The sequence below is a fragment of the Filicampus tigris genome, chromosome 14 (genome assembly GCF_054856515.1).
Source record: "Filicampus tigris isolate MCC_2025a chromosome 14, RoL_Ftig_1.0, whole genome shotgun sequence".
NCBI lineage: Eukaryota > Metazoa > Chordata > Actinopteri > Syngnathiformes > Syngnathidae > Filicampus > Filicampus tigris.
The window spans coordinates 12,816,838-13,357,340 of NC_141230.1; the positions used below are offsets into that span (position 1 = coordinate 12,816,838).

Here is a 540,503-nt window from a genome sequence, read left to right on the forward strand (position 1 = left end):
ATTAACATATAACATGTTATCGTGCAATGCACAAATTAACCTTTTACACTGCATGGTACTTGCAATTCACACTTCTCAATTGTCAAAAGTAGATACTACCGGGTTGCCTATTTCTAGTGTATGATTAGTCACCATACGGGTAAACCACTGCTTGTCTTTCATTTGTTTTTTATATTTAGCATTGCCACATGTTGCAAAATAAACAATGCTATTTATTAAACAGATGTAATAATAGGAGCTTACCCTGTTGTTGTCCCTTATCTCTGGATGATGCAATATTTTACTCCACAGTTTCCACTTGACTGCAGAGGTCCAGTTTTTTCTGGCTTCTCCAAGTCTCTTAATTCTGAATTACCACTGGACACTGCATTACTGTATTAAACTCTGCATTCTCCATTTTGCTGCCATGGTCTGCTTCCTTGCTGACTTCACTCTGCTCTTGAATAACATCAGAAGTGACAGGAATAAAAAACATGCTAACGGCTTATCTTGAATAAAATCCTAAAATGATCAACATAAACACATGCTAATGTTGTCTTACTCTGCTGTTGGGACTTCATAGTAGAAACTGCAGTATTTGGTATCCACAAAGTCCCACTTTGAGGCCCATTTCTTGCTGCCTCCAGTCTCCTATTGAATGATATGCAACACACCCAAAATAAACCCACTTGATAACGTTAGCTTAAAATGTAGCTATGTCTTAGCTCTGGGCCATACCAGAAACTTCAATTTCTCAGTCTCCTATTGAATAAAATCCAAAATGCCATAAATAAACCCACATGTTAACATTATGTTAAAATGTACCTTCGTCTTAGCTCTGGACTCTACAGAAACTTTAGTTTCTCAATCTCCTATTCAATAAAATCCAAATTGCTCAAAATAAACCCACATGCTAGCTTTATCTTAAAATTTAGCATTGTCTACAAAAACTTCAGTTTCTCATTCTCTTATTGGATAAAAGGTTCATTTCTTACTGCCATCAGTAGCCTGTCATTTGCCTTCTTGCCACGACTAACATGTCAAGAAATAAATAATACAGGAGACCCTCATTTTCCTGTCTTGTTCTGAGAGACGCGATCAAGCAAAGTGTTTTTTTAATCAGTTCCCAACTGTAATATTTTGAACCAAGATAAGTCAAGTTCTTTCACACCTTAATTCATCCAAACATGCATTTATGGATCACTTTTCAAAACGGTTGCCACAAAGTTGGAAACAGGATTAACCAAAAGGATGAATTACAATTTAGGACTGGGAGGAAGCCTTCTGATTGCGCCGTGTATTGTTTTGAATCTAGAGCAGCTGTTGTTGCTCTGGCACCATCACCACATTGATTTGCGCGTGAGACATTTGATCAGATTAAAATGTGAATCCTCTTACTGGCAAACAACTAATTTGGCTAATAATTCTGTATTAGTCAGAGACTCATCATAGCCATCAAATCCTGGATTTTCAACACCCAGCCAGCATGGGCCTGTTGCGCTGAAAAGCTTGACATGTCTGATAAAGAGGCACACAAGTAACTTAAATGCTGTTTACCCCCATGGCTTGAGCTTCATACATTCAGCCAGACCTCATTTAGAAAAGGAGGGAGCTAATGTAAAAATAACTGAGATAAAAGAAAATGAGTAGACATTAGGGATCTTGTCATTTCCTGTGATGTGTACTCTCAATGTCGAGATTGCTCCCATCTTGAGTGGCACAGTTAATAATGCCATTATCATGTCGTGCTTTCAGTATAATCATGCATCATATGTGATCCTGTTTGCGTGATTCAAAGCAACAATATCTGGTAATTTGACCTTCAACTCATGCTTTTATGCTGCCATGTAATAAGGAGAATGGCATAACCTAAGATCACCTAATTTAATGGTCTAAAATACTAGTGGACCAGCCTGGACACATCTTGTGTCACTATCTGTGACATTGAACTTCTTTAAACACCAGTGGTTAGATAGATTTTTTTTTTTTTAAACATGATGATAATGAATACTAGCCTCATTCATACTGAGGTGGTGCGTTAGCAATAGCATCAGTAACGTTAAAGCAATCATCCAATTTCACTTAAAAGGTCTCCAAATGATTATATATTTACAACAAATACTTTTTTCATCTATCTATGCCACTGACCTATAATGACAGGTAAAACGATTATGTGTTCTTCCGTCACTATTGCCACACATCATCATTATTATTTCAGGACAAATACTTTTTGTGACATTTTGTATGATGCCATCAGATTTGTCAAATGTACGGTATTTGCCTTGACCAATAACGTTTTGTTTTTTTTTAAACACTAGGTTTGGCATTATTTATTTGAAGAAATGAATCTAAAAATGTTTCATGTTCATGTGGTGTTTAAGTTAAGATTGTCTACGTACTATAACAATCAGTATTTATTTCAAGACAAAAATAATCTGTGTTAGCATTTTATCTTGCATTATTCAAGTTGAGATGTTAGCGCCAACGCTAACATTGCTCAGATATTAGTTATAAGACATGATAAACAAAGATACTGTTGCTAAGAATGTTTTTTCGTTCTAGTTGTTAGCATCTCACATAATTTCTACTAAGTTGTGTATTAGTGCAGGCATCTATGATAAGATTACTGTCCACCTTCATGTGGTGTTTTTGTACAAACAGTGTTTACTTAAAGCGGAAGTCACATTCTGATTAATTTTGCGTTTGTGGAATATAAATTAAGCAGCAAAATACACTCGTGTTTAGTGATCTCCGGGGGCGGCCATTTTGTCTTCTGTCAACTAAAAATGACATCACAACTGCTCACAACAACCAATCATGGCAGACCTGTTTTCTGAATCTGAGCCGTGATTGGTCGTTGTGAGCAGTAGTGATGTCATTTTCAGTTGTTTTCGGGTTGAAATGACAACGAAAGGACAATAATAGCAGTTTATAGTCATTACACCTACAGTACATCAGATCGGTGCAGCTTTTAAAAAAACAAAGCAAGATGTGTGGCCTTTTTGCGTACTATTGTCTGCAAGAGGTAAATTAGATTTTCACATTTAGTGTATAATCAGCTTGTATAGCACCTATCACCTCACTATCACAACCATCCGTGTGCCGTCTGTGTCTCCCCCTCTCTTTATTGTGTGCTTTTTAACACCTTGCTGCCCCATCGGGGGAGGCTCAGACAGATTTAACGCAAACATTTGCGAAGGCGTCGAGGGCCCTTTGAAGGGCCGAGGATGCCTTTTAATCAGCGTGGGCTAATCACCCATATGCTTGACAAAAGTCTTCTTGACTCATGCTCTTTTGTGTGTTGACGTGAGCGTGCGTGCCTGTAAGTGTGTGCGTGAGGTGGGAGGCCACATCAATGGCTGGCTTTTTATTCTCTTGTCACCCTTCAAAAGCCCCCCCTCCCGACGGTTTTTTAGAACTATTGTTTGAATGAAATGTTGATTTATTAAATTGTGGATTAATTACAGGCCAATTAGCGTGATGTGTATCCCTGCAACAACACGGCATGAATGACACTTTTTGAGGTCTGAAGAGTCGCATTAATATTCCTCCCCTGCTATTTGAAAGAGGAAGACAAAGGCACATTCTTGCTCATCCTTTATATTACTCTCACACTCTGTTTGCACAGAATGATATGAGTCGCAGAGAGGCTGAACTCTTTATGAATGTCAAGAAGTGGATTTCTTCTTGTGAGCCTTGGAGATGATACAAAGCTGCATTTTTATGCGGCTACCTTAACTTTCCTCTTTAGCTAATTGCCGAACTAAGCTTTTTAAAGCCACTTTGTTTTTGATTCATGACTACGTGTTGGGTTATTGAGGTCTATTGATTACTGCTGCTGCCGACGCTGGTTTTTAGTGGTGAGGATGCACTGCATGGCTTGATTATATGCAGAAGAGATGGTGAATTATTAGTTTTAAATAATGGAGCCCAGCAGAACAGTGCCAGACACTGTCAGCTTAGTAGTAAACATGAAGCCAAATCACCTCCCAGTAAAATAAAAATGATTAGAGACGATGCAACAAATAATCCAGTCAGTCATTAATATTTGTATGAGATGAGATTACAATTGGGTGTACTTTTTAAACTAAGGGACCAGAGCTTTTGACCTGTTTACAGACATGAGAAAAAAAACATATGCATGCAATCCATCCATCCATATTCAAACAAAATTGTGGTTAACTCTGAAGGTTCTACTCTCCTTATTTTGGCAGATTGTGGTTGTAATTCCTCATATGGTGATGCTGGGCCCATTTGACCAGCCAGCCAATATGCTATCTGGCTCAACAAAGGCTTACAGCAGTCAAAAAGCTGTCATGCAGTTGTACTTTTACATCAGATAATTGTTGATTTGACCTGAAAGCTTCTTTGGCAGCCGCCGCTCCCTTTTGGTGGACCACTGCCAGCCCATCAATGGATGGGTCAGTGCACATTTGCATAGCAGCTTATAAAAACGCGCACACACACATTCTCTCACACACACACATACACGTACACAAAGCAACAATAACTCTGAGAGCATGTTTTCTGTCCATGTTCAACAGCATAATAGGATTTCAGTGTATCTGAAATCTAGGCACTCACTGGACACCTGCGAATATAATGGAAAGTAGTAATCATTGTTTTTTTATTCACGAAGGTTACTTATTTGACAATATGTTTATGATTGTGGTTGTAGTGATGTGGAATTACGGTGCATTATACAGAGAGGTTTATAATTTATCTTAATAAGATAGACGAGAAGGTCAATGTTTGGAACAAAATTCAGTACGACACTACAGCACTTCTATAGACACAATAATACAAAAAAAATAGATTAATAAAACTTCAGTAAATAAAAACTGAGCAAGAATAAAGCCAGAATTAATGATAGACAGTCTTTTACTGAATCACTTTCTACTGTGTAGGTGTGCGTTTGAAAACAAACAAACTGCATCAGAATCATCTTAATTATCCAAATATGTTAAAAATACACACTTCCATTTACTGTAGATACTGTACACATAAAATAGAGAATTTCTTTCATACTGTTTACACATAGAGAGCCATAAGGAAATGAAAATGTGCAATGGTGCAGTAACTGGACAGGAGAAGATTGCAAAATGTTGGCAGCAAGTGTCAGTGTTACAGTGATGGCTACAATTATACCAATAAAACAGTGATGCCTGAAATGATGCGTAAATTGATGAAGGTATTGATCATGAAAGAACAAAATAGCAAATAAAAAGTGTTACATGAAAAATGAAGCAAACATTTGGACAATATTTGTGACTTTTCTGTGAATTAAACTATATGTATCTTATAATCACCGCAAAACAGTCTACATTTAGTAATGGGATATCCTTCCTTTTCGCTACAAATGGCAAAGTAAATCTTGATTTGTGGAGCAGATTCCTACTTGAGACTACTTTGGCTGATAAGATGCCAAAAGCAAACCATTTGCCTTCCAAATGCTCAGCCGCAGTTTGTCATAAGCCAAAAGTCCCCCCTTTTGGTGGCCTGTGGTGTCAGGCCATTGGTGGACAGACAAGCTCATTTGCATACGGCCCAGTTTATAGCCTGCCTACAAGTGTGGAGCCTGCACTCATTCACAAGCTGAGGTCTTCTTGGGTCACTTGTGATTTACATGAGCAGAACTTCTTTATTATTATTTTTATTTTTTTTTACAAGATGGCAACACTTGCTCGCTGCTGCTTTGTACTGACTTTAATCATTTACGAAGTCCAGTGCACGACGACAAGATACTTCACATACGAGGAAGACGCACCTGGGACAGAAATAGGCAACTTATCCAGAGACTTGAAGATGGACCCCGCCGAAGGCCATGACACCTCCTTCCGCTTCATGCAGGAAAACAACTTCTCGGTGGTGTACATGCGGGAGGCCGACGGGCTCTTGAGCGTTGCCGAGCTCATCGATCGCGAGCTGCTGTGTCCTCGCACCCCGCGTTGCTTCGTCACCTTTGACGTCGTGGCTCTCTCCAACGAAAAGTTCCAGCTCATCCACGTTGAGATTGAAGTGCGGGACATCAATGACCACGCCCCAGCATTTCCCCGCAACGAGACCACCCTGGACATCTTGGAGAATTTGCCCCTGGACTCTCGCTTCCCGCTGCCTATCGCCGCGGACCCAGACGTGGGCGACAACTACATCCAGAGCTACAACATTTCCCCCAGCAGCCACTTTGCCGTGGAGGTGCATCAGCGGGAGGACAGTGTCAAGTTCGCCGAGCTGGTGCTGGTGAGGGAGCTGGACCGGGAGTTGGAGGACAACTACCTGGTGGAGGTGACCGCCACCGACGGAGGCGTGCCCACCAGGTCGGGCTCCACGACGGTTCACATCAAGGTGCTGGACTTCAATGACAACGGGCCCACTTTTGAGCACGGCTCGCTGAAGGTGGAGCTCAACGAGGACGCTCCGGTAGGCCACCGTGTGGTGCGGGTGCACGCTTTCGACCCTGACGAAGGCGTCAACGGCGAGCTGATGTACAGCTTCGACGGCATCTCGGCAGAAGCCGCCCGCGTCTTCCACATGGACCCGCACACCGGTGACGTGTCTCTGAGGGCCCGTGTGGACTTTGAGAGGAGGCGATCCTACGAGCTGCGTGTCAAGGCCTCCGACCTGGGTGCCGATCCTGCGTCGTCCAGCTGCAAGGTGTCCATTGACGTGGTGGACGTGAACGACAATGCGCCTGAGATCAACATCAAGCCAATGACCACCAGTGCGGACCACGTGGCCTACATCACAGAGGCTGCGGCCGCGGAGAGCTTTGTGGCCCTCATCAGTACCTCAGATCTGGACTCTGGCTCCAATGGCTATGTGCGAGTCAGCCTGCTGGGCCATGAACACTTCACCTTGCAGCAAGCCTACGGGGAGACCTTCATGATAGTCACCACCTCCGTTCTGGACCGAGAGAGAATCCCTGAGTATAACCTGACTGTTGTTGCTGAAGACTTGGGCAGCCCCCCTTTTAAAACTGTCCGGCAGTACACCATCAGGGTGACCGACGAGAATGACAACGCACCTCTGTTCAGTAAGTCAGCATATGAAGTCTCAGTCATAGAGAACAACATTCCAGGCTCTTACATCACCACCGTGGTGGCCCGCGATCCTGACGTGGGCAAGAATGCAAAAGTCTCCTACAAGCTTCTGGACTCTGAGGTGCAAGGTGGGTCACTAGTTTCCACCTATGTGTCTGTAGATTCCCATACAGGCTCTTTGTACACAGTCAGGTCCTTCGACTATGAGAGCATCCACGAAGTAGAGCTGGTCATCCAAGCTGAAGACAAAGGGTCCCCCTCACTGTCAAGCACGTCAACAATTAAAATCCGAGTGGTGGACCAGAATGACAATTACCCATATTTCACCTTTCCTGTGCTGTTTAACGACTCCGCCGATATCCCACTGCCCTTGAACGCCCCCGCTTCCTATCTGGCCCTTCGCCTCTCTGCTGATGACACAGATGACAGCGTGAACGCCGAGCTGTCCTACCACATGTTGCAAGGCGACCAAAAGCTTTTCACTGTGAACAAAGACACCGGGGAGATCGCCCTCAAACAATGGCTGACGGCCCAAACAGGGGACGTCCTGGAACTGGTCGTGGCTGTTAGCGACCGCGGCCGCTCGCCTCTCTCCAGCAGCGCCACCGTGCGCTTCGTGGTCACCGACACGGAGCCCGCCGAGGACCAAGCCGTGGTGGTTTTGCGTTCAAGCGACGAGGAGGACCTCGCGGCGGGCTTGGATGGCTCGCTGGTGGTCATCATCCTGCTAAGTGGCGGGTGCGCTCTACTGCTGGTGGCCATCGTGGCCGTGGTGGTCACGTGCAAAGTGGGACGCGGCGGCGCAGGGCCCTCTAAAAGGGAGGCCCGCCTCAACTTGTTTGACAGTAGGCCCCCCCTCGGGTCCACCCGTGGTAACATATACACTGGCCAAAGAGGCTTTTTCCTGGAAAGGACCTCCTCAAGCTTGGATGACTCCTGCTTGTATGAGGAGCGGAGCCACGACTCCGAATCAAAGGTGTCCTTTCATTTCTTTCAAGACAATTTGTACTTTTAAATGAATCTAAAAATGAAATTAAACTTCATTTGTTCTTTTTAGGTGTTCCTGCCTACAAAGCACTTCCAACCATCATCTATATGGCAAGCTGACAAGTATTGCTTGCAAGTGAGGTAAGTGTCACAAAATCAAAAATCGCTGAACATTACGAAAAAAAAAATGTAGTTCTTGATTCCACTCAGATGTATACTGTAGGTTCATGGATCCGTCAAACATACTGTCCCGCTAAAAGGATTTTCTTTTGGCCCAGATGCATTACCCCAAAACTGGCGACGTAACCCGAAATAGTACACAAGTCGCAAAGTGCTGTAGTGTTGTGCCACGCGATGACATTTTATTTTATCGCTGAACAAAGTCTCTTGTGAAATTAGGTTATCTGAGGTTATATTAGGGAGGCATCAATAATCAAGCTAATGTGTTGCACTGGTGGCTCATGGTGTCCCTGCACTGATTTACAGTGGCACGGGCAACACTGACCAGCTGAGCGTGAAGGACAGCGGCAAGGGGGACAGCGACTTCAATGATTCCGACTCGGACATCAGCGGAGATGGTGGCAAGAGGAGCTTTAGCACCTTTCACCCAAGACTTAAAAGTAAGGTTTTTTTTGTTTTTTTTTTACCACCATGACCTCCAAAAATAAATGCCCACGATGTAATAAGAAGTACTGTATATCAAAAAAGTCTGCCTCTCCACACAGAGTTGGGAACCAAATATGGTACTTTTGAGTCTAAATTGATACAACAGGAACAAATGATAATTTAATACATAATTATAATTCTATGAGGTGCATTTGTACGATGAGTTCATGCTTGCAATTTTATACTGGTGTAATTAATACAGGCTAAGTATAGACACTTACTGGGAAACACTGTTCAATTAATAGTCCTAAAAAGTAATCATTGTTATCTTTATAAAGGATTATTGGATCTCATTAGATTGCAAAGATGTCCCCAATGAACCATTCCGTTATTGTGTAACACGTGCATGCAAGAGCCAATCTAATCCCGATTTATCTCACTCGTCTTCAGGTTCGTCCAGCACTGCTAACAGCTTAGCGGGGGATTGCCAAGGCACCTACTGTGCGATACCGCCGCAGTGCTTCAGAAACCCCAGAGACTTGGCGTACACCGTCGGCTTCTCCCCGGCGACACTCTTCAACGATCTGCACGGCTACGCCCACTCCTGGAAGGAGTCTGGCTACGCTACCAATCCCAAGAAGTCACGCAGTGGCGGCGTGCAGACCTACACCGCTAAAACCGGAACCCTTCCACCTTATCTGTCCCAGGCGCAGAATGAGGCCAAGATCGACAAGCCGAGTCCAAATATTGTAACGGTGGCGACGGAATTAGAGGTGGCGACTATGTTTTGAGTTTTAACCTCATGTGAACTGTAAATACTTGTAAAAAAAACAAACAAAAAAAATGCTTGCCGTTTGTTACCATTTGCTAATTTGTAATTTTTTAGTGCTGCTTTCCGAATAAATGTGTGATTGTTAAGACTCTTCAAGCTTCATTCACATAATTGTAAATCGTCGCTGTCATGTGAAAAACAATTATCTCCATTTTTTTTCATTTTCTTATTTTTACATGAATCATGTTTCCGCATTACAGACATCGCATTACAGTGAAAATGAGAAAATTGGAGATAAGTGTTTTTCACAGGACACCGACGAAATTCTCATTGAGCGCTACTTCTTCTGTTTCATTAGAATCAATATATACTTAATAATATATGTCACATGGATACAGTAGCTATACTTGTTTAACATGCTGAGACATTTTTCTCTGAATGTTTTCTCCTAAGACTGAAGGCAAAAGTAAATATTACATTTAACAAAATAGCCACTGAATATGAACACAGAGTGTTCCATATGTTCCATACAGGCAAACCACTTTAAATTGAATACTACGATTGTTTAGAAAACTCATTTCAATGTGTGTCCTCCTCGGCACAGCTCGACTTACGCTTGTAATGGTGTTGGTGATAAGTTCCTTGCTATGATTTATGTTTTCTATCTTTTCCTGATACACTATCACCTTCAAAGGCCCCAAAAGATAAAAATCAAGTGGGCTAAGATGTGAGAAGGCCACTCCACAGGACCGCACTGACAAATCCAAGCATGTGGTAACTGCTGATCTTACCAATGATGCATGTAAACGCCAGAAAGAGATGGAGCTCTATCTTGCTTAATGGGGAAATCAACCCAAACATATTTTTTTTCCAAGAATATGTTCCCAGCAGGCCCACTAGTTGAAACACGGCCTTCTGATTAATATATCGTTTGTGGAATATGAGTTAAGCAGCAAAATCATGGCTCAGCTTGAGAAAACAGGTCAGTCGTGATTGGTCGTTACCTGAGCCCTGAGTAGTTGTGATGTCATTTTCAGTTGACAGAAGTGACAAAATGGCCGCCCCCTGAGATGGCTAAAAACAAGTGGATTAACTCTTATCCCACAAACGCAATATTTATCAGAATGCCTTGTTTCAACTAGTGGGCTTGCATAGAACATATTCTTGAAAACAATATACTTGGATTGACTTCCTCTTTAAAGTAAACTGGGAAGCAAGCAGACTCATTTAACTGGGATGGAAAAGTCTTTCCTTTTTGGCATGAAAAGTTCCCTCAACAAATATCCAATAATTCTGTCACCCAATATCCATCATTTTACTGTCACCTTGCATCTTTATCAGACTCATCCAGTTAGGATGGATTAATTACGCATGGAAACACACTGAAATGTGTTTGTTTTCAAAACAATGGCTGTCATGTAGATCATAAATAAAAATACTTCTCATAAAAATATGAAATATATGCCTTTTTTGCATGCATGGAAATTTATGGGACACCTGGTATAATAACTTGAAGCACAATATCAAAAACAAACATCCACTAATTATAGGATAATCTAACATTGCCGTCAAATCACAAATATGTGCCCAAAAGGAAAATGTCTTTCTCTCTAAAAGATTTTTCAAACTAACATATTTGTTTTTTTCTCAGAATAAAAAATAAAAAAAAATTATTTGGTGGTGTGCTGTAAGGCTTTTGTAATGTAAAATATGTCCCTTTTCTCTGTAGAGGTTGGGAAACTCTGACCTAATGCATGGATAGATTTTGTGTTTTCAGATTAAAACTAAATTAAAGTTAAATGTTTTTAATTAACCAACAATGATAGCAATACACTTCTCTGTGACCATACATGCAACTCAAATCACTCCTATCTCATATCAAGTTCAAATTGGACCCTGAGCGCTTGAAATGAATGGAAATGACACTAATCAGTTTCGACCGCCCAACTCCAATTTTTAACACAAGACTGTTGCAATTAAGATGCTCTTATGAGTCATTTCTCGCATTGATTCAATCATATATAACTGCGATTTTTGCCCTGTGCATTGTCTGCATTTGTATTAAAATATCAGTTTACAACTACTGCAACACCAATGCTATATCATTTGTTCTTTTATAAATGAAATAAATACATGTACAGAACAAAACAAAAAATGAACCTCAACTGGGAGTGGCAATGCATATAACACTTTCACATTTTGCTCTTAGGACAAATCAAAAAATCATCTTGATAAACTCCTAATTTGGGACACTGGTAGGTCAAGGTGCTTGAATCTTTTTCATCCGTTTTTTTCCCCCTGATTGGCTGGAAGAAACTACAGAATGTGCTTCTTCTGCCTCATAATGAAGCACTCAGGGTCCAATTTAATTTCCCAATTAAGGTATCAAATATAGTTCCTTGCCCCATCAAAGCCAAAGATGGTTTATATTTGTCTGTCCTGCACATTGTCCCGCTCCTTTCGCAAAAAAAAAAAAAAAAAAAAGTGCAATTGAATGAAGGAACGTCGTTTACGCTTCAGTTGTCAAACGCAAGCGAGAGACTCGCCCTCTGAAGCAAATCCCTTTTCCACATGAAACTCCTGCTGGAGTTTGCTAACATGCAGAACTCCTGTCCCAGTTGGAATCGACATGATCAAGACGGCAGTCAGTGATGATCAGATGGAAAATCTCATGCTCCTCCATTACCCGGGAGACGGCCTTTGAAGACTCCCAGGTTACTCGACTGAGTGTCTTGCATGCAAATGAGGGCGGGAAGCGCGAGAAGGAGCCATTATATGCCAGCATGAAAAAAAAGCACAAAAAAAAAAAAAAAGCTGCAGGCTGCTGTCACTCCTGCTTGCCTTCTTTTAAGTCATTTACATTTGTGTACACAACTATGAGGCTGACGCCCCCACGAAGGGCAAAAGTGTAAAGGGGAGCTGTGTGTGTGTGAAGTTGCTTTTTCATTTGCGCCAATGAGCAGTCGAGAACAACAAAATATAACGCACGCAAAAAGGTGGCAGACCTTCATCTTAATCGGGGGTTGAATCTTAATTTTGTCATTTTACAGAAACTTGCTTGCAATGAATGCTTCCAACATTGGGAAAGCTTGGCGTCAAACAAATAAGAGGAAGACTTTTTTTCTTGGATTATGATGATTTAAGCAGAAATCTCACTTTTCATTCAATTATATTGAATTATTACTATCCTTATTCTCATGGACATTTTTTTCCTTTGTTTTGTTAATAAAAGAACGACTTGTTTTATGTAAGATAGTAACCTTTTTCTAAAAAAAAAAAAAAGACTATTGACAAAAGTGGGACTTTTCTTGAAAAAATATTTTGGTCATTTTATAACATTTTGGAGGGTTCTTTTGTACTATTTTGTCTTCATAAAATGATGCATTATGAGTCTTGTAAATGGATAAAAAAAGTTAAAGAAAATATTACTCTGCAAAATAAGAAAAAAACAGCCCCCCTGCCCCAAAATAGACCTTTCCCCCCCAGATTTTTTCGTATTAGATATGGATTTTTAGAAGACTTCAAGTAAAAATGAAAAAAATCGTCCAAACAAAATGACTTTTCATACACTCTAAGATTCCAACTTTTTTCCTCAAAAATACAACTCCATTCTTGTGCAATTAAAACATTTCGTGGAATATTACATCTTTACTCATCCTCATCTTTTCTTCAAAATATACATATTTTATACAACTTTTTTTTCAAAACTATTATATAATATAGAATACACTTTGATGATTTTTCTTTAAAAATAACTAATCTTGCAATATTATGACTTTTTCTCAAAAAATGAGGAATCCTTGTAAACTTTTTCTCACATCTCAATGTGACTGCCTTCTCATTAATAGAAAAAAATATACTTCATATTTTTCATATTTAGAATTTTTCCTGAAAAATATAACTATTGTCATAAAATTCTGACTATTTAAAAAAAACATTTTTCTCATAATATTAGGATTTATTTTATTTTAAAAAATACAACTTTGTATGCGCATGATTCAGAGTTTTTGCCAAAAATATAAGGAATTCAGTATTCTCATAAGATTTCGACTTTTCTCATTAGTTGACATATTTTTACTCCAAATCTGCTGAATTATTTTTTTCCTGTACGAATACAACTGTTATTCTCATAACATTCTCTTTTCATACTCCTCGGTAGGATGTTATTAGACTGCTCGTGTGTACCTAATGTTATGTCTGGTGAGTGCACATATAGGCGATTTAAAGACGCCATTGAAAACCCGCCCAGTGTGTCAGCGTGTTCTGTCCTCATTATCTTTTAAGGTCACTTCCAAAAGGCGCCTGCGAGGATAACGAGCATCAGACAAGCATTGTCACAAATGACATGATAGCTATCTGAGGGCCACTCCAAAGAAGATAATCATTTCCAAAACTGCTGCCAAGGAGCTAAAGCTGACGACACATTCAACCATTTTGCTTCTTTTGGGTTGGGGAGTGCTGACTAAAATGGGCAAAGAGTTGCGTTTCATTGGCATGAGCATAAATAAGCAAGAAGAAGCTGTTCTTCTATCTTTTGATAGAAATGATAAAGGCCCGGATGGAGCGGATTAGTAGCCTTTTTTTTTTTTTGGTGCATAAAGCTCCAAACAAAGCTCCCACGCATCAGTGCAATATGCTTCATGGTAATATAGTCCCACCGTATATATTTTACATCTCCTTCTTCACTTCCAGCATGGAGAGTTGCTCAGTTATTAACTTTCATCCAGGCTTTGAAGGTGTATTCAGGGCACACACACGCACATACATACATACACACATACATACATACACACATATATATATATATATATATATATATATATATATATAAAAACGGCAGGCAATAAGGAAGGAGGTCATATTTGTGCCCTCGGTGACGTGCGTTCATCTGACAGATAGCCGATTTAACACAGAGGAAAAATGCATTTATCAATCAATATAACGCGCTAGCTTTCATTATACACTCCTTGTAGGTCAAATAGTTGTGCACTGACCTGTCAAATTGAGCCACGGGCCTGCGTTCATCTACACTTTTGCTGAAATGTGAAATGAAATATGCTTTTTTTTCTTTTTGTGTCACCGAATGCACCTCGCATGAATGTAGAACAGCAGCGAAACGTGAGGCTGCAGAGACAGTTTGAACATGAGTCGCAGCGTTACGTCGATAAGGCTTCATTCACAACTAATTGCCGCCATTTTGTTGTCATAACACGCGCGGCCACTTCAAATCTTGGAGTTTTTTAATCTTTGTGTGGAACGCCAAGGTTTGAATGCTCAGAATGTGAGCTGTTGAGACTTTGAAAGATTCCATTTGTTTCAACACTTGACAGTGTCTTTAGTAGAAGTGGAAATAAAAATGAAATTCAGTCTGTTTCATTCATTCCGTCTGCCCATCGAAACACATAAAGCACGTGGCAACCATTGTCGGAATGTTGTGAAAATGTAATAATAATAACGTAATAATCATGCTGTCTAATCAGCGTCTTGAAAAACCACACCTGTTAGGTGTCTGGGCAAAGAAGAAGTGCTCAATAATACAGATTTAGACGGATTGGTGAACTGAAAGAAATAGGCCTTTTGTGTACGTAAAAAAAAGTACAATATCTTTCAATTCAGCTCATGAAAAATGGGAGCAAAAATAAGTGTTGCATTTATATTTTTGTGAAGTACTGTATAAATACATATATTTTTCTCATAATATGAATTTCCCTAAGGAACTGTCTTGATTTTAGTAAAAATATGACTTTTGGCTCGGGGGGGAAAAAAATCTATTCTCATTAGATTAGATTTAAAAAAAACAACAAAAAAGAAAGAAAAAAACAAATCTATTATCATTGGATTAGATTTTTTTTTCTAACAAAAAAGAAACCAACAACAATGAACATTTGACCTTCGAATCGATGGTGACGATCCTGCCGTGGCCTATGCTGTGGGAATCATTGTTCCTTCTTTGGCCACTGGGCTGATGTCGCAGTTAGCGCTTCGGTGCTTACTGAACCAAAGCATTGGATCCACACAGTGACAATGGACTGACACTCCTAGATAAGTTTTGCGATGTTCCGCTAAGCTGTTTTGGGCGATTCCATTGGTTTTGATGCTGTGCTTAGTATTAGTTTAGCAAAAACATCATGAGCCAAAGCAGCCAAATCAGACATGGGAACTGACATTTTATTAGTTATTCACTCCCCCTGACTCTCAATCACAAATCGAACATTGCTGCTGAAGGCAGTAGCCGTTTGTTGTCTCAATTAACAAGACTGTAAAATACAATTTCACACCTGCTGTAGACACAATTTTGCCACAAAAAACAACACTTTTCTGAGTGTATTCCGTGTTACAGGAAATCACAGAGGTGAGTTTTCAGCAATCAATGGAGGATAGGGGAAAAAAAAAAAATCGATGACTTCACAAATGCCAAACGCAAATATGTCCACTGTATTATTGGAACTTATTTGGGGACATTTCCCACCTCTTTTTGCTCTTAGTTACGCTTAATGTTGCAGCACAACTTGGTAGGCTACTACACTGAAGGAGTGCCACTCTAAATTGGGACTTGCCTGTATACTTCAAAAACACACAAAAAAGTGATTATTTCAAAATCTTCTACAAAGCGGGATGCTGGATGATCAACCGCGATATAGTGGAGGAACTTAGTGGGTAACGACTTTTTCCTTGATCCATGCACTATATCTCTGCAAAGAGTTCTCAGAAACTGTTTAGTACTAATTACCCACTGATTGTATACGTCCCACTGTTTACTGTTTTACACTAAGACTGCGGTAGAAAAAGTAATTAAAACAGAAAAGTTCAGACTTTTCCACAGTAGTGTATGCACAGGAGCGTGCACACAATCACCGCAGTGCTCAACTGCGCACGCTCTCGATCACCTGACCTGAGGCAATCATCCTTCCAAGGCAAAGCAAACGTCCTAAATGAAACAGCAAGTCATTATTTAGCGGTGTGTGGCTCAGCAGCTTTGCTAAGCCTCGTACACAGACTGCCAACTGAGAAGGAAGCAGGTATCTGGGCTCTGTGGATGTGGAGCTCCACAGCGGCGTTGCCGGGCAACCGGCACACAGATACCACTGGTCAAGAGACACTCGTGTGGCATCACCTCTCTTAACGGCACACAGTGACATTTGTGCACCTCATTTTTTAAAGCAAATTTGTCAAGTGGCGACTTGTGTCATGCTGCCTTTATATTTTCCTTGTATTACGGTAGTTCATTTTCACAGAGAAAAAATAGAGAGTGAGTAAAAGTTCCAGTAACAGAGCAAATATTTTCATTTCCCAAATGTCACACGAGAATACAAGCATTTTAAAAAGCTTCTTTAACATATCCTGTCTATCTGTCTATGTATCTGTCTATGTATCTGTCTATCTATCCATCTATCCATCTATCCATCTATCCATCTATCCATCCATCCATCCATCCATCCATCCATCCATCCATCCATCCATCCATCCATCCATCCATCTATCTATCTATCTATCTATCCATCTATCTCAATCGAGTCTATAATTAATTAATTGTTTTCAACCCCCACTACAGCGGAATTGATTTAAATGCACTATCATTGCTTATACAGTATTTGAAATGCCCCTTACACAGACATACACCGGTATATGATATGAATTATAATGATACATAGACATGTATTGAAATAATTGGATGGCTATATAGTTGACGTTTACAACCCCGACAGCTCTACTCATTATCACTGTGTATTTTTTAAATTACCATGTCTTATTACATACAATTTACTATTTGAATAGATAATAATAAATTGGAACAAAGAGATACTTGATTTTCAATTAAGTGGCTAACGATCCAGCTAGCTTGATAGATAAGTAGCTGATGTTTCCGAATTTGAGTCAAACAGCTGAATGGAAGTCATATTTTGCAGTCGTAATCGCTGACGGAAGCCCGTTTTAAAATCAGAGGCAGTCCGGCCTCTAGGCGGGCACTATTTCCCCCCCGCCGAAAAGAAGGACGGATGATGGACGGGTACCCAAGCTGCAGGCAGATGACGAATGACGGACACTCATTTTTTAGTAAAATGCTCAGCTCTGCGAAATACTACCGTGCACTTTCAGCTTGTTTTGTTTGTATCCAGACTGGTAGGTAGAACTTTAAAAAAAAAATCCTTTAAGAAAATACGTACACAGAGGTGAAAGCATGTCCTGACAATTGAATGTGGTATACATACACTGTGTGATGAATGTGGTCAACAGATCAACACTATGCTCAAAAACTACTACAAGAAAATACACAATGCTTAAAAGCTATGACTGAAAACACACGCCAAAAGTAGAGGCAATGACAACGTCAAATAAAACTCAGTAAAATCGAAAATATTAAGTACTCACCACTTTTAACCGAACGTACGACAGGGAGGACAAAAAGTTACAAAATTCCCCAAAAACCTTTACAAAGTTAATAATGCTAATATACAGATTACACACACACAATAATTGTAATGTGGTAGTTTATTTATTTATTTGCAGTTTGCAATCAGTAGAACTGCCCTGCATTATACTGAGACCTGTTTCTACTATTTTGTCCTCTTTTCATGTGGATGCATACATATTTACATAGTTGTACAACCCTAAATATGACGGTGTGTAAGGATACTAAACATTACATTATTTATAGCTTACTGTGGTGTTTAGCATGTCGTTGCAGTCACATAATGGCCAAAGGTATAAAGAAACTAGCCAGCAGAGAGAATACAAAATGAACTTACAATTGACTACAAAACTATATATAATTAAAGCTCATACAACATAAGGTTGCAGCCATCAGTCATAGCTATTTTTTAAATAATTACTGGGCGCATTAGTGGATTTTATAAATGACTCAAACTGGGCCACAGAAGTGAAAATGTCAGCGTTCATTAATTATGAATTCTCCAGGTGATTTAAAGGGAAGCTGCACTCAAAATAAATAAATAAAATCCAAATTGTGCAAATATGCCCTTTGAAAAATCAATCTTCATTCATGAAGTGTTTAGACTTGGCTGTAGGATACAAAGGCAATATAGTTTACTGTAAACTTGAACTAAACACTTCTTCACAGGTGAGAAAGCTTCAGCTCTTTCACCGCTAGGGGGCAACGTTATGCTGTGAGACCCCCTCCGCCCACACACACTCACACACACACCCGCACTCACACGCCCACACACAGCAGAAAGAAAGCACCTCAAGTCACACAGCTGAATGCAATTTGAAGAATGTGATCAAAGAAACTAAATAGCAATTTATAGAGCATTTCATTATAGTTCATTAGAAGGAGGACATTTCTCTCTCTCTCCTGCAGAGAAGAGTCATTTCATGAGCTCTTGCTATTACGCGGGGTCACTGTTTTTTTTTTTGTCTTTGTTTTTTTATTTTTTTAATGGAGTTCTGTTAAACGTCCCCCGCGTTGCCAGTGCTACGTGCTCGCGATTTCAAACGGAGCTTGCTATTGTGCTGCAAGTTCTCCACACGACCTACCCCATCACAAGTGCTAAAAGCGTCTGCATGGTGGAAACTAGGTTTCGATTTCCGAAAGCTTTTGGGGTCTGTCCCGCTCCTTGGGTGTCTTGCATCCATCTGTCCATCCATGTTCTATAGTGCTTGTCATCATTAGGGTTGCGGTTGAGCTGCAGCCTATCCCAGCTGACTTTGGGCGAGCGGCGGGGTACGACATGGATTGCCTTTATACATTAGTGTGCCGTGGGCGATCGCCAGGCGAATCCAATTTTACTTAATTGGTTGAAAAATAATTTGTTTACTAAGAATTAAATCCGTATTCAATTATCCATGACAGCAACCTATATTGACAGGCAAACACAATGAAAGGTACATAATTAAAAATCTATGTATGCATTTATTTATTTTTTTGTTGGGGTGCTGGGAGATATTTTAATTGGGGGAAATGTGGCTTCAGGGGCACCGTAGTTTGTGTTAGTAGTTCAGCAGAACACACTTGGGAAATGGAACACGCACACACACCTCATGGTTTGGTGAGCATTTGTTTGTGGTACGGCCAATCTGAATTTTTTATCTTTTAATCTTTACACTTCCCGCAAAAAGTTAGGGATATGCGGCTTTCAGGCCAAAATGTCAGGATGAACTTAAAATGCACTATAACCTTTACAGATAATTTCATTTGACCTATTGTAACGTTTGAGTACATTTCGAACAACTTGCTCTTGTCTAACAACAATCATGGTGTATTGTGCATCAAACTGAGGCAAACTCCCTGGAGGGGGCCAGGCTTTAGCTTGGTTAGCTTTTGTACATATGTACACAAGTGATTGTCAAACTCTGGGTTCACGCCTTCGTCTGTGGGCGATGTGACATGAGATGGGTTAGTGCAAATGGTTGTTCTGTTTTCGTTTTTCTTGGTGGGAAATTTAATGTACACAACAGATGGTTTGTTTGGTGATGTGTGACTGTTTCTGTTATTTATCTTTTTTGTCCTTGTCCAAAGTAACAGAGACAAGTAATGTTTGCCATTTCTTGATGGTATCGTGCAACACTGTTCCTGTTCATCCACCAGTGATTGTCAAACTGTGGGGAGCAACTCTTGATGGTCCGGATGACGGTTTTTGCTATTTATTCTATTGTAAATGAAGCCTACTCAATTCATGTTTTGGTGTGAGACTACATTTGTTTGCGGTATTATGCATCGCTCATCAATTTTACATAGTTTACGCAAGGGGTCGTGAAACTCCTGTTGTGGGAACGCTGGTTGAGCGTATATAGTGGCAAGACGGGTGGGGGCACATTTTTTTAGGAAGCATAGTGCACATAAATAATGTTTAGATGTCAGAAAACATTCACACCCCTCCATTTGTTGTCCACCATATGACCTTTTCCATAATGTGTTGTTTGACGACAGATGACTCCTTTTGGGGTGACACATCAACAAATTGCGCAGACTTCTGCGGCGTGATCTTTTTTATTTTTTATTTATTTTTTTAGATGAAAAAATGTCTGCGAACGAAAAAATATTACCGCAGCCCAAATTGCAAAGCCCTCGTAGCTTGCCATGTCCAAAAGGGACTCTTAAACGGGTAGGGGCAAGCAGAGGAGAGGAGAGTGAGGCAGCTGTCAAACTAAAACTTAGATTAAGGGTAGTTTGTTTGTCACATGTACAATATTCAAATCCAATTCTTTTCATTTAACAAAGGGACCCATTGGCAGGCGGTGCATTTGATACCTGGGTCTTTACCCAACTTAATCCACCTCTACCATTATCATCAATACTATACAAAAACACAATATAACAGCATGTAACTGTGCCACATACATCATCATTATCACAGGCTAGTCACTGTTTACCACTACTAACAATACCACATTTCCTTCCAAATCTATATTGTAATCATATTCCACTTTAATTTATATACAGGCCATGCACTTTCTGCTCTATCTGCACTTCTGGTTAGATGCTGAATTGCATTTCATTGTCTCAGTATTTGTACTCTGTGCAAAGACAATAAAGATTAATCCAATCTAATCTAATTGTATCTAATCTAATACGGAGTACCGGTAGTTGGGAAATCATTATGTATCTACAGAAATACCATGAGGAAAAAAAAGTTAAAATAAATAAATACAACACACCATAAACACCAGAGATGCTGATTAACGTAGGCATATGTCTTCAGATGTGTTTTGCTAGTCGAATTTGGCTTTCTGACCTGTCAAACAGAGCACAGAAAAATGCTGATGTCATCGACCGCAAGGTCGCTGCCGTGGGTAGGACGAATTTGTCATCTCAATGGTTAAAGACACAGTTTAAAGAGGGAGGCCCCTCTTATTTTTTTTCCAGAATATGTTCTATGCAGGCCCACTAGTTGAAATATGGCCTTCTGGTTAATATTGTGTTTGTGGGATATAAATTAAGCAGTAAATGCAACCTCTTTTAGCCAGGGGGTCCCGGCTCAGCTTCAGAAAACAGGTGAGCCGTGATTGGTCGTTACTTGACTCCTGAGCAACTTCGATGTCATCTCCAGTCGACAGAAGTGACAAAATGGCCGCCCCCTGAGCTAGATAAAAACGGGTGGATTTCTCATATTCCGCAAACGCAATATTAATCAGAAAGCCGTGTTTGGACTAGTGGGCCTGCATAGAACATATTCTGGAAAAAATATGTGTGATTCTGAAGGCCCTGTGCAGATTAGATTGATATGGCAGCAAATAGAGACTGAAATTTGATTGGACATAAAAAATAAAAAAAAATACAGGAGTTATTGAAACCAAGAGAAATGCTATGCAACAAAGATAATAGTGGGGAATAAATTTATACAATTTCATGAAAAAAAAAATTTGATTTTAGTTTGGACAGCAGAGGAGGCCTATTGCGTGCCACTACCAATTAAAAAGAAAATTTGCATTTTAATCTAATGTAAATACTTGGCCCAATATATTGATTTTTAAATTCAAAGACATTTTAGTCAACAGAATATACTGTATGCGAATTCAAATGTTCTTTGCTGTTCAACTGAAGTCCTGCAGGTATCTGTAGGTGCTTTCAAACAGTTCCTCGAATCATCAATCAAGAAGACGATGACATTTTCTAATGCTAACGCTAAAATAAAACTAAGGCTAACCAGTCTTTGACACACAACGTTTTCAACATGATGAGTCACTCCGCTTCAACTGTTGAACCGTTGACACTGAAGTTAGCGCTGGTGTCCATGCTTGTTTTGCCTTAAGGTGATAGCGTAGGCTTGAAGTGCTTGAGAGATAAGCAAAAGCCTTGTGTCAGGAATGGTGGCACTGAGAGGTTCTTTGTCGCTTGGAGTGCAGAAATAGAAAAGTGAGATGAAATGCGTCACTTCCTTTAAACCTCTTTTTTTTTAATATGATTAATTAATCGGCATTAACGTATGATAATTGGCAGCGTGTTCCCTTGCATTCCTTCCTTATCACCAACAAGCTAACCCAAGCTCACGGCCGAAGCAAATTAATATTCTCTCTTTCTATTTTTTTTCGTTGCTATTGCAATTAATCATATTCATGAGGCGTTAGACACTGCTGCCGCCTAATTCACATTCCTATTGAGATTATTTACAATGGCGGCCAGCAAAAAAAACAAAAAACAAATACAAAAACAAAAAAGAAAAATGGGATAATTCAGGATGATCTGTTATTACGACATCAACAACAACATAGGACGTTTGCAGGGGCGAGCGGGTGCGACGTTTTTGAGCATTACATCAGCGGCGGCGAGGGAGACATGAAATAAAAAAAAAAACATAATAAATATAAATGACCCCGGCCCGTCCCCTGTTTTAGGACCTCTTTGTTACATGCGGACTGCCTGACTGATGAATTTAGTTCATTAGGGTAGTCCGCATCATTTGACCCCTGCCTCGTCAGTGACTTCACACGGGAGCGTTTGGCTCCTGATGATGATCAATCGGGGCGGAGCCACGAGGCCCGTTGTCTACCAGTCTCCTTGGCGAAGGCGCCTGCCAAATGAAGCCGCGTCCTTATCCTATATATGGAAAGAGCAAATTAGAAAGGGAGGGCGAGACGGCGAGGCCAGCGAGAAGGCGAGCGCGGGATAATAAGTTGCATCAATCAGTCTAAATGGCTTGCTTATGTAATTAGCTAACAATGTTTTGTTTCTCCAGTTCCCCGAAGTTATTAGTGGATCACAGTTAACCTTGAAGTAATTGGCGAGGCCTGCGCTGATGTGGGCCCGCGCCGATCCTTTTGCCACTGACACGCCATTGCTCTTATGTGGGTGGCTTCCCTCCTCTTTCATGTCGCTACAGTAGTTAAGAATTAGTTCCTGTCACTTTACTGTACAGCCCAATGCTAATTGCTACTGAGATATGTGGGTTAGTCACATCCCACTAGGTGGCATCCCATCTTCCTCGCTCCCTTCCTCTCTGGCATTAACATGACTGAGGATTGTCAAAGTTAATAACACGCTGTTGCTGTGGAAACGGGGGGCTGCACAAATTACGCCCTCGGTGGAAACGGCATCATCGCGGGCATCGCTGCGGTGACTGGCGTTTTGGAGTTCATGAATCATGTGCAATTACACATGCTGTGCATTTGCATCCGCTTGGTTTTATTGAGTCCAGCCTGCACTCTGACTCACTCCTATTCAGAGATGCACACGAGAGTCTCGAACCCTAGCATCTTGCAAGTCAAAATGATGGCAATTTTAGATGATTAACCACACGTTCTCGGGTACTTAGCAGGAAATGGGATTTTGTTGACATTTTTTTTTTACATTAGTTTTATCAGTCAGCGAGTCAGTCAGTCCATCCATCCATTTTTTACACAGCTCTGTACAGTGTCACCCCAAACAATGAATACATATGGAGCAATGTAGCTCAGATTTTTTTTTTTTTGGGGGGGGGGGGCTACTGTTGCTAAGGAGAATTCATTCATTCAACCATTACTGCCCTAGATGTCACAGAGACACCAATTCTGCAATTTAGCCACATAACAGTAGTGTCCAAAGTACGACCCGGGGGCCTTTTTCGACCCACCATCCACTTTTTAGCGGCCCGCGGCATATACTAAAAATCACTTTTGACATGGCCGCTAACATTGGTTTGTTTACAGTGCTAATACTATCTTAGTATTGCTAGCGCTGCTATTTTGGTAAAAATGGAATACATACTATGTGACTATTTACACTAAGTGTCTATTTGACCTTTGATTTGTTTGAATTTTACAACTATTTTTGGATAATAATTGACATAGAACTAATCCGATTAAGCAATGTTACACAAAAGGTGGCAGTGGTCCAAACACCAACGTTTTTTGCGACTCTAGAGGCGCATTTTACCTGAAATTAAGTTTTTATGTCACCGTCATCACAGTGTCTGCAGAATTGAAAAGAGTTTCAATGACAGCTCTCTCTGTAGAAAGAAGACAGTCTCCTCACTGAATTAATGAGCAGCAAAGCTAAATAGAAAAATTAAATAAAGAAATAAAAATAAAAGCCCAATCTGTTCGTGAACATCTTGGAGTGTTTGCCTTGCCGCGAAGCCTCGCTCCGTTTTGTCCCATTTTAATTTCACACGCCTCCCTAAAAACTGTTACGTCCGCTTTAATTTTCTGATAGTCTGTCGTCTGTTTGCCACTTTGCAGGATAAATATCTCCCAAAGAAATTCATTTTAATGAATTTTCAGGCAGCTGATTGGACCATTGCCTACCGAATCACGTTTTCAGGCAGAGATAAGAAAGAATAAGGAAAGAAGTCAAGAATGTTCTGAGCTTTATTGTCACAATTGCCATCTCACCTTCGAGGAATTTAACACACATATGGACTATGAAGGTGTCACATTGCATAAGAAAAATCTCCCTGCGTGGCACTAAACAAAACTGTCACAAAGAGTAGGAGTACTGAAGTAATGATGAGGGTTTCGCATCGCAGTTTGTGAGTCAACATTTGCATTTTGCACCTCATCAAAGCACATTGGACAGCAAAACTGAGAATCACAAGTTTTTCCGATGATTGAATGGTGAAGATGGTCCGAAAAAGCTTTGCTGGGCTTTATGCAACATGCTTACGTAGCCGACATGTCCGTGGTATTAGGTAGAGGCAAGCTCGGTGCTATTTTTGCTGCACCAGGTAGCTCACAATGAGCTTTGGCTGGCTAGCTAGTGCAGCTAAACGCACTGCGGAGTCAGTAATCATTACCTACAGGGCAGCGAACAAGGTACACTTCTGACAGATCATTCTAACAAAGGAAAGGAAAGATGGAGAAGTCTTGCTAATTGCTAAGATACATTAAAACTGACAAGTAATTGTTTAACAATGGAGTTAATTGCTTGGGTGATCAACTACACTTTTCACAAAAGTCTATCTGGAACTGTGTTAAAGCGGAGAACGTCAACTTTGAACAGAACCCTGAAACCAGAGATGAATTAAGTTCCGTTATGACGTACATCAGCAGGGAAGAGTACAATAGAGTCCTGAATTTTGATTTGGACCATTGGACCATTTTCTGTACAATAAATGTTCTCAAAATTACATTACAGTAGTATCCATAAAAAAATAAAAAAATCTATTTAGCTTTGCTAAATTGTCACTCAGAAATACTGTACTAGGTTTCAATTGAAATTGACATTTGGGTTTGAAATTGCCCCATTGAAAATGTTCCTCGGCAAGAAAATACAGTGTGCTGCTATACACAACGTGAATTTAAGAATTTAAAAAGTTGATTAGATCAAAAACATAACAATTGCTAATTTGTTATGTCATATTTTTATTGTCGAATAAAATTCTTGCTTCAGGTCCGTGGGATTAACCTGCAAAAAAACTGTTGCTCGGATGAAGTCATTGATTAGCAAAACTGCTCCACAAAAAAATAAACAAATGACGAGCCTTGAATGATGAGCTTGTCTCAATGGACTCACGATTGCATTTACTCCTTATGAAATCTGGGCCTGTTCGATTGAGCAAAAAGATGATCTACTCACAGGATTCGTGCCTTATGATGAATAAATGGCAACAGTTAATTGTACCTTCTGCCATTTAATTAAATAGCATTTAATTGCTCGGTCTGTCACTATACACTGTTGGAATAGATAGATAAAGTCTAAATAATTCTAATTAACAAATAATATTTTTTTCATACAAATTAAGTGAAATTGGATGACTTCCCCGCAGTACCTCTTATGAGCTCTCACAGCACACTATAGTGCCACGGTACCCTGGTTGATAATCAGTGCTCTGACTGTACTAAGCAGCTTTCTTCACGTCATGTTATTCCCCAAAAAGTGCTTTGTTGTTTCCTTGGGGTGGTTAGGGGCCACGCAAGCTTTGTTTACTCGCAGAGCATCACAGGCTAGGGTCACATTAGACATGTTGACTCCTTCTGTCAGAGGATGAAGTTGTAAATTTGAGCTTGCAGGAAATGAAAGGTGTGGCGGCGTGCTGAGAGCAGACGGCGGAGTGATGTCACCTTGAGTGAGCGCTTCTCTCGTCTAGACTGGCAGCTGATATCGGAGGATAAACTCCATTTTGACCTTGCGTCACAACAAAAACACGGCGGGGGAAGAGCTTGAAGAAAACAGAGGGTGAGAGGGAAAAAAAATGCATTTCAAATATTATTGCTCCAGTCAGCTGATAACACCTCGACGATAACTGCACTGCACTTCATTGCGTCTGGGGAATAATGGATGGCCCCGCCGTGATATGAACGCCGTTATTAAAAAACGGCCTTAAATGTGTCGTCATTAACATTCAGAAAGTAACATGCGCGAATGTGATTGATTCCCATTTGTTTTGGTGGCCAGCACAGGGGAATCAGACAACATGACCTCCATTACTTCCACCTTTGAAATTGCATTCACTTTGCTCTCCCCTGCCTGCATTCATTTCTCCTGGGAGGAGCTTTTATTTTATTTTTATGTTTTTTTTCCCCCTTCCATCTTTTTTCCATCAGTCTCTCGGTGACTCTCCAACTCAATGTGGGACAAGGCAAGCACACCCCTTGAAAAAAAGTGCCACACATGATCTACTGTATTTATCTTAATTATATATGGGTCTTTGGCCACCCGAATCAAGTTGGCTCCTCAATAAACAGTTTATATGAAAGGCTTTAAACATTTAAAGAGCTGTGTGAAGTTTTACGCTGAACTTGTGAACTCACTCTTGTTCCTTTGCATGCATGCATTTATTTAAGAAATAAGGAAATTCCCACTTCGGTTTGGATGTGAAGAACGACACTAGTCGCCCACAACACTGGGTACACATACTGCACACACTCTATTGACATCTAATTCAAAAGCTTTATCAACATATTTGCCGTTACAAAGATCATCACATTGTCTTTTCATTGACATTTTCAGAGAGGTTTATTATTGCTCTCCCTAATATTTTGGTCATTTAGCAGACGAGAGGTAACATATTGCTTTCAAATGTGATGCAGAGTCAGCATGTATTTGGATATCTAATATTGTGGCCAGTCACCGCATCTACCATTGTGTTTCTTATTACAAAATTTAAAACCAAACATTGATGTTATGTCCTGCAATTTTCATCAGTAAACATGAATTACACTCACACAGAATGGTACAATGTTTTTCTGTGGTTGGGACTTACACGAAAAGGTTAACATAACCAGACGGTTCAAACCACACAGCAACATACTCCACATAATAACTTGGATTTTTGCAACAAAATTCAAAGAGTTAAATTTTCCCAAAGGAAATAATGGAAATACTAGAATTAAACGATACATACAAAATAATCTATCACAGTTTTGTTTTTTTCTGGTTTTTCATTCCATAGCATGCAAATGATCGGTTGCCATCATAAAACCTTAATTCACAGCAAAGGCAATGTTAGAAGTAACACTTTATTTTACTATCATAAAATAAAAATAGAACTTAGAGAGGGTCCTCAATTACAAAAAATCTATAAAAAGATCTAACCCCAAATTGTATGTTGTTCATTACGCGCTGTAATATATCAATAACATAGGCTAGCGCAGCATTAAAGTCATAATTACCGTAAATACTTGTGTGACAAACATTTCTATGCAACAATTATAAAACAATCCAATGAAAAACGGAAATAAAAATAAGAAACAAAACATTACCTTTACTCCTGTGGTTGGCTTGCATGCTAGAAGGTGCACAAACCGGTTTGTAACCTCGAAACTTGTTGGTTGTGACCGTCAGAAACTGTGGACCCCCTGCATGTTAAGAATAACAAGGTAGCCATTAACCAAAGTTACAAGTAAAGTCATTACAACTATGAAGCCTTCAGTCTTGACGACAGGTCTAAGGTAAAATTCAGAATTGAACGTCATTATTTAGTGGGTCATTCACAAATCAAAGTCCATCCATCCGCTTTCTGTCATGCTTGTCCTCATTAGCCTTGCGGGTGAGCTGGAGCTTACACTATCTTTGCTGTCTTTGGGCAAGAGGCTGAGTACACTCTGGACTGGTTTCCAACCAATTGCAGGACACAACCATTCACACTCACAATCACACCACTTTACAGTCTTCAATGAAGGTGACATGCGTGTTTTTAGAATGTGGTAGGCTCCAGAGTACCCGGCGAAAGAACAAATAAGCACGGAAGAGAACATACAAGCCAGGACCTTTCGACTTTAAGGCAGACGTGATAACCACTAGTTCACTGTGCTGCCCCGATATCAAAGCTATTAAAAAATGTTTCAGAACAATTTTAGATTTGTGAACTAATTACATTGCTCCTTTTAGTATCAAATGCTACTAAATCCTCACGAGAACAGACATAAGGCTGTCAAGATGTATTAAACGCCCACACAGGCACTAAAGCGTAGCATCAGCCTTTTTCCCGAATAGCTGGGAGAACTCGTCGGTGTAAAACAATCTCACAGCAGAAGAATCAGTTCTCCGGGAGGGTCGTCCTTATGAGATGGACATTTGCCGGTTGTCATTGTGAGGCAGTAGAATGCAACTTTGTGTGCAGCCTGACTTTGTCCAAGGGAGTTGCTCACTAAATTGCATCCTTCATTTTTTCCTCTTCTCCTCCAGCCATCCACTGACTTCGGGTCAATGACTTTGACAACTTCCAAGTCGATGCCGTGATTGCTTTTGTCTCCTGTTTTGTGTCCCTGCCATCTCATCAATGCACCCGCATCCCCCACCACCCACCCCTACGTACACACACACACACCATGGCAGCTCCTCACACACAGCTGATGCGCATGCCCTCCTCGGCAAGTGACATGTCTCGGTGGGAAGCATGAATCAAAAGCTCATCTGGATGAGATTGCAATGTGCTTATTTATGAACATGTGTTGTAAAAAGTGGGTGTGAAATGTTAGCCGCACGGTGTTGGTGGAGCTAGGTGACAGGCTGATGAGCACTAGAGTCTAACAGGCCGGGACATGAGGTCATTACCGAGATGAATAATCAATGAAACTCTCGGAGGGTGAGTCTTCCTTACGGCTGCAGAAACTCCGTGTTTCCAGCTCAGGCCATTTACAATTATATGACTAATTTGCAATAGAGGCGCCAGGTTCTTTAATAAAACCCACTCTGTTGGTAAATAGTATGGATCTGTAACTGTGCGGGCCTGGTTCCTCCTACAACAGCTCTCATTTGCAATTTCTCTGACAGAAAACACTGAGAGTTGACCATTGTCGATTGTAATGTAGCGTGGTGTCAATCCGTCTAGTTTCTGTTAACAACCAAAGTGCAGGGATGTGCCGATTTCAATGTAAAGATTGCCTCGTTCATTTCATTAAACTAATCAGGCCCAAACCAAAATGTTTTGTCTTTTAGAGTGTACGTCTCTATGATTGTATATGCAATTAGACTACTGAGATGGACAGGCTCTTTGGTCATTTTTTCCAATGGTCTCCGAAAAGGGATGGCAGGGGAGGTAGTGGGAGCGTGTCATCACCCCGGCCGTGTAGGGAATCTGGCTACAATGCTTAAGAGCCTGGTTCTTTGATATCACGGCCAGTATATATAATTTTCAAGCCAACAGATCATGGATCAAATACAGGCTGTAGGTTCTCCTTCTCAGAGTTCTGTAACAAATTAGAATCACAAGTGGGATGGGTAGATGTGATGCTATCTGTGGTGTGGTAGAACCCTTGGGACAGGTGATCCCTGTGTGACAAAAGCCAGAGATGGGTGATGCACTACGATATTCAAAATGGGGCAAGTATGTCAGACAACAGCTAAACACCTGAATGGAAAGTTAGTGTTCTTTGTGGTTCTGTGGTCTCATGGTCGGTGTCCAGCATTTTCAAGCCAATCGACCTCAAATGAAATTGACGTTGTGGGTACTCATCCTCCTGTGTACTATGACAAAATGGCATCAGAATCGGGGTGTATCTGTGAAACCATCTGTGGTGTGGAAGGACCACTAGACTGGTAAGCTCTGTTTGGTAGAACCCAGAAATGGGTGATGCACGGGAATGGGGTAACTTTGAGGGCACTTGCTGTCACTCGGGTACAAAATCTGGTCACCATGGTAAAGAGCTATCTGGTGTTCCGGGCAGTGGAAAACATTTCTTCAGCCCAACAGACCCCACATAACATTGAAATTCAGGGTACAAGTTCAACAGTTCTGTGACAAATTATCTCCAACAGTGAGCTATCTGTTATAAGGTGTGGAGGAACCCTTGGGAGTGACTCCTGTTCGATAGAAACCAGAGCTGGATGATATTTGGAATGGGGCAGTAATCACTACGTCACTTACCATGGTAATGAGTTAGGCTCAAGGGTGTCGTGGTCAGAGGAAATTGTTGTTGTTGTTTTTTACCCAATGGACCCCATTGAAAATTAAATAGAGGACACCCTTCTTTATAGAGTTCTGTGACAGAATGTCATAAGAAGTGGGATGAATATCTGTGATGGCATCTGTGGTGTGGAAGAACCCTGATGACAGGTGACCCCTGTATGCAATAGATTTCAGACAAGGGACTACCTATATGGGGGGGGGGGCATTGGGACAAGTGTGTCACTCCATATGAGAAAGCAATCTAAAGAGTTTGGCTCTTTGATGTGATGGTCAGGGTACAGGGTTTTTAAGCTAAAAGACCCTGACTCAAATCAGGATTGAGGGTTTTCCCACACAGAGTTTTGTGGCAAAATAAAAGCGGGATGTTATTTGTGATCTATCAGTGGATTGGAAGAACCCTCAAGACTTGTGGTGTTTGATAGGACCAACAGATGGGTGATACACTATGATGAATAGGGTGTCCGTGAGGGACAGGCCTGCTTTCAGAATGGAAGAGACAAATCCTCGTAGTCATCGTTAACTAAATGCCATCACTAGGGGTACTACAGTAAAGAGTCTGGCTCTTTGGTGTTTTGGGAGCTGGAGTTTTCCCCCCTATTTTTTAAAGCAACAAGCCCATTGTACAGGTGTTTCGACTCAACAGCTCAAATCTGGGTTGAGGGCCCTCATCTTCAGAACTAGCTGACAGTCCTATGTAAAAAAAATAGCCCAAAAGATTTTTAGGATGTCCTACCCAAGGTGTCTGTGGTTACCCCAGTTTACTACTGACCTTATTCAAACCCTCAAACATATGTGTTGTTGAAGTTAATTCTCAAGCATTGTGTGACAAATGTTGAGGGATGTGAGGGATTGTTTTCCAATTTAGAATGGTGCTTGAAGAGGGAGTTTTCAATTAAAAAAACAACACTTTTTCTGATATTTGTTAAAACTGTCAGTATGACCTGACAGCAGTATGGTATGGAGGCTAAGAAGAAAAACAAAAAAAAGCCCATCCGTTGTTTGCTATCAATTGGGCATAAGACTTGCAAACAGAGAAAGAGCAAAGAGACTTCAGATAGCTGAAATGATTCAGAAATGATACAAAACTAGCTAAATCTCTACTCAACGGGTAGGTTTAGCACGTCTTTTAGATTTTTAATCAATAGTAGCACAACTATATTGTTGAAGCTGGATATAAATTCTCTGTGACTGTTAATCACAACTATACACTTAATATTATCGTATGTCATTATGAATGGCCATGTTTGATAATCACGCTCGTGCAAATTAGTTAGGGGTATAGCTCAGGTCAGCGAGTCCGAGGAGGAGAGATTAGTGAATTGAGGCTCCATTCAAATCTTGGTAAGAGTTTAAACACCGCAAGCATCGCCTTTGATGTTGAATGATAAGACAGCCCTTCAAAATTGAGATTGTTTGGTCCGAAAGGTGTTTCTTTTTAAGTCATTGCTGTGTATTAAAAGAACATGCCTTTTGATTTTGGTTGGTATCAAACACAAGATGTTTGAGGCAGATGAGATCGAAGGCCAAGATTTTCCTCATAAACTCATGTCTTAGTGCACTGTGTGAACCCTATTGGTTTTAAAGGTCACCTGACCACCCATGTTTTCTTCAGTGCTCAACCACCTGCCACAATTTTCAACCAATCTTCCTAAAACATTGTGCTATTATCATTTGATGGTAAGCCAAGAATCACATTGCTTTTTTTTCTCTGTTTTCAAGTACACAACCATTGCAATTTTCAGCATATTTTCCTCAGCCCCGCTTACGCCTTTGGCTTTGACGACACACAATGCGCCACAATACTTTTTTTTGTTCCATTCTTGACTTACAGTTAGCAAATTCAGAAATGTCTTTTGCTAACCTTGAGCATCAGATTGTGTGCGTCGTTCCTTGAAACATTCCCAAGATTGCCTCTCACCACCAGTGTCTGATGTGATGTGAATAGCATGTGAAGAACAGTTAAGATGATGCAAGCAGACTGTTGAGCATGTACCTTGGTGTGAATTTGCATAACTCATTTATAGGGCGCCTCCTTAACAGCGAGTGACACTAGTTATGTGCTCAAAAATGCAAATGAGGCTGCGCATTGTTGAATTTTACCAACCCAAAAAAACCTTTCAGAGATTCCTCTTAAAACAATCACACACAGCAACGTCAAAACTCTTCCGCATGTACTTTGTACTCTGGTGAGTGTGAAATTTTGACTCCGAATTGAAACGTTGGAGAAATGGCGTTTTGACCCCTGAGGATTGGAATTTGCATGCAAATCCACAGCTGGTCGCTAACAAAAATAATTTATTCTACACGTCTCCTGATAACAAGGCTTATGAGATGCATGAGGCCTCTTTTGTTAGATGCACCGCCGGGCCCGCAGCTCCGCCTGTGGATGTGCTCGAGCGACATGACAAGTGTTCACCTCTGAGAATGCACTGAGCAACGGCTGCTGGTAGAACGCCAAGGACCGGTCCTGCCGTGTCACGGGAAATGTCAAGAGAACGTACATCTTCGTCCAATACTAAATATCCTTCTTCAAATGGGGCAGTGAAATATGACATTTCTATGGTTGAAACAAATAAGATAAATCGGCTCATTAGTCCTGAAATAAAAGTCTGTAAATAGAATGTTCATCACACCCAACGGGAGGCATGCAGATGATTTCAAGGTTGTTCAAGGTTGCGAAATTTTAATTTGCTCTACGGAACAAACCCCAAAAAGTGTCTCCCTCTGCAATCTCAAACACAAAGTGAAATGCTATTTATTCCCATTGCATTGGGAGTGCAGATAACCTGACACACCAGATGGTTTGTTCCACAAAAGACTTTCACAAAATCACCAGGGAAAATGCTGATGGAAACCATTGGGAAAGGGGGCAGGTCCTTTGAAAAAAAACAAAAAACAAATATGTGGAAGGCAATTGGACGAAAATTCTGTCTGTCACATTCATTACGGGCCACTGCGATTAACACGTAAAAGTCTATCTATCTATCTATCTATCTATCTATCTATCTATCTATCTATCTATCTATCTATCTATCTATCTATCTATCTATCTATCTATCTATCTATCTGTCTATCTATCCATCCATCCATCCATCTATCCATCCATCCATCCATCCATCCATCCATCCATCCATCTATCAAATAGTTCCCGGATGGGAAGTAAAAACAAACAAACAACTAAATAATGTGGTTGCATTAATGTGCACACCCTCTTATAACTGGGGATGTAGCTGTGCTCTGATAAGAATTAACCAATCACATTCAAACTCATGTTACAACACCATCGTGCCACCATTTAATTTGCCCCCAATTAAGCTCAAATTAAGTTAAGAGTAGGCTTTTCCTAACATGGTTTTTTGTTGCTTTCTAAGGGAAGCCTGAAGGGTTTGTGCTAACACTGCTACTTGGAACTGTTAATAATTCCCTCCACCTTGACTTATGTCTAGTTTAGCTTTAGAAAAGCAGCCCTCGAGCATGCTTTTGCGGACATTGAGACATATTTTCCCCGCCAATGTTGTTAGGGTTCTGAATTGTATGTTGTCATCCTTAAGAGAATCTTTTGTATCTCCAAGTCCATATATCCATTTTCTGTAGTGCTTATCAAAATGAAGGTCAGAAAGTGCCAGCTAGGACACTCATAGACACAAAAAAAAAATTCCTACTCACATTTACACCATTACAATTTAGCATCTTCAATGAACCTTGTATGCATGTTTTCGGAGTGTGGGTGGAAGCAAAATTACTTGCAGAAAACCCACGCAAGAACCTCTTGGCCTGTGCTAATCACTACACACCGTGCCAACCTAAATATACACCAGGTAAAGTATTCAAAATATATCATGTTTTTGGAAGAATTAGGTAACAAGCACTTAGTGCACATGTATATGGTACGGGTCATGTAAATGTAGTGTTTTTGCATTTCTGGGTAAAACTATACTTTTAAAACGGCATTTTTACTGCACCATTCTCATGTATTGTATATGTACCCTAAAAGCACCCTATCCACCCACAAAATGTGCCTGTGCTCTCAAAGAAGTGAAATTCCGACTGCAATTGGCTGACGACCAGTTAAGGACAGACCCCGCCTCTTGGCCAAAGTCAGCCGGGCTGGGCTCCAGCTCACCTGCGGCCTTAAGAAGGACAAGCACTATAGAAAATGGATGAATGGATGGGTGAAATTCCGACAAAACTGCTGTTGTGGCAACATCGACACGCAACTCTCTTCTGGGGGCTCCCGTTGATTGCAAGCAATCAATTCTGCTTTTTGGGCCCATTTAAAAGCAAGCCTTCTATCACTTTAATCTCTTTAAAGAACTCTGACTGGTTGTGTACAGTTTGAAGTTGGCCAAGATGGATTTGCAAGATTACATAGCCTCTTTCTGCTCAACCCATCTGACCTCTCAAGGATAGATAGCTACAACTGGCTGGAGAGGGAGAGGGAGCACAATTGCTCACTTTCTCCTTTTGCCAGTCAAATTTGAACATTGAAACTCTGGTACAGAATCTCAATGCATGCAATGCTGTCGCCCAGATGAAAGGGAGAAATGATTCGGGGAGAATCTCATACATCATAGGCTACATAGCATAAGCCATGTTTCCGCAGTTCACTGTGGTGCTGGCTCGGTTTCCATTGCAGGGTGTGGACAAGACATGTAAATAGTGTAATGTTATAGCAGCAGTGGCACTAGGACGCATAAACCGTCAATGAATCAAACAGATAAGATACATGCAACACAGTACAGTGATGCGGGCCGACATTTGTCATAAAAAAAACAAATACACACTACATTCAGCTGTTCTGTTTGTAAATGCTTTTTGGTGTTGTTCTTTTGGTTGTTGCACAATGAGTTGCCTTGTGTATGAAATGTTCTGTATAAATAAATTTGCCTTGCCAATTGTTTTTAAACATACAGTATTTTGTCTTGCTTTGCATTTAAACCTTTAGAAAAAAAAATGCACAAAATATGCATGCTATCAGAAGTGCAGTTCAATTTGTGACCATGACGGAATCTCAAAACAATTGTATCTGAAATCATCCTTCCCCATTACTGTGAATAGGAAAAAAAAACAATTTAAACAATCGCACTCTCAATTTATTGCACTGAAGGAAAACATTTGCTCTCCCCATGTCCTACAAACACAGAAAAGGTGAGCACAATACATGACTGTACCTAATGTTTTCATCCAGTTTGAGGATGTCTTAACCTCCCCTGCCCCCGCCTCCTAAATTACATCACCAGCGCAGGAATGACAATTCTCTGTAGACCATTCAACAGGCATAACCTATTTAGCTTGGTAGGGTATCCATTTTTCCGTCGATTTCATTGTGAAATTGCCAACCACCGTTTAGCATCCTTTCCTCATTCTCAACAATGGAGGGAAAAAAGACTACCGGCGTATTACTTGATGGAAATCGTCCAGACAACATGTAAAAATGCCCACAAGAGGCTGTGAGAGGGCATCAGAGCAATTCCATTGGACACTTGGTATATGCTTTGAGGCAATGCCATGGCATCATTGCTCTAGCAGAAAAAAAATCTGATATTCTGAAAAGTGTTTTATTCATAGATCATAGAACATCAAATGCTCTAAATTGGAAGACATTGGAGGAGTGAATGTGACTGTGAATGGGTTTTTGTCTATATGTGCCCAGTAATTGACCGGCAACCAGTTCAGTATGTACCCCCCACTCTCACCCAAAGTCAGCTACCCGCAACCCTAATGAGAATCAGCCTGACAGAAAATAGATAAATAGTACTCAAAAAGTCGTGAAATTACATTTTCACATCTCATCTCATCTCAGAATTATGCAAATGTTCTTGTAATCATTCAACTTCATTCTTTTAATTGTCTGACCTTATATTGTGGTAGTTGTCTACTTTTCAGTGTGGCCCTAATAATGTCATCCATCTGGAGCTAATCCAGGTTGCTCATTCTTGCAATTGATATAACATGGAAAATCCCATTTTGATATGATAAAAAGCTTTACTGTATACGTCTGAATCTTTTAATCCTGTTGGTAAGATACCTATTGTCATTGATTGAATTCAGATCTGTTGAGGATAAAAAAAAAAAAAGGTTACATTTTCAAAAAGTATCGCCACCTTTCAAACATTAAAACATTTTTTTGTAGTTTCTTCCTTTCATTTGTTTAGATGCTGGAACAACATTTCCAGTAAGTAAATGTTATAAATAATATATGTACACTAAATTATAAATAAGTATTAAAAAAAACTGAAATTTGTTTCAGTGTCATGCAAATGTTAGAATATGGCTTCTGTTACCAAGACAACCGGGGCATAACAAGGGCATCCAATGATGTCAGCGTGTACTCAGTGTTTCCAGCCAATAACAAGACCTTAGCCACATTTCTTTTAAGCGATGAGCAACAAATCCAGCAACTTTTTCTGGTGTTATCTGAGACTTCTGGAGACTCTGGCAGCAGATGTTTACCCTTCAATGTCCAGACTGCTAATTAATGGCATGTGTGTGAAACCACCACTGGCTAATTTAACCATCTCCCCTGATAAAGCATGCACAAGATTCAATGCATTTTCACTTGTGCATTTTTCACCAAGCCACCAAATTACATTTTGTCAAATTGCAGCAGTTTGACGCATCTCCAAACATAAAAACCGCCCCGTGTAGCGGAATAATTTGAATATGTGACGGTTACGGGAAGCTATCAAAACAATTTAGCAAATGGTTATCTGTGCAAACACTGCAGTTATGCTTATCTTTTAGTTAAGACATGAAGGTGCTTCCGCTACATTTAAAAAAAAAATAAACAGAGAAAAAAAATGTGTAAGTGAATATAAGACTTTGTAAAGCGTTTTGGGCACCCGATGGTGTGGATAAAGCACTATGTAAGCACACTCCGTTTACAATTTAGCTCAAATTGGATGACATGCTTTTCGGCAAAAGCACATTGAGTGATCCCTTCCAGTTGATTCGGAACCCATTCATTAAAGTCAACACTAATAGTGAATGAGTATTTTGGGGGCCCCAGTCCCAAAGCTCTTCTATTATATGTATATATATGTGTGTGTGTGTGTGTGTGTCATGGTTTTTGAAAACCGTCAAAACCGGTCGGTTTGTTAATTTCGTTGTGACTCCTTGGTCGTTTTGTGCTAAACTACCTCAAGATGGCAGCATGCATGGTTACGCTGGTGTGCGTATGGCTATGGTTATGGCGGCGTGCCATGACATATGCGTCATATCCTTCCAGCAATGCAGCTGCCAATCCATGGCAATGGAGGCTGTTTTTTTCTTTTTCCTTCTTTTTGCCTCGCTGCTGCCCCTATTGGATTCATAATGATGCTAGCATCTACAGGGTGTTTATACATCCAACCCAAGATCTCTGGTACATTGAATGGATGTTGGAATTATAGTTGGCTGGAAATCGTAATGTTCATGACTGAGATGTTTTGCTTCTCACCGAAATTTAGTTTAACCCGAGGATATTCAATGCTAGCATGCAACTAGCCGGCCACCGTTGTTAAGAACTGGTAGGCATTTAGACCCACTAACTGTTTGAATTCCTACAGCGGTTACCTGATTTGGGTGTACCGTAAATCCTCTCAAATTAAAAAAGAAAGTCTACAATTAAAGCACATTTCATTAGAAATCCAGTGTGGTGGTGTTTAGAGTCAAAAAGATGACAGTTGTGTGGTTCATGTCCCATGAATGAAGACATGAAGATGTTAATATACTCCATGCATGAGCTGAGCTCACATATAATTATCATCAGGTAGTAGGTAACAATCATTACTCTATCAAGGTGAGATGTTAATTATGACATCTTAGCTATGTGTATCATATGAAACTTATTTGATCATTATAAGATCACTGTTTTCCAACCTGTGGAGCCAAGGCACATATTTTGCAGAAGGAAATTAAACCTCATTGTAACATTGTAAACCACCAAAGACAAATAACAAAACCTATGCATACTGAAATAATGATCTTGACTCAGTTTACTGACAAATGTACTTACTCAGTCTGAAATGCAGGCTTGTATGGTTGAACACAAAGCTGAAGTGGGCCCTCGGCTCTTTATCTGTCTTGCGTTTTTGTGAAAGTGCCCCCTCACCCCTCTGCTGCGCAAAGTCAAGTTTGGTTTATGCTTGACACATCCGTGAGGTCCGCACAGCTCCATGTGGTCATTTGCGGCGTCCACATTGGCCAACCTTTCCGCACCGCATACTTGTAGAAATTTCTAGCCCACATGGAAAAAAATGGAGGAAGAGCATTTACTACAGGTTACAAATACAAATATATATAATGGTTGTATAATAGTTTCTATACTACCCTTTACAAAACCCATGTCCATGTCAAAGCAATCAGTGGATTTTTTTTTATATTTTAAGTTTTTCAGATCAAAAGTGTCGCCATGTTGTAGAACAACAACAGGATTCTCTTCTTCTCTTACAGTTAAGTGTTGTTCGTATGCCGTAGACGCTATTCACCGCCCCCCGTAGTATGTGAGAATATCGGTTAACTGCAGGGTCAAGCCGCACAGAATATGGATGCTGCAAAAGCGTGCGCGGACGGGATTTAAACGAATAGGAACGCACCACTCTGTCCCATTTAATTCTTGTAATTCTATGACCTGAATGGGGCACCAAGCTGACTTGACTGCCTCACTCCTCTTTCCTGTGGACGACCATCAATATTCCACTGTTGACTGCGCTACCATAGGAGCAAAACCCGAATGACAAGTTAATCTCACCCGCAATCAGGCCCCGGCCGAGCGCAAAGTGAATCAAGGGAAAGATGAGCCGAGATGTTAGTCAACTCCACTACGACGGAGTCCATTACAACAGGTATGACGTTACACACCGCGGGAATAATGTGCTTTCCGGTGAAATTCAATTTGTCGTGAAACAAGCCGAGCGTCCCGGTGTTTTACTGGCAACAACCCCGCTATTCATTTGAGGGCGGCGGCCTCATTAGAAAGTTAGCTTTTAGACGAGCACAACAGTCAAAGCCTTGCGTTAAAACGTGGTCTATTTATTATGAGGAAGAAGCAGAGTTTGGAGTTCAGATCCTATTAAATAGTTGGCCTGTGTCAGTGCAGACACCGCTGTTGATAGCCGCCCTTTCCTGGGGTTTTAACATACACCGAATGATAATTAGCTTCTCTTTCTGCCCTTATCTCTTACCTGCAGAAATGGACATTTTATGCAGTCTGCAACCCAGCCAGGCAAAGTTGATGCTCCCGAGAGGAGCACAGTAGCCATGTTGCAGACAATGGAAATGAACTCGGAGACAAGGCAGGGGGGTTGATTTAGATGGCGGCCAACACAGAATTAAATGAAGATCCGGGCCAGACAGGGCTCGCTCTTTGGCCCCGCAGATGGCGGACGCGGCCTCCGCTCGCAATGATGCTGGCGAGGAACGCCCAGCGCCACATCCGCTGGAGTGGTGGAAGGGGGGGGGGGAAAAAGAGAAATGCAAATGTCATATTGTTGAAATGCTGAGAGCTAAATGTCAGTCCATCTTTTCGATGTTGGATATGGGCTTGATATGTGTGTGTGAGGGGGTGGGGGTATTGATGTTTGATAGTGGCAAAAGGCAGGTTATGCTAACACGTACGATATTTGAGCAGAGAATGAAGCATTTGGAATGTCCTCCAGCTGAGAGCATCCTGCCTCGCAAACCTTTTACTGTAGCGTCTAAAAGGACACGCGCATAATGAACATACGCACCGGACACTCCATTAGGTACATCTGCATGATTATCTCTTGTCTTTACAAAGATAATGCTGTTCCAATTTTGAAGTATTTTTGTGTGAATACAGAGAGTCAATCACCTCATTAGTTATTCTGCCACTCATTTTTAGTGTGCAGAACAGCACTATCACTCAAGAATTGGAACAAAAATGTGAGTCTGAGATGAGCTATTGAGCTTTTCACTGCAAACACTTAACGCTACCAAAATATTGCAAAGATTTAAAGGTGACATCATGGGTGGAAAAGCTGTAATATCATCAGATTTACTACAGGGTAAGGTCCAGTCAGATTGTTCTGATGTCATCCAGTTCATATTTTGGGCAGTATTTCTAATTGATGTGTTTTTTGGGGGGAGGTTTATTTTTGTGCAACGTGTTGTTGCTGTGCACAGCCCTTGTGATTATTTTCTTTTCTTGTACTTTCCTTTGTCGTCCTGTCACATTTTGTCCCTGCACAGAATGTGTTGATAAATCTGCGACATCATAACTGTTTGTTCAATTCCAAAGATTCACTATCTTTTAATAGAAAAATATTAATACTAATATAAATATACACCATGTACGATGTACTGTTGCTCCAGATTAACATTGTAATATTGCAGGAAATAAATAATAATATTACCAGTAAAACGTTATAAAACTACAAGGGAATAAGAGGCATTATATTATGTGATAAAAGTCAGAACTGAAGTCCGCTGATAGTGTAGTGGTACACACGCCTGAGTTGTGTGCGGGCAGCGTGGGATCGATTCCCGCTCAGTGACAGTGTCTATGTGTGCCCTGCGACTGGCTGGCGACCAGTTCGGGGTGTAGTCTGCCTTCGCCCATTGACGGCTGGGATAGGCTCCAGCAACTCCCCGCGACCCTATATAGGATAAGCGGTTTGGAAGATGACATGACAAGTCAGAACTGAAAAGAATGCTGGGAATGGTTGCAAAAAAGAAACGTTACTACAAGAAAAATATCAATATAAGATCGTTTGTCTTGGCTATCAAAAAATTCATTTTTTTTCTCTTAACATGTTTGATTTTATTCTCTGCATTCTTTCAGACTGCCTTTCTTCACAATATAACTTTTTCTCACAGAATTCTGGTAATTTTCTTGTAAGATGACAGCTTTATTCACGTAAAATTATAAACATTTTCTAATGGTAGTCCGACAGAATTTTAGGGGGGGAACAGAAAGACATCTCTTAAAATTAGGACTTTTTAACTGCATTTTCAATGTTACAACTCGATTATTGTTCAACTTGGACTTTTTCCTAGACATTCTGAATGTATTCTCATCAAATACTTCCTTTTCCGTGGTGATATTTTGCTTTCCAATCACAAAATAATTTATATTTGTATATTTTTTTTAAATGTGTCGAGAACCATGTTTTATTTGCATAACATTGACTTGATTCTTATTAAAAATTCTGACTTTGTTTACCCTTTATATTTTACTTGAAAATAACTGACCATTTTCATGTAATTCAAACCACAACATTATTCTTGTAACTCTCTGACATTATACAATAATATTTGTCTTTTTTTTGTGGTCCTAATACGCCGTAGTAACTGTATGCGTATGTAAGGTCAACCAAGAGTCATCTGGCTGCGATCCAGGTTGCACATTCTGCGCAGCGATTTCAATGTAACGTGGAAAATCCAATTTAACATGATCACAAGCTTTATATGTATACGTCTGAATATTTTAAGCCCTGGTGGAGGGCTTTGAGCTCCGGTTATCTTTGATGCAGCTCTTGTATTGGATCACATTTGCACATTAGGAAGTGTCCAGACAAAAATGATTTAGATTTCATCTGTAGTTGTGTCTTAAGTAGTGTAAACACATAACAATGTTTAACACTCTAACTGTTAAAACGTGAAGGACAATACATGTGCAGGAAGAAAATATGGCAAGTGTGTGGTGTACTCGAGTTGTGTCTTAAGTAGTGTAAACACATAACAATGTTTAACACTCTAACTGTTAAAACGTGAAGGACAATACATGTGCAGGAAGAAAATATGGCAAGTGTGTGGTGTACTCGAGATGATATAGACAGCATACCACACACGGTGAGCCCTTCGACCAGTTATGAGTTTCTTTTCCAAAACCAATTGTAGTACCAACATCAACCTGTGTGAGGCAGCCAAGGGACAGCCAGACTAGTGGAATATACAAAAAGAAGAAGAAGAAGCAGTGTAGTTGTAGAAAAAAACTGAGGAACAAGTTAGGCTAACTTTTAGCTTACAGTGTACAGTATTCTAACTACATTGCGGGTAAGGATTTACCATCGGAAATATTGAACATGTTTAACATTTACGACCGTCGTCCCTAACCATTTTCCGAGCAGATCAGTGTGGAAAATATCACTCATCATTCTCCATTAGATGGCAGAAGTTACATTTAACCCGTGCTTCCACCTATTGCCATTCATACAACACAATAACAGCTTTGTGTTTAGATAAAGATTTCACACCCAGGAGGTAAATCTGTGAGAAAAATTGAGATGAGATCATTGAATATACGTTTGGTTGTGTGCTTTGGGATTGTTATGATGCAATGTGTCCTTGGCTCAATCAAGGTTGGGAAACACTTTTTCAATGTCTTGGAAACCTTTGGCCTTTGGATAATGACACACTGTAAAAAAAGATGTAAACAGAGAGTGGTAGCGTCAACTGAGTATGAGACTGTGTTTGATTAATTGAAATCTTGGGGACTGATAAGCAGGGACATATGGTCAGGGTAGGCAAGTGAGGCAGTGCCACCCCCTGCTGGCCGTTCTCTGCATATAAAGAGTAAAAAAAATATATATATATACATATATAATAATTACATTGAATTATGTTCCATTTTAATTCTATGGTCCGTGCTTTACATTGATTTCAATTTTTAATCCAATATTTATCAACAATGTTATCATTAAAATAGCTACATTTGTTTTTTCTGTTCAAATGTGCTGGCAAGAAGTGAGGAGAAGCACTGAACGTAGAGCCTCCATTGACCATTCACACATGAATCATGACTCAGGCACTTGGCGCGTACACTCACACAATAAACGGCGCTGTTTGTCTTTCAATCGCCAATAAACGCTTTTTATCACACATGTAATGCACATGCTGGCGTTCAGCAGTCTGTTTACTATATTACATGAATGTGTGTGACTTATTTAATCTTTCTGATCGGCAAGAAAACTGACAAAGTGCCCGACGGCGGCAAGAAAGTACATTGCCACTGCCACCATGTGGCAGTGCTGCGCTCCATTTGCGCAATTCATAGAAGAAGCCCATAGATATAAATAACCACTATAAGGAGCCTCGGCTGGTTGAGATCGTGTAGATTTAGCCACCGTCTTGAACTGGGATACCGTGGCGATCTCTTCCATTTACGTGAATCTTGAATCTTGGAAAGTATAAACGGTGAATCGAAGTTAGTTTAGTTTAGTTGTCTCTGATATATATTTCATGTTGCACACCACACGTAGTACCAGATCAAGCAAGTATGCAAGAAGAGTGAAAGAGGTGCACACAGAGTGTTCACCACTTGAGCTGGCCTGCTGGGGACGATGCCTTGCTCAAGGGCACCTCCACATTAGCCAGTAAGCAAACTGCCATCCCTCCAACAAGTAATTGCCATTTTAAAATGTCTTTTAGTCAAAACCTAATTTTACTAGAGTGTGTTTGTACTTCTACTTAAGCACCAAGTGTGAGTACTTTTACCACGTCTGGTCAAGTCAATACCAACAGGTGAAAGGGAAACTCCATGGCCAGATTATTGGGTACACCTGCATAAATCAATGCGATTGATCTATCAGAAATCCTGACCAAAGTTTTATTCAGTCAATCAGTCTATTTACCGCCGTGGTTTTAGTCGGCTGCACTGCGCCCTGTCATACAGATAGGTGCTGCTTTGAGAAGGGTGTGGGGATTTAACAAGATCCATTTTAATTTCACATCTTATCCTGGCTCTTCACTGGAGTGACCGCATGTAGCGTTCATTGATCCACTCTTAATCCCCCCCCTAGTTCACATCGCTGTGTGTTTGGAGCAAGATGCACCACCACCACGGGCATTTCCCCCTCCTTTTTTTTTTTTTTTTTTTTTTTGGTATTCCATCCCCACTGATACTGCGCACACATCAGTAAATGAATCACGTAGCACTAGTACAGCCTTTCTTCAAGCCATCCATGTGCTCCACCTTAGACGGCGAGATCTGTCACCGCTCACTCACCGGAGCTGCGAAGGGAGCACTAAAGTGCGCGCACGTTAAGGCGCGGGAGTGTGCGGCAAAGAGGAGGGAGGGAGGAGAACGGAGGGAGAAGAGGAGGGGAGCATCTTTCAACAGTTGAGGAGGAGACGCGACTCATTCTGATTATCTTCAATCATCTCGCACCTTATTTTCCTCGCTCTCTCCGGCTCGCTCTCGTCTTCCTCCGCCGTGCAACAGATAAGCGCGGCGGCTGATGGATGCAAACAGGAGCGTCTTCGAATCAGACTGGATTACGGGATTAGCGGACTGATTAGTGGACCACAAAAAAGGGAAAGGGGGGGAAAGAAAAAGTGGCCGCTGTGAGTGTTCCTCTGCGAAAGGAGCAAACAAAAGGTTGCGCCGGAGGAAGGGGAGGGCGAAGCGAGCGGCTGCAGCCTCGCTCCTTTGCTCCGTGCACTTTGCTGGGAGGCACACACACAGCCAGGCAGGCAGGCAGCCCCCCTATGCAACAGTGTGCCGCACCGGAGACTAAAGTCACAATGCACCGGCGGTGGTAACGCGGAGCGATGGTGCATTTTGGAGCTTTGCAGCGTGCAGATGTCGCATGAGGGCAATGCGCCTTTTTTTGGGTCTTTTTTTCTTCTCCCCTTCCTTTTTCTTCTTCCTATTGAAAGGCAAGCTCTAACCTTCACCATGCTTTAACCTTGGACGCAGAGGGGAATATTAATACTTTATTCTCATCGATTATTCATTGTGGGAGTCCCGCTGAGAGGGGAAACAAAGCATTCCAATGTTGAATTTGATCTTTAATTCATGCACGGGGTGTCGTCGGGCGGTCATCTTTGTTTACAGAAAGAGTTCATCATCGCAGAGCGGCATGTGAGAGAGCTAATTCCCATTAAAGGGGGTTCACAAATCGATTTGATATCCAATTAGCCGGGCAGCAACATGCCAGCTTTGGATTTAGTCCTCTAAAGGTTTTGTGGAATAATCAACAGGTTGAAAGTCAAGGTTTTTTGTTCCCCTCTTTCTCCTGTGTGCCAGTACCGCATATCCAACTGAAGGGATGCGTCTCTCTGTTCCCATCTTCCTTCTGCTGTGGGTTAAAGCCCTGACACTGAAAAACCTCAGTTATTCTGTCCCAGAGGAGCAAGGACCCGGCACTGTCATAGGTAATATAGCGAAAGACGGCGGATATGGGACCCTGGAGAGAGGGAAAAAATCCAACTTTAGAGTGCTGGAGAATTCCGCGCCACACCTGGTGGACGTCGACCCAGAGAGTGGACTTATTTTCACCAAACAAAGGATTGACAGGGAGACGTTATGCAGGCGGAACCCAAAGTGCCAGCTCTCCATGGAAGTCTTTGCCAATGACAAGGAAATATGCATGATCAAGATCGACATACAGGACATCAACGACAACTCGCCCAGTTTCCCCTCAGATCACGTTAACATCGACATCTCTGAGAACGCAGCAGCGGGCACGCGGTTCCCTCTGACTATTGCGCATGACTTGGATACCGGGGAGAACGGGATCAAGACCTACCAGGTCACCAGAGATGATTACAATACATTCTCGTTGGATTTAAAAGTAAGAGGCGACGGGACTATTTATCCGGAACTGGTGGTTCAGAGACCTTTGGATAGGGAAGACCAGAGCCATCACACCCTCCTCCTCACCGCCATAGATGGGGGTGAGTACCCGAGATCAGGCTCCATGCAAATCAACGTCAGGGTGACCGATTCGAATGACAACAGCCCCATTTTTGAGAAATCCTCCTATGTGCTGGAACTCCCAGAGAATTCCCCACCTGGAAAAGTACTCATAGATTTGAATGCCACCGACCATGACGAGGGAAGCAACGGACAGGTGGTTTACTCCTTCACAGGATATGCATCTGAGCGAATACAAGATTTGTTCTCTATTGATCCCGGTACTGGAGTCATCAAAGTCCAGGGGGAAATTGACTATGAGGTGAATCCCATCATAGAATTTGATGTGCAGGCCAAGGATCTTGGGCCCAACCCCATTCCGGGCCATGCAAAAATTACTGTCAAAGTGCTTGACAAAAATGACAACTCACCAATAATCAGTTTTGTTTCTGTGCGGCAGGGTGCCATCAGCGAGGCGGCACCCTCTGAATCTGTCATTGCGCTTGTCAGAGTGACGGATAAAGATTCTGGACGAAATGGGCAGCTCCAGTGCCGCGTGCTGGGAAATGTTCCTTTCCGACTACAGGAGAACAATGACAATTTTTACACGTTGCTCACCGACAGACCTTTGGATCGGGAGACCAAGGACGAATATAACGTCACGATCGTGGCCAGAGACAACGGCATCCCCTCTTTGAACTACACCAAGTCGTTCACTGTGAAAATCTTGGACGAGAACGACAATGCACCTCGCTTTACAAAAGCCGTTTATGTGCTACAGGTGCCCGAGAACAACATTCCGGGCGAGTATCTGGGCTCCGTGCAGGCCCATGACCCGGACGTAGGCCGCAACGGCACTGTAACCTACTCCATTTTGCCCTCGCATATTGGCGAAGTGTCTGTTTATACGTATGTTTCTGTTAACCCCACCAATGGAGCCATATATGCGTCCCGCTCTTTTAACTATGAGCAAACAAAATCATTTGAATTCAAAGTTCAGGCGAAAGACGCAGGCTCCCCTCACATGGAGAGCACCTCCACCGTCAGGGTCAACATCCTCGACGTCAATGACAATCTCCCGGTGATCATTTTACCGCTCCTTCAAAATGATACAGCGGAAATCCCAGTGCCTCGCAACGTGGGTATCGGCTACATTGTGGCTACAGTGAAAGCAGTGGACCACGATCACGGAGAGAGTGGACACTTGACGTATGAGATCACAGAGGGGAATGACGACCACCTGTTTGACATGGATCCCATAGGAGGTGAAGTCCGGACTACCCACTCCTTGTGGGAGGAGGTCTCGCCCATCGTTGAGCTAGTAGTTAAGGTAACCGACCACGGCAAGCCGCCCTTATCCGCTGTGGCTAAGCTGGTCATCAAGGCCAACACGGAAGTAGCAGCAGGTGGCGGGGGCTCTGGCGTGAGCGGCGAGCAGCAGCACTGGGATGTATCCCTGCCCCTCATCGTTACCCTCTGCATTATCTCCGTCATGCTCTTAGCCGTCATGACCGCCATCGCTGTCAAGTCCAAGCATCAAGATAAAGAGAGCGGGAATTATAACTGCCGCATGCCTGAGTACTCCAATCCTCCGGTGGGGAAGGGCAAGAAGAAGCGGATCAACAAGAGTGACATCATGCTGGTGCAGAGTGAGATGGAGGAAAGAGATTCGGCCAGCCGCATGAATGTGGTGAGCAGCCCCTCGCTCATTACTTCGCCTATATGCTTCGACTACCAGAGCCCCCTGCCGCTCACGCTGCCCAGGTCCGAGGTCATGTATCTGAAGACAGCCCCGAACAGCCTGACGGTACCCAGGGCAGGTTGCCACTCCAGCTTTGCCGGGCTGAGCACAGACGCTACAGCAAACAGGATGTCAGTGATACAGGTAAGACACTGTATGCTTATCAGTGCCCTCTGCTTGGCGGTAAAACTCTGGGAAAATATCTGACATCATTATCACTTCAGCTTGCTCGCTTAAGGCAAACACTTTGCAAATGAAGCATGATATGACAACTTCATTTTTAGTTGGCATTTTACTAATAAGGTTAATGTTTTATCCACATTTGTTCTTTTGCAAAGTGCTTTGCCTGCAGGCCACATAATGAGGAAATGCTCTCTCTCTCTCTTGCTCTGTCTTTCCGTGTGGGAAAAGCAAACAGTGTGAGTCTTGAACAAGGCCACTGTGACCCCCAGCAGATCCTGGGCTGTGGAGGGAAAACAAAACCCAGCCTGAGATGTTGGAGCGGACAGGTGTTTGAGCAGCTTGTCCTATCGCATTACCCGACCGGTGTGCGCCAGACAGTGAGATGCACACGGCGTAACCCCCGTCAATCGCCTTTTTTCATCCCAAATATGGGTCGGATCCATCGAGCCTCATCCAAAGTTGGCACGAGGCGGCCCTATATGGCAGGCTCGTCCGAGGCTCGCCAGCTAACATGCTAATTGGCCAGCGCGAGCTTGTTGCGCGGCCTGGATTTGTGTGTCCGTACACGATGTAAATATCTGGGTCAGTCTCACATTTGGTGATGGTAGCACAGATGACAAGGCCTGGCACTGTCACCAGTCGCTGTGCTACGTGGGTGTGATCAACACAAACACATTATTCTCAAGATGAAGGGAAAAGGGCACTCATGAAAGCGCTAATGCTTTCCTTTCTCTGCCTTGCCAAAGAGGCACATATGGTCACAATGGCGCCGCGTTCTAATCATGTCCTCATGTCTGCCAGGTGATGGGAAAAAAACGATTTTATACCAAGATCATGCAAAATAACCGCATCCTCCTGGTACCTAGTACCAGACCCATAACAGGGGCAGTACCGACAGCAGGACAGGGGTTGTCAAATTTGACAGTTGACACTCACTTTTCTTGTCCTGTTGTGTTGAAAACAATGTGTATTTCCAAAAAGTGTTCTCACAGCAGATGCTGGGGCTGACTTCAGTCATTGAACCATTTGATGGCAGGATGCGGTATCGGTGTGTGAAAGTGCACACAGTTGCTGCAATATCCCGCTTCGCTGGGTTCTGTGTAAAAAGCAAAAGCAGCTTAATGTCAAATTTTCTGTTATGGCTCTGGTTGCAGGCTTTCTTAGAACTGATTTATAACTGATATCACCTATGTGTCACCGTAGATGTCTTTACCACAACATCGTAATTGCAGAGTACAAATGGCATCTGTAAAGCTGAAGGATCCAGGGTTTTCTCCTTTTTTTTTTCTTTTTTAAAGAGGTAGTGCTGCTGTAGAAAAAGCCGATACACATTTCAACATTGAAAAGAAAGTGTTCTAACCTTCAGTGACTGATGGTGCCATAAAAGTAACTGACAATGAGTAACTCAATTATGCCATAATCTATATCTTGGAGGAAGAAAACCCTGTCCAATGCATTACAATTTCTTAGTAAAACTTGCAGAAAAGAATGAAAGAAATTACTTGAGTCACTCCTATAAATGTCAGATGAAACACTGTTACAAGGGGGCCTCGGTTTATGACTGTCCTGACATAGAAAGTTTGAAGGTTACAAACGGCGCACAATGACCTGGTTTGCACAGCGGTGTAAAACTGTTGCCAGACAGCACACGAAGGCTTGTGGGGAAAAAGGTAAAGGGAAAGGGAAAAAAGTGAACTAAAACGATGGAGTCAATTAACAAAAGTGTGTGACGTTATTCTTAGAAAAATCAATAAAGTTATTGATTTACTTAGTGTTTTTCATTTAATTGTTTCATATTCAAAGCCTAGAAGTGTCTTTCGTACAAATTTTACTGTAATTCTGACGTTACTCCTGCCTTAGAATAGGTTAGTGCTAGACTACGGTACTTCACGATTTATGTACTGAGTCGTGGCAGCCGAAACTCAGTCGTCAGCCAACCAATAATCCCCAAATGGTGGTCTTGCCTCCCTTGTTCAAAAGTGTACTTTGAATGTGCTAGCACGCGTATATTAGGGTTGATGAATAATACATCCAAAAAGTTATGGGAGTAAAATGTCACTGCTGGTCACACTAAATGTGCACTTTGTTATTGCCTTTACTTCAATGAAATGTCAAGAGAAATGTGATTGGCCTCTGTTTAATTCAACGTTTTTCAGTCAGTCTCAAAAGTTTGTACTTTCTGACCCATATTGTATAATGGAGAGGTCAACACAACATCGGACGGTGAGGCATAAGTGAGTGCCGGGACTCAAACTTCACTGATACTACCTCGAAAACCATTTAGTGAGCGCTTACACAGAACAGCGACCCGGGGAAAAAAAAGCAGCTAAATCCCAGCTCGAACAGGCCGTGTCAAAGAGGCTTCACAGATCATTCCAATCCACGCCTGTGTCTAATGTCATCAGTGAACAGTGTGACGCTCTTTTGTTTTTTTCTGAATAAAAACACAATTTTCATTGTCATTTCCAGACAGAAAACTTCCCCTCCGAGCCCAATTACGCTGGCAGCAGGCAGCCGTTTGTTCAAAGGTAAGAGCTCACATGCAGACACTTCCTGACCGCATCTTTTGAGCTCTCCTTCATCCCAGCATCAAGCCCGCCCGACTATCAAACAGCAGCGCTCACACAATGAGAATGGCAAGTTATATGTGCCCTTACCCCCCCCCCCCCCCTCCTCTGTCCCTTCCTGCCGCAGCTCTACATTTAAGGATGCAGAACGAGCCAGCCTCCGAGACAGTGGCCATGGTGATAGTGACCAGGCTGATAGTGACCAGGATACTAATCGAGGCTCCCAGTGTGACACGTCTGCCAGGGAGGCCCTCAAGATGAAAGCCACATCAGTTAATGGGCAGCCTTTCGAGCAGGGTGAGTGGACTCTTCCCGACGTCGTCAAGATGCCTCGGCGGTCTCCCGCGGCGCAACGTTGTTTATATTTTCCGCGCGGACTCGGCCGGCGTTTTACGCGCGGCTCCACCTGCCGTCGGGCACCGCCGAGGTAGACAAACATTTAACATGCGGGTGCTAAATCGACAAAGCTTTTAACGTTTTTGCTTGAGAGTGCGGCTGCTGCTGCTGGTTTTACATGGCAGGCGTCTTGAGCTGGTGTCGCAGAGTGCCGGGTAAAAGCGAGCTTTAAAGGGGGTACTTTGAAAGGATAAAAGGGTCCAATGTGTGAAGGTGGAATGTTCAAACATGCCGCGTCTGATTTAGGCATCAAACAAACTCATATGCATGGCAAAGTGTGCGTCTGCCTGCGTCTCTTTTGATCAGGCCTCCATTTGAACATGCTTCACGCATGCCTTGACTTAACATGACAGTGTGACAGACGCTCACAGGTATTTGTGGCAGCTGTGCTTCCACCTTTCGCCCCTCAAAGTGCTTCTAAGTTATTATTGGTCGGGTTTACAACTAAAAATAGGAATATTAAAGTTTAATTATGACTGAAACGACCACCAAGAGTGCAATCACAGATGATTGCCAAGCTGCCGCGACCCGCCCGACCTGCTCGGGATTGATATATTTAGCGGGAGTGGAGACAAACAGCAAATATGAGAGCCAGCCTCGCAGGTGAGATAAAGGCTAACGGCGGGCTTGAGCGAGGAGGCGATGGCTTTCATTTGCTCGTACGAGCCTTGGAGGAGAACGGCTCTGGTCATCAGCTCCCTATGCGCTACTTTCCACACCATTTACATTGCTATGAACTGCCTGGACGCGGCAGGCTCGGGAGGGCACGGACAGAAACACTCTGGTGGCTGCCAGAGGGAGAGAAAGAGCGAGCGAGATTGTGAGTCCCTCCCCCCTCCCTTGTGTGTGTGCACTGTGGGGAATTATGGCAGACCACACTTGTCTCCGTAGGAGGTGTAAATTCAATCACAATTTTTGCAGCACATTTCTTAAATGTGATTCACCGCCGAGTTCTAAGGCCAATCATACAGAGAGATATTAAAAGAGATGTCTTGCACGTCGGCGCCGACTGAATATTAACATGCACTACGGCGCCGCTCGAGAAATTTCATGTATACGGCCGTATATGTAAGAAAAGGGGAACGCGAAGAGTATTGCGTTCATTAATGAAGGGCCGTGATCCTGCTTTTCCATTTCACGGGGTGACAAATTAATCCTTGATCGGATTACAGATGCCTAAGTGTAAGAATTTACTTGTACAGCCAAACTTCATTAGTCGGACACAATCCGATTTGTTCGAGTTTTGAATCAATTATTCCCGTAGAGCGTCATAAAAGTGGAATTCATTCATCCTTAAGTCAAACTGCGGCCATCCTTCCATTCATTTCATCCGAGATTCAAACTCTGAACCTCAGAATTTGTTAGCCAGTGGTGCTAATAACTATTTTACAAATTGCCGGCATAGGATGACATCTTGTACCTCCAAAATTAACACTTTTCAGGAGACCAAACAAATGGCATGTTTGTTCAACCATTAGCAATGCGTTGTCAAAGAGAGCAAGGCGTTTTTAACATTTTAGACTGATTTTGTAAAAAATAGCACACATAAGTGTCAATTAACCAATAGTATAGATTTGTGAAAAAATAGAAAATTGACCAAATTTTCACATCGGAGGTTTCGGCCCAAGGCCAGTGAAATAATTTATAGTAGTAAAAGACCATGACATTACACTGGTGTGTCGGGATAGGAATAGAAACACGGTTCTTTTTAAGAACCAGTTCCCAGTTATACAACTCTGTAACTGGAAATGTTTGCTTGCCTGACAATTTCGCTTATTGATTCTTCTTGTGTTGTAAATGAGTGATGATCACACGCAGAAGTGTATTTTGGTTCTGATGTTCTCCTAAATAGGCAGAAAAACTCAAAAGTTTGGCTGTATTTCATGTGAAAAGATTATAATGGGGGCTACTTCCAAAGCTCTAATTTCTTCAAAGAGGAAATATTTCCCACGCAGAAATCAAGCTGCACAATGTAACAATATGAATAAGACTGCGATATAAACACATCAACTGTTACAGCTCACTGAGAAAAGGTCAGGCCAGCCAGTATTCAAAGTCAGCCACCACAACGATTGCTTTCGAAGGCCAACTTCAAGATAAAAGGCACTGATATCCATGGACCGTATTACTTGTTTTCGCTTTTATTTTGAAGTTGACCCTTGAGGTGCGCTGCATATACTGAACAACCATTGTAGCAGCTGGCTTGACTAGGTTGACTCCCCGCTAATGGCTACATTCGCGGGTGGCCGAACGAGTCGCTCGAGGGCTGGCGGTGAGACGGTTATCTCTGTGTCGTTGCACTGCGGATTCAACGGTCCTTCAAGATATGTCCTTACGCAAAAGCAGTCGGTGGTGCAAAAAAAAAAAAAAGATGTAATCTAGCTATTCACAGGGTCCTAAAATGCAAGTCAGAGGTGGGCAATTAAATTTTCGAATGGTCTGTGCAACTCCATTGTGTTAAATATTAATTGAATGTTCTTTTATAAAACAGTGAATTGTAATGTTTTAATAAGATGCCATTGTGTAGCTCTGTTATACGTTGGTGTGATTAGGAAATTAAAACAGAAAACAAAAACAAAGATATGTCGTACGCCTTTGCGTTCATCCATGAGGTTGGCGGATTGGGAAAAAATGAACACCAAACGACAACCACTGGTGCTCATTTGAGAACCATGGCAGCATTTTTATGTGCACCCCTGGATATAAGTCACGTTAATGATGATCAATGACTGCATATCATTTTTATTTTTTCAATACATCACTCAGTGAGAATCGTTAAGCAATCGGATCGTTAGATAATATAGATAATGGAATTGAAACTGCTAAATGGTTATCAATTCCCGTCCCTACTGGGGCAATATTCTGTTGTGAATGTTGTCACACTGAATAAGTTATAATAAGTATAAGTTACAGAAAGAAAAACAGTCATTGTAACTGTCCTGTACAACCTAAGTTGTACGACTCCCTGCTAAATTCACATTGCAACATGTCGAAAGTTGACACCTGATGATCACATTCACTGCCATTGACAGTTATATGTCAAAAAGTCATGTTAACTGAGAAGTTTGGCAGTGAATGAGATTGTCATTGTCATTTTTTTGGGGCACATGGATTGAGTTACAAAATCTCCATTTTGCTGATTTATAGCATTTTTTTTTTTTTTTGCTCAAGCACAAAAAGCTGGCGGGTTAAGTAGTATTGCTTTTATATCTTTACCATCCCTACAGTCTCCTGGCTGCTTTGATACAGGTAATATATGCACCTGTGAAGCTCCCACTATCATGCACCCTGAATATTTATTCCTTCTGGCAGACGCCAGATGCAGTGTGGGTATGTTGCTAGGCGTTTTCTCATTCTCTTGATAATGGGCGTCCACGTTCTTTGTTTTCCACCACTCTGTTCACATTACCCAATCAAATGGAAAAAGATTCCCATGCTTATTTTATGTGAGCGTTAAAGTCAATGCACAGTTTTGACACTTGATGTTCATATTTGTTCTGATTTTATTCAAGCGATGAACTGAAAATGAGTAAAGAAGCCAAAGGCAGAAACGAAGAATGAAAGCATCCTGGCTTCATCGTGACCTTCTTCCTCTACTTTTAATCAAAGACGTTATAAATCTGAGCTGTGATTTATGTCTCAAAACAGAGTTGATTATTTATTAATGTATCGCGTGCCCATAAAAAAAAAAAAAAAACATAATTAATTTAGGAGGGGTAAAATATAAACATGTCTCCCCTTTTGTTGGCCAAAAAAGATTTTATGTGACACAATGACTTACACGGTGCGAAGTAGATGAGAACAATGGCAATACCTCTGTGTGATTTCCTGGAGCTTCCAAGCACGCACATCTCTTCATCAGTATCATCGGCGAGCTTCTGTTCAGTGCTGATGGCTGCCATGGAAATAAGCGTAGCATCTTCCTGTCTCGCTTATCGTTCTGCTCTCATGTATCTACAAAAAAAAAAAAAAAGAAGATAATCATCCCATCTCTGTGGAAGAGAAATGGAGAAACAAATGGCACAGAAACATAATCAAGCGGTGTGGAGGCTTCAAAGCCGAGCACTCAAATATCTACAAGTATGGGTTTGCCAAATCAAAGCCATGTTTTAGTCTGTCCTTTTGATGTAACATGCATTTTGAACTCACGTGTATTTTCTCTTGATCTCAGTCACATAATATGTAATATGGCAGCTTGGGGTGGGTGGATCAAAGACTGGTCATTTTGATTTTGATGGGGCTGTGGGTTAGTTTTGTAACAGAATAGAAAAAAAAATGCAAATTGTATCAATGACTCAAAAGTGAGATTAGTAACCTATGCCAGTGGGATCTCAGTTGAACACAATCCGTCCTGTGAAGTGAAATTAATCAATGTACCAAAAAAAAAAAACTGACTCACGCTTTGCAGCAGCATGGTGAAATAGTGGTTAGCATGTCTAAGGTTCGTGGTTCGAATCTCGTCGCTATATACATACATACATATATATACATATATACAAGTAAATTAAAACAAATTACAAACCCTTAATATGGTCCAATTAATTGAGAACCCTACTCGTATAACTAGCCAGAGTAAAGCAAGAATAGATTTGTTGTTTGCAAATAAACATGAACCAATTGTGAAAACTTACAATTTCTTAACTGGTCTCTCCGACCATAATGCAATCTTTTTTTACACGGAAATTGGGCAAAACGCGGACCCAAATGTCTTGTACAAATTCCAAGAGTATCTTATCTCTGTTTATGAAGTAGTCCCAAGAAACCAGTATCACAATCTGGCTATGCATGACAGCTGAGCTGTGCATGAGATTGATTGGAATGAGATCCTTTCATGTGACGATATTTCAACAAGCACTATTAATTTCTACTCAAAAATAAAAAAATGTGATGGCTCCATTTACAAAGACAAACACACAAAAAACACAGTAAAGGTGATTTACCATGGCTCAATAATCAATGCAGAACTTTAATGAAAACTAGGGACCAATTATTGAAAAAATCCCTTAAAACAGGTCTTGTCTCTGATAGACAACTCTTTACGTCAATGCGAAATAGAGTAATTCAAACATTGCGCAAAGCTAAGGCTAACTTTTACTCATCAATTATTGAGGCAGCCAAAGGGAACAGCAAGAAGATTTGGCAGACAATTGATAAAATTACTGGTAAGAGAGAGCAAGGCAATGAATTACAATTACAAATCAATACTCAATTGGTGAACAATCCTGTTGTTGTGGCAACTCAATTTAATACTTAAAAAAAAAAAAAGATGTTCTGGAAATCTCACGGCTCTTTGCTCGACAGGAAAGTACATCCTACTCTGTCGAAAAATCTCCACTTATGTTTACAATTGCAGAAATAAATGAGTCTGAGGTAGTTAATATTATAAATGAATTAAAACTGTCAAAAGCTAAAGATGTATATGACCTGGACACCAATTTGTCTTAAGGTACACAAGGATTCCCTAATATGCCCAATAACCCATATGATCAAATCAATTAAAAACTGTTGTTCCAACGGCATGGAAAATTGCCACAATTACTCCTGTATTTAAATCTGGTAACAAATTGAATGTAAGGAATTAGCGGTCAATCAGTATATTACCCGTCGTTTGTAAAATTATTGAGAAATGGATCGCTAAACAATTGGTAAACCATCTCAATACAGGTGGAACTCCTCTTCATGCCATGCGGTTTGGTTTTTGTTCAAATCGCTTGACATAAACTGCAATCACTATATTTCTTGAAAAAGTTAAATATTACTTAGATTCCTCCCCCCTTGTTGGTTCAGTTTTTCTTGATTTAAAAGGGGCATTTGATACTGTTGACCACCATATTTTACTGTCAAGGCTACTAAAATTCAATTTCTCAGAACAAGCTATTCTTTGGATTAAATTGTATTTGTCCAATCGGTCAAATTGTGTATCTGTCAACAATGTCAAAATACCCTTATACTCACATTGATATTGGTGTTCCTCAAGGCTCCATTCTTGGACCTATTTTCTTTTCTTTACATATTCATGATTTGCCAAATATCTGCCAAGATATTGACATACAGCTTTATGCAGATGATGCTGTAATTTTTTTACAAAAGCTAAGTCTGACGTAGAAGTATCTGAGAAACTAACATCTGCAATAATCGCTATAGATGTGTGGCTTACCAAATCATGTCTTCTCCTGAATTCCAAGAAAACTGTCTGTATGGTATTCTCAAAGCGTTCAAAAGTGTTGTCAAGTTCAAATATATTTCTGAAAGGTGAGGAGCTGCAGCTGTACAGGAATTTAAATATCTTGGTATCACGCTTGATTCAAATGTAACTTTTAAAAAGCATGTTAAAAATGTATGTAGAATTGTAAATTTAAATCTGAATAATTTCAGACGAATAAGATCCCAGATAGGATTGCTAAAATGTTTCTTCATTGTATGATCTTTTCTCACATTGAATATTGCATGACTAACTGGTCGCTAACAAGTTTAAGTACACTACAACTCTCTCTTCAAAAAAGCTGTGAAAGTATTGGATAGAAAATCATTTTCCAACCATCACTGCCCTATTCACCTGAAACATAATACTTTAAGTTTGGATCATTTTAAAAAGTTTAAACTATCCTGCTCTATATATATGCTTTTGAATGGACTTGCTCCCCCACCTTTGAGTGAGTTTATTATGTTAAGATCCAGCATCAGTGGGAAAAGAACCAGAGCCTTCACTAGAGGTGACTGTGCAGTACCACATAGACAAACTACTTTCAGTAATCAGGTTTTATCAGTTAAAGGTACTGTGGTCTGGAATGAGATTCCTATTCAAATAAGAGACTGCACCACTTTAAGCACTTTTAAAGTCAACCTAAAAAAGTGGCTGAAAAGAAACCAAATTTGTGAGCACTAATTTTAAATCAAGCTTCTATGTGCCCTCTTGCTACTATTATTATTATAAATTCATTTTTTGGTTTTGTTTTGTATGTCACTGATGTGTCAGTTCTATGTGCTGATTTCTTTCTGTCCTTCTCTTTATTGGTGTTGTTATTGTAATGTTACTTCTTTTGACCTGCTAGGGACTGCAGATGGAAAGTAGCCGTTGGCTAATTCTGGCATATTTACATGTAAATGTTCATTAATATGCACTGTCCCTTTTAAATAAATACATTACAAAATTCGATTTTTTTTTTTATGACTTTCTCACAGGAAAAAAAGATTTCAAACTGAAACAAGACAGATTCTTTTTCAATTTAGAAATATTACTGCACAACCAAATTCCTAAATTTAAGCATAAATTAGATTGGAATACTTTTACCCAGGTTTGGCTCTTTTTTTTTTACCCAGCAGATTGGGTTGGATGTTGAATTTGGGCAGGCTGAAGAGCTGAAGCTAGTCACCATTTCTGACAGCTTCACAATAAATAACCCAGAATTGGCTCGATCCCTTTTGGACCAAGCGATGGGTTGGCTATTTCACCCAATTCAGATTACTGTTGAGCCAGCAGCAGAAGTTAAAAGCCAAGCCTGATTTGCTGATGTCACACATAAGCATGGAAGGTGGCATATTTTTTTTCCTTAAACATTTGGCTGAAGATGATATTGTACCATCTACAAGTTTACATGACTTATATTAGAGTAGAAGAGCCACAACAACCTTGATTTTTTTTTTGTGTGTGTGTTAATTTTTTCATCAAGTTAAAATGCCAAATGAAGAAGAGGTGGGGACTCTCAAATTGAGTAATACATCACAGCATAACCGCAATTCCCAGATGACATCAGAGGAATGTGATTGAATGCATTTGTTTTCTGTTTGTGGTGCAGAAAAAGTTCAAAATGAACACTAATAAGTGTTTAGGCTGAATGAAGATAAAATAAAGCGTTCCAAAAGAGGCAAATACAGTATTTATTTGGCTTTTAGATGTTTCTTTTTGAATTGATGTCAGTCTTTGATGTGGGCGCAGGCTGGGAGCAACAACTTTGTTGTGCAGGGCAATAATTAACTACCTGACGTGTGTTTTCATGAGAACTGGGTAGTAACAAGCAAGAAAACAAAAGCAATTTGTGGCTCAAAAGTCCAAAAGAAGACAAAAACAACAGAGGTGATAAAGCAATTATTCAGACTATCTGTTGCCCATTGTGAGCTCGCGGCTGATGTTTGCACCATTTTTGTATTGAAATCAAAGTGATGTATGATACCGCGAGCAAACGTGATGTGGCTTTTTGACACGCGCATTGACTCAGACATGTTTGGCTCATATTCACATTTTCACTGCAGTAGACTTAAATGCTCAAGCTTTTATTTCACTACACACAAATGCATTGGGGACATTGCACATTTTATTCCGAAAAAGAACATTAAGCGTTCAAACGTGTTATTCTTTTGACAGAAAATGAAAAAATAGGCTCTTCAAAGCATTTTTTTTCCAAATTCAAACATTTACTGTATAAATGGAAACACGCTTGGATATTTTACTTTCCTGTAGGTCACTGAATGACTATTTAGTTATAAAAGCTAATTTTCTCTGAACTGAATTTTCTCACCTCACATCTTTGTTACATGGAATTAACCTAAAAAAAACCCAAACGATTTAGTCTTTTTGTGCTCAGTCCAAAGCCTTGTCTGACATAAAAGTATTGCTTTGGTGCCATCTTAGGGCCAAGGAACTATGTTGAAGTAAGTTAGGGAGCTTCATGCAGTGCTTTGCCATCCTCTTGTGGTATTTATTGGTAAATTTGTTGGGTGTCAACAGCAGGGCTCGGTCCCTATCCCCGGCGAATGGAAGGGAAACATTACACACACACACACTTATTCACAGATGAAAACAAAAGCAGTGTTGTTTCCAAAACATACACTTTGAGACCAATTCTCGTTTGCATTTACAGTTTCCAAAACTCTGTTGCAGTGCAAATGACAGCCAAAATAGCACAGCTTTCTTCTAAACAATTGTTGTGAAGTGTTAATGTTGAACAAAATCACCAGCAAAAAAAAAAAACGTGCAGCTAATGAGTGAGTGCTTCCATATTATTATGCAAATGTGTTTTTTTCTCAGATTTTTATACTATGAGCATGGCACTCTGCATAATTTTCAAGTCATCAACTGTTAAAGGATCATTTTAATAATTTGTTTTTAAACAAACTTCCCAATGATAACAGTATTTCATTTTTTTTTATATGTTGTTGCTTTTTGTTAAATTGCATTGTTTCAAATTATTACACTCACAAGTTCAATGGATGTAAGAATTGCGAGGCTGCTTTCAAATAAGAGCACATAATAAGAGCAATAACATAATCCTATCTTAAAATGGAACTTAACATCTTAAGAGGTTTTTTGAAATAGCTTTTGATTTCGGCAAATACAACCTCCTAATGCTGCAAATTCATCAAATGACTATTTTCATTTCTTTCATAAAATGCCTTGAGTGCCTTGGATTTTAACAAAAACTATGTTTTAATTTTTGAAAAAAATACTGTTAGCAAGGGGAGGTTTGGTGAAAATCATTCCATGACACCTGATGACTCGAAAATCATGCTCATAATGAGGCCCATTTACATAAAAATCGGAGAGAAACCTCATTTGCATAATAATTTCAAACACGGTGTATACACTTTAATTTCAACTGTTAATGAGTGTCGAAACCAATCAGGAAGAAGAATTTTCACCATCTGTGGACTAGTAATGCCCATAAAAATGTTAACAGCAAAGCTGGGCTTCTCTTAATTGTATGTGTCTCTATTTGTGCTGAAAACACAAAGAACTTCATAGCGTGATCTTAGGTCACCCACTTCATTCAGCCGCATCACAGAATGGAGTCATAAATCTTGTTCCACAAGATCACTGTCGAGACCGGCCAAAGCCTGACATGCCACAAATTCATTGGATGGGTGTACTACCAGTTGGGGTATGCCAATAATTCATTGTATCCCTCCGTAGCACTTTGTGACCTCATGTCAAAGGTTTGCAACGCCTGTTGCCATACAAACCAACGTCCACAAGCGCAGTTTTTAGTTAAAACAAAGTCTTGCAAGCAGCCCCTGAGGCTTGAGAATTCGCCGTGTTTGTCTGTCCCTGGACTGACAACTACTTGTACTCTGCTGAAAGTGAGCTCGGCACTCGAAGATGCTTTCTTCCCACATCCCCTGTTACGCGTGTGTATTCCTTTTGTTTGTGGGAGCTTCCCAGGCCGGCAAAAACCGGAGGTTGGAAGTTTCCGTTTGAACAAGAGGAAAACTCACGCGGTGGCTCCCTCATCTCAGTTTCATTCATTACCCTTCAAGTGTCTCATTCATATTTGGAGGAGAGCCTTTGTGAGTAAATGACATAATTTCCAGCAATTAATTGATCATTACGGCCATATTAAAGCAGGCAGGCAAGCAGCAGGAAAAATAACTTTCTGCTTTCAAGTCGGAACGGGCCGCTTCATTTATACGTTATGGACAAAAAAAAATAAAACCAACTGTTATGGAATGCTTGTTTTGGCAAGACATTTGCGCAGACATTTGTAACACGTTGCCTCGAACCACTAATACTTATTGCGGCGGCGTCAAATAAATGTTGATTGCGGCGTAATTGCTGCAATAACAAGTGGCTCATTCCCGCGTGCTTATTTGGTTTGCGCTCCCGCAGTAACCGAGTCACGTGCGAGGAATACGCTCGGAGAACGACATCAATTTTCAACGTTAGATTAGATCGGTGTGCTCTTTGCATCAAGACACATAAGCATTCATTCATTATTCATTCATTATCTATAGCTTGGCGCTTGTACTTTTCAACCGGAGTCTTTGCGGACATGTCGCCAGTCAATCACGGGGCTGACATATCGGGACGGACAACGAGTCACACTCGAGCCTGCAGGCAAACTGCAATCACCAATTAACCTGACATGTTTTTGGCCATGAAGAGGAGTCACATGCAAACACTCAAAGGCTGTTAGGAGTCAACACTCGTGTGTGTGTGTGTGTGTGTGGGGGGGGGGGGGGTCGAGTGTGGGTGCGGGGGAGCTATATCCATCGTTAAATATGAAATTCATGCCACGAGTTGATATGTTTTGAACGTAATTGTTTTTCACTTTCTGCTAATTTGCACCAATAACTATTCAGCTACTGAATTAAATAATTGTTTTTTTCCCTTGCATTTCATGTTTCCACGCATGCAAATGAGGTCATTTAGTGGCAAGGACGGGTCATTATATACGACACGTCTAATAAGTGGTGAAATGAAAAATGGGCAGGAAATGCAAATAAGGAGCTGATTATGATGCAATAAACTCTTAAGGGGGAGAAAAAAAGGTTATGCTAATGGTTGTGCCACGAATGGTAATGCCAAACTCCAATTTGTCCTTGACTCTCATTTTGCATCAATTTAAATTGACACCAATTTCTTAAATGCTACTTTTGACTATAGCCTAACGTGGCACCTCCGTGTAAAAATAACAAACGTAACCGCAATTTTGAAGCACCAGTGGACATCGGAAACTCAGAAATATTGACTGAAAATTTCAGGAAAAATTAAATTCCTGCATGATTTATTCTGTGCTTGATTAGCAAGGTTGAAATAGACAAAATAAAAGAGGAATATTAAACTCTTTCAAACTGCCCTTGACTTAATTTTATGGAATTTAAACTAACACATTCTTTATATGCCCTTAACCTAAGTTGCCTGATGGTGAATACGAATTTCAATGATGAAGGCGACGAAACCTTTAGTCGACTGTCAACTCGGGATGAACCAGATGCCCTCCCGTCACAGAGGCGCAATGTGGCGTGCCAAGTTGACAAGTTTATTCTAAAAGGCTTTATATTTGAGTGACAGAAATGAAAAGAAAGACAATTTCAAGGAAAGTGGATGTGAACAATAAGTAAAAGTTAAAACACATTGAAATTACAAGACTAAATGGCATTATCAACTATCGACACTCTGTGTCAGTGAGTGGCAGGGCTCAGGGTTTTCAGTATACAGCATACAGTAGTTCATTTTTATTTAATTTGGACTTTTTTTCTGTTTTAATTCAGTTCGTTTTTAAAGCAAGTTTGTTTTTATTTGTATTTTTTCATGAATAAGTTGTTTTAGTTGAGTTTTTATTAGTTTTAGTATTAGTTTTAGTATTAGTTTTAGTTATATATATATATATATATATACATGTATACATATATAAATATATATATATATATATATATATATATATACATACATATATATACACACACAGTCATGATGCTGAAATGTGACGTCAGGGGCATCTTCCGTGTGACTTGCATTTTTCTCATCAGTGTTTTATGTTTTTCATCTACTTTTTAAAAGTGGTTCAATCAATAGGCAGACATAATTTATTCTCTGCTTGATTAAGAAGGTTGAAATGAAAAATGATGCAATAACCTCTAAGGTTAGGCTAACGATTGTGCCACAAGCTGTCCTTGAATCTGTTTTAATGAATGAATTGAAATTGATGTTGACACAATTTTGAGAGCAGGTAATGTGTTCCACCCTTTTGCTGATGCAACTCACAATCACGCAGTAACCGTACTTGTTTTTGCTGCTTCTGCATCAGAAAAAAAGAAAGAAATGCTTCCCCTGCACCACAAGCACATTTTCCAGGAAACACCTACGCAGGTTGTGATGGGGAGGGGGAAAAAAGACCTTCATGAATATTATGAATCACGCTCAACTGTTGCATTGACCCACAGTGGGAAAAATAATAAATAATAAATATGATGCTCATGGGCTTTGTTTTGTTGCATATGATCATTTTGGGGTGGCATCTTGAGGGAGGGTGTGGAATGCAAAGTTTCCAATCTCCAGTATTGAACTACTATCATAAAAAGCACTGTACTGTAATATTTAGTTTATGCGTAATGCATATATATAAATGTGTGTGTATATGTGTGTATATATATATATATATATGTGTGTGTATATATATATATATATATATATATATATATATATATATATATATACACACACACACACACATCCATCCATCCATCCTTCCATTATGTGTACCACTTATCCTCACAAGGGTCGCGGGGCGTGCTGGAGCCTATCCCAGCTGTCTTTGGGCAGTAGGCGGGGGACACCCTGAATTGGTTGCCAGCCAATCGCAGGGCACACAAAGACAAACATCCGCACTCACAATCACACCTAGGGGCAATTCTAGAGAGTCCAATCAACTTACCATGCATGTTTTTGGAATGTGGGAGGAAACCGGAGTACCCGGAGAAAACCCACGCAGGCACGGGGAGAACATGCAAACTCCACACAGGGAGGCCGGAGCCGGGATTGAACCCACGACCTCTGAACTGTGAGGCGGACGTGCTAACCAGTCGACCATACATATACTATGTATTGTATATATATATGCATTGTCAGATTCCACTTACAGGGGGACTATAGTCCTTGTCCTCGCCAGCTCTCCATCTAACGGGTTTGAACTTTCCGTTTTCCCCCGCCCGCAGTAACGCGGCCTCATGGGGGGGTCGGAAGCTCTCTTAAGCCGGCGTCGAGGTAGACACGTCTAGGTACTAACTGCCGTGGTATTACGAGGTCAACCCGTCCTCCGTCGCCCACGTGCTCTTATTGAGTGACACTTTAGACTTAAGGCGAATGATCCGACCACTCTCGTTTTTTAGGCAGCTCTACCTCTTATGAATCGTTTGCACTTGTTACGACCTAGAAAATGTAGCTTTCCTTGGTAGGATGGCTTGGGTTTGTTTACATTGAGCCGGATTAACAATTTTAATTCATTTATGGCATATACCGTTATTATGGGTATAGTTATTCATTACAAAGGTCGAATGATTGAAATAAAAGAAAATAATGAGGTGACAAAAATTATTTTATTATTTAAAGAAAAATTTAACAAAGGAATAAATAAATCATACAATAATCATGAGTCAGTGTTGAACACGCCAGTCGTGTACGACAATCAATAATCATGAACAATTGTGAAATAAAATGGTTACAATAGTCAAATAATAATTAGAAACGATTAATACGAATAGTGATAAACGATAATGATTAAATAGGAAAAGGACATCCTTTTATCATAATACTATGAAAATGATTCTACTCATTGGTCTTTTTCAGCAAAACATTTTTCCATCTAAATCTGAACTCCCAATGATTGACATAATTTAACAAAATCCAGTTGTTAATTATTATGGAAAGTATAAACCTTAATAATAAAAGAGCATGAATTTAAGAACATGATTAAAATAAATAAATTGGCTTAAATGCAATTAAAAACATAAATGTGATAAAAAGGAAAAATTAAGCATTAGTCTATTTTGGGTGGAATTGATCAGTTCTTAATTAACACGAAGCCTAATTCATCGACAAGGTATTTGGAATTCTGAAAAGTAAGATGTCTAACTGGCTCTCTTAAACGCAATAGAGTGTTTTTCCTAATGTTACCTTATCGTCGCTTTCATTTGGTTAAGTCCAAAAGAAGATAAATAAGTCCTTTTTTCGCAGCGTCTTACACTAGAGAATCAAAAGGCAAAAATCTAACTTCATCTGCGCAGCTCCCCGCTATGCGCCCCTCAGACTACAGCCCCTTAGCCGGCAGAAGGAAAAGAGAGCAATGATCTCTGAAGGCTGAGGCCTTTTATAGGTCATCATCCTTCTGGAAGCTTCGAGATGAGGTCATGGAAAATTCCACTGTAAAACACGTGATTCTCTTGACATTACCTCATCGTTCACCGTTGTCGGAATTACCTTTACTCCATTTTTGGAAATCTACCTTATCGCCCATCAGCCTGTGTTCAACGGATGGCAAAATTCCCTTAACATTCTGAATGTTCACTCTGCTGTTGTTTCAAAAGGCTGCAGATGTGGATATATTACATTTTCTTTAAAAAAATATCGAATTCATGTTCTGCCCTGGTTAGAAAAAACTGCAGGTTTTGTCGGCAAAACCAGCAATACCCAAAATCGGAATGTTTTGTTTCCCATTACCATTGTAACACATTGTCATGAGGCACAATTTCCCGAACATTCAGAATTTTCACTCTGCCATTGATGCAAAATAGAGCAACTTCCATTTAATGTAGATTTGGGAGTGGGGAAGGGCGTCTGTGGAATGCACAATTTCCTTTCAAATTCAGTATTTTGTACTCTACCCTCATTAGCAATTCTGTTAGTGTTAAGAAATGTCAAGTCATGTTGATGTTTCACTCACTCATTCACTCATCGGATTGACCCGCAATGAGAAAAAGGGGAATATTTTTTTTAACTTTTTTTTTAAGTTGCATAATGAGGCTAAATTTCCCAAAGATTATAAATTTTGGAACATTTTGTGCTATGTATAATAAATATTCTCTATACTTAGATTCTTGTCCCCCCCCCCATTTTTTTCCCGAACTCTTTTATTATTGATAGACATCTCTCAACATGTGTCGGTAGGTTCTTTCTTTGGAGCCCGGTGGGGCCAAGTAACAAATGTTCAACTGTTTTTGCAGAACAAGACAAATCAGTCCACTGCACCGATGAGTGTCGTGCACTGGGACACTCTGACAGATGCTGGATGCCAAAGTTACGGATCGGAAGCCAAGCAGACAGCGCCGATAATCGCACCAACCTTTTCATCCCCGTGGGAATGGATGCCATGGTAGAGACAGAGATTTATGGCACCATCAGCCGCGGCAGTCGGAAAACCCTCAGCACCTTCGGGAAGGAGCAGCGGGACAGCACCATCCTCGTGGCCAACGTCAAACCCTACTTGAAGTCGCAGCGTGCGCCGTGCCTGCCCCTGCAGGAGAGTCCGCCGGCCCCCGGAAGCCCCACCAAGAGCGGGCTGGCCATGGACTCGGCCGAGCAAGAGGTGAAAGAGGAGCGGGAGGGCGGCTCAGACAGCAGTGCCTACGGCCCGCCGGACGGCCAGTGCTCCCCGCTGCACACGGCGTTAGAGGAGCCCTCCTACCTGACCCGCGAGCTCCGCCCCAAGACGCTGTCCAGCAGCCTCATTCACAGCACCGTCATCAGTCAGGAGTGCGGCGTGTCCGAGTACGAGCCGCGGGACTCGGGGAACTGACGCGGGGGAACACCCGCAATCGCTCCCGGCCGAAAAATGTGTGATTGGGGCCAATTACGTTTTTTTTTTTTGTTATTTGTTTCTTTGGGGTCCAAACATTGTATAACCAAAAATCATCTGCTTTGTGTCTTTCTTTTTTTTTTCCAACTCGGTGACTTGTAGGGATGGGCATTTGACTACTTTTCCTTGATCGACGATGGAGAAAAATAATGGTCAATTAATCGATTAATTTTTTATTTTTTTTTATAGAATCTCTTTCTGAATGTTCTGGACTCCTGTTGCCATGCCAGTGTGGTGTTGAGCAGGGACTTTGGGCCGTAGCATGGACGTAGCTGATGTCATGTTGTACTAATTTGGACAGCATACAGGTGCAGCTCAGTGAATCAGAATATTGTCCAAAAGTCATTGTAGTTATTGTATAAAGGTTCATGGAGCCCCAACTCACCCGTGACCCTCATGATGATAAATTATTGATGAATGATTACTGCTGACAGCTAATGGAAATCCAAAATTCAACATCTGAAGACATGAGAATAAAGTATTACATAAGAAACCATTTGTTTAATTAAGATACAAGCAGCGATGAAAGGGCCATCCCACCAACTTTTTCATGGAAAATCCTCAAAATGATCATCAAAGTTTGAAAACCAAAAGTTGATATAATACTCCTACATTACATAGGCCTACAGTAGATTGATTCAACACATTGGAAAATCAAAACCCTTTTTGGGGGTCTTCACATGCCCTAAAAGTAAAATGTACGAATGTGTGTGGTGACGGTGAAAATGTATGTATTTTAGGGGTCCTGAACATGAACACCCCAAAACTCACTCAGTAGCAGCCCCCATGAAAAGTTTGAAATAAATTAGCCCCTAACACCAATTTCACCGTTTTGACACAAAATTAGGTGGATATGTCCATCACAACAGGTGATGACGGTCTCGAGAACTGATGAACAAAATTGAATAGGAAGTGATTCATTTTGGTTCAAAGGAGCCATTTTGGTCAAATTCTAGGTCAAATTCCTAGATTCACCCAAATCAACTCCAGTCCGGAGCAAGTCACTTTTCCCCTACACTATCTATTGTGGCTGAAGCATGGCATCAAGCTTTATGTGTGAAAAGTGCTCTATCAATAAAATTTTATTTGATTCGATTTAAAGATCATTTTTGAGGATTCACCATCAAAAAACATTGGTGCAAGAGCCTGTTTATTGCAGATTTTTCCTTCCATAAATTTTTGGAGATGCAGAAGTTCGCGTCTGTTTGCTCGAAGCTATGTATTTTAATTTTTATTAAAAATGAAACCGTGTTTCCCCCTGTGTGTAGTGACTCTACATATAATATATCACTTTCACTTTTTGAATGAACATACTGACATAAAATGTATCCTTCTAAAATAATGTTTTCCACAATATTCCAATTTATTGAGATGCACCTGCAATTACGTCTGAGTCAGCAGCCGCTTGCCGCCAAGCAGTTTGGCCACAAACGCTTCAATCGATACGACCCGAACGATCAATTAATCGATGAATTGATTACCAGCCCATCCCTAGTGACTCGTTGTGTTTAGGTGAAAATTGTGTCCTTGACTCTTTGCTGTGAAGGTTTGCGGGCCAATCAGTGCTTACCTGACTTCAAGTGTTTCCATGGTGTATTGTACCTGTCAATTTAGATGTCCGTATTTTACACATTTCAAGCGCCAATTTTGTGTGGCTGTTGGAACAAAATTGCTACTGTTAAGCTATTGAGTCCTGTCTGCTTTTGTACGGTGAAGCTATCTGTCTCCATTTAGTGTTTAAAGGAACGTCACTTTGAAAATCAAAGGCCGACCGCATACATATCAGTGGCGTTACATACAAAAGTGAAGTGTCTTATGAACTGTAACGGTGGTGCAACAGGGGACGTCCCTTTTCATGAAACCATTCGAGGTTCCGATGAAACAATTTTTTAAGAATGTATTTGTAATTTTATCGTCGTCCTCTCTGCTGTTTGTGTGAAAATAAGCTGGGCTTACACGTGAATGTGGGCTACTGTACTGTACTTGTGTATTTTATTAAATTTGTATACACTGTGTGCATGGAAGGACGTTGTTTTTCAACCAATGATGACTTCCGAAGCTGTCGTGTTCATATGTGAGAGACATGTTAAAGCAACAGTATGTGACTTTTTTGTTTATTCGTTTTTTGGGTAAATCATCTGCTCTCTGACTCCCTTTTCAGGTGCAAAATGTAATTTTGCTTTGACTGTTATGAATACAAATCAACAGTGAAGGATGTTGATTTTCTGATTCCAAAAAAAAAAGTCTAAAAACTTGGTCGGAATCTAAAACATAAAAACGATAACACATACAAATAAGTCAGTATTGTTATAATAGTTTGAAAATTAATTACTCAAAAGTCAACAGTCTAATCATTTGAGCAGGAATTCTAGCATAGCTTGTCACCCAACCTTTAAACTTAAGTCGGCCGCACACCGAGCGATGTGACCGAAATCCACTGAACTGTAGCGCAGCGAGCAAGGTTCGGCAACTGGTTTTGCTGTGATTCGAAATGTGAATCTCCAGTTTAGGTCACAAATGTAACAGCCAATCATGAATGCACAAGGTTTCACCCAAAAAGTCCATTTCGTATATTCGTTGATCAATCATTGCCAACATCCTAATAAATATATCCACACTCACTCCTTATTTTTGCCTGCTTCCTCTTCATTGTGACCGTATGATTCTTCCTTGACAATCGCACCATGTTTTTGTGATTCAGCATAAAATAATACAGTTTGTACGTGGGGCCTAAAAACCCAATACAGGGTTGCAGTTTTTCCCTTGTAGCGCATCAGTCGCGACGCGGTGCTCTATCGCTTGGTGTGCGGCAAAGTGTCGCCGACTGTAGCTTTGTGCGAAAGTCCAGTGCGGTCACTTTCAGCCACGTCGCTTGGTGTGTAGCAAGCCTTGGATAGCCAATCCGCATTTTCAAGCTGATATTTTAAAGTAGAAATACTGCATATTGTTGCTTTAACAGCAATAAAAAAAAAAAAAAAAAAGAATATGAATGATCCTGCAAATGTCCCAATAATAGAAATGCACTGTGGAAGCAGGTATGTTTTGGAGGGATCGAATCTTGATCCTTGTTGGAGGAGCTCAGTGTCTTTTTTTTCCCCCTCCTTTTTTTTGTCACTGCTCTCTATATTTTTAACTACAAATAAAGAAACATGCACTGTACATTAGTGCACCCCATCACACGACGAGTTGACTCACTCTCTGATGCGTCTCGTATATAGCGTCACGCAGCGTTTGCGATGCTAATTCAAAGCCGCCGGAGCTTCAGGCGTCAGTTATTTTCTTTTACATTATTTATTTTAAACATCTCAAATAGACATGTGGCAGGACTCGAGTGTGATAAATAAATAAACAAATAAATAAATAAATAACACTCAAATGCTATGAGGCTCCCCCCTCGTTTTCCTACAGAAGGACTCTGAGACTCAGGATCAAATTAAATGTTGATAATACCCGTGGGGGGTAAAACGGGTCATTGCAGCATCAAACAACCGAACAAATAATGCGTTAAGTGTTAACACTTGTAAATACAAAATTGAGATAATTTGATTGTGGGGGGGGGGGGGGGGGGACATCTGCAAGGACCTGTTCATGAGCCCCTTGGCACTAAATTTGTAAAAAATGTACCAACGGGAGCAATGAGTCCATCAATTGCACCGTTCTACTCATAAAAAAAGGTGCAAATTACACTACATGGTTCAAGGAACATATTTGGTGCCACGCAACACGAGCTCATGTATGATGTTAGCATTTGGGTTAATGAACTATCAACAGCAAAGCAGTCTTTAAAGATAACAAGTAAACTGCTTACCTTGGAGCTGACAAGTGTGCCTGTTGATTTTCTTGACGGATTCAACCAACAGTACGATCGGCTACATAATTTGTATCTGTCACTAAAAAACAAAAACAAAAAAAAACATCACTTGTATATGTTCTACATTTATGTTTAAATATTATTACCCTTTAAAGTGCAAAAATATATTTAAGAAAAAGAGAAAATTGCAAAAGATATTATTTTGAATGTCTGGATACACACTGTTAACGCAATCCTCACGTTACTGATCGATGGTGTACTCATTTTCTATACTTCTCTTTGGTATATCAAATTCAGAAAACATTTAGTTTCACTTTACAGGGACTTCAATTATTTATCATTATGATTTGCTTTGTGTTGCCTCTGCCCGATGCTGACATAAGTTCTCTACTTGCACTTTTGAGACGCGCGCGTGTGTCATTTCGAGAGTTCAGTAAAATGAAGCAAATAAACCGAGAGCTATCGGACATGGATAACTTGAAAATACATGTAAATCGAATTTAGAATTTAGGCACTTAGACACGCAGCGTAAATCCAGCCTAAGATGCAACCTTCAGCAAAATGGAGGATGAAAGCGTGGGCGAATGTGACAAAAGGCCTTGGTCCACATACATAAAACATTCGGACCATCCATCCGTTGGTTGATTCCCTTTTTGGAGCTAACCTGCTTTGCAAACGAGGCTGCAGATTATTCACTGGGAGGACGACAGGGACATAAACATCAGCAGGACTGGAGGAATTCCGCTCTAAAATTCTGGACCAAAACCAATTCATTTGCTCTACAGAGCCTATAGAGAGCAACTAAGTATAAGCGCGGCTGCATGTTTACCCAGATGGATCCAGCAAATGTAGACGTGATTTTGACTTTTTCATCGCTAAAAGAACAACACAGAAACCTCTTGTTTCTTGGTGTGGATTCCGGAGATTTTTATACCTCACTTTCAACGGTGAGCACTTTGAGAATGCCTCATGTGTACTGTGCGTGCACGTGTGTGTGTTTGCGCACAAGCTGGCGGAAAACAGAATCCTGTCATCTACAGAGCACAGACTCTAAGTGCGACTTTCGCTTTCCTCCTCGGGTAAAACACATTAATTTGGATTTTGATTTGCATTTGTTTTGCTGCCGTTATTGACACAATTCCAGACCTAGATGTCTCATCTCAGCAGGCAAGCTCTGATGAGCTCATCTGCATAAGTTGAAATAGTCTCTGAGAGGGAGATTGCGTGGGTCACAGCAACTCATCCCATTGAAATACAGACAGAGAACACGGCATCATTTCATGTGGATCAGTCCCGAGGTTTGAGATCACGGGGGAATGTCGGCAGACAGGTGAGAGGAATGTCAAGTAGATGAGGGCTCAACTATTTTCCCTTTTTTTGCGCGCGAGCTGCACTTAGCCCTCACGTTGTCTTTAACACCATCTCACTAAAGCAGTTTGAACCTCCACTTCTGCCATAATTAAGAAGAATTGGCTTTGGAATAAACCCTTTTCCCTTGATTACACAGAGCTTCGGTACAGAAAAGTGCTACGCCGTGGAGCAGAATGCAGATTAGAGACTAGCGTGCTGCGTTGGATGAATGCGACTTGTCTCCCAGATTGATGACAGTCACAGTGAAAAGGAATTACAGACAATGAAAGTGATCGGCGTAATACCCCCATTCTTCCGCATTTTACATACACGAGCCCTCTTTTCAGATGGAAATGGTACAAGGCGAGCGCCATTTCACTTGTGCGAAATTGTCATGCTCACCCTGCTTACTTAAGCTTTTAATTCAATCATTCAACAACACGGGCCGATTAAGAGCTCGTCTTCCACCTCCAGCCAACGCGTGGCAAGATGGTTTCGCTCGGTCGGGGAACCGCGCATGTGAGCACGACACATCAATGCAAGGATATGGAGAGGGTCATTTTCATTTGGACTGAGGGATGTCATTGAACGCAGCGTGCATGCCCTCAGGGGGTCGATTATTAAAATGACAAAGTCTTTTTATGTTTTGGATCTAAAACCAAACAAAGGGCTTGTTTACGCTCATGGTTCTTAAACCCCCAGGGGTTCACGAGCCCTGATCTCATAGTTGAATATGAGATATGATGTGATATACTCCTACTTTCACGCTGCCAGTAAAAGCTGGCATTTTGCCGCCTTTTTTCCTGTGTCCCTATTTGGAATAAACCACAACAAACAGGGTGATGAAGTGGAACTGGAAATTTTCTAGCATAGGAAGTGACATCAGAGCGGTAACCACCTTAACTGTTTACCGTTGTGTTGAAATCAATTGTCGCTGTCTGACGAATATTTTATACGTCACACCAGATACTGGGGAACTGATTACGGAATACTGTGGCGTTTTGTTAAAGCACATAGAGCTGCAACAATATCCCGCTTTTGATGGCTTGTACGTAACGCACCAACGAATACAGGTGAAACCATTAAGATACCAAAGGCATTTTGCATTTGATAAAGACCAAACATTTGGTTTTGCCCAGACACCTAAAAATACGGACCTCAAATAGATCTATCTAATCCAGGATTTTATTCGTGCGACCATGCATATTTTTAATTGAAAATTAGGTTAATTGAAAAATAAGTCGTAGTGTCTTGTAAACAAACTGCCCGAGAGTCGTGACTTTCTGTGTGGATTAACTGTGATTGGCCCGCATTTGACTGCTAGTTCAAACATTGAGCAGTCTCACATTTCAACTGACACTGCCAAAAAGGGAATGTACATCTGTACATCCATCCATTTTCAAATTATGTATCCTCAATAGGGTAATGGATGATATGGAGCCAATCTCAGCTGACTTTGAATGAGAGACAGACTCCACCCTGGACTGGTCACCAGCCAATCGCAGGGTACTTGCAGGCAAACAACCAGTTGCTCTTACATTCAAAACTATGGACAATTCAGTGAAACTAAGTAACATGCAGGTTTTTAGGTGACTGAAAAGAATTATAGGTTGTACATGTGCAACCGGCCCAAGACTCCTCAACTCTATAAAACATATTCATTATAAATATTGCAACATGGGTCAACCATTTTCATGAGTGCACGCACCGCTGGCTGGGTTCCATTCACTTGAATGAGAGCAGCCGAGGCTCCCTCGGGGGACATCCGGCTCGACGATCATGGCCCCCGGCTGTGGGGTGGCGGCTTCAGGCACGCGCCGGAGGGCTTGGACGGCGGAGTGTGATGACGACTGAGCCGTGCCTTTTTCTTTTTAACTGCACTTTAACCTTCGGTGCTGCATACTATAATTGTGTGGACTTAATCGACATTGAATTACAGAACAAATTGATAAGCTCTAGTGACTTTTTACTGCACTTTCAACATCCCAGACGAAAGTGAGAAAAGCGGGACCTACGTGGATTGTTGTCGGATCTGGCGGGACATCATTGCCATATAAATCACCAAGATATAAATCCCCTAGATTCTATTGCAGCCATAAAACTTTAAAACACACTCCGGTAAAATGACGAAAACTGAGTTACCCCACTCTAGATGTCAGTGGCTTAATTCTGATGTGACTTCAGCTTTTGAGGATTCCACATCATATTAATGTCTTAACATGTACATTACTTAACAACACTGAACAAAAATGTCAGAGTAAAAAAAGCAATTCTGCACATCTTTTTGTAATGTTTATGTAATTTTTTTTTTTAAATGTATGATATTTAATGTATATCTTCCTCGGTAGGAAAACTGCTGGTATATGTGCAATGTGTTTTCATTCCATAGTGAAATAGCCAACTACTGCACTGACTTGGCATGCATACTGTCGTGTTTTTAGTCCATTTTCAAATAAATGAGGATTGGAAATCTGTATTATAACTGGCTGGAGATGAGTCCGGGGTGTACGCCGCCTGTGTGGTAGTTTCGTCGAAGTTGGTAGTCGGAAAAGCTGACGGAAGCACGTTTAAAATGATAGTCGGATCGGCCTATAGGCGAGTACTATTTGGCCCAGCCAGACAAAATGGCGGATGAACGGACGGAGGAAGGGTACCCCGGCTGTAGGCAGAAGGCGATAAACGGACCGCACATTTTTTGTAAAATGGCCATCTCTGGTAAAAAAACCCCTCAAAATCACAAAACATACGCAATTAACTGAGTCAATTATTGCATTTCTTTTACACATACTTGCAGACCATGTGAGAAAAACGCATTAGAAAAAGCTGTCAATGCTTTTGACACTCTAACCGACAAAACACCTTTGAACGACAAAGCCGTCTGAATCACAACATGATGCTAATGGGTATTTTATGAAAGGAATTAGCTGTCATTTAATTACTTCAGCCCAAGGGAGTTTTGAGTTTGACATTCAGGAAAAAATACACTCGGAAGAAACTGATAGTATTGTGTTGTCTGTGTGATATGAAACGACAGCCAGAGGGCGGTTAGTACATATTTGATCAACAAAGGAGAGGGGGTGGGGGGGTAAGGTGGTGGTGCATATGAATATGTGACATCAGTTGTCAAGCCGCCACTACAAGTGCACTCAAGAGCACAGACCTCAGCCAAGGCCAGTGGCTTGGATAAACCCCCCTCAAAATCCACCACGCTAATAGATATTAGCCCAAATATACCCGATTTTCTGTCTCTTAAAGGTCAACTTCATCATTCATTGGAAATAAATCTCCCTGCAATCTGCTCTGTGCTTTGGATCTTTTCCACAAAGCGACGGCTTCTTCCTTGTGCTGATAAATGTTAGTAAAAGGGGCCTCGGGGAGGTTTAATGTGATTCTGTTGACAGACAGCGGTGATACCGACACCGACATAAGCCCAATAACCACTTGTGTTATGTTTCATGCAAATAGGCAGCTCGATTTAACATATAGGAGCAACAGTGGTGATCCGATTGAGCCTCAGGCACTGAAGCAACAAACATTAGCCAGCTAGCTATCATTAGCCAATGTGAAAACTCATAGCCAGCTCTCAAGCAACAATATATTTTTCACATAGTGTATACAACCACCAACCTTGTTGAAACTGAAAGCTACCTCTTAAGAGTAGGTAGCAGCGTAACACATTTGCTCAAATTACCTTTAGGTATATGTTGTTATTAATAATCGCTTTCATCCATGTGACTGAAGACACTGATCGGTAATGATGTTCTCACAATAGTTAGGTGGAAATTGATAAATATCTATATGCAACACTTTATTTCTGTTACCCTTAGCAAATGTTTACATTTTCAAATGATCACTTCCACAATATTCCTAGAAAATGCGACATTGAGAACAGGCCCAAGAGCTACTGATGCCTTCAGGCACCAGGTTGATAACCCCTGAGCGTATAAGAAATGTTAAACAACACATTTCCATCTTTTGTAAAAATAAATCTTTCACTGAATGATGCCATTAGCTAACCAGTAAAGTAGCTAATGCTATTCAGATGCATGTTGCTAACATATGCAAATTTACAAATACGTCTGCATACATTTACATAACATATCAAATGAGAACTCGCAGAATACTATCATATAAAGCTGTATCTTGTATTCTAATTGAAAAACAACTTGTGGAATTCATGTTAATGTCTGGAAATGTACTCAATAAAATATAAATGCTAGCTTATATCTTATTAGTAGTGCTCTCATTTTGTTTCAGTTTTCTATTGAAATTTGTTTAGGGGAAAAAGGCTTTTGGTTTTTTGAAATATGAATTTCATGGGAAATCCTCACCCACATTAGATTGCATAGGAAACAACAAAAAAAACATTTCTCAATTTAATGTTTAATGTGTAATTTGTGTTGGAAAGGGTGCTACTTAGTCAGTTTGGGACTCATACAATTCAGAACATATATTTTCATCAGGCTTGCAAAATTGGTGAGTTTTCCAGCACTTTGAGCGCCACCTACTTAAAAATTAAAGTTATTAGTAGGAAGAAGAGTAATTCCAAGAGGGCCCTCATGTTCAGACCCTAATTATGAAGTATTTCTGCAACTAATTGTTATACTGTATTTCCACAAGGATTAGTCGATCTAGTGAAAAATCCATTAAAAATAAATTTAGCATCAAATAATGAAGCCGCCACTCCAGATTTTGATGAAAACTGCTCTCGCGATTTTTGGCATAGCCCTTTTTACAAACATTCAAACAGCATTGACAGAGGTGGTAAGAATGCTTATTACAATTCAGTCAAACACCTTTTGATTGAGAACAGCTGGTGTTCTTTGCCCATGATTTATACACACCTCACACACACATTGAACGTGCAGTCAGTCACAGAGTGAGATGGTTCTGATGGTATTTTTTTTTCCTTCTTCCAAGAGTGCACCTGGAAAGCAAATCACAAAGGAAAACAAGCTTTTTTTTTTTAGAGCAAAATCAGCAGCGCAATTGACCCTTTCGGACTTAATGGGAAAAGTCATTTCTATAATGAGACAGGTTTCGAGCGCAAAGTCAAACTAACATCAATGTGGGCATTTGCAATTTCCGCTAAATGATCTAAGATAAGATAAGATAAGAATGCCTTTATTGATCCCACAGTGGGGAAATTTTCGTTGTTACAGTAGCAAGGATATAGGTCACACAGGGGCGGCGGCATAATGTGGCCATTAATGTATAACATTGACGGCCACATTATGCATGTCTTCTTGATGGTTTTATTACTGGCTACAGTATATGGACATTTTCACCCCATCACCAATAACCTAAATACATAGCTGACTAATCACCGACGTGGCATGCAGATGTAACTTGTGACCTGATTTTGTTTAATTGCTTGTATTGGTGTCACTTTGCAAAAAAGGCAAATAAGCCCTGTGATTAGTATAGTAGGAGGTGTTGCATAAAATGTGAATCAGAGGTGAGAAGATGGCATCATCCATATTGCGAGTGGTTCCACATTTGCATTACAATATCAACCTTACATTTTTCATGGTGTTCCTCCTGCGCTGAACTATTTAAACGACTAAAATGGGACATAGTTCTACTTTACACTGGCCTTCGCCCTTAAAAGTCGACTAATGGTGGCTTGCTATTTTCATTTAGTTAGCCCTGCATTGCCATGTAGAATTGAAAGCAAATTCTGTAATCTCTAAAAGGTCACACGTTACAAATACTCAAATGGGGATTTGTTGTCCACCTCACCATTAATCCTGTCTACTTGAGGGTGTTTACAATGAAAGTGTGGCCCATCAAAAGAGGGGGCTTTGGAGTTGAAGATCAAATGTCTCGGAAAGTGTGACGATTGGATTGCGAGCAATATTCATCCATCCACGCTAATCCAACACAAGCACAGGGAGAACGTTAACGCCACGCAGGAAGATTCCGAGATTTCACTCCAAACTTTTGATCTGTGAGGCAAACATGCTAACCACGAGTTCACTGTGCAATATACTCTGACCTGGCTTTTTGTGAAAAATACAGTGCAGTGTAAATGTCGTTACTGTGGGCAGCAGTCATGCAATACCTCAGCAGACCTTGTTCCATTTCATGATTAGCCGACTCGCATTCTAAGCAAGAAAGACTCTTGTTGTGTCCAAGTTCTTACTTATAGATGATGTTCAGTTGAAGTCGACGATGATCACCAGTCATCATGTGACTGACTGAGCGGAGGTGTTACTTTTGTTCAGCCATACTTAGCACTGTTTTTTTGTGTTTAATTTTGTAGGTTTCTACTGCCTGCTTTTGTTCCATTGATGTTAGCTGTTTTCCTTTTGGTAATGACCACATTTTAATGAGCAAAGGTCAAAGGACATGTTCCTGGTGTCCTGGGTTTAAATCCATCTGTTTGTCAAGGAGCACTGAGTGAAGATCGTGATCAATATGTAATTGTGTATTTATGTGTCATCGTCAGGGTCGCGGGGTGGGGGTGGGGTGCCGCTGCTGGAGCCTATCCCAGCTGGCTTCGGGCTAAAGGCGGATTCCACCCTGAGCTGGTCGCCAGCCAGTCGCAGTCAAACACACAGACATTGCCACTGAGAGGGAACCGATCCCACGCTGCCCGCACATAAGTCAGGCGTGTGTACCACTACTCGTGTACTTGTGTTATGTTTTAAAATTTCACATTACATTAGTTGCTGATTTCATGGAACTAAACTTGTCTGACGATGAATTACGTTAACTCATTCTATGCCAATGACATATGTATATGTCTTATGACATATATATAGTCTGGGACTGATTAAAATGCTACTTAAAACACTGCCTTTTTGTTTAATACATTGTTTACGATGGCAACTATTTGGAATGTAATATTGCAACAATAATTGAGCTCAATGGAAAATTTTGTTTAAGATGACCAAATTGAATTTTGAAATGTGTTTCCAATCATTTCAATCTGAAAAGCGTCAGGGAATATATTGATATATTTAATTTTTAGATACCACTGTAAGCTGAGAAAATAAAACTATATCCCTCCATCCATTCATTTTCCGAACCGCTTATCCTTATATTCAAAATAATATAATAAAGTAGAACTTCCAAGGTCCATTATCATCCAGTTTGTGATGCTGGTCCCATCGGAAAGAATGGAAATTACTTCCTGCGGCTGTCACTATCATGTAACCTATATTTGTAACGTTGCTAACTGTCATACAAAAGTAAACAAATAAGTTAATCACCAGAAAACGTATAGAGTTAATCAAGTGTAAAGTCAGGGAGGTGTAAGTCTGCCTTCTTTAAATACTTCATGCAACTCATTTACAATCTACATCTTTAATCAGTATTGCTGACTGATACTTAGCGGCCTGGACAGGAGTGTGTGTACCAAGTGGTCATCTCTGAAGCCAACTGTTGCGAATGAGCACCTTTCTTTCCGTGATAACATATATGTATTCCTTTAATCACTGGGTAAATAAAGTAACTTTGTAAAGCTCATTCAGTGTCGGCTAGGTTGCATAAGAGACCGAGCCGACTCAGCTCCCCGGCATTAGCACTCAAGGCTCTGCAAACAGACACAACAAAGACCACTTTCAAGTCCAAGGTCAAACGACTTGGCTGGCTGTGTAAAACGTCCAGCTTCAACCATGTGGGTGATTGTTCGTGGCCGGGCTCTATTGATAAATCTGCCACAAATAAGCCAAATAAAAATAGTTAGTCCTTGAGATGCTCACTTGGCTTACGCTACATTCTTACGCTACATTTTTCTGATGTCTCACATGGCCTAAATTGGTGAATCTTCAATTTGTTTCTCGCATCAATTCAACATCACTCAAAAGCAAGTTAACACTTTCATTTGGACTGACATAATTGGAACCTGTTGTTTTGTTGTTGTTGTTTTTATAAGTAAAGTAGTTTCTTGGTTTTTTATGGAGTTCCAATCCTACAGCTGCACTGTAAACCAAATTTGTCACCCACTTCTTACTGTCATGTACAATACTAAAACACACACACACACTTCAATTGACGGCCCCTCATAGTAAACTGAGGATCTCTATTTTGCATGTAAACAGAATTAAAAAGATAAATAAATATTGAGGATCCCTGTTGGGATACACCATGCTTGAGTACAACCACGCAGTTCAAACTCACAAAATGTGTTTGTCAAATTTTGTAGTCAACCACTCGGATTTCTCAAAAGTCTTCCAAGCTAAGGTTAAGATTTGTTCAATTGCCTTGAATCCATTTACATGCACCACACAAAACGTGACCCCTGCCTTTAATCCATCACAGTTGTGATCACAGCAAGCAAACACCATTAGTGGCACGGTGGAACGGTGGGCAGCTTTCCAGCGCCCGGCCAACATTCTCACTAGCTTCTATCTGTCTATTACATTGCTTTGTTAGCAGGGCTTTACAAAGCTAATTGTAAGAGATGCGGAATAGAGATTGCTGTTGAATTGAATTAACAAACTCAGTGACATGGAGACAATGTATTTGTATTTGATAATGTGCAGTTTGGATTCAAAGCTGTTGTGCAGTATAATGCTATCTTACTGAACTTGTCACTTCGTTAGGTACACCTGTCTCATTAGGACAATGTAATAGTTGTAAAATTAGCTCAGAGGCACTCAGTAGTGATAGTTGACAAAAGTGGCAAAAAAAAGTACAGTGGTCGGTACCTTGAAGTTGAAACTGTTTTGATTTGCAAAAACACCCCACAATTTTTTATGTTCTTTTAATAAAGACAAATGGCACTGTACTGTATAAAACAAGATAAAGTGAATGCAAACAAATGAAATGGTCTTATAAAGTCCAATTACTGTATGTTGGGACAAGCACGAAGTCACAAAAACAACTACCGGTATGTGGCTAATCGGCATGCCTTTTAGTGGGTGTGGCTTAGTGAGTGACATCAGTAACATGGCCTGTGTCAGCATATGAAAGTGAGTTTTGGTCTACTGTAGCTACTTGTAAGTGTTCTGATTTTGTATTTCTGTGTTTGACCCTTTGTACCAGGGAGGAACTGGCCGTTGGGCATAACGGGCAGATGCCCGGTGGGCCGGTGTCTTCAGGCGCTGATGCGGTGGGATTCATTAATTTTCTATACGTTTTTTGCAATAATTTAATTGTTACATAATTTTTCCCTCCGTTTTCCCCATGTGCCCATCCCACAAATGAGACAGAGCAGACCATTAAGCCATTTAAAAAATAACCATTAAATTCAACCAATCAAAATCATTGGCAGAGGTACATGCTAGTCAGGGGTTGCACTAGGACGGGGGTACTAAAGTAAAGAGCAGAGTTTAGAGCTGTGTTTAAGAGATTTTTGATGGTGTCGTGGCAATCACTCTGATTGGCTGTTAGCTAGCTAATGCAAATCTGTGCATGAGATAGTAGGTAAGCAATAATAAACAAAAAGGCATTATCTTGTAAATTAAGATCAGAAAAACCTTGCATTTTACTTAGACTTGATCTTGTTTGTATTATGAGTTTGTTGAGCAAGGTTGTAGATACTGTATGTGTGAATGTTATTTTCTGAAATCATGTTTGTGGATCGTATGAGAAAAAAATGACTTCTCAATTACAGAAAAGGTGATGAGCACAAGCGTGGGTGCTCCTACATGTGCTCGCGTGCTGAAATAAACACGTGTTCGTACGCTGGTGCCTAGATGCGCACGGTTATACGTGCGTACAGCAAGTAAGCGCACGCGTGCTTTCTTTTGCGCATGCATGTGCGCATGCATGTGCGCATGCATGTACGCATTCTTGCGCGCATGATTGCTCATGCACGCGAGCTGGTCATAATGTCACGGCCGATTCCATCCATCCTTTTTAGATCACGCTTTTCCTCATTGGGTTCATGGGTGAGCTGAGACCATTTTGGCTGACTTCGGGCAAGAGGCAGGGTATAGCCTGGACTGGTCACCAGCCAGTTGAAGAGAAAAATATAGTTGGATGCGCATTCGGACTAGAGTGAATGATTAATCTTGATATGATAAAATGAGGTTTGCTAACTGCAAAGGCGGCAAATTATCTGGTCATTGAGAGCAGAGCGCGGGGGTGGGGGGTGGTTGTCGGCCGGCGCCGAGCAGGCAGAGGTATGCGCTGAAAGGGTGCATGTAATTTTCTGTGAGATTTCTGTCTCACAAGACCTTGAGGCGAATATGTAACGTGTTCTTTTTCATCTGACTAAGTAAAAAAAAAAAAAAAAAAAAGAAAAAAAAGAAATGTCACCGTGTGTGCGTTATGTGGGCAGTGAACAATTAAAATGTATGCTCCGGTCAAATGATTTCAAAAGGGCAGCCCCCTGCAAAGTTGTCAGTGGTCACATAGTAAGCGTATAAGTTTGTTTGCATGTGACCAGATGTTGCGTCATCCGATTTCCTGAATGAAACTGAGGACGGACAAAATGATGTTACTCCTCCTTTTTGCACTTTAATCTTTACTTTAGTTTACCGGTACGTGATTTATTACTGATTTGCAGTATATCGTCACTGTCCTGTGAAAAACACATATGTTCAATTTTGTAATTTTTTCAAATGTTCATGCTAATGGGATGTCTATAACGCGGAAACTTCATTCACGTAATGGGGCCTGTCATTTGTATAGCGCTTTTCTACCTGTGGTACTCAAAACATTTTTTTTTTTTTTAAATGCACATAAATGTTTTTCACATGACGATATTTATACTCATACTCATGCTTAAGTCACACTTGTTTTGCAGAATTTTGTTGATGTGGTGAAAACTTACATATCAAAGTAGTGTAATTGTAGTAGATAAACTGTCTTTCATATGTATAATGGAACGCTTCCTTTGCCGTCATCTTAGTACACATATTATAATGTATAATATCCATCCATCCATTATCTATACCGCTTGTCCTCACAAGGGTCGCGGGTGTGCTGGAGCCTATCCCAGCTGTCTTCGGGCAGTAGGCGGGGGGCACCCTGAATTGGTTGCCAGCCAATCGCAGGGCACACAGAGACAAACAAACATCCGCACTCACAATCACACCTAGGGGCAATTTACAGTGTCAAATAAACTTACCATGCATGTTTTTGGAATGTGGGAGGAAACCGGAGTTCCCGTAGAAAACACACGTAGGCACGGGGAGAACATGCAAACTCCACACAGGGAGGCCGGAGCCGGGATCGAACCCATGACCTCTGAACTGTGAGGGGGACGTGCTAATCAGTCGACCACCGTGCCGCCTATAATGTATAATATATATTATATATTGTTTATTGTAATAAAGAGTCATTAATCGTTTGTGTTGGATGAAATATACACTAGAAAAGAACGCTGAAAAACAATTGTATATTAAATCTCAACATTGAAGGCATATATTGCAATGCGACTATTTTCCAAAATTGTACAGTCCCACTACTATGGACAACTTACAGTCATCAATTTACCTAATAAGCATGTTTTTGCGATGAGGGAAGAGTACCTCCAGAAAAGATAAATTCATCTGACAAAAGTTGGAAAAAGTGGAACAAGACACTTGTTTGTCTACTTGTTAGTTATCAGACAACGGGTTTGTGGAAAATGACATAAGGAATAGACACACCAGGCTCTACCATTTGTTTTCTGGGAAGGGAAACAGTTCCGTTCTGACAAATGGTGAAAAAGAGTAAATACATTCTTGTTACAAAAGAGATGACGCAAAAAAATCTAATGCAGTGCACAAGGTCTTCCGACTAAGACGGCAGCTGCTCTTTATAAACGGTTACTTGGAACAGAGCATTGGGCATTGAACCATATGCTGCTTCACCAAGTCCAAAGACAAAGGCAATATTATCCGATCATAGTCTTTTCATTCGTAAGAGGTATTATTTTAATAAATTGTTAATTAAATTAAACGACTCAATGGTGTCAATCAAAAGTGAGAACAATTGTCTTTGTAAAAGCAACATTTTTGATGCCGCTCTGGGTGGCTGCTGTGTGTGTTTCCACTTTGAATATATTGACAGGCCAGACAGTTTCATTTCATTTTTTTTTCCAGACTATCATATCGTCCTGCACCTATTCTTGGTGGAGTCTGACACTTCGTTGTCACTCTAACCCGCAGCAGTTAACAATCCTTTTATTGACCCGTGTCTGACAAAAAGCTCCCTAACTACACACACATTTTATTTCGAGTTATTGTTCAAAAGTGGCTCTCCTCTGGGAGGGGTTCAGATGCATGCCAATCTGTCAATCATGAATAATGTTTACAGCGTTGAGGGGGCCGAGGCGGCAGGACTTCACACAGGTTTCATCCGTTTTTTTTTTTATCATGTGCTACTGGGTCATGACACACTTTCCTTCCCTTTGAATTGGGCAAAAATAGTCCACTGCATGCCTATTTCCTTCTGACAAAGTGGGCCATTAGATGCATAAAGCGGAGACGCTAACACATTCTGTCATGTTTAAATATCCCGGGTCTCCAAAGTGTCACCTTTTAAGTGTTTTGTATCCGCATCACAAACAAGCTGGCAAACTTTTAGGCGACAGAGAGGAAAGTTTGCGACCTAAGGGGAAAATGCAAAAACAACCTGTGCATTTTTGTATTATTTCAATTGTTCACTTATGAAAAGTGTAAAGTTTAAGTATGCTTTCACACGTTTGCTGTCCATTTAATCAAGCTCTAGTTGGTTTCTGGTTTCACCTCTTAGTGTGATTCAATTGGACAGGCGTAAGGAAAAAACATGGTTTGGGCCCAATAAAGTGGAGTACCGGTATATCGATTTTTAACATATTAAACTATTTTTAAAATGATAGCGACCTCACACATGGTGATAGGAAAAATCTGCATGAGTGTTTTTACTGCTCCTATAGTGTGTTGCGTAGGGTATAAATGACTCAAATTTTTTGTAATCAACTATAATGTGATGAAAGTCGAGTTCAAGTTGAGTGATCGAATAAATCGTTCATAGTTCGTCAGCACATTGCAGTGGACATGTTTTATGACAAAACCCTGAAGGACCGGCATAAATAATAATTAAAAACACAACTCACCATCACGCTGAATGTAGTAACTCTCTATGCATGTTTCTCTTCCAGAAATCGGCCGGCCCCATCATGTGTTAGCATAGCATAGCATAGCGTAGCACCATAGCATGGCATGTTGTAATATGGAACAAGGTTCCAAAAAACTAAGCCTTTCTATTTCTCTTGCAGTCATATTTTTTGTGGTTAGCCTCATTTTCCAAGTGACAGTCATCCTTGTAACTACTCTCATTTTTGGTAAAAAATGTCTTCAAACTTGTAGCATAGTACGGCTGTCTGCTGTACTGCAAGAAGTGTTATCGTACAGTGCCGTAATTCGACACAAGTGTAGTGAAGTTGTTGTGTGTTGACCTTGTGATGTGAATAAAGATCTCATCACAAATTTCCCGCACATTATTGGACATGGCCTTTTGGCGACAAAGACGGAGCTACACTTTACAGTGCTGCCCTCGTTGTTCCCCGCCAGTCCCATGGTCCTGTTTGAATGAATATTTGAAGATTAGTGACGATCGAAATAGCCAAAGCTAGCAAGGCTAACAGCTATTCTCAACTACAATATCTTATTTTCATATTCTCAGATGAATGAAGACTGTCGCCTTGTTCTCCATACCAACACAGCACACTGCACACACAACAGCCAGTCCGAGTCCTCCTGGTAGCCTCTAAATGCACTTTTGTGCAGTTTGCATCTAATGTGAAAGCCAGCCAACCTCAATCTTGCACTTCATATGAAGTAGTTGTAATTTGTGGGAGCCCTGTAATTATTTCTATTTAATGAGACAATCTCATCTTATATCTTAATCCTTTTTTCTTTCAAACATCTTTTAGTGCCATCCGATTCTTGGGCACTATGTGCTGAAGCAGTTTGGATGGCTTCATTGACTCATTTGCGAGCCTGATGTGACATATTACGCGGAGAAGCTTTATGTGCTAAGACTCAAATAGCAATAAGCAATAACCTTAAGTAGAACTGCCAATATTGTCTCTTAAATACAGCCTTCTTTTTCTTGGAAACTGCTTTTTCTGTTTTTCTGTTTCATTATTTGGCCTGCTTCCCATTTCGAAGAAGCTCCCCAAACACATTTGTTATTTTAAGTCATTTTTGCCAGATTGTGGGCTTACTTTTTTCCCCCTGTGTGACGTGACCAAGATGAGCATTTTGACAGAGGCACAGGTGGATGCACTTGATTTTCAAAACAAAACTTTCAGACTATTATGATCAATAAACATTTTTTTTTGTTCAGTCTGGCACTGTAGCCATAGTTTGTGTTCTGCTGTGCAGTGTCTGCATAGTTGCGCAAGAATATTAGTGATGGCACTGTGCTAATAATACGCTCCCAACTCGCTCGAAAATCATCATGGTGACCTAATTACAGGTGGCATGTAAGCAAATTAGACTGTTGGCTTTACATACAGGTCTTTGGTTTAGCATGTGTGCGCAGTTAGTAACCACATAATTTCTGCCTTGTTCTATTTGCGCACACATACATGCGCACATCTTAATAGAAACATTGTGTAAAACTGAATTCATTTCAGTCATCCCATTCAAACTGTGAAATATATTAAGGATAGATTCACTAAACAGAGTGAAATTTACATTATTTTATTCTTTATTATTTTACAAACAAAAATTGAAATCTCAAGAAATGACGACATTACACAAGAGACAATCAACATTATTTCTAATGTAGGAATATGGTAGCAATTGGCCTTCTGGAAAGATCAATGACATTTTAATTAACTCATTCACCGCCAGACATTTTTAGACCCTCTTTTACCCTAACATTTGAAACATTTGAAAAAAAATATAAATAAGTTCCTGGGATTGAATGGCTGGACTGTGAAAAGACAAATAAATACGTCAATGGCAGTGAATGAGTTAATCTACATGTATGGGTATGATATGGGTACGATATTCCAATTTAGTAAGATCCATGTGTTTGCTGACGTCTTGTCGCCTGCTTGATTGTCTAGTTAAATATTAAAGTTATCAACAAACTTTGTTCCATTTGGTGTTAATTAGCACTGCTCTATTTGCTAATCGCACGCTAGTCCGTTCAGCAAATCTTGTTAATATTTACACTCAAGAGAAGATATCCACGTCGGTTTGTGGTGACACATTTTTGTACGAGTGGAAGTTTTACCATGTGCACACAGACATTGTTTACAAACCCATTCAACTGATTGAGACCAGAGGAAGCAAACTATTGATATGAAAGTGCTCTAACTTAGTGAATCACCTTTGACAGACAAGCATTCATCATAAATGTAAGAATGCCCTCAAACTTGACATGGTGTTTTCATTCCTTCTCCCAATAGGAGCCGTGTGTCCATTTCAATTCATTGCTCGCATCAACATTTTTGGGGAACAAATGGTGCAGCACTGCAGTCATGAAAAAAAAAACCCTCTCGGCTGGTCAATTATTAAAGAGCATTGTTTCTCTGAGCGATGTTGTCAGAGACTGAAGCCCAAAAGAAAACACCATGCTATTTATTTTTTAGTTAAGTTCTGCAGCACAGTTCCCCAGCAGTAAAGTGAGCATAAATGATGCATGCATGCATAGCCGCTCTCATGTCTTTCAGCTGATTAAAACATCTCCTTAATGATTGCTTGCGTGGGAGATGTCGCAGCAACCCACTGCATGAGGAGTAATAATAAAAACGACAGGTGTCGTTTGGTGCCATTTGTGGTATCATTTCAAACGTTAATTATTATTTTAAGTGGACATCAAACAATTCAACTGCTCGTTATCCAAAGCCTTTTATTTTGTTGACAATAATGTATTTAATTGGTCTTTTTAAATGCATTTAGTTTTTTATTATTATTATTATTTTTTTTGGTGCAGCACTTTATTGCGAGTAAGAAGAGAGTATAGACGGGCGCCAACATTAGCTCAGTCCATTAATTAATTATTATTTAGGAGAGGATGCATTTTTAACGAAGTTTGACCAAGAAAGCTGTCCCTATATAGTTACCGGCCACTTCATTAGGTACATGAGCGGCATCTAAATGGTATTCAGTACAAAGCTGTATCCTTTGGCGTCAGCTTTTACAATAACATTTAATATTTATAATAAAACTCATTGAAAAAATGATGTATTAGTCATGTATTAGTATAATACTGATTGCAATTACAACTGAAGATATGATAAATACAAACAAAGTCTTACATTTATTCCAAAATAAATAATACAACAACAACAAAATAACACAAAAGAAAACATTAAGAATATTCACGTCACAGACGGCGGTGGGAGTGGTGGTGATGACCTTTGGACAAAAGACAGACTACACCCTGAACTGGTCGCCAGCCAGTCGCAGGGTAACAATAAGGATAATATTTTTACTAATTATTTCGATTCATAATTAATTATACATTTTTTGCTGTAGGATGTCTCGCTCAAGGAACGTAACAATATATTACAAACAGAGCTGAGGCGGTTGTGTTGTTCTGTAGATCATCCAACAGTGGTGTTAGCTGTTAGCGCAACATAAACTAGCCAAAGTGTCAAGGCCACCATTGACATTAAAAAAGAAAAAAAAATGTTTACTGTTTCACTTTCACAGAGAGAGTTTGGACGATTAGTCGACTTCACCTCAAGTCATGTCACACACACTATTATGTTATTTATAGGTTGCTCCACGACAAGCTAATGTTACACAAAGTAATCCAGAAATGCAAACTGAAGGTAACTGGCGCAACAACTTTACACTCGTTAGCCATGTTAGCATGTTTGCAAGAAAGTGTCCGCTCCTGTTTGTACCGTCATGTGTTTGTGTCATTTATCATTTAATCACATGACCATGCCCGGATGTTTGCGGTGACATCTGCAGGCTTCTTTCCTTGCCTTTGCCCCCTTCTGAAGACCAGTCATGCTTTAAATTAAATGCTATTTCTCGATATATAACAACCCATAGTATTGCTAGAAACCCACTGACCATTGATGTAGTCTAAACTAAAGGTTTAGAACACCTGTGAGGTGATATGTTATGTTATCACCACTCATGGAATGACTCTTGTCTAATCAAATTGCTTGGACAGAACTAATGGTTGTATCATGTTGAATGAATACCACTGTAACAAAGTTAATCATAAATGAGCATTATTATCTTAGAAAAGGCAAACTATTTGATGCAGGATACATGCATTGGATCTAATAAGGAGCTGCAGGTGTACCTAATACTGTGACCATTGGGTACACCTTCCGGAGTGTAATAGTTGCAGGTTAGCATGATTTTATGGGACTTTGATGAAGCTCAAGCAGCTCGAAATAAAGCATTAGAGAATCTCCGTATCCACGTATGATGTTTGAGCCACATTCACAAGAACAGTCAGTTGGCATAAAAGTATGAGGAGCAGCTGCCAGCTCCTGGCTCCCCCTCTTTTGAATGAGAGAAAGTAGGTTAACCATAACGCGATGCACGTCGGGTAAATATCCCAGCGTGCCAAGCCTCTTCACCTCGCCACGAGCGCGCGCGTCTATACGTTTGATTATAGAGCAGCTCCAAATGACACGTGCAAACACACGCGCTGGCAAAAGAGCTAATTCGCTGGTTCGTCGATGGAGGTAAACGCGTGCTAATTGCTTTTGATCCACAGAGTCGCAGCCTGTTCAAATGAGAATTCAGTTGGGGGTTTTGAGCATTAAACCAAAACTGACTTTTTTTTTTTTTATTATAAGAGTTATGTTACTGTATGAATTGTTTTTGAGTAGGGGGCATCACATTTCTGAGGTTGTGGGTTTGATAAAGACCATAAGTTGTCAATAAGTGTGAATGAATTATTGACAGTAGACTTCACCTCAATAAAGTGATGTGTAAGAAGGGTCAGCGATGTTTACACTGGCTGCGAAAACTCAGAGTTCCATGTCGATAAGACGCTCACGGTTCTTTTCTTTTTTCGTCTTACATTGGCTCGGTTTTTACTAGATAGACATACCAGCAAAAGGGACAGAAACTCCCCTTTTCAAAATAGTAAAAATGTGCAGTAAAAATCCAGGAATACAGAAGAGTGAACTGCCTGGTCTATACTGCAGAAAGGTTGGAAGGAAGACCAAAGTCATTTTTGTCTGATAGCACCTCTGCCCTTTACATGGAGTTCACATTTTTTGCCTTTGAGCTCCAGTTACAGATGCACCCTATCGGGAGCAATGGGTTCGAAAATCCTTCACCCCACGGTGCTATATCTCTTTTAAATGAAGGTAAAGGGGGGAAGTTAGGGCATGTGTCACTTGACACTTGACACTGTATATATTGTTGCTGTTCACCGCATCTTTCAATTGCCTTCATTGTACAGTAGGTGTAGTGTCATGCCGGGTCAGTGAAGCGCAAAAAAAAAAAAAGATCAGGTTATCAATGTCTCCTCTGCTTTTTGTAAAATGTCCTGTTAGATTTGGCCAAAGAACACGTTGAGACATTAATAGATGCATGTTGACGTTCAAGCACGGAGGAAGTGTTGCTGGGTTGCAAATGAAGGGCATGCAAAGAGCTGATCTCTGTCTCACAAACACACACGCACGCGCACACAAGCACAATCACACACAAACAGAAAGAAGAACCTGACTCATTCTGAAGACCTAGTTAAGGTGTAAATTGGGATCCAGTACACTGTGTAATGTTTGAAGAAGGACTTGTCACCTTTAATAGTCTTGGGAGCCGCAGAATCGCATGTAAATAGCGTGACCTTACAGCGGGATAAAAATATCATTTGTTTAAAGAAGTGCATGACAAGGTGCCATGGTACTTGAATGGATTAGCACAAACCCCCCTGGGAAATCACCCCGTTTCTGCTCATGCGTGGTTTTGAATATAATTGCATGCAATGCAATAATATCTCTCTTCTCAATCTGTCTTTGTCTGAAATGAGAAATATACAGTACGTCTTTTTTCTGACGCATGCACGCACTCAAAACCATTTATATGGCTTTTTTTTTTTTTTTTTTTTTTTTCTTATAAACATCTAAGCTCTTTGCTTTCGCTCTCACATGTTCATTCGTGGCTCTGCGATTCCGATCTTTACACCGCTCTTTTATAGGCATGGAAAAATGTTTTATTTAAACCAGGCAGTCGAAAGAAAAAACACTCTGTGGGTCAATTTAGCAAAGAATTATCGACCTCTGTGGTCATTGTGCGATGATAATAAGAGCCCATAATTAAAGTCAGAATTCTCAGTGCATGTGGGCTGCTACTGCGGTGTTGATGAGAGGTTTTGCAAAGGTCTCAAGGTGGAGATGAATATTAATTCAATGTCAGCGGGGGCGCTGTAGCAAAGTGACAAAACACGTTTAAATAAGGTGATGGACAAGGCTCGTCACTGGGATCTAAAGTCAACATTTATGATCTCCGGTGCACAGCGGAGTGTCTGCATGAAGGGCCAGTGGGAATTTGGCAGTAATATGCATTTTATATTTAACACAGAGCAGTAATGGGCTCTTTACACGTAACGCCATGACATCACATCTGTTGCGGATTAATGGCTTACCCATTTCCGGTTTTTGTGCAGTATGACTTTAGTGTATTCACAGTCTTGGGTAAACAGCCAAGTATGAAAGAGTGATCTCCTTTTCCAAAAGCAGCACAACCAACACCATGAACATTGTGTGCTCCAGTGTGCACATTGTTATTCAAAATCAACATCAATCAACTTGATTTCCCCATAATTTTTGCTTCTTGCTCATGATTACATGTGCTCTGTTCCAGAACCCTCCCTGTATTCCTGGACCCTGCAGTGCATGAAAACATCAAATTACAAGATCTAGAAACTAAAAATTAACCCTACATTTTGATTACAAAGATTTGCCACATCTGAATAACTTTATTGTATATAGCAAGGTAAGATGGGGAAAAACTCCCCTGAACATCAAGCAGTCTTACATTTACACTGTGAGGTTTTTCACACTTCGTGGCTTCGAAGCAGAAGGCCCTCACTTCATCTGTCTGTCTTTAGGTACCGGTAATATAAATACCGTACATACCTAGGATTGAAAGTCTGGATTCCTAAAATACGTAAAAATATGTCCCTGGGATTGAGTGAAAACAAGACCGTGAATAGAACACAAATATTAGTTCTTTTCTGCTCATAGGAAGAATATTGACTTTACCTCATATTGGTTGGATGCAAATAGAAGCATACATCCAAAAGCCCTTTTCTAATTTGCTGCTCAGTGCTTTGGGGGAGGATTTACATTTGGAAAAGGTTAGTGTGCGCAAGTCATGCAAAAACCACATGTAGAATACCGGTAACTCTGTTTTTCAAACCGGAAAAGACCAAGCCGTATTTCTTCAGATTGTGTGCAGAGAGCTCACTCAATTGAGGTATTCATGTGTAGGAAATAAATTCTGCTGCATTCAATACAGCTTGCAAATACGTATATCACTTGGATTTTATACGTAATCTTAAAACATACCAACTAAAAAAACATATCTGACAACATTCGCAAATTAATATTAATTTAGCCGATGTTTCACAACCTTTATTGAGCCAAGGCGCCATTAAAAAAAAAAATTGACAGCACATATTCAAAGACAAATTTCTCAAAATCTATAAATATTGTTATAATGATCTCGTCTCAACTTAATCCCAAATTGAATTCCTCAGTGTGAAATCCGAGCCGGTTGGTTTAATTAAACACAAAGCTAACACTCACAGGAAGCCATGACTATGCAGTTTTATGAATGGCAACAAGTGGATACACAGATTTACTGTAGGTTCTCCCTCTAATGGAAGGGAATTTAATTGTTCTGCCAGTCACTATACATTGCTGGCACAGATTGATGGACAAAGATATATTGGCAATTAATATACAATCATTTTGTACAAATTAAGGACTTGGACAACTTCCCATAGTACAGCTGATCTCCAATGCTTGGTGGAATGGTTGGGAATGACAATACTGTGGATAAGAAGATGAGATATCTAGCTAGTCAGAGATCATTTTTGGCAGCATTGATTATTTTGAAAAAAAGAAGAAAAAAAATCCCACGTACACAGTGCGGCTGGGGGTGAGCACTTGTGCCTCACTGCTCTCCAGTTCACAGTTTGAATCTCAGGGTTTGCTTGTTCTCCACATGAGACATTAAGCAACCAAGTAAATGTTTTATCTACCTGCGTCTGGGAGTGACACATTCTGGATTTTGTTGTACTATGATGTCACAGTCTGGAGAGAGTTTCTCTGCCCATGATTTGGCAGCTAGGCTGGGCCAGCATCCACTTTTGCATGCAACAGCTGGACTTGACAAAAAAACATGTCAAAGCCAAAATCTAAGCGGAGCTGCAGTGTTGGAATCGCAGAATAGTGCGGCCCACGAGGAATGATGAAAGTGGCACGGCTTCTCTTTCTTATTTTATGTACTTTTTATGAAATACAGAGTAGGGCTCCATCAACAGAATAAATATGTAAACATACATTTGCCTCACAGAGTTTTTATTGAAATTAGTGGGTGTGTGTCTGTCTAATTTTGTGCTTCCATTATTGTTTTCTGACTCTAGTTTGACAGCCTAGTGGGCGTGGCTTGCATGTGACAACTTTTCCCACTGTTTTTCATTTCATTTTTCATTATGTTGCTTTTTCCGCGGCCATGCTCGTTTGACAATCACACAACTTGCATTTGGCAATAGTTCATTGGCCTATGTGACACAAACTATTGTGCTTGCAAATTTTTCCTAGCAACAAGTGGCCCGTGTGTGACATTCATTCATTTTCGAAAGTACTTGTCCGCACAGGGAAGCTTGAGTATCTCTGAACATTTCTACATTGCTGCGTCATCAGGGCAATTTGTTTTTCATTCTTAAAATAATATAATAAATGGTACATGCTATGTATAACATTAAAAGAGAAAACTGAAATTAAGAGAGGAATTGGTATTAGAAAAGGGAAATCCAAAGATGGATACTTGACCCTATTTTGCCGGTCCTCCTTTCGCAACCTGGGCACCCTTCCGTCATCGTCCCTCCATCCTTATTCATAAAAATAATCGTCCTCCCCGTCCTTTTGAAGGACTTCCGTCCTTACATTTCAACAGTCCGTGCCCCGCCTCCCACAAAAAAGGTGTCCTAGCGTGATGCTGTGTGAGAGAGGCAAACGGCAGAGTGTTCATAATTCGTAAACATTATTGAAAGGTCACTAGCTGGCCAATTTCCTATTCACATCCACTTATCGGCTGGGAGTGTCATGACTGTATTGAATTGTTTACAACTGTGTAAGTGTCAACCAAGATAGAATTTAGCTGCCAACGCAACCACCGTCTGCAACCAGACTACGGAGCCAGTCAAGGGACATCAAGAGAATATTTAAGATTGTGTTATAACACAATACTATTGCATTTCATCGTAACATTTTTGTGTTATAACATAAGGAGTTTTCAGTTTTTATTGACGCAATGTTATTTTAGGCGGAGAGCGAAAGACTACGGGTTGAAGCTGTAAGTATATGGTGGCGCTGGCGTGAGCATGAATGGTAAATGGTAAATGGCTGTCACTTGTATAGAGCTTTTCCACCTATTAAGGCCCTCAAAGTGCTACCCACTGAGTTCACATTCACCTACTGATGACGCAGCATCAGAAGCAACGGGTTCAGTATCTTGCTCAAGGATACTTCGACATGGTCACAATGGCCGAGGATCGATCCCTCAACCTCATGGTTGGGAAATGGCCACTCTACTACTGAGCCATGCCACCAATGAATGACAGTTTGACGAGATTATTACCCCATAGAGATGTCCCAGTCAAGGACATAGTTCGCATGCAAAGGCTTAAGGTATGTACTAAATGTTAACAGTTAACAAAAGAAAATTGCTATCCACCTTTTTCCTACACCGAATACATACTTTATCCCGGATTACAGACGCAAGAGAGGCTGGGCGTGTTTCTGTCAGCCGTCAGTGAAATGGGCATCCTGTTGCGTAATCCATGGTATTACATATGTTGAACCACTAGGGAGACTATGACTGTGAGTACAACGTTACTGCAGGGAACACACATGAAAAAGAAAAAAAATGGAGTGTTGTGCAGGCAGTTAAAAAAGGCGGCTCCTTGGTATCCCAGAAGAGAGAACAGTGGTCTTTCTTTTTAAAAGAACCAAACACAATACGTCAGTGGGTATTTGACCCGGTTAGGGACGATTACAGGGACGGACAAAAACCCACTTCCGTCTTGGCTTAGTCCATCCTTTTTAAAAAAAATTCCCGTCCTCTGCCCTCCGTCCCCAAATGGGAGTGCGGCGGACGGATGGACCGTTCCATCCCTGGGACAGAATGCCCATCTCTGAGAAATCATTTCTCTTCATATTTTTCCTTATAAAAACATCGTTGCTGGAGGATGAGGCTCAATGTGCCCTCAGGCAATAACTGGAAATACATTTGGATGGGTAAACATTTGAATCAGCTGGGGATCAAAACTGTTTGACTTCGAGTTGAGACACTATTTGCAATATTGACCGGTGAGCCACAAGTGCAGCTCACTTCTCGCCAACCCCCTCGGCCTTGAACAAATACCGAAACATTATGAACATAAACCAAACACATGCTTATAATCTTTGGGAATATTCACCCATGCTGCATAGGCCTCTGTTTTGGAGTCACTGTGAATGTCTCAACCAATTCGACTGACTGCAGATGGAAATTAGGTTCTGCTTCTATAAGCACTTGAAGAAAAAAAAAAAAAAGTCTCCACTAGTATTAAATGATGCAATCCTTCCTGTCATTTCAGATCTCAAAGGACACAACATGTAACCCAAAAAAACACATTATAAGTGGAATCAGTCAGGATATTATATGCTTGCAAATTAGATAAGATTAGTGCTTCCCCAGGGTCAATTATTTTACACTTGATTTAAAAAAGATTTTAATGGAATCTTCTGAAAGGAGAAAAAAAAAGTGTGTGTGTTTCTCCATGTGTGTTCCTGCGCTTCCTGTAATGCGAAAGAAAGAATGCTCTTCCTTCTTCTCTGATGCAAAAGCTAAAAACTGCACAGGCATGTATATAATTGCTCTGGAAGTGGGGTTTCAGTTATGTTATATATATATATATATATATATATATATATATATATATATATATATATGTTTTTTTGCTGCCTCTGTGAGTGATCAGTGATGTGACATAACCATTGCGGATTATACCAACCATCATGGTGAATTCCAGCTGATCTGGACAAACAAATCAAGGCGTTGATTATTCCCAAATCAAGTCAAATGAATATACAATTATCTTTATCGTCTCATTTAACACAATTAAACCGTGACGACTGTCAAGATGGCGGCAAATGATGACAGACGTGGGGGGGGGGGGGGGGAAGCTGCAAATCGGGAGTTTCTTTCGATTGGTCGGAGCCGAATGTGCACCAAAAGGTAGGACAAATGAGAAGGCAGACGCACAGAGAGACGCTCGCGAACAAATCGAATGTTTGCACCGAGTTTCCTTTGGGGATTTGGTTCTTGCACCAGAGGATGGACTGATTGCTTGGGCTCTCGTCATCTTTCCTCGCCAATCCGTTATAATGACTCCTCTGTCATGTCTGATACTTCCCTGGGTCCTCTCAAGCAAAGCTGATTATAGCTGCATTTGAATAGTTCATTTTTTTTTTCTTTGTCGCCACTTCCTTGCTGCAAAAATATAATAAGTCTTGTGGTCGAGAAAATGTATGGCGGAGAAATGGTGACCACGGGAGAAGGGACATGCACTACTGCCCTTGCAGTGGCCTTACTTTTAATACATGGGTATCTTCAGGCTGGAGGAGCCATTTCCATCCCAATGAAAAGACGTCAAATATTTTACAGTTTTTTTTTAATGCAAATGTTATTGTTCACATTGCATGACAAAAAACTGATAGATGTCACACAAAAAAAAATCTGAACTGGCCTGCACTGTGTACATAGCCTAAGACAGGGGTCACCGACCTTTTTGAAACCGAGAGCTACTTCTTGGCTTCATGCGAATGGCTATCAGTTTGATACACAGGTTTCTCAAAACGGTTTGTCAAATTGATACCCATTAACCGAGTATTTAATGGATTTATTAGCGTTACGCTTTGAAACATTTCCGGGTTCCGGCGCCTTCACGGCGTAATCGTGGAGCGGCGCTTATGACGTACCCGAGCCACATGTCTGACTTGCTAGCTGACGGCTGTGAAGTGTGCTCATTGTTTTCTTCTGATTAATTTCATTTTTTGTTTCACTTGGATTATGCTGCCACAAAGTATTTCTGGCTTTTTTTCGAACCGACAGGGGAACGGCGTGAGCCTGAGCCTGTTTTGGCTCCCCAAAGATGCGGTTTTACAGGAAAAAGAGGGAGGTATGTCTTTACACCCGCTGGGCAGAAGCATCGCCATTCAACTCAACTCAGCTGTATTTATGAAGCACTTTAAGACAACCATTGTTTGAAAGCCACTCAGAAAAAAGGTAACAACTAAAATAGAGTAACACACGCACACACACATAGACACAGACCAGTGGTCCACTCATAGCCAACATAAACCAAGAACGAACGTATACAGTACATGTAGCCAATAATTGCTGATGCAAAATTAATAGGTACCGTCTGACAGTCAATGAAAAAGAACCAGTTTACAATGTTGAAGTGTACCGTACTGTTTTCATTAACTGTCAGTATTTCTGTAGTGAAGATTTTAACATATTTGTGAAAAATAATTAGGCCTCCACCTTGTTTTCAAATTTGTCCATACATACAATTTGCGAGGTGCATTTTTAAAGAGGAAGTCAACCCAAGTACCTTTTTTTCAAGAATATGTTTCATACAGGCCCATTAGTTGAAACAAGGCATTCTAATAAATATTGCGTTTGAGGAATAAGAGCTAATCCACCCGTTTTTAGCCATCTCCGGGGGCGGCCATTTTGTCATTTCGCCGTGATTCGTCTTTACCTGATCCCTGAGCACTGGGTCAAATTTGCCGGGGCGGCCAGTGGGCGTTCCGAGCTCATGAAAACATTGAGTTTTCTGCATCTTTTTCAAGGCCTTTTCATTGCTTTTTTACCAACGTAATCATTTGAATCGTACTTGTACTCCTTTTTAATCAACAAAGGTTTTCGGATAACTTTTTTTCCTGCCCCACGCACTGTAAAGGCACTATAAAAGTAACATTCAGTGTTGGGCTTTTTACTGGTTGACCTATCATGTTGCAATGAAAAAAAAAAAAATCTTGCCAGTGAGAAACTACAAGCACAGCAAACAGGTACTTGGATGTTTCATTTTTAATTACTGTTTTATTCCAATTATTAATGACGTGCATACGATTCATTGAGATGAATATGATTCATTTAGTGTGGCGTATGACAGAAAATGCTGCATAAGCGATGTTCTTTTTGGTCTACCAGAGGAAAGAAAAGTAGCACTTTTACCCCCAAAGAAAAATGATTTTTTTCTGTGTTGTAATTTTCTAAGCTGTGGTGAGCCCAATTACAGCGACTTTACAGAGTGCTGTGCACAATGGTACATCCTCTGTCTGCAACTGTTATTTACTTACTTAAGTTAGCTACCGCCATAGATACGTAAAAGGGGGAAAAACACAGAAATGACATTTACAGGACGTGATACCTGAATGGAGTATCATCATTTTGAATAAAAGTCTGGTGGGGGTTCATGTGGGAACAGCAATATATGCTTCGACCCAGGCTGAGGGGAAATAAAACCCAACACTGAAGGACATTATATATGATTGTTGTACTATTGCATTGTGTGCAGCACCACCGCGCAGAATCACATTCACACACACACACACACACACACACACACACACACACACACTTTAAGACCATTATCTCAAGGCACTTTTGCATAAAATGCACGTGTTAGCACTTGTGCAAACAAGTCCTCCTTTGCTGGCCAGAGCTTCCACAGCACATTGATACCTGCAGGGTGTCTTTTATGACCTTTGTGGAAAGCAGTTACACGATAAGAGTTTCTCTTTCCTGTATTCTCCATCAAATTTACAGCCTCGCCTCTCGCCGCCTCTCCATCGCATGATCCCTTTTAACAAGAGAAGACAGCTGCCTTTGTCGGTCCCAAACAACCGCCGCCGCGTTGATAAGTACACCTAAAACCTGGGCTGACCACCCGTGACCTGTGATTACCTCTCACTCTCGACCTGTCACTCTTCTGCAGAGGATACTGTGGGCCTCTGCTGTCTGATCTCTTGGTAGTTTTTGTAAAAAAAAATAAAAAAGCGCACCGTAGTTTACTTATTTTTTTTACAGAAGAGTGGGTGCGGCTAATATAAAGGTGCGGCTTATAGTCTGGAAAATAGGGTATATGAAAATATTTATTATACAGTATAGCGTCCTGCACATTGATAAGTGTTGTGCTTAATGTTAACATTTGTATTAGCAATAATGTCATGGGGTTAGCTTCTGCATTTGCTAATTTGATGCAAAAAACTATGTAGAGTTTGAGTCTGAGATGAACCAATACATATTTTGAGTTGTTCAACACATGTATCATCAACTTTAGAGCTAAAAGAAGGAAGAAAAATGAAAACTTTGGTGTAGTCACGTTTGTATGCATATGTCTATATTCAATTGGATGAGCCCTCTTATTTTGAAAACTATCAAGACTTTACCTGCTAATCAATGAGTTATTTTAAAATAGGTTTTGGGGAGGAAAGTGGTGGGCAGCACAGTGGGTTTGGTGCTTAGCACATCAGCCTCACAGTCGGGAGATCCAGGTTCGAATCTCCACTCGGGAACTCCTGTGTGGAGTGTGCATGTTCTCCCTGTACTTGCGTCGGTTTTCTCTAGGCACATTCCGAAAACATGCAAGTGAGATTCATTGTCAATTAATGTCCATAAGTGTGAGTGAGCGTATGAATGCCGCAGTATGTGCTCTGCAATCGAATGCCGACCGTTTCAGCATGTATAGGTTCATTGAAGACACGGCATTGTCTTTTATTGTCTGTCGTGCACATGTGAGTGTAAATGTTTGCTTGTCTATAGTCTGTGTACCCTGCCTCTTGCCCAAGGTCAGCTGTGGTAGGCTCCAACTCACCCGCAATCCTAATGAGGACATTTGCTACGGATAATAATGCAAGTGATACAGAAAATTCTGAATTTTATGTAATGTGTAATAAGATACATTACCATGGAAAAAAACTAACCCGAATTGGCAAGATTTGAGATACACAGGAAGATATAAAATGTACAGTATATCACTCTGACACTCTCTCCTTGTAAGCCTGCAGCTTGTGTGAAGTCTGCTTCTCTCAGTGGTGTGCAACAAAACTACATGTACTAGCAGAGTGTAAATAGAATTTTCCCCTGAAGGGATTATAATTAGTATGATGATTTTTAATTAAAAAAAAATAAAAAATAAGTGTTTGACGATGCCCAAAATGGAATATAATTATACTTGTATAGGGGGACTTTGGACATTGAAAAGAAAAAACGTTTGTCAAACACTGTATGTCGGTACAACAGTAGAATATTATTAAAATGATCTTTTGAAAAATCATCCCTCTGTGGCTTAAAACACACCACGACTTGACAAGAAGAGTGTCGGGACAAGAAGGCATGACCGAGGGGTATGGTCAATCACGCAGGCACACGCCGTAGCTGCACGGGGACACCCAGCTGCCTGTTTTCATTGTACGTTCCCAAAAATAAAACATTAAAAAGGTATCATAGAGGGCAATGTTTTTGCGACTGGCGTAAATTCAGCACAGTGCGTGACATATCTCTGTGCAGATGCGGGTTCACCCAATGTTGGTAATTTGGCCGCTGTGGGAGTAGAACCAACTTCAATCATGGCCGGTCAAAGCAGCTCATTTCATTCCCTTTAAATGCGGCGCGTGAGTGGCACACAAGAGTCCCGACGTGGAGGAGGCACATCTGCGCCGTGAGGTGGGCAACCCCACCCCCAGTCCTTCGTATAAAGAAAAAATCGGCAGTGAACGAGTGTGTTATTTCTTTTTCTTTTCTTGTGGGTGTTACGTTATGATCAAGTAAGTGAAGAATATGTTGACACTCTGGACTTGGGGCCATATTTTACTACACGTGGGTGGAGTTTTCTTTCTTTTGGTATTTTTGTAAAGGTGCGCCGTTAGAAATGGTCATTTACTCCGTTGTGGGTGTGAACACAGGCGACTAAAATCAGCGTGCCATTAGCGCACAGTCTTTGACATTGTGGAACAACGAATAGACTCGCTGGAGTCCATGCAGCAGATCAAAGAGTGCAAAATACATTTATAAAGAACTGCAAGCAGACCTGTAGATAATAAAAATAACGCCTTCGATGAATTAATTTCTACAGCGAATCAGAGGGTTTGATTCACGCTCTGACCATACAAAGCATTTATGACTGAAATACAATGGCATCTATCACATGCAAAAGCTCAGAAACTGTTTGCCTGCACCCCTTCAAATCCACCAAAATCGCAATACACCACCTGCACAACAAATTAGACCTGCTTTTAGCTGGTCTAAAGACTCGTCTACGTTCTGCCACCAAATTGTCAGGTACACTGGGGGCATGTAAAAGAAAACACCCTCGGTCTGCAGAAACACCCAGCATGGTGCAATGCAGTCTGCTAGCTTCACCAAACATGCTAAACAAAACTAGCACCTGCTTGAAAATCAAGATGTGCCAGTTTTTATGCACGAATGCACATGCGCTGTCTACGAAAATAAACGGTAGAGGTTTTACCGCTCTACAGTAAATTACTGTTGTTCATTTGATTGTTGTTTGTATTTATGGCCCAGGTGTGCTTTTCCTACAAATATTTAGAGGAATTATGACAACTGCTGCGTTCGTGTAGGTTAGAGACGGACTACGCCTTGCATACAAATTTCGGTTGAGTCACCACTGTAGGTCATAAACCTATGGCTTTATTTGAGGAGCTCTTTTCTCAAACTAAATTAAAAAAAAAAAAACCATCATTCAGCCAGAGCAATTAATTAGGCAAAATGATTGAATTAATGAAATTGAATTAACTGGGTGCAAACTATTATGAACATGTTGAACATGTTCAGACTAAGAAAATTAATTCATTTAAAAGGACACTTTGTTTCTAAAATGCGCATGCTTGTGTAAACTCAGAATAATACAATGGATTGAGAGTGTTGTTTGCCTAATAGCAAATTGACATATTTGTGGATTTTGTGTATTCAAAAAAAAAAAAATAAATCTATCCTCCGCTATACACCTACCGGTAAATTCTTTCCTTTTAGCTGTTTGCATGCATTGCATTCAAAATACAGTGGAATTTCCTAAGCCGAACAACCCAAATGTTTGAATTAAAATGTCAAACAGAACTTGTCGTTCAAACGATCATCATGTGAGACATCACAAATCTTTTGAGAATTCAGCTCAGGAGCATTAGATTAAATCTACAAGTGTGTTTATTGCTTTGCCGTGTAAAAATAATTCCTACTCGGTTCCACTCACTTAAATTGTGTAGATTTATTGTTTAATTATTTTTAAAAATGCATCCCCAACTATAGGCCTGGTAAGCATATTACAGCATTTTTACTCATTTTTCCAAGCACATGTCAACAGGGATTGTTTGACACAAAAGAAATAATATTCCACTTTTTCCTTGGTTGTCCTGTAAATTCAAGAGGCCAGACAGTCTCTGGCATGTCCGCCATGTTTGTACTGTGGAGAGCAAGATGTTCATGTCACATTATGAAAGAAGTGCAGCCCTGCAATGTTTCATCTCATCTCATCTCGTCTTTTTTTTTTTCTTTTTCCTGTGAGAAGGATGATGTGTGTTGTGGAGCAATGCTAGCCAAAAAAGACCATCCAGACTGTCAGCGGCAAGCAAGAAAAAAGAAAACAATGCCAGAGGCCATAGTGACTGACATGGTATGAGGCTGTGCCAATGCCCTTGAGCAAAGGTCACCCTGCAAAATGTGTAAAAGAACACAAAGATTTTGCAGCAACTAATGCTCGAGTCAGTAAATACAAAATGTGGTTTGATTTTTACTGCCATCATGAATGTTGTATTTGTTTTGTAGTTTCATAGTTTTAATGTTACTGAGCACTCAACACTTAGAGGAAAAACCATTAAAGTCCCTGTAAAGTGAGAATGAATATGTCTTGTAAATTTGGCACACCACAGAGGAGAGTGTTGTTACGAATCCTGACATATTGGCATGATTGAAAAAAAAAAAAAAAACTGCAAGTATATAAAATTGTGACGAATCAAGCCTTTGTTCCACTCAAACTCTGTGGGCGTATCTGCTGAATGCACTGAAACCACACCCAGCTCAATCAAATACCACTTCATCTAGCACAGGCTCGCCAAGCTTTCTGAAGCTGAGAGCTACTTCCTGGCTACTTATTAGTGCAAAGGGCTACCAGTTTGATGCACACGTATGGAATAAAAAAATCTGCTCAATTTACATTTGATCATAAAATTATTATGTTATTATTAGGGCTGGAGAAATGCAATGCAATTACACGGGTAATCGATGACATAACCAATGCGATAATCAATTTTAAAAAGATCCGTTAGTGACAACCCTTGTAATTTGACATTGATCATGTTAATGGTTTCCCACAATAATTAGGAAACATAAACACCAATATGCAACACTTTATTTCTGAATCTGTATGAACCTGTGCCATTGGCTGCGTTTACATGTGCAACATTTCTTTAATCAGATCAGAGTTTGAATTAAAATTACGATCGAATGCACTGTTTTCATGGACACTAAAAATATTGATCCGATTAGGACTTGCATGTTCATGCATCACAGTTTAGATCAGAAGAAATTATTTTGCCATGTGCAGATTAACCACACATACCAGAAATAGTAGTAGAAGAAGAAGCCGTAGCAACCTCCGTGTCAAAAAACAAAACATCGTTCCCGCCATTTCTACTTTAAATGTTGGCGTTATTTCGCATATTTTTCCTCATTTGCGCTATTACTACTTATTATCAGAATATTCCGAATGGGGTGTGTAATCCAAACAAATGTGCCCACGTAAACGTAGACACCGTTTATATTTTCAAATAAGCACTTATACAACATTCCTAGAAAATTACAATGCCCCATCTCTGGTGAGTTATTTTTGGAACAGGCCCGCAACTACTCATGAGATCCTTGGGGGGCGACCTGGTGCCCACGGGCACCACATTGGTGACCCCTGATCTAGCGTCTTTCTTATCACTACGTAACCCTACATGTTTGCATTTGAAGAAAATATATGGGTTCAGAGTCTCCAGTGGCTGGAATATATCCAACCAGGTCATCCTGAAACTTGCCATGCCTTGATGAGAGCCACTAGCCACCAGCTAGCTCGCGGTCTGAGCACATACAGTACTTCCTGCAAGTTATATACCCAGAATTCTGCTGTTTTAGAAACTGTGGCATTCAAGGAAGATGCATTTTGGGGGCCTAGGCATAGCTAGCTAGCTAGCTAACTGTTCACGTAGTAAAAATGGGCAAAGTCATTATAATTAAGTAACTTGTATTTGTGTCGGATAACCACTGATGCAAATGAAGGTCCTCAAGTTCTGATACAGTTGGAGAGGGCACCGTTTTAACCATGACCCAAAAAATTAGGGAAGGTTTGCTGTCTTAAAAAAAAAAATGTCCTAATTCATGTTACAAGGTCTTTAAATACTAGTCGATTATACAGTTAATAAGGTTCAATTCGAGACATGTTCCTTATCTTCTCATTGAATAATGCAAGATTCTTAATGGGGCAGCATTGTGGAGTAGTAATTAACACATCAGTTTGAAAGTCAAGAGGTTTTGTCTCGTGCTTACATAGTGTCTTTTTCCCACAGCCTCAAAAATATGCCTGCTAGGTTGGTTGGTTGAAAACTCCTATTTGTCCATGGATGTGAATATGAGTGTGAATGTTTGTTTGTCTAAACAGTTTGTGCCCTGCAATTGACTGGCAAACAGTCAGCCGGGATAGGCTCCAGCTCACCTGCAACCACAAGCTACAGAAAATGGATGAACGGATGAATAAAGAATAATTCTTAATGAAATCCTTTCATATGCTAGTGGTGTGCATATATGTGAAAAAAATGGTTTGGCCTTGATGGAAATCTTCACTCTTGTGAATGTCTTTCTATTTTTCCTCTGCTAATTTTATCTTTCAAATTTAGCACATTGTCTGCCATTTTTCAGAAACAGGGTATTTTGCATATTATTAAACTGAATTATCTATATTATTTGCTAATTTACAGCAAGATAGAAAAGTATTTGGAAAATAGCTTGAATTGTAATTATTGCCTCTATACGCACCCACAGTGGATTTCAAAAGAAAGATGTGACTAGTGTCAACTTTCAGCTTCAACATAGGAGCTTTCACAGAAATATGCCATTTACACAGTATCCACACAGTACCCATTTAACATGTATATCTTCTTTCACTAAACAAATGAGCCCCCATGGGAACTCCACATACTGTACTTTTATCGTAGACTGCTGGGCTGCATTTCCTCAAAAGATAATCATTATTTGCTATTCTGGTTTGACTCAATTCATTGGTCAGTGACTACACTGCATACGTTACCATGAGAATCAGGGGGCATTTTTCATATTCAATTATGTTATTAATTTTATTAGTAAAAGAAAAATATATCCTTGGTGCGCGTCATCCAAAATGTCTAGCAGGCGGGGCTATCATACATTGAGATGATTTTAAATTGGCCTATAAATGCAGCGTAATGGAAATAGCTGCTACATCAATCAAGTAATTTCTTTAAATTTGATGACACAACACAACGACTGAAACCTAAGGTCATTCCTATAGGCTTGGATGCTACGTTCCAAGTAACATTAAAAGATTATTGAAGACCTTGAGAACTGCATTCTGTGTGTACTGATGCACTCTAGCAAGAATAAATCTAAAAAAAAAAAAACTGCCGTTTGCCTGTGTTTTTTACAGTCATATGAAGATTATATTGTTCTATATGTCATTCACACACATTCAACTTTTTTCAGGTTTTTGTTATTTTGTATTTTACAAATCTAAATTCACTCATGATTTACCTTTTAATTAGTTTTTTGCCAAAATTATCTTAACTACATTGAGCATATGCGTGTGTTTCTTTTGCTCAAGAAGGCCCACTCAGTTACCCCCCTTAATAGACTGCAAAACTATGAAATGAAAAGCGAAAAGTATAGCATGCCTTGTGTCATGTGACCACATATTTTTACTCAGTTCAAACCAATCGTATGTTGGGAACGTCGTACACCGAGGGCCCCTTGAAATTTCTTTCGTTTATGCCTGACTGAAAGTGAACACGGCACATGCATGATTTACTTCCACTTGGCTTATGGGTAGGTTATGATTGAGCAATATGAACTGTCGAGCAACAAGTGGCCACGCAAACGTAACTGCAAAAAAGAATCCGAGCAATTAAGTTGATGGACATTGCTGCATCTCCAAGATAGTTAAAATGTTATTGCAGTTGTTAAGTTTTATAGCGAATCACAAATTATTTTTGTTGTCTGTATGATTCATAACGCCGCTGTCAGAGGAGAAATTACAATTAAAAAATTGCACATCAGACAGTAAGGGAGAATCCTGTGTCCTGTTTTTATGTATGAAAATGCCACTGTATGGGCCATCCCTCATGCAAAGATTTCGGCGATTCCTCCCCCTTGTCAGAGTAAAAGCGTTCCACATGGCTTCAACTGCAGCAGGGAGGCCGAGGGGGGGAAACTTATCAGGAGATGCACGTGGCCGTGAAAATGATGACATCAAATTCTTCACAGAAATATATTGTTTGTTGCGCGAGCGACGTTGGCCGAGCTTTATCATGCTTGAATTGAGTGTTTTATGTATTTGCTTTGACAGTGACTAATGAACGAGTGTAACATAATGTATCCGTCAGCTGTTGTTTTCTGGACGATTTCATGCGCTCGGGGAAATGATTATGTTCACAACAACCGCCCCCAAAAAATGTGATTCAGGGGTCCACTTGAGAGCACAGCCGCTGTCTGTCACCGGACAGCTTCTTTTTTTTTTTTTTTTACAAGCAGCAGCCAGGAAGAGTCAAGATCATGTGACCTTCAGAATAATCTTTCCTGACAAACCTGATATGACATTTTGAGCATGGCGCGGCGATTGTGCAAACGAGGGGTTCAATCACGGCATCATTAATGGTTTTGGAGGGAGGCCAGCCATTCATGACATTGCACTTTAAGGCTTTGCCAAGAAATCTAGCAGCTGAAATGAGAAGGTTGTAGATATTTTCCAAGAGGCTCTTTTGTGACCAGAGGGTGCATTTGATTAATGGCTTTCTCCCCCGTGTGTCGCCTTCCAGAAAATCCCCAAGAAAAAGTCTTCTCTTGTCTTTGAAAGTGAGCAGGTTGACCATGACTAAGTGTCAGCAGCGAGAACTATTTCAATTTGGGCTCCCTGTTTGCTCATTTACGAAACGCTGTGAGTCTAAGTGTTATAAAAATGAATAGATCCAGTGAGGGTATTTTGCATGATTGTATTTATCGAGTTATATCCACGACTCATCCGGTTGAAAAAAGCGCTTCATAGGAATATTGATCGCAGTGAGACACCGTGTTATTAGTCCGTTTTTACCAGCAAATATTGCATTTTCTCAGGTAAACCTCTGGGGTTTCTGGGCCTCATTTGTGTAAACTTGGGCTACTTGTTTCTCGAAGGAATTTAGTATCTTGCTCCCGAGTGGATTAGTAAAAACGAACTCTTTTATACCCATCTAAAAAAACACCATCTGGTGTGTCAGTTTACTTATTGCCTGGTGGTTCTACTCAAATCCTTCTCAAGGCTGTTGTCAGGTTTTCTGTAAAGTCTACTACATATAAAAGGTGCCTAATTCACATCAGTAACTTTGTCCAAAAATGTAAATGTTATCAGAATCGTCATAATAATGTTACACTTTAATTGTGTTATTTTAATTAGGTGTCACTCCACAAAAAGAGTGACCTATCTGTTACAAACAGAACATTGCACTAGTGGTTAGCACATTTGCCTCAAATTCTGAGGTTTTGGGTTAGAAACTCGGCTCCACTATCCTGTGTGGATTTTACATAATTCTCCTCATGCTTGCATGGATTTTGTGCACATACTGTGGGTGTCGCGCAAATTCCAAAAACATGCATGTTACATTCACTGAAGACTGAATTGTCCAAAGGTGTGAATGTAAGCGTGAATGCATTTAAGTATATATGTATGCTGGTGACCAGGCTAGGGTGAACCCCACCTCTCGCTCAGTCATCTGGCAAAGGCTCCAGCTCACTTCTGACCCAAATAAGGATAAATGCGCTCAAAAACATATGGATACACTTTTTTAAAATATAAAACGGCTAAAAAAAAGAGACATTAACAGTCGGATGATGTCGTTTTAAGTGCTATTATGTTAGACGCGCTAGCTACAGCATAGCCGCCGATCTCATGTAGCAATGTCGGCACACAACTTTGGGACTCATATACCTTTCCCCATCGGCGATTTTAACAGGAAAGCTAGAATGTTCCCAAACAGGAGACCGCAGTGTACGGGGGACCTTCGAGCTCTGGCTTGTTTGCGTATGCCATTATAATGCCATTTATCCATGTATTTATGGTTTATCACGGCTTCTGCCGACTTGGCCCCTCTTTAGTGAAGCCGCCCTCCTCTCCCACATGCAACAGTCAATAGCGCCAGTGCGTAAACTCGTGCTAATAAGTGGACCGAACCGAACGCAAGTGGACCGAACCGAACATGCCATACCGAAACGTATTAATACACCCACGTGTACCGTTACACCCCTAGTATTTATCGCTCAGCGGGAGGGGCGGCGGGGCGGGGAAGTGCTAGTGAAAGTCGGCCAAAGTTTGCAGCCGGAATCGCTAACGGACGGCCGTTTGAAATTAGAGGCGGACAAGCATAGCGTGGCGGTAACAACAAAGTTTGGCCATACAGATTCATGATTTGGATGTTTGAAAAGGTGTTTCCACAAATTACGCCAAAAGCGTACAACTTGACAGGTATGAATTAGTTAAGTGTGTTTTGCTTTTTCTTTCATTTTTTTTGAGTTTCCTCAACCCTTGTGACCATGTCTACGTGTCCTTGAACAAGATACTGAACCCCCAGTTGCTCCGAACAGTGTTAAAGTGCTTTGAGTACCTAAAGTGGAAAAGCGCTGTACTGTACAAGTGAAAGCCCATTCACTATTTATTCCAATAATACTTAGCAATTTTTCAATAATACATAGCTGTTTTAAAATGGCAAACGCCCCCTTTAACTAAGATGACTGCTTTCAAACTTGTCCTATTATTTGGCACCTCCACGGCAAAGTGGGAGAAATCATGCTCCACTCTGAGAAACGTGTTTTCAGACAACAGGCACACATTGCTCCATAAAATAAAAGAAGCAGTTGGTTCAGCTTTTAGTTGAGAGGTGTAACCCGAAAATGCAAAAAACGAGTGGAGAGATTATGTCTCAAATACAAAAATGCCTATACTCTCAATCTCAACTCTTCTAAAGCTAACAAGTGAGTAGTTTTACTTTATTTTAGTTTAATTATACAATAGTAAAGTAAACATATCTTTATGACAGTAAGGAAAATGAAAATACTACTTAAAAAAAACATGAAGCCTGAAATACATTAAGTCCATTCACTTCACGTGACATACGCTTTGATATTAACAATTCACCTTTGGAGGTTTTACCGCATCGCCATTCATGTAGTTGGCTGGAACAAAACACATACTACTAGTTCCATCACCTGATGAGATGTACAACGTCAAATTTGCCTTCCGGTACCAAATACGGTTCTGTGCCCTATAAAGGCCTTCAACCCGTTTGACTCTCATTGACTGGTCACGGCCGAGGAGACGGCGCCTGCAAACTGTGCGCCACAAGTGTTAACACCAATTAAACAGCCAGAAGCCTCCTGTCATTCTTCACACTGCGTGACATAGAACACGCAAACACACGCACACACACACACCCTCACCTTCAACTTTCTGCCGATGCACATCGAATAGCAGCAGATCCTTGCATTTCCTGACATTTTGCAGCAATCGATTGCAATTTAATCAGCGTGGGCGTGCTGTTATCAGCCCTGCTTGCAACAGCTGTTGAGAGGGAATGGAAAAAAAAAAAAAAAAACAGATTTACAGCAGGACTGAACTGTAAAATACAAGACTGCTACATCAAAGTTGATAATAGCAATGGCAGATTTGAGAGCATGTTATTTATTGTTATGAACACTCATTACAGCCTTTCTCCTTCTATCAGTCACTCAATATCTATAAACCTCTTTTTTTTTTTCTTTCCATCTGATGGTCACAAGTCCATCATTCTTTCAAGTCTTTATTGCCCAACCAATCTCGGAGCACTGGATACAGTAAGCCTTTAAGCATCACCACTGCGGAATAACCTCAAATAACATTGTTTTATACATCAACAAGAACAACTACGTCTCATATCCAGGGGCTAAAATCATGCACGTGCATGCAACATTTTCACTAAACAAGGGTGCATTAAAGAAGGTCCAAAGATTATCTGAAAAGTCAAAGCAAAGCATGCATAACTTTAGTGTCACTAACTGTGAACTTTTTGTTGCAGATTTTAAGAGACCGCACAAGCTCAGAGACGCCCCGAGGTAACCGTAAATAAAGTCCGCGTCTCGCTACCAATTTCCCAAAGATTTAATGGGGGCGATAATGTGTTCAAATGAAAATTTGACTCTGTGGGGAGACCTTGAAGTGTATTCCTCGATGCAGATTCTCACCCATTTGCATGTGTACTTGTAAAAGGTAGAAAAACTCTAATCATTTGGTAATTTGCACTTCAGATAATTTATAGTATGAGTTGCAAAAGTAAACAAGTGCATAAGAGACGTAATTGTATACTGTGCATATATATATATATATAATTTTTTTTTTTTTTTTTTTTTTTTTTTTAAAGGATGGCACGGTGGACGACTGGATAGCACGTCCGCCTCACAGTGCAGAGGTCGTGGGTTCGAATCCGGCCCCGGCCTCCCTGTGTGGAGTTTGCATGTTCTTCCCGTGCCTGCGTGGGTTTTCTCAATGGTGCTCAGGTTTCCTCCCACATTCCAAAAACATGCATTAATTGGACACTCTAAATTGCCCTTAGATGTGATTGTGAGCGTGTGTGTTTGTCTCTGTGTGCCCTGCGATTGGCTGGCAACCAGTTCGGGGTCTACCCCGCCCACTGCCCGAAGACAGTTGGGATGGGCTCCAGCATGCGACCCTTGTGAGGATAAGCTGATTGGATAATGGATGGATGGATGGATATTTTTCTAAAAAGGATGATTTGTATGTCTGACATTACTTTCCATGTCCTGATGAGCTAGTGATCCACCTATTATTATTCACAGTATTCACATTCCAATAAATAATTTTTTTAATCACTTGAAATTATTTATCACTTTATTTTAGGTGGATTGTGAGTCTTAAATAATAATAGATTGCATATTTCCTGGCTCGGTAGAGTGATAAATTCTGTCATGTTTGCCTTCGGTTGCCTCCAAGTCCATTTTTACAAGTGAAAAGAATCTTAACGTGACTCCACCTAAGCAACTCATTGACTGGCAGAGGCCTCTCTCCAATGAATCCTCCTAACGACTGTCGTTTTGCATCCCCAAAGAGGAACACAATTCTCGATTGGGGCGTGCCTCGAACTTTCAGGGTGAATATAGTTGGGTTTCCACACCAACACTCATCATACAGCTGTCCTATCTAGCCTACGTGAATAAATCCTGTTCGGATGAGAGGCGAAACATCTTTTAAGGCGACCACAACTGTCCAGCTGCGATCAATTCAATGCCCTGGGAATGAAATAACCTGGATGGATAAGAATATTCACAAGCACATTTTAGTACTGATTTAGTTATTTAGCATAGATAACTCTTATTTAGAGATTACAACAATAGATTTGGTGAAGCTTGGAAAGTCCCACTGTATTCTCAATAGTGATGCCATCGGAATTGATTAGTTAATTAATTGGTCATTAACAATTCTGTTGATTGTGTGCAATTGATTAGGTGATTAAAAGCGTCTGGAAGAGCCTTGGCTGCAGATGTGCTGTCGATTCAGTCTCATTTGGTTTGCTGTCGAATGAAGAGCAAGCTCAAAACTGAATGGGAACGTGAGCAACTTGACGTCAACTTGACAAGTTATGGCACTGCTCTTGTGAGCCGCATTATTCTGCCTAGTAAGACACAGGCACAGGAACAGATGTTCGGAACATCCATAGATTGTACCATATTGAAAAAAAAAATATTTGTGAAATGCTCATTCCAAATTCCAATAAACCACTGCACAAGGAATCATGTAATTATTTCTCCCGGTATTTCAGAATCGCGGGCTGTAATACACTCGCTAAATGAAATTACCAATATGCAGCACAAAAACTCAGGTAGCACTCATAAAATAGCAAATGTTCCTATAGTCCCTGTGCATATCTAGATGAAATATTGATTTGGTATCCCTGGAAGAAGTCTGAGCTGCAGCTGTTAACCTGATGATATTTGGGCAACATGTACCTTGACGTTTAATTGAGTGGAGACATTAATATGTTGACGATGTACACCTATTACCTGAGCCCTACTTGTCAGCCACTGGGCATTAGTCTGCCTCGGGCTGTACAACAAGACGGAGCTGGAAAATGAAGGCATCCCAATAAGTGCTTGGCTGGTGGAGGGTCTGATAAACAGGAGAGAAATGCCTCTGTTTATTTAAGTCCAGTCGGAAGCGGCGAGCGAGGTAAAGGATCACCACTGGTGTGGAACGCAGACATACAAGAGTTATGTTGATACATGCATGCAAACATGCGAGTTGTCATACATCAGAGCGCGAGTTAATTATCATGCCTAAAACAAATGAGTTTAACATGCAAAATGTATTCCTGATGGCGAAAAGGTGTAAAGCCATCTGAGCGAGATGCAGAGCAGAGCTGCAAATAATCACCCCTAACCATGAGAGCACACACAGGCTGTCATTAAAGGGACGTGTGTTACCTTGGCAACATCAGAGGGTTTTTTTTTTTTTGGGGGGGAGTGTGTTTTTTTTTAACACTTGTGAACAATCAAAAGTTGCTCCCGATCCCCTGGTGGATTAAAGTCACGTCGCTAAATAAAGCTCAAGTATCCTGCCGACACACTTTGACAGTTCATGTTTGTCTCCACTCTGCGGGGAATAGCGCGGAACAGCCCTTTTCTGCCGCAACACTCCACAATCAAAGCGGCAATGTGAATCTTAATTGCAGAACAATTACCACGACACGTAACGACACCGGTGTCACATTTTGACAGGTCACCGTAATTGGGCGGCACAGAGATGCAGCCTGGAGCTATCATGTGACATCACATTGTTCTCTTTGGTTTTACACTTGAGCGCCGGTGATGCTGCATTAAAAGCTGGGAGAAGGCAATTACCCATCAGATCTATACATATACATATACATATATATATATATATATATATATATATATATATATATATATATATATATTGAATGAGGCCCTAGCTCCAGCTGAAGAAAAACAGCCCCCAAGGCCCACTGCTGCCACGACCATGCCTCACTGTAGGCGTGGTGTTCTTTTACTGATGAGCAGTGCTTTGTTTGTACCAAACTGAATTATGGCCAAAAAGTTCAACGCTGGATTAATCGTACTACAACACGTTGTCCACACATGAATTCAAGTGTCCTGTATTTTGAGCAAAATGTAGCCGGGCTCGGATCTTTTTTTCTTTGAAAGATAAGGCTCCTGTCTTGCCACCCGACCCCATAGCCCAAACCTATGAAGAAGACATGAGATTGTCGTCATATATACTAAGTAGCTAGTATTTGCCAGAAATTACTGCCTTCATGTTGCTGTCGACCTCTCAGCAGCCTCCATGACCAGTTTTCTTTTCTTTTCATCGGCTTTAGAAGGGAAAGCGGTTCTTCGTAATGTCACTATCATGCCATATTTTCTCCACTTGACGTTGACTGTCTTCACTGTGTTCCATGGTAGATTGAATGCCTTGGCAATTCTTTTGTACCCTTTTTCCCTGACTGATATCTTTGAACAATGCGATCCCTCTGATGCTGTGGAAATTCTCTGCAGACGCCTTGTGCTGTAAGATATGATATATGCATGCATATTAGAACAGCTGAAGTTCATTTGGGGTTAATCAGAGGTACTTTAAATGGTGGCAGATTTAGGCTGAGCTTGATTTTGATTGGTTGATTCTCAACACAGCCACATCCACGAGAGGGTATGCATACTTGTACAAAGACATTGTTTATTTTTACTTGAGCTCTCAATTTTTTATTTTTTTTTTGTCAGTTGAACTGGACAGGTTTAAGGTCACATAAATAGTGGAAAATGGTCTGGAATTATTTATCATAGACTCATTTAAAAAAAAAAAAACACTAAAACCCGGCATTTGAAATAGGGGTGTGTAGACTTTTTATATCCACTTTACGCCTCTGGTCCCAAAGTTATTTGGTGTAGGCTGCAGGTCACCCACAACCGTAACTCATTCACTGCCAGACATTTTCAAACCCTCTTTTACCCTAACATTTGAAAAAGATTGAAAAAAATATATATACGTTTCTGGGATTGAGTGGCTGGACTGTGAACAGGCAAATAAATTCGTCAATGGCATTGAGTGAGTTAATAACTACAACTGTGACAGAAATTGATAAATGGATGGATTCCATTCATTTAATTTATTTTCAATGAAGAGCAGTGGTAGAATTAAAAAAATAATGAGAGAGGAGTCACATTTTTGACAGCTCCCTATAAAGTCTGTTGTGTTTGGCATTGTTTTAGGATCTACCATCAGCCACCTACTTTAATATTGAAAAAGCAGAGTGGGTGTGACTGGTATAGACTATACAGTGAAGCCCCGCATATTCGTGATTCAGCATTTGTGTGTTCCGTGTTATTTATTTATTTATCAGATATTTTGGGGAAACTATCCTCTGTGAGTTGCTGAAAAATTCACTTATTTGCTGTTTTGTGGTCCTAGCTGGTGGCATCTTGGTGCTCAAGTCAGTTGAGGAGCTCCATTTAAACAAAAGTAATCATTTGCCACCATCTTGTGGCTATAAACAATTATATTACACTATAAACCTTTTTAGAGGCATCAATTACTCGTATATTATCGGTATCCTTGGTAGGGGCTCAGTTAACGGCGTAATATTTTCTTATTGGTCTGAAAGGATGTTATGATTGAGCCAAGCAACAAGTGGCAAGGCAAACTGGCAAATCTGTTCCACTGTATTTTTTTTTCCACAATATAAAAGAGATGTGTGTCTTCATAACATGGTTTTGTCAAAATACCCCCCCGAGGAGCAAGAATTATGCATGTACACATTACACAGCATATTTCTTGTCTAGCCCAAATTGGCCCATTAGAGAAAAATGGCCTGTGTCAGTGAGCCGGCCAACATACTGCTGGACCAATGGCAAGTACATATTTCAAAAACATGAGCAAGGTTGTTGTGACTAGGTGTGCAGCTTCCACTTGTAGAAGCAGAGCCCAAAGTGAGGGGAAAAAGCAAGTGCACGCAAAGACTATATATATACATGTATTTTCACTTGTGGAGGCAGCACTTCATACACTGCTATTCAGTTCGTGTGCAGCTCCATGCAGGTGATGCATTCAGTGGACAAAAAGCCATACATAAATACGCAAACTACTACCAAGTCCACAAACCTTACGGAGCAATCAAGTATGTGCCACTTAATAAATCTTAATGATATTAGCTGACACTAATCTGTGCATCCAACAAAACTCAACGAAGCTCTGCTTCCCCCCAAAAGATTGGCTCATTGCACAGAAAGTGTGGCCCTAACGAGCTGTTTTGTCACCATTTGGGTGAAAAAACAGTTACTGTGCTTGACAGTCGTTCCCCAGCCACTCTTTTGGATTAAAGTTGAAACGTCTTCAACAAACAAGAAAAGTCTAGTTGACTCAACTCAATGTTTGCGTATAATAGCTTTGACGCAGTGTTTCAGTGTCTTTTGATCTTCACCCAGCCTAGCTAACAAGTCATGGGCGGAGAAAAACAGGATGGGGCGGTTATTATGTAAATTAGCCCCTCTCTTAGATAACAGTGGGACGGCGGTGCAAAGCGGCTCAGTGACAGACACGTTTTGAGAATTTGGCAGATAACATATTTACTTGGCTGTTTAATTTCACACTTGATGGGTGGGTAGGCACTCCCGAGGTCCAACTATTTGTACACAAGCAATTAAAAAGTTAACTTTTGCTAATATGCCACCACAATTATTTGCGCTGAACATTACTGCAAGTGGTATTTTAGAAAAGGGAAATGCTGTGGTTATCCTGATATGGAGCCTACTAAGTAATTGGCACCCCGCCACGTTCCATAGAAAGACAGCACTGCAAGTGACCACTGCTCTGATTAAACGGGACCAACTTCAAGTGCCAACACTTACTCATTACGACCTCTCTGACCATGGTAATTACCTGAGCTCTTGAGTCACCCGAGTCAAAAGATAAAACCCGCAGAGATCTCCCAGCATCAGATTAGCACACTGCGGTTTTTTCGCAGTCGTCTCGAGCGGCTCTCCGTCCATTCGGGACCTTGGCGTTCATTCGCTTTGTTTATTCAAAAGCAGCCGAAAGAAAGTGTTGTCTTTAGTTTGCTTGTCAGCATGAGAAGGGCAGATAAGCCCAATGTGGTGTTTAATTAAGAGGGTCGGATCTGGCTTCACACAAACAGACAGATAGCACACAGCAATTGACCTTAGTGAACATGTCTGCTTGTTATCGTGCTCCCATCACACCTAGCTGTGAGACCCAGCTCACAGACGTTTCATCCACCCCAATCTTCACTATTGACGGCAGACAGATTATTATTATTATTTGTATATGTTCTTTTTTTTTTTTTTTTTTTTTCCATTCAGGCAAGTGTGGTGACATCGTTTGCCTCTTGCTACGTGTAATCATGCTCCTAAAACACATGAATAATGAATGCACATCAGGACCCACTTTGGCACCGGCAAATTGCTTCTCAGCAAGCTGCTGTGACAAGCTAGCCAAAGTTGTTGTGACACAACTAAAGGCTATGTTTACTACTTATAAAAGATACAAATAAAAAATATCGGGCTACTTTTCAACCCAAATTAACATTCAAATCAAATTATGTTGATCAGATTGAGGCACTAAGACGCGTGCCATCCATCCGGCAATTGTCAAAATTAGATTTACATCCAATTTGGCCGTGCGTCTTTATTTATGGGTGCCCGTTAAATGGTGACAGGAGGAGAATGCTGCAATTGTAATGAGGGGTTTACTTCCATTTTATAGGTCAACAGCGACATCTTTAGGTAGAATGTGAAACTGCTTATCTTGCGTGATTTATAGTTTCAAATCATGAGCCACAGAGAGAAATGAGAGCAATAGGTAAGCACCACAGTGCATTTAAAATTTAGCATGGGTTATTGTGGGTCTTCGCCTGTTGATTGTGGTTCAAGTTTCAGTGTAATTTGTCCATAATGACTTCTTTCTGGCTCTTATACACCACTTAGATGATTGTTTCACCTATAATGGCCTTTTTATGACTTGAGACACATTATGATTATGAAAACGTTTTATTTTTCTCTGACATTAACAGAATAAATGACCTGGGAAGTTTTTTTTTTCCTATGTGATGACTTGTTTTACACTAACTTATTTATATATTTCTACAAATTAGTTAAATTACCTGAACCCAGTTGTGGTATGAAGACACCTGAAAAAAAACTACAGCAACAAAGTAATGCTATTACGTGATTGTGCTTGAGTAGATTTTCCAGGTGTCAGTAATTTGTGTTTTAATATTACTGACAATTTTTACTTAGAATACCTACATATTGAAACAGGTACCTTGTCTGCACCTTTCTTTGTCAAAATAGACTTATAGGACAAAAATAAATAAATTGGACAGCAGTGACATGGAGGAACGTGAATCAGGGAGCATTAACAAAAATGACAGAGAACGGATCTGGAGAAACAAGGTATTCCCCATCTATGGTCTTATTTAACAGAACTGTTTGATGTTATTGACTTAGAGAATTATTTGTGGCGCTTCTGGCATTCAGAAATTCAACAAGTAAAGGTGTATTTTGTCAGTTGTTAGCATTCGCTAATTTGGATTTGTTTTTTTCCCTTATACAACACATAAGGTTAGCAAAGCCATAAGAACATGATTTGATAGAACAATAGTTGAGCCAAAGCTATACAGTGAGCACAAGACTACATGCCACGTGATTTAATTCCTTCTCAGTACGACCATCATGTAAGTTAAAAGGGAAAACTTTTTTTTGTGCAGAGAAGTTTATTCCACTGTGTCCATTTATGAAAATGGGTACTTTATATAACTGATGGTAAAAAATATTATTTTTTATTTTTACATCTGTACTTACAGGAAGGACATTTCACACTAATTAATAGTACAGTAATAGTAACTTTTTTTTTTTCTTAAACAAGTATTTCTTACTTCTACTTCTTCTACTTAGAGTACAGAGTGTGAGTACCTCCGGAACCTCTGCCTGTATCTTTTATTTCCTTAGTCAGATTTGAATTGTAATTGAGAAAAAGACATGGGCAGCAGAGGGCGTCATCGCAGTTATAACTGATTGTCGTCCTACTTTGGAGTTGTCTGATTGAAAGTACTCTACAAACAGTAACCCAAATCCATCCACTCATTTTCTACAGCGCTTGTCCAAATGAGGAGACCAGAAGTTAATGAAATATGCAGAGTTACTTACAGGTATAAGATAATGTGCAGTGTCCACTTAGGTGAGAAGCTGCCGTCGAGGTTGAACTGAAAGAGAGGGGGGAAAACTCAATACAACACAGCATGTTTTAGCAATCCCCCAAACAATACATGATTGTCTCATAATGACTGTGAAGAAAGAATCCAAACTTCTTAATACCGATGTACACATTACAACAACACCAGGCAACGAGACAGCGCAGAATGAGAGCAAAAGTGCATGTGGCAAGTGCGCATGAATAATAAATACTATATATGCAGATGTGAATGGCAAACTGCACATTAATAAATTGATAATATAGGCCACCTCTGAGACGTGCCTTAAACACCCCACATCTTGATGTACTTTAACTCTGTCTCTTTCAATTTCAGTGAGCTTTCGACATTTTACCCTTTCGAACAAGATTTGAAAAGTAATTTTAACCCACATTTGTGGTGACTCACTGTGCGTCCCCAAGAAGACAGAAATGCAGCCAAGCACAACATTCAACAGCTTTAAAATTACTTTTTTTTTAGGAAGGCAAGTAAATAATAACTTGACATCTTAATCAAGTCATAATAATGTCCTGCCATTTTTTTTTTATTGTGAAACGGTAAATCTATTTATCTCTTATGTTATTGAAAACGATAACAATTATGTTATAGCATTAAAAATATCATTACTGAAAAAGCTTTTACATAGTGGTTTATGAAGCATTACAGAAACTAAATGTTTTATGTAATTAATGATCCAGTAAAACTAGGGCAGGTGGGACATAAACATTACTGTTGTTGGGGGACTAATAAAGTTTTTAAGTATTGTACATACAGACTTGAACATCTTCAGCAGCAAGAATAGTCAGAGTATATATATATATATATATATATATATATACATATACATATACATATATACACACATATATATACATATATACACACATATATATACATATATACACACACATATATACATATATACACACACATATATACATATATACACACACATATATATATATATATATATATATATATACTGGAATGAATGTGAACAGCAGCAGGAAGGGTTAGTCTGCAGCATTATATGGAGAAAAACATATACAATAGTGTGTATCTAAGCGGTTCGCAATGGAACAAACAATAGCAATACTATCATCAGTGTATATGGAAAGCATACATCAATAAATATATTCTGTATACAGAAGTTAATGTGAACAGCAGAAAGAACAGTCGACAGAATTGTATGTTGCAAAGAAAAGTTTATAATGAGTGTACTGCAGATTTAAATAGACAACAGCAATACTATAAGTGGAGGGACAACAATACATTATACGATTGCTGCTCTCTACGTTTCTGCTCAGCTCTCCAGGAAAAAGCAGAGCAAGTATGAACCCTACCCCTTGCAAAAGCATTTATAAGACCTTTAGGCTACTGTCAACTTCAACTATGTCACACACTTAATACAAATGAGCAACGGGAAGAGTGCCGATAAATAAAAAAGCTCAATGTGCTGCTTTCTGCAACAAGTTTTGATTGCAGTAATAAAAAGGGCTTAGGGTTTGAATCTTAATGGCTTATTAGAGCCGATAAATATGTTTAAGTGTTATGGTTTGGTCAGCAGTGGCTGGCTAGGCATAAACGGGCACTGTCGACCTCCATTCCTGCATCTGCCTTATATGGAAGTCAGGAGCATATGGCTCCATACAGAGGGTCAAAGATGAAGTCCATGATGGCCAAGTAATGTAATCTTCATAACTTCCACATGGAAATGAGTAATAATTCAGTAGGCATGTTCTAGAGGCTGCCTGCTGTTAGTTTACTTGTAGATGCTTTTCATGCTTGGAGAAACATTATCCTCCTCGTCTACCTCCTCCCTGCTGCTATCTTCACAAAGCCTATCTTTAAACTACTTTTTTTTAATGAGAGCCTTTAACTTTAGCAGCCAGTTTCTGTTGGGGAAGAAAGTGGAGCAGAACAAGGAACATGGTGTACTTCTCGCTTTGACCACAGCAACCTATGCCATCATGTGCCGGCTGCTTTAAAATCAATATGGTGCGCCTTACGCGTACCTGAGGAATCATCCTTGAACATTTGATGGTCAAGGAACGCGTTAGGCTCATCTACCGCAAACTCCACGACAGATAGGTGAATTGTCCTTGAAAATCAAGAGGGAGAGAAGACTGGAGGACTTTTGTGTTGCGGCACCAAAGAAAAAAGTTGGGCATATTCGAGCAAAAGGTTAGTCTTACAGCCCAGCCACATTTTGACATCGAAGATAGAGCGTCACTTTGCCCAGCTGCCCTTGTTCCGGTCCGTCAGTCCCATGGTCCCAGTGTTATGAATATTTTAACACTAGTGCCAATCCAAATAATCGAAACCAGCAAGGGCAACCACTATTGTCATCCACTGCCATCTTAGTTTTGTACTCTCAAACCCCTGCAGCTATATCAAGTGTGAAGTATTGTTTTCCGGACATATCACAGCTGTACAGAGTGCCGTAAATGAGTCATAAGTCCTTTTAAAATTAGTTATTTGGAAGATGAAATTTTAAAAACATGTGATTAGCAGTTAGTCGACTTCAAGATTCAAACAACGATGCGGAGTAGTAAAGTTGACTTGTCAACTAGCCGACTAGTCGTTCACCGTATATGGTGTAGTGGTACACTCACCTGACTTTGGTGAACGTAGTGTGGGTTGAGTTTACCACTCAGTGATTCTGTGACTGTGTGAATGTGAGTGACAATGGTTTTAGTCTCTAAATCTGTCCTGTGATTGACTAACGACCAGTCGAGGATAGAGCCGGTATGGATTTTTTTTTTTTCCGATGCCAATTCTGAACCAATTATTCAGCAGATGACTTTAAAAAATATATACAGTATAATGAATAAAATAACTGCTGTATTGATTCCTTAGCGCATACAACAATAAAGATATGAATTACAGGCAGAATAATTTACTGTTTTACAATATTTTGCCCATTAGTATTTGTTTAACTTTATGAAATCGGCAGATTTTTTGCACATTTTGCAGAGGGGGTTTGAATGTCATGATCTTTGTCTTATGTTGCAATTTGTTCATGTTCTACTAAGAGTAGTTAGCCTTTCCCCTGAAGCCATTTTCTTACGATCCTGAACACGACTAGCGGTGAAAATGAAACGGAAACAGAAACGCTGAACTGACAAAGACAGAAAGAAAGTAGGGAATGAAATACAAGCAAACTAACAAGACAACAAGGATCACCTTTGTTTTCTTCACCCTGTGTCTTGAAGAAGGAACAAGTGACATTTGACCTCAACTTCCAAGCCATCATGTGTCAGGCCCTTCAAAATGCAAATGCTTTGAGACCTGAGATACTGTATATTCAAAAACGCCATTTGGATTTTTGGATGCAGACAAAGAACACCATTTTCTTTTACCATGTCATTTGACCTTAGTGACAAATCATTGATGGTGAGAAATTGTTTCTTGGCTGTGCAATGACAAGGAACGTAAAAATTTGACCTCATCTATCGCAAAAGCTCAGAGCAGATTTGTCACAAATCTTACTCTGTCAAGGCCTCTGGTTTTTTCCTGCTGCTGTCCAAAATATTTAAAGACGACCGCATGAAATGTTTAGTTGGGCGCAGTCCATGAACATTTGATTTCACCTACCTGTGTTCATATTCATTTAAATTTGGAGGTCTTAGCTTACATCAGACCATATTATCATAATATTATCATACCTGTCAACCCCTGGGTGTACTGAATATTACAAAAGTTGTAATTTGCCCATACATATCCGTATATAATCGTACACATTATTTTCGAATGGCTGCTGTCACGTGATTGCAAATCATCCCAGGCTGAAGCGTGTCACTAACGTTTAAGCCATGCCCACCTCCTCACTTCAAATGCATACAGGCATTAAATTGGAATTAGACACTTCGGTGCAAGTGTCTAAGTATAAAACCAAGTCTAAGTGTAAATCCAGCATAACATTCCTAAAGGCATGCAGAACAAAAGGGGAACATTTATCCCCCGCTACCTTGGATCATATACAGTATAATTGGAAATCAATAGCGTTCTTCCTTTAAATATAGAACCATGCTGGTGAATAAATATTTGCGGACAAAGTACACTTAATCCAATGTAGTCTCATCACAAAAAAAAAAAAAAAAAAAAAGCGTCATCAGCATTTTTCAGATAGTGTAATGCTGAAGTCAAAGCCCAGGTCGAGCACATATTGTGGGACATGAGGAGGGCTTGTTAGAGCAGGCCACTAAAGATGTTGCCAGACAGCAGCAGAGCAGATTTATCATGCCAAACGCTCTTATTTGTTCCAGCTGGACGCAAATGACGAAGTGTGCCGCGCGCCATCTGTAAGGAGCGTCTATCAGAATAGAGCGCCATGATGTGCGGCGGCGCGATTCCAGCTCGGCGTACATGATTTCTGACCTCCCAGCGTAACAGTTAGTCACCATATTGTCTTCCACGCATTTGTTATGCTTTCGCTTTACATATGTTGAATGTGTGCGTGTGCGTGCGCATGGAGACGTTCTACGTTAAATTGCTGAGGATTATGCTCAGTGGCAGGGAAGCCTCTGAGACGTACTGAACAAGGATGTAATCATGTATTTCCTGTCTATCTAGTGAGCGAACAGGAACGATGAACTAAAGGCCAGGAGGGGACTATGGGGGGGGAGTGCAGTACCCCAACCAGATGGCACTGTTTTTTTGTTTTTTTTGTTTTCAAGTGTTAATGCAGAGCAAGGACTCATTTTGACCATTATACTGTATGTGTATCTTCATATAGTGCTGCTTCTGTTCTGGGATGCTGGATTGAGAATCAGATTCTCGCATAAGGAAAAAAATGCAAACCTTTACACACTACAAAGCTTCACACGGTTTTATGGATTTTTCATAATTGATTGATTGCTTCATTGTGTGCATCTAATTTTATTTGCAAGAAACAACTGCGCCTCAGGGGGGAATAAAAACAATCAGAGACAGAAGGTTTGGCAAACAAGGTGTCATTCATTTGTTGTTCACTCGTGGACAAACTCCTCCAGCCTTGCAATGACATCTTAGCTTGTTAAACCCCTCAAAAAACATTTTATATGCACATAAGTGTTACTATAAGACTAAATGTTATCAATTTGAAGTTTAAGTTTCTTGTAAGGGATGATTTTTTTAATTGTATTATATATTTTTTATTTTAATCATGTAATACTCTTGTATCATACTGACCGTTTTCACGAAAATGAAAAAAAAACTGATTAAAAAATCAGGGACAGAAGGTTTGGCAAACAAAGTGTCATTCATTTCCTGTTCACTCATGGACAAATTCCTGCAGCCTTGCAATGACATCTTAGCTAGTTAAACCCCCCAAAAAACACTTTATATGCACATAAGTGTTACTATAAGACTATATGTTATCAATTTGAAGTTTCATTTCTTGCAAGGGATGATTTTTTTAATTGTATTATATTTTTTATTTTAATCATGTAATACTCTTGTATCATACTGACCGTTTTTACGAAAATGAAAAAAAAAACGGATTAAAAAAAACTGCAAACTCTGCATTTCATTAGCATATAAGTATAAAAAGAAGTTAACCACAATTAATAATAATAATAACAAAACTTTCCCAAAACTTTGAAGATGAGTACAATGACAAACATGCTGACTTTGCTGTCTACATTCTGTTCAAGAATTAAGTTACACTTTACTCAACGTATTATTGTTTTGCTGAAATCAGACCATTTTAAGAGGGTGGCCCTGACTCATGCAAGTGAGCAAATGGACACTGCCAGGCCAATGGCAAGGACATATTTCAATACCAAGACAACCGGGGTGCAGTTAGGGCGTTGCAACTAGATGAGTGGCGTATAATTGCTGAAGCAGAGCCAGAGTGAGGAGGGAACAGAAAATGCCCATGAAGACAATACACTGGTTGTATTTTCCGCAATGCATTAACAACCTCACGATGCAATCAAGTAAGTGCTACTTATCAGAAGCTAACACTAATAATTACCTCCAACAAAATTCAAAGCAGCGCTGCATCCCTTTTAGATTTGGCATGATAGTAGGGGGTGTCACCACAATGGGCGGTGAGGCCATATTCATTGCAATCTGGCGGCTATACTCCGTCCATTGCTTGAAAATGTCTCAGGAACTTCCCCCAGCCTAGCTGATCATATAGTGGGCAGAAAACTCTGTGTAGCGTGGTTATTGTATATACCCGAGAGATCCAACTAGTTATATACGCGCAATTAAAAAGTACAATTTCCCTAATAGGTCTTCTTTAACCTATTTCTTCATATAACAACACAGCAACATGAAATGTAAATGGAACCCAAGATTCATATTTCACATCCCAGCGGAATGATGGAGTTTGGGTCCAGCCCGTTAGGCCGGATGATGCGCTGGAGGCGGAGTAAACAGACGAATGGCATGCATGCTGAATGTTGTCTTGGGGCTGCATCCCTCCATCCTCCTCTCCATGGGGAGGATGGAGAGATGCAGAGGATGATGGTTTACAGCGATGTATAACACTTGACAGGCTTTCACATGAGCGGCACGGCCTCAGCTTGACAGGGGCATGACAGGTGTCTCTCTTTTACTTGCCAAAGCTAAGGCAACTTGGCACCCATGACTCCGCTACGTGTACGCAGGTATTTTTAAACACGCGTTTTACTTTGTTCATCGCAATGACGTCTCTGTCTCTGTCCGCATCGAAACACATAGTACAGGCTGGCAAACACGGGGAGAGCTGTAACCCAGAGATTGGCAATCTGTGGTGCGCAAAATTTGGGTTAGGGTTAGATGTATAATACATTTACATTGACTTTTTCTCCCTACTCGAGTGCATAAATAGAAACAAAATGGTTGATGAACATTACCAAGCTATAACCTCCCTCTCTCCAAATGATATAAGACATGGATGGATGAAGGATTTCACTACTGTGTAGGTGACGACAGTGTGTTGATACTTGTGTACAAAATCCGACCATAGGAAACAGAGCTCAGTTGCAGACCCCTCAATTCTGGCTTGCGTTTGGCAGATGTAACAAGGGCAAAGAAAGGAAATGAATGGGGATTTAAACAAACACCCGCTACTCTTACATCAAGTCAAATTTTAGATACCTAAACGTAGTTTGTTTTGTGAAAAAAATGTCCAAAGCATTGAAAAGCAGATAATTTAACGAAAACTAAATCAGGGATTCTCAAAGTGTGCTATGTGTGCCACGAGTCCTAGATGAGCTCCCTCTAGTGGCTGCCTATCTAGAGTTCAGTAATATTTAACTTTTAACTTCAATACAATTGCATTCAATCTTTTAGAAATTTTTGTTTGCTTTTAAACATTTATGTAGGTACAACTTTGAATTCACTTTAATGTGCAAAACCTTTCAATTGAATTGTGAGTTCAGTACATTTTTTAAATGTTCCCATATTTAAGCGCAGCGTTAATGTAAAAGGCTTACAATAATATTCAATATACGATAGTATACAATGTAATTTATTTTCATTTTAAGAACACGTACACTTACTATGCTACTCTATTTTAATCCCGCTCATTATGGTGGCAATTCGAGAGCCAGGTATTTTTAGGTGGTATATGGTGCTGGTTTAAAATAGTTCAACTTTAAAAAAAAAAACAACAACTCTGTAGTAAATATCATAAGTGTGCGTGTGGACGCCTGGTAAATTTGACAAACAAAAATGGGACAAATGAATAATTCACACGAATTACACCACTCGTGCCAGAACAGTAGGACCAGGTGAAACATTCAAATGAGGGCAATGAGTCATTGTCTGTGTGGCTCATTTACTACCATTTAAAGCAACTAGACACAAATTTAAAAAAAAAAAAAAAAAAAAGAAAGAAATAAAACACTGCGCCACTGTGAGCTATTAGTTCTAATTTCAGAGATTGATGCTCGGGCAACTGATCAATAGACCCACTGGTGAGTCCCAGTGTGCTCATACATTATGCAGGAAGTGACGTGATTATTAAGGCTCTTCTGTACACTCCCTGAGTACTTTAGTGCTGCTTTTAGATGGCAGTGACAGTTTTTCTCCTAGAAAGTGATGGGGATGCAACATGAAAAGCCAATGAACTCCAACCCAGGACTGGCACAAGTGACGAGGTGTCAGGTATCTTTTTTTGTGTGTTTTTTTCTCCCACCTCCACAGAGGCTTAGCAGTCCAATAATATCAGATGCCCTCGTCAGGTGGAGCTGCCGTGAACGTTTTAAACCTGAGCTACAAAAAGGATTGACAGATTAGGAGAAACAATGATGTAACGTGACATCCTGGCGGAGGTTTTGCTTTCAGGATGAATAACGCCATAAGCGGGTTTAAAACAAACCGTTTGAGAGCGTCTCAAGCGCTCCGCTTGGTTGAATTATTGATATTTTGAGGGATCTTTCAGAAGGTAGGTCAGCATGTATCTTTTTTTTTTTTTTTTTTTCTTCCACATCTCGGCACGATGCTCAAGTGAGCTGATTCTTTCTGCGTGAAATGAAATGACTTGACATCTTCCCGACCACCGGGTAAGGAAGAGAGAGACAGGGAGGGAGAGTGAGGGAGAGTGAGAGGGAGATGGAGAGAGTATAAGGAACTTAGTTATCAGGCGCAGCAGCATCTCCGCCTGCACAGCGAGGCAGAGGAGAAGCATTTATGGTCGAGCAGAGGTTTTCCTTTTTTTCCCATCCTCTTCAGGGCATTGGGGGAGCGTGCTGAATAGATCCCCGTTAGCTATTCCTGACGGACGAAACAAAAGGCACGCTGACATTACCCGGTGAGCCTGCGTTTCAACCCATGGGTGTGAGGTAGGTTATTTCTGCCTTGAAGTAGAAGATGCACTAAATCGGGCTTTAAGTCGACCACGTGTACAACTCTCAGGTGGCTACGTGGTTCAAATCTAATTAGATGTGATTGTGTTGTTTTGGGCTCAAGTCTGCCTTTGACCTTGATTTTTGTTATTTACATTGCTTGAGGGAGTCCTCCCGCTCTCTCTTTCTCTTGCTCTCACGCTCACGCATTCTCTCTCGCTCACTGCTGCTTTGTTTGAGCCATTTTAAATCAGCAGTCACACGGCCAGAAGTTACCTCTGGGTAGCGACAATTGAGGCTTTGACTCATGCCGGCTACAGCTGGTTGTGTGGAAGTTGCCCGCCTGCCTCGCATCATCATGCTCCATTATTGTTTGTGTTTCTTTTCTCCCTCCAGATGACATTGAGGATACTTTAGTGGAACTCTGAGCTTGGACGTCGTGCGCAGGAAAATGCATCTCTGGATCGCTTGTGTTTTGCTGAGCGCCACCTCTGTACGCACAGCTGGGATGTCTGATGAAGGCATATGTCAAAGACTGTGTGCATGCGAGGAAAGAGAGGGGATACTCACCGTGAGCTGTGAAAACAGGGGAATCGGGAGCATTTCTGAAATAAACCAGCTCAACTTCCCCCAGTATCATCTGCTGCTCACTGGGAATTTTTTAAGAAAGCTTGCCGCCAACGACTTTGTTGAATATCGAGGACTCACCATATTACACCTGGGAAATAATGAGATATCCGAGGTGGAAGCTGGAGCTTTTAATGGACTTCAAGGATTAAAACGATTACATCTCAACAATAACAAAATTGATGCCTTGAAGGAGGATCTGTTCTGGGGCCTTGAAAGTCTGGAGTATCTGCAGCTTGATTATAATTACATCACTCAAGTGGCCCCCAATGCTCTCGGCAGACTTCGACACCTGGAGGTGTTGATTCTGAATGACAACTTGATATCTACTCTGCCTGTGAACATCTTCCAGCATGTCCCACTGACTCATCTTGACTTGAGGGGCAATCAGCTGAAAGTCCTTCCCTACTCGGGTCTGCTGGAGCACATGAACAGCGTGGTGGAGCTGCAGTTGGAGGAAAACCCGTGGAACTGCTCCTGTGACCTGATTGCCCTCAAAACATGGCTGGAGAGCATTTCGTACACGGCGTTGGTGGGCGACGTGGTTTGCGAGTTCCCATTTCGCCTCCATGGAAGGGATCTCGATGAGGTCTCAAAGCAAGAGTTGTGTCCCAGAAGAGCCATTGCTGAATACGAGATGCCACCGCAGCCGCATTTGAGCACGGACGGCAATTACAGGAGCACGCCGGCCCTCGCGACAGCTTCCTTAACCTCATCTGGCATCGCAAGATCCTCGTCAAGGCCCACCAAGGGACCTCGGCAGTCAGGTAAATTAAAATCAAGGCCGACTGCTCGACTAGCGGCAAACAAACCTCAGAATTACGGCCAAATTGTTTCATATCAAACAAAATCCCCTGTGCCTTTGGATTGCCCGTCGGCCTGCACCTGCAACCTTCAGATTTCAGACCTCGGCCTCAACGTCAACTGCCAGGAGCGAAAGATCGAGCACATTTCCGATTTAGAGCCCAAACCTTACAACCCCAAAAAGATGTATCTCACTGGGAACTATATCCCTGTGGTGCGGAGATCGGATTTCATTGAGGCAACTGGATTAGATTTGCTTCATCTGGGCAACAATCGGATAGCTCAAATCCATGACAGGGCTTTTGCTGATTTGACCCATCTCAGGAGACTCTACCTTAATGGGAATTTGATAGACCATCTTACCGCTGATATCTTCTATGGACTAGAGAGTCTGCAGTATCTATATTTAGAATACAACGTCATTAAGGAAGTCACTGCAGACACATTCCAGCACGTCCCTAAACTCCAGCTGCTGTTTTTAAACAACAACCTCTTGAAAACATTACCAGTGGGAGCATTTCACGGTCTCACGTTGGCCCGCCTCAATCTTCGCAGCAACCACCTGCGATATCTGCCGGTCAGCGGTGTGCTCGATCAGCTCACGGCACTGGTGCAGGTGGATTTGTACGAAAACCCCTGGGACTGCTCCTGTAGCATTCTCGACTTGAAGATGTGGCTAGAGCAGCTCAGCACAGGCACCGTTGTCAACAATGTCATCTGTGGCTCGCCCAAGAGGCTCGCTGGGGAAGACATGCGATACATCAAGACAGCTAATTTCTGCCCTAATAACTCGGCCGTACTGGCGTCAATGATTCCCCCCTCAGAGGAATCCTTCCCTGGCAGCACCATCACCATAGAAACGTCACTAGACTCCGACACGCAGTACAGTGCCATCCCTTTATCCGTGATGATTCTTGCCCTCCTGCTCATGTTCATTATGTCCGTGTTCGTCACTGCAGGACTGTTTGTAACAATGAGAAAGAGACACCTAAAGAGTCAAAACGAGCAGAATAACTCCATGAATGCTTGTATTAGCTCTCTTAACATGGAGTACGGACTGTACAAAAAGGGATCGGTCCCAAAGGTCAGAACATCAGCTGGACACGTCTACGAGTACATTCCACCCCCCTCAGAGCAAACAAGCAAAACTACAGGTCACGCTACAGCCGACAGCAAATCCGGGGTGGGATTTCGGGACTTCGACGAGTTAAGCGGCGCCTTTCTGGGGAACTCGGACGAAGAAGCAGCGAGTAATGTAATAGGCTCGGAATACAGCACCACCGCTTCGGAGCCTCTCAATAAGCCTTCCAGCATGAAACAAGATGATCCATCGTACTACAGAGAAGTCCTCGATCCGGAGCAGAAGCCCTGCTACAGCCATACGCTACCTTGCAGGCACGCAGCACGTCCGGCCAGTCAGTACACATCAGACTTTGACGCAAGGCCTCAGTATGTGCATCCTGACAGAGTACAACAGACAATACTATACTGCACAACACCAAGTACTGTTTACGTAGAGCCAAACAGAAGCGAATATTGGGAACTGAAGGCAAAGCTTCACATTGATCCGGATTATCTTGAAGTTCTTGAAAAAAGAACAACATTTACACAGTTTTAAGAGACTTGACTGACAAACACGTTGAAACAGGACTTTACACTTCAACGCAAAGAGGTAAAACATGACGGCATCTTCATTGGTACAAAGGATTGTGAGCTGCAGCATGTATTTGTGTAATGCTCAAGCTTTGCAGCATTGAGTAATGACTTTTGTTCTTATCTGACATGTACTGCAAGTCAGCTGATCCAATCACAAGTACATCTACCAAATGATTCAAGGCTGTGCACCGTGCATAATGTTGTTTTTATTACAGTCACAACATGGGATGACAGTCCTTTTAATAACGCTTTCCTTAACAAACTGGATTTTCTGGAGCTTACTATGTGTGAGTTTTCTGCTCGCTAGGAACAATGAAATCAATCCATCCATTCTTAACTTTGCTGAGTCCGTTTAAAACATAGTCTTTATATTCCTCAGGCTGCGGCTGGCTCCCCCCTCAAGTCCCCTCGGTACCCCCCGGGATGAGACAAACCTCAAACTGTTAACATATCCACGCATACTACTGTTGATTTTTGAAGGGAAATAAATCATACTTTAAAAACCTGGCCAAAACTGATGCAAAATAATGTGTAAAATGTTAAGTGCGGCTAAACATTGCCAAATATTTTTAGTGCACCATGTTTGTGGAGTATTTTGCAGCAGAACTCACCACTTTTTGTTGAGTCAAGTTGTGTTGAATGTACAGGGTGTTTCAAAATGTTTTGTATACTTTGAAATTAATATATTAGCAACTACATCTCCTAGGCAAATTAAATTAACCTTGCTTCACATTAAAAAAAATAAAAGATTTATCAAAATTGGAACACACAGTAAATTTGACAGATTTCTTTCATTTTACACATCTTAAAAATGAGCGATCCTTTGAGCAAGAATTAAAACTGCTAGCAAGATTTGAATGTAGCCTGATTTCTCCCTCCCTCCTCCAGTCTCTGACCAAAACAACGCCCCTCACTAACATGCACATCATGCGCAGGTGTAGAGTGTTACTGTAACACTACCGGTTGGAAGTTTTATTTTGGGGAATGTAGAATCAATTAAAACTTTAAAAAGACATGACGTGAAATGCTGCTATTTCCATGTCGCTTCTGAATTGTCTCATCTGCCTGATATCCCTTTGCTCTGCTTCTTTTGGCCAGTATAAATAGTCCACATAGATTCAGCAAAGCTGCTCAAGCCCAAAAGTCAAATTAGTGAAACAAGGTGGGGTCAGAGAGGGCTGATTTTTTTCACAGATCATTTTACAAACAAATGTGGTCAGAATGTTGAAGTTGTTTTGAAAACTGCAATCACCTCCTTCGATGTGCTTATATTTTTGTATGATTTCTGTCTATAATTATTGAGAACCTATACAACAACAAATGTCCAAAATGTATTTTGTTACTTTGAGTACTTGAGCTTCATGTTAATAATCTAACATACAATCTAATCATGACCGGCCAAAAAAAACAACGACAAAACAACATTTGTGAAATTGGATGTTATTGCCCGGAACAACCATTCTTTCATTCTTCTGATTCTGTTCCTTGGATGGTGGTCACAAACTGTTGACAGATATGACGTGGAAATTTCCACCACATTTCGCTCTTTGATAACTCTTGCTAGAATCAACGTTTTTTTTTTTTTTTGCTAACACACAACTTACTAGTTTGCATATCAAGCGGGAACGCGAGATCACTTGAGGGCTAAACGCGAAGAATCCACTTTTGACAGGATGACCGGAGACGCATGTTAATGCTGCCTGAGCCGTGCTTCGAGTCAGTGCGAGTACTGCCGTATGTACGTAATGCTTAACAGTTCAAATTAAATGTGTAAATATGAACAATCAAGCAGAAAGCCAGGCCCCTAATGACTCATCTTATCATAACAGACACCCCAGAGCTATTTCATTTGCAATAATGTGTGCGTTTTACTCACAAATCGGCTGCATTTCATTAGCGCTAATCAGCCGTGAAGATTACATGTTCTCAACCAAAAATAACCCAGATTGTTGCCACGGATATTTACCACCAACTCTTTCTTATGAAACTGAAATTAATTTGCAAACGTGCCCATCCATTTTGATGTGAGTAGGCGTTAAGAGAGGTCCAGCAGATGAGTCATTTTGCTGAAATTTGACAAGGTGAGGAACAAACAAAGGCTGAGGATGAGCTCGGAATATCAGATCATGAGCTTTCTGGTTTGCAGATTGAGACCAAAGAGAAAATCAAAAATTAAAGGGAGTCAACCACTTGTTTTTAGGATAATCTCTCAAAATCACTGGTGTCCCCTCAAAGCTTCCCGCAGGGCATTATGGACAACTGCTGCACTTGTTTGGAAGTGATTCAGGCCATAACTCTACCGTGAAATGTTGTAAAGGATTACACAGATCACAAATGTATTCACATGTATGAAAAAATATATATATATTTGTTATTGATGAATCATATGTGCCACAATTATGTACTGTAGAATGAATTTGCAGGCATATGATAAGGGCATAGCGTTTAAGTGTTGTAATATGCATCCTATATGTGGATTTTACCCTGTTGCATACTATATGTCCGGATAAAACTACAAAATCCTAATGATGCAATACAAGTCAGATTTTTCAACATACTGTCTATTGAAATACAACATTTGAGGCCTCGGTTGTGTAAAAGATGTATTTTTATAGCAAAGAAATGTAGATATCAGTACATACTATTTGCTTCCTGTTTTGAAAATGCACTACTGACTTGTAAGAGTCAACGATGATGTCACTCCCTGAATCGTGCAGTATATTTGTTTATGTTCATACAGTACAGCCATACAGACACTCTAAAGAGCAACCTTGGACATCCTGTACAAACTGCCATGCATTTTATGAATTGCTATGAAACAGTATGAGGACCATGCTGATAAAGACATAATACGAGTGGAATAGTCATGGACAATCATAGATATGAGTCCGAATTTTAGGGCAAAAAAGTCAAATTTCACATCCACAAAAAATATGTCCTGAAATATTACAGTATCATACTAATCAAAATCTATTCTTGCAACATTTCCACAGCTTTTTCTAACATATTAAGATCCTGTTCTATTAATATCATGATTTGCTGAACATTAAAAGTTTATTCCCATATTGCAATTTCATATTTGTATTGTAATATATTACAAATCTGTTCTCATTAAACAACCTTTTCACAAATAATATCATCCTGCTCTAGTAATATCTGAACTTTAATATCATAACTTAATGACTTTATTTTCCCAAAACCTTTCCTGTAATATTACACATTTTTTTCTCCCAAATGTATTTTTTCCCCCCTGAAAAAAATTGTTATTCTAATACTGTATTACAAATGCTTTGGTCAGAACATTATAATGTATTCTCATGACATCATGATTAACTCTGAACAACTTTTTTCTTGAAATATTTAGATTTTATTTTCACAATATTATGACATTAATCTTGCTTTTTTTCTCTTCTGTTTGAATGGCCCTTGTACCCTTCATATTCACCATATTCGGTCAAATGTGGATAATTATTCTGAGGCACCTTTGTGCAACATTTTGGGTACCTCTGCAAAAAACTGCATATATTTTTAACAGTTAAGAAGGGATATGAATTTGACCTTTGACAATGTCTCATTTCTACATAATTAAAAAGCACAACAAATACAAATGAAGTTTCTGGATAGAAATATGTTTTAATATGTATACAGTGTTCCATGAGAGCAAATTATGCAGTCTAAGTTATGTCTGGGTCAAAACTGTGTAACCGAAGAAAGTTCCTCTCCATGAGACTTTAATGCGCGGAGTAGATGCACATGATTTGCAGTAATATGCACTGAACCTGTCACCTTAAGTCAGCTCCCATGGTTGGAATTTATGCATATTAGTCACATTGTTGAATGCTCTATTGGTTTCTTCAACATGTGCAAAGTCACATGGTGCATTTGACCGTTAATCGACTTCTGCAAGGGAGCATTCTTGAAAAGTATTTTGGAAGTGTGGAGTTTGAATGCGGCCATCCTTCCTTCCTGTGTGGAGTTTGCATGTTCTCCGCGTGCCTGCGTGGGTTTTCGCCGGGAACTCCGGTTTCCTCCCACATTTCAAAAACATGCATGGTAGGTTAATTGGTCACTCTAAATTGCCCGTTGGTATGATTGTGAGTGCGAATGTTTGTTTGTCTCTGTGTGCCCTGCGATTGGCTCGCAACCAGTTCAGGGTGTACCCCGCCTACTGCATGAAGACAGTTGGGATAGGCTCCAGCAGGACCACGAACCTTGTCGCGACCCTTGAGGATAAGCGGAATGGATAATGGATGGATGGATATAATGTAATGTAATGTTATTCACTATATTTTCATTTTGGGAGAATATGAATATGTGTCATCAGGAAATCATTTTTGGTTTCATTCATGATTCAGGGTCGCTTCATGATTCATTATGGAGGGAGGGATGATTTTGGTGTGACGCCCCTGGGTCTGAAATATGTTTTAACTAAGTACTGTATGTGTATATACAGAAAATACTACAAAGTAGTATTAGAGACACTGTGAATAGTGAAAAAAATAAAAAAAACAATAATAATAAATTGGAAAAAAAGACAGAATCGAAGACAATAAAGTCCTAATTTTGAGTGGCATAATTCTCCCAATGTATTCTGACTTTGTTCTCCTGAAATTATAGTTTTTGAAATACTGTATCAATATTTTATATATACTTTGTCACAAGAGGGAAGTTGTAACATGAGATGCATAATTACGAATACGAAGTTACAATTTTAAAAATGTCCAAATTTCCACAAAATCTTGAGTTCATTCTCCTGACTTTACAACTTTGAAAATTACATACATACTGGATATAGTTTATTTTCGTAACACTGTGACAAAATAAAGATTAAAATCATCGTATTTTTCCGAGAATAAAGTGACAATTTATCAATGTCAAAAAAGTGCTAGAATATTCTGAGTTTAGCCAGGTGAAAATAGTTCTAGCACTTATGATACGTATCATTCGTACATCATTCTTTTAATATTCTTAGGCGATTATTATGAGTAATATTCTGGGGGGTATAGTTATAATCTTGTAAGAAAAAAGTCATTTCAATGATGTCAGAATGTATATTATATTATATATTGCTTCTGAAATTAATATTTTTCCTCCTCATATTATTACATTATATATATTTTAGTCTTGTAATATTGTTATGGGAATAAAGTCAGAGACAGAAATTGACTTTGTTATTGTGAAATTGTGGCCATTTTGTCGCAAAATCGTAACTTTATTCTCATGTTTGTATTCTTCCAGAATGAATCTTTTTTTCAGTGTGGCCCTCATCCGCCTTTTGTAATATGCAAATGTCTGATTATAGAACAAACGCACTCTGTGTCTTATTAATTTTGCTTGTTTTGGTTGGTTTGACAAAAGAAATTCTCTGTCTTAGCTTTATCTGTGCAGATTTGCAGGGACTGAAATGTGATTGCAAGCACATGTTAAAACTTGGCAAAGGTGGTTTCTCTACAGTATATGTGCTGCTGCTTTAGTTGCTAGTTAATGAATAAAAATATATGCATTCATTTCAAATTGCCTCTGTCTTCCATTCACCCTCGAGCATGTGTGTGGTAGCTCAGTGAATATAATGCACAACGAAGCCTCCAATCCCCATTGGTTGTTTTCAGGACATTACTAAAATTAAAATGGCTACTTTAGAATTTCAAATCAGGTTTCATGGTTTCAATCAAATAAATGGGCTGTAACGATGTGCAGATGTGTTACATAAGGAATGCAGAGATTCTGACTTTGGGACGCCTTAGCATTTACTCACTCGAATCACCCAGAGACTTAAATGACCAATGCTGCCATGTAAACGAAATGACATCTGATGCTCCGAGTGTGCTCGCAAACAACGCGAGCGGAACATGCCCAGGGCCGTTTTACACACTATGCTTGAATTGAAATTCAAGCTTTTTTGGGCAAGATTGTTGGATCTGAAATAAGACCACATCCTCCAAGTCTGTACCATATATTTGCATACCGACATTTGCGAAACAATTGTAATGTACGCACACCAGACACATCTTTGCACCAAGGCCTGGTATCCATGGAAACATCCACTTGGCTGACACAGAAATTAATAAGAGGCCCTTATGTACTGTATGCGCTATTGGGCTTTTTGACATACAAGTGCTGACCCTTTTTAAAGAGATTCAGTATTTTCAGACAAACAGCCGAAGATTACCTTTCGACTGGTCGGCTCGTCAGATCGGCGGTGTTATGTTGTTTAGCAGTTGCGCCGGGGAGAGGGGAAATTAGGGCAGATCTGCATTATGTAAGCTTGAAGAGACGCGTCAAGCACCGCAAAGACAGCGTATGACTGCAAGCCTTTGCCGAGGGAAGAACCTTTACTATCGACTCACATCAGGCAAGCGGACGCGGCAGAAACGCCGCTGACTCAAAGCGTCTTGATACTTGCATCTTCCCTCTCACAGCGGAGAACGCAACCGCACATCTGGTGCAGGACGGGATGCCTCGCAGTTGTTATAGTCTTAGACATATGTCTCTGGCCCCCCATGCCCCAAGCTTTCTCGGTCATTACACTTACATGACATGACTAAGAAAATGGACTTATTGTGTTAGTCTGACTGAAACAAGACGTTTAAAATACGTGTAAACACCTGGATGTAACCGACATCATAGTATATGGCATATAATTGCCAGGGGAATCTATTATATGGGAGGCTTTCATCACAGTTTATGCCAAGGGAAGGTCGAGTACAAAGTGAACGATGAGAAATTATTTTTTTAACTGTCAAGTTCATGGGCAAAAGCCGACAAGCACCATTTGGACAAAAATGGAGCCACACACGCTAATAACAGTTGGGTTGAAAATACAATTGTGGGTCAAAAATGGACCGATCCACTACTTGGGTCAATTTGACCCACTTTCTGTTTTTTTTTTTTTGCAGAAAACTACACGCCCAAAAAATTGGATTGTTTTATACAAAATAATGCAAAAAGGGGGGTCAAATTGACTCAATTAGTGGATCAGTCCATTTTTGACCACAAATTGTGTTATTTTTAACTCAACTGTTTTTAGAGTGCACCAACAAGCAGACTGCCTAGGAAAGTGTTGTTCAATATTGTATTTCCTAACTCTGCAAAACCAAACAACTGCCATGTTAAACCAGTCATAAATAAGTTTCATCGGAAAAGTACCATATCACTACGGCTAGTGTCATTTACAATGAAGCCAGTCACCAGCCCATACAAATTAACGTCGTCACGTACTTTTCACCCACATCCTAATACACGTCTATGTCCAGGATTTCTCATTAACTCACTGCTGGTATGGCTTCGATTGTGCTTTAAACTGAGCATAAACCATGCTAAATTGCGTGAAACAGTCCGGGAGAGATAATTTCGTGAATTCATCAGTGAGATTGGTGTTAGTGATCAGGTCCTCAGATTCTATGAGGAAGGGTAATCCTTTACCATTCTATTGCAGACTCTGTTGTCTTCTGCCGCTTAGCCTGGTTAACATTGCAAATGAGCATCTGTTCTCAATTGCCTTACCTGGTTAAATAAATAAATAAAAGCCTTTGCGGATGTTGGTCGCAATCAAGTGGGTCGATGGGATTTTGAGGATAGCAGGAAAAAGAACTGCGCAATCAATGTGACTTGTCTCTCTCTTTGAAGGGTAAGGTAAGGTCAAGGCCAAAGTCCAAGACACTTTGATTCTACTACATTCACTTCATTTTTTTTTTTTATCCACAAAGTATAATACTTCAGTGTAATTTTAAAGTTATGTGAACATTTAGAACTAGTCTGCTTTTGGAGAAAAATCTTTACCTGGTATCGGTTTGCCATGTCTTTGAATTGTTGATTTTTTTTGTTTTAAGTAGCATGTTCACTGCATAAATAGTATTAACTCAGAATACTCTAAATACGATTATCAGCTTTAACATGGAAACCAGAAATGAAAAAAAACAACACATTTTACCGAATTCACATAAAATGGAGATGCATGCTTTTATGTTTAAACTCTTCATTTGTATACAAAAAGTTGGCTCAATTGAGTGCCTGCCCTCCTATCAAGTGTAAAATAAACAACAGGGTGAATTTCTAATTATATTCCTATTTCTGAAACGGTGTCTGGACAAGCCATTCTGAATGTTGGCAAATTGTGACTACTAACTGTTCTGGTATTAACCAAGATTTTCAGCTCATTATTTGGCAACTACCACCGCAATTCCATGGTCGATTCACAGGATGGTTAAACTAGCCAGTGTTGGATTTGTGCAAGCACCATTCTTTGGCAGTTTGGATGCAGAGGGTTGAATTTCTGCTCTGGATGGAGGCTCTGAGTCTCCAGAAATCTCTAATAACACCATAATAACTCACTAGATGTGTTGCTTACTAGAAATATAAAAAAGGTTGCTAAAAGGTTGGTATCAGAATATCAGAGACCATTTATAAAGGCATCTTGGAACAGTTTTGAATTATGGTGAACAAAAAAATTCAGATTTCTCCTTTAAAGCAAAAAACTGTTATGGTCGAATGTCAAAACAACAAGAATTAAGATGGATGGCCCACAACAACTCACACAACATTGCAGGGATTTGAGAGCCTACGAGAACACTATTTGTCATTAATGTAAAATCATATTTAATACTCTGCAGGGACTCCAAGCTTTAATTCATGTAAGAGCCTGTTGACGTGCTCGAGTCAGATCCAGACAACTTTATTGATCTTGGTGTGGGCAATTAATTTGCAGCTTCCAGGTCCAAATGCACATTCAATCTCAACAAACTTAATAAAACAAGGGCATAGAAGACATGGTTAATATAGGCTATGGGACAGTTTGCAATAAAAAAAATACATAAATAACAATGACTTAAAGGCAATGTAGCAATAAAAAAACATAAAAAACAACAAGGATTTTGTTCGCAAATGGGTTCAACAGTTCCAGAATGACGTACTAAGCAACTAATTGGGGTGAGATGTTAATTAGAAGGACACCCACTGCTTGAGGAAATTCTTGACTAACAACTTGTCTGTCACTCACTAGAGCACAGACCTCCACCAAGGCCCCCTCTTCTATGTGTCAGTTATCTGGCTACTTCCTGGTTCATGGAGGACGCCATTATGATTCTAGTGGATGGACAAGTAACTTGAAACTTTTTAAGGGCAACTAAACCCCCAAATTTGGGAGGCAAGAATACATTGTTACGTGCTAGCACTAGTCAAAATACAGTAGGCTGCTTAATATTGTGTTTGTGGAATAAGAATAAAGATGGGTTGTTAATCTACTTCAGGAAAGCACCGTGTTTATTAACACTGTCATCAGATGCAGACCTGCAGTGACGATGAAGCGCTAGTAGAGGGTTACCTGTTGTCACAGTACATTTGAGGGACTGGTTTGTTAAAAATGGATCGGAAAGTCTGCGGATTCAAAACTGCCTTTCAAATAGTCCACAGCTGTTGCAAGCCTGCCAACCACTCGCCACACAAGATGGCCAAACGGCCACGCTTGCCGACCGGCTGGCTGAGGGCAAATGTCCGCCTAGCGAGCAGTTAGCTGCTAGCCACTAGACGTTAACGCTGGCGACTGACACCGTATTAAACAAAGGTCATCAATGACAGCGTAATTAATTAGCTTTTTTTCATATTGAATGAGTGATTGAACATTATTTCAAGATGGTTTTGTGTTGACATTGGTGGCAACAGTATATGAGTAGCCTCTATGATGGCAATATACTGTAAGGTAGCATACCAACTTGAATGGTGCCGAAAGATGAAAATAGCCGTTGCGAGCCTGCCGAGTCGTGCGTGTGCCATTAGCTGGCTCCATAAGTGGATCGCTTGTCATTGATGAATGTTTACTAACTATGTTTGTTTTTGTGTTTGTAATTAAAGCAGGCAGGAAGGGCTGATACGCATCACATTCTCGCAAATCTGCTCACTTGCAAAAGTGAAAAGCCGTAAACATGGCAGTCCTTGTAGGCAAGTAGGTGAATTTTTTTAAGAGTATTTCTAAAAGTAAATAGTTTTAAGTGAACAGAATCAGATACAGAGCAGAAAGTTTTGACATCCTGGGTTTAGTTCATCTTTAAAGGGACAAGGTCACATTTAAAAGGATTGTCTTTTAAATCCCAACGTTACATCTCGCAGTAAACTTTTTGGGGACGGAAAGTACATGGGCCTAAGCCAATGTCGACTCGTTTAATGATACCTTTACAAGAAAACAAGCTCGTTAAAGCAGGATTTTCTTCCCTTTATGCTTAAGAAAACTTCCACGTACAGTCGACAACGTTGTCAAAACAATCCCCGCTCACACTAAGCTGTAAAAATGATTGAAAACCCCAACAGCATATCCTGTCTTAGAATGTGAGTGATGGCAGTAATATGTCATTGTTGGTCACAGTAAATTTTCACTTCGCTGGAGAAGCACTATCAAACGAGCATTGCTTTTGAAAATATGCGCTTTTCAGTGTTTAGACGGGAACAATAACGTGATCGTTTTTACAAACGTCCACCCTGAAATCTGATTTCAAAAGTTTGGCTTTTCTATCTGATACCATATACAAGTGGGACCAAAAAAAAAAAATCACAGTTTTTATCCGTTTTCAGTTTGAAAATAGTCCAGTGTGCGGCTATCTACATGCAGCTACCTTGTTATGAAGTAACGCAATGAGAGAACAAGTTGACAACAAGCTCCAAGTGAGTAAATTAGGGAAAACATGAATTTAATCACATCAGAATGTAAACTGGGAAAAGGAGATTTACGAGTATTGAATATTGAATAGGTGATATATGGTATATGTGTGTATTTGGTTCGTGGCAGCACTCCATTTCAGCCCCGTGTTGTATTGTATATTGCGTTTATGTGCGTGTGTATATGGGTGAATAAATTATTGACTCATAGTGAATTCATGCTTGCCTCCAGGATTGCAGCCAAGCACAGTGGCTGCATCCTCTCCTCTTTTAACATCTCTGTTGGCAAAACGAGAAGGGGGCAGTCTCCCCCCCCCCTTTTTTTTTTTTTATTTGCACAATATATTCAACACAAACAGCAATTTGCCTGTGTCCGTCACGTTTGTTTATGTCAGTGTGATGTCTCCCTGCTGATTTGAGGGGAAATGACACGCTGCAAGGGGCTGGGCAATAAATACAAACGCACGGGGTTGGGGGTTGTGGGGGTCGATGGGGGTTTTGGCTTTGGCAAGAGCTGCATACTGCCAGTATATTTGCAACAACACAGAGCTGTTTTTGTTGAAAAGACACTAATATTCATGAGGGCTTATCCGGGCTTATGACTGCCAAACCTGAGAGAAGTGACACAATCCCTCCTCATCCTTCCATTTAGAGAACACTTACTACACAGGAGACTATTCCACATAAAGAAAAGGGGATTTGGCAACATTGCAAGCGGATGTTTAGAGAAGTCTTTCCAAACTGTCTGAGTACATAACATAATTCTCTGTACGCACACAAATTAATAACATCCTCCCGTGTCAACATGACTCAGTGTTTGTCCCCTGTCGCTCACTCGGATTCACGCTGCCCCGCAGAGCATTAACCTCTGCCCACGCCCCCTTCATATCATTCCCGCCCCCGCCTTGCTTTGGAGCACATCAAGGGCAAATTGTAGTGCCACGCACCGCTAATGTTGAACTGGAACTTATAGGGACAACAAACAGATGTACGTGAACTACACACTAAGCACTATGGAACCTCGGCAAACCACTCCAGGAGGCTGACCTTCCATTTCTGAATGAATCTGTAATGTAATGTACGATGTAATCCATCCATTCATTTTCCAGTGGGCTTGTCCGCATTTGGGTCACAGGTAACCGGAGCCTATCCCAGATGACTTTGAGAGAAAGGCAAGTAACAACCTGGACTGGTTGCCAGCCAATTGTAGGGCATACAGTGGAACCTTTCCCACCAATAATGTGATCTATAACCTATACAACTAAATTGGGGAAAAAAAGACATCTTTTTAGGCTAGGAAACTATAGTAAACAACTGAGATAGAACTGGAGTTGTGGTAAAGTTCAGATGTTCTATTAGGCTTTTCCTAACTATTGTTCCTAGTAGAAACCTGAAAGTGTTGTGCATACACTGACTGCTATTTTGAAATGTCCTAATTGTCCATACTACTCTCCACCTTGAATAGGCCCCCGTGCCAGCTGAGGAAAAGCAGCCCCGATGCTGCAAGCACCATGCTTCTACGGTGTTGTATTGGTGAGCAGTGTTTTGTTTGTCGAACCTTTTGGAATTATGGCCAAAATGTTTGACCTTGGTTCCAGCAGACCATAACATATTTACTTATTTATTTATTGCAACATGTCCCACAGCCTATTAAGCCGTGGTGGGGACATCAGTCTATCACTATTTCAGGCCGGCCTAGTCTGTCCATCGGCGGCAGCGGCATGCAATCGGAGTCAAGAACGTGCTTACTACGTCAAAAGTAGACACGAGCAAACAAACCCAAAAGAAACAGTATTGTATACCTGTTGGTCCCACAGACCACAATGACATTGTTGGATCTTGTTTTTAATTCACAAATTACCATGCCTTGTGTGTGTGTGTCTGTTTTTCTCTGTTTGTTTTGTTTTGTTTTTTGTGTGCATGCGCATGTGACGTAGTAAGTACATTCTAAATGCCAATTGGTTGTTGTCAACAACGACGCACTGGGCCGGCCTGAAATAATGAAGAGATGACCATATTAGCCATATCTTCTATGCCCTCCACGTGTTTGAAAGTACTGCACTTGTTAAGGTCTGGAAAAATGTGACAAAGTTACCCAAATTAATGAGTTTTCTTTGGAAAACTAGAATGTTGCAAAGTATTTGATGACTTTGTAATTAGTGTCTTTGCATTTCAGCATAACAAATTTGATTAATTTGGTTGTGTGGTATATCAAACATTGCAAGTCAAAAATAGCACAAAATGGCAAAATGGCAGCAATGTATACTAGAGGTTAGCAGAGCTGGGCATTTAAAAAAAAAAAATTGTGGTCCATTTAACGCCTTCCCCCTGCACCCGGGGTACCCTTCCACCGTCCGTCTATCCGCCTTTTTGTCAGGCAGGACCAAATAGTAATCGCCTATAGGCCAGTCCGCCTATCATTTTAAACGGGCTTCCGTTAGCGACTTCCAATGGCACCCCGACCCCCAATTAACGCCCATCCACCCCCCACGGCCCCCTCTCACCCCCGCCCACCACCACCACCCCTAAAGCCCATTGTAACAAAAGGCAGGAGCACAGCAAGCTTCTTCCAGCATCTAGTAGCGAGTAGCAAGAGCTAGCCTCCAGCTACAGTATGTGCTACATTTCAGCAAGTTGCTTACCCTATTTGTATAACAGTACCTGTGAGAACATCAGCAAATAGCTGAGGGGTGTTTTATTATTTATTTTATATTTGAATAGGAATAGTGCTTCTTTGCATAGGGACATCGCTAACTACTGGCCAGGCATGCATATTACAGCATCTCTGGTTATTTTTTCAATTTAGCGTGAACTGAGATCATTCGTTGCAGTTTATGCTGACCTTTTAATATTCTAAATATAAACATGAAAAGGAAAACCCTGCAAATCTACAAGTAATACAATTAAACGTGCTCAATGATAACAAGAAGAAAACATGACAATGTTTACTTTGTTTGTCGCCCAGGATTACTTAAAAATGTATTACATATGGTAGTCTGTTTATTGGGGATTCCTTTCGCCTGAATACATGTTAGTTTTTGACAAATGGAAGTCTGAGGATGTTTGGAGAAAATTTTGCAGGAAAGGAAAAATAAGGCTGAGATCGGAACTGACAGTTCTATTAAAACCACACTGAAGCAGATTACTTTACAACCTTACAAAGACACATTTTAACCAAGATAATTCATCACTGTTATTCCCTACGATCTTTTACAGATATGTCATCACTTCACCCACCAAAAACTAATGTGATCCAGCAGCACATTTTAACGCAGTGACATCTATGACTGCAGACTGCGGCAGAAAGAATTCAATTCCTGACCATCTCTGGAACAACCAGCGTTCCACAGACAGGAGCTGACCACTTGGCCGTAAATGAAGTTGGCCCTGAAGAGTGGCAGTTAATCACTCGTGTCTATAGTGGAAGAGACTTATGTACAGTAGTTAGAGTGGGTCATGTTTATTACAATAATCATGCCTTTTTCAATAGCTGTTTGGGTATATATGACTTCAACCTTGCATTTGCTCTAATGAGGCAACATTTCATCCCTTATTAAATGATTACTTGAGCCTAAAATGCTTTACTCAATACTAACAGTCAGCAAAATGATTAGTAAAGAATAATGATGCCGCAGGTTGTAAGATATGTTTCATTTAATTTTACCTCCTGGAAATGAAGCTTGTAAGTCACCTCCAGTGAAAATTATGAACGCAACTCTCTTTTAAACTGAATATCCCGGCAAATAAATGCACAAACACAATAGAAAATTGTCATCACTATAAATACGTATAGTGGTTGACTGGTTAGCACGTCCGCCTCACAGTTCAGGGGTCATGGGTTCGATCCCGGCTCCGGCCTCCCTGTGTGGAGTTTGCATGTTCTCCCTGTGCCTGCGTGGGTTTCCTCCGGGTACTCCGGTTTCCTCCCACATTCCAAAAACATGTATGGTAAGTTGATTGGACTCTCTAAATTGCCCCTAGGTGTGATTGTGAGTGCGGATGTTTGTCTCTGTGTGCCATGCGATTGGCTGGCAACCAATTCAGGGTGTCCCCCGCCTACTGCCCGAAGACAGCTGGGATAGGCTCCAGGCTCCACGCCCGCGACCCTTGTGAGGATGAGCGGTATAGATAATGGATGGATGGATAAATACGTATACAAATACGTAAATGTCTTGCAGAAACTTTCACTCATAAGAGCTGCATTATTTTACATAATTTCTAAAATGGCAGCACCGTGCTAAGTTAAATATTAATATCAAGCAGTCAAACATTAAGAGGATAAATTTGGTGTATGTTTCATTAATGAAACCAAAGACAGACTAAAATAAAATACTGGAAGTTACCCTTTATTTAATCGATGAGACACCGCCAAGTTGTTAGTTGCTTATCCATTAATAAGATAGAAAAATGTTTTGTCATAAACAGTTATTATGTTACTTTTCCTACATGTTTGCTTGCATGTGTGATGTTACTGACTCGAGATCAGTAAGAGCAGTCCGTGTTTACATTTCATGTTTGACGAAATGATTTTTTTTTTTGTAGGATGTGGTAAAGCCACAGACTTATTTGCATTATTGTTGTTATCTGCTCTTTAGTTTGTGTACATTATAGTATATACGGTACTTGTGTTATGTTTATACTACACTTGAGTGGCAGAATTATGTAGTCATGGCGAACGCTTGCCAAAAAGCATGTAAAAGTATTTAGTAAGTTTATACCTGTAATTGTAGTTGATAAATTGTCATTCAGATTGATTAATAGTACTAGTATCCTATAATTCATAATAGATCTCATATTGGTAGTTGTAATAAAGTGTCATTGTTTGTTGAGAAATACATTATAGAAAAGGACCTTGAAAAAAATCATCTCAATCACAATTTTGAATGAAAAAAAATCCCAACTACCGGTAGATAATTTTCTATAATCATTCCGCCCTACACACAACACTTGTCAGCACATTAACTCACTGGAGCCTTGTCTGAAAACAGCTTTCACTAAAAAGCACAAAAAAATTCAACACAGCACAAAATTAATCATTCAAATGCCTAAACATGCCTCACTGGCCACATTAACCAGAGATAGATGAATAACGTGCCTTCCAACAGTTTTTTTTTGCTAAAAAAAAAAAAAAATCTGTATTGATGGAAAATTTCTGGTTTTCCATTTTATACATTTAAAAAGAAACACTATACCCAGGCAATGGAGCACAATATGTTTTGCCTCACTGCAGTGTCACATAAACGACACTGAGCCAATAAGGACTCAGGCAGAGTTTCGCTCTGGGCCAATGGCGCATCAGAAGCGACACTTGGGGGGATACAGTGACCCGCATAGCCACACAGACCCACACATGCTTTTGGCATCTGGTGCGCTAACATCACAGTAAAGTACATACATGTCACACAGGGAACTGTCTGTTTAAATTATGGCTCTCCTCATGCTGTTTCACGAAAACACTTACAGCAATTCCAGCAAGACATTTATGTTTTTCTACTCTCTTCTTTGTCATTCTGTTGCATTTAAGGATCATTGTAATGACCTAATTATCATAATAATGACCAATTATTCACTACACCCACTAACAGGGAACTTATTTTCCAGCAACATGAACCTGTGTGGGGCAGTGATGTTTACACAAAGTCCAGCAGCAACACAATCCACAAACATGGCAGCGACACAATAGAAATGTTGTGTTGAATACGTTTTACATTGACATATTTTAAAGCAGCTGGAAGCTTCTGTTTACATTTCTACTCGGCATGTGGCCTTTTTTGTGGAATCATTTGGGATATTGTTAACTGGTGTAGTGCAATCATAACAATCCAAGGGAAAGAGCAGTTGTCTAGTGTAATGCCAAATCATTGTTAGAGATGATTGCTGTACACACACACACACACTGTGAGATAATCTTAAATTCTTCAAAAGAAACTCGCTTACAACATGCGGTAAGCCTCCATACTTACGCGCTTCAGTCGGTTTTGCTGTTTTGACCAACAACAGGGTTTAACAAGGTTAAGCAGTTAATTGTAGCCCATTTTCCACTACATTGTGTCTATTGAAATTGTTACAGTTGTGCCTGGCCCGTCTCATTATATATGCATTAAACGCATTAGTCGAGAGGCATGCTAAAAAAGCAATAACAAAGGAGGGAAATGAGAGCATTTTCATACTTTATCTCAACTGTATAGGCTAAATGTAGACTGGCAATTTAAAAGTTGAAGACATACTTGAACAACTGTGTCTTGATGAATGAAAAGCAATCTCACTTGACTTACATGTTACTCACTAAAACAGACAGCACACTGCACAGAATACCAACTATTACTTTAAAATTAAAACGTAATCTTTACCTCACGGGGTGAATAAAGTATGAATCAATATATCTATCTCCTGTTTTTGACAATGCAAAAGCGTCAATAGCACCAAGCTACAACAAAACGGAAAAGACGGTTATTTAGTGTCCGTGTATGAACCTGTTTTTGACAAAACAAAAGCATCAATAAGACATAGCTCCCACAAAACAGAAAAGACAGTTATTTCGAGTCCTTGTATGAACCTGTTTTTGACAATGCTAAAGCATCAATAGCCCACAGCTCCCACAAAACGGAAAAGACTGTTATTTAGTGCCTCTGTATGAATTGGGATTGTTACAGTTGTTGTGGAATTTCTGATCTAGAGAAATCATTTCCCAAGATCAGACTTTGTCTTTCATTTTCTTTATTCAATGTTAAAGTTATATCCGGGTGACACATAGTGACTCCTTGCTATTGTGACCACCCCAATCTAGTTCCTAGGATACACTTTTATACATCTATGGGTGCAATGTCAAGGCTATGTGTGACACACTAAGGTGTAATTTTTCAAAATTAAGAAAAATGTCATATTAGGATGGTCAAAAATGTTTAAAAATACTGTAAGAACAAATTAGATTAAACAATCACGGTTAAAAAAGAATTTACAATGGCGTAAATTCCCCCCGGAACACATTATTTCTATTCCAATGATTTCCTATGGGGAAAATATTTCAAAATCCAAACAAATCCGAGTTTGACCAACATTGAAATATTGCGATACAGCTGGATTGCCTAACCAACTGTTTCTGTTTTCAGTTTAAAAAGTCTTGTGTTTTGTATAATAAAAAAATAAAAATTGTGTTTTCTACAAATTTCAAGTCACTGCTTTCACACAGCGTCACTGATGGTGTAGTGGTACACACGCCTGAGTTGTGTGCAGGCTGCGTGGGATCGGTTCCCGCTCAGTGACGGTGTCTGTGTGTCCCCTGCGACTGGTTGGCGACCAGTTCAGGGTGTAATCTGCCTTTCGCCCATTGTCAGCTGGGATAGGCTCCAGCACCTCCCCACGACCCTGTACGGGATAAGCGGTTTGGAAGATGACACATGACATAGGCTTTCATACAAAATGCTACAAAATTCCGTGACAACACATGAGATGACATATAAAGAAGATTATTTTAATATAAGACACTTGTGGCAGGAAGAGGGTGTGCAGCAGTTCCTAAAAGCACTTTTCCGTGTTTCTGTCTCCCTTGCTGTGCACATCCTTGTGGGCTTTGCAGCCAGCTACAATGGAGCTGGACAGATGGCGATGTGGGTGTGTTGGGTAACCATCTTCCGAACCCCTGGGAGCACGACCATACTCAAGCTGTCAAGCAAATGTCTTCACCCACTGTTAGATGTGTCATAATATCTTGCGATGCTTTGACAGCCATGGTTACAGTTGTTCAGACACCTTAAAATGGTGAATCGAGATGTTGACGATGCAAAATCTTGCTTAAAATGCCATTAAGAGCTTGCTCTCTCTCTAAACATTTACCACATTTTCTTCAGAAGGACACCTGTCTGTCATCTAGCTCAAATAGATTTCCCTGTCTGTTTGGGGCAGAACTCATCGAAGTGAGTGCATGTACAGACAGCCCTTTCGTCTTCCGATGATTAATTCAGATGTGCGGCTATGTCAGCGACAGCGTCTGGGACAATGGGTCTGAACGCTCAAGAGCTCCATTTTCGTAGACAGCACATGCAGAAATGCAAGCCTCACTGCACCCGTTTGGAAATGTGGCCAACTGGTCTGCACCATGCTGGGCATTCCAACATAGTGACGAGTGCCTTTTGACATGCGCCCGGTGCAAGTGACAATGTGGTGGCTAAAGGTCGGTCGAAATTTATGCCTCCCCAGACCACATCTAGCTTTTTGCTCAAGGTTGTCTAAGGCAATCAGAGCTGGATATTAAATAACAGTGGGTCGGTGGCCAATGCGCCACCGTGTCAGGCCACTACATAGTGTCAGATGCTAGCCTGACCGGGCAACTCGGTTTGGCCACTACAGTAAGTAGCTTCTCATGTCCTGTGAGAGCTGGCTGGTACTTGTGTTGGTTTGCCTCCTTTTAATAATTTTAATTAAATTTCTTTTTTTTTTTTAATTCCAGCCTCTCTTCTGATAGGTAGATTTAATCAGGTGACATCTCTGGTTCTTAGTTCACACAGTCTGCTAAAAGACAAGCTAGCTTCTATATTCATACAATCATTGTGCAGCTCCAGTTTCTCACTATTGCCTCTCGCTGTTTGAGCCTTGGAAAAGCATAGCTTTTTTTGCAAAATAATATTGTCAAGAGATTGAAGACAACAGTATAACTCATTTAACTATACTCCATCTTCTGACCATCTCTTGGAGCTTGTTCGCTATCTGTCAATTTGTGTACAGACACACATTGAGGACAAAGTAGTTGGTCAATGATCATTTTCGGCTGCTGAAAATGGCCCAAAATTGTATTTGCGGAAATGGAACGAATGATTTTTATCACCGAAAAAAATCTAACTGAAACAGGTTGATGATGCAAAAAAGAAACGTGACCGGAGCGCGTCTGACTGGATAAAGGAGCATGAATCGGGGTTAGCCACATGTTCTTAGCTTCAACTAGCCTTAAAAGAGTTGAATGGAGGCAAAGAACAAGGACAATGAGACAGAGTGAAGCTTCATCGCCAGATTGTTAAAGATATACTTTACTAATTTTGCCATTTTAGCAGTAAAAAGTTCATATTTTCTCTATAATGAATTTGATAACTTCATTATTTTTCATGTAAAATTAGCACCTTTAAAAATGCATTTTGCCACTTGCTGTCGACTGAAAATGATATAAGATGTGCTCCTGTGATATGCAGAAGCCTTGAGTGATGTCATGTATGACCTCTGTCCATCTTCCAATGTCAATCTGCTCTCTAGATAAAGTGAAATAAGGTCTTGTGAGGTTTGCAGAGTCTTATTTTGTATGACTTATAAACAACAGAATATAATATCTCCCCCTAAATTTTGAATTGTAAATTGATGGACTTTAGCGCATTCAAAGTTCCTCTGAATCAACAGGGAAAATAAGATGCCTGAGGTCCAAAGGCAAATCACTGCTTGTTCATTTTAAGCAGTTCTAAGCAGTTCTTTGAGGGATTGTTTCTCAATGTCACAGCAAAGACCTTATTGATTTCTAACATAAAACGGCCAATGGAGTGAAGGTTTAAGGTCAGCACATGCAAATGGTTTCTTCTGCTGGGCACAATTTTCAATCAGTCCTCTTCAACTTTCAGGGATTATTTCTCTTTGTTGAAGCAGTAGTCCTACTTAATTTGATTAATGTCGCAAGCAAGATGCTTGCAATAGCTGGTGTCAAGGATATATCATTGAATAAAAGTTTCATTGTCTCTATTTCAAAGCCTTGTGGAGGACACTGTTTTCAAATGATGAACTGCATAATGCCGTTTGAATGAAATGGTTGTTGTTCACTGCTTGCATGTTCATGTTCTCCTGAATCCACTGGGGCAACACGGCCATCAAGAATTTCCATAAAGTAAAGTAGCAAATAGGTCATGAATGTCATTAATATTCAAAAGGCTCCACTTCAAAGAGCAGTGCGGCAACAGAGGCACGCCACGTTTGACCATTCATATCGTTGCTCATTAACCGCACGAGGAAGCATTATGTGCTGTGGGCTATATACCGGTGGCTGGTGGCGAGGGCATCAAAACACTTTTACTTTCAAGTTGCCTCCTCCTTACAGTTTGGAATCAAGCGCGGCGGCTCCTAACGAGCTGGCGAACTGAGACGACCCTCCGCCACAACACGTGTCGCATAGCGCTCAGTTAATCATGATCGAGGAAAGATACACGGCTAACTACTCCCTCCATAACTGACAGATTCATGTCAGTATGCCCCCTCAATTTGCAAGATTACATTACAGCTAATTTGTCTCGTCAACCAAGAAACGTGGCTTTAACTCATTTACATACGAGATACAGGTCAAACTCATTCCTTTTGACAAATTATGGTGCAAAACTTCATACTAAATTTTAGATCTTAGGATAGATAGTCATCCAGTGATGACCACACGAGAAGCAGACGAACATTGTGCCACTAGCTGATTGATACTTGTTCTTTTCAATATCGATACAGGGGTCATTTTACAACACTCTCTACATAAAACATTTCTACTAACCTGTTTTCGGAGTTTGCTCATGTGACATTCGCAAGCTGAGCCTTAATTGACATTAAAATGTAATTTTCAGTCAACAGCAAGTGGCAAAATGGCCGCCCCCTGAGATGGCTATAACAGGTCGACTTTGCTGCTTGCGGCCCCATTAGTCTAAACACAGCATTTTAATTAATATTGCGCTTGTGGAATTCCTCTTTAAAGAATCCCTCTAACTCACACAAAAAAAACATTACTCCACTCACATAAGTAACACAGAAACCTAAGGAACCTCTTCCCCACCATTAATCTCCTACTCTGATCAATAGTCCGAAGACGGCTTCCTCAACTAACCCTGACCTAGGAGCCAAGTTGTTGGATTTTGTCCAAGTCAAAAGTGAGCTCCATCCACCAACAGCTTGATGCCCTGCCAACATGCCCGTCTGTCTGTCCTCTGCAACACCAACTTTATAAAACAACTTCAATGTGGCTTCAGACTCCATAACAGCACTGACAGAACCCTCGTAAAATCACAAATAACCTCCTCATCACTGCCGGCTCAGGACTCAATTTTCTCGAACACTCTGGTGCTTTCAACACCAGCTCCCATCTAATCCTCAACAGTTCGTCCAAGTACTGCAGCCTCACTGGTACAGCTCTTTCCTGATTGAATTTACAGTATTCCTGTCCAACAGTGAATATTTTGATTCTTCGTTATGTCTCGGTCTGTTGGATGGGTTCAATGCGGATTTTTTTTCGCAGTCTCTCCCTGTATTAATCTGAAGTGAAAAAAAAAAAATCAACCCCCGAAACCAAGGCCAGTGTGACAAGACCAGGACAATAAATAAAAATGTTACCCATCTATCTAAGTTGCTATAATTGCTCACTATAATAGTTCACAAATCACTTGCATTTTCTGTTCTATTTATATCATCGTGAACGAAATTAGTAAGTGAGAGAAATACAGTTCCCCAGTATGTAGTCTACATAAGTGGTTGGTGCCCCGCTGTTTGTTTGTTGTTGTTTTTTTATATCAGGATGCCACTTAAGTTATTTATAGCATACATTAGCCTGCTCTTAACAAAAATGGATGAACACCACAGAAGGAGTCCACTTGTGAGTTATCACGATCCATTATGCGGTTATTTCACGTCATTGAATCATCGACTACGAGCTCATTTAAGGCTGAGCCCAAAATACCGGTACCAACATAAAGTATATTGTATGTACTTATTTGTTTGAGAGAGAACAGATGTGGCTCATCAATACAGTTGAAACACAGGTCACATTTCCGTTAATTTGTTAATTTGTCTGTCTATAAATACACATACGTATGTATATATATATATATATATATATATATATATATATATATATATATATATATATATATATATATACATATACATGTATACATATATATGTACATATATACATATATATGTATTGAAGTTTGAAGTTGGCCCGCATGGTGGGCAACTTCCGTTTTCGACATATCGGCAGTTTTAACGCTTGCTGCCAACACTAACACAACGCTGTCTCGAAATCATATTCAGTCGCTAATTTAAGATACGAACAAACCGCTAGTTACTTACGCTGTCATTGTATGATACGGCACAAATCTCCGGCGTCAGTGGCTAGCATCTGTTATCATTAGCTGGTAGTTCAACAGCTGCTGCTTTTTTTTAAACTTATTTTTCTATATTGTGGACCTAGATTACTTTGTAATGTGCTGTCCATGCTTTAAGAAAGGTGCCTTAAATTGCACTTCAAGTCTTTTTCATTATGAAAAAAAAAATAATAATAAAAAAAACTTTGTCTTCACTTAATTTATTACAACGTGTTTGCCTAATAAATGTAGGAAAACATTCAGCTCAAAATGTCTGGCAGGATACCTTGAAATGTATACAATGTACCACTTACAAAATTGCATTAAATTGTGTTCTTAATATTACACATTAGGAGTTGTTTTTTTCTTTTTATGGGCAAAAGCGTTTTATAAAAAAAATGAAGACAAAGTTCTATTCAGCTTTTTTTTTTTTGCTCATACAAAAAATGATCCTTAAAATCTATGACCGATTCGAACCGTGACTTATGTTATCCGTTGGACCACTAGTGAGTACCACTAGTGAGTACCAAAGACAATCTCCTGGTACTCATGAGAGTACCGCATGAAAAAAAAATCATATGGCCTGCTATTTTCCCACATACCAATTACTCATATCAAAAACTCAATTTACATTTTCAGAGCCTGGTTTTGTCAAAACACATCACATATATATATATAAAGTATACACAGAGTGTTTCTCTGACAGCATGTTCCACCAAAAGCAGATTTTAGTCACAAAACTGAAAGGTCAACTTGCTGAAGTTAGCAGGCAAATTGTTCATCAGTCATCCATCCCTGATGGAGTGTTGAACACAGCTGTATTTGTTGCTGCTGCAGCATCAGCAACAGCAATGACCGCACATGACCGCCAGCCTGACACACTCGCTACAGATCACTTGGCAAAGCGGTCAACCATGATATAGTGCACCAAAAAAAAAAAAATTGTCAAAGAAACACTTCACAACTGTTGGAATAGAGCAGAGGTATGTGTGACTATGTGTTCATGGAAGAAAGACAAAAGGTAATTAACATAAAAAAGACCAAAGAAAGCTGGTCCACAAGAATGCAAAGTATTCCCACGGCAGGATGCTTAGGTTTAAAGTGAGTGATCACTCCAATGGAAGGTACAAAAAGAAAAATGATATTTGCATTTAATACCAGCCCAGCTACAGCTGAGCTTATCGTAACAGTTTTTTTTTTTTGTCTTTATGTTGCAAATGAAGCTCTCTACATGGCAAATGCATGAGAATAGAGATTAGATTATATTTTAAAATCAATTATTTGAAATCACTTTTCACTGGTGGCTTTATAGCGTGAAATTCACAAGAACGTGAGATGAATTATTCAAAAAGGCCATTTTGCAATCTGTTAATACATGTTATAGCTTCAATATCTGAACATACCTTTGCAATGAGGTTTTCATGATCATATATTAGCAGAGATGGACTTAGATACCAAGTCCCAAGGAACCATTTGACTTGCCTTGGGACTTGGTATCTAAGTGACTCAACTTGATTTACACTTGAACTACATGACAAGTCATCTTGGTCATAGTTGGATATCTGCATTTTAACTCTGTTTGCCTTTTAGGAAGGAAAGCAAGAAAGAGAAAAAAGCCTGCTTGACCCAGGCAGCGTCAATTGTTACTGTCAAGTGGACACCTGAACACCAACAGCAATGGGAACAACTCAGAGGATCCTTAGTTTGAATTAATTGATTATTTTGTCGATGACGTTGGCAAAACCAACAACGGCAATGTCTAAATTCATTCGTCATTGCAAAACCCACGAACAGGTAAGCCAACTGCACTTTTTTTAGCGATACAAACACTGGTTTGGGACCAGTAAAAAAAAATGTGATTGTGACCATTCAACTACAGCTAAGTAACGTAGCTAGGGATGGGATGGTTTGGGAAAACTGTCTGAACCGATCGTTTCGATGGTGGCATTTCCGTTCAGATAGTCATGCAAAACATGTTCACAAACATACAATTGTGTACAATTAGTAGGACCAGGAGGTATGATTATAACATTGGTTGATGAACCACGTGCTGCTTCAACAATACAAAAGACAGACATTTGAACATTTAAAAAATACAAATACAATTCAAGTGTTTTTCCCCAGACATAAAAACTTATAATATATATAAAAACAAATACAACTCATCATACCATTGATTGACTTTGACATGACTTTAGTATCGTAGTATATATCTGTATTTTTTTTTTCAATATGGTTTAAATAGTCTTTTGTACAGATCAGTGCTTATGATGTTCAGGATAAATAATTCAGACTTTTCAAAGACTGCAGTGTACGGTGATGATATTTCATTTCCTCTTGTAAAACATATCGACTGCATGGCTGCGTCTCTCCACAGAGAAGAGTCTCCCAATGGTTATGGCACAATTAAACGGCTCACCTAGCCGCTGGCTACCCGATCAAAGCAACATCCACTCACAGGAATACAATTGAGTGGGGAAAAGGCTTGTTGCTATAGCAACTTATGCCACTTGTGTGGTACACGCAGTACGCACGACACAGGAACATATTAAGAACACCAAACAATGCAAAGCTCAGCTTGTACAGCATCAGAGTACCTGCAGGGTTTGTCGATCAAATTGTATTTAATTAGAGATATTAGAGATATTTCAGATATTCAATCACAATTAAATGACTTGCACTGATACAAGTTTCTTCTGCAGGATTGTAACTAAATATTCAGGACATGTATTGGGACACCAAGTGTTTCTGGGACAATTTGTGTCCATTTATCCAACATTGGTGACATCAGAGGTCACTGACGTTGGTGAAAAATCTCTATTCCACTTCATCCCAGAGGTGTATGATGGGGTTCTTCCACACCAAACTCATTCAAGGGTGCCTTTATGGACCTTGCTCTGTACACCGGGGACAGCAAAGGGCCTTCATCAACATGTTCCCACTACGATGAAAGCTTTCAATAGTCTAAGTCCTTGGAGGGTGTGCTGGAGAGCGGCCACGCTGAGCTCTCTCTGGGGGAGAGTCAACATGTCTGTTGAGAGTCTTGCTGGGGGACTTCAACATGACATGGACAATGACAGTGTAACCCGGAACCCGAGTGATGTTTTGTTATTGGACTTGTGTGCATACCGAACAACATGTTTAAACATAAGCGTTCCCAGATGTGGATTTGACACAAAGACACCCTAAGCCACAGTGTAATTATTCACTTAGTGGTTGTGGGAATAATGTGGCCACATGTCTTGGACACTTGGGTGAAGCGATGCGGCACTGTTAACCAATCACCACCTGGTAGTGCTTTGGCTCCACTGGTGATGGCAGATGTCAGTTAGGCCTGGCAGACCCAAATTTATTGTGAAAGTCTGATGGGAACAACTGGCAGAGTGACCTGTGGGAAGGGAGTCTTAAACCTTCTCTTTAACAGAACTTTGACGACTTTTCCGCAGAAGGCGGGGGACATTAAGTCTGAGTGGGCCATCTTCCGTGCCTCCATTGTTGATGCGGCTGACTGGAACTATGGCCGTAAGGTGGTCCATACCTGTCATGACGGCAATCCTTGAGTCCATTGGTGGACACCAGCGGTAAAGGATACCATTAAGAAGAAATCTTATAGGGGCTTTGTGCTCTGTGGGACTTCAGGAGGCTGAGGTAAAAACTTGAGCGAGGAATTCGGTGAGGCAATGTAGAAGCACTTCCGAAGGGTGTTGAAGGGATACAGTGCACCATCAACACTGTGTGTCTTGTGGGGATGGGGCGCTGCTGACCTCAACTCAGAAAGTTGTGAATCAGTGGGGAAAATACTTTGAAGATTTCAATTCCACCGAAAGGCCTTTCTATGAGCAAGCAGGGTCTGGGGACTCTGAGGTGGGCTTTCCTTTTAAATATTTTTTGTTTCGGCAAGCTTTTTAATTGGCTAACATTCCATTTCTCATCATAATCACAGAATTCATGGCTAGGATGAGCTCAGTGTTGGCCACACACATAAGGATTTGTGACCAGAAATATCGAAGAAGTCTGACATGTGACAAGCTTCGATCATTTTCCAAGTATATTGTGAGGAAAAATATCTTATCACACTCGTGACGCAACACTACACAATAATCGCTCAAGATAATCTTTTAGAGACATCCAACTATTGGGCCTTTGCTGACTTTGATCAGGAGGGGTGGAAAGATGCTCAAATGATCAATATTTGTGGACTATGCTCTGATAAACCACCCCTGAAATATTTCGTAAGACTTTCACACTACAGTGGAATCTCAAGGGACCCTACATAATTCTCTGGGGCAAAACATAGTGTCCCGAAAATGTTGGTCCAAATTTACAAAATTTTACTAACTTTGCAACATCTAGGTCATTGCGATTTTGCAGTTGCACTGTACTTGTTTGTTGTTCACCCTTCAGGGTTATTTGTTGTCATTGTAAATAAATAGAAGGCCACCGTAAATGGAGCACATACAGTATGTCAACGACCCCTTCTACTGCTTCTAAAATATACAGTTTATCCTTACAGACTTCTCTGCATTTCATCGTCTGTCAAAAAGATGCTACATCAAGTATTCACACTTGAATTCAGTGCTTATGGCGTAAGAGCGTCCTTGGGAGGCGGACATCTGTATAATTAAGTTGTGCGGATTAAAAGGAGAAACTGGTTCTAATCAGCGGCAGAATAGGTTGATAAGCGTTAAGTCGCAGTTTTTGATCAGAAGGTCTCAGAATGCTTTCGTTTCTCTGGAATGAGGTCAAGTGCTGTGGGTTGGCCGTCAAGTCCATTAAATCAGAGTAGATGACAGCCGCGCTGCAGCGTCTAAATTGGTGGGCAAAACAAAAAAATGTCCTTCATTCTTGCAGTGTCGCTGATTTTGTCATTTCTCAAAATTGCAAAAGAACATGCTTGTGTAAGACAAAATATAGCTTTGAAGTGCTTTTTTTCAGAGAGATAACAATGCTGGGCTCCTTAAACTAGGCCTAATGTTTCTCTGCTGAATGAAAAGCTACTTTGCAGGGATTTGATTACCTCCTCCAAGCACCTTAATTGATAGTAGTCAGGTTTTCCCCATGAGTCACATTCAGTCCTCAGCATGACTACAAAAAAACTACACCAGCGATTTCAGTGAGTTTGTGGATAGGTGGCACATGCTTAGCAATTAGTTTGGTGCAATTAAAAATGTGGACAGATGAATTAAATTACCATCAATACATTATCAACCTTTGACGTGATGAGTTTGCATCAATTGGTCAATTGCACTTACAATTACTTACAATTTACAATTCCACAATATGAGCGCTCTGCCCCAATTAACAGTTGGTATAGTTTCCGTATGGACTCAGCATATGCAGCGCAAGTTAGCATCTGTTTCAGGTATGTTCAGTTTATGGTATCTAAGCTCATGTTGTGAATATTATTTTCCCATTCTTCATCTTAATTTACTTGTCAAATGAATACATATTTCCATGTAGACTAACACTCATTTATTTCCTACAGTTTACCATATTCAGTTCAAGGTCTCGTGTGGGTTGGGGTCTATCCCAAATGATTTGGACTCACAATTTATAATGTTCAATTAAGATAACAGAAAATAAAACTCCTGCAACCACAGGGATGAAGTACAAATTTAATTCAAAACCTTTCAATTGGGGGACAGTAGCTCAAACCACAAGTTCCACCTTTTCGTCTTACACATACAATAATGTGAACAATTTTTGAAAATGTTTCTTCGCCAGGAGTCGCTTGTATCAATATGTAGGCCACAATCTTTCCACCTCCGCGGAGGTCTAAGCTACACTAACTGTGGAGTTATTTGTGCTATGTCCTATCGTTTGTCTTTGATATTTGGGGAACTGACTTTTCCTAAAAAGTAACTGTTGCCATGCAAGTCCGTCAAGCTTTCAGAAACTAACACTGATTTACACTTTCTTTAGTTCCTGAAGAAACATCGCATTTTTATAAAAAGCATATTTCAAACAGAAGCAGGTATTCTGCTGTGAAGTTTACAAAGTTATTCCCAAAAAATGAAATGCTAATGCATACACATAGCAGATTAAAAATAAATCTTCCTTCTGTGTTGCACTGTGAATGGTCAGTCTGTGTTCTGGGGGTGTGGTTTAGCGAATGGTGATTTGCTGTGACATTATTTATGGTGCCATAAGAGTCACAATTTCACCGAATAAAAATGGTTGCTATCGTTATAATTAATATCATTATGAGGGACGTGGTCAACCTTTGGGTTGGTATGATTCAGAAAGGCTAAGATGCTTTTTAATTTCAGTGTGGCTCCTCTTGTAAATGAAAGGCACAGATGTTGCAGTGCTTTTCATGAGAGGGGAATGTTCTCAAACAATGCGCAGCCGTGCACAATGTTTTGCAATGTCAAGTCAATGTGAATGTACTGTAAAAAGCATCAATTATTTACAAACAGAACTTGGAACACTGGAAAGATTTTAAATTCCTGCAGCTCCTTCTCTCATCAGACATCTTCCTCAGCACACCTCCCGACAACACAACACCCCAAGGACACAATTCATGAACAACACACTGACCGCAATACTTCATTATGTTTGCCGGTGTGGTGTTTGTGTGTCCGTGGTGACTTCACACTAAACAGCTCTACACCGAGTTTTCACGAGTGTTTGAGATAATGTCATGAATAATTACACAGCACATCACTTTACATTTGTCGACAGGGTCACCAGGGTCTTCTTACAGCCTAAAATATGAATTACCGGTAGCATTAAGGAGACGAGGAGTTAAAAGCAAAGGATGTGGGCAGCTTTAATGTATGCTTAGAGGTTAGCATATGTTAGGTTATGACTCTTTTGCATGTATGCCACCAAAATTGAGCCAATTTTGTTTTCTCTCAATTGATTCAGATAGACACTCACAGGTCACAGTAATAAGGAAATTAAAATGTCCATCTTTGAATGGTTCCTGTGAAAAATGTGCATGTCCTCTCTATCCTTGCTTGTTTTTTCCTCTGGGTACTCTGGCTTTCTCCCATAACATTCATGTTAGGTTCACTCAGTTGTCCAGAGGCATGAATGTGAATAGTTGTTTGTCAATATGTACCCTGTGATCACCCAAAGTCAGCTAGGAAAAGCTCCAGCTCACCCATAACTACATCAAACCAAAAAGAAAAAAAAAAATACATGAAAATTTTGAATTAAGAGAAAAATTCATGATATAATATCAATAATTCATTCAAAAGCATTTTAATAATATAATCCATATCCCTCAATTTCTGAAAACACCTAAAGCGACAACCCCATTGTAAACTATTACAAAGAAAACAAAACAAATATACTATATTGTTAGATTAATATTGTTACAAGACAAAATGTGAACAGTCAAACGATTTTCACACAAACATGCTTTCGTCTAATCAATAAAACATGCCGGCCAGTGTAGGAATAGGAATGCCAATTTCACTTCACAACAACAGTGTCACTCAGCGGAGCGCATACCTGCTGCAAAGACTGTTGAAAACTTGAGGTGAAGCTTGGCACCCTGCCTGAGGGTCGGAAAGTTGAGCGTGGTACCTCATAGATCCACAGAGAGATGACGGGCACACATGTTGAAAGGGAACCTCCCTGATGGACGAAATAACACACAGTATCAGTATCTGAATTGCGATCGGCCAGGCTCACAAATATAAAATTCAAGTATGTTTTACACCAAAGGCATGAATGATTAAAAAATCTTTATTGTGCTGTTCTACAAGATACTGTATCGTCAAATACATTTAGTGTCAATCAATGCTATCTTTGTCAGGGCACAAATCTTTGATACAGCTCACATTGGAGCTCACCTAATTTTGTAACTGTATTTAATAAAGTGGCAGGCATGGAAAAAAGTCATGACCGATCAGTGAAGCGACGAGTGACTAATGAACCCAAGTAGCGCTCATAATCAAGTTCATACTGCATGTGACTTCAGCAGGAGTAAACATTTACAGAGAAATTTCAGCATTTAAAACACATGGTGCTATAATTACAAAGCCCTCGGAGCATATCGTCGGCGGGCGTATTTATAGCAGGCGCGTAAAAGATGGAGGACAAAAAAAACAAGGTAGTGTGTTTTTAGACTAATTAGCACTTTGTGTCGCTCTCCCCGTGCGAGTTAAGTTCAAGATGACACTTGTGCAAGCGGCAATGTGTTGTGTAATCCCATTTCTGTCCCTACTCGCACACACAAGGGCATCAACGCTTTGAGCACAATTGACGTAAGATCTCTAAACATTGTGAAAGTGTTAGGTAGAGACTTTTTTTTTCCCCTCTGACAATCGTGCAGTGGTGTCACCCTCAACATTTGGAGGCTAGTTTGGCCACTTGGAACCTACTTATGCCATGAGTGTTAATAGTGTTTGTAAATATCTTTTTAGTAGAAGCGCATTGGCATTATTTCATTTATAGTATTACTGACGGGAATGTGCATCATTTGTGCATTTTGTTTATACCATTATAGGGCAATTAAGGACCCAATATTTTGTTACTTTAGAGAGGGCTCATAAGACAGCAGAGCCATGTTACTTACCCAATCGGAATTAATAGTTTTACAGTATTGAAATTGCGAACTACAGACCCAACACACATACTGTATTATTGCACTTTCAGTGCTTACTCAGATCTGTGTGGACAGAGATTGTTTTGACAGTGCTGTTGTCTTTCCGTGAATATTTCCAAAACCAAATTTGCCGTTTTTAGGTTGTTACTGCAACCTTATATATGGGGATATATTTTAGGAGGTGGACCTTTCACCTGGCAGGACATTTCCTAGTGGCTAGCACACCTTTCTCACAGATATGAGGCTTGGGAAAATGGCAAAAAAAAATAATGGGCGCGGTTCATTCGTGTTTAGCATGTTTGCCTCATAGTCAAAAGCCCAAGAAAACGCGGAACAAAGTCTGTTACAAATGTATTTTCAAGTTGAAAATATACAGTGGTTACCTTCTTTTTCCACTTGACTGACATAAGAACGATAAAAAGGTGTGAAGGAAAAGGTCTAGATGACTTCAATCCTCACTCTGCATTTGTTTCAAGCTTCCCTACTTTTACACTTGTATGACAATTAAGAATAGTTACTTTCAAACATTGCCTGTAGAGACATAACAAAAACAGAATAATGATAGTAACAGTCTGACCCTGAAACCGTTCATTTTTATATGGAATAAAGACAGATCTTCAGTCAAGCACCAGCTCACAACGGATTGTGTTCAACTGCTTAGGTTTGACTATATTGCTTTTCAGAAGTCAATTAAATGTATCTATAGTAGGTTAAACAAGATCTGAATGCAAACACATCCCATCATTTCAAGTTGATGGCAACAGTTTGACCCTGGAACTTACCCATTAAATTTCCATTATTTCCCGTGGGAAACAGTGATCCTAAATGAACCAGTATCTCCAACCAGATTGTGTTCAAGCTCTTGGTTCAAGTGTATTGCCATTCAGAACTCTATTAAGTGTACCTATAGTGCTGAATGCAAACTTTCCATCGATTTAAGTAGACCGCAGCTGGTTAACTGTGTGTGTGTGTGTGAGGAATGCTAAAAGCTTCACAGCCAGACACAATTCTGAATGGCATCCATGAGGTCAGCCGAGCCAAGATGATGTACACCCGTACCATCTCCAGAGATACGCCAACTACACTAAAACCACTCACACATTTCCGCTGCTTCTTCTGTTGCATTTGAGCTGTTGCGTCAGCGTTTTACGACACATTAGGATTTGTCCGTTTCCTACAATGAAGTAAATGAAAGAATTAGAGCAAGACACAATGTAGTATCTCTCCCTCGGGATGAGCCAAGAGATGCCGATGCACGCCGTAGCCACATATTCAGCTGCCGCTGGATTAGCCTCCAGCCGGAGAAGAAGAATTGAAATGCAAATAAGACGAGGATTACTGAGACAGCATTCACAGCTCCTCGACTAACTGCCTGCAATGTAGTGTCTGAGCCTGATGATTATCCTCTATTTACCTAGTTGTATTGATAGCTGCTTAATTAAGCATGTCATGAGAAAGGAGAGTGATCAAGGAAATAGTAGAAATTGATTGTTTACAAAATTTAGGTCAGGCACTCCACTGAGAAAGCTAAGGGGAGACCACTACGGTTATATAAAAATATATATATTTAATAAAAGGTGCTAAATGAGAAAGGGAGTCATGTGAACTTCAAAGGGATGCTCTTTGCTCACCAAGAGGTGTGAAATTGGCTGCCAGAGCACATGAAAGGTCCAAATGTGAATTCACTCTTACAGTAATGTCTCAAGGCTATAGACTGCTTTTGACTAATTAAAATGCACCTACCATCTTTTGGTTCTTTTTAAGTGTTAAGTGGCTAAAAGGAACTAAACTGAAAGTCAAACAACAATTACAGCATTAGGTACACCAACACATTCCAATACTATAGAATTTGTTTTGTTTGTTTGTTTATGTCAAATGAGTATGTTCTGGTTGTACACACAAGAATGCAGTAAAAAATAAAAATATTTACCATTTAGGTTTTTTTTTGTCTTTGATATCTCTGATCTTATCTGACACGTGACGAAATGTGATCCTTTGCACCAGGGGGGGGTTCTAGGATCAGAGGTTTAGGGGTGCTGAGCTCCGGGCCAACACAGATCAATTTCACTGTTTTGCACAATTACCAATTTTATTACCACATTCATGAAAAAAAAAACGCATTTTGGGGGAATCTGTGACTAAACACTCAAAATTTATAAATGTTCAAATGTTGAGCCACAGCAAAAGAGGAATGGCTTGGATTTATAAAATAAACACATTACAACCCCACTATTTTGATACAGTAGCACCTCTACATGTAAGAACGTATTTTTCCTGCAGTAAACCCGCCACTTATGGTGAATACCATAAACACCAAAAATGGACCTTAAACTTATTTTAGGGGGACTTTTATATGAAATGCAATGATGTACTTTGAATACTAATATGATCCGCCTAGCATTTTAAACGGGTTAGCGTTTCCGTCTACCAAGTTCGACCAACTTCTTAGCTTGTTAGTAGCACCTTGGTTTAAGATTAACACATGACACAACAGCTCATCTAACTCAAACAGAGCACAGCCGTGGTGTCTCTGGTACCTCTCTTGTTTCCTTGCTAGAAAAAAACATCAGCTAACTCATACCTAACAACATAACGACAGTGCGCTATAATGAAATGCAGTGAAATTGGGGAATGCCAATGATAAACGTGTGCTGGTATTGAGTTCTCGAAGTTAAGAAACGTTCCACATATCCTGGTTTATGCCAAATTAGGAGTGATTGAGTGGAACAACCCATCTTTGAGTTCAAGAGTGTTGTTAAAATACTACCTTCAACCAAGCACTAGTGTGTATAGTTATACAATTTTGTAGCTTGTTTAAAAGGGCCATATAGTAAGTGAATACATAAATAATTAACAATCACTCAAATTTTACGGTAGCTGAGATTCAATTTAGCACCCCAAAAGCTTGACTAGGAACACCTGTGCTTTGCAGCATTTTGAAGGGTCAGGGTAACATCTAACACAGGAGTCACCAACATGGTGCTTGGAACCGGGTAGCCCCGAAGGACCACATGAGTAGCTCATGAACCTGTTCTTAAAAATAGCTCAGCTGTGAGGGGACACTGTGACGTCCCAAGAATGTTATTGAAGTGAATTGGAAATGTAAACACTTGGAAAGATTTATAATAAAGAAGTGTTGCATATTGATATTTATCTGTTTTCTACCTTGTTCAAATCTTTGTTGATCTGCATCTTCATATATGATCATTTCCATTAAATGCAACACTACATTCGAGAAAATTAAATACTTCATAAGCGTGTATCAACGTGGAATCCCTTGGCATTAAACAGTACTCGAGAAGTAGCTTACATGTTTCAAAAATGGTTTGTGAGCTCCAAGTTAAAATATTAATCTAGAAAAGCGGTCTGCTATTTAATTGGATATAATAATTTTGACCATGGAATTTCTTGTCAAAATTACAAAATGTAAATCATAAAGTCGCCATTTAATGTCTTCTGCCACTTTCTAGTGTCATTTACAACTAAAACATAGCAATGGTCCCAATAAAAAGGTCACTTGAAATCAGAAAAGGGAATGAATCATTTGGGGTTTAACTTAAATGTATTTCAAAACTGTAGAGGTATCAATTTACTGTGTCATGTTTATTGTGGTTGCCGTTAGCAACGTCAAAAAAGTAAAGATAATAAACACACTACCTTGTCAAAAAAAAAAAAAGTTAGGATGCAGGTTTTGTGCTGGAACTTGGCTTATGCATGTGTACTGTCCTGTTGGAGAGCACCCTCTAGTGGCAACAATCCTAAAAACAGCAAGGATTTAAGAACACTATTTTTTTCCCCCTGCCTTTCATTATGGACGTTGATTGTTTTTCGAGCATTTGTTATGTAAATAATTTAATGACGTCTATTGTAAAACGAATCTTGCTTCTCAAATAGATATAAATGTAATACAATACGTACCACCTTACAGTGCCCTGAAAGGTATTCAGCCACTTGGCTTTTTTTTTTTAACCTATTTCGTTACATTAAATTCTCTAATTTATTGTTTTACGATTTTAATTTGGTGGAAATGCACAGAATAGTGTGAGGTTTGAAATGAAACGTGAAGTACATATACAGGATGTGTTTAAAATACACACACAAAAAAACTAAAATTGTAATGTTAATACATAATATGGAGCCCTGAAAACGCTCTTCCACATTTACCTTCAAAAGTCAAACATTTCTGAGATGAATTCCACCTGTGTGTATTCTTAGTGTTACACCATCTTTCAATATCTTCACACATTTTCTGAAAGATCCCAGAGGCTGCAACACAAGGCACAGCTAACACAGCCATGAAGACCAAGCTACTCTCCAAACAAGTCAGGGACAAAGTGGTCGAGAAGAGCCAGTCAGGGTTGGGTTAAAAAAGCACCATCAAATCCTTCAACTATCAAGGAAAACTTACCATAAACTTGGAGCCGTGATTGGCGCAAAATGTGGCTCTACAAAGTAGGTACAGTATGGATTTTAGGGGGGGGTTGCATAGTTGGGCACATTTTAAGGGTTCTATTTTCCAAAGTTCTTTAAATGCATTATTTCTAATCTTACTATAAAATTTAAGACAATTTTATGTATATCCATCAATTAAAGTTTAGATAAAGATATGGTTAATTCTCGAGGTTGTAATGTCGTAAAATGAGTAAGAAGACATGTGGTGAATAATTTTGCAAGGCACTACACATGTAACAAATAATTTGACTTATGTGGACAAAGACAATGACAAGATGGATGCTTTTTGTTACACAAACTTTGGGACATGTCACATTTTATTTCGATGTACAGTACATACACAAAAGTCAATAGAACATATATTTTTGCTGTGTTATGCACATACTCGTCATTAGTAGACACACTGTAAATTTGTAAAGCATCCGATTCGTTTTTTTTCAAGTCCAGGAGCTGTGTGAGGTCAAGCTTCCAGGCTGTTGTACAGCTTGCAGTGAAGGTAGGCCATCTTCTCAGCCCTGCTTTTCCTTAAAATGGAAATCCACTCGTGATAGTAAAGCTCTACGACTTTGTAACCGGCCAACCTCAGTTGCCGCCTCTTCATGGCGTGAAGGCCCAGTAGCTGCTGTGACTGTCGGCAATAGTGGTTCCTGCTGGACACCTGGATGGCAAATTTAACGATGGTGTCGGAGTCTGCGGGAGCCGATCTGTGGCCGCTGGGAGCGGTGATCATTTCTGCGATGGCACTTGTCAGGTTGAGCCCGGTGTTAAACAATGTTTCTCTTTCATCGGGCTTCACAACAGAAAGAGTTTGAACTTCAGGAAGTGCGATTGTTGGACCCGGGAGGTTCTTGGCATTTGTAAGCTGTGCAATGAGATTGTCAGTCACACTCACTCCTATGTTCATTCGCCCCCAACCCTGCTTGGAAGCACATTTGGAGGAACTGTTCTGAACTGCTGTTGGAGATTCTGCGATGACAGGAACAGGCTGACCAGTAGCGTCGAGGTGCACTTCGAGGTCGATGGATCGCATATGGGGCAGGATCATTCTTTTACAGACGAATTTGTCCCCTCCCAGCAATTCTTGCAATGCAGCCTCTGCCTCCTTCACCTCGAGCTTCTGGCACACGTCCGATTGGACAAACGTCCACAACATTTGCTTCACCTCTTCTCTCAGTTCGCAGCTCAGCCGAGGACCGGTCCACCGAGGCATCTCCAGAGCCACGGCTCCATCCAAGGTGAACAAGTCTTTCTTCAGCTCCAGCTGCGTCGACTTAAGCGCTAAGCTGACAAAGTCCGGGCTCAGGGCTAACTCGATCAGGTCCTCTGGGAACTGCGAGACAAAGGCCAGGCCCAGAAGACCAGTGAGCAGGTGTTCTGGGTAGCGGAGGAATTCAGCCTTTCTCTGTCTAAGAGCCTCGGTAAGACTCTGGTAAAAGCGTGGGCCCTGAGCAGGTAGGAACCCTAAGGTGCCAAATGCCCACAACAGTTTACATGAGTCTTTACTCCGGCAGTGTGGCACCAGTGATGGAATTCTCTCAGCGATCGCCACGAGGATGCGGTCGTTGCGGTAATGCAATGCCGAGCAAGCCAGCGCCACATGCATCAGTCCCTTGACGCCCATCCTGTACGCTCGCCGTGGCACCTCATGCGTCATAGCCTCCATCCACGCCCTGTGAGTCATGTAGCTGAAACGCAGGTATTTGAGCACATTGACCATTGCGAAGTCACTCATATCCCCGACAACAGTGTGCGCCTTATCGACAAGGCGATTCACTGCTGCCTCAGAAAGGGACGTTTGGGATTTGAAGAGGCCCAAGCAGACAGCGCCAACCTCCTCCGGCTGTAGCTGTTTTAAGTGTCGCATGAGTAGCTGCTCTATGGGCTGGATTAGGACTTTGGGGCACTCTCTCCCTTCTCCCATGATGTACAACAGTTGGACCAACTCTGGAGGCCCTACTTGTCCCATATACAAATTGACTAAGGCGTAAAGTCGCTTTAGGAATTGAGGCACTTTCCTGCCAATGCAGCGCCACAAGTCGGCGGCAAACAGCAACTGGTCTAAAGTCATGTCGCCGGCGCGGCGACTCAGCTCGGCCTCGTACAGCGCGAGAACATTGTGGCTATGTGGCATTTCCAGCCAGACGAATGACCTCAGCACATGCAGGATCTCAAGTAGAGAAAAGAGGCGAAGGTTCTCCACTGAGTACCGAAGCAGCATGATAAAGCGTTGGTCAGTCTTCACTAATGATACATTGTCAGAGTCAGTGTTGCTGAGCTCCACAAAGCAATGACAAATGTCCGATGGTTTCATTCTGCTTTTCAGGACAGACACTTTCTGGAGCAATCGGACTACCTGTTCCCATTTGATGGATGGAGGTCTTTGGGTAAGATCAAGCGTTATGGATGAATAATCAGGACGGCACTTGTGAAAGGCGCGAGTATCAACTTTAACATCAGGTGACACAGGTATTCTTTGGTGCAGCGGCACCGGTGTGTTGGGTTCGGATCCTCTATTGAAGGCCAAGTCAAGCAAAGTGTTTTTGGAGCTGGAGAGATGCCGCGAGGAGCTCACGCTGTAGCGATTGCGCTGCTGCCAGAAGGAAGGAGCAATGGTGGGGGGACACAGTTCTTTATCATCAATATCACTTTGACTGTGGGAGAGGGAAGATTTTCCCACAGGGTGATGATATGACGATGGGCTGTAATGGAGCTTGTAGTCTCGACGGACAGGTGCATCCGGATGTTGCAACGCATCCGTACTTTTGTCCTGCTCATCCGGCTCGGTATCAAGTTTGCCAATAACACGGTGAGCAAAACCCTTTCTCAAACCTGCTAAGTAGCGTAGTCTCGGCCTCAAGCGACACAGCACACAGGCGGCCATGAATCTGCCAGATGAAAAAGACAAATGCAACAATTTACAGGTAACTGTTTACATATTTCTTTATTACATTTTATCACAAATTCACAATGTATTGTAATTGTGTAAACTACGAGGGACTTTTGGAGCTCAACCAAAAATACCAACGACAAATTATGAAAGAAATCATAATACAAGAATGAAGTAATTGTTCTACAATTATATTACCAAAACAAAATTGAAATGCACAATATGCTACAAGAATAAGTTGTAAAACACTGACTATATCATTGTTTGTCGAATTAAAAACTAAAATTTAACGTGACAACATTCTAAAATGTCCTTAAGTAAACACAACACTATTTTTACATTGCAATGATTTCATTCTTATTACATTACAAATGTATTCTCAAAATGTAGATTTTACTCATGTAATACGCACATCTTATTCTCCTAATACTAATACATTATCGGCCTAATTAATTAGGACACATTATTTGCCACTTCTGTTGACTGAAAATGACATCACAGTTGCTCATGTCACCTGTTTACTGAAGCTGAAACATGATTGGTTGTTATCTGAGCCCTGAACAGAATGCCTTGTTTCAACCAGTGGGCCTGCATACAACACATTCTTGGGGAAACATTTTTTGGGTTGACCTCCTATTTAAGGAAACACTTTCAACAGATTCTGTTTCAAGTCATCCAAATTTTAAAACTTAGCCCATACTTGCCCAAGACAGTCTGAAAGGAAAAATGATAATTTGATAAGAACGTGTCGTCATGATTTGGTTCTGCATTTGCTGTATCACACATATGAAGAGGAAATAAAACTGTCATTTTATTTAAAGATTTAATTTCTAATTACTAATTTATATTTTAACGACGAAGTACAAACAAATTTCACCGTACTTGTTATTGTCATGCCCTTACGGCTTTATTAGTTTTACTACATGAAAACCTTTTATTACCATCTTTAAAAATAATTTAAAAAATAAAAATAATAATAACAATAACAATAATAATAATAACCACGTTTTTGTATTACCATCTAAGTTTCATGTTACACCCTCGGACCGAAAAAAAAATCCAGGTTGTGAATGTACATTTCACTGACAATGGCAATCAAATGAGGTAAAGTAAATCTATATGAGGGTCATTTCTGCTACGAACAGCTGAGCATGCACCATACACATATAATATTATTCATTACTGGACCTGCTATGACATTATTATTCGATAACACTACAGACCATGCAAACGGCATTATGTTTACGGTTTTACATCCATTATTAAGGAAAAACATGAATCACCAATGACTGAGAGATATCGTTATACTCTTCGTAAATGTGCGATTAGCACCCATTTCTTCACGTGTATCTTCCGTCAAATTACGACCTCAACAAGTGCTCTTATAAGGGCACACTACACTCACCTTTACCTCCTCGCCGCAAAAATGTAGAGAGGTGATAATGATGTGAAGAAATCATGAAGTTTAGATTCCTATCTAGTTTAGATAGGAAAAGGTTAGCGTTCCGTGCAATCTCCTCCAACCGAATTAACAGGAACTCGTGAAATACTTACCTTCAGAATAAAACTATGCAAACAGTTCCAGTAATATCATGAGCAAAGATTAAGAAGGGGCATATGTCCCTTTGGTGCAGATATATAGTCATAAATTATCGAACAGTATTTTCCTTGATCGTTTATGATGGTAAAGTGAAAGTATATTAACGTAAGCGTTCTTCTTTTGAAATATTTCGAAAGTCATGAATACTTCCGGTGAAGGCGGCCTTAACCGTGCGGTATGACCTATGGAAACTGGGTAGTGCCAAACATAATAGGACGAAACGCAAATTCAGTAAAAGTAAAAATGTAAAACGCCTGCGTATAATGTATTATGATTAATTTCGTTTATTGTCATATTAATTAATTGTCAGTTGACCTTCAATCAGATATTGAATACATACCATGCATAGGAAAATTCAATTAAGATGTTTTTTTGTTCAGTTACTGATGTTTTTAAAATATTGTAGTACCATTTACAGTAAGTACCCTATCAAGACGGATTAACCAGTTGTACTAATTTAGTATTGTTTGGCTATTATTTAAACATATAGAAACACTTAATTACTACTTTACTTCACTTTACTATACTTTACTTTACTTTACTACAATTATTATTTAATAGTAGTGAAGAGCCTATGACTATTATCAGGAATCAGTGATACTTCACAAATGAATGCAAATTTTACAATTTGATGCAACTAGTACAAACACTGGGTTAATGACTTTCTTTACTCCTAATCCTTTTCACATTATTAGGAAAGTAATGTTCTGTTTACAGTAAATTCAAACGTAATTAGTTTTATAATTAAAATGGTGTAATTCTTTTATTCATATAGTGTTCTGAGATCAAATCTGGCCTTGACTATCACTGTATTTATTTTGATTCATTAATAGACAATGATATTTTTACTTTTTGGATCTTGTTGGTAAAAGTTCTTTATTAATACGATTAAAATACAACATTAAATTTGCTGTTCATAATTCACCAACATACATCTATACCGCTTATCCTCCACAAGGGTCGCGGGCGTGCTGGAGCCTATCCCAGCTGTCTTCCGGCAGTGGGAGGGGGACACCCTGAATTGGTTGCCAGGGCACACAGAGACAAACAAACATCCGCACTCACAATCACACCTAGGAGCAATTTAGAGAGTACAATCGACTGTATGTTTTTGGAATGTGGTAGGAAACCGGAGGACCCAGTGAAAACCCACGCAGGCACGGGGAGAACATGCAAACTCCACACAGGTAGGGCGGAGCCGTGATCGAACCCACGACCTCTGAACTGTGAAGCGGACGTGCTAACCAGTCGATCACCGTGCCGCCTCACCAATGTATAGTGTAAAGATATTTTGGGAAAGAGCAATTATGACAGGGACTCCTCTAATTCTTTATCACCAGTGACATATGTCATTAATTCATATTAAAACAAATGAAATCAATTACTATAAGAAGTTTGTAGAATCATAGCCAATCCCAGGCCAAAACTTTAGTTCAATTGATTTTTCCCATTTGTTGATTGAATATCTTGGACAAACAAAATGAGCATATGTGGGTTAAACGATCATCTCCAACACAATTTTAACTGTAAAGTATTGGTGAACATGCTACTTTTTTGTTATTTCAAGCTAAAAGATGCCAAACTCATAATTCATTGGAAATAAACTTCATTAAAAAAAAAAAAACATATAGAACAAAATGTTACAACAACAGACAATAAAACAACAACCTATTTTATTTCATTCTAGTTTTTAAGGTATGGTACTCAATCCAGAGGGCTTCTATATACACCAAAACAGAATATTTTGAGCAACACATTTCATAAAAGTGTACCATAATCAGGACTAGAGATAGACCGATTATCGGCCGGGACGATTATCGGGGCCGATATTTGGCATTTTGGCGATTATTGGCATCTGCCTTTTTTTTTTTTTTTTTCATTTTAAGGCCAGTAAATTAAAAGATGGTTTATTGCAGCTTGGCTGCGGCATATGGTTCTCTCTCTCTCTCTCGCTCTCTCTGTGCAGCTCAACTGGCCCTACCTCCAATGCAGATTGGCCCTCCCACAGCACCATCTGATTGGTTCCTTGTGCAGTGGGTAACAGCCAATCAGCGAAAAGCTGGCAGAACAGTCAAATGTTGCTGCATGCTTTGAATTGGGAAATGTAATAAAATTTAAACAACATTTAAAAATAGAATCCAAGTAATCCAATTTAACATAAAGGATTGCTTTAGTTCATGTTAAAGTAAATATGGGGTCAAAAAACAGCAGTTTCATACCTGTCAACACCTGGCTGTGCTGAATCTTACAAAAGTTGTAATTTGCCCATACATTTTTGGATTTAATCTTACACAATATCTATATATAATCGTACACAGTGTTTATCGCTCAACAGGGGCGTGCGGGGGTTGGCTTGGAGGAACTTTGCTCGTGAAAGTCGGCCGAAATTTGCAGTCGGAATCGCTAACGGACGCTCCGGAATAGAGCCGAAATGGGCAAGATGAGATCGGTCTAACAAAAAACGAGTTTTTATTTTTTTTTTTTTTCCCATACAAAAATTGTTATACGGCGTACACAATTTGAAATGATCAAAAAACGTATAAAATACGGGGAACACGTACAAGTTGACAGGTATGCATTTTCAATAGTTTTCTCAAGGAAAAAATGTGTGGCTTTTTTTAGGTGGGGGGGGGGGCTTTGGCATGTTAGTCTCATTTAAGAAACCGCAAAACAAAATCTCCTATTTATTAATACTTTAGAATCTGGAAAATGTCATCTATTTTAATTCAACACAACTAATATGGTTTGAAAAATAAATCCCAAGGATCACTCAACGGTTTTATTACTTTTTCCAGTTTGGCGTGAACATCAACATTAAATATTGTATAAATACTATACATGAATAAATAAAAATAACATCCACAATTCATCAATATCCAAACTGAAATTTTGAAAAATTATTACAGGAGTTTGTTTTAGTATGAAAAAAATATATTTGGGAACTTTTTGTATATTGGCTTTTGTGTCATTTTGTCAGCTTTGTCTTACTTTGCAAAGCAAATAACACGTATGGCTCTATAATATATTTGATCAAAAATGAGACCAGAAGCATGATCACTTTCAAAATATGCAAGTCTATCCTCAAATACAATAAAAGTAATAGCACAAGAGAAAAGAGTGAAACACTTAATATTTTGGAGCCTGTTGATGATGTCTTACAACATTCTATGCTATGGAACACAAGATAAGACCGGCCGGCTTGTTTCAGAGAGACATTGCCAGGGCTCCCGCTAATTAAAAAAAGAAGAGAAAAAAAAAGGCCTACTACATTCAGCATAGTGGCAAATTGTATTTTTTTTACAGTATTATAGAGGGGCAACATAGTTATGTACTGTAGCTAGCTACTAAGTTTGATTCATAAGACACAAAAAGGACTCCGCCAGTGACCCGAACCGGAAGGTATTGCTTTGTTTTGTTCTGCTGAATGTGTTATCCAAACTTATCACATTTTTTACATGATAACGTGATTTTTTTTTTTTTTTTTACAATCTTTACTGAAAGACTCAATTTACAAAACAAACAGATCATAAATAGACAATCAAATAATTAAGAAATACATTAATGATAAGGAAAAAAAAGCCAGAGGGCTTTAAATAAAACCATTAAAGGAAGAGCATGAAGCAGTAATTCTCAGTATGGTACTAGTACTACTAGTTGTACTCAGGCTCAATCTAGTGGTACTTAAAGAATCACTGGTCAAGTACAGTTCAGCTGTATTTAACTTTTTTAGGACATTTTCCTATATTAACTAGTGTTAATGCTCAAACTGTGCATAAAGTCACAGTGACTTGAAATAATATTATTAATATTATGTCCATGAGCACTTAGACCGATTACACTACTATATTTTAATGTTGGTCATTATGCTGGTACTTTGAGAGCTCAGTATTTTTTTTTTTTAGGTGGTACTTGCTGTAAAAGATTTGAGAATGACTGGCATAATGCAACAGTTTGAACTGTGTTCTTGTTTTCACAGTTGAATATCTACTATGTCTACTGTCTACTTTCCTTCACAAAAATTAAGAAAACAGTTTTCAATTGACTAAGTTTGGCTTTGTGAACGTGAAATTTCTGAAGAATAATCATTAAACTTCTAACCAAGACTTTTTGGGTTTGTTTTTTTGTTTTTGCTATCATTATTGAAGATATCAAACAACATTTTTTTTCCAATGAAGAGTGTAGTCAGTCAGTATTACTAGTCATAATAAATTGGGATACATGTTTCCAGAATGTGTTACTATGAGGACATTGCCTGAATAAGTGAACTGTGAACCAGTGTTTCAAGGATTATTTCACAAGGTAAACGATCAAGACAAATTATCCTCTGAAATTGAAGATAAAGTTTGGCAGAATAGTACCTACGTATAATTTTCCTACTTTATTTGTAAGAAGGTATTAGTACGTTACAATGTGAAATGTATCACTTTGTCAACGTGATATCGAACTTTTTTTTCCTGGTGTGACAACAATACGCTTTGGTACCATTTAAGAAATGTTTTATTAGTCATTCCAGTTCAATGTGAAAATCAGCATTACTGTTTGTATTATTGGGCGGTTCTGAATTACAATGCATTTTATACATGAAGTTGAAACCCTTATCAACTTTTGAATTGAAGAGTCTTTATTATATACTTCAATGTATTTCTATGGAGTGTAGTGGGGTGTCGTGTTGATGGAGATCGGCGCTTGGAGAGGAAGTGGTTGATTTATGCTAATGAGCGAGTTGGAGCTCCAGTGGCCTCCAGCGGGAGCCGCCCTTCATTGAACGAGCACATGCTCAAACCTGGAGCCGTTCTACTCGCGCCACTTTCGCAATCTTACTACCATTCACAAACACACGGCCGAGCGTCATAGTGGGAGCACATGGTCGTGCTTGGCTCCTTTTACCCCTCTCTCTATGTGGCGTCTCAGACTTCTTTTTCGTCACTTTTCTTTTCTTTCTTTTAGATTACAGAAGAGTGAGTAAACGGTAAGTGTTCAAGGGATGTTTTTTTTTCCTCCCCCAATGTAAGCTAGTAGTGTGTGTCCACCACGCGTGTTATTACGTGCACAAACCTGTTGTTAGCCTTGTTCTCGTGCAAACAAAGTCAACTGTTTGATGTCTAAACGACATCTTATTTTTGCTCAAACGGACCGAAATGATCTTTATTGGCCACTTTCCACATTTCGGGAAGGAGTGTAGTGTGTGCGCGGCGCATGGTTACCTCTCCTCCATGGGTGAGGGAGATTTGAAAAGCATGTGTTGCTTTTTCTGCGTTCGCTCCTCCGCTCGCTAGCGAGGTCCTCGCGTGTTTCCTGCGTCTTTACCCCCTCCCGTAGCTTACCGAATCCTACGGCTCGCTTAAAGCCGTAGTAGGCGACGTGTTGGGCGGATAACGCTTAAAAAATCGAGCGAGTTTATCCGCCGGATACTTAAAAAGTGGCTCCGGAACAAAGCGGCAGCACATGGGGGGGTTGAAGCAGGCCGCGTGAGCTACGTTGTTAGCCAGCTAGCGGCTAATGCTAATGGCCAAACACGAAAATAGCGTTGCATTACTTCGCCGTTTATGTAAATAAAATTTAAACATTTGTTTAAGCCCCCCACACCACTCTAAGCAACAACGCTTAACACTCATTATTTTACGTGTTGCGTATTTACCACAAAGTTAGCTGTTATAATTCGAACTCTATGATGGAAGAAGGGGGGTGAGGGGTGGCTATCTATCTAACTAGCTAGCTAATTTAATGCGTCTTTTGAACCGTCGCTCATGTTTTAAAACCTCACTTCCCCAACTAACAGCCCTCGTAAGTTGCACCAAAATAGTACAGTTGTGGTTTAAATAACAGCAACGTGTTTGGCTAACACATGCCCGCATATCCGTGTGTTTTGGTGAGTATGTCGTGGAGAGCGGAGGCAGCCGCAGCGTGTTTGTATGTGTGGAGGTGATTACACTTGTCCAAGTGATCAAATCGTAGTGGTTGGAGGCTCGCCGGAGTTTAGTGTAATGTAGACGCACAATTGTTCTTGTTGACTGCATCCAGCCGGTGGATGCATGTTGCTCCCTATGCGGACTCGTGGGCGCCATGTTAGTGCGTGGGGGGAGGGGTGCAAAGTGTTGTTCTCCCACCCGCTCGTGTTCTCAGTCAGTTTATCTCTTGGATTTGATTGAGGTTCTTAATGGTCGAAAATCTGCAAGAATCTCCCAAAGGCAATTTTCCAGAAACCACTAGACTTCTTTCAAATTCTGAGGGTTGCATTACAAATTAAGCCTTAGTGAAACAAATGAATGGGCTGATGGGTAGAATAAAGCTTCAGTCCCAGGCGAGGTATACACTTAAATAACCATATAACATGTACCAGTAACGGCACATACGAGTCAAGAACAGAAGGCAGAGATTATAGTTATATTTTAACAAAATAAAATATAGTTTTTTAAAAAAGGATAGCAAACTGAAACTACATCTTACATTTGTAAAACTAACTCATTATTGTGAGAATGTCCTTTGTTTTAATCTTTGTCATTTTTATACACGAGCTCAATGTATTTATTTTGGTATTACCGTAAGGCCGTACAGAAGAAGAAAGGCTAGAACAGTTGTTGCGATACTATAATTTACTTTTATTGAACAATACTTTAGTGACCTTTTCATTTGCACTCCATAAATTCTCCATATAAAAAACTACCACTAAAACTAATATAAACTAAAGAAAAATAAGCATTTTCCTAAATAAAAACGTAATATAATCTAACAAACCTTCTCTAATAAGTAATAGAATTTTAAAAAAAGTCAAAATCAAATAAAAAGCAATCTGTATGAAAAATTCTGAAAAACAATTAGAACACTGACAGGTGCTGAGTTAAGCAAGACAGAAAAGTAGTTTAAGACAAGGAAGAAAAGATGGGGGAAAAGACTCCTCATGGTAGGAAGGAGATCCGTAAGGAAAGAAAAAGCATGTCTCATATAGAAAGAAAGTTGAAAAATATGTTTAAGTGACAAAAGGGTGTAAATGGAAAAAAACAGATGTGAGGGAATGGAGGAAGGAAAGTAGGGATAGACCGATTATCGGCTCCCATATTCAGTGTTTTGACGATTATTGGTATTTACCCTTTTTTAAAATCTGATGGCCGATAATAAATCAAATTAAAACTACGTTAACTTCAACGAATGATTTATTTAAATTTTCATTTAACTTTATAATACATTCTACTGACCCTGGGAACACTCTACACTTTTTGTTTGTGTTTGAAATCAAAACAAAGAGAAATTAAATTTTAACATTTCTATTTGTTTATTTAACTGTTGAAGACATGCTGATGACCATGGGAGCCCCCCCCCTTTTTTTTTTTTTTTTTTTACAATTTTACAACAAACCTGCATTGGTGAACATTTATAATAAAAAAATAATCTACATTATGCAAATGTGAAAAATTGTTCAATAAATATGCTTCAATAAAATAAATATGCTTAAGGACGTTTCAACAAAGTTAAGAGTTTTAAAGGTTTTTTAGATTTTGACGCCAATAGTTTCCTTTTTTTCCCTGAAAATGCATATCAGCTCCAAATTTCGGTTATCAGCCTCCTTGAATACTAATAATCGGTGGCGACCCTGAAAAAACACCGGTCAATCTCTAGTTTTAAGTAATGATTTTTCTAATTTAAATTGCGTCTAAATAGTTTAGAATTCCTCCTTAAATGCCACACTTTGTATTTATTTTTGCTTTATTGGTTGTTTCTATTTTAATACAAATTTGTGAATATTACTGCTGTGACAATTTCACCTCACAAGACTAACAGTATCCTATATAAAGTAAGGATGCATGAATAAAATGGGTCTGGGGGAAGGAAAGGGGTAGGTCATGAAGGAAAACATGTCATGAAGAAAACAGGCCTGAGGGGGAAGGAAGGCAGGAAAGAGTTCAGAAAGGAAGATAAAAGTAGGTTTTGACAAAGCAAGGATTGAATTTAGTTTGGAAGAATCAAAAGCAACTTGGGGACGGAAGGAGGAGGTCACATTAAGTAATGTTCTGAGCTGAATATTATAAACAAGCTGCAAAGTACACAATGCACTTCCAAGTGTACACAGGTTGGTTTGTAATCACTCAATTTTGCATTACCGGTAGTTTCGTTAGCATTATGGTAATGGCGACAATATAATTTTAGTTTTACTTGTGTACAATTAAATGACGTGGCTTAGACCGCAGCAGTACTTTTTTTTGTGTGTGGTTTGCACAATTGATTAATAAAGTAATTGATTAAAAATTATATTTTGAGGAATTAATAGTTAATCTTCATCTGTTTAAAAAAAAAAAAAGGGAAGTGCACTTCTTAGCTCAATTCAGTCAACTGCTGTCTAAAGAGATATGTGACAGCTACAGTGCTTCCACACTATGGCGTATCATTAGTTAGCGCAGGATAACACTGGCAATGAACATTCAGAGGTTCTGTAATCAAGTGAAGTAAAATGCCTGTCCCTTATTTTCCACACAGCCTGTTTTATAGATACAAAAACATTGCAGTGCTACTCAGAGCTGAATGTAAAAAGATACTTTTATTTGTTAGCATATTTTGCCCATACCACAATATGTAATCAAATGAAGCGCCAAGCAGCAGAAAAGTCAATCTCTTACACGAAATTATGTGGAATGAAGTGACCTAAAAATATTATAGCATAGTCTTTCATATTTTCACGCTTAAGAAAATGCCTATCCACACTCGTAAAATGCACTTAACTTGTATATTCAACTTGTTACACACAATTCTGTTTTATCAATAAAAAGTTGATCGAACATGAAATTCATTGCAGTCATTTTAAGCTCTCCAGACGAAATTGGCTTGTTTTTAACAAAATAATTCCGTAATGAGTTAACCATTTATTAGCCAAAGATTTATTATGTGTACTTTATCCTTTTAGTTCAATTTTATGGCTATTGGAATTTTCAGTCTAAGGTAAGTCATGTTTTTAAACTTTCAAATGGCCAACAGCGGGACAGCTATAACTCATCAAACTTTTCCAATATTCAATCATATTATCATGCTAGGTTAAATTGGCTAGCTGTTTGGGTTCTGGTAAAACTACATTTAACATTTCGGCCTAAAATGCGATGTTCTTTGGGTGCCAAAGGTGAGACTGAACGAACAGCAGCAAACTAATGAACCCCATATTGCCAAACGAGTACAACGGGATCATCAGAATTCATAAGTCAATTAATCGATAGAGCGCATTACGTTGTTGTTTAAAATGTGCTGGTGACACATTCTTGATTCTGTACCTCGTTTCTGCTTTCAGGCGGTGGAATGCACCTGAACAATATCCGGAGAACTTTAAAGGCCACTTTAGTGTCAAAGTGCTTACAGTGCAGGTAGTCTTATGAGATCTACTGCAGTGGAGGCACTTTCTGCACTATTGTGGCGCACGGAAAGAAAGCATCACCCAAGACTGATGATTTTCTACGGAGGGAATCCCCTTGCATCAAGTGTGGCCTTTGTGGGTTGTGTGATGTCATTCCATGTGCTAATGAACTCCATATTTTGCCTCCAAATGTCAAACCATTTGGTGAGTGACTTCTCCGAGCAAGACCGCCTCTGGTGCTTATGCTAAGGTGCATCTAGTGCAGATAGTTAAGTCAACGTGCACCTACTGCCCTAAGTGCCCCTTCTGGCATAAGCAGCCCAGACTGCTCCATTTTATGCGTCTGTTTGTGCAAACACACCAGCAGCGGTGCTCTGTTAGCTTTGCGAGGTTGCGCTGCAAGAAGAACAGAGTTGTGCAAATCTATGCAAAGCTGACGGCGTCCTGTGTTTTTACAACCGACTCCTACCGTTTTGCGCCCGCCAATCGATGCGCTGCAAGTTTCAGCAGTATTAAAGTGCTTATAGTGCAGGTAGTGTCATACCAATCTACTGCAGTGTGAGCACTTCAAGTACTTCTCGATGCCATTCCAGCAAGAAAGACTGCGAGGGCCGCCCGCATGAACGTGACTTTCTGGTTAGTTTTGCTGGTTTGCTTTCAGCTATTCTATGCGGCGCTGTGCAAATCCATGCAAAACTGACCACGGAGCCAACACCAATCACGGCAGATTTGATCCCGGTCTGAGCAGGTTGGGAGAGGTGGCAATGCTCTGGATGTGCACGGTATTGCACTTGTCCCGGCCTGTTGATGACACTGGGAGTGCTTCTCCTAAGGAACGATCCACGGTGTGTTATTTCTCCGTCTGGATGATTTGTGTTTGACCCCAATGTTGTCTTCTGGAAAAAACAAGCACCTAATGTACTTCTGTTATATAATGTGTAAATCCAATGTGTTCCCATCGACGTACAATACTCATTCTTGGACTGAGCGTTACTCATAATTTATTTCTTTTCTCCATCCATATTTAATGTTATGTTCTTGTATTTTAACTCTTCATTTATTTGTCAAAGTTATATATGACTAATGGCCATTCAAAGAAAACATTTTTGTGACGCCCGTGTTGTCTGTTAATGTTTGAGGATTTGATGCTAAAATGGATTTTAATAACCAGTTGTGACGTGTCAAAAGAACATGCAAAGGTTCATAGTGGGAAAATAGTGAACATTAAGTCTTTTTAGAATTTATAAAATGGGAATGAATGCAGTAGTATGTACAATCATCCTATTTCTGCAGGTGTTCCTATTATCGTGCAGGAAATTGCAGCGCAATGCTAGTATTAAAATGTTTTGTATATGTATAAAATGAGTACCGTATCTCTGTTAGCATGTTTATCTACTTCACAATTCTGAGGGTGTGGGATAGAATCTCAGCTGAGGCCCATCTGTGTGGAGTCTGCACCTTCTCACTTAGGGTTTTCACAAACATGAAAACCTGCATGGTATTAGTAGTTGCACTGTAACCATACAGTACTCATAATTACAATATGATCACAGGAATATAATTGTATTATGAGGATTTCCTTGATCTCTTCTAAATACACGACACACTTCTAGTAGGCAAAACTAGCACAATAGAGCACATTAAATGCTTTTATCATTACAGTATGTTTACGGCACAAGTGCAGTGCCATGAAATTAGGTTTGCAGCTTTGATGAAAAAAGGAAAATCAATTTCACAAATGTAAAGGACACTATAATCTACCTATGGCTGTATTGTATTCTGTCACCGTGCTGATACAGTTGAGCGAATTACAGCATTAAGGCGTGAAGCAGTACCATAATGCATTTAATTGTAGAAATTGTGGTATGATAATTAAGGCTAGCATCGAGTCACTTTTAGAATGTTGGGAATGCAGGTTAACTTCTATTGCAGTTGCAGTTACGTGGCTGTCCAGCAGAGAGAAGCACTTGTACACGTTACAGTTATACGTGCACTTCAAATCAGCCCGTAACTCAAAACGTCAATAAAACTTTGAAGTTGCTAAGTAATCAAACATTTGCACACATAACAATTCACTGACAAGTCTCTTAACACGTTTTGCCTGTTTGTATGGTGTTTATATATATTATTTTCATTAGTCCATATAGTATATATGATCTTGCCATGTTCTGCTAAATACAAATAAAACATGGGTGTACAGTCTACAAGCTCTTGAATAATAATACAAGAAAAAGCCGTTTTGATCAAGCGTATTTCATAATCACATTGGACGATCATAGGGGTCCCCCGAAAGTCTTATTACTCAACCAAAGATCAGCATCCATGACAGTGAAATATCGATTTGGATAAAAACCTTCCAGAAATAAACATGGTCAGCTTGGTAACTGATTTTTTTTAAGTGAAGGGGTCCATCTTAGCATTAACCAAAAATGCCCATCCTGCCAGCTAGTACACATATTTTGCTTTATGCATGTCGTCTTTGATTACAGTTCATTTGTTTAATGTACATGACCAAATGTGTAAGTTTCACATACTTTTTACAGCTACACAACATATATAGCAATTCAGAAATAGTGTAATTACTCCAATTGGAGTTAACCAAAACTCAGGCATCACAAAAAAACAAAAAACATATCAGACTTGTCTTTCCAAGCAGCATCCCTCTGCAGTGAGCGTATGCATGTTATTGTGGTGTTAGCAGAGCAGAGTGAGAGATGCTCACTGGGGTGTACACCTTTCATTATCATGTCCTCTTTGCTTTGACAGTCAAGAAAAATGGTACGTGTCTGGGAAGGACACCAACTCAAAGGATGCATTTCCGCTTGTCACCTCGAGCTGATTGCTGGAGCCTCAATTTATCCTGCAGTCTCCGTTGACGTTTCCCCTTTATTAGATGTTAAGAATGCATCTTGATGGTGAGGATGGCAGCCATGTCACTTGAGGCTTTCAAGCATACTGCTCATATGGCCACTGTGACTTTTTCACCTCTGTGAGAAGCTAGCAGAGGGTCTAAACGAGTTTGGACAAACTTACCCAAAGGATCTTTCAGAAGCACTGATTTGTGTGGTGGAGTTAGCAAAGAAAAAGAATAAAAGTGGAGAACACATATGGAGGGAAGCAAGGCAGGAGTCTCCCAAAAATATTTATACCGACACACACACAAAAGGAACTTGGAATTACCAAATTAATCCATTCAAATACCAAGGAAAACAAGGACTAAACTCACAACGACCGGAAACGTAAGGTTCGCGAACAATAATGATTCTTCTCATAGTCGCAACAAAGATACGCCACACACAAAAAGAAATACAAGCAAACTGATCAGACAATGAGCCACACCTGGACAAGACACTGGCTGGAGGAAGCTGATTGGTCAAAACTAGGTACAGGTGGAACTGAAAACCTAACGAGCAAGGCGAGACATGGAACACAGGAAAACAATACATAGCATGAAACAAAACTAAATATAATCAAAACAAAAACAGATCATGACCGGATCAAGACTTATAGCATCCTTTACACTCCTCAGTTCGGCTGGGCAATTGGTGAGTCCTCATTTCGTTACCATGACGAGCAAGGGTGGATCTATTCTAGGGGATTTACCAGGCTAGCCAAATCGTATAAATGATTTGTGGAAAAAAGGTTAACACACACATTAAAACAGCTGCAGCTTTTATGAAGTGTGCAATATGTGATTAGCAGCTATATCCTCAAGTCTGGGCAATAGATTAGAATGCAATACGTTTGTTCATGTAGTGTCATAGCCCAACATCCCATCTTGTCCAATATAATCACAATACAAGCAGGGACTAAGTAAAAAGCAATGTTTAGCAGAATGACACACTAATCTCTTAATTGCCCACAATTCTAAACACTGCTTTTTACTTTAGGTTTGTTCCCGCATGCACCATAAATGTGTTGAGCAAGATTCTGGACACGTATAAATTCCATTTCATGAAACCATGACTGTGGCCATGCAATAAACCGTGACCTCCCAGACATGTTCCTTGCATGCTATGGTGTGAAGACAATGGATTTCATTAAAATTGACTGTAAGAATCCAGTGATATTTTCCAGAAGATATATTCTATTAGAAGTGGCATTTAGATGTGCTCCCTGGCCAGTGCTGCTCCTGACTACCTCTGCCAATGGTATTGATTGGTTCAATTTATTGTTTATTTTGTAAATGGCTTAATTGACTGCTCTTGGGGAAAAACAGAGGCAAAAATAGGTTTTAAATTAATAATTAAAAGAAAGTAATTAAAATTAAATTAATTACACCGCAATGGTCCTTGAAGATCCGGCCCGCAGGGCACCTGCCTGGCTTGCCCGACGGCCAGTCCAGTCCTGCTTCTCGGCCATTTCATGGAAGACCTCGCAATCACTAGATTATGAGGTTACAAGTGTGCGAGTATGCGTGCCAACCCTCTAAAAAAGTTAGGGCTCCGCCTCTGGATGTTGGTGTCACAGCAACCACACTTTTTGCATTATCCCTCCTCAAAGATGAAGTCAACCCAAACATGTTTTCTTTCAAGAATATGTTCTATGCAGGCCCACTGGTCCAAACACGGACGGCATTCTGATTAATATTGCGTTTGTGGAGTGTGAGAAATCCACCCGTTTTTAAAGATAGCTCAGGAAACAGGTGAGTCGTGATTGGTCGTTATCTGAGCCCTGAGTAATTTCCATGTCATCTTCAAAGTGACAAAATGGCCGCCCCTGGAGATGGTGGGTTAAAAGTGGGTACGTTTTACTGCTTAATTTATATTCCACAAATGCAATGTTAATCAGAATGCCGTATTTCAATTAGTGGGCCTGCATAGAACATATTCTGGAAAAAAATACATTTGGGTTGACTTCCCTTTAACTTCCGTTTCCTGTTCCTATTTGCTTAGTGGTCTCGTCACAAAAGAAATCTAAAGAAGCAACGTTGCTACAGTATGTGGCAGCAAACTCATCACAAAATGAATAAGAGCGTCCTGTCAGCTGTCCTGCTGAGGTGGCAATCAAAGCGCCAGCCTTCTCTGTGACAGAGGTCCCGGTCCATCAGCTCACCCCTGCCAGTTATCCAGCTCTATCCCCGACCGTCGCGTGAACTGCGGCTTTAAGTATGCACATGGTGCACCACTAACGCCAATTTATGCTAATGCGCCTCTGAATTGGCTGCGGAAAACAATTAATTTTCCAGGGGCAGGTTGATGAGGAGTTTTCACAAGAAGCTTCTTCGCAATCCGGTCTGCCTTGACACTTTGCTGACTGCGTGGCTTGTCAGGCGAGATGTGAACAGAAGTTAATTTGTGTACATGCTTTGTATGCTTTGCACTCAGCAATTAAAATGTCAAGACTTTTCATTGTGGTTTATTTGTAATATTAATTCGCTTTGATTCCCCATTAGGACTGCCCACTGTGCAACACCCACTGCGAGTAATGGAAACTCGGATGTTTGGCAATTCAACATCATCTAATAAAGGTAAGCCTGTGTAAATACGAAAGAGGTTCAATAATACTTGTATCACGCAGGTGTCAAGGTAATGGGGGCAGATCCGGGCCATAGTTGGCTGCAGGTTGCGAAATATGATCTGTGGGTGATAGTTTTCTGCGATCGGCAATGAAAGGTCTTCATAGACAAATGGCGACATACTTTTTCATGGAAATCGAACCATCAGAATTTGGTGGCAGCTCGATCGGAGCACCATTGGTTTCTGACAGTGTAGACTGCCAGCCTTGAATTTGGCTCTGAACCTTCAGCCAGCCCGTTTGATCAAATCATGGGTGGAGAAAGTCGACGTGCAGAACCATTTGCTCACAGACACATTTTCATGAGTAAACAAATGATTTACTTGGTTGGGAAATTTCAGGCTGGAACTCCAGAGACGCTCCTATTTGTATAGAAGAGTAAATTCTTCATAATTCAACCCAATAAATTTGGAATATAATTTTTAAACTGGAATTGGGTTCAAATTTCCAGCGCTCTTTCTGCTTGTTTCACAGTTGTGACTAGAAGTTCATATTTCGCCATAATGGGTACTACATCTGCTCAGAATAGGCCGCCGTCTAGCACGCCCCTTAACAGGCACAGTTTCTTCAAAGAAGGTAAAAAAGGAAAACCATAACAAAGGGAAAAAAAACAAGGTTGAAACTTGCTAGTGACTGACATCGTGCACACGAAGAAAGGAGCGTGCAATTTCATTTTTCAGCCAGGTGGCAGTTATGATTAGAAACTCAAAAATCCTGCGGAGTGCAGCTTTAAATATGGATAGATTTGACACAGGTTTGGCCTTAGACCACTATTGTGCAACACTTTCAGTGACAGACATAAAACTTTATATCACTTGCCTGGAAAATGACCAAATGGAGTTAGCCCACTCGAGTTGTCAGTGGTACAACGGGAACTGAGCATTCATTCGAACATTAGAAGCTTGTATGTACTATCTCCTCTCTTAATGGATTTGGAGCAGATGAATGGGGATTAAACTCTTACAATCGCATGTGTTTGGATCTGCAAAGGCCACACCAGGCAAACCACAGGGGGAGATATGTGTGCTCCAACAGTGTTATATGGTGTAAACAGTCCACAATGTACCATCTGTGCTTGTGGTGTCACTTATGCACCAGGCATGGATTACTCTACAGAGGGCGGGGGGGGGGGACAAAACAGGAAGTGGCTTGCATAGAAAACAAACACTGCAAATATTTTGTGAATGACAGATGGCGAATCAGTTTGTCCCAAAAGTAAATTGTTTTATGCGGTCTAACATTTGATGGAGTACTTCTGTAATAACGAGGACGCCACTCGTTCAAATTTTATTTACAGAACAAACAAAACAGACATTTTCTTCTGCTTTTGGCTTTGAGTGATATGTTGATCTGCAAAAGAGCATCAGGTTCATATCAAAATGAAAAACAAGTGAAGTTGCAAGTGCAAAGTCATGTTTTTTTTTTTTTTTTTATAGAGATTTATTCCTAAGGAAAAAAATGTACTTCGTCTTTGTTTAAAAACAAAACCAAAAAAAACATTTTCTGAGAATTGGTGTGTGTTGTATTAGTTTTTCAAGGTAGCTAATAGCATTAGAAAAGTCTGTTTTGTTTTGTGGTTTTTATAAGGATCTGTTTGTAATATTACAACTTCATTATACTTATAACAAAATTCTGAATTCTTTTCTCTTTAAATTTTACAGCTATGAAAAAAATACCCCAAATGTCATTCTTTCACCCTGTAATATGTGACTTTTCCTCGAGTGACCGAAAATACACAAAAATGGAAATATTTCATCGCTTTAAGGATTAATTATCCTTTCACAAATGTCAGATAGGCTATTTATACATCTCAAGATCATGATTTGATATGGACAATTTCTATGAGGATATTCTTTGCCTGGGGTTCAAAATCAAACCGCAACATACTATATGCATGGAAAATGAACAGTAAGACTCAATAAAGTTTGCTGACATCTTAGGACCATTTGCCTCATAAAAATATAACTTTGAAAACAGTTTCTGACAGCAAATAGAAAATATTGCATTGAATTAATTTAATTCTTACCTTTCATAACAGCAATAATAAACATAACCTGATTTCAGGAAGAGTTCTCTTGCATTTCAGTTCAAACGCACACTTTCTCAAAGGATCTTCTCTCGCCGATCGAATGCTGCTTGATGTCTGCTTTACATAAATATGAAGTCACAGATGATACTTTTTGCATGAGATGTGATGGTGATAGCCGATTAATGTTAATGTTATTTTGGGATGGGAACGTTTCTTCAGCTGCAGTGTTCAACACATGCAGAATATCTTCAAAGACGTGGACTCACTTGATGAACCTGCTAAAAGATGACCAACTCAGGTTTGAGCCGCGCTGCTAGAAACAATCGGCGTGCGTGCGCGCAGGCAGGAGACACTCTCGCTTTGGCAGTTCCACATGGCGTAAAGCACTTTCGTTTTGTACAGTAGGAAACGTTTGATGTGGAGTTCTGTGGGAAGTAAAACCCTTTTGACTGGTGAAATGACACATCTGAGGAAGCCATCATAGAAGAGAGAGACTCGTTAGCAAGAACTGTGTTCCCGACCGATTTATTGACTAAAATTAAGAGAATTTACCATAGCAGGGCAATGCTTTATGCTTTGCCATATAACATTGAGCATTAAAAAGATTAACAGTGGCGCGTCAGCAGTGATGTTTACATCCCCACTGTGGCAAATAAATCTTGTCATTTGTCAACACTGAATTATTGAAATGTACCCCACTGTGCAGCTGTCTGCACACTTGAGTGTAGACCTCCACCGAGGCCGGATGATCCTTGCATTACCATCTATGCAGTATTCGAAGAAATGTAATGGGTTCTTCACAAACAAGTCACGGGAATGTATCCTCTCTGACGGAGGTAATTACTCACTCTGTTGTACTAAGTGGCATTGGTGTATAGAACATTGATAGATGCTGGTGAGTATACTCATTCATCCGGTTCTTGTATTGTCAAGGCATTAAATCGATCACTGGACTGCTCGGGTTGTATTGGGAGACGTTTAGCCTCTCATCTGGACAGGCTTTTTCAGGTCATGCTCAAGGGCTAACTTCGACAGCGCTAGTCTGAAGGGATGGCGAAGGATCCATGTATTTATTCTCTAAGGCAGGGGTCACCGACATACCGACTGCCTGCGGGCAGCAGGTAGTCCTCAAGGACCACATGAGTATCCCGTGGCCTGTCCTAGAAATGGCTCACCAGTGATGGGACATTGTGATCATTTGAAAATGTAAACAATTGCAGAGATTGATATAATTAGTGTTGCATATTGATATTTCAGATATTTTGTTATGAATTATTGTGAGAAATCATAAACACCAACTTCATCACAATGAATCCATTCATTTTTTTGTATCGCATATCGTCACTTGGGTCACAGCATTAATTACAAATGTTTTAAATCAAAGATGCAAGTAGACGTTCAAGGTGATTTTTTTTTTTTTTTTTTTTGCGTCAAATCTGCTCGTTTTTTTTTCTAATTTTATTAGATATTATACTTTATTATATTAATGTAGTATTAAAAGCTTGTAATTCTAAAAGCTTGTATAGGTCAAACATAACAAAATAAAGATATTTTTAAAACTGATGTCTACCCCCTAAATTTGAAGAATATGTTGATGCCGCCCCACTAGTTAAAACACGGCATTCTGATTAATATTGTGTTTGTGGAATAAGAGTTAAGCAGTAAAATACACACATTTTTATACATCTCAGGGGCGGCCATTTTGCCACTTTGTCGACTGAAAATGACATCACAGTTACTCAGGGCTCAGCTAATGACCAATCATGGTTCAGCTTCAGAAAACAGGTGAGCCGTGATTGGTGATTGAGCTTTCTAAAATTACTAAAAGACCATAAAGTGAAATTGATTTAAAATGCTGAAAAGACAGGTCCCTGATAGTGTAGTGGTACACATGCCTGAGTTGTGTGCGGGCAGCGTGGGATCGATTCCCGCTCAGTGACAGTGTCTATGTGTGCCCTGCGACTGGCTGGCGACCAATTCGGGGTGTAGTCTGCCTTCGCCCATTGACGGCTGGGATAGGCTCCAGCAACTCCCCGCGACCCTGTATAGGATAAGCGGTTTGGAAGATGACATGACATGACATGCTGAAAAGACCTTAAAGCAGAAGTCAACCCAAACATATTTTTTTCAAGAATATGTTCCCAGCAGGCACACTAGTTGAAACACAGCATTGTGATTAATTTTGCGTTCGTGGAATATAAGTTAAGCAGCGGAATGCACTCGTTTTTAGCCATCTCTGGGGGCGGCCATTTTGTCTTCTGTCGACTGAAAATTACATCACAGTGACCACTCACGGCTGACTGTTTTCTGAATCTGAGCCGTGATTAGTCGTTGTGAGCAGTTGTGATGTCATTTACAGTCGACATAAGACAAAATGGCCGCCTCCAGAGATGGCTAAAAACGAGTGGATTAACACCTATTCCACATACGCAATATTTATCAGAATGCCCTGTTTCAACTAGTGGGCTTTCATAGAACATATTCTTGAAAAAAAAAATGTTTGCGTTGACTTCCGCTTTAAATAATGATACTGGAAAAAATAATAAATTTCACTGTCAGTAATTTTAGAAAGCTACATTTTATTCCGTTATTTTGCTTGTAAATGCCTTCAAATCTTTTCCTTCTTTACCTTTTAAATCTTTTGTAGATGCGACTAATTGTTGTCAATGTACGTTCTTCATAATTCTTAGTAAGCTAATTTCGTTCACTCTACTTTGCTATTGAATGTCTTTAGATGTTTGTTTGTAAAAGCTTTTCGCAGTTGTGATTTTGGCTGTGTGAAACACATTGAGTTGCCCTGTCTATGAAACGTGCTATAGAAATAAAACTACCTTGCATTACCTTTTTCCCCAGGCTAGGCTAATATCAGCATGTGTGTTTATTTTCGTCATTTTAGATTTTATTTGGGAGGCGACAAGGGCCTGAAAGAAAACCAAACACTGAAGCAAAGTGGAGACTGTGGAGCACATTACAGCATCCCTATATTTCAATTCAATGTAGGTTTTTGTGGCTTCAAGCAGTCATCCGTCAGTGTTTGATGCTTTGACCCCACTTGTGTGAACATGGCATCTGACACCCCTGCAGGCAATGTCAAATGAGACGTCGTAGGCGAAAGCTTTATACAACACCAATACACACACACACACACCCACTTGCTGCTAAAGATGTACCATTTGTCAGAAACAAACTAAGACTTCCTCTCAGCGACAAGCCTCTGTTCCACCGCATCTCGTAAATGCTGCAAGGCACTTGTGTGCTCAATGGGATAGCGTCGCAGAGGTGTACACGGCGACATAATCTTTGCATGCCATGCTTTGTCCTACATTTAACTACGACCCTTTCTTGTACTTAACAAAAGTATTTCACTTTTTTTTTTTTTTTTTTTGCTCTCATTCTGCATTAGCCGAACTCAAAGATCAAATACCTTTTTGAACAACACTGAAAGAAGTGCTCTGTTGAATATACTCGGTTTTATTTATTTAAGCAAATTCATTCTTATATGTCTAGTTAATATGTGCACTGCAATTGGCTGGCGACAAATCCAGGGCGTACCCTGCCCCTGGCTCAAAGTCAGATGGATTGAACTCCAGCTAATGAGGACAAGCCTAAGAGAAAATGGATGGTTGGTTAATATGGCACCAGTGTGAGAGGTTCAAATTAGTTTAATCTATTATCGTGTCTAGGCTAATATCCACAGTAGTCGTCGCTCTTGTACGCCTTTTCAAGGGTCAGTAATCCATGAGCGCGTGTACGATATGACTTGGGCTATTGAATATTTTTGTATCAGTGTTTTTCCAAAGTTTGCTGTACTTTTTCGTTACCCCTGATATAGACTGTTTTGCTTTTTATATTGTAGCGATTTCTGTTCGTACTTTGGTAGTTCAGATCTGTTTATCTTTCTCACAGTCATAGTTATAATAAATAAGAGCACTTCTTAACACATTGACTAAACCACCTGTGACAGAGACCATCCAGAGGTTTTGAACAGTAATGAGGAATTTTAATCCTAATTCACCTTCTTATAACACTTTAACATCTTAGTCTATTTTTTTGTGTGTTCAGGAATGCAAGTTAATTACTCATTTGACATCTTAATTAAGAAGTCCTAACGCTTTCGTATTTTTTCATTATTTTTGTGAAATATTATCTTGAAAATTACTTGACAACAATAAGCATGTTTTAGCATTAAAAAATGGTCATTTACATGCTCGGTGCATAAACCATAACAGAAACAATGAATGGGAATAGCGGGGAATAATGGTAGTTACCAATGCTGTTAATTTAGGGTAGCTGTGTCCTAAAACTTACATTAGATGCTCATCTTACACATTTATTAAGCAGCAAATAAAATACTGTACAATGTATAGGACAGTAATACATATATACAGTAATATAACTGGATAGAATATGAAGTATACATTTTGAATAAATACCCCTGCTATTCACATCGAACCCCCAATGCCAGTAATGAACACATTTATTTTGAAACGTTGCCTCGTTATACTACATCTGCATCAAGTCTTTGATGCAACAATGTTGGTCAAAGGCGCATTTAATATTCCGTGCAGTCCCTCTGAGCTTTGGCCTGCCCCTCCTAGCAGGGGCGCCTAATGCAACATAATGAGTGGCTGGCACATATTCTTGAGCGCATCAACGTCCTCACTGCAGATCTATCAAGCTATCACAAATGAATGGACGCAAGCTTTTTTTTCCCCCCGAAATGTCAGGCGAGTTTTCAAAAGATGTTTACTGACTAATTACAGAATGTCAATTGCCAGGAGCTTTAGGGGGGGATGAAAAATAAATGCCACATGCATAAGAATAACAAGGCTAAAATAAGAGTTGTGTAATTGTGCAGTCAAATGTCAAGAAATTAACAAATGGTCAATTATCTGCAGGGCTGGATTGTTTACTTGTCTTAATCACACACTTATACCCCTGCCTTCAGTCATGTATTGGAGGGAACAGCTGGACTTCAGTCATGTTTTCATTGATGGGAATCTATTAATACTTAATCAGGCATGTTAGGCCCCCTTTTTTTTTTTTTTTTGTCAGGGGACTCCGGCTTCCTCGCACATTTCAAAAACATGCATGCTAGGTTCATTGAAATCTTTATGGTAACCTCTTAGTGACATGGGATTTTTTTTTTTTCACGTTTCAACCTAAATATTCATGACCTGTTGAATAGAAATTAACCTAACAAATAATTTATCCATATACCTGTCATACACTGCTTTCTCTAACATGACTGCAAGCAGCTAGTTTACTGTACAAGCACCATCACTGTTGCCAACTTAATGACTATTCTAACCACTTTAAGCCACCATTTTTCAAGAACGCGACGAGCGACAACATGAGCAAAACAATTTTACTTTTATGGTTCTGCATGACAAGGGACTGGTGTAAGGTAATCACGGATTCATTTGAGCTGAACATAGCCAAAGGCATGGGTACCCATTTACAGTATAATTTGCAAGGGCAGTGATTAACGACATATTTGAACAGTTTTACTCGAGCTTTGTGCTCCCAAGCCGCAAATATTTTTCAGAGGTTGCCTTACCTGTACTATTCTATTTGTACATGAGAAAACAGCATGAACAAGCTGGAAATGCAGTATCCATACATAAGAAAATGTTATTATTTAGTAATTAGCATACCATGGTTAGTTATCAATATAACATTGTTGAATAACTGGGGATAGGAAGGCTATTTGCGGAGGTGGGAGTAAGTCGCAACGTGTGATTTGTGAGTAAGAGCTCTGTTTTTGTGCTCAGCACAAGTCTGCAAATTTTTAGAAACGAGCGTTTGCGCCCTTGTGGGTGTGAACATAGCCGACTAGCTTCCCGGCTAATGGAAGCGGCTGCTCTCATTCCCTTTAAAATCAGCACGTGAGAGGCGCACAGCCTTTGACATTGTAGAAATTGCAGTCCATGCAGAAGATCGAAGCAGGCAAAATATGTTTATAAGGAACTGCAAGCAGAACTCCACGGGGGGGATGATGTCAAGTTGGCCAATCGTAGATCACCGCTGTGAACTGGGCACTTGGAGACCGCTTTCCAACCTGATTGTTCGTGTCAATGCACAACCAGCCTCATTACCCCATAGCTGTTCTGTAGCCAAGGAGGCTGATTTTAAAAATATAATGAAGATGATAATACTAATGCATTCGATGAATTAATTTTTACTATGATTTAGAAGGTTTGATGCACTCTGTTTATAATATTTATGAATGAAATAGGATGCCATCCGCTACACTTATCCACGGATTTCAGAATCCTGTTACACCACCTGCGCCACTACTTAGACTTGTTTCTACCAACCGTGTTTAGTCTACTTTCAGCCAAGAAATTATCAGGTGCGCTGGGATCGTGCAAAAGAAAATGCTCTTGGTCCGCTGGAACGCTCAGCACGGAGCAACCCAGCCTGCCAAATTTCCAAACAGGCTTGCACTGGCTTGAAAATCAAAATGCACTTTTATTCCCGACCAGACGTGTGCTGTATACGAAAATAGAGCCCGGAACCTGAAAGAAGTCGTCAACCCTAAATGTGTTTGTGCAATATGAGTTAAGTAGTGAAATCCACCTGTTTTTTTGTCCATCTCAGGGGGCGGCCATTTTGTGACTTGCTGTCAACTGAAAATGACATCACAGTTGCTCAGGACTCAAGTAACAAGTGATGGCCCACCTTCTCAAAACAGGTGACTGAACAGCCCCACCCCCCTCCCCCAGCCTCTCAGTCTCCCTATTGTCTATCGTTTTAACGTACTGTATTATCACTTCATTGCCTAATTTACATGAAGATTAGGTCATGTTTGACCAGCTATTGGTGAGCTAAATAGTATTAGCATAGCTTTTACCAGCATCAGTAGTTTCATGGTGACTAATTAAGTTGTCTCTTATCTTTGAATTGCATGCTCCCATTCTCTGTTTCCTGATTATTATCAAAAACATAATCCTTAAATGTTGAATTCACATGTAATCTATTTTAGATCTCCGTGAATAATAAGTGCTACATAAGGTGGTCTCTGCACGCCGTATCAGAGCGACACGCTCACCGAGCAGAAGTCTTATGAGATATGTTGATATCCATTTGACTTTTGAGTCATAATTTTTGACGCTCCTTATGCATGCACTTTGCAAGTGTACCTAAAGGAATGTCTCTTAACTGTGAAGCTTTCTGAAGTGTCAGTGAGCTTTTTTTTTTTTTCCTGCTTCAAGTGGCTTTCTATCAAAATAGCGACGCACAGAGGATTCACTCCGCACCATCATACGAGTCCTGGGGACCTCTGAGTCTAATTTGCCTCGAACCGAAAAGGCAGATAATAGTGCGCTTCAGAGAGGCAGCCCAATTCCCCCGTTTCCCTCATCTTGAATATATTCCATTTTAAATATCAAACTGCTGGCATCAAATATGAAAAGAGCCTTTGAATGAACCAAAATTGGATATAAGGGAAACATAAGGAAACCTTGATACCACTTGATAAGTCTGTACAGTCTCTCTTCACATATTGTATGCGTGAAGCTTAATTCTTTGTCTTGTAATGAGTCCATTACAGCAGTGTTTTATGCCAGTCAAAGACAGAGTCTTTAAGACATAAGCATTAAATTAGGGGTGGGAACTATTTGAGTATAAAAATGTTTTGCAATATTGTAAAAGTCAGTTCTCATTTAAGGGGTTCATATTATGGGATATTGACTCGTTTGTACAAATAATACAAATGCATGTATTTTAAAAATGTTTTTTCATCTGCTGCCTTATTATGAAAGCATGTCACGTCGCCTTCAATGCGTGGATGTCAGAGACCTTTGTCTGAGACAACTGGAAACTGTTTTAAATAATGAAAAAAGAGGCAGACTATTAAAACAAAGTAACAAAAATCATCTATCGTCTCATTGGGGCTCTCAAAAACATGTATCCAATTGTTAAAATAATCATTCAAGGGGGCGCCCTCGGTTGATAACGTTACCGACATAAGATATTTTGGGGTCAAAAACGCCTTTCAATGAACTAATTGAGCAACAGTATAGGAATATGTCAAGCCGTATTGTCTTTCAAGAGTCCCTTTTTTTGTTTCTTGTTCTTGGCTTGGAACGTTGTTTCTATTTTTGGTCCTAGTTTACAATAGCTCTGCTGAGATTTTTAGTCATCTCTTTTCAAAATTTCATTTTTGTCAGATTTGCTGTAATTGTTTTTTTTTTTCTCATGTATTTTGTGTTGCAAGGATTATATTTGTTGGATACAATCTATTTATGAAAATATCTACTAAATCTGTGAACAGGGCTTTTAGGTACCTTTTTTGCATCCATTGTCAACATTGTAGGCATTTTATGCAGCACTTATACAACTTGATTGTCGAAAGTGGCTTGAGAGAGCGAGCGGACTCATTTCATGCTGTGGCTGCAATCAATGCTGCTGCAGTCAGAGACAAGAGGAAAAATTGAAGTAACCAAAGGGCAAAAATATAATGTAATTTTAAAAGCAAATCAGTTATATTGTACATCTTCTGTCTATAGCCGTTTCAGGTTTATTGAGCCAAAGCACCCATTTTACATCAGAAAGATTCACAGCACCAAGCATAAATGTCACAAAAAGTGTGACTTCTTAAATAAAGATGATGTTGGGCTCTATTGTCAGGACCGGTGCAAGTGTGGCGCAATGCGCAGTCTAAATTCAAATTCCCTAAAATCACATTAGACCAGCAGTCTACCTGCTGCGCCTAACTTGGACGTGATTCCAGCAGGCGTATAATTTTGATGAATTTCTGCCACTAAATTGTCAGATGCAATGCGCCCACTTTGGAACATCCATCCATTATCAATACCGCGGGTCGCGGGCGTGCTGGAGCCTATCCCAGCTGTCTTCGGGCAGTAGGCGGGGGACACCCTGAATTGGTTGCCAGCCAATCGCAGGGCACACAGAGACAAACAAACATCCACACTCACAATCACACCTAGGGGCAATTTAGAGAGTCCAATCAACTTACCATGCATGTTCTTGGAATGTGGGAGGAAACCGGAGTACCCGGAGAAAACACACGCAGGCACGGGGAGAACATGCAAACTCCACACAGGGAGGCCGGAGCCGAGATCGAACCCACGACCTCTGAACTGTGAGGCGGACGTGCTAATCAGTCGACCGGCCCACTTTGGAACAGTAAGCCCAAATCCAGAGAAGTTGCAGTCAGTCCTATACCTGCACGAAAATCAGGTTATGGCAGCAATACGCATGCGTCATCTACATTGATAGAGCACAAAGCTGATAATACTTGTAGGAAGACATTCCTTGTGCTGTATTAATGGCAAAAGGTGGATACACAGATTATCATTATTATTACAGTATATAATATTATTTCATCATTACTTTTCATCTAATGGAACAGCATTTAACTGTTCTACTCACCACATATGCTGCTGGCATAGAAAGATGAACTAAGATATATTTGTAATTAATAATTACGTTTTTGAACAAATTAAATGATTTAGATAATTTCCTGTGGCACCCTTGATTATCGCTCACGACACACTCGGTTGCCACGTCACCGTGGCAACAAATCACTGGTCTGTGCCTACGTAATTGCATCGGCAATTGACAGATAACTTGTAATTGAAACAAATAAGGTAGCCAGTAAATCAGCTAATTAAAGGGGCAAATCAATAATGAAATGCATCACGCTTGGATATTTGATGAAAGTTAGTCACGAAAGCATGTGGAGCGGCCCCCAAGGGTGTTTTTCATTTCACTAGGCGGCAATAATCACAGTTTCATCTCATTGAATTTTCACAGCTATTGAGATAAAATACGGTAACGCTATACGTGTCATTGGACTCATTAACGGCATCTCCAGTGTAAGATTACACAAGATAAGAAGCAGCATTAAGCATCCCTCAACCAGCACTTTCTCAGTGCATTAACATTCCTTTTACTGCAGCCGGGCAACACTCATTCAAATGTCCATATAGTGTTAATTAAAGGACTTGCTGCATTTCTAGTAAAAGCGATTAGCTGAATTAATGATTTACCGGTACTCTTTAAATATGTATTTTGTATAATCGTCACAGTTAAGGCCACTTAGAGTAAATACAAGGCTTCTAACTATATTTCCCGATATTAAATATGATGTAATATACTGTAGTTTATGTAGACCAGTGTGAAGTATTAGTGACACTGAAGAACAACTAAACTGCGAGTCTTCATCATTAATTAGAATCAGAATCTACTTTATTGGCCAAGTCTAACTCATTCGCTGCCATTGACGTATTTATTTGTCTTTTTGCAGACCACTCTTTCAATCTCAGGAACGTATTATTTTTTTTCGTTTTTTTCAAACATTAGGATAAAAGAGTGTCTGAAAATGTCTGACAGTGAATGAATTAAGAACACACAAGGATTTTGTCTCCAGTAGTTTGAGCCACTCTAGTACTACAGTAAAATTACCCACAGTGACAAAACAGACATTTAGGACTATAACACACACTATGTACATAGCAAAAATTAATAATGTTATAAAATTATAAGAAAAACGTATCTCAGAATAATAATTGTAATTTTCGTTCTGGAAAAAGTGCAATTTCAAGAGAATTTTGGAAGAATCAATTCTTACTACTAAAGTGAGAATAACGTCATGTACATGTCATTTTTTTCTCTCCTCGTAGTAGTCCTAATATGCAATCATGGCCACCAGAGTTAGCCATGTTCCACCAATACTCTTAGAATTGTGCACCTTTTTTGCTCAATCACACTCTTAGTCGCCGCTCCATTAGCGAGATGCTCCTTTATGGAGGCTACGCCTCATTAACTAGGCACCTTCGTTACACTTAATGGGCCGATGGAGGCTAAGACAGGCACACTCTTCCTTTGCAGGACAATAAATAGCTGTGCAAAGATGACATCCTGATAACCTGGAGGTAGCTTTGCACCGCTGTGCGCATTTCTACATTTTCTTTTCACTGATGTGTTATGATGATGACAACAATGCTGGGCCTGAAATGGAACATTGCACTTTGGCAACACAATCCAACCACTGTTTCAACAATGTCCGTGTTATCTACTGTACAACTTGCACTACCAATACTTTCTTGGCTGTTTCTTGCCTCCACTTGAAAAACCCTCTTTTTCTGCACATTTTTGGTGGTTTTCTCTTCAGTTTTCATTTTCAGATTAGATTTAGATATTTTAACAACACATTTGCGAGTACACTACTTTTGTTTAATGATTCAGAGCATGCCACTTCTACAGTTCAGGTAACAATGATGACTGTTTCCAATACTGTCTTTCGAATTATATAAAATGCACTCAACAGTAATACACTCGTGTCTTGAAATACGAGTGACCAGGCCTTCAATTTTTTTGAGATACAGGCAATCATTTGCATTTTTTCTAATTTATTTATTTTTTGCTATGACTTGTGAGCAAAACTTTGATATGAACTGTTGACCATGAATTCAACTCAACTCCACAGCATGCGTCAGTTTGGCAAATAATGAACTGCCACTCACAGTTGAAGTTTGCTGTCGAACAAAGAGAATCACACCTTGTGTATTGAACCAAACCACATAACTTTGCCTCGCTAGAGTCCACTAGCTCAATGCTAGCACAAGATGTAAAATGCCGTGGACGGGCTAACCAATAGCATAATGTTCTAGTGTTATAACTAGTGCTGTCAAGCGATAAATTTTTTAAAAACAAATTAACCGCAAAATTTTACATAATTGATCGCGACTAATCAAATTTTTCAACTAGGTTTTTTTTTTACGTAGCTTGGAACCGTTATTTACTTGAGTCAAATCTTGGAATTAATGTGGAAAAAAAACAAAAGTATATTTCAATTCAAAGGCTGTTCTAATAGCTTTCTTTGATCCTTGAACACGATTCTTTTCCTGTAAAATACAACAGTTGAACGATACACCAAAGACATACAACTAATATGTTATTTGAATTTGGTCGTGCAAAGGGTGCAAATTATTTTGGATTTCTCCAATGAGCCGTCAAGCAACTTTTTGAAGTAAAACTACGTAAAAGTCCGTCTTTGCATCAGTGACTCTCCTCTAAGTTTGGCTGCACAGTGAGCAGAGGTCAACTGCTACAGGAAGTAAATAAAACTCAGTTAACTGAGTACATTTTTTTTTAGTGCGTTATGAAATTTAAATGAATCTCCATAGTTAATGCATTAATTTTGACAGCCCTAATTATAACCCTTTAAGCAATGGATATGTGAACACAAAACAGCACAGGAACTCAGGTAGACAAATAATATACTATTTTCTTCATCCTCAGCAAAGACTGACTAATATTACTGCGGCTTACTGAGGAATTGTGTCCTTTTCTCATGTAATATCCGTATGTCTGCAGTATACTGCATCACTCTCAACTAGAACCACATTAACAAACATGTGGTTGAATTAATATCTGTAGGAATGGAACGTTAGTATACGTTTGTAAAGCCAATATTTGTGCACAGCTGTTGTATTAACGCTCATTGGAGTGAACCTAATGATTTGTCCGGTAAGTGTAGCTTACACAGAGCTTGTATTTGAACACAATGTGCATATGAGGCTCCACAGAAGATGGGAGAATCCATCTGGCACGTTCCGCTCTATTGACAGTACACTTACCTTTACCTGTCAGTCTGTTGTGCTTTATTACTTTGTCCTTGCTGCATGCATGCGTATGCAGGTTTGTTTCTTTGCTGTGGTCCATGCTGACATTGGACTTCAATCCAGTGTTGGGAGCATGCTAATTACAGGCCCCCAGGGGAGGTAAATGGAGCTTGATTTGTACAGGAAAGAACATTTGGAGAGCTTTGCACAAACATCTTATTTTGAACTGCCCAACCCGTTCGGATTTATGACATTGAAACTTAGTTTTCTTGTTTTACGTATTTGCATAGTGTAAGCGTTGATTGCTGCTCACGCTGTAATGGTTTCATTCCTCACTGTCAGCCCCACGGACATGTTTGTTTGCAACGCAATCAATGGGTGAGGTGATGAAGCATGAGCGATGACATTATGTTCAGGCATTGCGTGGCTGCAGGTGAATGTGTGCCACCTTTCTTCTCCATTCAAGCTAATTACACAGCTTGGTGGCAGGGAGGTCAAAAGGGGGCGGTTAAAACAATATGTGAATAAAGAATTGTACAATACATTCTTAAAGCATAGCCTTGGGTCATCTGTCAAGATTGAAGAGAATGGATTGTAGTTTTTAGTATACGCCAAGGGGCATTAAAAGAAGACGACAGGCCACAGAGAATCCCCCCTCGTTGTTTGGAACACCCAAAACATTTTGCTCAAACTCAACGTTACTATTAAAAATAATTGACTTGGAGATGAAAAAACATGCAATAATCCCTAAATAGTTTTGGATCTATTATGAAATGCCATGAAATGCCAAGACGTCTACTCTACCAGTTACTGGGTCACGGCATATACCGTATTAGAATCGAGGCCACTACATATTTGAGGAAGTACGGCACATCGAATTTTGACCTTTTTAGTTTCAAAAGTACTAAGTAGAAGTGATGACGTGACATTATAAACACCATGCCTTCTAGCTTACTCCCACTGGCTGCAGTGAATTTCATCTGTTTTAAAAGGCAATTTGAAACCCTGATGGATACATTTCATCCTTGAGCTGGTGAACATTATTAAGGAGACAGACATCTTCATTATGCTTTCATTTCCCTCCAGAGTATAATGCTCTATTAAAAAAAGAAAAACAAAACAAACTTTCGGTGTTAATTCCTTTGTGCTAAAGTGACCCTTTCAGAACGTGCAACAGGAGATAATTAATGTCGCCTATAGAAGCGAATGAGCTTGTAAACAAATCCTATTTAAGCTGTTTTAATTAGACCTAACTTTAAGCACTTTCATTAAAAACAGCCAATGACCATGCAATGAGCGTCATATAAATAGAATTTAATCATAAAAACAAATACTATGAACCTTTTTCTTATGGTTCAAGTTAAGCGCTAATCTTTTTTTCAGTTTCATAATCATTGCCCTGTTTGACCATATTTAATTTAATTTGTTAAAGTGGAAGTCAGCCCAAACATATATTTTTTTCAAGGATATGTTCTATGCAGGCCCACTAGTTGAAACACGGCATTGATTAATATTGTCGTGTCATGTCATCGTCCAAACCGCTTATCCTAGACAGGGTCGCGGGGAGGTGCTGGAGCCTATCCCAGCCGTCAACGGGCGAAGGCAGACTACACCCCGAACTGGTCGCCAACCAGTCGCAGGGCACACAGAGACACCGCTACTGAGCGGGAATCGATCCCACGCTGCCCGCACACAACTCCGGGCGTGTGTACCACTGCACTCTCAGTGACCCTTGATTAATTTTGCGTTTATGAAATAAAAGTTAATCCACCCCTTTTTAGCCATCTCTGGGGGCGGCCATTTTGTCACTTCTGTCGACTGAAAATGACATCACAGTTGCTCAGGGCTCAGCTAATGACCAATCATGGCTCAGCTTCAGAAAACAGGTCAGCCGTAAATGGTGATTGAGCTTTCTAAAATGACTAAAAGACCATAAAATGAAATTGATTTAAAAATGCTGAAAATACCTTAAATAATGATATAGGAAAAAATACATTTCACTGTGGGTAATTTTAGAAAACTACATTTCATTCAGTTTCTTTGCTTTTAAATGCCTTCAATTTAGTTTTAGTCCAGTTTCAATCGCACTTGTTAGTTTTCAGCACATTTAGTCAACCTCATCCCGTTTATATTTTGTCAAGTTTTAGTCGACTATGAATCGAGCATTTTAGTCGTTATTTTAGTCTAAGAAAACATACATTTATTGATCTAGTTTTAGTCTACAAATCTGTCAACAATTTTATCTAGTTTTAATCAGGACAATCGTTTGACCCTTTTGTATTTTTTGTCAGCAGATATTGAACATTTTCATGTTCATACACATATTTCATATATCACCATGTAGGTTAAAGTTGTTTTTAATTATGTGTGGTGTATTATTTTTGTTTATCTTATATAGATGAGTTGTTTTAGTTTTTAGTATGCATCCATGTGTCGCTGCCCAGGTGATCTACAGTTCGCTTGCAGCTCCTACATTAGCTCTTTTGTCTGCTTAACTAAACTTGCAAACCAACTGAAAACATAGTTGCCCGACCAGTATAACGTATCTCAGTTAGCACAAGTTCAGCTTCACATAAAATTATATCAACAAGTGGCTACTATCGCTACATGCTCATAGCAAGTTAGCCAGCATCGGTTTAAAGTTATTGTTGGATCATCATATTGGTTTAATGTTACGTTATAAACAACCACCACCAAACATGAATTATCTTCTAACTAGTTAGCTGAAAAGTGGTGAATTGTGCTGCTTGTTGTGTGTGAGTTTGTTAATATGACAGTGGTTTCCTTTTTATTTATTTATTTATTTATTTTTTTTTAACTTGCCAAAGGTTTTAGACCTTTATTCACAGTGACGACGGATGCATGTTCTTGCCAGTAGTTAGTAGCACTGCAGTCAGTGTTGGTTGAGGAGGATGAAATGAAGAGTGATACTTTTCATCAGGAAGATGTGAGTAATACTAGAGTATATTGGAATAGTAGACTATATTAAACGTTGTTATCAATTACAGTACAAGCCCTGAGATGATTAATTGATCGATAATAATCCTTCAACAATTATTTTAAGAACTTTATCGCTGAGTACACTGTGTTGAGATGAAAATAAAACATTGGTCAGTGCTCTGCACAGATGTGACGACCCCAAAAGATTAAATACGCCTCTGTACGGACAAAATAAAAAGTAATTCACATCTCATTTAGTGAGAGCAGACTGCATGACATACTGATGGGAGCAAAGTGGGCTCAGGTGGAGGTCCAGGCAATAGCAATTTAAGAAGCCATGTGCAGGTGCGTTCATAAAAAACCTCAGTGATCCTCCCTCGGAAAGAAATATCGCGGATGTGTCCAGCTCCAAGCTCAGGAATGACCCATACTTTTTTTTCCCACTGGGCTGTCAATATATAGCCTAGTTGTACTCATTTAGCACCGTTGGAGCCACTAGTGCTTTATTATTTCTCCTGCTGTGGGTTGAGCCTCCATTCTATGACTGCTACACAGATGCGGCTTCCATGAAGAAGGGATTAAGAGTTCGCTTCAGTGCATTCCCAGATATTCCATCTCTGCATACACACACTCACACACACACACACGCATACACACCCACACACTCAAATTTTGCGCGCAGTCAGATTGGGGACACGCTTGCCCGAGAAATAGACACAGTACACACTCTATCCTAGGAAACATCTTCAATGCCCGAGAGCACAGATCAAACAGAACAAAAAGAAGCTGTGAGGAATAATGGCAACACGAATTTCACATTTCCCAGTTTGTCAATGTTCCACAGTGAGGAATGGAGTGATCTGGCAACCCTGGTATTTTTAATCATAATGATTACAATTAATGTCACAGACATTTCTTTCGCGAGCCTACTTTAAACAATTATAATCGTTAACTGTAGGGCGCCATAATCCAAATAAACTATCATTTAGATGGTTTTAAAAGCCCGCTTGTTTGCTTGTTTGACAAATTTGCAAATAACAGCTCCCCTCAGGTGGCTTGTTTTTTATCCTAAGAATAATGGCTCGCAAACATCAACTTGTACCGTAATTGTTTTTGGGTCACACCAACTGCCACGTCTCATTGTCAGGCCAAAAAGATTTCTGGAACAATACCCGTGGACTGGCAGCCAACATGGTTCCTGTTGACTGATGCAAAATTACACAGCAGCAACCGCACAGGCTGCTTTTTTTTTTTTTCCCTTTTTTTTCTCTTTACCTTTTATGGGAGCTGAACGAATAACAACAAAAGACACAGATCCCGGAGCGAATAATTAAAGTTAGAGTAAGGAACTGCAGTTTTCTGCTTCCAGACTCCAGTTACAGTTATGAAATTTATGCTGTTGTGAATACAGTCAAGAGTGATAAACTGGTTATTGCTCAAGAGCTTTTACCAATGACAAAAGTCATTTAGATTTTAACAACACGTCTCTTCAGTGTGCAGCAAAGTTGCCTTTCTCTCACAGTTTTCATGAAATTACAAAATTTTTCTTAAGAATTTGTGGCAAGAACTCTTGTCACACACTGCCGATCCCACTTGAAGTTAGCTAGTTTAGCCTGTCAGTCTGTTAGCTCAATGCTAATAATAAATAGCTTCTATGTTGCGATGTTATGGCACTTTAACTAATGAATTCAATACATATAGACTAGGAATTAAACGGTACCCAGTCCATTAGATCCAGTCTAGCGTGCTCATGCTGATACATCAGCTGGTCCATCAGTATTCTACACCACAATAGAAGGTGATTTGGACTCATAGCAATGACAGCAATGCTATTTTTTTTTTATTTATTCTTATTTTTCTTACATAAGGAAGCAGTTTTGGCGATTTTAAACAGCTATTTTTAGCATAAAATAGAGCTTTTTGTGCTGCTCAACAAGGGGATACAAAGTGGAATTTCAATGTAAAAAAAAATACTTGAGACTTCGGGAAGCCTTCCTCTTGATCTGTTTAATTTTTACTCTCAAGTCTTGTGTCAACTTCAGGTTAGAATTTCAGTATTTTATTCCCATAATATATCAGCAATCCACCATAAATGAAGTAAATGGAAATGTTCCAGTAGTTTTTTTGGTATGTCTGCAACATGATGTGCTTACTGTGTGTCATCATTGAAAATGCATGAGGTTTCCTCTTTTGCATACTTTCATACTCAATCCGCAGTGCTGATCATAATGTCTGACTAATGGTAAAATCACATTGTGAATATTGGATGAGCAAGCAAACCACACATGATGTAGATATGGATCTTACTACTACAGATTACCAGTACACCAACCATCAATTTTGCATGAGACAAAACATCTCCATCAGCGCTCCTGCACATGAACGTTATAATCGAGGGAAAATGGTTGTTGTTTCCCATACCCTGAAGAATCATTTATACTGCCGTGGCAGCCATGTTAATCCACTGCTGATCTACCCCTTCGGATCAAGATGCCCTACAATCAATAATGTCATGAAGGCTTTACCTTCTGATCTTCATCACGGCCTTTTCTCCACCACTGACTTAATGCACTTTGATAGCGTGTTAATGTGATTTCCTGTTTGGTGGAATATAGACAATGGAATGAAATATGTTTACAAACAATAATCCCTCATTGCACAGCACAAACCGAGAAAATTCACTGGTTACTTGCAATTGGATTTTCATGGTGGAGTATTTGCATGTAAATGCAGGCCTATATGCCTCCTAGTGGAAATGATTTGCATTGGGATTACATCCAATCTCAATGGAGGAGTGGTAAGTGCTTTGAAGAGATGCAAGTGGATGCACGTTATACAGTCAAAGAGGAAGTCAACCCAAATATATTTTTTTCAAGAATATGTTCAATGCAGGTCCACTAGTTGAAACAAGGTATCTTTTAAGTGTTTGCACTGTAGTAGGAATGGTTGTTTCACAACAATCGTATGTGTGTGTGTGTGTGTATGAGAATTCTTGGGTCAATACATTCATTTTTGGACACAGTTGTAGAAGGTTTGCCTTTAAGCATTTGTTGTTTTTCTCCACAGTTATATTCTATGAGAATGTCTGTCTCTTTTCATCATTTCCATTATCTACAAAATGTAATGAGTAGTATAATACCTTTATCTCAGCATTCATTCACTACAATGAGGCTACATCAAATGTACATTAGTAGGCCTACTTATTCATTTTTCAAAGAATAATATTGTAAGAACGTTGAGAGACGCGTGTTATTGTATTAATACAGAGAAACAATCATTATGACGCTGTTATGCATCAGGAAATATCTTAATGCTGAGAGGCAAGCATTCACACTACCGGTAATCCCTAAAATCTGAATTTTTCTGGCATTGTTTGAGACATAATCAAGCTTTAATGAGAGCTGGTTTCTCAGCATCAAATAAAGAAATGATCCTCCCTGCTGACGTTTTATGTCGCACCATGACCAAATTACAAGTTATTCCCCTCCTCAGTACTGTACTTTGAACTGGAGTCTGCAGTGTACTCCAGTCCACATTTTGTGAGCTGCTGTGCATCGCCTGAGCATCTGATGCGCGCCGCACGGCGCAGCCTCTCCTCTGCGCCCACTCGCACAGCAGTTGCACTTGAACGCAGCACGCCGGTGCTCTCAGTCCTTACCGTACGTCTGCTGCAGAGCTCAGACAAGTTGAGTGCAAGCGGCGGGAAGAGCGTTTCTCTTCTCCGGATCCATGTGGCACCTTCATGCGCGCCATCTCTCCAGCGGTGCATGGTGGGGGCTATTAATTAAGCACCCCTTGCTGCATTTTGAACACATTTTTTTCTCCCAGGGACATGTGCTTGTTTGGCTTTGCAGACACTAACTGAGTAAAAGATCCAAGTACCAGTGGATCTTGTTGTTGTTGTTTTTTTTTTTTGTTTTTGTATTTTTTAAATTAGCAGAGGATACAGCAGGGAAGCTCCTGGATCTTTTATCCAAACCACAATGCTCAGACTGGAGATGTTCGTTTACACTTTCTCTGCGCTGTGCATCGCAGCCAAAGCAGAATTGAAAGCAAGGAATTGCAGCGAGGTGAGGGATGCTTGTGTAGGCAGGGGCTTCAGCTTCACACATGTTCCCTTCCAGGAGACTACAGGTAAGGTTCCAATGCAACATTAACACCAAGAAGTTGAAGTGTTGAATAGTGCTCATTTGGGGTTTGCTGCTAAATGAGGGCGGAGCAACACCTCAACCACTTGTTTCATGTCCATGTGCTAAACGAAAGTTTTACACCTAAGATGCCAAAATTAAGACCTACTGAATAGGGACTACCTATGAAGGAGTATACAGGCTACGGTGAAAAAAAAAAAGAGTAAAGTTGGGCTTTTAACCAAAATAAAATGCTTGTATAAACCACCAAAAAAGTCACATGAGGGGGGGGGGGAAGGTGTCATATAATGAGAAAAATCAAGAGATTAAAACTACATTTGCAAGAAGTACGTTCTGATATGTGAAGTTGGACAATTTTATTGCATGTCCATTATGGAACACCATGAAAACTAAAACAAAGATATTCCATAGTATTTATAATCAATATTTACAAACGTCTCTTTAACTCAAACATTCATTAAATAAACAAAATAGAACAAACGGTGTGCGTCTTGTAAATCGAAGACAGATGAAAACCCACTTCCGTCAGTGCTTTGTCTGCCAGGTTCTTGTGAGTTTCTTTTAAGTTTCCTGTCATTTATCATTTGCCAACAAAATGGGTGTTCGTCAGTGATGTGTTGATGGACCTTCCATCAGTAATGACTGAATGCCCACTTCTGATAATACTGCTAAAAAAGTAAAGTACTTTTTAAACTAGAGAATGCAATTTCTGGAGAAATTGGTTGTGAAGGCGAAGGAAGCTGAATGGAAACCGTGGAATGCGTTGGAATGAGGTTGAATGATGTAGAATGAAGTTGAATGACCGTAAAAAAAATAAGAAGGGAAACAAGAAAAGAGGAAGTAAGGAAACAATGAAAGAAGGAAGTCAGGGATAAAAAGAAGGAAAACAAAGAATGATGGAATCAAAGGAAAGGAGGATACAAGGAAGATAGCAAGGAAAACGAGCAAGAAAAAAAAAGTAAGAATACAAAATGGTAGGAAGGAAAGGATGAGGCGAAGAAATTAGGAAGAAAGGACACTAGGAAGCAAGAAGGAAGGAAATAAGGAATCTCGGGAAGGAAGGAACCGGGGGATGGAAAATCATGGCGTCCCAATGCTTTTGAACAATATGGCCGCTTCAAGGGGGACACCTGGAACCTTGGGATGGAAAATCGTGGTGTCCCAATGCTTTTGAACAATATGGCCGCTTCAAGGGGGACACCTGGGGATGAAAAATCGGGGTATCCCAATACTTTTGAACAACATGGCCCTTCATTGGGACACCTGGGGATGAAAACTCGGGAAGTCCCAATACTTTTGAACAACATGGCTGTTTCATTACGGACACCTGGGGATGAAAAATCGGGGTGTCCCAATACTTTTGAACAACATGGCCGCTTCATTAGGGACACCTGGGGATGAAAAATCGGGGTGTCCCAATACTTTTGAACAACATGGCCGCTTCATTAGGAACACCTGGGGATGAAAATTCCTTGTCCCAATACTTTTGAACATGGCCGCTTCACTAGGCACACCTGGGGATGAAAAATCGGGGTGTCCCAATACTTTTGAACAACATGGCCGCTTCATTAGGAACACCTGGGGATGAAAATTCTTTGTCCCAATACTTTTGAACATGGCCGCTTCACTGGGCACACCTGGGGATGAAAAATCGGGGTGTCCCAATACTTGTGACAACTTGTGATATAGTATACATTTTTAAAAGATTTCTTTATAATACATTTTTACAAGATTAAAGTTATAATATTGCAAGAGTAAAGTTGTCATTTCGTCATCAAGAGAGAAGGTTTTAATAGTGCTCAAAAAAGGTTATTATACAAGATTAAAGACATTTTATTACATTTTTACAATATTTAAACATTGAAATTGTACAAAAAAATAAGATCATTTTAAATGTAAAATTACAACTCATTTTACAGGATTAAAGACCAAATATTGGCTGAATAAAGTGCGATATTGAGAGACAAAAATTGAAGTACAACTTTAAAAAGTATTACAACGTTATCTACAGTATGTTTTTCCGAGAAAAATGTGTAATATTACAAAAAAAAGCCAACATTTTACAAGGATCAAATCAGAATATAACAAAAGTTGTCACATTAGAAGAAAAATATATATTATTATTATCAGGGAAAAAATTGACATTTTATAAAAGTAAAAATTCATATTAAGAAAATGTCATTTAGAGAAAAAAACTTTTTGCGAACAAATGAGAATTTTGACACTCATTCCGACTTTATTCAGTTAAACTGAGGCTTCTTTTCTGGTATATGGACACATTTCCACTTGTTCTTTTCTTGTGATTTTCCTTTGTTTTCATTGTGGCCCTAATACTCCTTAGCAGAGGTCAGTGGTCAGTGTGGGTATCTTTACTTCCTTGAAGCACGCCAGTTAATTACATGCGGGCTGCTCTACATGACGATAACAATATTTAATCCGAATGTGAAGAGTCCCTCCAGGCGGCTGTGGTGAGATTGCCTGCCTGCTCCGTGCTGGAGCCAACCCTGCGTGCATAGATAATGGATAATGAATGGTCAGCCATAAGCAGATTAACTAACCCGTCCTCGCGTACATTTTAGCGCCAACACCAGGCGGAATTGCGGCTTCCACTTGCTTAAGTGTCTCCAACCACAAGGGACTCTTTTTCCACATGATTAAAAATGCTATAAAAGGCAATTAAAGCACGTCTCACTTCCAATTATATTATATAGCTGACTGAAAGACTGACTGTGAGGCTTACTGATTGGACACGCGAGACTTTTCCCACACTTGCAAATAATCACTCTACAGTTCCATGATTTGTATAATTTAGCATTTTTTTGTCAATGACAACACACCAACGGCACAAATCTCCTGTTCATCAGTGATGGGCAACATCATAAAAATCCTTAATCCATCCCAGAGGTCGGGATCATCCATACGTACCGTATATCAATACTGATAATAATATCAGTACCAAAATTGATATCATCACCCAAACTACAAGGACTTGGACTTTACATCTTGAAGACCAGGGCTAGTTTGAATCACGCTGCGGACTGAAATGTAAAAATGTTTGTCTGCTTGCTGGCTACTGCTGAGGTGTCCTTGAGCAAAGCACTGTACCCACTTCCCAACTCAAGTTTAGTAAATTGCCCACATCTGATAATGAGTGTATAGTGTGCGTGTATAAATGTGTGTTTGTATATAATAAATATACACAAAATGAGTGTGATGTGTCAAAACTATGTTGAGGAAAGAAAGACTAACAATAGCTCTCGCATTGTCAAATTGTCATCTTCCTCATTATGGCTTGCGCAGAAAAACAATGTATCACTTCATTAAATTCAGAGGAGAAGAAATTCATAGTTGCATCTTAACTGACATTTCAGTGTCAGAATCATACGTGGTAGATACCATGTTTCACATTGAGGTGGTTAAATCAGTCATTCGGCTAAAGATCACGCACACATCCATCTAGAACTGCACTATGATATTGTTCAGTTGATACTTCTTGACGGTGTTATCAAAATTGTGAATTAGTATGATTATAAATCAATGAGAAACATTCAAATATTAATATTTTTTACCCAAGAATCAATTCCAGGCTGGTATAGAAAACCAGTATTTCGGTATTGATCCGACCGACATAACTGTTCATGTTCCTCTCGATTGGGAGCAATGTGTCGTTAGGGTGAAATCAGCACATTTTTTTGGCTTATTGTTTCATTTAGCCACCAGTTTTTGACCTTTAAGCACCAATCAGTTGTCTGCTCATAAATATTATGTTCATAATGCAAGTTTGCCAGCACTTTATTAAGTAAAGCAAAGTAACGACAACTGGCTTCTGTTTTCACTCTAGTAGTTGTCTTCAGGTATCTCCAATAGAAGTTGAATGGTAGTGGGTGTGGCCTAAAGCGGACGTGCAGGTTTGAAGGACAATTCTGGATGTGATTGGAGATACTCTGCCACTGTGTTGAACACAATGTTGGCATTTTGTATGTTAAATTGAAATTTCAAAATAACGCACTACAAGGTTATTATTGGATAGCTACTGAATTTGTGTTCGAGTGCAATGTTAGATGCACTGCAGGTGCTGTAAGAGAGTCTATTCATGAGAATTCAGCGGGATTTTGAATATGACCTTTTGGGCTGCAGTTTTTCGGCTTTGCTGTTTCCTTTGTATTGACACGAGCAAGAGCGGAGGAGTTGAGACACCCCAAATGTAATTTCGGTTTCAACCTTAAATACGATGGTGAACGAGTGAAAACTGTTGCATTTTACTGTCTGCAAGCATTGCTTGAAACATTTCCAGATTTCCCCTGTGTTTGTATTGATGTAATGCAACAGCACCAACACCAGCAAAACAAACATGTCTATTAAGAATGCTTCTGAACACACCAACCATGCCACTTCAGACACACACAAGAAAATAACCCCTGCGGTGCTACTTGAGTTACTGCTAAAGATTTGCAGCACTTTACTGTGATCAGAAATGTGTGGTTTACTCAGTGAAAATGCTTGACGGTTGGTTCAACACTAACACATCTGTTACATTTTTGTATGGTCATTTAGTAAACTTATTTTATACTACTGCATTATCATGTATATACAAATAAGAAATAAGTTAACCATTAAAAAGGGTTGTGTTTATGTAACAGTTAACTTTAAGTTAGTTATAACATTCAGTACAGTACACTACAGTTCTCTTTGGGGCATATTCTCCCATTCGTGCTTAAGTCTTTTTTTTTTCATGGTAACTCACGCTTTAAATATGAAATTAACTTTGTAGTCAGTCAGGATCTGGAAGTTGTACTGATTGTCACCAGTCATCGAACGGTCTACTTTGAAGGAATGTGTATTTGCATTCTGTATTTAACACAATAAAAGTAATTTAATCAGAGGACTGTGCTCATGACTGAATGCATTTTTGGAGCCGATCAATTTGTTTAAAAGCGAGTGAGCTGGCTGTTTAATTGTTGCCTAGCGATGCGTCTCGCTGCCCACGCAAGCGCGTCACATGGCTTTCACAACCAGCATAGCATAGCTGTCCTGTGAAAAACACTTACCGGGTATGTCCAATTTTGGATTAAAAAAAAAAAATTGCATTAATGCGGAAACCTCATTCACATAAAAATCAGAAAGATATTTCAAAAAATGGACAAAAGTGTTTTTGTCACTAGTGGAGCACGGAAGCAATTGACTCAAAACGTGCAATACGATGGTTCACCTTCAGGAGGTGCTAGACTTACTACAGCCTGCTGGTGTGCAGAAGAGAAAAGATGCTAAAGTCTCGAGGAGAATGTGCAATCCGCCAGATTTGAAATGTAGCGCCCTCATTTCAGGGTCACCCCACCAAGAATGTGTATATTTCATAAAGGTGGGTAAGCACAACACGTAAGTCGATGGGAGGTTAGCCGCAACCAAAAAAGTAAGTAGCCGCGCCTTTTCTCACATAAAGCGGAAGTCAACCCAAACACATTTTTCTCAAGAATATGTTCCCTGCAGGCCCACTAGTTGAAACACGGCATTCTGATTAATTTTACGTTTGTGGAATATAAATTAAGCAGCAAAATGCACTCGTTTTTAGCCATCTCCGGGGGCGGCCATTTTGTCTTCTGTCGACAGAAAATGACATCACAACTGCTCACGACCACGACAGCTGGGATAGGCTCCAGCACGCCCGCGACCCTTGTGAGGATAAGCGGTATAGATAATGGATGGACGGATGGGCCTTGGGGGAGGCCTTGAGTGTCATTGTAGTTCATGAATGAGCATCCCCCATCAAATTTGGCAATAAATAACGTTTTTTTTAGGGCTTCTCATGATGTAGTATTTCAATCATTTTACTTCATGTTGGATCAGCACGGTAGACTGGAGGTTATGTCTGTCTCACATTTCTGAGGTTCTTGCGTTTGAATCTTGGCTGCGGCCTTCCTGTGTGGAGTTTGCATGATTCTTCGAGTGCTCAAGATAATTCATCCATTCCAAAAACAATCATGTTAGGTTCATTGAAGGCTCTCAGTTGTCAGTGTGAATTGTTGTTTGTCTCTCTGTATCCTGGTATTGGCCAGTGTGATATGAGCTCCAGTTTCTCTGCAGCTTTACAAGTATAAGCAGTATAGAAAGTGGCTGGATTTTCCTCATATTGCTTGAAAATAGTCCAATTCAAAAGTAATAAAATGCTTTGGTTTTTCCATGATTTCTCGCTAAATTCCTTCGAGAACACTTTGAGTTGTGTGAACGTGGGAAATGTAATAATTTACCGAGCATGATGGGCCACTTTCCAATTTTTGCGTTCATTGGCACGACGAAACTGGATAAGAAACAGCTGCTAAAGCACGACGGTGTTACCGGTGTCGTTCAGTCATGCGTTCCAAACAGAAACAGCTGTTAAAGTCGGCCGTTCAGCGTAAAGGTGAGTTTGCAGGAGAAGTGATGGTTTCATCTAAAAATCTTGGCACGCGGCGAGCGTAGCGCACGTGTTTTTCATCCTGCATCAGCAGAAGTCTCTCATGGGGAGGAATTTTGTAGAAGATGAACGGGATGAGAAGTTGAGACATAGTGCTTGTTTCAAATTATGTCCAACATGGGATGTGTTTGGTCCTCCTAAATAAATTTAAAAGCATTATTTCACTAAACTGACACTTCATTTGGGGCACCATCTCCTGCACAATCTCGAGCTGTTTTGGAAATTGTCCGTTTTGACTGACACTGCCAGATATGTGTTCATTTATCGTGTTTATTATTGTGGTTGCAGCTTGTAGTTAGACTGCACTGAGATTTGGTCAGCTCAATCTATCCATTTTCTATATCGCTTATCCTCGGGGTCACAGGTGGGCACAGCAACAAAACGCTATTCACACTAACGGACAATTCATAGTCTTCAAAAAGCCTAACGTTCACGTTTTGTATTTGTATTGTAAATGTGTACCCAATGTGGTGGTGGGCATTGTCGCTCAAGTGCAAAACAATTGCACATTTGTACATAATGGCACATCAGACAAGGCTTTTCTTTTAGTTTGCAACACTTTTAGGTATTGTAGCTGATAAATACAAACTATTGGTGTCAACATTTCTGACAGCCCCATTGTTTTGCTAACAGCTACTTAAACAAAAGAAAGAAAAAAAAAAACAATGAATAATCCCAGCTGGCACGTCCGTCACAGTCGTGTCTAAGAAGCCAGGATGCATATTTGATAAAAGGGCCACCTGTTCACTAGTGCCTGGAATAAGTAACCCACTCGCACCTTTGCATCCGTGTCGCCGACATCACAAGCGGTCTTGGAAAAGTGAGTGAACATTTTCATCTCTCATCTCCAGATGATGTCACCTCTTGAATACACGCCTTTTGATCAGCTCCTTTGAATGAGTCATATAGAGGCGAGGCGTTTTGGGCACCTCAGCAGATTTGCGCGGGATGGCCGTGCCCTTGAGACGTGCTGCCTGCCTGTTTCTCACTGAAGCTTGAAGTTAAACATTTAAAGCATCTATGAATTAAAAAAAAAAAAAAAAAAGAAAAGATGACAGCATTTTGTTGGCGTTTGAGACACGTAGCTCCAGTAAACATTGCAGCATCTGTTGACCAACTAACTAATCAGGAGTATTGGAGTCCGGCTCAGAGCTGCTGTCACACTCGATTAAGTCATGTGGAGCTAAAGGCAGCCTTCATATGGCTGCCACAATGTCTACTGTACGGGTTTCTATTATATGAAACAGCAGTGGCAGTTCCATTTATATGCTTTGCTTGCCTTCAGAAACATGAGGATTTTTCTGATGTAAGCTGCCTTAAATGTCGCATGCGCAATCGCACAGGAGACAAAATACGGAGTGACCAATGGTCCATAAAAAAAAAGTCTCAAATTGGATTTTCCAGCAAAAAATACATTATTTACACTTAAATAAATAGCACATAAATACCACATTCCACATGTTTTCCAATTACGGCAAGAGAAATACCGTCATAATGTAAGGCAACAGGTCTTAGCCATCCAGTTCTATAGCAATTAACCACATTAGGGTCGCAGATGAGCTGGAGCCTATCACAGGTGAATTTTAGCCAGAAGTGGTGCACTGTAAAACTCTGGACTGGTTGCCAGCCCATTGCAGTTAATGTCGTAGAATAATTGAATAATCATGCATGGATACGTTTGACTTGAGAATGACAGACTCAGCGATTTACTGAACACACAGTGTATATGTCTTTCACTATATGTGTGCCTGTTGGCTTCTCTGTGAGGTTCCTCCTATTTTTCTGGGAATAGCGGGACAGTCATTCTGCTGAACGGGTAACAATCAACTCTTGGTTAAACATGTTCGTGAAAATACACAACAGGGGTCAGAATGACCTTTCTCAATGTGGGTTCACATTTTGGCATTCTACAATACTGTAGTCAAGTTTATTTGCAGAACCCTTCATCACAAAGTCTCAAATGGCTTCACAGGCTGACAAAGACTGATGACATCCCCTCGTCTGAGCCTTCCAACTGAGCAAGACATAACTAAAATAAAACCCATTTGAGAGGGAAAAAAGGAGGAAACTTTGAGAAGGGACCGCAGATGGAGAAATTCCCCTTTCAAGGATGGTCAGACCACAATGGATGCTGAGTGGGCAACTTGTATCACATAGTGCGATTGCTGTACAATGTTAGTTAAAAGCAGCAGAGAGTCCGTTTAATGAAACGAAAAGCCGCAGGTAGACACCTTTGGGGAGGTGTTTCTTTCTTTGGATCTGTCCCTATCTGTTGATAGATACAGAGTCTTTGCACCAACATCTTCGCTTCAATCGAATTAACACTAATCAAACACGTTACATCTCCCAGTGAAAATGTGACACATTTATTTAAAGTGGAAGTCAACCCAGATTTTTTTATATGCCGTATATAAAAACAACTAGCCCATTTATTTATTAACTAAGAAACTTTATGCTTATATGTCACTGTCAAAAAAAAAATGCACTTGGCGCAACCGGTGGTCAATTTTACTGTATGTTAACCGAGGTTGTCAGCATCAGTTGAATGTAACTAATAAGTAACTTGTCTAAATCTAACTTAGTTACTTTTACAATGTAACGTCAAGTAATCAGCAAAGTAACTAAGTTACTTTAAAACTCAAGAAATCAGTAAAGCAACTAAGTTAGGTAACTGTGGCAACCTCCGCAAACGCAACAACCAACAAGTGCTCCTAAATGTGTCTCAATTGCTTGAAAACACGATGAATCAACGATACATTTGACAGATTCATTTTGGATCAATGAATTGATTAAATATCTTAAACGTTACAGTCCTGCACCATTATATCCGACCACGGACTGTGTGGTTTTCCAGATTTGTTTATTCCAAACTCAACAAATTCATAGCGAAATATCATTTTCAACTGTGACCTCTGCTTGATTACGCCGAGGGAAAGGAAGTCATGCTCGCAATCCCCGAGTTGTAGTGTGGTCAAAGCAATGCTGCAGGGTTAGGCGGAGTCAGGGTGAGAAGGCAAGGTCTATCAGCTCCACCGGCATACACTTTTTGTCAGAGCGAGGCCCGAATTTTGTCAATTCGGCCTGCAGACGGGCTGGCTTGAGGCTGTTTGCAGATGCATGCCCAGAGAATTCTAAAGATATTCTTTCGTCTAACCTTTTGTAGAAGCACAAAAATACAATGGATCCTTCAAAGTTCTTTTCGGAATTGACCCAAATCTTGTGAAATTGCTCAAAACCACCATCATGCGTGACATTTCATCTGACTTCTGATAAGCTTCATCTTATTGAGCATCCGAGGGAAAAATCACCATCATTGTCACAGGCATGCCTCTCGGTGACAAGGTCTCTTTTTTGTCATTCGAAGAACACTATTTGTTATCAGTTTTCATTTAAAAACATATCACATCGACAGCCCCTAACTGTTGTCTGGATTGAGCTAGCGCCAGAGATAAGATGTTATGATACGGAGGAGGCCACATCACAATAAAGCCACATCTGATGCCACCGTTTGTTTACGTTCAGCCATGAGCCGGTCTGAAATACGAGCGCTGATATTATTTGATCCTTGGCCGCTTGCATAAGGGCACAAATGAGCTTCGCTGGAGTGTGTAATGTACACTGGGTTTTTCCGCATCATGTAATGGAATGGAGAGGATTAGAAAGGTTAAATGGGAGTACTTGCATGGTTGGTGTCTATGGTGATTAGGATTGGACGATGATGTATTACGAGACCAGAGTGACCTTCCTGTCCGTCATACTCGCCGAGACGGATCTGGGAAGAGCTGTCATGTTGATGCTTTGTAATGACGCCTTTGGACTTCTATGCTATCCTTCTGCTCCAATCGCAAATCACCTGCAGTTCATGCCTCTGTATGGCAGAATCATTGTTAAAGAGGACATATTATTGAAAAGTGTCCTCTTTATTGCTTGTATAAAAATAGTCGGGTCTCTGGAGTGCCCGCCCACCTGTCAAGTGGGAAATTACAACACAAAATATTTTTTGTAAGATAGCTGTGTTAGTAATGTGTCTTTAAGCAAGCCGTTCAGATTGTTAAACAGCATTTAAGCATTGTTGGAAGCAAAAGCACAGAGTTTCCTTAAAATGTTAATCCTCCCGTTTCTAGCAATCTCTGGGGGCGGCCATTTTGTTACTTCTGTCGACTGAAAATGACGTCACAGTTGCTCAGGGCTCAGGTACCGACCAATCACGGCTCGCCTGTTTTCTGAAGCTGAGCCGTGATTGGTCGTTGCCTGAGCCCTGAGCATCTGTGATGTCATTTTCAGTCAACAGACGCGACACAATGGCCGCCCCCAGAGATGGCTAAAAGCGTGTGGATTTTGTTGCTTAACTCATATTCCACAGACGCAATATTAATCAGAATGCCATGTTTCAAGTAGTGGGCCTACATAGAATATATTCTTGAAAAACATATGTTTGGGTTGACTTCCGCTTTAATATTGTGATATAAGAAAAACGGGATTTGTTTACTGGAAACAGGGATCGCTCAGTACATAGTTATGGTTACACTATGTGCACTATATTTGTATACTTTGCTCATCTTTCTCTCTCTCAATATATTAAATGTTTTTTTAATGTGTTTATATTATTTTAAAGCATGTTTAAATACCTTGTTATACATGTTATAAAAACATGCAGAGCGAGTATTTAGGGTGTTTTTATACTTGGGTGGTGTGGAATGTTATGTAACCCCCGCAATGGAGGGGGTTAATGTGTATGCTAAGTTCCAGAATTGGCCTGTGTTTTGTCTGTGAATACATACATTCATACCAATTACAGGTTTAGCCAACATCAAAACCAGAAAGCTGTCTATGGTTCGAACAACAGGCCATTGTAAAGCTGAGAGATGGCCAATCATTCAGAACCATTGCGCAAACACTGGCCAAAGCCAATACAATAATTTGGAATGTTCTGAAGAAGAATGAAACCACTAACAACTACCAAGTAACAGACCTCAAATGGGTAGATCAAGGAAAACTAGCAGCCGTTGATGACAAAAACATAATGAGAGCTGTAAAACCTGCCCCAAAACAACTTTGTGACATTAGCAAGACATCCAGAGGACAGGAGTAAAGATATCACAAACAACTGTTTGCAGAACGAACAAAAGTACAGAGACTGCGCCAGTATCTTTTGGTGTCAAAATGTTTTCAGTCTAAAATAAAAGCAATACTATCATTTGGGGAGTGTAATATGTCTCCTTTAAAGGCCATTCTTGCTCCTCTCAATGTAATCTGATGGTGTCACACTCATCCAGGAGGAGGAATTCAAACAAATGATGGCATGCGGTGCTGCAGAGGGGATTTGTGTTTGAGCGCCAACTCCAACTCGCATCTCATCCGTCGCACTGGTGACGGGCAAAATGGCCCCATGATGCTCGCTCTCCACAGAGCCGTTGCAAGGCGTCGTCGCAAACGACGACGTCCACATAAAGAGCAGAAGCAGGGGAATACTTGAATTTGATAACCTCCGCTGAAGCGTGGGCCAAAGGAAGGAAGAATGAATGAGCAGAGCTGGGAATTGTCTTCAGTTTGTTTAACATTACGTTTGTAGTTAATGTCCCAGGAAGTGATGCATGCATCCTTATAAAAACAATCAGTCATGTTCCCGTGCACTTTTATAATATATTTTTCCAGGGGCATGATTAAACACCGTGACCCAAAGATAACATTTGCTTTTGGAGATATATTCTGACATAAGTCATTATTTCAGCTGTCAGTTGGCACTTAGAAGCAGGCGCTGTGGGCCTCGGGGTGCTGTTTGAATTCCACTTAATGCGGTTTTATATAACATAAAATAGGACGTTAGCACGTCTGACTCACATTTCTGAGGTTTGTGTTCAAATCTCATTTGTGGCCTTCTTATGTGGAGTTTGCATATTCTCCCCGTGCTTGCGTTGGTCTCAGTTCCCACGCACTGACAGTGTAAATGTGAGTGGGAATGGGTGTCTGGCTCTATACGTGCCCTGTAATTGACTGGCGACCAGTCCGGGGTCTAATCTGCCTTTTGCATGATGTCAGCTGGCTCCAGCTCACCATGACTCTGAACAGGATATGCAGGATGAGCAGATGGTTTTGCAGATGCGAGGGATTTAAAAGGCTCAGAAAAAAGACAGGAAAAAAAACATATGCCTGATATACTGTAGTTAGTGTGAGGGCAAAATTATGCATAATCAGCGTAAAGGGACTTCTAATTGACACTGACAAAAGAACACAAAAAATTATCAAGACTACAAGAACAGAAGATATTGGCCATTGTGATTTGCAATGCATCTGATCAGTTAAGGTGGCATGGTGACATATTGGATAAGCATGTCTGCTTCACAGTTCTAAAATTCTGAGCTCGAAATACTATTCTGGGTTTCCTGGGTGGAGTTGTTTTTGCCCACATCCCCGAAACATAAATTATACTCTAAAAACAGTTGGGTTAAAAATAACACAATTTGAGGTAAAAAATGGACCGATCCACTACTTGGGTCAATTTGACCCAGCTTTTTGGGTTGTTTTCTGCAAACACAACCCCAAAAATGGGTAGTTTTTTCCCCAAAAAATCCAAACATTGGGCTGTTTTGTACAAAACAATGCAAGACAGTGAGTCGAATTGACCCAAATGGTGGATCGGTCCATTTTTGACCCAAAATTGTTCTTTTTAACCCAACTGGTATCAGTCACGAGGACAAGCGCTATAGACAATGGATGGATAGATTTGATCAGTTTATAAATCTAGTCAGACTTGGTGAAACAACATGTGGCATACTGCCCAAGGTAAGTCTTGTATGCTCTGGTCCAAGTTGTCTGTAAAACAATTGCATGTCTGAGATCACAAGGTGGCTCCTGTTTTGTAAAAGTGTGACAGTCGCTGCCAGGTTAGTCAGAATACCTTGTTCAGCGCATCTGCTCTATGCAACCTGGAACACAGACTGCGGTGTTGATAGTTTTTCTATTTGGGCTCCAGCTGCCCCAGAGAAAGTTACGTTCACAGATGGATTTCAAACTTATTATTTCAGGTTCAATGTTTTTAAGCGGCAAAAGTACCTCATTGATAATCCGGAACTTATCTGCAACTGAAGATTTCAGTTTATTCTTTTTGTGGCTTTTGGTTCTCATCCAGTCTTCCTGAGCTCCCAGACCCCAAGGCGGTGAAAGAGGGTTGTTTTTTCTACTGTGTCAGCTAGTTAGAATTACATTTTAGGTTATGAAAACATTGATTTATTCACCTGAAACTTGCTCTTTTATGCAATGTAAGATTTGAGAAAGGCAGACAGTTTGTCAATAGAAAAGGTTCCATGTAAAGCAGTGGTCTCAAACTCGCGGCCCAGGGCTGTTTGTGGCTCACTGGCTGATCTTTTGCAGCTCCCTACTTGACATCAAAGTTTAAAGAGAGGTCAAGTCAAAAATTGTCTTTACGATCATATGCCTTCTGGACCCCACTAGTGAAATAATGATTAATATTACATTTGTGGGATATGAATTAAGAAGCTAAATCCTCTCGGTTTTATCCATCTCATGGGGCACACCATTTTGCCACTTGCTGTTGACTGAAAATGACATCACAGCTCATGGACAATCATGGCTGCGTTTGGTCATGTGATGTTCACAAGCTCACAGGGATACCCTGGCAAGTCTTGAATACACAGAGAAAACTGCAGTGCTCAAGGAATCAGATGTCATTACTCAATTTGATAAGGCTGAGGTAGTAAGCAAAGTACCAGGGATCACCGGGTCACAAGTCTTGCTCATGTTCTGAAGAACTGTTAATGTTCTGAACTGTTGTTAACAAAGATTGAGAAGATTGGATTAGTTGTATTTATTTTTTTGTTATTCTGTTTTGAACCTGTCTTTTGTGGAATACTTGATGCAGCCCAGACACACCCAAAAACCCTATCTCCAGTGGCAACCGCACGACTAGAGTTTGCTCGCTCTCCCATCCACTCTCCATGGGGTTTGCCCACTTTTGCCTAACAACGAGGCACTCTAAAGTGGCCTTGCCAGTGGGGTATCCGAAGGGAAGATCGATTTTTGGGTGTAGGTATAGCTAGCTAGCTAACTGCTCATCACAAATACGCCGGATAACTGCTGACGCAAAGAAAGACGCCTAAGTTTGTACACTCACGTATCAATGAGCCCTGTTTTAGCCATGTCCCAAAACATCAGGAAAACTTAAATGGTTAATGTTTTAACAATATACCGCCACAATTTCATACTTCTCAGTTTTTGCAGGTTTTCAGACATGACTTTCAGTCAGTATAATGTATTTGGAAACAAATCTCTGAATTGACTTTAGAGCAGGAGTCTTCAATCCTGTTTCTCGAGGGCCGATGTGCTGCCTGTTTTCCATCTCTCCCTGCTACAGAAGGTCTGCAGAAGCTGGATAACGATCCTGATCATTTGAATCAGCTGTATGTTACAGCAGGGACAGATGGAAAACAGGCAGGACACCGGAACAGGATTTAAGACCCCTGCTTTAGAGGATCTTTAAATTGTGATGCTTTTAAATCCATAAGTAACATGTATTTGGAAAAATGGTGGATAAACAATGAAATGTCTCTTAGCACAGTGCTACATATTGTTACTTGACGCTTCCCATTGGGAAAGCACTACAAGGTACTTTTTCTAGTTCCTAGCCAACCAATACAATTGACATAGCTTGAAATGGCAAATATAAACACGCTTAAAAGAAAAATCTGAAGACAGCGTTGAATTTTTTTTCTTTTCCCATTTCATTAATTTAACTACAAGGTGCTTGCACTACATGAATCATTCAGATCGTCATGGTTGGACTGGTTCTATCATAAAAATCAATTTTAATAAAAAGTTATCTCTTTAGCCAGAATGATTTTTATACGTGGAAAAATTATAATAATTAAAGCAGGGTTTTCCTGTGAAAATGAGAAATTTGGATCCTCGCCAGGACCCAAACTTACTAAACTACATCAACATCAAAATATGCACTGGAAGAAGCATCTTGGTTGTTTTCTGTGACTGCTGTGCTGCATTGTGCACAGCGTGCCTTGAATCTGTGCAGGACATAATGAAATCTCATGACGATCAAAGCGTTCTGGAGGGAAATGTTATGCTCGGTGTCAGAAAGTTTGGTCTCAGGTCTTTCAACAGGATTCAAAGTACCATCAGTTGTGTGTGTAATACTAATTAGTACACTAGCACAACGTGTGCATTTAATATTGCGTTTGTGGAATATGAGTTAAGCAGCAAAATCTAGCAGTTTTTAGCCATCACAGGGGCTGAAAATGACATCACTGAAAATGACATCACAGTTACCCAGGGCTCAGGCAACAACCAATTACAGCTCACCTGTTTTCTGAAGCTGAACCATGATTGGACATTACCTGAGCCCAGAGCAACTGTGATGTCATTTTCAGTCGACAAAATGTCCGCCCACAGAAATGGCTAAAACCGGTTGGATTAACTCTTATTCCACAAACAGGATATTTATCAGAATGCCTTGTTTCAACTAGTGGGCCTACATAGAACATACTCGTGAAAAAAATATGTTTGGGTTGACTTCCACTTTAAAAGTTTAGGGAAGGTCAAATTAACTTAACTTGCATTTTCGGTACATGCTGGAATTTCACTTAAAAGGCCAGTATTCCTAACTTTTCTTGTGTGTAAGTCAGATATGACTGCTTTCCTCGAGGTCTCACCTACCCGTCAAATCAAAATGAGACAGAGCCCTTCCTCAAAGCGCCTTCGTTGCGCCCGTCTGTCTTTAGCCGCCGTCTTGTTAACAGCGATCTTTACCCCTCGCACTAGGTTTGTTTTGAGGTGAGGGGAATGCGGCCTCCGAGTGGAGTGCTGACAAGAGGGTAGTCCTGGCACTGTGGCGAGTTTTCAGCGCTAATGAGGAAGCTGTTAAATGCTGAGTGAAAGGTAATAATCAGCAAAGTGCCACCGGCTGCTGCCCCGCGGTGCCGTCACCTCGGCTAAGTGGATGCAGAGCATGTTGACATGCATGTCTATGCAGCATGTGGACTGAAAATCCATAATGGCATCCTCCTCCTCTCTCAGTAAATACTGTGCAATAATCTAATTTTTTTTTTTAAAAGTCAGACGCTGTTACATGTTCTGGTCATCATTCCTAAACGCGCTGTTCCTAAATGCACACAATCTTAAACTGTATTGATATTGGTGCATGAATATTCCATTGCAATTAGCCTGCAGGTCAAACATGTTGTACATTGTATTTGTCTATTTATCTTCTTGACTTTTATTCATACAGGTACATCTGTTTGTTTTGTTTTTGCGTTTTCCATATTTTAGCCACATAAGAGTTTATGTATTTCCTTTCATTAATGTAACTCCCGTGTCAGGAAATACTGTGACAATATGCTGTGATATTTTATGACCAAAGCAAAAATGACTCTTTGGTTTGCCTCGAACGACCTCCTGACTGCTAATCCTAAAATATGTATGCGCTCTGTCCAATGGGAATAAGTAGTGAAGCCACTAAATGATCAGCAGCATTGGCATACTGCTTAATTTGAACTACTTGGTGGCAATAATATTTATTATATATATAAATGTTGATCGGTTTGCCTGAAATGGTTGATTTATAGAGAAAGAGGCGGAGTTTATTCTGGTTTTTGAACATGGATTTCTTCAGAGTTGCAAAGCAGGTTCTAGCAGAGAAATCATTGAAATCTGTTGACTTGTGTCTAACTGATGCTGCCTTTATACAGGTAATGTTTCAAGTCACATTTTAAAAATTCTAGTCATACACGCGTAAAAATAAGTTTAGCCATTGTTCTTATTAGTAACACACACTGTTTTAAATATCCCTTATCACAGGAGTGAAACTCAAGGCCCGGCGACTAGATCCAGCCAACCACATCTTTTTATGTTTGTATGTTTCTTCTACTTCGGCAAACAATTTGTACCAAATTTTCCAATTGTATTTATTTATTTTTTTAACAAACCATGTTATACAATAAATTGACTAATAATTGTATAAATATATTTATAAATATAAATCTATTTTAGTGTTTAAAAATAGATATAATAAGTTATACATAATAGTTGAATGCAGGGCTAATTGTATATATGTGCATATATATGATGAGGTGATTGTACGTTTACATGATTTTTACTTTCATAACAGCCCTCTAAGGGACATCTAGATATCTCGTTTGTCATATTTTTCGACATTCTGAAAACAACATCCCCAAAACAGTCCACTTTAACCTTGACAACAAACGTGTATGATGTGGAGTGTTACGGCTTTGAATGAGGGCCCCCTTACTTCACATAACATCTGATCATTATGTAAATTGTTCATTTTTTAAGACTGCTGGTCGTGGCTGCTCCTTGTTAGGAGTCAGGCAAAAAAACAAAACAAGAGCAAGAAAAAAAAAAGAAAAAATTGCAAAATACGTCAATAACTTTGTCTCGACGCTGGTTGAGTTGAGGTCTCATGAGATTCGCAGACATCTTGTGTGATGACAACCTTTGGCCAAATTGCAAAACGGTGCAAGGGAGTGGAGGAGGGAATGCAGTTTTTTGCCAGCATGTCACGCACAATTTTAAGTCAAAGCCTGACCAGTTATATGATGACGTTTTGGTGTGTGTATATATATATATATATATATATATATATATATATATGTATATGTCCATCACATTGGCGGAATGTCCAGCCCCGCCAACAAACTTAACTAGCTAATGAACAAATGAACCAACAAATGCCCGAGCAACCAACCGAAATAATGAACATCACTAACTAGTGAAATAAACCAACCATTATCCAAATCCTAGATACACTTCACTCAGCCACCCATCCACCCATCCACCCCATTTTTATCTTTAACACCTACATGGTGCATGTTGCTGTGGGATACCTCAACATATACATAAAAAAAAAAAAAAAACACTGACACATTTGCTTGGTGGATGAAACACCTTTTCTCTATTTTGCTTTCCCCATCATGCCGACTCTCCTGAGGATAAAAAGAAAATTCCCATCCTACAAACGTATCGTACTGCTTACATTGTCAAATGTTTCATGTTGCTGGGAATTCATTTCTGTCTTGAATCTGTCCTTTTTTTCCCGCCCAAGGACAACTGTATGCCCCTCTGTCTCTACCTGCAGAAGCCGCCAGTTATTTAAAGCCCATTATGACTTGTGACATGACCCAAAATGTGATATAGTGTCACTGGAATTGATTTGATGCAAGTTTGAACTTGAGGAGGGATCTTGGCTATTCTGTACACAACGCCTCTGGAGACATTATTAAAAGTGGAAGGAGAAGACTGTGTGAGAATGCATTGGCTTATGCATGCATACTGATGTTCATGGACATGCTCATACAATGAATTTTGCAATGTTATGATATATATTCTAAGTTTAAAAACTGGATTTCTGTGGACACGTTAGTGGGCACATTATAGTGTGGAAGCTTAGCATGCAGAAAATGATAAATAATGATAAACATTACTGATTCATCCAACATACTTTAATGGCTCAGTTATGAAAATGACACATGACAAATGCCCAACTGAAAGTCAATTCAGGTCATATTGTATGCAACTTGATAACGGAGAATGAAGTTGTTGATATTGGTGATACAATGTGTTGTAAGAGTTTTTACACATGCAATTTAGAGTGGGCGGTGGTAGAACATCTGTAAAGATTTGTATTTTTGAACAGGAAGGTCACAGATTAGACAAAAATGTGAATTTGACAGTTACTGTATTTGTTTGAGAAATTTTCGTTTGCTTGCTGCCTCTTTATCGAGGTGCCCTTGAGCCATGGAGTGTCCCTGCCTCCCAGGTCATGCCTCTTTCACTGAGGGCTCTATATTCATGACTAGCGCAAGTCTGGTGCGAGGTGCAGTCTAATTCTGCACCAGGGTGGGCTAGACTTTGTTTTGTTATTTTCGCAGACAAATGCATCCTAACGCAGTTTAAAACATCTGATTTGCGTCATTGTGGGCGTGAACACAGCCGACTTGATTCTAGCGAAGCTAATGAATTAACTCAAGGAAGAAACAATACAAAACAAGAAACAAAACAATCCTTTACTCAACTCCTTGTCATTATTAAGTGGTTCTTCTTCTTAATTAACATTTTAACCAATCAAGAAAAAAAAAAAAAACAGCCAAACAGCCAGTCAGCTAACGAACAGATGAACGAAAGAGCATTTGAAACTAACAAAAATATGTAACTAGCCAAATTACCAAAGGCAAGTATGGAGTGATAAAGTAACTTTGAACAACACAAAGAACTGTGACTTCAACGGAGAGTCTAGGAAATAGTGTTTGGGTGGCAGACCACATCTCTCTGGCCAGGTACCCCACCGACAACTTTTTAAAATTGGTAGCTTTGAATGCCTCACAAAAGGACTAAACATAATGGTGCTACTTAGGGCGCAATTACAGATAAGTGGACATAACAACACGGCTGTGGTGTCTTAATTTAGAATGCCTGTAAAAAGCAGAGTTGTACTATTTGCCCACAAGCCAGCAACTGCAAATGGATGAAAGGACAATATGAGTGCTGCCAATCACATTGACAGATAATGTGACACAGTTTTTGAAATACATATATATTTGGGATATTTTGGATGACACACACCCTTAGAGGCTGATTTAAGGTTTGCACGTGCAAAATCTAGTGCAATCTTGATGACTCATGCAAACAGATGTGGAAGTTGATCCAACTGGAAATTGGGATGGCTGATTTTGTGTCTTTAATTAAATACAGCATCTGAAAGGCCGGCACGAACAGCCCTGCTGTGCTAACCTTGACTGCGGAGGCGCAGGCGAAATGAGTGACAATGGGGAGAAGAGATCTTCAAACATACTAACACTTTGTGTTAGTATGTTTGAAATGGCAGAAACAATAATTACTGCGAAATAATATATTTCGATAGTTGTCTTTTCCGTAATTCAGTAATGTTTGTTTCTCTTCTGTTTACACTTCCAATTCTATCAGTCAGTATGTTTACATGCAGTCAATATTGGGGTTAAGGTCAAAATTCCGATCTCTGAAACATTTGCGTGTGCGGTCAGTTACTCCCGCATTTAAATAACCCGATTTAAGATGCGATGCATGGACGTCGTGATACAAATAGACGTCATTTCTGCTTGTTACTTGCTACCGTCAACAATCAACAAAACGCATCACTAATTGTGTATTTACAGTGGGTTGCACGCCAAACACTTTTGAATTTCCTGTACTAAAAAGACCAAAATTACTTGCGTTTGAGCAGAGTGTCCCGTGCAATCGGGGTATTCCGATCAGTGTATACATGCACACATATTCGGGTTAGAAAAGGAGTTCCCGGAGCATGATATTCAAAGTTTTAAAAACCCGAATAAGGGCATATGATTTATTGCGCGTGTTTCCGTTGCTTTCCAAAACCTGAATACTGCCAATATTTGGGTTTTCAAAGGTTTATTGACTGCATGTAAACGGAGTCACTTTAAATTTCATTTTGCTCCACCGTTTGTACACCTGTTGCCAACAACACGCGTAATCTATTAGCATGAGTGCACACGCAATTCATTGCCCGCTATTTGGGATTTTAGTAAAAGATCGCAATTTCAGTAAATCATGCAAACAACATGGCCACCAACAGGATGCATATTCTGTTACGAGTATGCAATTTAGTGCCCGATATTTAGAATCTTAGGAAATCAGCGCCCCAATGTTCATGCTCATTTTTGATTGACACTGTTAGAATTTTCTATACTAATCACACTGAGAGTTTCTAATATTTTGACTAATGAATAGAATTAAGCAGCAAATACAGTTGACAGCGCATAAGATCGCTGACATGCAAGTGACGTAAAGTAATTTCGACTCGTGATGGCAGTTTGTAAACACGCTAAAAGTGACTGTGATTTCATGCTTAAACTGTTTTGCTGTAATTAAAATGAGTCAACGCTCATTAGAAAGCTGTGCATGCTCTTGTTAGGCGGAGGCACGTCGATTGGCTCAATTCAGGAAGGTTAAGCAGGGATATATCTCCATGCTTCAAGCCTCTTCTTCTCTCTGACTAACAAACACGGCTATTCATGTGAAATAATTCCCTCTGAGTGCCTTGCTCAGGGTCGTCGACAGCTTCCGATGGGAATCAAACTTTCCATAATACCAGCCAAAACAGCCATGAGCACAGAAACAAATGCTGACTGCTGACAAAGAAATGAAGCACAAAATATATATATATATATATATATATATATATATATATATATATATATGTGTGTATATAGATAGATAGATAGATAGATAGATAGATAGATATTTGTCAGTAGCCATTTACTTTGGCCTTTTTAAGCACAAATGTTCCATTTGCGAAAAACGAAATAACTCCCTAGATAGTGCTCCAAGTTGCAGCAAATGACAACAGCTGCCCATTAAAGTCCAACACTAAGTTTAATTTTTGTTGTTGCTTGCCATTTTTACACCACAAAGCACAAAGGGTTTTTTGTTTGTTGGATACTTGGTTGCTTGGTAACCTCAGGTCTTAACCCACGGAAGATTGGGATAAAGTCATGAATCAAGGGATTCATAGTTGTTAAATTCCACTCACATTGGTTCAAGTGAGGCAGACAACCACTGCCAGTGGATTGAGCTGTGGTGAAAAAAACTTAGGTGTGATCGTTCTGCTGAATTAACCAGGGTTAAAATGGAATACATTACATTAATATTGAACACTGTTTTATCTTTCTTGGCTCTTGCGGTTGATAATTTTGTCAATCATTTTCATCTCCAGCTCATTGACAATGTAATAGACCCAATAAATAGACATCTAATTCACGATTAATACAACTGCACTCAGCTGGCACTTTACTAGATTTTTATGAGTTTTTCTTACCTGGATTGTGATGGATCTATGTACTCCAAATAATGCCTTACAACTATGATTTCCATTTCGCAGACAATAGAACAAATGGGTGCACACAATTCAAGAGGTGTTTTCTTTGGTCGCTGGAAAATAAGGTCTTCACTCCTCCATCTTGGCTATGTGATAAGTTGCCGGGCAGACAGATGATCCAGTGAGGCCACAAAGCTGATTTAACCTTGAATAGGAAGGACACAGTACTCCTCTGAGTGTTGGTGTCCCTTGAAAGCCCCTTCCCCATATGCAGTACGTTGATATATGACGGGCTTAGTGATATTGGAGACTGCCAGAGCACAATGAAGGGATGTTTTATTTTTTTCCCCACTCTCTACTAGACATAACTGATGAAAAGGTTGCAGACAATTTAGGTGAAGAAATGTAGTTGACTAGTGTGTTCCGCGCCGGTCATCTCATAATTTCCTCAACATTAGGGCATACTAATCAATGAATTAATCATTTTGATTAACTGTGTGGACTTGATTTAAACAATTGAGACAAAATGAGCAGACTACTTGTCTGTAACCAGCAGTGGGACTGTTGAATGTAGACTTGTTTACACAAGCTACATATCCACCATACACTTGTTTGAGTGTGTGAAACCTGGAACAGCAAATTAAAATCAACAATATAAGCAATACATCTATAAGTTCCAAGACTGTACATGATTTTTCTTGATCTACTTTGATCCGAGAGCAAACACTTGCTCTTTGTCTAAAGTTCGCCACTAAGGTGGAATTGTCTGTACTAGAAAGGCTGAGGAGATTGACAATAATGCAGCAGTATGTAATGAGTGACACAGTAACTCAAGGCTGTCACTCACTTTAAGACACGCAGGAATGAAAAGATAGAAACTGACTTAATGCTGAGAAAATTGGCCTTTCTGAATCTCTGCTGAGGGCACTAAGTGCTGCTTTGTTCAATAGTCCTATTGACAATCATTAGCCACGTCAATTCGGCAATATTTATATTTAGCACACCGACTGGTTCTTGCGTCATCACATATCAGCGGCAGGTACTGACTTTTTGAAGAAATCGCACTTGTCAGAGTAGTTTTAATACAACACACTTTTAACTTTTAGTTCTGTATTTCTGTTAAGATGTAATGCTACTTTTACTCCCTAGCACTGATCTACTTCCTGCTAGCAGTCTACCATCCACAATGTTGCACCAAGTACCGGTACAAGTATCGTACCGTGAATTTTGGCTGTCCAAAATGACCCGAAACCATTATTTTCAAATAGTGGTACTTCGGGGGGCAAAAACCAAAACAAAACAAAAACAAAAAAACCCAATCCTCCTTATGTAAATAAATAAATAGTCAACCGTGAGCAAAATGGGTGCCTGTCAATGACAGATAGACAGACCGGTCTCACATTAACGGAATGCCCAGCTCTGCTAAACATAGGAATAAAGTGGTGTGTGTTGATATTCATCTGTTTCCTAATTTCAAAAATGTCAGTGACCCTGACATACACAAACAACCATTCACAATTTAGAGTTTTCAATTAATGAAATATGAATTTTTGAACACAAAACCTCTTCACTGTGGGGCCAATGTGCTAGCCATTACTGTATTCTCTGACTGTTTTTTTGAGCACAGATGTTGAGAAAATTGCTGTGGACAAAATAATACTTGGAGTATGTGTTGAGGTCAACCAAATATGTCAATGAATCTACAATTATTGACACTACATTTTTCCTTCAGAAATTCTGTGGTCTAATGAATGCTAGTGTAGTGGTTCGCATGGTTGCGAGTTTGCCTGCAGGAACGGCGCAAGAGGCGACATAACCCAGAAAAGCAGTATAAAAAACAAATGGATGCCATACCATTGACTGCTGAGCGCTAAAATACCAGTGCAACCAATAAAAGTGTTAAAATGGGATTCGGATGTGTGTGAAAGAGACTTGTCAATGAAGATAGTTTCGAAATAGATTCCAAAACAGTGAAAATGTTCGTTGAGTTTGTGGATCGACTGAACTTCCCAAGATTTCTGTAGCTCTTTCTAAATCACTGCTAGAGGGAAGAGAGTGATGTGCATCATTAACTTCTCCCCAATGTCATTAATTATGTAATGTGCAGCCAAATCTTCTAAAGGGGTGTAGCGTCTTCTCTCCCACTGATTTATCTTTAACTTTACTTTCACTGGTGGCATGAACAATACAATTCATTCCCAGCAACATCATGATGGCCAAGTGCAATACTGTCCATACTGTCATACTACTTACTGCTCAGTGCCAGAAGTTAAGTGCCAGTTAGGGACCTTTGTCTTCTCTGTAATTTAGTTTTCCGTATGCGTCCATTCTTTAGATTTCCTTTGAACAAATTATGGTTTGGTTATGTTGTCAAATGTTGTGTTGTGCCATCACGATGTACTGTAGATTATTCCTGAAAATAATGCCTAAGAGAGAAAAGGCAATCCAGGCTTTTTTGTGTCACATGCCAAGAATGTCAATGTTAATCTTAGTAGTCCATTTAGCTAAAGTACATTCAGACAGAAAAGACGACAGCCATGGGAAAACTTGGCCAATAAAGAAGTTCCGATGTTTTTGTAGTGGTGGGACTTTATTTAAACAAGTATGTTATTAACTATAGGCTTCACATTTTATCATGAAATATTATTTAACCCATGAAACAGTGTTTCTAAATTCAATCACATTTTGTTTGACGAATAGACATACAGTATACGTGAACGTCATCCATAAATCCATCAATCCAGTTTCTTTAGTGTTGTCCTCATTAAATGAGTTGAAGCCTATCCCAGTTGAGTGTGGGCACAAAGTGGGGTACGCCCTGGGCTGGTCACCGGCCAATCAGAGTTATAATTAGGCGAACAAAATCAATTGCCTTTCTCCAAACATCTCATGAAAACCGATGAATAATGTTTGCTGATAATATTCACAAGAGTCAAACTCCTATATTCCAAGGACTTTTGAAAACTCAAGCACAAAGCCATTGGCCTTCGTATTTACTGCTAAGTACTTTTTTTTTTTTCCAGAGACAAACTTGCCTGGTGTCCGTGCTCCCTGCAATATGTTTCACATTAAGCGGTGAAGTGCTTTGGCTAAAAGCAGTCAAATCTTCATTGCACTATTTTCACACAACCTCCTCCACGCTTCTGATGGGTAGTTTTTGCAAAATGAACTTTCTATCCAGCACGCTAGGCAATGAAGCCTTCTGTCATGAAAAAGAGTGATTATTTTTTCTAATTAATTAATCAAATTTAATGAATTAAAGTTGTTTCCTCATATTACTGGGGATCAGAATAACTACATGCTAGCATCTCTAAATTCAAAGTTCCATGGATTTCCCATTTGACCCAGATTTTTTTTTTTTTCACATTAAACTTGCAACTGAGGACATAGCAATACATGTATGCACACAGGAAATACAGACACTACTCCTGTGCATTGTGACTTGTCTCACAAATTGTCAAACTGTTTCTTAAGAGTAGTTTTACAAGTGAAGCGAATGAGTGTGTGCGAGGCAGGTTGGAAGTTCGGTGTAAAAAAGATAATGTTGTGCTTTAAAACCACAAGTAAAAGAAAAAACAGAATTAAAGCTGTTTAGTTATATATATTTTAATTTGTATGTTAGTATGCTAACCATCATGTAGGCTACAACTGCCCATTTTAAGAGTTTGATGGTGTGTGGTGGTTGGCATACTTGTTCTAACCATGACTTGTCACGTGTTTGGTTTTCTTTTCACAGGTGAACATCTACGAGTGTGTCCACAGGGGAACACATGTTGTACTCAAGAAATGGAGGATGCCTTCGGCCAGCGGAGCAAACAGGAGTTTGGTGATCTGGTTGATGAGATGAGTCATACCTTGAGGAGCATGTTTGTGTCCAGGCATCAGAAGTTTGATGGTAAGGTTTATTTTGGTAGTTTGCGTTTTGGACCTAGCAGGCAAGTTGGTAGGCCGTATACATGCTAGATATTGTTATGTCCTGCGCCAATAAGATATTGCTCAGAAGATCGGTTCCCCTTTGAGATTAGTCTTCTTTTTTTTTCTTCCAAAAGGTACCAAATCTAGGGGAGAAAAAAAAGGAGCTACGTTGGCATAACTAGCTAAAATTGTGTTCGAACAGTACTTTATGTACGGGCTACAAGATTTTGGTTCGTTTTAATGTAATTTACTGTACAGTATATGAAAATTTGCATCAAAAATTAGGGCCACTTTGGACAACTTGGCTCTGAGGTTGGAATTAATTAATTCCATTTCCATTCATTTTAATTGGAAAAATTGCACCGGTTCACAAACATGTTGGGTTGTGATCGGCATAACAAATTAATATTAATATTAATTCCACTGCATGTTCTGGTTATCAGAAGCTAACTCACTTAAGAAGTTTTTAACATCACACAGTGTGGAGTTGCATACTTGCCCTGCAAAGAGGCCTCTCTTGGGCAACATGTCTTTCAGCGGATTTCTGTTTTTCAATTTCTGTTCAGTTGTAAAGTGGTAGGGAGCTAGCAGGGGACTGTGTGTCTGAGCACTGCTAATCTGGCAGGTAATGGCTGCACTTACAAAAAAAAAAGTGGCTAATTGTAGGCTGTTGAGAGGGTAAGAAAACCTCAGACTTTCTAGTGTTAACTGATGCTAATCTGTGCATCCAATAAAATGTATTGCAGCTCTGCTAACCTTTTGACTTTGACATGATAGCAGGCACGTCGCTGTGTTTCAGACCGTGCTGGCTTCACTTTCATTTTTCAAAGCAGTGTTTCTGATGCTGCCTTCCATTTCAGAAATCATTGAACGCTAACTCTTTACACCCGTAATGTTCGCTACCAATCTGGTGTCAACACAGCATACCTCACTTATCATTGCCTCCGTGGAAGCGCATATACTCCATTTCTGTAAGCCTTAAGCGTCGTTATCACGAAAGGACAATGGGGAATTAATAACATGGACAAAGACAGAAAAGCCATGCTAATTGCTACGCTAGCGACATGTAGTTTCAGAACATCAAATTCAATGATTGGGTAATACAGTACAATAGGTCTCGCTGGAACCGCGTTATAGCAGAGTGTAACCAATTTTGAACACAAATTTAGCAGGGAATTTTTAATTTGTGTAGTATTACAGATGTTCTTAGGTCATGTGGAGATAACTAGCATTCCGGTTGACTGACATGTTATCGCTCTGCAGTGTTATTTGTTAAAACATTTTTTTAAATTGACAAACAAAAAGGATAATGAGGCTGCTGGTCTTAATTTGATAAAAGGTTAACTGTTTGTAGCTCTTCACTCTATGCTGCCTCAGTCCCTCTTTTGGAGATAAGAAGCTCTTGTTAATATGCAAGCAAGCGGAGTAGCCTTCCCCTCGTCGGATTAAACAAAACACGGTTTCTTGCTCAGCAGATTGACAAGAGCAGCCCAGAGCCAAACTTTGCATTATTAAGCTTTGTTTCATGGTCTTGTGTGCCGTGCTGTGAAAAGGAGCCCCCACAGCGACTGCCTTGACCACTGGGCTGATGTTACATGAGGCGGAGTGGGGCTCATTACCCAACACAGACACTCTTCACTCCTCCTTAACTCAGCCCCATTTCTTGTACTTCCTCAATGGAGTCAGCTCCTCTTAATGAGATATAATAATCCCTCTTGCTCCCGACATGAGACTGTGTGGGAAGGGATGTCTTATCACCTCGCATGCAGAGGTGAAATGTCTGGGGGGGAGAAATAGCCACCTGTCTTTTTGATGTTTAAGGTGATTTCAATGGCGCGCCCGGTGGATTGCAGCATATAAAACTTTCATTTCTTATTAAAGTTGTGCCGATTAAGTTTTAATTCCCGGTTGACTTTGGAGCTCTTGAGGTTTCCTTGGTAACAGGAAGTACGGTTTTATAACGATACCTCGCGCTCGAGTTGAGTATTTATCTGACGAGATGTCTAGTAAAAGCAAGTTTTGTGTTTACAGCGGGTGTCAGAGACAATCATGTCATTATAATTAGTCATAAAGATTATTAAACTTTTTTTTTTTTTTATTTACAGAAATGTGGTTTCACTGTTATCTCAGTAATGTGTTCAAACAGTCATGTAGAGCTTCCAATAAAATACTAATCCACTAATCATCATCTTAAATAAGTAACACCGCAACAGACTCCATCTTGTTTTTTGCAGACATGACACACTTGTTGGACTGATGGTGCTTGGAAAAAACAAAGGGGGGGGGTTATTATAGAGCTTAACTTTTTAATTGAAATTCCTTGAGTATTAATTTCAAATAGGAACATGCTAATCTGATAATGCTTCACAGAAAGACACAATCAGATTTACTTGTCTAAATATGCATGAATACACTTGATTAGCAGTAAACTTGAAACCGCATGTCATCAAGTAAGTCAGTGTTTCACAGTATTTATTGAGCCAAAGCATCTATTTTACAGTTGGCAAATTTCAGACAAAAGTGTCACAAAAAGTATGAATGCTGAAATAATGATGGTCTTGTTTCAATTTACTCACAAACTGACTTTTTCAAAGTGAAATCTAGGCCCACTCCATTGCAAGAAGTCATGACTTATTCTATTGGAGATATATTTGTCATTAATGAATAATGATCTTTGAGCAAATTTAGTGATTTCCCACAGCACTCACGATTGTCTCACATTGCCACAGCACCCTAGATAGGAATTACTGGGCCAAGCAATGTCATGAATTGCAAGTGCAACTTAATACACAGCTGTCAATATTATGTTCTTTTTAAATGAATATTACAACAACAAAAATCAAATACTATTGGATTACGGCACCTTGGTAATGTCAGCGCTGGAGTGAGGTCTTTCATCCAGGAATGTAAAATTCCTGTCACTCTGCTCTGGACATCATTCCTGGAAGCGCATGAATATATAAGTATGTTATATATTTTGATCTGCTGCTGTCAATGTATAGCGAATATCATGAGGAGGGAAGGCATCGACTTTGTCCAGCTGTGCAGTTTCCTCTTGGGGTTTGCTGCCATTCTCCATAATTTCATCTGCAACAAATCAGATTCCATTTTGACGCTTCAGCATTTCTCCTTTGTGCCTCCACAAGTATTGATTAGTACATTTGTGCCATTGATCGAATTATTTTTTGAAAATGAGCGTGATTGTCAGTATAAGGGGACGCCAGGCATGCACTGCTAGGAGAAAACGAAAGGAAAGCGTGAATCTAGATGCTGCATTATTTATTAAGCTTGTGCATTTGTGAGTTCATGCATTTCTCTGCCTCTGCAAAGGCGAGAGCGAGACGAGCGGCGATGTTGGCGTTGAGCCAAAACACGCCAGACATGCTATCTACGGTATTAGTTCATATAGATGCTCCTTAGCACTGAATTAACACCTGGCGTTGGAGTCCCACCTACACACAGTTGTTATGTTTCCCTCTTGAAGGAGACTCTATAATGAGCATGCCTATCCATAGCTGATCATACAGCTAATGGTGTCCATATAGAAAACCTTAAGGCAAAGCTTTAAAAACAAATGGGTTATTGCTAAAATTTGGCGTAATTATCAGTATGTATCTACTCTACTATACCGTCTAACACATAAATATAACCCTTGTATGCTTATTTTGCTGGTTCTGGTCCGAGCTGTGTTTTCGTGTTAGGTTAGGTAATGAGAATGTAGGGATAAGCATAAGAAACGATTAGTTGAATGTGAGGAATTGAATGTTGATTAGTCATGTTTGGAAGTAACTCAGTCAGAAGGGAGAGAACTACTTGGCGACAACCAGGAGAAGAGGCACTGTTGATCAGGTCTCAACTAGTGTGCCATTTCGAAAGAACCTCTGGGCAGCTTTATTCTGATATGGCGTTGACATAGAAACAGAAGTTCAGTACATTCAGAGAGAGATTCTCTCAGCCCTCGATTGACCAAGCAGTTAGCACACACACTGTGTTTACTTTCGCTGGATGACCTGCCTGAGACCAGGTTCATGCTGACATGTTCATACATAACATAGAACCAGGAAGCGGTACTCACTTTATTATGTTTTCATCTCTAAGTGTTAAAACAGTTGTTGCAAAAAAAATATTTCCAACACTTTCTGCAAACTGACACTCCTGTCAGATCTGTTTTGTCTCTTTAATAATAATATAAGCTGCTGTGAGATACTGCAGAGACGTCTTGATTTGACACTGTACAATAAAGCTAAAATGAAATTTGACAGGTGTGATCTGGACAATACAGACTGTAAACATGAAACTTATTGCTTCCCAGAAATAGGCTTTATGTGGAGTGCTTGTTCGTACGACGTCAAATCAACAGTGCATTAAAGTTAAGGTTCAAACTGAAATTATCTTCCATCTCAGTAGGGTGGAGAGTGAGCTGGAGCCTATCCCAGATGACTTTGAGCGAGAAGTAGGGTAGTGTACACACTGGGTACACCATCAGTTCTCCACTCTCATGTTGAAATTTGGTCAATACAGTTGCTCTTCCTTAAATTAACTGGTTCACATGTAGCCATGACAAGATCATTGTCAATATTTTTGAACTGTTAAAATCTTTATAAACTGTAATTGGGCTGGCTACCAATATCTTCCAAAGTTTCATAATCCATGACAGCATTATCTTTGCTTCAAAAAATGTGCAACATTATCACACATTAATATGATTTTTTATTATTCTTTCTTTTTGTTTGGCAATGTGTGCCTGCACCACATGCATGGATCTGCACACTAATTGACAGGTGTAATTCGGTAATGAAGTGCTGTCTCCAAGAGTAAAAATACAGGCAATGCTTCTTCTCACTTCATGGGGATCGGGTGTGCTTTGCGAGCTATTTTTTAGAATCAGGTTTCAACAAGTAGCTACCAAGTAGCTCTGCCCATAGTCGCAATGGTAACAAAAGACATTCTTGTGTCCCTAACCCACTCCCTGGGTAGTTGCGGCTTTTGAGCAGATTTACCCAATGTTGAGTTTGTTATTTTGACTCAACAGATTGGGTTGAAGATTGGAATTGGGCAGGAAGATTAGCTGATGCTAATTTTTGACAGTTTTGGTAGCTTTTTCACCCAATAAAGGATGCTTTTGACCCAGCAGTTTTAAGAGTGCACTCCCGTCAGTGAGGTGTGAAGGTGGAGTGAGCACTGGCTCATTTGCACGAGACAAGACCGCCCCCTCAAAACAGGTGTTGAGGCTCAAAAATGCCCAGGAAGTGTCCAGTGGCTGTGAATTTACACAAACAAACTTACTTATGAGAGAATTTTCTTTGCAGAATTCTTCTTGGAGCTGCTGGAGAACACTGAGAGGTCCTTGAACGAGATGTTCAAGCGGACGTACGGCAAGCCTTACATGCAGAACGCCGAGGTTTTCGAGAACCTCTTCGCCGAGCTCAAGCGCTACTACACGGGGGGCAACGTCAACCTGGAGGAAATGCTCAACGACTTTTGGTCCCGGCTGCTGGAGCGCATGTTCACGCTGCTCAACTCCCAGTACGTCATCACCGAAGACTACCTGGAGTGTGTGAGCAAGTACACGGATCAGCTCAAGCCTTTCGGAGATGTGCCCAGGAAGCTGAAGGCTCAAGTCACCCGAGCGTTCATCGCTGCTCGCACTTTCGTCCAAGGACTCTCCGTCGGCCGGGAGGTGGCTCAGAGAGTCTCTAAGGTAAACTAAAGAAGGGCTAAGAATCAACAATTTTGGTTTGTGCATCATCTGCAGATTTTAACACGCCTGAGGTCATGTTTGCTGTTCGTGTCGCAAGCTGGCTCTCCACTGTAAACAACTTCCTCCTTACTCTGAATAATTTTTGTGTGGATCTTCAAACAGCTGAAATATTGCAGATTTTCTTTTCCAGACTTTATATGCAAAAGAAAAGGTAATCCAAGAATTGATCAGTGTTGTTTGCATCAGTTTTCCCACAGCATCTACCAACCATAATTAAGATGTATGTCCTTCATATTCTGTTTGATGTAACGCATTCATTTAATGCCTCTCCTGCTTCTATACCGTACTGCCCCAGGAGTGTTTACACTTTTGATCATATACTGGGTGAGATTAAAGGAAAAAGCGCCGGGCTAAAACTTGGATTAATTTACAACAAGTGTCACCCTCCAAATGCACAAATATAACTCCTGTGTGTTAATTGGTGATGTTACCTCGCAAGCAATCTCGGAGAACTTGTTGTGCGTGTCTACTAAAAGTGTGAGCAGAGACCTTCCAGCCACACCTAAAAGAAGTGATCACAACTTTAACCAAGTGAAAACAAGAATGTTTTTCTTTGCGCTTTTGCTGTCAACGCACGTCCACACAAACCCACAAAACTGCCACTTATGGCTGATCACTTTGAACAGAAACACTATGCACAGACGCACTAGCCTCTCTGAAAGTGCTTTTAGAATACCCCTAATTTGACTAGTACTAGAAGTAATGTAGTGTAGTAATGAAGTTCAATACAGGGGACATGTTATATAGTTTCTGCCTAACTAACTGGAAATGTTTATACTAACTAATGAATACATTATTACTGAACACATATTCTATTACTAACCGGGGTTGTTTATTGACATATTGCTAACTTAAAGCTAATGTAACCACAAAGTTAGGAAGATTATTGACCTGTACCTTCATATTCCTGGGTGTTGAAGAAAAGGCAACCACCTGAAAGCTCTTTACTTATTTGCTGTTCTGTTCATTGGAGGAGGACTTACAAAGACGATGTGCGTCTATAAAGGTTCGTTTGAGCAAGTTCAGTAAACTCTACGTGTTGAATAAAGAACAGTTTCTCAAAACAGGAAAATGTGTCAATTAAATTAAATTAAAGTCAATTAAAAGTCAAGTTAATGAATTTATTCACTGGTAATTTTCCCAATAGTCACTCAAGGTCTAGTGACCTTGGAGTCCTCGTCCTCTTGTTCACTCATTTGACTCCAAATGAGTGATTAAGGCAGTGTATCAAGGTTTATGTTACAAAGTGTGCCACGGGGAACTGAGCTGAATACAACTGTCAAGGCAAATCACACACGATCACATCCATACTGTCACTGATTTGAAATATAACTCCTGTGAGCAAAGTACGACAGTATCACTAGCCAGGGTATCAATACTAATGGTTGAAAGCCATGTATGTATTTGTTAGCTACAACTGAATGAATACATACAAAAGGCTTTTCAAAAATGTACAACTTTTTTGTGAAAACAACACAGAAGAACATCTGAGATGACCAGGTAAACTGTTCCATAATTTATAACTGAGTGTCCTTTCAGCGGACTTTCTCAAAGCACATAGAGGATTCCCCCTTGGGCAACAGACGTGATCATGGAAGTAAAACAACCGCGAGTGCTTCTGTAACACTATGTTAACCTGGGTTACACTTTGTAAACTAAAAGGAGGATTTCGTCAGCTGAAACTAACATGAAACTAACAATGAGCCAACACGGTTTCCGACTGTAGTTGTCTTGCTGGTTAGAAGTCCAACGAGTTATGATTAATCATCATTAGAATCACATGTAAACAGAGACATCCCCTAATCCCCTTTGAAAAAAAATCCCATTGTGCAAAATGATCTGTGGATTGTACTGACTTTCGTATACATTGTTGACACTTTTACTTTGTTTTGCTCATTTTTAACATCCACAAACAAAATATTTGTTTTCAGATACATACATTTAAAAAATAGAAACATCAAATATTGATGAGGACCAAGGATGGAGCCCTGAGGAACCACACACTCTGATCTGTGTACTGTATGATGGATGGCAACATTTTAGTGCTCCTCCTCGTTATGTACATGTAACACAACATGTTAGTACAGGGATTCATCCGTTCAATTCCAACAATAGCAACATAACATAGTCGCAATGTTATTTAGTCGTTGAAGTTACCGTTTTAGAGTTACTTTGGCCAGGTCCAGACATAAAAACAAAAAAAGCCCTTAGTGATTTTGTCCAATTGCTACCAATTACGTCCAACTACGTATACAGTACTATGCAGACTGGGCATCAAATGCTCTGTCCATTGTCCCAACATGTATGTGGGGTGTAAAGGCCTTGAAATGATTCTCACAGCTTATCCTTCTTGTTTTTGTTTTTTGTTTTTCCGATAAGTGTTGCAAAAATTCCTCTGAAGTCAAGCAAAATGTCCTGTGATGCTCGATGAACTGAGTGACATTTTACTGTAAAAGTTGCACAGTGCTTATAGTTCTGTCTACTGTTCAGTGGCCCTTGCACACATTCTTCCCGTCAGTGTTGCTGCATGCTTGACCTGTGTGACCTAACGGACCACTAATGTAGCAGTGGGCCGAGATGCAACGAGCGCATCACTCAATAGCAATCACTCACAGTGAGTGAGTCACAGGATGGAGGAGCATGGAGAAGACCGAGAGGCCACCTTCGCAAATGTTCCCCTCCGTCCCACCCTCTTTATGAGCAGCCTGGTCATTTGCCCGCTGCTGCTGCTGTTTTCTGGCATGTTGACGCCCTAAGAGATGGATGTACGTGTGTGCGGCAAACAGCCTTAGGTGAGTGCATGCTGGCTGTGTCCAATTCATCCTAGAGATATATGACAAGCTGGGAGGGGAGTGGGGCGAGCTCATCTTCACGTTTATTGTGAAGGAGTGGGCCCACGGGTATCACGCATTTAACTCCTAGGTGGAGAGGCATTCTTATATCTAGCACCATGGAGCTGCTATCTCCACTCAGCTGGAAAGAGGCAGCAACGGCAGCGGGAAGATGAGAATACGCATGCGGCCGTTTGTATTGATGCGGCACATCCTGGGTGCAATGATCGTGTGCACAGAGCTTCTGTCAGGTCTTGGCCATGTCCCATCATTCTGCTGTGACGGTTAGCATGCGCACAAACACTGATCTGTTATAGATTTATTGAGCAAAGCCAAAGAAGTCCAACAAAGGCTTCATTGGGATATTCCCAAGACTGCATGTTAAGGGTTCGTTGGTATGCCATTATTGTGGAGGAGGAGTCTCAAAAATAGCACATTTTCAATAGCAAAGTTGGTTTATTTTTATGATTACATTTTGGGGTAGTGAGTTGTTGCAAGTACCTGAATTGTATTGGTGTGTTTCCATGGGTAAACTCAGTGGTGTAGTGGTTTGTATGTCCACCGCCTCACAGTCTGGAGGTCCCAGTTTCAAATCTCAGCTGTGTGGAGTTTGCATGTGGCACCTTCCTCCTACATTCCAAAATATGCATGTTACAGTATATTCATTAAAGGTGCTAAATTGTCCATAGGTGTGATCAAATGTGAGTGTGCATTTGTCTATATGTGCCCTATGATTGGCTGATGGCCAGTCCATGGTGTGTAATGAGGACTGGCTTGATGTAGAAATATGCCATACAGCATTATACTGTATAACGTAGATACAATATAAAACGTTTGTGAAACATATAATCAGCTATCATTTACAGCTCAAAAATTGGGTATGAAAGGGTAACTTCAGTTAGACATTTCTCATTCTTGTTCAAAATGGTCAAACATCAGGAGCTCTCTGAAATTGGAAGTCTCCATTAAAGCCCCATCTTTCATGATGCTGGATTGTGTCTTCTCTTGTTTGTATGACATGTGGTCTTATACCGTGCATTTATTCAGCCGTGTATATGACAGTTCAATACAACGTGGAGATGAAGGTATGCTGGAGACTCTGAAGAGTGCTCGGAAAGGGTGAAAAACATATTACATTCAACAGTTTATTTTGCGGAATGAATGAGACTTATATCATTCCGTTGGTGCAGCAATTGTCAAGTATGATTATGTTTTGTTCAAAGGCGCTCACAGCTCCGCTCTTTGTGTGCACTTACAGGTAAGCAGCACTCCTGCATGCATGCGAGCGCTGACCAAGATGTCGTACTGCCCCTTTTGTCAAGGCATGCCGGCAGTTAAGCCCTGCAAGAACTACTGCCTCAATGTCATCAAAGGCTGCCTGGCCAATCAAGCAGACCTGGACTCCGAGTGGAACCATTACATCGGTTAGTGTGCTTCATTTCTCACTGCTCTATTCAATTAGATTCTTCTCATGTACTGCTGAGTGCATGTGGCTAATATGTGATGGAGTTGGATATTGAGGTCACAATAGAAACCTTTGCAGGCGACATTGTTGTATTGTGGGGGGAAAAAAACTGATTGGAATGAGATCCAAGAAAAACAAATGAACCAATATGACCTTTGACACTAGCAATAGAATAGGATAGAATACATATTAGTCTCGCAACTTGGTAATTGTAGTTTTACAGCAGTGAAGTGGACAGTAGCAACATCAAAAATCCCCAAATATTCACATAATGTATTTACAAAAAGTGACAACTGTACATAAATAAATTCTATATACCGGTACACAGAAGTGAATGCGTAGCAAGAATATACATTATATAATGTGATAATGATTAGCATTGTATGTATGTAGCAGGAAAACAGTATATGTAAGAATAAATAATCTGTATAAAAGAGGTTGCTAGTGAAATAAAACCATCAGTATTGTGAAGTGAAAACTATAATACTATACAAGTCATAGACAGCCACATTGTACGTGACAGCTATACATGGAAGCAGCGATAAATTAGAAGGAAACCAGCCATTGGGCCAGCTCTACATTATTAGTAATATTTTGACACCCACGTAAAAGCTATTTAAAGTGTCTTTGATTTAGATAGACATCATTAATGAAATTTATAACAAGACAAAATATTTTGGTTACATATTTTCCCCCACCATCTAATACATTTTGTATTGTAATGTTATCATATAATTGATAATCATTTACTGTAACATTAATAATTTTAGAATTAACTCATTCACGAATAACCCCTGAAATATGTCAATAATTTCCATTCATTATTTTTGGGGATGTAAATTCTGCTAATTTCAGATGAAAATTGACCTGTGTTGGACAAAACCAATGTTCGTTGTAGGATACACATTCGGACAAATACAATATGGGCCAGAATTATTCAAATTTTGATGACATTTTTCATTTTTTTTTTTTTTTATTTATATTTTGACAATAATTCATAGCCGTGATATATTCCGACAGTTTTGAGTGGTACAAGGAAATTAAGATCCTGGGAACTTCATATATTTACAACATTGACTAGGAATAATTTTGGACAACGTTTTGTCTAAATGTCAAACAATTGTGAAAGCAGCGATAGCAAGAATGACTCATTACAGTCTCTTGCCATACCCATCTAACAAATTAAATACAAAAATTCAGTAACGAAATATGTGGCTAGGGTATAAAGAACAAAACTGTAAAAACAAATCAACAACTTTCTAACCTTATTAATGGAAATAGTAAACAGAGGATGTTCATGATTTGGCCACATTTGAAAAAATCTAGAGTGACTCACATGGGGCGGCATGGATCAGTGGCAGAGTGCTCGTTTCCCAACCCGGAGGTTGTGGGTTCGATCCCCGGCCATTGTGACCATGTCGAAGTATCCTTGAGCAAGATACTGAACCCCCAGTTGCTCCTGATGCTGCATCATCAGTAGGTAGATGAGTTACAGTGTAAAGCGCTTTGAGTACCCAAGGTAAAAAAGCGCTATATAAGTGACAGCCCATTTAACATTTACCATGAAAAATATTCCTCCATATTGACATTACATATGCCTGTGTAGGCTAAAATAGTTTGAATGAATATGATGATTCTCACTGGTGAAGCTTACGACAGTAACTTAATATGGATGAGAACAGATGGTCCATACCGCGATGCTCATCTTGTCAATTTGACAGTTTGTGTAGAGTGAACTTGACTTGGAGGAGAGCTTTGCTTTGTGTTTTGACAACACCACCTTCTCCTCGAATGAGAAGATATGTTTTTTTCCCCCCAGACGTTCCCTCATTGCAAACGATTTTCCTCACTGGATTCTTCTCTCCCGTCGAGCCTAATGGGGATTTGTAACGGGGGCGGGGGCGCAGCACGTCAACTTGAGCGCTGGGAACGTGTTCCGTTGCCGAGACAAAGAGCGCAAACATCAATGTACCATTTATATATTAATTTAATATTCCATGAAAGGCCTTGCTGGCGCACATGACTCTGGTAGGTAGCATGTCGTGTAAAGGTGCGACACGAAAAAGGGTGACTGTGCTGACAGCCTGTGGCAAAGAAAACACTGAAATCCCATCCCGGAGTAGAAGCTCTTTCCTTGAAGTCATACCTCGCCTACTTGCTCTCTGGGGTTACTTTGGGTCGTTCTAGAGGAGGACAAAGCATCAAAGTGTGCATGTTTTATCTGACTATCACTCACTGGCGTTTGCTTCCACGGCTTTAACTCTTTATTTTGTTCTCACCTTTAAATCATGTGTATGCAAATGTTTCAGGCTGGCTCTGCACTGGGATAGAAATATATACTGTATTTTAGATATTCATTTCTCAGTGGGAAAGCAACGGAATGGTGATGGTTAAACCTCCATTATTTGTGGTGCTGCTCCACCTTATCACATTTGATCACATCTATCTTCTTTAAATGCTAAATGCTGAAAGTTTTTCCGATAAGCTTTGCATAAAACAGACTTTATGCGGCAGAATGGAGGAAATATCAATACAAGTAAACAGAGCCCTAGCTTGGTAATCACCATTCCCACATTTGTAAGAGCCTGAAACAACCCCAAATGCACAAAGAGACACCCAGTCGGATGTAATATTGCCTTGTTAGTGGCAAAAAAAAAAGCATTCAGACATGCTTATATTAGCCTATCATGACCATTTTGTAGGATATTGCACAAGCACAGGGAATCAACCTAAACATGTTTTTGTTTTTTTTCAAAAATATGTTCTATGCAGGCCCACTAGTTGACACACTGCATTCTGATTATTTATTTTGTGGGACAACAAAATCCACCCCTTTTCAGCCATCTCAGGGGGCGGCCATTTTGTCACTTCTGTCGACTGAAAATGAAAATCGCAAATGCTGAGGGCTCCGATAACGACCAAACATGGCTCAGCTTCAGAAAACAGGTCAGCCGTGATTGATCGTTACCTGAGCCCTGAGTAGTTGTGATGTCATTTTCAGTCGATAGAAGTGACAAAACAGCCGCCCCGAGATGGCTAAAAACGGGAGGATTAACTCTTATTCCACAAACGCAATATTTCTTAGAATGCCTTGTTTCAACTAGTGGGCCTGCATAGAACATATTCTTGGAAAAAATATGTTTGGGTTGACTTCCGCTTTAAGATCTCGCCATAAAAGCTCCTCTGAACATGGACAGAGAAATATGTGTCGAATTTGTATAAACTAAGACGTAGTATGCTTATATGACTTTATTTGCCTGGTCTCTGGGGTTCTGGGCTGTGGGCTGGTGCACAGCGTCAACTAAGAAATTCATCTTGATGGTGCGTCGTTCACATCAGCGTCATATGTCTGCTCCACTGAGCACAGACGACAAGCTATTGGATGAGGTGAAAAATAATCCAAGCAAAGAGAAGGAAAACCTTTAAACTCAGAAGCTGCACCCACTGATAGCTACATTTTTTCCCACCAGACAACAATCTCTCACTTCAAATAAAATACAGCACTTGACATTAACGAGCCCTCGCCCCTTATCCATCGTGTGTGCGCGCACATGTTGTGTGCGTGTCTGTATGTTGACACTTGCGCCATCTGTAAACTGTAATAGATGCACTGCTTCTGTCTGTATGTAGGAAATTCCTCTGAGATTTGACAAGTAAAAAAATGCAACTTTTAAATTTGCACATGTATCCATAATACATATGACACCGGGGTGTCTTAATCACTTCCTCCCACTCTCTCACCAGTCTCACAATTATTCATGAAGAGATTTTCTTTTTCATAACAATATGAAATCAAAGTCCTCATACACGCACTTGTTTTTATTGCCCCCAAGCAAGAGAATAATTAAACCAGCCAATTAAATATTTCATTCGATATACACGCTGACTGGACACTCCAAGGTTCAAGGTTACATCACATGTAAATTTATATTTATTAGCACCCTCATGATTGATCAAGAATCTGTGCCAGGATGCTGGTTGGCCAAAGGGGACTTATGGAAATGGAATTAATCTGTACCAGGGTCAAATTGTCATCAAATCATCAAACCTTTTTTTAAGCGTACAGGCAATACTTTAATGACAATAATGACAATAACAATGTTTTACATTAAAGTAAAGTAATAAATATGTAACTTTTTTTTTATTTAGAAGGTTCTTTCAAAAGACTCCCCCACAAAGATTACAGTATGTAGGATGCTTTTTTATCCATTCCAGGGTGAATCTGTTCATTGTAAAAATTTAAATAATACAAGAAAACATTCTTAAAATTAGTAGAGTAAGTAATTTGACTTGTTGTAAAGAAAACTTTGGGGCTGACCTCCCCTTTAACTGCTCTGTCTGTAGAAGTGTAAAAAAACAAAAACAAAAAACTAACAACAATAAGTTAAAGTAGGAGTGCCCAAGTCCGGTACTTTAGAGCCCCATCTAGCCTGTTTTAGATGTCTCCCTCCTCCAACACACCTGTTTCAAATGATCAGCTCATCAGCAAGCTCTGCAGAAGCCTGATAACGATCCTGATCCTTTGAATCAGGTGTGTTGGAGGAGGGAAACATCTAAAACTTGTAGGGTAGGTGCCCTCTAAGACCAGAGTTGGTGACCCGTGCTTTAAACACTAACTTACTGTAGCTTTAATAACAAATGTGGAGCTTGCTATGATAACAACCACAAAACGTTTTTCTTTATTAGCGCTACAAACGAAGGTTAGAAAAAGGTAATGTAATGGTCAGTCAGTCAATTAGTCAGTTGGTTAGTCGGTTGTCAGTTGGTTGATCGGTTAGTCAGTTAGTTGGGACATTTGTGAGTCCCTTAATTGGTCTGTCATTTAATTGGTCAGATAGTTGATCGGTCGGTTGGTCAGTCAGTCAGTCAATTAGTTAGTTAGATTGTTAGTTGGGCTGACATTTGATCAGTCACTTGGTCAGTTAATGAGTGGCTCAGTCAGGCAGTCGGTTGGTTAGTAAGTTAGTTTGTCAGTCATTTGGTAAATTGGTTAGTCGTGGGTCGGTTAGTCTCTCAATTGCTTAGTCAGTTAGTTAATCATTTAGGTGGTCACGCTTATCCAGTAGGGCGGTCAGTCAGTTGGCTAGTCTTTGGGTTAGTTTGTTAGTTTATCTATCGACATATCTATCCGTCCATCCATTCGTCCGTCCGTCCATCCATCCATCCAGCCATCCATTCGTCCATTCACTTATCTGAACTGAGGACTAATGATGTTTTTGAAATGTAGGACTTTAGAATTACAAGGTACAACACATGTACATTGTTTTTGTGTGTTGGCACCAGAGAACATGATACATGCATGAATAATATTTTCTTTGCCTGGTTATATTTTTTGCACATTTGTCTCTAAAGCCATTTAATCTGTTTGTTTCTGCCCTCATTACAATGAATAAATCACATCCCAGTGAATCAGACAACAGATTAAACGGCTTCTGCTGAGTAGCCCCTCGTTAATCCATTTTTTCCCGCCGGACGGCAAAACATCCTAGCCTACCTCGCCTGTTCCTGCAAGACAAAAATTGCTTTGCTTTGTGCGTTAATTATGATAACGGATGCGTATTAAACAACGTGATGAATTTCCTGTAGAACCCTTTCCCCCCCAGTAACTGTTATTGCATCTTTATGCTACCATTGGACGTGTGTTTTGCAAAAGCAGAACATTTACGTTTTAATGAGAGCAAGATTACAATTTAATTATGTTAATTAGGCCAGTCTGAAGCGGCATCTGTTCGTCTTTAATCTGTACCTGAGTGACGTGGGATATTTTGAATTACCCTATGTCCATGCATCATTGGGCTCAAGTACTGATGTAATATAATAATAATTATTTAAAAATCGGATACTTTCAAGATTAAGGAAACACCAGTATTTTGATCTATTGTCTGTTATATTATCTATCAGTACCTTGTTGACCTATTACAGTTTTTCTCAGCCGCTTCGGTACATTTCTCATCAGAAGTGAATTTTGCCAAACCGTATGTGCATTTCTCACACAAATAGCAAAGCATCACGGTTCCCCTGCAAAAGCCATTTTCTGTCTCAAAACCCTTAGTATAGCTCTCAAAAGTAAATTTTTGTGTCACTGAACATGCCAGTGCCATCAGAACGACAATCTTTGTGTGATTGCGTACGAATAAGACAATCAAATTGCGTAGTCATGTCAATTTAACAGTGTATTCTGGAGAGACGCTCTGATGTGAACTGAACTGACGCTTAAGTTTTGATGACAAATTATTCAAATTTATAAATAAATCACAATTCTATATATGTATCTGTATGTGGAAGATTGATTGCAAGAGACCGGGTACGGTTTACTTATCACTTTTCGATGTCAAAATTTGGCTGATTTCACATAGGGTTTTGTATGCATTCTTTTTGTGTGTGACAGTGCCTCTGCATGCTAGTGAAAGTGTCTCTGGAGCTTTACCCAGCCTCGCTGCGGTGAAACCCATCATGAGGCCAGTTATTTTTTCAGAAGTGCAGACACATTTTCAGAAATGGGCCGATTGCGAAAGATTTACTTGGTTGTTTATTTCACACTTGATGGGTGGGCAGGCACTCCAAAGACCCAACTAGTTGTACACGACAAGCCATTAAAAAGTCAATTTTCACCCAAAATGCCCCATTTAAATCTGAGTTTTTGTTGAAAGGGTTTCATGTCACATTTTACCAGCATTTTATTTTCGGTATATTTTCACTCTTACTTTTAAATGTTACATTTAAGAGTACACTGTGAGGCAAGGTTTAAATGTTGCTACTGGTGTAGACGTACCAGATCCGGCCTGGCTCGCCGTGACCCTCCTTCCCAGCAGGTTTGAATAGGATCCAATTATCAGCTTTAGCAAACGAGCGGAGGTGGAAATGTAATTGCGTGTTATTAATATTTCAAATAGATTTAGCTGACTCCCACTAATCGCTGATAAAGAAAGAGGTTAGACAGGGGCACACAAGTGGGCAACTGGAGTGGGAATAAAGCTAAATCATGGCCATTATGTCACATATTATAGTTTTGCAACACTATTATGCAGACCTCGTGTTGCAACTTACATTGTACATGAACCTGTGTTAGCAGAAAGAATGAGTTTGACGTGGACTGGTCTGAGTCATGAAACTTCAGTATTCCAATAATGTTCTTGACAATGTTAAAAATATAGGAATTCAGATTCATTTGCTGACAGATTGTTCACGATATCGATAGGTTGGCAACTCTGCTATGGGATTTTATCGTCTTTTTCACCTGGTTTGTTTACACTTCTAAACCTCTGTGTTCTTCCACTGTCTAAACATGGGCATGTACGCACAATTTCTTAGTGGTTCAGAATCCAGGTGTGGGAGTGAACATTGCTCTGTGAGATGATAAAGAGATTGGTATTTCGTGCCGGGACAGAGTTTTGAGCAAAGAAGAATGGTGTCATACCGTCCTTGTGCTGTTTATCAGAGAGGGCATAGAGGTATTGTATCTAAGTTAAAAACTCAATAATAACAAGATATTTTGTTAATGCATGACATTTTTGCAATTAAAAACAAATATTATACAGTGCCCGACATAATTATTGGCACCCCTGGTTAAAATGTGTTCTTCAGCTTGAAGCTTCTAAAATATTCAGTTTTTGTCTAAATAATATGTAACCTTTGTTTTCTTAACTCTTTCAATGCCGGACATTTTCAGACCCTCTTTTACCCTAATATTTGAAAAATACTTAAAAATATATACCGGTAAATAAATTCCTGGGATTGAATGGCTGGACTGTGCAAAGACAAATATTTCCTTGGCAGCGAATGAAGTGAATGTTAAAGAGGAAACTCAAACCTTAATTATTCATTTTACCTTGAATTAGTTGGACAATAGGCTAGCATCAAAAAGTACTTCTTTGAAGCTTTCTTAGAAAAACAACTTCCCACTACCGGTAGTAGCAAATAATGTATGTGGTGGTGCACTCAAGCTACACTTTGAACTCAAGAGGAACAAAAAGAAAGTAACTTAATAGTACTTAATAGCCAAATGGAAGAAACATTATTCATAGATGTCTCTCAATGTCACTATTTGTAATTGAATTGATCATCTTGAAAGAGGTCAGACGGCACAGTGAAAGACAAAGTACTTCAAGCTGCACTCTTTTTTCAAGCGCAAAGTGTCGTCCATGTCTGAAGCCTTCATAGACGCTCTGAGTTTCAACAATGTTGCTGAAAACACTTTTCATTTTAGCCTCTTGAGTTAGATGTGTCTTTGGAATGGTCGTTTGTGCTGCTTAAAACTCCCAATTGCAATGTAAAACCACAGTACTTACTGTAGGTGAGAATACAGTATGCTCACTGTATGTAGTTTGGTAGTGTAAGAGTTCACATAAGTAATATGCAGCAAGCGTGGAAATCATAATCATTATTGATGTGTGATCATTCAGTATGAGTTCCAAATGACTTATGGCAAATTTCTCCTGATCATCAGTCAATCACACGGCACATATACAGACAGAAAACCATTCACACTCACATTCACACCGTCACTGAGTGGGAACTGAACCCACGCTGCCTGCCAGAAGTCTGGCGATAAAAATACTGACAGTGACAAATATGTGCACTCAACTAAACACAGAGCAGTTCGGCTTACCTTTTTGGCTTTGATGCAAATGATAAAAATGGGACTAGCGTGAAGCCACCACTGGCTAATTTAACCAAAACCAAAACCCACACTTAGGGAAACAAAATAATTTCTGTTTGTCAAACTCAAATACCCCTCTTGTTGTACGATACACCTTAACCTTTTTCCGGAAAATTGTAACTCTAAACCAGACCGTCACCATTAGTGACTCACCAATCTCGTAAGGACTCGTCTCAGTTCAGGAGTTTAAATGATGAACACGAGGTGTGTTTTGTTTGGTCTTTGGCTTTTTGCGGCTTTTTGGTAAGACGAAGAACACGATTCGAGAGAGGGGAAGCTTAAGGGAGGAATAATTAGGAGGCTTTAGAGGAGGTGGCGGAGGAGTCGACTGCTAACATTAGCCGCTAGCACAGCAACTATCTGCAGGTTTATTGCCTAGCTGCTTTATGCGTTGTTAAATTGAACGCCAACCCAAACATTTATTTTTCCAATATGTTCTATGCAGGCCCACTAGTTGAAACACAACGTTCTGATAAATATTGTGTTTGTGGAATATGAGTTAAGCAACAAAATCCACCCGTTTTTAGCCATCTCTCGGGGCGGCTATTTTGTTACTTCTGTCGTCAGAAAATTACGTCGCACACCATCAGGGCTCAGATAACAACACATCATGGCTCAGCTTCAGAAAACAGGTGAGCCGTGAGGGTGTGTGATTTGTCATTTTCAGTCAACAGAAGTGACAAAATGGCCACCCCCTGAGATGGCTAAAAACGGTGGATTTAGCTGTTAATTCAAACGTAATATTAATCATAACGCCTCCTTTTTACTAGTGGGCCTGCATAGAAGATATTCTTGAAAAAATATGTTTGGGTTGACTTCCCCTGTAAGGATATTGTTTTAAGGTTTAAGGTTTTACACAGAGCTTGTACGACAAAAAGTTAACTTCTTCTGACACTCGCAGACATTGGTGCTGTATGAGTCAAAGCTTGTTGTTATAAAACCTTGCCTGTTTTATGATGGTGACGCGCGAACCAATTATTTCTAATCTAATCTTCCTCTATATGCTCTGTGAATTATTTTCATTTGCAAGTGTTTGACCATCTGTTCTATAACGGACAACGTATTACATGTGTATGTCTTCAATATTTATTTTTGTTATGATCAGGCTAGATTATGTTGGAAACCAAACCTATATACTGCTTGAGAGTGAAATGTTTCATCACTTCCACAGTCTGCGTTTCATTTGCTGCAGAGTGGGTGACCTGCGTTGCTGCTATGCCGGCCATAAGTGTAATTCAAAGTAGATGAAAGCAATTTGCCCGCAGTTTGCTTGCTTGCCTCCTTTCCTGCTAGTTTGTTTCAACTCCATTTAATACCGAAGTGGAGCGCAATGGCATTCATGGACATAATGTTTCTTAAAGGTTCCAGCAAAATTCTGAGTAGTGGTGGGAGGTGCGGTGCTAAACATGATTTATGAGCTGTATAGAATTAATGATAATGAACCACATGGTCATTACGTAAAACAACTGTTTGGCTAGAGTCACACTTGACTGATTGTATCCATTTTGAATACATGCAAAACACTGGAACCTCGAATGCTCTCTGAGGTTATACAATTTTGAATTGAACCAAAATTTTGGATGGGATGGCTTGAGTATTGAACCAGGGTCTCCATGGTGACAGGTGGCAATTTTTTATTGCTATTATTATTTTTTACAATATATGTTCAGCTATATGATTTTGTAGAATGGTGGGTCTTTATGCCTTTTTATGCTGGAACAGTTTTGCTGTACAACAGGGCGCTTTGAAATACTGTCTTCTTGCCTTCCTTTTGGTTTGTCCCATTAGGGGTCGTCACAGTGCGTCTTCCTTTTCCATCTTGGCCTATCTTCTACATCCTCCTTTCCAACACCAAGTGCCCTCATGTCTTCGCTGACTACATTTGTCAACCTTCTCTTGGGTCTTACTCTAGCTCTCTTGCTTGGCAGCTCCATCCTCATCACCCTTCTACCAATACATTCACCATCTCTGTCATGGCCAAACCATCCAAGTCTGCTCCCTCCAAAAACATCTAACCTTGGCTGTCCCTCTAATGAGCTCACTTCTAATCCAATCCAACGTGTTCACACCCAAAGAAAACCTCAACATCTTCATTTCCGCCATTTCCAGCTCTGCTTCCTGTTGTCTCTTCAGTGTCATTGTCTCTAATCTGTACATCATATTGAAATACTCCCTATGTGGTTGTTTGTATTGTGATGTTGAGCCATGTGAGCAACCACCTCCCACCCAATTACAATGGTTTCCAGGTCCCCAACTGGCAACAATACCCTCATCACCTACCTCCCCAAAATATATACAAATTGTTTTTATGCATTAAAACAGTATCAACAGCGTGGACAAGGTGGCAATCATAACCTCTTGACCATGGCTTTACAAACGTATGATATGTACATAAACTAAAAATACCTATATAGTGGTTAATGGTTGTATGATGGTGAAAGTTCAATCTAAGAAATGATTTTCCATTATTTTCTATCGGAAAACAGGTTGGGTTTCACCGTATAGGTATTTTTAAATACATAATATACAAGTGGAACTCAGTAACTAGGGATATCATAGAAAATGTTTGTTTCAATAATTCAAATCAAGCAGTGAAACTCATATGATACAGACTCTTCGAATTACTTTTCAGAAGGCGGAAAGAAAGAAGTCTGAGCAGTGTGTGTGTTGTATATTAAACCCTAACCAAACTTTAACAAGTGGAAATGGGTTATTTTTGTTTTCCTCCCATTTTTTTTACTACCATTAGTTGGGTGACTGAGCCACAAACCAAAATGATGCCACAGCTATTTTTCATCCCACTGAAATATACTCTTATAAATAGGCTTTTTCACTTTTCTGACTTGTCAATGTCTGCTGTGCAATTCCATCTCCCCTATTTAAGTCTACATCAATATTGATAAAGTGCACAGACTAATAGTGTCTGCTGTGATGTTCAAAAAGGTAGGTTTTAAACGAAAGTGATGTGCATATTGGTAAAGCTGAGCTATTGTGTTGTTTCAGCATGGTGCCTGTGCTCAACATGAAGTACGGCTTCTGATGTTGTCTTTAAAAGCTCAGGGCTCAGAATAGGACCTGTCTATCTCTAAGGCTGTGTCTGCATGATAAAAAGATTTCTCACAGCTGGGTGCTCGCCTATCTCTGCATTGATGCTGGGAACATTTGGCTGAGTGTGCCAACGATGCAATTGTGGTCCAAATGCAGACTGGCCAATCACAGCACTCCACAGAACACGGGTCTGACACTTTCCTGAATTCAATGATACATTTTAGGACTTTATACATGTTTGAAATAGCTTTGCCCTTTTAAAATGCTTTTGGTGTCTGCATAAGTGACACGTTATGTAAAGATGTTGGAGGAAAACCCCATATTAGCCTAGGTGTAGATAAGGGCAGGCGCTAGTTACAGCTATTCAGTCAAAAGAATCCCCCAATAATCAATAGCAACATCTTTGTCTGCAGGATAAGCAATATATCTGTATTAATTGTAAAATAATGGTACGCTTGTTAGCTACTGTATTAAATATTATATTATGGAATGCATGCTGGGCGGCACGGTGGTCGTCTGGTTAGCACGTCCGCCTCACAGTTCAGAGGTCGTGGGTTTGATCCCGGCCCCGGCCTCCCTGTGTGGAGTTTGCATGTTCTCCCCGTGCCTGCGTGTGTTTTCTCCGGGTACTCCGGTTTCCTCCCACATTCCAAAAACATCCATGGTAAGCTGATTGGACTCTCTAAATTGCCCCTAGGTGTGACTGTGGATGTTTCTTTGTCTCTGTGTGCCCTGCGATTGGCTGGCAACCAATTCAGGGTGTCACCCGCCTACTGCCCGAAGACAGCTGGGATAGGCACCAACACGCCCTGCGACCCTTGTGAGGATAAGCGGTATCGATAATGGATGGAATGCATGCTAGCTACAAACTTACTTTACTTAAAGTGGAAGTCAACGCAAACATTTTTTTTCAATAATATGTTCTATGTAAGCCCACTAGTTGAAACAGGGCATTCTGATAAATATGGCGTTTGTGGAATAAGTGTTAATCCACTCGTTTTTAGCCATCAAATGACATCACAACTGCTCACAACGACCAATCATGGCTCAGATTCAGAAAACAGGTCCGCCGTGATTGGTCGTTGTGAGCAGTTGTGATGTCATTTTCAGTCGACAGAAGACAAAATGGCTGCCCCCAGAGATGGCTAAAAACGACTGTATTTTGCTGCTCAACCTATATTCCACATACGCAAAATTAATCAGAATGCCGTGTTTCAACTAGTGGGCTTGCTCGGAACATATTCTTGAAAAAATTTGTTTGGGTTGACTTCCACTTTAAGGCGTAGCACAATGTTTTTAGCTCATGAACCAAAATTATGGCGATATTAAATTTTTTCTCCCACATACTCAAGTTAGTATCCATGGTTAGCTAAATGCTATTGGTTGCACCATTTGTATCAGCCTAACGCTTTGCTCTGAATGATTGGACTAGAGCTAGCCAGCTTTACAGGAACAATTTTGCTTCTCAATTGTCTTGATTGTCAGATAATTCATCGGATGACTTCTGCATTGTATGTTTTGTGAGCCTCCATCTTTATTTGCATGATTTTCTTGTGTCACTCTAATGCTGTGGCTGTAAACTTAGAAGACACCTCACAACCTTCTGTCTAAAATGTCCTTTCTCCATAAATTGGATGATATTTCAGCAAGGAAGTGTAGGCAGCGGAAACTCGTGTTGAAAGCTTGTCAGACTTAGCAAAAGTAACTAAGGGTATGTCGTTTCCTTCATGCCACAACTTGTGGACCGGTGGTCTCCACATCGTGTCATCTGTGTCTATGGGCACTCTTTCTCTTACTTTGAGGAGCCAGTCTGGTAAGTGTAAGGAAAAACATCAGGTGTCATTGGGAATGACTGCCATTATCTCCGATGCTAGAGGCAACTCACTTTTCTTATTATAAACTACCATAAAAATGACTTTTTTCCCCAGCCGGCTTCCTTGACCTAAATTGTCGTTACATGCACTTGACAGCTTTTATATTCATGCAAGATGTTTCAAATTTTTTTTGTGCAGCAAGAGAGCGAGCAGAACAACCCAAGCGTATTCACATGGTAAACAGATTAAACTGGCAGCTGAATGGCAGTGTCAACCGCAGTTCGAAACAAAACGATGCGGCGCATTCAATGTCGGGAAACGCACCAAGACTGATCATCATCGGCGCTCGAAGGCGAGTTCAATTTTTTGCTTTCCACATGAAAGTGTCATTTACACTTAGAGCCTCAGTGAAGCCAACTACTGAAGTGCTACTTTACAAGGCCATTTGGCACTGACACATATTAGCACCTTACAGTTGCATCATGGGCTATTTCCTGTCCGCAGTGTCAACAAACATTTTTTTTTTTAAGAGGCATACACATAATTGGCGGGAAAATGAGTAAATGGAGCCCAAGCTGAGCTAATGTGTCTCAGCCATTAGTGACCTCAAGCGCCATAAAAAATGACAGGCGGGACAGAATCTCTCTTCAATCAGTGCTGAATATACAATCTCTAGTTTTGCTTGAAAGGCAACATCCATGCATCAGTTTTGAGTTTTCCATCGCGCTAGTCCTCATTAGCGTGGGGGGTGAGCTAAAGCCTATCCCGGCTAGCTTTGGGCAAGAGACGAGGTACATACATTTGTAGAAAAAAGTCCAAACTAAGGCAGTTTGTACCCTTTACTGTGTGCATGTGGTGCATCAACACATCGTCAAACAATAACGTTCCTAACTTTGGTAACTTCACTGAGGAATCAAGTGAGTGCCGGTCGGAAGCTAAGGCTGTTTGCTAACACTAATCTGCTTCCAACAAAACTTAGTGCAGCTCTGCTTAACTTGCATGAATCCACCACTGGCGTATTTAACACTCGATGGGATGACAGGCACTCCAGAAACCCAACTACCTGTACATTCACTTAAAAAGTCAAATTTCAATGTCCCATTTAATGTTTCTAGCATTTATACTGAAGCGCTGAACTACTCAAAATCGAGCTTTGTCTTTTGGTCTTGGAACACTGTTTGACAAGGTCTCATTTCTGAATCGAATCGATTTTAACTCAATGCTGTCTCAGATTTATGTATTTTTAAGATAGGAACTGTAGTCCAGCCACTGACAATTGTTGAGCCATGTACTTTTCTCCTAGGAAAAAAACCCATGATGGATTCCCACATTTCCGCAATTTGGCACTGAAGGTAAACATTTGGGTCACAGAATATGTCATATTTCTCAAGAGCAACTAAACTGCTGCTTTGTTACTTTAAGATATTTTCCAAGTGACATCAAGATGTTTGTTGTTTGCCAACTATCCATTCATTTATATTTTTACTTTGCGGTGGATTCACGGATAGATTTTGCTCTCTAGTTAACTTTATGTCATAATCATGTCATATGGTGGTGGGGGGGGATACATTGTCTGACCTATCTTCTGAAGCTGAGCCGTGATTGGTCGTTACCTGAGCCCTGAGTAGTTGTGATATCATTTGCAGTCGACAGAAATGACAAAATGGCCGCCCCCTGAGATGGCTAGAAACAGGCAGATTTTTCTGCTTAACTCATATTCCACAAACGCAATATTAATCAGAATGCCGTGTTTCAACCAGTGGGCCTGCTGGGAACATATTCTTGAAAAAAATGTGTTTGGGTTGATGTCCCCTTTAAAATCTTGCTGTTGTCCCCGATAGTTTTGCTCTTGGTCTTGCCTTGTTTTCACATTGCCTCAGCACTGGTCTTAACTTGGTCTCATCCTATGAAAGTCTTGAACTTGACTTTGTCTCGTCCCTTCTTTACTTATTATTGCACACATATTTAGGTTTTGTGCAAGTACAATGAATGTTTTACTATGAATCTTTAGCGCAATTCACAATCAGTTACAAAGACGGGCCTGTTTTGTTGTTAAATTTTGGTAAAGTATCCTTCAGCAAAGTATCAAACACTCAAATGCGACGGCGAAAGAGAACAGCTCATGGGAGAAGTAGTAGCAGTGTGTGCTACATTGCCATTTGAAGTGGGGAAAATCTGGGAATTTCCGTTATGATTCAGTTGTTTGACTCAGAACTGCCATTTAAGAGCCAGTGTTGCATTAGCATGCATACCGCATGGGGTTTAGTGCTCATTTAAACGGCTCTGTTATCCCCATTTTTTGCTTTTCTTGATTGTGCAACTGCGACTGTGCAGGGGACAACGGTGCTTCGATTGTGGATGTCGTTAGAGTCTAGGTCCTTATTACTTTACATAATTTCAACATGCTGGTTTTAAAAGGGGTAAAAACGATGTAATTAATGGAAATCAAAACAAAAGTTATCCACACAGACAATGCTGCAAGTGTCTCGAATTCAATGAGGCTCTGGATCGTGTCCACACAGTGACATTAATGAGGCGTTGACCTTCCTGTAGCGCCGGCGGCCTGTGAGAATAGGTGCTTGGCTTTTCCATTAAATCAGAGACTCATCAGCGGGTTTTCATCGCATGGCGCCAAACGAAATCTGCTTGACGTGACGGGGTCAATCAACATAAAAATTAAATTCACCCTGAAAGGCATTTATGCCTTATAATTTGGTGACGGTGTGGTGAGACGGCAGAAAATCACAAGATAATGTGTGATAATAAAAGGGACAGAAATACATCATCATCGTATATATATATATATATATATATATATAATACATTTTATGCTGTTAGTATCATTAATTTGCGTTTTAATTTACTGCTTTCACTGTCTTTGTTGTTGTCTGTTGCTATTTTAAGTTATATGTAAAGTGCTGTGTTACAGCTGCAGCTGTTGTGAAATGCGCTTTATAAATAAAGTTGTATTGTATTGTATTAACTGTGCTATCAGGAGATAGACTGTGAGGTGTTACGCGATATGCGACATATTGTGTGATGTCATCAATGGAAGTGGTCCATCTTTCAGAATAAGTGTCTCCAAAAAAGCAACAACTCCCAAAAGTCAAAGAAAAAGCAAAATATGCACACAGTTAACCATTCCTCTTAGTGATCAGCAGAGTTAATTGCGTAATCAGCTCCTTTCTAGGGACTTGTAGCCAGCAAGTGTGGCACGTTAGCTCAAGTATTGATTAATTAGTGCAACAAGCACTGTATGGAAATGTCTCTACAGTATTATGTTACATTTTTTAATTAGTATTGTAATTTCTGCACAGCTCATCTATCTTGATGCTCTTTTTTTTTAACAATACTATTGTAACTCTGCTTTGCACAAAAGATTATACTCTGTGGAGAGTCACAAGACGTGAGGCTGTTTATGTGTCAGCGCATAATACTTAATTTAATTTGGTTAGTACAATTGTACATTAATAGCTTCACACCATTCCAGTGTTCACATTAAGTGTGTTTCACCGGTCTTGTGCCAGATGCTATGCTGCTAGTGGCTCTGCGGCTGGAGGGACCTTTCAACATCGAATCCGTCATGGACCCCATTGATGTCAAGATCTCAGACGCCATCATGAATATGCAGGACAACAGCGCGCAGGTCTCTTATAAGGTATCGTACATCTTGTCGCCTACGCTGTGCCAGTACGCCAGCGGTGAATCACACACCACTGCTCTGCCCGAGTTTTAGGTGTGTAATTCATCGCAATCTGACAAAGTCCAAGTTTAGGTGTCGCACGTAAATTACATGTCTGAGTTTGGTTAGATAATCTCAGGGTAGGCTTTCACGAAAACAATTGAGTCAAAACAGGACTTATATAAGTGAAAAATAAAAGTGACTCATTTAGACATTTTTAAGAATTATATTGAAACAGAAATGGAAATCGCAATGTGGTAAAGTGTGTACACATTAAAACCACTTAACACACACTCCCGCATTGTTGAGAGACATGTCAAGGAGAGTAGCAGGAAAGGGTGCTGATGAAAGAATTTTGTTCACATTTGTGGTGAATGTTTTTTTTTTTTTTTTGTAATCCTACACACAAACAAAACAAACCGTTTTTGAGATGTTTCATGCACAGATGACAATGTTGTCAAAATGATCTGCATTCACACATAACTGCTTGAAAACAGTATGGTAGAAAGGTGTCTGTGCTGGTCGCACTGCATATACGCTCAAGCTCATTATTTTGAGGCACATGCGCAACAACAGCCCTCATTTGTGAAGCTGTGTGTGTCCTTCGGTGTTCACAAGAGAACGATAACAATGAGGCTGTCAAAAACGTTCTCATTGAGACACATTTCTTATAAAAATGCAGATGAGGGGCCAAATCAGCAACATTTTTGTAAACAGTTTTAGTGTACTTTAACACCAGGAACATCTTAAGTTTTGTTTTTCGTTGCTTTACAAAAAATAATAAATCATTTAAAAAAGAACAATGTTGTCAAAGTGAACTGCGGTCACACAGAGCTACAGAAATGTTTAAAAACACAAAATAATCACTTCTGGTCGCAATAAACGTACAATTGACTAAAGAAGCATGATAAATATTTTAAACGGCACACACTCAGCTACTGTGTTGCACATCCGCATGCGTACCTCCTCTGTAGTCTCTTTATTGGGTCGCGATCAGTAAGAATTGCGTAGAAATGTTCTCACTCAGTGACAAGTTGAGCGTATATGCCAAGTCACAGTCAAATTCATGACACGTGCGTACCAGCCAATTTCCCGTGTGGATGTTCATGAATCACAATTCATTCTAAATGGAGACTTGTGCCCACGACGTTCCAATCTGCATAAATCACACCCCTGTTTCCCCCAAAAAAGGGCATGCATTTGACACATCTCAGCCAATGCATGGATGTTTAAAGTTGTGAGATGGTCTTCATCCTTTTTTCAAAAACACAGAAACTGGTAATCATTTTTAATCAATTCCAAAGTTCAATTTGAGAATGCTGAACACAAAGCATGCATTGAAAAAATAAATGAAGAGCCAAGGATCGTGAAACACTGCACAAGGAATAGATAAGGAATAAATATAGCACATCGGAGTAGTAATCAGCAGTAATATAAAACAAAGCAGACACAAAATGTTTTTTTTTATTTTAGAAAAGTTTCACAAGCACTTTAAATGTGTACTAAAAACAATACTTGATTTGAAAACTGGGGGCAAAACAGCACATTTTTGCATTTGTTTTTATGTCAAACGTAATTTAATTAAATAAGATTGGGGTATGTTGACACGAGAACAATCTAGAGAAATTTAGTCAAACCGGGAGTTTTTGTTTCTTAGATTTTTTTTTTTTTGTCAGTTCCAGATGACAATGTTGTCAAAACAGTCGGTGTTCACAGAGAGCTGCAAAAGCATCCAGTTATTTCTGCTATTCACAGTAAATGTACACCGGTAAAGGTCATTGTCTTGAGCAGCACACATCGTCAATAATGTGCTCTACCATTCATGAATGATTGGGATGTACTTGCACCTGAGTACACCCTGCGATTTTGAAAAGATTATTCCTTCAGTGTCCGGTGTTGACAAATGACCCCTGAGTTTATTATCTTGATTTTATTTTAATATTCATTGTCAATTTTTTTAAAAATTACAAAAAAAAACATGACAACAACAAAAAAAACGGCAAGTGTGTCCTCAAGATGACCAGCATAGCACATCACACACATAATCATACCATAGCTCCATCAACAATTGTGAGTTTCCTCCCCGAAAGTCAATGTTGCTGTAGTACCAATACTGCAAAATACAAAAAATAACAACGAGTGGTTATAGAAGAAGAAATGAAAGAAGCTAAGCTAACCGTTAGCTTATCTGGTAACTACATTGTGCTTGCAAAGTAATCTTGTCATTTTTATTGTGATGACTTGGGAGACACATCATACAAAAACCACACAACCAGTTACTCCTTTTATTTGTGCTTCAGGTCACTTCCTAATCGGCTGTCGTTTTGTTTAACGGCACCATTGAGTCCATAGTTTGGCCAGGATCATACTATATACTATATAGTATGCATATATAGTATAGTATAGTATAGTATAGTATGATCTTGACATGATATTGATACATGTATATGCTGATACTGAACTTGAAAACACTTACCTGAAAAGTCAGATTTAGCCATTATATTACTCTGAGACCTGTAGCATAAATCAGTAGTTGATGTAGTTTTTACCACCCGCGACATAAAAAATACAAAAAAGTTTGAAAAATGTGGGGTGATTTAAAGATATTTATATTCCCACATACGGTTGATGTCAGTTGGGATTCAAGACCACAGCAGGGTTTCCCATACAACACATACAGTCATGGCACTGTATATGTGGTGTTTTTCCAAAAGCTGTAAAACTTAAATAACGCCGGTCGCAGGCCAGCTGAATCACCGTCAGCGTCACCGTGGTTGCCTCAGCATGCAGCCCATTATATACCAGCAGTGTGTGGTGTCAATCTATCGCAAAGTCTCTAAGCAAACATCGTGTTTTCTCTCGTTCTCTCATTCCCAGAAAGTCATTTCAGATCCTGACCGTCGGGTGCCCGTGTTTTTTGTAATTGCAGGCTTTTCAAGGTTGCGGTCAGCCAAAACCCGCAGGAATGACTAGGTCTGCCCGTGGCGTTCCGGATGTGTTCAACGCCCGCTTCAGGCCCTACAACCCAGACGAGCGTCCCACCACGGCAGCTGGCACGAGCCTAGACAGACTGGTAAGGGCATCAAGCGGCACTTGCTTTTCAGGGCATAAACACCATTTGTCTTTCTCGCGCCTGACTCCGTTGATTAAAGCCAGTGATTTGCTGGGCCCCTGCCGACAGCAATTCATTCCGCCGACTCTTCCCACACCTATCGATCGGCGTTTCTTAACGAATCAACGTCCTCCCTCCAACCCCCGGAGAGTGAGACGTGCCACGACGTGCCCTTCTCCCGCCTGTCTGTGTGCTTGGCAAACAGAACAGACAAGGCTGAAGGCTGTTTTCCAAGGGCTGACCACGGCCATTGTTTGCTGCAAAGCCAGCCCTTTATTTCATATCAGATGGGCTGCGTGTTTGCGGGATTGGACGTTGATACGTGCATTTACCATCTCAAACAACCTTGAGGGCTAAAACGCTACAGCCGGGGAAAAGGTTAGCGCTGACAGCCAAATGAAGCTCGGGGCAGTTCTCATCATACCGCACATACTTGTGCAGCCACAACACCGTCCTTGCTTTCCTTACAAACCTGAGGCAAATGGTTGAAAATGTTTAGAAATACAAGTAAAGTGGTTTATATTGACTGCATTAGTCGCCAGTCAACTTACCCACGCTATGAAAAACCCAATCCCTTTATACTTTGTCAGTTAAATGATATATAATTTATCATTTTCTTCCACAGTGTTTTCTCCTCTGATTCAATACTAATTACATTTTTAATACGTGCATTTGCCAATTTTTGATGTTTTTCCATGCCTCCGATTCATTTTGTCCTCCCATCAGCTCATTTGTCCACCTACACAATTAATTAAGACTTTCTTTTTCTCCCCCTCCCCGTTTCTCTCTGCTGCAAACCAGAGGATTATTTGGAATACCATGCAACACAGCGTAAGCTTCAACATGTTTCTTCTTTTCTGCTGGGGGTGGGCATTTGAAAGACTACGGGGTAAATGAAAGGTCAATTCCTTGCTATTTTTTTAGATGGACAATCTTTTGCTGTTTCAATGTCAGCGTCTTCCATCCATCCATTCGCTTGCTGTAGCACTTGTCCTCATTAGGATCGTGGGGTGAACTGAACCTATCCCAGTTCAGGGTACACCCTGGACTGGCTGTCAGGAAATCACAAGGCATATTTAAGCAACCATTTATCACATTCACACACATGAATTATTTAGGGTCTTCAACAGGGACATGTGGTCAGGGTAGGCAAGAGAGGCAGTGTCGAACCTTGCTGTTCCTTCCCCTGCATGTGAAGGGTAAAAAAAGAAGAAAAAGATAACATGATTGTTACATTTCATTTTATTTCTATGGTCCGTGCTTTACATTGATTTAATTTTTCAGTCCAATAATTTATCAATGATTTCATCATTTAAATGGATGTGCATATTTCCTGTTCAAATACATGGGCGAGAGTTATTGCACTTTGCCGCTACTCACTCATGAGTTGCTGACGCCAGTAGTTGGCAGGAGCCTTCACACAAAACGCTTGCTTGCCTTTATATACATGTACCGTATTTTCTGGACTATAAGCCGCACCTTTATATAAGCTGCATCCACTCTATTTTTTTTTTTAAATAATGAAAAAAACAATATATAAGCCACATCGGGTTATATGGCGCACCTATCTATGTTGAAAAATTAGATATTTACTGCATTTTCAGAACGATTTTGAACTGTAAATGTACATGTATGTACCTGACCAGATTCTTTCCTAACAATGCCTTTTAACACGGCAGCAACTTTGCCGATTGAAACGGAACAATACCAAGAGAAAATAACCAGTACTTCATTTCACTTCTCGCTGCCGTCTCCAACGTCTCACCATCGATTCATTGACACTAAGCTTGCTTGAAGCAGCGTGGTTTCCTTCATGGATCTCAAGATAGATGGCGTTGAACTTCAAACTTGCTTCATATGAACTTCTTTGTGTGGGTTCCATGATGAAGGGGCAAGGATTTGAAAATAACTAACTGTTTGTAATTTGTCGTCCGTGTTCTATCTGCTCGAGAAAAAGTAGCATATTGTCGCTGCCCTTTGAAAAACACTTATCTCCAATTTTGGAAACTTTTTTTAATTTTCACATTAATGCGATGCCTGTAACGCGGAAACACCATTCATTTAAAAATAAGAAAATGAAAAAAAATGCAGTGTGTTTTTCACATGACGGCGACGGTATTCTTCTTTGCATTGATTTTTTTTCTTAGTTTTGATTCTAATTCCGGTTCGAGCGCCCCTAGGAAGAAAAATCCACAGAATAGCTGCACCTTTATATAAGTCGCATGGTTCAAAACCTAGGGAAAACGTAGCGGCTTGTAGTCCGGAAAATACGGTATCTGTTTTATCAGACATGAACCGGATATGCTGATGTTCAACAGTTTGTCTAATATAATTAAGGAATGTGTGTGACATATTTAGTGACTCTTATGGCCAGAAAGGCAACTCAAAGTGCATTCCGCAGCCCAGAAAGTATCGTGTCGCTGCCGGCATGTGGCAGTGTTGCACTCCATTGACATAATGGAAGAAGCCCATTGACATACAGTAACTAACCACTAGAGCAGGGGTAGGGAACTCCAGTTCCTCGAGAGCCATATCCTGCCTGTTTTGGATCCCCCCCCTACTCCAACACACCTGACTCAAATGGCTTATTGAGCAGAACAGTGTTACGTCGTCGTGTTCCTGTACCGCGTACAGCGTGCCAGAACTACGGTCGCTGAGTATGAACAAAATGATAAAAATGAAAGCAGATTACAAACGGTAAAACGGATTAAGTATCAATCTTATGAAAAAGGGTGGTAGGAAGTGCACCAAAAATGAATGAGAAAGTTTTTATAATGCCAAGCTTGTAAAGAGCATCTCTGGTGGCCAAAAGGCTGACATTTTAGCTGCATTTCCACCTGTTGTTTCAGGTACGTTTAATTCTTGGAACTTGTAGTTCTTGGAATTTACACTTTCCAATCAGTCAATCAATCATTTTCGACGAGCTGCCGAGCCTCTCTCAAAGTTTCCTGGACATGTCACACTAGTAGGGTTGATAAATTACCCGTAACAAAATTTAGACAGATGCAAACAGTTGTAACGCACAATGGTCGTCCAAAAATTCCAAGTTTCGAGGTAAAGATCCTGCTGTTGTTTTTTGAAGAAGCTTTTGATATTTTGTACATTTTCTTTCATTTTTGTACTTTCCCCATACCACTTGGTCATGTTGGTTTTTCGACAGCAAACTAGTGGGATTTTGCCTCATTGGCTTCATCACCTTATTCCATTCCATACAAATAGATACAAATAGCAAAAATCACTGATCAACATTACAAATTAAACAATTCTCATGACCATCACTACTTCTTCTCATTGTTTTGCCAGGAACTCTTCAAAACAGTAATTACTACATACGTCAATGTGTCAATATGCTTACTAATCTGTGTGATAAGCAGCGTCTCTTGCCTGCTTTGGACTTAACATCAATGTGGTGTACGAAAGAGTCAACACATTTGGCTTTTATTACCGGCTGCAGCAGTTCATATCATCATACAGTATAGCATCATCCTTTAAAGTTTATTTTATTACAACAAAGTCATTAACTCATCACGAATAGCTCAACCATATGCCAGCATGTCCTCAGGTGGTGAGGGTCCCTCAACACACACCTTCCTCAATTAACCTATCTATTCTTGAAATAGCCCCTGTCCGATGTTAGTAATAGCACGGACAACAAATCAGGAGGTGACCTGGTCTGACAGAGAGCTGCGGCCAGCATCTGCTCTAATGGTACAGCGACGGGGGCCGGCGGCCAGGCAGGCACGCGGGGGCCGCTCATGAATAATCAGCCGGCATTCAGACAAGAAATCTTTGCAGGAACAGACAGGGAATGTGTCTTATATGAGTACACCACTAAAAATGCAGAAAATAGAACAGCCAAAGCTGCCAAGCTATAGGTGACACATCATCACATTGTGATTAAATCAGCCCAAAAGCCAGTATTATCGTTTTCATATTATCATGGGCAACAGTTATGCTCACGCCATCAAACATGACCTTCATCTTTGTAGTGAGTCATATCGTGAAAAATATTGAAGTTCGTTAATGATGCTGGAATTGTTTTTAAAGTTGGTGGAGGCGTTTGAGGTCATATTTGAAATACCATGCACATCTGCTGTGAACTCACTCCGGTGGTTTACCTCCAGCTGCTAAATATTAAACAGTGAGACGTTACCGCCAATAACAGCAAGGACGTTCATGCGAAGCAGGAATACACTTGAAACTGTCCCCAAAGTCACAGAGTGGACGAATGTAGTTATATTGGTATTGTAGTTCACAAATCGGCACCGACACCCTACCATCTTACCCTACCTTTTACTGTACAGGATCTCTGTTTGTGGCACTTAGTTTTGACGGCAGGTGACCCAACTCACTTCACAACAAGCGAGGGTTTGGCTGATATAGTTATAAAATATTCTTAAAGGTTGTTGTAGACTATTGTAAATAACTAAGAATTAAAACTAGAATTTAAAATTGTGTATTTAAAGCCACCACATAGCTTCTGCTTCCTGAATGCTAACAATGGGAAACTCCATAGGCATACAGGATAATAATTAACTTCTATGTGGCGATGTTGTTATGCTGGAAGGAATGTAAATTTGAACACAAATGGTGCAGCAACACACATAGACAGACCATATAAAAATACTCACATGCATATGTTCCTCCTCCTTTTTAAACAACGACTAATATTACTGCCGTATTGCGAAGCCATCCTATCTCACCAGTTATTTGACCAAGGTACCAATTTGAAATTGTACCTGCAAGCTACTCTCAATACACTAGGAGACTCCCCCGTCTACCAATCTACGGACCTACCCGCCAGTTATTACAACGCCAACCTACCACCTAGCTCGATGCTACCTATATTGTCCTACACGAGTGAGTTACAACACTAAACCTACTGTGTTACCATAGTTACTTCCTCTATCCATCCACTATGACATATAACCAGACTTCCTTGTGCGCTGGCCCTTACAGCAGAATAATGCCCATTTTATGAAAGGTACTCTGCACCTTTCTCTTCCCTCTGTTTCCCTTTTCTATTAAAATACAACATATTATATTCAGTGTGCAACTGCTATGGTTGAAATGTTTTACCGGGACATTCTCTTTTCATGCGGAACATAAGAGGAAAGAAGTTGAATTGCAGTGCCAGTTGGGGCTCTTTGAAGAGAATATGACATCCTGTTATTGTTTTGTTTTGTGCAGATTTGTCTCTGTTACAAATAGAATTACGTGCCTCACAGTCCAGCAGCTGCTTTGTGCAATCATTAGCGTAGCAGAATTTCGACGTCTTCTGTTGCATGGGCAGTATAAATGGATTCCATGTGTAAAGCACATCTTTGTTTTCCCTCACGCTGTCCTCCTTTACGTACCAATGCACCGTAATTACCCAAGACAGCGATGCTATTCCGCCTTGTGAAAAGTTGACAAGAGTTTAACTTGTCCTTTGATAAGAATGTCTGGTGTGAATGTACAGTCATACGTTTGTTAGGGAAGGGATACGGAAGGGATGGCGGGCGGGGTGTTTGAGCAGCGGTGTCCACCTCCAGCTCAATGAGCCATGATGCTTTAATTGCCTGACATTCTGTCAGATCACATCCCTCCCCCCCCGAAGCCCAGCCAGAAATGGAGATCATGAAACTCCAAAGCTGCGATAAAGGCACAACAGACTGTTAAGTTCAAAGCCACATTATAGATAAGGAGAGAAGCGTTTAATTTAGCAACTATTACAAGTTTTAAAAGACTTTTGTGTCCCTTTGTGCAATACACTGTCTGCCATTGTATAAGAATGTACGGGGATGATACAAAAAGTCAATAGACGTCAAATTATTTTTCTTAAATGAAAGAAATTATTGCGATTTTATCATTTGAATAGTCTGCCCTCACTAAATTCAAACAAGTTTCACAAAGGAGGTCTCACAAATTTGAAATGCTGCTTGACTTCAAGTTCAAATTTCTTAACAGTTACAATGAGGCCTTTTGGGGGGAAGAAAAGCATGCGCCTATACAGATGATAAAACCTTTTTCATTTGTGGAGGCAGCACTTCATACACTACAATGTGCGGACTTAGTCACACAAATACCCCCCTCCATCTCTTGAACACCTTACAACATACTTGTACTGTATGTGCCATTAGCAAACACGAATCTGTGCATCCTACAAAACTTCATGCGATTCTGCTGAGCTTTTTTTTCCTCACCTGAAGGTGGTGTGGTGTCTCTGTATTGTATGGCCTCTGCATGATGGTATTTCAGACAGTGCAGTCTGGTGTCCAGGCTGCGGCCATCACTTAAAATTGGATTCAGATTTTCACCCTTAGCTTAGCACATCATGTACAGTAATAAACCGGTGTCAAAGTCAAGGCCCGGGGGCCAGATCCGGCCCGCAACCTCATTTTATGTGGCCCGCAAAGGCAAATCATGTGCGTCAACTTCATGTCCCGTTGTTTGTTTTCACTTTTAACAACACCGAGATACTGCAATGTGTTATTTGTCACCAATCCTCCCCTTTAAAATGATTTGAAAAATAACTGAACAATTACTAACTGGCTTCTAATTTCAAAACTAGCTACCCATCACTTTGTTGAGTAAATGTGATCATATAGGGAGATCATACTTTTTATAGCGGCACGTTGGTCGACTGGTTAGCACGTCCGCCTCACAGTTCAGAGGTCGTGGGTTCGAGCCCGGCTCCGGCCTCCCTGTGCGGAGTTTGCATGTTCTCCCCGTGCCAGCGTGAGTTTTCTCCGGGTACTCCGGTTTCCTCCCACATTCCAAAAACATGCATGGTAAGTTGACTGGACTCTCTAAATTGCTCCTAGGTGTGATTGTGAGTGCGGATGTTTGTCTCTGTGTGCCCTGCGATTGGCTGGCAACCAATTCAGGGTGTCCCCCGCCTACTGCCCGAAGACAGCTGGGATAGGCTCCAGCACGCCCCGCGACCCTTGTGAGGATAAGCGGTATCGATAATGGATGGATGGATACTTTTTATATGGGTTCACAGTCGTAACAGCCCTCCGAGGGGCACCATAACTACAATGTGGTCCCCAACAAAAAATGAGTTTGACACTCCTGATGTAGTGGGTGGAGAAATTTTGTGAGGGGGCAGTTACGTAAATTAGCCACACCTAACTTGGCAGACACCTTTAAAAAACAGAAACAAGAGAAAACAAGAGATTCGGTTGTTTTATGTCTCACTTGATGTTTGCGTGGGCACGCCTGACACCCGACTATTTGTATACAAGCACAAAAGTAAATATTCCCTAATAAGTCTCTTTAAGTTACATTAACTGCTAAAAATAAGTTAAAGTAAAATAAGACTAGTCATCCTTTGAAGACATGAAACGGGGAGGAAACAGAAAGTGGCATTGTATGAAGTAAATATTGTTGTTACTGTTGTGTGGCATGCATAACAAAACAAATTGATCTTTGTGGTCATTTTGTCAGTCTGTACTTTTAAAGGTTGCGAAGCAACCAGAAAACATCCTAATTTTCAGCTCTGTTCATCATCACACTTCTTTTTCTTTTGGTCTTGTCTAGTAACCTTTTGTAATGGCATCCCAAATCACAAAAAGGCAAAGAAGAAGCAAAACATTTTTGGAGTTCATCCTTAAGATGTTCACAAAGCCGAAGTCTCACACTGGCAGCTCCAGAAAAAAATTCAAATTTTGGGGTTACTCGACTTTGGAGGTGCCTTTGTATTTGCAATGATCCCCTGTGGCAGGTTCTTTTTTTTCCTTTGGAGTCTTCTTTTTTTTGTCTACGACAATGGTCAGTGCTTGATTATTGTGACCTCACACCAATGGTAAAAGCTATCATTGCATCCAAATTATAGCTGCTTTTTCTTTGTTGAGATATAATTTACTGCTGTTCCCCGCCGCTCGCCTCCTTGCCATGCTTTGCCATGTTAAACATTTTTTTGTACCGCTGGATGAGGCTCACATTGTCAGTAAACAATCAACAGCGGGTATCCACCGTGTATTTAGGCACACACCACAAGGTTTGTCCAAGCTCGCCACCAGAATTTGAAACACTAAACAGACAAACAATTCAAAAGGCGCGCACGCTGCCAGACAGTTATGGGAAGAAAAAAAAAAACAACAAAATAAAAAAAACACGTGGGTTCACTCGATAGATGTGAGGATGTACGAAGATTAACAAGGCAAAGACAGTGGGTCCCTTTACTGCATTCGTTTGTCACTCTTGTTCCTTCTCAATTTCTGCATGGTTTTGCTTCAAGTAAGTAGATAAAACTTTATCTGTGATTGAACTTCCCTGTCACTGCATTTTTCTGCCAGGCCCATTAAAACAAAGTTACTAACCCCCGGTGCCACCACCACCCACCCTCACCAGATGCTTTGAAAAATAGAAAACACGTGTTACCTTCAGCAGTATACAACCACACACATGAACCCCTGAGACTGCACTCTTACCTGCCCTCTAGTCAAAATAAATATTCAATCTATACTTTGCTGCAGGGCATCAGTCACACAAATGCTGTAGCTTTGTACAAAATAAGGAGATGCAAGCCAAAGGGTTTAGAACTCTAGAAAGCGGAGGTGTAAAAGCACTTTTTATTGACTTATAATTGCAAGAGAAATCTGTCACCTAGCTTAAACGATACAATGATTTGCTTTGGCGTAACCCAACCCATTAAACACACAAAATCATATCCTGAATTGAGGTGTTTTCTGGGGACGGAAGGCCTCAGGGTTTAATTATTCCACTTCTGGTACCGTTTGTATCAAAACTTTGAGGAGTAGTACCATCAACCAGGATTTGAAGCGGGGTGTAGTTTTTGTTTGAGGCACTCCCTCCCCTTGGTTCACCAACCTCTCCTGTTACGCATGGGTCTTTACATGCTACGGAACACCCCACTTCTGACATCATTCCTCACTGAACTCCAAAGATGACTGTCCTCTAAACAGATTTGGACCAGGGCCATGCTACCAACAAACTGAGGGAGATAGCAAACTTAGATGCCAGACTCGAGAGGCTAACTCGCTAAGAGCTAGCTAGGATGACACTAGTAACAAAGTCGATGGATTTAAAATGGGACCAAAGGGAAAAAACATCATTTGGTCCACCGTTGACCAGAATCCACCTGTCCCAAACGGCCTTTCACTGAGGCAAACCACGGATGGCCTTAGGGTCAATCTAGATTTGAATATGGGTGTATTAGGTTGGAAAAACTGTATAAATTACCTCCCCCTCCCACACAGGTACCCCATTTCAGTGATAGTAGTGCTTCATCCAGTCCCACGACTGTTTCGGATTACTTTTCTCTAGAGTCCTTCACCTGAACACACCAATGATGCCCTTACAGCAAACCACCCCATTTCTGACACAATTTAATAGAAAACGCTGATGAGTAGTACTTTCACCCCTAATTTGAACCTATTTGAATTTATTCTTGGTCTTCTCAGTTAAAAAAATGTACACTGACCAAAACGTTTTGGCTTAGTAGCCAGAATGTCCCACTTCTGTCACCATTAGTCACAATACTCTTGGGACTGTGGCTTATGGGTTTGGAAAAACCTGTTCACTAACCACAACACCCAAAAAATGCCAGACTGTCTGGGTAGCAAATATCCTGTACATAACCATAGTGACAGCACGCATCCTTACAGAACCACAAAAAAGTCAGCCACCGTTAATTTCCCTAAGGGATTAATAAAATCCGCTTTCAATTTGAGTCCGAAGGCGGAAGTCTTGTTGTTTCGGTCTCTCAGTGCAATAAGGTGGCTGCACATTGAATCATTATCTTCCACTCAGCAAGACTTGGGCTTGACTCGCAGTTTTCTGCATGGTTGCCTTTAGTTTGTGCTGCTATGGCCTGCCCAGCTAATAAATTGCTATTACGGAACGTGTGTTTTATGATGTGTGCTTGTTTGAGCTCAGTTTTTGTTCTTATTATATATATATATTTATGATCTGTTGAGTATTCTGAGCTGCATGCAACAATCTCGTTCACAGCTCAAGTACAGCATGTGTTGATGTAGATGGCTTAACATTGCGTTAAATTTGTTATGTCCCTCGCTCCTCTCTTTCTCTCTCCCTGCCGTGCTCAGCAGGAAACACAGAATAAAACATCCGAATGTGGTTTGTGAAGTCAGGGGAAAAAAAAGAACCCAGCCACTCCTTTCCCAAACATCTTGAACCTGACATTATAAGCAGCCCAGAAATATAATGCAGCGTCAAGCCACTGGGAAATTCTTGTACTGGATCCAGTTTAATGGAAGAGAAGTGAGCCTGTCGCTGTCCACAGCCTAGCCCTCGCCAAGTTGTTGCACCTAGCGGCCCATGTAATTATGTAGATTCCAAAGATTCTAACATGCTTCTTCATAGACCACGAGAAATAACTTGTCTATGAGCGCACATGTGGCAAGTGCGGTGTTTAATTTAATGTTCGCAGTTTCCTCGGTGAGGACGTTTTATTTCAAGGCTTTACCTCCGCTTGCATGGAAATTAATAGGACTTTCCAAATAGGGGAAGTCATCATCGCTTCTTATTGCAGGCTAACCACCTGTGAGTCTGCATTTTATTTACCACAAGGCTAAAAAAAAAAAAAAGTAAGTGCCACACCAGGACATTTTCATTTAGCTTCTTTTGTTATTGTGGGTTGAAAGATATAGACAGTTTATGTAATGTCCTTTGGAAGCCTGCATTTTTCTCATACGTGACTGTGGGTTCGCATGAATTACACACATGTTTTTTTATGGAAAAATGGGGGCACATTTGTTAATAAAACTGTGGTAAGATTTCAACATCATTGCACACATTTTTTTTAAACAAGAGGTGTCAGTTGGAATATTTGCCTCACCCTCCTTTGTTTTAACAGGGAATAGGCCAATTAAAAGTGAGTGTGGGTGATTAGTTGGATTGTCATAAATGAAAGTAACTCTGAATGATCAAATTAAGTTCCTAAACACACAATAGGCATGCATACCAAAGTATGGCTGAAGCACATGCCAACCTAAACTCATTTGGCTTCAAGTCATCACATTTACAACCGCATCCATTGGCTAACTACAACTAGCAAGTCAGCATGAGCCTGTTATGTTAATTGTCATGTTAAAATGCAACCACCCATTGGAAAACGTAATATTGTAAACATCAGTATACCAGAATGCACACAAGTTACTCAAACCAAATCCCAGTTTGTATAAAGAAGCTCTCCATGTTTTTCCCAGCAACTCCCATCTGTCACTTTCACCTTCCAGGTGATGCTCATTGTGATTTCGAAATAAGAGCAAATGCCCGTTCAGCAGGTCACTACTACAAAAGACCTGGCAGCACAGGGGGTTGACATCGGACTCACATTGATTTTGAATGCTAGCCAACAAGACAGTCAAGAAAGCAGAAGGCAAAATGGAATTGGTACATATCTTTTATCACCCGCAGTCAATGGTCTCTCAATGAAGTCTGAGATTGTTGAAATTAGGGTCTGGGACACTAGTGGCAGTCAAATGCACTTTTCTTTAAGGTCTGAATTTATTACTTCATGATTTCTTTAACAGCCACAGTGTACCTCCATCTTTTGTGTGAAATTGTCCAGTGAACACAATGCGACAAAAAAAAAAAAAAAAAAAAATAGACTGATTCAGTTTAACAAATTTATTACAGTTGCTGCCGTGGACATCAATGGATGATAACCTGGAAGCAAGAAATTGTATAAAGTTAGTACACACCTATCAACAAATTGACAAGCTTATATTGCAGTTCATTCTTACTTTCTTGGCCATGGAGGAGCCTACCATGAAATCCAATGTGGGCTGCACCCACGTCGACAGCAATTTGCAAGGCACGGACAAGGACTGAAAATTGGTACACAGTAAGGACGGGGGCATGGGAGAGGGTCACACGGATGGCAAACACAGCTAGGGCAAACACTTTGCTTTGAGTCAGCCAACTCAAGTTGACTGTATTGCTGTGGATCCCAAACGCTTTTTTGGCTTCTAGGGGAGCTCCCAGCCAATTCAGGAGGAGCAAAACCATGTCCTAAACAGAGGAAGGTAAACGTAACAATAATTCTTGTGGCTACTCAAATTCACCTGCATTTGACTTACCCTTTGCATGCCGTGTAAAAGCTAACAGCCAGAGCACAAGCACTCTACAGAGGGAAAATAGGTGGAAAACAGAACAAATATTCAACATAGAAAAATAGAAGTCAGTACAAATGACAAAAAGCAATATTACATCACATACAAGTCACAAGCCGTCGGTGACATGATTGCTGCTTCCTGTTGTTTACTTAGCAACTTCCACTTATTCTTGTGTCCTGCTGTTGCTCTCAACAGACTGTCTCTATTTAGGTGCTTTCAACTCAAAAGTACCAATTAGCATGCTGCTCTTCCTCATTGCACCCAGGTGTGTAGGAGTTTGCAGCTTCAGGTACTGAGAATAAATGGTCACACAGTCAAAGCACATCAGGATCAAGGTGTCACCATGCATCTGCAAAACAATCTGCAATTATTATGAGTAATAATTAGTATTTATTACTGTATGTAGTTATGCACTAAAAAAAAAAATAGAACGTAGTCCGGACCACTAGAAAAATGAACCAATTACTCTTTTAGCATTTTACCAATAAAAAGCTCTGATATGATTGTGTGTACGGGCTTTGGAGTTGGACTGTGATGGGTTCAAGTCCTGGTGTGACAAAAATGGTAATTAATTGTTGGAGAGATGCTAGTCTGCTTGTTGGCGACTAGAAAAAAATATAACTTTACTCTCACAACACTGCAACTTTTTTCTCTAAAAAAAGGTGAGTTTGTTATCATAATATTTGAGTTTTACTCAAAAATATGCAACTTTTAATTTCTATGGCATTCAGAGGAATGCATGGTAATGTATAATTGGCATCAGGGGTCCTTGGAAAAATGTTTCCCTTGTAAGGTGTCCCTGCACCCAAAAATGTTCAAAACCCCTAAACAGTAAAACCGCAGGTGACCGCAATGCTATTCCCCAACGTATGACTTCCTGTCAATCAAAATAACAAATAACTCTTAAGATTGAATTGCTACACCCAACAAAAAAAAATGAGTTTATTGCTTCACAGCATTTACCCCCAAGGAATTTCATAATGTAATGTAATTTCGATGATGGAGCGCCTTCCAGCAAAAAGCAGTTACACACCTTTGTGCTTCCTATTCCGCTAAAAGTTATACACATCATTCTTTTTGTAAATGCACGGACTGGTGGCATGCATTCCAACACCTACATGTTCACCGGTGAAAGGGTTCGCCACATTGTCCTCAAAGAAGACACCCTATTGGTTTTGAACTTTATCCAACATAATATAGCTAAAGTAAATAAATACCGTGTATGTCCTCCTCCCATTCTGGCTTGCTGTTTTTAAACAATTATGAGTGACTAGTGTCCCATTGTCAAATCATTAACTTGATTGATTTGTATTTATATTCAACTTCCAGTAGTCCAAGTTTAAAAGCCAAGTGTAAATAATTTTCTTCTTTGTAGGTCATTGTTTCGGGACGATTTCCAAACCACCGGACAAACCTTTAGTCTATTGCAGGGCACATATTGACCAAAAAAATAAAAACAATTAGAGGCTTCGAGGAACCATGTTTAGAAGAAAGACGGAATAACCCCCGCCAAAAAAACGCGCAAGTGTTGGAGGTTAGATTCAAAGCCCAAACCTCAAAACTGCGAGGCCGACATGCTCGCCACTAGGTTACTAGGCTGCCCGCGAGAACCCTCATGGTTTTCTACTCTGAGAAACCTATGGCTGAGATCAAAGGTAATGTTAATCCCCATATGGATTTGTTAACAGATTTTCCATGATGACTATTCTGGGCAGCACAGGATATTAGTGGTTAGCATGTTTGCCCTCGATTCTCGTCTTTGCGTGTTCACAACCATGCTTGGGTGGCTTTCGTGCACCTTCCAAAAACATTTGTCTTCGGTTAAATGAGGACAAAATTGTCTATAGGTGTGAATGTGAGTGTGAATGATAGTTTGTGTGTGCCTTGTGATTGGCGGGCAACCAGTCCAGTGTGTGCCCTGCCACTCGATTCAAGAATGATTAATTATAACAAAAAAAATCCCAATTTTTGGCCTTTTGGTATGTGGTACATGTGTACTGTTCCGAAGATACAAACATGAAAGTACAATTTTATCCACTTTGTCCAACAAAAGTGTGTTGAGTGCTGAAGTAATTCCCAAGCACTTTATTTATTTATTTATTTTTTCATTAAAACTTCGCCAAGGCTGATACGTCTCAACCGTGTCAGGGTTTTTGCTTTTTACATGGTGTATTGTTCTGCAATCCATACAGTACACTGGCATTTAATGGAACTTTGGAAATGTGTAATACATTCAAAGATGCATGAGGTGAGTTTTGGTAATCACAAGTCCTGCGGCTCCTTCATAAATGGGTTGCGTGTCATTGTGAATAAAAGAGACATTGTGAATGAGGTTCTGCAAGGAAAACCTTTGGGATGTCACATGGGCAAGGACTGAAAATGCTTTTAGAACAATTCATTTCTGTAATGTCATACAGTACAAACAGTGGAACAGAGAATCAAGAATGTCAGATATGCACACACTTCCTATTTCATAGCCAGCACACACATCAGACAGGTACACACAATTTTGGAGTGAAAATATTTGCACTAAATATTTGGTTTGCTTAAAGTGGAAGTCAACTCATGTATTTTTTTTTTTTTAGAAGATTTTCTATGCAGCCCCACTAGTTGAGCATTCTGATTAATATTGTGTTTGTGAAATATGAGTTAAGCAGAAAAATCCACCATGAGCCATGATTGGTCATTATCTGAGCCCTGAGGGTCTCTGATGTCGTTTTCAGTCGACGGAAGTGACAAAATGGCCTGAGATGGCTGAAAACGGGTGGATTTTGCCCCTTAACTCATATTTCATATTAATCGTAATGCCTTGTTTGAACTAGTGGGCCTGCATAGAACATATTCTTGAAAAAAAAATGTTTGAGTTGACTTCCACTTTGAGTTTTTTATTTTATAGATAATTTTTAAATGTATTTGTCTTGTCACAAATCAAAACAGCTTTCATTAGCAAGGCCATTTTTATAGAACATGGGTCATTTTATTGGATAAAGTATGAAATGTAACTTTGGGGTAACTAATGGCTGAGCAGTATAGTAGCCTATGGATAGCACGGTTGTCTCACAGATACAAGGTCTGGGTTGGACTCTCAACTCCGGATTTTGCATTTTTTTTCTAGGTAGGAAACACAAGACAGAGTGAGGTAGAACACATTCTCACTGAGTGGTCAGAGATTGTTATTGTGTTCATAATCAGCGCCTATGTTGTCCTACATGCAGATCATTCATACTCGTCATTGTGCTAATGAGACGCGCTGGCCCTTTAACACTCCAGGCTGGCAGCTTCTCAGGGGAGCTCTCTCCACGTGGCCCATTGATGATGGCTCCGTTCTCCGCTGAGCATCGCTTCCCTTTAATCATCAGTCTTGTTCAAACTTCCGCTGTCGTAGCCCCGGGCGAGTCACAAGTGCGAACTCACCACTGTTTCATCAATATTCTGTCATTTTTATTTCCTCGCCGCAGGATCGTCGTGTGATACATTTTCCTCGCAGTGATGGACTATATCGGCCATACGGGGTTGCTGTCACGGGACTTAACGAATAGTTTGAGGCGATACTATGTAAAGCGAGATACCTGATTTGACCTATGCTGGCAGCAAGTAATACAACTTAAAGGGGCAAAAAACACTTCAATTTGTCATCCAAGTGATGAAATGACACGATCAATCATACTGTGATCATCTTTTGCTTTTGACCTAAAAGTGGTTCTGTGTTTCAGATGCTAATTGTGCAGAAACTCTAGTGAGGTATTAGCCCCACTATGGTGTTAACATTAAGGCCGAAATCTTTCCTTCAGACACATTTTCTGACATGGGCTGTTTAATAAGAATTGATTTGGTTGTAACTTTCACACTTGAAAACTGGATTGGCACTCCAGTGACCCAAATGTTCATATTCATACAGTACAAGCAAATAAAAAAAATATTTTTCCATAATACTGTGTGTCCCCTTCAAAGCGAGCTATCATTATAGTGCTCTCTCTAAATCCAGTGTGCAGTGTGATAATCCCAATTAAATTCCAGACAGAGCAAAGATATGTTAGTCGTCTTCTATTTTTGGAAGCAACTTTTCTCTCCTTTTTTTTCCCTTTTGTGTACAACACAGAGATTTGCCGTCACATTTACTTAAGGGCACGGTGACTCATTTTCTTCAACACACGTTAGAGTTGAAAATAATGTTATGTCTCAAGGGTGTGACAAGATTTGCCGTTCAAAATTATTAATGGATGGAGAGCGAGTTTGACAGCGAAGTTGGTGACTGCGCGGCAGCCAATTCAATCTTTGAGGCAGCGGTTTTTAATCACATTGTGTGACAAGTGCTCAATATGCATTAGTTAAAATGCATCAATTGACTCGGCATCATACAGTTTTTGATGCTCTACTGAGATGCTGATTTTGATTAAAACAAACCAAAAAAAAGTCCAAGCTGTAACTTAAAAATGCAAAATAACAGACAAAAGGAACCTCAGTTTGTTAAGTGTCCATTCCCGGGAGGGGGTGATAACAACCCCACGGGACTGTCATTGTCACCACTGGGAGCGATTAGAAAGATGGACGCCCGGCATAGGCAAGAGCTTTGTTGAGTTCTCAGTGTTAAATTGTTTTTGTAGTTTCTCACCGTGGCAGATTAATAATGGCTTGTGATCATGACAAACGAGGGGGGTTTGAGGGTTCCGGCTAAGTGTTTATGTTATATAGACCGGAAGCCTTCATTCACATCAAGGAGGCACATCCAAAACTGAATTTTTAATGGTGGTTCTCATGGTATCTGAGCTGGTAAAGTCACACCGGAGAGTTGGTGCTGATTGATATTGACTGGCCTGCATCTATATGCTGTCCGCTTACCTGCTGAAGTCGCTTTAGAGAGGCAGACATTGAACGCAAGGATCCAAAAGCAAGCAGAGCATCATGACAGGGATCATTCAGTGCATTCACTTTCTGCTCGCGTCGTGATTTCTTAAAAACATTTAATCCGGTACAAGATGAGATTTCTTCTTGGTGGAACCCCCCAAAGCCCAAAACAATCGGTTCCGTGACGCTGGTCGACTTCCATCCATCCATCCATTCATCAATCCGTTTGCTATAAGGGCTCGGCCTAATTAGGGTCACGGATGAGTTGGAGCCGGTCCCGGCTGACTTTGGATGAGAGGTGGGGTACACTCTGGATTGATCGCCAGTCAATTGTGCATATAGATAAACAACCATTCACACTCACATTTGCACCTCTGGACAATTTTACAGTCTTCAGTGAAGGCACAGGGAGCACATGCAAACTCAAACCTTAAACGCCTGAAGTGTGAGAAAGACGTGCTAACCACGAGATGACCATGCTGCAGCTGGTCGACTTCCGAAGTCTTCTAATTATTGCCAATGACAATTTTTAAAAAGTATCATTTTTACATTTATAACTATCATACAAGTAGAAATCCGTTAAACTGGTAATATTCAAACTTGCTAACAAAGCAAAAATGAAACTATGCCTTTCCATTTTCTTACCCTGTTGCCATATCTAAAGGCAAGGAGAACTAATAATCGTTTGAATATTTTTCCCCACTTGCGAATAGTTGTCATCTGTCTCTGAAAGTTTATCCTGGTAAATTTTTCCTTTGGTGAGGTGTGGTTAGATTTTTTTTTTGCTTTCTGAAGCAGAGTCATGATGGATCATTGCCTGAGCCCTGAGCAACTCTGATGCTCTTTCAGTCGACAGCAAATGGCAAAATGGCCGCCCCCTGAGAGGGACAAAAATGGGTGGGTTATACTGCTTAATTCATATTCCACAAACGTAATATTAATCAGAATGCCGTGTTTAGACTATTTTAAAATATTTCTTTCACTTCGCACAATCCTCCTGTCCCGACACATCGTATAATCAAATAAAATGACATACGGAATAATATGAAGTTCAGATCTTCCTTAGACAACCACAATTATGCCATTCATAATATTCAATAAAATAAAAATATAAAAAAACACACGCAAGGAAACACAAATTCAAAACTAATTTAATAATAATTACAAATGTTAAAGTATATATTTTTTTCATGATTATCACTGGGTGGGCAGTCTGTCAATCTGGCCCAGGCCCACCCATAGCTCCGCCCCTGAATCACCTGTGTCAAACTCAAGGCCAGGGGGGCAGATCCGACCCTCATTTTACGTGGCCCGCCAAGGCAAATCATGTGCGTCGTGTTTCTTGCAAATTGTTTTCACTTTTAACAACAGTAAAATAAATGGAAAAATACGGTAAACATTCAAATATATTGGAAAAATAATTGAACGAACAGCTTCTAAATTCCAAACTAGCTATCCGTCAATTAGTTGTCTATGTGTGATCATATAAGGTGGTCCTACATTTATATGGGATCACAGTAGGGACACCATAACTACTATGCGGCCCCCGACAAAAGATGAGTTTGACACCCCTGCTTTAGATCACAATGTTTCACTATTATACTACACAGTCTCCACATCCCTGCAGCGCTTCATTTCATGCTGCCCTCCTCTCAAATGAAACAAGTCGCCTTAACAGCCACATGCAGAAAAGTCAATACACTACAGGGGGCTTTCATTCTATTTCCATCATTATTGTTAGTTATGGCGTCTCATTCTGATTGATGAATTTGATGCAGGTTGGTTTTCAAAGGCCGCCAGCTAAGATGGAAACTGGGGCTGGATTTGAAGTGAGAACTGTGGAAAAGTGGCAGAAAATAACCAAAGAGCAATGTCGATGTACATGAAGGTAGCAAAATTAATATTCCTGATTGCTTTATTTGCATATCAGCTTACATACAAAATAGCAGCTCCGGCCTTGGAGCTGTTCATTGGTAGTCTCGGAACAACAAGGAGACCTGGATGATACACGATTGGACAGCTGACACTCTCAAGGTCTCTGTTACACAACACGTCAAAGTCAATCTGTGTTGAAAGATCTTATGGCCGAGGAGGAGATTCATTGTCTGGAGCAAAATTTATCAGGAATCTGATGAGAAAGCAGAGCTATTCTGACCATGGCCTGTGAGAAACTATTCCATCTCTCCTCAGAGCGGTCGCTGGTCAGCCCGAGGCCTGGCGGGGGTCTGGTATGAGCTCCGCCTCACTCCCTGACCTCTGTAATTGAGACGCAGGAAGAACACTGCAAACGCGTATCAAATGGAAAACTATTTTAACGCAGACTGCCGAAGCGGTTGCCAGGGAAAACAAGTCCATTGAGGAGTCGTCTGCCCCTCGCGGTTTTGGTGGCGAGGCCTGCTGCGGACTCTGTGATTAAAAGGAACACGCGCTAATTTAGCTCCAACTGGCAGTCAAAGTAGAAAGTCAGTGTCAGGCGGGCAGGACATCCCTAGATAAATGGCTGTTTAAATAGATAGTGAAAGAGGCAGAATGCCAGATGGAGTTGCTGTTTGAAGGAGAAACTCCAAGGGTCATGCGTCAGGTTTTCGTCAGATACCTTGAAGCCGCGTTTGCAGCGAGTCGTACAGTTAGTTCGGTTCACCACAGTGCGGCTCAGATCCATAAATCCCGATCAGGCTTCCACCGCGGGTTGCGTAGGTAGGATGCACACAGCTGGGTCAACTGCGTCAATAGTGCGACATCATAGCAGCAAGACAAGATGCAATTCGCCGATGAATTACGGCAAGAAGGTAAACACGGTACAGTCGGAAAATAACAGCCTGGCTCGCTCAACACAAGATGACCATAGTGTGCTACTATAAACGGTACCCAGAAAAACCTCCTCTCTCACACAAACTGCCCTCATGTCTTCCCTCACAAAATCTGTCAACCTTCTCAACCTTCTTCTACAAACATTCGGATTTTATTTTGTGATTATCTGTGACAGACACCACAGATGAAGATAAAGACAAACACATAAAAAAAGCAGGCATTTAACAAATTTGGTCGTCATGTGATTGGTGTGCTGGAAGATTCTGTTCCACCACCAGTCTTGAAACAAGTCACCCGAGGCAGAAATCTCACATGACCACACGTCATCTAAAAAAAATTAAGAACTTTCACTATTCTGGATGTGCTTGCTAACTTGTTTCATGAGTGTTTCTTGACCCGTTTTCCACCTGTTCCAACTTGCTTGGATCCATTTGTTTATCTTCTTGCCATGCACACCATTGATCTGGACTGGTGAATGTGAGTATTTAAACTCCTCCACCTGCTTCTCTTTTCTCAGTACACTGAAAAAAGTTTTTTTTGTTGAATTGACTCAGTTTTATTTCGTCAAGTGATTGTTTGATGTAAAATCATGCGGATCCAGATACATTTTTTTAAGTAGACTATACTGTATCACAGCTGTCAAACTCTGGTCCTCAGGGGCCACTATCCTGCATGTTTTAGATGTTTTTATGAGCTCATCAACAAGCTCTGCGGGAGCCTGATAATGGTCCTGATCATTTGAATCAGGCGTGTTGGAGAAGGGAAACATCTACAACATGCAGGATAGTGGTCCTCGAGGACCGAAGTTTGACATCCCTGCTGTACATCTACTTCAAAAAATGTATCTGGATCCAGATGATTTCATCTTGACGAAATAAAATTGAGTAAATTCAACACATGATTTTGTTTCAGTGTAGCCTCACTCTTTCCCCTTCTCCCCTCTCTTTCATCCACATTCATTTTGTCTTACTTTGGCCCTTCTTTATTCCTTTCCAGCACTTTTCCACCTTTTTAAATGTTGACAATGTCATCTGCAAACGTCATAGTCATCGAGGATTCCAGTTTCTGCCAGCATTATCCATCACTATTGCAAAGACAAAGGGGCTCAGAGTTGAGGCCAGATGCAGTCCCACTTCCACCTTAAAGTGCTCGGTCACACCTACAGCACATATCAGCATTTGGGGAGCTCAAACGTCAAAGTACAACTGTATGAAGTATGGAGTATGGAGAACATTTCGGACGGTACACAATACCAAAAGATGAACCCTATATTGTAGTATCAATCACAGATTCAAAAGGAGAGCCTTGACGCAGACTCTTCTTAAGCATTGCCAAAAACATCAAGAATGGAAGCCCAGATAGGTAATAAAAGACTCGATTATGGTCTGGTTTACAAATTATGGAGTGCAAATATTTGACTCGCTTCGGAGGCTGGACACCCACTGTACACCACTGTGTTGGAACTGTTGGCTGTCAAATTCTTCCATACCAAACTCATCCAAGCATGCTTTGATGGACCTTGTTTTGTGCACACGCTACATCAAGAAGAGGGCTTACCCCCAAATTGTTCCTACTAAACTGGATGCATGGACTGTGATAATGATTAACTGGCTACAAGGTGTTTGTCAAAGCTTTACTACACGTAGTGTACTCTGGCTACACTTAAACTTGAAAGTCTGGTATCTGAAAAGGGCACAGGGAAGATGCCAGGCACGAGCGCGGAACTGAAAGGCAGCAGCCTGTTCGCATGCAGAGATCCACATTGAGTGATGAGAGTGCGTGCGTGTGTGTCTGTGTGACAAATATTGGAAGAAGGGCTGCGGAACATCTGCACACAACACGCCCACTCTAAGAATGCAAACACAATTATCGCATTGGCTCATGCTGTTTTTTCCCCCCTGTCATTAATTATTCTCTGCAAACGCCATGTGTCATACAGTAAATAAACACTCTTCTGTACATCCAATAGAAGTTGCGTTGAGGAGGAAGACAGTTTAAACCGGTAGGCTAAACCGCCTCAGCTCTAATACTTTACAAGCAACTTTGAAGTTGTGTTTACTGTTTACCGCTGAACTAATCTCCTGATTGTGATTTTGTAAACATCTTGTCTCCTGTAGTTTGAGGAAAGGAGCCACGCGGAAGAACGGGGCAGCTTTATTAGTGATGCATCACAGTGCCCTATTTTTTTCTGAGATTCCATATTTTATATTATAGCCAGATTGAGGCAGAAAGATACTGAACTTCTTAGAATAAGAGGCTTTTTGGGTGGAAGATCACAGGCCGTGACGCTGCGGAAACCTCGCCTTCACTTAGGAAAAAACGGTGCTGAGAAGAAGAGCAAAGAGAGGGGCGATCACAAGACACAATGGAATCGTAGGCCTATATGCTTCGCGACAGGCTTGCTGCCCTTTTTCTTACCTCAATGGCGCACTGGGAGCTTGAATTGAATTTTGGATTAAAGCGTAATTGCTGTCAATCGTAAATTTGAACAGTAGTCATAAAAGTAATCATGATTTGTCCCTTTTTGCCAATAATGAGAAACCATTTGCTCTTTTCTGTGTTTGAGGCAAATGCCAAATTTATGGTTGCGGTTTGTACAAAATGCTGGGAACGCCTTGGACTAGTTGCCAGACGGTCGCAGGGCAATGTAGATAAACAACAATCCATAATTACATTGTAAGACTATTTAAATTCTTCAATCAACCAAATATACATGTTTTTAGAAAGGATGAAAGGGAAAAATAATCTACTGTCATACTTTAATACGTTCCTACCTAACTCTTTCTTGCGCTAGTATATAGTGTCATCTAGTGGACATCGATGGTAATTTCATTTCCTGGATCTCGTTGCACTTGTTATTTATTTATGGGCAATGTGAACTAAAGAGGGAAGGAGGGTGACCTTTCCCAGAAGCATCTTTATTGTTCTGTGAAAATGTTTTCCCTCCCGTATAAATGACCTCCATTAATCATCAAATGCATAAGCGCTTTCCCTCGGCATTTGATTTATTTGCCACTTAATCCGACTCAGAATATGTCAAGAAAAGTAAGCAGTTTGACTTTGTGTCATACTGCAGAAAGCAATGTTTAAATAGGGATCTGATTACAATCGAAAAGAACGTTTAAATCAGAAATTATTATTATTATTATTATTAGTAGTAGTAGTAGTAGTAGTAGCATGTACTTCATTATTATTATTATTTTTTAGCTTTTGTAATTTATTGATTAGCCAAAAACAAGCATTCCGTACATTAATAGTAGTAATAGTAGTAGCAACATAGTGGTAATGATAAAATAATAATAACGGCTGCATGGTTGCCCAGGTCTTGTGGTATGTCTGTCTCACAAATCTGGGGTTCGAGTATCGGTTTTGGCCTATATGTGTGGAGTTCTCTACGTACTTGTGTAGGTTTTTTGCGGGTACTCCAGCTTCCTCCCACATCCCAGAAACATGCATGTTCGGTAGTGTTCATGTGAGTATGAATGTTATGTGCCCTGCTTTACTGATGAGCAGTCTAGGGTATATCCCGCCTCTCACGCAGTCAACTGGGTCTCAACCCACTTTAACGAGGACAAACTATGGACAGTATAGATATAATATATAAGATAAAATGAATCAATGGATGGATAATAACATAAACCATAACATGGATAATTTGGTGTCTTCATCTTGATTCTAAATCCCTAATCTCAATCTGCTCTCTATCTTTAATGGTTAAAAATGATGATTATAAATAAATCAATGTGGAGCTCAGTTTGTTGTTTAATTATGTATGGTGAAACATCAAACTTTGCTGACACAATCACAAATGTCTCACAATTTTGTCCAACTCATCACTCTCATGTACATGGTTCAAATTGTGTAGTAATTATGAAGGACAGGTTTGTTTTGGAACTGCCTTTGGAAATTGCCAATACGACCCTATATCAATGGCCATTTTAAATCCAAATAGGAAACTCTTGTGCTTTTTGGGCATGGGTTTCTGAGACTTTTTTGAGAATGTACTTAAATTTCACGTTCCAAAGTGCAAGCGGTTTGGGATATAGAATTTTCCAAGAATGTCGTGATATTGAGTCATCAAATTTTGGCGCCGTGCTCCGCCCACAGGCAAAGACGAATGGTTCAAATTTTGGAGAAAATCTCTATGTGGCAAGTTAGTTTTTTGCATTACATCCTGGAGTACTGTACACGCTTCAAGCCAAAAAGGCTGACTTCCTGTGTCTTTTCACACATGGTTCCTTGAGCCTTTTTTATGGTTTACAAGCCCACCAAATTTCATGATCCGTTATTGAAAGTGCATTTGGGGATTTACTTTTTGAAAATTTCAGAGGTAATTATATTTGGCCTAAGAACAGGCTCCGTCACACCTGTAACAATGATGATTAGCGGTATGGAAAATGAACGGATGGATATTAACAACCAAGAACCAAAGTACTTTTAAGAGGGCCATTAAGAGGGCACCCTTGCAACTTTATAATAAGATTCCAGCATACTTACTCTTAGCAGCAGATTAAAACAGAATACATTAATGCATTCCCATTAAGTATTTAGAGTGTTTATGCTTCTGCACACAGAGGCTCAATCATCCAAATGAAGCAACAATAAGCAAAGACATCCCAAGTCGAGGCGTAGTTCACATATTTCTGCATATTTGCATCATTAAACTGTAACTTTTCACTCTGGTTTCAATCCACATCTTCTCACGCGCCCTGCAGATGTTGAGTGCCGTTCAGCTAATCTTGAACGCGCAAATGTTTTTAGTCCAACATCGCCCGATCGTTAAGCAGCAGAGTGCGTCTGCGGTGACCCTCTGGGCAGCATCAGAGCCGCTGAGGTGCCTTGGCATCAGTGTGACAGGATTAACACATCAAAAGCGCCGTGGAGGCCCACAGCGGCGTGGCGCGTTCAGCACAGCACCTTTCATGTTCTGCTCAGGTTCACCGCAATTTCACGAGCCAACCTGCAACCCAGGCAACACCCCAAAAAAAAGATAATGGGGCCAGCCCGCCTTTATCAGGCGCTCTCCTCAGCTCTGGCGAAATATGTCACATTTTGTGTGCTTGATGAAAGTTTGGAGTTGAACACGCGCTCAAGTCAGAAAGCGCATAATAAAGTGAGATCTGTAAGAACGTTGGGGCCGGCGGGTTTTGTCATTGCTGCCATCCACCCTGGTCTCATACTGGGACTTAAAATAGGCCCTGGACTATTTGACCTTGCCCAGCCCACTTGCTGACCTGATTCTTGTACAATTTTCACACAAATGCACAAACTCTTAACCTGCACGACCACTTAAGCAAATCAAGGATTTCTACTACAAGTGTCTGTATAAATGAATGTTCATTTCATCAACAAAAAAACAAAAACAAACTGATTTTCTTTATTTTTTACAGATAAAGCAAATCGCAGCATATGTGACATTTTTCTTGGGGGCATATCCTCAATTTTACAATGAAAACTGAACTATTTGCTGTTTTTGTGCTCAGGCCGTTTAGGTCATAAAATAATTGTTTTGCCGCCATCTTGTGGCACTTGGTGCCGAGGAACTTTGATTACATGAGTTGAGGAGCTTCATTTACACCAAGGTATTGCTTTGCTACCATCTTGTTACAACTTGGTGCCAAGGTATTATGGATACGTGAGTTGAGGAACTTTATTTAGACCAAGTTTTTGTTTTGCTGCCCTCTAGTGGCATAGGCAGTTATACTCCTGTACGTGGCAGGCCTCAGTCCCTATCCAAAGGAAATGGCAGGGGTTCACTTCATTACAAGCGTAATTTTCTTGCTATTTAATTTCAAACCAGTCAGGACTTTGTGGGTCAACTGCACTGTATAGTGGTCTAATAGTAAGCAGGCCTATTTTGGAGGTTTAGGTGGTCCGTGGGGTCTTTGTTTTTATTAATATTATTACTGTTTGCTTGGTCCTTCATCTTAAACAGTTGGGGCGGCTATTTTTTTTTTTTTTAAGTTTTAAAGGTTAACGATGAACAGAGATGCAACCCAAATTTGAGTACTATCGTACAAGCTCATATAACATTCTAAACTCGGTGTGTAATGACCCCATTACTGTCAGTGGCCACACTAAACGCTGTTCTTTATGACCTCTCTTCTCTTTTCTCTCTCTCTCTCTCTCCCTCTCTCTCTGTCTCTCTCTCTCTCTCTCTTTCTCTCTCTCTCTCTCTCTCTCTCTCTCTCTCTCTCTCTCTCTCTCTCTCTCTCTCTCTCCCTCTCTCTCTCTCTCTCCCTCTCTCCCCCTGCTTAGGTTGTTGACATAAAAGAGAAACTCAAGCAGTCCAAGAGATTTTGGTCCACCTTGCCTGAGGAGATGTGTGTGGACACCAGACTGGCTGCTGGGAATACTACTGATGATCAGTGCTGGAATGGACACACCAAGGGGAGGTAAAAGGCACCCCCAGGGGTTAGGGAGTCTCGCCATTAGTGCTGCATTCAGCACTGCTGGGAAGTAGGACGTGTTGCATTTTGAGCTTTTGACGTCTATCTCTCTCTCTCTATCTAAAATATCTCCTTTGAATGAAGTCAACATTTCTTTCTCTTTTCCCATTTCAGATGTCTGAATAATTACTTTTTAAGATTGTTTGTATATTATGTAACACTTACTTTTTAATGCAAATATCCACATTTTAAGATCTATATATATCACTGAAGTTTTTCACATATGAGCTTCCGTTTGGCCAATTTTTTTTTTTTTTTGCTTTGACTTGAACAAAAACACAGAAACAATTGTTTGTTTGTTTGATATTGTGTCCAACGGCGACATACCCACGGAGTATGAACTACTGCCCCCATGACTGAAAATTATTTTATTGTGTTTAGCATTGCTCACTATTATTTCGCATTTTGGCACTCAAAGCCGCCTGCTTGGCTATTTAATCCCCTAGCTCTACCCATGGATGCCAAGGTAACAAAATCCATACTCACCATTTGACCAGCCGTATACGGACACACAATCACTGACTCGCAGAAGACAGGGGCGCACTGTCAAAGGCAGTCATTTTAACAGGACAGGAAATAGGTTTTGTAAAGTGGTATATATTTCTTAATCCTCATGTGAAAAGCATGTCACAGGCAAACCTTAGGAATTGAAAAACATGCATGTCTACTTTAAGATTAGATTATAATTCAGTTTTAATTAGAACGCAGCAAATCACAAGATAAATTTAGTTAGTGAACCAGATTGTAACTTCTTTTTTTTTTTTTCATTAGACGCCCTGAGGGCTGTTGCTGACCTTTTCAAAGGGAAATTGGATCTGATGAATCTGTTGCTTTTTCAATATCCATGCAAAATGGCCCCCAAAGTTGCATCCTCTATCCTCAAAATGATGCTGTCTGGTTGGTCCACATCTACAGCATGGCACAATTGATGTTGTGATCAGATCATCCCTTTTATCTTCATTGTCGACCTTGTAATCATTTTTGTATTGAAAAAAAATATATATGATTAAGATGCATACCGTGTTATACTGGAATGTGTTAACCCACATTATCTTTGACAAATTTAGTCATCTCGCAGCTTCATAGACAATTTTTTAGCGAATTACCGGTGCTTTCAAACTTGTTCTGCAGTATTTGTTTATTTTCCAGACTGACCTGCGTGTTCTTTCCGAGGGGAACAAATGGTGTTCTGACAAGCAATAAGAATGGAATGACACAGCAATCCACTGCTGCTTTATCAAAGAGGCTGCTGTAGTATGTCAGAAGTTCAGAGAGTTATTATTTTTTTATTGACTGGATGGAATGTTGTGTCATCTTGCAGTGCTTTGTCTTCACACTCAGAGGCGACTCATGAGAGTGTGACTCTTCAAAAGATAATAGTCTCCTCTTTCTTTCTAGGTCAAGTCTCACAGGATGTCTTTGTGTGTTCGAGAGCGCAACATGACAACTGAGAAATCTGGCTTGCTTTTACAAAAATATATCGCCAATGTTTTTTATCCTCTCCAAAAAAGGTATTTCCCAGAAGTGGTAATGGACGGGCTGACCAACCAGGTGAACAACCCCGAGGTCAATGTGGACATCACCCGTCCGGACACATTAATCCGTCAGCAGATCATGGCTCTCCGGGTGATGACCAACAAGCTGAAAAACGCCTATAATGGCAACGATATATACTTTCAGGACTCAAGTGAGTTATGGGTTGCGCTTTTTCTCTTCTGAGGTTATTAATGTTGCACCTATCTTACAGTATTGGTTGCCTGGGCAGTTTTTGTTATCAGCCAGTCAGTTTTATTTCCTGCATTGCACTTGCTGATGACATGTTGCAAATTTTAAAATAACAGTGTGAGACTAATCCATCCATCCATTATCCATACCGCTTCTCCTCACAAGGGTCGCGGGCGTGCTGGAGCCTATCCCAGCTGTCTTCGGGCAGTAGGTGGGGGACACCCTGAATTGGTTGCCAGCCAATCGCAGGGCACACAGAGACAAAGAAACATCCGCACTCACACTCAAACCTAGGGGCAATTTAGAGTGTCCAATCAACTATTTGCATGTTTTTGGAATGTGGGAGGAAATCGGAGTAACCGGAGAAAACCCACGCAGGCACGGGGAGAACATGCAAACTCCACACAGGGAGGGCGGGGCCGGGATCGAACCCGCGACCTCTGAACTGTGAGGCGGACGTGCTAACCAGTCAACCACCGTGCTGCCATGTGAGACTAATAATTAGTGGAATTGAAAGTACTTGCTTGAAGAATGTGTTAATTTAGAGTGAGCTGACTTCATGCACACTCATGTTCAGTGTGTTCAGAGACTTTGCGTACGTAGCCTGTGTGTTTTTGGAATATGAAAGGAAGCTGGAGTACCCAAATAAAAAACATGTCAGCATTGGGGGAATAGACAAAGTCCGTACAGAAGATAGCTGAGATTTGAAACCAGTCCTCTTGACTGTGGGGTACATTTAGATAAACAACCATTAATTGTTGTATTCACACCTATGTGCAATTTAGAGACATACTTTGATGCAAAGACAAGAAAAAGAAAGAAAAAGGAAAGATGGCAAAATAATAGAAGAAAAAAGGAAAAAAGAGGGAGGAAAAATCAATTACAATCTGTGCCGTGGCACTAAATGTCAGCTAGCAAGCTAGTGGCTAGCGTGAGACGATAATGTAGCATTCTATAGCTTAACTCGGTGTACTTTCTTGTCATATATGCCAAACACAGATGAAGTCCTTTGTTGTTTAAAAAAGCTTATTAATATGCCAGACAATAGTCCAGAAAACCAAAGCAAGGGAACAAAGAGTAAAGATAATATCAACACTGTCATCAACCAAGCACCTGCTGCTGTATGATTGTTGACATTTCGATGCATACATTGAACTACATTTCTTCCTGATTAAATATTGCCTTGCGTTATTCTTTAAATCACCAGTATTAATTATGAATCCATGTGTTTGTTTTCACCACTGTAGGTGACGAGGGCAGCGGCTCAGGCAGTGGAAGTGGCTGCACGGAGGCCTGCCCCACAGAGGCGGGTATGGCGCCTGCCGAAGCCCCGGGTGTGGAAGCCGACCAGAGGGGTCCTGTAGACAGCTCTTCTTCATACCGTGTGCCCCCCGTGGGCCTCTTAGCCACACTGGCCCTCTCAGCTTTGGTACTCCAAATACATTGGAGATAATGCAGGAGAAAACAGGTGGGGACGACCTTTGCCAGACAGTATTCAGCCTGAAGAAGTCAAGTCAGTCATGCATCAATATTCCCACTTTCCCAAAGAATTTGCATCCATTGACTTGATCGTTCACACCATCGTCCCTCTGTCCAATACTGAAGCCGACCCCACAAACTCTGCTTGAGAGATTAAAACTATTTTTATGAAAGAAAAGGAAAAAACAACTCTTTGCACACATATGACAGGCAGTGATGTCTGCCTCCATGTGGATGAATATAGCACGCACTTTTGACTGTTTTGATGTTTTGTGATAAGGAAAAAAATGTGTGCGTGTGTAAGATGGTTTAAAAATGTGCTTATTGATGACTTAAAGTGGTACAGTTATGTTCAGTGTAACATTTGAATCAGATTCAAATAATTTAATGGCAGGTGTGACAGGTGCATACAGTTTAACTTGCAACTTTAATTGCCATGAAATTGTCTACTAATAATGGATTCCCCTTCATTATAAATAATTAAATATTATTTTTTTAATTTAAAAAAACATCTATCAAATTCTTAAATTGATTTCAACTGTGTCTTAATAGTCTGACCTCATGCCGTGTACTCACAAAAGGGAAAAGGCAGGTATTGTCTACTTTCATTTGGTTTGGAACAGATTAATTAATTTTCTGCAAAATGATTCCATATTTTTGGGGAGTTTTAATGAAGTAGTCTTGAGAGTAGACAGTGTGTGCTGAGGTGCCTCCACTACCATTCTTTATTTGCTCACAAGGCTAATTGTTGTTCGTGTCTAACCATTGAAAGTACAACCATTCTGTTCAAAAAGCGAAAAACTATTCAATCACTATTGTGAAGAACTACTCATTAAACCACATTGACCCCTCCCCACCCAAAAAAATAATAATAATACATGAGGCCGGCAAACTGCTGTTTAGTTTAATTGGGTGTTTCTAATCAGGAATTTTTTACTTTCGGAATTCCTTGTGATAAATCCAAGCACCAGATTTGCTATACATACATGACATACAACATAACCGAAATAGCATTCCTCTCCGGCCTGCAGTGCTGTAATAAAATAACTAAACAGTTAAAGGAAAATAAACAAAAAATGAATGAACTTCTATATCTAAAATATGAACATTGTGCATTATACTATAAACATTATAAACACAATTGTCAATCTGGCTGGATTAACTAGAGGAACTGCAATTCCCATATACATACATATGTGTGGTATTGACAACAGGAGCACCAATGTACCCGGTTAAATATTATGGACAGTTTATTGAATAATAGAATAATAATTTATAGCAGAATAATCAGTTGAATAATGTACACAGTGCTGCGAAGGTCAAGAAAATATAGTGCTCAAAGTTCAGTTGTGCATTTACAGGGGCATATCAGTGAAGAGGCACTGAATAATGAAATAACAGCTACAAAATATGGAATCACCAAATGTAATCTTGATTTGTAGTTGCATATTCTAACAAGCAGTCAACAGGTTATTGGACTTCTGTAAGAGTTCAGCATTTAATGTATTTTGATGATTATTGTTACATTTTGAAGGTGAAGTAGATGCTCTGGATTTGAATCTCAGCTCAGGCATTCCAGTCTGGAGTTTGCATGGTTTCACTGTGTGTGCATGAATTATTTCATGGGTACTCTGGATTCCTCAAATTCCAAAAACATACATTTTAATTGAAGACTCAAACTTTTTTCTTAGATATGATTGCTAATTTGTTTCTTCTATATTCCCTTCACTGGTGACCAGTCCAGGCCAGGCTGTACCTCTCCTTATAACGTCAGCTAAGATTGGCTACAGCTACGGAGTTCAGAACAATGAGAGAGTTTGTCCCATCCCATTAAAAAATAAATAAATAAATAAATAAAAAACTATTGCATGAATTCAGCAGATTTAAGGTGATTGCCTTAAAATGTATCCATCCATCCATTCCCGGATGTGCAGAAGTCTATCCCAGCTCACTTTGAGCAAGCGGCGGGATACACCCTGAACTGGTCGCTAACCAATTGCAGGGCACATAATTATGAGAGAAGCTGGGGGGAGAAAACACTGGAAAGCCGGTGCCCAGGTTCGAACCCACAACCTCTGAATTCTGACATAGAAGTGCAAACCAATCATCCAACTTGCTGCCCTGAAATTATCCAGTAAATAAATCACAAAATTAATACACCGTTGCAGGAGTTCAGAATATCCAGAGATCCAATAACATTAAAAAGTCAAGTGTAGATAATTTTCCCGCTTAATCACGGAAGCTTCTACGCCCCCGCACCCCACCACCTTCTTTTCAAATATTGCCTACGCCTATGCTACATCACTCTATCCAACTAAGTGATTCTGAGAGCAGGCTCATAAACAATAAATATAAGTGTTTTTGTTACACAAAAAAATGGATTTTGCCAAAAGTACTGATTGTAGAAATACAATTCACAAAAATGTCCCAGGAAAAGGACAAAAAAAATCCCCAAGTGTGCCATTTCTATAGCTGCACTAGCACAATAATGCAGAATATAAGGGGATTATTAAAGGGAGTATGCGTCAAAATGCAAAGAAAAGGGGCCCCTGAATGTGTTTTGTGAAGCCTGAACGTTAGTGTGTGTGCAGCGCAGGCAGGCTGGAAGGCGACCACAGTCACCTGTGAAATGAGAATCCGTGGAGAGTGGAGAGTGGACAGGCCTGAATGCGTCTCGTCAGTAGAGCGTATTGTTGAGGGGGACGGGGAGGCTGGCCAACCAAAAGCAGCTTCTGTGCACGTCCTCCGAGAGCTTGCGTCATACATTTCATAACATATCAGCAAGGATTTATACAAGTGTACAGTGTGTCATTCAAAAATGATTCTTTAGTGCTCTTATGTTTTGTATCATCAAACCTTTAATGGTAATATTTTTGCAATAAAAAGTTTGGGGAAAATATATCCAGAGGTGGAAATGCTTCAAGTCAATATTTTTATTTCTCATCAGTGCATTGTTGTTGTTAAATGCAAATGAACTTGGCTTGACTTTTGATTTCAAGCAGATGAGCAAATATGCCTTACAATGCAATTCAAGGGGATTGCATTCAGTGTTTTTGTACTGTTCTTAAGAATAAATATTTGTTAAAAACATTCCAATAGATTCTCATTTGTGATGAGTGCAGAAAAGATGAACTTTATTTCTAAATAGATGACATACATTTGCTGTGATTTATTTATTGATTTTACTTCAGGCATGTTTTAAAGGGCTCAATTATCACATGATTTTCATTGTTTCCGTATGTCATTCATCTACAACAGTGATTCCCAACCACTGTACAGCGGCATATCAGTGTGCCGTGAAAGCTCATCAGGCCGTAAAAATCATTTATTTTTTGTCATTTGTAATTTATTTCTTTAAAAGGGACAGTGCATATTAATGAACATTACATGTAAACATGCCAGAATTAGCCAACGGATACTTTTCATTTGCAGTCCCTGGCAGGATTAACTTCAAATAAATGTATCACTGTTCATCAATTTATCCCAGCAATGTACAGTCACAGGTTTCTACCTGTAATAGTTTTTCCGCTAGATGGCAGAAGGTACAATTAACGTTGTGTTTGAGTAAATAGAGCCAGATTTCACACTGAGTTAATTTGTGAGTAAATTAATGGAATCAATTTTAGTATATACCTTATGTGATATTTTTGTTTGGTGATGCACTGTAAGATTTTCCTCGTATAAAATGGCTCAATAAAGGTTGGGAAACACTGATCTTCATACAACAGGGTTTGAGAACCTTGTCACTATGAGGGACCATTTCAGGTTTTTATGTGTTGGCCAAGTTTAATGTTATTTAGGCTGGATCAAGTACTCTTGCAGGATGTATATATGGCCCACAGACTGTAGGTTCCCCACCCCTAATCAACACGATCACTATTTTACTTTTGTTTCATGAAGGCCACTGTACAGTAGGTTTAATTTCTCTCTGCTTCTGCAAACTGATAGGGATCTAAGCTTCCTCTGTGTACTTCCTATGTGTGAAGTCTGCTTTTATCAGGGGTTCGAAGCCTGTGTTTCTGCGCTGGCGAAGGTAGAGCACGAAGATAAGGAGGAGGGCCAGGAGCCCGATGAAGACTCCCCCGAGTGTTGATCCCACCACAAACACGGCCGATCCTCCTGCATCTGAAAGAAAGGAAAGAGGACAAGACATTCATAATTAGCAATCTAATGCAGAAATTACATTCAATTGTCTAATCCACCCACCCACCCATCCATTTTCGATACCACTCATTTTCATTATGGTGGCGAATGAGCTGGAGCCTATCCCAGCTGACTTTGGCGCGAAGACAGAGTACAGCCTGGACTAGTTGCCAGACAATTGCAGTGGTAGTGGCCAGTAAGTTAGGGGTTCAAATCTGTGACCTCTGCCCTGCGAGTAACTAGCGACCAGTCCAGGGTGTACTCCGCCCTCAGACTCCAGCTCATCAGCTATGGTAATGACGAAAAGCGCTATAGAAAATGGATGCACATATTAAACATTTGCTTTTAACAGCATACCATTGTGGGTGGAGAACTGCAATTCAATGTAATACATCCATCCATTATCTATACCGCTTCTCCTCACAAGGGTCGCGGGCCTGCTGGAGCCTATCCCAGTTGTCTTCGGGCAGTAGGCGGGGGACACCCTGAACTGGTTGCCAGCCAATCGAAGGGCACACAAAGACAAACATCCACACTCACAATCACACCTAGGGGCAATTTAGAGTGTCCAATCAACTCACCATGCATGTTTTTGGAATGTGGGAGGAAACCGGAGTACCTGGAGAAAACCCACGCAGGCACGGGGAGAACATACAAACTCCACACAGGGAGGCCGGAGCCGGGATCGAACCCACAACCTCTGAACTGTGAGGCGGACGTGCTAACCAGTCAGCCACCGTGCCGCCCCAATGTAATACAATATTGTAAAAAAAAAAACAAAACACTGTACTTATATTGTATACTGTGTATACATTAACTTGGATGCAATAGAAACGCTTTTGTGAAACTTTGCCTTTTACGTTAAAAATAATATATAATATAATATAATATTATATAATATAATATATGTGTATATATATATATATATATATATATATATATATATATATATATATATATATATATATATATATATATATAAACAAAAGCGTTTCTATTGCATCCAAGTTAATGCAAGTGTACCTAATAAAGTGTCTCACAAATCCCATACTAGTTTAAAACAGTGGACAGTAAAATAACCTGATTAAAAACGTTTTTTTAAGTAATTAAATGTCATTTAAATATTCACGACATTGTTTGTTAAATCGCGTTAAAAGGGGAATAATTGGTTTCCGGTTTATGTAACAGTGACGCGTGGAATAAAATAAAAGTAGTTCAAGCAAGTACATAAATAACGCTACGTGTTAACAATTGAACATGTTATTTTTGTCCAGGTTAATCCCCCATTTTCATATGTTTGGCCCCTTTAGTGTTTTTTTGTGTGAACACTTTCTTAATTAATTGTATAATTTGTACACGGACATCTTGGCTCTAGAGTGCGAAGATAGCTAACGTTAGCTAAGTAGCCGCTATCGTCAGAGAGACCTTGGATGACGTTCCAAAACACGACGGATATTTTTTTTTTCTCCTCTTGACCGGACAATGGATACAATACTCCGTGTGGATGATTCTTGGAAACATATCAATCACCTTTAAACGGTAGGAAGTGTTTCTTGTTTCAAATATGGGGTCATACAGTGACGTTGCTACAGTAAGAAACGTGTGGCAAACTTTGCTTGAGTTTGACACCTGTTGACTAGGACAAACACTCATTTCTTTTTCCGCACTTTCAAACGTTCTGTGTTCTTTGTTTAGTCAGTGCAAAAATTTAATATTGACATTTTATTTTCTGATGTCTTTTATGGTTAAATTTTTTTGTAAGTCTTATATTCAATGCGTGATCAAGTACCCTTGGAAAGTGTTTCACATTTGGCTAACTGTTGCAAAGCCAAAATATTGCCTTTGCTTGTTTTCAAGGCATACAGTACTTCAGAAGCCGATCTAGTCATTTGTGAATACAGAATGGAAATAACATGTCAATCTTTATTATACTGAAACATCTGAAAGAAAAACAACCCGTCATAATTTGTGAACAATACACCTAAAAAGTTGTTACAGATCATATCCTATAGCGATCATATAAGTAAATTTTTCCTCTTTTTTTGCTTTAGTGTTCTTTTATTGTGATGCAACTGCAAAATTACAGAATTGCATAAGTGGTCAGATCAGATAATTGTTACTTGTGATTTTGCTCTAATTCAGCAGAAATACTCACAATTTCACCTTATATCTGAAAAAAAAAACAAAAAAAAAACGTTTGAACTCTGACATTGACCACTTGCTTACCTTCGAAAGCAACGGCATAGGAATACCCCAGCTGCTCTGATGGTATGTAAATGTCTTCATTTGTAATTGGAGGGAAGAACGGAACCATGTTGTAGTCCCGGTTATGACCGATGGGGGCCATTTCATCTGGGAAGGTGGCATTGGAAGGGAGAAACCTCCTCATCCACTCATCAAAAATGGCATCAGTGAAAGCGTGAAGAACCTAAAAGGCAAGCAGTCACAATTCAACACCCCATTCTTTTAACTTCTGAGCAACCTGTGAAATTGGACTCTGACCAGGAAGATGGGGTCGTTGGCTGCAGAGTGAGGCAAAGAGCTGGTTCCATTGAGCAAAGCGTGGACCAGGTTGTGAAGATTGTTGACGGTTTCATCCAGTTCGCCATTTGGTTTATCATACCCTTCTAGGGCATTTCTGTGTGTTAAAACATTGGTTAACGGAGTGCAGTGTAGTCACGGATGGTTGAATACGGTCTATTGTAAAGGTCCACCTAAAACTGAAGGAAGAGTTGGTGAAGTATGGAGGGCTGTCAAAGTCCCGGATGCCAAGGCAGCTGCGAACATCACTCATGGTGGGCATAGTCGTGTTAGCTCCTCTCATCACACCTCTCTCAATCAAACCCTCATTGGTGCCATTGCAAAGAGTCACCAGGCGATTGTAGTCATCCAAACTGGAATGACGAGCACAAGGCTTTGTGATTAGTGGCAATCATGTCGCATTCACTACCCCACTTTCTCAGTGCTGTAGTGCAGACCTGTTACACACCACCCCCCAGTTGGAGAATCTGGACTGGTTACTGATGAGGGAGGGGTTGTTTGGGTTTCGGCCTCCCAGCAGAGCGTCTGTGCACACGTCACAGTCATTTTGCCCCGTAGCAAAGTTCCAGTACGGTACCGCAAAGTTTTCATTGCCAGTCAGCCTCTGTATTAAAAACAGGGTATTATGGTTTTATGGTATTAGTATGTTCTTAGAAGAAATATGTACTCTTGTTGTGTGTGTGTGTGTGTGTGTGTGTGTTTCTTAGATAAGCTTCATTAGGCAAATTTGGCACATTTATATAAGAACGTATTCATGAAATTGTTACTTTTTGGATATCCCTCCCCCCTTATTCCAAAACTATTCTCCTGTTGTCAGTATGATGAGGAAGTGATCCAATTCGGACCCTTCACTTAATTCTCAACGCATGTTTTTTTTTTTCTAGAAAAAAATGGATTTGTGTACCTGTAGGTCTCTTTCCAAGCTGAGGAGGTGGTACCTGTGCCAGGTGATGAATGCAGGTCCTTTGTGTGAGAAATCGATGGCTTTGAAGGGGCGACCAGGACCTATTGGGAAATATTTTTTGAAATTGTATGTTTGGAATTGAGGGCCGTAACAAAAATCAACTTCTGTGGAAAAAATCATAGCAAAAGTAAGTTCACGCTATGAACACAGACTGCAACTCCTAAAATTCTGTGCTGAGAACCTTGACGGCAACTACAATAATACTGCCATGAGCTAGGGACAGACTGATAGCAACAGTGGATTGTGCAGTTATTTGTTATAATTTATGCATAACGAATTGCCTTATATAGCCTAATGTTATGGAAGTTTCACAAACCAAGAAAAGCATTTGCCTTCTATTAAACTTTTTTGGGATTCTCTTGACCTGGATAACTTCAGTTGTAATAATCATTGCACGACTCTGCTTTTAACTCATTAACTGCCAGACATTTTCAGACCCTTAACGTTAAAAAAATAAATAGAAAAAATATATAAATAAGTTCCCGGGATTGAATGGCTGGACTGTAAAAACGCATAAAAAAACGTTTTTGGCAGTGAATTTAATCAGTGTTCTTTAATTTGAGTGTTAGGATGACGAAAACTACTTACCAAGCAGAGTATCTCGGACGGAGTAGTAGTGTTGCCACACGAAGAAATCGTAGATGGAAATGTTGGCAAACTGGGGCTCAGTTCCATTTGGCCCCAGGAGGCCCAGCCAGTGCTGGGTGGCGATCATGTAATCTGGGTGGATAGTGGTTTTAGCCAGTTGCAGGGCATCCAGGAACTCCTGGAGCTCTGCAGAGGTCAGCGTGTGGATGTCCTTTCGAATGACCGGAGCTTTCCTCTGGTCGCAGTTTGGTCCCGTCCAGCCAAATTTGCACTGTCCACAGTTGTAGCCTGCAAAATTGCCTGAAACGCAGATAAAGTGTTATTCGCCATGATCGTGGGTAATTTATTTAACCCATTAAGGATGGGAGCGCATAACGGCGTTTCTACCACTCGAGCCAGGAACGCTATTGCGTCATTCTACCTTTAAAGCCGGGAGAGCGGGTACGTCTCTTAGCCAATTTAATGCATCAGAATATACACGTGACGGTGTCGCGAGACCGCGGAGGATGTCGTGGAATTTTTTAGAGCCGTAGGTAGGCCAATGGCGCCGATCGCCGGGAGCTCTAATTAAAGTAAGTAACGGCAGTGCTATGTAGACGACGCGCACAACCAGTGGAACCAGTCAAATGTGATATGATATGGTTTGTCGACAATGACGATATTGACGTCTTTGTAACAGAATAGAGGATGGTAATTACCACTTGATTTTTTTTTTTTTTAATTAAAGTAGTGCTTCTCTTGCACCGACACGTTATTTTTACATCTTTGATTGAAACAGTAAATAATAATAAATTCTGCCTGTGTGAAAGCCAGATGTCTAAGATCTTTGATTCTTTTGGAATTATGTTTCCGTCTGCTACAGTGGCTGAGATATTAATCATTTTGTAAGTGTTGAATTTCTGGGAGAACTTCAGGTTTTCAAGGGCAATTCTAAAGGTGACCTTAGGTTTTGGGGAGCTGTTGAGACAGGCGCTTTAGTCCTTAATGGGTTAATATAATAGTTGCGTAACTGTACATTACTCACCACTACACCTGCAAGTCTGGTTGAAGAATTTGGTGGGCCATCTCTCCCGGTCATCAACATTCCTGAGTCTGTACGGTCCACCCCAGGGTTTGGTGTCGACCCGGACAGCGGTGCAGTTTCCTCTCCCTGTCAGGGTGCCGCATACGTTTGCAGAATCGGAGCCCAGGGCAGGGCAGCACTGCTTGGACAGAATCCCTTGCACGGTGCAACACGCTCGAGGGAACTGAGCCTCACCAGGTCGCAGAAATAAGCAAAAGAGGCAGAAAAGTAATACGCTCGTCATTTTCCACCTGTTTGTTTATTCCGGTCAGTGGAGAAAAATCAACTTGTTGATCAACTGATAATTTAGTTCCCCTTGGACAAGTGCAATCTCCCTCCCTGCAGTGGCTCCTCTGCTTCAAATTAGATACGAAAAAAGTTGGTGGAAATGGCACTTAAAGTCAAATCATCTTCTGTTCCAGTTGGTTTCATGCACATTAAGGACGGCGCAATTTTGTGTTGGGGCTTTAGTAGGGCTGGGTGGGATTAGACTAGTTGGTCTTGTGACGATCACCTGACAGGCAAGCTGAGACGCTAGACTGAGATGTGAACCGAGAAACATGTTTGCCTGAAGGGGCTATTAGGCATAAGACCTTAATGCACTTCATCAAGAATTGTATTCAATAGGTTCTCTGAAAAGATGAATCAGATTAAGGTTTTAGCCGGCAAAATGTAACAATAAGTGGGTTAACATAAGTGCACAAAATAACAGGATCATTATATTAGCCACTGTTGTCATTTCATTGAAGTACTAGCTCTGTATCATAAGGGACTTTTCAGTGAATCTTTCACTTTGTTTTCCAAAAGTGGGGATGATGCATGAGGCAAATGGTGCAATTCATGTGATGCCAAATTTCACTGGAACACAAACGTTTAGCTTTCTATTGTTCTTGGAGCTATGGCTGGGAATCACAATCCCTTGTAATACATCATTAATGTCCTATTTTGCCAACAATAACGGTTTTACATCAATGTGATAAGCAAACTATTGGAAGCCAATCAGCTTTTGACATATCCATGATATCAAGGCAGGTAAAGGAGGATAAATTTGGGCAAACACATTAAGCGTCCAAATATCACAGAAATTAGATTGAGTATATGAAAGCACAACATATTAAAACGTGGCATTTGCTTGTTTAGATGAGATCACGCACTGTTGACTGTAGATTGAGTAGAAAACTAATCATGTCATATTGAATAGGCCAGCAAGTTTGCAGTGGTACATAGTTGGCCATTGGACGATACTGAGTATTGTACCATGAGAGGTAATGCAGTACATGGTGATATCGAGATGTTCTTCCTAAACACTCCTACCTGTATTAGCCGTTAGTGTTAATGCATTTTGCTTTACAAGATGTGGATGAGTTTTAAAAAGTGTTTTTTTTTTTCAAACTGTTTTGTGATTATGTTGACAACTTTATCTTTGCAAGTTGAAACCTCTTCAACAAACAAGAAAAGTCCAGTTGCCTCAAATCAACATTTGCAGATTACAATGACCTGGACGACTGAGAATTTATACAGTCATTTGTTCATAATTACAAGGTTAATGATAAAACATAAAAAAAATATTGAAACCATATACTGTTTTTTTGTTGTTTTTTTAAATAATGAAAAGGTATTAAAAAGTAGTAAATGTAACTAATATCTTATTTGCATGCATTTTGCACACTAATTTCTGCGAGGAATATACTTTTTTTTTATTTTATCCAGTGTAAAACGTGTTTCATTTGCATACTTGATTTTGAACATCAGCCAATTAATTATATGTGGTGCTTACCAGTACAATAAATGTCCCTACATTGCAAATCATCATTGAGTCCTACATTTCCTCCTGCAGTCGTCTGCGTATCCTCATGTGTATCACAAGACTCTCTCGAGCATCCCTTCCGTTGCACTTGTGACTGCGTTTCGGCCGACAGAAGCGTCAAACTTCAGTTGTGACTCAGACACATGACTCCCGGGTTTGTCTCTCTCACCCGGCAATCCCATTTGGTGCATTCCAGCCGCACGCCTTGTGACTGCTGACGCTTTTAGTCAGAGTATGGAATTCTGTGTCAAAACGAGACTCGACTGCGCCACAAACCAGGAAAGAATTATTTGGACGTTTGAGCTCATTGCTTTTATGTGAAAGCAAAAGACACATCCGCCCACGATTCATTGCAACTGATGTCATCATTTGTTTTTGTGTGCATCTGTTTTACAACAATACTGCAATAATTACCAAGCCAATGCTAAGAAAAGGTTAAAATCACAGTTTGAGTCCTTTTCAGTCCTTATTGTTTGCTATTGTTTTACTTTGTTTTACAGTTATAAATAATAGCAACAGTAAACAGTGCATCATCTCAGGATCAATAGTAGTAATACTATAACATGATGGCGCCCTGCGAAAGCTCTTGTGACCGCTGAGTCTTTTACAAGAGAGGCCGCGTGAGCTTCACCGGACTGATGGGGATTAGAAGAATTCCTGCCGGGAGTCAACTGGAATGTCGGAATGATTGTGCGCTTTTATCAGGTGTCTGAAAGAGCAAAGACACAATAAAGGTGTCGTAATTAACCGTGATTGCGATATGATTTGGATTGGTCACGGTTTTGCAGCTCACCGTGCGACAGATGGATTGTTTTGCCTGCTTAAAAGTGCAGGTTTAAATCAAATGAAAGGAAAAAGAAGCAGCATTGAAAGTTAGACATATAGGTGAAATACAAGACAAGTTTTCTTTGCTTCAAATATTGAAACTTCACACCTAAAGCACATGTTTTAAAAAGTGAATGTGTGCGTGTTTGCTTGTAGCAGCAAATAGCCAACGCTGTGATTATATATCCTTTATATGGGAAAAATTAACACCTGTCATTTAAAAATGTGAGTTGTTGTCCACTGTTTTCATATATGAGTCATTGTTGTTCCTGTATTTTGAATCTGAAAAAAAAAATAGTCTGCTTTTTTTGAACGGTGATGACATACAGCGTCTACTTTCATCGCTTCGGAAAAAAATCAAAATGGCAGTCTTTGAAAAAAAAAAAAAAATTGTTGTTTGCATACATACCTTTTAATAACAGACTTTGTTATTCCTTCCTAAACACAGGATGGTGCCAAAGAGCTGTGGAGAAACAAGGTGTGACATTTATAGAATTTGAAGCATAAATATGAATATGGTAGTCTTAAAAATAGGTAATATACAGTTAGGCTTAAAAAAGTTTATTTAAATGCAAATTAAGTCAGCTAAAACACTGAAACAATATAGGACTCCTAAAGTCCTTAAAAAAAAATCTGACAGACGTCTTGCAGCAGTATTATAAAAAAAACAAACATGTATTGCTTATTGCACAATTATTGCTATGAGTAGTTGTCTAAAGTCTTCAGAAATATTCAGTCGGCGGAGCTTCTGACCGTTTTACATTCTAGAGACAAGCAAATAAAAAAAATTGTCTTTACAAACTTTACACTCAGTTTTGCTTCACAGTTGTTGTAGATGTCTTCATGTAACAACTATATGTTTAATATTGTAGTTGTTCTTACCGCATAGGATGGGTGATATTAGTATGATATAGATATTGGCATGACACACTATATACCGCTGCAGACTGCAACCACAACAATTAACACTGTTAGATTTGTATATACACACAACAGTCCAAATAAGTTTTAGCTGTGATTGCTCTTGTAATGTTTTTGCTTTGTATTCAGTATGTCAAGCTGTCCCTGTGAGGAGAGTAATACTTTGACAGGGTGAGGGCGGGAAGCAGCATGCAGTACCAGTAGACAATAGGAAGAGGGCAGTGTTGCCGTGTGTGGTGGCCACTAGCTGGCAGGGGCAGGGACAAGCGGCCCTGACAGTTTGAATTTCCTTCAGGATGCTCTGACCAAATATGCCATGAAATAGTCTGGGATTGGACATCTTTGTACTTTAACTGTCACCATTTAAAAAGTCCACCATGCCGAGCGGCGTCTGGGAGCGCAACACAGTAGCCTGGGTGGTAGGCAGCCATGTGAAATGAGTAGCCTGTATAGAGTTTTAATCCTCTTTAAGACTCCTATCCATCTCCAAATTAATATCTAGGGGCCACACATCCCTCCGCGAGCAGCCTGTCTATGTGTGTGTGTGTGTGTGTGTGTGTGTGTGTGTGCGTGCGTATGTGTATGTGTGTAAGAGAGCCACTTCTCAAATTATTCACTGGAAAATAAGATTAATAGTTATGCTGGGAAACACGCTTGAGGTCAATTAGTTGAGAGATCCTATGATAAAGTCATTACGCTACGAAGTCTATTCAAGGACATGAAGAACCGAGTCGTTAGAGGTCAATATGCGTTAATATCCAATGCGAAGATGCTATCCCGACTCACCAGTAGAACAGAAACCTATAATACTCATTACATGCATTTAAATGAGGCTGTCCTAATTACTAATCAGTCTCTTGTACCATTAGAGATGGAAATTACAAGTACAAAACAGAGCCTTGGGCCTCATTCACTCAGAATATATTCAAGTTTGCTTCATTTGGGTATAAGTGTTATTTTAATTGGGCCCACCCATTACAACTTTGTCACAAGTAAGGGTGGACATTCAACTGATTGTCCTTGACAGACTTTGGGATAAAGTTTTTTTTATTGTTGTGAGTGGGTTTTGAAAAACTTTATCAGAGCTAATAACAATATACATTTGAAATTCAGTCATTCAACACATTTAAAAAAAAAATCATTTTCAATAACACAAAATATAAGAGTGTGTTCATTCACTTTAATATCTGATTTCAAGGGTTTTAGAGCAACCCTCAACACTTTGTCATAAGAAAGAAAGGACATTAAATTAAATGTATTGGATCAACTTAGCAGGAAATAATATATTTAGCAATTATTCTTTTAAGAATATTTGTGTTATAACTTTAGATGGCTAAAAAAAATATATACATATGAAAGTGTGTTTATTCGCATGTTTTATTTCAAGAGTACCAGTGTCTCAAAGTAGTTTCCTTCTTCAGGTCAAAAACTAGGTGACGGTGAATCAACTACGCCTCTGCTGGTTACAGCCAAGTAGTGCACTCCATTTTGCCAAAAGTGGCTTCAAGATAATCAAAAATGAAATCAATTCCTTGCAACCAATGGTCAATCAATTGACGGATTATACTCATCTGTAGTCATACACAATCTTATTTCAATGAAAGATCACAATCAAAAATTGCCCAACACTAAAGAACAATAGAGATTACAACAGAACACTGCTACGTGCTGCCTTTTAAAAAATAAAACCATACTGTGTATTTCCTGTTTATTTTTTCTGTACCCCAATGAGAATATTGGCTAGACCCCTTGAGTGAGTCTTTCTTCAGTGATTCCCGCCCACCACTCTGGCAGCTTTACCCATTTACATTTGAGCATAATGCCGGCATTAGAGGAAGCACAAGGAGGCCCTGATAAGTTACAAAGTGCTGCAGGGGTAAAGCTCGTAAGAGAGGGCTTGGGAGTTATTTACAGCGTTCAAATCCTTAAAAAAAAATGCCATGTCTGCGGGATGAGATTGGTTTTGCAGTCGACGCCGTGCACACAAAGCAAACACAATGCAATGTGGAGGGTGTTTATGCTGTAAATGACCAGATGACACTAATTCTAATTGACTGATCTCATCCCATGCTTGGGACCTCTGTGTGTGTTTGTGTGTGTCTGTGTGTGTGACGTCCCTGTCTGAGCACAATGTTGCACATAAAGCCCTTGAACCGAAACACTAAGATTGCCTTTTCTTTTAAAGAAGAGAATTCTAAAAGCAATTTAATTTTCATTGAAGCAATGCTTTTAGCTGTGTGGCATTTTCTATTCAAATTCTCTGTTTTGATTGCCTACTTTTCACAATGAGAGCACTCCAAATTTGCAAAGGCATTACAAACGAGGTTAAAGGCAATGTCCCCCCCTTATCTGCAACGCTCTCTGTACTGTTGTTGCATGTGAAATGCATTTAATTGCAAATAGAAAGGAGCGCAGAGAGAGAGGCAACAATACTGAAGCGCTTCCCTCGTTCTCTTTTGAGCGAACGCATTCAAATCGAAGCGGCCAGACAATGAGGGGAAGGAATCGTGCCCTGAATAGTCGCTCTCTCTCGATCTCTCTCTCTCTCTCTCTCTCTCTCTCTCTCTCTCTCTCTCTCTCTCTCTCTCGCTCTTTCTCTCGCTCTCTCTCTCGCTCTCGCGCTCTCTGTCCTTTTTCACTCTCCTCCCGGCCAATCCTCATTTTTAAAAGGGGCGGGGTTTGAAAGTCCACTGTAGCACCTGATAGCACAGCGGCAGAAGACTCGCGAACGCTATTCATCACAGGACTCTGTTGGTCATGCGGGCTACACACACACACACACACACGCACACACACATATAATAAGACACTTCCTCTACAGTAGTGGTGAGCAAACAGTGGCCTGCGGGCCATGTAGGGAACATTTGATCCAGCCTACTGTACAATTGTGAAAGCATTAAGAACCTCAGAGTAACCCCAAAACATTTCATCCTCAAATGCTAAGAATGAATAATAAACATGTGTTCAACTGTAACATCATTTTTTCCCCCCCTTTCATACTGCAACAGCCGCATCCAAAGCTGAAACGGTGCCTGATAGGAATAAGGTTCCCCACCCCAAGCCCTCAGTTGCTCCTTGGAGGGTTGGTGGCGGGGGCGGGTGTCAGGGATCATGGTGCTCAAAGTGCTTGAAGCCTCATGGGTCTTTGTTGGGGAAGAACACTCCCAGCGGGTCTGCTGACAGCATCACGGCACCAAGAGGAAGAAGTTGAGGCAAGAAAGTGCACCCTTGAAACTTTCTATTCCTCCCCTGCTTAACAAAGATTTATACATATTTATACATGCCCAACTATACTGATAGCAAAGTGGTGTGGTGTGTGTTTGGGGGGGGGGGGTGAAAAATCTTGGAATTGCAGAGGTAAACTATATGTAAATGCCATAAAGTAATAGACTTGTAGTGCAAATCACACCATTTTATCTTTAATTCTGCTTTCGTACCCTCCCTGCCACCGCCACTGCCTCCACCCCCCACACCGCCCCATCCTCTTTCCTCTGGCTTAAAGGTGCATCGGAGATATGCATTTAAGCATATTCAGAACACGGGGCGTGAAATTAAATGTGTGGCAGAGTGAGAAAAATATACAGGCGCCCGAGATGCCTTAAAAATAGTCATTTATGCAGATGGAGAGGAATGGGATGACCCTCTCTCCAAGCATTTCTCCCCTCACTGTTCTTCCCCAATCTTGCTCTGTATCTTCATTTTTCATTGAACTCGCCAGTTTGCTGCTAAGCAGCCTTGTAGATAAGGCAAAGTGCTAAAAGGAGACGACAGAAGGAGCTCAGTGGGCCCGTTTCTATTGCACTTTCACCCAAGGCAATGGGCAGAATTTAACGGATTCCTTCCAACATATGTTTTTGCCAGATAAGTAAACAGTGTGTGTCGGAAATGAAAAAAAAGCATTTGCAATTTAATGACATTACAGCTCCCAGCTTAGCCCGCCGTGCTGCGAGGCGAGGAGCAGAGAAAGGGGAGACTGGAAGAATGGAACTGGGTGTCATCAATGTTTTTTTTTCTTTCTTTTCGCCCGTTGCAAGAAGCAGCACTGAATTCTTCTTATTCTTTTCACACAAAAAAACACGTTCTTTCTCCATCCCTCCCGCTATTTTGTTCTCCCTCTCTGCCCATAGTTTGAAATGAAATTATCTAATACTTTATTCAAGAAAAAGTTGCCTGTCCTCCATCGTCCGCTCTTCTCAGCTAAAACACATTGACAGTGGCTGTGAGTGCCCCCACCCCTCCAATTCACTAAAGCCTCTTTTGTAAGGCTTTATCAATGCGCACCAAAAGCAGAGCAAGAGTCCCAATGTGAAGACTTAGTAGGTGAGGGGCAAAGGGAATAACCTCGGACTGTTACATTGGACTGACTGTAAATAATCCAACCATCTTATGTGAAACTCAGTGATTTTCCTCTTATTCCTCCTCCCCGCCCGTCGGCTGTCAGTCTGCAGCCTTCTTCAAGAAGACTAATTGTGCAGGAAAGCAGATTAGTGCTCGGATGTACTCCTTGACCATGTGCTAATGTGATGACAAATTTGGGCACCCTGGAAGCGAAAGGCGTCGCACGCCAGGGCACTTTTGGCAGGGGCTGTAATCTGCCTTTGGTATTAGCTCAGCAAACCGGCTTGTTTGAGTATGGATCAATCGCTCGCTCATTATTTTTACAAGAAAGCTTTATATTCAAGGCGCTTTGCCGCTGTTGATCTCTCATTAAGCATGCTTGGATGTAAATGCACTGGCAATCCTTGTGTAAGGGATATGTCACCCCGGGGCCCGGGGCTTGCACAAGCACGTAAAGGAGAAGAAGGGGCCAGGAAATTTGGGTCAGCCGCCGTCGCCAGGAACTTGAATTTCAGGTTTCGCTCTGAGCCACCTGCCTGGCTTTTCTGCATTTAACGTGTTTTTTTTTTTTGTTTGGTGATGTTGTGTTTTGAATGTCAGCCCTGGAGCCGTTGAGCAATTTAGGAGGCACAATGAGCTTTGTCTCAGTATCCCTTCCAAGTGTTCATGTTACCTCGCTAAAGTGCCGCCGGCTCCTGCTTTACACGCTCGACATTCACGCGTCTTTTATCACCGCTCGGCATACTGGCTGTACAGCTTAAAGGTGAGATCGGGTCAGACCGGGACGATAATATGACACTGCGGTGAGAGGCGACAGAGACTTATTCGTGTTTTGCTCGTCAACTAACTTCAACTGTTTGCCCTGAAAAGGAACTGACATGTGACACGTGATCTCAGCGCCACCTGAATGGAATTAGCTGTCAGGATGTATTGAGCATCAAATTAAGAGGGGGAATATTTTCAACTTGTTTACAAACATCCAACAATCCCGACATCTGTTTGCGTGACAAGGGATCACGGCGCACGAGCTGCGCAAAATAGAGACCTCTGCCATATTTGGCCTTACTCTACACTGCCATGGTGAATGACGCAACACGGAAACGAGCCTGACAGCACCAGGCGTCGGCTGTGTCTCTTTTTTAGCGCCCTACATACATAAATCTCTTATTTCTGTGTGTGTTAGCGATGTATATTTTTACACCTTCCAGCCTTGTTATTGATATTTGTTTGCCTTTCGACATTCAAGTGCATTTGTATCTCCTGTATGGCTTCTATTCCTATGGAAGGGAAAAAAATGGTGCTGTAATATTTTCAGTTTGCTCAGTTCCAATTGCCCCACTTAACCTGCTAAAAATGCCTGAGCTGTCAACATGCTTTGTGAATGATTTTATTTGCTTGGAGAAAGCAGAAGCTAAATAAACATAGCTGGGCATTCCGCCTATCTGACGGACCGGTCCCCCTATCCACCTATGACGGACGCCCATTTCGTAGGCGATAAACGGGAAACTTAAAAACTAGTCGGACTAAGCATGGGAAGCGCATTTTTTCCCATCTATGTACTCGTCTAGTTTCGCGGCCACCCATCCCTTTAAGTGGTATCGATGCAAAGCTCCGCTTCTCTGCTTTCAGAATCTGTTGTGCATTACATTAGCACAAAAAAAAAAGAAAAAAAAAAACATTGTTAGCAAAAACGGTTCATGAGTTATGGTGATATGAAAAACGTTTTTTTTTTTTTAAGTTTGTTGAAGTTGGTAATCGGAAACACTAACGGAAGTCCATTTAAAATGATAGTCGGACCGGGCTATAGGCAATTACTATTTGGCCCGGCCGGACAAATAGGCGGATAAATAGACGGCGGAAGGCGATAAACGGACCGCAATTTTTTTGTAAAATGCCCAGCTCTGTAAATAAATATTATATTGTATGTACAATGTAGCAGTTTAGCAGTGAGGAAAATCTGTAAACCACTAGAGAGCTGATTACAAATACTCGTCTGTACAACCTATGACCCCAGTTAAGTCAAGCTCCCTATACTGTTTGACCAGGTTGAACCTAGCACGTCACCTGCAAGAAACATTTATCTCACACTGCTTTGACCTTAAGAATATCTCGGCTGAAAGGTGTAACACAACCCCTTAGACGAATGGCAATTTTTGGTTTTCGTGCGACTTTTGGGACCTATTTCAGTCCGTTTCTGAAGTGTATAACCTTCGCCGTAGTTTTCAGTTTCTGTGTTGTACGACCGGATTATGACATTTCCATAAAAATCTTCTTTATTGGTGTTAAACTGAAAGTGTTGTGATACAATAAACAATAACATTTAAATGGTTTTGTGTTGAAAGGAACCTTTAAGAATTTACCTTTGACCCAAGCTACCTCTGCAGTCTGATTTGGGGTATCCTTTTAAAGCTCATATAACAAAAAAAAAATGTTGAATTGATTTAGAACGTTAATATTTCCTAAAAGTCTGATCACAGTCTGTGCTTGGTTGTGCACTCAAAAAGAATATTTGCAGATTTTAACCTCTCAGCTACCTTGTTTGGGATGTCACTTTTTTTTTTTCTTTTGCTTTGACAAAAAGAAATTCTCCTAGAAATTCTGAGTTGACAAAATTGTGACACTTTTATGTGCACACAAGTCATGGAAATTCGACAATCGGGGCATATAAGACCTCATTGTAACCCCACTTTGTCTGACAAATAACTCTGTAACATAACATGGCACAAGTGTGACAAGTTGGCTGAGGGGAATGTGTAAACTGTCTAGGTACCCTGCTTGTGATGTCTACTCGGACCATTCATAATAGATTGGTTCTGAGGACACTTCGCATTAGCTCCCAATCAAGGTATGGAGTCATGCCTGTTCATCAGTAGAACTAATGGCACATTTCATGTGGCATGTTCTGAGATAATGCATGTGCTGGAATTTCTTCCAAATTGAATAAGATGCCACAGGGGCGCATTGTTTTTTTTGTCGGACAGTAGGACACTTTATCAGGTAATAAAGCTCTGTTCTACAGTATTACTTGGTGTTTGTTTCACAAACCTACAAAGTCCGTACGGCATCTGTTCTGTGATGCTAGATGCTTTTCCACCTTTAAAAACAGACGGCGTTCTTTGGGGCTTCCACCCACCAAGTAGCTGGCAATTGCAGCTGCTAATTTGACCTACGTTACGTTTTTAACTCCTCAAAGGGAAACATTTCTGTGTCATTTTCGGTTGATCAAAATTTGCTTACTTTGTGACAACACAGAAAACAGACTGAAATAACACTGCAAATCAAATTTTGACTTTAAACCTTTTACACAGATTTAATGAATCTTCGTTAGCTGCATGTGACATTTTTTGCTCTCATGCCGCACTCGCTCACATCTTTTGCATCCCCTGGGGGCTCAGCCCACCCCGCCCCTTTAAACCGAGCGACGCCCCTGCCTCTACCTGACTCGCGGCAAGTGCGAGAAGATCTTATCTACCTACAGGAGCATCTTCACTTAGTACTCCTTCTTGTCAAACATCACAAACAGCTGGACTGAAATGCATTCAGTTCTTGTTTTCAGAAAAAGTGTCATAAAAAAGCTAAAAAAAAAAAAAAAAAAAAAAAGTACAAAGCATGTGCAGCGTTAATCCTTTCATACAGGCTGAAATGGAGTGTAACAAGGCATGCTGACGGCTGATGTGATATGGTGACGTCACACTGTATGACAGTTCATAGTCCAAAATGTGAATGACATTTTGATCAAACAACAAATTTGGCGAGCTGCAACGTGTTCCACTAAATATTTATTATTGCGGTCGTAATGCAGCATACTGAGCTCGGGTTTCCCTCTCATGACGACAAATACATTTTTTAAAAATTCCGAAATTTTGGTACAGCTCTTGTAAGCGATCTCATTGAATTATGTAGGTGTGTGTCTGTGATTTCAGTTGTTCCAGCGTGTTAAATTGCTTAATATTAAAACCAGTATGACATGAAGTTTAGGACTGTCTCCCATAAAGAGGCTAACAGTAAGACCGGCCCCTTCAAACGATTAGTCGTGCGCCAACATATCATTTGGCAGCCATCTATTCTGTTAATTACAACAAGTCTGCAAGCATTTGACTGCTAAACTGCGATATTACAATGCGCGCGCTGCACTCCTGTAATCCTGTTAAAAGCAAATAAATAATCTCTGTGAATGAATGTTGGCAATAGTTCTTCTTTGAGGAGTGAGCAAGAGGGAGCCTACACACCGCTGGCATGAAGGGCTCACTCACTAGCTCACTCAATGATGTTTTGTCATTAAAGGTGCAGTCTGGGAGCCCCCCAGATCTTTTTGCTGTAATGGGCAAAATAATCTCCCGCTTTGATAGGCACACGTCGCAGAGAAGTACGCCAAGTGACAGGTACTTATCTTTTTGCCTGTGTCCTGTGTTTAAGAAAGATATAATTCTTTGCGACTGCTCCTCGGGGCATCGGCTCTTCAACTTCATTATTTCTTCTCATGATAAATATATATATATTTATATACCCCCTCTTCCTCCTCCTCCTTGAAAACCTGAGAATTAATACCAAAGCTGGCAATCTCTGCCAGCGGTCATTTGGAAATGGAACAAAAAAATGTCACATCTGTTTAAAGAACATTTTTTTAGGGCTTCTCGCATGACATTATTCTAATTTATTGATGGATTCATGGAATAATCCTATGACTCTCGCTCTCTCTTTTTTTTTTTTTTTTGCTTATTAACTTTGTGATTTGAGTGGCTATCAAGAGGCTATACAGTCTTTTCATAAACTCTTGTCAGAATGTTCCATTGAACCTCTCACAGTGGACTTTTTTTCCCTTCAAGTTTTTGCATTTAAGTCTACGTAGTACTATACTGTATATTAAAAGAATTGGTGGGCTTGGTGTCTTAATAATCCTTGAGACACTGGCTGAATAGAAATATGAAGTTATTACTGTAGTGAGCTGCTTTTGTCAGCAGTGGGAGCTATAGACTCTCAGCAGAGACTGTGAAGACTCATTAAATTATTACTGCCTTTAATTGTGCTTCACTTCTTATTGACGTTTGTGTTCTTATTCTGAACACTTAAAAAGTGATAGGGATAAACAATCCATTTCAGTAAAATGGAATAATTGGATCTAGAAAATTCCCCTGTGCAAATTATGATAAAAGTTACAAATGTATCCAGGTTAATGTCTCATATTGAATTAAAATCATGAAAGTAATAATGAATAAAAAAGTTATAAACTAAAAGGTAATGAAAATTGCTCTCCATGTTATGAGAGGATTTCAATAAGATGAAGTTGTTATTTCTGATATAAAAATATGTTGTAACTACTAACAATTCTTGTCAGTTTGATTTTATTATGCTGTATTTGGGGTGAAGACATTTTGTCCCACTTTCACAGTTAACTGATTAAAAAACACACAAATGGGCAGTTGACACATAAAAAGCAAGCTTAATATAACCACATTTTAAATATCCTAATAGGTGTCACAATTAATTTGCACAAAATCAGTGAAATGTCTAATATTAAGTGATGATGACATAATGACGCAATTAATAAAGAAACTTAAGTCAGTGTCACTACACCCAAACATAGACGTGGCCCGCCCCCAGCATCAATTTACCGCTATCCATGCACCCTAATGTAAACTTTAAATCTGAAAAAATCCGAGGTCATGCAATTTACAGTTCAATCAAAAATAATCAGGAATATATGCATCTGGTGAGACTCCATCTAATGAGCATTTGAAGAATTACCTCCAAGAATTTACAATTGGGTGTGGATTTTTTTTGATTGTATATCTTTGATTCCACCACATAGCAGAGGAGGAAAGAGGGAGTCTGTGAACTGGTCTGTCTATAGAACCGGAAATGGACTTACTGTAGACACAGCATAGCGACAAAAGCAGCACAAGAGTCTCTGCTCTGGCTCATCAGCACAACACATTGATGACAATAATGAAGAACAATGTATTGTTTAACAAATATAGTTTGAATTTCTGAAAGTTGATTATTCTATAAGTTTATATCAATTGATATTTCACTATGACAGAGTGGACAAAATCCAACAACATACATAAATGAGGAAATCTATGAAACATACGTGTAAATATTTATTCTGCAACTATCCATTTTTTCAGCCTCCAATGAAGAAAGACAAAATACTGGTCGAAATGTTACTGAAATTATCAGAAGGTTTCTTGAAGGGTGCAGTTACCCCATAATGACAGGGTGGACAGCAATTTCAGAGACTCGTGCAAAATGTTCAATATGATTATGACAATACAATACAAATGGCCGAATGACTTTTATCAAACAACGCGGTGATAATTAAACCATGTTTTGTTTTTTTTAAGGATCATTTAATTAATAAACACACACACTGTAATTTAACAATTGAGTAGAATGTTTGCAGTTCATGACGTATCCAAATGACATTCCAATACACTCGTCTTTTTAATCCAGCAATTCGGAAGTACAGAATTTATGTTTGAGTAAAAACACCAGCGGTGATTCCTATGTCCGTCTTCCATAAGAGCAGAAAGTCACGTGACCACGTCATGAGATGGTGTTAATAATAAGTGCCAGTCTCTCCTTCCTAGGAAGAGGTGCCTACCCTAAAGTGTGCATGTGCGTATTCAGTGTTATCAAAGCAGCGAATGTGTGTGTGTGTCCTAGTATATAGTGAAAGCTGCAGCATAAGAATATAACATATACTAGCGCAGGTTAATGGTAGACTACTGCACTTTCCGACAAGCGTATAAATTCAGTTTACATCCCCACCGTAGGAACGGAACGCTGTCGTAAACCGACGACCACCGGTTCCACACCCAAATTCAAGAATCGTCCCCTTTGAACTCTGTCCACTTATTGTATGAGGTACTTTTAACCAAACTTCTTGAAGTCATAGTCAGACTTCAGAGACTGCGTGCCATGTTTATAAGGGGAGTGGGTCCTGTCGAGTACACAGACATTTCTCATTTCTACCTGTGACCTTGGGCACAGCGACATGTACCGTCGGCAGGCTTCGATTTGCCACGTTGGGCCGTCATGGAAAAGGTGCAATGCAAGATAATTTCGTCTTTTTTTTTTTTACCCCTGCTTCTCCTCCTTCCCTCCTGGGAGCGCGGAGAAGTCAGAAATGCAGCAGTTCACAGCGTGGAGATTACAGGTAATATGACACACAGCCTTCATAAACATTCTTGACCCGAGCCGATGATGGAGATATTGCTGCAGGAGAGACTTTTCACACTTTGATTTGCCTAAAATGAGCTGGAAGAAGTCAGTGATCACACTCTTTGAGCTTCCCCACAGTCTGTCTGTGCAAACGCAGACACGTACACCCACACACACACACACACACACACGTAACGACAACCAGGTGAGCGTGCGCAAACAAATAGAAGAAATATCCTCAAAGAGACCATATTGACCATGTTTTATTCATGTGCGTGGAGAAAAAAAATCGTAAAATGATCCATCTGAAGCCATTGAAGTCAGGTGATAATCCACATGCTCGTGGGGCGGCCCTGGGGCGAATTAGGGAACGGGAAGCCATTGTGCTTCCATCTGAGGTCAACACGCTTGAACTGCTGATACATATGTATGTTAATTTGCCTAATCTCACTCATACAAATGTCTTACAGGCATACGTAGATGGCTTTCACGTCAAATCATATCAGGGCATCAGAATGGGATCTTTTTTAAATTCATATATAGAGTGCCTTTTGTATCACAATGAAATGCATTTTGACTCATTGCAAAGTACATTTATAAGTTTTATTTTGCTTGTCTCCCGATCACACCGGTACACCAAGTATACTTGTACTAAATCAAAGATGGGGAAGCGTTTTCCTATCAGAGACAATTTGGATTTTCTACAATCCTCTGCAGGCCATACTAAAATGTATCAGAATATACAATGGATCGAGCAAACAGATGGTTATTATATATCATGAGCATTTTTTTTTTTTGTTCTTCTGAGGTGGTTCTATTTTTTTTTTTTTTTTTAGAATTGCATAGCGAGCCAGCCCAAAGACCGCTGCAACCTGCTGAGACTGTTCCTGATTTCTTGCCTCTCTCATCTAGCTGAAGGTAAAGGTAAGGAAAGGTAACTCTCATTTAAAACATCTATCATTAATGGACTTAGTTAAAACTGGGCATTATTAGCTTTAAAAGTAAAGCTTTAATGACAGCTGTCTATTGAATTTCATTAGGTGTACAAAAATGTTGTGGCCGGTGGGAAGAATTGCACATTGCTCCTAAGACCCATTTTTCCACTGAAATGAAGACATATGTAAAACCTGATGCTTTCAGTCTTTTGAATAAATGAATAAAATAGAAATATCCAGCATAATAAAAAATTAACACTCCTCCTTCTTTGGTGACTTGACTAAATGTGTTTCCTCCCCCTCTCCATGCAGCCTTGACGCTCTCCCCGATGCAAGAAAAGCAAATGCACTCATAGCTGTAAGGTCAGGCATTAAAATGTACTTTCAATAGTAAAACTGAATCAGTTCCTTCGTTATAGAGCAGCCACTTGAGTTCCAACAATGTTCAGCATCTTCACATCAGGGCCAGTCGCCCATTCACACAAACACACACACACATTTAGTTTATTAAGTGTGCAAAGGAAATCAATTCCTATTCATATAGGGGAAAAAAAAATCTAATTTCCTTTCCCTTTGCTAAAAAGGAAAGAAAACAAGATCCAAAAGGATTCTGATAGGGCTCAAGGTGAGTGAAAAGTGATGATGTCAAAATCATTTTGGCTGCGCCTTTTTCTCGCATCCCACATAGTTATTGAGGTCATGCTGACGAGAAAAAAAATACCGAAAGGAAGCAACGTTGAGAATAAATTCTCATAAGATGTAAAATGGGTGTAAATATACTTGCAGTCAATGTCCGGAAAATGTTATCAAATTGTACTTAAAAATAAAAATTATTCATTTAATTAATCTTGATTTTTCTATTTTGTCGCAACCATATGGCCTTTCTGAACAAAAATCTAATTTTATTCTTGTAACATTCTTACTTGTTTCCCCTCGTAAAATACTAATTTGATACTGATAACATTATGAGTTTTGACACTTTAATTCCATAAGATTGCAACTTCAATTTTCTAACATGATTTGTTCCCGTAATATTACAACTTTATTTTTGGAAACACAACATTTTTCTTGCAACACATTTGACATCTGTGTTACGAACCTTCAAAAAATCAAATCTGATCCTGTAGTAGTCTAGTGCAGTAGTATACATTTTTCACATAAAAAAAAAAAAAAAAAATGAAAAAAAAAGGCCTTGGCTGTTTCTGAAAGTCCGTTTTATTATGACTTTGATTTTGTATGACTTGTTTCTTGTAATATTTGGGGTAAATATTACGTGTAACATTGTGACTTTATTCTTGGAACCTAACAATTTTTTTCTTGTAACATCATGACTACTCTTATCCCAAAATACGTCTCGTACCCTTGTGTGTGTGTTTTTTCATGTAACACTGACTTCATACTAAAATTTTAAAAAGTCACCCAAATTGTTCTTTATGTATGTATATATTGTGTTTATTTAATGTTGTGACTTTATGCTTGTATCTTGCATTTTTTCTTAAAAATGGTATACTTAATACCTGTAATATTAAGACTTCTCATGCCCCGAGACTTTTTTTTCAATTAACATTGCAATTTCACTCTCATAACATTATGTCTTTATTCTCTTAACCGAGCAATTACTGACTTTGTTTCTTATTACCTCATTGTGATTCTATTCTCCTGGCATTCCAACATTTAAAAAAATTCTTGAGTTTCAACTTTTTTTCGTACACAAATATGCCTTTATTACTCTAATAGTGTGAAGTTATTGTCATTTTATCACACTTCTTCTAACCCAACACTTTTTCTCAAAGCAACACAATTTTTCTCCACTATCTGTGTCTTAAAAAAATGTATTACTGTGATTCATTCTTGGTTGTGTTGAAGCTCACAAAAAAATTTTTTTCTTTTAAAAAATAACACTTTATTCCTGCAATACTTCAACTTTATTCTTGGAACATGATGACATTACTTTTGTTACCGAACAACTTATTTCTCATTACATCAACATTCTGAGATTGTACTTGATCCCTATAATTGAACTTTATTGTTCTTCCCTTGCCACGTTTTTCACATATGAAGTGTATCAGAAATGTGGCAAGACTGGTGTGACTAAAGATAAACAATATTTGAAACGCAAACTACGACGTTTCCCCTTAAGTGTTGACCATGTGATCAACCAGTACGCCTACAAAGAGATTCTGCGATGTTTTCTTCATTTAGTGCATAAGAAGCTGTGGCAGTACCACTTGCGGCTGCTTCTCTATGACAATGTGCCTGCTTTCAATACTGTGAGCATCTGACAGTTCCTAGCCGAGAAGAACATCAAGTCTAAGAGCAACCTCCCTGCTCAGCCAACCTGGCTCCGTCTGATTAGAAAAAAGAAAAAAAAAAAGCTCAGAGGGATCAGTTTTGTAGACGCGGACAACATCAAGATGGCGGCAAGAATGGAGCTGTGGAAGAATTCTTCCAGGAATGCATGGAGGTGTGGCAGAAAAGGCTGGGGAAAAGTGCGCTTTACTCCTGGAAGAAAACTTAAACTTTGGAGTTTGGATTTGAAACACCCCAAACGTAATATTGTGGCTCTATTCTCGTAGCATTATAACTTTTTTTTTTCTTGTACTGTTGCAGTCTTCTTTTCATAAAACTGTATTCCTGTAATTTTAATGCCTTAGTCTCATAACCTTACAACTTTTTTTCCTGGTCCTATTATTCCTCTTAGGTTGTCATGTTATGTTTTCCCTCAATGTTCGGGCAATATTACACTTTTATGCTTACACCCTTACAATTTAATTATTGTAATCTAAAAAAAAAATAATCTTGTAACACCACGTGGTAGTGTTGCAACTTTTCTTTGCCCCCCAAATGCCACCTATATTCCGGTCATTTATTTTCATTATCCATAATTTTCTTTTACCCCTTGGTGGGATGCAGATGCAGAGCACCCCCCCCCCCCCTTTTCCCTCTTATTCACTTGAAGACCTTGGAGCCAAGGCTGGAAAACGTTTTAATAGGAAGGCCTTTTCTTCTCCCACTTCTTTCCATAGTTGCATCTCCACCTTTCCCCATTCAGGGCCCGTCTTAGACAGAGAAAACATAGGCCATCTATTCAAAAGGCATTTAGTCCATTTCTTTCTTGGCCGGTAAACCCATTCATCAATTGTTCTGGTTTGTAGATGGCATTCTAATGCTAATCTGGCGTGTTAAATATCTTTTTGTTCCCCCAGCCATCTTCTTTCACCGTTTTGTCATTCAGTTTATCCAGTTTTGGCCACCCATTTTATTTATTTATGCGCCTGCTCCTATTCATGCGCTCATGTATTTTTTATTATGTTGTTTCACTGTCATGCAGTGTCAACTCACTCCATTCAGTGTGGGCTACTTGAAGGGCTTGCGGGGACAAAGCGTGTACACATTGCACCGCTATTCACTCCGTCCAGCTGGATCGCTTGAGAGGGAGAGGAGGAGGAAGGGGGGCAAAAACCTAGTGAAAAGAAATCCTGCACAATGGACACAGAAGAAGTGCACAATGCTAACAGTTTTCCAAATACCACTGATTGCTTTCATCACAATGAGCGAGAGCGACCGCTTTTCTCCGAGCTCCACTTCAACAAACAACGCTCGCACAAAACCTCCCAACCCTGGTTTTGTGCGCAAACAAAACCTCCTCGACCGTCTAAACGCTCCCAGAGAAGAGAGAAGGGGGGAAAAAGGGCTTTCACATTTCCTCCCCTTGCAAGATAAAACATCATAACAAAGGCTAAAAAGCAGGATTGTAATGCAATTGATTTTGAAGGAAATAATTTTAACAATAACATTAAACAGCAGTTAAATGCAATCACGATTCCAAGTATTCTTAAATAAGCATAATCATTTGAATACAGTTAACTATTTGTAGATTTTGTTTTTCAAACGCACCACGAGATCACTTTGCACGTTCTTTTTAAGTGGGTGGTGTTGTTGGTGGTGGGATAGGATGCGATGGGTGGGCGGTCCCCCAAGGAGGAAGTTCCACGGGTGTTGCAAACGCGGAGCTCCACTCAAAGGGTTTAATTAACCGCGACGGAGATAATTATCCCTGGACTGTCCAAATTAGTTTTGCATAATCGCACCGATCCTTATGAATTAATCTCCCAGTGTAATCTAGTAAAAAAAAAAAGGGGGGGGGGCACAGGGGGTGGATTGAAATTCAACACACACAAGCACAGTTTAGAACACACGGTGATCAGCAGGTTGTGCATGCCCCTTTTAATTCATATTATATAAATGCACTTTTAGGGGGTGCATGCACTTTAAATACACCCTCAGTGACACCGGACAAAAGCGGCCATTTTGGAGGAGGGGGTTTATTTTACACTTCACCTGGACTCACAGAGAGGGAAAAAATGATGTTTATCACATCAAAAACCGTCATCCGATTATTTTTTAATCCTATTCGGTTTTATTGTAATGATTATTATTGTTCCTGTGATCAGTTTGTCAACAGGTGACACATAAAAGAAAACACAAATATACAAATTCCATAAGAGTTAGTTATTTAAAAAAAAGATTTTCTTGTAATCCTTGCACATGACACACGACGAAAGTGTTTTTGTTGTTGGTGGGTTTTTTTTTTATGGGGCGGGAATTTGAATTTATGTCTTGAAGGGGGTTCAAATAAATTATCGGTGCATCGTCTTAAATGTCTCATGTGCAAATTCATTTTCGTCCTTTTTATTTGCTCACCATAGATTCCACTAAAACAATAAATATTACAGACATCTAGAAAAGGGTTTAAAAACTCTAAATCAGAGGTGGGGAATCCAAGGCCCGTGGGCAACTAACGGGCCATGCATGGGAGCATTGGATCAGGCCGGCCATGCATTTCTAAAAACCAATAGAGGAACTGTTATCTTTTAAAAGTCCCAAAACGCATAATATAGAATGATAAACATTTTTCCATCGTATTTTATTATAAATTTAGTTTGGACCTGGAGGACTTTATAAAAACAGCAAATATTCCCCACCCCTGCTCTAAATGTACACTTAATGCAAGTGAAATGTCCCTGCGTGGGTGCCTCAGAACACTAAATAAACTGACTTTTTTTGTCCATGTTTTTTGTTTGTTTTGTTTTGCAGGTGTGTCACAATCCTCCCGCGGTGGACCCACGAACCGTCGGGCAGTCCCAGCTCCAACAGGTGCAAATTAGTGTTTCCCCCCCTTCGTGGGTAATTGGCAGAGGTTTGGCGAGTTCTCACGGAGACCTTAAATAAAGGCAATCATCCATATACATGTGATATATGCTCACGTCATCACATGTTCAAGTTTGTGCATGCATAAATCAAACTAATGCATCGATAGTTTTTTGTTTGTTTTTTTAATTCTCGCGTGGGGCCGATCATAACGCTGCTGCGTAAGCGGGATAAGGTTCGAGCTGAGGCTTCCCCATCCCGGGGAGCAGGATGTATGCGAGTGGCGGCTGGAGTCCGGTGGAGGGCCACGCCGTGCAATTGCAAGGGATCATATAGCCAGGGTTCCCGGGGGACGGGTGCGAGTGGGTGTGCGTCCCGCCGCCCACGCCGGCACCGCCGGCCCCCGCGAAAGCACTGGCGGCGCTCGGCGGGTAGCCCAGCGGGGACGCGTAGGGGAACGAGTGCGGCGAGAGCTCGCTCATCTTGGAGCCCAGGTCAAAAAAGGAGTAAGGGTTCGTTGACATAGACGGGTTGAAGAAGACCCGTGCCGCCGCGGCCGCCGCTGCCGCTGCCGCCTTATCCGGGTTGCCGATGATACTCTCGGGCAGAGCTCCGGCGGAGAGGCCGCTGACTTTGAGCGCTTCGTGCTCCCCGAGGTTGTAGGGCACCGGGAAGGAAAACTTGTCCTTTTTCATCAGTGTCTTGGGCTTCCGCCGGGGCCGGTACTTGTAGTCGGGGTGTTCCTTCATGTGCATGGCCCGCAGACGCTTGGCTTCGTCGATGAAGGGCCTCTTCTCGGACTCGGTCAGAAGTTTCCACTCGGCGCCCAGCCGCTTGCTGATCTCCGAGTTGTGCATTTTGGGGTTCTCCTGGGCCATTTTCCTCCGCTGGGCTCTAGACCACACCATGAAGGCGTTCATCGGGCGTTTGACGTGATCCATCGGTTTAGACATACTTCGCACGAACTAACTGTAGAGGAATGAACACATGCGCGTACGTCAATAAATGCTCTTACTCTCGACGATAAGCGTCATGAGTCGTTTACTTACTTCAGACTTCAATTCTTCATCCCAACCGCGATGATGTTATGCAAAAAAAAAAAAGAGAACTCCTTAAAAGTGTTGTATTCTCCTATTCATCCTCGCGTCCACGCCAAAGCAAAACAATAGTGGGTAGAAAAACACGCAGTCTCTTCTCGTTGTCCTCGGGGTGTCATCCAGCATCAGCGGCAGCGCGCACGCAAGTGGATGACAAGTCTCGGTGGCCCCGTGTGAAATACTGCATGTGTGGCAGGTAGTGAAAGTGCCCAGTGGCGCATGCGCACTAGAAGCCATCACTGCGCGATCGACTCCTTTTTTTTTTTGCTCCCCCTCCTCTTTTTCTCCCTCTAAATTCCCATTCTCTGTTTTAAAAAGATGTTCAATAGAGGCGCAGTATTACCTCGATCACTTTAAGCGTCCGTTTTAATTTCTATTACTGCACGCGTAATAGTCCATTATACGCACAAATGCGCGGACCCTTTGGTGAGCTTGTTCACCTCGCATGGCCTCACCTGCCCTTAACGCCTCCACACCCACTACCACCACCTTTTAAATACGAAGACAGTCTTTAATGGTGTCATATTTGGTGACAATATTGAGCCACTGAGGAGGTCTGAAGTGTTTCTAATCGCACTCGCGGTGAAATTAATTACTTTCCTCAAAACCACCATCACCCTCCCCCAGCACCCCCTGCCCATTTTCCCCTCTTTTCACTTCAAAAGACCCTCCCAAGGGCAGCCAGCCGATTCCCAACTTCGCAATTATTACACTTAGCAGCTCGGACTTGTGGGATAAATTGTTGGTTGGAGAGTTTTCTTTCTCACACCTTCTCCGCTCTCCATTATTATATATGTCCAACAAAAAAAAAAAAAAATAAGGGAATAGCAGAGGGCTTGGAAAACATAAAGGATGAATTATGTCTGCAGGTGAAACAGTTTAATGAATGAGGAATTCAATTCACAGTTGTTTCCCCCCTTTTAAAATATTGAAATTTGCAGCACAATTAAGTATACAATTATGCATAATTATAGGCATATTTTTATGAATAAGTCATATGCCACGATTTAATAACCTTGTTTGCTATAAATTATTTTTAAGATTACGCTAAAACAATATTATTTTCATTATTTATTTTGTCCAAACAGCTTCGCGGGGAGGATGATCAGCATCTTGGGTAGTTCATGTGTGTAAGAGAGAACCCCCATCCGCCCCCCCCACACACACACACACAAACACAAAATTCCTCCAAGAGTGGCATAATTTCTTCCACAGAATAATGACATAAAACAAAATACAGTGATTTTTTTTCAATTCTTCTAAGATGATAGATAATACATAATGCTTATATCATCCCGCCAAAGGTGATGGTTTGTTTTTTTATGTATATTTATTTTATTATTCTCAATTACCCATACAAAGGTTCAAATTCCATTTCTTAATTTTATGGAACTCCTTTCATTGTTTTAGGCATTATCATCTAACATTTTTCACAAATTTATTTTCTTCCATTTTTTGTTCAGTATTTTTATTTTGCACGCACACATACACAGGCACACACACATGCATTTTGTGGTGTTTAGTTAGAATCTGCTCACACAAATGTAAGGAGGAAACCACAATAATATCATAAACCCTCCTCTCACCTGCAGTCTTCCTATCCTTCCAGGCCGTTGTTTTCAGGCCGGAAATAACACTTCAATAATTCAAGATGAGTTAGTGAGCGCGGGGAGAATTATACCTGCATGGCTCCAGCCTCTGAGACCGCGCCACCTCAGAGCTCACAGAGCAGGATAAGGCTTGAATAGAAAAAAATTGCACAGAAATAAACAGAGGGAGACAGCAGCAACAACAAGCCCTTGGGGACTTTCTCTTCTATTAAGAGAGAAGATCACGCACATTTGATTCCCCAGTCACTTCCTAAAAATTAAAACAAAAATTGGCGCGGCAGCTATCACTCTGAAATGAAGCAGCCCCGAGAGGTGCGAGGATCTTCATGATAGCACCCAAACACTTTAGTCCGCATGAGAAGCATGCGTCTGTACAGAATAATTTGTTAAATTCTTCAGCATTTTTACTGTGTTCATATATTTAATGTTGTTGTTTAAAGCAACACATTAATTGACCTCCTAAAACAATGAGATACATCTCCCCCCCAAAAAAACAAAAAACTGACCAGTTATTTATTCTATCTATTAGAAAAGATTGTCGTTATTTTTTCGAACTTGTCTTCTTCCTTTGAGCCTGCAACTGAATCTGCCTGTGCCTTCTACCTTCTTGAAGATGCATGCAGTTAAATGAGAGAAAGGACGTTGAAGGAGGACGATGCTGGTACTTGAAAGAGGAAGAGCCAGCAAGATGAAAAAGGAAGCTGCAGGAAGTTAAGGGAGAACGGATCTGCGCAGATGAAGGAGGTAGAAAGTTAAAGGTGAACGAACGAGGAAGTTGAAAGAGGAAGATCTCGGTGGATGAAAGTTGATGCGGGAAGTTAAGGAGGCATATCTGAGTAGATGAACAAGGAGGTTGGAGTAGGAGGAAGAAAGATGCATGCACTTGAAGGTGTGAGGAGGCAAATGAAGGCTGGTGACCTGCATCGTCCTCCTTCAACTTCACCCTCAGCTGGCAGTCGGCGGTGACAGCTGAAGAAGTTGAAGGTGCATGCGTGCCTTCAACTGCCTTCACCTTCAGCTGCCTGCATCATCGTCATTTAACCGCATGTATCGTCCTCCTTCAACGTCCCGCATCTTCCTACTTTCAATTCCCGTGTCTTCTCCTTTAACTGCATGCATCTTCCTCGTTTACGCGCTTGTTTTTTTTCCCTCCAACAGCTTCCCTCTTAAACTGCCTGCATCCTCCTCAAAAAAGTGTTTTTCTCTTTTAGTCAACGTGTCCCCTGCCCGCGACTTCCTCCTCCTCCTGCTGCTCCCACGCAGGCCGAGCAGTAAATAGCAGGTATGCAGCGTTTCTTCTTCAGATACCTTTAAGATTGATGTCCCACTTTTACTGCAGATTTTCAGATTAAGACAGATTTTCTGTTTCAAGCGTGGCTAATATTATAATGAGACAGAAGCTGTGAGATGTTGTTATAAATATGATGTGTATTGTTTAAAACATTTAGGCCAGTTATATAATTAGCTGATGAAATAAATTGAATCATAAAGATAAGAGCACCATGACTAAAGCATGCATTTGATAAAAAAGGAAATAAAATGGGAACATTAGAAATATTTTTCTCCCACCCCAAAAAGGCATACACATGTTGGACAAAGGTGCTCTCTGCATGATGTGATCGGTATTGACAGTCAATTAGTCACCAACACATCCCATTAGCTCCAGAATCTTATCTTAAGTGAGCCTTTGATAAAGTGCTAATGACAAACAGTTTAAATGTGTAAGCGAGCCAATGGATTGCTATTTAAAGATAGAAGCCATTTTGTATGAGGAGGTTTCTTTGCAGCGTTTCACAATACACAGAAAGCGCACTAAAGAGCAGGGCAACATAATGATCGGATTGCCAACCAGACAATGTCGACTTCGGCATCACCTCAAATGAGTCACACATCCATAATTCATGTGAATAAAGTTAGTATTTTCCCGCGGTTTAAAGATGTGACCTATTTTGAATAGTTGTGTTCTCCAAACACATTCAACGGGTGCCAAATTAGTTGTGCAGCTCTTTAATCATTCTAATTATACAGTCTTTATTGCTCCTCGGGGCAGACTTTCGTGTCTTTGTCTATGTGGGAATTATTTTGGTGAAGAACCAAAATATTTACTCAACCACAGCCTAAATATTACGCATATCAGGAGGAATTGAGAAAATAATCCTCTCATAGACCGCAGTATTAACTTAATCACATTAGTGTAAATACTATTGATGGTGGTCATGATCCTGAGTGAGCGAGCGCGAGTGTATGTGCGTGCGTGTTTGCATCACAATGTAGCAACGGTGCAGGATGGTGCTGAAAAAGGCCCCGAGGACTGAGCGGTGTCAGTGCTTGTGATGTGCCGCTAAAGAGGATTGATAGTCGTTTCCTTCATGGAGGAGCTGAGCCGCCGCGTACAACAAACTTTGAAAGCACATTATCGAAGGAGAATAGCTCCACAGAAGCGATGCGCTGCTTGGGAGCTTGATAAGACCTCCGTCTTTAAACCAGCGCTTGTCATCGTAATAAATGTAATCTCACCTTGCCTGAATATCTACAAAGTCCCGAGGGGGGGGGGGGGGGGGCAAAGGAAATACTGTAGTAGCAAACGTCCTGGATTGGTAAAAAAAAAAAAACTGATATTGATGAAAAGTCAGATTTTGGATTTGAGATTATAGCGCTGAGGCTTGCAGGCTGGATGTGGAGCCGGTGCATATCCTCGGTTTGGATCCACCTCCCTGCAGGCTCTGACTTTTCCCATGATAGACTGTTTGGAACCATTTAGCAGATACATTATCACCGGCCTTTTCTTCCTCATTATATTCGCCCCCCTTATCGCCACGGCATCGCTGCAAAGCCCCAAATAGAGAGTTGTAATTACCACCACTGCCACCTGATAGCGACCCCTCCTATCAGCTTTTATCACTGCAGGTCTTGCTAACTCATCACTGGGACCGGGGGTAGAAAAAAGACCCGCTCGTGGCACACATCTCTTAGATAGACGTATAGTTGCAGTTGAGGGATCAGAGAAAAGTGATGCACTAAGGCCTTTTCTTCGCCCCCCCCTACTTCTTCCACCTCGTTTCCTGCAACCCCACAAAGACTCTCCTCTCCCTTTATGCGGAGGCTGAATCGAGGCGGTGGCGCAAACAAAACGTGATCCAATCTCCTTGAACCCGTGGCAGCACCGCGTAACGCACGGCGTTGGCTTTTACATTGGCCATCGTCCTTGAGCAGGAACGCTCGATTTATGTTCATGGCACATCAAAGGCGCATGTGTAACAGTTGTCAGGGATAGCGCTCGCAGCTTGTTAGCCACCTCTGACCTCCAGGTTTCCCTTGTGCCAGTGAGTAGGCGACGGGAGTTCAGTCTGTGTGGGTTTTGGGTTTGAAACAGTGCATCTGTTTTAAAAGCCCTGATTAGGGTTCAAGAATGCTTATGTCTACAGAAGAAAAGAGTGAAAAGACCAAGTCAGACAGCATAATCATAAGGCGCCGTGTGCAGAAAAACTGAGAAGGACATCATTTAATCAAGCTTACAGCAAAATTCTAACCTTGACTCGGGGTGGCATTCACACAAATGAACGGAACAAAAATCTCAATAGCAAGCTGAATTATGTTAACTTGCTTTGGTGCTCTCTTTGTCTTGCGTATATAATTATGCTCATAATTGTATGCCACCGGGTTGCTTTGGATTCATCTGCTGCGCTGCAGTGAGTTCTTTATGTGCACTACACAGCTCACAGTTTAATTTGTATCATCTGGCGTAATAGGACAGTGTATCATCCAAATGCGAGTGCCCTAAAAGGTGGTACAACTTCGGCTTTTTCTTGAAAATCATGCCTTAAAAAGTTGCACAACACCTTGGCAGTTGATTCTTCACAAAACTGTTGCAAGTGTCCCACCGTCTGCCGCGAGTTTAGCTACATTTTGAAATTTAAATTGCAGGTAAGCCAATGTACATTTAACAGCCAATCAAAAATGCCATGATCTATCGCATCATGTTTAACAACAAAAATTTAATTTCCGGGTACGATGCGACATCCGGCCACCCCCAAACCATATCTTTACATCAGCACAAGAAACTTTGGAAATCCCTCCGCTGAACGTACGGGGTGATGTTGACTCAAGAAGGCCCTCAATATAGTTTTGTGTGGGTGGGGCTAGATTGCAGGAATTGGGTGGCCAAGTCATGCGGGCAGGCGAAGAATTTGGAACAGGCCATTTTCACCTGTACCGAAACAGTGTGCATTTATGACAACTGGGGCAGCATTTCGACAAAAAAAAAATACATTGAAAACCAAATTGCACAAACTATGGCATACGAAAACTGAGGTTCCATTGTACAGTGTGTGTGTGTGTGTGGGGCATCAAAATGTTGCTTCCCAATTAGAATACAGAGTCGCAAATTCTTCTGTTGCAGTGCATCACGACGTGTGGAAATATTATGCTGCTTTTAATGTTCAAGCTCGTGGGAGTGTACGTATGGCGTTTGCATGTTTCTGAATGACTGTGTGATCAATGAAATGGCAGGTGTCCTGTCAGCAGAAGCCTGCTTGGCCTAAGAGAGAAGAGGTGGGTGGGCGGGCGATGGCTGTCTGCGGTTATTTCATTATTTTGACGAACGCAGCATCAGCACGGCTACTGTCATGCTAACTTCTCCGGTGTCGCTCGCCCCAATCGGGCCATTACTCATTCGAGTGAGTGAGTGAGGGAGACGGTAGGTGGTGGCTGGCAGGGTGTATTGATCAAATGTTGACAGAGTATTCCCACCTCGTGCCCGTGCGACAGCCCTGATGCTCCCGCCGACTACTTCCACTTATCGGCAAAGCAGGCGCTCTGTGCGTTAAGATGTTTGTCTAATGATTTGAAGTAATCTGTTTATTCCCCCGCTTCTCCTCCTCCCCCTCGTTTATCTAAGCAGAGCAAAGCGGGGAACATGCCCGCTCAAAATCACACTTCAAAGCACTAATCAGCGGCGTGAAGATTAATAAATTTGCTCATGCGAAAATGCTCCTCCAGTTTGCACTTTTTGTTGTTCTTTGGTGAAAGTCAATATCCAAGCAAAGGTATACACTCGGAATAGATAGCCGCACAAAGGCCAAGACCCTGGAAGTGTCACATCATCCTCCCAGGGGATGCAGGCTAAAGACGCTGCCTAAACAACACGCCCCCCCCTCCCTAATGCCCAGTCATCCCCGAGGGGGCTGTTTGCATCCCAAAGCAAAGTATCTTCTCTGCTCAAATTAAGTCCTGCCAAGACTCAAGTGAAATCAATATGTCTAATCCATAAATTGTCCTGAGTGATAATTGCTAAGAGGAACTGTAATTACAAAAGACATTAATTCACCTCCTTAGATTTTGTGCCACAGGAGTCCAACCGACCCAGGCTTACAATTCATAGAAGTGTCTGGTGTTTTTTTTTCATCAATTTATTCTTTAATGGACATGGTACCAGCATTTTGAAACATGAAAACACAAACTAGACAAAGTTATTCAAAATCATCATTTCCATCTGACCATATAACAATGATCACCTATGAAAATTGTGAGCTGGCACGTCACAACCACAAAACAAGGGTAGAACACAGCACTGCTGTTTCGCAGAGCTGGGCACTTGACCCTTTTTTGCCGGTCCGGCCGCGACCCTCCACCCTTGACCTGGGTACCCTTCCGGCCTCGACCCCCACCCTTATTCATAACAATTATCCCCCCAAACTCCCCCCGCCCCGTTGAGTGCTGCGCGCAGCTTGACTATACTCGTGGACACTAGTTGTTTTGAAACAGTTGCATTCCAAGTCGGGGGGGTGTCGTCGCTTCAAAAAGAGAGCGACAACAATGGATATCGTACCTGCTACAACCATAAAGGGACCGAGATGACTAGACTATGCATTTAATTTTATTGCGAAAACGATCTGGAAGGTGGCGGCTAAGGGGGAACGTGAGTGAGTAGCTTCTTTACACACACATACGTGACATAACACCCACGCCGCTGCCAAACTAGTTTGCTTTGTAGCAGCAACGAGCTGCGTGGTGGGAAACTGTATGTCATCTCAACATGTGACATAATGGACCGATCAGAGCAGGAACGATTCCTGATGTGTGCGTGGCATGTGTTGCAGACCTGTCCCCAACAGCACAATGGTCATGGGAATCAATGATGCGGAAGTAGAAAGAAGCCTAAAAAGAAGCCTTTCACCGAGTAGGCTGATATTAAATTTGGCCGCCTCGCGATCACGTCACACGCATGAGATGAGGGCAGATTAGTGGGTCGGACTAAAATCTACTTCCGGCCATGCTTAGTCGAGCCCTTTTTTAAAATTTGTCAGCCCCCACCCCCCGGGCCAGAGGCTCCGACCGGTCCAGCCCCGGGTCAGACTGCCCACCTCTGCTGTTTCGTTATGGGAGTCCTCGGTTTACGATGGTCCCAATATGGTTTCGAGGTTACCAACAACGCGTAATCAACTACTTTGCACAGCCGCGTAAGAATACGTTGCGACATGCTAAGTTACCACCATACTTAATGTGTCACTTAATTGTTTTGTATTTGTGGCCTACGAGTGTTTTTCTTACTAATACTTATGGTAGTTATGTCTTTATTCCGTAAGAGTAGGTTAGTGATAGGTATTTTAACTTGTATAGAAATGAGATAAATCGAGGACTGTAAAGCTAATATAGTCCCTCCTGTGTCCAAACTAAGTCACTTTACTCAGGCTTTAACTTACACTGTAGGTCTACCCAATTCTAAGTTAGACGATGTTTAACTTTTTGAGCTATTCTTTTGTATTGTGATCCATATCCAATATTACTGTTTATATTTACTGTGTACCTGAAACAAACGGCGTGTTCACAAGCATAATTCTAAACTCATACACATGCAGACCAACCAAGGGTCTTCAAAGGTCTTTTTCGGGAAATTCTCAGGTGCACAAGCATCTTCTACCATCGCCGACTACTGGCCTGGCATGCAAATGACAGCATTTTCATTTGTTTTTGCATGTGTGAAAAAAAGTTGCTGTCGTTCTTGTATAAAACTTTTCAAAAACCCATAGGAGCAACAGTCCTGTATTAAAAAAAAAAAAAAAAGTAAAGTCTCTCATCATGTAAGCGTACTCTTGGGAAACGTTGGATGCCCTCAAGTTCTCTTTCTGAGCACATTTGGCTCTGCTGCAGGCAGTGTGTGAAGCTTTTTGATCCCTTGCGCGCTACACTCCATGGGCTCTAACACTGACCAGTCATCGATGACAAAGGTTTCACAAAATACACACTTTTGTTCCCGCCGACAATGTGTTACGGGCATTAGCATGATAATAACAAGAAAAATCTACATGGCTCAAACCTTTATGCGGCCGACTAAGGACACTCGGAGCGCCGCACAAACACAGGGCGACGACCTGTGTACATTTGGGTCTTTTTTTTTAAATGCACAAACATTGTACAGGCATTCTTGTGTGCAGCCCCAGGTTGCAGCTGGCCTGTCCCTCACTGTGCACTGCCAAGTGCAAGAAAAGGGGGCTCTCTTTTATCAGGACGGAGCGAATTTGGGCTAATGTGTCTGCTAGAGAGTGTCCCATGGAGCCCCGCTCTCCCATTCTTTGGCCATTCTTTCCACTTTTCTCCTCTCCTGCACTCGGGATAATTGCAGTTTAATTGGGTGACAAGAAATGAAAACTGTGTCCACATTATCTGGGATTATCTCTTTTTCCTTCAGCTTGCCATCAATTCAGAAGGCCCATTTATCAGCACGGGGGAAGCTGATGCTTGGTCAGCTTCGAGCACCAGTTAGCAAAATGAAGCGCGAGGGAGGGGTTGCTGCAATGGGGGGGGGGCCTGACAGCTCGGAAAAAAAATGTTCTTTGCATCCTATCGTCAGTGTGCATTCATCTTCAAGATGCATATCTTTAAGCCTCTGTAAATCAATAAAAAATACAATCCTATTCTTCCATTAAAAGTGTTTCTTTTCGAAACACAAAAAAAACACCAGCTCAAGTTCTCTAGCACATTCTCCCCAACAATAAGTATGCTTGAGTGGAGATTATTCAGAAACATCTCACAAAAGCAATCACGCATCACTTTAGCATCACGGACAAAACAAAAATAATGAATGCAAATAAGTTCCACGGTGCGCTTTAAAGCCTGCGTCATTCATTTACTCGACATTCTTAAATTGTCTATGGCAAGGTTATAAACATTGAGTCACCGCAGCCTAAGCTCTCGTCCCTTTTTGTTTGAGCTACACTCCAAATTAAAAGCCTCTTTCAGGATGCATGGATGCATTTAATGACGATCTGCTCTGATGCCACCGAGGGGAAGGTTGTTTGGAGAAAGAAAGCTCTCCTCGAGAAAGCCTCGCCATTGAGGGCTTTGCTTTTCTATTCTTACTGTACATTTTCTCTCACAATCAATTCTCCTTTCATGTATTTGCCAAACACTCGAGCACCATTGCAAATGGGCCTTGCATCAGGGTTATGACATTGTAAATGCGAGCCATATAATGGTGAGCCGATAAGAGGAAGCAGATCAGTAAGCAGTTTAATTGATAGCCACTGCATACAAATGGGTGAGACCAAGGGCGTAGCCAGAAATCTTTCAGTAGGGTGGCCAGGGTGACAAAACATGTCACTGTATGTTAGTGTTGGGAATCAATAACTGGGAATTGAGTGGAACCGGGACGATCATTCCGGTCCTCCCGGAATCGTTCGGATTTTAAAATGTTGGTGCTAAATACTGATTCATAGTTAGCCTCACGGAAAAAGCATGAACGAAGAAGGACCGATAGAAAATGTATGTGTGCGGTGCGTAGCCCCTCCCGCTGTCGAAACTGCGGCGTGGGGACCATTGAATAGCCTGTAAAAAAAGAAAAACAAACAGTTTTCAATGTGTCATATCTGCCATGTGACTATGTTATGTAAAAATATATTGTGTTAAGGAAACATCTATTTTTATTTTTTAAAGTGAATTTCTATTTTGGATCTGTGCTAGGTCTCAAGTTCTTACAAGACTGAAAATCATCTTTTAGTTAGTTCTACTAACTGGATGGTCTAGTCATAGCAACATTCTGTAAGTCGGAACGCAATGCAGTGTTGTAATTACAGTAAATATTTGTATGAAAAACACATCCAAGCCATAAATATAAAACAATCAAAACAAACAGTAAACATGGTGTTAGTGTGCCTTTGTAACATCGAACCGACTTACGTTGGGACGTAGTAAACTGAGCAGCTCTTGTATTTCCTTTTCTTTCTGAACTAAATGACCTGTTCTTGCATCTCCATATACAAAGGAGGTACATCTTTTCACATTAGCCTTTTAGCACTTTAAACAGCTGATTTTGCCGATACGTTGCCTTTTTTTTTTTCAGTATTGGTGTTGACTTGTCCATAAAGCCGTATTGTACTGAGCAACCAGGACAGAGATGTGTGTACGGCTTTCCGACATTGCAATATGTTCCGCTTCAAGATGCTTTAGTCATGACCACAATTTTCCTCTTTGCTTTCGCTGAGATCATAAAAAAACAATTGTGATTTTCATCTTTCACATGCTCATTGTGATTAGACCCCCATTAGAGGTGTTGTAAGATTTGCTGATGTCGTGAGGCTTTTATGGCATATTTATCTATAACCATTCTAGTCTTTTTACACAAGAATGCAGATGTTACTTTGACAGTCCACAGATAGCAATGCAAGTTTATTTATGTAGTCTATTTCATACACTCATTCATTCAAGAAGCAATGAGTTGATACCTGAGCCAGGATGAGAGCAAAGCAGGGATTTGGCTGTCACATTCACGCCGATCATTTTTACACTACAGGAGAATCGCTGAAGACCGGTCAGTGCATGATAGGATGGGGGGAGGGGGGCGTGGGGTCGGGGGGAGGGCTGCAGTTTGTCTCATCAGAGTGCAAATAAGTTCTCATCACTGTCCAGCGTAATCTGGTGCACGGGCTGCATGCGCTGCTTTAAATCAAGTGTCAGGGAAGCTGCAGGTGCTACCTCACAGACAGGCAGCCCCCCGGGGCGCCGTGAGCGCAAGGATAAACGGCGAATAAACGGCGGTGCTGGCAGAGCAACGACCTGATTAACTCACTGCGGGGGCAGTTTCTCATCACCAACCCCCCACCTTTGTGACGGCCGAGCCTGGTGTCACTTTCACTAGTGTGTACGCGTGCATGCCAGCCAGGCCCAAGTCGTCTGGGTTACACTTGTAGCCAGATAGAGTTGGTATGTTTAAAGAGTGAGAATGTGTGTGTGTGTGTGTGTCTGTGTGTGTGGGTTGCATCTCTTGGGACCGTGCTAATGTGTCAGCTCCATGGCTCATTTCTTTCAATTACAGCAGCTGGACCTGGAGAGAGAGCGAAAGAGCCCACCAGCGGTCCGCTGACAGCCCCATATGGGTCCCATCACTGCTTATCAGCCACCCACTCGTGAGTGAAGAAAAAAAAAAACTGAATGTGACATATTGCCATCAACAAAAGCGGTTACACAGAGCACAATTTGCTCTTTGTCGTTTAATGAGCAGGTGACTGTGACAGTCTTTCGATGTTAAATTAATTTTTATTCATCCCCAGCCCCCTCCGCTTCCCGCTTTCGAAGTCACCCTCAAACCATTTTAGAAATGACAAAATATATTCTAAATGAAATCCTACTGTGACGCTAACTGCCTAAATATTTAAATAATAAATGAAAGTCACCCTTAATCATCTCCTACTCTCCGGTGGAATTGTCCAATTGTAAAATGTTGATTTAGCATGCAACATGACTACACAGCGTCAATTTTTCAAACAAGCTGCGCTGTTTTCTATTGTGCTCACTCCCCCCTCACTCACTTCCCTCGTGGATCCAACCCCAAATTAATTAACATGATACAGAAATAGGTAGAATGCAAATGTTGGAGCCCTCACTTTGTGCCTGCGTACTCCTTTGTTTGCCTTTATTGTACCAAATTATTTAATTGGGTCTCTCTGATTGTGCGCAGACACAGGAAGGAACACGGGCCATTGTGGGCCTCCATACAAGTCACAATATGCTATCAAATTCAATTCCCATCAAAACGTCAGGCTGCCGGAGAGCCTGCAGCGGCCCCCGAGATTAATGAAGATCTGCATCAAGGCAAAGCGCGAGTCTGAGATTGGAGATTTTTTTTTTTTCTTCCCCCCAAATAAAAGACCCCTTCAACAAGAACAAAGCAGGCCCTGAAAAGCACTGGGATGTTCTGAGAGGGTGAAATACAACAAAACAAAGAGTTTGGCGTGGGGATGCAAGGGGAAGGTGGTGTGGGGGGGGAGATACCCCTTTTTTTTTCTTGCCAGTCACTTGATTTGCCTAATTCAGTCAATAAGTTGAGATCGACAAAACAATGCATTACCAGTAAGAAGAAAATACTGAAACATTTAATAAGTGGACTTAAGCACCTCAGCACCTTTTTCCATGAAAGTAGTGGAACCTTTTGGGAATTTACAGTCCCCTTTATTTAATTGATATTTAGTCATACGGTTGATATTTTTTTAAATAATTGTTTCAAATATAGTTTTAAGAGAGAGAATTCAGCTCACTTTTATATAGTTTTGGCAATTTTTGACAGTATTTATTTTTGTCGACACTTAATCAAAAGCATTTTATTTTCAAATGCAGTGGAATATGAATTGTTGCCTACTCCTCAAAGAGCAGCAATGACTACATGTTGCGTGTGTTTAGATGACGGATAAAATAACAGAAAGTCAGGCTTTACCTTGATTGCGCGACCTGACGAGTGAAAAGCGTCAAATTAAAAAACTTGTCCTATTCTTTCAAGTCTTCTGCCATACAGAAAGAGAGCGGGAGAGACGCACCTCGGCTGCATTCAGCATGTGTGAATGGATTTTTCTTTTCAGTGGCTTTGTCTGACTGCAACAACTGCGTGAATTTGTTCCGTGAAGGCAGCGTGTCGACAGGTGGCCTCTTTCAACTCAATTTAGCGCGGCAGTCCTTATTTTTGTTTTGTTTTTTGTGCCGCAGAGATTAAAAGACTCTTGACGTGTGATGTGCTTGATGGCTACAGCGACTGTACGCACCGCAATGGGGGAAAAAAAAAAATTGAAGTCACATTGTTCACATACACTCACCAGACACAATATTGGGTAACGCTGTAAATTCTCATGTTTGATTGACACTATCATGAGTATTAATTTAACAGTTTACATGATTGTCTGTCATGTAAAAGTGGCAGAAAGTAACACTCAATCTGATAAACATACTGTGTTGATAAATGCCTCAATGAAAATAAATCATCTTTGTAAATGCAGATTTTTTTTTTGGTGTGTAAAGAGCAGTGTTTCCCAAACTTTTTGCTTCCTCGCTGCAACCAAAACATATACTGAAATATCCTCACGTAATGCCATAACTTTATTTAAAAAAACAAAAGAAATACATGTCAATTGAAAATTTGTCCTTTGCCAATTCAATGTGTGCCTGATTTATGATCAATAAAATAGCTTTCATTGTTTTACTCTACCTATCAAGCAAATAGCAAAATTGCATATACAGTAGCCTCAATTTGGTTTATACTATTTAAAATGTCTATTGCGAAAAATATCTTCAGACAAATAAAAGGAAAGCCAGATTGCCTACTTATCCCCAAGCGCTTAAACGTAGCACTTGATTGTGTATTGACTTGAATTGTTTGCGAGCAGATTCCTGCCTTTTCAGCCATTACAAATGAATATATTGTTTGGCTTTTGCTAGAATACAACACATAGCCATCAGTTTTCATGCAAACTTTAGAATTATATATTTTTACCAGTTTGGCAATGATCCCCCCCCCCATAGACGTGTGCCCTTGTTGAGGAAATACTGTTGATCCATTTCCTACCAACATACGTGTAGTATTTTAGCATTTTAATATCATGCATTAAAGCATTTATGATTTCAGATGTGATGCTGCTATCCACACAACAAAAGGAGACCCATGAAAAAGAAATGATTCCGACCGGTGCCACCAAAGCATTCGGCTCGTTCACATTCCGCCCGCGTTGTGTCCCAGCCCGCCATATTTACTTCATTTCCCGCCATTCATAGATGCTGCTCGCCGGACCGGAACATTCCAGCTGCCACCTCAACATCTCATTATTTTGGGGAAATATCAAGCTTGTATCGTCTTGATAAATAATTCGCGCTAGTATAATGTATCGGACTAAAACATATTTTCAGGAGGGCGGTAGGGTTAAAGTGCCAATCTCACCTCTTTTTATTTATTTAATTTTATTTTATTTCGCCCCGAAGACAGAGATTTCCATATATAGAGTGACCACGGCGAGCAATCGGGATGGAGCGTGTGTCCTCCCATATTGCTGTCACCGATTGGAAATGAGGCCTGCTAACCTGTAGGCAGCCTCCCCAATCAGCTTTACACATTGCCAATGCATTTGCGGCTGCTGCTGCCTCTGAGGGGAGAAAGAAAAAAAAAAAGAAAAAAGATTTGTGAAGTTTTTATCTGAGCCGCTGACAAACATTACTCTTTAATGCAGTTTTGTAGAAATGCTTTCTTATCCCTCTTGGAAGGAATTTATCTACTTGAAAGCGGCAAAACGGTTGCCACAGGGAAGGATTTCTTTTAATGGACTACAATAGGCTCAGTATGGGACGCGTCACGATTTTAGTGATGGCTCGATAGAAGAGGCCAGCCATATATTCATGGGAAATTGTTTATCTTCAAGACCGCGTGACAATAGCATTTCAACTTTCATCTAAAATGATTCTTTTTCCCTCGTTGAAATTGTTCTGTGCAGTTTCAGACAGGTGCTTCAGGAATATCAATCTGCAAAAGGAGATGTCACAAAACTTGAATACAAACTATGTCTGTGTTGTATATACATATACACACATATATATATATATATATATATATATATATATATATATATATATATATATATATATATATATATATATATATATATACACATATATACACATATATACACATAATATATATACACCTACATATATACACATTATATATATATATATATATATATATATATATATATATATATATATATATACATATACATATATATATATATATATATATATATATATATATATATATATATATATATATATATATATATATATATATAATGTACACACACACACACGTATGAAAAAAAAATGCCCCCCCCACCCCGGCGGGAGGTAAACGTCCAACAGGGTTTACTATTCACACGAGGCTACATTGTCGCTGTCTCTCAGGCCTCCGTGTAGCCCGACGCATTTGTCTTGTGAGGTCCTTGTGACGCTTTAGCCCCCCCACCCCTCACTTTTCCACATCTTGTAGCTGGGGCCAGCATCTAGGGACACAATGTCGGAGCCCGAAGATGGGGTCGGGGGGTCTGTGCGCTCTTAACGCCACTCTCAGGAAGCGGGCACAATAAATCAATAGACTGTGCTCTCTGGTAGGGGCCAAATGTAAACAAATTGAAAAGGACCGAGAACAAAACAGATTGGCCACTGAAACAGACAAACTCAATGGGGGGGGGGGACTGCTGCGAGAAGACCGCCCACCCCCTCCTTTGGGGTACTTCCCTTGCAGACGTCCCCATGATGCTTGTCACTTGCAGAGCATTGTAGAGTATTTTACACATCATGAATAACAGTGATTATACTTCATACGACGTCTTCCTATTTTTACTTCCTATTCCTTATCTCTCTCCAGGGCTCTTCATGTGTTTTTAATACAGAGCCATGATCCTACTTTGTACCTCTACTTCTTAGGACTCTATATATTTTATATTGAAGGCAGACCAGCCATTCTGCTTTCTAACTCTTGTTCCCGCTTCTACACGCTGCCCAGGTGTCCATTTCCAATAAGCTTATATTTAATATAGAGCAGTGATTCCACTCCCTGTCTGCTGTCTGTTCCTACTCTTGTGCCAAAGCACTTACCATGCCATTAGTATTTTTATCCAATATAGAGGAGTGTTATTCATGTTTCTTTTTCTTCTATTTCTTCCTTCCTCTTACCGTTAGCCGTCTAATCCAGTAAATGGTGCTCGGGTCCTCTGTTCCAATATAATTTCTATTCAATACAGGGCAGTCATTCCACTTCCTACTTCTATTTCTTTTTCCAGCTCTTCTTCCGACAGTCGTTTTATTTTTCTGTTCCAGTATGAATCTTATCTACCTTCCACTGTCCGTTCAAGCTTACTGTAACATGCAGCCATCGGATGTTGCTGTTTTTTTCATTCCAATATAAATATTGGGTATAATACAGAGAGCATTCTGACTTTGACTTTTCTAATTCTACTCTACCTGTTCCTTTTCCTTTGGTCTACTGTCAACCCCAATTTCACTTAAGCAAACTAGTGGGCGTGGCTGGCAGTTGCATGTGTTTCTTTAATTGGCCTATGGGGGCACAAATGATTGAACCCTCCATGCCCACACAAATGTGATGTGAGCAGGAAAAAGAATCGAGAAATTGGAATTAAGACATCAGACCGTACTGTATTTTTACTGATATGCAGCATGTATACATGCTTAAAAACACACTCCTGCAATAGTAAGAATACTGTTGAAGGTTTTGACAAGCTTTTTTTGACCTCCATAACCAGCTTTGAAAGTGAACGTCTGCAGTTGTCGTCTAATTCATCGGCGCACTTGTTCTCCGCAGCCTACAGTGTACGGATCAGCCGTTTCGCAGCGTGCCGCATCGGGCGCTCGAGGCAACAGAACTTGCTGCATGCCACAAGTTGAATTAATGAACCTCTTAAAAGGTTTTGCATTTTTTTGCTTCTCAAATGAGAAAATCTGTTGTCGCCTTTTTATCAAACCTCTTCATATTTCAGTGAGGTGGAATGGCGCGCGGCACATTTGCGAGGCAGAACTAATGCTATATAAATCTCAAGTAATGAGCGGGCCCCCGGGACGTCATCTAAATGAAGATTTTACACCAATTTCAACATGGCTGCGATTTGACTCCTGCCTTAAGTGCATTTGTTTAACAGGTGCTTGATACGGCAGGCTGCAAAGTGTCGCTATGTCTGCTTTATTAATTTCTGGCGCGCAAGTGGGCGGGGGCGTGCGGCGGGAGAAAAGGAGGAGTTGACAAACACTAATCAAAAGGTTGAGAGTGGGATGATTCCGCCATTGAACCAATGTACTCGCGCTTCATTTGCAAACTAATGATTCTGAACCCCCGCAATCTGTTTGAGGTCAGCTCCTGTGTATTTTGGATACGCTTGGCTATTAGCATCACTGAAAGCTTCAGATGTGTCAAACAACCTGCCCCCCCTCCAGTGATAGTCACCTACTTTAATTTCCCTGCAGGCCTCCGAGGGGGACGAATTCAACTAAAATCACAAGCTGTTTTGTTGGCAATCCTTTGTGGCCTATAATGAATCTAATGAATATAAAGAGAGGCGAGCGGAGGGGGGGATTAGGGGGGGATGCTGGGGGTCAACGGGATAGAGGCGAATGCATTTCAACCACCGCTGTGTTGCTTTTACTTGACGATTTGTGACCCTCAACAATGGCACAATGGCGAGTGTTTTTGTACCCTTAATTTGCCTTTGTGTTTCGGCCTCATCTCTTTCACCGCCGAGCACTCAAAGTCATCAGTCCAGAGGAGGCAAAAAAAAAAAAAAAAAAAAAAAAAAAAGCACTGACCGCACGGTCGGCCGGACAAAGGGGAGGTTTTAAGATGAATCCTATCAAGCGGCCAGAGGAGCAAAAAGGGAAAGGGACTCAAAGACAACAAGTAAAGGGTTCGAATTAGCCCCTGAAGCACTTCCTCTCAGGTCTATCGCACCGCAAACAGCACTTCCACCTCTTTAAAAAGTGACTGAGCATGTGCACTGGCGCCCGCGAGAGGTGTTTGGCACACGAATTAAAGCGGTTCATCAGATAAGAGCGAAAAGGTCGAGGAAGGTGACGGACGCGGTGGGGGAGCCGTGTCAAAGCCCGTGTGCTCCTCGGGGCCCCTCAGGTGACAGGATGGAATTAACGGGGCTATTGTTCTCAAATATGACCCATATTCATCTTGATGAATGGCCGCGGTCTGCACTCAAAACTTTTAAGAGCTCTTGGATGGAAAAGTTCTGTATCACTGGTCCGTGCTGGTATGCTCCCCAGTCCCCGTAATGATTTTCATTCATAAACATGCGCTGTGCTACCCTCCACCTGGCAGCTGCCTCTGTGCGCAGGAGATTACTATTATGAACCCTCCAATCCCGAGGATAAACATCTCTTCACTTTTGAAGTTTGCCAGCATGAGGCATATTTTAGTGCCGTGCGACTTAAGCATCCCTTGAAGGTATCACTTGCCACATCTTCTCTCATTTTACATACATTGTTCAACTTTAATGGGGATCTAATTTGTGTTATCAGCTTACGGGGCAGTAAGTAATAATTTGCATGGCTGCCCTAAGCAAATATGCTTCCATAAGCATCCCGTCGTATAGACACAAGAATGGATTAGCCTCCATATTGGCTATGCCCCGGCGGTCAGTGGTTTAAAGAAGCAGAACAGATAGTTTACTTTGGTGACAATCGCTCTACCTTGAGATGCCGCTTTGGATAAATTGAAAATGATGGCAGCAGCCAGATGACATCTACGGTTCTTATTTTCAGTAATGCAATCTAATAATATAAAATAAAAGAGCCTTTACAAAGATAATAATGAGCTGTCCTGATTGATGAGATCCGAGAGGTAGACATGATTATAGGTTACCGTGGCGATGAACTGACATATTTTGGTTGTCTGATTTAGGGATCAAAATATTTAGTGAATTAAACGTTGTGTTTCAATAATAGTTTAATAATTCAAGTTTTAACGAATTACAAGTAATGGGTCGAGCTCCATACTGTTAGTGACTCTGTGATACTCCTCAAAGAGGGTGGATATGCTGATCTGAAAATGTTATATTATAATCCCAGAATACAAAGAACACACTTTTTTTTAATTAAGTAATCCCCCAAATTGTCAGTAATTCCTAATTTCACTTCTAGTATGAAATTCTCGTAAAAGGAGAAGAGCCTCTAATGACCGCTAAAATTGCTGGGTTTTAAATTTTTGGTTTTTCTTCCCTTCACACTTTGACAATGCAGTGATAATTACAAGCCTGTGATTCAGATCTTAATAAAGCAGTTTGGAGAATCCAGTTCAGTCCCCACAAAATTTGGACATTTTTAACTAAAGTCTCCTCTTTGGGAATTTAAGTGTTAAAATGTTACCCTGCAAATGCGAATAGGGGTTGAAACAATCCCAATAAATAAATAATAAAACTCTTGCCTCAACAAAAACAAAACAACACATTTTTCCCTGGAAGTTCTTATATATTTTAACTATGATTTAAAATGTTAGTAGTTAAAATGCACAAAATATTAAAAGTAAACTTTAGTACACCCCAAAAACGTTTTCTTTTGTTTTTTTTTTACCAAAAAACAGTAGTTTTTTAATTGACTGAAATCCTACTAAATTCTCAACAAGCGCTATGTTTGCTTGGATCTTAGCTAAAATATTTGACGTGGCGAAGTCTTGAATCTTGTTTGGGGGTGTTTTTTTCCCCCTCCCCATCACGTTGTTTGCAAAGCGGCGTTAAGGAGCTGGGATCAACTTCTAGAAAACCCCGAAGACATAAATGAGTTTGGTAAAGCCTATTGCATTTGATGAGCCCCAAGAAATGAGCCATTCCAATCACGACCACACCCTAGGTCTTCCTATTTAATTGTAGTCCGAATATCGTCCCTCTACTGTGAAAAAAACGTATCTCCAATTTTGGAAACTTTTTTAATTTCCACATTAATGCGATGTCTGTAACACCATTCATGTAAAAATAAGACAATGAAAAACAATGTAGATAAGTGTCAGCGACAGCGACGATATACTCTATTATACAATAATGTCAACGTGGTTAGGGTTTCGCAGACAAGACCTAATCTGAAGTAACCCAAAAATGTTGAGGTTACATGTTTAAACCGTACTGCCATTTTTGTTTTGTGCTGTTTCTTTCCTGTCATGAGGAGCGATATAGCAAGCTGCCGCTGACTTCTTCAAAGCCTCAAAGACTAGCTTGTAAAAGCCAATCAAATTTGTCCAAGAGTACTTCCCACACTAGCTGACGTTACACTTGAACTTCATAATTGTATCTTTTAAGATCATAAAGTCAACCTGTTCAGTCTGGATGGTTTCTGTGAACTTGTGTTCACAGGGACACAATATCTCCAGAGGAGAGAGAGCTTGATATGCGACTGCTTGCGTCAGGCATGTGTGTTCCGCCTGTTAGCTTAGTAGACAGTTAATTGCCATGGTGGGTGGTTGGAGCGCTAGGAGCCTGATCTTACGAATATGTCATATTTGTTAATCGGACATGCAGATGCAAATAAAGTGTGACAGACTGTGACCAACACCGCAGGAGCATAAATACCGTTAACTTGAGAAATGTTCTTGGCGCGGGAATAACACCGCATAAAAGCGGCAGCGACAGCCCATCTGTATATTTATTTTGTTTAGCTATTTCCGTTCATAGGCCGATGTGACAAAAGAGCTGTGATAAAAATAAAAATAATACAAAATGGAATACTAGGGTGCCAGATTGTGTCTTTTTGTGCGCATCACAGCCCCATGCTAGGTGGGAATTGTCGGGCTGATTGCATTAGCTGCAAAGAATTCCTGTTAAGTGAAATGTTCGCCGCCAACGAATGGAAGCGACGGTCGGGCCTGCGCGACCTAATTCATATTCCTGGAAGGCTTTTTAATTTGCAAAAGACGCCAGCTATCTGACAGGAGGGAGCAGCCTCTTCAGGAAAAAAAACGGCGCCATTCAAAAGTTTGTAAAGCTCGTCCGCGGAGATTGATTAGAGTTGTAAAGATTTTGTATCAAAAGCGGCGCTGATTAGAGCTTGCTTGCTGCTCATTTGCATCTCGCGTGCAATCTCTCGCTCTCGTGCACATAGCGTTGTTAATGCAGAAATAATATCAATGCAAACTGTATTAATAACCGCGCAGCGAGGTGTCACTTAATCAATGAAAACAAATCATACGCCTTGCCGTGATTATCTGGAGGAGGGTGAATATTAATGTGTGAGTCTGAATCAATGTCGGGTTGACTATGTTGCCTCCTGCTTACTCGAGCTAAGGCGATTCTTTCTTTTATACTTCCTCGCCATCCCAGAGATCGATGAGAATGTGACAAACAAGAATAAGTTATTAGAGCCATTCAACAACAAAAACACAGCCGATTGTGTTATTCTAAAGTCAAACAAGAGATGCCTAAATTTCAATTAACTTTAGTTTGTCTGTGTTATTAATTAGGCGGGATGCAAAAGGCTTGTGTGCCATTATTCTCTTGCAAGTGACATTAGTCTGTAGCACAAGGCGGGCAAATTAACAGGCATGAGAGGCAAGACATGAGACAGGAAGCCCCTTTTTTGATTCGCCAGGTAATAGCAGCGGGCCCCGAACACAGATTCTTTATTTCATTATTTGATAAAGACACCTCTAATGAAAATATCAGCCAGCAGCAACACAAGTCAGCGGTGGGAGTCAAAAGAAAAGTGGCTCGGAGGAGGATGGTGGCGGACGGCCAATTACCTCATGACTGCGCTCTATTAAATCAAATGCGAAACACACCTGCTGGGCTAATGGAGGTCAAATGTAGAAGCAAGCACATATGAGCAATAAAAGACAACCAAAGTGTCACCACTTTTAACTAAAAAGACTAATTTATTTGACAATCTTGTTCTTGAGCCTTAAAATGCAAATACTTTAGAACCTAGTTTTTCAAAAACTGCAGTAATTAATATTGCTTGTTCGAGTGAGCATTTTTCCACCTTTCTTACATATTGTGCTATAAATTAACAATGTCAATACGGAATGGGGGATAGGAAATTTTCAAACAAATTTGCTGCCTTAGGACAAGGCGGGACGACCTGTGTTATGGAATTCCACAATGACACTCACGTCTCCCACTTTTTTTTTGTGTTGAAATGCTTCACAGCAGACAATAGCACTGTTGTCATCACACATCTAATTATTTGAACATGATATTTTGCATTGTTGTGAGAAATACAACCCCTGGCAAAAATTATGGAATCACCAGTCTCGGAGGATGTTAGTTCAGTTGTTTAAATTTTTGTGGAAAAAAATCAGATCACAGACATGACACCGAACTAAAGTCATTGAAGAAATCAGGAAAAAAAAAAAACGCAGTAGCCAGTAACATTTACATTTTTAGACCAAGTGGAGGGGAAAAAAATATAGAATCACTCAGCTTTGAGGAAAAAAAATTACGGAAGCACTCTGTAAATTTCTATTCCCAAAACTAACACATACATCAGATTATATCTGCTCATTAGTCTGCAGTTAAACAGGAGCGATCGCACCTTGGAGAGCTGTTGCACAAAGTGGATTGACGTATCATGGCTCCAATACAAGGAGATGTCACTTGAAACAAAGGAGAAGATGGAGCTTCAGTTGACTCCACTTCCCTTGTTCCTTGCCACCAATCTATTTGTCTATGAATATTATAAGACAAGTTGTGGTTGGAAAAGCCAAACTAGCAGGTGGGCGAGTCCAAAGTCCCCTGTAAATTGGCCGAGTGGAAGACAAAATGCCAAAAACTGATTATCGGTTATTCAACATCAACTTTTAAATGTCAATTGCAGAGCAGCAAAGTCAACTAATTGACTGATCTTTTTGATCCTTAAAACACACTACAGTATATTATTGCGTTCTTGGGGAATTGTGACCAAAACATGTCACAGAGATTTTATTAAGACACCTGAGAACACTTTAAAAATGAACAAAAATGGCATCTGGCTGTGTGAAGATCTGGGAACACTTGTTCCATCCGATCCAGAATCATTTTGGATGACATAGAACTTTTCAAAGAACCCAATTCTGTCTTTACCTAATCGTTGTTGTGTAAATACAACCTGAGGCTCAACTAGCCTCATGGATCACTACGTCCCAACATTCTTCTTCCTGGCCTGCCACTCATTTTGGCTTCTTTCAGCAGAAAGATGCTGGAGGCCATCATGCGCGCCAAATCCCAGAACAATAAAAAAACAACTATCAGTTACGTCTCACCTGTAATCACCCGCCATGCATTAAGAGCATCGTTTTCTCTCTCCCACCTCCTTGAGCATTCTTGACTGCTTTTTGACTCGAGCATCATGTCATATGTGCCGCCTTTAGCTTCTACTCTTTGTGCATCCATCCCACCATTGAATGGTGTGACCTATCAGTTACTCTCTGGAGGTGATATATGTGTATGGTATCTAGAACAATGCTGCAAAGGCATGAAGGCTATAACATTCTACCCATGTGTTTATGTATGTTACGTCATTGAAGACTCTAATTTAGCGATACCTGTAGGTGTGCTATGATAGAGACTGTAGATCTAGCAAATATGTGAAAGTATTCTTCAAAACTTGAGAAACAATTACAGTAATAAAAAAAAAATGTAATATGCATGCCGGGCCAGTATTAGGCGATCTTGTTTAGTAATGACTACCGACCGCATGAGTGCCTACTTCGTGTCCTCCGTTACTGTTTACACCGACAGCCAAAGACTAAACTAAGTTAAAATACTGTCCTACGTAAATTGGGATTGGTTAATCTTTCACTCGGAAGTAAAGCAAAATTATCTATGAATTAAACCTTTAGTCAATGTCTTTGAAATCATGTCTGTTTTTTTTTTTAAGTTTAATGTGCAATGTACTGTATATACAAACAGATGAAGACAAAGCTAGATACTGTACATTGTAGGAGCCTGGCTGAGCCACATCCAATATGGCCACCGCATCGATGTGACGACCATCAAGTAGACATGCTGGCCATATTGGATGTGCCAAGTTCCTTTTGCATGCAAAAGCCATTCGGGGCCGGACGGAAATATCGTTGGCTTTAGCTGTAATTCCGTTTAAACGTTACTGATTGTGGCCGGTGGAATTCAAGTGCCTACGGTGCACAATAGGTGTGTAGTGAACAAGGATCTACTATGCATGTCACATTTTTAACAGGAGTCTATCGGCAATATTGTGTGCGCCCAAAGCGGAAATCTGGAATTCTGTTAACAAGCCGTCACTGCTTGCAACATGCAATATGAAGTGTGAAGTCACATCAAGTAATGTTCTGATCTCTCTTAGTTTTGCTTTGATATGTGCCATTCAAAAGGTAAATAAAGTTAACTGAATAACTAGTAATTAAAATCTGCCTTAGAAATCCACAAAACAGAAAAGTAACTGATGGGCCTTTGCATTGGATCTTTTTTGACATTATCGTCTAGATTTACACGTTTTTATTCTTCGATGGTGATGTGTGTCAGATTAGCGAAACCAGCCACTGAGCCGCGTTTCCATTTTCACACCGATGGTTTTGAGAATAAAGACACAGAGTTTAACTAAATCGGCCCACGGAGGAGACATTCCGCATCAGATGTGAGGCTGATAGCGTCAGGCTAATCTTGCAGCAGCCGCATCAATTTAACTGTGGAGTTTCTGCAAGACACATGATGGCAGTTATGGATTTAATTGGAATTTCTATGATCATGACGTATGATGATTACAATTTCCTTTTTAAGGGACTCTCCATGGTCTCCTACATGTTCCTTGAGAATAGTGTAGCTAAACAACCAATGACCAACTGTTACCGTCCTTTTTAAAACATATGTTTGTCCTCAGGTCCCTTTATTTAGTTTTTATTTAAAACAAGAGATGTATTTATGTATCTTGTGATAAATATGTCCAATAGTAATTGGTTGTGTAGTCTTTTTCTGAATTAAACGAAAACCTAAAAAGCAAAACTGACTAATGCCCAAAAAGGACCTGTTGCTAAAGAATAGCAACAGAATAAATGGAAGAATGCCACTGATAAGATGTGAGCAAAATTTACAATTACAAATGTGTGTGTGTGTGGTCAACTCCGGATTGAGCCAAGCTACGGACTCTTGTGGTTGTCATCGTCATTGTGACGTGAAATGGAACGATAGCCAATTAGGAAGCAACCTGAAGTTCAGATTGAGGAGCAGCTGATTGTGTTGCGTGTTTGAGTGCTTCAAAATGACAAGGAGAATAATTTTCCACTGAATTGTGCACTGTAGTTAGCAGATAACCTAACTGTACGCCGAATTTCTTTTACTTTCTTCAACTACAAGTCTTCTTTGTAGGTTGTGGCTATCTGGGTACACTCTGGGATCATGCTGCCTTTCACAGGTCAATATTGGTACTACATCAGACATCTGGTTTGGGGGGAGAGACTCACCATTGCCAATGGAGATGTGCTTATGTGTGTGGTGTGCCGTGCTGGTCACCTTGAGTACATCTCACACAATAGTCCTTGTCACATGAGGAATCTCTCACATTTTGAGAATCAGTATGCGTGTGGTCCACTTAAGTAGAGCCGCGCTTTTATTAAATGCACAGGTTAGCATTTACTCCAATTCCGACCTAAAAGTAGAACTAAACCCCCAAAGCAGCAGCTGATAAAAAAAATAAATAAATAAAAAAAAATGATGCACAAATGTAATAAAATTCAAAGGCCAAGAAACGACTTTTTGCAATCCTCTCCACTCGGGTCAGAGTTGTCCAATTTGTAAAGGAACGTGAAAGCTGCTTGTTGTTCTTGCGTGTCCCACTTTATCAGGCATACAGCAGCATTGTCCCATGGGAGTTAACTTTTAGTCTGTTTACTGGCATGCATCTGAAGCCACATGGGCTAGATCATGTCTCCGGGGGCCACAAAAGCAGGCAAATCACTGTGCATTAAGACCAGACACACAATGGACAACAATGGCTTGCATAAACACTATTTAGAACTATTCACATGGCATTGAAGAGATGGGCGTCGACTGGCCATTGCCGCAAAGCCGGCGCATTGTGGCGAGGTGAAAAGAAGTCTAATGAACAGGAAGCCTTATTTGAGAGAGCTGACAGTAACCGTACAACAGGCGCATTGTGCGCTTGCCACCAAGCCTGTGGCTCTCTACATTAGGAGAAATGATGAGAACGTAACCTGAAAAGACACACTGGGCCCTTGGACCCGCGTAAATGCAAGCGCACAATAATGGAGGCTATGGACGGAGGGACACACACATGCACACTCGAACACACACCCACACACAGTTGCCACCTTTCCCCAAAGCTGCACGTTTACATGCGCACATCATCAAACGCGCTCATGGCCTCTCTTGGATAAAAGCAAACATGCATGCACACAAACTGTTGCCACCTTAACCCAAAGCTAAAAGTTTGTTTGCGCACATCACTCGCGCACATGGTCACCCTCAGATAAAAGCATACGCACACTCATGAGCGCGCGAACACCCCACACTCACACCCACGTACAATATCGCCATCTTTACCCAAAGACATACACACAACATTTACAGCTCTCATGGCCTCATCTCTTCAATCCCCCTCCCCCACCCCCCTACATAGGCCACCTCACCTTTTTTTTTTTTTTTTTAACCTTAAGCTGAACGTTTACACACAACATCAACCGCACTCACGGCCTCACTCGGATAAAAGCCCATCACACATACACACATCAAACCCCCTCCGAGCCTGATGGAACTTTGAAGTGCATTCCGGTTAGTTTGCCACCAAGGAGTCTCAATTTAAAATGTCGCAGTTAAAATGTCATACATTTGAAATGATATCAAAGTCTGCAGGGGAGTTAGCAACTTTGGACCTCACACACACATGCACACATACTTTCGAACCCCCCTCCCTCCCCAAGATTCATCACGCTTGAACAAAGTGATGACATCACCAATAAGGGCAATATGCCTTATTTACTGATGAGCTGAGCCCCCCTAGGGCCATTGTGTCCACACTTTCCCTCTCAGGCGGGAGAATCAAACGGCACTTTTAGGAGGTGGCGGAGCATGGCTCGGGATTCAAGGCTCATATAAAGTATGCAAAGAGTGTTTGTATTTTTCTTTTAGACCCGTTTGCAGGAGATGGGAGGGCTTCCGAAAAGAGGATACATGAATTGCGCAGTTTAGTCCAAGACGGCAGGGACCACTCGGTTTGATTCTGGCAAAACTGAAAATATGGTTGGAAAGTATTAGTAACTGGCTAATATCAAAGAGTGTTCACAAAAAGAATGTACATATTTTACGTCAGCAATTCTCATGAGACTTCAGCTCAGTGAGTCTAAAACGGAGATGATATGCTGGGGGAGGGTCTTACATAGTGTTTGGCCTGCTCCGTTTTTTTTTTAACTCGGACCACCACGCATTGACGTTATCAAGACTCCAGTAATATTTCCATGATTTCCTATGGGAAAATAAGACAAAATGGAGGTTTAACAGTAGCCAGCTGAGCTCTGAGACTTTATTTTTAGGTAAACTGAGATGATGATGACTCCATTTGTTGTGATTGTAGGTTTAGACCAGGTCATTAACCCACAGGCATCGTGATTCATTGTGGCTGATGCATGCTGGGTAAAAACATGGCTTTTATTGCAAATAGCAAGAAGTTAGAAATCAACAAACTACCTTCAACACAGACCTATTTTTAACATTTTCTAGCATCATCACATGGTGCTTTTAAAGAGGCGCCATTTTTTGTTTGTTTGGCTTTGCCACAAGCACACACGCACACAGTCACATCAGGCCTTGGGAACTTGTCACACATCCACTTTGTAGTCACTTTTAGAAAGACACAGCATGGCAAAGTCTCTAGGGGGTGCGACACTTCCCCGTCTAACAACCCCCGTGTCACCAACCAGGAACAAAGCCGCCATAGTCGATTCTCCTAATTTCAGCGCAGCCTGTCGAAATCCCGCTCACTCACATTACCTCACTCGCACTCACTCTCCCTCTCTGTCTCCCTTCAACAAGTACGACAGGAGTTGCTGCCGACGGGGTCGGACGCTCCGCTCCCTAAAACTTGCCGCCATTCAGACGCTTGTGCAATTTGTTTCCATTTGTCAAACAGAAGAAGAAAAACTATCACAAAAGAAAACGCTGGCAAAGCGGGAAGTTAGCACTAAGGACAAAACCTTAAACAATCTGCGAGCGTGTTTGTGTTATCGTCCATTTATCAACTGTATGTTAGTGAATGGAATTTCCCTTTAAGTGACACTATTTGTCATTTTTATTCAGGCATTGTGCTGACTGTATCCATTAAAAGCACATGTATTTGCACACCTATTCAGCCTTTTAAATGACACCATTATTCCGAGGTATCCTTCCGTCTCATAATACTTATTGTGAAAACTTGTTTGCGGCGGCTATCAGGCGGAGAGCAGGAAGAATAATATGCTGACTCTGATGTAGATAGTGCCATTAGAATCCCCCCACCCCATTGGAAGGACCCCCCACCCCCTTGTCAATGCTGCGTCAGGTGCTCCAGCTGCCACGAGGTCCCCCTGGCCGCCATCCTGACACGGCGACACAAAGTAATCACCGATCACGCTGCTTAATCACTGAAACAAGCATTACAGTGCCCCACCCGCAAACCCCCCCCCCCCCACTCGCCCACCCCACCCCCCTTCTGTCAATATCCCACTGTCTCATTATCTGTTTGGATTGCACATCCTCACTGTCAGATAAACAGAGTGGAAAATTAAGATTAAAAATATGGTAATTTCATTTGAGGCAGCAGGCAGACCCTTCTCACTGGCCCATTATGCTATTGATTAACACCCCCAATCCCTCCACCCCAATTCCATTTCTCTTTTTCAATGTAAACTTTAATCTATTTGCAAGGCAACAATTCAACTCCCGGGGGGCTCTTTGAGAGTAAGTAACCATTTAATATGACGCTGGCTCAACACTCACTGGCTTTAATGAATTGTCTAAATCTCCCCACTGTGCATGTGTGCTTGCGTGTGCATGTGTGTGTGTCTCGCACTTCACTAGCCAAATGAGTGGCTTTTTCTAAGTGTGGCCGATGCGCTCTCAGCTCTTCCCGCCATCCAGTTATGTGCAGCTCACTTGCTAATTGCGCTGCTAATGATAAAAATCACATTGTAATCGGGCCGTTGTACCGCTGACATGTTGAATTAAAGGGACACTTGGGTGAGCTTAACATTGGCACTTATATGATAGGTTTGCATGTAAAAATGACATCAGTACTAAAGTGCCTCCCCCAAAAGATTCTGTAGTGATTTAAGGTCTTTTTTATGATTAGATTTACGACAAATTGCCCCGCTCCCTTTTGGGGCGTGGCTTATGTTATGTTTTCGGTCTCAGCAGTCTACGTCACGGGAGGGAGGCAAGGTGGTAACATTGCTCACTTTGTCAGTTCTGTTGTCTAAAACGGAGACCGATCGCCACCAAAATGCAAATGCACATTACTACTCTTGTCCACTTCTACCTGTGAAAGTATAAAAATGTTCTGCACCATAGTTTGGATTTGTTGACATAAAACGTGATCTCATCATGATCACCTCCACAAAATCAAAAATACCGTGGCGATTGCTCCGCCACTTTCACAAGCTGAAGCGGACAAGCGCATGAATGCGCACACGAACCCGGACTGGTTATATTTCGGACATTTAGCGACGCTAAACTCGTGTCTCAGGAGGGAGAGAGACGGCGGCTTGCAGCAGCAGCAGGCAGATTTAGGCAGACTTTAAGTCCCCCTCTTCCCTCCCCGACTAAAGGTAGGAAATTAGGAAGGCTAATAGCAACAACTAGCTTCAGGTCGTTAAAACAAAAAGGTGTTAGCACAACAACATTAGCTCCTTACTCTGCGTTCAGCCTGCGTCGATCTTCATGTCGGGGTTGCCTCCCAAGCAGTCGCGTGCGTTGTCCGACACCACTAGCAGCCGCCAGAGAGTGAGGTAAGCCCTCATCAAACAAGCGTCAATGTTCCGCGAACAAATAGGTCCTCCGAGGCTGACTCCACAACCGAGTGTGGCCGCATTGGAACGTACCTTTTCAGCTGTTTACGTTCCAAATTGGACGGCGTGTTGTCAGACAAAAAACTGGGGCCATTCCTCATCCAAATAAATGTGCACGTCTCATTTCCACTTCAGTCTAAATCTATGTAGCTCTGCTCACTTCCACATTTCCTCATTCGCATATAAATCGGCCATGGAGAGGTTCATCCTTTTGATATGTTGAAATGGGCATTAGTAGAGATGTCCACATACATTTTGGTGCTAATTGATCGCCGTTTTTGGACGTTATAAGCAATGAAAGTACAATGATTTCCAATGGAGAGTTTGGAATTGGTTCCTCCCGTGACTCCGGACGAACAAGGATAGAATGGTAGGGTGCGTAGCTTTTGGCCTAATTAACGAGGCATTATTCATGGAGTCACTTATTTCCTAATTTCTCCAAAATTAATGGATAAAATAGAAAATGGGTACTCTTTTCATTTTCCTGATCAAAAAATATATAAAATGAACTTGTTAGTGAAAACATGGCCATCCCCACCGTCCCTTTAAGCAATGACAACTCACTCAAACACATCTTTGAAGTCGCTGAATGAATGGGAGGCAGGAAAGACAAAATGACAACTCAAGGAAGGACGTTGGTATTGCATGTTTATTATATTTCATCTAAAGACGTAAGGACTAAAATAATATTTTAGAAATAAATAATAAATAAACACAATCATATACCGGTGTGTGTGTATATATATTATATAAATATATAGTTTGGTTCAATTCGATACTTTGTTGTTACGGTTCAATATTTTCGGATATTTTTTTTAATTGCAAAGTTTTCATGCATTTTTATTATTGGTATTATTATTACTCAGTAGATACCTCTACGTCCCCCACCATTAAAGTTGGGCCACATATCAAAGTTTAATATGTCCCGATAATCAGTCTGGAAAGCGTTAAAAAGCCATTCTTTAAGCATTGGGACTCCAGAGAACCATGGTGAGAGCCATCATCCATAAGTGGAGAAAACATAGAACCGCAAGCCTAGAAAAATAAGTGCAACTACTTTTTCACAGCACTGTATCTGTGGATTTTAGGTGTTGTGTTTTCAAGGCAGATGACATGCTACATTTCAAGCACCTTGTTGTTTCCTGAGCTGAGGTTGACATACAGTACAGTGGTCATGTTGTTCAAAGTGCAGGAAGACTCATAATTTGAAAATAAGTGCAAACACAAGTAGAAGGCACAACAATGAGCTAGCTCTCCTTTCCCAAATAATACTAAGCTCATCTGTGTGTAGCTCAAGCAGGGAGAATTAAAGCTGTTAGTGCAGTGGAATAAACACATTCAATATGTGCACTCTTTCAATCTCCGGCACAGGATTGAATTCCCACCGAGAAGCCCACAGTGCACGTACAGTAACATAGCAAGGTGTTATCAGTGAATAGTCACGCTATCAATAAAGGCACAGACACACACTAAAGTGGACATTCCAATGCACAGCCAAATAAATAAATACTTCCGGTTGGGCTCGGTCGCCGATGGCGGTCAAAGACGCTCTCCAAAGTGTCAGAGAGACGTCTCAAAGACGACGTCATGGAGGTGGCGCGCCTCGCGCTTTTTGTTCTCGTGCACCTGCAAGCATACGAGGGAAAGCGGCGTCACGGAATACGAGCGCACAATCGCGGCGACGATCTGTCGGCGGCCGCGTTACTGACAGCTGCAGTCAGCGCTGGCTTGAAGGGATTTGTCGGCCGCTCAAGCATGCCAGAGTGGCTTATTTAACTGGGAAAACGTTCAATCCTGCTGATAGTATGGAACTATTTATCTAGCAAGCCTTGAATTCTTCATACAAATAGTCAGGAACTGAACAACTGCAAGGAAAACAACATTACTTTAATTTAAATATTACTTTATCTTTACCCACTGCTGTAAACTTGTTTTTGTGTATGTGTGTGTGTGTGTGTGTATGTGTTTATCAACCATATAATAAGGAAACAATGTATTGTTTTTAAACATGCAATCATTAACATTATACCCTTGTGACAGAGAAAATATTTTTTCAAAATTTTACAAATAGAAAGGTAGCCTTCCTTCAGTCAAAGAATAAGTCACTTCATTTTGGGGGGAATCATGGTGGTCTAGTGCAGTGGTTCTCAACTTGTCACCGTGGGACCCGCATTTTCCTTTTGTTGCAAAGTTGTGACCCACATTTGTAGATATTGACTGCGTTTACATGCAACCAATAAACCTTTTAAAGCCTGAATATTGGCAGTATTCAGGTTTTTAAAAGCCATGTAAACGCGTGCGATAACCCGAATATGCCCTTATTTGGGTTTTTAAAATTCCAAATATCATTTTTGGTCACTCCCTTTCCAACCCGAATATGTGTGCGTGTATACGGCAATTGAAATATTCCGAATGCATGCGACAGTGCGCATGCTCACCTGCAAGGAATCTTGGTCTTCGTTGTACAGGAAGTGCTTGTATGCGCGCTGTTTGGCGCGCAACCCACCGGAAATACACATTTAGTGATAAACAAAACATGGCGAAAGCTAGAGTAAGTACGACACCACACTTTTAAAGCGAGTGACATGAATTTAATGTGTAACAAGCGGAGATGACATAAATTGTGTCAAGTTTTTTTTAAAAACATTGTGTGTACAGTTAGTCAAGGCTTCATGATGGCAACAGTTATAACCGTATTTTCTATGGGAAAACAGCTTTGAAATTAGAACAAATCGCATGGCCACAAGTGTTAGATTTTGCTTGACTTTGGCTATATGTCTTAGCCACTATAACAAACACTTTGAAGGACAAAATATAGCCTGAAGGTTTAGTGGTTTACTCGCTTACTGGATGTATGCCTGGCAAAATATAGCAACAAATGTCTGCCATATTCGTGGAGTAGGTTGCGGACTTCGAACCATGAGAAAAAGCATCCGGCTATGAACGTAATCCAACGCTTACATTTTTGTGTGCTTTTCTATTAAATTCTTGTGAGAATAGAATGCCATTCACCGGCGGTGGAAAGTTTGAACAAAAAAAGCTGCAAACAGGAAGTCGGCAACGCGCTATATCCAGAGAGGCAGTGGGAGAGCCTCTTTCAACGCGCACAAAGCAGAAAGAGGTTGATATCAGATTATTGAATGTGTATAAACTTGAGTGACAACTATAGAAACTTGTCACACAACATTTCAGTATTTAATGTAAAAGTGGTGCTAGACAGTAATCTGATGAAAGGGGAAGCGGCGTACAATGCGGGAAAGGAAAGGGAAAAGCTTGGACAATACGTCCCTGCCAGTGGAGCAGTGTGCAGGCGAACAGCACAGCAAATAATAGTGCAGTGTGCTGACTCTTTCAAATCACTATTTTACTCATTTCACTCCTCTGGCTGACGAGATGGACTGGAGCTGATAAAGTTGTGAGAAAATGAAATGATGCCCACTTTTTCTCATTGCACAAAGGCCCGTTTGAAGTTGCAATGCAATGCTATCTGCGGCCCCAGACAGATGCGCAGAGAATGGCGCTGAACAATGACGAACCCGCCGCTCTTATCGCTCGTCAGTGTCCGAGGGGGAAATACATCACAAATGAATTTCACAGGGAAAAATATGGACATTCTCTATTACAGTAATCCCCATAGAAAGTTTATCCCCAATCACCATGAAGTTAAACTCAATATTTCTTCAAGAATCATCTCTAAAATGATCTCAAAATTATGTGGAGGGGGGGGAAGATTATACGGACACTGTTTGTGATAATATCTGAGGATGACAAATCTACAAAGGGAGCATTTCTCTTGAAATTAATGTTCTGGTGGCTGTAGTACTTTCACTGAAAATGATATTCGCGTCCTTACATTGTCAGGGCTCATCTTTGGCTTCACTGTATTATTGTGAAAGTGGGGTACCAGGTTAGCTGTTTGGCAGCGTTTAATAATCCTATCACTTCTCATGCAATACCAATACGCTAGTGTCAAATTTGAACATTTTTGCGATGTCTGAAGCCGCTCAAAAGGGTATGAAATCAAGGAATTCGAATTTCTGAACTGTAGTTTTATCCACACTTATCAACATGAATCCAAGAATGATTTATGTATTGATTTGCACACTATTCCAGTATCATTATATCATGTTGAAAATATTACACTGGTATTGTATCGTAATGCAAAGTTTATCGTGTGGAAAATATTGTCTTGATATCGTATCATGTTGTGGTTTGGTTGTGTGGAAATCGTCACATTGATATCCTTCCGGGATACTATGGATGTATTGTGTATGGTATCATGTGTATAGTTATTGTGTGTAAAAATGTTATGATTATCATATCGTGAATCAATAGATATTGGGTTGATATCATACTGTGACATGAATTATCATGTGTAAAATATCAACATGGTGATATTAGAGTTATCATGTGGAAAATGTTATGTTGATATTATCATGACAGTATGCAAATCATACAGATAACCTAATATGACACTAGTTACCATGAAGAATAAAGTGCAAACCTTAGTTTTGGTGATTAATGTAAATATAAATATTAACAAAAAATACATTTCATAAAGAATTGAAGAACTTGACTAAAGAATTATAGATTTACACAGAAAATGTATATAAATGACTAATGAAGTGGATAAATGAACATTTAAAACACACTTTTATCTTTGTTCAAAAGTATTGATAGCATTTGACCCCTTTCCTTTTTTTTCCGCAATTTACAAAACGTTTTAGATGAATGCGCATTAATTCCGGGAAATGAACAGCTGAGTCACTCCTTTTTGGAGGATGAAACAGAATGGATGTACAAAAACTAGGACTATTCAAAACCAAATCATATGAAAACCAAGGCATACAAAAGCCGAGGTTACAATGTAATATGTTATTGGTAATGTAAAATATTGTGCCAACCTTGTATTGTACTATTGACGCTTTTGTAGGAAAAACATTTTGTTGACATTGTAAAGTGAATTACCTGTTGGGCCGCATGCAGCAGTGAGGCGGCCTCGGCTCGGCCTGTCTGTTGGACCATTTGGTAGAAAAGCCCTTCATGGTTCTGGAGCAGCACATAAGGCTCATCATATTCATGGATCTTACTGGCATCCAGGACCTGTAATCACACGTGCAACTCTAGTAGTGTTTTGCTTGTGCCACCACCTGTGTGTTTTTCTTTTCACATTTTAGCCTTTTGTCAGCAGCAGTAGTAGCACGGAACTTGTCATTTTATGTGACTCATGTTGACAGCAAACACCTGTGCGTGTTCTTGCTGGCCAATTAGCATCCAGCCCATTAGCCGCGTAACGGTCGACTGCTGAGTTGCAGGGACTGAAGATCAGAGAACCAGCCATGGTTTAATTCTGTCCAACCCAACAATCACATCCTTAAGACGCTCCTGAAATTGACCATCGTTTCTCTGTTCTCACCTGAGAACCACACAATCAACACTGCCAATTAAAAACGGCTTGCTAGGGACTGCAATTACAGTACTGCATAGACACATTTTCACATACTCAAGTCTCTTACTACTGTCTTCTCTTACTACTACTGGGAAAGCCTCCAGCTCAGCTATGACTTTAAAAAAGGAAAAAAGCAGATGGACGGACGGACTGTTTTATGAACTAGATGCTAGATGGGTCGGATCAAAACACGGATTTGTGTATGGCAGGCAGGCTGAAGCTTTCCCACACCTGATTTTGAGTTTGCCTGCTGGCCAACCTCTCAGCATCATTTCTGGGACCAGGCTCTTCAGGTCTGACTTTATTTAGTCCCCCCCCCGGATCTTAATGTCAATCCCGGGGCATTTAACACAAGCGTAGGTGTGACTCAGCTGCCCAGCTGCTCCATATTTGGCTATTTTATGATGACCAGACAAGTGCCTGGTCCTGCAGAGCCCTCCATAGATTCTTGCAAAAATGGCACTAATTGACACCTCTGCAGGCAGTTTTAGGAAAAGGGCGAGGAAACGCTGTGAGGGAGAAAGACGGCAGAGCTGTTGCAAAATGTGGTGATTGAATCCGGTCTCGGTGGAGGTTTGTTGCAGGCCCTCCAAAAATAAAAAGTGCCTTATGGCCTGAATGTGTCATCTTCAAAGGGCGAGTACTTTATTTTAGTTGTATTTTTCCAGTGAATGTTAAAATGTTACTCAAAATTGTGCCTGTATAACTAATAAAAGTTTGATGACAGCCACAGTTTGACTTTGCAACAAAGTTGCCTTGAAATTAGAACACCCTTGGATTGCGTTCTACTTTATAGGTTCCACTATTGTATATGGGGAAATTAAATTAATTTTGTTAATGTGACAGTGCAGTAAATCATGCATTCAAGATACAAGCAGAGGTAAATCTGAATTTATAATCACAACATCCCCTGTTTGAGTTATATCCTTGAGATGCAGGGCGATGGACATTTAGCGCCTGTTAACCTACCAGTATTCTGTCACAGTCGATGATGGTGTTGAGCCTGTGAGCGATTGTGAGGACGGTACACTCTTGAAACTTGCCCCGGATCGTCCGCTGGATCAGGCTGTCGGTTCTAAAGTAGCACAGAACACAACACCTGAGAACAAAACACTCTTCGGAAAGCGCCCCGGGCGGGGATTTTACGCGGTGCGCTACAATGCAGCAAGGTATGTGTGGCAGTAGACGTGACAAAACAAAAAGGCTATCAGAGCTCCTTTGCAAAGTGTTGTCAGGATGTTTAGTGGGCTGAAAGAAAATGTAAACACTGAATAACATTAGGATTGTTTGACTTTCTGACAACATAAGTGTTTGTGCGTCTGCACTGCTACATGCTTGCTAATTTTTGTCTTGCCTTTAAAAGTGTTTCGGTGAAAGTGTTGCTTATATTGTTGTATCTCACTGGGGGATACAGGTTGTAGTTTTGATTAACTGTGAATAAAAAAAAAATCAAATGTTGATTTATTTTTTTTCCCCCTCACAGTTAAGGTGGTTGTAGTTAACCTTGTTTCATAGTTTTCACTTGAACGTTACACTTTCAGGTTATGTCGCTCCCGAACAGAACTCTGAAACTAGACTTTTTGGAAACTATTGGTAACATCAAGTTTTAAATAAGTCAACTGACACAATTGATACATTTAGGCAGTCTGCTTTCATATACTCTACAAAAATAGTACTGCAATACTTTTGTTTTTTGCTATCATTTTTAATGAGCTGAACTGAACTCTGGCCTTTTATTGTGGGCAGCCTATGGCACACCTGTACAATAATCATGCCGTCTAATCAGCATCTTGATATTCCTCACCTTTAGGTGGATGCTTTATCTCAGCAAAGGAGAAGTGCTCACTCATACAGATTTAGACAGATTTATGAACGATATTTCAGAGAACTCAGCCATTTGTGTGCATGGAAAAAAAGTCTTGGCTCTTTGAGTTGAGCTCATGAAAAATGGGAGCAAATACAAAAGTCGGGCGTTTGTATTTTTATTCAGCATAAATCCTTCCAGTAAGGTTGTGATGGCTGTTTGATTGAACCCTTTTGGAGTGGTACTATTAAACTCCTGTGACCTTGGGTCCACATTGGCCGTGGCCTCGTCGATGACAAGGATGCGGTTTTTGCGCAGGATGGCTCTGGCCAGACACAGCAGCTGCCTCTGCCCCATGCTGAAGTTGGAGCCCGACTCGGTCAGCAGCGTCTCCATCTTATTGGGCAGTTCCTCCACCGCGGCCTTCATCTGCACCTGCAGAGAGGCAGAGCACGGCCCCCGGCCCTTCATTACTCCCGTATAAAGACCCCCTGCTGAGATGCCTTTAAAGAACCATCCAAACACACCCATTAAACCGCCTGGCACAATGCAAGGCCAGGTCCGCTGATGACCTTGGCCAGTGCTCTCTTGTGGCCAGCCTCTAGCTTTAATCCAGGCCACCAAACCCATTCAGAGACGGGACCAGGAGCTGAAGCCCTTCACTGTGGGGGGAGCCTTCATCCTGATTGGCCTGACTGCCCAAACACATCTCCCCCAGCACTTTCAATGCTTCCCAGTTACAAGCCGCACATTGAGCAGGGCCCCATGGCCCTAATGGGATTTCCCCCCATGACTTGTGGCGAGCAGGGAGGCTGAATGGCGGCATTGTACAGGGGGACAGAGGGATCCCCCCCTGGGCCGGCAAGGGGGAATCATTCAGAGACTGGCTGTAGTACCTCTTGGAGTGCATTCCACAGGTCCTCATCTGTGTGCTGGCTCAAAGGGTCCAGATTCTTCCTCATGGTGCCCGTGAAGAGAACTGGGTCCTGTGGATAGATGGATATAGAAAGAGAAGGCCGTGGCCAGTAAAGATAATGACTAGGGCTAGGATGCATGAAAGGGTTAAGACGGCCTTTATGGAGCGCATCTAGGAAATGTGGGGGGGATAGACGTTCACAAAAGGCTCGATACACTCAGGAGTCCCATTCAATGCTTTGGCCAACTATGCTTCACTATGTTGATCTTTTACTTGAAGAAAAATAGGGCTGAGAAGTGAGTACAATAGATTTTGTATAGGAGCCGAATTGGTAAAGATTAGTAATTGTCATCTTCAAATAATCATCGTGTACATGTGCGAAATGACTGTTGCCAGGGCCGCCGCTCCCTGTACGCAGAGCACGCACAGTGCGTAGGGCACCGTTGTCCATGGGGGGGCACCAATTTGCCAGGGGGGACACATTGCGACATCCAGTGCTCACGTCGTGCGTGCGCAGGCTCGGGGAATAACGAAATACATGTACCGGCGTTACGTATTCGGGATATAAAAAAAAAAAAGAAATGTAACTGTATTCCATTACCGTTGCAGGAAAAAAACAGATTACGGATACATTTAATAAAAATGTGGATTCTTTTGCAGAATTATATTTTTTATGTGGGGAGAGGTACAGCGCTGTCGATTCCTGCCACTCTCAAACTTGTTGGCCAAACAAGATTTTGCAGAGTTCAGTGAATAACTGCTCAGACTATACCCCAATGGTCGTCCCACGTCTAGGTTTTTGTTAGTCAACAATTAAATGACTGAGGCAGGTCAGGGCTGGCTGGATACGTGTCGGTTTTACCGCCGTCGATTTCAAAAGTGACTCGAAGGGGATGGATGGTGCATGTTTTTATGAGACCGGGGTGGGTACGGGCGGGGTGGGGGTTGGGGCAGGTGAGATTCTCTCCAAGCCACACACACCTGTAGCGAGAATGTGACATGGACAGCCTTCATCTGAGTTGGAATTATTACAGTCAATAATCTTTCCCAAATACATGTAGAAGGAAGCCACAGTGAGACTCAGGCAAGCATAGGGAGAACAGTGTAACTCCTCGTAGGAAGGCCACAGCCGAGGTTCAAACACCACTCCAGACATGCTAAACACTTGGTCACTGTGTGTGATGACAAAAAATAATTAAGACACAACGCAAATTTAGAACTGCAGCTATTGTTGACACCTAACATTATTACTTGCCGCACAAGTATGAAAAGAATTAAACCACTGTTAATAGTGACATGCTAGGTTTGTTAACTTCACACCGAGTTGTACTACTGTCACAGCGAGTCTGCTTACTTCATTCAACTGATGCACACCATATCCTTCTCACATCTCTTTTTGAAATAAATGCAGGAAAAAAAGTCACATGCAGATTTAGTCCTTTACTGAGGTTTTAGTGTCACATTGTGCTTGACGGTGGATTGTTTGTTGTGTGACTTTAAAGCTTTGACGGTATGTGAGTGAAAAGGTGACACTTCTGTGAATCTGTCAGGCGAGGTGATATAGAAACAGGCATCCTTGGCATTTTTTTTGATGCATTTCATTTTTTATTTTAACCCATGTATCAACATTTTATTAGGTGAAGAGACAAGACTGCATACCTTTCCCACAAAAATAACACTTTTGGAACTTTACCTGTGCTTTAGATGCTCCACTGCTTTATTTCAAACAGGCTTTTTTTTTCCTTCCAACCCCTGACAGCAAAAATAGCAGCGTGCCATTAAGCCAGTTGAAGTCCCAATTCAAACTAGTTTTGTGACATACTTTAATTGAGGATTTGCCGTTCTGTCGGATGAAAAAGCGCTTTCAAGCACAACTTTCCATTCAGCGATTATGTGCTTCACCAATTCTAAGCCCGCTGTTTGCTGCATATACATATATATATATATATATATATATATATATATATATATATATATATATATATTTTTTTTTTTTTTTTTTTAAAACATTCCTTGGTAATTCAATAGAATGAAATGGCTCCATTTTAATGCCATATGCTAATATCATCATATCGTAATCAAATCAGTGTCTGCCAAATAATGCAACTCCTCACTGCAGGATGTATCTCATGCATATTGCACTCGACATTCTACAAGGGAAAATAAGGAAATCTAAAATTATGTCCCAATCTTTTCCAGGTGACAGTTGCGTGGATATCGTGTCATCTTTGACATATAGAGAGTAAAAAGGGTATTCAAATGAATGTGTGCGCATCCAAGCGGTTTGTAAAACTTTGTGCTGTGCGGGGAAACATCTCATAAAAGCATGTAGTTACACGTGGGATTTTCCCTGCAGGAGCGAGTCAACACAGTCACCTCACATCTTTCTCAAATTAGTTGTGAACAGGGGGAAAAAGTTTCACCGAAGCGGCGGCAATGCCAGAAAACTATCAAATCCACAGCGATTCATTAATGAAAGTGTTTTTGGGCATTTTGGCTGCGATGGGGGGCTAAGTGACGGCATACAAGGGGGCTCTGACTGTGAGGATGGGGAGACTTGGTCTAAGCAGCTTTCTCATGTTTGGGGGGTAGAGGGCTTAATCCCCTGTCAGGGATGGGGAGTTGCTCTCTTCGCAGTACGGGCCGTGGGAGTCTCCTCCCCTGCCTCCACTCGGCTGACACTCACCCGCGGGCTGGCATTTTCCTAATGCCGTATCGCTTTCAACAAGCGGAAATAAAGTTAAACTGTCTCAAGGCGTCCGTTTGTCTCACTTTGAGTAATCTTCCGAGTGACAACTCTTACTTGTTTTGAGATTTTAGGCATGGTGCATAAAGCGGCCAAAAGCATGAGCGTTTATGTAACCAGTGACACAGAATGGTGGGAAACTAACAAACTCACAATGTGTCATAATTTCACCCTAAATGTCATTTAAAACGCTGTAAAGAAAAATCTGTCAGAAAAGTCTTCAAGTTTAAGGGGATAAAATCATAATAAGAGGAGGGGAAGTCATGGAAATAATGTACAAAGGATTAGGAGTCCGGGGAAATTCAGAATATTACAAGAAAAAGTCTTAATTTTACAAGAATTAGTGACAAAACTGCCAGTATCAGTACTCCTCCGTGGTCTTGTGTGTGTGTGTGTATTTTTATTATTATTATTTTTTTAAATAATTGAATAATTTTTTATTTTATTTTTATTTTTTTATTAAGTGATTTGTTTAGTAACATTTGGACTTCATTCCTGATATTTTGTTTCTTGTTGGCATGGTTACTCGTACTAAGATGACCCACTTCAGTGGTCTGAAATATTTTTGAACCAGTCTGGACATCTTTCACTTTTTCTTGTTGTCATTTTACAATACGAATGAACTTGTCAGTACTGTTAAGTGTGACATTTCCGTCAAAGAAAATATACAGTTGGGGGTGTGTATCTCTCTAATATAAGACGATTCAGTATGTATCTTGATATATTGGAAATTGAAACGATTCGATTCAGTTCAATTCGATGCACTCATCTTTTAAATCAAAACCGATTTTCCGATTCCAACTGTTTTTGTTACACACTATGATAAATATTGTGGGGCTCCAGATACATCTGGTTGTTCATCCACCATTTTTGCAGAGAATTTTGTTGTTGTCGGCAGAGAAACTACACTCTAATTCTGCTTCCATCTGCTGTGTGTATCAGAATGCATGAGAAAATCCTACTGTTCTACGATGGGATACGTCGGTCATCTAGTATAAGCGGTTGTATCTCGACTTATCGGCGAGCTTATGTTAATAACAAAAAGTAGTAAGTGGTGATAAGCTGACCTGTGGAATGATGGACATCTTCTGGCGGAGGGTGTGCAGACCAATGTCAGACGTGCGGAAGCCATCAATCATGATCCTGCCCTCGGGTTCTGCCAGGCGGAACAAGGCTGAGATCAGAGAGCTCTTACCAGCCCCGGTGCGTCCCACAATGCCCACCTACAGGGGATGGATAGAAAACTTAACTCACTCAACCAGAGAAATCCGCAAAAGAGACAAATTGCTCTCTTACTACTATAAATCACCGAGTTTTTTTTCTGGAGCTAGCCTGTCATGTCTATGAGAGAGAGGCCATGTCATTGGACATCTTGTTTGACCGTAGAACAAAAAAGAAGACTGATTGAAAGCAGTTATGTTATCCTCCAGTAGGGATGATATATACTGTTGTTTCTCTTTGTTTTGTGAAGTCTAACTGAAAGCCCACTGAAAAGGACAAGGACGAATGGGGTCGGAGGACGATAATTTTTCATGAATAAGTACGGAGGGACGAGGACGTAAGGGGAAATGCTTTATTTTCCCATCAAAAGCACGCTTTCGTTGTTGATATTTTACGTAATCAAAACACTATTCAGATGTTTGAGGCATCGCTACAGGAGAAGTTTTTAGCATAAAAGTCACTGCTGTGCATAAAATATATCTTTTCATTCAAAGCTTATTTTCTGCATTTATTTGGTCCAAAATAGGTGAAACAAACCCCTGTTCTATTGCTAATTTAAAAAAATGGAATACGGTAGAAACAACCTTTTTTGTGATTAAAAGAGGGGAGTCTAATCTTTGATTGGTAGTTTCTGTGTTTTACGCAGTCATAACATTTTGTGAGCCTTGAAAGATCAGTCAGAATGCTCTAAATTGTCTGGCACTTGAGGAGCTCTTTTTTTGAAAATGGCTGACACATTCAGATCGAGAGAGTTTGTTAGACTAAGTGTGATTGATGTTTGGTCTGGTCCATGAAAAGTGATCTTATGTGAAACGGATCTGGGATATAAAGAAGGTTGCAGACCACTGTATTGTAGGACACACAGGGTGGGGTTTGCCTCAGTGTTGCAATACTTGGAAATCCCCGTGTGTTTTGGTCGCGGTTGAGCTGTGTGTTTTCACACAATTCTCCAGAGGATGCGGGATATCAATGGCGGATGGTGGCATTTCTCACTCTAGTCTTACGGTTGTTTGTCACCTTCCATAGGCAGTGGGTAGCCACTGACCAAGTAATCCAGTTTGGTATGAAAATGTGTCATATTTGTGTCACGGCGAGTTGGAAAATCATCTTGTGACCTCAGTGAGGAATGCTGTAAATGAATGTGACTATATGAGTAAAATGCAGCAGAGAGCACCACCCCCCCTCCCGCCCTCAATCCTTTACCCTCCCCATGTGAGAGCCAGAACCTCCACACTTATCAACCTATTCATTGTGAAATCAGCCACCCTGCCCAAGCATAGCCATGCAAAAACACACCCCCTTGCATTAAACACAATCCCAATCATCCTCAACCATCTCCATCTCCTTTCCTTCTCTCTCCATACGCCTTCCCTCTCTCTCATAGTGAATAAACACTTGTCACCGGCAGGTAGCTCAAAATGCAAATGCGGACCGAATGGATCCACTCGAACAGTCTTAATTACAAGATATGTATTCCATGAATCACAAATGGTATAGTCCTGCAGAATCAGCCACACAATATGCTGTCCTTTAATAATTGATTGGCAAAGAATGCCACGTAACAATGAAGCACATCCCACCTTCCACACTAGCTGCATATCAAGCTGCGTCATGGGCTGTGCACACCAGTGAGAAAGATCTCACCTTTTGAAACAAGGACTATGATTATTTATAAGGAGCTTAACATTGTGTGGACCTCATTCCTTTGTACAGTGGAACCTCCAAAGTCAAACACGATCCATTCTGAAATGTTGCTTCACTTCCAAGTTGCTTTATTCAAGGAACAGATTTGCCCAAAACAAATAATGGAATGTTAAATCATTTGTTTCAAGCTCAAACTTCCATACACGTATAATGAGAAGGGACTGTATAATAAAATTAAAAGAAAGGAAAACTAGTTGTTGGAAATGGCAGACTATTGCTTGCCTAAATACTCTTAAGAACTGCGCTCGTGTTACGAGGTGCCCTTAGACATCAGAAACGGCATTCACGGAGTTGATCTTTAAGATGTTCACTGATCTGAAGTCTCGTGACATTTGATGACATCACACATGATGATCTTTTGAGACATATTTTTGTTTGTTTGGAGTTTCCACCGTATGTGGGTGTGTACCTTTTCTCTGGATGTGAAGGCCACAGTCAAGTCCTTGAGGACCAAAGGCTCACTGGCGCTGTAGGAGAAGTTGACTGAGTCAAACCTGATGGAGCCTCTCTTGGGCCAATCATGTGGCAGCATTGTGCCCGTCTCCCAGGGTGCTTCGCTCTTCAACTCTGCGTACTCTACCACCCTCTCCACGGATGTCATCTACAAAAAAAACTCAGTGAAATATGGTATTCAATTTTTCATCAAAAACATCCGCAGACACTTAACCACAATTCGTATGTGTCCTTAGAATTGTGTTCACGTAAGCTTTGTTTGAAAATTGTGCTTGAAGTGGTCTCACACCATATTCTCGATCTCCGCACTTTGTCTGACGCCCCACTGGAACATGCCCGTCAGTGTCACAGCATATGACAGGGCCAGACCAACGGCACCGGGGTCCATGTCTGCAATGAATAGACATATGATCAGATGTTGAGAAGGTGTCATATGGCTACAGAAGCCCATGTGGTACCATCACTGAAGTAAAGGCAGCCAAAAGCAGTAACGGTGACGAAAATGGAGCAAATCCCATCGAGGCGCGCGGCTAACCAGCGAGAGGTAGTCAGGAACAAGAACCAGGCCTCTGTCAGCAAACACGGATATTTCGTCACTGAATACATCCAAATCATTTAGAATTCAATGATTTGACATTCGTCTGAAGCAAGGGTACACACATACGGATGAATTTGAGCATTTTGTTTTTCCCCCTCCCACGCGTTAAAAGTCAGCATAGGCCTGGTGATTGGACGTCTGCAAAGCTTGACCTGAGTGATTATCCAGTGCTGAGGTGTGAGTTCAGCGATTTATTTATTTATTTATTTTTATCCCTCCAAGATCTGCTCAGAAAAGAGAGAGTCGTAAATATTAAATCTGTCGAATGTTTCTTTGTGTGTTGTTGACACTGAGTTCGTCCAAGCCCCAGACTCCCTGATTGTGACTTTAAACGGAACGATAGCCAATTAGGAATCGACCTGAAGCTTGCACTGTTGCCAGAACACAAATAGAGGAGCAATTGGGCGTGTCTCCCAAAACATTCTCGTCAATAAAAAATTAGAGGAGGAGTTTTAAACCACAATTAAGTTACTTTAGAGCTATACTGAGGGCTAATTTAAAGAGGGGAAAAGCAAAGATAATAATGTATGACACATGTTGTTGTTTATGCAGCATGAGAAAAAGCACAACCGAGCACCAAAACAGAGGCAATAGTTTTTCGATATGTTTCTTCCTAAATCCCATTGTTTGTGAACCGGGGAGTTCGTGAAACACGCTTCTGCTGCACTACTCTTTCTTCTTTGTATTTCCCAGCAGTCCGAATGGCTTGGGGCACCATGCAGCATCACACGGGTCAGTCGTGGTACTATGACAGACTTCCGGTTTGGGAATTGTGGGTCGGACTCGGGATGTGGTTATGTCTGGGGTGTGCCGTGTTGGTCATATCGAGTACGCCACATACTCACATACTCTAACAGCAAAAGAACACACGCGCTGATTTATTTCCTCATTATGTGTGAGGTCTCGCATTTTAAAAATCGGTATTTGTGTACCCCGCTTTGCTGAGTTGATAAAAAGTCCCGTGACCTGAGTGGAGGTCTTGGTAGTCATCAAACATCTCCTGAAACCTTTGCTGAACTTTAAATGCTCGGATGGTGCTCAGACCTTGCAAGGAAGAGGAGAGGTGGGAGAAGACGGGGCTCCTTGCTGCAGGAAATCAACAAAGACGCAAATTTAGCATTTCGACATACACAGTAAAAAAAAAAAATGCTCGGTTTGCACTTCCATCCCACTGCACTTTCATTTAAATAATGGACAGTGTTTCAATAGACCTCAGTAAAGCAAAGACTTAAAATGTTAGCTTGCGATATTCACAGCTTCTATATTAAAGCGTTTTATGGAAATGTTGCAATTCAGCTGTCTTTTGTTTGCATTTGTCAGGCTTACAAAGCCTAAATGTTTCCGCTTAAAAGCTTTATTCTTGAAGATGACACAAGCTATTGGACCAGTGTGCGTTTGGGCCTTTGCAACGCGGCATCCAAATAGGTGAACTCAAGCCCAGTCATGCCCACTTGGCATTTTCCCCATTGTACGTGATGTCATGAACTCCCGTCTCTTGAGGAAATTGCGTGTGGCCGAGTCAGAGGCCAGCGCCACCTTTAGCCTTTATGCTAATGACCGCGGAGCACCTCAATGGTCTATTAGCATTCCTGTGGTCCGTCTTTGTCTCCCACCACCAATAGACATGCCTACGCCCCCTAGCCCCAAAAAAAGAAAAAAAAAATAATACTGATAGCCTCCAAGCGCTTGATGTCCCTGGAGGTCTGAAGGTAGTAGCATCGCAAGCACAGGAAGACGGCAAAGAGTGGAACAAGCGGGATGAGGATCCAGGGCAGGACGATGGCGGACACTATGACCACACCGAGGACTTGCAGGAACACCTGAGGCGACAAGAAACAACAGCAACTTTTAATCTCTGTCTGCACGCCACCGCCATATAATAAGGTAGCAGCAGGCTAGGTGACTCACTGCATGCGTGGAAGGAAAACCACAGCAGCGCTAATTCTCACTTAGGAGCAAGTGAGAATTTAACACTTAACCACAACTCGTTTCCCAGCGGTGGAGCCTTCAACACCTCCGGCCCCTAAAGTGGAGGTGGCAGGCAAGAGGCCAGGCCACTATGACTGTCCACTCTTCAGCAAAAAAACACACTCTGTCCTCCACAACAACACAAATGACTCCTCAGCTGTGGCTATAGATCTAACACACTCACACCAACAATGACATTAAAACGTTATGATGACAGGTCAAAAATGATAAGCGCTTTTTGGTAGGGACGCTCCGATCGATCGGGCACCGATCGCGATCGGCCGATCTTCGTGAAAAATTACGTGATCGGAATATTCGATCAAAGCCTTTTATTGCCGATCAAAACATCCGATCACCCGCAGCTCATGCTTGACGAAATGGCAAAAAAGCTGATCTGTTACGTGACAGATACGTGACAACATCCCTCCGTCCAAAAGCATCCCTCGCGCCGCCCTGCACGCAACCGCCCGCGCCAGCTACATTGACTCCAATTGAAACGCGCCGCCAGAAAGGCTCCCTAACGCAGCCGCGCCTCCGCTGCGAGCAGAAGGGAGTGACGCAACACAAGTAAATAAATGGAAAAATATACAGATATTCCATGTGATCAGAATCGGTATCGGTGTCATAATACCTGATCGGAACATCCCTAGCTTTCAGTATTATGTATGCATTTTGGTAGGGGAGTAGGTGACAGTCATTTCATTTACCTGACACTTTTTATTCTTAATTTTTATTTGTATTACATTATAAAGAATAAATGAACGGCATGGTGAATAGTGGTTAGCACATCCGCCTCACAGTTCTAAGGTTCTGTGTTTGAATCTGGGTTTGGAGTTTGCATGTTCTCCCTGTACTAGTGTGGGTTGACTCGAAATTGTCGGGAGGTGTGAATGTAAGTATGACTGGTTGTTTGGCTATATGTACCCTGCGACTGGCTTTCCCCTCAGCCTTTTGCCCAAAGTCAGCTGCGATCTGCTCCAGCACACATGACACTAATGAGGATAAGCATTATCATGAATAGATGAAAGAATAATGAAAATACAATAAATATATTTTCAATCATTTTAAAAATCAATTAAATCAGATCTGTCAATAATATGTTCTATATAGTAGAATTTACACAGATCTGACCGGCTGGCTCAGCAGATATTTTTGCATTTCATACAAAATCGGCAATAGGTTGTGATGTCATAATTTGTCGATCGATCAATGATGTCATTGATCAGATCCGTAAAATAAGACAGAGTAAACACAATCTGGTTCACTCTATGGACATTCTGCGCTGCCATTGTTAGTAATCTAAGGTTTCTCAGCATTTACATTTGGATTTTTACTTGTTGTTTCCAATATTTTAAAATAGTTTTGGGAAGGGTGTTGTTTTTTCTCCCCGCATTTTATGTACTGAATGTTTATCAACGTTTTTGGGGGAATTGTTAGCAATTAATTATTTTTCCTCCTGATGCATTTCATGGGGCGTCAATTATACACAAATTTTGGCTATTCATGGGCCGGGCCGGTCCCAATGCCCTGCAAATAGCATGGGTCGACTGTAAGGTCAATAAACTAGCCGTTGAAATTGGATGCAGTGGTCCATCTTCTGATTGGATCAGTGATCCAATTATCGTTTTTTTGTAGTTTTGTTTTTAACTCAGTGATCGTCTTCAAAATCCTGATTGTATAAAGCAAACTGTATAGGCACAGTATTTTAAAATAAGAATATACAGTAAATTAATTCCATTTCCGCCAGTAAAATGTAAACACAGATACAAAACAAAATACCAAAACAAAAACGATTACCTTTCATTTGAGCCCTGCGATTAGTATAAGTAAGAATTCTTGTGCAATTTCTGAAGTTTCTGACAACAGATGCTTCTGCCTGACTAATCAAAGTGACAACTCATACTCCTCAAGAGACAATCTTGGAGATTAGTATTACGCTGCTGCCTCTCACCCAGACAGCATCTTAATTACAGGAGACTATCTGTATTTAGGCACACATTTAAGCGTGATCACTTTTGGAGTCTTTTTTTTTTTTGTTTTGTTTTTTTTTTGTGATGAAAAGCCCCTCTATTTCATTTGCGGGTCAGATAAGAGGGTATTACCAGTGGAACCACCGGCGTGGTGGAGCCCACACAATCAAGCGGGGAGTGGAAACTACGAAGCACATCCGATCCCGAGAATTTCACACTACATAAGTTTCAATCTGAGCCTTGATGGAAGGCTAGCAGACTGCGGAGAGAGATGGCACACAGGCCATTACTGCGCGCTATCTGGCCTCCTTTCCTTGAGGGCAACACACATGAAGTGAACAAATATCTCCCCGCACCCCTCTTTACATCACGCTAACTGCCGTAGTTCATTTCAATTCTAATTGGGCCCATTTCACTCGGGATCGCCGAGGTCCGAGCCTGGGCGCCTTATCTGACGGCAGGGGTCATCAAAGGGGACGCATGAGGAAAAGGAAGCATTAGATAGCAGCCCTCGCTCCTCCTGCTCCCCCTGGGCCTTTTCTGTCGCCATGTCCACCCGTTTGATGTCATCCATTTTGCCCGGTCTGCCGCTTATCGTGTCAGCATCGGGAACACGGCGGCTCCCGCCCACCACTACACAAAGATGACTCCGATAAGTCATCCTCACCCTCTCGGGCCGCAGCCATATCTCGCCGGCGAAGCCACACAGGAACAGAAAACTCCCAAAGCCACATCCCGTCGCACATAAAAGTGGGTAGATGGAAGAAAGGTTGAGTGTACAAATAAAGAATTAGCGCTAATTGCTCTATAGCGAGGAAAAGAAAGCCACCGCACGCATGTGATTGACTCATTCAAGCACAACTGCTGTGCGCAAAGTCCATTCAGATCCCCGCAGACCCTAATTGCTGTATTTGCTTTGGCGATACCATCACCTCTTTGATGTCGCAATAAATGGAGAAAATTGAAGTTAATCGTCATATTTGTTTGGGGCAGTGATAGCGCGCGGCAAAGTAAACACTTGGCTTTTAATGAAACATCCCTGCAGACACAAGGAGGTGGCCCGCTCACTTCAGCCTCCTTTTGCTCCCCTTTTATTTACTGACAGTGCCGTGCTTGCCACTGGGAAAAAAGTGCAAACAAAACAGGAAATGAGGGGAAAGCACGGCAAAGAAAACTCCTCAAAAGAAGTCCTCTGTCATTGCCGGGTTTTTTTGTTTTTTTCTCCACACTTTCCCTGACAGAGCGGCACAAATAAGCTGCAAGGGTCAGTGGTACTGAAACAAAACGGCGCTGTTCTACTCGGAGTCTGGAACAATGGAGGTGACCCAATCCATTCTGCTCTGTCTTTGGGCTTTATTTCAGCATTAAATGCCCAGATGCGGCCGCCTTTCTTTGGGAGAAATGACTGTGGACACCTCCTTCACATTTTGTCCTTCTGGGCCATATTCACTTCATAAAGCTGCAGTCAATGTGTTTTGTTGGGTGATGAGTAGAGGCTGACACATACTGCGGTGGTCTCGGTCCCTGTCTACATTGGTGGCTCAAGTAGTCCTTGGATTAGGGTCTTTGTGTGCTGTGAAAAGGTAAAAGAAGTCACTTATTTGGGCTCAGTCAAGCTGCTGATTTCCAACCCCATCGTGGAAATAAGAGAAAGGCTTTGAAATGCGCTCTCCCCAATGCTCCAACTATAAATCATTTGTGCCCACCATTCAGTCATCCCGCCTTTCTCCTCCTTCGCGACACAAAACACATTTTTAACGACATAGGAGTGCAGTGATTGGTGAATCGCTCACCGATGCAAACGCCGCAGACTGAGAGCCCAGGATTCATCATTCTGACACATGGGGAGGTTTTTGGGGCGAGGCTGAGATGGTGTAAAAGGAAGTTCCCAGGCTTGAGGGACCCCCTGAGTGCCTCCCAGCCTGGGTGAGTGTGAGTCACATCAGATGAGATGCTGGACCCAAGTATCAGAGGACCACACGTGCACACTGGGAGCATCTCTGGACGATGCTATCCATCAAAGGACCATATGTGTCACTGACCATCTACTCACCTTAGATGCTACCAGGATACCTTGATTTATTGCGGTATGTCTACCATTTTTCGGCACATGTCAATTTGTGCTTTCAGTATGAGCAATTAAGGTGAGGCATTATTTACTGTACTCAGATTCTCGCTCTCCGCTGTGGGGTTCGGACCTATGGATGATTTAGTCTTCAGCTCACCTAACGTGCATTGTGTACCCAGCCAAAACTCACACAGGCATCGGGGAGGACATGCAAAGTGCACACAGGAAGGCCCGAGCTCGAATCTAAACCTCCAACATCAGAACCGTAAGGCAGTTGTGCTAACTACTCAACTACAGTGCCACCCCTGGAGAGATATTCGCCATAATTGCTCCGATAGGCACTAGCTAACCACATCCCTCACTCTAAAAACAGGTGGGTTAAAAATAATAGTATCTGGGATCAAAAATGGACCGATCCACTACTTGGGTCAACTTGACCCAACTTTCCGGGTTGGGTAGTTTTGTACAAATCAACCCCAAAAATGTCTTCTTCGCAAGGAGGTGGGTCCAATTGTCCCAATTGGTGGTCCATTTTTGACCCAAAGTTGTGTTGGGCCAAAAGTAGGACGGAAAATGGGTGACTAGAATAAACTTAAATGACTTACTTACTTTAAATGAGAGGTAAGAATTGATTGTTGATTAACTTAATCACTTCCTCACAAACGTTATCAAACATGTCTGACGTCCCAGGTTTCTCCAACTTTGTACAAATTTGTAGTTTTTTTGATGCTGTCGTTAAAAAAATGCACAGTTATGATCTATGGGGATGTATGATGTCACAAGCTTCTTACATCTCCACACAGGAGCATCTCCTTTCCTTTCCCAAAGTAACTTAAACAGCGCCCGAAGCTGTGCGGTGCATTCTTGACTTGTTCTGTCACCGGGGCGGTGAAGAACCAGAGAAGAGCCGGTGAAATCCCATCCCGCAGCACTGGCGGTTACGTCAGCACTTCTCATATCCCACAAAGCCGCTGAAGAAGCCTGACACACAATGTGCCGCAATGCACGGACGCACACACACTCAGCAACAAAAAGAAAAAAGATCCACCCGCCAGTGTTTTTAAACAATAGCCATCTTCGCTCTGTGTTTGCGAGTGTCCTCTGTGCTCAGTTGGTGTCTATAGCACGATGAACAAACACATCAGCCATTTTCTCTCTAATGATGACCGCAGGCATTTCTGTTGTAATGCATGAATTAGGAGGCAATTTGTACGCTTTTATTTGCATTCAATGAAAACTTTCAACTACAGTTATGGCAGGATGAGTTTGCAGGAACGCTTCAAATGCGCTTTAGCAAAACTATTTGCACACCTGCCTGTTGTGCAGGAAAGAAAAAACATCACACAGGATACCAAACTAGCGATAAGTATTCGCATTGTGAAAGTAACATTTGACCACATCACATCAACAACACATTTGGACGTTAAAATGAATAGTCTAGGTTGTATCTCAGCGGCCAACTCATCAGTTGGGTAAGACTATAAACGTCTAAATCCAGCTCATGCTCCCTCTTAGTGGGCAAACAATCCAACGGTTGGTGAATTCTGCTTCACACTGATGGTAAGTGCCCACATCGAAGGATCAAAACGCGATGCTACGAACGCTTGGCCGCCACAAAAAAAGCTAGATAAAGCGTACCACCTAGCAGAGCAAAGCTGTTATCCATATTCAATTTAAGGAGACCAGTGAGCCAATCAGAGTGAAGCTTATTTACACATTGAATATTAACGAGACATCCAGCCATCACATCTGCCAGGGTGATTTTGATCAACTTGAATAAATTGAAAAAGGGCATTTCCAACCCAAATGAACGTGTAAACATAAAAGGACATCAAACAATAATAATTATAAAACACAATAAAATAAAATAAGTGTGGCATGGGACCTAAAATGGAGTTTGCTTGTGGGTTAAAAAAAAAACGGGCTTTCTTCAAACTTTTTCCAGTGAATTCAAAGCATGGACTCTTTCCAGTCAGGGGGTCATTCAGACTTTTATCCCAATCCGTGATTGATTAATGAGCTGACTATTTGTATATCCTTCATACTTACGTTCATAGCAAGTGTGACTTGATCAAGAGTTCTCATAGCAAGTCCTGCACTGAAAGACTCCCCCTCTCCACAACCCCCTTATTGTCCTGCCCCCCCCCCCCACCCCCCCCCGCTCTGCCCCCTCTGTGAAAACAGAGGCAACCCGGGATTTAAAGGTCAAGTCCGCACAAAAGCTAACAGTCCACAAAGCCTGAGGTGTTTTTAATTGACATTTCTGCCTTTGTCGCTTGGCTGTAAAGAGGGGAGAGAAGACGACGACTCTTTTCAATATACTAAATTACTGCAAAATAAGACCTGTTTAAAAAATAAATAAATAAATAACTAGGTCCCGTTGGGTGTAACCAGGTTGAGGGAATCCCCTTGTTAGGTGGGCATGAGGGTGGTGCTGCTAAAGTGCTTACTTCACCATAAAAGGGGAGGCTCTGGTGCAAATCCCCTCACAGAAAACGGGCTCTCCCTATAGAGGGAGATAAACCAGTTAGGGCTTTGTTTATGAAGTTTCACTTTATTCCTGCCTGACAACCATTTAGACAAAGACTATGGGGGGAAATGTTCTCCCAGGAATGAGCAACAATAGTCAGGATCAGCAGCTTTTCTGTGCAGCTAATGCTTTGATTTAAAGAGAAGAGGGGGCGAGAAGGGAACCTTCCTTCCTTCCTTCCTAAAAGCATTAATGATCTGTGGAAACACCTGCAAACAAGAACAGAAAGTAGCCCAAACAATAGAGCTTTGTCCAAAATAGGGAGTTCCAAACTCAAAAGGTGCTCAAGACACAAATTCGGGATGCTCCCCGGGCGGAAAACTACAAAATGATACTGGTAAATATAAATGAATGCTGAAGAACACCGCGGACATGAATATGATACAAAAACACGAAGGCCCTTTGCCAAAATATTGTCCCAGCGCAGTAAAAAAAGCGGACTTAATTCATACTTCAGTGTTGGAGACCCAATAAAAACTGACTTGGGATCTGTTTTTGGAACCCCTTGTCTAAAATATGCCATATTTATCATGCTGTCATTTCATACTGTTTTCTCTGTAAATAATGTCTCCTGAATCAACCTGTACACTTGTTGACAACGCTATTGACAATAACCAGTGCGATTGTCCAGTTGGGTCAGGTGTGAGGCGTACAGGGGTTTTTAACTTGCGGCCTTGTCGACTTTCACTGCTTTCAGCGTTGCCGGCGGGCCCTTCTCTCAACTTATTATTTTACTTTTGCCAGGATTCAACTTATCAAAATGAGTGGACAAAAAGCTTTTGTGCATGCGATCTTTTGTGCTTTCAGCATTTTAAGATGGCTTTTGTCTAGCGGGAGATGGGTATCTGCCACAAACATCACTCAGGCATTGTGGAGGGGGGGATTCGTTTTCAGCACGCCTTTGTTCCATTCTTTGGCCCGAACCAAGGAGCCACGCCTGCTCCTCTACCTCCAATTGTGCTGCGAACATTCCCCTCTTTGTGGAGCGAGGTGCATGAGCTGGCGCATCTCCGCGGGCTTTCGTGGGAGATGGTGACGGTAACTTAACCTGGTTCTGCATCGGGGTGGCCCTTGGCTACCGGGCCCAAGACGAGCGGTGCAATAGGCCAATTGTGTCAAGAGAGCCAAGTGCCACTAAGATTATACAGTAGGTATACTAGGCTCGAAATAATCGGTTTGGCATTGCAATTTGCGAGGTAAAATTAGCGTTTTGCCCCTCATCAAAACATACCGAATAGCAAAACTCAGAATCAACCGCCGAGATGGAGGTGGAGCAACGCGCCATTTGAAGGGCGAGGCTCGAATAGCTCTGTGCCGCAGCAGCTAACAATGAGCTTCCGCTGGCTGCTGCTGCTGCTGCTGCTGCGGCTAACCACGTTATGGAGTCTCCTAAGCCCAATGAGTCAGTAATCGCCTCAGTGCCTCCATGCCGATGAATAAGCTTCACTTCTCTTCTGACAGATCTTGGACCCGCGAAGGGATGACAAGGAAAGATGGAGAAGCCATGCTAATTGCTAAGCTAACCTAAGACCGACAGCTAGTGCGTTTAACACCGGAATTAATTGCTTGCGTGATTGAGTAAGTCTAATATATATAAATAATATATATAATAATATATAATATAAATAAGTGTGTGGAGAGAGAAAAAAGTGCTAAACAGAACCGCAACCGGAAACGAATTAAATTACGCCATACAACAACTTGGAAGAGTTAATATAGTATAAAATATTTATATTAGTTATATTATTTGGTTTTTTTTCTCAATAGGTGTTTTGATTCTGACTTTTAAGGTCTGCACAATGAATGTTCTCAAATTACATTACTACATTACAATAGTAATTATATATATATATATATATATATATATATATATATATATATATATATATATATATATAAATCTATTTAGTTTTGCTTCTAGAAAAAAAGAAAGAAAGACAAAAAAATCATTTCTCCTACCAAACGTGTCTGTACGGGTCATTGAAAACTCTTAATTGTCCATAGCTGAGAATTTGAGCGTGAATGGTTGTTTGTCTTTTCGTATTTGTCATGTAACTGGCTTGCGACCAGTCAAGGGTGGCCCTTGCCTCTTGCCCCCCCAAAAAGCTAGGACAGACTCCAGCTCACCCCTCATCCTAATGAGGAGTACGTTCAGTCTTCAGTGATCTAAACCACAGTTATATAAAAATGCATGTTCTTAAAAAAATCACAGTGTTTGTGGCAGCATAGCCTTAACTGTCTCCCTTCCCCTGTGGCCATGCGTGCAGCTCCACCCCTGCAAACACGTCCTCGTTTCCTCTCCACACCTCGTCCTTGTCATCCCCTCCCCACTGTTTTCCTCCATATCAGAGCCATCATCCTTTGTCCTTTATTTCCTCTCTGCCACCTTTTTTCTTTCCCAATCACTTGCTTAGGCTGCGTACACATTCTGTGAAGAGGCCGCCCGTGTTGTGTCGCACTATGGGAGCCACGCCCCCGCACCCCCAGCCTATGAGGCACTTTTATTAAATCTGCGAAGGCGCTGGGCCGCGCTGGCAGGTAATCCCACAGTAATTGTTTCCAGATTAGGGGACGCGCACCACAAAGCAGGTTTAGCCAGGCATGAAATGGCCTCCCCGCGCTGCAGCGCCAGCAAGCAAACCTGGCGAGGTGAGACTCACCTGGGTGAAGTCCACAAACGTCCATGGAAGCAGAGAGTCCAGGTTGCCGATGTCTTTGGAAAACCTGTTGAGGATTCTTCCTGTGGAACCGCGCCACACAAAAGAACACATGAAAACAGATGTTTAACATAAAGACATCATAACATACAGTAATAATATCCAATACAAATACTTTTGCTTGCCTACAGAGACAATAATGTTGTGATGAAGACTTATTCAGTCGTTCTATACAGCTTGTCCTCGTTTGGATCGCTGGTGAACTGGAGCCTGCACTGCTTACTAATTGCTGGGCACATGTCTATTAGACAAGCAGCCATGGGCAATTTAGAGTCTTCACTGACCCTAACAAGGATGTTTTAGGATTCGGAATTTGCGAGGAAGCAGGAGAGAAAACCTGCGGAGCACATTCAAACTCCAGAGCCTTACCGAGATTTGAATCATCGTCTTTGAGGCAGACGTGCCCATGCTGCCAGTATCCTTCTTTCATTATATTCAGGTGTATCACTCAATTTCGTCATGGATTGGCTGGGGGGGAGTATCACATAATTTGACTGTCTCAAAAGTGAGTCATTTTGGGTCAGTTTGGAGTCACAAATTCAAAAATATTATGACCCGAACTAAATAACCAGCCCTATTACTACAAGCAATATGCAGTATAAATAATACAAAATACAATACAACATATACTGTATACAATGTACTAGCTGCAGCCATTATAAATACTACTGTACAGTGTTTTGTCTGTATTGCCAGCCGAGACAAGTGTATCACAATTGAACATAAACATTGCTAAATCGGTGGTGGGGGGCACTTATCTCCTTCAAACAATGACTCATTATTTGTTTTCTATTTCATGATGAATCTCTCAGCAGAATACGTGCAGGGGGCTTTTGTCAGGGAACAAAATGTGGTGGTGGAGGGGGCAACACAAACTGCCTGTCTGCCTTTTTCTTGTTTTGACTGGCAGCGTCATTGACATTAATTGAGCTGCCTCCAATCTGCTCAGGTGTTCATTATTTCAAATGGCGCTTTGCATTCTTTTTCTTCCTTTATTGTTGGCACAGAGCACGTGATGATATCCTCCACTGGCTCTCGCAAACTGTTTACTGCAGGGTCACTGAAACTGACAATCCCCATGCCACTCTGCCTTAAAGCTTTCTTTATTTCACCATGATGGCGTTTCTCTGGCAGAAAAAGACCCCCCAAAAAACTAACAATAAAACAAACAAACAAAAACACCCATCCATCCATTATCCATACCGCTTATCCTCACAAGGGTCGCGGGCGTGCTGGAGCCTATCCCAGCTGTCTTCGGGCAGTAGGCGGGCGACACCCTGAATTGGTTGCCGGCCAATCCAAACAAAAACAACAACAACAACAACAACAAAATAATAAAAAAAAAACAATAACAGTGCCACCTGTAACAATGTTGCCTTCACTCGTCACTGAACAATACAACTGGAACAGAATCAATATCACAAAAAAATCGCATCGCAGTGTGTGGGCAAAATTATTAAAGTATATAATAGAAATCCCTCATTATTTACAAAACGGGGACACTTAGGACATTTCCTTTTCACATTAGCTGTCATGGTACTGTATCGATAACAACCAACCCATACTGATACTGTCTAAGGGAGGGACACATATGACGATGTAATAATGCTATCTCATGGTGCGGTATTGATACATCAATTTAAGATAGTGATACTGTCTTGGGGTGGGATAAATGTCAATGTCCTCACCATTGTTGTCCATCATAGTTTAGTGTGTAGTTGTCAACATAAATCGATTAATCGACAACTAATCCACCATCACATTAATCGACAAGTATTTTGACAATCGAGTAATCATTTAGAGCTAGTTTTCAACTTAAAATTGTCAAAATCCTCTGTTTTCAGGCTCTACAATTATTCGCCGAATTATTTCTGTAGTCCTTAATGAGAGCAGACTGGTTATTTTTTGTTTAATCAAAATAAGACATTTGCAAACATGGCCGAACCCAAAACAACTGAATCGGTTTAAAAAAAAGTTGTTGTTTAGTTCTTTTTTTTTTAATCACTAAATAATTCCAAATAACACCAAATAAACAATACCAAATAAACAACAATACTGTTGGGTTTGTCACACAAACCTAGGCTGGTGTAGTCCTAACCAAGCCTCGTTGCATGAACTGATGAAAAAAAATATATATATATTATTAGGAGTTACTCTGCAAATCCCACCCCTACTAAGCAAGCAAATATGTTTTGAGGTGTGTGCATGATTTAAGAAGGCGGAGAGAGGGAGGTGAATGTGGGAGTGTGTGGCCCGCTGGTGGAGCCATGGCACCACTGACCTAAAAGTTGCCTCCCAGTCACTGCTATGGAGGTGGGCCCTGTAATCACCTCTCTCCACGGCTGTAAGCGGCTTACAGCTTTATCCAAAATACCGCTCCCGCCTAAAAACATGCATGCGGACGAGGCCGGGCTGCTGCATAACAGCCATTGCATAAACCCCGCCAAAGCATTATTCCCCGCAACGAGCCAGCAATGCTCCAAATCAGCGATGATTCAAAGTCAAGTGGCGTAAGCATGTTGTACACTCGGAGGCAGACTAATCGTATTCACAGTGTGAGTGGCCCTTTAGCATACAGACATCCCGAGGGGAGGGTTCAAATAAGCGGGTACAGAGGCCGCCGCCGCTGCTGCTACTATGCTAGCAACCAATCTTCTTCCTTTAGCCTGGAAAAACGGCTTGTCAAAGCGCGTTTGTGCGGGATCCAATAATATTTTATGTAATGTTACTGTCTAAGCCACAGATGACCCAAATTCTTGCAAGCCTTGAACAAACAATGCCAGTGAGAAAGGGATATGTTTCTACCGGTTACATCATGCGACGCTCCGAGGCTCCTAAAGCAGCAGACATCAGTCAGCTATCAGCTGTTTGACATGACAAGCGGCTCTGTTAACAGAGACGGGATGAGGTATAGATCCTCCACTATAGAGCGGATGCATTACGGTGATGCGGTTACGTGAATGGAAATGCCTGTGAGGTGAGATCAGCGCGGGACAATGGCTTCAATCACTGGGTGCTTGTCAACAATATCAGCTATTGTGCCAAAACGGCTATCAGTATTTCAGCCATATACAGTAGTATCAAACCATTTCTCATGCTTTTAAGACACCAGCCGTGATTTGCACCACTTTTCTAGGCTCAGGAAATATCACGCCCTCCCAGCTCAGGTGGAGATATCAGTTGAGCGGACCCGACCCCCCCCCATCACATTTAAAGAAGTGGAACAGTGGGGTCCGGCTCGAGCAAGGTGTGTGGCAAATCGCTGTTCCCTGTAAACATCGCGATAAGGGAGCAACTCCGCGTGTGGGCACCGGCACACTTAGTGAGGGCTTTTTCAGACAGCAAAGTGCAATAATGTCGGAATACTGAGAAGTGAGGGTGTAGTGCGATCGGGGGGGGGCGTGGGGGGCTGCCAAGGCTGGAGGTGGCACAGCTCACCTGCACTTTCCATGAAGGGCCCAGGGGGCCCGGGGCAGCCTCCCACCGCCGGCACCTTGCTGCCAATACTAATACATTCTAAATCCATTCTCTTCGCTCTCACCGCCAGGCTTGTGCAATCTCCCTGCCTTCCCTTTCATGCAATTAAATAGTGCAAGTGCCGAGCGAGGGGGAGCTCTATCAGCCACGCTGCACACACACGCGCGCGCCGCTCCATCTCCACATTCAATTTACACACTTCGATATCATCATCCTGCTGTCTGCAATACTTCCCCCCACTTTGCCTCTTGCATCCTGGACCTGAAATACAGACGTTTTGAGAAGGGGAAAGAAAAACATTTGCTCTGTAGACACAATTAGAATCTCACAAGGGGGAATTACAGAAGATCTAATGTTCCCCCCTGAATTGGACCACTGTGCTGATGTGGAAGGTAGACACTGACTATGGTTGTATGTGTGTTGACTGAAACTCCGCTCCTTAACTGTGCTGATGAGCCAAGGCTCTGGCTTGCAGTCTCTGAGGGGATTAAGCCACTCAATGACACTAAATTACAGGGATCAACATCAGCTCCGCATATCCACCACTGTCTGTGCTGCTCCAACTGGATCACATTTGGATGAATGGCTGTACTTCAAGTATATCTTATGTCAAACTCCATATGTTGAGTTCAGTATATGAATATGAATATAAATATGTGTGTATATATATATATATATATATATATATATATATATATATATATATATATATATATATATATATATATATATATATATATATATATGGTAGCTCTGTTCTTACCACCTTTTGTGCAAATTGGGTATGTTAATTAGTAGAGACTGTACTGTAAAATTACTTGAAAATATTTTCCGAGTAACGTTAATGAGAAACTTACTTTTTCATGTATTCCAGGGCACCAATATAGGAGAGCCCAAATATGTTTGTAGTTGGTCTAACTAATGAGGAAAATGGTACATTACACTTAGACCAAAAAAAAACCGTCATAATTTGCTCTGAGATGCTAGTCGAAATATGATTTGTTTGGATTTCTAAACATATTTTCCCATACGAATCTACTCCAGCATCACACTGCCACACACCGACTGGACTGTCGTACTGTATTCAGGGTTCTGCAAGTAAATTTCATGAGTGCCCGCCGTCAGCAACTAGTTTTGCTGCCATTTGAAATTTGACTTTTAGGTGAATGGCATTGTAACATTGCAGATGTCAAAAAATGCCAAGTTGTATCACCTAAGCTTTCACCTCAAAAATTGTGGGTGGGGTACAAAGATAAATCAAGCCAGCTATCACCGAGTTGTACTTATACATGAAGTACATATTGTACTTTACAAAAACATTGAACTATATTTCTGATTTCATATCTGCGGCTGAAAAGCAAAGCGTGGAGAGTCTCCGAAATGCAAAAGTGCAGTCAATGAACGGGGCGATCATTGCCGACAGACTTGTAAATATCCACCAATGTATTTTATTTCTTGCCTGATTCCTCTCTTTGTATTTTTATGTAACAGATACAGCAGCAGCCAGGGCAATCCACGTCTTCCTTGACAATCGGGCCACGTTGTTTATGGTTACGTATGCGAGGGTCAATGGGCAGCTATGCGGGTGCGAGTCACCGACTGTACTTTGTTTGAGATTGTGTGGTTCAGTACGGTTTGGCTGCGTTGCTGGGTGGGTGAATCCAAGAATCCTAACATTCATACAACAACTGACGAATGAGCTGTCTCAACTTCAATCACCGAAGACAAAGACGACCAGCGTCTGTTTCAGTGTTGTAAAAAAGCCAAAGAAAAAGCAAAGCGCATCGGGAGATATGCTGCATGACATCTTTTTGTGCTACAGGTCGAATTCCGAATCGCATGGCCCTTATAGGTTCTTTATAGGTACCATTAAAACACAGAAATAAACACACCAAATCTAAGTGTTCCAAATAAACTCAGACAGAATAAATACTGGATTTTGCCCTTTAAGGCGATAACTTGACAAAAAACATAAATAAATCATAAATTCATCCAAGTTAAAGATAATGAAAAAATGTTTGTCCCACTTTACTGTTACAAACACGCTGTTGTGTTTTACACCTCAATAATGATGCGATGGCATGTCTGCCATGTTTGTGGTGTGGCGAATGTTCTGACAGTTGTTGATATTATTCTGCGATGTTCCTCTCATTCTATCATATTGAGTACTTATCTTGTGACATAATGTTATTGTAAAATATAAAGGTCGTAATCACCAAAAGATATCCGTGCAGCACCGAAGATAACGCTGACACAAATTGGTACTGAATGGCTCAAAAGCGTTGAATTGCTGATACAGAAGACATACAAAGTCTTACCATCAGTTCGAACTCAGCGCTGCTCGACTGGATTGTTGCACGGCACATTCATACAGCCACAAGTAAGACCTTTGTGCAGTGATGCCTGAAAGCGTAACCTTTACCTTTTGAGGCCGACTCTCCAATGCTCAGCCCGTGCACAGTGGCAGTATCACTTACTCATGTAAACCGTTGTCAAATCCCGAGCAAGGTCTCGTACAAAAGCTATATCACAAATTCTACCTTTAAAAAAACACACACACGTCCGCCAAGGTTGAACTGCTAACTAAAGCGAATTGCGTTCATTTGTATCCACCAAGGTTAGTGTAGTTAAGAAAAATTAACAAAATAACACTGACTGAAACCACATTATAATCATAATAACGTGAAAAGGCCCTTGCTTTTCGTCTTTGCTAATTAATTCCGTATATACATGTTTAAAGAGGGAAGTCAACCCAAACATATTTTCTTCAAGAATGTGTTCCCAGCAGGCCCACAAGTTGAAACACGGCATTCTGATTAATAGTGTGTTTGTCGAATATGAGTTAAGCAGCAAAATCCACACCTTTTTAGCCATCTCAGGGGGCGGCCATTTTGTCACTTCTGTCGACTGAAAATGACATCACAACTACTCAGGGCACAGGTAACGACTACTCGCGGCTCAGCTTCAGAAAACAGGTCAGCCGTGATTGGTCGTTACCTGCGCCCTGAGTAGTTGTGATGTCATTTTCAGTCGACAGAAGCCACAAAATGGCCGACCCCAGAGATGGCTAAAAACGAGTGGATTAACTCTAATTCCACAAACGCAATATTTATCAGAATGCCTTGTTTCAACTAGTGGGCTTGCAAAGAACTTATTCTCAAAAAAAATATGTTTGGGTTGACATCCATTTTAAGGTTAATTTGATGGTGTAAAAATCCGCAAGTACTATAATCCTGGTATGTAGATTTTTGTAGCCCACTTTCTAGATTCAAGACAACTGGGGTTGATGAAGCTTTTCATTGTGACTCAAATGGCCAAATGAAAAAAATTATTGTGTTGGTTTGTCCGACTGCAAGCTAGCAGACTACTTTCTGATTCATTGGGGATGATGTAAGACAATATAAATAATATTTGCATTCTGAGATAGGGAACTGTTCAGTCGTGCCTCGAATGCCAAAAATTGAAAATAAGTCCACAATAACATCCATTTGTCCATCCACTTTCTACAGCACTTGACCTCACTGAGCAGGAGCCAAGCCCAGCTGACTTTGATCGACAGTCGGGGTATACCCTTGACTGGTCACCAGCATATATCGACAAACAACCATTCACACTCACATTCACGCCTGTGAATAATTTCTTCAGTGATCCTAAAATGCAGACTACACTTTTTTCCGGTCTGCCCTCCGTCCGCGACCTGGGTACCCTTCCGTCCTCGTCCCTCCGTCCTTATTCATAAAAATAATCGCCCTCCGACCTCGTCCGTCCTCGTCCTTTTAAAGCGCTTCCGTCCTTACATTCCGTCAGTCCATCAAATTGGATATATTGGAATTTAGCCAGAATAACTCAATTCCTCTGACAATAGTGAAAAAAATATTTCATGGAGAATAACATAAGACAGGTCCCATTGGATTCTGAGCTGGGGGTAATAGTCCTGACCTACATGGCAGAAAGAAAATAAATTCTTTAAAAAAATGGCAACATGTTTTCATTTATTTACTTTGTTTAGTCAGCAGACTGCTTTCTGGTTGATGTTAGGAATGGACAGAGCTCTACTATTTGCTTTTGTGGCACTTCCATCATGACTCAAAAATGAATTTCTCCATCTGTATTTTCTTTTTGGATATTCCCCCAAATGGAATGAGTTGTTGCTAGGAACGTGTGCCTTACCTCCATTAAGTTTCCCTGGCGATCAGTTGTGTTGCCAACAACAACCATCAAAACAATATCTCTCGCATTCGAACTTTAGTTTGATGAAAGAGCTACCTAAAATGATAAACAAAAGCTATAAAACAGTATCCCTCTGAACTGAGGATTCTTTTTTTTTTTAGGTGTCATTTTACCAATTCTCTGCTCACATGAGATTGTGCAGGTGTTCTGAATATGTCATGGCTGGTGTGTAAGCCACGGCGGCAAAGTATCAATGGTGAAAAGCATCAGGCAGTATTTATCAAGGTTTATGTTCCATTAGGCATAAGTGTAAACATGACAAATCAATTAATAATGACTCTCTTTATCTCTGAAGCATTAGCCTGAAAATCCAGTGTAGACATACAGCTTTGTTTGCCCTCCTGCAGGCCAAGCAGTAATAATAAACGGACCGGTCACACAATAGTCGCTGATAGCACCAATCAGATAACTGTGTGTGCTAAGCCTCTCCTGTGCGGTGCAGCGATATAACACAGATTATTACATTATTTCAAAGTGTTTGTGAATAGATTAAGTCACACCCAGATAGTCCCAGCACGCTGCACGGAAGCAACAGCAAACACATCGGTGACGATGAGAAGGCCAGCGGTGTTTGCTGTAGGAACACACTCGTCTTTGTAAAAGGCAAGCTTTGCCGCTACGCCCGCTCCAAACACCCTTAAATCATATTTAAGCAGTTCATGGTGAGTCATTACACAGATCCAAGTTTCTCTCCTGTTGCGCGTTCCCACCCGGGCCGACTGTGTTGTATATGCGTTTGTCACTATGAGGAGATTAGACTGAGTAATTGTCTGCTGACAGGCGAACAATGGCCAGGAAAAATTAAAGCCAACACGTAGCCAGCCGACTTCAGCTATTAAATGGCAGGTCCTTTCGGTCCATAATGAATAATTACCGTACACGGTGATTGGCCAAAAAAAAGGACATTTGCAAATGAATTTCTTTTTTTATAGTTGACTTGCAATTGAAAATGCCACGTAGCCCCCCAAGAAGCAGAGTCAGATTTATTTTTTAAAAAGGACATACAATTTTCTAATTACTACCTTTGAAATAGTATAAATAATTTGTGTATTTAAATGTATATATTCTGTATACATGTATATTTTCTAATTAAACAGATGCCTTTATTTTCCCTTCTGTTACTCAACTGCCCATGATTTTGAATTGATTTACGATAAATATTTTCAAGCGTATGAAATACATATCTTTGACACATTTGTGAAAATATGCTTAAACCAAATGTTGTTTTAAAGGCGCTTAGTCTAGCTTGTCGTATTGGTTGCATCGCATCTACTTTGTATTGCACTTGATTCTGAGTGTCATTTACAACTAAATTTGTAAATGGAAAAAAAAAAAAAAACTTTGAAAACACATTTATTTATTCAATATGGATAATAAAATATTTGTATTGTAATCCAACTAGTTATATTTGTGGATGAAAATATATTTCTGAATCAAAATTTGAGTTTGTTTTAGGAGTAAGAATGCTTTGCAGATAAATGGTTTAAATCTAATGTAAAAAGTTCAATTGTATATTGAGGTTAAACATACAGAAAAAGCACAGCAAAAACAAGCAGGGCGTAGTCTGCTCTCTAGTGTTGACATGTTAGAATAACCTCCTCAGCGGCTCCCCTGATACCTCATCGTGTACATCAACCATTTCTCCAGTTTAAATAACAAGTATGCATATATGAACCAAGTCAGCCCCTTACCAATTGGATTGATTTGGAAAAAGTGCACCGGGGTCCGCAGGATGGTGTCAAACATGCGGTTGTGAAGGGTCTGCGCTGAGCTCACCAGGACGTTGAAAAAGACCAAGCTGCGAACGAAGCCAAACACCACGGCTGCACCTGTTAAACCTTGGGCACCGGAGAAAGAAAACATTTTAAAAAATCTATCAGAACACTTTGATGCCATCCTCATGCTTCCTTCAAGGGCAGCCTTTTAAAGGTCACGCAATACTCTGTGCACGGATAGGAAAACAAACGTGGTACAATTAAGTGTTTCATGTTTTTCTTGTTCCCATGCAGTATCATTCTGTGATTTTAAGTACAAAGACGTTCACGTTCACAGAGAGACAATCAGAGTAATGCGAGCGTAGACAACACGAAACGCGCTGCCATCGCTCAATACAGCTGAGGACCGAGTACCCACACTTGGCCTTGAAGGCCTTGGGTTACTGCCAAACAACCGTCAACCCTTTTCTGAATGGATGCCGTATGTTATAGGACGCAGACGTACATTTTTTTTAAAAAGGTGGACAATTAGCAAGGTTCACCTGCGTAAACACTAAGGTACAGGTCAAGGTCCAGCTGTGTGGGGAGGCTGCCGTTGAGAGGCTGCGTTGCGTTGACGCGCTGCTGCTCGGAGGCCCTGCCGAAGAAAAGAAAAAACACAAGGATACATCAGCGTGAAGAAAAGAAGCAGCACAAACACAAGATTTTCCACAATTGAAAAGCAAAAGGTTGCCTTCAACAAGTGACACTTCAAGTCATAGTAAACATTTCATCCCCGAAGACATCTCTGTTTACAGCTCAACACAAAACAGCCTATCAATGGAGCTCCTTGTGTCCTTTTTAGTTTCTTTTCTACAAGCAATTGTGCGGCAAGAATCTTACCAATGAGCAAGCCACCAGTCCTGCAGCACAAACGCCACCTTTAAAACAAATCAAGGCTTCATTTTTATTTCAACATCCACGCAACTGCATTTTGCAAATAAGTACGGACTCACGTGTGCAAGAGCGTTGAGGAGAATGAGGAGGAAGAGAACCAGGAAGTTAGCGCCGGCTCTGAAATATTTCACATACATTTGCAGGCCGATGTCTCCCCGCGTGCGCTTTTCCTCCTCCGTGGGCTGCGCTGCCTGCACATACACACCAGCGACAGTGTCATTCACCACTTCACTGAACAGCAAGCTGCAAGGGGAAAAGGTAAGTCTGTTCTGCCCTCTAGAGGCTTAATCGAAACACAGCAAACAGCTGTGATACTTCTCAATACAGCTGCAGAATCTAGCTCCAAATCCAATACAAGGGCTGAATAAAAAAAATTACCTTCACAGGGATTAATATGATGTATTGATTGACACTGTCAGGTGGGTATAAAATACCTCTTGCAAAGAGGTCATATTTCGGTAGGTGTTTGTTTTTGGCACATGAATGAAGTTAAAGTTCAAATTTCTATGAGAATTAAAGTCGTATAATATGAGTCAAGTCATAATACTCTAAGAAATGTTCATAATGTTACAGGAGTGGGGGAGAAATTTGCTTTGTAGTTTTGGGGGAAATGAACTTAATACAGTTGCAATGATGTGAGAGCATAGTTTTACAATGTTTAGGAGAATAAAGTTGTCAAATCAGGAAGAAAATGCATAGTTTTGACAATTTAATTTGACAAGAATAAAGTTGTTGTATTATTTTTAAAAAACATGATTTTCCCATGTAATTGCAATTTTAAAGAGAAAGTCAAACCCATGCCTTGAGCAACTGTGATTTGTCATTTCAGTCGACGGCAGGTGGCAAAACGGCCGCGCCCTGATGGATAAAAACGGGTGGCTATGACTGCTTAATTCATATAGCACAAACGCAATATTAATCAGAATGCCGTGTTTAGACTGGTAGGGGCGCATAGAACATATTGTAAAAACAATTTTTGACTTCTCCTTTAAGAGCAAAAGTAACTTTGAAAGAATAATGACATAATTTTACAAGATTCAAGTTGTAATTGTCCCAGAAAATATTTTGTTTTGAGCATTTGCAACATATAATGCGACAAATTATGTTACCTGATTAATACAATATGTGGCAGTTTTCTAGAAGAAAATGTTGACATTCACTCATTAAAAATTACAGTTTTATTTTTGTCATAATTCTACTTGTAGCTTCTCTAACTCTTTGCCTAAATGCTAAACTGTTCATCCTTAGCGGAGATCAGCATTTTACTGGAGGCATTTGTTGTTTGACAAGATGTCTATTATTGTGGCCGTGGTTTACAGTGGTGTCGAACTTTATTGCATCATACTGAGAGCTGTATGGCTACAGGAGGAGCACGATATTAGAAGAAGAAAAAAAAAAACGGATCTCTTTGTGATGCAGTCCAGTGAACAACAACCACAATAATAAACACACAGTATTGTTAAGGAAATGCCTCCCTGTGGCATGTCTTATCAGATTGCCTGTAAAAATAAATCTTTGAATTGTGGATCAAAATCGATGACATTCGCAACCTGACGCTCCAGTTGCACCTACCAGTGTGAGTGTCTCTTCCATCAGCGAGTAGCAGGAGGCGGACAAGGAGGACATGGACGACGTGGACTTGTCAGAGAGTGTCGAGGGGCAAAAGGAGGCCTTGACGGGGGTCGTGCTCAGTCTTTCATCTTGGATGTCCTCCTCCTTGAGGAGTGAAGAGAAATCAAGTCCAGAACCCTGCAACTCTCTGTAGCTCCCCTTGGCCACCATTTGACCCTGACAACATGAAAAAGACATGCATTATTTCCTGTGAGATATTTTAGTTTTGAAATTACAACTGGGAAGTCTATTAGTCTCGTGAAATTGGAGTCGGAGGTTCCAAATCTTTTTGTTGTGAAATTTCTCAATACAGGCAGTGGAACTTGAATATGTTAAAAAGATGACTCACCTCCTTTAGGACTACAATTTCATGTGCGGCCTTCAGATATTGCAGCTGGTGAGTGATGAGAACGCGTGGCTTGTTCCTCAGAAGTCCACAGATACACCTGTGGGAAAGAGTATGTGAGTTCCTCAAATATTTCCACAGAAAACAGCTCTTGGCTATGACACGGCGCAGTTCTTTTACTCTTCAAAGATGTGCTTGCCGACTTCAGCGTCCACAGCGCTGAGGGGGTCATCCAGCAGGTAGATGTCTGCATCCTGGTACACTGCTCTGAAAAGCACACTCAGTCAGAGGATAAAGTCAAAAGAAAGTGAGTGTTTCTGTCGTGCACACCTGGCCAAGCTGACTCTCGCCTTCTGTCCCCCACTCAAATTGGCCCCTCTGTCTCCGACGGGTGCCAAGTCGCCACCTGGCAGCAGCTCCATGTCCTGGACAGAGTCCAAACGCAGCCGTTGTTAGAGAGTCATTCCAAACTGGACTTACTGTAGGATGCAGGTCCAAGAACCCTCACGGGGAACTGGACTAATTCTCACTCTCTTGAGGGCGCAGGCTCTCAGCACTCGGTCATACTTGAAGCGGTTGAGCTCTTTGCCGAACAGGATGTTGCTTCGGACGGTGCCGGCTAAAATCCAGGGCTGCTGGGAAGTGTAGGTCAGATCCCCTCGGACTTTGACCACGCCACTTTCTTGGCTCAGCTCTCCCAGGATGGCGCTGAGGAGCGAAGACTGACACAAAACATCAAATGGTACTCACTTTATAAAGTTACCCACGATGGCAACCGTACCTTCCCTGAGCCGACAGGACCGATTACAGCGAGCAGCTGATCAGGTCTCACTGTGAAGGACACATTCTGTAAGGTTGGAGCCTCTTGCGTCTATGAGGAAAACATACAGTAATTTGAAAACAATCATTTAAAACATTTCAGGTTTACCTACCATAATTCCTCATAGCGGGACTTTATTTACCCAACAGAAACGCCGCGGTAGTATTTTCTATATTACTGTCAATGACACGGGGAAACACCAAGAATTGTCTTTGTAGTCAATTCCTTGCAATGAAGAGGGACGATCGATATGCAAGATCCTTTAGCACGGCAGCTGCTGTCACGTTTATACCAAACATTTACAAACAATTTTTAGGATGTGCAAAATAATCTTGGATGATAAACCATATGCTGCTTCACCAACGCTGAAGACATTGCATACAGAAAGTACCAGGCGACTATTATCTGTACATCTTGTTTTGTTTTTTTTCTTTTAGCTTTTTGGTGTTTGCTGTCACTCACTAAAAGGTCAATGTTTAAATTAACTCATTCACTGCCATTGACGAATTTACTTGTCTTTTCACAGTTCAGCCATTCAATCCCAGGAATTTATTTATATTTTTTATGTCCATTTTTTTTCAAACGTTGGGGTAAAACAGAGTCTGAAAATGTCTGGCAGTGAATGATTTCATATTTTTTTCTCTTTTATTTGTCAGACAAGGAATACGTCTTTCTATCCAAATCCTTGCTAACTTTCTTTCTCCCGTTCCAGAGCGGCAAGCTCTCTTTGTCTTTTGTTTCTTTTATGGGTCAGTGTTATTGAGCAGCTTTTGTTTTGGAATGCTGCAATTAGCTGGCGACCCATCCGGGGTGGACTTGGCCTCGCTCCAAATCAGCCGGTATAATCTCCAGATCGCCCGCGGCCTTAATGAGAACAGGGGCTATATGAAATGAATGGATGTTTCTGAATGTGCTGCACTGCACACATCAAGAATTTCTCTTTAAATTGTACCCCAAAAGTCAGCTTTACAAGTGCCATGTCGGCTGTGTATCCATCATACAAAGGTATGTGCAGTTCAGCATTTTTTTTCGGAGCAGCAATTATTTATTCGAGTGAGCGATGCCTCCAGCATTTCATGGGAACACTTTGTCTCAACTATTTGAGCAAATAAAATAAATTGACCTCACCTTGTCCCAATAGCACACCAAATCCTGAATCTTCAGCATACAGTCGTTCTTCCCTTCAATCGGGAGTCCCAGATGCTGAGGAGCAACTTCATCCAGGAGGAGAAAATTCTAACAGGGATCATCCCATCAGATTCCATAAGAAACGTTATAGTAGTAATGTAATGATCAGAGTTGGGCATTTTACTCAATTTTGCTGGTCCGTCATTCGTCATCCGTCATTGGCCAGGGTACCCATCCGTCATTCATCAATCTGTCATTTTTGTGATGAACTGAATTGTAATAGTCAGTCCGTCAATCCATCAGTCAAGTTCGTCAGTTAGTCCGTCAGTCGTTCCCCCCAAAAAACATCAGAAAAACAGGCGTCCTCCAGTGTCCGGACTGAGGGGCGAGGTTAGTGACGATTACACTGACAGAAGACAACCCACTTCCGTCATTCATCAGTCCATCATTTTTATAAGGTGTCCTGTCCTGTCATTCGTCAGCACAACGGGTGTCTGTTAGTGACGGACTGACGTACCGGTCCATCAGTCTGACAGAATGCCCACCTCTGGTTATAACAGAAATAAACACTCACTGGCTACTCCACACGCAATCAATAACCAACAACGCTCACTTTTATTGACAGTGTCAGACTTCAACACAATGTTTATTATTACCCCCAGCAAGGAGGATAAACTTCCATCGACACTGATAGTGACGGGGTCGGTACTTATTTACTTATTTAAAATTGTTGCTTTTGAATTTGGAGAATCCACTCCTTGATGTAAGCAAGGGCAGAAGCTGCAATGTTAATGAAGTTTAATCCAGATCTGAATTGAATTGTGCTTTTGAATTTGGAAAATGCTTTACACAGCTCAACTGTGCAGGTGTACCTAATGGTGTCGAATACATTTATTTCACTTGAAATCTGCGTTCTTACTTGAATTCTTTGGATGCTGATGAGTGCCTCCGAGACCTTCTCGATGGCGAAGGGAAAGAAGAGCGTGATGGTGAGTCTGACGGCACTAAAGAGGGAAACAGCCATGAAGACAGTGCTGGAAGACAGCTGCTTGCCCGTCAGCACGTAGACGCAAACTGTGAGGAAGATGGTGAGCTTGTTGGCCACGAAGAACGACGCCATGTTCAAGCCACGCAAGTAGGAGCTTTTCATTATTTTGCAGATTTCCATTCTGCGCAAAACACCAAGAAAGTTATCAGTAGATGCATGGGATTCTTATGAGTTGAATGAAGACAGGCTACCTTCGGACTTCATCCACTAGCGCAGCAAAGGGTTTCTCCCACCCGCACATCTTTATAACACGGATCCCTGAGATGACCTCATTCATTGTGCGTATCCTGTCATCGGTCAAGACTGCAGTGTCAGCTCTAGAACGACAGACAGCCACGGCAGTGACGGCAGCGAAACAACAGTTGACACTACTTTACGGTCCATTTGATGATTGCCAACCTCAGCTTGGAAAACAGTCTTCCAAACATAGTCTGCACCGGTATCAGGATGAAAAAGACGGCCATTCCCGCAAGGCATGATGGACCGATCCAATACATCAACATTATTATCACCATTCCGGCTTGCAGTGGGGTGATCCACAAAAAATGCAGATACAAAGTTACCTGGGGAAAAATGACAAATATATTGTATATACTAGGGATGTCATGATATGCAAATGTCACGATACGATACTATTACGATATGAACCTCGCGGTACCATACTTAGCACGATATTGTGGGGAGGTTGGCGATATATTAAACGCTCACCATGCTTTATAGAAGCTCACGATATTGTAAAAAAAAAAAAAAAAGGGATATTAAAAAAAAAAAATCACAATACCTAATCCTCTTCCGTAAATAGATGACCTACAATGACCGAACATCTAATATTGAGGCATTTACTTGCTAATGCACGCACACATTGTGAATCGGGTCAATTTGTGGAGGAACTCAAATGTGTGATGTTCCAATTTATCTGGTGATTAGTGTGTGTCTTAAATATCTATCTATCCATTATATGTGGCCAAAAAAATGCATCAAATTAAACTGCACTAATAAACTAACCACCAGAGGGTGCAGGAACTGCACAAATGTAAAATAACTTGGGCTTTTAAACAGATTTGCTGCTATTAATATCGTGACACGACGACTATGATATATTGTGGCAATTTTAATATTGCGATATCACGATATTGACGATATTTTGACATCGGTAGTATATATAGGTGATTTGCAATAAATTAGAATATTGTGGGAAACTCTTTCAGTAGTTCAATATAAGAAGTCAAACTTGTACATTAAAAAGATATACCACACAGGGTGAAATATTTCACGACTATTTTTTTTAGTTTGACGATTATAGCTTACAGGTAATGGAAGGCCAAAGTTCACTCACTCAGAAAATGTGTATATCACTGTACATAAGAGACCATCAAAATTATCCTGCAATTAGCTCATGACCAGTCCAGGATGTGTCGTCATCTGCGACCATACATTTCTACTATGAGTCAATCAAAACTAAGCATTTTGGTACAGCTCTCGTATTGGAGCACAATGGCCTGTAAGGTCTACCTAATGTTGTGGATAGGCTCTTTTTGAGATAATTACCTCATCAAATCTGCTGACGTCATTGGACAGCAGATTGACAATTTGTCCCGTCGTCGTTTTAGTCAGAGCCACGTTGCTAAGACTGAGAGCCTTTGCAGAAAAAAAAAAGTGTTACACGGACAAACCAAAACGTTGCTCAATAATGTCCGTTCCTCCATCCGTACCTTGCGGTAGATCATGTGACACATAGCCACGCGGATTTTCATGCCGGCTCTTTGGACATGGTAGAAATAGAGATGGTGGAGGATGGCTATCCAGACGGTGGACAGGCAGATGCCCATCGCGTAGCTGTAGGCCTTGTAGACCGCAGTTGGGCCTGTGGCATCAGCACTCTCAAAGTACCCAATGAGCTTTCCGAGTAACACCGGCTGAATGACTTTGATGACTTCCTGATGGAGTAAAGCAGGCAAATTGCAACACCTGATACCCATCGTCTGTACGATGCTTCGCTTTGACTGCACCTGTATGAAGATGTATGCGCCAATCAGAGCGTAGGATCTCCAGTAGCACTTTATGAGGGCTCTGGTGAGTTTAGGCTGGCATTGTTCTTTTGACGCGCGCTTAACTTCTTGGTTCCAGTACCTTGGAAAAGCATGAACCGCGTGATCGTTGGCAGTGGCAAACACAAACAGTGCTTAAATCTGCTTTCAAGACTGGCAGCCATTCACTCTCACATTCACACCTTTTACAGAGTGGGAACTGAACCCAAGCTGAAGGCAGGAACGTGATATATTCAAGATAAATCATTTGAGCAATTCCTTTGACCTGTTGGCTAACTTCCATTTCAGATGCACAGTTGTATCCGTGCGTATCATTTCCTTTCATGATACAGCATTGATGCATTATATTAAATATCAATTTTGCATCCGCACTCTGTGATTCCCACCATAGCCAAACTCAGTGGTTGGTGCTTAATTACTGAATCATGTTTTCACATGCTATAAGGCCACTGATTACACACGGCTGCACTGGTGTGTGCACGAGCGAGGGTCCGCAGCTCTCAGAGCTGTTGACAGCACCATGCTGTTCCTTCATTGGAACCCCCCCTGACAGCCAAGGCTCTTGACCAGAGAGCACGACACTAAATGTCATATGCGACTGCGTGGGCAAGACAAGACTTGGCACAATGATTTTGGGTGTAAGATCCTGTGCGCACTAAAGAAAGTCATTCAAAGTGTGAGAAGAGTGTGAGAGAACAGACTGTTTTGTGTCGCAGCTCCAGTGATACTTTCTATATATAGGTGAGCCGAATGTCAAGCACATCCTCAAACACAATATCACCTTTCCTGAATGGGTGGGGGTGGTTGTAGTGACTGTGTGTTATTGCTTAACACAGTTTTGAGTGACGCAATGAGGGGTTTTAATAAGATGGTTATTATTGTGGCTTTAGTTTTTTTGCAAGGTATCATATTGGCAGCAGCTGCCACTATTTTAAATTGTGTTAATATTATAGAGAAATATTACGTCAATTGATTTGTGTTGGGATATGTAAGGAAACTTCCCGTACGGTGACTGTAAAGTGCAAAGTACAACAAAATAATAACTAATCAGCAAATTGAAAAACAAAAATATTAACAAAACAACAAAGAAATAACCAACAACATATCAAAAAGCACAAAAACAAATGAAAAATAAACAAATAAATTACAGTTAGATATTCTTACCACTGTAACTCCTCCCCAAGTCTGTCAGATGCATCCTCAGGAAGAACCTTGTACATATCATCTTCTTCCAGCCTCCTCTTGTAGCCAGTCCTGAACAAGGGATTCAACCAACTACGCAGTACAAAACAAGTCAGTGCCAATAATAATAATAACAGTAGTAATATTCAAACTTTATTTTCGTAGCAGTTTGACAAGATAACCAAAATGTTACGGTGTGCAGTTCTACACCACTGCAATCTACAACAGGGGATAGAATACCCTGCATCAGGGATGGGCAACTTTAGCGATGGAGGGGGCCACAATTTTTCATTAGCGCTATTGAGGGGCCACATAGGACAGCCCACTTCCTAAGCAGATGTATGACTTTTTTTTTTAAATGCCATTTTAAATATGGACAAAATATGCATACGTCTGGTTTTTTTTTTTTTCAACCAATTTACGTCACAATATATTGATTGCAATTCTCAAATATAAAAGATCCACTCTTCAACAACAAAGGGTTTGAAGCAAACAAAAAATAACCACATTCATAGCTGAACTTTTGCCCTCTCAAAGTTTTGCGAACCTTTGCATTCTGTTAGTTCACATCGTCTCCCTTTCCAAACCTCAAATTGAAGTTGTTGGGTTTTTTTTTTTCGTTTTCATGAGCGCTGCGAACTATGTGTGATATTTTAGGATGACTAGTCCTCGACCTGCCAACACAAGCAGGTGTGTGTCAATACTGTCAATGACGGCTGTCGCTGTTTTCTTACCAGAAGAAAAGCTTGGAGAAAATATTAGCCTTTGAAGACGGATTATCCTTCACGTCTTGACGCAGAGCTTCCATGTCACTGGGCAAGTAACACGGGTACTTTCTCTGCCGCCAGGCTAGTTCAAGAAACAACAGGTCGAGTTTGTGTCAACATTACATCTGATCTGACAACATTGAAGAGTAGGACACTTTGATTCTGGTAGAAACCGGCACACCGGCGTGGCAGCCGAGCGCGTGCAAGGGGCGTGCATATGTGACGCAAGCAAGCCCACCGCCTGTTGTGGTTGGTTGGCAGAAGTGTCCATCAGTCACATGCTAACAAATCAGATAAAACAAGCAAACAAAATAAAATCTACCTATACAAACAATAGTGTAAGCGTCAGGTATTTGTGTTTAATTAGGCCTCGATTACATAAAACGTGTCAAGCAGAAAAACACAAGTGAAACAACGCGAGGTGAAGTTGTGCGCCATCTGGCGGGACATTCGGGACCCAGACATAAGAACCCATAGCCTATATAGTGTGTGTGTCGTGTGTCTGTCTAATATATATATATATATATATATATATATATATATATATATATATATATATATATATATATATATATATATATATATATATATATATATATATACATATATATATATACATATATATATATATATATATATATATATATATATATATATATATATATATATATATATATATATATATAAAGCAATAATGGTTGTGTTGCAGTCCCCTAAAGTTGAAGTCATGAGTCATCCTCTTGCCCCGAAATGAATGACGAACTCGAAAGTGGACTTTGCGTCCACCGAAACGCAACTGATCGTTCTTTGTGTTAATATGATGCATGGTATTACTTCTAGACCAAAACTCGGGCACTCAAAGGCATTGCTGAAAAATAATAACTAACTCCCATCTCAGACTTTGATTACTGTTTGACTTTGAGGCCCTTGTGTCCATCCTTGACCATGAGAGATGTCCTGTCTGTAAATCATCTCAGTGAAAACACATGTCCAAAGTGTAATTTACCTGTCCGGGGCGATTTGCGTGTTTCTTCCTCTAAAAAAGATCACATTCAATTGTGAAAGGCAGCAAATGACCGGCTTGCAGATCCTGGCTTTCATCAGCGGCCTCGGTGGACTGGGGGCCACCATTGGCGCCACGGTGTCCAATGAATGGAAGGCCACCAGCCGGGCATCCTCGGTCATCACGGCCACATGGGTGCTGCAGGGCCTGTGGAACAACTGTGCCGGGAACGCCATCGGAGCTCTCCACTGTAGGCCGCACCATACTATCTTGAACCTGGACGGTGAGTGGCTCATTGTGCTACCGCTTTCAAACTATTTATACAATAATAGAGGTTCGCACTGCACCGCCGTCCCAGACTGCATGGCACATTTGTCTCATTTCATGGTGAAACATCAGTTTTCCAGTGCACGTGATGCAACTTTAGGAAATGTCCCTGGTGGGTGACAGCTCAGGAACAGAAAAAAAATCATCACTGCCATACATTCAGCTGTTACAAGGTTGGCTAATCTGAGACCTTATTTAGCTACATGAGAAAAACAGATCTCAATATTATGCAGTTCTACCCGACTGCAAATTGTCAGCACAAAACTCAACCTTGTTAATTGAATACCTCTGACAGCATCAATCAAAAGTGAGCATTATTATCTTTGAATAGGCTAAATATGTAATACCGCTGTAATGTATCTTATCATTGTGTGCGTAGATGACGAGGCATATCATGTGGAGTGTGAGTCATGACAATGTCATTATCAATAAGAATCCAATATGTAAATACAGTAAGTAATCTGTTATTTTACTCAAATTTTGTCTGCATGTTTTTCTTTCTTTTACTTATAATGCACTTTCTAACTCGTACATCTGAGTTACTGTTAATCTTGCTTTTTTTCTGATATTTTGTCTTTTCTGCCTTTTTAAATATCCACTAGTCTCAATCCCACTTAACAGTTTGCAGATAATTACTTTTCAATTTGCGTTGTGCAGAGAGAGGTCATCTCTGAATTTATAATCGGAGAATAAAAACAGAATTTACCATTTTGTACAGTATGTAATCGAGATGCAAAAGTTCTTTGTTTGATCATGAATTGAATTTAAACATAATGTTATGCTACACAGTGGATATACCGTAGAGGAGGTCTTCACACAATTAAAATACATGTTATTAATTTTAACATAGTGCCTATGTTTTTTTTTTTTTCATGATTTTGTACTAAACTTTAATGAGATCTTGTCGGATTGTATTTTGTTACCTAAAACATAAGTGTGATTTTTATCTCACTGGTCTTCAATTGAATGGATGTACTTAACTGCTATAGAATGCAAATCTTTGCAATATAGCTTGCCAAGAGTTAGAGGGCATGCTGTCAATGAATCATTACAGCACTGTTGTGAGGACTCTCAAGTATTTAAGCATCAGTGACGGGAAGCTGATGACACATTCACTGTGGCCTTGCGCTCTATTTTTGGGTTTGGGCTTGACAAATCCTACCAAATGTTACTGTATTATATACCATAAAAGATATTCAGGTTTCAATAATATCAGCTCTAAAAAAATAATAATATGAGGTCAGCATGGTGCTGTAGTGGTATACATGCCCCCCTTACAGTGAAGGAGTTTCTGGGTTCAAATCTTGGGCAGGGTTTCCCCTCCCGAAATGCAGAACACACTGTGCGTAGGGGATGCATTTGCGCAGATGCGCCCCGTGTCGAGCACCAAATTAGCTTGAGAAAGGAGAGAGGCAATCATTGCTGCAATGATGAATGGTGAGTTGCCGTAGTCCAAAAGACACCATGAGTCGGGAGCAAGTAAGAGAAAAAGGCAAATATGCAATATGAGGGTCAGATCTACTTTACTGTATGTCGTGCTGTTTGCAAAAAGGACACTGTCACTTTAAGGCCACTTTTTTTCCTGTCTGGAGGAAATCATGGCCTGGATGGCACTAAACCTCTTGAAGATCAACGGAAAGAAAACACAAGTTTTGCCTTTTGGTCCCAGTGGCCTTTGTACATCTCATCCCACTGACTCTCATCTGAAGCTAATTCGAATTTGGGTTCTAAATTGAACAGTGTTTTTAAATTGGATCGGCAAATCGGTGCTGTTGTTAAATCCATCTTTTTTTTTTTTAAAGGAAAAGGTTTTCATTGCTTCATTTTCATTACATTTTTATTTAATATTACTGGTTGCGCTCTGATCAATTGGCCAACGATCGCGATAGACCGATCAAACCAACTGAATTCTAATATATGTCCATTTGAAATAATATCCTTTTTTATTGTGTAATAAAGTGATGGAAATTTGGATATAATTTTTTTTAGTCTGATTCCTCAATCACTCCAAATAATTATTAATTATTCACCATTATTGAGCATCTCTAAAATTGAAAAGTGTGCCGACCTCACTCGTGGATGATTGGTATCGGACTCGACAGTATAACGCCCTGATCGGAACACCCCGAATCATTGCTAATATTATTATTAGTTTTCATTCATTTACAGCTGTAACTGTTGTGAAATGCGCTATATAAATAAAATTATATTGTATTGTATTAAACTACATCAGGGGCCCCATCATCCTTAAGTGTGAAACGTTGGCGACCGCATGACAAATCGTCGGCCCTCATGTTGAAGTTCAAACTCCTCGCGGCAGAATCCAACAGTCCATAACATATTAACCAACTTAGCGTTGCACATCCTGGCTACTTTTTCAACCGCCTGGGAACCATTAATCAATCTTCGGGGCCGCCGACGTAGTCGCCGCAGAGTCATTCGGAGCAGCATGTATCAGGAGATCCTGGCCTTTGCGCTCGCCACCTCGGGATGGGTCCTCGTATCATCCACCCTGCCGACAGACTACTGGAAGGTGTCCTCGCTGGACGGGACGGTCATCACCACGGCGACCTACTGGTCCAACCTGTGGAAGACATGCGTCACCGATTCCACCGGGGTGTCCAACTGCAAAGATTTTCCCTCCATGCTGGCGTTGGACGGTCAGCCGCGCTTTTGCCCCCCGGAAGTTTTTTCGTTCTGTTCTTTTCACATTTTCTCCCTTTTCAAACCTCAAATTGAAGATAATTTCCATGCGAATCGACTCATTTACCGTTAAATGTGTCAATGTTTAGCCCCGGTTGACTGATTCTTAAAGCCTATCAAGGAGATTGAGTCTGAGCCGTAGGCGGTTTCGACCATGGCTCGCTAGTTCTGAGCTAATATTTGCCTCTAAATCTCATCTCGTGACTAATTTTACTGCCTGCTTTATGTGCACGTTTGCCAAAAGGTCAAAAGGTTGTTGATCTCTGGCTGATTGTTTGTGTTTGCACAGGTTACATCCAGGCCTGCAGGGGGCTGATGATTGCAGCAGTGTGTCTGGGCTTTTTTGGTACCGTTTTCGCACTGGTGGGAATGAAGTGTACCAAAATTGGAGGAAGTGACAAGACCAAAGCGAGGATCGCCTGCTTTGCGGGTGTCAACTTTATCCTCAGCGGTAAGAAAGTTCACCGTCATCGTCTTTTTCACGCTCTTTCTCTTTGTAACAGCAAGAGGCCTTTTCATTTTCAACCATGCATTTTCATACATCTGCAAATTTTTAGTTTTTAACTCCAAAAAACAAGCAAGAAATCCATTTTGGGGAGCACATTTACTCAAACATCAAACTCAAATTTTTTTCTGTTTACCTAAAATTTGTATTCATTAATTTGTTTGTATTAAAAAAACATGTAAGTTCACTTTTTTTCTTTTTGGGGATAAAAGCGGGACTATGCTGATTTTTTTACTTTATTTACCAAAGGGTGTTTTCTCCACCTCCTAAAAATTGGGTGGAGGGTTAAAGCACGTACCATAGCTCAAGATTTCCAGACTGAAATGTATCCTTTTTTTTGTTTTGTTTTTTTCGGGGGGGGGGCGATGAAAGCATTTCTGCCTACATGTCACCACTGTATTACAGTGAATACAGTGATTCTCAGTGTGCTAAGCAGGCTCCCTCTAGTGGTGCACGAAAGTATGCATAACGTTACGGTGGCTCAAATCTTTTAATACAGCACAGTACATTTGTTAAATATAGTTCATTTGTTCACTTTTAAGTACAATACATTCAAATGTAATCTTCATGAACTGTTTGTTTGTTTGTTTTTCTATATAGATATGTTGACATTTAACCTTTACGTACAATACAATTAGTTGAATCATTCATGTGCAATTTATACATGTTCAAACTATCCATGTTACAATGGCTTCCATTAACATTAAATTTACTTTTTTGGAATACAGTGTTTTAATGTTGGTCATTGGATGGTACTTGGTGTAAAGGTGTTAAGAACCACAGCTCTAATCGAAGCCAAATTCTCTATGTCGCTAACTAGCCACAAACAACCGGTCTATGACTTTTTACAGTATGTGTTGTTCTTCCTCAGGTCTGTGCTCACTTTCAGCATGTTCCCTCTATGCGCATCGCATAACATCCGATTTTTTCAACCCAATGTTTGTGGCACAGAAGTAAGAAATATTTTTTCACGTTTTGAAATGATTTCCGATGAGTCACATTTGTATGGTTTAAAAAGCTGCCCTTTCCTCCATTTTAGATACGAGCTGGGAGCAGCACTCTTCATTGGCTGGGCAGGTTCTGTCCTTTGTATTCTTGGTGGAGGTGTGCTGTGCTTCTCTGTGGCAGACTGTAAGAAAAGGTCAGTCGTCTAGTCGTCTATGCACAAGTTAGATGAGGACATTTCATTAGGTACACCTGCACAATCTAATGGCATCCAATACAAATATGTATTGTTTCCTGTGCGGGATATCGAAGTTGGATTCTGATGGTTAATGAGGGTTGTGTGTGTTTGTCCACCCACAGTCAAACAAATTATGTCTACAAAGGCGCTGCCTCACATTCGCATATCTCCTCCTACCAGAGAGGAAGAGGACAGTCTGTGAGCCAGAGGCCGCCTCCTGAATACAGCAGCTCCTCCAGGGCTCCCAACTTTGATAAGAATGTATATGTCTAAATGATGTGAATATTAAGAGCCACCGTGTGGTGAGTCGTGTAAGATAGTGTGGAGGAAAAGATAACCGCACAGTGTGGGAAATATTTCTGTCAAACAACATGGACAGCTTCTATAACCATATAAATGTTGAACGAGTGAAGCAATCACAGTAATGTTTTTTGGACGCAACTCAACCCAACTTTATTTATAGAGCACTTTAAAAACAACCATTGCTTCATACAAAGAGGACTATATGGAGTAAAATCAGACATAAAAAAAATAAAGACACATAATACTAAAATTAAGAACATAAAAAAGTAAACACCATACAATACTAAAACAATGATTTAATTCTCTTGCCAAGTCAGAAGCCGTAGAATAAAAAATGATGTTATTCGCGCTACCACTCACAGCCACTAGGGGGCAAATTCACACACTAGCTGATATTTGCTCTGACGTGGTGCATTAAATAATGTCTTTAAATGAATTTATTCACACTCATTCTGAAGGAATTTTAATTTCTATTTATTTCAATTTTTATATTTTGTTTTAAACTGCCTGCAATGTGTGTTGTTGTTTTGTACCACAGCATTTTGATATGTATATATATAAAAAAAAAACACTTCGGTGATGGTTTGTTGTGAATAAATGTGAAACCAATAGAATGTAGAGCATATTGTGTTGTGCTTGTTTCCTCTCTATGTCTTTCTGTTAGCATGGTGAACTTTGGTTCTGGTATTCTGTGCGTGCGCGTGTATGTGTATATGTATGTGTATATGTAAGTGTGTATATATATATATATATATATATATATATATATATATATATATATATATATATATATATATATATATATATATATATATATTTAACTGATTTACACCAAAGGTCAGCTGGGATTGTCTTCAATTTCCAATGACAACAAACGTTATGGAAAATGGATTGATGGATGGATAGTTATAGCATGTAGAAGTGTGATGGCACACTCCAGTATTTTTACTGTAAACAGCCGCCACTCCGGTAAGAAACCCTCATCAACACAGATGACACACCGCACAAACACACCGCATGCTCCACCTACTGTCCACACTGACACACACTTCACTAATCACACTAAACCAAAAAAAGCTCTTCAACTTAACTGTGTGGACTTTTTCTTTTGGAGATGCGTAAACGTCTGATCCAAGTGAGCGGCTTCCTGATTTCCACACTGGGCTGGCTCTTTGTGCTGTGCACCATGGCCATGGACTTCTGGAGGATCACCCAGCTCGGAGGCCAGGGCGGCTCGTTCATCATCAAGGTGGCCTGGTACTGGTCCAACCTGTGGAAGGACTGCTTCACCGACTCCACGGCCGTCACCAACTGCAGAGACTTCCCTGTGCTCTGGAGTGTCACGCGTAAGACTGTGATCATAACTGTTACTATTATGCTAATGAGCTGAAGCCTATCCCACTTGACCTGGGGCGAGAAGTGGGGTACAAGAGTTGGGTGAACACAAAATTTCAAGAAACAAACTTCGCTGTTTTTTTTTTTTTTTTTGTCGAACCGTTTGTGCCGACTGTACCTTGAAGCGTTTGTCCAGGGGGTGCGAGGCTTGCTGATGTGCGGCCTGACTCTGGGCTTCTTCGCCGCCATCTTGTGCTTCCTGGGCATGGAGTGCACCTACCTCGGCGGAGACGAGCAGAGCAAGGACAAGATGCTTTTCGCCGGCGCGGTCTTTCACTTTACGGGTGGTGAGTAAAACCAGCGCACTTCACTTGTGTTCCTACCACTGTTTTGATCACACGTGCTGCTCTGTTCGCAGGAGTGTCTGATATCGCTGCCTACTGCTTATACATCAACAGGGTTGCCAGGAATACCTTTGCTCCCAGTTTAGCACCTGGACTCTTACGGTACAGTTTTGTATGACCTTTTTTAGGCGTAGCTGTTATAAATGTCCGATCAAAAACGTGTGGTCAATGTTGAGTAGCACAGATGTGCAACACTTGGCGCCAAGAATTATTGAGCTATTCGACCAAACCATTTTATGGAACATGCGAAACAAACATCGCACCCACCTGATGTGCCAATGCTGCGCACTGAGGTTCAGGAGCAGCAAAGAATCACAATAACCAGGTCAAATGAAGATTTTAATTGGTCACTATTATGCAAATATTCGTCTTACGTAAAGTGAAATAGTCCTTTTTACTTCAAGTTGCCAAGCGACTGCACGCTCCTCGTGCAATAAAATGACAGAACACAGAAGGAGGCGGATTTTTTGGTTCGCAGGAGGTGTATAGTTTAAGTTAGTCTTGAATAGACATTGACTATTTTATTTGAAATTAAGGTTCAACCAAGGATTTCCAATTTTTCCTCAATCAAAATGTGGACGTACTGCATGTTTCTGGATTGTAAATGTTACTTACTCATAATGTGGTTGTGAACGAAAGCATGTATCGCCACTAAGCATTTACATATTTCTGACAGTTACATGCTTTCATTGGATCAATTTAGCCCCTCCCATATTTCTGTCCAATGAAAGTTATGTAACTCCAGATATTGTGAGTTGGCTTTATCCAAAAAAAGAAAAAAAATGAGTTTCATTTAAACTTCCAAAATTGGGAGATTCATACTTTTCCCTGCAATGCAATGGTACTAATGCATTTTTATAGTGCAAATATATTGTTGCTATTCAATGAAAAACAACTAATTACACTTTTGTGTAATCAACAATTAAATTCTAATTAAATTAATAACGAGGTACTTGCCTTTCATTGTTATTTGTGTCTTTTTCGTAACTCTAGGTACGATTTAGGCCCTCCCATATTTCTCGGACTGGTTGGAAGTTTTTTCATCCTTTTGGGAGCTCTCTTTTATGCAGCCACAGTGTTCAGAGTACTCATCCCCAAAAGGTATGCCAAAATGAAATCACTTTCTTTATCTGTAATCAAGAAGGTCATATCTTTTGATGAATGCTTGTTCTCTGCTCAGCCGAGTGATCTATGCCTACGGAGGGGGGACGTACATGGACCCTCGCTCGCGAGGAAGAAGCATGTACACCGGCTACTACAGACCCAACAGGCTCTATGGAGCTTACTACGGCTCGGGAAGGTCCAATAGCTCCAAAATATCCAAACTCTCTGCGACAACACCAGAGCGCTTTCCTGAAAGGGATGCATTTGTGTAACGTCTGTAAATGGTTTCCTCCTTCATACGCAATGAAGGAGGAATAGGGCCACATTGAAAGACAACAAGTCATATTATGTGGAGGAAAGTTGTAATTCAAGAGAAAAAGATGTCTACAAAGAAATCATAATTTTTTTAAAATTCCCACACAAAGATGAATGCAACATTGTAGGTCATTCAGTCTACAATTTACCTGAAATGTGAGATCATATGTTAAATTTTTTTCAATAAATTACATATTTTATGGCAACAATATGATTTCATTCTCCCAAACCTTTTTAAAAATATAATATTTTCAGGATTTAAAAATAGAATTTAGTATAACACCTTTATGGGGTCAAAAATACAATACAGTAATACAATATACACAAAAATGTGTGTAATCTCCTAATTACAACCTTGTGAACTTCAATCAGGCTTTTTTTTCTGTCTTAAACTCCAGACCTAAGTCTTGTATTGTATATTATGATTTTTCTCCCCTCATAAATGTACAACTTCTCTCATAAATTACAATGACTTTCCTCATGAAATTGTAACTCACAATTTTAAATTATTAATTTGGGGAAACGTACACCTTTTTTTCCTGTCAAACCAAAAACAATGCAATGTTTTCCATGACTTTTTTTTAAATTTTGTACTTTAAATGTACACAGAGTTTAACAACTTGATTTTCAGAGAGCTATGACTCTTTATAGAATACAGCTTTTCTCCTTTGCAAAATTATATTAACATTTTTTTTTTGTGATAATTACAACTTTATTCTCATGATTCTCCAACTTTTCAAAGTGGCCATCATACTCTTTTGCATTTAGAAATATTAACGAATTAATCTCAAAATTCCCATATATTGCAAGAGTCTTTAGTCCTTATACATTATGTACTGTATCCATATGTGTCTGTTATTATTTTATGCTGTAGGTGAAATGATCTAACACTGTAAAAAAAAAATCAGTCTTGTTTACCCTTCACTTGACAACATGAAAGTGATTAAAAAGAATATTTAAAAATTGGCAACAAGATCTTTACTTAAATAAATATTTGTACCTTAATGACCTGTGTACATATTTTTACTTGTTTAATTCATGTTTTTATTTTATTTTTCCCCCAGTGCAAACCACGTGGATAAAAAAAATCTAGTATACCTGTAGTCCATGAAAAAATAATTAGTGGACTAATTTAGTTCAAATGAAGTTGATTAAGTATTCAAGTGTTTTCTGTTTTATGACGTAACCACTTTTTGGTGGTATAATGTAATAATATTGTACGTTCTAACAGACTGTCGTGCAGTCCACAGTAAGAAATGAATAGATTCCCACAATACAATTTTAACTTACCGGTACCGGCCTTTTCACTTTAGCAGTAGGCCCGCTAATATTAAAAAATAAAATAAAATATATTTATGAACATTTCACGATTACTGCTTTACTTAATTGATTGACGGTTGTACCTAGTTAAGATGATGGTAATACTTATAGTAACTTTCTATACCTGTCTGATTTGTTGAATGATTTGCCTTTGTATATTTATGAATTTCTTATAAAGCAGAAAAAAAGTTACACTGACTGCAAGGATTTTAATTACAGCACTATAATTTTTAAGGGGCATCACAGTGTACAAGTGGTTGCCTCACAATTCCCAAGCCAATGTATGTCGATTTGAGTCTCTCACTGGAATTTGTCAGCCAGTTTTCATCTTTATGACAAGACCGACAAGAAGTCAACACCCCAAACTGGGGCCATGCTGGTAAGCGTTTTGATTTCCCACTAACAACAAACACATCACGGTGACCCTCACAAAACACGGGAGTGGCGCGACAAGAGGTGACGCACACACAAAACAGCCTTCACATCATCATCATCATCATCATCATGAGGGCGCGCGCTAACACACTGTGCTGCCTTGAAAACTTCTCACACCAGAAAGTCTTCCACTAATTGTTCATTTCAAAGCAAAGATGGGTTACAGGACGGTGGTGATGTACATGGAGATGGGCTGCTTCGTGGTTTGCGTGGCTGGATGGATCCTGGTGTGCTCCACCATGCCCACCGAGATCTGGACCTGGTCTGAGGTGGGCAGCATTGTCCTGACCACCTCCAACTACTTCTCCAACTTGTGGAAGGACTGCGTGTCCGATTCCACTGGCGTGTCCGACTGCAAGGGAATCCCGTCCTTGCTTGCGCTCAAATGTAAGTACATGCACAATGTCAATGTAGTGTACATGTGTTCCACTTGTTTTGTGTGCGGAAACCCTTCTTTGCAGGGGACATTCACATGTGCCGCGCCCTCATCATCACCGCCATCATCCTGGCGTTCTTCGGCTCGGTCCTGGTCATGGTGGGAATGAAGTGTACCAAGATCGGTGGCTCGGAGTTGGCCAAGGCAAGAGTGACTTTTGCCGGGGGGATGAATTACCTCTTTGCTGGTGAGATTTATAACAGGCAGTTCATTAGGAACAGCTGCACAATTGGCAGGCATGCATGGCCTCATGTGACTCTGGTTTTTACATACTTTATATTTACTCAGCTGCAAAGTGTACATACAGCACGTGTCATAGTTAAAGTAATTGCAGTCACCTTTTTATAATATTGATAATATTCATTTGAGGTGTGGCGTTTATTATTTTAAACTGCTCTGGTATGGTGCAGTCAAGTTCTACAAGCCCGCAAACTACACCCACAACAATAAAGTTTTAAATGTCATAAATTCTTTTGTTTGTAAATGCCTTTAGATGCTGTGGGTTTTTTTATTATATGAAGCACATTGAGTTAACTTGTGCATGAAATGTTCTGTATAAATAAAGTTGCCTGGCCTTGTCTAACATATTGATAACTTCATGATACATCTCTCTGATATTGGATATGGTTTGAATTTTGCAAAGGTGCCTAATATTGTGGCTGGTAGGTGTTTATGTTACTCTGTGTCTTTTGGTTTCAGGGGTGTGTTCTATGACTGCTTTCTCCTATTATGGCAACAAAATAAGAGCAGAATTCCAGGATCCTAATTACAGAGAACAAAAGTAAGGACATTTCTCAGGATAATTAAAAGTGACGTATTATGTTGTTGTTGGTTTTTTTTGTTGGTGTTGTTTTTTGGGGGGTTGTTGTTCACAATTTAAAGCAATTCCTAGTTATTAAAATAAAATAAAAAATAACATTCTTCCATCAAAATTCACAAAGAATAAAGAACTCCACACTTAATATACACTTGTCACACTCCGGTTGGTATCACACCGTTTTGTTTCATGCAAATAAGCAGAGGTGGGCATTCCGCCTAGCCAACGGACCTGTCCGTCTATCTGCCTATGGCGGATTGGCCCATAGGCGGGTACTATTTTTTTCTAGCCTGACAAAATGGCGGATAAACAGACGGCAGATGAGTACCCTGGCTGTAGGCAGAAGGTGATAAAAGGACCGCAAATTTTTAGTAAAATGCCCAGCTCTGCATGTAAGAATGGCTTTCATTACCATGACAACCACAGGTAGACCTTGAGAATGTGACAAAGCCAGCGACAACTCATCTGTGTGACCAAGAACAACACTTAGCTGCTTATCAGAACATAATCGATACTAACACTGAAGCTCTGCATGTACTATTATTCAAGCCATTCAAATGTCAATTTTCCGTAATGTCTTCTTTAATGTTAATGACTTGATCTTCCATTTAGGTTTGAAATCGGTGTTGGCGTGTTTATCGGCTGGGGAGGCTCGACTTTACTGGTGGTTGGAGGTCTTCTTTACAGTATCTTTGCGGGGAGGGAAGGCTGCCAATCAAGGTACGAATACGTACTGCAACTTCCCCATGCGAACAGCAACCTAAAAAAAAAAAATCCATTAATTTTCATTTCAGTTACGAAGCAGACCCCGCCTATATGTACCCCGATCCTTACATGGCCGTGCCCACAAAGAAGAAGGTGGCTCTCTCAAATGTGAGTGAGAGCAGGAAAGCACCAAGTAGCCATACTAGCAGTGGTACTAGTAGTAGTGGTAGCCATACTAGCAGTGGTACTAGTAGTAGTGGTAGTCGTACTAGTGGTAGTAGAGCCAGCGGCAGCAGCGTCTCTGCAGGGACCAGCAGCACCAGAACATCGTCAATAAATGCATACGTCTGAGTTCATTTTAAATGAGGACACCAGTTGTTTTTTTTAAAAAACAACTAAACTATTACATTTGAAAATGTCATTTTATGTTGAGACACAGCAGAAGAGGAATTGATTGGTTTTATAAATTGGATTCATAAATTTGAGTTGTAAAACAAATAAATTGTAACCCTACTTCCCCACTGCAGCTCATTTTGATACAACACCTATACATGCACATATGGTTTGAATTTTGCAGGTGTGCCTATTATTGTGGCACTTTATTTAACAAATGCGCTCTCTTTTGTGTTTGTATATATTGTATAATATATATATATGTATATATATATATATATATATATATGTGTATATATATATATGTGTATATATATATATGTGTATATATATATGTGTATATATATATGTATATATATATGTGTGTATATATATATGTGTATATATGTATATGTGTATATATATATGTGTATATATATATACACATACACATATATATATGTATATATATTTGTATATATATATATATATATATACACACATATATATATATATACACACACACTACACTCCTCCACACACACTACACTCCTCCACACACACACACAATAGTTTCCTAATATTTGAAGGGTGTTTCTCCACGCAGGCAGGCACGCACGCCGTGTGCTGCCGTGGCTGCACTCAGTTGAAGCTCTTGGTGTAGGCGTGGTTTTCTCCAACACGGCAGCCAATCAGCGTGCCCCACGACCGGTCCGCGCAGTTGTGTGTGGCTGTCAGGGAAGGCGATGAGGAAGGAGAGTTTCCCTACAGTTTATTGCTTCAAAGCTGTCAACACATGGTGCTGGTTTGGACATTAAACCCAACCAGATTAGAAATAACGCCGCTTTTGAGCACTTGTCACCTCGCCACGGACACCGAGAGCAACTCGAGTGGGATTTAACCATGGTTTCCATGGAGCACGTGGCTCACAAGATACTAACTTACTTGCCATATGTTCTTGTTTTGATTGACATGCGATACGAAGGTAAGTCATACAGTAGTTATGTGGAAATAATTCGTGGTGTGTTTTACGACACTAGATGCCTGCTTTTTGGTAATTTCATACAACTATTGATGGACGTTAGCTAAATCGATAACTGTGCTAACGTTAGTGTAGCCTTAAAAGTCAACACATATGCAGGCTATCTTACAGTTTCCCACTTTTTCACAATATTTGTAGCCTGTTGACACTTTTAAACCGACTCCGTATTGCATTGGTTGTGTCACAGGAACCTAAACTACCTGTTTGGTTTGTTGTTTTTGAAGTGACTCAAGACAAACAAAAAGTGACATGCCGTACAATACACTGAGCGCTCAACATAAATGAGTAGGCCTACAGCCCCTATTAAAAGTAAACATTTTTTACAATTTTGCGATTTAGATCAGGGTTCACGACACCTTTTCGGCTTGTGGGCTATTTTACATAATAATTATAATTCGGGCATGATCTATACCCATCAACCATGATCCAAAAATTCAAGTGTTTTTCCAATGTGCAGTCGAAGTTGATGAAGCTTGCATGGCTGCGATGCATAATCTAGCTATATATATTTTTTGTCATACCCTGACTCGACTTGCACTGAATAGAATCAGCCTGGGATGTTTAGTCCAGACAGCAGCATCTGCTGATAGCCAGCCTCAATCTACCAATTTGGAACAATATTTGAGTGAAACTCATTGACTGCTATTGGCAACTATATATGTGATAGACGCATGTTGAGTAACTGGCTCAGTAATCTTAATTTGGGAAAAGGCAGACTCGTATCAAGAAGTGGTCTGGATCTTAATAAAGTAACAGTGAAGGGGGTTGCACATTTCCTCTTTTTCTGTGAATAAGTTCCAAAGCTGTCCACGAGCCCTGGACTTGAGCTGAGTGTCATTGGCAGTTTTGTAGTGTCAAACCCTCATTCTCCACTCTTGATGAGTTCAGTATAAGCAATGCTGTAGCTATTTAAGACAATAAATCAATGACAAGCCTCCTGAAACGTGTAGCACAAGTGTGACTGGCTTCAACAAAGCATCTGGGATTTAGCAATTTTGCCTTTCTCTTTCCTCGTTCACTTATCGGGGAGCGGTCAGTGTCATAGCTTTTATGAGCAGGCTGAAAATTGCAGTCCACTCTAAATTTCCTTTCTTCAGAATAGCAGTGCTAGACTTGTAGATGAAGCAAACACACTTTGATGACATTATGTGAGGAAAAAGTTCACCCATTTCTTATGGTAGTGGTTTGTGGCTTCACGCCCCCACTCATTTTTATACCCCACTTCAGTAGAAATAAATTAGCGTTGGCTAACTGGGCAAATAAGTAGCTTCCTTAAATTTTGCATCCATGTGTCAGAAACAATGTTCGATTGGTTTGTTTACAGCCATGTGATTCTATCCACACTAGTACACATGCAATGGATGGGTACAGTAGACCACAATTAGTGCAATGGGCACCCCTGATTTCCTCTGTCATTAAATTTATGTGAATTAATGTTTTTGAAAATAAAATGTACCTTTACTTTGATTGCAAACTCAACTAATTTCACAAGCAGCAATTTGCCAGATAGTGAACAATTCTTCAGAAGCTCTTTATTGCCACTCCCAGTTGTAGTTTACTGTCAAACTAAACATAAAATAAAGAGAAGTACGCAGTAAGTAATTAGAACAACATCACTTTGAATGTCCGCTATCTTAATGCTAACACACAATGCAGAATGCCATACACTGGCTATCGAATAGCATGTTTGTGGCGGTGCTATAACACTTTTAGACAATGTAACAATTATCTCAGGTAAATATTCTTTATCCTCTGAAAAAAAATTACCTCACCTTACTAAGTCAGGAAGGCTGCACACCGGACGGAGCGCAGTGAAGGGTAGATTTTACTGGTATTTCCTTCCATTTACAAGAATGGTCATGGAACAAACTAAATTCGTAAGTCAAGGCATCAATATAATTCATTAGCTGCACCTCCCCAAAAAACATGTTTGCATGTCAACAATCAATGGCCCACATTTGCATGAGTATGTCCTAATATAACATGTTTTTCTGTTCAGAAAAAAAAAAACATTCTTTTGTATTATTTGTGGGGAAGTTAAAAATTGTCGTTGGGACTTTCAGCTCGCTAAAAATCAGGAATCCGTTTGTGATGAGAAACAGAAAACAGCCCTAGTTTGAGCACACTTCTTTTTGTATGTGTTTGTTTTGTCAGGAGTAAAGTGTGGCAGGGAAGGGAGCGTGGACCATCACATGGAGATGGGCAAGAAGCTGCTCGCAGCAGGACAACTAGCTGACGCTCTGTCTCACTTCCATGCTGCCGTTGGTAAGTGTCAAACTTTCCATCTGGTTGCCTATGCATTTGCATGTAATTAAACATCAATGTCCTCTGGTCAGATGGCGATCCCAAGAACTACTTGGCCTATTACAGGAGAGCCACGGTGTATCTGGCCATGGGCAAGTCCAAATCGGCGCTGCCTGATTTGAGCAGAGTCATCGAACTCAAACCTGACTTCACGTCTGTGAGTGTCGCATTTCCAAAACATTTTTCCTTTTGGAAATAACAGAGAAAAAAAAACCATTCCAACTGTTACCAACGTAACACCTTTATTAACCCTCCTTTTTAAATCGTGGTTCAGATTGACCTGTAAAAATCTCAGATTTGATAAAACGTCTTTTTTTTTTTGGCCTGGTTTTTTTTTTCCTCATTATTTTTATTAATTGCCGTCACGGGTTACCGCCGTCGGTGGTGGCATCACAAAAGAAAGAAAGGGAAAAACAAAAACACTTATGGTTCAAATCCTTTGCGTGGCTGCTATGTACATCAACAAATGGATGTTTTAACCCTTGTCAGGCACGTCTCCAGCGTGGAAACCTCCTTCTGAAACAAGGCAAGCTGGACGAAGCAGAGAATGACTTCCGCAAGGTGGTGAGTGGACCGTGTGACAACATTGACAAAAATGTGGTTTGACCTGAAGGTGTCAGTGTTGCTCTGCAGCTAGATTGCCACGTGAGTTACTAAACTGAAGTGAAACACAGAGCCTTCAAACTATTTAAATTGTATGTCAAAACATGTTCCTACAGATAAATAGCATTGAGATCTATTTGTATTTTTCTACAATGACCCATAAAGAAAATCTCCCACAGTACCTTAGATGACAGGAAAAAACATAAAGCCGCGATGTGATAAGTCTGCCTGTATGTGATATTTCAGTTGAAGGCCCACCCCAGTGACAAGGAGGCAACTGAGGCCCAGAATCAGTTGTCGAAGTGCGACGAGATCCAGCGTCTAGCGGCTGAGGCGCGCCGCAGCTACGACGGCAAAGACCACGCAGCGGCGGCCGCCCTCCTCGACGCCGTCATTGAGGCAGGGCACTTCAACTCGTCCGCATCCCCATGACTGCTCGCTCTCGCCTATCCTCCGCTTGAGTCAACCGTGTCCGCGTTACAGACTTGCGTTTGGGACGCCACCTCTCGCGAGATGCGCGCCGAGTGCTACATTCAGATGGGCGAGATGGGGAAGGCCATCAGCGACCTGAAGGCCTCGTCCAAGTTGAGGAATGACAACACGCACGCCTTTTACCAGCTCAGCACCATCTACTACAACCTGGGAGACCACGAGATGTCCCTCAAGTAAGAACGAAATAACGCTGTCTCCTCTCTCAATGCATCGGCATGGATAAAGAAGTGTTGTTCACGTTGTCCTTTTTTGGGCTTTTCCGTTATGAAAGGGACCACAGGAAATTATCTCGAGAGAAGCACGTTTATGGCACCCTTGTCCAGTGCTCCATACCAATTGGTTCTACTTACAAAATGTGACAATTTTTTATTGGCACAATGAAGTACAGTAGTGCCTTGAGATACAAGTTTAATTTGTTCCATTACCATGCTTATAACCTTTTTCCACATCTTTTTTTTTTTTTTTTTTTTTTTTCCCCAATTCAGTTGACATTGTACTCATTCAGATGTACAGTACGTTCCTTTGCTATCTGGGGACATTATGCTGGGTACAGCATAATACAGACAATATTATAGACATGAATGAGGTAACATCTCCGTAGTAAGCTGCAGTAATATTAGCCTTTCTTGGCAGAGGATTATGAATATGTCACTGGCGTCGCCGGGCCAAAACCATGTAACCCCAAAAGTCACTTCTCGGGAGAACCCAAAAATGGCAAGTTTGTTCAAATTAGCATTGCATTGTGAAAGAGAACAAGACATTTTCACACTTTATATTGGTCAATAACACTAACACCCACGTGTGTGGACTGACCAATAATATAGATTTTTGAAGAAAAAAAAAGAAATTCACCAAAATGTGACATATGAGGTTTTGGCCCGACGCTAGCGATGTCTGTGATAAATGTTGCATTATCTGTCTATTGGTGTTGCTCCAACATATGTGTTGGTGAACGTGTTACAACAATATCAAAAATATCTGTGAATAGGTCAATCCGCAAATATTGACTATAGAATAAACTTTTTAAATTGTTCAATACAATCTTTTTTTTTTTTCATGATTTGTACACCTGGGCGGCACGGTGGTCGACTGGTTTGCACGTCCTCCTCACAGTTCAGAGGTCGTGGGTTCGATCCCGGCTCCGGCCTCCCCGTGCATGTTCTCCCCGTGCCTGCGTGGGTTTTCTCCGGGTACTCCGGTTTTCTCCCACATTCCAAAAACATGCGTGACAGGTTGATCGGTCACCCTAAATTGCCTCTAGGTGTGATTGTGAGTGCGGATGTTTGTTTGTCTCTGTGTGCCCTGCGATTGGCTGGCAACCAATTCAGGGTGTCCCCCTCCTACTGCCCGAAGACAGCTGGGATAGGCTCCAGCACGCCCGCGACCCCTGTGAAGGATAAGCACTTTGGATAATAGATGGATTTGTACATGCGTTATGTATTTATAGTTTACAATTTATGCACCTCTCTACTTCCTTTCTCCTCTGTTGTGATGTGCAGTGAGGTGCGCGAGTGCCTAAAGCTGGACCCCGATCACAAGCAGTGCTTCAGTCACTACAAGAAGGTCAAGAAGCTCAACAAACAGATCCAGTCTGCTGAGGGACTCATCCAAGAGCAGAGGTGTGTGCGCGCGCGCGCGTTACTTTAGCAGTTCTCGTACTGTTCACATCGAGCAGCACCTCCAAAAATACTTTTGAAGTACCACCATGATGACCAACATGAAAACGAAAACGAAAACAAGTGCCCTTAGTAGGCCAGAGGTTTGGATTGTATGCTAGCGTACCAGTGACGTTTGAGCATTAACGCTGTGCTTCAATATGGTGGGGAAAAAAAAAATATATATATATCAATTAAAACGAAAAATGGATAACTGTTTGAAAACATGGTGTGAAAAAAAAAAAAATCTATGTGGCTATTGTACTGAACTGTACTGGAGAAAAAAGAATAAATAAATGAAGCTACTGTAATATGATTGTGTGCTTCCCACTAGTGGGAGCCCGCATACCACTGGCGGTTTGAGAATTGCTGCGTTACATCATCCCTTCAATCGTTTTAGCGCCTCGTCCTTTTTGTGCTTACCTTGCAGGTACGAGGACGCTGTGAGTAAATTCGAGGCGGTGATGAAGACGGAGCCCAACGTGGCTTATTTCACAATCCTGGCTAAGGAGCGCATCTGCCACGCGTTGACGCACGTAAGACCAGCCCACCGTGCCGCCGTTTGATGTTTATTTGAACACAGGTTAAAGGTAGCGTGTTGGCTTTCACAGGGCCAGCAGCAAACTATCAGAGCCATTAAGGTGTGCGGCGAAGTCCTCCAGGTGGACCCGCACAACGTCAACGTGCTGAAGGACAGGGCTGAGGCCTACATCCAAGATGAGCAGTACGAGGAGGGTAAGCGCGCTTACATTATGTCCTGTCAAGTCATATGTACGGTATGTGTACGCTGTTTACATCTCATCTGATGTCCAACATGTGCTAGGTGGGCCTGGAGGTCATTATTATTATTATTATTATTATGATTGGTTGTAGTATTCCACTGTTCATTTTAGCTGCTTCTAATTAAAAAGGAATTGCCACCGTTAAATTATAGTATTGAGAATAAAGTAGTCGATGTACGATGTAAGTCTTCATTTTTAAGTTGAAATCTGATGGAAGTAAAAGTTAGTTGATTCAAATAAAGTCAGAATGTTAAGAAAATATTTTAATATTCATTACAACTTTCTCATGACAGTACTACCTACCAAAATACACGACGTCATTGTTTGAACAAACAAGCCCCCCCACATACTATTTATTATTGTTGTATTTTCAAAATGATTTCGGAATATTGCAGGTTTTTTTTGTTTTGTTTTGTATATGAATACTTTATTGGCGTAATATAACGGCAAGTGTAAAGTGTACCAATTGCCAATTGTAATGCTGGCCCACAAAATGCAGGATGTTTTTTTGATAAGCACTAAGTGTCCCTTCAGCGTGCCAAACATCCAGTGAGGGCAGATGGTGAATAATCCCGTTTCCCACCTGACACCTGCTGTTCTCTTTGTCAAACAACACATCCTCGCCTGCTGTTTGTCTAAATCTGTCACTTGAATGCGACACTCAGACAATACGGACAACTGCGTGTTGTAAAAAAACCCAAAAAAAAAACCCACAGCCATGTCCGTTTAACAGGTTTAATAGCAGCATCCCTTCAGGCAGACCCGACAACCTCTTTGACCGGCTCGTCCAACTCTGTCACCGAGCTAAAATGCACAATCAACACCGCGGGAGCGCTCAGATGTGGTCGTGGTGGCTTTTAAAGTGTCACAGCCCGCAGACCGCTTAATTCACCTTTTAGTGCACCTCGCTGCATAAACAGCCTGGAGCAGCTGCAACATGAGCTCAAAGTGATGGCTAACACTGTGATCAAAAATTATTCACACATTATGACGTGAACATATTTTTAGAGTGTAGCTGAATGTAGAAAATATTTCAAACGTGGTTCTTTTTTTTTCCCCACAGTGGTAGTTAAGTCAACCGAGGTGCTAAAATGACAGGTCCCGTGACCTTTTTTTTTTAATGACTTCTCCATAACATCTCACTTGATTGCCAAGAGTGAAAAATGTACACATTACAGACGGTCCACTGGAAATGATTGAGGCACACAAAGAAAAACACACAAACATCGTCTGAAATATTGTAGTTGATTGTACTGTCAAAACAAGATAACATTTTGATACACTGTCATGTTGTAATTGCTACAGAAGCAACGTTAACCATCCATCACCGAGAGCATGAGAAACAGAACACAAGAAAGGAATATAAAAAAAAGTACCAGTGTTGTTTCAACACAATTGATAAAAAAATATGAAATCTTTTTTTTTTTTTTTTTTTTTTTTTGTCGCCACATGCAAATCGCTTAGTAATCAGGCTGTCGAGAAACATCTGGAAAAGATGAGCTACGTGTCGTCTACCGACAACTTGTAGGAAAAGTATTGGTCTCAAAATGCACGTTGAGCGCTCCACTTGTTTGCTTTGCGCTAACGTCGTGAACTGTCACATGACCGATATAGCGTGACATTGCGCTTTTGGGTCAATTTCAATCACATGTTACATTTTACTTTAAGCTTTCTAAATGTTATCCATAAAATATTTCCATGATTCTTACAAACGGTAATAGAAAAAGATATTCTTAACTTTTCAAGGACCTATAAAATGTTATCCATTTTTAAGTTTTTCATAGCCCTGAAATGAACTATAAATATATATACTTTGCCAGGTAATTAATTTTTAAAAATCGATTTTTTTTTTTTAAAATGCCAATTATTGGAACCAGAGTTTTTAAATTGTCAAAAAAAAAAAAAAGAAAACACACTTTTAATGTTAAATTAAAATTACATTTTTTTACAGCACAGCTCATTGATTTAGAGGAATGCAAGAATGTCAAATCATAAACAAGTGTACACAGCATAACTCATGGAACAGGCATTAACTTTAATGTAAAAATATATATAAACCCCTTTATAGCCTAACTTTAATGTTAAATATAAAATAACTTTAGATAATTATTTGAATGTAAATCGTACAAATAATGTAAAGTAAAAATACAATTTGTGTAACTTACAGAACTAGAGGTATCAAATTGAACGTAGATATATTTTGGGGAAATGTGCTGTATTTTTGCATCATAACACCTAGAAACAGAGACAATGACCTTGAAAGTAGAATTCAAACAACATAAAACAAAGAAGGTCTCCATTTTGATGAGGCTGAATGGCCGAGAATGATTATGACTAAATGTTTTTTTTCTTTTGTGTGTTGCAGCTATTAGGGATTACGAAAGTGCGTCGGAACACAGCGAGAACGACCGTCAGATCAAAGAAGGTCTGGAGAAAGCCCAACGCCTCCTTAAACAGTCTCGGAAGAGAGACTACTACAAGATCTTGGGAGTCAAGAGGTCCAAAACTTAGAAACGTTTTTTTTTCACAAAATCAACAAGTTCATCTATGATGTCATTGAGGTTGTTCTTATGTTACGCAACAGAACGGCCCAGAAGAAGGAGATTATCAAAGCGTACAGAAAACTGGCCCAACAATGGCACCCGGACAACTTCCAGGATCCAGACGAAAAGAAGGCGGCTGAGAAGAAGTTCATTGACATTGCTCAGGCCAAGGAGGTCCTAACCAATCCGGGTAAGAACGATGCCTGGTATCGGTACTCGCCCATCCCTAATTAGTACTAAATAAAAAGAGATGATCATGTGAAATATCAGAGCTGGGCATTCCGTCTATGTGATGGACCGGTCTGTCTATCTGCCTGTGACGGACGCCCGTTTTGCTGACGGTTGACGAATGACGGGTAAAATTAGTCGGAAGCCCGTGTATTTAAATCAGTCCTTTGTCTGTAGTCCGTCTTTAGTCTATTTTTCGCGGTGAGGATTTGCTGGCCGCCGTCGGAATCGCTGACGGAAGCCCGTTGAAAAAAAAAAAAGAAGAAAAAGTTCTGTAAAATGTCAGCGATTTCATCAAATAATTTAAGGACCCATGTATTATGGAAACATTCCATTCGTCTTCTAGCCAGTTTTGATAATACCTATGACTGTGTTTCCATCTTCCAGAGATGAGAACCAAGTTCGACCAAGGCGAAGACCCCATGGACCCCGAGAGTCAACAGGGTCACCACAGGGGCGGCGGCCATCAATTCCACAACTTCAACCCGTTCGGATCGGGAAACTTCCACTTCAAATTCAACTTCAACTGAGGACGCTTGGGCTCAGACTTAACTCATTTCTTCTCCATTTAAGAAGGGAAAATGTGAGATTCATTAAAGCAGCAGTTTGTCAACATGCGGACTCCTCCATTTTGAATATGACACTGCTATGCAAACAAAGAGGAGCTTTTTAACTACCAGCAGTAAAGGGTTCATTCCAAAGTTGTTTTCTTTGATGCGCATCCAGTCAGGAAAACCGTTTTGTACACGCCAACAAACTATTTTTCTATGACTGGTCTTGACCTGTAAATAAAGAGCTTATTTATGTATATTAAATGCATTTCGACGTTTGAACGTGGTTGATCAAACAGTTTTACACAACACATTCATTTTGACCAAAAGTTGCATTTATTTTCATCCACACTTGAATGACATGAAAAGGTCACACGGCACAGTGAAATGTGGACCACATGGGGTTTCATTTAAGACTTTTGGCCAAGTTGCAACATCTTTCATTCCTGAGACAATAGTGAATATTGAAACCTTCAGAATAATGGCCAAATCATTATTGATTCATTTATGTATATTTTAGCCTAATGATGCAGAGAGGCCTTGTCTTCTAAAATCACCTGATTTTATGAAGATTTGTCCTACAATACAACTTTATTCTTGGGCTTTTTTCCCTCTTGGATAAGGATGACAACTACTTCTAATACTAGAACAGAAAGAGTCCGAATCACAGGAGAAAAAAGTTGTAAAAGTGTATTACAGGTGGCAGTGTGGGGGAATCATAATTTAACAAACCTAAAGATGTAAATGTACATAATATTGAAAAAGCATTTTGAAAATTTTTTTTTTTTTTTTTTTTTGCATTTTACAAATTCCCTTTACAAAAAATAAACTTGTACTGTAATGCTCAGTAAAAAATAAAAAGTAATAACATTACAATACTTTTTTTTTTGGCAAAAATGCAGTTCTTATATTGACCAGGGTAAAGGCATAATATTAAATGTGTCTTGTTAGGACACAAAAGTTTGGTTGGCTTTCCTCAATCATCTGACTAAATACGGTTTGATTTTTACATTGCATAATTCACATACAATGCCAATGGTGCCTTGAGATACGAGTGATTCACCTTAAGAGTTTTTCGAGATACAAGTTGACGTTTGGATGTTTTTTTTTACTTTGAGATTCCATCACTGTGATCACTGAATGTGGCAGTGAACTCGACTCACTTCACAACAAGCAGAAATTTGGCAGATAGTAAACAATTCTTAAAAAAAAAAAAAAATACAAGCTGCTCATTTTGAAGTTTACTGTCAAACTAAACATACAACAAAGAGAATCACACATATATTGAAAACAAACACATTACTTTGAATGTCAGATATCTTCATGCACACAATGCAAAATGCCACAGACAGGCTAACAAATGGCATCTATGTGGTGGTGTTATTACCCTTTAAGCAACAGATGTTTGAACATCAACAGTGCAGCAACATATCGACGTAATACTCGGGCATTTTTTCTTTATCTTCTGCAAAGAATGACTGACACTACTGAGGCTTACTGAGGAGCTATGACCATCTCTATGTATATCTTTGTGTCTGGATTATACTTCCCCATGGCGCCGACACAGAAGGAGCAGCACAATGTCCGTTGAAATGAAGCAAAAAATGCCAGTTACGAGCGTGAACACGGAACAAATTTAACTTAAGGCACCATTGTACATATCTCTCTCACAGAAGTTGGTCTTAGACCGTTGCGTTTAGGTTCGTGTGAAAATTTGGACATTTTCACCCCCAAAATATATATTTTAAAACATTACTCACGTCTTTCCAACTTTTTCTTATAGTGGTCAACTTATTACAGCTGCAATGGTCAATTCTAATGGACGGGTTTACTCATGGTGAATGAATGGACCTTGTTCTACTACGAGCAATTTCTAACATTTTAACAACTGTTTTTTAAAATGTTATGTTAAATAATAAAACAGGATTTCAGTGCAATGTATGTCAACACAAACCTGATCTCCTTCCTTTCACTCTCCTTCATTCTTCCAAGAGTGCCAGTAGCGATGTCCCACTTGGGTTATTTGAACACGTCAGGTGTGGATGGTGCAAATTGACTGTCGGAGCGCACGTGGCAAATGTCCCAAATAACATCCCGTGTGCGCGTGCAATCGTCTGACTTCAGGCGTCCTCACTTGACCCATTTGCTAAAGTTCATCGCGCTTGTGGCCTGTCAAGGACAATTAGTTTTAGGGGTAATTGTAAAGAAAAAGCTGCATTTTTTTTTTTCAGTATGAAAAAAATAACATGTAATCCGATTTTAAGGGGGGGGAGTGTCATCATTTAATAAGAAAAAAAGGACCGGTAGTAATCGTACTAAAATCCTATTATATATGAATAAAAACATTTTTGAGAAAAAAGTATTTACACTTAGGAGAAAAAAAAATGCCATGCCATGTTTTTATGAGAATTTCCTTGAGGAAAACAAAATATATTACCAAAAAAATGGCTACTAGTCAAGAAATAACTGTATTTCTTTGTGAACTAATTTCCTTGTCAAATATCTTATAGGTAGCTATAGAAAATCTGGACAAAGCTTACATACACAAAATCTCATAGTTTGAGTAAAAACATTTTTTTTCTTGGGGAAAAAAAAATAGATTTTATTCAAGAAGAATGTAACAAAATGAGAAAAATGTGTTTTTCAAAGGTGTAATCTAATCTATGAAATGCTACATTTTTTTAATTAAAAAAAAAAAATCTAAAAAAAGTTTTTTTTCCCCCTGGAACATTTTAATCATACTTTGAGAATAACCCTAACCCTAATCACATTAAAAGTAAAGTTTCATTTTAAAAGTTGGAATTCATCTTTAAAAGTAAAAAAATAAATAAAGAAATGAAACCAAAAAATATTAAAAAGTCGTAATCTTGCAAGAATAAACATTTTTCTTTTTCCAAGAAAAATGTTGTACTCTTACAACACGTCATAATAATACAAGGAAAAAAAAACACTTTTAAAAGGTGGTAATTTTAAGAAATGATTCTTTTTGTTTTTTAATGACAAAAAAAATTCTCATTTCACCAGATTCAAAACATCTTTTTCTGTTGCAAAAAGATGGGGAAAACCGTTCAATTTAGGTTAATCGAGAACGTCTTTTAACTCATTAACTTACAAAAACGTTTTTATATGTCTTTTCACAGTGCAGCCATTCAATCCCAGGAACGTATTTATATTTTTAATTTTTTTTCTGAAAATGCCTAGCAGTTAATCAGTTAAAGTGCTAATTTGTGTACGCACCTCCATTTTGTTGCATTTTGGACATCGTGGCGTCATCCCGCCGACGGATTCCCTTGAGCAGTTGCTTGATTTCATTGTCGTAGTCGACCCACTCAGGCACGATCCTCGCCGCTGCCGTCAGTTTGGGCTCTTTGGTTTTGGGGTTATTGCACTGCGCCGCAAACACGACACGACACAACCACATCTAAATGTGTAATGGCTGGAAAACTGCCTCAAAATTCCTTGCTGGAGCTTGACTTAGAGCAGCAATCCTCTAATATTGCACTTAAATCAAAATAGCGAAAATGGAGCAAGCCCACTGTAGTTCTCAGTGGCTCATATTTCTCCTTATGGCACGCAAATGTGGTTAAATTAACAGTTTGTTTGCCACGGCTCGGCTGCGGCTCTCACCAGGTCGATGGTCTTGGCTGCCACTTTGGAGGCGTCGTTGCACCACGTCTCACACCACAGCCACTCCTGAGGGAGGGACTTGATGGCCACCTGGTGGATCATGTTGTTGGGAAGGTCCTACAAGCAGCACAATAGCAGGACAAGTTGAGCGACAAGAAGTACAGACACGGTCAGTCCAACGAGATTTTACAAATTCGAACTTTACAAAGACCCCCCAAAAAATGCTCAGTTAGTGAGTGACACCGGCACAGAGGTATTCACTTATTTTTGGGGAGCTTAATATTGTATTGTGAGAATTAAAAAAAAAAAAAATCTGTTTTACAAGAATAAATTCCAATGCTTTCCAAGTGGCATCATTTGTATAAAAGTGGTATAGAATGAAAACATCGAAAACCATTATAATATATCGTCGCTGTCCTGTGAAAACACTTATCTCCATTTTTTTCACTTTTCAAATTTTGACATGATGGTGTTTCCGCGTTACAGACATTGCATTAATGCGAACATTTTTTAAAAGTTTCCAAAATTGGAGTTACGTGTTTTTCACAGGACAGCGACGATAGATAGGTGTATAAAAATCATATTTATGAAGATAAAAACTTTTTTAAAAGCAAAAAAACAAAGAAAAAACTCTTTTTAGAAAAATGTCATACTTCAAATAAAAAATGGTAATATGAAAAAAGTTGGTCTTACAAGTATTTTTGAGAAAAGTCTTATGAGAGGGTCAGTTTTACTTACAAGAATAGAATATTTTATTAAAAAAACTCAATATGATAAAATGTAATTTGGCATGTACAACAAAAGTACATTTTTGTGCACGTAATGTAATCAAATGCTTAAATATTTTTTTCAAAAAATAAAGAGTATTTAGAAAAATAGTCATAATTTGACAAGAATAAAAACCAACTTTTTAGAACAAATTTGTTATAATTTGAAAATGTTCAAGTTTATTTTTATCTCTCGTTTTTTCTTTTAAGAACAAAGTCAGTTTTAAATAAAATCCTTTGTATATTGCGCAGGCAAAACAAAAATGTAACCTTTGGTGGATTTCTTTCAAGAAAGTGGTATTTTTAAGACAAACGCATTTTTTTTTGTTTTTGATAAGAACCTTTTTTAACAAATGTTCTAACCTGATCAGAAAAAGTTGGATTTTCCTTCCTTTCCAGGATAAAAATTGTTGCTTTGAATTTTTTCAAGAAATGGCTAAATAATAATATTGTGTCCAGCAGGAGGAATGTAAAGTACATCATCTTTCTTTACCTGGTCCAGGTTTGATAGACTATTGGGGTCCTGGCTCAGTGCTTGGTACTGTCCTCGCAGTCTGTCGCCAGCCGCGATCTTGCGGAACTTCTTCAAATCGACCACATAGAGGGCGCTGCAGAGGAGATATGACGTGAGAGTTGTACTCTTAGGAGGAAAAAAAAAAAGATTATTTGCAAGGCAGGCAAGGCAAGGCAGATTTATTTCTATAGCACATTTCATACACAAGGCTACACCTAAAAAAACCAACAACTTGTTTTTGCAATTTATTTTTTCTTCTATTTCATTTGCAAAGGAACTGTATGTACTTAAAAATGGTTTGACTGTGTTTTAATGAGGAATGCGACTTTACTCAATTGACTGCTTTTAAAATCACACCTCCCCCATTGACACAATTTAAAAATAAATAAATAATATTAATTATAATATATTTTATTTGTAAGCGCCTTTCAAGACCCTCGAGGACAGTGTACATGAAATCATCTGAGTTTGGATTTGAATGTAATGAGGAATTAGTATTGCTACTATGGGGGAAGTGAATGAAATCGCATCCCTTTAGATCAGAAAGAAGCCTTCCAAATGTGGATGAAAAAAAATCGGATATGTATTGAATGTGCTGTAGTGTAATTCAGTGGATCAAGTGTACCTGATGTGGTACTTCCTGTGTCCCAGATGCGACGCCCAGTAGCCGCTTTTCCAAAAGCGATAGCCGTCCATCTCTGCACGGCTGTCACAAAAAGGTGTGTAGCCATAAGGAGCGCCCTCCAGGTCCAGATCTCGCAACTCCTTCAGATCTGCCCGAACTATCTGCGAAGAGAAGGAGGCAGGAACTCGAGAGATTTTTACGCACCCGCTGTCACCATCTTTACGCGCTTGGTTTTCATGCTGACTTGGTCGGCGTCCACAAAGATGATCTTGTCCACAGCCAAGGGGAAGAGGACGTCCAGGAAGAGGATCTTGTAGCCCCAGATGATGCGCTGCTTCTCAGTCTGCTGGTGGAGCCAGCGTGGCCACTTGTACTGCACAAGTTCATACTGGAAGCCGTATGACTCTGCCATGTGCGAGATGGTCTCCTAAAGAGTCATTGTGACAGAAAAGAATAGATCCAGGCTGCTTCGTATCAATGGTTCACATTGCTGGCGGTGGTGTGCTAGTGGTGTGTATTACACAGAGTAGGCTTGCAGGCTGTTCATGCGCAGCACAACAGTGACTTTTATGCTGCAAATGTTTGCTTTAGTGACAAGTCAAACATCTGTTCTTCTATAAAACACCAATAACAATGAAAATGGGCTTTTGATGGCAAACGAATGTATTTGCAAATAATCACCAGTGTAGCAATTTTACATTTGACAAGCTTTACAAAGTATTTGCTCGCTGTTTAGTAGCAGTAGTAATAGTAGTATTTAGGAGTGTGTGCGCGTGCATGCGTGCCGTGTGTATGTACGAACATTACGTCATTGCTTATACTTCCAAATTCAAAAAAATCTCTGTAACCTTTACTCTCTTTTGTGACAGTCTTTGTTGTAGATTTAATGTGACAAAAACTTTAGCCACGTTCATAATCTTCCACACTGGTTTGATACAGGGTGATCTCATCAAAAAGAGACCCAATGCTGACAACTCCGGCTATAGTTTATTTTATTTATTTATTTATTTATTCATTTTGCAACTTTCTCATCTTAATGATCAAACCACTGGTGGCCAAGACTTTTCTCTGCCCATTCCCATAAAAAAATATAGTTGACGACAATTTCTGTCGCTGGCACTTCTCGTTAGGGTTGATGTGACAAAGAGTTAACAGCTAGCCACAGATACTACAGTAAACATGAGGATGGTGACACCAAGTGGACAAAAATAATACCAAATCTCATCTGTACATTTATTATTGTATTCTGGGTTCGTATTATTTTTTTAATAATAAGCAAATATTTTTTCAGATGAATCGATTAAACAATGGGATAATTGGTAGAATACTCAATTCTAAAACTAGTCATCAAGTGCAGCCCTAATTGTATCCTCTTAATAAAAAAAAAATAAATAAAAAAATCTCAGTGACACTTTTTGTGAAAAACGGCACAAGGAAATAATAGCTCACGCAGTTGACACAACAGTGAATGCCCATCATCTTGAAATCCCTGTTTCAAGTTTTGTCGGCGTGCAAAAACGACCTGTAGAAAGAAGTAAAGTGATGTGAAGCTATTTGAGAACGCATGTGTTTGTTTACAGATGATGAAATGAAAGTGCATTTGGAGCCGCTGTGTTGTTTTTCAAGGTGAAAGACATATCAAAGGAATGATGACATCAAAAGGAATCTTAGAGAGGAATGCGTTACTCAAAGTGAGTTTGAGGCCAAGAAATAAGTCATCATGCATCCAGCACAAGTGCCAGCGCGTTGACTCAAATCAAATGTCAAAGTCTCAGGCGGGCTACAATTTTTAGAGACTTTGGAAAGTTCATTCACTGATTTCTTTTAAATAGAGTTTTATTTTTTAACATAATTGGGAAAAGGTGTGCAAAGACAGAGAACTCAATTGTGGAGATATAACGTTTTTTTTGTTTTTTTTTGGGGGAGGCTAAAACGGAGCCTATTGATGCATTTGAGCGCTTCCATTCATTCCCAACCAGTGCAATGGCGATGTGCAGGTAGCTAGCTAGCTTTGCCTACACCCCGAAAATGCATCTTCATTTTGGATAGTCCGCTTGGCGTGGCCACTTCAGAGTGCCTCGTTGCATGCCTGTGGAATATATTCCAGCCACGGAGGCACTAAGCGGATATATTTTCGCGTTTCAAACCTGCAAGGGTATGTACGTATGTATGCATGAAAAAGATGCTCGTCGAAGTAGCATCCATAATTTCCAGGCCGTGGCTGAGGTATTTGATTGACAGTTGACAGGTGAGATGGGTGTGGTTTTAGCACACTCGTGGACATGCCCACAGCAGTTGAGAACAGAGACAATGGCTTGAACTTATGATTTTGAAGCCTCACTACCTAAACTTGGCGATTTTTTTTAACAAAGGTGCTTAAAGTGTGATACATTACATTAGAGATTTGTTCGATTGTCTATCAGTCCCTATTCAAATAAAGCTGAAATTAAATGATGTGCTTTGCCGCCATCTTGTGGCCTCTAAATTAAAGATCATTACACAACCATTTCACATTACTAACGTTTTAGGGATTTTTCCCATTAATAGCATGAAAAAAGGCAAACTGGAGGCCAAAGAGTTACCTTGAACGAAGGGGAGAGGTAATTCTTCAGAAACCAGAACTTGACGGGCGTTTTGGTGTGGCGAAGGACGGACAACATCATGATCCTGAAATAGAGGTTTAAGGAGAGGGAGAACTCACAGGATCAAGGCTGAAAAGAAGATGACTTTTAGAGCCTGGAGCGGAACCAATGAGAGGCTCTGAGAAACGAGCAGCTCATACCTCAGAAAGCGCTCATACAGATGACCGGAGGCGACTGAAAATATGTTTAGAACATCCTCCTTCCTCTTTTCGCCATCATCCTTCTTGATGCCTCCTCCTGCGATGCTGTAGACGAGACAACAATTTGTCTTATTTTCCCATTGATGGATGTCTTTCATACAGTGAATCAAAAGTACGCCTGGAAGTTGTCCAGCTTTTTTGAAGCCAGGAACAACGACAGAAAAGCGCTACGTATCACGGTGCGCTACTGTTTTGAAGCCAACTGAGGTTTTCCATTGAATATCATGATTTTATTACACTGCACTGGCATTCAATTAAGTTCCTCCAGAGGGCTATCATTCCAATCCAATACAAACTACAATTCCTGACAGGAGATGGATTTTGCAGGACAAGTTGGATCAATAATTCTATTACGTAATATAATTAAAAAAAAAAAAAGTATTCACAAACATGGTGAGTCGTTGAAAGTGTAATTGCAAATCTTGGTGGGTGCAAAGCATCATTAGGCTAAATATTGTGTCATGAGAGATGTGCCCAAAAGCTTGGTGTGGATTTAAAAATCAATGAGAGCGCTCAACTGGAAATGAATAGGAAACGACAGTGATACGTACGGATTTACATTACAGTGGTGCCCGAGATACGAGGGCCTATAGTACGTAACCCAACCTGCCGCAATGGCAAACTAAGATTCAGCTAAAAATGATCGTGAGATAACGGTCACATAACTATGTCTGGAACAAAAAAAACAAAAAAAAAACAAGTATAACAAAAAAAAAAAATGTGTTCACAATCTCAATAAGAAGAAAGGTGAAACAAAAGTTCAGCACTAAGTTGTGGCACTGTTTTAAAGAAACACAAGCATCACTGCACTTGCATATAAGCATTCATAAAAGACATTGTCCAAATAAAACACACACAAAAAAATTGACATTCTTATGACTGTTTGGTATAAAAAGCTCCAAGCAATTTGGAGGGAGTATTTGAGCCGTAAGAGAGGCTGGGCAGTGCCTAGAGGTTTTACACTCGCAATCTCACATATTGTACTTTAATGTCTGTTGCATTTAAAGTATTCATAAATCTGATCAAATGCACAAAAAAATACAATTATAATATCTATTTATTGTTTTTGTTTTTTTTTGGTTTTATCTTTACTATGTTCAGCTGCGTTTTTTTTTGCTTTATTGTGCCCTACAAATAAAGTTGACATAAGTTGATTTGTGTTCTTATAAACAGAGCATAATCCTATTCCACTACTAGGGAGCATACAGTACATGGTGAATGTTTGTAAAGCAACTGCAAGGAGTGATTCAGACAGTCGAATCTATCAGTCCATTCCAAGGCAGGACTACCCTATTTGTAACATTCGCTCTCCATCCTGAAAACCTTCCATTCCACTTACTCTCTGCATCCAATAACCTCAGCTCTGCTTAAATCCTGAGAACTGGATAAAACTAACAGGCAAAAAGTCCTTGGGAGTAGAATCGACACCCCCCTCCCCCGATGTGAGTGTTTTGCAAATAACGCTGTTGGGATATTTCAAGTAATAAGGCAATCACTTGTGCAACATTTTCCTTAAGACTCTGCACCATAAACGTATCGCAAATGCGTTTTAGTTGGTCCGCTGAGGAGCGCGGTCATATTTCATCAACTGCACTTTTCTCTTCTGCCACATTCAAAACCAAACGGCGATCTTTACCAATATGTCAGACAGTGAGCATGTGATGGAGCGTAACTCTCCATTGCAGGTCTTGGCAGCACTTGAAGACATCACAATATGAACTCTCAGAAGACAAAAGTGAAGGAAAAAAAATCCAGACAAGAGATCAAGCTCGCCATTTGTAAGCGCGTCACCAAGACAAGGCTGATGCACGGACTTGCCTCACCAACTCCTGTGAGGGTTTGGAATCAATAAATGACCTTCCTTCCATCTTCTACAACAAATCCCTCAAAAGTAGTCCTGAGATTACAAATGAATTACGGAAGCAAGCAAGTTTGGACTCAAGTATCTATGATGTCTTTGTTCATTCATCCAAACTCGTTTCTACATCTGATTGGCTGACAAACAGCTTTCATTCAAGTGTTAATGTTCAAACCGCATCAGGTTACAGTGGCTTACAATAATATAAAATACACGTTTTAGGGAAAAAAAAAAACCCCTCTGTCTCATTTTTGATGAACACTTAGGCCTACTACGCTACTTTATTATAAGGTTGGTTGTACTGGAGATTGAAGGAGAAATTTGGGGTTGAAAAAATTGAGAAACACAAGTTGCGCTTAGGTGCGAATGTGAGTGTGACTTGGCGAAATGGATGTTTGTCTATACAGATTGTGGCCTGCAATTGATTGGCAACTGGTCCATGGTGTACCCGCCACGCCTCGCCAAAGTCTTGCTTGTGCTGTACACTAACGAGGACAAGCGGAATACAAAATTGGTGGATGGATTAATAATACAGGGTTGGGCCATAAATTTCCATACTGAGGAAAATGCATAATGTATATGTTTTTGTTTCAGATACCCACGCTATCATAGGTATAAAAACCCTATGAATGGAAACCTATGGCACACCCTGTCCATATGTGAACTTATTTTTGCACTTGTATGACCATTAAGTGTGTTCAATGAGACCAAAACATTGTACAGTTAATAACGCTTATTCATTTGACTTTCTTTTTTTTTTTTCCCTATGACTCCTTCCATCGAATAATGAGGTGACCAGCTACATGTTTTTAAATAAACAGTGCACAACTATCTTAACTGTATGCAGCTGTATCAAAGAGGCGTACATAGCCTCGAGGACCAAAACCAACTCCAAGACAGACTGAAACGGTGTTCCCCGGCCAGCCAGCAATTTGCAATGCCATCCACGTGGGTAAGGTCCACACCAAGGCCACACTGCCGCTATAACCTGTTCTGCTGAATGTATCCAGCTGGCATCTTAATGAGACAAGCTATCCACCTGGATTAACCTCCGTCTGCCACTCTTGTCCGAGCCCATCGCGAGGAGGCTTAAACTATATATATTTTTGAAATACAGAAACACAGCTTTCACTAAGCAAGGTGTGTCAACGTGTGTGTTGTTCCGTACCAATTTGTCCATGGATGGGTTGCGCGGCATTACATATTGTATCTTTAGTGCGAAAGCCCGTCGCTCACTGCACGGCGTATCCGAGCGCGAGTTGGACTGGAAAAATAACAGCTAGCCACTCACCGCCTCGCACAGTGGCCGATGTGATGTGTGGACTCATTACGATGTGAACTGTGGCATCCCGGATCGCAATTCGAGGCTCCACATACCATATGCTGCACTGTATCACTACGTGAGCGCTAATCATGAGGAGAGCATGGATATATTGAGAGGCTGAATTTAGCTGTCCATCAACACCAAACTCAATGAACTCTGTTTGATTTACTTCCTGTGGCAGCTGACCTCTGCTCACTTGGCAGCCAAATTTAGAGAGTCACTGGCGCAAAGACAAACAAAGTACCGGTAGTTTGACTTTAAAAAGTTGCTCGACGGCTTTTGCGCACTTTGCAAAACAATTTGCGCAATTTGCAAAGCCAAATTCAATACGTATTTGACGTATCGTTAAGTGGTTGTATTTTACAGGAAAAAAAATCGTATTCAAGGATCAGAGAAATCTATTAGGACAGTGTCTGAATCGAAATATACTTTTTTTTTTTTGCCACATTAATTCCAAGACTTTATTCTAGTAAATATCTGTTCCAAGCTTTGTAGGAAATTGTAGTTAAAAATGTGCTATATAATATAATATAATATAATATATATATATATATATATATATATATATATATATATAATAGTGGTGTTGACGGCAATACAAACAACACCTTTGACACAGCTTCACGCCTCTGCGGTGCACACATATTAGAAAAGCAGCAGCTTGAAGCGACAAATAAATGCAGCACAAAAATATAAAGAAGATGAATACAATGAGTCTGAAGGTATTAAATAGGTTGCAGCCAGCAACACTGCCAACCTTTTCTAAAAAGTGCTCCAAACACTTCACACGGCAAGCGTTAGGGTGAGCAGACAGGATCACACAATTAGGAGGGGTTGGGGGGGAAACACACACACACACGCACACACACACAAACACACGCAAAGGCTAGCATACACATACCTACAGAAGCACATATTTTTTGCAAGACTAGCTCTTACAGCATAATAATGTAGTCTGGAGCCCGGGGACGAATAAGATCTCCTGAAACCATAATGTATCATTGACAAAGGAAGTACAGTCGTTCCTGCCGATCAACTGACAAAAAGGGGGGGGGGGGGGGACGCGAGTCATCCTATGTCAACTAACACATCACACATGAGGGAATGGCATACACACCTTGCAATGGAGTCCCACAGGCCTTTGCTTTCACTTGTTTCACTTAAAAGATCTTCATTCATCTTCTCGGCCTTTTTCTGCACCTGTGAAACAAACAAAAGATGCATCAGTTCGTCCTTTTTCGCGACGGATCGTTTTGTAATCGTCAGTTGGTTAGTCCGTCAGTCAGTCAGTCAGTTAAATCCGTCAGGTAATCCGCTGGTCCGTCAGTCGGTCCTCTCCAAAAAAACGTACTTAAAAACAGGCGGCTGTTAACGACGGACCGGTCAGTGACAGGCCTGTAGAGATGATGACTTTGACGGATAAAAATCCACTTCTGTCAGTGCTTAGTCCATCCATTATTAAAACATGCCCAGTCATTCGTCATCAAACCAGTCCGTCCGTCAATCTGACGTAATGCCCACTTCTGCTGTTAAGGATTATTTATCATTTAGAAAAAAATATAACACACTCACCCTGACTTTAATGATCTTACTGAGGAAGCTGTTCAGCATGACTACGGCGTCGCCGTTATCTCCTGGGGAATCGGTTCCATCGTGCCTATCAAATAAATGACAATTGTTACTCCCATAAAAAATTGAACACGTCAATATCACGCTGCAGGAAAAAGTCATTAAATAGGTGGGTTGGACTTGGCACAATGGTGCAAAAAATTATTTTCATAGGCCTCAACTCAATATTCTCAATAATTATCATAACCAGTAATTATGCTATGTCACATCAGCACAGCTTGTAACACATTAATTCAACACAGCTAATTTGGTAACAAACTGCGGGGGTCTAATTACTACTCTACTCCAAGTTGATGTACGATCAAAAGTGTACATACTGTAAAAGACTATACATACAAGTGGTGTTTCTTATACAGCAGCTCACTTATTTTAACATTTGTATGACAGTTAATATCACTTAAAATAGTAAGGTTTCATTCAATTTCCATTGATTCCAAATTGGAACGTGTTCTGTCGTTATTGTATTTTTCTGTTTGATGGTTGCCAACAGTAGCACTCGGCAGCCGGCGCTGACACTAGGACCAACTTCGTTACCCTCCATCATTATTAAGAAACACATAGCCCGTATTATATCCATTACTATTTCTCATCTGCAATGTATAAAGATGGCTGATTTAATGAAAACGTTGGTGCGGTATTGATCGTGTAACACTGGCCTTTCACAGCTATTGAGTTGAAGAGTGGCGACTAGTGTGTTTTGGCAGGTGCGATCTACTGAGTCTAATGGTGACTTATCGGCTATGATGCAGAGCAAGACGTTGAGAACCCTAATAGATTACAAAAATACCCCAAAATTAAGGTTATCATTTTGACAAATGGCTTCATTTTGGGGTGAACTAATTGGATGCTCCGGTGCTACGTTTTTTTGGGGCAATTGAACCCATGGCTTTAGGGGTACCAGAAATCAATCTGTATGGTTTCTGTGAGGAGTGGCGAGCCGGCCATCTCAATCACGGCTGTCAGGGCGAGGAGGTGCAGCAGAAGCAGCAAAGGGCGCACGGACACTCGGCTCTGATCAGCCACCAAAGCGGAGCAGAGTGCCCGCTAACCACAAGAATAATGACACTGCCAAGGTGAAAAATGACATCACCTTTTTGCTTCACCTGGAGGATTGGGGAATAAATCTTGGCTTGTCCTATATGATTTTCCACAGGAACAGAGGCTCGTGCCGCGCGTGTCCTAAATCTTCCGTGCCAGAGAGGACTGTACCTGTGATCCTATAGGGTCATGCGGAATGGAGGACCCTGTAGATTGAGCACTACCCGTGAAGACACACAGCCGCGGATGAGTAGGACTTGGGCCATTATCGTTTTGATAGAACGCGCTGCAAGTTTCTTTGTGAAAGTCTCGGTTTTAAGAGCAACCGCAGCACGTCTTTGCTCGGAGAAATTAGACAACGCCAGCTCGCTGACACCTACGCTTCACCACCTGAAAGGCATTCTGCTGCCTACGACACACACTGCAGGGTTGACGGCATGACGGCTGACCAGCTGAATCACCACCTGGCCCCCCAACCCCCATGTCTTCTTTTTAAGAGCGGCCCGCTCCTCCTACATGCCCCCCCCCCCGTAGAGCACAACTCCCTGCACTCATCAAAACCTGGAGCTCAGACAGTGTCAGCAGCTCTCCACGTTACCATAGCGATGGGTTTTCACTGCTACCAGTGTCTGGCAGCTGAAACAGCCCTTAATAGTGAGGGGGGTTCTGGTGAAGACACCTAATTATTCTCATTACCTGACCTTCTGAAAACAAGTACATGGGGGGGAAAGACGACTTTACAAAAGGATGGTGAAAACTCACGACAGGATCTGGTAGATGTCCTCTGATCGACCTTTACGCAGCTTGAGCAGCCAGGCACCAGGATTGGCTTTTAGTTGGAAATACCCCTGTTGTAGTCAAAAGAGCACAAATGGTGAATGTCACATAGTGGCCAGGAGCCTTGATTCGCTCAGCTCGCCCATTGGGCGGGAAAACATTACATCGATTTTAATACCACTGCATTGGCTCCCCGTTTGTTTCAGGATTGATTTTAAGGTTGTTTCACAAGATTTTATTTTTATTATGTTAAAGTTATTTTACTTTACTGTCTCTTCTATTACCGGTATCTTTTTATCCCTTTTTTTTTTTTTTTTTTTAAACACCTTATCTTGTTTCATCGAATTATCGTCTTTTTAAGTTTCAAATGTAAAACAAGTTTTGACTTCATTGTCGCTCCACGCTGGGGGGTGACTTTGGTCTTCCCACGTGGCCGGAGGGACTGGCGGGCTCTGCACATCTTGAGTTTACGCCGATCTACCCGGGCCAGAGTTGTCTCTCTGTGCTTGCGGACTTCGGCACCTGTCGGTTCCTGGCCTGGATCCTCAATGCCTTGACATGTCTCGATACTGTCACAATTATGTGTTGTGTGTTTGTGTACATTTAGGCGGGTGTGTTTGTACATGCAAGTACTCTAGCACATTCTGCCATCTAATGGAAGGTTATTTAGTTGTTCTATATGTCACTGGCATATACATAGGTGAATATAAACATATTTGTTTGTATTTTTGGACAGATTGACTAAATTGATGAACGAGTATAATCGTATTAGATTCATGTTTAAGGAATTAATACCATAAAATCCTCAACTTTGACCAGAGTTTCTGTCTTGTAGAAAGCAGTTCCTCCAAAAGAAAACAATGTGACACGGCACAAGAAGACATGTTTAATTTCCGTTCATTTGATTATTTTATATTCATGGCCTAGACGTGTTTTTTAATATAAATATTAAGTACTGTAATGATGACTTTACTACTGTGTTAGTTGTAGACTACAGAATATTTTGGGTTACGTTGCTGCCATAGGAATGAAACCCCGCCATAATCCGAGGAGGCCCTGTACATCTATCATGGTGGTAGTAACAGGTAGGCAGCCTTGGTAAGTTCTGGAATCGAGTAAGTTACTGACCAGGTTAGCCATGACGATGGTGTCGTACATGAGAGGGTCTTGACTCATGCCCAGGGTAAACTGCAGTCCACGGGGAGGCTGGCCGGTCGACAGGTCAAAACAGTGGCCCTCGAGCAAGAGGTGCTCTAGCTCATACTCGGCCATTACGGTCCCGCTCACCTGGCGTAACATCACGGTTTGAATAGTACACAAACAAAAATGACCAACTAAAGGAATTAAAGCGGGTCAAAGAGGGGCAGCGGCCTACCTCCTGAAGGTGGATGTTATCCAAGTCATGGGGGCTGCGGAGGGCCTGCACCATCCAGCCCTCTGGTGTGACCATATTAAGGGTGAGAAGTGGAGATTCGGGAAGCTCCGTGAAGCGAGCCACCGGACCGGCAGATATCGTTTCGTTGGCCAAGAAGGTGAGATCAGACTCCAACACGTAAGAGTAAAAGCTGCAAACAAACATGAAATGTCAGAGACTCGGAGCTCCCAAATACATTTTTAAAATCATTAAAAATCAGGACATCTTGTGAAATTGTCGACTTTCTAAGACAGAAACAGTCAAGAACAGCACTTAATGCTACTACTGTAGAAGGTGGTGGTAAGCCAAACAGCATTATGGGCAGAACCACTTGCTATCATTAGCTTCAGGCTAATTTTTATGCTGGTTTGGTTTCTGATGTGAGCTCCAAGATGCACTGGAAAACAAAAGCAACAACGACGCGCTAAAAACACACAAGGATACCAGCCACAATACTCTCATGTTATACATATTGGCATGGCGCCTTAAGACAACTATAATGTATTGTACTCCTCAAATAGTTGAATTCTGTAATGGAAATTTACCACAAAGGGTTACTTCGTGTGAACAGATAAAGTCTTGTGCAAGCAGCATGTGGCTCATTATCAAAGGTTATTTTGAGCATTCAACTAATTGAAAACAACTGCATGTTTGTGATCACCAGGCGGCTCTGATTAGTATAAAGTGACAACAGCATCGGCTAGTGTTGTGAACCTATTAAGGGAAGTTAAATATAATAAACTACAGACACGCCGGCATGATGTTTAAAAAACTCTGAAATGATCACTTAAAAGTCATACTGGAAATTGTGGTCTTGTCTGCTGTACTGGAAATTGTGATGAAGTGTATAATACGAGTGTCACCAACACAAATCTCTTCAACACAGTATTGTAAAAATCACTGTGACTCACATTCACGGTACTCTAAAAGTTCCAAGACACGGGTCTTTTTGTTGTTGATTTGTTGGGCCGTTTTATTTTTTTTGCACCGCGGCAGTGCAATTTGCTCACAGATGCAAGGGCAGGCCCAGAGCAATAAGGCGGCGATATTAAGCAGATTGCATCAGTTTAATCTTGTGGAGTGGAGGAGCGAGGCGGAGCTGCTCAGTGAACAGTCCGAGGACACTCAAACAAGCCTAACGGGAGCACCTAATTACAGCTGGAGCGCCGAGCCTACCTCTTGAGGGGCATCTCGGACAACTTGGCCCTGCAATTCATGAACAACCGCAGCCTTAAGTTGACCACTTGACTGAGCACCTGCGGGAGGCCACAGAGGAAAAAAGACTGTTCAAATTAAGAAGCAAAGGCAGAAACAAACAGGCTTCCGTGTGATGAAGAGCAGACGATGGAAGAAAAACAAGCTGTATTACGTTCCCCAAAGGATTACCGTATTCAATTTACATCACACATTCTTGTGTAAGTGGCCTAAGGTGTTTATTTACTCAAAAGCAGAGAGTAACAGGCATTTACTGCATGAAAGGTGTATATATATATATATATATATACACACCTTTTTCACAAACAAATGAAAGTTAATAACACACAGTAAAATCTTTAAAAAAAAAAAAAAAAAAAAACCTATGTAAAACTATGTAACTCCTGCACTTTGCTGCGCAGACAAATGTTTGTTTTCCAGCGCACTTCACCACCACAGTAATTTTCCATCATCCTCATCAGAAGTGTTTGCTATTTTCAAAACTCACTTTTTGTGTAATTTGTTCAAACCCTCAGTTTGACCTGATAATAGAACATTGTTAAAATGATCTGTGACAAAAAATAAATAAAACATCTTGCACCTCAAATTTGACTTTCAAGGAAACACCGCACCTTGCAGGAGGAATATCAAACAACCAATCAAAGTCAGAAGGCGTGACTGACGAGGTGTCAAGCAATTACCGTGCACTCACGGGCACACTCTGAGCGGGCACACCCCCGCAGCCTGGCGCTGATTTGTTACCATAGTCTTCAGAGGCTATGCTGAAACTATGGTGGACCATTATTTATCTCCGGTAAATCCCTCATCTGCCAACAACTAAGCATAAGACAACAAATTAGAAGCAAAGCAAAGGCACTTCAGGCAGCTGATGATGACGACGTGGACTTAGCAACATTCCAGAATAAGTCGTGCAATCAGCGTAGCGGCCGTGGCTAACATCAGCTTGTTTGCAGTGCACGTTTCGTACGGCCTTGTACACAAGGACAATAAAGAACACCCACTTTCAAACCAAAACGGCAGCCTAGCATCACTTCTAATAGCAACTGCAATCCCTTCAGCAGCCAGCTCTCAGGCCTTCCAAATTTGTAGCCCGTGGCGTATATTGGGCTTTTTTTGGTCTGTGGATATCGATCGATCCGACCTTCCAGCCCCCAAGCCAAACACTTCCAATCAAGCCCTTACAGATTGAGCTACTGCTGTTCGTAATATAATAAATATACAATTTAATGGAAGAAAAAACAACAAAGGGTCTGTGGTTTTGTGCACGAGGCTGACTATCACAACCACAAATCAATACAATATGCCGCCATCATGATTTTTCCTGCACATTGCAGTGCTGGGCTGCAAGCGCACAACTAACAATGTCTGGTGATGGCAGCTGATTCACTCGCTGCCTGAACAGAATGAGTCATATTTTCATATTAAGCCAGGCCATCTGTGGTGGATTTCCACCAAATAAGACCACTGGTCTATGACAAAGGCTGATGAACACTTGCGAGCTCTATTTGACTTCATTTGTGGTAAAGTGGAGTTTGGGACGGTAAACCGGAAGTTGTGTAGGCAGGATAGCGCTAAACTTTGTTAGCTACGTACATGAATATTGTCATATCAAACCCGGACAACACTGGCCGACCTCACCAAGGAATTCAACAGTAAATGAAAAATGGAAGACTCCATGGCATGTTCTTTCTACAAAATGGCTGCCTCCTGAGACGGCTAAAAGGGGTGGATTTTCCTGCTTAACTCCTATTCCACAAACACAATGTTAATCAGAATGCCGTGTTTAGACTAGTGAAGGCGCATAGAACATATTGTAAGGACATTTTTTGGGTTGACTTCCCCTTTAAATATATACTATAAATATGTACTGTACTTGTATGATAAAGAAACAAACAAACAAATAAATAAATACATAAATAAATAAATCACTGCACATTAAAAGAAAAAAGCTACAAGCTTCATTTGAATACATTTGATTATAATTGTACTTGTTTAGAATGTTGGAAATTTCATTTGTATTTAATTTAATAATTCTGTCGCATACCACTAGAGGGAGCCCCCATACCACTAGCGGTAATTGTACCACACTTTGACAATCCCTGTTTTAGGCAGATCAATTTTTAAAACAGGAAGAAGGCAAGCTTTGTTTGAGAAAAGGCAGGTTTTGTGTTCTTCTCACTCCCATTATCAAGTTGAAGTGACAACTGTTTAAAAAATAATAAATAAAAAAATCAACAGACTGCCATTTGTTTAGCTCACCCCTTTAGGTCACTTCAATTGCTGCCCCAAAACCTGAAACAGTACAACTATGTTATTTTGTTACTCTATTCAACTACAGGCAATAGAAATTCAAAATGTTCGTACTGCACCAAACCGGCCATCATAAATGTAATTTCTCCCTGCCAATCAGCAAAGGAAGATAATGATCTGCATTAAAAATCATACAAATCTATTTATACATTTTTTTATATCACTTGTCTTCATATGGGTTGCGGGTGATTTTGGGCGGGAGACCTGGTCACGAGCCAATCGCAGGATAGACAGACACTAACAGTCTTTAATTTGAAATTTCCATGCATTTCCATCAGAATATTACCATCACCCAATGAAACAACTTTTGTTTTCTCTGTTCTAATCCTTGACATTTTTTACGTTACAGATTAATATACAATATAGTAATACTTTGATATTAAGCAGTTAGGATTTTGTCTGCCTCAAAAGGTACAATATACAACGATGGCTGTGAAAACAGATCAATGTTTCAGGTGCTTGATCTGTCTATCAACGTTTGCAGTGTACTATTATGGAATGACAGTGAATCTGTTGTTTATTGCCGCTGGAGGAAAAACAGTGATATACATGGCTTTGATTGGTCAGTGACGATAACTTACAATCAACAAGGGGGACATCTTCTGCGCTGCCCTGCTAAGCGGGTCAACGATGGCCACCACATCATAGGACACCTCGTTTTCACGGGGTGAGAGCTGCAGCACGCTGAGGAGGGAAAATGGAACACGGCTAGCTAATATAACTTAAATCAACAAAATGTCCGGTTCAACTTAGACAATATGAAGTTGCAATTTTGTTTCAAAGAGAAATGGGCCAATTCCCCAGCACAATTGCCTACCTGTGGCTCCCTTTGAGAAAGTTCACATCCCTTCGGACCTCTCCGTTGGGGACTGCAGCCAACAGGGCATCAACTTTCATGACCAGGTCGCTGGCACTAAGAAAAAAAACAAGGAGTTGTATGTTTTAGAATCATATTAAGACAATAAACAGGTAAAAAGGCATACAGTTTATGACAGGTGTGTCAAACTCATTTTTATGGCGGGCCGCACGGTAGTTCTAATTTCACTCGGACGGCCGTTACGACTGTTAACCCGTGAAAATGTATGATCGCCTTATACATGCTTGAAATATTGAGTATGTTGTGTTAACAGTGAAGACAATTTCAAAAAAACATGTCAAGCCAACACATGATTTGTCTTTCGCGGGCCACATAAAATGATGCCGCGGGCCGGATCTGGCCCCCGGGCCTTGAGTTAGACACCTGTGGTTTATGGGATTCTCAAGCATCCATCATGGAAAGTCAGAGCAGGGCAAATAAGCTGGGGAAAAAAAAAACATACTGCTTTGGCTTCATCCCCATCAGTTTAACTTGGGCTTTGACTTTCTCGGCAGAGCTGCTCCGCGTAATCTTGTCCAGCAATTGGAAATCCTCTGCAGTGAATTCCTCCTGCTCATCGAGTGGCCCGAGGATCTGACACAAATGACAGACGGGAATGTCGCAACAGAGCATCGACAAAAGCTTTGTTTTCACCCGTCAGTCAGTCAGTTGGTTATTAGGATTAAGGAATTGTAAACCACACGGTTTATTCACACAATAATGACCAGAGGTGGAAATCACAGGACAAAAAAAATTGGTAAAAATCAAGATGTAATAGTGATATTTTGTCAATGACAAAGATACCGCGATACAATGATGCTGTGATGATTCCTTTTTTCTCCATCAGCAGTGCCACGCCATAGGTGATAGGCTATACAGTAGTGGGGGGAAATAAACAAAGACAATGACCCAAAACATACTGCCAGTGCAATAACGGCAATCTATATTGATCAATAACTCAAGAGGAAGCATGTTAAGGTCAGGCAGCGGTGTCGTCCAGTGTTAGCCAAGGGCATATGTTATTCATTTGAAAAATCTCATAGCACACCAACAATTAAAAATACACACAAAAAATAAAGGATACAAAAACGATGGTGAGCTCTCTCAATGTACCCACAACTTACGTTAATTATGCACCTTCTGCCATCTGGTGGAAGAGCATTTAATTGTTCTGCCTGTCACTGCACATTGCTGACGTGGACATGAACAATGCAATATTTGTTCTGAATAAATAAGAATGTTCAGACCCATTAAGTGAAATTGGATCATTTCCCGGAGCACTCCTGATGATCTTTCACAGCACAAGAGTGTAAAGCGGCACAGTGGCTGGGAATCACTCAGTCTGTAGATGTCTAGTCAACAGAAAACCTGTGGAGGGAGCTGAAGCTTCGAGTTTTCAGTCGGCAGCCAAGAAACTTGAAGGATTTAGAGAGTTACACAAGAGGAGTGGGCCAGAATCCCTCCTGAGCTGTGTGTAAACCTGGTGACCAACTACAAGAAATGTCGCATCGCTGTGCTTGCCAGCAACGATTTCTCCTCCAAGTACTCTGTTATGCTTTGGATCAAAAACTTATTGGATTTGGTCAAATACACAACATTTTCTGTGTGTCTACTACCATATTGAATAATCTATACATACATATGCATAACCTGTACATGGAGCATGCAGTAAGGTTACCCATGACTTTTTGTTTGCGATTGTTGCTGCATGGCATTCAGATAGATATTGCGTTTGTGAAATAAGAGTTAATCCACCCCTTTTTAGCCATCTCAGGGGGCGGCCATTTTGTCACTTCTGTCGACTGAAAATGACATCACAACTGCTCAGGGCTCAGGTAACGACCAATCACAGCTCAGCTTCAGAAAACAGGTGAGCCGTGATTGGTCGTTACCTGAACCCTGAGCAGTTGTGATGTCATTTTCAGTCGACAGAAGTGACAAAGTGGCCGCCCCCTGAGATGGCTAAAAACGGGTGGATTTTGCTGCTTAAGTCATATTCCACAAATGCAATATTAATCAGAACGCCATGTTTCAACTAGTGGGCCTGCATAGAACATATTCTGGATAAAAAATATGTTTGGGTTGACTTCCGCTTTAAGAACTGTCAAAGCGTCTGCTCGCAATGCTCTTATGAACTTTAACTTTTACACATAACATAACAGGAATAAGAGTTGTTTCCAACAATTGTTTTTGTGTTTATATGCAGACCACAATTGCTTTTTCATCTATCCGCGCTTTGGAAGGTTGAGGCGAGGACATTTGGACTTGGAATGTATTATTTACTACTTGCCTTGGGGGTGTTAAATGTAATGTGATTGTAACACAATGTTTTTTTTTTTTTTACCCACTTAAGTCATGGTGTTCTGTGTGTTTTCTTCCCCTCGATTTCAAGATAAGAGCCCTGCTGTCTCGCGGAGCAGGGAAATGTCTGATGATTTGAATTTTGTCTACTGCCTACTATCCAGCGGCATGGCAACTAATATACGAATGCAGTTTGTGAACACCTGTTTCTTTGGAGTTACTATTATGAAATGAATTGATTCTTATCGCGCAGACATTCTACGCACTCACCCTGCCATTGCTGATGACCGCTCTCTGTCCAGAACTCAGTTTTAGGACATGGCGGCAGAAGAGCTGCTGACTGCGGATGAAATCTACTTCTAGTGTGTTGAACTTCTTCTCAAAGGCATCCGTATCCATTCCCTAAGAGCAGAAAAAAAAGGTTTTCTTGTATTGAGGTTGTACTGTACAATCCAATAGAGTAGCTCAAGGACCTTTTCCCTATTACAGCTGTCCAAAACAATATCGGAGCAATTTTCAGGGCAGGGCTGAGGAATGATAAATGAATGACAAGGAGGCCAACATTGTTTTTTTTCTCCTTTAATATTCACGATAGCCTTGATGCCTTGCATCGATGCAGTTGTCAGATATTTCAACCATACCGACCGAGCTGTCAGCCCTCGCATGCGTGTGTGTGTGTGTGTGTGTGTGTGCGTGCGTGGAAGTGAGATGAATCAATTTCTAATTAATAAAAAACAACTTTTAATTAAATCTCTGCCATTTTTTGTGTGTAACAAATTAGGTGTGGGAGTGAAAGGGGTGTGTGGAGTCAGGTTATTAGTTTCTGCAACGTTCCTCTTCTCAGGAGAACAGGTAAATACCAATAATGTCAGCACAATCCAGTCAGCAAGACTGTCTGGCAGCCAATAATAAACTCATATCCCCTGACTCCGGGTCTCAACTCACACATCCTCCTATTCCTTACATTGCTATTTCCAGCCCACTCACCAACCCCCCCCCCCCCCACCCCAACCCCCCACACTGCTTAAACTAGCTATACTTGAAGGGATGTTTGTTATAGTCGCTGCTGAATGTAAACTGCCCTAGAAGACATTCTCCTGATGGGAGATTCAAACCCTGCTATCACATGATTTGTTATGGTCGTACCCCCACCCACTGGTGGCGAAAATTCTACGACCAGGCGGCTTGTATCACCACAATGACTGTCCCGTATGACCGAAAAGGGCAGTCAAAGCCTAATGAAATAATGCATTCTGCTGCTCATCCATTCCCGGAGACAAGAATATCCGCCACCATGCCCTGGCCCGCGTGACGGATCAAGTGGAACTGACAGTGAGTGGGCCGCCCACCTCGACATCCACAGGCTGTGGTGCATCACACGCACTTCTAAACGTATTCTAAGATCTGATGTTCACAAGGGGAATGAGAAGATGGGCTCATCAATCACCGTTTAGCCAGACAGGGCACTTGAATCAAGAAAGTGGTGTTGGACAAATCTCTGTGAGTGGCCGCATTGGACCTTTATTATCCTCCCTTTTGTTGTTATGCTTGTCAGTTATGCCTAAAATGCTGTCATTTATTTCGCTGATACAGTCAGTGGCCCTACGCTCAAGTCCCAAATACACACATTTCAATGACGCTGACTGATTGGGTGTTTCAAGTGTGGAAAAAAGTCTATTTCCTGAGGTGCTTCGCTCTGCGCTGTGGAATTACATCTTTGACTCGGAAATTGGTTTAGCTTCAGGAACATCTCCAATTTCCTTCCTATTATCATGCAGCAGAAAGAATAAAACAAAAAAAGCGGGAAAATGTGACAACAAAAATCAAACAAATACTTTACTTTCATAACAGCTTGTGAAAACCTTCTGGGGTCTAGATTCAATTTCACAGAAATTGGAATCGAAATTATTTTTAACGATATGACGATATCACAATAACAATGGCGTCACACGAGTGCCCCCAAGAATTTTGCAGGAAATATTACAAAATGTCAAGCTCTATCACAGTTTTGGCGTTGCTGCTGTGTAAATTGCCATGGCCACACAACTGAGATTTAAATTTTTACTATTATTCATTTAATTATTTATACTAATTAGCCTACTGTATATTGGATTGGTTTCTGTGTGTTTTTCTAAAAATTTGGAAAAGAGGCTCCATCATGATACAGAAAGTCAGTTACATCATGGAGACATTTTTGTCTGACACATGTTTGTACCTGCCAATAATAATAATAATAATAATAATAATAATTCTTAGCATAGAATCCTAGTAGGCAGGTGGAAAATCATAGCTCAAGTTAAAGCTATGCTTCCACCAAGTGGTTCAGTTCAGTTATGGTATGGTACGCATTTTGTTCCATTTTCATTTTTAAGGGGTCCTTATATATTAGACCCGAATTGTCCCACTTTTCAGTAGCCTTTTTTTGGAATGCCGGCTGTAATCATACACTTTTGCTTGAGGAGGATGACTCTAGACACACTGCTGTTCATTGATTGCTCAACTGAGAATTGTTCACAAATGGGGGGGGGGGGGGTGTACTATTTAAATTATGGAGACTATGAGTGAAGGAGAATTAAATGGTGTTGTTGTCTTGTTTATACTGTCGATATTGTCAGCACACTGCACTGGACTGCGTCGCCTTTATTTTCTTTATTTATGCTGTCCGCTTGTACGATACCACACAACCATATAAATGCAACTAATGAAGAACTTCATTTGTATGAAAGCATTTTTTGTGGATAATATTAAACATTTCTAGCTGTATTTAACAGTATTTAAGTGAATCTGGAGTTTAAAATCAAATATCACACACAATCATCTGTATCATTCTATAGAAATGCACAGTGCTGTACTTCAGAGCAGCGACCGTCTGCACAGAAAGACATGGCACTGCAGTCTGCGCTTTATAAAAGCGGGGAAGTGCAGAGGACAGTGGTGCAGTCTGCCACAGTCAGTCACAGTCAAGTGGGAATGTGTGAGAAAAAAAGTCACCAGCAGAGAAGCTGCCAGTCAAACTCCTTCAGCTCGCATCGGGGAGAGGAGGAAGCGAAGTTGTTGAAAAGTTTGATGGTACATCAGGTCCATCATTGAGTCTCAACCATAACTTATCCGTCATAAAGTGAGACGCGGCTCCTTTGAATAACCGTGATGACACCTCAAATGGGTACATTTTCACAAATGGACGACATTCCTGTGTGAACACCTCAGCCTCCCTCCGTAAATGCTGGGTAAAATCATGTCAAGCTGTTCTAGTACCTTAGTTCAAGGTGTTTGATGTTTAATGGAGGATAATGCTTTTGAATTTACTAATCAGAGCCAAAGTGCCAAAATCTAAAAACATCACAGTGGATGTAACATGAGTACCTTTGATGATAGGCCAAACTGTCAAAACATACCACAGGAAAACAAATACAGTGATCCTATTTGTGGTTTGCTGTTGAATGAATCTGTATTTGCATTTTTTCTGTGGAGCCAACACTCAGCTATCTGCTGAAACACGTATTTGCGTAATCTCCCGTTAAAATGCAAAAAGAGGCCCAGGCTACTACGAAAATAGTACCGTAATTGGTGTCAAGGAAGTATATTGAAGTGCTTCATCTTGACGGCTCTAACAGTCAAATGACTATGTAAATTCAAGTCTCCTGAAAATTGATGATTTTGGATGTACAAGGATTCCACCCGACAGCAGCGGATTATGCAAGACAGTATTTCTTTAAAACATTGTGGGTACAGTTAATAAATGTTTTATAAAGGTGACAGTTTGACCCTGAAATAAATTCATGGAAGAAGACGCTTTGAAATTACAACTCTGAAGTGTTGTGTTTGATTTGGAATGTGTCACTGTCAGGCCAAGTGACTTCAATTCGCCTGAAATATGAAATAAAGGCAAATTCCCACTGAGTGCTCAGATGCGTCCTTTACCTGCAGCAGCAAGTCCTTCATTTTGGTCCCCTGCAGGAGGAGCTGGTGACTTTCCTCCCTTGCAAGTTTTTGCACAAACTCAGCCGCAGCCTTATTCTTTTGGGTGAGGAGCGAAGCCCAGATAGCCCGGTACACGGCCGTGTTATCTTCGCTGGGCCTTCCGCTGGGATTATCCATCACCCCCACACGCACTCCGGGACTGGTTCTCTGCTTGTGCGTGCATACATAGACACAGACACAGACACACACACTCGTGATGTAATGCACACATCTATTACACGTTTTATTTCAAGCACAGGTGGTGTCATTGAGGCAGCACCCAAGAAAGAAGTGTTGACTGGTTTAATTTAATGTTTTGTTTCTGACATAAAGGAAGCTATGCTTCAAGCAAAGCTTCAAGCTATTACCGGTACATATAATGTACCAAAATCAGTTATGAAAATAAATAACGATTATTTTGTCTTTTTTTTTTTTTTTTTTTTGACACTCAAGGCAACCAGAGTCAACTGCTTGATTAAAAGTGAAAATGAATCTATCTCATATAACTTTTCTATCAAGCTGTGGCTTAAAACTGGAAGTGTATGTTACAGAGCCGATATTAGATACGTACCAAATGTTTAAGAGCAGCGAGCAACAATTTTCTTCCCGAGGCTTTCTGGAAATCTGCAACAATCCACATGGTCACAGCGCTCATCCCGTCCTCATCTGAGGGAAAAGAGAAACATCTCAACAATGACAATTGCATTTAACCTAATAACAATCGATAATAGAAGAGCGACGGATTGTTTTGGTTTGAATTGTAGACTTTCTGAGTGTTGAAAATGTTGAACTACCCTCAGAAGTCTCCCAATAAATTTAATATTCTTATGGTTGCATGAAGAAAATGTAACAAAGGACATACAAATGTTACATTAAAGAATATACTCTATGTTGGTGAAACCGTGGCTAAAAGCCATCTCACCATTGTTAGTCAGGTATTTCATTCTCTTAGCCATCACAGCAGCCTTGTCTCTGGAGTCCAGGAAGGAAAACATAGTTGTGTCCTCCCAGTCACTTACAACTGTGCAAGAAAGTCAAAACAAAATGAAAAGAGTAAGAGCATCCTAATTGAACCGTTTTTGGGGAGGTGCGGTCACCTGGAGAGGAAGTGAAGTCCAGGTATTTCCGGTCTGTACTTAGAATGAGTGGATTCATTCTGGGTACCACATTGGCTTGCTCCATTAGGTAATCCATCACATCTGTTCCCTCGGTCAAGTGACCCTGCGAACAGCAGTTGACTTATTGCACTACACTATTTAACTCTTTTACTGCCAGACATGTTCAGACCCTCTTTTACCGACGTTTGAAACAAATCTATAAATAAGACTTGGTTATCACCGGCTAATAAAATACTTAATATTTTTTATTTGATTGTTGATTTTATATTTATCGCCTAAAAGTGCGCTTCAGACAAATGCCTACTGTATTTTTATACCTAAGTAGTATTATCACTGCCTCAGCAAAGGCTAGGGACGCTAATTCAAATGACATCATCATGGTATGAAGAGACCTTGGAAACCATGTATATCAGTACATAGTAAACATAGTACAGTGTTTTGATTGATTTATGTCAATTTATATAGACCTCAGCTGGGCCATACAGTGGAGTCATACCATGAAAACAGCCTTCTGAAAGGCAGTGGTAGAGTCCATTATGTGCTGCAGGATGACGCTCTCCAACTCATCCGGTTCCATCTCATCTGGGCTCAGGGGGACGCCATTAAATAAAGCCAGCGGAAGGGCACCCAGGCCACTCTTTTTGTAAAAGAGGACGCCTTCCTGGGTCACATAATAAAACAGATTGCAATACTTACTTTTCACTACTAATTCCTGACTAGAAAGGCAAATATGAAGGCACCATTTATTTTCTCACCTTCCTTCTGTCATCATACTCTGATTTAGCACCGAGGATCCTTTCAGCGTTGACTTTAGGGAATTTGCTCTTCAGGAAAGCAGTGATTGTGTCAGCCCTCAATGTGTCCCCTTCATTGACTCTGTTGTACAACTGCATTGGAGTGACAGGTTAGATGAGATTTAACCGTATTGTCATAACCCTGCCCCAGTCAACAATTTCCCTAACTCCCTCAGTGCAAACATGTCAGAAAGAACACCGTTACTGGTGCTGCAAGGAAACTGAGTATATGGTGAGTAAAGTACTTAGCGCAAGTTATTCAGTAAGAAGTGCAGAGATTTATATTTGCGACACACTTACTGAGGCCATGGATATCAGGGCCTGGGATAAATCATACTCGTCTGCGATGTAATTCAGGAGTCGGTAAAAGCCAACCCCTGCATCCGAGAAGCCATCAATCTCATCTTCGGCGTTGACAACAAACACATATCCAATTCTGGCCAAAGTGAGCAAAACAAGTATTCAATTTGCAGATGAAATGAGAAACAGCGCCTTGGTGAGGATTATAAATGCCCAAAGTGGAGCATAAAACAGCAGCAGATGTACCGACCTCAGGGGGATCTTGTGTTTGTAGAAGAGCCCGGCGAGTTTCACCAGCTCGACACTTTTCTCCTCTTCCGGATCAAGGAACAGAACCTACAAAAAGTCAGGTTAGGAAATGGTGTGTGTCAGAACTGACATAGAAAGCATGATCATACAAGTTTTTCAGTGGGTCTCACTGAACACGTCGTGTAGGAACACCTTCACTCAGTAGTAATCCAAATCAAATTCATAGCAATGCCTAAATTGACAAAGGGGGAATTAATCATAAATATTTATCTCTCTTTGTCTTTTTTTTAAACATTATAAATACAGTAATACTGATGCAGCTCCTGTTTTAGATCTCATTCCATGGAGCAGATGTACCTAATGTTGTGGCCAGTGAGTATAAATAATATAGCAGGGTTCTTGAAATATTGCTCTTGGCCAGGACACAAACTTACTAAAATATGTTATGGATTGCCATTGCATTGACCATAAAGAACACAGAAGACATGACAATCTATCTAAACATAACTTTAAAAGCCCTTTTCCAAAGATGTGCGTATGTGGTTGAGGACCAATAAAAATTTACTCAGCCATTGAAGAAGTCCCCATGAGTATTATGTAACACAAGCAACTAACGTAATCATCTTTGCGACCTCACCAGGTTGAAAAAATTCCGTCTGATCTGTCGGATGACTCCTGGAAAAGTGGTTCTCAGAAGCTCCTGGACACCTGCTGGCCAGCTACTGTACATCGGGTCATTCTCAATGTCATTCATCCACTGAGAATCGGAACATTGAAAAAAAAAAAATCATTATTCTATTCTGCCTTGCTTGTTAACCAAGAAGTGCAGCTAAGGCAAAACAGACCCTACGTTACGTGTCTGTCCGCGTCTAAGACGTGTGAATATACAAAAATATAGTAAATATTACAGCCGTCATCTTGTCCTCTCTGTGTACACTTAACATAGCATTAGGTGAAACCTCAAACACTGTATGCCACCCTACATTTATTACATTATTTTTACACTTGTATAATTGATTAGAAAGCAGGATGCATGAAGTTGACTCTCCCTGGGCAAACTGCCCTTTCCACTCACTTAAACCCTACACCTGCATCAAAGGCCTTCAGAAGGATGAGAAGTTTTTAATGTGGTTGGTTAAATTTGGATATGCTTTGCGCATCCCGAAATGAAAGACATATAAGATTCTAATTCAAAACCATTTCTTGGCAGATGATTGATTCCCTATTGTTACCCGCTGCGTAGTCCAGGACTGATGAGTCACCACAACGCACCATTATAGCTGGATGTCTGATATTCAAGGCATAGCCGTCTGCCGCATGGTTCAGAGGCAATCTCAGGAATGTGCCCTGATGCTCTCCTTGTACACCCAGGTTGTGAAGACCTTCCAAGACCCTGGCCTCGCCTCTAAGGAGCTCCAAAATGCTATGAATGAAAGATGACAAGGAAGGCGTTTTTAATTGCTTCAAACTTGTAAACATGTGGCAACGGGAACATGGAGGTAAAGGGTTGAGAGTCGAGACATCCTCTTGGGGAGGATAAATAGACCAATGGTGATTTCTGGTTGGAATCCTACCTGAAAGGATCATGAACATCCAGATCAATGTGCAAACCATTTATGAAGAGCTCCCCGTCTCCCGGGTGAACACCGATGGTCTCACTCAGATGCTTAAAAAGCAAGCACAAACAGTTGGTTGATATCTAGAATGTTTTTTTTTTTTCCTTACTTTTTTTTCCTCAGAAAGAAATGCTACATAAAAGTCTGCACAGAATCAAGGACAAAAGTCTGAAAAAAAATGTTGATGATGTCGCTGCAGTTATTTCAGATACGGATCAGAGACTCATCATGTAACTTGTGAAGCACCATCAAACCAAAGACTTTTTATGCAATGTCATGTTTGGACACAGCTTACGATAGCACACCTTTTGGTTCTCCTCAATTTCTTTTCTCATCTCACTCTTTACAGCCACTCTTGTCAGTGATCTGTGGGAATAGTAAAGCGCTACAGTAAAACATACGCTCACCATCAGCCTTTATCACACCCGCGGCCGGCAGTAAAATGACAGTTTTAATCTCTGAAAAACCCGCACGCCCTCCAGAGGGTAAATCTATACGCAAATCCCCTGGAAACAAACAACTACAACTCATCACTTTTGCTATTTTTTTTTAACTACAAGAGTAAATACCAGCAGCCATTTTATTGTGGAAATTATAGGGGTCAGATCCACCTGTGGACCTAATTACAGTGGAACCTCCAAAACCGAACACAATCTTGTTAGTCAGGCTAGTTCCAAGTTTTCAACTTCAAAATGATTCCCTATAACACAGGGGTCTTCAATCCTATTCCTCGAGGGCTGGGGTCCTGTCTGTTTTCCATTTCTACCTTTTGCAACACACACCTGTGTCAAATGATCAGGATCATTATCCATCTTATGCAGACCTTGATGATTACCTGATCATTTGAATCAGGTGTGTTGCAACAGGGAGAGATAGAAAACATGCAGGACACTGGCCCTCGAGGAACAGGATTGAAGACCCCTGCTATAACATAATGTATAGTGTAAAGTAAATTAGTGTAATCCAAGCACCAACTTTGGTTAACATAAAAACATCTATTTACTCTTCAGGTCATTTTTAGGTTTGAGGCTTAACTGTCAATATCAGTAAATAATAATAATAATAATAATTAGAACTAAAATAAAGTAAAATAAGTCATCATTTTGTGGTGACATCACTTTTTTTTTTTTTTTTTTAAAGGAAGACAGGAAAATTAGTTTAACTTTTTAGACATTTTTCCCACAAAATATTGGATAAATTTTAAATTGTTGCACATTTGGGGCATTGTACTGTATTTAAAAATATTACAATGCTGGTAATATTTTATTTGATGAATAATACCTGTTAAAATACTTAAGGGTCTGTACATAAAAATGTGTGTGTTTTGAATGAAGAGACAACAAATGCCACTTGGGGACAAAAAGTATGAAATTGGACCAAATATGTTAACTCCTCACTCTGATGTGTTTTCTAACCTTGCTTTGCTTGGAAAATTTTGACTGAGGTCTCGCATGAGCTTCAAAGCGCCAAACTTTGGCGCGGACAGGACTCTGGCAGCCGCTTGGAAGCTTAGGTCTACAGGGATCAAATAATTGAATCAGAGTTAAACACTACAGGTATTTTTTTTTTTAAAGGAGACATTGTTTAAAAACTGTAACTATGAACAACATATTCATGTAGCAGTTAATGGATGGCCAATACTATGTTGCTACCTTGCAGCTCCCACACTTTGAGAGGGGCCATGTCGTTACTACTCTCCAGTAGATGCTTGCGAAGCTCACCAAGTTGCTCCTGGAGTTCAGGATGAGATTTCCTTGACAGATAGAAAACAAATATTACAATATTGCGATGTTGACAACATTACAATTAGCACAGTCTAACGAGACGCCATACATAAGTTGCTTGAATATTTCTGAAGCTTTTAAGTGACACAGTGAGTAATTATTCGTACCCACGTGATTCTTTTTTCTTAACAAGCACATCCAATGTTCTAATTCTAAATGTATGGTTAATAAAATGTGACTGCAGACAGTGTGCAGAGAAGACATTGCATCTGTAAAGCTGCAGTACATGTTGGAGTTAAAGAGAAAGTGCTGCCGTCTGAACACAATAAGAAATATTTTTCAAATGACTAAAAAATGAGAATTATCAAGACAGAATTCTTGCATTGGGTTCATCTAGTGTCCGTGTACCTAATAAAGTGGCTGGTTTGTTGGACATAAAAAAATGACGCTCCTTACTTCAATGTGCCAAAAAAGAATCCTTGGACTTCATCATTATCATCTTCCTCTGACTTTAGGATCGCCTTTGGGTCTACAAAGAAAAACAACACGTCTTACTTATTGTTAAGGACACAAAATGTTAAACTAAAAGTATTTAATCAACTGCAGACCAACCTTTGACTTTGGTGTCGTCCACTGCCTTATATTCTGTGCTTTTGATTGCTAACTCCACGCCGTAGCCGGATAAAAGCATCTTCTGTTGCTTTGGAGTCTGTTTAAATGATTATAGGCAATAATGATTGAGGCAGATCCATTCCTACTTATGTGCCAGTCTATTATACAGACTTCTCTTCTCATGATGCCATAGTGGTAGAGCGGTATATAAACTACAAAGCAGTAGACCAAGTGACATACAAATGATATGACAAGTCATCAAACGATCGAAGTTTTACTACTACCACTGCCTAGTATAACCCTTGATCATTTATCGTTTTAAGATGAGCATAGACGACAGGTGTCAAACTCCAGTCCTCAAGGGCCACTCATCCTGCATGTTTTAAATGTCTCCCTCCTCCAACACACCAAATGATCAGCATGCAGGATAGCGGCCCGCCCTCAAGGACCAGAGTTTGACACCTCTGGCATAGATAATAAGGTCTAGTTTTGCAGAAAGCTAATCAAATTGATTTATGCAAAGCAGCTACATTAGCTATTTGTATTTGAACTATGCTGCTATAAACACAGAAAAAAAAAGCTATTCTCTCCTTACGTACATGATGTGCTTTGTAGAAATGGGGCCAACAAGACCCTCAAGGCTCATAACAAGCGCTTCATCATTTAGGTTCATTTCAGAGATTCAACAATTACATCATTAGTGAAAACAATTCATGACATATACTCATTCCAAATTGAGGAATGTCTAGTGTGGGCAGATGAAAAGTATTCAACAATACATGTTATGGTCTAAAGCAGAAACACAAAGGTGCCACCAATTAAATACGTGTCATGTCAGAAATACAGTAATCTATTTATGGCTACTTCAAATAAAGATTCTGTTGCTGTCCTGTATGGCAACAACTCCAGACAATTAAAAAAAAAACAAAAAAAAACTGTGTGTAACCTTTGCCCCGGAACAGGAGGAACACGTTTGGAAAATACAACATATCAGACTTTCTTGAAAGTGTGACAGAGGAAAATCTAACGTGTATTTGGTAGATCCTTGGAGACGGCAGCTAGTCCAAGTGTGCAGAGCCAAAGTGCAAACTCTATACTTTGATGCAGGTGAATGATGCTCCAGTCCAATCAAGCAAACCATAACGCTCGACTGATCAGCCTTTCTGAATAAGTCACAACCCTTTCAAGCCTGGCCTTAATAAACGGTTGACCACATCTGAATAGGTGTGACCTCTTGGATGCATCTAAAGTATTAGTTTGCTGTAATCTAGAAAGCAATTTCAAACCCCTTCAGTCTGGCAGTGCTCAACAACTATTTCTCCACTGGGAACATGAAATATATATCCATACAGGACAGAGTTACCTTGACATCAGTGTCAGATTCACAGCCTTCTACCATTAAAAGACCCACTGTACACCTCAACCATTGGCTTTTCTTCAGCACGGCTGAAAGAAATGTTCCTCTTTTTTTTTTTGCTACATTCTTTTTCCATAGGGAGGGCACAAGGCCAATACAGGTCAAAACAAATGGCTAAATCAATGTAAACAGCTGAGAAGGAGTATGAATGAGTTCACAGTTATGTTATTAACCTTACTCGTATACCAGGAAGTAAACACGTTTTTTTTCTCAACTGTTTCCACCACAGCCTGGTTTGTGCTGGTTATAACAAAGTAGCATGGGGCAAGAAGAGGACATAATATATTGGCCTCCTCTTTAATAGACGCCTTACCCCAATAATATCTAATAAGCGACTGACACTGATTCGAATCGGAAAATCAGTTTTAAAAGATGCGAGTGCATCGAATAAAGCCAAATCAAATTGTTCCACTCTAAAATATGTCGAGATACATATTGAATAATCTTTTATTGTACGGATATATCCTTGAAGGAAATGCCACATTCACAGTAGCGTATTGACAAGTTCATTTAGATTGTAAAATGAAACCAAGAAACGATGCTTTCTCGAACTAAATTGAATTGCTCCACTTTAAAATAAACCGTTCTTGAATCATATCTCACCCATGTATCGAGATAAGTATCATATCTACTCTATTGGCTACTTGGTACTATTTGCACAGTTAAGTTGAGGCCCAGGAAGTACCGAATATATGACTCGTGCTTACAGTTTAACAAAGTAATAACACAATTCATACCTTTGAAACAACAGAATCATGGATTGCTTATGTTTTGAGAATGTGTTTTTTTTTTCTTCTTAATTTTGATATTTTTAATCCAAAGGTCACCGGCAGCAAATAACATTAATAGGTGAAAAGCGCTTGGGCTCCATGTTAGGGCAACTTACCGCTACAAAATGACGCAGTACATATGTGAGAGCGCCCACATCAGCCTTCTCCGTCAGCACAGTATGAAAAGTGGTGAACTTCTTGGTTCCGATCTCAGCATACAGGATCACGACCGGGACGTCTGTTTTATTAGCCCCAGGATATATGTGATCATTCTTATACAAATACGGATGGGGCCTGCAAGCGTTTGAAAAAGCATCACAGAAAATTACATTTCATTCTTCCAAGGGCAAACATGAACTCAGAGGGAGTGTCAAAGATTTCCAATATCAAATTAACTTGGGAAAATTTTCTGCTATGGGGTTGACGGTGTCACTTGGATTTACCTGCCTGCTGCTGCCTTCAGAAGCTTCTTGATGTTCTTTGTACTGCAGCTATGTTGGCCGTGAATGGAGACAAAAGCTGGACAAGCCTCAGGTGGCTGCTCATCGCTGGCTATCTGTGGGGTAACGACTACATTTTGACAAGAACATAGAAACAACACTAACACTGGCTCTAGTGTGTTTTGGGTCTTACATTTGGATTGCAGTAGTATCACCATTTTACATATTCAACAAATGGGGGCAAAAAAAAGTGTGGTGAAACTGGGTTATTACTCGTATGCTTTTGTTTTGAAGGCCTGATTTTGAGAGGACGGGGGAGTTCTGATTACCTTGGGTTGTTAATAAAAGTTTGCATTGTGGCACACACAATATGACAGAAAGTTCAGAGTGCCAGTCTTTTGATAAAGGTAAGAAATATAATGGAATCTAAGAAATAACTCGTAGCAAAATAAGGAAAATATCTGTCCCACATCCTTACTCTATCAAGAGTCTTCACTATAGTTTATTTGTCCCACTTGATTAGTCATATTTATTTTGCATTGTTTTCTGTATGTAAAACTAGAATTATTTCCTATAAATAGGGTGTCTGGAACAGATTAATTGGATTTACATTACTTCCTACGGGAAATATTGCTTTGTTTTTTTTGTCCTACAAAATAAAATTTTTAGTCAGACTTTCTGGTAAGAATTAGTCACAAAAACGTGGTTCCACTGTGCTTGTCTCTATCAGAATGTAGAATATGGTTTACAAGACATAAGCGGTTGATCTCATTTCAAATCTCTCTGACAGTAAATGCTAAAAAAAATACATGTCAGAGGTATACCAGGTAAAAAATTGGAGATTGAACAGCACCATGAACGAATCGTGCTTGCACATACAAGTAGCACAGTAGATGAGATTGGATCAACAGCGCCTCTACTGGTTCCTCGCCATTTTTATTCAATTGCATCCAGAACCAATGAATCAACAATCAACCCCCCATTTTATATACAGCTTGTCCTAAATAGAACCATAAAAACTATCCTAGCTGACTTACATTGACAACTATAGACAATTTAGTCTTTCATCAACCTAACATGCATGTTTTTGGAATGTAGAACCCATTTTACGAAAAATTGAGAGTCCGTTATTCGTCATCCGTCTGCAGCGTGGGTACCCTTCCGTCATCCGTCGTTTGCCTTTTTTTCCGGGGGTAAAAAAATAGTATAGAGGCCCGTCTGCCACTAATTTTAAACGGGCGCCTGTCAGTGACTGATAAACGGACCGGTCTGTCACACAGACAGAATGCCTAGCTCTGGTAGAACCAAATTGTAGTACCTGGAAAAAAACAACAGTGAGAACATGCAAACTGCACACGCGGAAGGAAGAATTCTAAACAATTAATTAATCGATTAATTACTTATTAAACCCATGCCTGTGTGTACAGTGTACAAATATTTAATACAACATCATAAAGTTTTTTTTTCAACAAGCAATCTCATACCCATGTATGAAATGTTATTATAGACCAGGGGGTGGTTTATCTAACATTTTACATGATGTGTGGGGCATCGAAAAGCCTGCAGGAACTGAAAGTAATATTGCAGCATCATTCAAGATAATAATCGCTGAACAGTTCACTTTCAAGTCAAATATTTCACCCAGTGTTTTTGAGAGTAATGACTCAGCGGTACCAAAGCAATTGTAAGTAAAGAAGGCAGAGGGCCCGGGTCATGAATTCAGGGCTGCATTCAAAAAAATTGCTCATAAACTATGTAGTGCACCATACCTACCTTTATCCAAGACATGAATAATTTTGCAATAATTTACATGGCTCCCACCGCACAAAGTCATATTACCAGGCTGCCAAATAGACATCATCAAAATGTTTTAGATTTCACACAATTATAATTTGTGATCACACCGTACCTGCTGGAAGGCGTGAACAGCTGGCGAGTAGAAGCGCAGCGAGAGAGCGAATTTCAGTAAGTTCACTTGAAGATCCGTGAGGAACTGGTTGGCTTTCTTAATGATAAGGTTGTAGTATGAGCGGACAGACTCTGGGATGGATCAGAATGTGATAAATTAGAAGTGAAATATGATGTAAATAGAGGTAAATGATTCAAACTTGACCGCATACCTCCGTGCTTGTACACGGTGAGCTCTTTCACAGTGTCGACAAATTGCCAGAATTTCTCATTGCCATCCTCTCCAATAAACTCACTGACCAGCGGGGGAAAGATTGAATACATGCAATATAACATTGTCTTGGAGCAACATATCGTAAGTCAAAGCAAAAAAAGGCTTAACAGCGGCTCATATATTTATTTAAAAAAAAAAAAAAAATGTGAGTCAGGTCACTTGTATCTCAAGGCACCACTGTATATGGGACAGCAGGAGGCCTGGCTCACTTAAATGAGACATTAGAACTTTAAAAATGAGTATGGATGTCTGATTTTAGTTTTGTTTTGTTTTTTTTGTTGTTGTTTTTTTTAAGAAGCAGCATTGACTGTAAAGGGTTCTATTACTCTACAAAAGAATATATGTTATAGACAACTTGGAACCATTTTAAATCCGAAAAATGAAAAAAATCTCAATTAATCTCTAACTCACCTAATTAAAACGTGGCTAACTTATTTTGAAACTTGCATGACTTGCGCATTGACCTTTAAGTTCATGTTTCACAATTAAATGACAAGTATGATTGCACGCTGCTACTTTGGCATTTCTGCAACAGGAAGGTATAACGTATGTGATCTATAGGTGAATATTTCCTGAGCAAACATTCATTTGTATTTGGTACATAATTACAGTGTAAACGTCTATGGATGTATAGTACATATACCTTAGTGTCTTACCTTGTCTCCAAAAGGAAAGGAGTCGCGTTCCACTTGGCTTTAAGACTTGCAATGACGCCTTTGGATGCATATGCCGTGTTTTGCATGGTCATGAGCAGCAGCAGGGGCAGCAGGATAATATTCCTCATCATCATCATGTTAACATTAAAGTGTATGAACCTGCATAGCAAAGCAAGCGGTCCAGTCCAGCACGGCTTTCACGTGTCGGCCGGTCAGTCGCTCTTGTGCCACGTAGTTACTGAAGTTACAGCCTCAACTCAGTTGCCTGTCAAACACATTCAGTCATTTTAGCGAAAGTGCCGAATGAAATCGCAACAGCTATCCGGGTGAAACAAAATAGACTCATCGAACCGCATCGAACCAGACAACTCATATTACGTTCAATTTAACAAAGTTTCAGCTTTAACCAACTGAAATGACGACAATACGATATCTGTAGTGACTGAACTTGCTAACTACTACAAACATGTTGCGATAAAGTTGGGCGTTATAACCATTATCCTACTAGTGGCTTTTTATTCGTCCCTCACCATGTTATTGATCCTGACCGCTACCGTGCGAATACAAAGACTTCCGCTGTCTATTTTTGGGCATCCATTAGCAACCATGGATGTATGCTAGCAACCGGTACAGCTGGCGAGATAGAGTTTGCCGGTTTGAGTCAGTTTAATTATTTTAAATAAAACATCATGGAATGGAGTTAAGTGTGGAGTTAAGTGTGTTATTCTTGCATTATACGTTTTTATGTCTAACACGGCGATGCCAATAAAGAATAAGTAGGTGTCGTTTCAACCTGTTGGTAGACAAATTCAAACAGGCAAAACGAAGGACAACGAAGGGGCCTTGGAGTGAAACTCAAACATTTTCCCACCAAACGCAGCATAATCAATGGTTGCTGTTCATTCATTCATGTGAGGCTCAGCCTTTGTTAAATTTGTGTAGAATATTATATTTTTACTACAGTAGATACAATTGTGCTGAGCTAATTTATCTTTTAGAAACACACTATTTTCAATATAAATGAACAAATCAACCATAAGCCAAGCACAGAAAGACATACTCAGCCAACAACTTTACTGAGCAATCAGGTGTCGTATATCTAAATGACACTGGCTAATATCCCCACGACAACACACAAACACATAGATTTAAAGCAAGTTCCTATCAAAATTGCATTGCATTTTTAAATGTAGCGCCAGTATTTATTCACCACGCATTTGAAATAAAACTAAATTGCTTAATTATAGTGAAGAATATCACCAAGCACACCCATTTTCAGAAATAGGAAGATAACTTAAGACAGAAGCTCCCCACATTTAATGGGAGACAAGTACTACCGCACATTCTGAAAAAAAGTGAGTAATTGACGCCCCCTTAAGTTTTTATATTTTCCCTATTGATATTTTTAACTAATACTACAAACTATGATCCCCACCTTACAACCTTAGCTTTAAAAAGAAATGGCTTACAGATTATTTGATTTTAAAGAAACTCACAGGAAGTGCTTGCGTACCTGCAGATGTAGTAAAGATTCATTGATTTACCCATACAATCCAAGATAAACATTGCTATTCCCCTTAGATCTAAGTCCCTCCTGCTGTGTCCACATGTCCACCCTTAACCCCTAACCCCTCATTCACTATACCAGTCCCTCACTATAAAGTTCACTTCTTCAATAATACTTCTTTGACACAAATTACTACTTTTCTGTTCGCTAAATCTTTGCTATTTGTTCCTTGCTATTTGTTCACAAACATAAAAAAGTAAATTTTCCAAAATATGTCTGACTCTGTCTGACGATTGAGTTACCTGAGCAGAATTTGGAAAATTATGACAAGCTTCAAATTATAGTGGCATTATAGGGGGAATGGAGCTGCAAAATACAAAATACAGCGCTACCAATATTTAGCTAGCATTAGCACTATAAACAAGCCAATGATTAGTCACGGCTGCGAATGCACGGCAAATATTTGACACCTTGTGGGGGTCATGCCTTCTTTCTCTGATACAGTAAGTAGTTCTTCCTCAGGTGCAGTGGTTTCATTACAAAAAAAGCAAACTCTCCCTTAAAATGTAAGACTTACTTTATTTCTCAGTATTAAAGTGCACATATTTGAGAAAACTGACCGTTTGGTGATGTGATTTGTCCGTGAGGCAAAAGTTGCTGGCCGCTCTGGGAATACACACAACTACTGTTTTTTAAAAATGTCTGTGTTTTTTTGTATTATTTATTTATTTAATAAAGGCAGCATGAGCATGATGCTCATCTTTAATTGGCACGGCAGGGAGCTTTATTTGGCACTGTGAAGATCTAACGATTTGTTAATTTATGTAGTTTTCAGTGTTGGGGAATTGCACTGTATCTTAATGACTGGTGTTTCTCAACATGTTGCCACACTCAGCTAAGCCAACCAAAACAGACCACAATCAGTGTCACTGAAAAATGAGCATTTGTTAAGGCAGAATGAATTAGCACAGCTCTGGTACCGGATCTCATTTGATGGTGCAGATGTAATAATGACCGCAAGTAATGACGCTTCACATTTCCATCTGAATAATAGTTAAAGGGTTCATTTTGAAATTTCGCAAGTGTTATGTGGCCTGTAGCCTGAGTCATTAAAATGCTTGACTCTTACCATTTTCACAATGTAATGATACAGGAATCTAGGGGGTAATGCTCACCTTTTGTAGTTTCAGAAACCCCCATGGATGGATGGATGGATAGATAGATAGATAGATAGATAGATAGATAGATAGATAGATAGATAGATAGATAGATAGATAGATGGATGGATGGAGGGAGGGAGGGAGGGAGGGAGGGAGGGAGGGAGGAATGGATAGATAGATAGATAGATAGATAGATAGATAGATAGATAGATAGATAGATAGATAGATAGATAGATAGATAGATAGATGATAGGTGAAGATAGATGGATAAGATAGCTGTCTGGTTGATTTGGTTACTTTTTATGACTTTTTAGATATCTTATTGAGCATATTTTAGAATGAGTGCCTGTGCTTGAATGTGCATGATGTCTCGACGTACCCAGCTCAACGACATAATGGGACGCTTGGAATGGTACAAATGAGATAATGGGGCGGTGGGATTGGGATTTGCGCGGGCGCGCGCGCACACACACACGGGCACGCACAAGCGGGCGATTAGTGGCTTCTCGTGCAGCCAGTCAGAGAGCCTCAGCGGCCGGGGGAGGCTGAGGGATGCTGCCGGTGGGTGGGTGGTATGGAGGGTGGCGATGGCGAGGGGGGCGAGGCTACTCAACAGTCCCAGTCTTGCGACATCCTCTCTCGAGAGAGCACACGCGTGTTTCGTACCGCAATCAGCGGGACAGACCATGGAAAGCATGTCTTTTTAGAACTTTGAACATGCCATGTAGCTTAACTTTGGAGCTGACGCTCGGCGCGCTGTTTTCGAGAGGTGATCGACGTCTGATTGGCAACATGTGGCACCCGAAATATTAGGCACTTCTCACGGGGCGTCGAGTCACGAACTCTTATTCCCCCCTTCAGTGATGGAATGAAGACGAAGCCTATCATGGATGATAAGTCCAGCAAGCTCATCCTGGTTCCTATCCTGGCTGTGCTTTTTGTCACGATAGGTTACCAGTACATATGTCCCGCCGGCAGCCATTCGTGTCCGCTGAAAAACGGAGACGCGCCGCGGGGAGTGAGCCTGCTCTCCACCGGGTACCAGGACGGGGACGATTTCGGGGACCAGGACTTGGAGGAAGACAGCCCCGCCAAGCTGCCGTCCCAATTCAACTTCACGCAGCGAGACCTGGACCGACGCGTGGAGTTCAACATGAAAGGGGACGACGTCATCGTGTTCCTGCACATCCAGAAGACCGGCGGCACAACGTTCGGCCGGCACCTGGTGAGGAATATCCACCTGGAGCAGCCGTGCGACTGCAAAGCCGGCCAGAAGAAGTGCACCTGCCACCGGCCGGGCAAGGACGAGTCGTGGCTCTTCTCTCGCTTCTCGACGGGATGGAGCTGCGGGCTGCACGCCGACTGGACCGAGCTGACCAACTGCGTGCCTGTTATCATGGATAAAAAGGAGGTCCAAAGGAATAAAAGGTAAAGAAAAAACACACACAAACACAAACACTTAACTCCCAAAATGTCTTTAAAAGCTCAGCTCCAAACTAAAAACAAAACTTTGACACACACACACACACACACACACACACACATACATATATATATATATATATATATATATATATATATATATATATATATATATAAAATATATAATATATAACAAAATTACTATAAATTTTATTTATTGTTATTTTTATGATCTATTACAGGGGTGGGCAAAGTATGGCCCGTGAGTCAGGTACTGCCTTCGCCACTCCTTAACCCGGCCAAGTATTCACATTATCAAGAGTCCTAGTTATTTGTGTATTAATTGACACCCCCCCCCCCCGAAAAAAATAAACTGTTTACTAAAACACATTTATTCATTGCAAGATAACATACATGTAAATGTTTGTTGTTTATCTTATAAAATTGGTTAAATAAAGTTAAATACATTGGCAGAAAACATGGCATGTTTGGTTCATTGACGACTAAATTGTCCGTAAGTATGAATGTGCATGAATGGTTGTTGACCATGCAGATAAGCAGTATACAAAATAGTTGAATAAATTCTAACATTTATTAAAACATGCACTTTAACCTTGTTTTTAATGAATGACCTGGCCCATCAGCCCCTATACCAAATGTATACCTTGAACAGAAAAGTTTGCCCACCCCTGATACAGAGTAAAATCTTCCTTTTATGGTAAACTTTCACGCAAGACAATGATTGTCCAGTAATAGCAACAAATCACCCTGCAATCAGGATTTTTTTTTTAGGTATAAATACCTGCAAACCTGAGAGAAAAAGCAGCCTTTCACACTCAGCATGCAAACTATAAATAGACAAAAGGTTCTGGTCCTTGTGTGCTCATCAGTCCCACACAATGAGGCTCTGTCTATTGCTGTGCCGCTAATGTTATTCCATTGCTGCTGCAGTCTGGCCCATTAACCAACTGTATACGGGATCCCCTCTCAGTGATGTTATTTGCCAAGATGTGTTTAAGCACCCCCTGTGTTTACTTTAATGGCCAATAGCTCACCGCTCTCTACTTGCACAATTGTTTTGAGAGGCTCTACACCCCAAACACACACAGACTAACTGAACTATGATGGAAAAAATAGGCTTGCCTCTAATGCACACATCTCCTCCGGCCTGGTATGAGGTGAAATGTGTCAAACAAACATTTTTTTTTGGTCTTACCGTATGTTGTTCTATAAATGGCCTTGGGAATTTCTTCACTCAACAGAGTACCAGGAATTTATTAGAGGTAAGATATTTATTTATTTATACTGATGCATTTGACAATATTCAACTCATTCACTGCAAGTGACGAATTTACTCGTCTTTTCACAGTCCACCCATTCAATCACAGGAACTTATTTATGTTTTTTTTTCAAATTTATTCAAGCATTAGGGTAAAAGAGGGTGTGAAAATGCCTTGCAGTGAATGAGTTAAAAACATCCATCCATCCATTATCTGTACCGCTTATCCTCACAAGGGTCGCGGGGCGTGCTGGAGCCTATCCCAGCTGTCTTTGGGCAGTGGGCGGGGGACACCCTGAATTGGTTGCCAGCCAATCGCAGGGCACACAAAGACAAACATCCGCACTCACAATCACACCTAGGGGCAATTTTTTTTAGAGAGTCCAATCAACTTACCATGCATGTTTTTGGAATGTGGGAGGAAACCGGAGTACCCGGAGAAAACCCACGCAGGCACGGGGAGAACATGCAAACTCCACACAGGGAGGCCGGAGCTGGGATCGAACCCACGACCTCTGAACTGTGAGGCGGACGTGCTAACCAGTCGACCACCGTGCCGCCCGAGTTAAAAACACGTTTTACTAAAAAAATCATATTTGTGATCAACATGATACATCGGATATATAGACTATCACACAACATCAAACCTGCAAACAGGAGTGACTGGGCGCTTGTACCACATTTTTCACAACAAATCCTAAAGATCACGCTCCGCCCACATAAAATGACATAGGTATTTGAGCCATTCTCTAATGGAGTTTCTCAAAGTAAGAGGCTCGGAATTTGCCCCGAAATGGCTATTTCAAACCCTAATGACCCACTTCCTGTTCAATTCTCGGCATATTTCTGCCAGACGTTTTTGGTGCTCCTTTTATTGAAGCGATGCCCACTCAATTTTGTGTGGGTGGTTTGTGGTGAAAATGCTGATGGGTCTTAATTTTTTTTTTCCCAGGGGGCGCTATTGAGTACATTTCAGGAGTCATGTTGAGGGCCCCTAACATAAATACATTTCATAATTGAGAAGTTGATGGGCATATTGAGCCATCTAGAAAGTAGTTCATTTGTCGGCTAAATAACGGTAAAGTTGAGAGGGAGGCGTTTGATTGTTCGCAAGTGACTTTAGGAGACACAGCGTCTATTAGAGCCCAGGCCACGATATTCCGTGTCTTGATCAGGAATTACCCAATAGAATCACATTTGATTTGTGAATTGAGCAGCGTACTTGATCGTGGTTAAAACATTTGCATCACAGTTGTGAGGGTCAGGGTTCAATTGCTGTCACCGACCTTCCTCTCTAGAATTTACATGCACGGCCTGCGCTTCCTCAAACATTCCAAAAACATGCATGTTGGGTCCACTGAAGACTCCGAATCAAGTGATTCTCAATATTTCTTCACCAAGTACCACTTTAGAAAATACATGCCTCAACAAGCACCACCATGAGGACCAACAATGAAATACAGTCACATAGTAAGCCTAAGTGTTCATCAAAAACAAGGCAGAGGTTTTATTTATTTATTTAGTATTTTTGTTAGCCATTGTAGCATTACATAATTTGAACATTGCCCCTGAATATAGTAAAATTAAAAAAAAGATTTGCACTTAAACAGCAATGCTATTAAAATGCATCCATCGCATGTAAAAGTTAAAAGATTTTACTTAAAATGGATGTCAATTTTTTTTTCTAGAATAAGTTCTTTGCAAGCCCACTAGTTGAAACAAGGCATTCTGATAAATATTGCGTTTGTGGAATAAGAGTTAATCCACTCGTTTTTAGCCATCTCCGGGGGCAGCCATTTTGTCACTTCTGTCGACTGAAAATGACATCACAGTTGCTCAGGGCTCAGGTAACAACCAATCACGGCTCACCTGTTTTCTGAAGCTGAGCCGTGATTGTACGGCCATTTTCTTACTTCTGTCGACTGAAAATGAAATCACAACTACCCAGGGCTCAGGTAATGACCAATCACGGCTCAGCCTTAGAAAACAGGCGAGCTGTGATTGGTCGTTATCTGAGCCCTGAGTAGTTGCGATGTCATTTTCAGTCGACAGAAATGACTAAATGGCCGCCCTTTGTGATGGCTAAAATTGGGTGAATTTTGCTGCTTAACTCATATTCCACAAACGCAATATTAATCAAAATGCTGTGTTTCAACTAGTGGGCCTGCTGGGAACACATTCTTGAACAAAATATGTTTGGGTTAATTCCACTTTTAAAAAAGTTACATTTAACTGAACTATAATAGCAGTACAACAAATGCTCTTGGCTGGATTTGAAAGCAGTTAAGCCACTGTAACATTATGCACAGTTTGAACACTGAATTCAGTGTTTTAAATTTTTTTTTTGCATTCCACTAGAGACAGCCTTCATATCGCTAGTGGTACTTGTACCACACTTGGCAAATCACTGCTCAAAACTGTCTGTAGGTGTGAATAGGAAACCCAAGTATGTATGGTGAGAACATGCCAACACCACACAGGGAGGCCCGACCCAGGATTCAAACCGGAACCTCTGCGACATGCTAAGCACTACCACACCGGGCTTCTTCATAATTTTCAGATGATGATTCCATCATCCAAAATCAATCGTCCTTGCCTTTAATAGAATTAACCATGAAGAACATTTGGGAAAAGCTGGGTTGACAATTTTGACTATGCAGTGGTCAAAAAGAAACATGTACTGCCGAAATCAGTCGAAGTGCTTCTATAAAGATTCATGAGCCCAAAAAGTTTGTAACAGTAACTTTTTCTCTCAGCAGAACTGCCATATGCTTTATTCAGTGGATCTGCAAGTCTTTAAAAAGCACTACACATTAGGCTAGTCATAAAACGACGCATTAAAGCTGCATCAGTCCGAGTTATCTCCTCAAAACGCAGCTACATGTGCGCATATCAGATTAGGATGGGGGGTGGGGGGGCGGTCAGAGCACCGCCGGAAATCTTTGCAAAGCAGCGAGAACTTCCCATCTCTTGTTTTGAAAGCTACAATCGCACGCTGATGTATTAAAAAAAAAAAAAAAAAAAAACGAAAACAGGCGCGCATGATTTATTTCTGCTGCGCCAAGTGTGTTTCCTCCACTCAGAGAAGTGCTCAGTGGATGCGACAGCTCTTCATTTCACAGCTGCAGCATCCACTCTGTGCTCACAGTCCTCCCCGGCCCCGTGTACTTAAATCCCGCGGCGTCCATTCTGAGGCCATTCTGCCTCCTCTTCCTCACCCGGGACACATTATGAGATGACTAATAGCTTTATGCACATATTACTTTGGTCCATCAGCATATTCTGCTGTAATGCCTTAATTAAAGATTCTTCAATTAAAGTATGTCTTCTGTTAGTTGCGAGGAATTTTTATTTACTTAACTGCAGAAAGTACAAGGCCGGTGAGGGTGAAGTGTTTGTGTCAGCTCTACAGATGTGTGGTAGTGGCATGTGGTGACCCGGGGTGGTCTCAGCCATAGTTAAGGTCAGAACAACGCCACATTTGAGGTGTGTTATTTGTTTTTGCATTGTTTATTAGAGCCAACACGTACAGACTAATAAGTAGTCAAAGGCAAGGCTAAACATTCCTGTCCATTTGTTTTAACTCGTAGTCCCATCTGCAACAGCTACGTTCGGATTGTACGCCATGTTATGCTTTGACTCAGGGTCTCAGTGCAAGTGCTCACCTCAATGCCTGATGGAAGATGGAGATGGAAGTGAGTTGGAGCTTGAGGGTGGCTGGAAAAGGCGCGTAATAGTGACTCCACCTTCACCACACTGTATTGGCCTTTATAGCCCGGGCGCGGCCGAGCTAGCCGCCACGACCAAGAAAGGTCAAGAGTGTCACAGATTATCAGTGTGTATGTCCTGTCAGTATGGAATTGGAGCAGTAGGGGGGTTTGCGGGTTTATACTGCATACTGCAACTGTGTGTGTGTGTGTGTATGCATGCAAAAGTGGTTAATTGAACACTAAATTGTCCCTAGGTATGACTATGGGTGTGAATATGTGCTTGTCTGTGTGTGCCCTGCGATTGGCCGGCAACCAATTCAGGGTGTTCCCCGCCGAATGCCCAAAGACGGCTGGGATAGGCTCCGGCACGCCTGCGGTCCTCGTGAGGATAAGCGGTTTGGATAATGGATAGATGTATATATATTAGGGATGTAACAATTCATTCAAGCTCCTATTCGATTTGATTTTCAGTTCCCGATTTTTGATTGGATTTTTAAAAAATTGCTATCATGCTTGTCTCTGTGCACTAGTGTGGTTCTGCAGCCATCCACAAACGCAATATGCAATGATTTTTGGTGCAAGCGCTATTTGATCTACACATTCAAAATGTGCTATGCATCTGGAATGAAAAAACGTTTCAAGACAGCATTTTCCAGATGAATTTAATCATATTTTCGAATCGATTAATCGATTTCAAATCATTTAAATAATTTCCGATAAATCATTACATCCCTTATATGTGTCTATATATTTGTATATATATATATATATATAGACATATAGACATGTGTCTATATATATATGTCTATATATATATGTGTGTGTATATATATATATAATATATATATATATATATATATATATATATATTTATATATATATATATATATATATATATATATATATATATATATATATATATATATATATATAGACACAAAGCGATGCATCGATTTTTTGGAATGATACAATTTGATATGATATTTCGACATTGAGTGTTTTGAGTATAAAATTATTTTGTTAATTATATCGATTCAATCGATCAATAACTTTTAAAAATGATGTTGTGTTGATGTGTGGCCAGCATCGATGTGCAGTAGTCCAGTGACTATCGATGACAGATACATAGATTAAATTGATGTATCGTTACACCCCTAGTATATACTGTATATGCATATATGTTTTTTTTTTTCAACAGCATTGTCATTATAATTTATACTGATGACTCAAGTCTTTAAAAAACAGAAATAAAATGGTCATTAGACACTTTTTTGTTGCTTCTGCATAATGAATGCTTACAAGAACAAAGCCGCAGAGCAATACTAATGGTAATTACTGTATGTCTTCCACAGTTTCTGTAATTCCCCAATAAATTTATGTTCCTGCTTGCTGCAATTCTTTGCACTACTACCAAACATATGCGTCACTTTAATGTCTACAAGGTTACTGCCGAAGTAAAGGACTGTTATTACTTACATGCCTCAGCAGTGATGTGCCCGAATCCTTTGCTAAATAACATCTCTCCTAATATTTTATTCATAATAATTGATGCGGAGAGGAGCTCCATTTACTGTGTAGTAGTTTCAATTTACGACTCAGATTGTTAAATCATGCATGTCTGTTCGCCAGACCCAACTCGTGGCGTTCATCACTGTTGGCCTTCCTCCCATCACAGTGTTGAATGGAGCTTGCATTATTATTAAATCAGTTTTAGTGCATTTAGCACAGGTCGATGGAAAGTCTGCGGTTGGACACAATTCGTCCTGGGGTGCTGGACAACCTATACTATCCATTTTATTTAAAAAAATGTTTGCAAAATTTTGTGACTAGCAGGCATCTGCCTTAAAAAGAATTCCATATTAATGGTTTATCAGACTGGAATTTTTTAGTATATTGAAAACATTTATTTATGATTAGAATTACTTAACACAAAAGGATAAATATACAGTAGACTGTAGACAAGGCTGAAAGAAGGGAGTGGAAAATGTTCATCCAGTACATTCATATCGATGATGCCCTCATCACAATGATGGGATTTGGGGTTTATTACGTGTGGATGCGCCTTAGCAGACCTTGTCATTCCGTGGACCGGAGATTGCTTTTTTGTGTGTGTCATTAATTCAAGTCCTCATTGCTGGCAGCTCTGAGCAGTAATCCAGTCTTGTTGTTAATTAAGCGCTACCTTTATTAAGAAAGCAGCAGCAAAACTGGATGTCAAGTACTTTTTCACTGTCATGAAATGGCCTCCAGGTAAAGTGTTTACCATTAGATAAGAATATTTTTCAGTGGGAAATAGTTATGAAAATGTTCTCAAAACTTGAAAAATGTGCTATATATGAATTTGTTTGGATGATTTTGCATAGAAATCTCAGTGCAGTGGTGAAAACGTAGCTTTAGAGGATAACTATAAGTCATGTTTTTCCCAGTTAATAACAGCCAGTATTTGCAACATTCTTGGCCCAACTCACACACAGAATAAAGAGTTACAGCACACTTGAAAGAACCCACGATTCCAAATTCATTTTCCTTTATTCTATTCTCTAGGCAGCGTGTATAAACATTACAAGTGCAGTTAGCAATGGCATCTGATTCCCTGAAAAAAGGACGCATGGTGCTCAATAAGAAACCATATGGCTTTGTCAAGTACTCCCATAATTTCGATATCACTCCTCACCGGCAAAAATATGGCATCGTACGGGCCATATCATTATTTTGATGATTCTTAAAGCCTTTTTTTCAGGGAATCAGATGCCATTGATATTTGCACTTTTAATGTTCATACACACGGCCTGATAGAATGAAGGAAAATTCATTTTGAATCGTGTGTTGCTTTGATATCGATTTGTCACACCCTGTTTCAAATGCTGCAATTTTGAGGGGTTTCTGTATCTCATGTAAATAAATGCCTAGTATTGCTTTTTTTGACTTAGTGTTGCCAACTTAGTGACATGATGGCGATATTTAGCACATTTTTTGGACCACTGGAGTGACATTTTTTTTTTTTTGGGGGGGCGATAAGCAACAAATTTAGTCACTTTTTGTGGTGTTATTCGAGACTCTGAGACTCTCTTCAAAGCTGGAGATGTTTAGCATCCAGAATGCACCTGAATAACGCATGCGCAATGCCACCGTTGGCTAATTGAACCTGTCACATAACATTTTGGCAGGAAGTTGAATTACAATGCAATAGCGATTTACGTAAGAACTTACTTGTAAGTGATTTTTGGGTTTCAATCAAGAAAACCGTGGAAACTGGCTAGATAACCGCACTTTTTCTGCTCGTTTTGTAGTCATCATTATATGGTCCAAACAAATGTACATTTAGTTATAGCAAGACTCTAAAAAAAATTTGAGTGAAAAATAACCCAAATTGACTGTATATACAATACAATACAACTTTATTTATATAGCGCAATTCATAACAGCTACAGTTGTTACAAAGCACTTTACATGGCAACAACAAAATACCAATAATATAACAAGTGAAAGCAATAAATGAAAACACAAAATTTTACTCAGGACATGATCGAGAGCAAACTGAAGAGTACCGGTACACCAATTCAGATTTGACTTTTACTGGCCTCAAAATGATGACTGTACTTTTCCGTATGTAAATATACGGCAAGTGCTGTACAGGTGGTCCTCAGTTTATTGATCTATTGAATTAGTACGCTTTGGAAATTGGGGGATCGGAATTAGTGTCCCAGTTCTTCTATTGGATACTTGAAGCACCTGTGAGCCCTGAGTCATCTTCACGCATTATTGTTGGGTCTGCTTTTGTTGAATATCTCTGCTCGCCTGTGCCACTGCAATATTAGCGTCACAGGTGTATGTAAGTTGTCATGGTTGTGCCTCAGTGTCCATTTGTCTTGGGATGTAGTGCGGCTGGAGCTTAGAGTCTTTCTTTAAAAGCCACTCTATGTAATGAAAGCCGAGCAGCTTGCCAGATCAGGCTTGTAGGTTCTGTGAGGCCGCTGTCAAAAATATTTGCTGGTCAGGCAAATATGAATCTCCAGATGTCTGTATCAGCTCTTACAGTGTGATTAAAGGATGGCATTTGGTCGAGTGGCTGACTCCAGTCACAATTTTCAGTTTCACTTCAGGTTCGTATGCAGTTCCATGTAAATGACATTTTTTCATGAAGCATCAAATAATCAAGGACTTTTTTTTTGCTCACATGCAGTATAATTAGTAGGCTTGACACTTTTATTTCCATGTTGTACTTGTACTCATTCCTGACGTTTTTCCAGACTACATTGTGATATGAATGTGCAATAAAAGCCACTAAGACACACCTCTGCGAGCTAACCCAACTGAATTAGTTCAGGCAGCTCATGTGTCCCTTTATGTAGGCCACATACAGTTTTGGAAGGTACCTGCAAAAGCCTTGTCAGCCCTTGTTAAATGAGATGTTCAGGTCTTCAAGAGATTTTTGGGTTCAGTCACATGCTCCCACCCTTAGCCATATAGAGCAAATTGCAAATTGGGCTGTTTGTACAAAACAACGCAAGAAGGTGGGTCAATTAGTGGATCAGTCCATTTTTGATCCAAAATTATTATTAGTTATTATTATTATTATTATTAGTTATTTTTAACCCAACTGTTTGAGAGCGAACTGTTCGGCCTTGGCTCAGCAGAGGATAATGGGTGGATGTATGACGCCCTTCAGAGGACACGGTCGATCAGGTCTGCGGCGGCAACACTTTTCGAGGCACCTCTTCATGTTGCATCAAATCTTGTTAAATTGAACAGTCTACATTTCAGGAGATTACTTAATTTACGTATTTCAACAGAAATGTCATGGTTTTAAGGGCGCACACTCTAAAAACAGCTGGGTTAAAAATAACACAATTTTGGGTCAAAAATGGACCGATACACAAATTGGGTTAATTTGACCCACTTTCTTCCATTGTTTTGTACAAAACAGCCCGTTTTTGGGGTTGTTTTCTGCAAAAACAACCGAGAAAGTTGTGGATCGGTCCATTTTTGACCCAAAATTATGTTATTTTTAACCCAACTGTTTTTAGAGTGCACATATATCTGTTGTTAGGTTTTCAAGTAACAACTCAATACACATGCTTATATTTGCGCATCAAAATTTTTAATATTCAGTACCTATTAGTGTCCGTACCTTGGGATATAGAAGGCTGGAAAAAATAGAACAGATGCGTCTAGCAATAAAAAATGAAAATAAGATAAAATAAAATAACAGGAATAAAAGGCCACAATTGTGCTCTGCATTTGAAAGAGCCTTCAAATTCTCACAGCCTTCCCTCTGTGAGATGATGTCATCGGCCTTCAAATGCATCATCCGAAGGATGAAGCCCCTAAAATGGGACTGCAATAGTTTCAAATAACAAGGACACTGACAAGGATCCGGCAAAAATGGAAGTGAACGAATTACAATTAGCTTATTCATGCAGACTGGCGGCAGCTGGTCCAAGCCAAGGACAGGCAAGGAGATAATTGGCTGACACAGGAAGGGCAGGGCAAGCTAACAACACCTGCTAAGGCTAATGACAGAGACAGAGTGACAGATGCAGGGGAGAAAAACCCAAAGGGTTGGCAGAATGTGACTGGCCGGGCACAAGAGGGCATGGCTCTAATGACCCAAAACAACCACTACTCAGACAAGGACCACATCGCAGTCAGTTGGGCCATACGTGTGTGAAGTCACACTCTTGCTACTTCATTTTACTTGGATGTTTGACTGTTGGTTTTATTATGGTTTCATCCAGCGTGAACAGCAAGCTCCCGCAGATAGCATCTTTTGATCAGTCATCACCCAGAACCGGAGCGAAAAGCAGAAGATGCCGCCGTGCTCACACTGATCTAGTTAAATATAGTCATCAGTAGAGGGGAATGAGTCAGCTAGTGCAGTGATTCAAAGATTCGGTGGTTAATGTCCCCAAGAGTCCTGTTTGGTGGCTGAGCGGCTTAAATGCTCTTATTAACAGGGGGGCAGTTAACTTTGGCTCTGTTTTGCCTCTAATTGGCAAAAGAACATTCTGGTTCCGTGCTTGCTATATAAAATGCTATCACGCAAAATTAGATTTATACAGTAAATTCTCGAATATTGCTGAGCTGGAGTGGCTTCATCAGCAAGTTCATTATTACTACCCGGCTGCCCTGCCCAGATATTTGTGCTCTCCTGTGATTGCCATCTTTCTAATCACAAAACTCAATCTAATGGTGTAGTCGACTTCTTTTCTTGACATATTCAACAGAGACGGGGAATACGGCAGCAGAGCTTGGATATAATAATTCAGAAGTGATACCTGCGAGGCTTGAAAAAGGCAAGAATAAGTGACTCTGGATTTGATTTATTGTAACAACCTGGAGAAAGGTCATCTGTCCTTATCTGGGGCGGGCTGGTGACAGAAATTGTGGGGAGAGGCGAGCTGGGGCTTCACGCCATCCCGCCATTTGGATTCAGCGGTCGACTGAGCAGCGAGCTCACTTTAAAGCCCAGGTAGAGTCACCTTCATGCGGAATCTAATCTCCCGCATGGGCTGTGCCACGACAGTATCTTTTGACAGGATAAAGTCTCTTCGCGTTGTAGGGTGTGCCGGCCAGCAATCTGTCGCCCTATGTAAACGCCTTATAATTGGATGAAGGTGAGTTCAAGTGTGCCTTTGCCACATTGTGCATCAGAGATTCTAAGAATGTATCACGGCTGCTTTACCCTTGAATGTTGCCCGATTTTATGGCTGTTTTGTATCATCCGATTGGGCGTCAATGGGCTTTTGCATCCATCCAACCATTTTCTTTTGCACTTGTCCTCGTTAGGGTCATGGGTGAGCTGGAGCCAGTCTCAGTTGACTTTGATCAAGAGACGGGGTACACACTCACTGGTCCTCAGTAAGTTGCGGAGGATAAACATGACAATTGACGAATCCGTTACTTGATTACCAAGAATTCAGTCAGTGGTGTCTTTTAGCAACTGAGGCCTACAGGTGTGCACTGTAAGTGATTCAGGCTAAAGAAGGAAGAGATGAAGTAGGTATGGAAAGTGAGATACATCCATGTGGACCTTCAATAAATACAAGGCAAGCATTAATGCAGGAGTTTGGAACATTCAAAGAGCGCTTCCACCATCCTATGAAAAACAATATTCAAAAGAATGAAATTGCTGCTTATTATGATAGGAATCATACATAAAGTGCTGGCACTTTCACTGATTGGTCGGTATTTTTTTCTTCTTTTCTCTATTTTGCTTGAAGGAGAAAGTCAACCCAAACATATTTTTTTCCAGAATACGTTCTGTGCAGGCCCACTAGTTGAGACAGGGCATTTTTGTAGAATATGAGTTAAGCAGCAAAATCCACCCCTTTTTAGCCATCTCAGGGGGCAGCCATTTTGTCACTTCTGTCACCTGAAACTGACATCACAGATGTTCAGATAAAGACCAATCATGGCTCAGCTTCAGAAAACAGGTGAGCTGTGATTTGTTGTTACCTGAGCCCTGAGCAGTGATGTCATTTTCAGTTGACAGAAGTGACAAAATGGCCGACCCCAGAGATGGCTAAAAACGGGTGGATTAACTCTTATTCAACAAACGCAATATTTATCAGAATCAAATAGTGGGCCTGCATAGAACATATCCTTGAAAAAAATATCTTTGGGTTGACTTCCACTTTAAGGGGCATATTGTTCTTGAGTCTTGATTATGTTGCATGTTTTGCTGATGGAAAAATGGTCATTTCCCACGGGAGAAGCATCCCTCTCTGTGGATGCATTTTCTCCCATTCTCACCTCAATTGACGAGTGTAAATTGGATCCCAAGTCACGGTGTGGTTTATTAAGTAAGTACCGGTAAGGAAAACAAGAACGTGTCTCAACAAGAGATGAGCTCGCAGAGTGTTGTCTGGAACACAGAGCGCTTAAGTGGTAAACAGTACGATATCAGGCTAAATTTGAGCATTTTCTCGTCAGCAAAGGCTCAAATTCTCAGATGTCTAAAAGATCATCCTGATTGATAGTGTGGGATGCGTTGAGTGATTCTTACTTCAAGACTTGCTTGGAAAATGGTTGGGGGCTAACTTTCATAAATCTTACATTTATGCGTGTGGTCAATAACAAGTTGGGCTGAGCCACACTCAAAAACGGAACCATAGCCAATTAGGACTGACTGCAACTCACATTGTTGCCAGACAAATACAGAAGCAACTGTTATGTTGAGTGTTTTTATAGCATTGCTCATAAGTCATTAGTTACAAAAAAACAAAAAACAAAAGAGACAATAAGTGGCAGTATAGTTTCCAGGCAAGCTAACCTGGCCTTTCTTCTTCTATGTCACCTTTTACTACCACTATTTCGTTTTTTAAATATTTGCTAGCATTTTGGATGCCCTGTGGCAGCATTCTTCCTCTCACAGGACAGGACACAATGACAGACTTCTGGTTTGGGAGAGGAAACTCGCAATTGTCGACGTCGATACTGTTGTGCCTGTGGTGCGCTGTGTTGGTCATTTCGAGTGCACCACACCAGGGATGGGGACTCGTAACTCGGACTCGGACTCGTGAGAGACTTAAGTCATTCTTTTTTGAGACTTGCAACTCGACCTAGACTCGTCCACTAAAACAGTGTTTCTCAAACTTTATTGAACCAAGGCACATATTTCACATCAGGAAAAAAATCTCACGGCACACCACTTAACAAAATGATTCACAAAAAGGGGCTATACATGGGCCATTATGTACCTTCTGTCATCTAGTGGAAGAACATTTTATTGTTTTGTCTGTTACTATACATGGTTAGCATAAATAAAGAAAACATTTTTTTGTATTAGAAAATATACTTTTTGGGTCAAAATAATTGACATTGGATAATTTCCTGCTGCACACCTACTGCAGCTTGGCAGTTTCTTATAGCTTTTGACTTAAATTTGTGGTCAAGCACTCGTTCCACTCGGTTTTAGCCATCTCCCGGGGCGGCCATTTTGTCACTACTTTCGACTGAAAATGACATCCCAACTACCCAGGGCTCAGGTAACGACCAGTCACGGCTCAGGTTTAGAAAACAGGCGAGCTGTGATTGGTCGTTCCCTGAGCCCTGCGTAGTTGTGATGTCATTTTCAGTCGACAGAAATGACAAAATGGCCTCCCCCCGAGATGGCTCAAAACGGGTGGATTTTGCTGCTTAACTCATATTGCACAAACGCACTATTCATCAGAATTCCGTGTTTCAACTAGTGGGCCTGCTGGGAACATATTTCAAGTTCTTGAACTGGTGTCACACAAGATATATTTCACAACTAGTGCACGAGAAGATGCGGTAGGACAAGGCGCTAGCTCACAATGCTCTGAGCACCAGACAGTTCCTGACCGGAGCAACCTCCCTTCTCACCTAACCTGGTTTTGTGTGATTTTTTTTTTCCCCCTTCTTTCCCAAACACAACAGCGCCATGAAGAGGATCCAATTAGAAGATGTGGATGACATCAAAATGGCTGTGACTATAAGGTTGAAGTAGATCAGGAGAATCCTTCCAGGAGATAGCTGGCAAAGTTTGTTCGACTCTACTTTGAAAAGGAAAACGTATACTTTTGAGTTTAGATTTGGAATATATCTTTTGTGACACGAGTCCATCAGCTTTTCGCCTCGAGACGCCACACGTGTGTTGCCATTCAGCACATCATAAGAGTGGCGCCGTGCGTGACGCGGCCCTCCTCAGGTGCCACATTACTGCCTGCAAGGTAGAGCTTTAAATCCCACTCACAAATCCAGGGATCAGTTGGGCTCTCATCATGCTCAAATGGATAGTCGCTTTCGCTTCATTCATCACGCCGTGAGAGGCGCCTTCTCCGCCGGTTTCGAGCCTCAACCACCAGCCTGTTTACGCTCTTTCTGGGAGGGCGGTGGGAGGAAATTGTCCTCACATTGGAAGCATTCACCTCCCTCGTAATGCCGGGCATGCCTGTGAATCCTAATAAGTTACACGGAGAGGAACAATGCAGAGTACTTGCTTTCGGATGCCGGCAGCAAATGGCCTTTCCCCTCCTTGCAGGTGTCATCACAAAGCAGATTATGCCTTTGTTAAATATTTCAAGATGGAGAATGTAGCCATACATATTAACAGCAAGTGACATGAATTAGAATTGATTCCCATTTGGACGTGCCTATGAAGGGCAGCATATAGCAAAATGTAGTTAGAGTGCTTGGAGAAGGCGATGTGTGGTGCCAACATGACTAATGGGCCCAACCTGGATCTATCGACTCGCACACAAAAATACCGGAGGATTGATTGGACTGCTTATGCCGCTGCCGCAATCTCACCATCAATGATGTGGTTTCCCTTGTGTTTGTCAAGTCACCGCTGCCTTTTGGAAAAAATATGGCTGTTATTATCAAGTCTGATCATGTCCGATGCTCACTTTTAAATTCGACCTGCTTCATCACCTCTACATTACGATAACAGATGGTTATTTTCTTTCCTGTTATTGAACGTGCTTGTTCATATTTGACTCAGTTTGATGATGACGGAGACAATGACTGTCATGGCTGCATGCAGGTTGACCGAGTTGGTTTTGAGTAAATTTACAGGGTGACATTCGAAGTAGAACGCCCCGAAAGTAGTAGAATAAGGATTTAAAACAAAACATTCTAGAATATTTTCTGGAAATTTTCAGCTCTGGGAGCAACTATCTAAAAGCGAATGAATAGCATCCTAATGACTATAGGTTACATTTGTATTTTTTAGTGCTGTCAAGCGATTACGGTACATTTTAAAAACTAATGAATCGCAAAATTTTCCACAATTGATCGCGATTAACCGTAATTTTCAATCACTATTTTTTTAGGAAGCTGAGAAAGGGTATTTATTCGAGGAAAATTTTGGAATTAATGTGGAAAAAAATGCAAAGTATATTTTCATTCAAAGATTGTTGTAATAGCTCCCTGTGATCCTTGAATATGATTCTTTTCCTGTAAAATACAACTTTTGAACGACACACCAAAGACGTACAACGAATATGGTATTTGAATTTGGCTTTGCAAAGTGCGCAAATCATTTTGGATTCCTCCAATGAGCCGTCTAGCACCTTTTTAAAGTAAAACTACATAAAAGTCTGTCTTTGCGACAGTGACTCTCCTCTAAGTTAGGCTGCAAACTGAGTTAACTGAGTTAATTTTATTTCATGCATTATAACATTTAAATCAATCTCCACACTTAATGCTTTAACTGTGACAGCCCTAGTATTTTTTTTAGTTCACAACTGACCATGCGATAGATATCGGTGACTTAAAAAGCAAATATTCACAACGCAACCACAAAACACAAGAGGGCCTGATGTTAATTCCAGCAAACACGATAAAACGCCATCGACTATTGCTCTACAAACATCTGCCTGAACTCAAGCTCACATGCGACCCTGATGAGGACAAGCGCTAAATAAAATGAACGAATAGATAGATTAACTCAGCATTCATTCTCTCCATAATCGACTGAGGAAGTCAAGTGCCCATCCTTATTTAAAGGCAGTCTTGCGGTCATTTCCGCTTCCCTCCAATACTAACGGAGAACATTGAACATCTGTTCCCACTCAAGACTGCGGGTCCATGCAGATGATTGATTCAGGTGCGGTGAGGAGGCGAAAAGAGGGAGGCCTGGGGGTGATGGTGGTGGCGAGTGGGATATAGCGCTATGGGCTGTGTCCGTTAATCATACTGTATTACCACACAGTGGGCATTTATCACCAAACACCAAAGGCTGCGGTCCACGGGGAACACTGGAACCAATCTCATCGCTTACATACAATCCATCCCAGGCCAAAGAAAAAGTAGCATTGTTGGGCACTACCACATCCATTAATTCTGCGACAAGGGGATGTTCCCAAAAAGAAAAAGTCAAAGAGCAGAGTAGAGAAAGAGGGGTTTAAAGTCCTATTTTTACTCCATCCGCCAACACAGCCTTCAGGGGGCATGCCAGTCAACAGCAGGGAGTGCAAACATTTGGAATTAAACTGGTATAGTCAGAGGTGAAGGAGCCCCCCCTGGTCAAACAATGCAAACCTCTATATGCTTGTTTAAGGTACCGCTGAGACGAATGAAAGGAGTGTTCACATTGCAAAGTTGTCCCTTAAAGGGAAAATGGAGATTTCATTTTTTCCCTCACTGCTGTCACTCCAAGTACGGAAACATCAATATGATTAGGTTAACTTCAAATGTAACAAAAAAAAAAAAAAAAAAAGAATATAAAGCTAAACGTTGCTTTTTATTTGGATTTGTTCCTACCCATATTGCTATGAGTGTGTGCCTTATCGCCATTCGGATACATTCGTTGTGGTTTAAAGTTACCCGGTGACTAATTAACTGTGTTAGTTGCGGTTATTGATTGAAAAATTCTTATACAGGCCAAAAGAGCCTCCATTATCCTTGTTTATCCCTCAGCACCACATTTTTCTGTCTTTCTTTCTTTCTTAAAAGTCACATAAAAAATACAAGGCTTAAAGCGGAAGTCAACCCAAACATGATTTTTTTTTTAAGAATATGATCTATGCAGGTACACCATATAACACAGCATTCTGATTAATATTATGTTTCTGGAATATGAGTTAAGCAACAAGCAACAAGCTGGGGGGCAGCCGTTTTGTCACTTCTGTCGACTGAAAATGACATCACAGTTGCTCAGATAATGACCAATGATATCTTAGCTTCAGAAAACAGGTGAGCCGTGATTGGTCGTTATTTGAACCCTGAGAGTCTGTGATGTCATTTTCAGTCGACAGAAGTGGCAAAATGGCCGTCCCCCGAGGGGCTAAAAACGGGTGGATTTTGCTGCTTAACCCATATTTCATATTTATCATATTGTCTTGTTTCAACTAGTCGGCCTCCATAGGTCTTGAAAAAATATGTTTGGGTTGACTTCCCCTTTAACAGCCATCAACATTTCTTTCGAGCTTGCTCGAAGCCAACTTTAACAACTTAACTATTACTAATTTTCTTTGGCTTTTTGCACCTTTTCTTTCCCACACGAGAAGGAGCAACATTACTAAGGGATGTAAAAAGAAGTCAATGAAAATAAAATTGGACCTGGATTAATTGACACATACGTTTCAGTGGAAAATTCCCTAACCAGTTTAAAACGTAACTTTTAAACCATGGCAGCAAAGCATTTTCAGTGAAATATTCCTTATTAATATATTTATTGTTTGTGCAGTTTATGACTAAAATGATTTTTCCCCACTTTGAATGATGTATAAAAAAAAGCTGCGAGGTCTAGTACACCGTAAAGGCTAAGCATTACAGACCTCTACAGACCCCTTTCAATACACTCTCTCTTTTGTGCTTCTTATGTTCTACATACAGCCGTTAAAGTGACAGCTGGTATTCTTTTTTTTTGTCCAGCTTTGGCTGACCGCGCACCAGTATGCCCAGTCCTGCAGGTGGGGCGAGTGCTGCTTGCATGCCGGGAATGTGTTGTTAATGTTCACAAAGACCTGAAAAGTGTTCTGCCTTGTGATATTTGCATCAATGGACCAGATGGTTTGTCTCTCAAATTTGCCTTTTGGACAGATGGATCCACAACAGTTCAAGATGACTACAATTGAACCCCGAAAATCGTACACAATCTGTTCTGTGACTCTGGTCAACCTTCAGTTTATTTGAGTTACACATTTTCCCGTTGGAATGAATTTGATTTTGAATTGTTCCTTGCCTAGGCAAAACTGATGCCCTCATAAAACCTACATAACTATAGGTAATACAATATTTTAACATTATCAACTGTCATAAGAGGTAGCATGTTTCTCAAATGAATACATCCAAACCAACATGGCACGATTTCACACTATTTTTACTTTAAAGCCTCAGCTTAGCTTTGTCAGCCCCTTGGCTGGAATTCAACAGAGACGTCATGGGGTGCAATAAAACGAGGCAAGGATGGTTCATTTCAAAGTGGTTTCAAACAGTAAGGTTTCTACTTAGTGGTATTCTGGTTCAGTATGGTCGTGATCAGTATTCAGTATTCTATTGAAGCTAGCAGCGATCGAGGTTAGGCTCAAGTCATTTGCTTTGGGCATACTCATCTTGAGCACAACTTTACTGGAGTGGACTGCTGGAACTATGCTGTGTCTGCAATTAGCGTGATGTCGAACCTATCTCGCAACTATCTGCTAAGTAATTTTTGCCTGTTTTTAAACTGTTTGAGTAATGTGACCCATCATATTTTTACATCATGAGAGGCGTCACGAGCTCAGTGATTTCCGTAACAAAATACGGACAATCCATAACAGTCGTTTTACAGTGGATAAAGAATTCATACCCATGAGTATTGTTAAATTGTCTGTCTACATGTGTTGCTGCACTGTTCATGTTCAAATACCAGTTGCTGGAGCATTATTTCCCCGCCACATAGATGCTATTCACTAGACGGCCTATGGTGTTTCCTATGTTATGTTAGCATCAAGCCAACTTTAAGGCACAGTTAGGTGATTGTTTAAATACACAACATGTATTGTAAACTTCAAGTGGGAGTGGCATTAAACATCTTGAAGCCTGTTTTCAGTGTTTGCTTGCCTTTTAGCGTCCATTTTTGCGGTTTCTCAGTGAGTTCTTTGTCATGTTATTTCACGTCTGATATGAATTGACAAACAAAATAGCCCAATTTGTAGCCGCGTGTGCACTGAGTGTTAAAACACCTCCATCCATCCTGATTAGTAGCCCCGGGATTGGAGTGTACAAGCTTGCGCTCACAGCATCTCACTTCTACCGTGAGCCTTTATAATGGCTTCCACAGCAGGATGGAGGTTTTAAAAGGCAGTGAAATGCGTTCGCAGAGGAAAATGCCAAGCCCTCATTTGTTAGGCTGAAGTACTTGGATTGTTTTTGTCACCGTCATAATCCATTGTTGCTCAGATGTTTGTGTTGCTTGTTCATTTACGCCCTGTTCTTTATTGGTGCCATATATTTGCTTAATTGCCATTTGTAATTTCTCTTGCGCAAGCAGCAAACTGGCTTTATTGCAACTAGTGTTTTATTATGGTTCCCCCGTAGTTTATTAATTACAATCGCCGCATGACTTTTAGTCTCTTAATATTTGGCTGCCGGTGCCTCGTGTGATATGATTGCGCATGAAAAGTGCAATGAACAACAAGTTCAGCCCGCGGAGAGTCTGCGTCGGACAGACCTCGGGGGATGGGGGAAGAAATGGCCGAGCGAGGCTGCCTATTTGACTGCCGGTGTTGATTGTTTAAAAGCACCGACGCTCCCGCGGGACCCTCGCATAAAAGCAAACAGAGGCCTGTTTATCAACAGCTTTGATGAGTGTTTTGTCACATTACAAAGACAAATAACGCCCAGGCAAGGGTAACAACTGTTGATTTTTAATTTATGCATGCAATCACAACAATTAACACAAGCTCAAAGTCAAAGCTGTCTAACCAAGATCAAATTCAATCCATTCGGGGACGCTGCTCAGCCAATCAGCATATACCACAGGAAATAATGAAAATAGAAAATCATCCATTCCAAGGTGATATTGTCACCGACGTAATACGTACCTTTATTTACTGCGCAGGCAATGTTTGAAAAGGGACATGTTTTGAACATTTTACAGCGCCTGCCCAACCATCAAGTGTGAAATGAAACAACCAAGTAAATCCTTTACCTGCCTATTTCTGAAAATTTGTCAGTGAACATAATCACCCCCACCCACAGAGCATCTCGCCAGTGACTTGACAGCTAGTTCCAGGCCTCCATGAATTAAAATGCTTCAATTTCTTTCTTTTTTTTCCACATTCTAATCCCACCCTTTTGAGCATGTATGATGCCGCTGGACAAAAGGACCGGAGCCTAACTGCTTTGTATTTCGCCTATACTTTCTCCAGCAACAAGCCAAAAGCATGCACAGATTTCATCAACCAAGTTGCCGTGCCACGACGTCATGCGTCATGATTTTCAAGGCGCGTTTTTTTTTTCTGAATTACATGACCGTAGCTGTGTTCAATTATTCCGATTCCGCACACTGAAAAGGAGCTCCAACAGCGTGACCTTCTTAATGCCATGAGAGGCTTCAGTCCTTTTCTGCATAATGAATCGCCTCTCATCTTGACATGTCAGACAGGCCGCCCAGTAATACATATTCGTGTCCGCCATTGGACACTGAGCCACCAGGAGGGTGGTCGTGCGCTGTCAGCACCAGCTGTTGATGTGCACTGGAGGGAAGAGAGTGACATTTAACCGCGTGAGGAGGGCCGTCCCCCGAAAGCTCTGCTGTAGTGCGGCAAAGTCCTGTACACTCAACGTTCACAACATTAGGAACACCGAAGTGAAGATAGTCTTTGCAAAGGCATTTTTTTTTTTTTTTTCAATCCAGCTGCTTTTATTGGCTCGACCGGTGAGCGTAGAGGCACGCTCGATGTGAGCTGAGCAAAGGGTTAAAGAAATCAGCGAGCTTCTACTTCCCCCCCCGACGCAGTCAGGGGAGACGAACAACAAAATCAATACCCCCACTCTGGACAGTTCAAAACGAGGGTCTCCCCTGACACCTCAGTCTGTCACAGTCACTCCCTCAAGTGGGAAATGCTGACAAGGTGGGTGTGGAGAGCGACGGGAGTCTTGTTCAGCACCACAGACAGCTCCACGCAATCTCTTCAAATGGATTTACGCTGCAGATTTCATGCAGAGAATTTTGGATCTTAAGTGACACAGTTGGGATATACATCATGACAGCGCAAAGGGGGGGGGGGGGGGGACATGGAATTGGATGTCTTCAGATCAGAGGCCACCTCTTCAAATGTTGTAAATTATTCAATTACTGAATATCTGCTGATGCGATCTGATCTCGACATTAGTGAAATACGTGGATTGGTGGCGTATATACAGTTGACAAATGAGTCAGTCGCTAACTAGTCAATTAGTAAGCCCAGGGCAACTGTTTTATATTTGCTTTATTTATGTATTCGTTGATCGCTGTGTCATTTATCCAAACGTCACTTCCCCGACGACGAGCAACTCCTTACCTCATCAACATAACTTCAAATCTAAGGCAAGCTCCCATGAGCCAAATGGCAGTAATGATCACCCGGTTTGCTCACAATATCGCAGCTATACGACAATACAAGTGGAGCCACGCTGGTCCATTGAGCTATGTACATACTGTGACAATTTATCCACTTGTTGTGCCGCTAACACCGGGCGAGGTTGCTATGTGTGCTACCATGAAAGCTGCTGACCAATTACAATTAAAATTGTAACCCTGCAAAATAATCCCACACTTTAATAAATGCACCTGTGATACGATTATGTGTTTTTTTTTCATATAGCTGTAATAGAATACAGTAAAAAAAACAAAATCTGCTACACCCAAAGCCTGATATCACTTATCTGTCACTTGAGATGTATTGCACATAAAATACTGAAAAAAACTGAAATAGAGAGTCAGAAAATTGGATATGCATGAAATCTGAATTGGGCAACAATTGCTGTTTAAATCCATCCTAGGAGGACAAAACTTGTATTTTTGGGGCGGAATCTATTTGGGCGGAGGCCTTTTATTTGTTCAAATTTTTATGTAAGCATGTGATCCAAACAAATGAGTACTCTAAGACAGGATTGAGCTCTCCAGAGTGTGCAAGCAACCAACAAAGTATATTTAACAAAGCACAATTAGATACTTTCCTTGCAGCTTTTCAAACGACTGCATGAAATAAATGAGCCAATTCCCCATCTGCAGTTGGTGTCGGCAGATTTTCTTGACACGTAGTGGATGACACTTTTATTTGACCACGCATCCATTTTCCGGAGCACTTTTCCTTATTAGGGTTGCGGGATCTCAAATGACTTTGTCCAAGAGGCAGAGTTCACCCTGGAATGGGCGCCAGCCAATCGCAGGGCACATCACAGGGCTCCAGGCAAACAACCATTCACACTCACATTCACGCCTATGGACAATTTCACTGAAACTTAACATGCATGAAGCAGTACCTGCATAACACAAACATCAAGAGAACACACCAATGTTTTCATCTAAAATACAATATTTGGAATTATTCATCCGAATAACTGAAATGTATTTAGTACATTAGCCCCAATATTATAAGAGACTAAAGGGAAGTGCAACATAGAAGTTTTAAGCTGGTCACTAGACTAATTAGACGCTAACATCTGGAGGGCCATCTAGGGATTTTCCTGTTCATTTCCCACCCACCTTAAAATATACTTTGCTCTTGTAGGAGCACAGTATAGTATCTGCTGCTATAACACAGCTACAGGAAGTCTCCCGGTTTACGATGGTCCCAGCATACAACAATTTAGAGTTCTAAATAGCGCACAATTAATCAGCTTGCGGTTTATTATTGATGCCCTATAGGCATTTTTCATACAAATGTCTACTCTAATTATAAGTTTACTACTGTGTCGGCGTGGATTGATGACGGCCTGCTCCGACCTGGGTACAAAGTCAGGTTATGTTGCCGCCGAAGGAACGGAACTGGAGGTGCAACAATTAAGCATTTATGACCTTGTTTATCTTAAAATAGTCCAAATGTTCGAATTTCCAGCCTCTCAACAGTAAATATGCTCAGATATGTGTAGTCCTCCATGAGCGCAGATCTTTGAGTTAAATCAAAAAATGACATTTGCAAGCATCTGCTTTTACTTTGGGAAACAAGAATAAACATATTTGTCATTTTTTATGACATGACAAAAATCGAACTAATAACTGAATCATAGTCCAGTTTATGTTTGTGCATTTTGTGCACTGTCAATTTGACATGTCCTGTTTTTGAAGAAAGGAATGGAAATTAAAAAAACAATACTTTAGTCTGATTCATTAAGGGATCAAAAAATAATCCACTTTTTGAAATATGTGTCAGTTGTAGCCCTTAAAGGGAAGTCACCCCAAACATATTATTTTTTAAGAATATGTTCTATGCAAGCCCACTAGTTGAAACAATGCATTCTTATAAATATTGTGTTTGTGGAATAAGAGTTAATCCACTCGTTTTTATTCATCTCTGGGGGCGGCGATTTTGTCACTTTCTGTCGACTGAAAATTACATCACAACCGCTCAGGGCTCAGGTAACGACATGCTGACATGTTTCCTGAAGCTGAGCCGTGATTGGTCGTTACCTGAGCCCTGAGCCCTGAGTAGCTGTGATGTCATTTTCAGTCGACAGACATGACAAAATGGCCGCCCCCTGAGATGGCTAAAAACGTGTGGATCTTGCTGCTTATGTCATATTCCACAAATGCAATATTAATCAGAATGTTTCAACTAGTGGGCCTGCTGGGAACATATTCTTGAAAAAATGTATTTGGGTTGATTCCCTCTTTAATGGCACTCTGTCGTAAACTGAAGGAATGAAATTAGCAATGGGCCATTGTTTTTAAGTGATCCCTTCTCTAGGGTTGTGAATATCGCGATACAGCTATTATGCACTAATACATCCATCCATTTTCTATACTGCTTGTGCTCACTGAGGCGCATTGTCTACTATAGGGAAGGCCACTATTTGAGGAATAGCGGTCCATTTCTCAAGGGAGTAGTGAGTTTCAGCGAGATACATCCACAAGTAATTGTTTGCAAGGAGTGAAGGAAATGGAGTTGCAGTTGGTGTGAGCCATCCCTTTTCTTGAGTCCAAATTCTAATACTTTCCCTCAATTCATTCCGTTTCACTGCACTTTCAGAATCAAAGAGTCACAAAGGCCACATGGTGGGGGTGTGGAAGAAAAGCACCAATCCTCAAGCTCAGCAACGTTTTTGGCACACTTCAGCAATGAAAGCCACCTACAAAATCAACATCAAGCACCACATGTGGCTAAGATGTGACATCATCATTTGGACATTTCTACCGTGACGTGGGCACCTGTGGCCCCACTAGGATTAATTGTTTTGTTTTTTTTATGGCTCATTATTATGCTGATAGGTATGCGGTATGAACTAGATCAGTGTTGTTCAAACTCTGTGCCGCGGCACACCAGAGATATTGTCGGGTGTACTGTGGGAAATTATCTCATTTGTGTGCCTGTGCGGTCTAGCGCCTGGCAGCGTAATCATGTCTTTACTACAATGTAGTACTCTTCCATACCAGTAGGTAGCAGCAGCAGCAGCAGGTAGCCAATTGTCTAGAGACAAGCGAATTAGTGACGTATTTTCATCCAAACAGCCCATGTTTCACACTGAGTAAGTATCAATATGAAACATGATAAAATAATTTTTTCTTTGTGTTTATTTAATCCCTATTCAAGACGTTATAATATAACGTCATTCTTCAATGTTAAAAAAATGCTTATACAAACAATGTAACACTTATATTGTTAAAATAAGCTTTTTTTCCCCACAATTTCAGCTGGTGGTGTGCCACGGGATTTTTTCAATGAAATAAATGTACCTTGACTCCAAAAAGTTTGAAAAACACTGAACTAGATGACACCCTTCACTGTATACTGTAGAGTATAGTATAGTACAATATAATATATACATAAGATCCAATCTGACTTGCTTAAACCTGCCGATCCCTTGCTAGTAAATATCGCTGATGTGTTCGGCTTTCTAGTTTTCCGTGTGAATTAAAACAGCTTTATACCACTGTCCCGTTCGCCGTGAATTGTTGGTAATGGTGGATAGACCATTACGGATTGGAACGGACCACTCACTGCGAACACCTCTTTGTTGACTCCATTTGTTGTAATAATGGCGCAGTCGGCGGGTGCCTTGGCGGGAACACGTCAACAGTTCCGTTTATCCATTTGTGCACGCAGAATGGGAGGGTCATCGCTGTGCACTGCCAGTGGTAATGAAGCCACAGCTATAAATGGTCGAGTCATTCATGATTAAATGGCGTGCCATGCCTGAAGTAATTGCCTTAATTAGCTATTGAACAGGTTTCGGGGTTAATGGGACAGCAGGTTGGCACTCAACGTGATTTACAGTTGGAAGCTAATGATTTTACTTTCATCCTTCGCTCATTCCCCGAGATGATTTGATTAAACGTTGGGGAGAAACAGATCCCCTTGTTTGTTAGTACAAAATCAATTTCATGCATGGCCGAGCTATCTCTGACAGTGTTTTTGTTGAGCAAGCCACGTCCTCAGTCAGCCAGTGCACACGGGACGGAGGCAGAGAGGCCAGGAGAGCTAAATCTGATGCTCGGATTGGCGGCGCTTCCTCCCTTTGCCCACTAGAATAGTGCGCCTCAACTTTGCACTTCTGTCATGACGGAGCAACCGATCCCGTTGTTTGGTGGAATAAGCCCATGTGAGTAATTGGGAAGCAGCTCCCTTCCAAGTGAGGTCCAGGTGACGACAGTCTGTTTGGAAATGGGTTTTATTTTAAATCTGATAAAGGTGTTTTTAAAAACAATCGTAAAATCCACAGATGCGGTGACTATGACGAGAGACGGACTGGCAGACCGGTGACATTTAATGAGAGAAGCGATGACGGAAGCACGGTTAGAATAACATGACGGACTGACTGACGATTATAGTTTGGTTCGGCTTGAAAAAAATGACATCTGACGGTGACGGACGGGTGACCAAGCCGCTGACGAATGATGGATGGTGGACCAGCAAAATGTTGTAAATTGCCCATCTCTGCCGGTAATTTTTTTTTTTTCATGTTCCTATATTTAAGCGCAGTGAGTTAAAGCAAGTTCAAACTATACATATTGTTTGGCCAACCACGCTACTGTACGTTAATGTTGTCATTATGATGATATTTGGACAGCCAAGTGTTTTTTGAAGTGGTATTTGGTGAAAAAAAGTTAGACTACCACCGAATTAGGGTGGCAAACTAGTAGGCTTGTTATGCAGTTGTAAACTCCTCAACCAATAATAAACATATTGTTAAATTAATTAATAAATGCTGTTTTGTTTTTTTTTTAATCCATCTATTATTTTGTATTGGCTCTCATTAGATTTTACTTGATTAGTTAAAGAAGTGTTCTGGACCGGACTCATTGTAGGAATCGTCGGATGAATAATAAAAAATGCTGTCCAGACCGGAGAGGGTCTGCTGGGCTACTTTATTGTGAATGCCGATTAGACGATTTGCCATTTGTGTGTCTGGCTTCTTGCCCTGCTCCATCTGCTCAGGGCAGATTGTTTGGAACATATCAGGGTCAATGACCAAACAACCATATTTGACAAGTGAATATGTTAGAGCTGTTGTTTTGGTTATAATCTTGGTAGTTCCTATAATTATGGCAATAACAAAGACCCTTCTATACTGTCTATTATAATTTATATTTTATAGAAGAACAATCCACAATTCTTCATATGATCAGTAAGGTTTGGGTTTATTGAAGAAGAAAAATCCCAATAGTAGAAGGACTACTGTTTTTAGTTCAGTACGTTATTTGGTAATAAACTGTACATCCATTTTCAATTGAGCTTGTCATCATTCCGGCTCATTAGGGAGCTGGAGTCCATCCAGTTGACTTTGAATGAGAGGCGGGGTACATTCTCAGCCAATCGCAGGACATCTATGTAGACAAACAAAAGCGGAAGTCAACCCAAACTTATTTTTTTCAAGAATATGTTCTATGCAGGCCTACAAGTTGAAACAAGGCATTCTGATAAATATTGCGTTTGGGGAATAAGAGTTAATCCGCCCATTTCTCAGGGGGCGGCCATTTTGTCACTTCTGTCAGCTCACCTGTTTTCTGAAGCTGAGCCATGAGTGGTCATTATCTGAGCCCTGAGCAGTTGTGATGTCATTTTCAGACGACAGAAGTGACAAAATGGCCGCCCCCAGAGATGGCTAAAAGCAAGTGGATTTTACTGCTTAACTCATATTCCACAAACGGAATATTCATCAGAATGCCGTGTTTCAACTAGTGGGCCGTCACAGAACATATTCTGGAAAAAATATGTTTGGGTCGACTTCCACTTTGATGAACTTAACATGCATCATTTTGAAGTGTAGGAGGAAGCCAGAGTCTTTCTGTATACAGTATGTGTCCTACGATTGTCTGGCGACCATAGAAAATGGAAGGATGGAATTTCTGGACAACTTACGTGGTCAAGTAGTTCTGTTTTAGTGGCACCCCAAGAACTATAGGAAATGACGGAGCTCTTAAAATCACATGCTGCATCGCATTGATTGTTGGTTTCAGTATCAACAAACAATAATCGTATAAAAAAAAAAAAAAATCTATAGAGTTTGAGTCGTAAAATGCAGGAAAGATTCTGCCAGGCTGCAAAATAACCTTGCTCAACCCCATTGGGGGGTCATAAAAGTGCACAGCAGCGTACGGTGAGTGCATAGCTTTACTTCGGCTGAAAGCTGAGTAAATCAAACTTCAACAGGAGGAAAAGTAAACAAGGGAGATGGAGGAGGAAGCTCGTCTCCACGGATTTCTGAGTCGGTCATTGTCCTGCGTGTGGAGTCACAATCATGACTGCATGGACGCTGTGGCAATATTTTCTATATTACTCTACTAAGCACCGCAGCACAAGTTGAGAACAATAGTTGTAGTTTTGATCTTGCAAGACAATAGAAATTATACGGAGAAAATGCATGAGTGCATCTCCTGTTTAAGAGGTGATTTCCTCGTGACGTCAACACGTGTTTTGTTCCAGTGCTTTTTGTTGATTTGAATAGAAAAACCTCCGGATACCAACCGCCAAAATGGCAAACAAATCCATGTGTCACTAGTTATCCAAGTTTAGGCTTTTCAGTGTTTTTGTTCACTTTTTTTTTCAACACTATTCTCTTTTTGTGTCAATATTAACAATTGAGGCAGCGCAGTGTGTAGTCGTTAGCACGTCTGCCTCACGGTTGAGAGGCCCCACTTTCAAATCTTGGCTCAGGCCCTCCTGTGTGGACCTTGTTATCCCTGTGCTTGCGAGTCATTCCGCCCATCAGTTTCTGTAGCACTTGTCCTCATTAGAGTTCCAGGTAGTAAAAAAATGAAGCCTATTGTAGCCAACTTCGGGCAAGAGGTGGGGTACACCCCTGGGCTGGTTGCCAGTCCATCACAGTTCACTTTCAAGAAAACAAGACAATTGAATTCTCTTCATTCCAAAAAATGGTGTTTGGTGCAAAAACAAAAGAGGTCATCGCCAAAAGAATGCTATACCTACGTCATCGGCATCATCATCACCGACAGCATCATCAAAGGGGGCTGTTTTTCTTCAGCTGCAACTGAGACCTTAGAGAAGGATGGATGGAATTTTGAATGGTCCCAGATAGCAGTTGGTCTGAGCACAAAACCTTCAGGAGTCTGCTAGAAAGCACAACAAATGTCAGGAAAGGCCTAAAAGAACATCTGAATTTTATTTGGGGTTAATCTCAGGCACTTTGAATGTGGTTGGTTAATTATTAAAAGAAACACATCCCGGTTATAAGTGGATGTGCACAATTGTGCAACCACATCATTTGAGTTGTTTATTTTTACTTCCCCTCTAAAAAAAGAGATTATACATTTTCAATTGGATTGTACATGTTGTAGGTGAATAATTGGTGGGCAAAAGATGTGAAGTGATTTCTTTTGCTCTCATTTTTCACATCACAGGAACCTGGCGTTTGAACAGGGGTGTGTAGACGTTTCATATCCACCGTTTGGTTCAGTGAAGACTCAAAATGTTAACATTTGAATTAACAATGCTAAAGAAAAAGAAGCTTATATAAGATACATTGTGGTCATCAATAATCAAGCATTTCTTGTTATACATCGCCTCAATACTTGTTTAACACTCTGGCTGTTTACTCAGTGCTCTGGAACTTCAGTGCCCCATATGAAAGGGCTATAAAGTTGAATGTCGTACGATTCATGACAAGGTTTTTCATCTCAGCTATATAGAGTGTCGGTGGTCCCCTGCGACGACAGCAAGTCCTGCATTAATTATGCCGGGGATGCTGAGACCTCATCATCAGAAGGCAGTAGGCAACAAAGATATTATCCTGGCTAGTCAGTTTCCTTTCCCTCGCTGGCTTCCTTATTGTCTGTTCCCATTTACCGCTGCCTTCCTCTGCTCAACACAGCCCCCGTGATCAGCTTGTCGGCACTGCAGAGGCCCGCCGCTTTCTGAGGAGGTCTTGCCGCTCGTCCCGCTCATGCGTGTCAGACTCGATGGGGGCGGGGGGGGGGGGGGGGGGGGGGCGATAGCGAGGCTGCATCGGGAAGCCTTGGAGCAACTGAGGTTGAAGGTTGTGTGTTGTGCAGGTACAAACATCCAAGCTGAGCTTCAATCAAACCAACCTTGTTGATTTTATGTTCCTGACATTATGCCCGTGTTTGTTTTCCCCCGAGCGTAAAATACAATCACCTATCAAAGCATTAAGTTCACCTGCAGAATGTAATGGGATCCGATACAAGAGCTGTACTGAAAAAAAAATCTCCTCTTTTCATATATTACTCCGTTTTGATGTTTCTGCACGGGAAAGACAAAAATTAGGAACTCATCTCAGTATGTCTGCATGTTGCGCTCTGGTGTAGTTTTACTTGACTGAAAACTGCAATAATATTAAATAGGAAGGATCGACACCATTTCTTTTCGGACCGATATCAGTACGAGTAGTCACTCTTTGAGTACTCATCGATACTGAGTACCGATACCTCTTGTAATTTTGATATATAAAATTTACTCCAATGCAGGAGTGGACCGATAATTCAATATCAATATGCATCACGATTGACACATGATCGATATCAATAGAAAAAAACGTTCGATAGAAAAACATTAAAACATTTCTTGTATTAACTGTATTATATTTGGGCCTCTGTATTTTATTTTGTATTTTAACCACGGAAAGCAAGATGTGTGTGTCATCTCTCTGAGAATCTCTACAACAATTAAATGTAGTTATAAAAAAAAAAAAAAGAAAACAAATAATAATAATAAATAAATAAAATAGTAAGGATTTCAAAAATAATAATTGAGGTACTACTTTAGTTGTTGTTGTTGTTGTTTTTATTTTAGGTTAGTGACTTAGGTCTGACTGCAGAACGTAGTTCAGGTTACGTCGCCTCCAGACTTTTCTTTCCGTTGTAAACCGAAGACCCTGTGTCCCCATTTTCAAGTTGCACAGTTCAGGTTATTGCTATACCCTGAAGATTATAACAGCAGGACTTTCCCCTCTGTCCCGTTAGACCGCAGCATGACACGAGGAAGATAAATTGTGGACGTTATTGGGTTGAAACACTTGGTTGCACTTGAAACTCCTTTACTCTCGAGGTGACCAAGAAGTTGAGCAGCTTTGCTGCTCTGAGATGAACTGATAAACTATAAACACTGAAAGGCTCCTAGCTTAAAGCGGCGATATTAGCATCTGCTGATAAATGCCACTCCTCCGTCTCTCTTTAGTCCTTCTGAGCGGCTGCCAAAATGTCCAAAGCACAGGAGGGAAAGATGTCCAGACTGTAAGAGCTATGTGAGAGGCACTGGCATCACACAACCCCCTGACAAGCTCTGCAGCTGCTCGAATCTAATAAGCAACCAAAGCCTTGCTTCATAAAGGAATCCATTTGGAGGTGTGTGTGCTGGTGAGCATCATACTTAACTTTAAAGTGAGCTACATGGAGATGAATCAAATTCACACGACGACAAGAATCTAATTTTGGGTTTTTTTTCCCGGCAAAGAAATGTGATAGACTGAAGCGTGCTGGCTATTGGCTAAGCCATCTGGACGAAAGGACGTCCCTGTGTCCATCTGTGCTCACTTCAGTGATATGAAGGGAGAATGAATCCGAGCTGACAACAAAATAATACAATTCTTACTTTGAAATAACATGGGTAAAATGCCTCAACTGGATCCCCCGAAGTCGATCACAATCTCTTCCGTTTGTCGTATTTCAAAACCATTTCTCCCACAGGAAATAATGGAGAGTGAACCCTTGCCGTATCGCTGTGCAGTGATCTTTTTAATGGACTTTAGAGTATAATTGTACATTGTAATGCCCTCGCATATGGGAAATGAGAGCCACAGTCGTAAATGCACATTTACGCTGTTTATTGAACACGGGGAGAACAGTAAAACATAACACAATGAGCGCAATCACACAAGAGCTGCTCTCAGCGCCAGCTCACGCCCATGCAGACACTCGGACTCAGCAATGTCGCAAGCCACCCCAGTTACTTTTCCAAAGTATTCAAGCACAAGGGACTACCTGTGAATGCAGTCCAAAAGAGGAAAGCCTTGATGGCGACAGTGGAACCTGAGGAGACCGCATCTCAGACGGCGTGACAGGATTGGCTCTGCGTGTGTTCTGCTTTTTCCTTTTGTCTTATTGTGGCTTTTTTTTTTTTTTGTCTAAGAAGAAAAGATAGGTGGTGTTGAAATGAGCGTTTTATTGTTTCTTGCAGACTATTATTAGACTGATTACCTTGTAATCTTATGGCAATCCATATTGTTTAAATGTCTCTGACTGTGACGCGTTTCACTCTCCGAATTGTGCAGGCGGCGTGGGTTGGGCTCATTCTCACTCAGCGCTGCTGTGAATGTGGACAGTTTGTCTATACCTGTGATGACCAGCCCTGGGTGGAGTGGGCCTTGTGTCAGCCGGGATACTCTCCAGCTCATCGAACCCTGAATAAGATAAGCCATATAGAAAATGGATGGATGCTACTGTTAAACTATTGCCTCTACAAAAAGGTAAAGGTCACCTGATTGTGACAGTTTGACTTTGGGAAGAATATTTCCAAACATAATTGATCTCAATGGGAATTTTTGTCTCCAGGTTGACACCTATGCCGGATGTTGAAAGTATTAGATAAAAATCCTTCATCTCTAATATCATCCGCACTCCTCCCAACTGCGCCTCAGTTGGATAACGTGTCCGTATCGATCGAACATTAGCGTTCACGTCTCGTTTTTTTAGCGACGTATGACCCCGTGTAATCTTAGTGTTGCGTGATGATATCGATTTACAGCACCGCATGTTATATTCATGAAGCACAAAGTTGATTTTCCTGCAATATTGATTGTTTTTGCAACACAACAGTAAAATAAAGCAATGAGGATTTGTATATGAAAGACATCGTAGACCAAAATCAATAAAGTACACCATAAGTATGTCGTACTTGATCTCAAACAGATGCTTCAAAATCGTTGTTTTTTAAAAAAAAATTTATTTCTTTATTAAATATGTTACGCTACATTGCACAGGAGAATGTTTTTGCCCTGATAACAATAAAAAGTGCCAATTAAAGCGGCCCCTGTGAGTTCTGGTGAAAGGTCATTTTGACATGCTCATATTTCCAGCCAGTACCCCTCCTGCAATGCGGAGCGCATGCGGCCTGGGTAAAGCATAATGACATTTTTTGGCTCATGAACTGATGACATCATGTCGGTCTAATGGCAAATCTAGCTTCTTTTTGTGTGTGTGTGTGGGTGTGTGTGGGTGTGTGTGTTGCATGCACAGAACTGTATAAACATTGCTGCTTCTGTATGCTTTATAAATAATGTATGAAAATTGTAGAGCATTGGATGATAGATTGCCAAAGTATGCCTGTGACATGAGCTGATATTAAAACATTGTAGATATGGTATTTAGGAATATACACTGTTTCTTCCTGTTATATTCTTATAGCAGCATTATACAAGTTTTTTTTATAACCTTTAAAAGTGTCTGAAAATGTTACAATCATCACACCTGGTGGGATGGAAACGCGCCTGAGGTTTGATCAAATCCACAGCACATATGGATGCGGTGTGAGTCCAGTTTCTGGAATTATCCCACAGACTGACAGCTACTCTATCTACATACGGCCTTAATTGAACCTTCTGTGAACTTTTTCACCACTCGGGGAAATGGCAACTAGAATGTCAGATTAGAACCCAATGAGGTGATTATAATGCCGAGCCATTTTACATCACCAATTGCCCGTTGCTATATGGCTTTGGCTTGTTATGTGCAATTTGAGAGCGGTTGTTTGATATGCAATTTGGAGTGATAATACCCAGTGTGGCTCTTGGTCCGACTTTAGTGCAGTTTTAAGGAGGTTTTACATTTAGGCTGTGTTCAGGTTCGGGTTCGGTTCTGTTAAAACTAACACTGGTGTTCTGATTTAGTTTGTTCAGTTAAATGTGAATACAATCATCTGAATGCTACCGTGTGTACCCTGTCTGATTTCAAGTGAATTATGGTCTGGTTTGGTTGGAACACCAGCATTCAAATGACAGGAAAAAAGTACATCACAAATGATATACAGGTATTTATTTTTAATTTGTTTGTTTTTTTTTAGAATAATTGCAGTGTGTTTAAAAGAAAGTGATTAAAAATGAATAATAATAATAATAATAAGTAGATGGAATTTTGGTTCAGAACATTTGATTTTTGTCACACCGTATGCCAAAAATGTTGTCCAATCTATATAATATCCAAATATAGTCTTTGTCCATTTAAGTCGTAAGTGACCTGGAGTCTATCCCAGCTGGCTTTGTTTGAGACGTGGGGTACATGGTGGACTGGTCGGCAATCAATCACAGGGCGCATAAAAAAAGACAGCAGTGATAAACTGCAAGCACGGGGGGAACATGCAAACTACTGTACACAGAAAGCCCCGAGCCGAGATTCAAACCCAAAACCTGTCACCTGTGAGGCAGAAAATGAATATCACATTTTTAACGTGTAAAGCCACTATAATCATTCAATAACAAGAATGTACATTTAAATTTCCTAATTAGGATGGTATAGCTTTACAGAAAAGGGGGCAGTAAAATCATTAGCCCGTCAGGAGTAGAATAAATTACATTTGGCCATTATTTTTCATTTCACTTATCCTAATATATTTCGTTTTCTTGTGGTTCATATGATCCATTATTCTTTCAAGTCACTGTAAAAAAAAGTAATTAATTTGCAAAGATAGCACAGATAGATAGATTCGAAGCCACTTTTAAATAGGATGTCAACCTCATTTAAAAAGGAGACTTATCAATGTTCCGGCTTTGACTCCGTGCTAATGCTGTATTCTTTTTTTTTTTTGCAAACCATCCAGAAAAATGCTAAATCAAACATTCCCAACTGCAGTGTGCCGCGGCACATTAGTATGCCGTGAGAATTCATTACGTGCACTTAAAGGGGAAGTCAACCCCCAAATCCTCTTTACAATAATATGTTCTCTGCGCCTCCACGAGTCTAAACACGGTATTCTGATGAATATTGCATGCGTGGAATATGAGTTAAGTAGCAAAATCCACCCGTTTTTAGCCACCTCAGGGGCAGCCATTTTGTCACATACTCTTGACTGAAAATGACATTATAGTTGCTCAGGGCTCAGGTACAGACCAACGGTTCATCTGTGGTTGTTACCTGAACTGTGATGTCATTTTCAGTTGACAGCAAGTGGCAAAATGGCGGCCCCCTGGAGTGGACAAAAATAGGTGGATTTTACTACTTAACTCGTATTCCACAAACACAAACTGGTGTTTAGACTAGTGGGGTTGCATAGGACATATTATTTAAGAGTTAAATAATTTTTTGACTTCCGCTTTATTTGATCTGAACATTATGATATATTTCTGGCAATGAATATATCTTGCTTCATCTATCCATGCAATCAACATATAGTGGCAGGCCGAACATTTTCATGTAGTTTTAGGCGGCAGAAGATACAATTAGCTTGTGTATCCTCCAGCTGCCATTCATAAAACAGAGTAAGCAATTTGTGTTCAACCAAACCATCCCAGATTTCACACTGTGTAATTACACTCATGAGTCAGCTGAGACCAGATCATTGTTATTTCAGTTCATATCATTTCTGAGACAATTTCAGTTTGGTTGTGTGCTGTGAGATTTTACTAATGCCAATGTGCCTCGCCTCAATAAAAATTGGTGAACACTGAAATCATCACGAATATAAGGCACGATGAACATAACGTACTTATTTTTTAATTAGGGAACCACAGTTCAGAAAACCAATTTAATGGACCTTGCAAGTAAGTTGACATAATGTAAGGAGGCATGACCATCACTCAATAAATCAAACAGGCAGACGAGGTGTTATGTCCTTCTCTAAACCTCATTTTAGACAAGCTAGTGCTTGGCAAAACTTTTACTGACTGCTTCAACAGCACCGTAGCTGTTTTCTATTTAGCATCTCCCGGTTGAACTGTTAGCACACTCTTTGTTGATACTGGCACCAGACGATACTTTTACTGTGCCTCTAGAAACCTGGCAGTCGCTTGGCAACATGAAGCAAGGACATTACCGCAGCCTTGTTGACAGAAAATCTCCACGTAATTGAGTGGCAATAATAGCTTCGCAGGCATCCAGACGCTACACTTGATTTGTTTTCGTTACATGAAAACAACTCTCGCGGACTTCTTTTTATTTGAACATTTTGTATGTTAAGATTGTTTAGCATGACACTTAAAGGAAAATGTGAAAGACGATGTCAATCACGGCTCACGCTGATAGTTCGTCAATTTTGGTTTTGATGTGCTCGCTGTCAATGTAATGGATGCCAGTTTGCGCTGTGCGAGTGTATGTTAGTCAAACCTGATTCCGAACATTTATACTGTATGATATTAAAACGTAAACACTGATGATTGGTTAGAATCTTCAAAAAATATCTGTTTACCAGTACCTGGAATTGATAGAAAAAATATATCCATTTGTTGTACTCTCTCGTCAATTAATTAGAATATCATGGAGAACAGAATTTATTTTAGTAGTATAATTCAAATCATAGAGATTGACTATAGAGAGTCAAACATTTCCACAATTCATTTTGATTTTTATAGCTCACAGCTAACAGAAATCCCAAATTCGCTATGTCATTAGAATATTACATATTGTCACTGTCCTGTGAAAAACACATCAATTTTTTTCAGATTTTTTTATTTTTACGTGAATGGTGTTTCCGCATTGCAGAAATCGCATTAACGTGATTGTTCTTTTTTTGAATCCAAAATTGGACATAAGTGTTTTTCACAGATTTGAAACAATATATTTTTGAAATATAGAAATTAGGTAGGACTTCTGAAATGTATTTTCCAGTGTTTAATGAGCCCGTGTAATATGCCTATGTCACTTTTTCAATTGAACTACTGTAATAAACTTTTCAACAATATTCGAATTTACTGTATTGAAAGACACCTGTACATGATAGCAAGCTGCGACAAAAGTTCCAGTCCAGGTAGAAATAGTTGCATCTGAAAATACCAACTCAAAAAGGGGATAAATCTCTGCCTTGCGATTATCCAGGCCATTAATCTGCCTTTTGTTCCATTGTACTTCTGTGTTGTGTTCTCTGAGCTCTGCAGTCAGACCATAACTTTGTATATCCAGTCTGTTGTCCTCAGTCGGGGGCTCTGTTCCCCCATAGCAAGCTGTGATAAGAGACCACTTTTACAGTCGGGGTGCCAAAACTCTACCAGAACACTGTCGGGTCAGTCAGTGTTGAACATAGAGCAAAATTGCAGAATCAGTGATCCCTTTTCACTACATTCATGTCCCAAAGTCCAAGGCCTAGATTTTACTGTTCTGTACTGCATGCAAGCTGGTGAAATCCTCTGCACAGAGATGTTCAATGCAGACCCAATCAGCGCTGGTCCCTATTCACAGTGGAGGGGGTTCACGGCAGAAACAAATCAGCGATGGCCGTTTGATATCGTCTCTGCAGAGCAAAGTCACATAATCCAGTTTGTGGCCAAAAAAAAGAATAAAAATATTAATTCAACCGCAGCCAAATAATCCCCTGAAATAACAGGCTTAACCACTAAAACCCCTCTCTAATTTTATCTGGGATCTTCCAAACACTGACACCACAATGACATCAAAGCAGGACAGGAAATGCATGGCAAACAAATAAATAGACGGCCGAGTGGCATTAGGGTTTAAAACGTGGCAGAGTGGAGCTTTAGGAAAGCGGCGTTAGGTTTCGGCTTGGCGGGAGTGCGATGCAGCGACACGGAGAGACACTCAATCAGACGCATCCAGCCCGCTGTGCCACTTATCCCAATGCCAGCTTGAAGGGCTGCAAAGCACTTTTTTTTACACTTCCGCTGGATGAAGCCATTGTTTGGAGTTGAATGTGGACGGGGCACTTGCTAGCTTGTCAAATCCAAAAGCTTGCAAAAGCCATGTTTTCTAAGGAAAATATGAGGAGTATTCCCAGCTGCATTTTGTCACCTGGATTTTACAACGACACAACAGTTTTGGGATGTACGAACATGTCGTCACAAGTCTCCCCTCTATTTATAGAAGAGTTTGTTCTCTTCAGATTTAGTTGGATGATGTACGAAAACGAATGCTGAACAATTAAAAGAAATCGCGGAGCTGGGCATTTTACAAAAAATTGAACGTCCGTTATTCGTCATCTGTCTGCAGACGAAGACGGGCTACAGACGAAAGACGGATTAAATACATGGGCTTCCGTCTATTTTAAAATTGTACGCATCATTCACCAAAACGGGCAGCCGTCAGAGGCGGATAGACGGACCAGTCCGTCACATAGACGGAATGCCCAGCTCTGAGAAAACGGGCCCAAACTTTAACAACAACAAGTACAAGTACTTGTTGCACCTTTACACAAGTACAAGAACAAGTCCGGTGAAGTCTACACACTCCTGTTCAATTGAAAATATTTTTGTAATATAAATCAATGAGACCAAGCTAAATCATTTCAAAACTTTTTCTACTATTAATGTGTATACAACCTGTACAACTCTATTGGGAAAAAAACATTTTGTAATCGTTCAAGAGTGGAAGTAAAATATACATCTGAAATAATGTGGTTGTACAAGTGTGCACACCCGCTTATAACTGGACATGTGGCTGTTTTCAGAATTCACTAATCGCACTCAAACTCATGATAAATGGGAGTGAGCACATACCCGCAACCTTTAAAATGCCACTGATTAACCCCGAATTAATTTCAGGTGTTTTAGAAGGCTTTTCCTGACATTTATTTTGTTTCCAGGCAAGCTTTGCAGAAGCCTGATAATGATCCTGATCATTTGAATCGGATGTGTTGGTGGAGGGAAACATTTAAAACAGGTTGTAGTGTGGCTATTGGGATTGGCCCTTAGAGACATTAGTTGCGACTTGTGAGAAGTACAGTGTCCTATAATGGTAAAAAAAAGGCATCTTTTTGGCAAAGCCTTGTCATTACAACTGACAATTTCCAACAATGGAAGTCCTCAATTTACGGCGGTATGGTTTGAGGTTACCAACTTAAACCAGTCAGTTCCCGTTTTAAACTCCCAAGCAGATACTCACTGATTAGTAAAACTGATTCCAATTTAGGTGTAAATTTGTGTTGTGTTGCCACCATAGGAATGTAAAGCGATGATAGTGTGTGTGTGTGTGTGTGTGCGCGTGTGTTTTCTTACTCGTCTGAGCTGCATTGTCTGCTAAGGTTATACATTTGACATTTTGTTCCTTTTTTGCTCGGAAAATGACATTTTTTTTCCCTGTCTGGAAGCTGTTTTGTAAGCTTTACCCGTTGATCTCTGCAGGGAGGTTCCAAATAAAAGAGACATTCCACCATAATGACTTCGTTCTTGGCACATCACCAGTGTGTTTGGTAAGAATATAACTGTACTAATTGACAATGTTTCCTAATTATATTGACTGTTGGAATGCCGACTTAACGAGCACTAGTGACACAATTCTCGCGCTGTTAGCGTTTCAAAGTATGCTGTTGAAGTATTTTTACCAGGGACCGTGTTGAGAACTCGGGATGATGTGTCAAACAGAGCCGCGTGTTCTCAACGTGGTAATTAGCGGCAGGTCGGAAAGTGCGTGAAACTCAAGGACACAGCATGAACACCTACTAGCTCTCTTCCCCACTCTCACCAAATTCCGCTTCCGTTGCTCTGAATGATTCCTGGGGGTCATCTCATCTCTTCTCTCTCTCTCTCTCTTTGCCTCATCACTTCATATTCAGCCCCATAGGCTTTGCAGCACAGAGGAAATGAATGACACACAAACCAGGCGGCGGTTTCATCTTCCACTTGAAGTCTTTTTCAGTCATATTCGCTTCCATATGCTCATCCAAAGATTACATTTGAGGCTGAAACTCAAAAAGGAAATGTGTTGTGTCTCTCCGGGAAAGGATGTGGTGAAACCGTACGGAGAACATCCATCACTTGAGGATGCATCAGTTTTGTCTCATTGTCTCATCTACAACACAGCGTTTGCCAGTGTGAGGATACAGACGGGTGTGACGTACGCGCCGCTCCGTGTTCATCCGTGTCACTGTGGCGCTGAGCTGAGCGGCTTTGCGAGGACCTCTTTCCCGCTGTCCCACAATGCAGTGCTACGCGCCGTAATTGGCTAAGGAGCGCAGATGCTAAGTGGCAAAGTGAAAAGTGAGATTAATGTGGTATTAGGTCAAAGCTATTATGCACTTTTCATTTATCACCTTAGCGGCAGCCCGGAGGAGTCACTTTAAACAGACTCCGTTGTTGCGGAGTAGAAACAATCGTGAATGGGGATAATTACACTGAAGCAAAGTTACTTAAGTGCAGATGGTGGGAGATGTCTGTTACCGGTAAATTACTACAGTTGAGTCTCAATTAACTCATTCACTGCCAGGCATTTTTACACCCTCTTTTACCCTAACATTAAAAAATTGAAGAAGAAAAATAATAATAAGTTGAAGGATTGAATGGTGAACTGTGAAAAGACAAGTAAATTAGTCAGTGGCAGTGAATGAGTTAATTACAATATTGGGGAAAAGGTCATTTATGTCAGTACAGTGAATACCTCAACTTAAAAATGACCCGAATTTTGAGTTTTTCCCTTTTAGTCCGTCTGCCCGGTCGGTCCAAGTCGGCCAAACGGCGTCGAGAACGGCCTTACCGGTACCACGTCACACGCTGGTGCCACATTCCTGACACACAGCCAAATAAATGCAAAAATAAAACAGTGTTGTATACCTTTTGGTCCCACAAACGCAATGACGTATTGTTTTTATTTCTCCGATCACCACAATGTGTGTGTTGTTTTTGTCTGATATTTTTTCTTTATTTGTCAGCGTGTCTTCTTTTGCGGCACCTGCGTGCGATGTGAAAATCGTGTTCTCGACGCTAATTGGCTGTCACCGACGAGGGATGTGCCGGGACCACGTGGGTGGGCCGAAAATACAGACGGGAACTTAGTGACGGATAGACGATGCCCACTTCTGTCGACTAATATGAAATACTTACATTGTGATACTTTTCAGCCATATCGAGCTGTGATTGGTCATTCCCTACGCCCTAGGTAGTTGTGATGTCATTTTCCGTCGACAGAAATGAGAAAATGGCCGACCCCTGAGATGGCTAAAAACGGGTGGATTTTGCCGCTTAACTCATATTGCACAAACGCACTATTCATCAGAATGCCGTGTTTCAACTAGTGGGCCTGCTGGGAACATATTTTTGAAAAAAATATGTTTGGGTTGATTTCCGCTTTCACAAAGGATCCTCGGTAACACTTTTCTTACGCTTTAATTCATCCAAGAAACTGAGTGCATGCTTCAGTGCGGCTGTTTTTAGTTAACCACAAATGGGCTTGGTAGTGCACTTTTTAATATGCAAACAATAGAGTCTGTGAACTGAAATAATAACAGTTGTTAGTCTATTAAAGGGAGGAGTTTATTTGGAGGAGCTGAAGCACCCAGCATCTAATTGGGGCACGGTGTCTATTTAAATGAGGGCCACATTTTGAGGAAATGCGGGAAATGGATTTTGACAAACGGGGGCTTTGCACAGTTTTTGTAAGCATTCATGTAGAAGCCGAATTGATTGCACATAACAACAGAAAATGAATGTTTACTCAAAAGCTCGGAAGAGTTCCAGAAAATTGCACATTGGCACTTGGAAAGAAAACGCTGTCATTGTCAACATAAGTGCATTGAATTGTGTGTGATTATGGTTTAATATGAAGTGCTGTGTGTCTCCACTTTACGACGCATGCTAGAGCTTGGGTTATTTGTGATTTTTGGATGAAGGCAGTGTGTGTAGATAAGTGTGGAGATACATGTTGGGCTTGTTTTTAAATCTCCAGCAAATCATGTAAGTTATACATTCATTGATTATTCAGAAATCCGTTGATGGTTGATTTATCACGTTAACATTATGCCATAGACGTTACCATGGACCCATTACTGTTATGTATTTGGGGATGCCTAGTCTTGTCATTTGCCAGTTCTAATGATACTAGAACAAATGAGGAAAAGGGAAATATAAAAAGGCAAAATGCATCGGCTCGGGAATTAAGACTGCTGCCAAAAATAATCTCCTGGTGCTGCTTGAAGCCATCCTGACAAGAATTCTTTAGTTGATCCACTAAAAGGAATAAAAGACTTTATTCTCAGAACAAGGCGGAACAGACTGTATTTTACCTTTTCCTCGAAGACAGACACGCACTGATCCACTGCCAGCCCTCTTCAGGAAGTCCGCCACCGTTGTAAATAATTGATCCTCCAATATCCAGGATCCAGATGAGGTGATTAAGCTGCTCCTCTGATGGACAGCTGAAATGTGCTTCTATGTCTCGTGGCCTTGGGTCATTCCAATCACCTCTGGCTCAGACTTTTTCAGAGCTTGTCTTTTTTCGCAACTTTTATTTACCTAATTACTGCACAGCAATACGGGTCGAACATATTAATTAAAGTCTGACAACAGCAACAGTCCGTATAATGATTCAAAATGTTAAACGGCTCCTTCAATTGCACTGTGACAATTTAAGAAGAAAAAAAAGCAATGCCATGTGCAGCTGGTTTCCAACAATGGGCCATTAGAAAAGGCATTTATGCTTAATTAATTGCTTAATTTGCAAACAACACGTTTTTGCATAAGGCACTTACTGAATGCCGCTGGAGACCTATATCTTGTTTGCTGATATTCACTTAAGCATGCTATGGCTTTTGCTGTAGAGCAATTTTGTGTAATTTATTCACTTTTGTGAGTATTAGTACTGTTTTATTCTTCGAGCATTTAAGGAAATGATCCGTGTGCATTCAGTAAGGTTGCGGCTAAAGAGATGTGCTTCCCGTGTTCCCGAACGACTTAACATGGCACACAGTCTGTAATGGGGGAGGCGTTTGCATTCGGGGAAGTTGGTAAGGCAGGCGGTTGGTTATGGAGCTCGACGGCAGGTAGAGAGCGTGAAGGCAGACAGGATGATGCTGCGTAGGCAGGCTGCTGAAGGTGATGGGAGTCCTGACAGCTACTTCTATCATTAACTTTCTTGTTGTACCTTCACACAAGTAAAAAAAAAAATGAAGTGATAGGTTGAATCCTAGCTTTTGCATCAGATCTATTTCATTGCTTTTTCGTGAGTTCATATAGGCCTGAACGTTTAATCAAATTAAAATCACTGGAGTAGAATGCTATTTTTAAATCTCAAAGGCTGCAAGTTGGAGGGGAAAAAGACTATTTCATTTAGGTTTGTTGCTCTTATGCCCCCTGCCATTAGCTATATACATATATATATATATATATATATATATATATATATATATATATATATATATTCAGTGCCTTGAGATATGAGTGACAGAAATTAACACTGGAAACAACCACGGAGTTTAGACATTCAGTCTGCAAGCTTAATGCTAACGCTACATAGCATCTATGATCTGGAGCTTTAACCCTTTAAGCAATCGACTGAACACAAACAGTGCAGCAACACGTGTAGACAATGTAAATGTACTCACAGTCATATTCTTTATCCTCTGTGTAGAACGTGCCATTCTGATGAGCCGAGAAGAGTTAAGGCAATGAACAGTTTATCTGTTTTATACTGCCCCCAGGTGGCCATTCGGTTGATGCAGTATGACAAAAACGGTTTAATTATTTTTATGTAATTACTGGATGTTTTTGTAAATTACAATGTTATGTAGTGCTATTTTTTTTCCTCATTAAGGTACACTTTTTTGGTTTTATTTCTGGGGTGAAGGCTGTAATGGATTAATGGCATTACCATTCAATTATTTGGGGAAAATGATTTGAGATACGAATGTTTTAAGTTATGAGCGTGGTCATGAAAATAAATTTAACGTACGTCTCAAGGCACCAGTTTATTTCTTAGGTGAAAGTGGTCCATGGTACAAAAAAAAAAAAGTCCAACCGTGGCTATGCATGCATTTATTATTCATACCTTTTACTCACGTGAGATCACAAGGATCCCGGTCAGCCTGGCACTCTGACACGTAAGAACATATATAGAGAGGATATATGTCAATACATATGTAGAGTCACCCTTTCCCACTCAGCATAGATCATTTATAGTCTTCAATTCCCTCCAAGATGCGCACTCCTAATAGCAGACAGACACCACAAACCACTGGTCTCTGGGTGACTGTTATGCAATTAATTTTCCTCAGCACACAGAATAAACAGTACAGCCGATTCGACCTTTTTCCTTGACAGTAATTATACAGGCTTCAGAGAAAAAGTAACGAGTGAACATCCAGCATATACCAAAGCAGGTAATGTGTGGGGAGCACACAAATGCTGCTTCTTCAGTCAGTCAAGTGGAGACCTGGCGTCTCTCCGGAGACAACACTGACAGAGTTAATATCTGCAAAGCTGCTTTTGCACTGTCGAAATTTCAGTCTGGAGCCTTGGGAGTCTTGCGGTATTATTTGCGACGATTGCCTTGGATTTCCTGTTCCTACTGAGGCGTGAAGAGTGCTTGTTCTCCAACCAAGGGGCTGGCGGGCACCTTAGTTCACACAGCATATTACAACCAGGACTGTGCTGCGGTAGCATCACTGTAATTGGAATAATGGCGTGACTTACAGTTTGAATGCAGTCTATTCTCCCCCGTGAGATGTTCGGATGATTGATGACGGATGGAATGACTACGTTCGGCCACATCCGACGACCCACCTCTGCCTTTGTGAGAGTGCGGTCGGTTACATGTCTTTGCTCTCCTCTTGGGCTCATAAGGTAGAGTGGCCGTGGGCCTCCTGTAATTGGAAGGTTGCCACTTTTGGCCCCCGGCTCCTCTAGAGAACGAGACAAAGTGTCCTTGAGTCGAAACACCGGTTAGCCGGTCGGGCCGTCCGGGTGCAGGCATACGCTCGCCATTTACCATCGCGCTGCATCACAGCGACGTGTTTCTAATGTATAGTTGACCTGAGCGACAGAACGGCAATTGGATTTAATTTTAGAATCACTTCTAAGTTTATTGTAACGCAATTCTGGATTACTACTTGGCAGCACGGTGTGCTAGCGGTCCGCACGTCTGCCTCGTAGTTCTGAGGTTCAGGTTTAGATCTCGGCTCCCCCGTTGGGTTTCTTTCCAGGCGCTCTGGCTTCCTGCCACATTGCAAAAACATTAGATTTGCCTTAGGTTCACTGGAGACTCAAAATTGCCTATAGGTGTGAATGTGATATGCGAAGGGGTGTTTGTCTACAGTACATGTGCTCTGCGATTGATTTGCAACCAGTCCACGTAGTGCCTAGCCTCTTGTCCAAAGTCATCTGGGATAGGCTCCAGCTCACCCGTGTCCCTCACGAGGACAAGCGCCATAGAAAATGGATGCAATACCGCTCCTAGGCTTTTGCCAAAGCCAAACTATTCTCCATAAATTTGTTTGGAGGATTCATACACTATTATGAGAAATAAAGCAATATTTTCCAAAAAACTGCCCATGCAATGTTTAAACAAATCTTGGAATATTTTAAGTCCAGTACCCTTTGAAACTCTAGTCATTTGTTGTATGTGTGAGTAATGCAACTCCGGGGGGACTAAATCAACCAGTCCAAGACCACTTAGAAGGGATGGTCTTGGTATGGCTCCAAAACAACTTGCCAAAGTAGATTTTTGAAAATCAAAGCTTGTTCCGATCCAACTGGCAAATCAACCAACCAAGTTTGGCTCTACTACTACAACCAGTAAATTTGACCTGAGAGTCCTCTGTTTACATCCTCTGTGATTTTTTTTGTACGTATGACTATCACTACTATGCTAACACAGCTAAATCATAATTGCAGGAATTCTGTGTATGAAAAATACTTCTAGGTCATAAATTTAAGAATGTTTTGAAAAACAGCGACCACTGTGGTAATTGAGGGGGCCTTCTTATGCCGTCCGACAACGTATTCTTACGCGCGGCACTAGTTCATTGCTTTTCTTACTCGAAACCAAGGACACCCGATATTTACATAACACTGTCCAGCAAACCATTCACTTGTGTCCATCCGTGCCATATACCCCCCTAAAGTTTAGAGGAAGTAGTTTTCAGTCAAGTGTAAGCGATTAATAGGTACAGTAGGCCTACCTGCTTGTTTTTTCAGCCCTTCACGATTTGTCAAATTATGTTGCAGCCTTGTCATATTTTCCACGATCACTTTCTTCACCCTAGCTTAGGGCTGCTCGATAATGAAAAAAATATGAATCATGGTTAATTTGGTAGTAATTGAAATCACGATTATTCAAACGATCATTTAGTTTTGGGTACAAAACAAGAAAATGCTTATACATGAAAAATATAAAGCCAAATACATTTCTTTGAAACACTATGAATATGCAAGTTACTTTTGGACCAAGCAAAAATTCTAAAATGAGTTATTATGAAATACAAAACGGTGCAAAAATGTATACATTCAAGTATGATTTCCTTGTGTAAACAAACAGTGCAGTGGATATAAATGCATCTTTATAATAGTTTTTTACGACTATGCCAATTTTGTAATCGCGGAGTTTAATAATCCTTTTGTAATTGTAATTGAATTTCAATTAACGGCAGAGTCCTACCCTACCTACCAATTTTGTGGAGATACTTTTGATTTGACAATCACTATTTGGGGTGACTTTTCATGACACCTCTGATACAAGTCCAACCTGGTTAGAAATGCAGGCACTCAGAACACAAAGAAGTGAGGTAAATTATTTTTCAAAAATGCATTTTGAGGGACGGAAAGAGCTCCCTGAATGCTCTGACCTCATGTTTCCAGGCCCGTGATGGTATCAAGGACTGCCCTGTTGTTGATCTTTATTCAGCGAACTGAAATCAATTTTGCCTCTGCTCCTTTTAGCCAAATCATTCACGCCACTCCACTTTCGATCCATTCCTTCAAGATTTATTGATCAACGATCGATTCCACATAATCGACGGATCCTAAACGATCATCTCGACGCAAAACATTAAACAACAGGGCTGCTTTGAGATACCTGGATATAGTACCTGGATACTCACCTTCACTTCTACCCAGCGACAACCCAATCCAATAGAAATGTCCTTTAAAGGAAATTGAAAGTCATGTAGCGCGTCAGTAAAACCATATTTATTGCGCTCTCCCACCCACTGCGGTAATAAGTAAGCATTGCATCGGGTGCAGTCGAAATGCCTGTCCATTCGTTGAGGATAAAATAGTTTAGTTTCGAAAATCAATACCACCTCCATTGTTCTTGATTAAAAATATTTGTTATGTTGCGGTCTGGCAGGAAGTAAAAGCACTTAAGATATTTGGGATTATCTGGTCATAGTTTATCTAAAAACCATCAAGGAGCTTTTAATGATCGGTGCTGCATTTTTGGTGGGTTGGCTGCATAATTTTCTTTCATGTATCTATTTAATAGTCTCGAAACATAGTGCTAGCAATAAAAGTGATTGATGGGGCAAGGTCACAGAGGATGAGAGGCCACTGTGTGAGCCAACAATTTTTTTGCTGATATCATGATGTACTATGCATGGAATAATCCCTAAATGGTTACAGATCCAATTTAAAGTTACAGGCTTCCAGCAGCATTTGTATGTTTAGTGCAACTTCAAAATTGGATGTTTCATGATTTTGAAGATTCTTTGGCAATTTCTACATGATTGTTAACAAATCTTTATAAGAATCGATTATCTTATTGATTATTCCATCGAATGATCTGGTATTCCCCTCGTTGACGGATGTTTTGTTTTTTTTTACTGGGAAAATGTCTGACAGTGACACGGAGAGTGGCCAAACGTGGCTACGTGTGGCGCAAATATGGTTTTCAAATTATTCATTATAGTTTCGACGCAGATTTTTTCGTGCCAACCAGAGTTACATTTTTTTTCAATTTAAATTGACTTTTTATTAAGTATTACATTCAGTTTCCCCATGTTTCAAAATGTTACTTTCCTGTGCAGGTAATTTTGTTTCCATCGTTTCGTTTGGGCAGCACGGTGTCCTAGTTGTTGGTATGTCTACTTCATAGTTTTGAGTTTTGGGGTTTGCATTTTTAATTTCCTTTTTCACAGTGTTCTCCCTGTGCTTGTGTGGCTTTATACTCCTGCTTCCTCCCTCATTTCAAAAACATGCATTTTCGTTTCATTAGAGACTCCAGACAAAAGATACTAAATTTGTACCTTTCAGGGTGCAATGCCTTGGCACTGAGGCAGTATACTCAAGAGTACACCTATTGTATTCTTTAAACAGCATACATATTGAGAAACGTATGATTTAGTGGGCAAATATTGCTGGTGTCAGCCGGAATACTCTTACTCACCTATTAATACATAATACAATATATTAATACTTACAATACACAACTATTAACATTGCATTGAGCGCAAGCCATTTTCAACACTTTAGGTTGATCAATAATTTGTAGAAATAACACCCCCACGTGTAGACTGACCAATAGTACAGATCTATGTGAAAATGTGAAATTCACCAGGTTGTGACTTAGGAGGTTTCGGCCCGACGCCAGCGAGATGTACGATTGGGGACGTATTTTACGGTACATATTTGCACCGTTTATAGGCAAATCTGTACCTAGCTGTACGTATTTACCTACAAACGGTCTAGACCTAGGATGGGTAACATGATAAAATGGATTCCCCTACCACATCTGATCACTTTGAAGTCGTAATTACATGATTCATATGAATTAGTAGTACTTGCACCTGTTCGTCTCCTTTAGAGAAGAAAATCAAGCTAATGACCACCCTGCCACCATACAGAAGAAGGTCTATCGTGTGTGTGTGTGTGTGTGTACCAAGATGCGCACAATCATATGGACAAGTGTAGTGCTAAGTCGTGAACACTTGATTTTAGTATCAATGGAACTAACGGGGATTTTAATGTTTCATACACAAGTCACGCTTTCATGTTTACAATGTGCAACTTGAATTTAACGTGACCATTAATTGGGACACACATTCCACAAACGATAATGATTAACAGCCTTATGACGGAAAAAAAGTTCAGTATTGCATGCCGCACTGCATCCTGGGAAGCAGGGAGTGGCCGAAAAGTACAGAAGTACACAAGTTGTTTTTTTTCTTCTTCACGATAACTTCTGCTCGTTGTTTTAAAGTTTGGATGTCAGTTTTGATGATGGCTGTAGAAAATCGATGCACAGATGTTTTGTATGGTGAAAAATGTACTGTATTGTAAATGCGAACAAATTGGATGTTGATCAGTCGCTAGAGTTCCGAGACATGCTATATTATTAATTGAATGCATTTCAGACGCGGGGTGGCTTTTATGGACTTTTTGCCAACTCGCTCATTTGGCCCAGCATGGCCCGAAACGCTTTTAAAAGCAAGAGGCAGGCATCATGTAGTGCTATCGTTGCTATCATAATTCCCCATTACTTCTCATTTTTTTCTGGAAGTAGACCGCTTTTTACTGTATTTCCCCGATGAATGATGATGATGATGATGATCTTGATGATGATGACCAGAGAGCCGGGAAGAAGAGCTCTCTCTACTCTCTGTGAACTGGGATGGTGTTTTTGCAAAGGGCTGAAAAACTGGCAAAGTTGTGTGCAAGAGATTGATGGGATGTGAAGGTCCCATGGCAGCATGCAATGCTCTCAGTGTCTTCCGCCTTGGCATTATACGAAGTGATTGTGATGTTGATGCTGTGTGATTTCCACTGCCAGCTTGTGTACTCGCGTGGCTCCTCTGGCCGTATTATTAATTCAGAGATACGCCTTCCCTCCTCCGCTGTCTCTCGGAGAGAAGGCGTGCAGTGGGGGGGGAGATTAAAAAAGAGGGTGTAATTAGAAAGGAGGATTTCCACCATGGTGGTAAATGGAGTTGCGCTGTCATATTACAATATCTAATTGGTCTCAAATGACAAGAAGAGCAGTTAAAGAAAAAGCGCGGAGTCACTCGCCAAGATAGCGGCTCATTCAAAATTCCCGTTCGACCTATTCTCCTCATCCCGGCCCACTTGCCCAATTATTGTGCCGTTTTCATATGCATGAACCGTCACTGGCATTGAATTTTTGCCTCGTCGAGCCACTCATGTCCTGACGCGTAGCTTCAAAAAGGACTGCAGTAAATAACAGTCGGTCCCCTTCAGCTGGATATGCCAATTAGCAATTAGCACCGGAAGCTATTTTGATCCAAATGATTTCAAATGAAGAGCAATGGAAAACACCAAATTGAAACGTTATTTGCAGATTAACAAGCGTGACATTTCATTGATCGCCATGCAGATTTGAACTTACAGTAGGTATAAAAAAGTCTACACACCCCTGTTCAAATGCTGGGTTACTGTGAAAAATGAGATGAATCATTTCAAAGCTTTTCCCATTAATTTGTCCTATAACCTGTACAGCCTCATTGAAATAAATTTTGGAGGATCAGTAACAATAAAAATAGTGTGGTAGCACAAGTGCACACACCTTCTTGGCCACCGTTTAAAGTGCCTCTGGTGAACCCCAAATAAAGTTCAGATGTTCTGGTAGGCTTTTCCTGACATATTGTTTTTGCTTTCTAATAGAACTCGGTGAGATTTGTAAACTGACTGATAATTCCCTCCACCTTAACTAAGTTAGATTATTTGTTACTAGGGCCCGACTGATTAAATGGCTCTTATTAAATTGAAAATCAGCCAATTTTTGCCGCTTTTTCTCTATGTTGTAAGGTTAAACAATATTACAAGACAAAGTATTGTAAAACAGTCAAATGATCTGACTAGGTTAGGTTAATCCAAATACATGTTTTAATTAATCGTCCGATTTAATTTATTCTTTGCATAATTTGACCCTATAAACCTTTTTAAATTGCGGAAGAAATGCATAATATGTCTCCTTTAAACTCATATTTTTGTACCAATAAGCTCAAAGGAATTACTTTTCTCCTACAGCTTCACAAATGATCATTTTTGTATTATTGCCGTCAACGCATTTGTTTGATGTACAAGCCGTGCGATATTTCTTCAGCTGCGTGACATTGTTCGTCTTTCCTTTGTTTCCCGCAATGAAGGATGAGATGTTTCTCCTTTGAAGGACAATTTCCCCTCCTGTTGTTATCTGCTCTCGGTACAAGCACTCTCTGTTTGCGCGCCATGTGAAGTGCGAGCGACGGCAACGTCCTGACGACTAAATGAAAGGTCCCATCCTTCTTCAAGTTTGCTCCCGGGTGACACTCCTCGTCCCCATTCCGTCACCATCAAAACGCCCCAACACGATGCGGGGAATCTCAAAAACGGTCCATTACTGGCTGCCACGGGGATCGCAGACACCATTAAGGGATGGTATCGGTTACAAATAATGCATGTCTGCAGTCTTATTCTTATCTATCTGGGAGGAGCGGCACGGAGAGGGGATGCGCGTGGATGTGGAGATGAGTTGCAGAGACCGCGCATACACAATAATGCCAGCCAAGGACATCTCGTCGCTGGAGAGATGCTGAAGTGAGGATTGGAGTGAGATAACCCTGATGTAAAGTATTTAAACACCTGCGTGAACAACCCACACGAATATACAGAGCTAAGCAAAGGGCACCGCAGTCGGTGGCTCTGTATGCTGTGCCGTTATTGCTGCATTCTAGATCACCATTTGAAATATAGCGGTTTTATTTCTTCCTTGCCCAAGGCCTGTAATTCAAAACAATCGTATCTCAAATTATTGTTATTGAAATGAATGGAAATACCATTAACTCATTCCAGCGCCCCCCCCCAAAAAAATGGCAGTGTGTTTTTTCATGAGAAAAATAGCACTCTATAATATTAGACTTTGTAAAAACATCCATTAGCCTAATGGGATCATTAAATAGAATTAAAACAACAACAAATATTGTCACACTTTCTCTTCAGTGGACATTGTACTGCTCATTGTAGTGTGTGCCGTAAAAAGGCCAATTCATACTTACTTCAGCCGCTCATATTGCAGCAGGGCGTGTCCTGCATACAACTCAATTAGGATTTGTGGTTGTTCTTCACAGAGGACAAAGAATACAGTATATTATTGCGAGTACTGGAATATTTTCTGTCTACAGATGTTGCTCCACCATGTGTGTTCAAATATCCATTGCATCATGGGTGATAACACAAACACGTTAGCATTAGCCTTAAGCAAGCGGACTAAAGGTTAAGCTGTGTGGCTGTTTTAAATTTTTTAAAAAACAAAGTACACTGCTTGGAATTCTCTTTGTTTTATGTTCAGCTTGACATTAATCTTCAACTGATAATGGCAATAAATAGCTTTTTTGAAGAATTGTTACTAATTCTATATGACATTGCCACCAGTCTGCGCTCTAGCTCAAGTTTGCACTCGCAAGTCAAAGCAAAAATAAAAATCTCAAGAATCCTGTAAATTGGCTCACTTGTCTTCACTCACTGTAGTTCCGAGTGACCGGAGACCACGAGCCATCACTCGGCCGAATAAAGCACACCACATACTTTACAATACTTACATGCTTTACTACAGTCTGCTAACTTAATAGAACAGCCAATGCGAAACGTCAAAGACTGTATGTTGCTTGCAATTCATGTAACATACATTCTAAAAGTCAAACAAGACTCCACTAGCGAAATGTAAACACAATTGAACTCCACCGTCTCCATACTTTGTTGCAGCTTCTCTTGCAACCCCGGGTCTCCTCTCGAACAAAATGTCTTATTGTAATGTAGATCCTGGAGACCCTCGCTCTCCTCCATTATTGTTGTTTGTTAGTGTGCCTCGAACAGATGGTGCACTCAGTGCAGCGAGCTGTCTGACAATTTTATAGTTCGACAAGTTGAATGGCATATACAGTGCTTTTGACTAGTCGCTCCCAAAGCCGGCAGTTTTTTTTTTACACCTTTGATATCTTTAATTTGGGAGAACACAAGATATATGAACTGTTGCAGGATATGACATCCATCTGAAAGCGTATGACACCTCCTTACTGTTGGCTATCAGACAGACTAGACGCGAACCCTCCTGCTTTTCAACCGTGTGACAATTTCTAAGATGCAATTTTAGAACTTGAAAGGCTCTATCTTTCACTTGAAAATGCCATTGAGTTCACAGGCAGTTATGTCTTTTTAATGAGAGCGCTAAATTGCTGTCATATGCAGCGATTTTGGTGCAAAATGAAAACGGCGCACACCATGAATGTCAAGCAGTGGAGCGACCGAATGTTCCTGGGATCGGGCTCATCGGCGGGGAGGTGCGATCCACGCGCACGGCCGTGTGATGAGATGGAGCGGCGGGGCGCTCTCTTGTCTCAAGTGGAAAATAGTTAAAATGTAATGAAGCCAATTTGCCTGGCGCTTTCTGCTCTTTGACAGTTAACATCAGTGCTGGTGCATGTCTAATGTGATGACAGCCAAGCATATCCGTGACGACTGATTGAAGCTGTGGCTGTGGAGAATAACGTTTTGGGGTTTTTTTCCCTAAAATTTGTTGTTCTAACATATTCATAGGAGCCTTTAAAACAAAACGTTTTTTTTGTCTAGAGCTTCAATGCGATCAATTAATTGTTATGTTTAACGCTTAGCACATCTGCCTCACAGTTCTTCAAATATCGGCTCCAGCCTTTCTGGAGATTCTGTGCGCCGGTGGCTGGAAAGCAAAGCGCGTAGAGTCTCTCTCACCAAAAGGCATCGGTGCAGTCAGTAAATGGGGCAATCGATCATATCAGCCTCTCAAAATATCCACACTCTCTCCTTTATTCTTTCCCGTTTTCTCTTCTTTGTGGCCGTTTGCTTCTTCCTTTTTTAATCAGGCCATGTTTTTGTGGTTCAATTAAAAAAAAATACAAAGAAATCATAGAGCAGACAGAACATGCTTGGTAAAATTAATTTGTGTATGTACTTCATAGTTATCAACTAAAATCAATTTGTGTATGTCGTTGACAATTTTATAATTATCAACGACATACACAAATTGAATTCATTCATTAACAATTTTTTACTACATTTTTTAATCAGAGATTCAAATAAACTTTTCTATATTATTTTTTTGTGCTGATTCTGAATCTGCCGTCTTTTTCTTTAGCACTAAAGGTGTTCATAATAACAATAATGATAATAATAATAATAATAATAATAATCATAACATATTATGAATTAAGATTGAGGCTCAGCAACCGGGGTATTTTTTTACTGAAACACATGGTAAAGTCTGTATTGCGTAAGCTTTTATTGGTCAAATTTAAAAGCAAAAAATAAAGAAATATCTCAAAAACCTGATGTGCTAGAAAAAAGTAAAGACAAAATCAAATACCATCAAAAATGTTTAGGGACACATAAAGCCATCTCTGATTAAAATTTCCTGTTGAACAGTGAAATTGCCACACCTATTAAAGTAACTTCCATTTCCTGTTCTAGGTTCTTTATATGTTCACAGAGATTGTTTACCATTTGACAATTTGGTTGAACTCCGAATTGTACCACGTCAATTGGTTGTTTCCTGCCCCCGTTGTCCATTAAGGAAATTTAGTCAAAAGCCCATCCATGGTAAATGGATATATATACTGGAATCAGTACGTGTGCGTGTGTGTGTTTGTGTGTGTGTGTGTGTGTGTGTGTCTTAAAATAATGAATAATGATGAATGAAAACATTAGCTGTGTTCTTCACTGTTGTCTTTACTGAAACTGCTTGAAAGTAACTTTTTGAAGGATAAACCAAATGCTTGATTTGTGAAACATATCCTAAATTATTTTTTTTCTTTTGCTTGGATGGTCTGTAATTTAAAAAAAAAAAAAAAAAAAAAAAAGCAGACAAGTTTGACATCTCTTGTCCTTGGCACTGCCGCGGGCAAGATGTAACTAGTATGCAATAAAGGATTTCATCCGCTGGAAGAACAAAGCAAAAACGGTAACTTATTTCTTTCTTTCCCAGGGAGCTGTAAATTGAAAGTTCCTCTGACTTTGAGAGCAGAGGAAGAAAGCTGTGAGCTGATTATTTCCTGTGGTCTCCCTGGCCGTGCTTCTTTGTATGGAATAAATGTGACAAATCCCGTGAAATTGTTATACCCCCTGAAGAACAGTCCTAAGAATGGGTTTACGTGCTGATTGGATCATTTGAATGAAATTGACTGTTATTAGTCTGACAGAGGCCTACAATGTTGGATCTTTGTGTGTATAGTATAGCACAGTCCACTTCCATGCTAATTAAAATGTGTTCGCATACCAAACCTAAACTGTATTTACCTTCCACATCCTCCATTTTGTCAGGGTTGTAAAAACGTTTTCATATTGGGAATAATGGCAATAGATTACAGTGTAGCCACACTATTTGTAGCGGTTAGGGACCCTAACCCGACACAAAATGTATGTTTTGTAGATGCTACCCCTAATTTATTGATTGTTTCTATCAAGCAGCTCAAAGTATGGCCCACTATCCAATTTTTGGAGCCACTGGCCTATACTTAAATTAACATAGCATTGTAATGCTTACTTTCTGCAGCATGCAGTAAGGCTGGAGGAGAGAAAAAGAAAAGTAAATTGCAAACAGCATGAATAGTGATTGATTGCTCCACTTGCTGATGTCATTTTATTGCTGTTGTTCAGGTTGGGGTGTGAGTCTGTCGCTGCACAGCATGAAAGTGGACCTTCTGTATTCTAATGCGATGCAGCGCCACTCGCCACTTTAAAATCCCAAATTAACATTCACTTGTTGCTTCATGACCGAGCTGTGCGTGCGTGTGCGTGTGGGTGTGTGTGTGTGTGTGTGCGTGTGTGTGTGTATGTACATTTTGATTTCCAAGTAAATTTCATATATTTCAAATCTATGTAATTGGTCAGTCCACACCTGTGGGTGTTATTTATAAAAAATTGAAAAAACATCGACCACTCTAAAGTGTTTAAAATGAAAATCACTTGTGGCACCACTGTTGCACTTACTCTCCACATTTTCTGTAGTTCTTCCTTCCGTCCTTGGTAATTCTCCCGCTTTTCCTGTTCCTTATTCTGGATGTTGCTATCATTTGGGATTGCTACATCGATCGTGACTGCTGTCTTGTGATGTTTATCCACCACCACTATGTCAGGATGGTTGGCTATCACCAGTTTGTCAGTCTGGATCTGGAAGTCCCACAGGATCTTGGCCTGGTTGTTCTCAACCACCATTGGAGGTGTCTACCATCTTGATTCTGGGACCGGAATCGTAGTCCATATTTGGTACAGTTCCAGTACACTATTCCTGCTACGTGGTGATGCAGCTAAAAGTATGCCTCAGCCTTTGCCTGCTAGCATTTTTCTACCTACTGCGATATGTTACACCATATATGGGTCTTCATTGCATAGTCTACATCAAGGGTGGGCAAACTTTTTGACTCGAGGGCTAAATTGACTTTTAAAATTTGACAGAAGCGCCGGGTCAGCACAAGATCCGATAAAAAGAAAAGGAAAAAAAAACATTTTTTTGATAGTATATGTATCAAACACAAACAGAAAAAAAAGCATTAAACGCAATCATTTTTTTTCAGGAATATGTTCTATGCAAGCCCTCTAGTTGAAACAGGGCATTCTGATAAATATTGCGTTTCTGGAATAAGTGTTAATCCACTAATTTTTAGCCATCTCTGGGGGCAGCCATTTTGTCTTTTGTCGACTGAAAATGACATCACAACTGCTCACAACGACCAATCACGGCTCAGATTCACAAAACAGGTCAGCCGTGATTGGTCGTTGTGAGCAGTTGTGATGTCATTTTCAGTCGACAGAAATGACAAAATGGCCGCCCCCAGAGATGGCTAAAAATGAGTGCATTTTGCATCTTAACTTATATTCCACAAACGTACAAGTAATCAGAATGCCGTGTTTCAACTAGTTGGGCCTGCTGGGAACATCCATCCATCCATCCATTATCGATACCGCTTCTCCTCACAAGCGGAGCCTATCCCAGCTGCCTTCGGGGAGTAGGCGGGGGACACCCTGAATTGGTTGCCAGCCAATCGCAGGGCACACAAAGACAAACATCCGCACTCACAATCACACCTAGGGGCAATTTAGAGAGTCCAATCAACTTACCATGCATGTTTTTGGAATGTGGGAGGAAACCGGAGTACCCGGGGAAAACCCACGCAGGCACTGGGAGAACATGCAAACACCGCACAGGGAGGCCGGAGCCGGGATCGAACCCACCACCTCTGAACTGTGAGGCGGACGTGCTAACTAGTCGACCACCGTGCCGCCCCGCTGGGAACATATTCTTGAAAAAAATATGTTTGGGTTCACTTCCGCTTTAAAGTATTAACATACCTTTTAGTGGGAACAGTGTTGTTGATCACCCATTTTTGCCAGTGCATCGAAGTCTCAGAACAGATTTGAGGTGTTCATCATTCAACTGGGATCTCTGGGGTGCCTTGTTGGTGTTCGTCACACTAAAAGTCTGTTCACACACATACATTAAGCCAAACAACACCAGCATCCTCTGTGCCCGGCTGCGCTTAATCACGCATAAAATTCATCCAGTTAAAGGGAGTTGAACTTCTCCTTTAACATCATGTCACACTGGCGATCAATCAGTTCCATCTGCAACTCCTGTGGCACCGTTTCAGGGTCTTCTGAGAAGGGACATGACACAAGCTGAAATGCCCTGTCAATTTTTCCAAAATCACAAAACCGACGGCAGAATTCTTCATGCACGTCATCCGGTGATGTTTTACATGTTTTAACGTAGCCAGAGTAAGAAAATGAGCAAATGACTTGTCTGACATTTAATTTGAAAATAAAACTTGCCTGGTTTTGAAGGCTCTGACGTTTGCTTGCATTTCGTGCACAAACTGTAGCTTCACATTCAGCTCGTCCATGTGTGTCAGTATGTCCACAGTCTAAGCAAAATCACAAAGCCAGTATGTATTATTCAGCTCAGGAAAATTGTCAGTGTTCTCAAGTAGCTCCAAAAATTAAATAATGACCTGCTTGAGCTCCCACACTCTTTGACATACTTTCCCCAAACGTAACCAGCGGACATTAGAATGGTAAAGCAAGTCCCTGTGATCTGTGTCAGTTCCTTCAAGAAAATGAATAAACTAAAGTCCTCTCGCTCGAATGAAGATGACGAGTTTCACAACTGGCTTCACTGCTTTCCTGGTGAATTATGCAGCATAGGAAAATTAATTATAACTTATCCTCGTGCTTGATTCTTGTATGGAAGTGGCTCGGATGAAGGTGTTTTGCTGAGCATGCAAGCTAGCCACCAACCTATCAGCGGTAGCCGTACTTTCTTGCGTTGACAGGTTGTTGATGTAATTAGCTTAAGTGGGCATTCTCTCTGACCAACAGACCGGTCCGTCTGTCCATCACTTCCCGTTTTGCTGGCGTTCGACGATAGATGGCATACTTAAAAGTAAAAGGGACTAAGCACAGACGGAAGTGGATATTCGTCCGTCAACGTAATCATCACTAATCTGGTCAAGTCCCGATGGACCTCACAGTCCATCATTGACGGATGCCCGTTTTGCTGACGAGAGATGAAAGCGCCTGTCTCGTGTGTGTTGTTTTGTAGGAATGCCTTCTTTGAATAGACTGGATTGACCGTATACAGTAGGTGGAGGTATGCACCAAAGCAAAAATCATGAGGTAGGCTGGCTGTAGGGCAGTGAACGTGCGCAGTGATAAAGTAGCTTTGAATATGGAGACAGTTTTACAAAGAGGTTCTTGTGAGTTAAGTTTTACATTTCTATTTTTATTTTTTGGAAAGGGTAGGGTTAGGAGGTTGTGAAACGGTATTTCGCAGGCCCCCACACTACATTTCAGATGGTGGAACTAATGCACCAAAAGTTGTTTGCCAACTGCTTAAAGACAGAAGAAGAAGAAAAAGAAGATGTAAAAGATAAAGTTGAAGTGGAAGAAAAAAAAATGTCATTTATTGTCATGACAATTTTATTTCGGTTTGCACAAGGACTAGGAAGCATTGACCGGACTTCAGTAAAAAAAAAAAGTATTTAGGTGTCCATTTCTTATTAAACACCCGTCACTCACAGTCGACTTTTCTTTTCTTTGACATTGCTGCTTTGTTCTTGTGCTGCCACGATTAGCGCCTCTGTGCTGTCTTTCAGTCAATTTGTCGGTAGTACATGCCATGCAGGGGCTTGACTTTCCATGACAGCCCATCTGGCTCCTACTCCTTACTGGGCTTCTGTGTTCTAAAATTTCAGATTAGGGGCCACTGTGCTCCGAGTAAGTTAGTCTAGAGCCCTGTTTCTTTCCTCCTCCCTTCTTTACTTTCTTCAATCCTTCTTTACTTCCTCCCTTCCCATCATCATTTCCTCCCTTCCATTCTTCCTACATTCCTCCCTTCCTTCTTCCCTTCCGGTTTTCCTCAACTAAGTTAATTTTTAAATGGCGTATACATTGATTTGACCGGCGCTTTATTTTAGAGGTAAACACAATCAGATTACTTTCCCAAATTATTCAGACCTAATTTGTTAGGTTACCTATGACCATAGTCACTAGAATACTGGCCATCCTATGCCAACTCTAATCTAACATGATCTGGTATCAGACGTTGCACTCAGACCTTGTCTCGGGAGTATCGGGTGCACACAACCGGAACGACCCAGTGGCCATGTATGATGTAGCTGACATGTCATCATGACACTCAAGCTCACCAACCCTGTGTTAGACGCATGACCATCAGGTTTTTTCCTTCTAGTTTCCTTGGGAGGCCTTGCAACAGTTAAGTTCCAGTCTTTTGTGTCATGCTCTTAAAAATAGAACACTATCTCAACCTGAAATTGTCCGCCAAGATTGAATCAGCCCTACCGCCACGTCTCCTCGCGCTCTCATCAAGTTCTTAACAGAACAAGCGAGTCTTTGCTGCAAGGAGGAGAGTGATGGCGAAGACTCGAGATAAACAGCAGCGAAAGAGCAGATTGACAAGCGAATTCAGCAGCGTGATTAATGTGACAACCTTTGAGAAAAGGTTATGGATCCGTAGGGAACACTAATGTGTGCCGGACATGGAAGAGGAAGAGAAGAAGGGCAGGAGTCAAGTGAGGCTGGAGAAAGTCATCTCACTTGTCGGCTCTGTTTGGGCCTCCAGCGCCAATCCTCAACATTACAATGGAATCATTTTCACGCGCGCTAACACATTGTCACTGGGTGTCTCCTTCCATTAAACACATATCCAACAAGCTGTCCTGCATACATACTAACATTTTATAGTCACTTAGGAGCCATTTCTTAGATGCTCCAGGGCTCCCCCTACAGTTCTAACATGTCATTTACCCTTACAGGGAACGAGCCCTAGTTGCCACGAATCATGCCGGGATTTACAATTGCCTATCATTGGGGTGGTGGGAGAAAGGTTTCCCAGGTGATTTTGGGCAAGAGGGCGGGTAAACCACGGACTGATCGCCAGCCGATCAAAGGCTCTGGCTCGGTGTCGTGCTCGAAGATCGATGACTCAGTTATCACCGGTGCTGACTCTCCTTATAAATCTGATCTCACTGGCGTCCTCATCACCCTGCTTATTACTTGACGGCCTGACACATATAATGTGGAAAATTTTTCAATGACTGAAGACATTTGAGGTCACATTTATATACTCCAGAGGGAGAGTTTGTAGTTTGAGTTGGAAATGACCAGTCATGAAACTTCATGGTCATGGTCAGGTCATGGGTGGAGAAATTTGCTGTGCGTGTGGTTATGTAAATTAGCCATGTATGAAAGCTCGAAAACATGTTTTCAGAAATAGGCAAAAATATTTACTTGTACTCAGTTAATTAATTTCACACTGGACTTGAATGCAGTCCAGAGACCTAAAGAGACTCTCCAAACATTAAAGTCGGTTTTCCATCATATGTCTCCTTCAATGCTGAAGATGAATAGAATACACTGCCATATTTTCATTTTCCGGTTAAATCAGTGTTGGTGAATCTGAACAAAGAACAATTACTATGTATTCTGTAATAATGTGTGAGGAACTGTTTTTAAAGTACTTTCTCTTCATTAAAATCCTGGAGAATCAGAGAAACATTCATTCCTCTGCTTATTAAGTTCCAGTGGACGTGCTTCCATTATGATTATGTTGCTGCAGTTGCTTGATGAGTGAACTCGCGCTTCTTTCCTTCCCCGAGTTTGCGTGCAGACAGACGGCGACAGGCTGCCCATTCTGCTCTCTTCGGCTGCCTGCAATCAGGCAGAAGCAGGGGGCAGCGCCATTATGGGCTAATTATGGGCAAATAATAAGCAGTTGTCTGTTTCCCTCATGCTGACTGGAAATGAAACGCGTCGTCTCTTCTGGAGTGTGCATTTGCGACGCATGAGTCAGTTTCTGGAGCAAGGCTCTGTGTCTGTGTGTGTGCGCGTGGTTGTTGGCCAGTGTACCAAATTGGTCGTGACAGTAATATTCCTCACTGTCATTGCATGACGTCACTAACACATTTGTAGAGTCCTACTCCGAAGTCCCTTTGAAACTCTTTATGATCCATGCAACAAGTGATGTGTAATCATTCAAATACAAAATCCAATTATTGTGAATTGTGAATGTGTAGTTGATGAATTGTGTCTTTAAGTAATTGAGGAAAAATGGGAAATGGGATCCTCCGGTGTTGGTTAAATTGGACCACTCGGCAAAGTAAGCATGATAGTCTCAGTCACTTTCTACCAACAATGAGCAAACCGTAGCTCCTCCACCAAATACAGAGATCTTTGAACAACAAAGATGTCATACTTCCTTGACATCGATAACCTTTCACACATGCCACAGAAACAGCAATGACTCACATGTCATGATGTCACAAAACCATTTCACTTAGCATAGACCACAAATGACGCCCTGCGCGGCCGCATGCTGCCTATGCCGTTCTTTAATTGTTTTTTCCTGCAATTATTCAGATTTTCTATCTAGGGGCTCATGTTCAATGCGCTTTTGTGAGAAAAACAATCACACAGCGGAAATCAACCCAAACATATTTTTTTCAAGATTATGTTCCCAGCAAGCCCACTAGTTGAAATGTATCATTCTGATTAATATTGCGTTTGTGGAATATGAGTTAAGCAGCAAAATCCACCTGTTTTTAGCTATCTCAGGGGGCGGCCATTTTATCATTTCTGTCGACTGAAAATGACATCACAACTGCTCGCAACGACCAATCACGGCTGACCTGTTTCTGAATCTGGGTCGTTGTGAGCAGTGGTGATGTCATTTTCAGTCGCCAGGAGACAAAATGGCCGCCCCCAGAGATGGCTAAAAACGAGTGGATTAACACTTATTTCACAAATGCAATATTCATCAGAATACCCTGTTTCAACTAGTGGGCTTGCATAGAACATATTCTTGAAAAAAAAAATGTTTGCGTTGACTTCCACTTTAAAGCTGAATATTGTGGTCAGGGTGTCTCCTCTTCATTACTGATTCATGATTAACTTCATCTCTACTCCCCGTCAACACGCTGCTGGGAAATGGCGACTGTGACAATGTGACTTGCTTTCACGGAAACGATGATGTAAAGCCCGGTCGCAGTCTTTCCAGAGCGCACTAGAGTGACTCCAAAAAGGGGACGGAGAAAGTTTACAGCGGTGTCACTCAAGACGGAGACGCCTGAGCCTGATGCGTGCTGACGCTGATGGTGCACACGGGTGACCTTTGGGCCGCGGAGTGCACTCAGATAACACCCTCTGCATGCCTTTCAAGTCCCAAGCACACGAGCCAACTGTGGCTGTGTCTGTGAAACTTGAGGAGGAGACACTTGACAGCAGGCATCTGCCAACCAGCACTCGCTCACTTCCTCATCAAATATGAAAATTGAAAAAAAAAAAAAACACTGCCCGCATTAGTGATGTTGAACTATGGAACAACCAAACAGGTCACTTTCTTACTTGGATACCATATGAGTGATGTAAACCTCTGTTGTTTGTTCATTAGTCAAGCAGATTAGTCATGTGCACGTCATTGTAATATTTGAGGATACAAGACAGGAAATGAAAAAAATAAACACATACCCTGTTGTGGTGCCATAGCGCTCCACTCCACATTCTCTACTTTGCTGCAGCATTCCGTTTTCATGCCAACCTAGGAGTCGTCCAGAAATAAAATCCAAAATAGGGCTGAACGATTTTGAAAAATAAACTAATTGTGATTATTTTTCCTCAATGTTGCGATTGCAATTTAATAGGCAATCATTTTTCACAAGGTCGTCTTCCCATGTAATTTTTGAAGTTTATTTCAAACATGCAGTCATAAAAAACAAAAACACAAATCCACAACAAAAGAAAAAAAAATCGACAATATAAATATTCCAATGGAAAAAAATGTAGGCTACTTCTCGTCTGAAAATTATGAAGAAGCCAAACTTTGTTAAAAAAAAAAAAAAAAAGTTTGATCTGTATTACAATAAACAGTATCAGATGTATTATACATAAATGTTTTGGTCTTATAATGTAGGCTTGTGCTAAAATAAAGGCAAACGGACCATGAATTAATATGTTTATTTATCGACTTCGACACAAATTTATTTATATAGCCCTTAATCACAAGAAAGTCACAAAGGGCTTCACATGCCCACAGTTGACATCCCTGATTTTAACCTCCAAAGAAAAACTCCCCCGAAAAAATCTGGGGAAAAATAACCTCAATGATAAACCTTGAGAAGGGACCACCGTTGGGGGAATCCCGCTTCCAGGATGACCAAGCTCCAATGGATGCAGAGTGGGCAACATTAATCACATATTATGATGCTATACAATGTTAATGTTAATGTTAATGTTCAAATAGTGTGAAAGTAGATCGTAGTGATAGATCGTAGTTTGTTTTCTTGGCACCCTCAGTCTCCTCTGGGAAACAAAAAACGCAATAAAAGTACATAAAGAATAAACGCATCTTTTATAGCTAACTTGACTTGTTGCGATGCTTTAGCTCTGAACACTGCAGTATTATACTACGTAGTTTTCACTTTGCTGCAGCGGTATAATAGAGTGGTAATAAAGTGTGTCTCCTTCTGTTGGCACCACTCATGTTGTCAAGCAAATATGGGACTCTTTTCATCCTGTCTGGGTGACTCCTTTCGACTGATTTGTTCCGTTTCTTTTTGTATGATTTTGAAATGATAACCCAATTGGTATACTGTTTGTTACGGCGTCCTTTGAATTTATTTTCATTTTCATTTTCATGGTCGAAACAAGCTGTTACCACAGTAAAAAACTTTTCCCCCCCCCTATAATGTTCCTATATAAATAGAATTCACGCCTATTATCCAGTGACATTGACAGTGACACTGCTCCTGCCCAAACTGCAGTTGTCCTTGATTCCTGCGATGCACAGTCAGGACACGAGTTGCCATCTCCCAGCTGACTCGCTCACAGCATGGTTTGTTTTTGTCTTGGCTTCAGGAACTTCTACTACATCACCATGCTGCGCGACCCGGTCTCCCGCTACCTGAGCGAGTGGAAGCACGTCCAGCGCGGCGCCACCTGGAAGACGGCCCTGCACATGTGCGACGGACGCTCGCCCACCCAGGACGAGCTGCCCACCTGCTACAACGGCGAGGACTGGTCGGGCGTCTCCCTGATCGACTTCATGCGCTGCCCCTCCAACCTGGCCAACAACCGGCAAGTGCGCATGCTGTCCGACCTGAGCCTGGTGGGCTGCTACAACCTCTCCTCCATGAACGAGAGCCAGCGCGACCACATCTTGCTGAGCAGCGCCATGAGCAACCTGAAGAACATGGCTTTCTACGGCCTGACCGAGTTCCAGCGCAAGACGCAGTACCTGTTCGAGCGGACGTTCAGTCTGCGCTTCATCTCGCCCTTCACGCAGATCAACAGCACGCGCGCCGCCAACGTGGACCTGAGCGAGCCCGTGCGACGACGCATCGAGGAGCTCAATTTCCTGGATGTGCAGCTGTACGACTACGCCAAGGACCTGTTCCTGCAGCGTTTCCAGTTCAGTCGCCAGAGGGAGCGCCGGGAGGTGCGCTTGAAGAGGCGCGAGGAGCGGCGTTGGATACACGAGAGGCAGCAAGCTAGGCCGCGGGCGCCCAAACGCAGCGCGAAAGCTCCGAAAAGCCTGGAGAAAGAGGACAATGACTTTGCCAGCACCACTGAGGACTACACAAGCCAAGTGGCTCGCTGGTGATGTCATAAAATGAACTCACTGACGCGATACATTACTCACAACAAGTTTTGATTTGGCTTTCGGGTGAACATTTCAGGGTGAACCAAAAATGCACAGTTTTTTTTTTTACAATAATACGTTCCGTGTGGCTCCACTGGCCAAAACGCGGCATTCTGATTCATATTGCGTTTGTGGAATATGAATTAAGCAGCAAAACCCACCTGTTTTTAGCCATCTGAGGGGGCGGCTATTTTGTCACTTGCTGTCGACTAAAAATGACATCACAGTGCCTAAGGTCTTAGCTTGTGAATGTCACATGACCGAACCCAGAAAAGAGGTGAGCCGTGATTGGTTGTCACCCGAGCCCTCTGGCGCTGTGGTGTCATTTTCTCCATCCATCCATCCATCTATTATCGATACCGCTTCTCCTCACAAGGGTCGCGGACGTGCTGGAGCCTAACCCAGCTGTCTTCGGGCAGTAGGCGGGGGACACCCTGAATTGGTTGTCAGCCAATCGCAGGGCACACAGAGACAAACAAACATCCGCACTCACAATCACACCTAGGGGCAATTTCGAGTGTCCAATTAAGCTACCAAGCATGTTTTTGGAATGTGGGAGGAAACCTGAGTAGCCGGAGAAAACTCACGCAGGCACGGGGAGAACATGCAAACTCCACACAGGGAGGCCGGAGCCGGGATCAAACCCACGACCTCTGAACTGTGAGGCGGACGTGCTAACCAGTCGACCGTGTCGCCCGTGTCATTTTTTTCATTTTGTTGTCATTTTCTGTCAACAGAAAGTTTCAAAATGGCTGCCCCCTGAGATGGCTAGAAACAAGGTGGCTTTTGCTGCTTAAATCATAATTTACAAACACAATATTTATTAGAATGTTGTGTTTACATGAGTGGGGGCCCATAGAACATATTATTTTAAAGAATATTTTTCAATTGATCTCCCTTTATGAGGAGATGCACGCCATTTATGTACTGTTGCAACACAACATGGGACATTGTGAGGTTTATCTTAAATTTGATTTGCTTCCATTTAATTTGCCTTAAACTTCAGGAACTTTTCTGCTATTCTCTAATGATTGAACAGCAAACACGTGTTTGATCCATGAACGCATCCACTTCTATGCCTTTCTGTGACTCTTCATCACAAAATTGTGACAAAAAGTGAATACACAGACAAGTTATGTACCCTCTGCCATCTTAGTCGGAAATGACTGAATGATTCCATATAGAGCCTCGCAATTGTGAAGCACTGTTGATCAGTAGTTTGGCTCATGATCTCAAATAATCAACAGCATGATGGAGGACTGCTTAAATGCCAATTTGAATTGAATCAGGAAATGTATTGGTCCTTTCATGGATCAAACACCTGTTGTGAATTTTGCCATTCAACTTCTTGATGACCACTCAAACGTTTCAAGAATATCAATCTCCGTTCATCTCTAAAGGTTATAGTGCATTTTAGGTTCGTCCTGAATTTTCGCCCCATTATACCAAACTACTTTATTTGTGAGTAGTGTATAACGTCATCATAACATCATTAATGTGGTTCTCGGTTTTTCAGTGTGCACTCATTTTATTTTTCTTTACAACAATGGTTCTCAAACTAGGGTCCGGAGCGAGGGATTCCACAAAATAATTCACCATAAATTATTATGTAGTATCAGTTTCAAAAAGTGCATATCTACTGTACATATAACAACCGGCGTGACAGCGAAACAAACTAGCATATTAAAAAAAAAATTGCTCTTCGTATCATCACAAAATTTTGACATCCCTACACAAAGTCACATTTTTGGGGAATGAAGTCCTATGTTTTTTAAGAATAAAAATGTATTTTCGTTTGGGGGGGGTGGATGTATAGTCCTATTTTAAGAACAGTGTTTCCCAAACTTTACTGAGCCAAGGCAAACAAAATAAATATCACAAAAAGTATCTATACTGAAGTAATGATGGTATTGTTGATCCAATTATTTTGTTGTATGAATGAAGTGAACAAACAGGTTGATTGTGCCTTCTAGTGGAAGAACATTTAATTGTTCCGCATGTATACGTCACTTGCATACAGTAGATAGATGAACAAAGATAGAGGGCATTATTTGCAGTAAATAAATTGAAATTGGATATATTCCCGCTGCATACTTCATAATCTCATGGGATACTCTGCTGCTGTAGTGGTTGGGGATCAGTTTCAGATAACAAAGGCTGCAAGCGTAATACTTTGAGGATAAAATATATTATAGTTGTGTTTTTTAAATCCACTTGCTGTTGAAATATGACTTTTTTTTCCCTCATATTATCAAGATTTCTGTACTGATATGGGGAAGTATATATTCAAAGAGTACAACTTTAAAAAATGGGACTTTATTCTCTTAACATTTCAACTTCTTGGTTTAGTAACATTTGTTTCTCAAAAATAGTCCGCGTTTTAATTGCTATGGCACACTTTAGTCATGTTTAACTGGTATTAGGATCATGATGGGATCCTTAGATAAATTTCCCTCATGAGTCCTGAACCCAAATTGTTTGAGAACCAAGCTTTAAAAGTGTGGACACTGCCTCCAGGTGCCCTTTTTTTGGTGTCTTAAAACTCGTCAAATGCTGTGTTTTTCATCATTTCATCGCTGCCTTGGTTCTTTTCCAAATGCAGCTCTTGCCAGGAAAAAATAAATAACATTCAGAAGCTGCTTTATTTAAAAAAAAAAAAAAAAATGAAAGATGAATGTCATCAAAATCACAGAAACATTTTTTAAATAGTTGTAGACGTTTGCATGCCACATTCACACTTGCACAAGTAGTCTGTAAAGAAGAATGAGCTTTTTTAAATTATTATTATTATTATTATTATTATTATTATTTGAAGTCAATGAAATGCTTTTCCTTGAGGGCCACTTTTGGTGCATGAGGACTGATTATGTTTTTGAGTTGTGATGTTATCTTTTACTTTCACAAGTGCAATACCTTGCTCAAGAAAACCCTCAATGTTGTTGGTATACAGTGGAACCTTTCAAAACAATTTGTGGGAGTTTGCAGTGTTCAAATTGCTGGCAAGATCCTAATAATGAATTCATTGACATTTTGTCAGACACGTTTTCTGTCTTGTTTTGCTGAGGTGGCAAATTTAGGTCCAGGCAAGGCTATGTTGTTATTTTCCATACACAATGGGTAATTGTATTTATTTTATGTTTACTTTTGACAGTAAACATCAACTGGGAGTGGCAATAAACTGCTTGAAGCATCTTTTTTTCAAGAGTTGTACTCTAGCTGTCACACTGCTACTTGTTGTGAAGTGAATTGAGCCATATTATACTGAGCAGCCACTAAGCTCCACTTCCTGCCACGTACTCATGCCTGGTCATCACACTTTTTCATATTTGCCATCAGTAACCTCCTATATAAATATTAAAAAAGCCAAAGATTGACTAACCACCCTTATGTAGTTGACTCTTACGCTAAGCCAATTTGTCCAGAGTCAAATGCCATCATGTTCCACTTTGGAGGTTCCACTGTATTTAAAATGAGACTTGGAATAAAAGTGACTCGGTTGTTGCTTCAAGAAAAATATATTACACGTCAAGTGTATGCCATTATTGTTTCCTGCCGCGACATGAACACACATGAAGATGAAAGAGTTTTTGTTGAATCTCTGTGTGCTTTTATGCGTCTTATCTCGTATCCCCTAAACGGCCCGGCAACACACACGCACGCACGCTGTCACATCCTCTAATTATCAGCATAACAGCATTGTGTCTTTTGATTGCAGTTCTGAAATACCTCAATGCCTTGTTTTCCCCAACCTTAATATTATTTCCATTCATCCATTTGCAAAGTGGATGTGTTTGAAGAGCATAGATTTGAGTTTGTTGGATGTTTGTTGGCGTTTTCAGATTCAGCGTTGGCGACGTCAGCCTGGTTCAAAACAGACTCATTCTGACGGCGACCTTCCACGTTCCAGTAAAAAATGTCATTTTTAAAAATCACATTCATGAATATTTCATTCCCTCGTTGATGGTGTTGGTTTTGCGGTTGAAATAAAGCTTTCGCTGCTGTGTGACAAGCAGCAGGAGTGAGAGGACAACAGATGGGAGCGCAGTATGTGCTATAGTCGGTATACTGGGCTACTTACCGTACACTACATGGACTGCTTACGTAAGGAAACCCTAATGAGATTCTAAGACTGATGTTATTATTGAGGATGAGGTTGGAGTGAGGCAATAATGGTGTTTTGATGGTTGGTTATTCAATTATGTTAAAGCCTATAAGCAGAGCTGGGCAGTCCGTCCCTGGGCCGGACCGGTCGGACCCTACGGCCCGGCCGGATGCCCATTTGTGGGGCGGGGGTGGGGGGCTGACAAATTTTTTTAAGAGCTGGACTAAGCATGAAATGGATTTTAGTCCGGCCCACTAATCGGCCCTCAAAAAAAAAATGTCTGCACACCCCTGTTCAAATGCCAGGTTTTTGTAGTGTAAGATACGGAGACCAAGATGAATCAATTCAAAACTTTTTTCACCATTAATGTGACCTATAACCTGTACAACTCTTTTTTTAAATAATCTTTTCAGAGGGGAAATAAAACGAAACTGAGACAATGTGGTTTAACAAGGGTGCACACCTTCTTATAAATGGGAATTTTGCTGTCTTCAGATTTAATCAATTACATACAATCATGCCAAGTATAAGGTGCCTCTGATTAACCCCAAATACATTTTCAATGTTCTAGTAGGCTTTTCCTGACCATGTTTTGCTTTCCAGCAGAAGCCTGAATGTTTTGTCCCTCCATCTAAGCACCCCGTTGCACTGCAGACACGGTGTTTGCACCAAACATACCTTTTGGAATTATGGCCCAAAATTTGCCATCCTACCACATGGCTCGGACTTATGCAGAAGGCAGGAGATTGTTGCCACATGGAATAAACAGTTAGTACTTGCCAGAAATTCCTTCAGCTCCTTCACTGTTGCTGTCGGCATCTTGGCAACCGCCCTGAACAATTTTCTTCTCTTCATCAGTTTTGTTTGGGTAATTTCTTCTGTCAGTTCTACTGTCTTTAGTGTGTTCCATGGTACAGGATACTTCATTCTTTTGTACCCTTGTCTTGACTGACACCTTGAAAAATGAGATCTATCTTATGCTGAGGAAGCTTTCTGAAGTTCATGCCTCGTGTTGTAAGATGTCAGGAATATCCTACTAGAACAGATGCACTTCATTTGGGATAAGTCAGAAGCATTTGGTGGTGTGCAGACTCCAATTTGACATGTCTTTGAATGTGATAGGTTAATTCTGAACATGGCCACATTCCCAGTTAAAACTCATTCAATGCTGAAGACATATTTATATGTCTTTTCACAGTCCAGCTATTCAATCGGAACTCATTTAGATTTTTTCCATTTTTTTTCAAACATTAAGGTAAAAGAGGGTCTGAAAATGTCTGGTATTGAATGAGTTAAGAGGGTGTGCACACGTGCATCACAGTTGTTTATTTTTAGTTACCTTTTGGAATTTTTTTTTTTTTTCATTTGTGTCGTAGGCCTACAGGTTATAGGTCACATTAATGGATGTACGTATGAATGTTTGTATGTACACTATGTGTGTATGGCCTTTTAAATTGATATTATTTGAAAGGTTGCTAAGGAACGGCTTGGTTGCCTGATGGGAAATGTATCACCAACAGGTCATCAGGTTTGGAGGGGAAAAAGAGAGCGCGTTCTCTTGTGTAACAGTTTCTGTATATGTTCAAATGTGTCGTGATAAAATGAATTGCCTTTTTTTTGGCGTGTGACATTTAATCTGCCATTTTTCTTGTCAGACCTGGAAAAATTAAAAACATGAATAGAAATAAATGCATTGAATGACAATGCTGCCGTGCCGTTTGTTTAAGAGCCACTCGAGTTTGTCTCCACCATAACATGTTTGTCACAAGAATAGTATACGTAGAGTATCTTCATTTTTTGGCACCTTAAACGATTATTTTCACTAAATCATATCCCTATAATGCAGACTGGCCACTCAGCACTGAACAGAGGTTTGACACCATCCAGAGAAATGACAGGAAATGTTTAATTTATTTTATTTTTTATCTTCATCTTCAAAACTGAAAACTGCCGGCTGCGGGAAAAAAATGTATGAGTTTGTTCTGATAGTCTGCTGAATTCCTAAAAAATCAACAGGCACACCGAGTCCAAAGTAAGAAAATTTACTTGTTTTAACAATTAAATAATACAATGTTGTTTGCTCATTAGCCAAATTGCTAACATTATGCTAACTAGTGAGAAGCCTTGGCGCTAGCTAAGTTAACAAAGCGAGCTGTAGGAAGTCTCAATTTAAATACATGTAAGTGACAGTTTACATGTCACAGTGTGGGTCGCTGTTTCAGTCTTGAATTAAGTTCAGATGGGCTCAGCAGCTAACTTTTTTTTTTTTTTTAAACTCTGAAATTTTTGCTGGATTTTTTTTTCTTGCCTAGAATACATGAATCTGAATGTAGGCAGAATAAAGACGGATACACCTCAGTAAGTGTCTGAGCCACCAGCAACCATACATGGCCACCATCAGGTTTGACGCATGATGTAGTATACTTTGGATCATGAACTTATCTCCTGCCTTCAGATCAGATCACTGAGGTGGAGCAATATGTGGTTTCTATTTGAACATATTTTTCATGCCATTATAAGTCAAAGCCTTGCGCCTCCCCTCAGGTTCCACTGCACGGATGGTTAGCGTTTCTTTCAGCCCGGCTGTGGCACAGATGGTATGATTGTATTATCTCCAATGTTTTGACCGTAGGAAATGTTTAATGACTTGGAGAAAAACACACACACACACACACACACACATGCACACAGCGACACACACAAATGGGCAGCTTTTTTCCAAGACATTATTTTTTACTTTCTGAGCTTTTATAGTCAGCAGAAAAAGCCAGTGCCTGATTCCATATGGCGCTCAATCTGCAAGGAACACTGATTTGTTATCACAACAAAGGGTAAAAATGATTTATGAGATAAACATAAGGGTGAATGAAGCTGCGATCTCTTTCACAAATTTAAATGGACTGTACCCGCTTTTGTTGGCACTTGAATAGGAAGAAATATGGTTTATTATTTTCAAACAATAAAAAGGAAATAAAACAAAAAAGGGCATTTAAAATGTATATATTTTTATGCGGTTAAAAATAGCTGATGTCATTAAGAGTGGATCAACTTTGTGATTATTTATTTTGTAGTCTACAAATTTCTTAAATGTTAAAAAAATAATTACATGAAAATTAATATTAATCTTTACAACCATCATATTATGTTGCAGGTTGAAATTAGGTGCTTTCTAGCTTCTTTCTTTTTGTTTTCTTTAATTACAACGAATATTTTTAAAATATTTTAAATAAATACATAAATAAATAACAGGATAAACCTTCCATTGATATATTGTTCTTCAGTTCTTGTCACTGTATATTTTGGGGAAATTATTGTTATGGGAAAAAAAAAACATTATTTTATAGGTCTACATTCAGAAATATGTTGGCGTATCAAAGAAACAAACATAAAGCACAATGCAAAATTAATACAACACTGACATTTAGCGGTCATTCCTTGGAATTGCAACCTTTCTCTCCCATGACAAAATAATTCTCTCCATTAAATGCTAGTAAAAGACAACAGCTTGACGTAAGGCCAATGAAGGGTTTTTTTTAATTAAAATTGGAAATATTGTACTTACCCTTGGCTATGGCCTCCCTGTATGACATTTTCATATTTTCCCCATAGTTTGCATGGGTTACTCAGTCTTCATTCCAGATTCCAAAACATGCATGTAAGGTTCATTGAAGCCTCTAAATTGTCCATATATGGTGTGATGAATGTGAGTTTGGATGATTGTTTGTCTGTATGTGTCCTCCAGGTGACTGGCGACCAGTCCTGGGTCATGTGTCATCTTCCAAGCCGCTTATCCTGTACAGGGT

The 540,503-nt window shown here is 40.5% G+C and overlaps 14 protein-coding genes and 4 long non-coding RNA genes across 50 annotated transcripts; 10 read left to right on the forward strand and 8 right to left on the reverse strand.

Moving 5' to 3' along the window:
- Positions 1 to 249: 249 nt before the first annotated feature.
- Positions 250 to 1,092, reverse strand: LOC147136412 (uncharacterized). The gene is made up of 3 exons (XR_015089529.1): positions 975 to 1,092; positions 542 to 630; positions 250 to 438 (listed from the first exon to the last, which is right to left on the reverse strand). It is a non-coding gene; the product is annotated as an uncharacterized LOC147136412 (long non-coding RNA).
- A 4,491-nt stretch (positions 1,093 to 5,583) lies between these two features.
- Positions 5,584 to 10,719, forward strand: pcdh8.1 (protocadherin 8, tandem duplication 1). The gene is made up of 4 exons (XM_086051837.1): positions 5,584 to 7,995; positions 8,077 to 8,147; positions 8,493 to 8,626; positions 9,063 to 10,719. The coding sequence occupies exons 1-4, from the start codon at positions 5,650 to 5,652 to the stop codon at positions 9,401 to 9,403; spliced, it is 2,892 nt and encodes a 963-aa protein (XP_085907963.1). The 5' UTR covers positions 5,584 to 5,649; the 3' UTR covers positions 9,404 to 10,719.
- A 10,898-nt stretch (positions 10,720 to 21,617) lies between these two features.
- Positions 21,618 to 69,031, reverse strand: LOC147136414 (uncharacterized). 4 transcript variants are annotated; one of them, XR_015089527.1, is made up of 8 exons: positions 66,627 to 69,031; positions 54,890 to 55,029; positions 49,049 to 49,208; positions 42,394 to 42,491; positions 39,773 to 40,026; positions 38,605 to 38,826; positions 27,961 to 28,056; positions 21,618 to 22,879 (listed from the first exon to the last, which is right to left on the reverse strand). It is a non-coding gene; the product is annotated as an uncharacterized LOC147136414 (long non-coding RNA). The 4 variants fall into 4 exon arrangements; XR_015089526.1 differs by lacking the exon at positions 21,618 to 22,879 and adding an exon at positions 24,610 to 26,417 and having other exon boundaries at positions 49,103 to 49,208; XR_015089525.1 differs by lacking the exon at positions 21,618 to 22,879 and adding an exon at positions 24,610 to 26,417.
- LOC147136415 (protocadherin-17-like) lies at positions 44,615 to 69,154 on the forward strand. 2 transcript variants are annotated; one of them, XM_086051435.1, is made up of 4 exons: positions 44,615 to 48,073; positions 50,582 to 50,640; positions 50,807 to 50,976; positions 54,588 to 54,755. In XM_086051435.1, the coding sequence occupies exons 1-4, from the start codon at positions 45,602 to 45,604 to the stop codon at positions 54,596 to 54,598; spliced, it is 2,712 nt and encodes a 903-aa protein (XP_085907561.1). In that variant the 5' UTR covers positions 44,615 to 45,601; the 3' UTR covers positions 54,599 to 54,755. The 2 variants fall into 2 exon arrangements, with proteins under 2 accessions (XP_085907561.1, XP_085907560.1); XM_086051434.1 differs by lacking the exon at positions 54,588 to 54,755 and adding an exon at positions 66,508 to 69,154 and having other exon boundaries at positions 44,618 to 48,073.
- Positions 69,155 to 127,287: 58,133 nt separating this feature from the next.
- Positions 127,288 to 133,975, forward strand: slitrk5b (SLIT and NTRK-like family, member 5b). Of its 2 annotated transcripts, none has more exons than XM_086052302.1 (2): positions 127,288 to 127,352; positions 128,149 to 133,975. In XM_086052302.1, exon 2 carries the CDS (start codon positions 128,204 to 128,206, stop codon positions 130,799 to 130,801), a length of 2,598 nt encoding a protein of 865 aa, XP_085908428.1. In that variant the 5' UTR covers positions 127,288 to 127,352; positions 128,149 to 128,203; the 3' UTR covers positions 130,802 to 133,975. The 2 variants fall into 2 exon arrangements, with proteins under 2 accessions (XP_085908428.1, XP_085908427.1); XM_086052301.1 differs by lacking the exon at positions 127,288 to 127,352 and adding an exon at positions 127,457 to 127,749.
- A 32,883-nt stretch (positions 133,976 to 166,858) lies between these two features.
- fastkd5 (FAST kinase domains 5) lies at positions 166,859 to 176,761 on the reverse strand. 4 transcript variants are annotated; one of them, XM_086051438.1, is made up of 3 exons: positions 171,020 to 171,169; positions 170,871 to 170,942; positions 166,859 to 169,463 (listed from the first exon to the last, which is right to left on the reverse strand). In XM_086051438.1, the coding sequence occupies exon 3, from the start codon at positions 169,457 to 169,459 to the stop codon at positions 167,039 to 167,041; it is 2,421 nt and encodes an 806-aa protein (XP_085907564.1). In that variant the 5' UTR covers positions 169,460 to 169,463; positions 170,871 to 170,942; positions 171,020 to 171,169; the 3' UTR covers positions 166,859 to 167,038. The 4 variants fall into 4 exon arrangements, with proteins under 4 accessions (XP_085907564.1, XP_085907562.1, XP_085907563.1 ...); XM_086051436.1 differs by lacking the exons at positions 170,871 to 170,942; positions 171,020 to 171,169 and adding an exon at positions 176,270 to 176,761; XM_086051437.1 differs by lacking the exon at positions 171,020 to 171,169 and having other exon boundaries at positions 170,871 to 170,995.
- A 6,994-nt stretch (positions 176,762 to 183,755) lies between these two features.
- LOC147136418 (glypican-6-like) lies at positions 183,756 to 296,894 on the forward strand. Of its 10 annotated transcripts, XM_086051527.1 has the most exons (10): positions 207,137 to 207,612; positions 233,667 to 233,825; positions 239,155 to 239,546; positions 243,696 to 243,861; positions 260,951 to 261,081; positions 264,035 to 264,178; positions 265,019 to 265,048; positions 290,221 to 290,357; positions 291,923 to 292,098; positions 293,384 to 296,894. In XM_086051527.1, the coding sequence occupies exons 1-10, from the start codon at positions 207,462 to 207,464 to the stop codon at positions 293,587 to 293,589; spliced, it is 1,692 nt and encodes a 563-aa protein (XP_085907653.1). In that variant the 5' UTR covers positions 207,137 to 207,461; the 3' UTR covers positions 293,590 to 296,894. The 10 variants fall into 10 exon arrangements, 2 of the variants coding, with proteins under 2 accessions (XP_085907653.1, XP_085907654.1); XM_086051528.1 differs by lacking the exon at positions 265,019 to 265,048; XR_015089542.1 differs by lacking the exons at positions 207,137 to 207,612; positions 233,667 to 233,825; positions 239,155 to 239,546; ... (5 more) ...; positions 291,923 to 292,098; positions 293,384 to 296,894 and adding exons at positions 183,756 to 183,941; positions 185,792 to 185,866; positions 186,388 to 186,489; positions 194,546 to 194,639; positions 195,160 to 195,772.
- LOC147136419 (uncharacterized) lies at positions 275,804 to 276,574 on the reverse strand. The gene is made up of 4 exons (XR_015089551.1): positions 276,410 to 276,574; positions 276,271 to 276,314; positions 275,935 to 276,202; positions 275,804 to 275,857 (listed from the first exon to the last, which is right to left on the reverse strand). It is a non-coding gene; the product is annotated as an uncharacterized LOC147136419 (long non-coding RNA).
- On the reverse strand, positions 296,451 to 303,363 carry dct (dopachrome tautomerase). The gene is made up of 8 exons (XM_086051529.1): positions 302,876 to 303,363; positions 301,852 to 302,151; positions 301,204 to 301,304; positions 300,737 to 300,903; positions 300,473 to 300,652; positions 300,261 to 300,396; positions 299,985 to 300,186; positions 296,451 to 297,740 (listed from the first exon to the last, which is right to left on the reverse strand). Exons 1-8 carry the CDS (start codon positions 303,156 to 303,158, stop codon positions 297,568 to 297,570), a joined length of 1,542 nt encoding a protein of 513 aa, XP_085907655.1. The 5' UTR covers positions 303,159 to 303,363; the 3' UTR covers positions 296,451 to 297,567.
- Positions 298,950 to 407,740, forward strand: LOC147136421 (claudin-10-like). 13 transcript variants are annotated; one of them, XM_086051531.1, is made up of 13 exons: positions 298,950 to 299,297; positions 315,090 to 315,187; positions 318,806 to 318,893; positions 319,217 to 319,267; positions 324,002 to 324,061; positions 327,376 to 327,506; positions 327,974 to 328,044; positions 392,215 to 392,329; positions 402,067 to 402,307; positions 405,344 to 405,505; positions 406,431 to 406,512; positions 406,599 to 406,700; positions 406,865 to 407,740. In XM_086051531.1, exons 6-13 carry the CDS (start codon positions 327,498 to 327,500, stop codon positions 407,013 to 407,015), a joined length of 933 nt encoding a protein of 310 aa, XP_085907657.1. In that variant the 5' UTR covers positions 298,950 to 299,297; positions 315,090 to 315,187; positions 318,806 to 318,893; positions 319,217 to 319,267; positions 324,002 to 324,061; positions 327,376 to 327,497; the 3' UTR covers positions 407,016 to 407,740. The 13 variants fall into 13 exon arrangements, 12 of the variants coding, with proteins under 12 accessions (XP_085907657.1, XP_085907661.1, XP_085907665.1 ...); XM_086051535.1 differs by lacking the exon at positions 315,090 to 315,187 and having other exon boundaries at positions 318,806 to 318,903; XM_086051539.1 differs by lacking the exon at positions 315,090 to 315,187 and having other exon boundaries at positions 327,376 to 327,520.
- sox21b (SRY-box transcription factor 21b) lies at positions 323,117 to 325,707 on the reverse strand. Its single transcript, XM_086051547.1, has 2 exons — positions 325,105 to 325,707; positions 323,117 to 325,024 (listed from the first exon to the last, which is right to left on the reverse strand). Exon 2 carries the CDS (start codon positions 325,006 to 325,008, stop codon positions 324,262 to 324,264), a length of 747 nt encoding a protein of 248 aa, XP_085907673.1. The 5' UTR covers positions 325,009 to 325,024; positions 325,105 to 325,707; the 3' UTR covers positions 323,117 to 324,261.
- Positions 356,302 to 401,216, reverse strand: LOC147136423 (ATP-binding cassette sub-family C member 4-like). 3 transcript variants are annotated; one of them, XM_086051526.1, is made up of 31 exons: positions 400,989 to 401,216; positions 400,237 to 400,347; positions 399,034 to 399,154; positions 398,737 to 398,961; positions 398,573 to 398,662; positions 397,424 to 397,455; positions 397,216 to 397,341; positions 396,896 to 397,145; positions 395,977 to 396,084; positions 394,810 to 394,899; positions 394,559 to 394,750; positions 394,359 to 394,453; positions 394,209 to 394,295; positions 394,032 to 394,128; positions 393,644 to 393,859; positions 392,131 to 392,262; positions 392,018 to 392,055; positions 391,678 to 391,772; positions 391,112 to 391,258; positions 381,657 to 381,736; positions 372,130 to 372,280; positions 371,427 to 371,546; positions 370,321 to 370,431; positions 370,152 to 370,252; positions 369,819 to 370,010; positions 367,552 to 367,707; positions 363,719 to 363,808; positions 363,085 to 363,257; positions 361,988 to 362,093; positions 360,538 to 360,672; positions 356,302 to 357,195 (listed from the first exon to the last, which is right to left on the reverse strand). In XM_086051526.1, the coding sequence occupies exons 1-31, from the start codon at positions 401,060 to 401,062 to the stop codon at positions 357,130 to 357,132; spliced, it is 3,807 nt and encodes a 1,268-aa protein (XP_085907652.1). In that variant the 5' UTR covers positions 401,063 to 401,216; the 3' UTR covers positions 356,302 to 357,129. The 3 variants fall into 3 exon arrangements, with proteins under 3 accessions (XP_085907652.1, XP_085907650.1, XP_085907651.1); XM_086051524.1 differs by having other exon boundaries at positions 397,424 to 397,587; XM_086051525.1 differs by lacking the exon at positions 400,989 to 401,216 and adding an exon at positions 400,802 to 400,918 and having other exon boundaries at positions 397,424 to 397,587.
- Positions 393,654 to 401,470, forward strand: LOC147136424 (uncharacterized). Its single transcript, XR_015089552.1, has 3 exons — positions 393,654 to 393,892; positions 393,996 to 394,079; positions 394,170 to 401,470. It is a non-coding gene; the product is annotated as an uncharacterized LOC147136424 (long non-coding RNA).
- Positions 407,741 to 408,038: 298 nt separating the features above from the next.
- cldn10l2 (claudin 10-like 2) lies at positions 408,039 to 411,208 on the forward strand. Its single transcript, XM_086051546.1, has 5 exons — positions 408,039 to 408,391; positions 408,566 to 408,727; positions 408,799 to 408,886; positions 409,778 to 409,885; positions 409,965 to 411,208. Exons 1-5 carry the CDS (start codon positions 408,160 to 408,162, stop codon positions 410,158 to 410,160), a joined length of 786 nt encoding a protein of 261 aa, XP_085907672.1. The 5' UTR covers positions 408,039 to 408,159; the 3' UTR covers positions 410,161 to 411,208.
- A 736-nt stretch (positions 411,209 to 411,944) lies between these two features.
- LOC147136426 (claudin-10-like) lies at positions 411,945 to 414,429 on the forward strand. The gene is made up of 5 exons (XM_086051545.1): positions 411,945 to 412,345; positions 412,420 to 412,581; positions 413,094 to 413,175; positions 413,824 to 413,931; positions 414,006 to 414,429. The coding sequence occupies exons 1-5, from the start codon at positions 412,114 to 412,116 to the stop codon at positions 414,265 to 414,267; spliced, it is 846 nt and encodes a 281-aa protein (XP_085907671.1). The 5' UTR covers positions 411,945 to 412,113; the 3' UTR covers positions 414,268 to 414,429.
- Positions 414,430 to 414,912: 483 nt separating this feature from the next.
- dnajc3a (DnaJ (Hsp40) homolog, subfamily C, member 3a) lies at positions 414,913 to 424,770 on the forward strand. The gene is made up of 12 exons (XM_086051183.1): positions 414,913 to 415,273; positions 417,485 to 417,595; positions 417,667 to 417,791; positions 418,124 to 418,198; positions 418,484 to 418,636; positions 418,721 to 418,902; positions 420,229 to 420,348; positions 420,815 to 420,920; positions 420,996 to 421,119; positions 423,532 to 423,664; positions 423,751 to 423,899; positions 424,325 to 424,770. The coding sequence occupies exons 1-12, from the start codon at positions 415,192 to 415,194 to the stop codon at positions 424,465 to 424,467; spliced, it is 1,503 nt and encodes a 500-aa protein (XP_085907309.1). The 5' UTR covers positions 414,913 to 415,191; the 3' UTR covers positions 424,468 to 424,770.
- A 35-nt stretch (positions 424,771 to 424,805) lies between these two features.
- On the reverse strand, positions 424,806 to 464,051 carry uggt2 (UDP-glucose glycoprotein glucosyltransferase 2). 2 transcript variants are annotated; one of them, XM_086051182.1, is made up of 40 exons: positions 463,954 to 464,051; positions 463,424 to 463,688; positions 462,706 to 462,788; positions 462,495 to 462,625; positions 460,589 to 460,701; positions 460,262 to 460,439; positions 457,959 to 458,055; positions 457,803 to 457,875; positions 457,275 to 457,375; positions 457,038 to 457,137; positions 455,928 to 455,988; positions 455,581 to 455,672; positions 455,279 to 455,429; positions 454,644 to 454,763; positions 454,008 to 454,093; positions 453,758 to 453,893; positions 453,419 to 453,550; positions 453,160 to 453,324; positions 452,643 to 452,766; positions 452,468 to 452,566; positions 452,117 to 452,211; positions 451,507 to 451,713; positions 447,856 to 447,987; positions 445,748 to 445,878; positions 445,246 to 445,341; positions 445,010 to 445,112; positions 442,080 to 442,159; positions 440,865 to 441,054; positions 440,618 to 440,776; positions 439,475 to 439,560; positions 437,618 to 437,702; positions 437,163 to 437,245; positions 432,804 to 432,908; positions 432,604 to 432,688; positions 430,266 to 430,448; positions 430,022 to 430,182; positions 429,376 to 429,490; positions 428,116 to 428,232; positions 427,726 to 427,876; positions 424,806 to 426,657 (listed from the first exon to the last, which is right to left on the reverse strand). In XM_086051182.1, exons 2-40 carry the CDS (start codon positions 463,558 to 463,560, stop codon positions 426,635 to 426,637), a joined length of 4,566 nt encoding a protein of 1,521 aa, XP_085907308.1. In that variant the 5' UTR covers positions 463,561 to 463,688; positions 463,954 to 464,051; the 3' UTR covers positions 424,806 to 426,634. The 2 variants fall into 2 exon arrangements, with proteins under 2 accessions (XP_085907308.1, XP_085907307.1); XM_086051181.1 differs by having other exon boundaries at positions 451,507 to 451,716.
- A 2,663-nt stretch (positions 464,052 to 466,714) lies between these two features.
- Positions 466,715 to 538,404, forward strand: hs6st3b (heparan sulfate 6-O-sulfotransferase 3b). The gene is made up of 2 exons (XM_086051185.1): positions 466,715 to 467,518; positions 531,815 to 538,404. The coding sequence occupies exons 1-2, from the start codon at positions 466,959 to 466,961 to the stop codon at positions 532,557 to 532,559; spliced, it is 1,305 nt and encodes a 434-aa protein (XP_085907311.1). The 5' UTR covers positions 466,715 to 466,958; the 3' UTR covers positions 532,560 to 538,404.
- The last annotated feature ends 2,099 nt before the right edge of the window (positions 538,405 to 540,503 follow it).

Bases quoted from the DNA above. Each gene is read 5' to 3' on its own strand.
- pcdh8.1 (XM_086051837.1), top strand. From the start codon at position 5,650: ATGGCAACACTTGCTCGCTGCTGCTTTGTACTGACTTTAATCATTTAC. The intron at 8,148-8,492 runs GTAAGTGTCACA...ACTGATTTACAG, and splicing joins AAGTATTGCTTGCAAGTGAG to TGGCACGGGCAACACTGACC. The intron at 8,627-9,062 runs GTAAGGTTTTTT...ACTCGTCTTCAG, and splicing joins CTTTCACCCAAGACTTAAAA to GTTCGTCCAGCACTGCTAAC.
- LOC147136415 (XM_086051434.1), top strand. From the start codon at position 45,602: ATGCGTCTCTCTGTTCCCATCTTCCTTCTGCTGTGGGTTAAAGCCCTG. The intron at 50,641-50,806 runs GTAAGAGCTCAC...TTCCTGCCGCAG, and splicing joins AGGCAGCCGTTTGTTCAAAG to CTCTACATTTAAGGATGCAG. The intron at 50,977-66,507 runs GTGAGTGGACTC...CTGTTTTTGCAG, and splicing joins TGGGCAGCCTTTCGAGCAGG to AACAAGACAAATCAGTCCAC.
- slitrk5b (XM_086052302.1), top strand. From the start codon at position 128,204: ATGCATCTCTGGATCGCTTGTGTTTTGCTGAGCGCCACCTCTGTACGC.
- fastkd5 (XM_086051436.1), bottom strand. From the start codon at position 176,304: ATGCTTTTCAAATCTCCCTCACCCATGGAGGAGAG. The intron at 169,464-176,269 runs GTAACCATGCGC...TTCATCTGGCAG, and splicing joins CCCTCACCCATGGAGGAGAG to ATTCATGGCCGCCTGTGTGC.
- LOC147136418 (XM_086051527.1), top strand. From the start codon at position 207,462: ATGCTCAGACTGGAGATGTTCGTTTACACTTTCTCTGCGCTGTGCATC. The intron at 290,358-291,922 runs GTAAAAGGCACC...TCTCCAAAAAAG, and splicing joins AATGGACACACCAAGGGGAG to GTATTTCCCAGAAGTGGTAA. The intron at 292,099-293,383 runs GTGAGTTATGGG...TCACCACTGTAG, and splicing joins TATATACTTTCAGGACTCAA to GTGACGAGGGCAGCGGCTCA.
- dct (XM_086051529.1), bottom strand. From the start codon at position 303,158: ATGACGAGCGTATTACTTTTCTGCCTCTTTTGCTTATTTCTGCGACCT. The intron at 300,653-300,736 runs GTCTGCACTACA...TCGTCATTCCAG, and splicing joins TGGGGGGTGGTGTGTAACAG to TTTGGATGACTACAATCGCC. The intron at 297,741-299,984 runs GTAAGCAAGTGG...CCTTTCTTTCAG, and splicing joins CTATGCCGTTGCTTTCGAAG to ATGCAGGAGGATCGGCCGTG.
- sox21b (XM_086051547.1), bottom strand. From the start codon at position 325,008: ATGTCTAAACCGATGGATCACGTCAAACGCCCGATGAACGCCTTCATG.
- LOC147136421 (XM_086051531.1), top strand. The intron at 328,045-392,214 runs GTATGCAGCGTT...ATACATTTGCAG, and splicing joins GGCCGAGCAGTAAATAGCAG to GCCGATGTCTCCCCGCGTGC. The intron at 406,513-406,598 runs GTAAGAAATATT...CCTCCATTTTAG, and splicing joins CCAATGTTTGTGGCACAGAA to ATACGAGCTGGGAGCAGCAC.
- LOC147136423 (XM_086051524.1), bottom strand. From the start codon at position 401,062: ATGGAAGCTCTGCGTCAAGACGTGAAGGATAATCCGTCTTCAAAGGCT. The intron at 391,773-392,017 runs GTAAGATTCTTG...TTTCTTCGGCAG, and splicing joins GACTGGTGGCTTGCTCATTG to GGCCTCCGAGCAGCAGCGCG. The intron at 381,737-391,111 runs GTAAGGGGCTGA...GCGGTTCCACAG, and splicing joins TTTCCAAATCAATCCAATTG to GAAGAATCCTCAACAGGTTT.
- cldn10l2 (XM_086051546.1), top strand. From the start codon at position 408,160: ATGCGTAAACGTCTGATCCAAGTGAGCGGCTTCCTGATTTCCACACTG. The intron at 408,728-408,798 runs GTGAGTAAAACC...CTCTGTTCGCAG, and splicing joins GGTCTTTCACTTTACGGGTG to GAGTGTCTGATATCGCTGCC. The intron at 408,887-409,777 runs GTACAGTTTTGT...TCGTAACTCTAG, and splicing joins TTAGCACCTGGACTCTTACG to GTACGATTTAGGCCCTCCCA.
- LOC147136426 (XM_086051545.1), top strand. From the start codon at position 412,114: ATGGGTTACAGGACGGTGGTGATGTACATGGAGATGGGCTGCTTCGTG. The intron at 412,346-412,419 runs GTAAGTACATGC...CCTTCTTTGCAG, and splicing joins GTCCTTGCTTGCGCTCAAAT to GGGACATTCACATGTGCCGC. The intron at 413,932-414,005 runs GTACGAATACGT...TTTTCATTTCAG, and splicing joins AGGGAAGGCTGCCAATCAAG to TTACGAAGCAGACCCCGCCT.
- dnajc3a (XM_086051183.1), top strand. From the start codon at position 415,192: ATGGTTTCCATGGAGCACGTGGCTCACAAGATACTAACTTACTTGCCA. The intron at 420,921-420,995 runs GTAAGACCAGCC...TGGCTTTCACAG, and splicing joins TCTGCCACGCGTTGACGCAC to GGCCAGCAGCAAACTATCAG. The intron at 421,120-423,531 runs GTAAGCGCGCTT...TGTGTGTTGCAG, and splicing joins AGATGAGCAGTACGAGGAGG to CTATTAGGGATTACGAAAGT.
- uggt2 (XM_086051181.1), bottom strand. From the start codon at position 463,560: ATGATGATGATGAGGAATATTATCCTGCTGCCCCTGCTGCTGCTCATG. The intron at 440,777-440,864 runs GTAGGCCGCTGC...ATGTTACGCCAG, and splicing joins ATAACATCCACCTTCAGGAG to GTGAGCGGGACCGTAATGGC. The intron at 429,491-430,021 runs GTACACTTGATC...TCTCCTCTGCAG, and splicing joins CACAGGAAGTACCACATCAG to CGCCCTCTATGTGGTCGATT.
- hs6st3b (XM_086051185.1), top strand. From the start codon at position 466,959: ATGAAGACGAAGCCTATCATGGATGATAAGTCCAGCAAGCTCATCCTG. The intron at 467,519-531,814 runs GTAAAGAAAAAA...TCTTGGCTTCAG, and splicing joins GAGGTCCAAAGGAATAAAAG to GAACTTCTACTACATCACCA.